Below are 482933 nucleotides of genomic sequence, written 5' to 3'. Positions count from 1 at the left end.
TGACAAAAATAAAATCCCTGTACATTGGAAATGTAGTTCATATCGCAAAAGTGTTTAAACATTTTAATAGCGACATACAGAGAGACAGCAATATGGTCTGAGTGCAAAGCATGCCAGCAGTCAGCCGTCATTGCGCAATCTATGTTGAGGCTCAACAGTCTGCAGCCTCACCGTACGTCTCTTCTCAGTATTTGAACAGTAAATGTGAAAATCTAGCAGTTTGAATAAAAGTTAAATGAAAAATACCTTTTTAGTGCAAATCACTGACAAATATAACCATTTAATTCTTTTTTTTCCATTTTACATTTTTTTTCTTTCCAGGATTGGCAAGTGAGGCATGCCCTTACCAGCCTCCCGCGACTGCACGTCACTAGTCATTGCAGAGAATCACCCCAGAACATACGTCATTGTCTACCTGTGAAAACTCCGCTACTTATTAACCTTTGCTGACAACAGAAGCATTTTATTTTTAAGACTCTACGGTGCGCAGCGGCACAGTGGTTAGCATTTCCACCACACAAGAAGGTCCCTGGATGCATGGGTTTCCTCCAGTTTCCTCCCACTTCCCAAAAACACGCAGGAGGTACATCAGAGACCCTAAATATCCCAGACATGAGAATGAGAGGGTGAATGGTTTCACTGGTGGTCCAGTGAACCCCACCTCTCGCCCAATGACAGCTGGGATGGACTGGTATAAACAATGAATGAATGAATGAATACATTTTTAAGAAAACACGTCTTGCTTCCAGGACTAGTCCTCTTTAGTGCTCTCTAGCCGACACTAAATCATGAACAATGAGGCCCCAGAGCCAGCGCCGGTGAATGTCATCCAGGTTTTTTCTCATTTGTTTCCTATTCTGGTTCTTCAGTAATCCTGGAATTCATTCACAAAGACAGACAAAAAAAGAGCAAACATTCCAGCGGATGATGGAGCACAGCTTTTCCAGCGTCGTTTTTCTTCCAGTCTCTTTGTGTGTCTTTTGGTTGAGCACTGTGCCTCCAGGCTGAATTGTGTGCTCATCAAGGTTACATCACCAAAAGCAGGGGTATGAGTGATCTGGGGAAATGCTGCGGTTGAGTTTTGGCGTCGGAACAGCTGCTCTTCTCCATTTAAAAGCATTTTTATTTGGCTGGTGGTTGGACAAGGTCAGAGCAGCTGGCGTAAGTGTAGCTACAGAGGTCTTGGACAAACTCAAGCCGTGACAAATGAGCTTTTTCCACCTCGGAGCACGTTCAACTTCCTTCCAGTTGTGTCCCACATGTAACCCGGCTGAAAAACTGCAGGTATCACTGCCATTTTTTTTTTTTTTTTTTTTTTTTTTTGGAAAGAACCGCAAGAGCTATTTTGAATTTTATTTATCTTTAGATTTCATTGCATTTTCGATCTCCTCGTCACGCCTCCGGGAAGGGGGGGGGGGGGGGGGGCAGGGTTTGTTTTGACTTAAAATTGTCTGCTGTCTGACCTGAGCTGTGATTATTTGTTGTCGTTTCTAAACAAATTAACTCAATGATGTGTCCAGTTGTCATATTCATATTTACAATGTCTTTTAAAATTCTCTAGTTTCTGTTCAGAGGCAAAGATAGACATACAGCTTGATGCTACATCAGAATATATATTCGAATTCACTCATTGTGGAGGACTGTACCTTTCTAAGAGCAAATTTGTGATAAGTTATTGGGAATAATGGACAGTTTATTATAAACATTCTGTGGTTTAAACATTATATGAGTGATTCCTGCTCAGACCAACAATAAGACGCACACACCTCATCAAGTGTTACCTAATACTACGACGGTCAATGTCATTGTGTCCTGCCAGGTTTTGGGGGCGGGAGGAGGAGGAGGAGGGGGTGCCAAACTTGAAGTGAAGCCAGAGTCATAAACATCCTGTGTGTCGGATGAGCCGGCTAACTGTTAGGCGTCAAATAAAGTCGTGGTATTCAGTGTGTGACCTTCTCACACCATCTCAGAGGCCGTCCCTTGTGATGGATGTAGAAAGGTGTTACATGGTTGCTGTTCCTTGAAAAAAATGGGTTCAGTTTCTTCTTTTCCAGCCAATCATCTGCCTCGATCTCTTCACACCAACTAATTTCCTGTCCTCTCTCCCTCCATTGTAAATCTCTTCTCTGTTCCTTCTCTAGACCTCCTGCCTGGCAGTTCTCAACATCAGCATCTCAGGCCTTCACTATCCCTCCTTGTTCCATGTCCAAACCATCTCAGTCTGTAGAACATCTGCAATCTCCCATCCCTCTGACGGCTCATTCATGATCATTACTCATCTTCCTCACTCGCAAGAGTGCCTCTTGTCTTCTCATCAGTGTCTTCTCCACCTTTTTGTTCACATTCTTGTATCACACCTGACTCCTTTCTCCAACCTTCTTTCGCCTCTTCTTCACCCTCCCCGTTGATCTGGACCTTATGTACTTTAAATCGTCCATCTTCTCTACCTCCACCAGCAAACCTCCTCCTCTCTAGATTTTCCTCCACCTGGTCACTGCTCAATCGTTTGAAAATCCAACTTTTGGTTGAATCATTTTCAAAAAACCACTTCTTCCTTTCCTTTCGTCCTTTCCCTTCAGGGGTCGCCACAGTGAATCAACCTCCCCCGTCTAACCGTAGTCTGTATATCCTCTTCTCTCACACCAACCGACGTCATTTCCTCTTTCACTAAGTCCATAAATCTTCTCTTTGTTCTTCCTCTAGGCCTCCTGCCCGGCAGTTCCCACCCCAGCATCCTTCGACCAGTATATTCAAATTCCTCTAAGACGATACAAGTCCTGTACCAGTCTAACAAACGACGGTCGTATGCTTTTTATAGATCTAGAAAAGCACAATACAGCTCCTTCTGACCTTCTGCGTACTTCTCTACCAACATTCTTAAAGCAAATAGTGCATCTGTAGTACTCCTTCAATGCATGAAACCAAATGGTTGCTCATAAATGCTAGCTTCTCCTCTCAGTCTAGTATCCACTACTCAGTGTTGTGCGGCTAGGGGAGGCAAGCGAGGCCCTGCCTCACCTGTATCATAAAAAATATAAAAACAAATAATATCAACAAAATAGATATTAATATCACTGATCTGTGTTATAAATGCATCTCCTGCATGATCCGGATAATTTCTTTTTCTTTACTGTTGTAGCAAAGGCAAGCAGTATTAATAAAGGTAGAAACATGTATTAAAACTGATTAACACACCAGAATTTCAAATTTTAAAACCAGGTATAAGTTAAACTGAGGGTCAAAGATTGAAATTTTGTTGTGCACCACTCTATATTTTGGTTTCTTTAGAATTTGTATGAATTGTTGTAGGATGCATTACAAAGTTCTGTCTAGGCTACATATGTTCCCCATGTATGTATTTATAATTGTAAATCTGATTTTGAGGAGTCAGTGCCTCACTTGCCATCAACCCCACTGCACACCACTTCTTTTTCCCATAACGTCATGATATGACTCAACAACTTTATTCCTTTATACTTACCGAGATTCAGCATATCTCCCTTTTTCTTAAAAGTGGGCACCATCGCACTTCATCATTCAAACACCACCTATATGGGGTGAAGTATAAGTCTGCAGCTGAGCCAGAGCAGCCATAGAAGCAGCAGGAAGGGTGCACAACCTGTGCGAAAACGACAATTTGTTCATTGTGTGAGCTAAACTCCAATTTTAAAATGAAAACCAGATGGTGAGATTTTTAACACCGAGTTAAAACAATAACTGCTGATGCCAAATGCTTCAACGGAGAGCCGTTTTTCACAACATCGGATGATCGTAGTCGTGCCACGCATTTGAATTCCCTTTGCTATTCACGGAGCAGCGGTGATCAATAAGGTGAGATAAGTCCGATCAAGGGAGAGCGACTTGGAATAATGGTTGTCTTTGAGGCGTAAACATATTGATGATATTATATGAGTAATAATACCATAAATTCATTTTTCCACAATGTGACGGAATATCACTTTGCATCACTTCCACCCTTAATTTTCACTTCCTCTCCCTCCTTGGTCAGTGAGTCACTCCCGCCATTCCTTTGGCCATCGACTTTCCATTAGTCTCTTAGCAACCAGGGTTTTATCCCCCGGGACGCGGTCAGGAAACTCCTCATCTCCTGTATTCTGAATTAAAATTAGAGACAAGGAAGCGTGGGCAGACAAAAAGCAAGTGACAGGAGACAATCGCGATAATAATCGCACCGTTATTCATAAGCCTTTGATTCATCAGGTACAGAAAAATAGTGGCTTGTGGTTTGAAGAAATACATTTTAATTCAAATGAGGTCTTGGGGTGTTTTAGGAGGGGGGCATAGAGCAAAATAATAACTTTAATATATTAAAGTTTTGATTGTGTTATTTTCTTTTTTGAAATTAACTTGAACCCTCATTTAGGTGAAAAAAGAATATACATACTGGAGTTGGAAAGTTCCAATGTTATCAATTTAATCTCAAAGGGAAGGAGGGAACTGATTATGCAACGCATTTCTTGCATATCCTTGAAGGCCTAAAACATTTTCTCCCTTGCTAGATGCCGATAATCCTCCCCTGCCAGGGAGGAATGATAAACTTGTGGGAGGGTAAGTAAACAATTTAACCATCACTTACAGAGTACCTCAGAGGGGTTTAAGTAGCCGTTAGCAGACAGGTATTCCAAAATACACATTGGGAATTAAATCACCAGCTCCCCTTTTTTTCCAGGGGGGAGTCCAAAAACTCCATAAATTTGTTTTAATCTCACCCAAGTATATCACTGTCCTGAGGCTAAAAATAAAAATGTCTTATTTTGCCTGATTTGTTAGAGAAGATAAAACAAATCTAAATCTACAAAAAAAAAAAAAATATATATATATATATATATCCAATACCTATGTATTTGGACAGACTGATGGCAAACCGCCACAGACTACTGAAGGTTAATAAGTGCGTTAAATACAAGATTAAGGTTAAATGCAAGATTATTAAATACAAGGAAAAAAACAATGGATGGTTGCGATAAAAATTCAACATTTGACTCACTAAAATAAAACATTTCAGATTAATTAATAAAAGAGGGAGATTTGGGGAGATGACTTTTAAAGTACTGCATTTACATCTGTCACGAGATAAAACAATGGAGTCTGAATGAGGTAAAACATTACACTGTGTTTGAGCCCACCTCCCGGAAAGGTTCACAACAACGTCACTCCTGTGTCTCTGTGGTTGGAGAATGACTGAAAGGGAATGTGTGTGTGTGTGTGTGTGTGTGTGTGTGTGTGTGTGTGTGTGGTCTATAACTCAGCACTTTCCCCCCACCTCCAGAAGTGGAGGATCCTTCAGCAAACAAATTAAAATTTCCCATAAAATGTTAATTCCGGTACTTTTTTCACCCCCTTGTCACTTGATGTCATCTTCCCTTTTTTAAGAGCTGATTCTACAAACCCACATTGGAAGGTTAGGTTTTACCTTAAGAGGAAACAGAAATTTCCCCACCATGATACAGTAAACGCCTGCTTCAAGAGCTGTAGTGATTTTGTTATATGGAACTTTTCCATCCTGCTTTTCTGTCTTTATTTAGAGCAAATTCATGCTGTTTATCTTGCTCCATGACAGGCGGCACGTGGACTGTTTTGCGATGCAATTCTTGACACACAGAAGATCATGGAAACACACCGATGATGAAATACTGATTCAACTCCAGTGCTCAAAAATAATAAAAATAAGTTGGGTCGTGTGAATTTTTCTTACCTATATATGTTTAGTAAATCTAGCATATTCTTCCCTTAATGAGTACATTTATTTCATATATTTTGATTGATGAATGTTCCCCAAATTGGTGATGACATCTTTAAGACTCAAGTGGATAAACTAAATCTATCTATCTATCTATCTATCTATCTATCTATCTATCTATCTATCTATCTATCTATCTATCTATCTATCTATCTATCTATCTATCTATCTATCTATCTATCTATCTATCTATCTACGATTATGTATAGAAATATACGGACAGTGACACAAGTTTTGTTATTTTTAGCTGTTTTCAAAAACATATTCAGGATACAATTATATCATCAATATGGACATAAAGTGCAGACTCTTCAGCCTCACAAATAGAAAGGCCAGTATTGACTTTGCCAATAAACACCTGAAGAAGCCGAATGAGTTCTGGAACAGCATTCTTTGGACAGATGAGACTAAGATTAACATCTACCAGAATGATGGGAAGAAGAAAATTTGGAGAAGAATTGGAACACCTCATGATCCAAAAGCAGACCACATCTTCTGTAAAACATGGAGGCAGTGTGATGGCATGGGCATGCATGGCTTGCAATGGCACTGGGTCCCTTTTTGTTTATTGATGATGGGAAATCTGAAGTGTACAGAGATATACTTTCTGCTCATTAAAATAGCTACAATTCCTATATGTTCAATCATATTTTTATTCAACCCCTTGAATTAAACTTTAAAGTCTATACTTCAATTTGTTTGTAGTTGTTTCAATTCAAATCCAATGTGGTGGCACGCAGAGCCCAAATCTTGAAAATTGTCCAAATATTTCTGGGCCTAACTACATCTAGCTAGTTTATGGTGTGAAAATACCAGAAAATATATTTTTCTGTCTCATTTAAATCGCATCTTTTTTTCTTGAAAAAATGACATCACCCGTGTGATGTGTTACACCATGTTTCTGATTAAAGTTATTCATAAAATGAATTCCGGTGATCGGACCGCGCATGAGCTACATCTTCACTCAAAGACTTATGTAACGCCTGCGGCAGTGGACGGCAGTTGGGCGAGGATGGAGGCCTTGCAGGGAGAACTCGGCGCAGTGCTAACTCCCCATTGTAGAAAGTCAAACCGCACAAAAGCCGAACATAGTATGAGTTCTAAAAATACCCCTGACGGGACCTTATTCATTCACTGGTAAAACCCTAACCGGAAGCCAGCGAAGCATCTAGGTCACCGCAGAGCTTCATTCCTACGCAAGCCTCAAAAATGAGATAAAAGCTGAGAGCCGGAGAGCCGTCCAGATTAGAGCTCACGTTCAATTTAGCATAATCCCTCTCTCTGGCAGCGTCGGCAAAGTGTTGTGATTAGAAGCGATGCACACACAGAAATGCACATTCACGTGTGTGTACGGACACACAACTGCATTTGTAGCTTCCCATGTCATGGGTGGGGTGGGATGGGATGTGTGTGTGTGTGTGTGTTCGTGGGGGGGGTCCATTAAGATATTTGATGATTATTTTTAGCCATGAGATCCAAACACACGGACGGATGGCATTACAATTAAACACGCGAATAAACAAAGAGGGAATCGCACCGCTCGTGTCCGTTTTGTTGTCTTTTATTCGGTATGTCGCGGTGAAATGTGCTGTTTGAAAAATGCTGCACTTCTGCACAATCCATTAGCCTCCCCCTTTTTCTTTTCAGCTTGGGCAAAGGGAGACGCAAGGACAGGAAATACACCGATGACTTTATATGGAAACCGTCGGATGAAAAATTAGAAAATAAAGGCATCCTATTCCCCCTGCTCTCAGAGACAGTTATACCTGTAGGTCGATTATGTAATTTAAACTATAATTGGAGCGCGTGCTTGTGCACCGACATCTCTGAGCCACATGAAGAGGTAAAAATGTCTGACATTAAGGAAGGGAAGAACAGACAGAACCAGGGCGCACGAATGAATGAATAGATCCACACGTATACCGACCCGGTCATTTAGAGTTTCCCCCATTGTAGAACTTTTCCAATCTTAATTATATCTCATCTTAATTCCATGTGTCATCAGAGTTTTCATTTGCAGAACAGACACATGTTCCGATCCTTATCCTTCGACCTGCGTGCATTTAGAATATGAATCACTGCTCGAGTTTTGTCAAGGTTTCTCACGTCGTACCTCTTTTTCTCTTTAATATCTTTCACATGTTTCATGTCTGCTAAAGTGATCCGGTCATATTATTCTTTTCTTTTGTATGATTTGGATCCTGGGCCTGAGCCTGTCAGAAATAACCTAAATGGATGAATAGATGAATAAATAAATCATGAATATTGCCGTCATTGTTTGGGTTACACCCATGAGCTTGGTTTCTACTGGTTGTGTAAGACCTTGGATTGCTATTAAATTGTTCAGAGCATACTGAACTTATATTTTACCCGCATTTAAATTTGAAATATGACTATGAATTACACTTATGACAGAAATAAGCCGATCCACAGTGACGCAGCCTTGACTACAACTGTACGGAAACACGTACGGTGGTTGGGGAAGAAGAGAACCCGAGGAACTTTCCATTTCACACACTGTCCTGTTCAGAATAACACTGCTGAGCTTATTCAGCTAGTCTTTGACTTGAAATGGACCGACTGTAAAAATAAAGAAAAAAATCTCAAATGTCATAAAATCCCCAAAAGTCTCAACAATTAATGGGATTGGATGAAATCCCCTCCATATTCATATACAAATAAATAATCCCAACAAATATATTTTTAAACCCACAAAAGGTAATGTGATTATTATTATTATTATTATTATTATTATTATTATTATCCTGATATTTCCTGATTATATATTTCAACAATTTCCTTCGGGATAAATAAAGTTGTTCTTATTCTTATTTTTATTCTTATTTAAGTTACAGATATCTTTAGTATATAACAACAATATAGCCTTGGATCATAACATTAAGAATACAAGGAGCGCATCACCAAAGGTCAGCCAAACATCCCATCTTCTGAAAACAAATCAGAAAAAAAACAAAAAACATGCAATACACTCTAAATCCTGTATACCTGACCTAGAAGTTTGGATTATGAAACCATCTTTTATTTTGCGCAAGTTCCTATGATGTAAATCTCAGAAAGCAGAGAATATATTTAGTTTTTGCCTTTTGTTGATGCATAATGACATTGATACTGCATCAGACATATCGTCTGGATTTCTCATGAAAACGTCATTTTCTGTCTATTTCTAACTTTTTTTTCTGACTGGATGTCCGAGTACTTTTTTTTTCGGACCACCACCACACTCGAGGTGGCGTAACAACCGCTTTTGGAGTTTTTATCCAAACTTTCGGTAGGGGTTATTGTAGCGCCCACTCCTTCCTTGAATGAATAAAACCTTGTCCAGATTGTATGAGTAGGTGACACAGAGGCTTTCTGAGAGCTCTGCTCTCAATGTGAGGAAACAGCAGTTGACCGCAAGGTGGAAACTCATTGTCACCGTTTATGATGTAATCACCAAACACCAACGGCAATGGCTGCTGGACACCGGACAGCCTGCTGATGCATATATTCCATCCCACGCAATAATGTTGGTGTTATTTATAGGCCTACGTCAGGATCACTCACTTTGCACAAAACCCTCCGTGAATCAATTAATTCAGTTACGTGTGCAAATGCAGGTGCAGATGAAAGTAGGACATCTCTGTGAATAATGAGCGCCGCGGTGTTTTGTAACATCACCAGGAGGGCCGGGGAGCCCCATTCTCAATCTCAGTCAGTGCCTCTTCATTCATAACTGATCGGGGCAGGGAGGGAGCGAGAGCAGCGGTGACATTCGAGTCGGGACGGGAGAGATTTAAAGCAAAAACAACAGAGAGGTGGGAGACGAACAGAGGAGAGCAGGAAAGGTAATACAATGGAGCACGGGGGGAATACTCAAAATAGCACATAGTTGAGTCAGGTGGCGAGCAAATCAAATAAGGACTGAAACAAAAAGCAAGTACCGGAATAGTCTGCTAAATGTGAAGCAGCCACCTCACATATTCAGACTCATTCAGAAATTCTTTGCCTGCTTTTTGTTAAATCAAAATTGAATTTGTGCAATAGTATCCAAAGTGCGATGTATTAGATTACATGGGGAGAAATCCTGCATCACAATATTAATGTAGATACCAGGCGGTGGTATCCAACTGCTCTAACTCTTTTATTGTTTTAAGTCTTTGCAACTTTTTGCAAGGTGACCTTGGGTTTAAGGCACCCAGACATAAAATGCATTATTATTATGATTATTAGCAGGAGTAGCGGTATTACGATTATTATTCTTACGGTTCAGTAATAATTTCAATAATTCAAATACAACATACATATAATGTTTAATATAATAAATACATAAAGTAAAAACGTCAAAACTCTACAACAAACATGAGGTTCATAAAATCCGGAGCTGTTAAACACGATTTGCCAAAGCTCAGACATAAACTCCCGGGCAGATGGGCTTAGAAGACGTCAGTCGTTGTTGCATCACTGGCAGAATTGAAAAGCCCCAGGGCTGCATGAGATTGCCTGTCTCTATTATAACGGCCTGCTAATGAGGTTCCATTTACAGGCCGCTTCATTTATATGATGTCAAAGCACAACTTTGGCAAACGCACGTGTTCATCTTCGCAACCCTCTTCAATTCATATTGAAGAGGGAAGATTATTAATGTATAAAATGTAAGTTATAAACAACTTGTGCAGCCCCAGCTTGTTAACTCAGTCATTTATGTTGTGGGTTCCTTTTGACCCTTGTGAACGCTATTAAAGCTACGTCTTATCTCTTTGCGTTTGGTTAACCACTTCTAGGTCGGCTCGACTTTGGGGCACCGCCGTGCGAATATTAGAAATAGTCTGACCAAATTTGTGATCAGCCCCTGAGCCTTGAGGGTTTTCTTTCAAGTCTCTTTTGATTTTTATAAAAGAGTGCGGATCAGATGCAGTTTGGTTTCACGGTTGGGCTGCGTCTCAACCACCGTGATGAATCTGAGACATAGTTGGTCACATGTTGTGTTTCGCCCACGCTCCGGAACATGATAGCGTAAGACAAAAATAACCGAATTTCCCCTTTAGACCGGTTTATGCAGGCTTTTGCCCCATGACTGACTTTTATCACAGCGTCACGTTAAATGTCATTGTGACATTGAATGGACCTGTAATCAAGTCCATAAAAGGATAGGGACAGACTCATAATGATAACAATAATAGTAATAATCATCATTGTTATCATTGTAATGATTTGTCTCTCTGTGACAGTTTTTTGGAAATTTTAAATCCAAAAAAAGAACCAATCTAAACAACTGTCAGAGTTTGGGTGAGGAACCCATCCCAGCTACCACCCACTCATTCACACATCATGTAGCGACGTACAAGCATTCAGTCACTAATTCACGCATAACATAGACACACAACCATTCACTCAGTCATGTACTGTAGATTTGAAGCCATTCATTCTCTCATTCATACCTCAGATAGAGACACAACCATTCACCCTCTCATTCACGCTTCTGGGGAATTCACGGTTTCCGATTAAGTAATAAGATAAGATAAACTCTATAAATCCCCATAGGGGAAACTCCTTTGTCACAGCAGCGTAAGATATAATGTCAAAAAAAAGGTAATAAATATAAATATAAATATAAATATAAATATAAATATAAATATAAATATAAATATAAATATAAATATAAATATAAAGGCAAAGGCAGAAGATAGCGAGACAACGAAAAATCCATGAATAATTAATAAAAAATAGACAGCAGACAACAACAACAACATCAGGGATGACGATTGGCAACAGGGAGGGTGAAAAATACGCAACTAAAACTAAACTATTATATAAATAGAGTGACAAAAATAAAAAGCAATGAATAAAATAAATAAACAAAAATTTGCAGGATGTGTGCAGGCTGGGACAAACAAGGATAAGAGAGACAGCAGAGTTAGGACATGATGTGACTAGGTGAGGTAGCGAATGGAGAAGGGTAGCGAGATTGTGGAATTGTGGAAGAACTCCAAAGAACCTAGAAGAAACACACTTAGACAGGGGGAGAATGTGAAGACTCCAGATAGAAAAGCCCCCCCAATACAGTGCAGTCCATATATCTTGTCCTGCTGAAAATAAAATCGAATAAACCTTAAAACACAGAAGAAAAGATATTTCCTACACCTGGAGATCTTTTCTATCCATGAGTAATGTGATCAGGTGTCCAGACGTTCACCGCCTCTTCCGTTGTAATCATTACAACACCTTTACAGGCTGAGAGAAGGTCATGGAAATCATGATATCACATGAGAAAGAATTTCCAAACTGCTTCATTGTTGTGCTGGATACACTGATTTATACAGATATCGCTCTTAAAGATTCAAACAGAGGGTTATTAACTCATTTGCCTTCATTGCCAAAATACGAAGAAGCCATCTGTGTCTGCCCTGAACTTTGTTTCAGATGACCAGTCTCTGCAGTTTCTGGCAGAAGCATCTTTTCCTCCACTGATGGAAATATTTTTTTTGTTTTCCTTCATACTTGGGATGCTTCACAATTATCGGCCAGCGCGACGATATACTTTCCTATTTGTGGCACGATACTGCAAATGGTGCACCTAGAACACCGTAGGGGTTTTTTACACAAACTTACCTGATGTGTGTATTGTGTGTATGTCCTGTGTCTTCTGTCTTTCACTTGTAAAGTGTTTTTGAGTACCATGAAAAGCGCTATACAAATCTCATGTATTATTATTATTATTATTATTATTATTGTTGATGTATCTGTTTTTTTTTTAAACTTTTAATACTTTTTATACTGAAAATATACTGAAACAGTAATCAAATGAGTTGATAAGACAAAAAAGCTATCTTTTTCCATCTTTATCCCTCACCTGAGGGACATAAAGAGAGAAAGTTGCTGTCAAGATGAATAATTCCTGGCCTGAAAGGGAAAAATGTCAGCGAGAGGAAAGAAAGGGGGGAAAAAATAGAGACGAGGAAGACGCAAAGGAAGGAACTGGACAGCCCATAATCTTGAACAGCGAATCACTTTTGCATTCACAATCCAGGAATGCATTTGTGCGCAAAGAACTGCAAGCCATGTACAGTACAGGGGAAAAAAAAATGCATGGAACAAAACAAAAGGTCTTCACCTTTGCAATGAATTATGAACAGCGGACGGATAAATGATCTCATACCGGGTGTTTTAAGTTAAAATATATCCTCCGTTTTTTGGGATTCCAGTGGTTGGATCTTGATGGAAGTAGCTTCTGTTGATCACCACAGTGCAAAAAAGATATGCAGTCGTGCAGGTTATCACGGGAAAATGGAAAGGGCTGTTATACTAAACATAGAATCGAACCGGCGCCGGCCGAGACATACGAATGAGAGAAATGCAGGAGAAGCGGCATGGATGATGAGCGATTGAATAAAATCAACATTTTGATTAATAGAAAATTTAATGCCAAGAGACAATGACAAGGCATTGTGGTAATAATGAAGCACCTTCAAGAAGATGGGGATTGAATGATATTTGAAATGCTGAAAAGGACCGCACCATCACGACACCCGGGCAAGAGAGACACGGTCACGTTTTATGGCGGCTCGGAGTGAGCATCCTTCAGGCTGGCAGCTCTTGAGATGACAAAAGAGCACATGCAGGAAAAGCATTTACCATGTGTGAAAAATAGGCAGACCGCACTTAAAGGGTTCTAAACCGTCTCCATTAAGAAGATGGTCTGGTACAAAGCAGACTGTATGAAGTTTTATAGAAGAAACACATCAATGAGCCAGATATTGTAAACTTTGTTTATGAAATGGCACACCCTGAGCATTGGGTTATTCAATGCAGACTAGTGCAGAAAAAAATGAAATAAATAGCAGTCGACTGCCAGGGAAAGGGCGAGCTTTTGTTAACAATGTATGTTTTCAAAAAATTGAATTTCATCATTCATCGACAGAAAAATATTACTATTCTCACAAATTCACATTTATACTCACAATGATATAATAAGCACATTCGTGTGATGGCTCACAATAAAGAAGTAAGAATTATTCTCGTTGAGATACAAAGTAGGTAATGCAACTACTGATCAAAATAAATAAAAATAAACACATAAATAAAGATAGACAGACTTAAAGATAAATACATTGTAACATCATACCAATAAAAAAATGAACCTGTGAAATTTCTTTTTTGTAGTTTATCAACAATGTAAAGGCCGTTATGAAATAATAAGTGAAAGAATAATTGTACTTTTTCCTTGTTAGCATTTATTTTTTTCCCAAATAATACTATAATATCCAGTCACAGTTATTGGTTATTGGTTGAATTATATATATATTTTACATTACTGGGAGCTATGATTTGGTGATATTTTACTGTATTATTAAGATATTTGGTTCTGGGTAGCTTTTAATAACCAGTTTAAACAGGACTTGTTTCTTTTTTTTTCCTTTTTTTAGCCTCCTTTAATCATTTCGATTTATCATTTCCATAATAGGCAGAGTTGAAAAGCACAGGAGCGCATAAGCATCGCATGTAGCCTTGTATAATTATGTATCATGACAAGGATTCACGGTTTTGGCCACACTCACGGAGTGTATAAAAACGCCCCGGGACTAAAAGTAGATAACCATATTTAGTCATGGTAAAGACTGCGCTGTCATCAAATATGTTTTGTGACTGTGGGCAGCGGAGGTTTCCTGCAAAATCACTGCAGACTTTATTCTTAGTTTCTCCTAACCTTTCTCGACTTGTGATGCATCTAAAAGCAACGAACTTTCAGTCTGGCTGGCTGACTATAATTACAAACATCATTCACTTCTCTCCCTAATCAGGTGCTTTCAGTGTTGGAGCAGAGATGGCATTAAAGTAATTATGGGATTTTTTTTCCCTGTTTTCTTGCCACAGTTTGCTATCATACACACACACACACACACACACACGCACGCACACACACACACACACACACATATACAGACAATGTACCAGCCAGCACCCTTTACCGGCAGAATGAGACAAACAAACCAGATCAATGAACAGACAAAAGCTCATGTTTGGGGAAATATTCAGGTTTTAGCGAAACATGTTAAAGGTCCTGTTTATAGCACTGAGGTTAATAATATGTCATTTTTAAAACAGGCCAACAATTCTGGATATGACTCCTAATGTACAGGATTGTCTCAGAAAATTAGAATATCGTGATAAAGTTCTTTATCTTCTGTAATGCAATCAAAAAAACAAAAATTACTTTTTCATGATGTTCTAATATTTTGAGATAAGACTTTTTAGTTTTCTTAAGATGTAAGCCATAATCAGCAATATCAAAATAATAAAAGGCTTGCAATATTTCAGTTGATTTGTAATGAATCCAGAATGTATGGCATTTTTGTTTTTGTAATTGCATTACAGAAGATAAAGAACTTTATCACAATATTCTAATTTTCTGAGACAGTCCCGTAGAGAGTGAGTGTGAAGTGATAGCCCGAAGCGCCACACATAAACTGCAAAGATTTTATTTTATTTTAATTTTTCTGTATACATGTGGCACCCAGCACTATTTTGATAATTGGATTGGTATTGTTGGATGTGGAGACACCCCCCAACATTTTTTTTTTTTTATATTGTTTTGATTTCAGATGGCACTCGCCCACATAATGCTACAATAAGCATTTTAACAAGTATTTATATTTAAATTCAGAAGAAATTATATAATAAGCCAGATGTACCGTTTGATCCATTAATTGTGTGACTGCTTCAGTATTTCCGTACTTGCACGTTGACACAATTATTTCACACGTGGTGAACGCCCCTGTGCATCGTAACACTGTGAAGCTCATATTGATTTTGATCTGTAAGTGTGATGTTTGTCCAAAGTTGGTGATTTCCTTCCCTTATTATTTGACATCAATGTCATGATGAATACTCAAGTATTCAATATAGAACGAGTGAATTAAATGCAATAGAAATATAGGGCATTGAGTCCATGGGGTTAGAGCGGTCGTCCTTGCAACCGAACATTCCTGGTTCAGAACATTTTGGACATTTGGGTTTGAACACAGGCAGAGGAGCAGGATGGCGAAGATCTGAGAAGAAGGATGCCGAGGTCAGAGCGTCCAGGTAGGAGGCCTGCAGGAAGACCTGAGGAGGTGATGTTTGGATGGAGGGAAAAATGACATGAAGTTAGTTGGTGTAAGAGAAAAGGATACAGAGGAGAGGGGTTAGATGGAGGCATGTGATTGGCTGCGGCTCCTGAAGGGAAAGTTATGAAATGCAAATAATTGCAATTACAGTAAAAACTCTAAAAAGGGGAATACTATTTATAAGAACAAAACTGCAGATAACTGGAAAATTAGTTCGAATTAGGAGAGGATTAGCGACAAACTGACTTTGTCAAGGGTTTTGTACATTTAACCAGTGGTGTTGATGTACAAACACGGTCTGTTTGCCAGATGCGTTAATTTTAGATTTTGGAGAGCGACTGAATGTGAGAGTTTCAAATCCAGACCGTGTGTTTACACCGGCCGCGGTTCGTTCAAATATATAATTTTGCACTCACGTGCACGCCACACTGACACTGCAAACACGAGCGGGCTCCAGTGCCTCGAGCCGTCCTTTTTAACATGAACCTCTGGTTTATTCTGGTTCGCTTATTCACAAAAACAATCGTACTCTATTTAAAGGTCAGGACGGCCTGGTTCCAGATCACACAATGACGTGGATGCAGGTAGCACAACGTCGGCCTCAGACAGAACCTCGCAATTACCTGCTTTCTTTGTCTGCGGTTGACCAACAACTACCGTTTTCATGGGCCAACATTACATATTAGTTATAGGATGAATATCTGCACCATAATAGGTGATCAGACTGAAATGCGAGTTGGTGAAAATGATTGCATGTACAGCCTGTCTTTTAACTGCTGTGCTTTGCAATCAACATTTCTCTGCAAGTTGTGGATTGTCGCTTAAAAAGGCGTGTGAGGCTGAAAACCCCAAAGCCCCCGAGTGAAAGGTACAGGAAGTGACACAATGGGAGCCAAACAAGCCAATTCACCTGCGAGGTCAGGCCACTTGGGCCTGATTTGGTGTAATTGTCACCAGGTGGAGCTCAACCAGCCTATATTTGGACCATCAAACGCTTCAGCCTGTAAGAAATTGCCCTTTGATTTTTTTGATGAGTAGAAAGAGAATTGACAGCTATATAGTGAAAATGTTTATATGTCTACATGTGCATTCTTGCAATGTGTGAGGAGATGCACCCTTTCCCTAAAGCAATAAAGATGTAAAATATATTTAAATAGTGCAGAATACCGTATTAATACATTCTTTTTGTATGCAATTTTGGCCTGTCGTCCACTTGCAATGCTGTTTCTCGCCGCTTTCTAGGCCGAAGCCCAACCTGAGGGGCTTTTTTTTGTTTTTTCAAGCCGGAGTCTAGCATGTTGAACTGCTCCCCTGGGGACGTGGTTGTGTGGTTTGCGGTATTTGTCATTACTTCTATGGTGTTCTTTCACTATGCATTTCCCAACCAAGTCCCATTTCTAGGATTTAGTACTTTCCTTGATTGACGCTCCTTTTTTTTTTTTTTTTTTTTTTTTTTTCATGGATTAGAATCAACACAACAGTATGCCGAGTCGAATGAAAAATGTAATTTGGAAACCAGTCATCGCTCAGTGCCTGTTTTGGGCTGACGTTTTATCAACTAACCACAAGAGAGAGGGAGGGGGGCATGCAAATTGTCAAATTGCCATTAAGGCAAATGAGGGCCATGACCTCCTGTTAGATTTTGAGAGAAGTCTCTTTCTCCCTGAAACATTGCTAAATACCTCTGCAAGAAATGTGTTAGAAGATTATTACACAGTGCTGCTCTATTCCTCAGCATATATTTCTATTTTAACTTGAGGGACATTGTGTTGAAGTAGGCTACACCATTGACTAAGGTAGGTCAAAGGAAAAAAAACAAATCCTTGTCAGTTGCTCACCTGTTATTTCCCCTCAGAAAAGGCGGAAGAGCGAACAGGCCAGCATTGAAGGAGGAAAAAAAAAAATTGGGGGGCGAGGATGCAGACCAAGGTTTCCAGGCCTTCGGACATTTCAGCGGAATTTTTATTCTGTCCCACTGATGCACTGATGCTATTTTCAAATGATCCAGCTGACTGGATGATAGTCTCTGGTAGAGATAAAAACCTTGATTACGACACAGTGGAGCATTTAAGATACTCCGGCAGGAAATAAGACTTTTAAAGAGTGGGATGAGAATATTTATTATCCTTGACGTGGCTTTGCTATACTTATAGCCTCGACCAAAAATAAACCAAACATCTTCTAAATGAAAGAACTTTAGTATTTGAGGAGATACAGTAGACACCCACACAACATTAGCTGGCATGGGGGAAAAAACAAAACAGGCTTTGAAGAAAATTAGTGTCATGCTGTTGTAATGAGGTGAATCAGACATTTAAAAAGCACAAGATGGCACGAATGGGGAAAACTGTGCTTGTGTATTATAAGTAGAAAGGAAAAGACCAAATGCTCCTTTTGAAGTCAAATTTCGAGCTATCGGAAATTACTTTCATACTTTTTATTTTGATGTATTTAATCTATACTCCTTCCATTTTCTGAATAAATTTGAGTTATTTTTGGACATCAGGCAAATCACTGGCCGTCGTGTTTTTCATCATTGGTCCTTTACCGAAACTAAGATTCAACCTAAATGGTTAACACAATAACACTGAATGATCCCCATGAATATTTGCACACTGTGCACAGCAGAAAGTATGCTTTCAGAAGTTTGTATGACAGCTGGAGAATATCTTACTTGTTCCAATTAAATCAAATCCCAGTCTTTCCTTTTTTTTCCTCGACTTGAGCAAAGTTGACGCAATGAGACTTTTTAAAAAAGGAAAACATCTGCAGTTCTCCTTCACTACAGTATAATGCAACCCAAGTGCAAGTTGATTCACCGGTCAATGCACTTGAAAACAAGAAATTACAATGTACGGTGTTTTGGCGTTCTCTGCTGGACAAATGACGTTCATGCAGTCTGACATGGTTTTGGGTCGGAGGCCAACAGTGCAAAACAAACTATTTGCATTCACGGATCAAAATAATATTAATGCCCAAATCAAGCTGTCTCAAGACATATGGCAACGCTGTCTGTTGCAGGAATTTATAAACAAACATACAGTTGTATCAAAGTGTGTTTTATCCTTAACCGACGTCACTGAGGACCATGGACGAGGTTAATGGCTGGTGAGGCACTGACCTCCATGAGGCACGAGAACTGTGTGCCTCACTTAGTGGGCGTTTTATGATCGCTCAGCACAAGAAACTAGTAACACATATTAACACAGTTGTTGACAAAAAACACTGTATATTGGAAATGTAGTTCATAAAGTAAAAGCGTTTAAACATTTTAATAGCAACATGCAGAGAGATGGTCTTAGTGCAGAGCATGCCAGCAGTCAGCTGTCATTGCCCAATCTTCGTTAAGACTCAACAGTCCGTGGCCTCGCTACACGTCTCTTATCAGTATTTCAACAGTAAATGTGAAAATCCAGCAATTTTAAACTAAAAAAAACAATCTGAAACTGGTGGGGTTGAATGAAAAATACCTTCATATTGCAAATCACTGATAAATATAACCATTTTATTCTTTTTTTATTTGACAATTTTTTCATTCCAAGATTGGCAAGTGAGGCACGGCTTCTTCTGCCTCCCCTGACTGCACGTCACTGCCGAGGACAGTTAGTTCTAAGGAAAACAGGCTTTATGTGGGCTATTTTAATAACAGTATGATGTGTGTAGTGGTCTTTATCACACGTACGTACACACACATTTGGAATCTGACCCATCCTTTGCAAGATAAGGTAAATGCAATGTCAGTGTCCTTCTACAAGTCTTAATTTGGACAGAGTTTTGATTTTAATCAATGCCCATTACTTTGAGGCTTGAGAGCTGCTCCTCAATAGCATCTTACTTCATTTCAAGGTCTTTTTCTGAGTTTCAGTAATCCTGGGTTCCCCATGCAGACTTATCAGCCATGTTTTGATTTATTTTTTATTTTATTTTGACAGATTTGTATGGCCTGCTACCTCTATGGATTTTTCAGTGGGTAACACATTCAGTAAAACACAAACTTAAATCCACTGCATTTAATCTATCAAGGAACTACCATGATCAGTTGTCAGTCACCTAGTGATGCAGAGGGAGCAGTTAGGGGGTTTATGTCTTGCTCAAAAACACTTCAAGGAGCTTGGGAATCCAACCAGGCATGTTTGGTTACGCTGTAACCTCCAGAGGACACGGCCCAAGAGAATTGAAGTCCTCTAACAACTTGGATTAACATGATATGAATAACCTTATTGCATTTGAAGTGGAATTTGATGCTTTGGATTTTATTACTTGGGCGCAGCTCCTCTTTTGGACTGCGTCTTTGTTATCCTTGCTGGGAAGTGAACCTGTAATTCATCATTCACACAAAGAAATGTTTGACTCAAAGACAAATCTGACAATGTTGTGAAAATCAACTTTCTGTATTTCATGAAGAAAGGAAAAGGAGCTTTACTTAACAACATATGCAGTTTATGTCAGCAGAGCAGATGCATTTTATTCCATGTTTTGTACAAAATAAGCTGTGAGTCTCAAACAAATGTATTCCCTAATCATATAAACAGGTAATTCCACTAAACCTGCTTTTTGGGGAGTTTAATTAATGAATCAACCAATCAATCAATCAATCAATATCCCAATTAATTAATTAATCAATTGGTTGATTAATCCATTCCAATAGCAGTTGAATAAATAATGAAATTATAAGGTTCATTTTCCCCTGCAGCTGATGCTATCCTTAGGGAAGATTCTGATTCAGTTAAACGTAATAGTTGTGTGTGAGTATATATTTATCTAATTATATATGTATGTGTATATACACGCTAACACTCGCACGCACACACACATGCATGTGTGTGTGCGTGAATGTGTATGTATGTATGTAAAGTATGTATGTGTCTATGTACATACGCATAAATCCTGTGCATGATGTACTGTCATGGTGCTATCTTTCCGGTAAAAGCCTGGTTCCTTAAACTAATTATAAGAATAAAATTATTAATCGTAATAATGATAATGATATTAGTCATAATTCAAAAAAAATACAAATAAAAACTACATTGTAATTTTCAGAAAAAGGGTTTAAAATTGAAATTTGTTGGCCAATCAAAACCTTTCCCAGAGAGGGGAAAAAAAAAAATCTCCAAATCCCCACCATTTGAAGTAAATACCGCAGCATATATTTTGACAGTTTCCGGGATATTGTCCTTGGTTTTCATTTTGCACACATTATTGACAGCAAAGTTTAAAATTTAACCGGTGAGCACTTTGAAGAAAATAACATGGTGAGTGTCAGACTTCTCTTCCTTCATAATTCGTCAGTGAGATCATCCAAATACTGATCTGGTAAAAAAAAAAAATCCTTTCCGTGAAGGAAATCAACGCCTCATATGATAAACAGTCTGTAAAAAGTGTTTTTGCTCCGAGACAACCTGACAATTTTTCCTCTGCGTAATTTCCAGCTTCATATTCCTCGTGTAACTTCATCGTCGTCCAACCCTTTTTTCCGTCTTCTTCCCAGACTTTTTTTTTTCATTTTTCTTTTTTCCCTTTTTTGTAGTCTATTACAGGGCCGGCGCTGCAATTTCGGAATCTGTCCTTGTGCATGGCGGACGAAAAAATTTCCACATCAGGAGCCGCGACACAAACCCACGGAGCGAAGCGCGAACGGAAACCCCTGCGTGGACCGAGTAAATCTCGGCCAATTCCTGTCTCATCACGCCATTACTCTTTGCTAAAATGTAACGCGGCGTGTCTCGGCGGAAGCCCGACCCGGTGAAAAAAAAAAAAAAAAAAATTCGAACATTTCGAATTTCTCACAAGTAATTCACATTTTTTTTTTAATTTTTTTAATTTTTATTTTTTTGAGGAAGCAGTTGTGCAGCCACCTCTGGTCGGGGAGGGAAGATTTTCTGGAGCGGTAGTCCCGTTTCGCATGAGCTACATCGTTTGTGGAGGTATGTCAGCCCCGTTGCGTGTCCTTCTCTTTCCCCATTTACAAATCGCAAATTTGCGGGAATTTTCAGTTGCGGGTGTCAAGTTTATACCCCCCGGTTTCTAGTTACGGAACGGAAACCAGACGGCGCGTTAAGGTCTACTCGTCTCTACACCAGGTGCAAACGCGAAGCCGTCATAAAACCGCCGTATCTGTTGATGTTTTTCCTAATTATTATTATTATTATTATTTTTGGGGGTTGATTTTGTTGTTGATTGTAGGGACTGGGTTTCCGGAATTTTAAGTTTTAAAACTGCGGACGCTAGTTTTTTTTTGCAACCGAACGCATCACGCAGGAGGAAACGGTGCGTGTTGTGATGAAGAACGGGGCCAGGCTACTGTGGCAACATGAAGGACGACGAGGGGAGGAACAGCCAAATACACACACGCAAACACACACGCATACATGCACGAACACACACACACACACACACACACACACAAAAAACCTCCTGCAGCCATGTTTTGTGAATTTTCCTGCAAATTTTGAGCAGCGCCCCGGAGTTTCCTCCGCACGACTCGAAGCAGACGAACCGCTCACCGGTTCCAGGGCATTGTAACGGACGCGGCGGTTATTCTAGACGGCTGGGAATAAAACACCAAAGTGTCTTTACTTCCAAATCCAATTCGGTTTGTGTGTTTCTTTTTTTTTTTTATTTTTTTTTATTTTCGAAAAAAAATAGAGGATTTTAAATCTCCGTGTCATTGGCGCCACCTGTAGGCAGTCTGTTTTTTTTAAGAGAGAAATAAAAAAAAATCAAATGAGAATAGTTTTGGGACTTAATAATGTGAAACCAAATCCAGACTAATCTCAGTGCGGGGTTTATTTATTTTTTTTAACGGACGCCGGCCGAAATCGATTTCCTGAAATTGTAATTCAAAGTGCCTTTTTCTTGTCACGCCAGTGAATTCAGAATGACCCTTCTTTTTTCTTCCCGGCATCTATAAGCAGTGTGCAAGTTGTTTTATTCAGGATGTGCATTGTATCTGCATTCCCTAAATCTCTTCTTTAACTGTACTCTAATACTGAAAAAAAACAAAACAAATGATTTATCTGTTATTTGTCTTCTCAGTGATGCATTTGCTGCAATTGTGCTGTTATCCTCTTCTCGTGTTTTGCGTGTGGATGTTTACCCGGGTGCTCGTGCTGGATACACAGATTCATATATAAATATATATTTAATTTATTTATTGAGTTTGGAAACGTGTAAGCGGAAAACGGCTATCCAAAGTGAACTGGAGAGCAGTGGAAGAAGAAAGCACATGTCAGCATAAATTGAGGGCAGGAAAAACAATCACAACCAGTGCCTCTACTGTTTATATTAATCCTGCAGACGGCAAACAGTTTTTCCCATCTTGCATGGCTTGCTTTTATTTTAATGCAAGGGGGAAACTGTGGAGGCCATTTTGCTGTGGGTAATTTTAATGCTGACCTTCAAATCTGTATGAATTCTCGGAGCAGTGGAAAAAATTATAATATGATTGGTATGCAAAATCTGGGTGTAAATTCTGCCCTTTGCCTGGAAAGTTTAATCAAAATTCAGTTCAAGTATAGAAGCGGTTGTGAGGCAACCAGTGTCAGGACTTTAATAGGATTGGACCCTTAAGTGAGGGATGTGAATGTTTATGTGCAGAGCGTGAGGGAACAAATTATATAGACTTTTAACCCTTCAGGAAAATGTTGCAGTTTGTCACTGTAGTATTTGTACTTTAAACAGGTATCGGGGAGCCTCTGGCCGAGAGTGTTGTTAATCGACGGCAGGTTGGAGGAATGTTGTTCTATCAGTGCGTTTTTAAAGGAACAAAAGCCTTGTTTTCACCTGGGATATTCGGAGTGAACAATTCAGTTCGGGAGAGAAAACTTAGCCGGCCGGCCGTATTAAATCACAAGATGGCGAAGGATCATATCGCAGCCCCCGGGTTGAAGTGTTTGGATCGGTCGCTGCCCTAATAGTCGTCAACGTGGCGCTCTGGCTTTGCTTGTCATTTCTTAATGACAGTTGCTGTTTTGTATGCCATGGTTTTTTTTTTTTCCCCCATTATGCACCTATACTGATGCACGCTTTTAACGTGACCCTGTCTCAAGCACACATCCTATTGAGCACGGCGAGTATCTTGCGTTGTGGTCTTTTCTCCGTGGCATGTTGAAAATGTCTGAAAACGGCTTAATTTTAATTAGTCTCTGGGAAATAGCTTTTCAGGGGTCGGGGCTGCTGCATTAAAAAATTGTGTGCATTCTGCACATATTTTTCCTGCCTCCTCCTTTGTAAAAATGAACCTTATTGGTTTTATGAATAATGCATAAGGATGTTCAATTGCTGCGGCAATGAAAATTAGGCCTGTTTACGTGCAGTGGTTATGTACACAGAATCGTTTTTTTCTTTTTTTATTTTCCCTTGACCATTTTCTGAAGGTAGAGCAGAGCTGGAGTAGCTTTTCTGAAAATACAAATTTTCAGCAAAGCAAATCTCATTTCTTTGAGTGAAAAGGGGAGGGGTGAAACTCCCGCGGGTTTAATGAATCCATAAATCACAATAGTGCCAGGTTTGCTGCGCCTGCGTATGTTTGCAGAGTAATTTTGATTTTCATCAAAAATTTAATCTGCCAGCCTACATGGGTTTAGCAGCAGACTGGATGCTGCCCTGAATTTCTAATTTTAGGGGTCTGATCTTTCAGGATTTATTTCTGTATAATTCAAGTCTGCTTTTCAATATCTCCTGTTATTAAATTTTAATTCATGGCATTAACATATAGATTGAAAATGTTTTTATGGGGGTTTTGAGTGTATGCTGATGGAATTTTACTTGATGACACAGTTTCTTGCAGAGTATCGGATGTGTGTGCGCGCGCCTGTGCGCGTGTCTGGGTTTGTGTGTGTGTGTGTGTGTGAGTGTGTCTGTGTGTGCGAGTGTGTGTGTGTTCGGGGTGGGGTGGGGGGGGGGGCCGTTTCTCTACATTATTGCTTTTTGAAATCATTGGTCAAACACCATCTTGGAAGATGTTTATTACAGAGGACAGGAAACTGCATTTGATTAAAGAAGCGGGGGTGGGGGTGGGTCGGGAACGTTTAGTGTGAAACGGGTTTTTGGTCAAGCCCTGCATCCAGTTTACTCTCCCTGCTCCGGATAAGACAAACATGCAGCGAAAGCAGTGATTGAAGTGACCCTTCCATCCTCCATTTTAACTCATTCCTATTTTTAATCCCTCCAGAGTGGAAACGCTTCTCATGAGCCTCAAACAAATTTGTGTTTTACATTCGGAATTTCTCCTCCAGCGGATTTGCTATTCGAGTCACAATGGTTTTTGTAGAAGTAAGGAGCAAGTGAAAGTAGAAGAAAAAAAAAAAAGAAATCTCTCAGAAGAAGTTTGAGGGTCATAAATCATGCTCAATGATTTCCTTCATTATTGCGCAGAGATAGATGCAGTACTGCCCAAATATAGGCCAATTATTTTAAGTACCTCGACTAAGCACTGAGTTCTAAACAGAAGATTTAGAGACGTTTTCTTGCATGTTGGAGCTCCTCATTTCGTGTCTCTAAATAACTACAGTTTGGTGATACAACAATATACTTAACGTGGGTACGCCGAGATTGCATCCACAATTCTCAAGGAGAAAACTTTTTATACAAATGAACATAAACCCTCCCCGCTTATCAAAACATGCTTGACACGCTAATAGTATTGTTTTTTTTTAATTTTGAAAACCATTTCCTGTTCTTGTTTATCTGTGCTTGGTCTTTGGCTGGGCTTTTTCACAATAAACACTTAGCAAATGCACATCTGATTTAGATTTGCATTGGCCATATTGTCGGCGGTTTTCTTCATATATGCAGATTGTTGAGGAACAGAAGGCCGGATGGCTAATTTTGCGATTCTATCTTAATTACAGGAAAACAGGCTACAACCGGCTTTTCTTTTTTTTTTTATATTTTACATTTTCAGAATACATCCATATTATTGCACAGGATGGTTATTAGCAACTAAGGAATAGATCTCACTGGCTCTGAAAGGTCAAACCACTTCAGCATTTCACAAATCATTCCAACATTTCACTCAACACTTCAACATTTCATAAAACACTTCAGCGTATCACAAATGATTTCAGCGTTTTACAAAATACTTCAACACACTCATATCAACAAGTGTGACAGTTTTTTTTTTTTGTTGTCAATTCTCTTGTGGGTTTTCTGCAATGCAGTGATTTTTTTTTTTTTTTTTAATGTTCAAGTGTTTTCGCAAAATAAGTTGCTCAAGTTGCTAAATGCTCAAGTGCTTTAAGTTGTCAGGGGCATTGAAACTTAATGTTTTTGTTTCACTTGGACAAAAGTCAGGTTTTTAGTTATTGAGATATAAATATATAGTAAGTTTTAAGCAAGTGCAAATGGCTGAAGTTGCAGACGATCCTCTCAGCACCAAAAAAAGTTAATTAGCCACTTTGGCACAGACTGTTTCAGAACATCGTATGGGGTGTATTAGAATTAATAGCATTATCTGTTTTAATGATCTTGAAATGGACGAGAAAAGAGAAGTTTTGTTTGAAGTAAGGTTACCTCGAAGGGCAACTTGAACAATGTACTTTTGTTCAAAATGTGTTAATATTGTTGTGAAACGCTGTCACAATACCTTTCCGTCTGAAGACTTCATTCCACGATGCGCACATACTCGCTGTCACACACAGATACACACAAACACTTTCAATGCAAACTGTGACTCGGTCCATCTAATTTCTATATGGCGCTATTGTATGTCAGTGAGTCAGACATGTCGGACATTATTTCAATAATTCATTTTATGAGCCACTTTAATTGCACGCACATTTTCACATGACTCGAGCGCATGACACATTTTTCATCCAATGCCGTTTGTAGACATGCATGATTTAGGTGTTTCCTTCTTCTGTGGTTGTATTTTGTCTAGGGTTTCTTTTTTTTTTTTTTCTTTAAAAAATTGAATACCCTATCTTTTGAGGACGATCACAGTGGCGCTTTGGTCGCAATGCCAGCGACGGTGTTTGCGTGCTCACCCTGTTTTTGGTCCAGTCCTGGTTTTCAGGTTTCCCAAAAACATCATTGAACATCATGAGGTTAATCTTCCTCAGGTGTAAACAAGAGAGTGAATGGTTGCACGAATCCGATCGACCGGCGACCCCTCTCGGGGTTAATCCCACCTCTACCCGGTTGACAGCCCGGGATTGGTTCCATCATCCCTGCGACCCTGTGTGAAGGATAGGCGGTATAGATAATGATGGAACGTGTGTGTCCTTGAAGTATCTCCATTAACACGGAGATACCTCATGTTTGTTAAAACCTTAACATGTTTGTTAAAAAATTAATCACCAGCACACACATTTTGCTGTACAGTCGTCTTGATTTAATAAGCAAATACAACCTAGTGACAACCACCATTTTTTGCATCGAGGTTTACTGTTATACTTGATACCGGATTTGAACACCTCAGAATGTGTTTTTGGACACTATTACACAAAAGTACATCCGTCAGAATCAGAAATGTGAAAATTTTCCTTTTCCAACTTCTGCCTATCACTAGGACAGGGGTTAGCAACCTTTACAACTCAGAGCCATTTGGACAAGTTTACCCACAGTAAACTAAGTCACACAACGCTTTTGAAATTTAAAATTAATTAACACCGCATATAACGTTTTTTTTTTTTTGTCTTAATACTATGTATCAACAAAATATGCATTGCATTTGTTTTTTTTAGTCAATGAACAACTGCAGAGAAAACCTAATTACAGTTCTTGCTTGTAACAAAACATTTTGAACTCTGAAAAAAAGACATCAGGTTGAAAGTTACTTTTAAAAAATATACTTAATGTCTATTTGAGTCTTTCTTATATTTATGGAAAAAAAGCAAAACTTAAATTATCCTCCGGCATCAAACCAAAAATGCTGTCCTCTCTCTGTCTGCTGTCATCCTTTCACTGTGGTGCGCAGTCACTTATTAAGAGCGACAAAAGTATTTCAACATGTTTTATTTAGATGTTACAAGATAGCCATAATCTTCAAATTTCAAATAACATTTTAAAAATGAACAAACTAAAATAAAGTACATTTTAATTGTTCATAAAGTACATTTTAATCGTTCATCTTTTCAAAAGCCACAGGGAGCTGCATCAGAGGGATCAAAGAGCCGCGGGTTGCCGACCCCTGCACCAGGGTATTTGTCATTTTTGTCACTGATTTGATGTTAAAAAAGAAAGAAGGCCACCAAAGTTCTCGAAATAAATAATTCCGTGACAAGAGAAAGACGCCGTCACAGTTGTACAACTGCATCTCGGCTTATCCTGACGCTGCAGCAAAAGCGCTGAAGATTTTTCATGGTTATTGTGTTATCAAACCTACATCATGCGGAACACCTCTGCGTGTTTTTCAGTCATTCATAACAACTTGAAAACCTGCTTCTGTGTTTGCGCTGCTAGTGGCCCTTTTTTATCAGCTTGGGCAACCACTTGTTTTAGGTTTTGCTCCAAAATACCAGACAACATAAAATATCATTACGACATATATTGCATTATATTATAAACACTGGGTATTTATGGTTTGATTAATCAGTGGCTGAAATTGATACCAGCTGAATCCCATAGGCGCCTTAATTAAAATATTTATACTTGAAAATCCCAACTAAATACCACAATAGGATTTTCTATTTACGTAACTTTATTCTGGATTTTATATTTTTGCAATAATTGTTGTGTTTTTCACAGTTAAAGCAGGGTAGAAGTTCAAGCAGCATTAAGCAACTCATACTTTTTTCTTTTGAAATGCCAGTAGAATAGTGGAAAAAAGAAACCCAGTGTAGCTGTTGAGTTTTTTGCATTTTCACTTGTATCAGTCCTCTAACGCTCATTTGTGGAAAATAAATGTGCCGTTGTGAATGTACATTAAATCTAGATTCAAGCTTATTATATTTAATAATGTGCCACTGCGATCGGCCAAGCAACACGTGCAGATAAATCAAATCCTTCATATGTGATTTAATGTTTGCACCATGCGATTGATTTAATAAAACAGTATCCTGAGGGGCTGGAATGCATTTTGAAATATGGATGCTCCACTGGGGTCTGGGAGTTTGGTCATGACAGAATTCTCAGGGTTTAACGTTGCCACACTGGCCAACATAAAAAAAAAAAAAATCAAATGCAGTGTTCCGGGTAATGAATTGCAGTATTATATCAATTAAGTTTTAGTTCCAACGGTGTAGGGAGCTTTATGTTTCACACTTTTTGCTCGACTGACTTAAGCATTACCGTTCTGCATTGAAAAGGAAAAACTGTTTTGGTTTGCTCAGACGGCAATGGATGCTGTTGCTAAATTGAAGCAAGCCGCGAGTTTGCATCACAGATGAAACGGTGAAGACAGGAATGCACCATCAGGTCCTGTAAACTTACCAGCAGTGGGATTCTGCCTATTGTCTACAACAGCAATACTGCATTATTGATTAGTCTGTGTAGTCTTCACAAAACTCTTTCTATACGGGGCAATGAATCCATTTCAGGAGATGCAAGAATAGGAACCAGTCCTAGACTATCATAGGATCTTATTGTCTTTCATTTCTATTGTTGATTTAAATTCAATATAGCTGTGTTAGCCATCAATATGGTATGTGCTTTTTTTTTTTTTTTTTTTTTTTTTACAATTTCCCTCATTTATTGCATTTAAATCTGGTCAGCGGTAGCGTGCCAACATTTTCTGTGACATAAGAGATCTATCTTTCTCTTTCTGTGTTAATGATTTGTAACCAAGTGCTGAAAGACAAGTTAAAACTCACCATAAATGTTCCGCTTCATTTGTTTTTGTTGGAATTTAGCCCGACAGATGGACCTATATCCTTGCTCAGATGACGAATCAGCAGTGACACTTTGCTGTTTTGTACGTGTGAAGGATTAGGCAAAAAGAATGTGTATCATTTTTGAGTTCTGCCATAGTCATGATGAATTCCACTTTGGTCTTCTTTCACATCACTACCCTAAGGGTATATTTTATGGACAAAAAGCTTGGAAAGCCTAGTTGTACCGTCTCTTTGTGAGTCCCAGCGTAAATGACTCAGAAATGTAGAGGGGGGAAAAAAGGCCTACTCTTTTACAAAATCCACATTTTCAAAGCTGATAGTTAAAATCCTATTGATCTAGACAGTGCAAAATAGTGACATTTTTCAATGTACAGGTTTTATATTGTACATGCTTGTTTGCTGAATTACAGGCATTACACTGATTCTTAGCTACCAAACTGAATGAATACTTAGGCCTATTCATTTTGGATGACAAATTAACCGCCGTCAGGTACTTGGAATTGCTAAATATACTTTTCCGCGAGTCAGACATGATAATTCACTTAAGCTCACAGGTGTTATTTATACTTGTAGATTTAATGTTTGTCTTTACCACGGCTTTTAATCATAAATTGTACAGCTTGTCTGTGGTGAGGCTAATTAAATCCATTTGGTATTTCCGGAAAGGTCAAATGACAGCACGGATGTGCAGATTCTACTGATGCAGTGTTTTTGTCCATATGTCACCAGAAATCCAAGCTTTGTGGGCAGAATTTTTCTAGATGTATGTTCATCCAAACAAGCAAATGTTAAGTCAAATATATTTCCTGTATCACAAAGGTTAAGGAATATTTATCAAGACAAATCATTTTCAATGCATTTGAAAAAAAGAGTTTTCTTAAGCTTCACCACTTAAGGTTTTGAAGTGCAAGGCACGCAGAAAAAAAAGGAATTCACTTGTTCCCCTATGTGGTTAGTGTGAGCTGGAAAGGGACAATTAAAATTTATGTCGCCTTTATGTCAAATTTGGCGCTTGTGTGTGGACACCAAGAAGGCCACTTACTTTCCTCGTCCTGGAGACTTTTATCGAAACACTTCGCAAAGCTTTTAAAAGCCGGAATGTAATTAATATATTACGTATTGATAGTGTTATTCAAATCAGTATTGTTCATTCATGTCGGCGCAACTTGATTTTATTAAAAACACGAGGAGGATATTCTTGCTTGGTTTACCGCAGAAATATTGCATCTGGAAATATGCAAAACCACAATTCCCAAAAAGTTGGGACGATTCGTAAAATGTAAGTAAAAACAGAATGCAAGGATTTGCAAATCCCATAAACCCACGTTGTGTTTCCATTGGAGCGTAAAAAAGCAACATATTTTGAGACAGACATTTTACCGGGTCATGGAGAAAATTAGCTCACTTTGTATTCGATGGCAGCAACACATCTCATAAACGTTGGAAGTGGGTGATGTACGCTATTGTGTTGCATCCTTTCTTATGACAACTATCAGCACATGTCTGGGAAGTGAGGAGACCAATTATTGGAGTTCTAGGGACGTAGTCGCACTCGTGACATATGCACAGTACTAACTGCTTGGCAGGCCCGGGCCTAGTCGCTGCAGGATTTTTCATTTCATAATGTGCTAAATGTTTTCTGGTGGTGAATGGTCTGAACTGCAGTCAGGTCAGTTCAGCACCTTCCTCAAAAGCATGCTGTTTGGATGGGTGATGTATGTGGTTTAGCATTGTCGTGTGTGTGTGTGTGTGTGTGTGTGTGTGTGTGTGTGTGTGTGTGTGTGTGTGTGTGTGTGTGTGTGTGTGTGTGTGTGTGTGTGTGTGTGTGTGTGTGTGTGGGTGTGTGGGTGTGTGGGTGTGTGGTGTGTGTGTGTGTGTGTGTGTGTGTGTGTGTGTGTGTGGGTGTGTGTGTGTGTGTGTGGGTGTGGGTGTGGGTGTGTGTGTGTGTGGGTGTGTGTGTGTGTGTGTGTGTGTGTGTGTGTGTGCGCGCGTGCGTGTATACAGATATATGTGTATATGTCTATCATGTGTGTATATATGTGTATATAGGAATGTATGTATTTTTGTGTGTATGCACATTTGTATATATGTATTTGTGTGTATGTATATACATATATGTCTATATATCTATCTATTATGTGTACATATGTATATATATGTGTGTGGTGTCAACATGGTGTCGATGGTTCCCCCCAAATTTTTGATTAATCCGGAACGGTTTTCCATCTTGCCTTAGACCGTATCAAATGAGCTTTGCCCCGGAGAGGACAGACACGTTTCTGGATCGTGTTCATAAATGGCTTTTTTTTTTTTCGCATCATAGGGCTTTCACTTGTATTTGTGGATTACAGGGCAGACCATGCTAATAAACAGTGATTTCTGGGAGTGTTCCTGAGCCAATGCAGAGATTTCAAGTAGAGAAATCCTGTTTTTAATGCAGCATCGCCGCCACGGCTAAAAGATCACGAGCATCCCGTTTTGACCTTCGACCTTATACCTCGGACAGAGATCTCTCCTCATTCTCTGAGTCTTTTGATAGTGTTATACTCTGTAGATGGCAGGATTTTCAAAATTTTACGTTGAGGATCATTTTTCTGGAATTGTTCCCAAACGGTGTACATGGAGTTTGTCTCAGATTGATGAACTTCTGTGCATGTTTAGACTGGAGAGGCTCTACCTCTCTGAAATGCTATACCCTGTCATGTGACTGACCCGTTGCCAATTAACCTAATTACTCGTCAAACGCTCCTCCAGTTGTTCTTGATTTGTGCCAATTACTTTTCCTTCCTTTTGTTGCCCCCATTCCAACTTTTTTTGCGATGTGTTGCTGCCATCCAATTCAAATGTTTTCCACAAAGTGGTAAAATGTCTCAGTTTCAGCATAGGATGTGTTGTTCTGTTGCGTAGGAAAAGAAATATGGGTTTATGAGATTTGCAAATCATTGGGTTGTGTTTTTATGTAAAATTCTAAACGTCCCAACTTTTTTTGGGAAACATTTTTGCATGCTCCATCTCAAAAGTTGTGTCTAAGCCTGTTTTACACAAACTGTCTCGATGGCCGTGGCACAGACGAACTGGCCTGGTCTTCTGTTCTGTTAGGATTTGCTTGTTTTATATATTTTTACTTACTATAGATGGAAATGGGCGCTGTAATTGCATAAAGCCTCTACAGTTTTATCTCAGTGTTTAATTCTTGGTTTGCAGAGGCCTTGAGTTGTTCATGCGTAGCCAAAGAAACGTGTGTTTGGGTTATGAAAAGAATTGTTGTTTCTGTATTGCTGCGCTATTATTAGAGGACCAATTTTCCTTCTTTCCATAATATCAGTCATCCTGGTATAACTCTGTTTTGCTTGGTTGCATTTTGAGCACATTCTCTTGACAAGGCCTTTTATAGCCTTGTGCTGAAGTGTCAAGTGCAATTTGGATATTTCTGAAATTAGAGTGAGCGCCACAAAGCTGTGGACTTAATGCCATCAGAGGTCACTTATGAACTGTTAAGCCAGTCTATACAGCATAGGCAACCAATCATTTTTGTGCACCCGCATATATCACACTGTCTGGTGCTTATTCTGCGTTGATTGCTGTAAGATTAAATACTCAACATTTAGACACATAATTCTTGGTTTCGGATATTGGACGCGTTGACTTATCGGAAGGGTAATATTGTATTTCGCCGCTCTATATTCCGTCGGACTTCATGCTCAGTAAAGATTGATTTTTTTTTGCTCTCTGACACGAGAACACGTTTTCCCCTCTCGTCACTGTGCGCTCCCTATTGTTCAGAACCCCGGGGTCAGAGGAGGTGGAGTCATGAGCGTGCAAGAATCACCCAATTCCGGCAAGGAGCAGGTTGATGGCGGGAGCGCAGCCACGGATGGCCCTTCGCCATCATTAGCTACAGCGACCAAGAGTGCCAACTCACCTCCCGTCACCGTGAAGAAAGAGCCCGGAACCCCAGAAACAAGTAATGGAAAAGTTGGTGAAGCCAACCCCGCTGAGATCTGCGTTGTCATCGGAGGCAATGAGGCCAGACCGAGTGGATCCCGCCGACCTCAAACCGAGGGTATGTTTGCCCTTGGTACTCCTCCTCCAACGAAGAGCACAGACTCGTGCATAGGTGTGTAGATTTGATGCACACACATAATGCGGTAAATCAATATTTGGATTAATAAGAACTGGTTCCTTATGCAGCTTTACAGTTAGTTTACAAATCCAAAATAAGTTCCCCCAAAAAAGCAAATAGATACATACATACTCAGAAGTACACATTTTGAGCGATGATTTATTCACCGAGTTATTTTGTGGAGACAGATGACTCATTTGTTGGTCATAAGACGTAAAAAAAAAGAAAAAAAAAAAAAAAAGACAACTTTCGAGTCCACTTTGCTGTGTATTCATTTAGTTGGTTTAAAAGAAGCTACAAATATAGACAGGAATCTCGCAACCACCTGTATGTTACGAGGCTGTGTCGTTGTTGGTAAATATTAAAGTTTATGAGTTAGTATTTTCATTTCATTTTTAAGAGGCAGGTTTGCTCATGTTTTCATGCAATACTCACAATGTGTCCAGGGTAAGGGGGGGGCTGCAAAATTTTGTGTATGCAAATGTGCAAACCTAGTTAAAACTAATGTAACAGGCCCTGTAATTATTATATCGCCTTCTCAAGTTGTTTAATATTAATTTTTTAGCATTCATTATTTCAAATGGAACATGGCGCATGGTTTTTGCTGGCTCGCAGACCCAAAGTGCGATAAACACTGACTTTGAAAGTAAGGCAGGCGAGTTTATCCTGACCAGTTGCAGTTGAAAAAGGCCCGTCTTGGCTTTAGACATTCCATCCATCAGATTTTTGCCATTGCTCACTTTTTGGCAACAGTACCCGATATTAAAAGTTGAACGCAGTAAAAACCCCTTTACTGATGTAAAATGTGGGATAATTAAAAAACTTTTGCCAAATCTATTTGGTATGTCTTGATAACACATGCAGCATTAATGCTGTTTACTAGACTTGCAGCTAATCTTTCCTTTCATGAGAATTATGCTTTTTAATGTGTTTGAGATCAGACTTGATTTTATTTTGAAGGTTAATTTTAAAACGTTTGTGATGCTGTCGAGCTGTATTCATTGCTATTTAAAGAGACTCGTTTTCTTTCCACTTATTCGAGTCGGGCATTGCTGTGAGGAACAAAAGGTTCACATTTTTTTATTTTCCAATTTTTTTTTTTGTTATTTCTTTTTCATGAAACTGTTCTGAATTCTCCTGCAGGTTCCTATGTATGTGGAATATGTGGCAAGAAGTACAAGTATTACAACTGCTTTCAGACACACGTCAGGGCACACAGAGGTGAGCAGAGAAGAAGAGAATAGTTGAATGATTTTTTTTATTTTTTTTTTTTTCATTTCATTATTTTTGTCTTGAAAGCCAAATAATGACATATTTCCTCCTTTTCCATATGGTCCCTAAAATAATTCATATCCTCTGCATGACTCATATCATGTCTTGACTTTTTGTTTTGTTTTTGTCTCCGAAGTCTTCTAATCTGAGTGAAAACAGGTTTAGGACAAGTTGCAAGCTGAAAGCTATGTATGTATGTCTTCACTCACACTTACGTTCAATTTTTCCACCGTAGAATCAGAAAGCATGGTTGCAGATGGTCTTCCCCAGGCACCTAACAGTGAGTACACTTTTGTGCACACATTCACTCAACTTGATTATCACCGAAACACAAGCTTTGTTTGTTTTTGTTTTTTTTTTTCATATATGGATCATTTCACCGAGCAGATCATTAAGAGTGGAAACGACATCTAAATGTATATTTGAGTACACTCCCCGCCCCCCATGCGCGTTACTTGGCTAAACGCTTTATTACGCTCCCTCATTGTCATGGATTTTCAATAATTAAAAACAATATCCGTTCATTTCACCATTTTCCACCTCTGAGGCAGCATTCAACCTTCCGTGACATCACATACAGAAATCATATTCTTATGATCGGTGTAATGTTTTTCTGTTTGAATTAGCCAGGATTTAAGTACATTGTTTACTCTTAGACTTACTGTCTTATGGTAACTCTTTTCACCTACAAGAGAAAAGCGGCTCTCTATTTCTACGGCTATAACTCTTGAGTTACATATTGAAATAAATGTCGGCTCGGGATGTGGAGAAAGTTCTCCTAATGACATCCTCTATCTATCAGCCAAAAGGGCGGGTTCTTCTCAGGCACCTCAAAATCACTCCTAGGAGTCACGTTGAAAGTTTGATTAGGACTAAAAATACTCGTACCTCCGAGTAGTACTTGAGTTATTTATAAAGCTTCCTACATGCACTCTTTGGCAATCACTCTGTGAATGGCCATTACCAACATGGTACAGACAAAAGTATCTGCTTTATAGATATTGATGTATTTTATTGATCCCGCTAGATAAATTGTGCTCGAGCATAATCATCAACTGTAGATTACACATAATAATAAAAAGTAGAATAACAGCCGTCAGAAGAACCGGTAACATGTTATTTTGAATATTGTAAGTCCAGAAAAGAATTCAGGGAAACAGACTGGTTGTTAATGGAAGGAATTTTAATGTTTCCACCTTTTGTAATACTTTTAAAATACTAAATCTGATGATACATAACAACCATTCCGGGGGTGGGGGGTAGGAATGGAGTGAAAAGTAAACTTTCACCTTACCGAACATAATATCCCTCATAGGAAGGACAAAGATATTATTTGGCACTTGTACAGCCTGGACGCGCTCAAAAAATGGTCCACCAGCAAACCAGTTGCAAATCTCCTATCATGTCGAGCCACGTGTGCTCAGTCACCTGGAGGAGGATTTCCTGGAATAGAGTTGGAAAAAAGGAAAAAAAAACATTCTGACGGCAGCAGCACCACACTAAAAACTCACACAGCACCAAGGCTGCAACTGTAACACAATACACGCAGACAGATGGCAAGTTAAAGGAAAAACCCTGAATAAATGAGTGGAGGAAACAGGATGACAATGTAGGCCTACGTGCACCCTAAGAATAACTGGCTGAATATGGAATACCAGTTTGTACAGAAGATGGAGCATTAACGTTTGCACCTGTTGGACCGATGTGAATAGTTGCAGTCCTTACTGTGGAACTGAAGAGCAAAAAATGCCCGATGTGACAGGAGAGCTCTGTGATTCCATGGAAAAATAATTTGCGGTTAGTCACGGAGGAACATGCAATGACGCTACAGTCTTCAATGCTGTTTTAGTGTACCTCAAAGACGCCAGATATCCAGCGTATGGGTACGGACATCCAAGCAGCGGCACAAAAAACATTTTCCCGAATACACATGTAGAGGAGGACCTTCAACTTCTGCTTCAACTTCTACCTTTCTTAAATAAAGGGTTGTCCCTCCTCTCAGTATTTATAGTTATGAACACTCCAAACGTCTGGCGATGCCAAAGGCCTTCTTACTGTGATATTAATTTAGGAGGAGCAGGCCTCACATGTGCTTGGAGAAAGATGTTTTATGACCTTTTAATTACACTGACAAATGCCAGATACCCAGTAATTTATGGAAAACATTTTTAATTATGATAATTGGTGAGGAAATCCACGATTTGCAAGCTTCGAGATAGAACGGAAACGCAATTAGGTTTAAGCACCGTAGCGTTATCCTTGTTGGCATATAAGCATAAATGACATTCGTTGGCCCCTTAAAAAATTACAAACAAACAAACAAAAAAAAAAAGAAGATCCTTAATGGAATATCTGTAATGCAATGGAGGAGCCGCAGTTCTTAAAATGCAGCATCAAACCTCTTTCCTCAAACCACCCCTAATAAATGATGGCGTAGTGATGTCGTAAACAGTCAGCAACGCAACATCAGGCACACTGCAAGGGAGACAGAGACACCCCCCATCACGGGACTACAAACAAAAGAGCGGAAAAGTGTTCGCCATAGATGGCCCTCTAACAGGCTCCTTACTTTACTAGCCAGCAGGCTAGCAGTGCTTTTAATTGTCAATAGCCACCTGTGCAAGAAGATTAGCAGACGCAGGTCAAGTTATCTGCATCTGGAATGCTCTTAGTTTCTTACCCTCCACCAGCCTAGCAAAAAATATGCATTAAATTTCGTTGAATTACAATGAAGTGAAAAGGAAGAAATCTCAGGACTCCCCGCATCCTCAGAAGAAGTTAATGACTTTTCTATTAATGGATAATGCAGTTAAAAAAAAAAAGGAGGAAACCTAGTGATTGGCAGAGCTGTTACATATCAAATGAAATTGTCCCAGAAAATAATCTCTTAGAGTTTGAATCCTGAATATTCACCATTGGGCTTGGATTTAGATCCTTTTCAGCTGATCTAGTCCACATTTTATTGAAGTCATTAAGTTTTGACCCTTATAAGTCACATAGTTGTTTGGGTTGAAGAGATGCAATAAAAAAAATGCAATTACGCATGGTTTCATGTTCTATTGAAAACAATGAAAGTGTATAAGCAACCATGAAAAAAGTGCACCATTGCCTGAAACCCTTAAGAAATAAGACGTTGCGTTTTCAAAATCACAGATCTGCTCTGTATGCCTTCTCAACCCAGTATGGTTTTATTTTGCCACATGACCATGACACTCTGCATCAATGCATTTCTCTTGGAAGCTCAACCACAGTTCTCTGTACTTACACACTATCAAAGTTTATTGAAATGTTGTCCCCTTAACAGACTTATTGACCATGTGGATCTCAGTGACCTCCCACCCCACACAATAAAACCCACATTTTGAGTCCATGACTATATGGAGTTTAATAAAAAGCCAGAACTTCACAAGTATCTGTTTTCACACTGTAGTCTCACCATGACAATTATTTGTACTTCTTTAAAACAACAGTCAAATGTTTTATGGTGTAAATTAGCTCTATGTGTAGGTCGAGAGGTCTAAATGATGTGTGCGTGTGCGTGTGCGCGTGCGTGTGTGTTTGCACATGCTATGCGCACACATTTATTTTAGCGTTTATTTATGTAACTACAGTCAAACAACAAACACCAAAGTCTTCATACTAGAAAAATGGTGCAATGTCATAACCATTTCTTCTTATATAAGCACACAAAATATTCCTCCTCCAGCGCTCAGATGCAGATGTATGAACACATTTTCCCCAAGTTCCCCACATCTACATGCAGGTGCATGTACTTTTCGATTTTTAGAATATAGCATGGAATACCTGAGACACTAGTTACAGTATGACTGATTTGGAAGTGTGTGTGTGTTTGTGTATGTGTGTGTGGGTGTGTGTACACAAGAGGGAGTGGTAACATGATCTTCTGCACTACACACACACACACACACACTCTCACAAACTTATCAAAACAATAGTGTTGCATTATTACGAAGGCTGGAATTTAAATGATTAACACCTCTGAAATTGATTGAGTTTCTCCCAGGTATGATAAGGACTGAAGTTTATATAATCTATATTTTTTTCTTCACAGTTTTTTATGAGGACCCAAAGAACCTCAAAGGTAGTAGTAGACTACTCGTGTTCAACGAGATTAAACCCTTCACCTAACACAACACACTGGAGCTTTCATTTAAAGTATCTGTATCATTCTTAACAAAACTCATATTTACCACATCAGTTGTACTTACTTGCACTTTGTCATGTATGCAACTGTTTGAAAGGGTGCTGCCGACTACCATGATAGCAGTACTTTTGGGACGACTGCATGATGTTGGAATTCTGTAGAATTCCAAATATTTCACTCACGTATATGCATGTATCTGCATCCCACCAGCAAATGAACTGTCAACGCAGCACTGATGATGTACATCGTTAACGGACCCACAAATATAAATTGTCATTGTTTGGTCATTCGTATAATTTTTCCTATTCAGAACAGTTCAGATGTCTTCAACACAAATACAGGTACATCTAAAAAAAATTTAATATCATGAAAAGTTGAGTATTTGTCGCTCATTTAAGAAAGTGAAACTCCCATATTATATAAATCCATTTAACGTAGACTAAATCAATTCAACCGTTTATTTCTTGACCTTTCACATCATTATGGCTTGCACATATTGAAACCCCGAATTCTGTGTCTAAGTTCAATATTGGAAAGTTATTGTGTCACACCATGGAACCATAAATGATAACTACTCAAAGACAAATCCATTTGGAGAAATTCTTTTTCATTTTCAGAATGTGCCTCGGAGTTTGGCTCAGAACAAAAGAGTAATTAGTAATCCAACAGCATTTTCATTTTCTTCTATTGGACTGCTCATTCTCTTAACTTAATCCAGATGAAAAAGCAAAGGACATTTAAGATTTAATTTACAAAACCAGCAAATGGTTATCAAATTTCAATTACTTATCATATTTGAAAATTAAAATGCATGAACAGAAATGCTTTTTTTCATTTCCAGAATGTAGCTGTATATTTAAACTGAATAAATAAGCTAAATAAAATGAATAAGTAATCCAAACAACATAGCTCATTTTCATGCCCGCCCTGCAAAAAAGTGACCAAAAATGTCAGTGGCCGATCTTCCTCTTTGCGGGTTGTTCGGGCGCTTAAATACAGCGCACACTCAGCTGTTTACCTAGTGGCTGATACTTGTTAGCATGTCACTCCCTAACGCTGTCGTGAAAATCTTAAAATACGGAAAACGACAGAATTGCTGACGATTTCTGAATCGGATGCCGGTCACAGGCTCACAGAGCAGGTTATGGCGAGCTTGGCTGAATTCTCTGCCCTAACAGATAGTTTTCAACGACATTGCCTGAGCTAACCCCTTCCCAGGATCAACCAGCTCCGCTATGTCCTCCAATTTGAGATCATGCAACAAATATGTTTTGATCACATAGAAAGAGATGCCGATGGTAGAGCGTCCCCTTCCAGGCGCCACGAGGTTAGAGGCTAGGTGGGGCAACGTTGTTGATAACTAAGGAGGCCACAAAAGATTGTTGCAAAAGATGCTGGTCGTTCACAGTGCGGCATCCAAGAATAGTCATAGAAGGTTGAGTGGAGGCGTGGTAGGATAAGGTGCATCAGCAGAAGGGGTAACTGCAGCCTTGAGGGGATTGTCAATCAAAATCCATTCAAGAATTCACAAGGAGTGGACAGAGCTGGAATCAGCGCATCAAGAGCCACTACGCAGTGACTACCGTAATTTCCGGACAATTGAGTGACCTCAATATAAGGCGCGACGGCTCGCTGATCGCTATCTTGGGCTTCCTCCTGCCCAGTAAAACTGTCAAAGTCGTCTTCTTTGGTGTCGGAGTCGAACGGATTCAGAATTTCCCGGTCATTTCATCGGTCCAATGTGATGAGGATAAAAAAAAACAACAAATCCTTATATTAGCCGCATTGCTGTTTAAGTGAAAAAGTCGTGGCTTGTCGTCTGGAAAATTACGGTATTACTAGACAAATGTTCCTCGTGCGAGACTGCTCCTGAACCAGAAACAACGTCTGAACCGTCTTACCTGAGCTATGGAGTAAAAGAAATGGAATGTTGCTCAGTGGTCCAGTGTCCTGTTTCGGTGCAGAGTAAATTTTGCTCGTTATTTGGAAATCAAAGTCCATGAGTCTGGAGGAAGAGAATCCAGTTTCCACAGTTAGTGATGATTTCCGTCACCGCAGCAAGTCTACCAGGACATTTTAGAGCACTTCATGCTTCCTTCTGCTGACTAGCTTTATGGAGATGCTTCATTTTCCAGCAGGACTTAGTACCCACGCTACCAAAGGCACCAAAAGCTGGTCCAGTGACCATGATGATACTGTGCTGGATTAGCCAGCAAACTCGCCCGACCTGAATCTCGTAGAGCCCATAGAGCGACACAAACCCAACAAGGCAGCTATCAAGCAACCTCGGCTTCCATTCAAGCTGAGCCTTGCCACAGGCCGACCGGCTCCACACCAAACCGCGTTGATGCAGCAATCTATGCAAAAGGGTTTCTGACCAAATATTGAGTGTATAGAAAGGGAACACTTTTCAGAAGCCCAGACACTTCTGTTTAAATTTTTTATTTTTTTCGATCACATGTAATATTCTAATTTTCTAAGACACAGAATTAGGGGTTTTCATCATCTGTAAGCCATAATCACAAACATTTTAAGAAATACAGGCTTGAAATATTTTATTCTGTGTAATGAATCTATATGATATATATGGGTTTCGCTCTCAGAAATGAGTTATGAAAATACTGAACTTTTTCATGAAATTGTATTTTTTTAAGATGAACTTGCAGGTTGATTTTTGGCATGAACAAACAAGAGTGTTTTAATGTAGGGTTATTTACAATGCATATACTCAATTGTATCTCATGGCTTGATTTGCTGTGCCTGTGATATTGATTGTGAAGAGATGTTACATTTTTACTCTTATTGTATATGAATCTAAGAAAAAGGTATATAGATGTTAGCCATTGGCTACAGCTTGGGCTCGAGGTCACAAGCATTTAGTTTTAGGACTTTGTTAAACATTGGCGGCCAAATGTCAGGATCAGCGGACACACTATGGTTCAAGTCAAGAATTAGTATACTAATTGTTGGGGATAATCTCCAAAATATCAAATAGCGGCATTTTTATGTTGGTTTAAAACATGAAAGACAAACCTAAAACCAAAATAGTTCTATGCTAAACAAAAATAGAAACTGGACTGGAACCAGGACAGTTGTGATATGGCACCATAGGAGAGGGTTCCAGCTTAGTTACTTTAGTTAAGTGGTTTCATTGGTTGAATTTCTTGGAATAGGCTCTCTTCATTAGTGATAACTAACAGGACCGGTGAGTGAACCAACCCAAATGCATGGCTCTAACTCAAGTCTAGTTTTACTTTCTTATTTCAAATTAAAAAATATGTTTTTTTTTTTACTTCTGATGTTCATTCTGCCCGCGCTTTCTTTTAACCGCGCTGACCCATGTCTTTCTGTTGGTCTGCAGGTAGCTTCCGTTACTCATGCGACATCTGTGGCAAGAAGTATAAATACTACAGCTGCTTCCAGGAACATCGTGACCTACACGCTGTAGATGGTAACTAGTTTTTTTTTTTGTTTGTGTTTCTCTTTCATATTTGAAAGCTGGAATTTTTTTTTTAACTTGGTAGCCATTCATCACCATGATCCCTGTGTCACACCCTGGGCTTTGCATTTCATTTAGCAGCTGCAACAACGGAGTACACTAATTAACATTTGAACAATGCTGCAAAATAAGCTATCCAACGTAGCAGGAAGACGTGATTTAAGGGATCCAAGCAGATTATGCACAATATGCACATGAGCTCAGATGCATGTGATGATAACCTCTTGGAAGAGGATTTTGGAGGACCTGAATAATTAGAATTAGGCCAATCTATTGTCTTAATGCATATTTTTTTATTAGCAAAAAAATTGAGGTGTGAGACATGACATCACCTATACATAGTTTTAATTCTTTACCATGAACAAATGACCAGAAATAAAGTGCCGTGAAAGAAACACCACCAAATACTGAACCCCGCAGAGTGTTTACGCAGGCTGTATCTCTGAAATGGCCATATAAAGCTAAGCATTACATTGCTTTTGTTATCAATACATTTTGTTTTTTTTCTCTAATAGTCATGTCACTTTCCTGCCTTTAGCGATTTATAATTATAATTAATCCGAAGTCCTCCAGCAGGCATGGAGGGAGGCATTAAGGAAAAATGTATAAATGTCAAGAGTGGGATAATTTTCCATTCTCATGTAATCGGAAAAGATTAAGAAGATTCTGATGCACGTCTGGCTAGTTACATTTCTTCTACTGTTCCGAATGTTATGCGTGGTAATATATTTATACATGAATATGTAAGGAACAAGTGAAAATGAGCACATCCACCTCAAAACAAGTCAAATAATAATGCAAGTGATAGAAAAAAAATGTGTTGCAACAATGTGAGTTGACGGAATTTATGAAAACTCTAGGGAAAAAAAGCACAACTTTGCTTTTTCATCTCTCTTCCTCTCGCCCCCCCCCCTTTTTCCTCTCAGATCCATATGAGCAGGTTGTGTTACCTGTGGATGGCCTTAAAGAGGAGGAGCCAATTGAACCCTATCAGAAAATTGGACCAAGTAAGGATGCTTTATATCGTCATTTTTCATTGTATTCCCATTTTATTTTTTTATGATGAACACATACTGGCCCAATGGAAAGCTCTTTAACTAGCAGTACATTCCTTTCTTTGTAAATTGCTTGGCCGGGATATGTGTAAGACTGGCATTATTGGGAGGATCTCTATGCACAACAGCCCATTTCTTTTGTCTGAAATGGACAATGGAGTCCCCCCCCCCCCCCGTCAAGATGCAACGTGCATGTGCATCAACTGTTATTTATATTCACACTGGGGGACATCAGTCCCTCAATGTGACACGGGAAGGATTTCTGTTCGCTGTTGGTTTCTGACCATGCGGGGCCTGTACCATTCCCCACATTCAGAGAAACCATGAGAAAGATAGACAGTTGCCACAGTGGAGAAGGTGATTTTGTCAAGAGAATGTAGATTCAAATGGAATTGTTCACTTTGTAAAGTTTTTAGTAAGTCAGGGTTTTTTCTCTTACAATATGTTGATTGGGAGTGTTTCAGCTTTTCTGTGGGTGCTCCCATATGGAAGCATATAATGATCATAATTCAAATTAAAATGCATGAGCAGAAATGCTTTTTCACTTTCGGAATGTGGCTGTATATTTTGACTCATAAATAAAATGAGTAATAAGTAATCCAAACTGTATTTTCCTTTTCTTCTACCAGACTGCTCATTCTGTGACTTAATTAATCCAAATGAAAAAGCAAAGGACGTTTTCGATTTAATTTTCAAAACATACGCCAGCAAATTGTTATCAAATTTCATTTAGAAATGTCAAATTTGAAAATTAAAATTCATGAGCAGAAATGCTTCTTCATTTTCAGAATGCGGCTGCATATTTTGACTCATAAGGTAAATGAGTAATAAGTAATCCAAACTGTATTTTCATCATCTTCTTTAGTTGCCACACTTTATGATACAATTAAAAAGAAAGCAAAAAGAACACTGCTTTCACATTTTCATGTACCGCCCCACAAAAAAGTGACCAAAAATAAAAAAATGTGAAGGGGGAATGACATCAGTGGCCCATGTTCTTCTCAGCGGCTTGTTTTGGTACTAGAACACGTTTACCTGATAGCTGCTACATGTTAGCATGGCATAATACTAATACTACCAAGCAGATCTTACAACCACGGAACCAGATATAATTGCAGACAATTTCTGAATCAATTGCCCATGACAGACTTGAACAAATTTTAAGAGAATTTGGCTGAATAACCAGCCATAACAGATACCGTTATCATGGTGCGTTTCGATCACAGCGAAAGGGATGCTGTTGGCCTGGCGTCCCCTTCCAAGATCCATCCAGCACATCAAGATGTTCAAGAACTGAGACTTCTGAGTTTTAGTGGACGAGTCTTGACAGTCTCAAGTCTGTCACGGGTGTCAGATTCAGAAACTGCCTGCAATTCTATCTGGTTCTGTAATTGTAGGATTTGCTTGATAACTTTAGGGAGTGCCGTGCTAGCATGTATCAGCGATCAGAAACCAGGTAAACAGCTGAGCGTTTCCATTTTGATTTTTTTGGTCACTTTATTGTGCGGGAGAAGATGGAACTAAGGAAGCAGTGTTCTTTTTCTTTTTAATTGTGCCACCTAAAGAAGAAAATGAAATGCATTTTGGATTACTCATTATCATTTGAGTTGAGTCACAATATGCAGCCACGTTCTAAAAACGAAAAAGCATTTCTGCTAATGCATTTTAATTTCCAAATTTGTGATTTCTAATTGAAATATGAACATTTGCTTGAGTATGTTTGAAAATTAAATTTCTTTTTTTTATTTAGATTAAATCACAGAATGAGCAGTCTGGAAGAAGAAAGAGGAAATGCAGTTTGGGTTACTTATTACTTGTTTTATTTATGAGTCAAAATATGCAGCCACATTCTGAAAATGAATAAGCATCTCTGCAGAGATTTCTATGACAGAGATATTTTACACAAAAAACAAGTACTTACTGTATATGAGTGATGGGAACAGTCTCCCATTAAATCTTCCTTTCAGGTGTTTACCAATTTTATAACTGACGTGGATTTTGCGTTTCTTTTTTTTTCTTTTCCTTTTGAGAAACTGGAAGCTATGTCTGTGAGTTCTGTGGGAAGCAGTACAAGTATTTCAACCCATACCAGGAGCATGTGGCCCTCCACACACCAATGGGTGAGTTGGTTTTTAATACTTTAAATGCTAGATTTTAAAATGTCAGATGTAATACTCGGCATCAATATAATCTGAAAGTATAACATAGGAAATTGTTTTACAGTGCTCTTATTGCTCTTTTTGTTATTTTCTTAGATTGATCACAATTGATTTCACCCTAACTGTAAATAATTATTCTTTTGTTTGTCATCTCAGGCTCTTTTGATCTTAAGGCATCACGGGTAGAGGGATGTGGGAGTAGGGATATCGGTAAATTTGGCCACGGGCAGACCGGAAAGATAAAACGTGAGTAAACACACACATGTACAGGACTGTCACAGAAAATTAGAATATTGTGATAAAGTTCTTTATCTTCTGTAATGCAATTACAAAAACAAAAATGTCATACATTCTGGATTCATTACAAATCAACTGAAATATTGCAAGCCTTTTATTATTTTAATATTGCTGATTATGGCTTACATCTTAAGAAAACTAAAAAATCCTATCTCAAAATATTAGAATATCATGAAAAAGTAATTTTTGTTTTTTTTAACTGCATTACAGAAGATAAAGAACTTTGTCACAATATTCGTATTTTCTGAGACAGTCCTGTATATAAATATTTGTGTGTGTGTGTGTGTATGTGTGTGTGTGTGTGTGTGTGTGTCTGTGTGTGTATATATATATATATGTGTGTGTGTGAGTAAATATCTATAGATATACACACACACACACACACGTGTGTGTGTGTGTGTGTGTGTGTGTGTAAATATATACATGTGTGTATTGTTTGTTTGTCTTCCTTATATAGTAGTGATGAAAAAAATGTAGATTTTGTTGTTTTACTCATATAAATGTATATTTAACAATGTGCTGTGTGGATCATGAAAATACAAAAGCTAATTTTAGCCCATTGGGCCTTCATATGTCACATCTTGTTGTACTTGATTAAATTATAACTTAAATTCTTTTCTAGACTGACAGCAGAAACACATTTTCATTTGTTGTTCTCCTTGATATTACTGTTTGAAAAATTTGAATTGAAATATTACATTTAACACCCAAATATAGAAAACACATTTGAAAACTTGATAACAAAAGCTCAAAATATGGCATAACAAAGTATTTCAAGCATGACACCCTTTTTTATGGTTGGGTGAAAAATGGGATTAAGAGGAGCGTGTTTTGACGAGATTTGCAATGTGATTGATTTGCATGACGTACAGTAAGATTACACATTCATGTCCTTAACCTTGCAAAATCTCCTTGCAGCTTATAGAGGCCGTAGATTCATATATTTTTTTGAAATGATCATTCTTCAGCATCGTGTCATCCAGCGTTTCTCCTTTCACTCACAGACGGCCCATTCAGACGGAAACTGGAGGGAGCAATCCAGTCTAGTCTGGTTGACACAAACAGCTCGCAGAATTCAAGCGGTGAGCACTGAGTCATATATTTTTCTATATATACATTATGCGGGTGTGTATGCATTTGTGTCCAAATGTGCTTTTACCTATATAGCCTTCTTTATTTTTACATTAGGAACGAATGAATTTCTCAGCATAAAGGTGTACTTTTAAGTTACTGATGTGAAAGAAAGGGTTAATATTTTAGACTGTAGAGGAACAGAACAGTCGAGGAGGTGGCATCATCCATCTATTGTTAGTTTATAAAACCAAAGTCAAGAGTTCTATTATTAGGGTTCCTACCCGGAAGGGGTAGAATATTATTGCCTCTTGCTGGTACATTATTATTTGTTTTCTCCTGCCGTGGCTCAGAAATGACTAGTGGGGAAAATAAAGTGTAAATGCACAGGCAACATGACTGCAATTTAAATATATAAATCACATGGGGTAAAGGAGAGAGGCACATTTTGTAATTCCAGGATACTCTCCGCTGTACACCCCAAATCCAATTGAATTAAATTGACATTATCAATGTGAGTCGGCCCGAAAATGGAATGAACCGTTAAAAATAAATTCAAAATTTTGGATGTTTTTTTTTTTTTAATTAGCATTATCCGAAAAATGTGTTTTCATGTTAGTCAACACTGCACCCCACCCCCCACAACCCCCACACCCCCACCCACCCACACACACATTTGCGATAATGCCCCGAGCAACTCGGGTAATTAATTCTACGACTGTATTAGAGTGAGATCGGTGCTGAACTCAGGACATCAACATTCAAATAGCTTCAAAGAAAGCATAGGGGAAAAATTGGCCATTTTGAGTCTGAATCATAGGTGGGGCTACATTCGTCAAAACAAACTCTGTCGCCTGAATATCACTCAGTCTTGCGTGCACACATTAATTTCTTACATGGAATATTGTTGATCCCGGGTTTCTTCAGTAAGTGAACCGGCAGAGAAACAGATATTGAATTTTTCCCGATGATAAGAAGTGATGTACAAATGCTACATGGTCAACGAAATGGTGAACCTCGGAAAAAATGAAGAAATATCAAATGGATGAAAGAAGAAATGGGATTGATTACAATGTAACACACATCGACGGCTGGATGTGTTGCCTGTCAGCCTTTAATTCAAGTATAACCGATCCCTTACTTTAATTTGCATAAATATAGACATCACATTTGTTTGACTCTGAATGCCGACTTTATTGGTATGAGGGATAGAAATTGATACTGCATTAGTAGATTGGAGAAAAATTTTTTTGTTCCTCATTTTTTTGTTCTGGCTTGACCCCATACTGAGCTCTGCATGATGTGATTTTAAAGTTCTCCTGCAGTGTGCTTTCATGCAGTCTTGCTCCCCCCTCTGTCCACAAAAAGCCACTGCAGCTCACCCATGTTGGACCCTCCCTCCACCCTTAAGGCTGCACCTCTGGCAAAATAAACACTCTGATTAATAGTGGATGGGTCACAGGTTGTGAAATACTGCAGCATCAATGGGGAAAATAATATTTACATAAAGGAAACCACAGCAGAGCTGCAGTGCTCATATCGGCGCGTTATGAATGGTGCAGAGCTGCAGCCCGCTGCTTTTGTCGTTCATCAGACGGAAAAGGCGCTCAGGCCACGCCGCGCACCTGGGATCGTCTTGTATGATGACTCTTTATAGCGGTGCCGCAGCTTTAGTCTCCATACAGAAGAGTGCTCCTGACTGCATGTCCTTCATAACAGCATTGATGTCTCTTTTTTTTTTTTTTCTTTGTTCATTCCGGGTTTCTTCACTTTTGCAGGAATGCACCGATTATGTTCACATACTTTTGACATTCTCATATGGAAGCCACAATCTGAACTGCTGCCATTGTGTGAGATACAAGGAAACTGTCAGGGTTAAGTGCTTTGCTTAAGGAAACCGCGCTGGGGCTAATAAAGGAGGGTTAAGTGCCCATTTTTTTTAAAGTGTTCTTTCTTTTGAGGCTTTGTTTGTCCTCAAGGTTGAAGAGATAAAGACTGTAAAACTGTACTGAAAGGTGATGTATATAAAAAAAAAAACAACCTAAAGGTCACTTTGACTTTCCATTTGACTGAAAAATGCATCTCATATGCTGCACCATATTGTCACTTAAATACAGATTTATTTATAGCAATGTAGAGGTGAACCTTTGATAATAGTTAAATGGAAATAAAAATCTGGATAGGAGGTTGACAAATGGTTTGCCTGCAAATGTAGATAATATCCGAGGCTAGTATCGGCATGGTTCGCCCTATAAGTGAATAGTAATAACTCTCTAAATAACCTAGGTTATTAAATAGGAGATGAAAAAGGTTTTTGGAAACTTTTTTTTTCTGCGTGATTGAAGATACAGAAATTATGTTTGGGAAGGTGGAAACAGCCGTTGGACGTACGTCACCCATCGGGAATGCACTGTGATATCGCCCAAAAGCCCGGACAACCCTTCGTATTTACATATGGCTTGAAACGCCGAATGACAAATGCCTAATGGAAAAGATTGCATTTTTAAATGTCAAATGGAGAAGATGAACTTTTGAACATCAGATGAAAAATGATTTTTAAATGGCAAAAATAAAATGCCAAATGGGTAAGTACCGAAATTGTTTGTTTTTTTTGCATTTAAAACATTAATTAGCATTGGATTTCATAGCTGTTTCCACTTAGTTATTCTGATTATTATTTTTACTTTTCAATCAGGCATTTCAATTTTATTGTAATGCATTAAATTACACTTCCACTGCCCTATTTTAAATTATTTCAATTTGAAATTTGCTTTTCCAAAGATATAATTTAATTGTGACCTCACAGTTCCTACCATACTTGTACCATACGTTTTTGAATGTTAATGTTAATATGACGAGAGTAATTGCCCTTGAACCAACAATGACTAGAGGCTGTCAACTATAACAGTAATATTACATAAAATTGTAGAGGATAATTTAACAAATTAACAGTTGGGTTGGTAACAACTTACATAATAACAACAATGTTTTCAGCAGCTGTATCCACAGCTCATTGGCTCATTTGAAACTTTAACTTTTTAAATTAATTATAAATTTACCGGATGTGAGCTCCGTGTGAGCACACTTAGACGCAGAGCACAAGATGTAATGTGTGTATATTTTTTTTTAGATTGAATCAGATATTCATATGACGCCTAACTTATGTATAATAGATATGGACTGATGTCTGCAAATGTCTGCGATGTATTTTTTTATTTATTCGGGTATTTAATTACTTGTGTGACAAGATGCCCAGGATGCTCACTCAACCTGATGACTTGATGATTAATTAAATCAATGTGTTTCAGGATAACTTAACCTGTAAAAATGTAGATTTTAAATTGATTATATGCAGTTAATGTCACATTAATCCTGTGTCCTCCTTTGGTCCACAGGAACTCCAAGCCCCCTGGTGGCCAACTCCTTCTCTACAACACAAAGTAAGTCCGACCCCACCTTGTTGCTCAAAACAAAAAGACATGTATTTGGGCTATCGCATTTCATTACACCTTAATTTTTCTGGTATGCTTCATTTCGTTTTTTTTTTGTTTGTTTTGTTTTTTTTTGTTTGTTTTCCTTTCAACTTCTTTTTGATGGAAACAGTTTCTCCATCGTCAATCGTGATTCTAAATGTTTGCCGCATTAAGCTTCATTATATTCGCGGGACGTCTGCAGAGGGTGATAACGCAGTCTTGTTTTATGTTTGCACTGTGCTCAGTTACTGCTGTGTACTATTATTACAACTTACCTCACTTAGGAGAAAAAAAAAAAAGTGCTACAAAATGTTTTGTGTGAAAGATACTAGCAGTTATTTGTCGTTTTTTGCCTTAATTGGGTAGGATAGTCGTGCAAGACACCGGGGTTTTCAAGAGGCCGCAATTCCAACTGGAGACATTGAGGTCACACGATCAGCCCCCCCCCCTTTACAACCCTTTACCTTCGCTGTTACTCCTATATTAAGGGTTTCGGGAAGCCTTTCCAAATGCATCACACACACGAGTTGCAACAAGTGACATGTTGGCGACACTCACCTCTGTATTTGCACCAGATGCACTGCATAGGGACAGGAGAGGCCTCTTGATCAGCAAGTACATAGAATTTTCCTTTTTGCCACCAATAAAGAGTCACCGCTCCTCTGGGCCTTGTGATTTTTTTAGAACCCTACACTTGTGGTGCCTGTGGCATCCAGTTCCAGTTCTACAACAACCTGCTGGAGCACATGCAGTCCCATGCTGGTGAGTCCGCCACTACAAATGCATGTTGAGCTCGGCAGCGAAAACAGATAATGCGAGCAACATACCCTCAGTGGCTGCAGTGCATGTGGAAGTGTGATCACACGTAATTGTCCTTTTATTCGTTTTATCCTTTTATCCATCGTAAACGAATACAATCGAAAAACACAATCAGCACGTAGGGCTGGACAGGTGGAAACGACAAAGATTTCAATTACAAGACATTCACCACTAGGTGTTGCACTTGACTTTGCAGCCATTGCCAAGTGGAACATAATGGGACTGACGGAGAGTATTGTCACTCCAGCCCACTTTATGGTGGCTATTTAGCTTCAGCCTGATTTGCTGGCTGCAGATTTAGAGAAAGGAAAGAGCTGTGCATTTGACATTGTCACCCTGGGGTTTAGCCGTATTCATGCAGGTTCTTTAGCTCTCTTTACACATGCACTTTGAGACCTCACCTTGAAGAGCTTTTTTTTTTTTTTTTTTTTTTTTGTGTCATTCAATGAGCATTAACCAAACAGCTTCCTTGTACAAAACATGTACAAGGACTGAGCACATGTGCATACTGATCGCGACAGTGTCCATAAAATCGACCAGAAACAAACAAAGCTTTTTCCGTTATTTTCCGGGCATATTTTGAAAGTAGCTCTACCGCGTTGTGACTCGTCACACCAAATAAAAAAAAAAAAAAAAGTCCAATTTCTCCTCCGGTAAACAAAAACAAGCGGTACCATCTGCCATCTGCTTCCTTTTACTTCTGCTGATATTTACTCTCCATGTTGCCACCGCGACTCACCGGTCAACTTTGATGGCATTCCATGATACCGTCGCTGATGAAAGCTGCTCTTTGAATTGCAAGAACGCACAACAATGGCGAGCGCCGCCAGCGTGCAGGGAAATCCGATCGCGCCGATACACAGAAGCAACAAATATCAGAAATAGACCGGACCGGATCTGGTCTCGAGGCTGCCGCAGATTCTCAAGTTTTTTTTTTTTTTTTTGTGTTTGTTTGCTTTTATTTTGGTTGAGGTTTATGTCACGACTTTATTCTTTGCATTCTTACCCATGCTCATACACTTAAACAATTTTAGCTTTTTGTATACTGTCACTCCCGTCTGACGTATTTGTTTGTCTTTTCTCCCCAGCCGACAATGAGACACATACCAAAGGAGACTCTCCGAAAACCTCCTCAGCCTCAGGTCCTCAGGAGCAGATGTGGAGAGCTTCTCAGGTTCAGGCCCATCCCTCAGTGAAACTTCAAATCCAGCCTCAAAGTATCACTCAGAGAAACCACACCATCAGCCGTACGTACCGCTGTCGTCTCGCACGGGCAGCGTTTATATTAAACTTCCGCAAATGTATCATTCTGTGGCTAATTGGGCTGCAGCAAGTGTTTTGCTAGTCTAGAAATATGTGAATTTCTTACAGTTATCCCTTTTCCCTCAGTTAAGGAATATAATGGTCTTCACGGTTAAATCTGTGTTCGCATCTTCTCTGCTCTATCTGCCGTTTTAATTATAAATCGGGTTTCTGCCAAATGTAAAACATCTTTTTTTTTTTTTTTTTTTGTTTGGTTTTATTTCGCCCTCGTGCCGACAGAGAATAACGGACTACCGGAGAAGGAGCGACAGCAGGTTGCCGAGCGGCTCTTACGGGTGATGTGTTCAGATCTGAGCATGCTCAACGTGCTCAACAGCAAGGACTTCCTGAAGTTGGCACAAACTCTGGTGGATACGGGGGCTCGTCACGGTGCCTACTCCACCCGCGATGCACTTGGCAACATGAGTGCCTTGGCACTTCGACAGCTGCCCCGTATGTACAACCAAGTCAAAGTGAAGGTCACGTGTGCCCTGGGCTCCAACGCCTCGCTTGGCATCGCCGTCACCTGCCACTCGCAGACCTCGGGCCCGGACGCCTGCTACATTCTCACTGCCTATCAGGTGGAGGGCTCGAGACTGAAGCGTTACGTGCTCGGCGTGAGGGAGGCCGAGCTGAGGGAAGGGCCCGAGCAGGTTCACCACTGGGTGCAGAACGTGCTGTCCGAGTTCGTCATGTCGGACATCCGCACGGTGTACGTGTCGGAGCCCCGGGTGTGGGCGGCGGGAATCGGCGGATCGCCGATCGGCGGCGGTGGCCGGGGCAGGATATGCCTGCGATGCGCGGGGTGTTCGCTCGGCGCCGTGGTCCAGGCCGTCCTCGGGAAGCGCAGCCTCCAGGCTCGAGGGCTCCACGAGCTGGCCGAGCTCCTCTCGTCGTGCCGGGACATCGCTTCCTCCACCACGCTGGCGCTGCGCGAAGAGCAGTTCACCAACACGTCTACAAGCACAACCGAGGAGGGAGCGCAGGGCAGCCCCGCACAGTGCCCGACCCCACCGTGCTGGGATCGCATGGCAGAGGCTCTTCTCCAGGTCCACGCCCACTTCGAGCAAATATGCGAGGCTTACGGTCGCAGCAAGTCCACGGCACCGCTCCTCCAAGGTCTGAACAAACATTTGTTGGGCACACTGGCCTGTCTTCTGGCGCCTCTCCGCCTGGCAGCTCTGGAACTTAGCAGCCAAAGGAGACCGACATTGCAACAAGTGCTGCCTGTCTATCTGCGCCTGGAGAAGTTTTTTACATCCAAAGCCGGGGAGGCCGGTACGGGCATGGCGAGCAAACTCTGCCACTACTTCTTAGAAGCACTCAAGGAAAACTTCAAGGTGATCAGAGATTTCCACCGTCGATTATCGTCCTTCGCCTGTGTGATGGATTAATAATCGATGTCTCCCTCCCCAGGTTGAACGAGCTCACCAGGTAGCCATGGTTTTGGATCCGCAGCTCAAACTGCGTTCGGTGCCGGCTTACCAACACGAGGACATAATCACACGCGCTTGCGAAATGGCCGCTGAGACCAGAGAGGGAGGTATGACCGGCGGCGGTGCGTCGGCGACCGACGAGCGAGACGCCGACGGCCCGCCGACTCCTAAAATAACCCGCGTAGAGGGGGCCGGGAATAACGGCGGCGTGTCGAGGGTTTTATCGTCGTGCACCGTGTCTGGCAATGACGAGGGTCAGGGCGGGGTGAGACACGAGATTTTCCAGTACCTGGCTGAGCCGCTCCTCCAAGGCACAACTGATCTCTTCCAGTTCTGGAGCTCCACGGTGGGTGAGAAATTCCCCAGGCTCGCTCGCCTGGCGCTGTGGCTCCTCGCCGTGCCAGCCGTGGGCATACGCAGTGAATGCGTAACTGTGTGTGAGCAGAGTCTGGCTATGAAGAGGAGGCAGCAAGTGACTGCCGAAGAGATGAACAAACTGATTTTCCTCCGCTCCAACATGGGCTAGAGGGGCGACCCTGACCAACCAAACCTTCACCTCCCACCAGTGACTCAAGGCTATTATTTATATAGGTTTAGACCAACTGTAAACTTTAACGTGTATGGACAGTATAAACTTCCTGAGACAGTTATTTACATTAAAAAAAAAAAAAAAAAAGTTGTCTTATATAGGCTGCAAACACCCATTTCAAAACATAACAAAACAAACAAAAAAAAAAGACTAATCACATATTTTATACGGGAACAGAGCAGCTGCTGAGTCCTCTGGAAACAAATTTCGGGGGTGGAACGCCATCTGTCGAGCATCGTCCTGTTTGGTACACCACCCTCGGTTTGGGACGCACACGTAAGCTTGAAGGGGGTTCGTCTCAGTACAGCCAGAGCTCCGGCCTGTTGACTAAACTACAAAAGGCTACATGCTGTTACTATTAGTGGATGGCAACATTGTCAGGTAAAGTCAGCTTTCACTGCTTGAAATCAACCGTTCCGGAAAATAATGCCGAGGGGCTCCAAAAAGGCCGCAAGGCGGTCCACGCCGTATCTCGTAGGGCACGTTGTAAAATGTTCATTTTGTCTGACAAAAAGAAATACAGTGGTGAGTTTTCACTGCCAATGCAACTCTTACCTAACTCCGCTAGGTTCACGTTCAAATACCAGTTCACAATTCCAAAGCCATGGTGTATGGCCCGCCATCAGAGATGTAAATTATAGCACCCTAATTTAAGGATCTCATCAGTTTTTCCTCAAATCCAGCTGCAGGTCGTTTGCATGCACTGCCCTGCATGCATTTTTTAATTGAAAGGGTAAAGAAGCGGCTTATTACACATTAAACGTGATGCCTTCCTCCTTGTTTATCAAATAAAAACAGTCAAGAAAAAGGCGTTACAGCATTTTCTTTTTTAAGCTGACGTAACAACTTAGTGCTGCTAGATATACAAGTCAAATCGTTAAGACTTCGACTCAAAATAAATTTGAAAAAAGACCAAATTGGGTTTTCGAAGCAATTATTTGTGACGTAAATGAGGAGAAAAGCATTGCATCATAGTACATTCGTGGTCACCCTTGACTGTACAGTATCTGGGTCACACCAACACAATGGAAAATATCGATCCATAAATCTTACACAAATCTTAAATGTTTTCTACTTATGGTACTTTTAGAGTGAGTATTAGATATACAACAATAACATCTTGAGGCAATTGTTAGCCGGTTGATTATTGTTCCTCCGCTTCTTATTCAGGTTTGTATGTTTTTATTTTGTGTTTGTTTTTTCCAGATATTTACACTGAAGATGTTTTTGCCTGTGCATTAGTTACAGACGAACAGCAGTGATTCTATATACCATCAGTTCGGTAAACTACAGGTGATATCAGGCATTAGGCGCGGCTGTTTAAATCCTAGTGTGTCGGCCATTTTCTTTTGAACAAAGGGAGAAGGATTATTCATCAGAAATAATTATTTTTATTATTCATTACTCAGTTTTCACTCCGGCATAGTCTTCCTTACGCTAATTTTTTTTTTTTTCTTTTTCCGTTTTGAGGCAATAAGCTTTATCCTAGGGCATAGTCTCCCACCTGATTAAAAAAAAAAAAAAGGACTGTTTCCAAGATGCTCCTCCGGTTAATTTTGAACAGGTCATTTTTTTTCTCTTTGTGAAATAAATGGGATTTTCTCAGGAACCAGTGCACCCAAGCACACTCCGCCACTTTTTCCTCACTGTACCGAAACACACAGACACACACACACACACACCAAACTGTGACCTCAACGCCGAGGCATGTACTGAACCGTGACTTTTGTGAAACGTTCCACCCCAACTACATTTAGTGCCATTTGCAACAAATAAGAGGAAAAAAAAATCATCACTGAACTTTTTTTTTTTTTTTTTTAGGAAGAAAAAGATTTGCCAGTACATTCACTAAAGTCAACACTAATGAAGTCAACTTATTTATTTTTTTATGGATTCTATTATACATTTCTGTGAGCTAATACCTCCTAAAATGACTTTGATGAATGGAAGTTATACTGTATAATAATAATAATTTGTTGCCTCTGGTACTAATTACTCAAGTACTAGTTTTTCTTTTCCTCCTGTGTGTTTGGGCCTTAAATCACTTTTCATGTAATCACATTAAACCCTACAGCCAGAGCCGACATCATGCCTTTATTTTTGCTTATGGATGGCCTTCTTTTTACCATCTTCTATGAAGCTTGTAGTTTTTTGTTTTGTTTTTCTGGTATATTCTATGGGACATAGGACTGACCATTGGACACAGGGCCCTCTAGTGGCCAACTGTGGATCTTTTTAAAACATGAACGACTGTGCTATTTGACAAGTGCTCGTACCCTCCGAGATGTTACAGCTTAAAGAGGAACTAATTGAGCTTGTGGTTTCTTTAACCGTCGGGATCGATCACCATATTCCACTGTATAAAGCTTGTACCACAGTTACTCAGTGAAAACCAGTGCACGTCACATCTGCAGGCGCCGGGATACCAGTTTGAGACTGGTAGCACCGGATGAGACACATTTCGGTTTCCACATTCCGCGACGGGCATTTTTCGCACCCACCCAGTATTCGAATCAGCTCCCAGCTTTTAAGGAAGCACAGCTACTTCCTTTCTGTCAAAGCTTGCAACATGGACTGTTTGGTTTTTTTTTTTTTTTTTTTTTTTTTTTGCCTCTTCACGGGCCACATTTCTCCTTTATTCAGCTCTTACTTTGCTGCCGTGCACAGTCAGCTATTTAAAAAAAACAAAACAAAAAAAAAACACTGATGCACTGTACTTGAAAGTGGGGATGTAACTGCAGCATCGCCCCCTTTCCATTGATCACTGGTCAATGTTTATCACCCCAATACGGAGCTGAGTGCAGGTGCGGTTTTCTTTCACAGAGGGCTTGTCGGACTGAATTTTTTTTTTTTGTTTGTTTTTAAGATGTGCGCGGGAAGTCAGCACAACACACACTGGACATTAAAGGGCATCTGAGCGAACGATCTCGTGAAAAGCAAATGGCGGGTAGCGGTTGAGACTCACGGGGCAAATGCAGTTTTTCACAGTTCTCATTTATCCAATGAAATCATTGGAGCTGCATAGAATGTTTGAAATGTCAATTTTTACATGTGTAACTTTTCGCATTTTCACATCCGCATAAGATGTTTTTCTAAAAGATAACTTGTAATGCATCTTCCATCCAGCTTTTTTTCTATTATTTTTTTCCTAAATGCCTTTCTCTCTTTAAATATTTCTCTTTTAAATGTCTTTTTTACTTGTAGGATACTGAAATGAAATATGTTTTGATTATGTTAAGTTGATTTGAACATTCAATATTTTAACAAAGCGTATCTGTTTTACCTCTGTAAGGTGTTGGGGGAGTGACTTGACATAAGACATACATTTATTGTGATAACTTGCGTTCCAGGAATCAATATATATATACTGCTATTTTGAAACGGAGTGATTTCAAACATTTATATTTTGGTAGAAAAAAAAACAAACAAAATAGCTGTAAATTAGATTTGAAATTTTAATGTTTTACCAGTCCAGTCTTTTACCTCAGTACGCGATGGGTAATAAGGTCATATCAAGATTGGAAAAATCAGAGACTGATGCTAAATTCGGGTTTGGTCGGAAACAGAGACAAAAAATGCTGCGGTTCGAGCCTGGTTTTAATTCCAATCCACTTAACGGAACAGATGAAGGGATTTTTATTCAAAGTTTTTAAATAAGTATTTTAAATAAGACGCTCTGGGACAAAATGCCGACGTTGGCGTACTAACGTCAACTTGATTTTAATTAGAAAATTGCATTTCTTTTTGTTTGATTAACTGAGAATTATATCTAAGATATGCATGCTTTTTAATAAGAGTACTGATATATAAAGTTATAAGCCAGTGTTTTTCATGACGTGGGCTTCGCTCGCAGAAAGTGACTCACAGTTGACATTACCTTAAGAGAAACTCAATAGTCCAACAAGCAAACCTGGACTGAATTTTAACCTTTGGGTCGGGGATGTAGTGATGCTGATCATGTGTTGGTATTTATGGGTTGGCGACATCATCCGTTTTCAGAGGATGTATTATGTAAATACAAGAGAACTGCTGTTTGTATGCCACAAGGGGGCGCCTTCATTTCAGAGATACAGTAGGGAGCACCAATAACATTATACCTCTTTTTTCTACAGTAGCATTTCAAAGGTTTTTGATATAATAGAAAACTCAACTTAGATACTGTTATTAGAAAAACTGAATCAGCTGTAAGTTTTATTTTGTTTCAGGATTTTAACTTATTCAGATATTAAAATAAAAGCTCAATTGTAAAATACGGTATAAGGATGCTAACATGGAGATCTGTTCTGTTTTAACTATTATAGTCTGCATTATCGATTCAGGTTAGACGATGTGTTGCTTTCATCCTATTTTACAGGCATTTCTTCCTTTTTCTACTCTGTTAATGCAAAAAAGAAACGGTGTTTGATTCTCTTCATTTGTCTTTTTTATGGCACTTTGGCAGCAGATTCCTGTGTAGATTCAGATCTGAGTTGTTTTATTAGTAAGCCTAATTTATACTTTTGTAGCAACACTATTTTTATATAATGGCAAAGAAAGGGTTCATTGTCTTTTTTTCTTTTCTTTTCTTTTTTTTTTTTTCCTCGTCATTTGTTTTCCTGTGTCATCTATGGCAGCGCTGTTCAGTGTTTCTTGAATACATTACCCACTGTAGTATGTGACGTGTGAATAAAATCCAAATCTGTGTCAAACCGCTGTGTCTGTCCCATCTTTGAGGAATGGGTTGCAGATGGGCTTACGGGAGAGCGCTGGAAATTGCACTGATGCCTTAAAGGTAGCGGGCGAAAACAAACTCAAGAATGCCCCACGTTTCATTTTTACCCTCTCCGGGACGACTTTCTTTTCAAGTCGGGCCCGGAGTAAAATGCGCCATCTAGAAAAGCCGCTTCTGTATTTATTTCTGGAGAACGCGAGAGAACGTTTGACCCCCTCTTTGTTGGTGGGAACGAGACCGCTTGCTTATTTGAAATTGAATGAGGACTCCCACCCAGATCGAAATGAAGCAGAGCTTTCCACAGTGGCTGAGAGGGTGAGACGCGGGGCCTCCAACACATGTAGGGAGGAAAGAGGCCTTATATAAGGGCAGAGCGATTGAGGACCCACACATGGGGAGTGAATATACTGAGGCTGCCTAGAGGTGCGTGCAAGGGTTCCCCAGGGGCCACGGATAGGGCAAAAAGAAAAAGACAGAGAAGGAAAAAGTAAGCAAGTGTTTGTCACAGCCGGCTCCTCGCCTCCCCTCGCACCCGGGTCAATCAGCCCCCAAGGTGCAAGTATCTGCAGCCATGCAGAAACGCCTGCACCGCCGCCTCCTTCGCCGATTCCTGCACAAAAGCCACGTAGCGAAGCCTAATTTGCAGCACATGCATCAAAGTTTGCTTCCCCCTGCTCTTCCTCCAGCGCCCCGCCAACCCCCCACAACCAACACACACAGCAAGCGCTTTCCCTCCACCACACCCTGCTGTTGAAGGTGACGTTTTTCCACAAGCCATTACAACAGTGAGATGCGAAGTTTGTTTTTGCTTATAGCACCAAGGCTTTGTGAGCCGGCCCCTGGTCGCAGGCTTTTTTTTTTTTTTTTTTTAAGCAAAATCTGGCCCCGGCCTTCTGGCAGACGCTTTTGAAAATCAACTTTTATTTTTTGCATATTTTTTTTTTTTTTTTTTTTAAATCGGGACTGGTGGGGATCGACGTGCATCCACCGTGATAAGCAGAGGAAAATCAGCTTTTATACCAAAAGCCATTGTCTCATGTCTTGAAATCATCCCTTTGTGAAGTCAGATATGAGTGGACTCTTGTCTTTATACTGTTACAGCAACACTAGGTGGGGGTATCTGACTCTTTATGAACCGCACAATGTACATCACAATAAAAGTGTCAGCTGTGCAGTATCATGCAGAAACCCACGGTATGGCAACCACACAAAGTGGGACCCGGAGATAAATATATTTGGGATTCTTATATTTTATCACTGTCAGTTGCTTTTATTCAACTCGATCTGTAACTCTTCTACTGAGACGGACCTGAAAATGTCAATTTATTATGTAAAAGGTACAAATAGTTTTGGGCAATCGGGAACACATATTTATTGTAACTTTTCTTTTTTATGTGTTTTAGGAACTGGATTAACCCTGCCTGCTCGATGAGAGAGAGAGAGAGAGAGAGAGAAAAAAGACACTTTTGGGATAAAAATGGTTCGTATCGTTAAATTTAGGAGCTGCCATCTAGCTGGCTGTTCTTAAGCCCGTCTTTGCTGCTGCCTACAGATTTCATTTTTGTCTCACCTGTCCATTCGGACAATAAACACACCTAAAAGCGTCCGTTTCGGCGAAACACGCTCCGCTATCCGGCTCGATTCGCAGCTACACATAAAGTCCCGAAGACTTCCCTTTGCCCTTTGGCTGCAACACAACTAAAACATCCGGATTTGGTTTTCGGAGCCCAAATCAGGTAGCCTTATGCCTTTTTTGCTCCCACCTTTTGGTTTTGACAAGGTTGGCACCTTCACCCCCGCTCAACCGACGGGCATCACCGCTGTCCCTGCTCGTCTGCTCACTGAGCGATGGAGGGACGAGGAAGGACAGGCGGAAGGAAGGAAGTGTTCCGATCCTCTCCCTGTCCTGTATGGGGGACCCGGTGGCACCGGGACTGTACTTTCTCCCGCTCAGCAGGTGCTGACTTTTATCAAGACTGACATGAATGTACAGAACTGCCAGGGTGCATCCACCCAGTCGCTGTCAGGTGTCGTTCCCGCTAACACTCCACCCAGCCCCTGACCTCACAGGCACCCAGTGCATCTGTCTTGTTTTGCCTGCCTGCCCCGCTCCCTCTGCACATCTGTGCAGGCAAGCAAGCATATCTATCTATCTACAGTATCCATCTATCTAAACATGCACGCACATCATACATGGACTCGGATTAAAGTCCCCTTCTCTGGAGAAGCAAACAAGTTTTATGCTGCGCTAGGCCCAAAGCCACATGAGATGAATTATGATTTGCACACTGACGCCTCCGCTGGCATGAAGTGAGAGCGCACAGGTGTTTTTGCACTCCCCCTTATGTACTAGCACACAGGTGCTGTCCGGATCCTCCCCGAATCAAAGTGCGCACATTCTGTGAAGCCCGTGATGAGGAATTTCTGAGGCGGAGCGGCGTTTTTAATATTTCATATCCGAGTCCGAATTCTGAGATGACGGTGGAGCGCGAAAAAAAAAAAAAAAATGATGTGCGACTCTTAGATGCGGGAGGGCAAATATGGTCACTGTGAAAAAAGGAGGTCAAGGTTAAATTTGTTCTGTGGCTATAAATAGCCCATCTTTGATGTCCCCCTGATCTCACCGTTATTATTTATTAAATGCTGTCATGATCCGGGCGCACGTCCAGCTTTTTCCGTGCAATTTCAGTCAGTTCGAGACAATGATAAGAGGGGAGCGCATATTTAACCTGAATTATAGACCCTTACAATGGCGCCCATATATTCCGAGATTTAGGCATCCGCAGAGTAAAGACATCATTGGCCTTTTATTAAACTCGCCATATAAACCTCCGAGGGAGGCCTTTACAACTATATCATTGGCCGTGTTTCTTCCAGGGCTCGGCGGTTTCATTGATATAAATCCCCTGAACCGTTTGTCCGACAGGCAAATTTGCAGGGAAACGGCGATTAAAGTCTCCAGGCTCACTTTACAATCCTCATATTGCTGATTTTTCTTCTCTGACAGGCGCGTTTGCGGCACGAAAAACAAATCATAGCAAAACATGCAACCCGGTTCGTGACCTGATGATGTTCCGTCTCTTCTGCAGGGGCTTCAAGATCCTCAAACCAAAGCGCCGCTCCGCCTCCCCCCCCCCACCCCCACTTCCCCATCGTCCGACGTCGGGCTCGTCGAACCCGAAGATGAAGCATTTTGTTTACCGAATCGTCTAAAAGGCTGTTTCCGGTTATTGCAATTGAGGCATTTGTATTTTCTGGACAACAGAAACATGACGTTGCAGCAGTTTCGCAGACGTATTCCTCTGGCAGTCCAAGTGTCATCACTTAAGTATATTGCTCCGCCTGATTTTAGAGTACTCAAATAGTGTAACAAACCTCTTAAATCTGTTTTATTGCTGTGCGTCATGACTGTATTGTTAGGATATTGCCCTTAGTTTTAGAAGAATGTTCTTATACCACAGAACCGACCTGGCCGCGTCTCTACCATTGGAAACGGTCCAGCCAATGCCATGTGAGGGGTCCCTCCGGAGCCGAGGTAAAGAAAGTACATTTTTAATGATTTAGCATTGAGTGCTGCTCAATTCTATATTCCATCATCTCATTTCCATGATTTGTAACTACTTTGTGGCTTGAATTATTCCTTGGGGGGAATAATTCCTTGGCACGGGAGCCAACGCTCAATTGAAAATACACACTGGGCAATTTTAATTTGAGAGGATACTGAAAAATGACCCATTTATTAAGTCTGATAATAAAAGCTAATGGATAATTTGAATTTTCTTAATTCTGCTGTGGCTAAAAGGAATGAGGAATATGGTTTTCATCTTTTAATTTGGATGTATGGAATGAGGGGAGTAGTAATTACATTTAAGCATTCTTCTCTCATTGTGAAGACGGTTTTTTGAAAGCATTATTTCCTTTTTTATCATTGTGTCTTAAACGGATGCTGCCACTGAAGAAGAAAAAAAAAGAAAAAAAAAAAAAAACTGCCACGTGTGCATTCGTGTGTCATACTATCAGCGGGAACCGCAGCCGGATATCTAAATCTCTCGCAAGGAGTCCGAGATGCGGAGTAACCACGACGGGACCCGAGGTCATTACAGGTGCATCGCGGCGACGCGTTGCACCCGGCGACGTCCGAGTCCTTGACGATTTCATAGGAAAACAAGAAAACCAAGATTCTCCTGCTGCAATGTCCTCCCTTTTTTCCCGCCCCTCCCACCTCCCCACCCTCCTAATTATTTCTGGCATTATTTTTCCTCTCACTGCTCCCCATTGGAGGAAATGGAAATGCAAGTTGATTGATCAGGCTGAGTTGTATTGATCACGCTGATCCTCTGCCTTGACCCTTGACCTTCTGATTGACAGCAGGCCCTTTAATGAGGCCTCAGTGCAGATATTGTCGGGGCAGGAGGGGGGGTTTGGGAAGGGCATCTGCGGGGAAAAAGAAACCCAAGGGGATGGGTAGCTTACAGACACAACCACACACACATACACACGCGCACATACACAAGCACATACACGCGCACAAAGCCCAGCTCAACAAACTTGGTGCCATTGTTACATTGCAGTGGCCTCGATAACCCCAATTTGCATAATCGGCTTTTGCATTGTTTGGCCCAGACACATTAAGGTGCGGTATTGCATTGTTGACTGCGAATCAGCATGCGTCTATTGTTTGCTCATCTCCATGTAGCATTATGCATTGTTTACTTATGCTGCAGCATGTGTTTTTCTGCTTACTGACTTTTACCATTGAACTAAACACATTATGGACCCCCCCTCCCCGCCGGCGGCGTGAAATATACATTACATCTTAAGAAACAAAAAAAAACATGAACACAATGGCGTTTACATATCCCCACAAAGCGCGCTGATTATTTACGACACGCCCAGACGGCATAAGTTGAACAAGTTCTATACAAAGTCGGCTGCGTTTTGTTAATGTTGTTTACCGACCACATTCTGGGCATTCCTCTCCGCCAACCCCCACGTTTTCGTCTCGGTCGTTGTTGACTGGGACAACATCCCTGCCGTGAGATGTCGCACTTATTTCCAGAGCAAAGGCTACGCATTTTCAGACAGGAAAAAAAACAACACAGAATTACATTTTTTTGAGAAACACAATCGCCATCTCTGTACAGAGCCAAACGCCGGCTGTCATTTGCTGTTAACTCACAAGTAAAACACACCCAAATCAAATGTTTACTATTTGCTTAAATTCAAGTCACACAGATAAACATGGAAAGCACTTGTGTCGCTCAGTACCTGATCTGCGCTTTGTTAATGTCCGGTGCATATTTTGCCTTTTATTCCTGAGATAGAGGGTAAATATGCTTTTCTTGCGTCACATCAAAGGTGTTGAGTAATAAAAGCATTTATAATATGAGATGCTTGAATACTTGCAGTGCTTTGGGACACACTCACCAAGCAAAACTTGAGAAACTGTTGAAACTTGATCGTTGACAGTTTCTAAAGTTGGGTTGGTCGAACATTTGAGAGTTGACAACTGGAGTCATGTAGAGATATCCCGCTTTTGTTTTTGCATTAAAAACCAAAGAAACTTCCAAAAAAAAAAAAGATTGAAGGGATGTCAAGAGGTTGTACGCAACTGTATGTTGTATTTTAAAAATGGCTGCGGTGCACAATGAGTGACCATCCGAAATACCGCATGTGTTTTGAACTGAGATACAGTGAGATTTAGCCCGATTTATTTAGTTAAATATATTCATTCCATTTATTTAAAGCGCCAAATCACATCGCAGTTGTTTCATGACACTTTCCATAAGGAGCAGGTCTGGATTAGACTCTATGAAATACAGAAACCCAAGATTCGCTCATGCGCTATCACTTAGCGGCAGCGTCCAAAGAAAAAAAATAATTTTTACTGGTGCAGAAATCTTCCAAGGATCCGAGCTCAACGTGAGCAGCCTCTGCCTCGACTCTTGAATAGAGATAGAGACAAAGGTGGTATCAGGATTGGGAGGTAGAATATACAAATATACTCCCTATATGGTGCATATATACAGTTGCTGGAGAAAGCACTATCCCTTCACGCACACATTCTTTGCAAGTTTTCGTTTAAAAATGTTCTGCCTTTGTTAAACTGATAGCGGTGATGAAGCTAAAAATAACCTTGAAATCCAGCCGGAGAGTCTCTCCCTTCGTCTGTACCATCCAAATTATACTGATCATTTTTTAGTTTCACTTCTGTTATTACATTACATAGACCTGCATGATGTTGCTTGTATTGGTTAGACACACACGAAGTACGAAGTTTGTCAAAACCTGAATTAAATTTAAATTTTGTCTGGACCCGCGGATCATTATAGTTAGTTATAAACTATCCTGGAGTTTTTTTTTTTTTTTTTTCTATTTTTACTCCTGGCAGATAGCGAACCATTAGCCTGGAGAATTTCAGCCATCCAGGTCACGAACTGTTTTTGTTTTTCGGTTTTTGGATCTGGTCTCGATTGTAGATATTTCAAAATCCATTGCATTTTATTGAAACACTTCAGGTCTCGATAAATTTTCAATAAATTATACCGAATCTTCGACTCCTCATAACTTCCAGCCAAGTTTTTTTTTTTTTTTTTTTTTTTTTGGATGGTCTACAAATGGTTTCGGGAGTGAATTTGCTGAAAAACAGCCGTCCGCTACATCTGGAACCGAGGTTTAGCAGGTGAAATATGCCAACGCAGTGAGATGGTTGTAAAAATCAAAGAAATTACTGGAGAGATGCTAAAGCGATATGGAACTGTGGGCAATTGCAGAAGGAAACATGGCAGTCAAGCTTAACACACTGGCTTATTGAATCTATTGTTGATGTAAGAGTATTAATCATAGCACTTTTATAATCTCACAGTGAATAAAAATCAAGCCACTTGGAATTTCTGGATTTGTCAGTGCAACCAAAGGATGTGTTAAGATAAGCGAAACAGGAAACAAACACGTAATTACAGTGGATTAGATTTAGAAAGGAGATGACGCAACGAAACGCGACCATGTAAGACATTTTTAGAACGCGAGCCATTCCCAGCCCGGCCAGCTGGACCTGTGACGTGGCAAACGTGGGTGATCGTGTACTTAGCATCGCGTGAGGAAGAAACTGAGTAAAAACAAACACGATAGCCCCAAATTCCCAAAGGCTCAGTCGGCCCGGTGGGATATTTTTCTTAGCATATCATAATGTTACAATCGAATGATCTGAAACCGGCTTCCGTCGGGTTAACGTGTCCATGATAAGATAGGATAAGATCAGATAAAATCAGGAAGTGGCGCTGCCTTGTGTTTCTATATGACTTGTGAATGAGAGGGTGAGCGGCTGTATGTTTCTATACGATTCGTGAATGAAAGGGGTCGAACGTCTTTGTGACATGTGAATGAGAGGGCGAGTCGGGTGGTTGTACATCTCTTTAAGTGGCCCCGTGATCGATCCAGGGTGAGCCCCACCTCTCGCCCAATGACAGCTTGGAGAAGCTCCAGCCCCCACACGACCCTGAGTGCAGGATAAGCAGGATAGATAATGAATGAGTGGATGAACGAATGAATGATAAGATAGTCCTCTGTTAGTCCCCCAGTGGGGAAAGTCATGTTGTTATCATGTCCAGTCAGACAGAAGGTTAAACACAAACAGACCCTTTTTCAGGTGGTCCACTTTTATGATTTTTATATAAAAATAAAAAAAAAGATAAAAATAGTTCAGGTGAAAACACCCATATTTATATTGTTGTTACCCTTTGTGCAGAGCACAAGGTTGTAAAGCTGTTTGGATCCCGTTGAGGAATATTCATACCTGATCCGTTCTACCGCACTCCAAATACCAAGGTTAGATTGGTTTTCCTTTTCGTTTTCTTTTTTTTTTTTTTTTTCCCCCCATACTAAAACAAACAACAATATGCAGCATCTTGCAAGTCAGCAAAGGCAGCTTTAACTTTTAGTTCAGTGAGTTCAGCCACTTGAAATTAAGTTGTAACACACTGGGGACGGGTTTCCCTGCCCCGAAGCCTTTGGCCACCTCAATCCCCCTTTTTTTTTTTTTTCCCTTCGTAACAAGACTAAACCATTTTCTTCCAATGGGCCATATCCCATTCACCTTACCAGACATTTTTCCACTCTTCCTCATGCGGAAAGGTCAGGAGACCCCGCCGCTTAAAAGTTCAAGAGACTTTCCAAGTACATTTTCTCTCTCTCTTTCTTGGAAAGCGCGTCGTTTCAAGGCATCCTCTGTAAATTGAGAGCCTGTGCCAAATGGTCGAGAGTCCTGGGGGCTCGATGTCTCAACCTGGTTAATGCCGCTGCAGAAAACCACTCGACTTTGTGTTTTTATGGACAAGCGTCACTGCAACTGTATTTCAAGTAGGGCGGCTAATGAGCTTTTTAAACATCTCCATATGGACGTGCCCGAACGTCTAGACGGAGGGGCAGTAGTGGTCGCAGGCAGCGGTGTGCTGACTGTGCCGTACTTTGCACCCCTCCTCATATAATTCTTCCCTACGAGCAGCGAAATTAAACCACGGGCAGGGTCTTGGTTGTGGTTTAGAGCCCATAATGGATTATTATTATTTACCTCACAGCTCGCGGCGGCCTCCATCCAGGATGTGAAAATGACAGCATCGGAAACTCAGCTTTTCTGTTGAGATGTGCGTTGCGTTACCCTAAGAAGATGTGCAGCTGAATATACAAATAAATTGGACGAGAAACTGAATGATAAACGGGGCTGATGTAAATCTGTTGCCTTAAGAGCGGTAATAATAATAAATCGTAATAAAGAGTTGCTTTATGACTTTTTGGCGTTCGATCAAATCAAGTCAAATTTTATTTACGCCGTCCAAAATCGTGAAGCGGTTCATCTCGTTGGACGGAAGGAACGCTTTCCGTGCGCATCTTGTAAAGAAGGGAAGAGTGAAAAGGAATCGGTCCGAGAACTTTGTTTCGTCGGTATTATACGCAGTCAGCGTATAAATATTTACGTTTTAATGCAATCATTTTATTTTTTAAATACCACGTACCTTCTCCTTCCTCAGACCCTTCCAGTGAGCTCAGGGGCAAAGCATCCCTATCAATGTAGGGGTCGAAATAGTAATTCTAATGTCCAAACCTTCACAGGAACTCCTCCAGTGTGTCCAAATCCACGCTCCTCTGTCTGCACGGGTGATCGAAACATTATGTGGGCGCAGCTCTTCATTTCCAACTGGAAACTTGCAGGTAATTTCCTCCTATATGTTACACTGGTTAACTTTCATGGGCTCTTGCGTAACTGAGCCAGGCATTGTGTGATCGAGTGTATTGCCAGAAAGCAAATCTGAGTCTTGGGTTGCTGCGCAATGACTTAAAACTACAGATGTTGATGATATCCGGGGTTATATGGTGAAAAAATGTCATTTTGCCTACTGATTTTCAGCCCTACTTTTAATTTGAGGGCAAAAAAAAAGTCTGCCTAGGAAGGTGCAAATCGGAAGACGTGTTTAATGCGTCTTTGTGCACAGAGGCTGAAAGCTACAAGCGCAAGTAAAACAGAGTCATATCCTGCCGCCACTTACTTTCTGTTACTCCACAGCAGGAAGCTATGACTAATAAATGATATAGCACATGGAGAAAGGAGGATTGGTGGCAGGCGGGAGAGTTCGCAAATGATAGGGATGACATATATTAAGGAAAAAATTAAAAAAAAAAAAAAAAAAAAAAAATATATATATATATATATATATATATATATATGTGTGTGTGTGTGTGTGTGTGTGTGTGAGTGTATACTGTCAATTTCTCATTAAGGAGAATATTGAAATTTTGATTCAATTTTTCATTTATTTAATGATCCAATTACATGTGGATGTATGAACTTCTGTTATCTGGATTTTTATATTTTTTTTTAAAGAAAGGATCATCAGTGTTGATTTTATTTCATTTGAATGTGCATTTAAATGTTGGGGGTCTTTTTCTTAATTTCCTTTCCCTTTTTATGTCATTTCTGGATGACTTATTATCACAATTTTAACAACACACTGACAATTGATAATTCATATATTTGAAACCAGAATGAAAATCATTTAGATTAATGTAATGCCCAAACGTAGATATCAGTCAAAACACATCTATTTTACCATTGCAAGATCAGATGCTATATATTACTAAACATTTGACTTCTATATATTGAAAGCGTTGTAAATACTACTACTAATGATAATAATAATAATAACTATTATTAGTAGTATTATCAATAATCATAATAATAACGATAACAAAAATAATAATATAAATAATATTGAATGATGATGATGATAATAATAATAATAATAATAATAATAATAATAATAACTATTATTATTATTATCAAGTATCATAAAACACCACCCCGTGCCCAATTCTCCTGTATCATACGCTACTGTCCAGTTGAACCGGGTGCCCTTACATGCTAAGCGCATATAAATGACAGCTGTCAAAAGTATTAGAAAAGATTAAACCAGATTTGTGCAAACGTATATATTTTTTTGTAATCTTTGCAATTTGTTTAAAGGTTACAATGACAATATTAATGATAATAAAATTAACAAAACGTCCGTCACAGTTTAGCACAGCACTAACCGGTAGCCCGTACCGTTCAAAGTAAAACGGCCTGCGTGACACTTTTCATGGAATCATTGAAAGTTCAATCTGGTATGAGTTTGGTAGGTAGGATTATACTCTTAAGGGGTTTAATGGGTATTCTCTAACGGTATTATATTTAGAAAAAGCCACCCTTACAATCTTCTGACTCCAATCGTAGAATCCTATTGTCACTGCAGCTTTGCATTTTTTTTTTTTTATTTCTTTTTATGTATCATTTAGGACCTGCTTACACTTACCTTTATTTTAACATGTTAATCTGATAACACTGTTTGTGAAGGATATATCATTTTGCTCTCTAGATCATCTACAAAATATGAGGCAAGAGCATTTAGGTTTGCACTTTAGAACAGCCACAGTAACAGATTAAGCTTGGTGCATTAATGGATTATAGGACAATGTTTTTTTTTCCCTATTTATCTCGCACTGCTCCACAGCGACTCGGTGACGTAGTGGGATTATTGTACAATGCTGCAACCACTTTTCTCTAAACAGAAGTGATAGTGCCATCGCGATGGCCGCATCGCCCCAGGAGCATGATGGGACTGGAGATAGTGTCAGAATACTAATGAACAACATTATGTGTTCTGGTTGCTTTACATATATCCATTCATTATGGCGCGACGTTAAGTTTGTGTCTTTGTGAATAGACCGGTCCCGCCGGTACGTCGACAAATCCCAGCTTGTTATATCCCAATTTGACATGGTAAAAGTCTCTATTTTTTCCAGCGGGATCTAAAACTACCTCCGTTCTGAAAGCGATGCGGGGGCTCCCGTTGTATGAACCTACTCAGATTTGCAAAATTGCACAGAGGCTCTATGACATGAACCATCACAGGTCATTGGGTTAAGACGGGATGTTGTCTTCCTGGACCATCAAATCCAGGAACAACTGGGAATCAGCTTGTTTTGATGAGGGGAGATATTGTGACAGTCCGGTCCTGGCGAATGGTAGGGCGAGGAGGATGCAGAATTTGGATTTTGAGCACATTGATTGGTCCGTCCCTGGCGGGGTTGGACGGTGGGTGCGAGACAACGCTCAAACAATTCAACTCAATCTGCTTGCGTAACAGAAGGATGGCGAATAACCTTTATGTAGGCATGCTTCAGAGGTTTTTCTTTTTTCCTCTCTCCACTTTGTACATAATGTACTAACCCCAGAGGATGCTGACTATAAGACATTAGGTCATTCTCCCTTCAGCACGCCTGTTCCTTAAAGGAGAGAGACGGAGAGAGTGACAGTCTTGGGTGAAAAAAAATGAAGAATGTAATTACGGGACCGGAGAAGTCTTTTATCTTCTGTCATGATACTCTGGCGCCTCAGTAGCCTCATTTCCCTTCGACGTTAACTCCCGATACGAAGTCCACGTCATTGGCTCTAACGCGCAAGACCACGGTGACGTTTGACGGCGCTCCGATCTGTGACTCAGTTGAGGTACTTTGGTTTTTTAATATTTCGCGCCCATACGGGGAGACATCGGAGAAAGCAGTCCTGATCCGTTAAAACAAAATGATAAAATCACTAAATATCTTAAATCCTGATATGCGCTGGTTTTAAGTTGAAATCTGTTTTCCTTGCCAACCGCCCCTCGCCCTGCTCACCTCCCGACTCCCTCCGGAGACTCTCAAGCCATGTTCAGGACACAAAAGGAAATATGCGGCCCAAACTCGCGATGCCATATGAAGAAGGGAGCAAATATTGAATGTTTGTTTCATCTTGCGTTTATGGTCAGCGGTGTATTTGGCCGGCCAAACACAATGTCCCAACAAACAACTGCAGGGGACACTCACATTCCAGATGACTGCCACTATGGGAAGCCATTCAGGGTGAAGTTGCCGCTCACGCCGTCGGAGAAAGAAATATCGAACAAAAGGATTGTTTAATTCCACTAACGAGCCGGGACTCAAAGTCACCCCCCCTCCGCGCTCCCATCCGCGGCGGGTTTTTTTTTTAAATCTGCATTAATCTATGTTGACATGTCAGTCAACATCGGGAGGTGCGAGTCAACCCGCAACATGGGCGTACCTCAAATATGCCTTTGCAAATGCAACATTGCGCGAACGCCGACGAGCCCGTCCCCGGCCGCACTCGAATAGAGAAGTCCATTTTGCGATTCTGACATATAATCCATCAAATTAAGCTGCGTGAAAAAAATGGACAAATCTGCTATGACTTTGTCATTGCTCTCCCATTACCTCTGTGATCTACTGCTTGCTTCATTTCAAAAAAAAGACGCTAATGGGAAACATGACTTTGAAGGTGTAGTTACCTTCATCCTACACGGTACTTTGCCAAAGTTAAAACGGAGGACGCTCCCAAAAGTCAGAAAGTCAACTTTACCGTAAAACTGAGGAATTATACGGCACTGATGATTATTTATTTTTTTGCGTTACAAATACTTGCTGCTTATCCTGCAGGGTGAAAGTGACATATAGAGAAACATACCTGCTTATTCACACGTCATATAGGTGTACTGTAGCGTTTTAGTCAGTGAAAACACCTGGTTGACGGTAAAACATCCGTTAAATATGCAATAGCTGTTTTGTGTTAGCATTACAGTTAGCAATACAACTAACTGTTCCCGCTCAATTCCAGGTAAAAAAAAAAAAACAGAATCCCTTGCACCCCAAAGCACAACCACAAAATTCCCAGAAACCCCTAAATCACCCAGAAAACAAGCATCAACTTAAACCAATCATTCACTCATCATACAAACACATACAACAATTTACCCTCTCATACGGAGACATACGACCATTCACATGTCATTTTTGACATACAATCGTGCATGCTCTCATTCACATGTCATTTAGAAACATACAACCATTCACTTTCTCATCCCACATCTGGTCACTTTAGAGACTCCAATAAACCTCCTGCGTGTTTTTGAAACCGAATATATGGAGCCTTTCTGTGAGGAGACGTCACACAGAAAGGCTCCATATATTCGGTTTCTGTATGGAGACGTCACACAGAAAGGCTTCCCTGTCGGAATTGAACCTGGGACCTTCTTGGTGTGAAGGAGGAGCGCTGACCACTGCGCCACCGTTCCTTTCCTATTCATTATTCATGGATCATTTCTAAAGACAAGACTTCCCGGCTCTCTGTCATCCATTTCTCCACCTCATACTTCAGAACAGAATAGAATTAATCTTCATGGTCCAACAAGGACCACCCAAACAGCCTTGGCTCCATTTAAGCAAAGCTTAAAGATCTTTAACGACAATAAGGTTTTTTTTTTTCTCCTTAAACTTGCAGTAGTTTTCTAACTCTGGCTGTATTTGTCAACTAAATGGGCTTAAAAGTCAGAGGTTGTACTTTTTTTGTGCGTTTTTTGCTTGCATTGTACAATTATGATTCTGAATGGGGGTTCATGGCAAAGTTTATTTTCCGCTATTAAAGGTTTTATTTGGAGGGGAAAAACGTTTTATATCATAACCTCTACAGTATGAGAAAGTTATTTTTATTTTATTTTCATTATAATCTCAGAACAGGAATAGATGATTCCTTTCCGTGGCCCCCAGAACGTTCAGATGTGGAGGACTTGGTGCAAGTGCTGGCTTGTTTGAATTGTAACCACTAGAGGGATACACACACGCACACACAGACACACACGCACACACCGACGTTCACACACAGAGAGAGAGAGAGAGAGAGAGGGAGAGAGAGACACACACACACACACACACACACACACACACACACACCTTCCAAAGTCAGTAAACACCAACCATCCTATCGCTCAATGGGGCTTTGGGGAGAATTACCGTCAGTGAGAGTTACCTACCTGTGCGACTTCCCACTTAAAAAAAAAGAAAAAGAAAAAAAAGGGGGGGAGAAACAGCCCAGGAACATTTGAAACATGAGTTGTTCTTAAAAAGACTTGGGTCGGGTGGTGGTGGTGGTGGTGGTGGCGGCGGTGGGGGGAGAAACTGCCTCTGAAGCGGACGGCGAGCTCCGACTCCTCCGAGTGTTTGTGCTCCTGCAGCCCAGCGAGGACCGCGATGCTTCCCGCCTCTGCGGCTCTCCATCCCCGCTCCACCGCTCAGCCTCTCCACATCCGATAGTACAACTTTTTTTTTCTGCACACAAATCCGAGTGGGGCAAGTTTTTTTTTTTTTTTTCTTATTTTATTTTATTTTTTTAATTTATTTTTGGATATCGCTTTCGATCACCGTTTTTATTTTTTATTTTATTTTTATATATAAATATTTTTTTTTTACACCTCTTATCCACTGTTAATAAATATGAGAGGTCGCTTTGTTGTCACTTTTCTTTGGGATTTAATGTGTGCCATTTCTCATGCCGTCCTACGGGTGGGAGAAGGAAACAACAAAAAGGTGTGACAAGAGCCTGGCGGACAACTGTGGATCTGTGCGAGTAACTCCTACCGTCCAAAAGGGGGGATGAGGGGGGCAGCGGCTGGACCCCCCTCCTGATTGATCACTTATTAGTCATCCCTTTGGATAAATGGGACCCTATGAAAAGGCACTGTGGAATACATACATGAATCAAATATTCCCGTGTCCCCTGAATGTCTCCAGAGTAGTTTTGACTTAAGAGAGGGGGGTCGTGGCTTAGAATTATAAGGAGTGAGAGAGAGACACAGAGAGAGAGAGAGAGAGAGAGGGAGAGAAAAAAAAACAGCATAGCTTTATGGGTTTATTTACGGTTTGACATTGTGCCGCTGTAAAAAAAAAAAAAAAAAAAAAGAAAAAAAGAAAAGAAAAAAAGAGGGGAAAACTCGAGAGGAATCCAAAGAGGAGAACATTCTGGACATACATTTTTTTTCTAGTTTCTTTTATTTCTTCTACTACTACTACTACTACTACTACTACTTCTTCTTCTTGTTTTATTTGTTGTATTTTTTTATTTTTTTTTTTTGAAAAAATGAAACTTTGGACATCTCCCTGGGTGTCTTGCCTGGTGATTCTCATCCTGTGTTTTGGATCAGAGTGCGGGACGGTCCGGAGGAAGGGTAGATCCAAGAGGGAGTTGGTGCGCATTAGGGAGGCGAGAGCCACCATCCCAGGGGCTTGTGCCACACGCCTGCCCCGGGGCAAGCGCTCCCTGATCGGCTTGGAGCGGCGGGGGCTCCGCCAGCGTCGGCGCTCCTCGCAAGCGGAGGTGAATTCTCCGGACCGGGGGAGATCTGTCTACTTCACCGGCAGGGGAGACCAGCTGCGGCTGAAGCCAGGCGTGGAGATACCTAGGGGGAACTTCACTCTGGAGATGTGGATCAAACCGGAGGGAGGTCAGCGATCCCCCACTGTGATCGCAGGTAGGGAAAATCCTGCATTGTTGTTGTTGTTGTTGTTTTTTGTTTTTTTTTGTGGTGGGGACTTTTTAATTTTATTTTATTTTTTATATTGCATCCTCATGTTTTTTTGGGGGGGGGCTGGATGTGACAGTGGGTGTGAAACGTGCACGGGCGTCCCGGCAAACAAAAGCAACATGCAGTTTGTGTGAGTTGAGGACGAGTTCATCCATCAGACCAGACAATGATGTAATGCTCCGAAAAGTACAGCGGATCTTCCAGGTAGTGCAGTGGGGTCAGTGAAGATGTTGTTATACAGAGGGAGAGGGTTATTTATGAAATAAATAATAATAATAATAACGCATGCGTTTTCTGTCCTTTCCTCACAACCTGATGGGGATTGTTATTTTAAAAAAATCTTTTTGGCTCGTAAATCATGTCGGGATTGAAGGGGGTGTGGGGTAGGGGGGCACAGCATCCTTTGCGCGTCAGCCGCCGTGCGTAAAAAGCATAAAAAAAAGTGTCATTACTCCGCGCCGACTTGGCTATTTTAAAACTATGATGTCATAGGCGAAACTTTGGCGAGCGATACGTGGAGGCGCTCAAAGCTCGCAATTCGAGCTGCGATCTTCAGCAGTCCCCCCCCCCCCCCCCCCCCCCCACACACACACACACTCCATCCATCCACAATCGTCACCTTAGGATCGTATGAAGATGCCCATGGTTGTGTTTACGCAGCGGTGATGCGTTCACGGTCCGTCGGATATAACATGATCAATCACTTCCCTTAAATAAGAGTGGGGATATATCAACATCGTCATTTGTTGTTCTGCAGCCGTGCGTTAAGACGCGCCGGTGAGATGCAAAAAAAATCACACCGTGCATCCTCTGCTTCGACCACCGGTGCTCCTTTACGTTACTGGACGGTGTCCGTTGCGTCGCCTCGCCGATAGAGAGCGTTGCGCACAACCTTCCCACCGGCGCCGGCTCCATGCACCGTGCAGATGGCTGCCTCTGAACTGTTCTGAACTGAATTGAACCCGGTCCTCCTCAGCCTCCATGCAGGCTGCGCGTCCAAGGGAGGGAAGGGGGGGGGGGGGGGGGATAAACCATATGATCAAAATTTACTTCTATTTTCAATCTGTCTGCACCCCTATCCACACACACACACATGCCTCTAGTCACTAGTGCATATACACGTGCGTGTGTGAGTGAGTGTGTGTGTTGAGTACTATACTCTCAGCCAGTTGGCTGGGGCACAACTTCTGCAAAGCCATTTCCTTGTAAGTGTCTCCAATTGAGGAAGAAGGATGTTAAGGGTCTGGTGTGACCTGAGAGACTCCCAGGCCTACCAGGGACGGGCGCAGTAACAGAAACATCTGTAGCCGATGATTTAGTCCGGCGGGGTGACAAAAACACGCCGTCGCCTCTACCGCCGGGCGCCGTTTGGAACACACACACACACACACACACACCTCGTGACGTCCTTTTAATAGAAAGTGATCCGTAGTATTTATATCACCAGGCCCCGGCCAGGTGGCGTCACTGTGTTTTTGTTTGTGAGCGCATACGCTGCGTTCGCCGTAGGTCTAGACTAACCCATTACTATTCGCGCCCGCGTCTGCGTGCCAAAGGGGGGCCCCCGAAAGAGAGCAAATATGACGATCAAACAAATTCAATAAAGCCTAATCTTTTAAATCTAATTCAGGCCTCAAAAATCCCAGTGCCTTTCAAAGTGCCCCATCCTCTTGTTTTGATCCACAAAGTTGTTTGCAGCAGCTGTTTTTCTAGACGGTTGTTTTGATCAATGCGGTTTGTCCTATGCCCTCTCTCGTCTTCGGGCCCTGGATTTTCGGATTCGGGGAAACCGGGTGTCTTCGCGCCGTCCGATGAAGGGTCAAAGTGCCACGACTAGATATTTCATCCACATTCTAGACACATTCTGGTACAATTAATGACATTAACAGCTTCCCTCATAATAAAAGGTAATGTGGATGAATGTTGTTTTGCGCCTTTTGGCAGAAACAGGAAATACTGAATAAAAAGACCAAATAGCTGTTGCTTAATATTCCCTAACAGATCAAACAGTTGTCAAATGTTGTGAACTGTCTTCAGCCAGTATGGTCAGAATTGATACCAGGTTTAAAACATTTGAACTTTAGCAAAGGGTTTGTGCTCGCACACACACACACACACACACACACACAAACACACACACACATGCGCACGCACAGTCTCAATCAGAACATCAAGTACTGTGTCCCAATGTTATGCAAACTTTGTTGTGCCGTATTAGCCTTGTATCCAGGTCATGTTAAGTTGTACTGCATCAAAGGGAGAGCAAAACTAAATCACAAGGGGGAACTGAAGCCCTTTTCCATGACCTGCAGGGGGCCGATTATGTGCAGACGACTGCAGATTACCGATGCGATAACTGCTTTATCTCACCGCTGTCTTATCTGGCGTGATGATGTAGAGGTTAAGAACGAGTCTAGCTTGTTTAGGGTTGCCGGCTCTACTCCATGTGCGACCGGAGAATCGGTTGCACGGTAATCTTCGGAATACGCTTATTCAAATGGAATGCAGTCGGCCGGTGAGGAGTTAATGAGCGGTTTGATAATCCACGCCGTGCCTGTTTGTACGAATCAAAATGTTTTGGAATGTGAGAGTCCCCTTCGGTCGATGGGATTCAAATAATACGAGTCTAACGTGATACTTGGCCCTCGTCTATTTTTCATCGTATGGCTATCCCGTAGTGATTCAGTGTTTTGTGAGAATATTCATATATGATACATCTGCCAAAAAAGAAGAAGCCGTGATAATATATTCACTCAATGCGATTTTAAACACAATTTGGAAGTTGTCATTAAAGCGCAGCAAAGAACCTAAGGCCATCTGTTTTATGAACTCATACAATAAACAACTTATTCAAATTTTAATGGCGCATGTCTATTGTCCCAGTAAAATCGTAATATTTAAACTGATACTATTTTGCAAGAGAAAGAACTGTCACCCATATTAATATGTTGTAAAAGTCTCTAAAATCCAAATTTATGTATGGTTAACGGGACGGTTGTCCTTCCGACGGCGATTATCGGTTCTCGGATGAGTTTCAACGCAGATCGAACTCTTTCGCCCTCAACGTTTACGAACCTTTAAACGGTGTTGTCCGACAATATCGATTCGAACTCGATGGCGATGCCCTTTACGTAATCAGAAGCTTTAAGGGTTTTTGGCGAAATATCAGTTGATTTTCGTTTTCATTGTCTAGTATAGTGACGCTAATTGATTTTGAAAAATGCCTCTCTTTGACATTTTAGAGCAGCTATAAAGTAAACGGACCTTTTCATTGTTCCCTCCCTCCCCTTTTTCTTTATCAAGTCTTTGTGACTTTTTTTTTTTTTCTTTGTGTGTGTATATGTATGCGTGTGTTTGCTTTTTCCTCATCCCGTGTGTGTTTTTCTTGGAGGAAGACAAATGGCGAGTGCGAAGTGCGAAAAGGTTTGCCTTTGAACACGGCAGGGAAAAAGCGCTCCGCCGTAACGTATGCAAATCCCATGTGCGTGTATGTGGCTTTCTAAGTGGACCATGTGTGTCCCTGTGTGCATACATAAGCAGTGTGTGTACGCATGTGTGTGTGTGTGTGTGTGTGTTGGTATGTTTATGTGAGCCCAACTGCTCACAGTGCAGGGTCTGGAAAAGTGTAGTGTGTTAGATTAATTGAGCATGGCAGAATTATGACAGCTGTTTACACTAGGAACCCTACGAGCATTTTAGCACACCTTTTAGCCTTGAGTGCACTAGCTGACAGATGGAGGGCTTTTTCCTTCCAGTATAGCGAAAAGCCTGAAAACGTCACACTCCAAAGACCTGACCTCGATGCTGAACTCAGTTCTTGCTCTTTGAACATTAGTCCAATAAAATACCTAGTTAATGAATGTATACTGGTCCAGTGAGTAATGCATTGAATTCAGAAAGTTATCACTGGGATCACCTTGGCTGGACCCTCATCCCGGACTCAGGTACCCCCGATAGCGGGGGAAAAAAAAAAAAAAATCGTGTAAAGGGAGCGATGCAATTACAAAAAAACATATCGTTTTCAACTGCTCTTAGAGTAGCGGAGAGGGAAAAAAAAAAAAAAAGGAAGATATATACAGGTTTTTGATGAAGAAAGGGCACAGTATACAGGCCGGGCGTGCAGGTCACAGAGTAAATTGTGGATGTGATTGCCAGCTCAAAGTTTTAAGTGCTTCTCTGATACTTGTAAATCTTAGGAATGTATTGTTGGAACGGGACTGGAGTCCATCTCTCTCTCTCTTTCTCTCTCTCTCTCTCTCTCTCTCTCGCTCTCCCTTCCCAGATTCACCTGTGAACACACAGAGTCTCTCGAGCCGAGATGGGCTCCGTGAGACACGCCAGTGTGCTTTTTTTTTGAATCCGAGAACCCCGACTAGACCGTATGAATAAATGCAACATAGTCACGAACGTGCATTCAGCAACCCGAACTTGCGCGCCGGCACATACGTACCTCAACAAGCACTAAACAAACAAACAGTTAGCATTCAGAGATCCCCTAAGAAGTGAAAACACATTACCATGCTGAAGCTGACATACATGGTCCAAGTGAAACAGGAAAAAGGTGTTTTGGTGCCTCTACAAAAACAAGGCTTCAGCAGAAAACTAGCCTTTTCTGGCTACCTCACTGGCAAGGGACATTTACACGAACAACTTTAAATGCACTCAGTGTTCACGAAAAGACTATATAGAGAGATTTCCATGGAGTCTCCCTTAGCTAAATATGCACTTCAACCCAATTTCCAGGACAACATGCCCTTAGATATAAAAAGATATGTATATCATATTTATGTCTTCGCTCCATAATCTCCACCATATGATGAGTGTGTGCTGGAAATAACACTGAAGCGCTTGTGAGGAAAATGTGAGGGTGGTTCAAGACTCAACTCAGTCATTCCCTAATTTGACACCGAGCGCGATAAACGGAAACTAACGTTAAATCGGTATTTTCATTTGATCTCCCTTTGATTTTCTTACCGTCGCTTCTCACCGGTGCGACCGCTTGGTGTTTTAAAGGTGCCGAGCATCTGATACTCTTGTGTTGACAACACGACTCTGTCGTGACATGTTATTCTCGTCGCTGACGATAGTTTGTCCGGTAAATGACATCCCGCGGAATGAATATTGATCCTATCTATTGCTTTGCTGATGGTGCCGGATGATGGCTGCGCTTCCAGCTAATTTTGCAAATTGACTTACATGGAAATATGCACACGTGTATTAATTGTGTTCTATCTCTCCCCCCCCTCCCCACAGGCCTTTACGACAAATGTTTCTATGCGTCCAGCGACCGAGGCTGGCTGCTTGGCATCCAATCAGTCAGTGAACACGGGAACCGCGACCCTCGTTTCTTCTTCTCCCTCAAAACTGACCGCGCCCACAAAGCGACCACTATCCACTCCAACGCTCGCTACGTGCCCAACAAGTGGGTGCACGTGGGTGTCACGTACGACGGCATCTACATGAAGCTCTTCGTCAACGGCGCCCAGGTGGGCGTCAGTCGGGAGCAATCGGGCGACGTTTTCAGCCACCTGACCAAAAAGTGTAAGGTGCTGATGATCGGAGGAAATGCGCTGAATCACAATTACAGAGGGGCAGTGGAGAGGGTGGGTCTGTGGAGGCAGGCGAGAGGGCAGAGGCAAATCATCAGGGAAATGCAGGGCCACGAAGATCCTCAAGATCTACCTCAGCTGGTCATCCGTGAAACATTCGAGCACCCGGGACGGAAGTGGCTCACCGTGAAAGACGGTACCTTTCCTCAACCCGAGCAGAGAGGAGGGGGGCGTTCGGGCGTCCTGCACGCCGGCGGTGTCGGACACGCGGAAGGACTCTTGGACACGACGCTGGAGCCTCCTACGTGTGGTCAAACCGTTTGCGACAACGTGGAGGTCATTAAAAACTACAACCAGCTCTGGAGCTTCCGTCGGCCGAAGAAAGTGCGATATCGCGTGATAAATATCTGGGACGACACGAGGACGAGGCCGACCGTATCGGACCACCAGATCAGCTTGCAGCACCAGCAGCTAAACGATGCCTTCAGCCCCTACAACATCTCATGGGAGCTCAGTATTCACAACGTGACTAATTCCTCCCTCCGTAACCGGTTGATCCTGGCGAACTGTGACATCAGCAAAGTTGGCGACGACGCGTGCGATCCCGAATGCAACCACACCATGACGGGGTTCGACGCGGGGGACTGCATATCCGGCCACCTGAGCCGCTGCCCAAAACACAAACAGGGGAACGGCGAATGTAACTCCGAATGTAACTGGGAAAACTTCTCCTACGACCTCGGCGACTGCTGTAACCCCAACGTTACGGATGTGACCATGACGTGCTTCAACCGCTCCTCGCCGCACAAGTAAGATCCCTTTCTCGTACGTCTCGGGGACGGTCATTCTCTTTTGTAGTTGTTAAATTCACCAAAAAGCTTAAAATAACCACAACATTCCTCGCTTAATTTGATACTTTTTTTTTCGGTAGACGTGATTGAATAATTTTGGTCAACCAAATCCGCACATGCCTAGAGTAAATCAAACAACAAATATTTCCATACACATGCCCCAGAAGAGAGTTTTAAATGTCTCGTCCTACTGTTTCCCGACCACTGGGGCTGAGGCTGAGTGTAACTCAACCTCCAGCCTGTGTGGCCTGGGAAATCCTCCGGGGCCGGCTAGTCCAATCTAGCCTTGGCCTGGTTCAATCAGTGTTCCACACTTTTTGCAGGGCGAAACAAACGCAACAGGATTACTTTCCTGGTAGCAAATGCACAGGCGAAACCGTTCATTTTTTTTTTTTTTTTGTATCCATTTTTCAACAACCCTCCCCACCTTTTTCTACTCTGTTTCCTATACCCAGTGGTCCTAATTAAGCTGGGTTGATTGGAGAAGGGAGTTGGTTTGGAAAGAGTGAGATTGTAAACAGAGTGCAAGAGCAAATAGAGGTCAGAAAATAGAGTCCACTATGGCTTTTTTTTTTTTTTTTTTTTTTTTTTGCTCGTAGCGATGGAAATTATTTCAAAGACACACTACTCTCTCCAGGAAACCACTGAGAGACATGTTTCCTGAGGAGGCAGGTATGGGTCGCTAAACACGGGTGCCTGATAGATTTTTCCAGCGAAAAACAGTGAAGTCAGTTTGGCTGACTCTCCCAGGTGAGACGTCGTGTTTTTTTCTATACGTCCGCGTCGGAAGACTATAGAAGCCCTCCGTGAACGCAGGAGGATATTTTTTTTTTTGTTTGTTTTTGCGGTAACCCCTCTGTGGGTTGTAGATGATGAGTAAAAGCTGGCAGAAGAGCATAAATCTTTGGAATTTGCTGTAATAAGTTTTGTGCCAGACCTCCAATACCAGGATTGTTTGTTTTTTGGTACGCTGAAACTCAACACGGTAGACTGAGACATGTTTGTGGACAATGCAGGGAGTCTCTACGGCCGTGGCGGCGAGCGGGTGAAAAATGACATCCGCGCAGATGTTTGCCAGAGTTTCCTGTCACCGTCATGCGGGGACAAGCGGAGCGGAGAATACGAGCTCCGGTGCAGGGGACCAATCGAGAACTTTCTGATATGAATTTAGGAATCAAAGCGGGCTGTTTTTAATCACAGCTGAGCTGGAAGAATTCTCCGTTTGGCAGTGCCCTGATGTTTATAATAACCGCTAAATAGCTAAATAATGACATCTAATTAACAACATCACAGGGTAAAAGCAGGTGGGTTTGCCACTTCTTCCATCTCACAATTGCCACTGCATCCCTTCCAGCTGACTCATCATTAGAAGGCCATTCATCAACCGGTGGGCAATCTACCTAATTTTAGACATTAGCGATTGGCAAAACACTTGCCGTCGCAATGCTCAATCCCCGCAGGTATTTGAAAGATGGGCACGCGAATGGAAGGATACCCGCATGAGCGCGAGCGAGCGAGCGAGACAGATAGAGGACAGAAGTATTTTCATTCAGAATAGATCTAATCTGGCCAAGTGGTTGCTTATTTTGCTGTGATTATGGCATGTCTGGAGAGACTTGTGCTGAGCGGCGCTACAAACATTTTGCATTCCACCTTAATTATGGAATTCTGCATGAACAATGTGCTTTGTTTGCAAGGGAACAATGGATGTGAAGTCCTGATTTTTTTTTTTTTTTTTTTTGTGAAAGGATTTCTGTCTGTTACCACTTACGCCTGGTGTTTTCAAAAGTCTGGCTAGCATAGGGAGCGGGCAGGTCTGTGGTCCTGTCGCAGTTTCTCCAATCTGAAAATACCGTTGATAATAACCCCCTGCTTCTCTCTCTCTCCATTTCTCTGCCTGCGGAAATATTCTGCGTCGTTTTCACAAACATTTTGTTGACGCTTTTTATGGTTTCGGTGGTATGTGATGTTATCTGTCTGCATGTATTTTTAAGGCTGAAACTTCCTCTGGCTGGAGCGAGGGACCTCGCGGTGGTGGCCTCCAGTGTAGAAAGTCATACGATACAAGGACGCAAAAATCAAGTTTGGTGAAATTGTTACTAGATAGAAGCTCAGTCCGCCGGTGTCGGCATGAGCGAGATGGTTTTATGGATTGAAAAACAAAACTAGAGGCTCGTACTTTCTCACAGATTAATGCAATATTCCGAACCTCATGACTGTCTGTTTTCGTTTGTCTCCAAAATTTCAGTTTTATTTAGTGCGGCGAAGAACCCCGAGAGGTGTTCCAAAGACAAATCTGCATCCTTTTCCAATACCGATAATTCCGAGTGTTATCAAGCTTTTCGATTTGACCCATCCAACTTTACGGCGTGGAGCATCTTCTTTGAGTTTGACTTTGAGCGCGTGAAATTAAAATGTTTTTTAGAAAACACCTTTCAGCCCAAATCAAGATGGATACGCAAACTTTGAAAAGGTGGATAGCGGGACCTTTTCAACCTCAATATGTTTTTGGGAAATGAAGTTTCTGGCCTGGCTTTGTTAGAGGCTAATAGGTCATCCGTTTTCCCTTGGCCTCTGTCTCTCTCCTCCAGAGTCAATACCCCTCACTGTGGCAGCTTGATGGATGGACCACCCTTTCCCTCTCCTTCACCCCCTCTCCCTGCTGTATTTTAGCTTAGTGCAGGGAGCTAATCTCCAAGGCCCTTGACTTGGGTGTTTTACAGTTGGTCGTCTAAACCATTAAGCCCCCGTCCCATAAAACATAATGGAGTGCTTGGGCGTAAATACCAGGACTTTGCACTTCCACTTTAAAGCTATAGCGCAATTATTAAAGCACCTGTTGTTGAGATTTCACCTGTGCTCTCAGCACGACTGACAGAGGGCCTTTCGCCTTCGCTAAGAACCACGTGAATAGGCAGTCGCGGGAAGTTGCGGCTTACTCCGACGGGATCGTTCGGCCCCGGGTGCTATCGGTGGCTTTGCATTACACGGGAAGAAAATCACTTGATACCGCCTCGGCTACGGCTACGCGATTTGACTCGGAATGTTCTTCCCGCACGGCACGAGAGAGTTTTCTCCCGATTGCTTCCTTGCGAGCGTCTCCGTTGAAATAGTAGAACCAGAGAAGCACGGATGGCAAGAAAAAGGAAGAGATTAATGTCGGCTTTAGGGTCGGCATTGAGCGACGCGGTGCCAGGGGAGCCCACTTCATTTTTTTCAGTTTTCTCGGTCCGGTTCACCTCTGGACGAACGTATTCAGGACGCATTTTTCCCATTATGTGGAATAAATATACCACAGAAACAAAGAGGTGAAGTAATAATCCTCCATTTCAATGTGCATCAGATATAATAACACTCGTATGTTGCAGACTCCTGGATCTTATTACAAGTTTTCTGCACTCACCTTACCCCCCCCCCCCCCCCCCCCCCCACACACACACACTTTATTTTGCAAGAACAGTTGTTTGAAAAGCAGTGCGGTTGAATGCATGGAAAATTCTCTCACCACCCCAGTGGCTCATCGCTGCAAGAAAACATGTATGATGAGAAGTAAGGGGGGTGGATAGGGGGACAATGGGAATGGGGGGCGGGGAGGGGGGGATAGTTGAGGGTTGTGTGAGAGGGAACACCGGGGGCCAGATAAAGCAGGGCAAAAGGTCATCACGAGCAAGAGGTTTTGACTAAGATGTGGATGGACAGATGTAAAGTGAGTGTTGGAGAGGTCCGAACTATATTCTGCTTGCAAACCCCCCACCTTATGAAGCCGTTAGGTGCCTCTGCAGACTTTTTTACGGTGGCAGCCGATCAAGGCTTCCACCACATGTTTATTGGATAGCGCTTAGAAATGCAGAACATATGCGCTCATACATGCGAAATAGACAACTAAAGGATCTCTCGACAACACCTTAATCTCTCCTCCTGTGCATTCACCGTGCGCGTGATGCACGTTTTTTTTTTTTTTTTTTTTTTTTTCATTCTTCCGAAATGGCCCGGGGTGTCATAATAATCAAACTCGGATTTGTTCGACTGCGACCCCACAATTCGCTGCTGACTTGATCATTTCAGCATTAAAAAACCCCTTTGACTCTTTCCCAACCCCGCGTATGTCCAAAAACTCCGGACAAATATTTTCTAAGGAAACAAAGAAAATTCCTGAAATAATTAGGAAGTGAGACTTTATGTTTTCTGGTCTTCTTTCCTCTCCTTCTACCTGGGCCCCATTCGGTGCCCCCAGTTGCTCTCACATAGGATTGAAAAAAAAAAAAAGAAAAAGCCATTTGCAACACTGACCACTTTATTCAAAACGTCTGTTTTTGAGGGAACACTACATCTTCACTGTTCCGCTCCCATCCAGCTCGTGATTAGAGGCAGACTTGTCCAGCGAAGGTTGTGGCGATGTTATGAAACTTTTTCTTGTGTCACTGCACATGAAATGTACATTGGCAGTAACTTTAGCAGGCTCGTCGCGGAGGGAGAGTTTTCTCACTGGCGTAAATTCCTCCCGAGCGCTGCCAAACACCACTCTTACCGACTTTTAAACTGCTTCCTTCAGGCAACATTGAACATACGCTATTAGACAGCTCGGTTTTTTACATTTCAATGTTAATATTTTATGCTGACACTGGCTTCAAACATGGAACTATCAACCAAAATAAGGGGGAGGGAAAAAAAAAAGCACATTGGTGAAGCAGCCACGTTTTAAGTGCTTTTATAATACAGTAAAAATGAATGGCTGCATGCCTTAGCACCAGCTTCTAGAGATTGGTTCAAAATGTGAGTTAGTATTTCTGATTTAGTAATTCATTCATTTTCCATCCCTTATCCTGGGGGTGTGACGTCAATGCAGGCTCCCCTGGATCGATCACAGGGCCACATATAGAGACTTATACCGCTCACTCTCTCATTCTCCCATCATAAATAGATATACAATCATTCACTCATTCATTTACACACAAGGAAGGTCTCCATTTGAACTTACTTTGTGTTTTTGGACTGTGGGAGGAAATTGGAAAACTCGGAGGAAAACAACATGCAATCCACACCTGCTGGAATTGAACCAGGGACCCTGTTGCTGTGAGACTAATGCGCTAAATCAGCCCTGAATTAGTCATATTAATTTTAACTGAAATCAAGGAACAGCTAAAAGGCGCCTTCTTCATAAAACCAAAAAAAAAAAAAAGAAACAGGTATAATGTAACAAATCAAAAGCATCCTATTTTATACAAATAAATCAAATTAAAGGTGCTGAAATGATGATTGTCGCCAGACAATTCTCTAAAATGAAACAGAAACAAGGTTATTCGGGTGATTATTATAGCACGACGTAGCATCCCCACTGGAAAGCACTCAGCCATGCCAGTGTCACACATTATCATGATTCACACCAAACACACACTTTTTTTTTTTCTTTTTTACTCACAACATGATTCATTCTTTCTCTCCGTTCTTCTTTTCACTTCATTTCATTTTATCCATGCTAGTTTGCCAACACATACAAACTAAGACCCTTCCCATCATCCCTGTAATTAAAAGTTTTAGTCACAGAAACGCTAACAGAAAAGTGCCAATGTCCTTTAGTTCCTTTGGTCCGTTTAGACACCAAAGTGTATCGGCGCTGTTTAATGCACGTTTAAACCGAGATGAGAAACACTGAACCGTGGCCGAGTGCTGTGGTCGGAAGGACATTTCAGACGTTTGTCAACTTTCTCAGCCTCCCGGGGGCAGGTGTCGCGGCGGCTTGCCATGTTTTATCCTCGCCGACGTCGCACTTAATCTTATGATCCAAGACGTACGAATAAGAGTGTGAATATCGAGGCGGGCAAGTGGGTCACACAAAATAGGTCAAAGCAGAAGAAGAGGATCTATTCTGTGATAGTAAGATTGTGTTTTTATTTCTGAGAACTGTTTTTGTATCAAATTTTCTGTCTATTTCCAAGGGCTGTTAATGCCAGAGGACAGGAATAAACTGACACTTCAGCATATGCAACAGATTATTGTCTCTTTCAAGTGATGACTGAGCTTGCTGGTGCCGTTTGCCAGGGCCACCAGCCAGGCTTTTGGAGAACAATGTGTTTGATGTATTCACAAGATGAATGACAGTTTCACTGCTGGAAAGGTATCTCAGTGATTGCTGTTATTAGTGATGCCTTCAGTATTTTTAGGGCTGGAGACCGAACATTTTATCATGCGCTGAAAGGCAAAAGTAAAGAATAATACACATAACAAATGAAACATAAAAAGAAGAAATGAGCTCACATTGTTATATTGACTAGTTGTGTTTAAAGCCTGTCATTGGAAGAGAAAGTTTACTATCAGGGTGATGAACATATCTTGTATTGCGTAGGTACAACACAATTATCTAACAAATAATTTCGACTCATCTCCCATCAAAATACCTGTTAAATGCAGTGACGGAAAATATTCAAAGCTCTTTGACGGAGCGTCAATAGTCAGTTCCTGCATCAACACCTGACTCGTGAGTTTTATAAAAACATTACTTATGAGTGTAGAGTGCACAATATACGAAAATATGCACGGGCTGAAAGATCAATATCCGCTGTTTATGTTCAACCTGGACGTTGAACATAAACAGACCCAATCGACGGAGTTGACTGAGTTTATATACCAATCAGAATAGCTGCTTTCGGCCTCAGCAAACTTGTTTGTGGATATATGAATATGTGCGCGCATGTACGCATGGATACCTGTATGGATGTGTGTGTTTATGCATATTTGTGATGTGGGTGTGTGTATTTATGTGTATAGATATCGATACCTTTTTTTTATTCTTATTTTTTTTCAAATTTCATTTTATATTAATTTATTGTATTTTTTAAACCCAGCAAGGACAGTCCTGTCATAAACAATTTGGTGGCCTTTTTTTTTTTCCCATATTTGGATCCCAGCACAATGCCCTTGCCACTTAATTCAATAATTCTACAATCACTCTGCCAGTTTGAAAAGCAATCGCATTGACTTTTATACTTGAGGAAACTCTGAATCTTACCGGGGGTATAGACATGTCCTAAAGTGAGAAAGCCAAGGATGTTGACTTATTGACTTATAGCCTGCATGTACTTACTTTCACTCAGCTTTTCCAGAGGTTGTGCTGATGTTGCTTTACATAGAAATATCTATCTATCTATCTATCTATCTATCTATCTATCTATCTATCTATCTATCTATCTATCTATCTATCTATCTATCTATCTATCTATCTATCTATATTATATATATGCATATGATAAGTATCTATGCATATATATATATATATATATATATATATATGCTTATATATGTGAATTTTACCTGTATACCTGTAAAATGTATACATGTATACCTACACACATGTACACATACATATATGTATATACGTGTGTTTATGTGGGTGTCTGTGTATATATATATATACAAATATATATATGTATGCGTTCCAGTTAATGTTTTGTAAGGCCTTTTGTGTCTTTACTAGAGTCGATAAGGGCCATATAAATGCAGTCCATTTACTTTTTAACAGGTCTTATTTGTAAGCCCGGGCTACGGTGAAATCTATATTCATGAGAAGTGGACTATTTTCATTCTAAAGCTATTATCTTGAATGGGTAAATGGGCTTCATTTATACAGCACTTTTCTACCTTAGCGGTACTCAAAGTACTTGGGGGGGAAATTTGGGGCTCAACGTCCTGCTCAGACATTTCATCATGACCTCTGGGGGAATGCAAAATTAAACAAATCAACTTACTCGATGGCCACTGTACCTCCCGTGTCATGCCACCCACCCGGCCTAAATAATTCTGGTCTGCCTTCATTTTTTTTTCTTTCTCACAGAGCTTATTTGGATGTGAAGGAGCTCAAGGAAATTCTACGTTTGGATGGCTCAACTCACCTGAACGTCTTCTTTGCTAATTCCTCTGACGAAGATCTGGCAGGGGTTGCCACTTGGCCCTGGGACAAAGAAGCTCTCACACATTTGGGTAGACCAAAAAAAAAAAAAAAAAAAACTAGAAATAAAAAATGCATGCATCAACAATCAAATTCAGACGCATAAGAACTTGCACACACCCCTTCTTTGACAGCTCGGATTGTTGATTTAGTGGAATTCCAGTTCAAGCCCCGAGCAGTTTCTGTCTTCATCACTGCTCAAACAGTGAAGATGATAATGAAGCTGAGGCGGCATGAATTATGCATCGTCTAATTTTGTCTACAGTTACATGATTACTTCATGTTTACGTCACGCACAACGGTATCTTTTTCTTCGATATTTCCTCAGGCGGAATTGTGCTCAACCCTTCCTTCTACGGTACATTTGGTCACACGGACACCATGGTTCACGAGATCGGTCACAGTCTGGGGCTCTACCATGTGTTTCGGGGTATATCGGAGATCGAGTCGTGCAACGACGCGTGTTTGGAGACCGAGCCCTCGATGGAGACCGGCGATCTGTGCGCGGATACCAACCCCACACCCAAATACAAAGGTTGCCATGATCCCGAGCCAGGCAACGAAACATGCGGCTGTCCACATTTCACACACACGCCGTTTAACAACTACATGAGCTATGCAGGTAAGACCCGAGCCACTTTTCTATTTACCTGCCCACATACCACAGTATTCCCATCACATGCATAAACAGACACGGAGAGATCACTGCTGAGGAATTCATTGACAATGTGTGCATACTGAGACATGTGTGGAATTTAGCAGGGACATTTCATGGGGAAAAGGGAGGCAGCATGTCCTTTCATGTCCCCCACTTTGCGTAAATGTTTAACATTTTTCTGTTGTTTTAACAAATGGGGAGTAAACACAGATCCGAACGAGAACACAAGGTTTAGTCTGTTTATTTGATTGGCGTATGAGTCCAAAGCGCCGTACCAGACGCTCCCTCTGACTGACTTTATTTTCCTGCAGACGACGCCTGCACGGATTCCTTCACTCTGAACCAGGTGGCACGGATGCACTGCTACCTGGACCTCATCTACCAGACCTGGCAACCAGACTCCAAACCTCCGCCAGTGCCAATGCCCCCCCAAGTGGTTGAGCAGCATCATAACTCCATCACCCTGGAGTGGTTTCCACTGATTTCTGGACACTTTTACGACAGGTGAAATGAGCTTTCGCTCAACAGTCGTACGGATGGCGTTACTGAATACTTAAAAGGTTATCGTAGTAATAATACAATCAAATACATTAAAAATGAAGAATGCAATGTAGAGTGCATGCTTCTGCCAAAGCCGAAAGACAGAAAGGAAAAGCTATTTTTGTGAAATGTGTGCCCCGAGGTTCTTTTTTTGGTCCAGCCTCCGCCCTCCACCAAGTTCGGTTATATTTGGCCCGGCAGTTTTCGTCTAATCCTGATTAAAGTCAGATAGACACATAAACGGACAGATGGGTAAAGAGAGCTTTCACCAATGCTAAAGTTGAAAAAAAAAACTCAAATCCCAAAATTCGGTGGCCTCTTCCTTGGCCCATGCATTACCCAGGTTCTGTCAATTCGGTCAAGTCGTTTTTGCGTAATCGTGTCACACTAGACAGACACACTAACCACCAGCTGGTGGGGGGCTGAAAAGGGGGGGGGGGGGGCAACTTTTTCTAACCTTTAATGCGTAAAAATACTGTAACTCATTACCAAGGATATACATGTGCTTAGTTATATGTGTGTCATTGGCCGGTTTCTAAGTTGGTTGCTGTGCCTGACTCTTGATTTCCTAGAGAAGTGGGATCAATATGCGATAAATGCACGGAAGGGAGAGTTTTGCTGCAATATGCCTCCAACTCCTCATCCCCGCGACCCTGTGCCCCCTCTGGACACTGGTCTCCGCTCGAGGCAGAAGGTACAGCCGTTACACTAAATACATCATTTATTGAATGTTTTCACTTTGATGACTTTGGTAAATTGAGAGCTTAAGTGAAATTTGGGCACGTCACTGGAACATGCTAGTTTCTAGTGTTCTCACATTAATACGTTCCCCCCCCCCTCCTTTGCTTTCACCTTACACTAAATCTCAAGCTTAAGTCAGTTCCCTTGATTGCATCGTAAATTTAACTCCAGGACTTCACCACATCCACTGCTGTGATTTGAGGTTTGCCTTTGGTTGGCATTCTGAGTCAATACATCAACATGCAAACATTCTGGTGACTGACTCATCCCAAAAACACGCAAATGACCGGCCGTGGAACAACACTGGAAGATCACGAAGGTCTATTCCCCATGGATTGTGCACGATTTCCTTCTTATGACTCAGAACCAAAGTCAGTTTGAAAAACTCATGCCTCAGATTTAGTTTTCTGTTGAAAAATAGAAAGGTATTAAACAACAGTTAATGTCCACCAGAGGACTTTATCTCAACTGCTCATCCTTTGACAGTAAATCCAAATTTTAACAACTTAACATTTGGTATTCAAGGTGAGGTTAGAAAACAGGTCCCATCTGTGCACGTCTGATCGCTCCAACCAACTGGATATGCATGACTGAGCCATGCGCGACCGTGTTTCCGGGCATAATTAAATTATATGACAGTAATACCAATTACGGCATTCAAACTGTTGTACTCTATATCATATGCCTCATATCTGACACAATGCACAATTAAAGTCGCAAATTAATAGCTTGAAAAATACCCAAAACAAATCAACTTTACCGCAGTAATAAAAAATATGCACGTCGATTTTCCAGTAAATATCTCCAATGCTTTAGTGTGTCGCACGTCAGTAAAAGTGTAGCTACTGGTGGGAATGAATGTACAACTGCCAAAAAAAGATATAACCCTTATTGTATTATATTCTCAATCAGCGCAGATCAACCCTTCAGTTATTTAAACTTAAACAGAGAATTGATTCAGTGAATGAAGTTGCTATCTTCCTTCAGTTCATCAACTGAGGCTGCACGAGGAAATAAAACTCATCAAGACAACAGATTTCAGTAAAAAACCCAAAGTTGTCGGCACATCTATCAGATCATCCTCACGCTAAATGTCATCACAGTTGATTCTGTTATCAATAAAATGCATATTATGTGTCATCATATAATCCTTTATGCATAATCTACCTGAACCTGGTTTCTCCTGTACCAAACATTTGTTTTTTCTTTTGCAAGTGAAACATTTCCATCCCATGTTCTGTTCGAGCTCTTCCCGCCGTGTAAGACTGACGACAATAAATGCGAAATCTTTTCCAAAGCGGGCGAACCACCGACCAAAAGTCTTAATGAAACACTTCGGATTTATCACCGACCTTTATCCCCCAAAAATGAATAAATAAGAAATCTTCTCAACACATTGCCTTCCGCTTTAAACTCCTCCTCAGCAGAAGAAGAGATTGATTTAATCCGTGAGCACCATCAACTGAAGTCTATTCTTGGACAGCAGTCGGGTCGAGGCCTCTGATGAACCACTCTTATTTCTTTAAGGCAGTCTTATTGTGCTTCATGTACTTTGCTGCAGCGTTTTGTTGGATAAGCTTTTAATTCCTTGTTTTTATTGTGCGCAAAGTGATATGAATATTACATGTAAGAAAACAAAAAAAAAAACAAAAAACTTAGCAATCACAGGCCGGAAGAGTTGCAATCGAATCCCCTAGTTGCGCAATATCATGCGAACACATTGCGTTTTAGTGGAAAAGAAGGAGAAAGTGGGATCCGACAAAGTGACCGAGGTTCCTCTTCTTCGTCTTAATTATTTAAAATGAAACCGATTTGCTGTGTAAGCACGCCGAAGACACGCACACAGACACGCTCCCCTGACTCCCTCGAAAAAAAGTCGAGGAAGTTTTTGTCATTCTCTTATTCCGTGAATATAAACACATGAATGACTCTCCGCCGAGAGCTTGATGAAGAGCTCCTTTGTCTCGGTTTTACATTCGAGGCAATCAGTTAAGTAGACTGATATTTGGATTCGGGTTTTAATAACATGAGTAATAGCTGTACCCAACTTCAAATTCAGAGCGGCCTCTATTTTTCAAAAAACTTGGCTTTTAATTGATGTCGTACGGTATTTATTAGCACCACCTATGCAAGCAATTGATTATCTAAACGATGATAGAGCATCGCAGAGCCAATTCATGTAATGAGTTAAAATCTGGCAGCAGAATCGGTGTTTCGTCATCGTTCGGCCGGAATACTTGCAGTCCTTGTATCTCGCACTGTCTGTATACGTGTAAGTGTGAGATCTATAGAATATTTAAATTCACTTACTAACCTTACCCGAGCACTGACTATAGTGTTTGTACCAGAGGCAAGTCTGGGCTTGTCTAACATACTGTGTGTGTAAACTGTACTCAATTATCCCTTTTGGAAGAGGTCACTGTTTGTGTCAGCTCCCTATTCCTTTTTTTTTTTTTTCTACTTTGGCCAGCCTCTCGCTCGGTACACGGCTGCTGTTTTGGTGCATATTTCTCGACATTTATCATTTCCAGTTGATACTCCGGGTTTGCTGTGACTCCTGACAACGAACTACAAACACAGCTCCTGATAGTTGCATGTGTTGTCGGAGCAACGCGCTCATATTCTAACATAATACATGCTAACACATGGCACCTGTTAACTGAGAGCTTGTAAGGTCTGTCCTCACATTACATGAGTAGTAAATAGTATCAGGGTTAGAGCGAGGGAGAATGCCTCTCATAAATCTTGTATTGTATGCCCTGGGGAACTGCGGTAGGAGAAAGTATGAAGAATGAAACATAAAAGGCAAAAACAAAACAACAATGAAAAAATGTGGATTGTCATGGAAGTGGATTCAGGGAAGATAGGTTGGAAGCCACTCAAGAATTATGCTGTGTTAGCATCACTCAGAGGAAAGAATCCTGGGGTGATTCTGAACAGCGGCATGTATGAATGAAAGTGAAAGGTCAGGGGTATGTTGTTTTTTTTACTTCGGTTATAATTTCATTTTAGTCGTTTAAGTGGCTCGCGTCTGTAAAAATAAACGTTAAAAACTGACTCTAGTATTACCAGCCTACTGGTTCCAACGTAAAAAAAAAAGAAAAGAACCTCGGTCGTAAGAACGCCCGGTGACCGAACATATACAGTTTATGTCGCTAATGGCAACAAGGCTGCCCCTCATTTGCATATTCATTGGTTACCATCGAATACATTTTGCATGAAGTCGGAATATTTGACACGAGGTTGAAGCCCTCAAACTTTTTTTATTGTTTACATGACGGCTTTACTATACCGTGATGTATTATGTCATTCACATAAACAGGTTAACGTTTCACGCATAAAAACAGTGCAGTCTGCTTGGATGGCATCGACATCTGTTGGAAGTGAGCCCATTTGCAAAAAGAAAAAAACAAAAAAAGTTGCCATCCCCTTCAAAGCTGACCTTGTGATGAGATGCTGTTTTTGTATTGTGAATGCGGGTACAGAATATCTGAATTTGTTTAAAAAAAAAAAATGCAAAAACACAATATTAATCTTCTAACATTCATTTTCTGCAGGATTCCATTATCCGGACATGACACTAATCCCATTCAAGTATTTTCAAAGAATCGGATCCTGTCAGTTGAAAAAAAAAAAAAGACTTGGTAATTGTAAAGTCCATGAGGGGAATTAAGGCAATATTTGTTTTAGTATATTAATTTTTTAGTTTATTTAATTTCATTAATTTGTTAACCCCAATCACAAGCTGAGATACTTGAAGACTCCCAATACTTCCGGGCCTCTCATTTTTTTTAGGGAAAACAGTTTCATTATTTTTGAAACTTCATTTGTTTGACAAAATAACGCAAGTGATATGCACTAAGCAGTAGTCGTCTGTGTCATCTGCTCCATATATATATAAAAAAAAAAAACACACCAGATGCCAACAGCTATGACGGATTAGCCTCTGAAATACCCTGAATGCAACGTGATGTGGCATGGATTCCCCTGCTTGAGAGTGTCTATCTCTTCCATAAAGGATGTCTGTGAAGTGTCTGCGTGTATGTGTCTGTGCGTGTGTGTGTGTGTTTGTATCTGGGCAAAAAGGGTTGGATGGGGGTTTATTTCTTCCTTCGGAGTGTGGAAGTGTGTAACAGTGTGTGACAGTGAGTCATCGATAGTGAGAGCCAGAGCTAGACACTTCTTAGAAAGCATAAAGTGTGCATGCCCGGACATATCCCCCTCTGTTTATTCATCCGGCTCTCTGGACTTTTTGAGGATCAGTATGATTCTCCAGAGCTGATGGATTATGACTGCTCTGTGCGCAGACACCAACATCTATCCTGGGGTTACACTAGTCATTTTTTTGGACGATTTCCTTAAGTTAAAGCACACATAAATCATGTCTGGAGTCTCGCTTTTTTTGTTTTTTTAAAGTATATGCTTGCATGCTACGTTTGCTCACTACTTGATTCTGCAACCATTGTGCTGTAACAGAGTACATTGTCAATGCTCTTAGCTGGAGATGCTAACTGCAATGGAATATATTCATTTTAGAAGAGTTGGTAACAGAGGTATTTTCATAAGAATACATGGGATTCTATGTTTATTCATTCTTTCATTGTCTATACCGCTTATCCTGTACTAAGGGTCGCGGGAGGCTGGAGGAAACCCCTTAGGAAAAGCCCGTAGACGCGGAAGGAACATGTTTGAATCTAACCAGGGACCTTAAAAACACTTGACTTCAACATATATCGTCTTCACTGCAGCCTCAGGGCGAACTGGCCTGCACATCCCTCCAGACACATTCGAAATGGCGACCGGCCATATGATACTCTGGCCCAATTTTGCCGTACATAACCATACGTAGGAAATTATAAAATGACAAATCGTTCACTTGTAATCGGATCATATTCGCCCCTCGTTCCCTTCACTTTCATTGTTTGATCGTAACATTATTCCGTTGGATTTTTCCGAATCTCCTTTGTGCTCATCGTACACGGGGAATTACTACGTATGCAGCACCCCAACCTTTCCCCTTAATGAGCCTTCCTTCCTCGTGTGGTGATTGACAACGTCCCGGCTAATCTATTTGATATGGAAACGCTCGGAGAACCCGCGGTGGAACCGTTGAAATTGTGCCGCAGTCATGCCCATTTGTACCGTTTTCCCCGAACTGACGTACGTGCGGACGGGCTCAAATTCACCGATCTGGCTAAAAGTCCATCTCCGCTGTCAGCCAATAATTAAACAAACTTTTGAGAGCTTGGTTGTTTATAATGTACGCAGGTGATAAAAATGATTAGGGCCTGTAGTCTGTTGGAAAGTTTGAAAGACTAAGCCACGTGATACAAGATATCGTACTAATATTCCATTGTAAATTTTGATAACCTTATGCAGGTAACTCCCGTGACGAGCGCATGATTACCTTTGTGGTTTCTGATTAAGTTTTTCCAACTCCGGTGGCACGGATCGTCACGTCGACGCGAACTGGAACTTTTTCGTATTTTCTTTAAAAATAGTTTACATTTCCTGAGATTACACGGCGGACGATGCGCCCTATCTGCGTTTGAATCTACAACCGCATTAGCGAGGGTGCCAGAGCAGGAGGAGAGCCCATCATAACAGCTGACATTACAAAATATTTTTAATGGCTGCAGCTCCAATCCTCAAAGTCAACGAAAATTTACCCTGACATACAAGAGGAGGTAGACGGGTAAAGCCAAGATTTGAAGTATGTTGAGTCAGTCTGTATTCTATGCCCCCTTCTTCTTCTTTTTTTGGAGTTTTTTTCTATCATCCCCCCTCAACCCCTACATTCAGCACACACAGTACAATGAGAAATGTGTTGAGATAATGTGGCTTGGAAACCATATTCAGCCCTCACTTGATTAAACACTGGAATTTTACATGGTGCCCAGAAATGAGGTTAGCAAATGGCTTTTTTTTTTTTTTTTTGCCAGCTTGGAAATGCACAAAAGGCAAATCGATAGGGATCAAAGTGTCTACCGCTTGTTGGCCTCTTAAGAGTGCTTGATGAATGTTAGTGTACGTCACTCTGGATAATGCAACTTAGCTGTGTGTTGACTCCAAATATGGCTGAAGTGTGAATGTTAGAGGTTGTAATGACTGCCGAAGTGCGAACCCTGAGTGGGGCCCCTTCTCAAAAGGTACACACCTCAGCTCTGCCTTTCCTCTGCAAATGGACTCACAATGAACTCTCAGTTTCACCCCTACCTTGATATTGCAAGAAGTCTACATATACTAACATGATCACCGCTGCAAATTCCTCATTTGTCAACAGTCATAAAACTGTATATGTTGTGATTTAACTTAGGGATTTACAACCTTGCTTATTCAGAGAAACTTTATGCCTCCTTTGAGGATTTCAGCAACTTGCATTTAAAAGAAAGATATTTGTATCGACTGTACACATCTTGATGTAATTTCACCCACTCCAAAAGATTATCCAAATCCATTCACCTTCTTTGCGGAAACATAAAATGAAACGGCACCACTCGGCCTATCCAGTGGTGTGAGATAGTTATCATTCAAACGAAGTGTTGGCAGGAGAGATCACTTTGAATTTATGTCAAAGCTGCTTTTGTAGTGTGCGTCTATTGTTGATTTTCATGGAATAAATGGCTGTCTTCATCCTCCTCAACATGTAATCTCTCAAAGGAAACATCAGGGCTTTTCCGAGTTTACACAAAATCTCATTATGTATATATATATATATATAAAGAGAGAGAGAAAGAGTGAGAGCTAAATATGTACATGCATGTATACATTTTTGTATTTTTTTTCTTTTTTTTTAAATGTTTTTATTTGTATTTCTTCATCGCAGTGCTCAGACCAATTCAATCATTTAATTATTATAAGCCTATCATTTCAAATCGGGTATTTTTTTTCCCCCACATAAATTAAGCAACCATGAGTGTACTTTTTCAGAGGAGGAATCCGTGCTTTAGCCGATATCGGTTTTGCTGATGTTCGCCTTTGGACAGATTGGTATTTGTAATAGAAATATATCTTGATAACTCTTTATAGGCTTCTGCACACAGCTGTTGTAATGTGATGGGACCTCGGCGTCTCCAGCATCAATGTAAACAGCGTTCTCATTTACGTGTCGCGTGTAACTACGTGTCTCTTTTGTCATTCGTCCCACAGGCCCTCCGGATGTAGAGCAGGTTTGCGAGCCAAGTGTTCGCACTTGGAGTCCAAACGCGGGGATCGAGCAAGGCGTTGTCGGCCTGTCCGAGTGCCCCCTGCAGGGCTGTATGCTCCAGCTCGAGTTCCCCTATCCCCTGGTACCAGACTCCTTGACTGTTTGGGTCACTTTCTTTAGTCCAGAGGAAACAGCATTGCCTGCGATCCACAACATCCTGTTGCTGACCGTCAGCGGGAACAACATTTCCTTGGGCCCAAGTAACGTCTTCTGCGACACCGCGCTGACTCTGAAGCTGGACATTGAAGAGGAAGTGTACGGGGTGCAATTTTTCACGATGGAGCAACACCTAGAAATCGACGCCACTCTCCTGGCCTCCAAACCGGACTGTGAACTATGCAGACACTGCCGACCGCTGCGCTACCGCCTTTTGCGCGACCCGCCCTTCACTCATGCGCCAGAGGGCCTCATTTTCAATGAACCCACTCGCCGATACACAGACAGGTGAGTGTCCCGGTAGGTGAATAAATTCTTTTGCGCGACGCGAAGTGAAGCGAAGGCACTACGAAAAACCGGACCGCGCTGTCTGCGTCGCATTCCTGCATTGAGAAAGAATAACACTTTGAACAAACAAGCAGTTATGGTCAAACCTCCAGTTTTACAAAGCCGTGGGGAAAGCAATACAATACGTGTATTTTCAACCGGGAGAGTTAGAAATAGCTGAGCGGCTACCAGTTTGCCTCCTCTCTTAATTTGGACATAACTAGGGATTGGAGAACTGCTATTGAGTAGGTGTTTGTTTATCCATAGAAGCAATCCGCCAAATTTTGTTCTTGTTATACCACATATCCCTTTCAATCCCCCCCGGAATACTAAGAAACCAGCCCTGCCTCTGCTGTTTCAAATCTGCGGTTCCACATTTGCTTCCTAAGTCACAGGTCAATTGTTGCCCGCATTTGTTTTTTCCCATGTTCCATGAAGCAAGGGCAAACAGATGGCTTGTTGAAAGTATTATCTGCACACTGTGGTGAGAGTTTAGTGCTTTGCCTCCATGGAATGTGCTGACTTGTTAGAGATTGTGCTATACGTGGCACTGCTTTGTGTTGTGCCATCTTACTATCGTGCTGTCAGCGTGGTTCACATGAGAAGGAAAGTGGCTGATAAGAGGGGGGAAAGGGTGAGTATGCGTGTTACGCAAGATGGAATGATGATACCTATGTTCCATTAAATGCCCTAACACAACTATCCTCACTGAAAGGCGACGTCTGTGGAAGTCTGCCTAAAGTGGGATGTATTTATTTGACACACTTCAGTGGTTATTGATGTACTGTAGGTAGTTTTACAGCTGTGGTATATTTCACTAGCTGTGGTTGCATTCCAGTGGTAGTGGTCAGTGGCACTGGCTGACTATTTACTGTTGTTAAAGCATAGGCAATCTTGTCTTTGGTCAGAGGGAGGTTTGTAGCAACACATATTCCAAGCCGGGTGTCTAAATCACACAGATTCATTTAAAAAAAAATTGTGTCCGGCAACAAAATATGTTAGTATGTAAGCCTATAAGGCTTTTTTTTTTTTTTTTATAAGAGAAAGGAATTCGAGAAACATCAGACTGTGTTTCACAGCAAATACAGCCTTTGACATGGTGTGGGGAAGGAGAAGGTTTCCCCCAGATGTTTTGTGAAGTGGTCTGTTTGATCGCTTGAGTTCAGCTGCCAAAGTGCTTTTGTTGACCACACAGTAAGCTGCTTCTTCTTCTTCCAGCATGGGGAGGTGAGGGAATGGGGGGTGGGGGGGCTGTGTGTCTCCCACTGTTAGGCCACAGGCCTTTACCTGAGCCGAAGCAAACTGAGCAAGAGGAGCGGTTGACATCTTGGCTCCATTTATGGACGGTGGTTTGTTTGGAGTGGCCGGGGTCTGGAAGGTCAGCGTGAGAGGGTAAATTATGGTGGAAACTAAGAAGACCTGAAGTGAAGAGGAGATGCAGGGTGGAAGGTTAGACTATTTGGGGTTAAATCATCGTGAGGCTAAGAGCTGGGTGGGAGTAGAGGGTATGTTGGGGGGTGGGAGAACATTAGGGGGTTGAGAAAGTATGAAGTGGGGGTCAGAGCACTGGGTTAGTTTGACCCCCAGTCCACGGCGACACCCCACTCCATGGGCTAATCCTTTCCCTTATGTGGGTTTCAGAGCTGTCATTGAGTCAAAGGCTATCTCAGAGCTGATGTGAAAAGACCTCCCAGGGAAAAAAGAGAGTGCAAATCATCACAACTACCCCACACCCACGTGTAATTGGACTCTACCCTGGTTGACAACTCTTCCCCCATTACATCCCCCATCCATCCCCTCGGCTACCCAGCTGACAAATCTGCTGCTTAAAAACAACATGGATATACCCCCTTAAAAAAAAAAAAAGAAAAAAGAACAAGCTTTTTTTTTGTTTTTGTTGTTGTTCTGGTTTGTTTCTCTGTTGGTTTCAAACTGCATCAGCCACCGTTTGCGACTATCTGGAGCTCATTGCAATTTAAGATAAGATAATACTTGAATGCGTTATAGTGCATATTTGAATGGGAAGGAAGTGAAAGGGTTAAATATCCCCATCAATTTCTGGTGTCTTTCTAAAACCAATAATTACACGGAGGGAAGGTCTAAACTCCTCTATTCACATCTGTGTGGCATTTTCTTTTTTTTTTTTTTCTCCTTTTCTTTTTTTTTTTTTATTGCGCCTGTCATTTTTCATTAGAGAAACATTACAGGAGGACTTCCAGGAGGACTTATCAGACAGAGAACGTGATCATAGATAAGGGACCTTTATCCTCCAATGTGGATGGGCAGCACATTGCAGGATCAATTATTCCTCATTTTTTGTGTGTGTGTGTGTGTGTGTGTGTGTGTGGCGTTTAGGATTTTCAGTTCACGTGATTTAGAAATTTATGAACGCAGATCGACAGTAATTGTCAAATAAATAAATTGAAAAAAGAAAAAAAGAAAAATGTTTCCTCTCAAGTCAAGGTTCAGGCCCTACTGAATTTCTCAAGTGAATTATTCATTTTATAATTTTTTTCTTTTTTTAATTGATGATGTTGTATCACACTTGATACCGGTAAAGGTATTGGAGTGAGTAGATGTTTCTCTACGCGAGCCTTTGGTCAGATTTGCAGAATACTTTTAGGGAGGAACAAGATATCTTTTTTTTTTTAAATTCCATCATTTATGTGTACAGGATAATGTGGTAACGTCCCGTGTGGCTGCATGCAAAAATACATTTTTGCGCCCGCGATACAGAAGCCTGCATACATGCTCGCCTACTGCCATTAAAACGAGCTTCTGTGGGTTTAAGTTTACATTTTTCTGACATTCCATTCCTGTGAAATTAAAAGCACTAAAACCCCTCAAATGCATGTTTGCCGCCGCATCGAGAAAAAGGAGTATTACCCTGTTTGTTGTTTCTGCAAGCTCAATCTAAAGTTTTTTTTTTTTTTTCTTCAATGTCCTTTGAATGTATCCGCTTCTCTCATCTGGGTCCTCTTAGCCAAGACCAACATGCGCATACAGAATGGAAATTGATCCATATGCATGCATACTCAGAAGCCTCGTGCACATAATAATGAAGGCATGAGCATGCCAATAAACACGGACACACACAATCATCCCTCTTGATCTGAGTTACGGACGCATAACTCCATTTGAAGTCACCTTGTGCAGCAGGAACAGCTTTAAAAGGTGTTTATGCCAGACAGAGATTGAGACATCTTGGATGTAATCCTATAGCCCGGAGGAATTGTGGTTCAACCAAGGACGGCTAATGAGTATAACCTCATCTATCATTGATAAAGCCATGAATGACCAGGTTATCCAGTGGCTTGTCAACATAACACATGGCAATTATGAGACCCATTATATACCCGTGATAGGCTATTCAATGTTGTTTGCTGACACAGACAATGCACACTAGGTTTACTCAGGCTTGAGAGATACTACACTGTGTCCGTACTGTCCCTGCCGTGGCCAACGGGGGTGTCGTGCACGATACATAGGTTGATGTACAAGGAGATACGTGTATGCGTCATTGTAAAAACCCTCAGCAAAAGCACCCCCCTTTTGTTTTGTATTGAATATTTATCTGACAAATCCTGTCCTGGAAAGCTTATACGCTAATGTCATGTAACGACGCTGGATGGAGAACTGATAAGTGGTGACGACATTGCCGGGAATGCGTCTTATTGGTCGATACGCACCGACATAAAATCAATATATCTCTATACCTTGTTCGGTTAAACTGTTGTCGGAAGGCAGCATGTTTACAAATTTGCATTATATGTTTGTATTTATTCCCCAGTGTCACACTTGTGGTGAAAAGTTAATCACAGGTATTCTTGCACAATTGTTGATACTCACAGTTGCAGTTCTAACCTCAACACCCTTCCCACCCTCCCTCCTCTGCACATGTCTAAACCATCTGAGTCTGACTTTACCACCAGAACATCTAACACGTGGTGTCCATCTGACGGACTCACTCCTGATACTATCCATCCTCTTCACTCACAAAGAGAACCTCAACATCTTAATTAAGATTCCTGACTCATATAAAGGGGGAATTATCGCATTTAAAACATAACTATATTAATGATGTCATTTGGCTTTGACTACAGGTCTATTTCAAAATCATAGAAGGGCATGAGATTTTATTTTCTGTGCAAATTAGTGAAAAAATGTGCTAAAAATTCATATTTTGCTGACATCTAGTCCCAGCTTTGGTTGCGCAACATCAGGTCCCGCGAAGCTCGGGTTCAGTTTAAAAAGAAATGGCGATTTTTTCGGTCCTGTATTTACATTGAAGGTGTGATTCAAATAACATAAACCTTCAAATTGACCTCGCTGGTGTCGTTCAATCCCAATTGCATACAGTGACGCCAACCGACCAGCAAACAAACACACGTGAATGAAACACAGCCTCCTCGGCAGAGGTAATCAAATGATTCCTCTCTAATCAATATATAGAAAGAAAAAAAAAAATCTTCATGTGTTTATTTTCGGCAGAGCTGGGAGTTGTAATGGTGTCTTTACAGATCTTAATAAAAATCAATCAGACTGCTGCATCATATCCAGATTGCTGGTGCCAGAGTGCTTACTAACGTCCAGAAAGCGGAGCGTATTACACCGCACCTTAAATCACTGCACTGGCTTCCTTTATGTCAATGGATAGGTTATAAAACCCTCTTACTTGTCTATAAAACACTTCAGGGGCTCGAACCTCAATACATCTTGGACCTGCCGTTTGTTAAAACACCGCCTATTTTCCGGGGCGTGTTTATACAGAGTTACCTGTATTAAAAATACAAACAAGGCTTATTTTCTGCACCCCGCAAGTGTTTAACAAGGCCAGGGGACGACTAATAGATAAACCTTGAATGAATTAAACACGCAACATCGTTTAACGCATGCATATTTCTTTTTCTGAGTCAAATTGTAACTCCTATTAATGCCTAAATTTGATGTATTTTATGCTCCGAAAATCTATTTGAAAAGTGTTAGGCAGGGATGGTGCGATATAAATAAACTTACCTTCCCCTGGTTTGGCCTCACGAGACGCCTTGTCTGTGACTTGAATTTAGTCCTTTGTAGAGCGATATGCATTTCAAATCAGCTACATATCATATCTTATTAATTGGAGATTAAAGAAGGATTTTATTACTATCACACTTGTCAAACGATTGTGTGTATATTAATATCCTAAATAGGACTGAGATAAGTCTTTTTTTTTCCCCCATCCTTCCTCTTCCATCTTAAATACCATGAAATTACCAGTGAGGTCAGTAGGAATCCAGAATGACTTAATTGGGAACAGGATGAAAGCCATGTTAGAATAATTGTCATTTTGCAATTGAGAGAGAAACCAAAGACGAACCAGATACCGAAAAACATGTGTTGCTTTGCAGAAAGTCTTTACGTCTCAGTCCGGCACGGAAATGGAACCGATGAATTTGACTCTCCTCAAAATCAAATCTCCAAACCCATCAGATATCTGTCTCTGAAACATTACTCTGTGGGTTCTGACACAATTGGTGCTTTTGTATTGTAGGAACGTTTTGCAGCATCTACAAACTTTCCGGAACAAGGATCCAGGGATCATGGATCTCAGTTCCTAGACCCTACTTAGAGTCAGGGTTTTTTTTACAGTTCAGTAGGAACTCATATGATGGAGGAGGTCGATTTGCTGTGGTGACCCCTGAACAAAAGCAAAAGAAGAAGAAGTAGAAGGAAATCATACGATTTTGGTGCCTGGTGATCGGTAGAACTCAAAAGCCGCACCCATTGCAAAATACTTCTCGTGGATTGTAAAACGGCATTTTAAAAATCTATTTCGTTCTCTGGTCAGTGGTTTTCTTGTGAAAAAATGGATAGAGCCATCGGGTATGGGACTGGCGATGAGGTCCAAGCGCTTTTGGCCTGGTACGCCACAGAGGGGTTCCCAGGGCTCGCAGCGGAACGTAAACATATTCGACAAAATAAGTACAGCGTTGGCTAACGGTGGGGCTCTTCATATGGGGAGTCAGTGCATGGAGAAATTAAGAATATTCAAAAAAAAACATTTGACAGCTCATGTTAATTATTCCCGCCATGGAGAACGTGAACTTAAGGTGCGTGTTGTCGATGCTTACTTCACACCAGCACCAAACGCGATCCCTTATAGCCTTAGAATGCAAAAACTATAAGGTTCCCCTTCCTGGAACGGGATTTGAGCTGGATAGTTCTAAGAACTGATGTTTCCTGTTTCCGTTCCAGGCAACAAACGACAGATGCTTGCCGTCCTCGAGTCGATATTTATCATCTGACTTCAAACTTCAGACACACGAATGGAATTTGGAGTATGGATTTGATATATATGACATCCTCTCACACAGTCAATTTACACTCTGTGAAGAGTTTTAAAACGCTACTGCAGATTTTTCGAGACTGAATAGTATCCCGTGGGATCCTTCTCTATTCTCTCATCAAGGAGGCCCAATCAAACTATGGTTAAAACTGTTTAGACTTCAAACTGAAAACCAACAAAAAAAAAAAAAAAAAAAAAGGTTCTGTATCACCCAGTTGTTTCTGCATCAACAAATTATTTTCTTTTTTACACAGATGACATCTTCCTTGATGACTTCACTCTTTGTCTCATTGTCCAGAATCTCGGACCACAAAAAAAAAAAAAAAAAACATGTTACCTTCATGTGGGTCTTGACACAGTTACACAAATGCAAGGCATGCAAAAACTTAGAAAAGGCACCGCTATTTGTTCAAAGCAAGTGGTGATTCATGGCCCAGCGGGTTGTCTGAGGATAAAACAGAAGGAGATATAGGTGCTAGTAAATTTAGCATGTGGGGTTTGGCACAAAGCAAATGAACCTGAAATGTTGGGAGATGCAAGCATCGCAGCAACACCTCTGAATCGCTAAAGGCACGGTTTAGCATGAGGAAACAGAGGAATCTGCTTAAAATAGTGTATATATTGACAATACTTTTGACAATACTTATGATGGTTGCTTGGGGAAAAACATGTATGCGTACCCTAACCTGTGTCTCAGGCGGAGGGTTCATGACTATGTTTGCCATCATTACCTTTCTCAGCAGCTTTATTTTTGCACTTTGTTTAAAGTCTTATGCTGTGAAACTATGTATGTCCCCTTTCCCTTTTTTACTGTGTTTGCTCTTCCTCAAAAACAATGTCCTCTGCAGCTTAACGTTTCCAGAGGCTAAACTAATTCAATTAGAGAGCTTCATAGTTTCTCCAATTTGAATGTAGCCTTAAAGTTGCAGCACTTGCAACTAGACAAAATGTTGCACAAAAGAGTTATCTCTTAGTCGGGGATTCTGTATCGACAAGCCAATAAGAATATCTCCTTTTTTGCGATTGAAATTCAACGTCTGCTTGAATTCCATGTTCACAGCATATGATCTCACTTTTGCATGCTGTTGTACCAGCTTTACAGACAGACAAGTGTAAAAGTAATGCAAATATTGAAAGGTAGGCGCTCAAAGTAAACAGATCTTAAAATAAAGCCTGTGGCGAAGGTGTGTGTGTGTGTGTGTGTGTGTGTGTGTGTGTGTGTGTGTGTGTGTGTGTGCGTGTGTGTGTTTTTGTATGTGCGTGCGTGTCTGTGATGGGCACACAAATGCACATTTGTCCCGGAATGTGCTTCTACAAGATTGCAGAGAGTATTCCAAACGTAGGCACACTGTACTTGATGGTCCACATGAAATAATCTATGGCCAATTTATTGGTCCTATTTTCCCTAATTTACTGCTGTTGCCATCGCCCATATAGCCTAATTTTTTTGCCATACACTTAACCATTACTTTTCATGATTATACAAACAATTCCGCATTCCTATCCCATTATGTACTGAAAAACATAGAGGGAATAATAGCATGGCCTACATTCACTCAGTTGTGCCGCCTTTCCTGGTTGTTTCCAAGTCTAACATTATCAAAACGCACGCTAGAACTACTGCGTCGCTGGATGCTACTCCAGTTCTGTTGGTGAAAAGTCTCCTCTTGAATGTAGCGTTATATGATAGAAAGTTGGTAATCTGTAATCTGATCGTTCTCGGATGACAGCATTCTTGAATCGCCCCTGACGGGAAAATAAATATAGTAGATAACTGAAATATAGGGCGCCACGGTGGCGCAGTGGTTAGCGCCTCTGCCTCACAACAAGAAGGCTACAGGGGCCTTTTCATGTGGAGTTTGCATGTTCTCCTTGTGTCTGCGTGGGTTCCCTCCAGGTTCTCCGGTTTCCCACCGCAGTCCAACAACATGACGTAGGTTCTTTGGAGACCCCTAATTGCCGTGTGAATGAGAAAGTGAATGGTTGTATGTCTTTAAATGATGTGTGAATGAAAGAGTGAATGGTTGTATGTCTCCATATGTGGCCCTGTGATGGATCCAGGGTGAACCCCGCCTCTCTCGCAATGACAGCTGGGATAAACTCCAGCCCCCTCCCCTTGACTCAGAGTGCAGGCTGCACGGTAAAAGATAATGAATGAATTGAAGATGAATGTTTTCTTCCTTGGAATTGAAATTGGAACATGCACACACACATGAAATATACAAAATAAAGAAAATTAACAATTTATGGAAGAAAACCACGGCAATCATAAATGAGAAACTGTGAAATAAAGTGAAAAATCTAAAGAAAAGAGGAGTAAAAGAAATGGTGAGAAAACAGTCAACAATATCATCGCATATGAGTGCTGAAGTGAAACGCTCCGGCTGAAGACATTGTCCAAATGGATTAAATACTTTTTTTTTTTTTCTTATGGCATTTACATATCTTGAAGATTTGTTTTTTTTTTGATGCATTTACTTTCAACAGGTTTCTTGCAAAACAAAAATTTGGCTCCACAAAACCAAACCAAACCAAAATTACAGGCCGTTCTACCCCATTTTCCATGTTTCTACCCGTTTTGAGAGACCGGGGCAGAGATGTTGTTATATTATTTGATCGGTGGTTTACAGGAACCAGTAACGCTGACCGTCCGTCAGATTCCGGTGCAGATTATTGGATCTGATTGAAATACCGGGCATGTAAAGGCGAACATCGAAGAAAATTATTAGGCAGAATAAAACCGAGACAATTGATGTCCTGACAGCACCCTCACTTGCACCAAGTTGTTTCGCTCGTCCAGTTTTCTTCCACTTTTTTTTTTTTTTTGCCTTACTTCTCGTTTTTTTTTTTTTTTTTTCATTTGCAGCATCGATTTTCGTCTTTTCTTAACGGGTTTTGGTTTTCTTGTTTATCGTTTTTACCCCCCAACCCCTCCCTCCTCCTGTCAGACATATTTTTTTTCAGTTGTCCTTATCTTGGTGACTCAAGAAACCATCATGACCACTTACACCGGCAAAGTGAGTAGCTCCCTCCCCCCCCGAGGATGTCTCTCCTGTCTGTTGTTTGTGTTCATCGTGATGGTTTCTTGAAACGCTACGATAAGGAATTAGAATCTTGCCCCGAAGTGACTGAAAGACCAGATAGATGTTATTACATTTGCAGAAGTCTGTCTTATCGCAGACCTCCGATGAAAGATTGGCACAACACACATCTGTAAAGAAACAATTCCCCAAACGATGTTTGACTGGGGTTTCCTGACTCCCTTTCTCACTATCCATTCATTCATTCATTCCTTATCTCTACTGCTCATCCTGCTCTCGGGCTTTTCGAGCCCGCCGGAGCCTGTCCCGGCTGTCACTGGGCGATAAGCAGGGTTCATGCAAGTTGACGACAAGGCCGCACGTTGAGAGACACAATCGTTCACTCGCTCATTCACATATCATACAACCACTCGCTTTTGCATTCACGTCACATAGAGCTGCACAACCATTCATCCTTTTATTTATTTACACGTCATGTAGAGACACACAACCATTCACTTTCTCATTCACGCGTCTTGGCAATTTAGGCTCGGAAGAAACCGGAGAAACCGAAAGAATCCCACGCATACACGGGGATCTTCTCGCTGTGAGGCGGAAAAGCTAACCACTCTCCGACTATATGTATATCATTATTATTTTTTTTCCCCCCCCCCTGCATTTCTGCACAGGGATATCACGCAGCATGTCGTGTACATGTACCGGGTCCAGACCCTCTCCAGTCGGGCTGAAAGCGAGCCCTCCCCGTCCTTGATCCACGAACTTGGCGCGCCTTACTGCGGAGACGGACGGATCCAGAGGTAACAACCCAAAAATAACTCGTCTCTACATGATACATCCGATTCTCTGGTGCATCAACAGTAGGTTAAATGAATCTCACAGAGTACAATGCAATATCTGGCTTTATATTTTGCTATTTTAGTTCCAAAGGAGAGGAATGTGACGATATGAACTCAATGAATGGGGACGGCTGCTCCAGTCAGTGCAAGAAGGAGCCGTTCTTCAACTGTATCGGTAAGCCAAACGGACAAAAGGTATCCTTGAAGTTTAAACGGGACTCGCCTGCGCTACATTCAACTTTTTTTTGCCTAATTGCTTCTGAGAAAGCACTGGCAATGGAATAAAGTTAGTACAAATGTACAATCCAATTCAATCGTTGTAACAACTGATTTATCAAAATATGCTCATTTATCGGGGCTAGAAGAATGTGGTTCTACTACAGCCTTTTACTAAAGTACTTAATGTTTTCTGAAAATAATAAAAGTGCTATTAGATATCATAATTGTTTTGACCTCCCTTAAAAATCTGGAAATCATTACGATTTCAAAGGGTGAGTCATCTTATTTTACATAGTTGAGTGACTGGCATCTCCAATGCTGTTTTGTTTTATGAATAGATGGATGGCTTCCTGTACTTTTCTCCCGCTGTCTGACAGTCATTTTACCCCCTGTTGCGAAAGTGTGTGCGTGCGTGCGTGCGTGTATGCGTGTGTGTGTGTGTGTGTGCCTGGATGTATAGCACATGCATGCATGCACACACATATGTGAGCCGCTGTGAAGTGGCCACTTAATCCCTGTCGGATTGCCAGATGAATGCGTTCGCTGTGCTGTTTTTCCACCAACTGCAGTGCATCGGTTGTGTTTAAGTACGTGTTTGTGTGTCTCCCCTCGCCGTGGGACGTCGCTGCAGTTTTGAACGAAAATCAGATTCTCTAATGACGGGGGCCTTCTGTCAATTGGTTCATCCGCCTGAAAAAAAAAAAAAAAAAAACGGCGTGGAAAAGAGAAACGTCAACTACTATCCGGACCGGGGGGGGGCTGCAGTTTTGATAAGGTTTATGGGATATTCACGCGACCGAATTTGATCTGGAATCGGTGAAACGGACGACTCCTTTTTACATAATTCCATCTGGCATTGCAATCCTTAGTAGCTTTGGGGAAACACCACGCCACAATAAGCAAACATTCAGATGAATGCAATCTGACATTAATTGCTGTCAAATATTGCGCGGCGTGTCCTCTTCACACAAAAAGCCCGTTTTGCCGATTTTTGCAATTAATTTTTTCCCCGTCCATATTTGCGCCTCCCCCCCCCAAACCCCTTCTCTTTCTTCAACTCTCCTCTCTCGCTCTTGCACCCAATCACCTTTCCACTTTTTTTTTTTTTTTTTTTTCCGTTATCTGCTAATTCCATCTCTGTCCAATTTCAAATAGCAATACTCTTTTCTCCTTTTCCACCCTTCTCTTCTTCCCCCCACCTCGAGCTCACACTCTACCAATTACTCATGCAGCTTCCTCCTGTCTAAGTCTCTCCCGTTCCCCCTTCTTCCTTGCCTCTGTCCCGCTGAGTGGCAGGGGCGTATTCTGTATGCCCCCTCAGTAGCCCCTCATTTCACCACTGCCAGAGTACAGAACTGACTTTAGTCTTTGGCCGTGCTGGGGAGGGCTAGAATTTCGAGGAGGAGGCCCTGGCCAACTTGGCACAGAATGCCGCCTTTCCCCCCCTAACAGGAACCCCACCGGCTGACTCTGCTTTAGCTGAGAGCAATGAGGCCCAGGCAACCTCCCTGCTCTGCTCCCCTCTCATCCAGCCCATAAGCTTCCAGTTCCAGACCTTACCTCCGGGTGGGATGTCTGGAAAAATTACAGCTGTATCTTTCTTTACCTCTTGACTTTGTCTGATCCCTCTCTCTCTCTCCATCCCACCCTTCATCCCCGCAACCCCCCCTTCCGCTCCCAGTGTGTTTGTCCCTCTCGCTGTCATGTTATCGCTCTTCCCCATTAATGCTTTCCTCTTGTTTCTTTCTTTCTCCCTTTCATGCCGCCCCGTCCTCGCATATCCTCGGTAATTTCCATTTGTTTTGCGGTGCACCTTTAATCCTTCACGCCCCCCAGCATTCCCCCGGCATGGCTTTCTGCCTGTTAACATTCCAACTGACAGATATATGGTCCAGAATGATATTGTAAAGGATCATAGGTCGCGTCATAAAAAGAAAGAGGAAATACGCATAAAAAAAGCTTGAGGGATATAAAATCTGTCGCAATTTGCACAAATGAAGACATGCTGGATTGTGGTGGGGGATCTTTCGAATGAGAAGGAGTGGTACAAAAAAAACAATCCTCATTTTGGGTCATTTAAATGACAGATTACAGACCAAAGAGCGATTTACTTGCGTTTTGTGTTCTCCTCTTCTCCAGAGGAACCGAGTATGTGCTACTACTACGACGGCGATGGCATCTGTGAGGACTTTGAGCGGGAGACAGGCGTGAGAGACTGTGGCCTCTACACCCCCAGCGGTTTCCTGGACCAGTGGGCCTCCGCTGTTGAGGTTTCCCATGAGGATAAACCCTACTGCTCCGGCGAGGTTGCTGCCGGATACCCGGCCGTCACAAAGGTAAGTCAAGAAATCACACGCGGGTCGTCCAAGGTCGTCAAACATATGCATACGATGCATATGTTTGATTGCTTTTTTTTTTAAATGTGCTTATTTTGTCGCGCTAGCCGCTGCACGCTCGGCCATTGTTACGTCCTTTTTAATTGAGAGTCCGTTATTTTTTTCTTGTATGAAATGGATTTTTACAAATAAGCGAATGCTTTGTTGTGTGGACAATGAGCGTGGCGGTTTGGTACTATTACTTGCCCATAAAGGTTTCAAATACTGATGATATCAGGGCCTCTTTTTTTTTTTTTTTTTTTTTGCAATACAACTTATTTTGCTGGTTAAGTCATTTTAGAGATTGGGGGCATTTAATTAGATTTCTCCTGGGGTGAATGCAGAAGTTTGCTGTTCTCATTAAAGTAATGCTTCTTGAAGACAGGACAAGATGCCATTGATTCCACCTAAGCGTGGTAGAAGCATTGATCTGTTGCTGTTGCAATGCGGGGAGAGACTGATTGCACAAAACATTAGGGTGACGCATACATTCATGTACACACAAAAGCCTCACATACAAAGAAGTACATGAGGTTGTATCGTCACCAATCGGCTCTCAAACCCACAGCGTGTCGATAAAAATGTACTTTAGATCCCCCGTACGTTTCTCGTAATTTCTTGGTATAAAGTCTTTTATTTTAACAGCGCTACTTTTCACATTCCAGCTTGCTGAATCTTGCAGTATCTTTCCTCGATGTGCGAATTACAACGGAAACATCAAGTCTACCGGACACAATGTAACTTTGCGTCCTCCGATGAGCGGCTTGTTGGTGAATTGTGTAGTCGGACAAGTTTGCGCAGGTGAAGGAAGCCAGCAAAAGCCATCTTTCTTTTTACGTGACATCTTTCTGATACTTAAATCCTGTCCATTTGTGTGATCTCGTGATAGAAAATTAGCAGGGATGGTTTAAACGCCCTCGACTATCAAGCGTACAGAGCTTCACCCTGGCAAAAACACAATGGCGATCCAAAGTACATTTTATTTAATGTGTTAAATTGCACTCTTGGATGTCTTTCCTGGGACTATAGTCGCTATCTTACTCGCCCGTTTGTTACATTATACATCTTTAACACGGCAACACACTAAGGAGTAACTTCAGTTTCGCAGTACAAGAAGCAATAGACATGAAAAGCAAATTCAGCCCGTGTCCCACTTTGTTTCTCATTTCATATGAGCATGAAATCCAAAGTGTAAAATGTTTTCAGTATCATATAACCTCCCACCTCTCCCCGAAAAAGAAGAATGTAATAAGAAATGTTTTCTTATACGGATATTTAGTCAAATATGAAGCAAACAAATGACACACACACTATCTGTTGGTAATACAATTTAGCACATTTGGAATTAGTATGGCACCACATCTGTTCATGTATCACAAGGACGCATTGTTCATACAAAAACAACTATTATCCAGCAGAACAGAGGGTCAAACGTGGTGAGATCACCCCGTTACAAGCTGCAAGCACATACAAGCGTGCACGTGGACGGTTTACTAAATGGTCTTGTAAATAACTCTTGTTGGCTCTTCGTCTCTCTTGCTTTGCTTCATGCGGTCACTCGCCGCATCATTCGCCAAGGTAGATGTATACATTTGGATGTTTAAAAAAAAACAAAAACAAAAGAATATATATCAATAGCTAATAACATTTTGGTTTATCCTCTGGTATCTTGCACTGTAGCAGAATCTGACCGCATGTCTAAATCTTCATCTTTAATTGTAATTATCCCTCGCTGTTTCGGATATTTAACCCGACACGCCCCAAAATGCTGGTAGGATCACAATGTAATGCGTCTTTCCGAAACAACAGGAGTAATTTTATTTTTGCAAACTTATTGTAGAGGTGAGATTCCCAGAGACAACGGGCGTGAACAAAAAGAGTGAAGACGGTCAGCGAGCTTTATTAATCCAGCTGCAACTTAAATGAAAAAGAAACTGAGGAACGGTTAAATATAAATTGAACACATTCATTCATCACGTTGAATTCAGAAATGATAAATAATATCAATTATTATCAATAATATGAGGACATTTGTAGCCAATAAAACTAAACATTACTAAGTAAAACAACGGCAATCACCATACCTGGTCATTTATTTATTTTTTTCTCTAAATCCTCCATTTAAGAGCACTGAGGTGCAGCAAACATGACATCGCCGCTCAAGAAACAACTGTCCGGAGCAATGAGTGACTGGGCTGAAATGAGATTAAGGGTGACCCTTTCCAGGAGCTAAGCTGCTCCTGGAAAGGGTCTCGGGTTAAATAATTTTACATTCACAATGTGGTTACCATACACTCTATCTCTTTGTCATTCCTCTGACTCAATCCTTATGCCCTGAATTGGCTGCAAGAAAAATTACATTCGCCACACACTAAAAAGTACAAACGATTCTTCTGCTTGACAGGGTCACTAATAGAAATCCGGGGGGGCACCTGCCATCTGTTGTTGGGGACTTGGCACATCAAGTTTCCCTTTGATCTCGGCTAACTGCATTCCCGAGACAATATCATTACGGCAGCGCACAGCCAACATGACACCAAAGTTCTCCGCCGGAGTTAATATCTGGTTAACCGTAAGCGTTAGTATCGATGGGACATTGTTTTTCTCGCTTGTTTTTTTTTCTGCTAAACAACGGCGACAGGAGCACCGGTGGCGTGCGCCAGACAAAGTTAAAGTCGGAAAAGGGGAAAGCGCCGTGGATGCCACGAGCTCATCGGCGTAGCATTTTAACACCCGTCTTTTCTCCGGGTTGATTGAAAGTTGCATCGTGGAGGTTTTGGACAACTGGTTGTGTGAGTGAATGAGTTGTAACTGTTGTAGCATTGGCCAAAACAATGGCGGGGGTCTTCCTACCCCGTGCTCGGTTACCGTTTGTAAGTATATACATTAATTTCTCACAAACAGTTAGGCTAGAACATTTCTTCTTAAAAAAAATAAATAAAGATTTATTGGTGTATAAATTCTTCATATGGTCATTGGCATATGCCAATGGGTAAATATGCAGAGCTGCTCCTGCTTCACCATAACTTCTCTTGGCATTGGTAGGTCTTAGTGTTCTTGTATGATGCTTCTTTAAGCGAAGGCTTTTAAGGGTATTTTTTCTGTTTGTATTGCCAGACTGTTTAAAATAGTGGTATCACTGTGTTTCTCATTTATTAGCGCTGCACTCTGTAACTCTGTATCATAGGTGATGGTTTACACGCATGAGGTATGCATCAGACTAGAAGGACAATGGTAGGGTGACCAATCCAGAGGTCTGGGAGCAAATGCTGAGTCAACAGTTTTCCCACTCAAGACCAATACCAGATGTTAGCGGGTCATTCTGTCCAGTGAAACCGTTTTTTTTTTTTTTTTTTTTTTTTTTGTGTGTGTGTCCTAAATATGTGTTTTGAGGTAGAGGGGTAGAATTGTGCGTCGTTTCCCTCTGATCTTGTAAACAAGTCTCGTATTGGCTTTGTGAATCACTCCTGTTTGAAGTCCCAAGACAGTGTCGATTGTGTCTACATTGTGAGTCTCTTCAAGGCAGCGAGGCGGGCAGCGATAGGAATCTTAGCGGATGCAAGAAAGTAACAACAGCACAAAAAGGCACTTGAGGAGAAAGAGGGATGTTGCCTTTGCACGAAATCTCCAGTATGTTTGTGTGCATGCACACACACACACACGTGCGTGCGTGTGCACGTACAGATATTTCATGGCCAAACGTCTTTCATAAGCAAAGGAAACCAATGATCCGCGTTACCTGTGATGCACGATAATCTGAAGCACAGCATTTGTACATATGAGCGATGCTCTCTTACCTTAACCTCTAATCTGCTGTGCACCGGAGCAAAGCCAAGAGGACGGGTCACAGCACCGAGCGGCAGAAGCATAAACAGCGCATAAAGTCATCAAAGCATGCTGTCTTTTTGCTCAATGCTGCCGGTTGCCTGCAGTCTACCTTGCAAAATGTACATGTGCTGAGTCTTACATTGCGTCACGTTTGAGCATAGGGTTTTAATCCCACCTGGCTGCAAGTCCTATACACCTTCCGGTTAATGCATGAAGCTATTACCATAGTGGGCTATAAGATTGCTCTGAAGACAACAGTTTAAGCGTTTTATGTGAAAATGAACAGGGAAGACAAAAATACCGCAGACAAACAAGAAACCATATCCGGAAAGGTACAATTAATGTCTGACATTGCAAGTGAAATTCACTTTAAAAGTAAAACACATGCAGATGGATGGACACATGGAGTCTGCGGTCGTAAATTAAACTTGTTTGACTGACAGTTTCTTTGAATCCAAAATAATAATACGAAAACATCACCGAATAAGAATTTTTTTGTGAAAATGGAAAATATTCACGACTGCTCATGTTGGCCACCTAAAAATGTTCTTAAATCCGAGCCAATCAAAATACCATATGGACACCAGAGAAGGTATGAAGTGAATAATGTTGAGGTGCATTAACGACCACAAAACACGTCTAACTGCCAATGTTACATTCTGTCTAGCTTTAACAGCGTTGTTTTCATCTTTGAAGCTCTTTGAATGCCAGACTCTTCAAATAATGTTGCGAAAAAAAAAAAAAAAAAGAAATAATTCAAACGATTCGGCCTCCCTTTCTGATCAAGCTCGTGGAGAAGGTTAACGCACACACACACACACACACACACACACACACACACACACACACACAGGAAAACAGACACATGCACGCATTGTTGACGCCATGCAGGATTATAGGGCAGGTCCATAGGGGGCTGAAATGTACTACTGCTGTCTTTGTGGAGTAGAACATAATGTTCCCCCACGACCAGACTATGGAATACGTTGAGTTGCTCAAGTTGCTCAAGGGGATTGAATTGCAGGACTGGCCTTAGCAACTCACCTATGTGTATGTTGGTGCCCTCTTGCATGTATCCATTTGCACATGGCCTGCCTTCCTGCGCGCGTGTTCACGAGGTTGCATTAGCGCACTGCAGAGAGTGCATGTGTATTCAAACTTTAAGATCCACCGGCAAGCCAGGTGATTTCTCCAGAGGCGGCTGCTGCCCTGGCAATCTCTGACGCAACCCCTGGGCACCCCTGGAGAACACCCCTTAATTATACATGAGCAACAGAAGGGATAACATTTAAGTTCTCTCATGCTGCAAGAAATTGTTTATATATGAAGTTCATCCATCTCCAGATGTAAAACAAACGCGCCTTTGAGGTCTGAATAAAATGACCCATCTTTAGGGAAGCAGCGTGCCAAGTGGATGGCGGTAATGTTCAAAACAAGTTTGTTGTTGTGCTGACTTTTCTTTTTAATAGGGATTAATCTGAAACTTAACGAATCAATATAAGTTGATGTCATAGTTGCGAAAGCAAAAGCTTCCCTTGCTTTTTAAATATTCAAATATGTATTTGTTTTTTATCGTGGGAAGAGACTTTTCAGTCGGCAGACTTTAAGATGCTTTCATTAGCATTTCTTTTTTGTGTTTTCCAAAAAGCCCAAACAAAAAAACAAGGAATTAAGAGAATCCTTTGTGCGTGATTCATGAGTCCCAAGCTGTAAGCCAGATAGTTCCTTATCCAACCAATTACAATGATCTATCACGTTGGATGCGAAATCATGTACCAAGCAATGTCCAGCGGTAAAAGAATAATATTACATGTGCAAACAATAAACCAAAGAAAAACCTTGACAGGTATCGCTGAATCCAGGTATTAAAATGAGAACCAAAAGAAAATGCCGTAACTGGTAGCGATGTTATCTGAGGATCACAGCAAAGGTGAAACATTAAAACAGTGAAATGAGCCACAGTCGAGTCTCGGCAGCAATTCTGTGGTCAGTCAAATTTGCAATGTGCAGAATGCAGTGGCCTGTGGTTGTTTCGCAATGTTCAGGAAAATGTTCAACTCCTCTGTCTCTGCGTAGACATCTGCCTCCTGCGAGAGCGTATTGACGTGTGGTCAAACGGCAGAGTCCAAGGACGTTTTTGTCATAATTAATTAACATTTGCAATATGTAGAAATGTCTTGAGGCTCTAAAGCGCTATAACACATATCGACCGGTCTACTGCAGAGTCTTCATATCCATGTCCTCCAACTCACCACATGAGCGCACACACACGCACGCACACACACACACACACACAGGTCTACGTACATAAGCAATGTTTTACATATCGCAGTTCTCAGATCTGACTTCACCTTAAACCAAATGGAGAGTAGCAAGGTATCAATAGTATTTGCTAAATACTCGTACAGAGGCACGCTCAGTTTTTTGAGGCACAACGAGCGATTGGTGTATACACTTTATTCATTTACAGTAAATAAACATTAGTATTCATTCATTCTTATTCTTATCATTATTATCCTGCCCTCAGGGCCACTAGGGGGCCCCCTGGGGGGGGGTTACCCTGGACCCGGCAGAAGACGATCATAAGGGACTTTCACAAGCCTCTCATACACTCGACGTATAGATACATGCAAGCGTTCACACCCTCGTATAGACACACACTCTTGTTCACTCGCATTCGCTAGTCATATACATGCGACCATCGACTTTCTCATTCACGGCTCATCTGGAGAAATTCACATGTCACTTTTCGGGACATACAACATTCACGCTGCCATTCGCACAGCTGGATAATTCGGAGTCTCGGATGAACTTTCTTGCATTTCTTTTGGACCGCGGGAGGAAAGGCAAGCAGAAAAGTCCCTTATCGGAATTGAACCGGGGATCTTCTTGCCGCCGTCCAGAAGCGCTAACCACCGCAGGAAATATCTAGGTTTAATTCATTTAGAAGAATGCGGAAGAAAAATCCATATATTCCCCGTGGTTTGCATTAGAATCAAACTAATGAACAAATTAAATTCCTGTCCAGCCCGACGCTCCGCCCTGTCACCAAGTTTGTTGAAAATTGGCCGGACCACGGCGGTGAAAAATAACCCCCGGTTAGAGGTCGTAACTGGCCCATTTACGCCCAAAAAAGGCCCCGTCGGAGTACGCGTGCGTATTTAAACGCGGGATCCACGCGGCGCTCCGAAAAAAAAAAAAAAAAAAAAAAAAACAGCAACAAAAGCCCACAAAAACAAAGCTCATACAGTAGCTGAGCTGCTGCTTTCAGCAATGCGCGCGGGCCAGCGTCTTTGGCAACGTCCCCCTCGCCAGCATTCCCTCAAACCACACAGACCTCGTTAGGCACAGTGCCAGTGACATTTGTGGTAACATTAAAAAGAAACCTCTGGGATGGCGTTCCTTTTTCCCTTTTACTTTTCCTGTTTCAATTATTTTTGTGGTCCTGCCATGTGGAAACCTCAGTGTGGTAGGTGTGTTTTTCACGACACTGATGACCCCCCTCCCCTCCGCACCCGCCTCCCCCGTAACATTTTCTTGTTTGAACGTGCACGGTTCTGGCTCGCGCTTTTCTTGACCGTAGGGGGGGCCGGGGAGGGAGGGAAGGGGGGGTTGCTCGGTTTTCAGTTGGTATTTTACGCCGGCCCGTTCCTTAACATCAGATTGTCATATGGGGATAGGTGAACTGCATAATTGTGCTCACTCACTAACTTTAACAGCCCCATTCTCAGTAGGCTATGGACGTCACCATCATTAGCTCTGGACCAATAAGATGGTGAGCCTAAGTGGGTATGGGTGGGACGGGGTGACAGGACATTACCTCACACACCAGGCGCTCACCAGCATTCCAGTAAACCATGGGATGGTGCTTGGAAACTCATGCTAGTTTCTCTCGGTTGCTCTTTTCCTTTCTTTCCCTCCACAAATGCCTCACAGATGCTCGGTCCGGCTCCCCGTGCTGGGGCTTCAAATTCAAATATATGGTTTTAACAAAGAAAGAGGGAGGGATGGAAAAGGAGTAAAAGAAATATCTTTTGATAGAAATAAACATGTTTTTTTTTGGGAGGGGGGAGGAGGGGAGGGGGGGTGCCTTGGCGGGATAAATATTCACTTAGGAAAGTATTTTCTCAATTTGTATTCGTCCAAAATTTCCGCAAATCTAGAGGGGATCACGCTAGGTGACTGCCTGACCTCGCAGATGTCTCGCTATAGGCACCGTTTCAAATGATGTGTTAATAAATGCTCAGCAGGTATTAGAGACGGCTGCAAATGATGTGATGGGATTTTCGTTACTAAATAAATTATTAGCCGATGCTTCATCCGTACGGCGAAGAGCACGTCAAGCACATTGTAATGTAATTTGAGACAATAGGGGAAGGTATCTCGCCAAATGCTGCAGATGAGGGAGCAGCTTCCGCACTAAACTCGCTCTCCCACCGATAATATAGGTTTTATTTTAAACCGTGCCAGACATTATGTTATCGCGACGTCTATCCGTGCATTGACCGGACGTGGTCTCGTATACGTAACGTCTCTATCTTTTATCCTTGCGCTTGAATATTAATGCTGTCCGATGAATAAAAAACAGATGGACCGGTGGGATCCATTCACGTCTCCTGACTTACTTCTCACTGAGCTCGCAGGTGATTTGTGACGTTCGCCAGAAATATTTCTAGTTAATGTATTACGGTAACTTGCTTAATTATTGACTTTGGTTGGCGTAGCCGCAGTGTTATGTTGAGGGGGGTGGGGGGCAAATTGAAATATGAGAGACATTTATCACTGAAGAAAAATAACCATTTTCTCTGTTCCGCGTGTGGCTTATTTGTGTTGGGCTTTGTTCAATGCAAAGTACAGTAAAGAGTAGAGTGTTTGAAAATTCCTCAGTCGAGCCAAGATCTTCATCAGGCTCCTGGGCTGTCCTCTGGTGTTTGGAGGATCCAGGGAGGACCTTTATAGGGCCTCCTAAGTGTCTCAACATATGGTCTATGTTTGTGTATATCTGTGGGATTTGCTGATGTGAAGCCAAAACCTAGAGGCTTCAAAAATCAGTATCAGAGCGAGGATATATTTCATGCATGTATATTTGTATTTGTGTATGTCCATGTGTTTTATGCGGGTTTATGCATGCTCACGGATACGTGTGCGTAACCCTGACACGAAGGCGTATCGCAAAAACAAAAAGCTTCGACCGAAGAGCACCAAGTGTCGTTCTTGTCTTCATTTTTGTCATTGCGTTGTTTAGCGAGAGCAACACTCTCTTCTTATGTTTTGCTTTCCCTCTCGCGAACCTTTTCCAGGGCACACATTTTCGGCGTTATCTCAGTGACAGCGCGCACTCTCTCTTTCTCCTCACCTTTATCTCCTTTGGTTTTCCCATTGGCTCAAGATACTTAGCTCCCCTTTTATCTAAAGTGGTGATTTACAAACACAAGTTTGTGTCCACAGACTGGGGTTTGCTGTTGTCTGCCATTCTGAGTAGCCAGCTGGTACAAATTAAGACCATGTGTGCGTGCATGTGTGTTTGTGCGTGGATGTGCGGGCGCGCGTGTGTGTGTGTGCGTGTGTGTGTGTGGAGTAACTCATCTCCAGCAATGTTTATATGGATTTCTACATGATATTAATAGCTCTAATAATAATAATGATAATGATAATAACAACAAGAACGACAATACTCCGACAGCTACTACTAATGATAAAAATAGCATACATGTATGGGTTATGCAAAAGAAATAGTGTTGGAAGTATCTAAATGCATATTGGATAATACCTAAAGATAGGGTAGTCAATTAAAGATAATACTAAAATTCACTTCATTGGAGACCGTTCAGCTGCTCTTCCAGAGCCTGCAGCGCACTCACAAAAACACGTTCACGGTTTTCGCAACTCTGACTCGTAGAATTTTTTACACAGAGTTCCAATGCGCTGCTTATCTGATTTCTTCTCCAAAATAGAATTCACTGAACCTTTTAAAAAGCGCATATAAATACACATACTCATGGTACATCATGGAAAAAAAAATTGGCAAATTTAATGTTCTGCACGTGTTTCAATACTGAGAACTGATAAGGGTGAAGACAGGTGGAGAATCTGAGTTCCTCTTTAATATCAAAGAACCTGTTATAATCGGTTGCAAATAAGACTTCGATCATGTTGTCATTGTGCCTCCGGCACTCGACAACGTGAATTTTTCTTAAGTACTACCGCCCCCTGTTTCCTGTGTCGCCTAGTGTTGTTTTCTCAAGCAGCATTGAGGTACATTACCACCATCCGCTGGTGATAAGGTAGTAATGCGTTGTTATTAAATGCCTGCATAAACATGACAATATAGTCACACCAACAATATTCGGATCATTTCATTACATCTGTGACCGAGAACTTTCAGTTTCAGATCGTGAAATTCACGTAACCGTGAACAAAGTGACCTCCGGCTGCGGCATTACATAGCGGCGGCACAACGGGTTTTGTGGCGGAACTAAAAACAAACACAGCAATGCAAAGACGGAGTTACGTTGTCACATATGTCATGCAGGTTTATAAAAAAAAAGTTGGTTAACTCAACAGTTCTTTTAAAAGGAATTGTGATGGGCCATAGTGGAAAATACTTAACGGTAATTTGTCAGTGTGGTTAAGTCTAGGTTAGACTAGTGGACAAAAGGTCAATATCGGGGAAAGGATCGTATCCTAGACTTACGATCGTGATGACTTCGGGGTCTGCCTGAAAAGTTCGGAAAGAACACGAGAAACACAGATTAGCGAAACGCCAGGCCCCGCTTAATGTTTCATTCCACGGGCTTTACACTGTTACGATACAAGTGTGTTTCGTGCCGCTTTTAGTGTAATGGGGCAAGCAATGCTGCTTGCAATGCTGCTTGCCCCACTGTCTGGTTGCTAAGTAACCATTGGATAACAATAATTGTAGCCTTGCGTTTTTGAGCTTGCAAATTCTGTGTAAAGTGATCGGGTTTTGTTACTTAACCTGTGATAAAGTGAGTGCTATAAATGTTTCTGGGCTTCGGTCCCTCTCTTCTCGGTGCGCTGATCGATGTGTGTGCCTTTTACTACCCTCGGGGAGTTACTTTTGGGAATGCATTCACCTCGGTTCTTAAATAACACCTGATAATAGCACAGGGGAACCACAGAAATGATAATCCATGGTCTTGAGTAGTCTAAAGTTTAGTTTGGACTACTGCAGTTTTAGTAAGTAAAGGAATGCACAAGAAATGTTTGGTCCATGTTTTTGCAAACCAATCACATTCAGATAAGACCTTGTCCAAGTCACACATTCAAATATGACTGAACTGGAATGGAGTAGAGTAACATTTATTTTATGTTTATTTTATTTTATTATTATTTTTTTTTTTATTGTTTTTTTTTACCAGTATTTTTAAACATCCTTTTTGTGCTGCTCAAAACATCTGCGAATTTAGTCGACTGTCACAATTTAACGAAGGTCAGCATTTTGCTTAGTTACTGTTAAGTAACTAACCATATTTGCGCAAGATCAGACATGATGTCATCTTCCCACAGGACGGTGAAGAAGTTTTGGTGGAGATTACACTAGATAGCATTCACCCATTCACACACACACACACACACATGCACATACAGCAATGGCGGTTGAGCTGCCATGCAACGCGCTAGGACACTTTAGCATGCGGACAGTAGGAGCTGGGAACTGAACCGCCAACCTTCTGATTGGAAGCACGGCCGCTCTACCGACCGATTCTAGCTCGCAATACAAACCCGACATCCCAGGGTGATGGCATCTTTAAAATACCAAACTTCGTGGTCCCTGGTGGCCATCCTTGTGCTGAAAGGTCACCACAGCAACGATCAATGCGTCCTCTGTCCTGCAAACAGCAGACGCTACATGACTACTGGGTAAAGATTGCTGATCTTTCCGTGGATTCTTCATCAGTGACCCGTGTGATGGGTTGGATTGTGACTTCTTCGTGCACTCAAAATGTCGTCGTTGAAAGTCTGGTCGCAACCAGGTCCAAGAAATGCCTCTGAGTGATTTAGCGTAGAGTCTTCGGAGTCTGCGCCGTCTCTGGAACGTTGAGTGCCATTCTTTCAGAAGACGTTCCCTCAACCACCGTTTTCGAAGTCTGCCAATATGTCAGAATCACCTCAAGGTGATCATTAGGTTTCATTTCTCGCAGCTTTGAGGGCCACGGCATATGATTCGCATCAGTTTCCAGTCTTATTAAACCATCCAGCGACTTGTGCCACATGTGGAAAAGTCTGCATTCATTATGTTTTATCCACTCATTTAATTCCTTTTTCTCTAATGTTCTCCCATCTCGACCAAAGAGGTAATGATAAAAAGCTTTGGTAAAGGTCAGACGCGAGAAAAAAAAAAAAGGCTTACGATGTAGCTGGAGAAAGTGTGATTGGGATTTTTAAAATATGTTTATTATTAAAGTTACGGAGGAAATGCTCGTTTAATGTTGTTGCGAGAGACTGTTTGGAATTACAGACCTGGCCCTTGTGATGTTGACTTGGCATTTAGATATATTTTATTGGAACTAGACTGTGATATTGTGTTTTAATGAAGAAAAAAAAAAGAAAAAGAAAAGAGAATGTGAAGCAACAACGGTTACTTTGTATTTTCGCCCGGTATCAGAACTCTTGATTTATGATCTAGACTTGGGGAGGAAGAGGGTGTTAATTGATTAAACCGGGTTGTTAGAAAAACACACTAGCGGAGGAGCAAGGAAAGCCTCGAGGAGAAGAAGTTGGGAAGGAGGATGTTGAAAATCCGACATAAAGACGGGTCGAGTCATTAGCATTGCCCAAAAAGGCGGTCAAACTTTATATTTTTCATTTTGATTTTCTCATTCCTCAGTGAAATAGCGATTAATTGTCCCTATTCAGCTCAGATACCGACAGCGTTATTGTTTCCTTTTCAATCCCAGACAAACCTGAGCGTTGCGCTTCAATCTGTAGTTGCTGGCGATGCATCAAACAGCGGTCTAACCGTCCGGCTGCACAAGGACACCGAACATTTAAGCATTTTGTAGAATTGCATTCACATTTGCGTTGCATTTTCTGCATTTCTGCTGCTTCAGCTCAGAGCAGAAAGGTCACGTCAACAGATTCTGGGGACAGATATATGGGAAGATAGGTGGTCTGGCCAGTTTTCCACGGTGGCAGGATTTTACAGTAGCCTCTTTAGCAGAACTCTCATGTTACTGGTGTCTCATTTCACTAGCTCAGGGCAGCGGGCGAAACTCACCGTCCTTGGGTATCTGCCCTCCCCCACCTTCGTCCCTGTTTATCTTTGCTCAATAGTCTTTTGTCACTGTCTGTTTTTCACCTCTCTCTCTGCCCCTCTTTCCCTTTTCCCTGTTTGGTGCGTAGCATTAACTCATCCTCTCTTCATTCCAACCATTTTTCTGTGAGAAGTGCTTCAATTTGAATATTTTACTTACACAGAGCAAATGGTTTACAAAAAAAAACAAACAAAAAAACATTGCTTTAAATACCAGCTTTATCGTGGAATTAAGGACTGTTTTAACCTTTATAACCCCATCAGTGGTTCACATTCCCAGCTCACAGCAAGAGGGTCCCTGGTTCAATTCCAACACGGGGCCTTTCTGTCCTCATGTTGTCCTTGTGTCTCCGTGGGGGTCCACGGAGTTTCACGTTTTCGACCTCTAGTTGAAAAACAAGCAGGAGGCTCATTTTGCCCAGACATTTGGATGAGAGAGCTCCATAGTGCACGTGAATGAAGAGGTGAATGGTTAAATGCCTATAGATGATGCAGGAATGGCTATAACATTCTATCTGTGGCTAACTCCCACACCCCCACCATGCTGAGTGCAGCTAAACATATAGAATGAATGAATGAACCCCATCTGTTTGGAAATTGGCAACTTTTTCAACGTCTGAATATTAATTAATTCCTTAGTGTCAAACAACTATAGGAACGATGACAATGAAACCTCAAACAACATCTCGTGTTGTGAAGGAGACCCATCGTGTTACTATGGCAGCTAAAACACAAACCGCATAATGGGCTGCTTTGTGACGCATATTGTATTTTATGTGACCTCCAGAAAAGTCCTCAAGGGGGTCTAGTTGGTAGACTTAGCATGACAGACACTAGTATGATTTAAATAAAGATGAAAAAGTCGGGGCACATTGGCACGACTGTGGCATCGTTGGCAAAGCGGGGCACCCATGCTAGGGGAAGGCGGGCAGTTCAATCCTCTGTGTGCACGCTGAAGCGTCGTTGGGCAAGACGCCGATCCCGAGTTCCTCCCGATGGCCCGGTCAGCACCTTGCGTGGCGGCTCTGCAGTGTGAGAAGGTGAATGCGAGCCAGTGTATTTAAATTGACACCGTTACTACAGTATGTCCATGTGTTATTGAGCTACTTAACGAATGTTTATTGGAATTTAAATCAGTATGAAAACTCATAACTTTTCCAAGGGTTGAGCTTAGGTATACAGAGATTGGAGTTGGAAAAAGACCAGAATATATAGTATTGATATATCTTTTTTGTGATTATCAAACCATTTTTTTTTTTTTTTTTTAATAATGGGTATATTGTCCATGCAGCACAAGTGTGGAAACATGTTGCATGACAAAAAAAGTTTAAATTCCAGGACTTTGCCGGAGAGCAAGAGTTACTCCACTGCCATCTAAAACAAGAAATACCAGAAGACAGATTTTCCAAGATATGCAATCATTTTTTTTGAAATTTATTTATTTATTTTTGATACAGTCGGTTTCTCGATGTCAGCTTCATCGCTTTGTTTTCGTTTATCTATTTGATTTTTTTTTTTATTTCTTTTTGGCAATTTCTTTTTTTGCCTGAAGTTTCCTCTTCATTGATTCTCACTCCATTCAGAACCGGGGACAGCGCCGCGCGGCTCTATGCAAACAGCGTAAACGTATCTGTCTCCGACTTGCCAAACCAGCAGAAAAATAAGCTATTCCCCAGTAGAGTTGCAGCCTTTTTTGTTTGTTTGCTTAACATCCCTGAGTAAGCGATCTTTCCAGTGTTCCTTGTCTCGGTTGTTGTTTTTCTGCCGGACGGGGGCAGAGGTAAAACATTAGAATAGAGGCGATAAAGCCCTCTCGTCCCTTTCCAGTGCAGGAGGAGGCGCTTGAAATGAACATTTATATTCCCCCTGTTATTTCTCCGCAGACATGTCAGTCCAAGGTGTTTGACCTGTCTGACGGCGTGTCTCAGTATGCATGGTTCCCTTGCCGTGAGTCCCACAAGACTTCCTGGGGCTACCCCAACTACTGGCTCAAGGTAGGACTTCTGAGGACGTAAGAACGTTCTACATGCAAAAACAACAATCATGTCTAATGAAGCGATAATATTTGTCATGTAATAAGGGTAAGCATGCATTTCAGTCGCACAAAAGAAAAATACGAGCAAGGAAGGGAAATTGGAGATTTTATTAAGTGACTCAAAGAAACTCAAGATACTCGGACGGCTTTTAAATTTGCACCGCAGTCTGATAAATTCATGTATTTGCCTTTCAGTCGACTTTGTCACGGAGTTTCCCACCGTTAGACAACGCCGGTGTAACACGCGGCAAAATATTACATAACTGCATCATTACGGGTGCTGAAAGAACCCCTGCACTGCTGTCTTGTCGATACTGATTTATGATACTATGATCAGACAACGTCATCAACATGTGTTTTTTATTTTGATAACAGAAAAAAAAACAACAACTGGATGACAGTTTGTTGGCGTACAGGAAATTAAACCATCTGGAGGTATCTTTTGAGGGAAATATAAAAAAATGTAGAGATAGCATGTTTTAATTCTTTGTATGACTTCATCTAGGCACACTTTTCTCATCCGATGGTGGCCGCCGCCGTAATTATTCACCTTGCGGCTGATGGAACCGGCTACATCGACCAGACTCAGTGTAACATCACTGTGCAGCTGGTGGACACCAAAGAAGGCATCCATAGTCTGGGTAAGAAAGGAAGGAACTATATTATTCACGTTAACCCTAGAGCACCAACGTTAAAATAAGTAACACCACTTATATTTTACCCAATACAATATCCTGGATAAAATTCAGTTTTCAACAATTTATAGATGGGCCGATGAGAGGAGGGAAACAAACATACAATTAATAACATCAGTGAGCAGCCTGAAGCTACCCAAGGTCCCATAAAACACAATGGCAACACAATGAAAATCACCCGACGTTAGTGTTCTAGGGTTAAATGTGGTCGCGTTCCAATGCCGATGCACTACATCATTTAAATCCGAATGTCATTTTCGCAGGCGAGTGGCGCCTCAGCTGCCGCAACAACCCGCTGGTGATCCCGGTCAGCCACGACCTGTCTGTGGCCTTCTACCACACTAAGTCTATCCTGGTCACTTTCGTCTCGCGCCTCGTGGCCATCTCGGGCGTCGGCCTGCGCTCCTTCCAGTCTTTCGACCCCATCACGATAAGTGGTTGCCAGAGCAATGAGATCTATAACCCCACGGGGCAGAGGTAAGGCTGAGAGATACAGCAATCCACCTGTTGTGTGTGAGGCCATAGGCGTGCATGTGAAAGCAAAAAAAAAAATCATATAAATTTACTCATGTTGCCACATTGCCTACATACATATCTGAAGCTCTATAGAATTTAAGAGAATCGGACAGGATGTTTAGGTGATTGACGCTGTTGTTGCCATGAGAGTATTGCAAATGGTTCAGCTTTGCAGAAAATAATATGACAGTTATTTCTGTTGTGGATTAATAAATTTAAGGATAGATGGCTAAAATAAACAATTTTTAAGGTAGAGCATTTCCCGACACTTGACAGGCAGGTAGGGAATATGAAACCTCTGCATCCCATTGTGACAAACAAGCACATGCATTGAAAAACACAGTTTTCCTTTTTCAGTCAAATATCATCACAGTCATTCTTAATACATTGCTTAGCTGTCAGGTTAATGAAACATAAATATAATTATAATATGCATATTGAAATGTAATTTGTGATATAAAATACAGAATCAGACACACAGAGTCCAACACTGAATGTTTGGTTCATGAAAAAAAAAAAAAAAAAAATGTAGACAGCGGAAAAACAAGGATCAAAACCAAGGGAACAAGAGCGAAGATAACATCCACAATCACCAACGGCATTTCTGAGCATTTAGGGCTAATTTAGCGAAACATTGTCAAGTTCTAGTACTTTTCATTGAAACTTCTGGCCATAGGATGTCAAATCACGTCTTTCCAATAGCCCCGTCAGACCACACACTCTCAAACAGAGTCACAATTTACCAATTACCACACCACCGTCACGCATGAAGCAATTTATACTGGTGATGCCGCCGCAGTCCCTTCAACACCAAATGCACAAATAAACACACGATGCACAAAGAGTGGTTGGTCATGGGATCTGTGTGGGGAGATAGAGCTGCTTGTGGCTTTTGTTTCTTGCCAGTGATACATCCAAGAGCACCTAAATAGATTAAAACTGCTGTGCATCCTCATCAGCCAGGAAATAATTTGCCACCGCACACACACACACACACACACACACACACACACACACACACACACACACACAGACACACACACTCACAGAGACACAGACTGGTGGCTTTCAACCGGAGTTCTCGCTGACTTGCCTTTCTTTCACCCCATCAAATTTCCAAACATGCCTTATTTTTTTTTTCTTTTTGCAATATTTCTGCAATATCACAATATACCATTATCAGAATGCATCACTTATTAGTTTGTCCTTGCAACATTCGTCAAGAATCCTGGCTCTCTTCCTGCCCATGTTGTTTTCACCTCTCTCTCCAAGTTTCTTGTCTCTCCTCTTCCATTTTTTTTGCCTCGCTCTGTCTTCTTTCCCTCCTCATTCCCCGGTCCCTTGCCGTGCCTCTCCACATCTCCCCTCCTCCACCCTTTTCATCATATCTGCTATCCCGTGTTGTCCTCTCTGCCTCCGCTTTCACGTCATCTTCCCTCGCTTCTAAGTATTTGCCATCTCCCTCTTCTTTCTCCCCTTTCTGTGCCTCCAACTCCTGCTTTTCTTCTCTCATTCTCCTTGGCCGTGCAGCACATTTCCCGTAATACTTTTGCCTCCACAAAACACTACATCCCCTTTTTTCCCCGAGTTGTTAACAACTGCAGGAGCTATTAACATTACAATGTCTGCACATTTTTTTTTTCTTTCTTTTGTCTTACATACTAGTTTTTTTTTTATTTAATTTTTTTATCGTGGTGTATACTGTACTTTTCATTTGCAGGGGAGGGGATAGTTTTCCAGGTAGTTAATTGTAATTTATGTCAGAAATTCCAGAGTGACTAGCAGAAAACCACAAAGACATTTTGTTCCAAACCAAAGCGTGTGCAAAAGAAAGAAAAAAAAAAAAAGCTTTCCTACTTTGTCCTTAAAAAGCCTAAAATTAAGAACCCCCCCCCCCCATATGGTCCTCACCTGCTCGGCTGAGGTTTCAGTCAACGTGAGCTATTTTAATTTTCGTTTTATTGCTTTCATTTAATATACTACTGGTGGTGTTATAACAGGGATGGAGAGTGAATCAGAGTAAAGAAAGAGGTTTTAATAGATATCAAATAAATGATAATGCATGCATAAGAAAAAAAAAAAAAAATCACACACGCACAAACACACATGGGCATGTACACACATACACACGCACACACACACACACACACACACACACACACACACACAAAATCACACATGCTCTGACTACTGCATGAGGGAACCCTTTATTGTAGAAAGCTGTAAAACGCTGCCCAGGGCATCCAGGCAATCCAACAGCATTAAATGCCTTCTACATCAGGCTACCACCACAGAGCTCTGGCCAGACACTGCCACTGTAGCCTGCCCGCTGTATTTCACAAATACACTCTTCCTACTGTGCTCACACAGACACCGCCCCCCTCATGTGCATAGCAAATATGGGAATCTTTTTCCATGTGGTTTATTGATTTGATATGTTAAGCAGTCATTGATGGATGGATGTGGTTGACTAAAGGCATAGCTTTCTTGTTTGTGAGTAAATGTTTGAGTGCTTCCATGTTTGACTATCTGCAGTGTTGTTTTATACTCTAAATTTATGTTGGTTATAACTTTGAATGTGGTGTTTAGTTTCTTTTTCTCTTTATGTCTCTCCTCCTCTCTCACTTTCTTTTATCACCCCCGATACGCACACACGCTCCCTCGTAGTTGTGTACATTATTCGTGTGAAGCCATTGACTGCCAGGAACCTCTAATCCGCAATGCAGAGCTCAAATGCAGTAGTGCCGGCCGCCACTTCTACAATGGAGACCGCTGCACCATCTCTTGCAACTCTGGATACGTCCTGCAAGTCCATCAGGACGATGACATCATCAAGAGCCAGGTAAAGACACAGCCACGCTGCTCGCACGTGTGTTTAAGCACGGCAATTAAAGAGCTCGACGGGTAAAAATGCATAAACGTGCATATGCAAACACTTCAGTGCCGAAGCTTTTCAACCGCTTAAAGAAACACGCGTGTGAATCGAGACACACAGAAACGTTACGTCATGTAAACTTCAGCACACGCAAATGGCGGCGAAAAAGCCGAACCAACATGTTTTTTTTTTTTTTGCTGTCTTCTGCATCTTTGCACTTATTTTCCCACCTGCGAAAAAAAAAAGTAGGCTTCGCACGGCGAGCCTCCGGGGAGAATCACATCGTGAACATACAGGTAGATAAGTGTTGCACTGAAGAGCGGAGAGGTCCAGGTTGCCTCTTTTTGCCAGTTTTGCCGTACATGTACACGCAAAATGTGCTCACGCAGACCCACACACGCCACATATTCCGCACAAGCACAGACTTAACAGTGTGTAGCCTTTTGTCAAGCATGCTGCACCATCACCTCAAACAGTCACTATGTTTTGCCTCTCCGCCGGGACGATGACATCATCGTATAGTGTCTGCTCCCTCTCCCTCCCGCGCTCCATCCCTGCTCATTTCACACAGACAAACTCAAGTGACTGTTAAAGGGCAAACGCTCGCCGCTGCCTTCAGCCAGCCAGCGGCACACGCTTGCGTGCGTGCATGCAAATACACAGGCGCACACACACACACACACACACACACACACACACGCACACACACAATTACAAAACAGGAGACAGATATAGACTGATAAAGTGTACGCATGCACACACCACAAGTAAATAAACAAACAGGGTAGCTGACACTACATCATAAACCTTTTGGATTGGCTCCAAGCTGCTGTAAAGGCCATATAAATTCTTTATCCTTTTCATGGCTCTATAAAGCAGTCTGCAAGACAATCTATCAATGGTCCTGAAAATAGATGGGAGGTTCAGGGGGAAGGTAAATTTAGTCCTTAAGTATGGCTTCTGCAAGCCCACGTGCGTGTTTGTGTGCGTGCGTGTGAAAGAAGCCGCACAGTAAAAGTGATATAATAACTTCACTGGTATCCGTTGTGGATTCTGACCTAAACAATATGTTTCTCGTCCACTGGTTTCCTTGATTTTTCCTTGAATCGGGAACTCTCATACATGAACCGGCAGGGATCATTCCAAGTGTGTGTGCATGTGTGTGTCTAAAAAAAAAAAAAAAAAAAAAAAAAAGCAGACTTACAACCAAATGCATGCATACAGTATGTACAAATACCATTAGAATGGTACCCCATTGAGTCTGCACAGACTACTAATTGCATTAGATTTTGATTGACAGTGCACTATGTGGCTATTCATCAATGCCAATTCTTTTAGCGATAAATTATGCTTTTCAGAAAGGGTGAGGCACGGAAAGAGCAGGGAAAGTGGGGTGAAGGGGGACGGTGTAGAACAGAGAAGTCAGTGGGGCTGTGCTGAATAGGAGTTTTTTCGGCTGCAAAGATTCACAGCAAATGATGACGGACAGCTCAAGGGTATTTAGAGGAGCCGCCATTTATTAATAACTTTTGTCATCTATTCACTTTTCTTCAAAGACATGAGGTCATTTTGTTGGTCCGATATTAAATTATTAGCATTTAGCTGTTCGTTCCAATTACTTTCTTTAAGGGCTTAAATGTAAATATGTTGGAATCCAAATGAGCTCATTTTAAACTTTAGATATCAGAATACCAAATGTGCCAAGATATGGCCTCTCATTTTGAATAATTAAACTGACTTTACAGTGAGATTCACCTCCTTTTCTGTTGAATTATCACCCCGGTAAATGTACGTGAGAATGTTTAATACCATCTTTTAATATCATTCTTTCATGCATTCGGTGATCAAGTGCAACTGGACTGGTTACGATTCCCTGTTATCGGGTGCCGGCCCGTAATTGAGCCCGCATGTTGTTGGTAATTGAGCTGATGCTGCAAAGTGAACCTGCTGACAAACCGGTTATAATTACCAAAACAAAATACGACAGCGTTTGAACTCGACCTGCCTGCCGCAGATAGAGAGCCCTCTATTTCTCGCTTATTAATGATTTCCAAGTCCCTCTTTTTAATGTCAAAAGATATAAAAAAGAACAACCTGTGCAACGTGATGTGTTTTCCCGTGCTGGAATGGTGGCGGAGCCTTTCCAAAAGCCATAACTTATAGGTCTATGCAAAAAAAGAAACAATTTGGCCACATATAAGTCAATCCCGTTTAATACAACATTACCAAATGACCCACTATTCCACTGGAGTGTAACAGTTTGTGATAGAAATACTGAATCAGGGTTCATAAATACAAAAGCACAATTTTCCAGCTATCAGGAACTGTCAGTCATCTCTTGTCATCCTTTTTGTCCTGGTTCAGGAACAGATTGCACCATTTGGATGCGTTTCTGTTTAAAGTAACATGGTTGAGTGTACATGGCTGTTATTGTCTGCTGAGATGCCTCAAAGCTACTCCAACCACTTGACAGCATATGAGAGAATGAATGAATAAATGAAGACTATAGATATTAAAAGGTTCAATAACTGTCCCCCCCCCCCCCCCCCCCCCCCCCCCACACACACACACACACACACACACACCATTCAAACTGGGCCCAATTATTGAAATCAAAATGTGACAATGTATTCAGAGAAGGTTAAATAAAGTTCTTTTTCACCTTAAAAATAGGCGGTGCGGTGGTTTGCTCTTCTGCATCACATCCAGAAGGTCCCTGGTTATCCGCCAGGATATCTTTGTGTGTAGATTCGCCATCTCTCTCAAACTGATGAACCTAAATTGCCCAGACATGGAAATAAAGGAGTGAATGGTTGATTGTCTCCATATAACGCATGTATGAGAGAATGAATGGTTGTATGTCTGTCATTAACTTGTGAATGAAAGAGTGAATGGTTGTATGTCTCGCCCAATGACAGCTGGCATTAGCCTCTGAGTGCAGGATAAGGGGTGTAGATAATGTATAAATGAATTAATGAACTAAAAAGTGGGTCAGTTTTGATGGTCAATCGCTGAATCCGCTGCTAAATTATGTTCAGACTTCACCCGAGATTCACTTCACCCCAGCCGGTTTTCTTTTATTTTCTGCACATCTGCGCAAAAACAGCGTAGCGTGAAATATTACCGTGTCTCGGTCATCATCCACTTACGTTTTTGTTCCAAGTAATGTTATATCGGTTCATCGCCTTTTGGATAAAACTGTCCTCAGAACAAATCTGTTTCCCGGACTTGCTTGAATCGTACACGTGTGGTTTATTGCTGTCTGGTTTGTCTATCTCTTTCTTTGAAGTGTTGAGGGAACACAGAGTACTGGCGCAGTGAAAGCCAATTTCTGCAGTATTTCTTGTCAGCATTTCCTTTAAGGGGCACTATAGTCTTATTTGTCGTCTGGCGTGGAGACAGGTAGGGCAAACTTACATGAACTTGAACCTGTGATTTAAAAGAAACGCCACAGAACCGCCGCTGTCTACAAAACAATCCCCTCCAGGACAGCGCAAAAGAGACCCTACTCAGGTTTTATCAAAGTTGGAGCTCATAATCCTACCTGCCACATAAATCGTTCTGGCTGAATGCTATTGCGGTCAGTCTAATAGCAGTATTAGTCATTTGACATTCCAGGGATCTTTTCGTTGAATATAAATATGGCCTATAAAAGGGCATATTGCCAATGGCAACATTTTCATTTTCATAGTGTATTTGTCATAAGCATCTTTACACCAGGGTTGTAGTTTGCATGTTGTATGAGGCAAAATTGTCATGTATGTCTTGTGCAACACGCTGTATTTTAGGGTTTAATAGCTCATCATTATAGGAACACAAATAAAAAACTCCATACCCGCATTAAATTAAGCAGGCGTCATGGAAGGAGGGATACTTTGGAGCGTGGAGCAAACACTGGGCCCACGCACATAAATCCATCATGTTAACATTGCTTAAGCAAATGTTAGCGGCGTGTAACCGAAATGAACGTGGCTTAGTAAAGTGATACTAAGCTTGCATAATTCCTATCACAATAATCACCTTGTCCTGCATCCAGGAGACCATCTTCTGCCTCATATTTTATAGTAAACGATCCCGTGGCAATTACAGTGGTTGGTTGTCAACTCTCGCTTTCTGGGCCTTTTTGATTCCCTTTGGCACGAAGCTGCGTTCACAAAGACAAATGCACCCGTCCGCAAATGTTGTAAAATGAGTTTGGGAGACGTTTAAAATGCAGCTCAAATAGTAAATACATAGGTGTCATACAGGTTTAGGAAGTCATTCTTTATGGGTGTTGAATGTATTTTGCAACACCTTAATCAAGGCAGCGGCCAAAAATGAATGCTCAGATTCAAAAGCATTATAAAGTATATTTTAAATCTTCAACTGCCAGCAAGTGTCCTTGCCTGCTTATCGCTTTGCATTGGCAGCTCCGCCGCCATTGTTGTGTGAGTATTTACCATTTAGTGTAAAGTGCTTTGAAACTGGATAAACCGAGACGTTCACGCATCTCTCCGTAACGTTTATCCTCAGGGTCGTGGGGGAGCGTCAGCCCATCCCAGCCGTCGCTGGCCAAGGGTTCACCTTGCCGGGGCGCCAGTCAATCACAGTGTCACATATAGAGACATACAGTCATTTATTCTGTCATTCACACCTCTGGGGAATTTAGGGTTTCCAATGAACCCAGCGCATGTTTTTGTACTTTGAAACCCGAGCAGACGCAGGGTATAACATGCAAACTCCACACCAGAAGGCCCCCCTGTCAGAATCGAACTTGTCATTTACCATGAAATCACACTTACAAGATCAGAAATGAAGGGAGAAGATTTTATTTCCCTTTTTTCAAAGCTCATGTTTCTCCGCCGATGTTTGACGAATGGATCCCGTCTCAGAAGTTGTAGTTACATGGCTGTTACCAGTTATTCTTAATGTGTCATGTGGTGTGATAAAACTGTTACAAAGCCCATCATCCTAATAGAACAAGGGTCACTATTTTTTCAACTGTCGATTGACTGTGTTTACAGCTGGAAATAGTTGGCCATCTTTTTGATTTAGAATCTTCAGTATCATTAATAAAGAAGTCTTAATGTTTCCACTCAAAATAAAACTGTCAGACGGTGGTTTTTAACACCTCGGTAACAAACCGCCGTCATCTGTTTTGGTTATCAAAAAAAAAAAAGGTATCATTGTCTTCCAGATGTTTATATATTTTGAAACACGGCTACTTGATCTTCTTTTCCTGGTTACACTCACAAATCTCTCATTATTCTACGTCGAGCGTTCGAGCATATTTAAGAAGCATTTCCAGAGTCGTTTTCTAAGTAAAACACATACTACTACGTCCAAAAATAAAATACGGCCTCTCCATAAGGACCGGCCAATGATAACCAAATATAATCAGGCCAAAAATCACCATGGTAATATCTAACTGTGAGTTCTTAATCCGGATTCTGCGAGCGTGAAAGTGTTTGCGTGTTTGAGGATGAAACACGTTCGGCGTTGTGAAGGAAGAGGCTGGTTAGCGCAACTGTCTGGATTAGGCGAGGTAGCCAAGGTTGTTAAAATGACTACTGGAGGAGAACTGGTCGGCTGTAAAAGTTTTAAAGGTAGGAAAATTCCTACAAATCTACGTGCGTTGCGGTCAACGCTGCCACGCAACAGTGCATGGTGAATTCCTGCAGACTGTGGAGGGATACATGCACGATGCAAAGCGGGAATATAGCTCAGAATGTAGGTAACTACATTTAATACTTGTACCAATACAAACAGCCACTTGTTGAGAAAGTCTAACGAAGAATTCGGTTCAACTTTTATATTGATATTCCCCTCCGAAACTGCATCAAATGTCAATTATTGCTCGCTTGTTGATGTCCACTGTGTGAACGGACATTTGACCGAAAGGGGGATTTCTGAAGAAAACATCTTCTTTTGACGGGGCTCGCATAAATGTATCAATGCCGATCGAAAGCAATTTGCTTTTCTAAAACAAATCCACTGATAACGCAGGAATTTTGTCCATCAACGGCCTGCTTGCAATCAAGTGTGATAGCCTCGTTGCCCCCCCAGAAAAAAAAAAAAAAAAAAAAAAAACGAAAAAAAAATGCAGATGAAAGGTTCGGATTCGAGCCAATTTTTAGTCAGCCTGGGAACCGGAGAGAAATCTGCTCGAGCGTGTTTTATTTGCTCTGGCAAAAGTGGTCTGGCGATGTCAGGTTAAATTTCATTTTAACTCACTAGCAAATTATGAGTATTGAGTATAGTTTACTTAATGTAATGCATGTAAGGGTACGGTTATTAACTTCAAAACACTCGCAAAAAGACCATTAGTCATAGAGGAGAGGTACGAACTGGAATATCTGCGATACATTTCTTTCATTCTTTCTGTCAACATATTAACACGGAATACAGGCCTCAGCTTTTTCTCCCATGCCGGCCTCATTACCTGACTTCCCCCAAATTGAAACCATTTTTGCAGCAAGCGATCGCATATGATGCCCGACGTCGCTCACTTTGTTGGGAATCCAAATATGAAAAGAGATCACTTACGCTGATAAAAACTGATTGGTTATGAAGTACGATATGATGAGATCAAGATTTAAGATAGCAATATAAGGGCAGAGACAAAAGGGTCCCGAAGCAATAAATATGTGATGCTAAGTGAGTCCAGCTTGTGTGGCCTTTAATTTTGGCCCCTCTTGAAAGAAAAACAGGAATAGAATGTGATTCATGCTACAAACACAGGTTTCCCGTTTTTGGTCCGAGAAGCAAATGTCAAAATGATTAAGCTCTCCCAGCTTTGTTGTGAGACGTCTTGGCACGGCTCGCAATTTAAGCATTCCTGTTGTGTTACATGGTGTTATTTAATAGAAGAGGATGAAAACAGTTGAGGTTTGGATGATGCAGTAGCTCCCCATTTTGGTCTCATCTCTGCAAATACCATTCCACAAGCCAAATAATTTACAGGAAACATAGCTATTTCTAATAGGAAATGGACCTAAGATCCGGAAATTTTTTTGGTGAGCCTTGAAAAAAAAAAAAAAAAAAAAAAAAAGGGAACAAAACAATTACATTAAAAAAAAAAAATAAAAAAATTGGAAACATTCAAGTTGTTCCCTCTGATTCCAGGAAATCACATACCAGCAAATATTGTATCCCGAGTTTGTTTCTTGCAGATTTTGCATGTTCTCCCCAAGGATGGATTTCCTTTGGGCCCCGCTGTTTCCTCAGTTTCCTCAGAAAGTTTGCCATTATTTTCAAAGGCCTGTGTGTGAATGCGGTTGCGTGCGTGCATGTGCGTGTATGTGTGTGTGTGTGTGTGTGTGTGTGTGTGTGTGTGTGTGTGTGTGTGTGCGCGCACGTCACATTTACTCCAAAGTCAGTCTGCTATCTGTTTGGGCTGATTGTGCAGTTGTTGGATATCGGTTGTCTGAAGCCATCGCCTGACCTCACAAATGCTATCAGCAGTTACTTGAGCTCTTGCGGGGACGTTGAGTCTTCACTGACGTACGAGCTAAGCCCAATCAGACGTTGTCAGGCTAAGCGGTGATTTCGGACTTGTTAGCGAGACCGCCAAATCACCATCTGCCTTTTTTTCGTCGGAAACAGTCAGAGGGTGAATTTATGACCGTTTTCCAAATGTAATTTCAAGCCTATCCAATAGTCGCCATTATACTTGTTGCATAAGTTCTATGATATAACTTACCTTGTTTTGCAGCCTGACTCATTATTAATTATGACATTTGCTGCTTTGCAGTCTGACTCGTCAGTGACTATAACATGTGCAAATGGGAAGTGGAACAAACAGGTGTCGTGCGAGCCCGTCGACTGCGGCGTGCCTGATAAATACCACGTTCACCCCGCCCATTTCATATTCCCGGAGGGCACTACTTATGGCAAGAGGAGTACCTTCCAGTGTCGCGAACCTGCGCAGCTTGTAGGTGAGATTCATAGGCGGAACGTGCACAAAACACAAACGAACCCACGTTTTGTTTTTTTTTTGCATCAGTATCTGAGTAGTGCACAAATATTCACCTTATCTGATGGACGTTATGCAAAATTAGATTACACTTCCTGTATGGACTTTTTCTCATGTATGGTTCAGTACATGAAAATCCATGAACTGATGCAGAGTCTGCCTTTATGCGGCACTGGAATAATCGATTTTGTCCATAGAATGACCCGTTGTATCCGACAAGAAAACCATCTTGGAAGAAAGTTGTTGCGCCGCAATAACATCCCTTGAATGGACCAGAATTCATTGAAAAGTTGTTTGCGTTAACCAGGAAGAGGAAGTTGACACTAGAAAAACATTTTATCTCTCATAGATACAGTAGCCCTGAAGTTGATCACATAAATAATGTTGTTAATGAAGATGAAGATATTAGATGAGGTGAAAACATCAGGTTACAATTAAGCCAATAATCCTTTGTTTTGCTTTCATCAGCACTTGTTACCATTTCCTGAGTGAATCATACATACGTGATTATTTAGTTGATGCCTCAATTTCAAACTAATTTACTCATCAGGTACAAACAACACTCTTACCTGCCTGGAAGACGGGCTCTGGTCCTTCCCCGAAGCTCTGTGTGAGCTCCGCTGTCCGGCGCCTCCTCCGGTGCCGAACGCCGTGCTTCAGACCAAACGGTGCAACGAAACAGGCCTCAAAGTGGGAACTCTCTGCAAGTACAAGTGCAAGCCGGGCTACCACGTCACCAACAAACCCAAGAGGTGAAGCCGATTTCGAAAATTGTTTTCTTTTATTGCATTTTTTTTTTCAACCGCATTTGATATTAAAATACCGTAAACAAATCCAGCACAACCCAGACATGCATCAATGAGGTTCTCCTCTCTATTTAGACGTGCATTTAAGCGCCAGTGCACAGAAGACGGGAGCTGGTTAGAAGGAGCGTGCGAGCCTGTGACCTGCGATCCCCCGCCTCCCATCTTCCACGGCTCCTATCACTGCAGCGACGGCTTTCGCTTTGACAGCGTCTGCAAACTGAACTGCTCCGATCCTGCCGGTAATGCCGCCATTGGCGTCACAGGAGGCTCTGCCCATACGGTGAGGCTGCTGCACGCTCCATGCAAGCAGGTCTGTCCATCTCTTTCCTCTCATTCTGTTCTTACTTTACCTATGTGCTCGTCTCCTGTCTTTCACGTGTATACAAAGTAGTATGTTCTCTCCTTTTCTGTCTTCTTCACACACGTACCGTTTATCATCCTGAGACCTAATGTGCTCTGATGCCACGCTGATTTGATTATAATGTAAGAATTCATAAAAGCGTAAAAATGAAAAAAAAAACAAAAAAAAACGGCCGATAGCTTGCATCCGTAATGTAGTATATTCATATTATAAGCAAACAGAGTTCTTTTACCCCCCCATCCCCCTGGCTCTTGTCAATTCAATGCCATTCCAATTAGAAGGCTATTGATTTTGAAAATAGTCGGGCCGCCACAGATTTCTGAAACGTATACACCTTTTAATCTGCTCTGCCTCTCAGGTGCTGTAGCTCGGATGCCTGATAAGAGTCGGATTGTATTTCCCCTTTTGCAACAGGATGCCATCTCAGTGTCCTTGATCCGCTGTTTGCGTGATATTGCGTGTATGTGTGTGTGTATGTGTGTGTGTGTATAATACTTTTTTTCTCGCAATGCTATACTTTTAGATTGTGGGGTCAAATGTGATCCGGTGTAGGAAGGATGGAAACTGGACAGGGTCTTTCCGCCTGTGCCCGCACAGCAAAGGCCAGTGTTCTTTACCTCAAAACCTCCATTATAGCCTTCAGTACTCATGCAAGCGAGGACACGGCATAGGTCTGTATACACGACTTTACAGTTTTATAATTACCATTCTGTTGTCTCACTGCTGATGTCATCTTTCTTTACCCCTATTACTCACACCTATTATGTGCACTATTATCCACCATCATTCACATTACTCATTCCTTTTCCATCTGTACACGTCTAAATAATTTTAATCTGTTTTTTTATTTTTATTTTTATGAGTGTTAACAAAATGTCTCAGCCCCAGTTATTTAACTTAAAAAAAAAAAAAAAAAATCACAATAATGTGAAACCTCCGGGAGGTGACGGAGGAATGTAGTTGACCGTTTCGGTAGCGCTGATTTAAAATGTTGAGTGTGTTCCTGGCATACCCTTCACTTGTCCGGGTGTTTTTCACCAACACACAGGTGAGGAGTGTGAGCTGACGTGCAGGGAGAGTAACAACGACGTGGTGATCCTCCCTAGCAACATGACAGTGGAAAGTGTGCTGAAGGAGCACTGGAGGAACCCGCACAAAGTCAAGGTACGCCCGTCTGTATGTTTGTGCCCGCCTCGCTGTTCCGACAGACGCATTTTACAAAGTTATGCGATCCGCGACGTGGAATTTCCCGTGTGGTGTCTACATCCTCGCCCCATTTATTTGTGTTGCTACCAGAAATAAAAATAACAGAGAAAAAAAAAAAAAAATTCTTGTCAGAAGTCACATGAAACACCCCACTATCGTGGCATCGGGTCTTATAAAACTTAATGACATTATTAGTCATCAGTAATGGCGTTAAATCGACGCCCGCTGCTTATTGACCTCATTTCCGTGAGATATACCTTACAGCTGTATCAACTGCTTAAACCGCCAGACAGAAAGACATTGATGTTGGGGCCTATGTTGGGAGAAGTCATTAAGCACAAAACTGTACACCTCGTCCCCACGGGAGTGACACTCGCACAGTCACCGTGTCATTTAGGATTTTAATCAGGGTAGGTGCAGTCAAGAATTGGCAGTAGGGGCAATGTGTGTGCGTGCATATGTGTGTGTGTGTGTGAAGTGCCACTGTACCCACTCTTCAAATTTTACTCACACTGTCTAACTTGATTAATGTCAATGATCTGCAATTTGTTTGAAGTGTTTTTGTCAGATGAATGCCCTTTTGGCTGTATAGGCGGGCGAGGGTATTACTTGCAAGTTTTGGAACAAGGGAGAGACTGCAGTCGTCTACAAAAAGGAAGACATTGTGTTTCTTTTTTGTGTTTTTTCCCCCCGCAACTTTTTTGTTTTGTTTCACAGTCACGCTGAGTCAGCAGCTTTTTTTTTTTTTTTTTTTTTTTGTTTGGTGGATGTTGGCAGAGGGGCGAGTCGAGCCACGAGGACATGAAATGATCTGTTTTTCATGGATTTGCGTAATTGATATGATTTGTGCTTCGTTGTAATTCAAAACTCCAGCCTCTGCTGTTAGGGGGGCGGCGGATGGGATAAGAGAAATTGGTAAAGAGGGGATGGGGGTTGTTTGAGACGGGGGAGTAAGTGCGCTAGACGTGGGATGTTTGGGGGGAAAAAAAAGAGCAAATGTTTATACAGGTAGGGTTTTTTTTTTTTTTTTCTTGTTCATCTGGCTGTGTAAGGGAGGTTATTCAAGGATAGCCAGTTATCTAGGACATATTCACAGACAGCTAAGCTTCCCCTATGAACTAAAACGATAACACACATTTTGATAAAGAGCAGATGGACTTCGGACTTCAAAACAAGCTTTTTTTTTTACATAAGTTATGGAAATGATTATGATATTTAATAAAAAATATTATATTTGTATCAGTAATGTCAGTGACTAGGAGGTTCTGTTACAAACCGCCCCTCCTGAGTGCGCTACAACCGATTCCAAACAAACAGGGCAGAAAAGGATTAAGTAGATTTCCATCTAAAAAAATATCCAAACTTTAAATATAATTCCGATAAATAGTAAGAAAGGGGAATGATTTTTTATTTTTATTTTGGTCGATTTTACTGAATTGCATTTTATATTTCAGGGTTAGCTCATTAGGAACAGCAGTAGGTGGCACCAATTCTCAAGTCAGTCACGGTGACCTCTTCAGAGGACGGCACCCCAAATACTGTAGTTTCCCACAAAAAGTGCCGTCTCCTGATTTTGATAAAATCGTATTTATATTTAATTCATACGGCAACATCTTCCAACTCTTCCACACATAAAGGCTGTTTATATCACTGTTTCTTTTTTACCAGACATTTGTTTCATGTTGCTCGCATTTTTTTAATTTTATGTATGATGTGTTGATTTGTATCAGGTGAACAGAAATCCAAAAATTTAAATTTAACAAAAGATAGTGTGACTATAGGTAACGACACAAATTATGAAACTTGAGCAAATGATTAATATCACAGAGAACATTTCTGCTCCTCCTTTGCTGACTATATGGTTAATGCCCACCCTAATGAGTAATGATGAATGAATTCTAATTTGTTGCATTTTGTCCGTTTGCATTGCATGACCCACTTAGAATCATCTTCTGCTTCTCCACACTTATCTCTTCCTCTTTTTCGCTGTCCCTCTGTCTCTAACGACTCCGGGCTCCGGCAACCTCCTCCCCCTTTATCAGCAAAATTAGCCTGTCGGGCCTTGCTGTGGAATTAGTCATTTTCTATGTGACATTACATCGTCTGAGGTGGCGCTGAGATAAGGATCTATTTTTATGTGGTATCAGTGCCCCAGGAGGCTTCGAAGGGTGAGGATCCCATACATAGTGAGGGGTGAGGCCAGGCAACCATCATGGATTATTATGATTTACAGCCTTGGTGAGAGAGAGGGAAAAAAAAAACTGAGAGAGAGAGAGAGAGAGAGAGAGAGAGAGGGAGGATGAGGAGTTTCTAGATGACATCATCATGGAAGAGCACCAGAAAAAAGGGAACAATAGTACAGTAGCTGCACAAAGTTTCATCTCATCACAAAACAATTCTGCCTCATCTCCTGCCATACAGTCCTCATAGCCTGCATTTTTCTGGACGCACATGCATCTCCGCCACAGACCATCCCTCGTTCGACGGAGAACTACATCATAGTTGAGCCGCGGGTGCTTCGGCGCTGAGTTGTCCTCCTTTTGCATTGATCTGCTGACAGGACTGAAATGAAAAATACCTTAGTTTGCAGCAACAAAAACAAATCCTGTCAACTTTGTGAGATAAAGGTACGCATAGGATACTGGGAAATGATGTGATCTGAGGTCAGCCGGTCCTTTCCTGTGAAATGCCCTTTCGAGTATTCCCGCGACGATCCACGTCGCGTTGCATTACAATAAAAGTTGGAATTCTGTAATTGCTTCATTTAGTCGCCCAATCAATATACATATACTGACCAGGCCTGTGTGGTATCCCCCCCCCCCCTAGAAAAAAAAAAAAAAGACACAAAAAGTCTGCACAAACACATTTGTGGACACAGGTACACATTCCAAGCTGCCTGCCTCCCTTGCGCACAAATGTTTTCTGTTGCATTTTAAGGTAAGAGCACAGTGGGATGGGATTCCTCACATTCTGCAGAGATATTTGAGAACACTGTGCTCTTCACCTTTGCGTGTTTCTCTCTGTCTCTCTCTCTACTCTTTGCCCCTCCGACGGGCCAAAAACAAAAACAAGAAAAATCTCTTTAATGAAGTTATAGCGTGTCCATATCGGCTTAACAATAAAACCACAAAAGAACCCTGGAAGCCTAAACCCCCATCGTGTGAAGTTGTAGCGTGTTTCTGCAGAGGCGTAATTACAAATCACCTGAGACTTAAGTCAAATAAAAATGCAGTTAATATTCTTAAAGCATTGGGGATGAAATGCCTGAAGTGTTTCCATTAAACTCAAGATTAATTTCAACTCCATTATTTTTTAACCCTGCTTCTTCTTTTTAACAGAGTATTGTGTGCACAATGGGGCTGATGTGGTATCCACAACCAGAATTGCTTCACTGCATCAAAGGATGTGAGGTGAGATCTCCTTTTTGTTATTTGCAAAGTTTCATGTTCCTTTTTTTTTGACTTATAAGAGATGCAGAGTTGCTTTGGCCCTCAGAGATACACGCCCTACATGCAGGAATACATATCTGGAAATATCATCAACTGTTTTCCAAATATTGAACATTTAGAATGTACCCCGAAGATTTGCCAAGAAAACATTTAGATCCATTTGCAGATGAAATACCGATACCATTATATATCCAGGTCATACTCCACTGATGAGGTCAAAAGCTATGCTGTGATATCACTTTAGAAATATTGCATTTACTTGTGAAGGAATTTTACTTCACTGTATGGAAGAATTATGTCATGAATTTTGCCCATGTCAAGCTGACAACCTGATTGGTAGTTGCAAGGCAAGGGGCAACCCTATAAATCTTCTCATTCGAGTGTTTTGTGTCATGGATGGTTTATGGTGTCCTCAGGTTGATTTGTGGTCTTGGCCTACAAAGGACCCAAAAAGTCACAATGAAATATTAGGGAAATTGTAAGCATACTTTGCAGAGGAAGAGTCTTGTCAGCAAAAGAAAATAATTTTTTAAATATTCAAATTTATACTTATTGTGGTAACCATATTACGTTTGACACGCTCTTTCTTGCTTCCTGTGATAGCCATTCAAGGGAGACAACTACTGTGATTCAGTAAACAATAGAGCCTTCTGTAATTATGATGGAGGAGACTGCTGCCAATCCACTGTCAAGACCAAAAAGGTAAGCAGCATGCTTGAACTTCCCAAAAGTGAGTCAGGAGTCCATCATATCTCATGAGTCAAAGATGAGTCTTCATTGTCAAGTACATGGTGAGGCCTGATTCACCAAAGAAGGATTGACCAACCGGAGTTCCAAGTCGAGTCTGCGATGTATGAAACTGTGTGTTATTTAAATGAATCTTTTACAACGTTATGTAAAGTTATTTGGTGGAAAAACAGGAAAAAAAGACAAACCTAAATCCCATGCTTAGGTCCTAGTCACTTCACTCAAGCTTCACTTTCATGTGGTCAAGCTACTTAACAGTCTTCCGTGAGGATTCCCAAGCATTTTTTAGTTACATAAGCACTCTAGATTAATTTAGATTGAGGCGGCCGTGACTCAGCTGGTGGAGTGGCGTTACTCCAATAAGAGAATAGTGAGGTTCGATTACCGGCCCCTCATGTCTAAATGTTCAAGGGTTATGACACTGAACCCCAAGAAGCTCCCGATGGTCTGGTTAGCGCCTTGAATGTGTTTTGAAAATGGGTGAATGTGATTGGGCATGAAACTTTGTCAAAGCACAGGATGATGAAAGCATCATACAAGTAAAAACCATTTAAACTTGTAATGCGCCGCATCCTGCGTTTGTTTGTACTTGCATGTTTGCATAACATGTACCAGTACAAAGTAGGTAATAGTGGAAACGGCATACAAATCTTAATGTAGGCTATGTTATATGTTTTCAGCCCCAACTATTATTACAAACCTCAGACATTTGAAAAATACTGCTTTCTTTTTATTGTTATAAAAAATAAGTAAAGTAAAAAAAAGAAAAAAAAAACATAATAAAATATGAAATAAAATGACATTATGGACTCATTATCAACAACCTCTACCAAGGATATCCAGTTTTTAATTACATCTAGACAGAATGCTGATGTTGTTATCCAAGATATGGCAAGTAGTCAGGGTTTATCAATAATCTTGTGGGTTTTTTTTTTTTTTTTTTTTTTGTCTGATATTTGATTTCCTCCTGAGTAAGACAGCAGGTAAAATGCATTTATTCCAATACCTATAACTTATCCAGTATCTAATGCCTCTTACAATATCGGGGAGGTTTGATTACCACTTGCTTGTGCTAATTTTTCAGCTTATAAACACCTGCACCTATCTACGGTGGGCTGTTTAGTCGGAAACTTCGGTCCTTTTGATTTTAACTTTCCTTGATTTAAGGAGGGGCTTTATCTGGCTCAGGATAACCAGCCGCTGGCCAGTGATCTGATTGGAAGTGTATTGCCGCTTCTGTGCTGCAGCATCTGCTTCTCTGGCTTGGCCTCTGTCTGTGGATCTGGCAGGGGACATTTGTTATACTCCTGGCATATCCATCTGTATGTCTGGCTGGATTTATATTGCAGTCGGTGTATCTCACTGTTTGTGTCAGTCTGCCTGACTGGAGAGCTCTTCGCATGTTATTTGGGGAGCAACAAGCACCGACTGCCTCGCCATTTTCCAGAATATGATCAAAGATGGCCATGGCGGCTCCCAGTCTTACAGCTACCGTAAGAACAATATGTGGAATCGGCTTTGTGCGCAAAACTCAATCTTTTCAGTTGTATGGCCTTTACTATAGGGATGTGTATATGAAACGGCATTTGTCACGACTACGTTTTCTCGGGAAGATTTATTATCCCTAAGAAGCACCCAAGTGTATCCTCCTTGTCTGTATGGAGAATATGTAGGAGAAGATTGTGAATCTGCATGCATATGAATGGCTTCTGTGTATTATCACAGAAGGATAGCATTAATCCTTAAGCAAGTGGGGCATTACAGCCAAATGTCTGCATTGTGAGTACTACAACAAGACATAAATAACCAATCTAAACAACCCACTGCTGGGAAATAATACCTTAAATGCTCAGATAAATTGAATATGAGTTATCAAAGGAAGCATGCGCCAAACACGTTTTTTTTTTTTTTTTTTTTTATAGTTTTCTTTTTTTGCTTGAATCTGCATTATTCCTTGCCAGTTAGCATTCAGTCAATATCTACACTGGAATTTGGCAGCTAATTTGTGGGAAGGGTGAATTATGGACAAGGACATTTGTGTGTTTTGGTTCTGACCATTGTTTAGACTTTTTGTAGATAACACTGATTGCCTCTCCTCAGCAATAAATACAAAAACCGACCCCCAGTGAACAAGATGTTCGGAGGTCTATGGTTTTTGTTTTTGAGCCTTGATTCATAACTTCAGTATCAAATGCAGAGCACTGTATCTCATGTTTAATAGCTGCAAGAAAGCTGGTGTGCAGCCCTCCGGGAAGTTACCTCATTCCTGAAGTGGTTTCACTGCTGTTGATTGACGCTATCTCATCTTCTGGCCCCATCCCAGTCCAGGGGCTCCGCCAAAACTTACAAAACTCACTTTTATTGACTGACCCCAATGGGAGTATAGACTCCGCCGAATCATTTAAGCAACCTAAGGTTGGGCGGGGAGGCCATGGGTCATGTTTGAGTTTGTTCTTACGGCCCGATTGCCTCGGGACCAGAGCTGATCATCGCCACTCTAAACCGTTGTTTTGATTTCACCGGACACACAATAGCAGAAGCATCCTGGAAGCAGCTCCCCGCTCTGCACGAAGGCAGGAACCCCTCAGAGAAGATCGACAGTTTTGAAAATTAAACATCCTGATCGTGTCCCTGTCTCATATCTTATCACTACATCAATATAATATTCAGTGTCAGGAAATATACTGTTCATCAAGAAAACAAAGAAACGAAAGAAGAACAACACACGAGGCAACTCAACTGAATGTGAAAATAAAGATAAAATAATTGGAAATAGAATGCGATTAAAAAAATTCAAGGGAACAATGACACGGAATAATGGGATGCAACTTCAAGTCATTTCCACTGCAAGTCTGGGGTTGGATGTTCATCAGAAATAGATCAGTTTAGTTTCGCAGGGCATCTCACGTTTCCGAGTACAGTAAGTAAACTGTGGCTAAAAAAGCATTGAAAAAGCCAATGTTTGCGGCTCTTGATAAAATCGTCGACAGTCTCGGCACTTCCTCCTGTCAAATGATAAGTATTTATAAACTAAAGAAAGCAAGGAAAAGCTGTTCTTTATCAATTTTGAATCTAAAGGTGCTCAGGGGAACATTGGTGCGGTCTTGGCCGAAGGGCCGTACAGACGGTCTTTCCTTCTGATTTGTTTTGTCCACATTAATCTTATTTTGTTGACAGCACACAGCGCGAGGAACGTGTTGTATATGCCATATAAAATGTCATGCGAAGAAACAGCTGGCCCCCCCGCTGTGAATGACTATGAATTTCTGACACCCGCGTATGAAAAATAGAATGATTCACATAACTCGGTGGTGGAGAAATCTGTTATATCTCCTTTGTCTGACAAATTAGCAGAGAGCAGTCGGCAAAACTGTAAAGTAGTCATTATTAATTGTTTGATCATAACCATTAGTTGTCACAGGTTAAAATGTCAGAGAGGGCAAGTCACATTGGACTGACGTTAATAGTGATAATGTCACTATTGTCAGCATTTTTATGCTTATGTGTACCTTTACCCATTTTATTCGCCTGAAATCCGAATTGGAATCAATAGGTGCATTTCCTTATTAGTAATCACCTTGTATATAATGCTTGATGAGTTTCATATAACATAAAAAATACAAATCTGTTCAAATGAAACCACATAATAAATGACCTGGGCCAAAACAATGTTCAAACTAAAACATTCTGATTCGGTGGGAGACAAGTCCAATGCTCAAAAACATCAGGGCACTGTGTCCAAATAAATACTACTTGAAGATATTATCCCTTGGCATTACTTGAAGAAAAAAATCTGGCTTGCGTTTTCCACCTGTTCCACCTATTTAGGAAGATCACAAGAAGCACAAAAGTGTCTGAGGATGAAAAAAATCTCTATTTCAAAATAATTTTTCTATGGCAGGTACCACCACAACCACCCCTACTAATACTCCTCCTATTATTATTATTATTATTGTTGTTGTTGTTGTTGTTGTTGTTGTTGTTGTTGTTGTTGTTGTTGTTGTTATTATTGTTATCATTATTATTATTGTTGTTGTTAATAATAATAATAATAATAATAATGCACCCACCATTTGATACAATTTCCAGTGGGTAAAATATAAATACGGTTTCTGTCTTAAATAATATTATATGATAAGAATGTTGAATGTGGTCAAACTGAAAGGTCACATGTCACATGTCACATGATCTCACACACACACACGCACACACAAACACACACACATAACTTATGTAGAAAACTTTTGCTGACTCATTGGGAATGGTGCGCCGTTGTGTTTTCCCCAAGTGTGCCGTAATATTTGTTTCCCTGCCAAAAGCCTTTTTACATCTTTCTTACATTTTGTCCCTCTGGTAGTTAGGTAAAGGAAAAAAAAAACTGTGAAAAAATGAAACTTAATTACATGGCTTAATATTTCCCGCCTGTTTTCTTTTTTCTTCTTTCTCTAGATTCCCAAGCTAGACTTTTCCCTTGAAAATGTTTATTTAATAATGTTTTGCACGATTCTTATTAAGCGATAAAACAAACTGTCAAAACATCTGTTCGACAGCCCTTAACGGGGTCTCCAGTGACTTATCGACATGCATATCGTCAAAATGGCTTTCCCATTTAGAAGCTACCAAAAAAACAGTTAAGAGGAAAGAAAAAATCATTTCACATACTTGTTTCAATAACTTTGTATGCCGTGTGTGTGTTTGTGTGCGAGCGCGTTTATGAGTGTGTGTGTGTGTGTGTGTGTGTGTATGCGCCTATTCAAAAAGTTGCAGCAATAATCGTTGGCAAGGTAAATAGCCTAAGAGGGACATGAGTCTCAAACACTAGATGCTTTCAGCACTGCCTTAGAATAACCAACCAGGGGACTGTGAGGAGATATTTTTGCATTTTTGATCACACTTGTTGACACTCCCTCTCAGGATATCTGGATGTCTGCTTGTGTATTATTCTACCCCAGGAGCTTAAAAAGTGCAAGGACTGGCTGCACGTAAGGTCACCACAGGATCTACCCCTTAATAGTTGCAAGCTGTTTGCTGAATTTTTGAGAGGCATAGAGCAGGCCGGGGTATGGAGAAACCACTTTTGACCCCCCTCCCCTCCAACACACACACACACACAATCCAATTTTTGGAAGGAATTCCTCTCTGAGATGCAACAGTTGTATAGTTATATGGCCTGGCCCCTCTAAAACAACTTTTATATATATGTGTGTATGTTTTTTTTCCTGTCTGCTTAGGTCATTGGGTCTCGGGCTCCCTCCCAGTCCCTCACTCCACTTTATAATGCACTCTGGCATGAGCACTTTCTTGCATGATTTGCAGAGCCTCATGATAGATGCGTGCATCTAAGCCAATGGTCCGTGATGACCACTCTTTTTCTTACCGTGTTTCGTGTTTTGACAAACCTCTCTGCTTCCTCCAGGTGCAAATATTATTTCCTTTTCTCTCTCTCTCTCTCGCTCCCTCTCTCTCTCTCTCTCTCTTTATATATATATATATGTATGTATCAGAGTTGCAGTTTAAGTGTCCATGCAATCCAAAACAATTCGATAAATTCTGTAGCTGCATGGGCTCGAGAAACTGTGGCACAACTAAATGATTTAAAAGGGGGCATATTATTAATCCTAAACCATAAATATTTCAGACCCTTAATATCTATAAAATCCAAAAAGGAGAGGGAATGATTTATATTTTTTATTAAAATTATAAATTATATTATGGGATATAACTATGATTTCTGATTGTAGAAGCCTTGCAGGGCATCCTAGGAGGATGCGTTGATTCCAACTTTTTGTTTCTGTCATTCTTCTTTGAGATACCTTGCAAAGTAATTGCAACTAAATAGCTTAAATGCATCCTTCCCTGTGTATAGGGAAAGACTAGTTGTGCTAAATATCTTTAATCCAGGAGGTAAGGGTAATATGAAAGGAGGAGCACCACTTTTCTACACAGCTGGGTAAGGGGAGTTACAAGCCCATGGAGACACACTCCTCTATTTTGGCTGTTTGTTGATGTAAAGTGCTTGCACTTCTGAGGCTTAAACACAGTTGTGTTTTTATTTTATACCTGAGTGGCTCTTTCTTCCTCACTTTTTCAAAACATTTCCTGTCTTCGGGACGTTCTGCAAGATTCATATTCACGATTAGCACATGTGCCACATTTGACGATGTTGTCATCAACATGTCAACGTGTATTGTTCCCATTATTATGATTATGATTATTAGTTTGTTATTTAGTTATAGTTGGACCACAGTCAAGCCATGATTCAAAAGAAGCTACGTGATCCAATTTTATTTTGCATTTTTCTTTTACAGACAGAAAGAATGTTGTCACTTAGCATACATACTATTAATCATAGCATGTTGTGTGTCTTTGAATATATATTTTTAGCCAGCTCTGGTTTACCCATGGCTGGCTCACACACTTTCTCGCTTTGAAACGACTTTTTGAATGACTGACATACACCTACTTCAGAAATGAGAGCTACTCTTGTGCTATTTTGACCTCTTCCCAAGATGGAAAGATGGCTTGACAAGGTCCACGTTCTTCAGAGGGTCTTTCATGTTGCTCAGGGTGTCCTCCCCCAGCTTTGGGATATAGGGCAGTGTGAGGGCCCCTGGGCCCACAAAGGCCAGCCAGCCATTTCCCAGCCACCCTGAAGAGAACCTCCAGTCAGGGCCAGATGTGGCAGCTGGGCCAGCCACCCTTGAGGTCAAGGTCAAAGGAAACCATGTCAAATTTGCCACCCACCATCATTCTCTAGATAGAGAGATAAACAGAAATGGCTTTTGAGGCCAAGTAAGGTGGGGAGAGGAAGTGGGAGGGGTAGCGCGTATGTGTGCCAGGAGCTGAGTAGCACAGAAAGGTAAACTAAGGGGGACACTAAAAACGAGACAAGGTAAACGTGTGAAACCGAAAAAGAAATGTTGCTACGCTTGGAAAAATGAAGGTGGTTGAAGCAAAGGCTGCGTGTCCCCTCCAAAACACAACAGAAACACCGGTCATGCTGTTGACAGCTGTTTCTCAACCGTGTCCGGCCTTGGGCTTGTAAAGTCGTCACATATACTAGGCCTCATTTTCTCAAAGGACTAAGTACGCTGCCCACTCCCCACCTGGCCCTCACATTAAGAACACCCTCGCACACAAACAACTTATTTTATACCTCATTTCAAAGGGGAACCTGCGTCACTGCTCCTCAGTGACTCCCATGCCCCACCATCACTCCAAAGATCTGCAGGCCACAGCATTCCTCATTTGGATGAGCTGCTAGTACTGCGACATAAAGTAAAACATATTTCTTTCAAAAGCATTTCATTCTCATTAAAATCCAAAATAGGTTTTGGTATAATATTCTAATGGAATGCATTGATAATGATAATAATAATTGTACATGCAACCCTAAGTGTAGGTTTCATGGTCAATAGTGGATGGATGGATGGATGGATGGATGGATATAACACTAAAAATAATAGTAATAATGATACTTAACATAACATAATGATAATAAATAATACAATTCAAAATATATATAATTAAAAGTGCATCACTATGCACCCACATTTATTCACATTTACACATTTTGATTGTTTACTGTGTTGTCCTTTGTTAATTTATACAGTATCAATATTTATCCCAATATTATAATGTAGAGCAGATCCGGAGGGGGAAGAATTCATATTCTTTGTTTAATTTATCCCATAATCATCAACTGGTATTTTATGGTATTTGTTTGATTGACATCTTATAACTTGAGACTTATAACTCAAGACAAGACTTATAACTGTTATGCTGCTATGACAGAAGAATTACCCCAATGGGAATCAATAAACTTTGTCTTATCTTATCTTATCTTATCTTATCTTATCTTATCTTATCTTATCTTATCTTATCTTATCTTATCTTATCTTATCTTGTCTTATGGGAAAATAACATGTCATGTTACAAGATGTTGGTAAAACAAGGTTATAATACATTTCCCCGAAATGTGAATTCATGGAATGGTGTTTGATTGAAACGAAAAGTAATAGTTTTCCATTATGATTCTGAGCACAGTATAGATAGAGAAGAAAATCATTGCACAATGTTTATTTCCAAAATTATGACAGCGCGTTAAACGTTCTATTCAATACTTTGTACACAGGATAACAGTATGATGTATTGTTATGAATTTCCATTTACTGGATGTAAAACTTGTATTTTGGAGTCATTCTTAGCTAATACATTTGGTAATTGCCTGGCTAACCCCAGTAGTATTAGCTCACGATGCAATATATTTGATGGCATTACAGAAGCAGTCTGGATACTGCGTCTGCTTAATATTTAAATAACAGTTTTTTGACCCTCTGCTGGAGAGAAGACCTTGCATTGCAGCCAGATTGCTTTCACCAATAGCCCTGAGCGAATGGCTAACTTTAGCCATTACACATGCTGTCAACTTAGTGTCTGTTTTGATTACAGAGGCTGGTATTCTTTTTTGCATGTACATTGTATACTGGAAAATGATTTAGCATAAAAAGAAAAAACAAAAGGCTTACCATTTAACCTTAGAAAGAAGTCATGACAGTGGCAGCAGGCCCCCACAGCTGATCAGTTACCAGGGCAGAAATGCAAACATGTCCTTGGTTTGCTGTTTGCCTTCCATGACTTGGACCACATGTGCTCGTTGTTTGGCCTGGAGGAGGCTGTACCCGAGCAGCTGAAGCAGGCATCCTAGAGAGATGAGCAGACAAGGCAGCAGCAGCTGGTGTCGGTGACACATTGCCAACATTTCCCAGTGACGTCAAAGGCAGAGGGCAATAGCCATTGATCATGCCGTTCTATTTTCATTAATTTGACTTTGACGGCAGTCTCGCTTAAGCAATGATATCAATACCTGTGGTTTTTCAAATTGTGACTTGTAATGGGTCCGTTATAAATGATGACTGCAGCAATATAATTTCTTACCTTAATGCCTTCATTTATACTGTGGCAAGAACTGTATTGGACAATTCGAACAAAAGTAACTGCCTCCTCTTTTCTCCATTTGTTTACCGTTGTGAATTTCCCATTCATTTTCTTCCTAGTGTTTCAAACACTACTTTTTCAAATAATTTTTTGCCCTGCGTCCAGGCAACAGGCCGGAAGATGAAGAAATACTATCTTAGGGACTCTAGTTAAGTTGACCTGGAGCTTATTTGTTGTGAAAAAACATTACAGGATTATGTAGTTGTTTTTTTTTTGTTGTTGTGAACAACAGTTTGACCTGCTATGGCAACTGATGTGGCAATAACTTAGCGTTTATTTATTTTTTTTCTAAACACAGAAAGTGAAAAAAAAAAAAGAAGATGAATAAAATACAATGAAATAAAATAAATCATTACTATGAAAAAAAAAAACATTACTGGATTATGTAATTTGTTGTTAACAATAGCTTCACCTGCTATGGTAACTGATGTGAAAATTATTGTATTTACCTCAAAATAATCACAGAAAAAAAAAAATCACAAATAAAATAAAATAACATGAAATAAAAGAAATCATTACAGATTAAAAATATAAAATCAAGACGACGCTGCCATGCTAAATATTTAATTAAGTGTGAACTTCAGTAGATATTGTAACAGAAATCATTGCAAACTGACTCTCCATCCCATTCACCCCTGCTGTTCTTATTTCTATTTCAACAAAGATCTGAGCGAGACAGATGTTGGCAGTCATACTTTGTTGCAACATTACAAATAAAAAATAGATGTATGTTTCTTTTTTTAGATATTTATCTATATTGGTTGAGCATGATTTTGGGCCTGCGTCATTGAGCTCTGCACAAAAGTAGCCAAAGGATAGGAATGCCACTTCAACTTCAAACGGGTTTTGATCGATGACTGGGTTTAAATGTAAAATGAGAAACAGAGATTGTTGATGAGTTTCATAATAGATATGATATTAGAGAAAAATGTGCAATGAGTAATGTTTCATCAGTGAAAATATTACAAATATGTTTATTTTGATATCATGAAAAATGTAATTTAAATCGTTGGCCTCATTGAAAACTCCGGTCTACTCTAGTGCCATAGTCCCGCTTGTGGAATTATTTTTAGCTTTCGATGTCAGCTACATTTGTCAACCCAGATTTGCTTGCACTGAATAAACCACTCTAAATGAGTATCTTTGTCTTTCGCACGCAGGTGATTCCTTTCCCCATGTCTTGTGACATACGGGATGAGTGCTCCTGTCGGGATCCCAATGCTATAGAGAACAGAAAGAATGAAAATGTCCATTCCCTGGGGTGACCAACTGGCAGCGGGACCTCTGTTCAACATCCCGGGACCCTTGCTCCAACACAACAGAGTGTGCCGAGGCAGACACACTCCTTCATCCTCCTCTCGGCCTCCAATTTCCTGCACATGCTGCTTAACAGGCATACCTCTTCATCCTTGCAACCCCGACCAGCTGAAATGCCTCTGCCTCCACGTCACAGAAAGATCTAGATGGGACTCATGAGATTCACTGAAAACTTCATTTCTCAGCTAAAAGGAAAGTAACCCCCCCCCTCGCCCCCCCGTGATACCATCATTCAAAAAAAAAAAAAAAGATATATAGCCAGGAGAAAAAAAAAACAAACAAAACATGACAAGCAGTTCTATGGGAAAAAAACAAACAAACAACAACAAACAAATATAAACAAAATGCCTAGGTAGCATGACTTCCGTTCCTTTTTGTGCTGCTTTAGTGTCTACTTTTTGTGCCCTAGCTCCACAATTACATGATTCATGTGTGAATCAAACTGTGCAAGTGGGAGGTTGTGTTGTTGGATCTATGTTTTTTTTTTTTAATTATGAAGGATATCAAGACAAATCAGAACAAAAAATAAAAAAAATACAAACAACAGGCAAAAAAATACAAAAAATTGTATAAAAAAAAAGAAAAAAAAAACACATCGATGGCATGAGGTTCGAATTGGTCAGACATTCTGTATCTCTTTCCTTTTTAGTAGAAATGTGTTTCCTCACAGGCACATCAGAGGGTATCTAGGTGGCACCATGTTTTGGTGGGGAAAGATGCAGCCATATTGTTCGGTATCAAGTCACAGATTCAACGCAAAGCCAACCCCCCCTACACACACACACACACACACACACACACAAACACACACACTAAAAAAAAAAAAAAAAAAAAAAAAGAGATACAGGTGAAACAGACGGACAGAGACGCTGTCGAGGGATTATTGAACAACCACATTTTGAAAGACTGGAGTGAAATTCAGAATGCATATCGATTAAAAAAAAAATTGAAAAACTAAAAAAAAAAAACATTTTAGCATGGCTTCTGCTACTATCTTGCTGCTACTTGTCATCTTCACATAATATCTTAAAGGGTTTTACAGCTTTGTCTGCCTTGCTGCTTACAGTACCTCTTGACAACATTCAGTCACATGCATGTTAGTACACACGGTATACCTTCAGCTCACCTAGTAGAAAAATGACATCTTGACAAGACCACGTCACAGAATGCACTAATAACTTTAAAAACCCCAGAACCTCAGTTTTCATTCCCACTCGTCCAAGCTGGCAAAGATCAATACAACGTCATATATTGACCACGACTTAAAGAATGTCATTCAAAACACCTCACTTTGGGGATTGGGGAATTTTGGTTTCAGTTTGAACTCCTTTCCTTGTGGCGTTTGGCACCTCAAGCAACAAAAACAAAGATTAAAAAGGGTTAAACTGAAATTAAAAATTTCCCGTCCCTGTAAAGAATGTAGTCTATGCTTGTCGAGAGTATGTGACTTTTTTGATCGCACAGTACTGCACAGCACAGTCACACCAGAGTACAGGCATAAAGGGCTGGATATAAATTACAAGTCTTCATGAGCGTGAGTGTAGGTGGAATGAAATTGCATTTGACACACAAACACACACACACACAAACACACACACACACACACACACACAAACACACACACACACACTCACGCGTCCATCTTTGATTGATCCCCTCCCGGTAGTGTCGGACCCCCTCAGTGGTAGGTCTGCAGGCAACAATGTAGTACATAACATTTGGATGTCAACACAGCATGTGCTGTTGCTATATGATCAAAGGTCCTTGAGATTCTCTGCTGGGTGTTTGTTCGTACTAAGATTTATATTTTCCTCTGCCGTGAAAACTACACTCATAAATACTTTTGATTATTGTGAACTTTGGTGTCCTTCCCCACCAATTTACTTCATTAGAGTATGGCTGCTACAAGATCAATGTATTTTATGACTCCATGTCAGACATACACACACTATTATTTTTTTCATGCATTTTGGATAATGAAGGCTGCTTGGCTCACCGGCCCGCATTTTGCTGCTTTAACGAAAATAGTCGTGACCGTAGTTGCGGCTACAATCAGCATGATTATGACATTTCATTTCATCCGGGCCAACGGCAAAGACCCTTTGTCTCATGTTAGGATGCTATAGTGTCCATGTCATACACTCGCGTACACACAAACACACACACACATACACACTCTCTCTCTCTCTCTCTCTCTCTCTCTCTCTCTAACACACACACACACAAAGCTGCACAAGCTGGAAGACCAATTTCATTGTAAGGCCAATGTTTGTGAAAAAAGGAGACAAAACCATGCAGAGAAAGTCAGAAGGTATTATGCTCCACCAAATAAAACATTATATTATGTAAATATTACTAAATGTTCATGATTAATAGAATCATTGAAAAAAAAGTTATTTTTGTTTCATGTATTTGATTTTCACAAAATGTCATATTTAATCAGTGTTTGTATTATTGACCTCAGTTTCTGCACTTTTTAGTTGCCATGTAAGAAGAAGAAAAGAAGTATATCTTTCAAAAAAAAAGACTGTTTGGAAGCTGCTATTGTTGGAATGGTGATCTGAAACAAACTGTATATTTGATCATTTCGACTCCATGTTTTGCTATTAGATTACATTTCAGTAGTCTTTAGTCCCGAGATTTTTCACCTCAACTCAAACCGCCTTTTGCATATTCTTTTTATTATCGAGATTTCCACGTCCCCACATCCCCCCCCCAAGATCCAAAGAGGCTTCAAATCCCACCAAATACGATACGCAGAAATGCATTTTTACACACTGAAGGAAACAACTAAAAAAAAAAAAAAAAAAAAAAAAAGCAAACAAACAACATGTCTGGCCCCACAGCTAATTGTTTTTTTCTTATATTTGTGCAAAACATATCCTAATAGAAAGTTGTCATTTTGAGGTCAAAGGAGAGGGCTAGCATAATTGAAGAAACTCATCCAAGACTTTTATGTAAAACGGAGACTTGGTAAGGACGTTCTAAAGACTGCATCATCAACATTTAAGTTCTATATGAAAATCAAAGTCCTTATTTAAAGAAAAAAGAAGAAAAAAGGCATGTATTATCCTGATAATATCCACCTATATGTAATAATAGTACTCCAGATACTGCTGCTTTACATTTAACTTTTAAGAAGAGACTGACCTGCGAGCACACCATGCCAATAACATGCAGTACTGTGGTTCATTATTCGCTATCGAGGTCACTGGAGAGCCAGTGCAGCTGTTGGGATGAATCAGAAAAATGTATCATCGATTACTTCCTTTCGTAGCGTAAACTCAGCCGTATAACCTGTCGTCGCTTCAGCAAACTTTGACTTACTTCCGGGTTTCCTCCTCGCAATCATTGGCATCTTCAGTCGGCGTCTGGATGCGACAACTGATTGTTATCAGAAAAAGAAAAAAAAAGAAGGGGGTGAAAGGCTACAAAGTAGGACAGCAGGTCAACGTGAAAAAAAAACAAAAAATTAAAAAAAAATTTAAAAAAAAATCAAACAAATATAATAACACTAAAATGAAAAAAAAAAACTTTATATTTGATAAGGTACCAATAAATTGTTGCAAACTATTAAAGGAAGGACAAATACGAATGCGCATTGAATGAGGACATCACCTCTATACTGTAGTCATCACAGGATCCCTTGCTGTACCTCATGCCTGTAATGTTTGCTGCTTCTATATTTTTGGTATTTTAGTGAATTTTTTTTTTCTTTTTTGCGTCTCATAACAATGGTGTAAATAGTAGAACTATTTATTGAGAGTGTTATACTTTTTTAAGTTATATTTAATGTCCATGTAAGTTATTTTTTACATTGTTCTTACAGAAACGTTCTGTTGTGATCGTTGCTGTCAAGCGTTGATCAGACACACACACATACACACACACACACACACACGCACGCACGCACGCACACACACACACACACACACACACACACCCACCCATACGCCCACAACCACAGAACAATCCGTCTCATTGGTCAAAGTGTAGATGGACACTGCTTGTGTCCAATGAGGATTCATCGCAAGTGTAAATGGTACAGAGTGCAGTGTATCTCTTTTTTTTTTCCTCTAAAACAGAATGTAAAGTTTTTTGTCTTCTTTTGCTTATTTTTTTTTTTAAATAAACAGCCATACATGAAAAAGAGTTGTGGGAAAAGAATCGACTATATAAATCCGTAATATCAAAACATCGCACGTGCTGAGAACAAGCGCGCGCGGTGATAAATAGGGAAGCGAAAAAGAGAGGAAATGGAGATGACAGTGAAGTGCAGGAGGTCAGAAGGCAACCATTGGTGCCCCAGATAGAGTGCTCTTGGATGGGAGGAAAATATAAGGTGCAAAGTGAGTGAGGTATGGATGGGTGGGCTGCTTTTCCTGGCCTGTCTACTTATTTGTCCAGGTGTGAAAATGTGTACTCACCGAGGCTGCCCCCTTGGCCGAGGGTTGCCAGCGCTAACTGGCACAGAGCCGAGGCCAGTGAGTCAGAATTTCTCCCGGGGGTGGCAGACATCCCTCTCTGGGACTCCGACCACCCCCCCCCCAACCCCCCCCGCCCCCAACTCCTTGACACACTGCCTCATCTGTCACTGTCAGGTATGCCTGCACAGGGCCGCCAGTGTCGAGCAGGCCCTGTGAAAATGAGAGAGGATGTTTGCCCAGCTTAAAGAGCCTTTTGAAGTTAGGCTGAAAGAACACAACTCTCCTCACCTAGAGCCTCGCTTATCACACACAGCAATATGATTTCCGTTGCAGCACTTTCTGAAAGGCTTTGATATTTTCCTCCGCAACCCTCCGCCGATGGTTTCGCCGCGTTGTTTCTAATTTGTCGTTTGTCTAAAAAAAACAAACAACAAAAAAAACAAAACAAAAAAAAAACCGAAACCTTAACAAAGAGACGGGAAGTTTATGGACGAGTGTTTGAAGCCCTAATGTTTTGCTCGGATCATTGTGGAGAAAAAAAAAATACTGATGTGCCATCTTGTTGAAAGACATTTTCTTTGTGTATTGTAACAAATGAAGTACCTCTCACAGGCCTCTGGTTATAGAGTAGTCCACTTATGTCTGTCTCCTAATCCCTCAATAAATAAAAAAAGGTGAATTGTCCTTTTTTTTCTAAGTGGGAAGTGCAAAAAAAACAAGTAAAAAAAAACAAGTGTATTTACATATTACGTGGATATCTAGTGGTATTACTGCAATGTTTCGTACCCGATCGCTCAACAAATATATTTTAAGATGTAAATAATAATATTCAATAATGATTGTATTTGCAAACAATGTACTAACTGTTTGGCAGTAGCTCTCGCATTGATTTTTATCATAAATATTATACAAAGAGATGAACCGTGAATATGTTGTATATTGTGTTAAAGTATCACCTACAACACAGAAACAAACAGAAAAAAACAAAACAAACAAAAAAAAAAACCCTGTGATGCTTTGCCACGCCACTCACTGTCAGCTTTTATTTGTTCATAATGGCTCAGTAGAAGCACTGTTGTCGACCATCTACACCATGAAGTTATCCATTGAGTTATAAACTATTTATTAGTTGTCAAGATGAATAAAATCATTATTATCCAGCGAGTTTATTTTATTTTATTTTTTTTTTCAAATTTGTCTCAGTAAACTGGTACCCACCGATCGCTTTTAATTCTTCCCGACCTCGTCTTACCCCCTTTGCCTTTGAGTTTGCTGAGAACTTCACCGACACTGTAAAGGGTAGCCATCAGACACAGTCGTTCCTCCCTCTCTCTGGTGGCCTCCTCTCTCCTGGGTTCTGATACAGTATGCACTTTTTCAGGCACATATACAACAGATTGGACTTTTATATTTTCCGTTGAGTTTTGTTCTCTTGTTTTCACAGTTGCAATTATATATATTTTTTGGTGCTCTGGTACATGGCTAAACATGTCCGATGTGTACTATATTTTCATAAGGAAGAGTCATAAAGATGTGTATCATGTTCATTTTTGCTGTCATTTATTGTGTAGAAATAAAACACTGGTTAAAGTGAACATACAGCCGGGAGTGTGAGCCCAGTTATTTTTCCTTCCCATGCATTTTGAACTTTTGTGTCACTTCCATTCGTTCATTTATTTTCTAGGCCTCTTATCTTGCATTCAGGGTCGCCAGTCTATCACAGACTCTTATTCATTTATTTATTTCCTTTTTCAAAAATGTATTTATTTATTTTAAACACACGCAAATAAAAGAGGAACACATTCTTTATACTATCATTGACACATTGGCATGGAAATGAGACTTCTGTTCCTGGCACACCGATGACGTTAATGGCCTAATTTGTGAGAATGAACATCAAGCTACTGATTTTTAAAGTGCACTTAATGTTGCATGACTGGAAAGAAACTGAATCTGAGCTTAAAGAAATAGTTTGTCGAGGGGGTTGGAAAAAGAAAATGATTCCCAGCAGCTCACATGCAGGGAGGCATGCCCACCTTCAGTTAATGATATAAATTAAAGTAATTCATAGGGGATAGCTGTCTGTTAGCCCAATGACTGATTTCTCCCCTTCCAGAAGAATGTAAATATTTTTCATCTGGATTGTGCGGTAAATTGGGTAGAACCGCAAAAAAAAAAAGGTATTTCACTGCGTTCTTGAGGCCGCTGACAAAAAGTATAATGCAGTGGCTCCAGTTCTCTGGAAATGAGTTGGTACAGTTTTAAATCAGTCGGTCCCAAATTCATTATTTTAACATGGCAGGATTATTTATTTCTTTATTTTTAATGTATTGATTTATTTATATCAACAACATGTCGGTATCTGCTCACCTCTGTCCTTTTAACTGGGATTAAATAAACAAACAAACAAACTGACAATTAGAAAAAGGTCATTTCAGTCAAGTGGTAAATTTCAGCACAGATTTTCTGTTTTACTTTCCAATAACATCGAATTGAATGAAATGGAAACGTTCACTGATGTTTTTGAAAATGAATACAAGTAAAGTTTTAATTTTCTAAATATATTAAGCTTCATATCATTTCAATTATAAAAAAAAGATTGCATTTAATTCAGCACATTTATCTTTGGATTCTTGCCTCATGGTAACCTTTGCTGATTTAAATGATTGTTATAACTGCAAAAATAAAAACGTAAATAAATACAGGTAATTTACTGAAAAGAATTGAAAGGAAGGACTGAAAAAGTTAATAAGTCTGAATATTGTAAATAAAAAGGGATATTCATAATCATAAATATACAAAGAAATAGACAAATGAATAAATAATCCTCTAGAGGTAGATCAAATCCACCAACATCCTAAGCTAGTTTTAAATTTTTTTCTGAATATTCCAATTGACGAATCAAGTTCATTAATTTCCCTGCCCTTTTTTTTACCAGGTACCCCGGGCCAACAGAAAAAGAATTATATAATGACAAAAACAGTGACAATAATGATAATAATCATCAGCAACAGTAGGATGATATCGAAGCATATAGGAATCATGAATCTAAGTACAATTTATTAGCAGAATGCAATTTCATTTAAAAAAAATGTGGCAGCATGTTTTGACTCATAAGTAAAATGGATAATTAGTAATCCTAACTGCATTTCCATTTTCTTCTACCAGACTGCTCATTCCGTGACTTTATTTATTTAAATTTAATTTTCAAAACATACCCCCAGCAATTTATCAAATTCCAATTACAAATGTCAAATTTGGAAATTAAAATGTATTACCAGAATGCTGTTTCACTTTCAGAATGAGAAGGGTTTTAAAATTCAATTTCGTATTCGCAATCCCAAGCGGCGCAGGAGAGTGACGTCAATGACCGACCTTTTCCTTGTGGCTTGTATGGACACTAGATTATTGCACATTCTCAGCTGTGTATCTGCTTGCTGATCTCTGTTACCTGTTGCTCCCTAACGGTATCACGCAAAACATTCAATTACGGGACCAAAACTTCTGAATACTCTGCTGTAACAGACACCGTTACCATGGTATGTTTCCGTCTCATCCAAAGGGATGCTGATGGTCGGTAACGATTAGACTACCTTGGACAATGTTGTTGATAACGATGTCTGTCAGGGGCGAGTTTTCAGCCAAGTTCTTTATAATCTGCTCAATCTGTCACCGGCATCCAATTCACATTCGTTAAGAACGGGTCCCGTAATTGTATGCTTTGCGTGACAGCGTAACGGAAATGGCATGCAAACAAGCCTCGGCTAGCGTGTGCTCTGTTGCGGTGTCTAAACTAGCCACGAAAACCAAGGTCGGCCACTGACCTGGGATTGAGAAAGAAGTGTTCTTTTTGTTTTCTTTTTAATTGTGTCATAAAATGTGCGATCTCAAGAAGAAAGTGAAATGAAAATGAAGTTTGGATAACGTATTTCTCATTTTAGTTATGATTCAAATGGAAAAGCATTTCTGCTCAGGCATATTAATTTTCAAAACTGACATTTCTAATTGAAATTTGATAACAATGTGCTGGGGTATGTTTTGAAAATTAAATCTGAAATGTATTTCGCTTTTTAATTTGGATTATGTCACCTAATGAGCAGTCTGGAAGAAGAAAATGAAAATGCAGTTTGGATTACTTGTTGTTCGTTTTAGTTATAAGTCAAAATATGCCGCCCCACTCTGAAAATGAAAAAGCATTCTGCTAATGCATTTTAATTTGAATTATGATACCTATATTTTTCCATTGTATAAATGACTAAATAAATAAATAGAAACTCTCTCCAGGATGAATCCAACTTTTTTCGTTCTCACCGAAAAACTCAAACATATGCTGAAAATGTGTTGAATGAATTCCATCCCGCCTTCATCACAGTGCAAAATTTGTTTTTACAAAAACACGTAATAAAATAATCAGGTTTAAAAGAAAAAAAAATCAAGTTTACATTATGATCTGCCATTTTCAGTCTTCTTTCTTCTCTTCAGCTGCCTTGCTGTTTTTCTTGCCGTGGTAGCAGCTATAGATGGAAAAATGTGAAGCCACCGCTCGGACTATGTATCATGTTACCTGCGCATATGAGCGTTAGCGTGTATGACCTCCTGTGTGTGTGTGTGTGTGTGTGTGTGTGTGTGTGTGTGTGTGTGGGACAAAGACTATGACCATCTGATTCAATGGCATGTATTAGGACCTGAAAAATTATGAGGTTACCAGCTAAGTAGGATTCTTTGTGATACTTCATAGTATGTATGAAAATTAGCTGGAAACAAAAAAAAAACAACTAGAGCAAAATCCCTACTCCTTAGGTGACTCCAAATTGTGTTTTTGATAATGATAATGTAAATATTTAAGGAATCACAAATTTCAGTTCTACATGTTTTAATAAAAAAAACATGCTGCAGCTCACTGACTGTAAAGCCATGAATAAAATTGGTGTTGGACGTGGGTGTTCCAACATGTGTTAGCACTTTCAAGTTGAAGCGTCAACAACCACTTCTTTGGTTTCCTCTGATATGAGGGTAATACACCGCAGGACGAGCAATCACAATTAAACAAGGAGGGAGAGAGTAGTGCTGAAGTATCAAATGGGATATGAGAGGACAATGAGCCTTATTGTGTTGAAACATGCTTTTGATTCTTGGATTTTTTATTTTTTTTTCCATGGCTTTGCATTGGTTTGTATTGTGAGGAAAGATATGAATGTATCTGAAAAGTAATGTTTTGTTTGTTTTTTTTTTTAATCTAGCATTAAAAGGATTAAAAACAAGATTAATTGTGGAAACACAATAGCTAACTTGTATTTGAAACTTGTGATAAACATGCAGCAATTTCTCCCTAAATCTTAAATGCAGAGTACAAGATGAAGATTAAGGTTAAGATCTTGTCTAGACTTACTGTTAAAAGAACATTTCATTTAATCTTGTACCTAGTTGTACTTCAATATCTGAGGGATGGAGCAGGGAATTCAACCGCCAGCCCTCCAAGTGAGGGTATGCTCTGATTTACTTTTTGCATTTCTATAAAAATGATTTTTTTTTTCTTTTTCGTATAGTGATGAAAGAAATATGTTGTGATGTATATACATTTTTAATAATTCACATTCTTCAGAAAAAAGACAATCAGACACATAATACATTTTGTCCATTTTTACAATTCAGAATTTACAATATAATAATTTATTATTACAATGTATTAAACATGGGGTGCAAATATTAAAAAAAAAAAAGGCATAGTTTATCCCCATCATACCAGTCATAGCCATGAAGATAATGACATCAGACAGGTAAGTACAAGTGAGCCCCACAATCACTGTTTCTTCACATATGAGTATCCATTATTTTACTTAATAATTCCCAAACAAAATACTGTATTCCCTCAAAACCAGTGCAATACACCGACACTGGAACCTTTCAAATACTCATCTAATCCACTCAGAAGGTGAGTGACAGGTGAGGTCATGTTGAGTTATAATACTGTTTTCAATTTACGGATCATATCAGTTGATTTTTAGCGCCTCTGCCAAGATGATAAAAGTCATTTTTACAACTGAGGAGATCAAACTTAAAGTTACATTATAGGCGGGTTGAATTTGGAGACAATATTATTATGCATGTTTTTAATTTATGTACGTATTTACGAATGTATTTATTTATAATTTCGTTCATTTGTCATTCATTTATTTTTGTATTTTTTAGAATGATACGTATGTATGTCTTTCTGCATTTATTTATTAATGTATTAATTTGTCTATTGTACAAGCACTGTTTGGTCACGTATCCATCCAATCTAAAGATATCTAACTCCTATTGTCCTCTGGGAAGCATGATAAATTTGTGTTAAGGTTCCTGGATTTTGAATCTAGCTACAAATCAAATTTATTTTTGGATATGATATGGGACTGATGCGCCGGTGAATTATCTTTGCACAATTCAAACAGGCTCAACACGGACCATTTTTTGAATCATGTCAAAATGCAAAGCCTCGCTACTGTAGGTAAATTTCATCAAATAAATTACAAGAGCATTATTAAACTTTCTAAATCCATGAGGCAAATAAACCTGCAAACACGAAGGTGATACTCAAATGGCTTTAACATTATCATTTCTCCTTGCAAATGAAGGTAATAAAGGCAAATACATTACACTACATATTTCCTTTTTTCTGATTTTCTTCTCACCTATAAGTGGTCCAAGTAAGCATCAAGCACCAAAAAAGGAACTACAATATTACATTCAAAGTATTTAAGCCAACAAGTTTATCTTTTGGCTGAAGAATATCTTACATGTTTGCACTGCAGGTTTCATTGATGTGTGCAATTGCTGGCATTTTGCAGTTCATATTTTTCTTCTTCTTCATTTTTTTGTTGTTGTTATAATCCCTCATCTTGATATAAAGTAAGCCACACACTTTCTTTTTTTTTTTTTTCAATTGATTTTACACAATGTCCAGTGAATTTTTGAGGTTTCTTAGGCTATCCTGGTTTTCAGAGCACACCATTCGCTTGACAGGCACCTGCTGCAGAGTGACGTGACGAGGTGCATCCAATCGATGGTGTCGTCTTGCAGGAAAAAAAATTATAAAATAAAAAAGAATTTTGCTGCTCATCTCCATACTAGTGTCTCATCGCAGTTTGGTGCTGCTGTATGTGTTGCGCTGAACTGAAATCAGCTTTTCAATGCAGGTGGTACGACTTTCGTGTAGAGAACCGTGCCACGTACTGCTGGGGGGTCGGCTCTCCTCGCTCCGACAGTAGACGTACGCCATGGTGTCTGTACGACTCTGGATGTGAGTGCTGTGCAATAGCGACCGGCAGTAGTGGCTGATCTTCTCGACTCTCCGAAGAATCAGGTTGGCCTTTCTATTTGAGAAAAAAAGTAAAAAAAAAAAAAAAAAAAAATACAAGCTGAACAAACCATCAAATATTTTATTTGATCATACTCTGCAAGTGAGTCTTTTGAAAATTTGTAGATCCAATTTTTACGAATGAATGTTGCTAATTAAAAAAAAACATAATTGCAAATATCCTGTAAAGCAGGGGTGAGCAATTATTTTGGCTGGCGGGCCACATATCTGATTTAATTTTTATGCCTGAGCCAACTAGGTATCATGTAAATTGAACAAAATGAAAATTGAAATTTAAATATTTACATTTTTTGACATGTACCGACATTATTTTGTATGTAATTATCCATACAAAATTGAACCAAAGGAAAAAATAAGGAGTTTCTGAATTCGATATCGATTGAAAACACTAAAATATTCAAAGAAAATAGTTAAAAAAAGCACAATGGGCGGGATGTGGCCCGCGGGCCGTAAAATGTCCAGATCTGCTGTAAAGTGACAAATAGACAAATCTAAAATTAATAGATGGCCTCAACTAAAATAGTGTTTTCCTCTGGAAAGCATTCACCCATTCACTCACACCCATAGCGGCAGAACTGTCAAGCAAGGTGCAAACCAGGACATCTGCTGCAATATGGGATTCAGCGTCTTGGCTAACAAAACTTCGGCACGCAGACCGCAGAAGGCAGGTATTGAACTTCTGACCTTCTGATCAGAGGGATGCCCCACTCCGCCAACTGAGCCACAGTCGCCCCAATATTTGTTAATGTTACCCGACTGTTGCATTGGTGATGTGCAAGTTTTAAATTACATTTTCAAATCAACTATGACAGTCACGATCATGTAATCGAATAAGCCATTTATAACCCTTTTCTGGTGCCATACCTAAAAACACGAATCTGCATAAATAGTATTTTAGATGTGAAGCTCTGTGCTCCTCACTGCAGACCTTATGTTCTATTCCGTTTTCATTGTGTTTATGGATATCTAATTTTGCCAAAAACCCAATGAGTAGATACAAACGCATTTATGCAATTTTAATATATGCATTTTTGAGTGACATATTGCAAAAAACGAATCGGTCTAAAGAGACTACACCGGCCAGAACAATTGTAAGCTCATTCAGCAGATGCCGATGTGATGGAGCAGAACATTGCACAACGATGGACATTTGTCTTCCCGCTCAGGCTTTGGACCTGCGATGGAAGATAACAAGAGCTGCATGCCAGCTCAATCCGGTAACTTGCGAAACAGAGGAACACCTACAGAACATACCTATAGTTCGTATTCAAGGTTGTTAGGCTCACGTGGATAGCGAAATGAGAAAAACACACATGGAGAAGGGCAAAATTCCATTTGTTTTGAAAAGCAGTGTCTGCTGAGCATCAACATCTGTCTTTAGTTAAGTAAGGAGTATAGACATCCTTTCACTTATTTGCTGAAAAGTGGGGAAACATTTTCTCATTTCCCTTAAATTCTTATGTCTGAAACAACAAAATACCAAACACATAATCAAGGGAGTCTCGGTAGCATGTGAATAAAGAAAGCAATATATACGTTTGATGTAATATGTAGCGGGGAAAATAAGAACACACACACATGCAAACACAGAATCCCATGCACAAAATATCAGTATTAACATCCAGGCTGCCACTAAGACGGTTACTAAGACTAATATTTGGTGTCGTGAGACTTATGCAAGGGTTTTCGGCGCACGATAATGACACACACGAACCGTTGAAGGAATGCAGCTCAGAAGCAAAAACAACATAAAATCAGGGAGGCCAGTGCTGGCGAGTAGAACTAAATACATCTGCAAAGGTAAAGAATATTGGTAATCCGGTGTTGCAGTATATCCAGAGAACAATGCGGTTATGAATGGAGCTAGTGTTCACTTGTAACAATGCTAGTGGACATTTTGGGGGCTCCTGGGGCTCTCAGTTCCTGTAGTGCTGACTGTGCTTGCATTTCACTTGGCCATTCCTTTACCTTTTAAAAGGCACCACCAATAGAGGCTGCTTGTAAATTACCACAAAGAGGCTCAACTCTGCCAACACCAGGCAGTAAATAATCCATGCTCACTCATCCAAAAGACCCCCCCCTTTCCCTTCCAGCCTCCCACACACAAATACACATACACAAACACACCATCCGACCACCCTGATCCCTATATTAGGTCCCAATTGCCAACCCGTGCCTCCCACCCCCCTACGCCAATCAGAGAGAAGCATAATCTTTCTACTGACCCAAGATATTCCACAATTATTATATTATTTATGGCCTGGAAGGAGCGCTTCAAGGCGGTGGGGGTGGACAAACCAAAGCACGCGGCTGTAACTCAAGAACTTGTATTGCTCTCATCAGCGCTAAACTGACTGCCTCGTAAGACTTGCATACGTAAATATTTTTGTTCTGAGGTACTAGTCACACTTCCTTTACCACACTTTTATCAGTCACTGAGCTTCCCTTTGTCTCCGCGCAGCTGCAAGGCCTCAAAGAGCAGGTATCAATGGGGTGTCCCAATAACGCAGGTTTACCTACGGCTAATGGGATTTTGGGCTGGCGTGTTGTAGATATAGACCTTTTTTTGGGAGAGAACAGTAGGAAATGGTTTTGTTGGCTAACTTAGTGTTTGCTGACTGAAATGGTGTGCAGCCTGGGTTCCCCTACCTGTCATAGCATCCCTACAGCAATAGGGATTACAGTAACCTCGAGGTGATCTTGAGCACTTCCTTAAAACTATAAGGACTTGTTGATCGGGGGACCCGAGGACGAGGACAAAGTGATTTTGTAATGTCAAGTTACAGGAGGGAGTGGACCATAACATGGGAAAATGCACTGGTTTAAACATATCTGGCTCTTGTTATGTAAGAAACCTCAAGATATTGGTACTAAAGGTCGCAAAAAAAAAGCCTTGACAAGAAAACAATGCTTTGCCATCAACATACATCAAGATATAGCAGAGAAATATACTTTTCCAACACATTTTAACCCTCATATTATGTTAAGGGTCAATTTGACCCATTTCACCCATTGACCCAATGGGTCAAATTGACCCTTAACATAATATGAGGGTTAAGCTTGTATTGCAATTACATTGAGTTACACAAGAGTTGATACCTGGGACCCAGCTCATCCTCGCTCCGCCAAACAAAGTCTCCAAACTTCTCATAGTGGGAATTGTAGTGATGCTGGACTCTGTATAGCAGCGGAGGAGGGATCTCCATCAAGGTGTTGTAGGCCATCTGCTGCTCCTTGCCACTCGTGTAGCCGTTGTACAAATTGTATACTTTGTCTGCTATTTCTGAGAGGGGATAAATGATATGAAGATAGTGAGGAAAAGCAAATATGTCTATCTATCTATCTATCTATCTATCTATCTATCTATCTATCTATCTATCTATCTATCTATCTATCTATCTATCTATCTATCTATCTATCTATCTATCTCTATACATTCCCATTGCTGATAATGAAACAGGAAATAGAATTTAACTGCTATAGATTGATTTATGTATAGTTTCAACATACTTTTTTTTTTTTTTTTTTGTTTAAGGCGATTCCTTTGCCTAATCAGACTAAATTATGTGAGAGGATGTGCGAAACACAAAGAAAACAACATCATTTATTGGAAAAGGCCAGAGTACCCTCAGCTCGACTGTCGTCCACCACCGGACACGAGGTCCGCACCGAGACGAAACTTGACTCAGAGCGACTGCCTCGGCTGTCTACTGCATAGAGAGTGAACCTAAAAGTGACAGGAAAGCAGCAAAATCAATATAACCACTTCTAAGAGAGTTCATTTTTTATTTGGGAACTGTTGAGACATCCACTAAAACAGAGAAACTAAACCCTCCTGAGTTAATCAATAGGCAGTGTAGATTTTATGGGGTTGTTCACACGTTTGTTACATGACAACCGATAAAGCTTCCAGTTTGCTGTGCGCTGTTTGGTTTTGTGTAACCTTGAGCTTTATGACATGATAGTTTTGTCAGGTTACAAAAATAATAAAAAAATCGTAAAAATCCATTGAGGACATTGAACCAAGGATTTTAGGAGCATTGTTGTTGAAAATGAGCACAGTCAGTACCACAGCTGCAAGGACAAAAAGGTCACCGTGCTTGACTCCAAACACAAAGTTCCCCCTCTGAAAATGTCAGATACCCTCTTTTTTCCCTTTTTTTTTTAGGTGGACTTTCAGAGCCTGAATCGGTGTTCAGATACGACACCATGGCAAACAGTTCAAGACGTTACGAAAGTGATACTGGTCCAAATGTCCGCTCATGCTGAGCCACATACATCGAAAAAAAATCTAAATATAAAGATGCATGAATAAATGAGGTAATTAAGCCATAAAAAAAGTCATAAAATATTAAGCCACAGGTTTATTACAAAGAGTACAGGAGAAAGAAAAGTAGTGCGTATTTGAAGCTCCCACCTTGGTTAATGAAGCTCTAAGCTTGTTGCCATGGCCATGGCAACAATGGAAACAACCCAGAGGAATACATTGCGGGGGCTTTTATTGGTCTCTGGGCTTCCCCAAATTAGCAACGCTACACACCTCTTTGCAAGCCGGTAATCAAAACACTGAACCCTAATGTTGCCGGCTTAGCATGTGTTCGCGTGAGGAATGAGAACGGCCTGAGTCTCTAAGCTCCATGAGGCTGTTTTAAGCATGATGGAGATACACGGCAATAACGCACTAATACAGACGTCTGTGCAAAGCCAATAGACAAGTTTTGGGACGGAATTATGTCGGGGGACTTATTATGTTTCGTCCGAAAGTTTTAAGCGCCGTCCCAAAATATGAGTCTCCTGCTCTCACCTGCATGGAAAAGAAAGGGGATACTCTCTTTTTACAAGAGCACCTGAAAGCCTCGTACTTAATACGCTCAGCTGACAAAGCTTACCCAAGGGTAACAAGAATTATGACGGGGACTTCTGCTGCCAGGTAGAATTTTAGTGAGTTTGCGTGTTCACAAAATGAATTTAATGGTTTATCAAGAAATACATTACGACCACCAGCTACTCGGGCAATGAGGAAATGATTCCCCCTTGGCCTATTTCGAAATTCCATTTCCATTCAGAGTCTGTTGGAAACGCCGTGTTCCATCGTTGCTCGTATATCTAAAGTGAACCTATTTGATAAACTGTCGTCGGGATTTTCGGGTGCCTCACGTTACAGGCTCACCCTGACATTGAGCAATAACCCTCCATTTCCTGTTGGCTACCGATTCATTTTGACTGCTCAATCTTGGTTCGGCTCGACTCAGGCTCTGCCTATGACCACCTGCTACAGTCTGACATTTCTGGCATTTACAACGTTGCCCTTAAGTGGTTCACCTCCTGTTTGAGGTTTCAAACTCTTTCGGAGGGAAGCTCGGCGAGTGGAGACGAAAGTGATACAAAATCATGATCAATGATGATTGATTGAATAACACTTAGTTAAATATATTGTCAAGTGGGGCGGCACGGTTGTGCAGTGGTCAGCACCTCCACCTCCCAGGGTGCCTTTCCATGTGTTTGCATGTTTTCCCCATGTAGCTGTGGGTTTCCAAAAGCATGCAGCAGGTGAATTGGATACTCTGCGCAGATTTGAGTGAGAGTGTGAATGGTTGTATGTCTCTCTTCGGGGAACCGGTCCAGTGTGAACCTCTCCTCTCGCCATAGGATGGTTGGGATAGGCTCCAACCCCAACCACAACCCTGAGGGCTGGTTAAATGGTATAGATAGTATTGGATAAATGAATGGATGAAAGAATGGTATTGTTATGTGTTTTGGGGATGACTAACTTTGACTCCCAGGCATAGAGTTTTATACATGTTATAATACAGATTTAAAAGAAACAATGCAAAATAAAAACATTTAAAAGAACAAGGTGGTGAAAAACTGACAAATTAATAGATGTGATCTCAAATGTGATGTATATGTATATGGTTGTGTATGTATGTATAAATGTATGTATATATATGCTGATATATGAATACGTATGTATCTGTATGTATATATACACACACATATATATACATATAAATGTATAGATACCATGTGACTATCTCTGGGATTAAATTCATTTTCATGAGCTAAAATGCAAATGGAAACTTGTGACATTAAGCAGGTAAACCAATGCCTTAACCAGAAATAGTTTCCTCTGTGAATTCATTTGTTGATAATTTCCTTGAGTAATCAATCACATGGTTAATAAAAAAGGGGCTAGATAAAAATGTAATTAATGAAGTACCTCTCCAGAAAAATAAGATGATCTATTGACGTGCCTTTCAGCCTTCTGACCAAAGCTCTACAATGGAACAATCCTCAGTTAAGTTTCATAGCAGACAAAACAAACATTCAGGAAGACCCCAAAGCAAAAGTTCTGTGTTTCCCTCACTCAAAATTACCAGAAATTAAAATTGACATTAATACCGATTCATTTTAGTACTAGATGATTTATATCTAGTTGTTGCAAATCCAAATGAAATTGAGAAATGCAGGTTGCTTGGTTCCAAGACTTATAATTTTGGTTCTGTACAGGTTACTCAAGCCGTGCTCCTACACATGATAGGGTCCCCAGGGGGAAATTCTTTTTCACTTTCTCACCTTCCCTTCCCATGAACTTACAGGTAATTATGACAGTAGTGGGTTGGTGAATTTGACAGAATCATCTTAAAGCACCAAATTTACAACCACTTAATTGGAGTAATGGCACTTAAGTTTAAAGGTTTCATCTTTGTTGATAAATTTTGAGTTCATGATGTTCCATTACTATCTTGTCTGCGTCATTACGCCTCTTTAATCTGATTTAAAATTGCCAAATAGATAAATAAAATAAAATAAAATAAAATAAAATAAAATAAAATAAAATAAAATAAAATAAAATAAAAATCATTTTGCCTTTGAGATAAGTAAATCTCTCAAAATTTTACCTTATTTACTGGTCATTTATCTACTTAATCTGTTAAAATAGTGTCTGAAAGTAAACTATTTTTTTCTTACTGCAGGGAAAGATCGGAAGACAAATTAAGTATTGAGAAATGCTACTTATGAAATCATTCCTTCAGTATTTCCACAGAATTACCACTATAAAAACAACGGCATGACAAAAAACGAAACCACAGGAACCAAACACACACTCACAAAAAAAGTGAACAACTGAGATGGTATTTCAAGTATTTAGCATGATAAACACATGTCGGAATACTAAAAAATACAAAAAATGTAATATTGTTTTTACTGCTTTTGTTCTAAGAACTATTTGCATAGTTTTTACGTGATGCTTTCTTTCAATTCTACCGGCGCTAGCCAATATTTATTTGCTTTGTAATATAATCTCGTTGGCGAGCAATCCCTCAGAAAAGAAATGCACGGGTCTTGCACAATGTTTGCCTAAAACAGGTATATACTCTTCTGGAGAAGAAGAAGAGAAGCAACGCCAAAGCTATGATCATATTTTGTCGAGGCTGAAAAAAAAGAAAAAAAAAAGATGTGTTTCAGATCCAGGATTTTGACATTTTTCTGGTATTTTTGGTTTGAATGTTGGCATCATTGAAAAATACTGTTTCCCTGTCCACAATCCCAATGTATTATGCACTAGTGGTTTCTTCCAGGAGATCAAACCTATCAAGAAACTCAACGTGGGAGATCTGCTCTCGGGTTTATATTGTTTGGGTCAAAAAGGGACAGCCCGAATATGTGCAAGGGAATTTGACGTAATACAGAAAGCAAGACACATTTTTGAACTCCGCTGAACATTCATGACGAATAGGAATTCTGACCAGAAGTTGGGGTCTCCTGGGCAGTGCGGTTTGGAAGGCAGTCGACTGTCTAGTAATTGAAGGGTTTCTTTATCCCCTCCAGCCGAAGTGTCTTTGAGCAAGACAACGAAACCCAAATTACCCATCACGGGCGAGCTGTCCTTAAATGGCATCCAGGATTACATAGTGTAGGCGACCGAAATGCTGATGTAAAGCCTAATTTGCCATTTAAGGAGCTCAGTGTGGGTTCTCAGTGATGACCAAACTATTGTCTGGCCTTCCATAAGAATTACAAGCAGACACAGACACAATATCCTATGTCTTTCTTTTACTATTCACTTTGCCTTTATATAACAAGGCTTTTTCTGGTATTCTCTGATACCCTCATCTATTCGAAAGCTGTCTGGATGCATGCTGCTCGGCCGAAAACGCCCCGGTTTTGTCCCCAGAGCGGCAGATTTGAAAGCTCAGCAAACAATGTAGAAGATATATGGCAGATTAATGATTGTGTAAAATAACAATCGGCATTAAAGTAACCCCTTTTTCCTCTAATTTAATGAGACAGCGGCGAGGCGGCTGAACAATGGACGACAAGAGATAAAGCGGTGCGAGAGGCTAGATGGCGGCTAAAGTGAGAAGAACAATCAGGGCAATATTTTTGGCACGCTTAAAGATGCCGGGGTCACCGGGAAATGCCTTTTCTGTGACATCAAAATTTGGACATGCATCACTCAAACACTTTCCCCAGCTAATCTGCGACACTAAATGGCTTCTAACTGCCTCAGGAATACGATCGCTTCGATTATCTGATGACTTAGAAATCCTCAGAGTTAACTGGCATTGCACGAGAGCAAAGGCTCTATAAAAAGTCGCCCCTCGTTTAATCGTAAATCGGAAAAAAAGGAAAAGTAGCTGAGCGCTTGATGATCAGCAAGACTGTTGTGGAAAAGTAATTAGGTCATTGTAAAGAAGGAGACACTGGAAATTTTGACAACATAACTCAGTTGATGCTTTTGAATGCTTACCTGTTTTTGCTCAGGGCACAGGTGTTCGATTACCAACATGACTTATGAATAACATGAGTGAAATACAGTATGTGGCCTATATATCAGAATGAAAGGGCAAACAGTGAATAAACAGTGAATATATACAGCACCCATGATGTAAATTTTCCAACCTCATGTATGCATTCTTTTGAGGTCAGAAATACACAGAGCATGATTTTTAGCCTGAGGTCCTGACTGCACTCTCCATATCAAACCTCAGACAGAAGACAGAAAACCAGACAAACCAGAGTAACAATATATATATATATATATATATGTATATATATATATATATGTAGTTTTAACCAATAACTTTTCTTGCAGAAATCTAAGAAGTCTTAAGAATTCTTGGAAGTTTTATTTATTTAAGTATTTGTGTGTTTGGTTTATTAATCCATCCATCCATCCATCCATCCATCCATCCATCCATCCATCCATCCATCCATCCATTTATTTATCTATTTATTTATCTATTTATTTAATTATTTATTTATTTATCTATTTATTTGTCTATCTATTTGTAATTTATTTATTTGTTTGTTTACTTATTTACATATGTTTATATGCATGTATGCCCCTATGTGCCTGTAAGTATTCATTTATATGTGTAAACCCATGTGTTTATTTATTTTCTAATGATTTATCTTTGTATGTATTCATCTATTTTTAATTTAAGAATAAGAATAAGAACAACTTTATCCTGAAGGAAATTGTTGTTTTGAATTGAATTTGAAATTGATGAAGTGAAATTGAACTTGTTATTCATTTTATTTTATTTCTTTTTTTAATTTCTCATTTTATATTCATTTTTACACTATTTATTTATTCATTTGAATCATTTTAATTCATTTGAATTCATTTGAATTTTTGAATCACTGTCCATGTACCGAGAACTAAGACTTCAGACTGCTGCTTTTCTATGGGCTCGAGATATAAGTGCTCCCATTCAGCTTTTTCCTACTCTGAATTGAGATTTGATAATATCACACACTTGCCCGAAACAATCTAATTTCAACAGTAGCTTGCATGGCCATCTGCTGACTGTGCTCCAGATCAGGGTCTGGAAAGCGGGAAAAAATGAGAAGAAATGCAAAGAACAAAAAAAAGATTTATAATACCGTAAGGAGACAATTTATTTGTAAATAGTAATAGCTGCAGGAATCATGACGCTCATGCAAACATCCAATTCTGTTAAGACGGTAAATGAATGGCACTGGAGCTGGAATTAAATGTGCCAAGAAGTATGTGATTAGCATTAGGAGATGCCTCATTAAATCCATAAAAGGGCAGGAGACTTAAGTGCTGTGTGTAAACCGCAAAACATCCTGTTTGACAGGTAATGGTTAGCTTAAAATTACTTAAGTGTTTCTTTTCTTCATGTCTTCATTTTACAATATACTTTGTCTATCTATCTATTGATCTATATAGATATATACTGTATACATATACACATGCATACATATATGTATGTGTATGCACAAAACACACACACACACACGCGCGTGCAAAACACACACACACACAGAGGGATACACTGTACTTTCCACTCAACTATTTTTGTTAAACAGCTCAAGTAACATGTTACTTTTTAGCTTACATTTTTTCAAACGTCTCCTGTCCAAAGTAAACTGTGTTTCACCAAATGTGTTGTTGAATGTGATAAACTGGTGGATTGAGTTTCTCTATGGACTGAGAAAACACAGAAAGGGACCATTTTGCTGCACAGTAGATGCATTTACTCTTAATGTTTTAAGTGTATTTTGCATACGTTCCTCCACGTATGGTTTGGAGTGCGGAACTTTCCCTTGAGTTTGTTTCAATGCTAAAAGGTCTGAATCTGCCACTCACTCTTGTTTTATTCTACCATATAACCTTTGCTTATTCTTATGAATATGATAATTAATGGTCCTCACTTTCATGAAGCACGTAATGCATAGTCACTTTTGTCCATACCGGCTAATGGGTGGTTCAACAGCAGCCTTACGTTTATATGAAATAAAAATAATGCTGATGAAACAGCTACTATGTGTGTGGGTTTTCAATAATGGAACCAGGATATGTACGATGATGTTTCATTAAAAGAAAAGCAAAGACGAAAACGAACAAAAAAACAAACAAACATGGATTGACCATGCAGAGTCGGCCCATTCAATTACTACATTGTTTTCTCTCATCACCAGTTTCATTGGGCTCCTTATCAACTTTTCCAAACTCTGGAAAAGCTAGGACATAAAACAGGATATTAAGAAAGGATAATATATGATATTCTGCAGCACAAGCTGCTATCTTTTGATTTCATTTGTTTACTCTAGACTTCCCAGTCAGATTTTGAATGATTTCTGAGTATACGTATGTATCTGTAGTTTTTTGCCCATTTCAAAGATTAACTTGTGCTTAACCTGGCTTCATATAATCTATAGTGCTGAGAGAGTTGCTTAAAGCCTCTGCGAATATAAAATCAAAACTATTTTATTGGAGGGAAGTTCATCAAGCGTTATCTTATCTGTTTGTTTGGATGCAAGTGCATATTGAGCGGAATTTTGGGGCGGCATGCGGCTGTTTAAAATCCTCAGAGTTTTTTGTTCTATCAAGTATAATGATTGCTGTTGAGTTTTTCCAAAGGCTGTCCTCTTGAAACATGGTCTGTTACTTTTCATAGAGTAAAACACATTATCCTTTGCTTAGAAGCTGTGTACTCATGGCAGCTCTGCTAATGGTCAAGTGTGAAGCTGATCCCAGTAAAGATTTTATCTGGCTTTTGATTTAGACAAGCCGAATAGGCTGCGAACAGATGTGCCCTCAGACGTAATTCAGACGTAAATTCTGCTCTTATCAGAAAAAAAAACAACACTGCGGAGAATGCATAAACAAAGATAACAGGGCTGCAAAGTTAGAAATTAGACTCTATTTGCGGATTAACTAATAGCTGTCCTCTAAATATTGTTATACATGTTCACAGGTTTGGGAAAAAATGCAAAATTTGACTAAAGAGATGGCAGCAGTAGCTTTGGCTGCCCTTTGACTGTCTTTGAATGTTTTGATGAGGCACAGTTATTACATCCTTTTTACTCCTTTCTTTGAATCATCACCAAAATGTCATAATTCATTTCACGAAATGTAAATAAGATTATCTAGTCTTAAAATAATTACATTTTTTGACAGGATTGATTTTTTTTTTTTTTTTTTTGCCTTACTCAACAACAAGTTATTTGTGTTTACTGAAAAAAGAAAAAAAACGTAGGCGATTATTTTAACAACGTAATGACAAGTCTACTTATTTGGCGACATTAATTTCTCGATTCGTTCATTCATTCATTCATTATCTACACCATTTTTTCCTACACACAGGCTCATTCTGGACCGGTCGCTACACCCATCACAGGGTCCCATATGGAGACGTACAACCACTCACTCTGTTATTCACACATCTAGGCAATACAGAGTCTCCAATGAACCTCCTGCATGTTTTTGGAGTGTGGGAGGAAACCGGAGAACCCTGAGGAAACCCACGCAGACATGGAGACTCCACATGGAAAGGCCCCCTGTCGGAATCCAACCAGGGACCTTCTTGCTGTGAGGCGGAAGCGCAAACCACCGCGACACCGTGGTCATCCTATTTATTTTCAGACATTCCATGGTAGATATTGTGATACAATCCAATGCTTGATCTGGTTTCCCACTGAAACTGCAAGAAAATTCAATTCTTGTCGAACAAAACATCCATATTGAACAAGTTATTACATTTTTTTCAGGAAACATACTTGTAGAGACTGTCGGGCTCCAGGCACTTGAAGACAACCGAATACAGCACAGAGTGTGGACGCTCGCCGCTCCTCTTCCCGGCAACAACGCACGACGAGCCGAGACCGGTGAACAGGTCATCGAATAGACTCAGCACCTCACCTGGTAGAGACATAAAATTGGAAGTCAAGAAAATAATTGTCCGATCAAGAGAATAGGAGCGAGGCCAGAATCAAGAAAGGAAAACACAGAAAATCTTAGAAAAATGTCACACTGGAAACAATGTTTCTATTGTCTTGCCAAGGAGAGGAAGAAAAAAAAAAACAGCAACCAGATTTCAACATTATCTTTCATCTATTGTTTTCGTTAAACAAAACAATGCCACATGTTCAAAACCAGTACGTCAACATGTACGTCAACCCCGGAAAAAAAACGATGCACAAATAGACCGGGTCATGAATTGATTTTCATTCTGGGGACCTTTTGCTTGGCTTGTAAATGATTGTGCCATTTGACTATGATTTTTTATTTATTTATTTTCATTTTTATTTTCATTTCATACTTCTCCTAAACCTGACAGCATCCAAGAAGGTATTCAAAGTTTCTGTAATGTTTTTTTTTTTTTTTTTTTATTTCAATGTAATTGTTTTTTGTAAACAGCACACACATCTCTCTATCTATCTATCTATCTATCTATCTATCTATCTATCTATCTATCTATCTATCTATCTATCTATCTATCTATCTATCTATCTATCTATCTATCTATCTATAATATATATATACAATACTGTGAACAGACACATAACAGATATAAACATGCGTATACCTATATATGTATGCATGCATACATATGTACAGTACTTACAAAACTGATAACAGTCCATTACTGAAAAGAGCTAATGTTAGTGTAATATTTTACTAAGGCCCTGTAGGTTTTAAAAAAAAAGAAAGAAAGAAAAAAACTTCACAAGTTGTGAAATATCTATCATGTCAGCTTACGGGAACGACAACCAACACACACTTGTTCATTTGGACATTCAGACACAAACAAGTTTCCAGTGCTCATGGGGGTGATGGAAAAAGAAGGAGCTGTCAAAAAAGTTTAAAAGCTCTCAACAGGTTGGATTTCCAGCAATTGCTACACAAGGTAAAGGGCAGCTTAGTTTTAGCTTATGAAACATGCGCCAAATTGTAAACACAGCGAGTACGTCTGGCTGGCGAGGCACGAGGGGATGGTAAGAAAAGTTTGAAAAGAGAGGAAAAAGAACTGCACGAATGAGTGATTTGACCTTTTCACAGAAGGAGTCTTGTGTATAGGAAGGGTTCCCTGAAACACATTCCTGCGCTGCGAATAGGATTTATCTCTCTAAACAGGAATCTCAAATAGGATTAATTTGCATTGATGTTAAATCTTTGGTTCTGATCAAAATGTGAAACCACTCACCATAAATGATTAGATTTTGTTACACATTTTAGCCCGGGGTGATCACTTTTGGTGTTTCTGAACATTTCAAATACACACACACGCACACACACACACACACACACACACACACACACACACACACACACACACACACACACACACACACACACACACACACACACACATGCACACACACACTCTCATACTTAACTTCTGAGTATTCTCAAACCTCAAGACCACCCGTGTACCATGTTATGTGTATTTTGTGTTGGTTAAAGTGGAAAAATTAAACAAATGAAATCGGTTTGTCCACAGGAAATTAGACCACACATTTTATATAACAGCCATTTTCAGTACAAATTAGCCCAATTACATTTTACAATATATTAACAGGCCATATAGTTTTAGTATGCTAATCCTGGGCACTGGCCTGAGAGCGAGTCTCTCAGCTCGGTACCAGGATTCAGATAAATACTTCCCATCATTGCAGTTTGTGGACGCCGCTATTTGTGAGACCAATCTGCATGTCATTTGGTTCACCTTTAACTGTTTATTTTATTCTTTCTGACATTTTTTTCTTATTAATTTAAGTCTGTGTTTCATTCTCACCACCTGCTCTGTGTTAGACTATAATAGCAGTTGATGTGGTATTGGTTGAATATCAGAGAAAGCAATGGTAACTTCGAGCGAGAGAATGGACATCTTAACTTTTTTAAGAAAGTCTTAAACAAACAGAGACATTACAAGTAAAGTCTGTTCGTTTTAGTCACCGAACAATAGTGAAATGCCACCTTTGGTTTTCAGGGCTAATTGCCTTCTCTTTGTATTTTCATCCGACAAACCAACTCCTTGGCCGGATGCTACATGAATACCTGCTTGGTCGAGTATGCAAAACAATTAAAATGCACACATTTCAAAGAAATCAAATCCAAATGGCATTAATCTTTTGTTTTGGTAAATTGAATGCTCCTTGCAGTGCGGGCACCTGGGCTCCAGATACTCTGAGATTATATTTCATAAATTAGTTTCTGTCTGAAGTGTTTCAGAAGAAGAGGCAAACGTAAAGCATAATATAGTATGGGTGATGACCTTGATTGGGATTGACGCCATCTATGAGTTTAAGAAAAAGGAAGTAAAATAAATATCACAAGAAGCAATATACTATACTATACTATACTATACTATACTATACTATGTATATTAATACATATTAAATATATTTTTCTCCACTTTTTTCTGATGTATATGGTTTTTTTTTCTTTTTAATCATTCATTCTTTCATATAATTATTCTCTGTCATTCAATTTAGGGTCTCCAATGAATCTACTGCATAAACTTTTGGACTGCGGGAGGAAACCGGAGACCCCGGAGGAAACCCACGCAGGTCAGCGGGAAAACACGAATAGTCCACACAGAAAGGCTCCCTGTTGGATTCAGACCAGGGACCTTCTTGCTGACAGTTTTTGTTAGGTCATTAATCCAGCGTGGTCAGTTTTTAGTTATTTTATGTCATCGGTGCAACTGATTAGGAATTGTGAAGCATTCAGTCTCGCTTCATTTAACACCCCGACCGGTTAATGCTGATGCTTTTTTTCTTCGAACAGTCTGTAAACTGTGAGACCTGCAAAAACTCCTTTTTTTTGTTTCTATGTGTGTTGGATCCCGGTGCACGCACACTAACATTTCTTGGAGTAATAATTATGCGTAGCAGACCAATTAATCATTTTCAGAAATAATTGGTAATGATTTAAAATTTACTGCTGACCTGATTTGGCCCCGTTCATTATGTCTCTATCCACCCTTCACTGCAAGTAAGTTTGGGGGAACGAACAAAAGTTTCTTCATAGTCCAAAACAGCTCAATTTGGAGACGAGTTAGGTTTAAAAAAGAAGAAAAAAAAAGACAAATGATGAGAGAAGAAAGGAAAGGGAAAACGGACAGTGAGTGCTCTGTTATATGATTTTGGATTTGGCCACGCCAAGAGGTGGTGATGTCATTGAATGTTTTGATAATCAGAATAAATCACGGAGCTCGTGCACGACCGCGTGCAGCTCAGCAACAGCCGAAATCGAGCGCGGAGAGTTAACGGACACATAGGTAATGTAGCCTCTGTTGATATCCGTTTTTTACCTCTCTGAAAATAGGTAAAATGCTGATCACCTTTGGGTCATAACTTAATCCCGGGGTGGTCAACGCTTCTGCCTGGTAACAATAAGGTTCCGGGTCGAATTCCGACTGAGTCTCTATGTTTTCCCCGTGTCTGCGTGGGTTTCCTCAGAGTTCTCCGGTTTCCACTGACAAAAATGCAGTGGGCTCACCAGAGACCCTAAATTGCCCGGACCTGCGAATGGTCATATGTCTCTTTATGATTTGTGAATGAAGGAGTGACTGGTTATATATGTCTATTGACGGCCCCGCGGGCTGTAACCCGCCTTTCGACCAATGACGGCTTGGATTGCTTGTGTACACAATGAATGAATTTCATCCTCACAATCATTGTCATCTAAAATGCAGCCCATTGACAAATCCAGAAAGGGCAAGTGAATAGAAGAAATGAAATACCAAGCTGCTTTCAAGCAGCCCCCTGCTGATGTATTTCTGCATTCATGTTTTACACGAATGGAAAGAGAATTCTATTGTGTTTGCATCATGGCTATACCCAACGCATGACTGGTAATTTCCATTCCTCTCCATCTTTCATATGACCATTTTACAGGACCTTATAGACCCATATCCGGGTTTTGCATTGCTGAAAACAGCGAACAAGAATGTTCATGTGAAAGAAAGTACTCTGGAGTTGACCGGTCCCAGTGGAAGAAAAGAGGTTACATATTTAAATCATTTGCCTTAAATTGAGAAAATCTAATAGGGAACGTGAACTGAGGTCAAATATTTTGTTATATAAAAGAATGTCATGTTTAATTAGATCAATATTTATATACTGATAACTTGAAAGGCACTTTAAAAAAATCTGAAACGAAACAAATCAAACATGTCTTAAATAGCCTTTTCAATCTTGGCTTTCAACGACATAATATGATGTAATGTAATCCTGAAATGAGACGAATTTGTAAAAATATTCCCGGGGGCGATTGGATGCAAAACATCAAATAAAATTTGTCATGACTATATTACTGTTTACTAACAGAGAGAAGAATGTGCTAGGTCTCCAAGAAACATAAATACCGTTGAGCAGCATGAGCTGAAGCTTAGTGGCGAGAGGAAAAGTCATTGGATGTACAGTGTGAATTGGCCACTTATGTCCCTGACAGCATGAGGGAATGCTTAAGTAACATTGATCCATCTGTAAGGCTAACCGAGTAGTCCTCAGTGGCTCTTGAGTGACTTGCTGTATAATTATCAATTTAAGAACTCAGCAGGGGAACACAGTGTGTTTTAGTTCTCTTAAAAATCATATACCCTTACCTAGAAAATTCTACCCGCACATACCGTGGGTCAAACCATTTTTAAACAGAGCCATCTGACAGCTATAAACTGTTATGTAATTGCATAAATATAGGACCCGTACGCAGGCGAGCGGCTAGTGGAGGTACACAATGTACCACCATGTGCGCTGAGAAAAAGGCGATGATATTGGCCTATTGTAAAAATATATACGTATAAATATAAATCAATTTTCCATCCAACACATTCATGCTGCCATTCTCCCCCTGTTCTTTTATTCTGTAAACAAGTACACCTTTAATCAAGTTTCCAGTTTTGACACAAACAGTAAACTGACATAAAACTGAATGTTATTCCTCGGAAGGACAGCTTGAGAATGTTTTTCATGCAGCACTCATGTTCGTCTTCATGTCCTCTTTGCAAGCCGGTATGTTATTAAGAAAATTCCTTAAAAATAACACCAAGCAGTAATACATTAGACATAATAATACATGTGTTTGCCAATGTTGCCTTCCCCTTTATACAAGTTGTCAATAAATGTTTTGCTAGCAGGATAATTGTATCCCTCATTAAAGACACATCCTGGATTTGGTCGCTCTCTTTCCTTGGAAGCCCACACATTAAAAACATCTTCTTCCCTTCTTGGGTCCGACCCGTTACGGAGGAGATGAGCAAACAAAAATACCTGCTCCTGTTTAATGTCAGAGGACGGTGCGGGAAACAAAGAGATGTTTGAATATTCGAGAGTTTGAATATATCCGAGAGACGTCAAACGTCTACGGTTTGGCTCCAGAATAACGCTATCCTGCAAGAGCATCGGAGATATGTTTAGAATACCGTATGATTTTTTTTTTTACCCCTTTATATGTACAAAGACAAACTGGGAAGAGGGATTTTGATCTTAAATGTTGATTCTTATTCTCCCGATCCTGACAAAAACGATGCCGAAACTAAATGGATTGATGAAGTAATTAATACCGAACAATGTCGAATTATCTGAAATCAATGAGACGCTGACCTAGAGCATAGGTTTAGGAATGCCGTATCGGAAAAGGAAAAGATTTCTTATAACACAGCAGAGCAGGCAGAGCTGCTTGGCGCCGTTGTGCAGACAGTCTACATGCGAGGGGTTCACACCAGACCAGGGCGTTCATCCCTACATCCCCGTGTAATGAGCCACCGTGTCAATTGGACGAGACCATAAATCAATCCGCTCAGAACAAAACCTGTCGATAGCTCATCAGGCAGCAATTACTGGAGCAAAACAAAGCTAAAGGCAAACTGTTTCACTCAAATGTGACATGTAAATTAAAATTCTATCGAATGCATATATATACATGTTGTATTGTATGATCCTACTGTAGTTTTAGGTGTGCCCTCATATATCTAGAATTGGTTAATAGAAAATCATATCAGTTACAGGGGCTTGGAGACAACAAATGCCTGCAAATCCTCAGTGGGAAGCAAAACGTGTTCTGGCTCCCGGGTCCGCAGGATCAGAACAACGCCAATGACGTCATCCTGTCCGAGCTCAAACTTTTTTTTTCCCGTGCGGTGTCTGAGGACTGTTCTGTGATTGGCCGGAAGTTCAATTCACTGCATGTAGTTTGTATATTTTGGAATTTATGTGTAACTTCACTGAATAGTCATTATCGCCTATTTTAATATATTTTTTTTTTTTTATTATATTGTTTTTTTACACTGCCCTCTCCAATGAGGTAGTGATGTCAAAATGGTTGAATGTCGGCATTTCCTTTTGGGCCATTAGATACGGAGCGTCAATTATGTTCATCCATGAGATGGAAGTTATTGTGCAATACAGATACGTTTTCCCATTCTTCGGTTTTCTCCCTCGGCGACAGAGCGATCTATTATTGCGGTTCTCATTCGACCATTTACCGACCCCCCCCATTCTTCTTAGAATCAGAACCGAAAAATCTTTAAACGGTCTTCAGCCCCTCCCTCCTGCAGACAGACATCATCACAAGATGGCACGGCCATCCCAAACATCTACTTCACCTTCTCTCCCGGTGAGATGTGAGGTATATTTTAGGTCATCTTACAACAGTGGTTTGTGTTCACCGCTATCATGACATTTCCATTTCTTCATAAACACTGTTGTGAAATCAGTGCCTACGTCATACCATGTGCACAACCCGATCGCCAACTTCCTGCGCGACACGGATTTTTTAGTTGACGCCTGGCTTCTATTCAACTTACGTTCACGTTCCACTCGCATTGGGAGAACGCTTACGTAACAATTATCTGTAGAATAAGATTTTGAACAATCCCAGAGGCAGCATTTATGGTCTTACTGTTCTGAGGGGCTCATCACTGGTAGGCCTGTGGATCATCAACATTTCTGTCAATACCAAAGCTAAAACAGTACACAGATGGCAAAAATTAAGGCCTCTGAAATTCTATTACGGTAAAAGCCATTTTGCGTGTTCTCAAGCTTACATGGCGATTAAAACCTCATGGTAAATGCCAGGTGACCTCTTTAGAAAGCAGAGCAAGGAACAAATAATAGCAAATCATGGGAACATGACTAGACGCGCAGACGGACGGTATACAGAGAGAACCACTCTAGTTCAAACATACAAAGGCCTCATAACTATGATGTAACCAAATCGAGTTTATTTGTGCAGACCAATATCATATACAACGTCTCAGAAGGGCTTTGCAGACCCACAACAGCAACAGTTCCTGACCCAGACTGACCCAAATTAAGGAAAACCCCTTTCAAAAAGTGTTGGCAAATAACAAAACAAAAAGGAAAAGAGGGGGGGTGGGCAATGGAATGGAAATTCAATGCAGCATACGGCGCAATAGGAGCTGTAGGCAGGAAAGGGGCAATTACAAATAATGAACAGCAAGGTTTAACAGATTATAGACTAACGCGTGTGTGCACAAAGATCTATGGATTGAATGCATCATCATGCACTTTTACCAGCAGTGTATTGCATCTTTTTGGCTCACGTTTTGTGATGCCTTCACCTAATTTAACCTCCTCTAAGATGTATGGATGGGTGCACATGTGGTGGCAGAATGGTACATTTGGGTCTGAGCTTTTGTGCTGCTATCACTGATATCATTTCAGTTGCACTGCTGAATTCAGGCAAAATGTAATTGCCTCAACCATTAGCTGTCTCTCTCCCTCTCAATGTGTGTGTGTGTGTGTGTGTGTGTGTGTGTGTGTGTGTGTGTGTGTGTGTGTGTGAGAGAGAGAGAGAGGGGGGAGAATGTGCTAATCCTCAAGGTCAGTGGGTTCACACATAAGGATTTTTTTTTTGCTCAAAGAGGAAATGTGAGGGGAGTGGAGAAAAACATACTGTAGTAAGGTTCTGTTTCATTCACTCCACTTTCTCACCGAAGATGTCTGTCCCATATAGATGGCCATAATATCCACTTTTATCTACACAGAAGGGAGTATATAGCTTGTTCTGTTGTTTTTGTATAAGGCGGTACACATACGTTTATTCTGCAACATGCACTCCTTTCCCTTTTTTTTAATCTTCATTTCCCAAACTATGTTTGTATTGAATTAAAGACAAGCGAACAAATAAGCAATCAGACATTTATTATTAAAAGTAACGTTTCACAACAACTATCTCTTCTTCTATCGTCCCAGGAAATTGCCTGGTGAACTGATTTTAAACAAACACAACACAAGTTTTGTATTAACAAACAAATCACACGCTTTATATTTCCTGTAGGCTGCCAAACCTGCCAGGGGGCCTGTTCTGTTAAACTGTCAGCACTCAAGCCTCCACTCCCCACACCGAGCCTACAACGTCACCTTCTTTACTTCTTCTCTTTCTGCCCCTCCTTCCTTTCAATTACAAACGGCCACGCATGCACACAAACAGACACACGCATTAGATATTAGATATGTAAATACGGCCACGTAGGACTTGGTATCACACGGTGAAAATGTAAAATAGATAGAAACAAACAAATCATTCTCATCAAAGTGCGCCGTTGAGGAGGAGGGATCCGGTAATGGCATCCGATGCAGAAATGGTGATGTAGAACAAAGCACTGTGGGAAACAGATTTCTCTAAGCGGGTCGATTTGCATATAATTGTCCAAGTTTTTCTTATCGGGTAGAGGGATATCCTTTTGAACAGCTCTGCAGAGGCATTGTGCTGGCAGCGAGATATGTAACTTACTTTTGAAATCAGATTTTTTTTTTTTCTTCTCATGGTTTGTAAGAGGAGGCTAAAATAGATTTAGATGCTCACTTTGATGCGGTGTCATGTTTTAAAGTGGACTCTTATATTCTCCATTTGTAGGTAAACTCAAATCACCCCGCTGTCATAATAGTGACAGTGTCGAAATAAGATAAAGAAAAAAGAATTAAATTCCTGCATTTAAGACTCAGACAAATTCTCAAACCCAGTACAGGTATTTTCAAGAATCAGCCTTTTTCCAATGTGTCATGCTTTATATATTGGTCCAGCCATCTGGAAAAATTTGATGTCTGAATTTGTTTTATAACAAGCGGCCGTAGATGGATGGATAAATGTGTGATATAATGCTCATACAGTGCCTATCATAAGTATTCACCCCCTTGGATGTTTTACTAAATGTGAGACTATTGGCAAGAATTTGATGGACCTCTATTGAATTAGACCATTAATGGAAAAAGGGGGTGATTAATTATTCAAACAATTATATTTCTTTAAATATTTTTGTTTAATTGACATTACTTTGTAGAAATCTGTTTTTACTGTAGCATTAAATTATTTTTTCCAATAAATTTTTGTGTTAAAAAAGCCAAATTTTAATGACCATGATTGATTTATGAAAGCACTAAAAGGGTAAAACATCCAAGGGGGTGAATATGTATGATAGGCACTGTATATCCATGTATATATATTTGGTCATTACTTGTTTTAACTGTACAATACCACGGTAACCATCACCGAACGCAAAGCATACCTCTAGAAAATTTTGAAAATCTAAAAACACAATTATCTGTCTTCAAAAAAAAGTTTTTAAGGTAGAAAAGATACTCCCTGAATTTCCTAAATCGAGGGGGCTTTTCCTTCTCGAATCCAATAAGATAGCAGAGATAAGTGAGGAAACAATGAAACGCGGTTATGTTCAAAACAAAAATGTTAGCGCTAATTATTCAATGGGCAGAGTGGCCGGCCATTAGGGATAGTGTAAGTCGAAGGAGGTCTGCAAAGACCGACTGGAAGGTTTTTCCTCACATTAACCACTCCGCTGAGGTTGACAAAAGCAGGACTTTCCATTAAATAATGACGGCAGACGCCATGAATTTTGCTATCTGGAGCACACACCTGCTGGGGGAGGGACTCCCAGGCTTTGTAGTTCACCGTTCTCATGGAGACACAGATGTTCTCAGAGTTGAATTGCAGCGACAGCAACATAAAACTAAGAACTGTCCTTGTTGATTACGAGCACCTCCCCTGGTCTTCTGTTCGATCTCTCCTGGTCTGGAGAGCGCTTGACGCGAGAGCCAGACCTCTCTCGACCAAAACTAGTAGCCAAGGCATACTTCAATGCTATCGTTGGTGCTCTCGGCTGATGTTCGGCGCAGCGTTCTAACCTCGATGCACTATCTTCCACCCGCAGGCCAAATACATGATCATGGATTTATTTTATTTTATTCACTAACTTTTTTTTTTTTTTTATTTTTAACTTAAATTATTTACTGATTAGGAGAACCTTACATGTCATCGTACACATGACAATGACAAAACTTATTACCATTACCGTTCTGCTTTAACATGGTAATCTATGCACAGAAGTTGACAGGATAGAGTGTTTTTATTCCATTTGTGGTGATTTTTTTTTGTCAAAACTAACATTTAAAGCCGCCACAGTGCATAATATCCCCCAACAGACCATGGAACAGTGCTTGGACAGCTTTTTGGCAAGTGTTGAGATATCTATTCACCAAATTAATCTAATATCTGATCGTCCAACTGACTTAGACTAGCGTGTACTTTCATCAATTTTCCCGATGTCACAGGCAACCATGAAGACATCTTCACAATAACAAACTACCGTTCATTCTTGTTAAGTGTTGCCCTTTGATATCGCAATATATTTCTCTTTATTTATCTCAGAGCAAGGTTAGACTCCCATCACGTTAATGAATACAATTCTTGCGTTCTAACTCTGGCACTGCTTTAATACATCACTTTTATACATTTCCAAACAACAGTAATCAATCACCTGTAATCTGATTTGTACCAATGCCAGTTGAGAGAACTGACGCACATGTTCTACAAACACAAGGATAAATAAAGACTGCATTTCCACAACAACAACAACATTTTGTACTCACCAGGAAACTTGTTAATATGCCCCGTGCATTGTGATTGGCAGCTCCGCAGAACAATTGATAAAGCTTGGATTTGCAAGAGAATCAAATAAAGGGTCAGAACATAAGTTAAGGCCATAAATAATCCATTTACTTTCTTTTAAAATTTAGTTTTTACTTCAGTCTCACGGAATTATCAAATGCAGCAAGCATCACTTCATTTATTCCCAAAGCTTTTGGGATCTATAGTATTAAGATAAAAGCTTAAATTGAGAATTCAAGCATGTTTTGGGGAAGAAACTTGAATATGAGTTTAGTAACTTTGTCCGTGCAAAACAGCCGACCCTAAAAATAGTCAACTTTCATGTACATATCGGCTTCTGTTGATTCAGCAGAAGCGCAAAGCCAATAAAATGAGACTTTCCTTCAGCTATGTTTGATACCGATCTCCTTGCGAGGCATTTTCACGTTTACACGGATCACTGTTGAAGCTGTCAATCATTGCCACCACAACTATGGGTATCGCCGCAGAAATTAAAAGGACACAAAGACATTTAGAAAATAAACCAAGCAATGAGGGAAAAGAGCGGGTTACCATTACCTTATTTCACTTCCATGTTTACATACTTGATTCGCATGATATTATTACTGACATTGGGAGATCGCTTGACGGCTGCAGTCGTACAGACTGTGTTATAGTGGTAAATTTACAATTTTCAATGTTGAAATCTGCAAACATCCCTCAAAATGAACGACTCCAAACATCTGGCAAATGTAGTTTAGCGTTGTTATTTGTTTCCCCCTGATACGACCAGATTGTAAGTAAACCTTCTGATCGTTACTTAAAATTTGTCCACCAATACCAGCTATCCCCTGGAGAATGCTTTGTTTATGAGATAGGTTTATATAGTTTTAATGTGCGATCCTTGAGGTGTGCTGTCCAATTTAATATTGACATCTGTGCCATCTCAGGATGATGAAGCCGTTTCGGCGGTCTCAGATTCTTTGCACCGGACAATCCGGGGTCGTTTTACAGACCCGTTCTCCCCTGTTGTCATATGACGGAGCGGAAAACATGTGTGCGTAGCTATGAACTGTTTCTAATGCGGCGTTCCTTCGCTGACAAATGAACCCCTTGGTCCATGTTGTCCATTTCTATGTAGTCCATGTGTGGTCTGTTTTAAATGCCCCTGCCTCTTTTTACCAGGGCTCTGCCTCCCCTTGGATCTGCTCTTAGTGCTAAGAATAGATCTGTCAGTGTTAACAGGCTTTTGGCTTGCGTCTTATGTGATGCTGCAGCGTCATCATGATTGATGTCAACTACTATACCCCATCTTCTGCCACCTTCTGTACCATAAGATACTGCTAACTTACCGCTACATTCGTCTCTTTGGAACACAGGAATAGTGCACGCTGTACTCCTTGGTACTGTTATGGTTTCTCCACGATCAGTAAAATGTATATGATTGGATGCACATCTGCCATGCCACATAAAGTGAATGGAAGTTGAAATACGAAATGAGACTTGCAGGCTAAACATGATACAATGGCATGAAAATTGTGCAGGCGGGACTCTCTGATGCATCCCTGTTATTTTAGTGCTTGTAAAAAGGCATAAAGCCTTTATTTGATGTCAAATGCCCGGTACTGATTTCAGACAAATATAAGGCATTCAACAGATAGATTGTGTGATACAAAAAATCAATAGGTTATTAGTAATTATGGGTCTTATGCAGCTACTATTAGGAATATGAAAGTGTTGTAGTCAACATAAAGAAAAATATTGCACAAGAAGCAACAGCTTTGTCAGCAGCATTTGTCTTAGCTTTTATGCAAAATCGGGCTGGGTTGAGGATCCCTTCCAGTATAATAATGCAGAGTGCAAATTCATTGTGAGTAAATAATTATTTCTACTGCTGTGCTTGCAATACCCCGAAATGCTAAATGAGATGAATCAATCTAAATTTCACGCTTAAATGCATTTTAAATTGATTTACGGCGCACAAACGTTCACCAAACAAACCACTGTGAGTTTTGGCTTTGTAATGCTTTTAGTTTCAACGCGCTAAAATATACGAAAAAAAAAAAGGCCGGCGTTGGGGATCCGTGTCCGGGACCGTCCTGCCTAAGTCAGACGTCAAACATAAAAGCGTTAATTTGAGCGACGAATTCCGTGAACAAGTGCTACCGTGTCTAATAATTACACAAAAGAAGCTGAAGGAGGGCGGCGGTTATTGAGAGATGGGAAGATGAAGAATGAAATCAGAAGAGTCTAGACCTAAGGAGCGGAGTGAGTGAGTGAGATTAACAATGTGTGTGATGAGGCAAAATAGGAAAGAAAGCAGAAAGAAAAAAGGGAATGCAGAAAGCCCTTGGCCCCCCGCCTGCAATCTGCAATCTGCTGATGGCGAGGCTCGTGACGAGGAGGTGCACAGCATCCATTTTTAGCGATGAGGTCATCTTTAATTAACAAAACAAAGAGAGTCAGCTGTGTCACTCCAATCTGTTATCTGTACCCATGCTCAAGGACACTGGTTATCTCCATATAATTCAATCGCTTTGAATGAGGGCTTATCGACGCATTGGGGGGCATTCTTGGTCTCAACCAATAATCGAGCTCTTACATAAAACGGGGAGTGGGATCCCGCTGACCCCCGGCTGCAGAGGAAAGCGGGACATGAGGAGAGCGGAGAGGTATGTGACAGAAGAGGGGACTAAAGCGGAGGAACGTCCACATGTCATGTGTCCCGGTGAGCTGGAGATGTGAGCTGCAGGAGGAACCCGGGACTAAAATAAGGGCAAAGATCAAATGTCTAATCTGTCTCTCGGTCCGGCAGTGCCAGGATGAGGTGACATCATTTTCTGACTTACCTTCACTCCTGCCGTCATCTCTCCTCTTCCTCTCCTCTAGATTTGCTCTAGATCCTCTCCACCTCGTCTTATCTCCTCCGCTCCCCCTTCACCCCCCCCTTCTATTCCACGGCTTAATAAAATTGCTCCTCACACTAACTTCCCTGACAGTTTGGTGCCAGAACATCAGGTGGCATACGGTGGCAAAGACGGTCATAGTTTTTTATCAAATTGAATTCAAGTCGCAGGATAGTAATACAGGTGGCTCGGTGTGAGAGTGTGTGGGACTGCTACGCTGAGGAGCGCATTAACAAAAACAAAAAAAAAGAAAAAAGAAAGTGTCTCCTCAGCAAAGGTGTCATTTGAGGAAAGGAGCATCTATAACACAACGGGGTACGGATATGACGGGGGGAACCCGAACCGCTTTTATTTGGATTTACGTGTCCAATTACAGTCCAGTATTATTATTTTTCCCTGCAAAACTATCTACTAGGGTAAAAAGGTGTTTTGAAGAGTAGATGTTTATACAGGTGATTATGTATCGACGGTGGCTCGGATGTTCAAAATTCCAATCAAAATCTATGCATGAGATTCTTTTTATATTGACCTAGTTACCAATCAATACGGCGTCCCCCCCCCCCCGCCCCAGAGGATTTAGTGTCTAATATTAGGTTGCTTTGTAACTTGTTTTCAGTTGTTGCATAAATCAACGTTCCATCAAGAGATCATCTGGCATTGTCGATTTGAATGCACTTATCAAGTGTCTTAATACCATCTGAGAACGTCAATATCTTCTTGCATATCGCAGCTGGTTTGACCCATTATTGTAAAAGAATGCTGAGTCCGACACTAATACATCTGCACTGCCTATCTCCACCGGCCTCTCCGTAAACGCTGCCTCTGACTTGGTGTGCCATCTAGAGGCCTCCGTAAGCCATCCATCATTTCATTATTGATTTGAATGGAATCACGAGAGAGTAGGCTTGTAAAATAAATCACACAAGGGCACAGGGGGTGGGAGAGGTGGACGCTGTCCAAAACACTATATAATGTAGACCTACAACAATTGATTGACTTGTTGTCAGCTATTAAATTCAGGACTGACTATTTTGATAGCGTGATTTAGAATATACGAGTAAAAAAAGAATTATGAATTCAAATAAAAAACATCTAATCTGAATACTTATACAGTTTATTTGACCTATTTTCTGGATTGAATATGTTCTGACTAGAATATACAATCGTCATGTTGAGCTTTGAGAGACATTTTCCACATTTACTGACAATTCAAAGGATGACAAAAAAATTAATTGGGGAAATTAAATTAAGGGTTGGGAAATGTACAAGTAACAGCCAAATAAAAATATGAAAACATCATTGAAAATCAATAAATTTGTAAAAAAAATGTGTGCAATTTTGTGACTTGAGTTTCAACAAAACAGTAACCAATTCATCTTTTTTGAATACTTTTAGATGAAATTGTACATGCAAGGGTAAACATCAATATGGTTGAGTAGATTATCAAGAATGGTGCAGCAAAATGATGATTTCTCTCCCAGCCTGCACTCTTTATCATACGATCACAAGCTTTAAGATTGTGCTGCTCCTCATATGACATTAGGTGAAGGTTGCTATAGAATAACCCAACAGTGATATATCTGCCGGTAGATATGCCACCATCAGGCTTCCCTGGCATTTGCATCACTTCTTATTAAATCTGGATTGAGATAGGGGATTAAAAATACAAACAGGGAATGATGAGGTCTTCCTCTTTTTAGCTTTATTTCAGTTTTACACAATGAACTACTGTAGCTCTCACAAGCTGTGAATCAACTTACAGAAATCTAATTATGGCTGTCATTTGGGATGATTTATCATATTCGGAGACGGTGCGATAACCCACCTTTGCATCAGCTCTTATATACCGCCCGAAATGATTCACTGCAATCTTCAATGACCTCGTTTCACCTACACTTTGTTCCAGTGAGTCAGAGCCCTCCGCCTGCCATGCTGGCCTCATAAGAACAGGTGATCCCTCTCTGCTTGCTCCATCTGTACATCTGGCACCGGCATTGTTGGGACTTTTGCTCCCATGACCAAATTTGCCAATAACATTTGTACAGCAGACCTAGCTTCTAGACTAGGATAACTGTGTGGGGCTGCCAGGCGCATTAACTGGGTTGATTCACACTGATAAGTGAAATGTATATATTTTCACTTTTCACTTACACACAAACAGACAATTAGATGTCGTTAAAACATTGGCAAAGTCCAATGGACCATCATGACGGGTGAAGTGCTATACAGCTGTATACAAGCTATGTAGAAAACAAAATTCTCTGTGGCCTCTTTATTTAAGGCACATTTACTTGAGGAGAGGGCCTTCGACACAAACTTTTGCCTGCATGCAACGTTGTGTTGATGTCAATCCAAAGATGAATCAACATACACTCACCAGATCCTTCCCACCCTGGAGAGATCAAACCAACCAAGTGAACCAACGGCCTAATGATTACCTTCACATAACAACCCCAATCAACCCATTTCCTGCAAAGCAACTCCCTTATGAACATAACTTGGACCAACACCAAGCCCAACCCCAGCAGCTATATATTGGCAATGCCCCACAACCTCTTAGAATTGGAAACGGCCCACAACCTCTTGGAACTGAAGAAACCTCCAGTCCAGTCCAGTTGCCATGGCAAGATTTGACAAGCGATGAGCTGGATGACTGAGAACCTTCATTAGGATGTTCCTTGACGAACCGCTGGCGAGAGTGGCAGCAAGTCTGAGTAGGTCCAAGTCTCTGTCTGTTATGTTTGTCTCTGTTGTTTTCTTAGCTTTTTCAAGTTTTTCAAACGTCTAAACATGTGCAAGGAGTAATTTTATTCTATCCTATGGATATGGCAAAGTCTGTGCAATAATCCGGCAGCAGCAAACTTGCATACACTTGGAATCAGCTGATTCCTCTATGCAAGTTTGCCAGTGTGGTTCATGCAAACATCCCGAAGAAGGTGTTTCGCTTTCAGGGCTGTAGATCTGGGGTCACCGTGAGAGCGAGGTGACAGGAGAAGAAGTGGAGATACAAAACCCTCTGGTCCAGCAATCATGATGGGAAATGTGAATTCGCTGGCGAACAAGACAGATGAGCTGGTGGCCCTGGTACGGGATCAAGTACTGTACAGGACATGGCTAACTAGTAGCATCCCCACCGGTTTCTGTGCAGTTAGACTCGACAGAGACAATCAATTTACCGGGAAAAAGAAGGAAGGAGGGCTGGTGATGTACATTAATAACAAGTGGTGCCATCCTGGACATATAACTGTGAAGGAGACCATTTGCAGTGAAGACGTTGAGTTACTTTCGGGGAGTCTGCGACCTTAGCACATGCCGAGAGAGTTCTTGCATGCCATTGTTCAACGCGTTTCCATCCCGCCACGAGCCCTCCCTGGCAATGTCTGTGACGTCATCCATAAAACTGTTGCAAGGCTACAAACACAACACACGGATGCCTATTTTGCCATTATGGGTGATTTCGATCGTGTTATACTTGATTCCATCCACACAAACCTTCACTAATTTGTAGACTGCGCTGCAAGGAAAAACAGGACAATAGAACTCCTCGATGCAAACGCGAGGGATGGGTACCGTGCCATCCCCCTTTCTTTGCTGGGTAACTCCGATCACGACCTCATTTACCTGCAGCCACTGCACAAGCCGAGAGTACAACAACTTCTAGTCACCACACACACCTTCAGAGAATGGACACCAGAGGCAGAGGAGTTGCTGAGGGATTGCTTTGAGTCCACTGAATGGAGCATAGTGCAGGACAGTGAGAATTTGGAGGAGGTCACAGCATTCATAACTGACTATCTCAACTTGATGGAATGATGTCAAAAAACTCCTTGACAATAAGAAGAAAGCTTTTCAGGACAGCAGTATGACAGAGCTGAGGAGTGTGCAAGGGGAACTGAAAAGAGCCCAAGGAGGCATACGGGAGGAAGGTGGAGAAGAAAATGCAGGATAACAGCATGAAGGAGGTATGGCAGGGAGTTAGAAACATCACAGGGTGTGGAGGAAAGGCTGGCAAGGCTGATGGCGACATGTCCGGGGCCAACAAGCTGAACCACTTCTACAACCGCTTCAGCAACTCTGGTAATGGGGCGGCCATGGTTACTGGTATTGATCATGGGGCAGCCATTGATACACCCATTGTCACCTCCAGAGCACCTGACCCACCTGCCTCTGACAACAACCTTGACAGTGACTGCACACCGGTGTCATCACATCTCACCACCCCCCACCTCTGCTTTCTGGTGATTTTAGACCAGTTGCCCTCACCTCTCACTTGAAGACCCTTGAACGTGTGCTGTTGCTTAACCTACTCAAATCCCAGGCTCACCATACACCGGACCCCCTGCTGTTTGCAAGAGAACGTGGGAGTTGAGGATGCTATCCTGTATCTTCTACACAGGGTGATCTCTCACTTGGACAAAGGGGGCAGTGCTGTGAGAATCACATTTTTTTTGATTTCTCCAGTGCTTTCAAAACCATCCAGCTTCTCCTGTTAAAAGACAAACTGCTGCGGATGGGAGTTGTGACCGACCTAGTGACCTTACATAGAGGCTGTGGTCAGCAGCACAGGTGTGCCAGAGGGAACCGTGCTCTCCCCAGTACTGTTCACTCTGGACACCACCGATGTCAGCTCACAACTCAGAGACTTGTCACATGCAGAAGTTGTCTGATGACACTGCAGTGGTGGAGTGTATCAAGGATGGATAGGAGGGTGCGTAAAGGTGCCTTGTAGAGGATTTTGTTTAGTGGTGCCGGGCCAACCAGCTGCAGCTGAACACCACTAAAACCAAGGAAATGGTGATGGACTTTAGGAGAACCACACCACCGCTGTTGCCTGTCACTATTGATGGGGAGAAAGTCCGCACTTGTGTACACTTGTGTGTACATCTTGACAATTAGCTGAACCGGTCTACTAATTCAGATGCACTCTGCAGACTCGACTTCCTCAGGAGGCTGAGGTCCTTCAATGTCTGCAACAAACTTTTGCTTATGTTCTACCAGTCTGTTATGGCCCTTCTATGTTGTGGTATGCTGGGCAGCACTAGGAAGAGAGACACTAGATGTCTAGACAGACAGGTGAGGAAGATAGGGTCTGCAGTGGCCATGGAGCTGGAGACTCACTATAACAGCCGATAGGAGGCTGCTTTCTCTACTGGACAATGACCACCAGCCCCCCGCACACCATTTTCACCAATCAGGGCACTTTGTTCAACTACAGACTCCCGTCTTTTTTCCCAAGACAGACGTAATGGGGGGGTCCTTTGTCCATCGGGCCATACAGTTGTTTAACAACACACAGAAGGATTTTAGCCTAATGGACACCCCGCCCCTAGATGTGTGCATTATGTTTGATATGTGCATTGTGTCTTATGTGTATGCTGCAAGACACCTTAGTTTCCTTCTGGATCAACTACTACTCTACTACTCTACTACTGTACTTGAACTTATTTTCACATCCCTATATTTCCTCCATACTGGAAATCTTTAAGTTTTTTTTGTCTCTTTGGGTCCACTATATTGGAAAACAACTATGATCTGCTTGTGTTTCAACCTGTGCATGCCATTAGCATTGAGTGAGTGGTGAGACTGAGCAAGCAGCGAGAGCTTCCCAGGGGTGGGTGGTATCTCTCACAGAGTTTGCATTGAATAATTACTTCCTCATGCATCATGAGCTGTGGAATTTTTTATTTTTTTTCATTTTGTGAATAGTATTTTTCTTGTTTTTTTTTTGTTTTCTTTAAGGAAAAGTTTGTATAAGGTAAATGAGGCTCTGCAGGGGAGCTGGCAAGGACTCACCTGGTCTGAAGTAATGACAAGTAATTTAATATTTGTCTAAATAAAATGATGCCAGGAAATAGCCGTCAACTTCAGGACCAAAAAGACATGTTGATGTTTTATTTGATAAATATAACCCGAGACGTGTCTGCGTGGTTTTGTTCCGTAAGACAAGATGAAACTAAAATGTTGACCTTGGCTTTTGCACACTGAAAATGAGTAACAACATATCGGTAGCTTCTCGTGGTGTTGAGGCTTCCAGGAAGCATCATAGCGGAAGAGCTCTTTTAAGTGGAGTACTTGTATAAATACCACTTCAACTACCACTGCGTTTCTGAAAATCTCCCTGCTCCTCTGTTGCCATCACAAATAAAAATGATAATATTAATTCATGGCCGTAGCTCTTGAATGTGAAATTCGCCAATGTGGGCGGTCCAAGGGTCCTCTGCTGGACGGAGAATGCAAAAACAGAACAAGTTTCCACACTATTGCTTTTATATATATATATATATATATATATATATATATATATATATATGTATATATATGTGTGTGTGTGTGTGTGTGTGTGTGTGTGTTTGTGTGTGTGTGTGTGTATAGAGTATATATGAGACTGGTTCCCTGTCGATCAGACAAAAGGACCATATTAATAGGCAACAACTATTCACTCACTCTCCTTTCACATGGGGGCAATTGGGGTTTCACAAAACCTGTTCAAAACGACTTCACTGTTAGCCTAATGGACCAAATCGTGACTAAAATTGCTTTATTTTTCTTTGACCATTGTATACTTCAAAATGACTTGGCTCCCGGTGTATAGAATGTTGTCAAGAGAATCCTGAAGAAGAACCTCATGAATAGACCTATCCTCATTTGAGTGCAAAGTTATCTTTCAAACTCTTATATGACTAAAATCAGACCATTTTTTTGAACAATAAAGCAATTGTGTTGTACAGCAGCTCTATTATGGCATAGATACCAGACTTTCAACATATTTTAGTAGATGAGCTGAATTTTAAATGAATCATTGCCAACTATCAGAATAAGGGGTTCTCTCTCAAGGTCCCCAACCTTGATTTAGACCTGAAATCCATTTTTTTTTTGCAGTGTAAGCCAAGGCTTATCCTTTTTCAGAGACTATCGCTGTGCGTGGAACAGCAATGTATCTTTTTGAATCAACTTCAATGAAACAACATAAACAAACCCCACTAATTATGTTTGCAACAAGACTGTTAATCAACTCATCAGATTGCAAAGCTTAATAAAAATGCACACTTGTGAATGCACTGAATGTTTTTCGAGAAATATCACTTTTTGGTCTTTCAGCACCATGGACAACTCACATAGTGTGAAAGAGTGCAATAACCTCGGTAAGTTACTATCAAAATATGCATCGCTGCTCTTTGTCCTCTGTCAGTAAACAAAGTGCAGGGGGGATCTATTATGGCCACATATATCTGCTCCATCTTTTAGATTTTTTGATGTATTTCTGCAGCTTCGCTGCATTCCTCGGCCGGATTTCTTCCCAACTATCTAAACATAACAAATTAAGGTTAATTTCTCTCTCTCTGATCACAGCCTCTCAGTTTTTGTGTGGATTTTGTTTACTGTGTTCACATTCATTTTTACTTGAATTAATCAGATCCAATGTCCAAGATTCCCCTGATGCTTGACAGAAATTGAGGAAAAAAAGAGGATAGAAGTGCAAATGTTTTATCTTCACAGGCCCCATAAACACAAAAATCACCGATTAAGTGTGGGAGTTTACTTTGCCACTGACTAAACTTATCTATTGGATCCTTTTCGATACTTTTCTTTGAAAGTGAAAGTCTTTTCAGTGGTACATATAAAATGGATCATCAACAACTCTGATCTCAGAATGGGCTGTTGTAGTCACTTTGACATTTTTTACTGACAATTACTGCTGCGCTGCAATATGGCAGTGCACAAAAAAGACCATCATCGGCATGGCAACCAGGGGGCTGCAACAATTGGGCTTGTGATTGAGTGGGAGGGGCAGCACATCCATCAACTGTTCACCTGTGATCATAGTGCCAGGTAAGATCAGGATAAGGATAACAATGACGATATATAAAACAATAAGGTTAAAAGACTTAGTGTATATAGACACCATTGAGATATCTAGCAATGTAGAGTTTTTAATTTATTGGGTTATTGGAAGTAAATGCAGAGAAAACCCATGCAGCACTAACCATCGCACCACCATGATGCTGGTATCCCAAATGATAAATATATGTAGTAATAGACATAACAATTATAATAGTACATGTACTTATGAATTGCTTTAAACAATGTGCTGTTCAAATGAGAAGTAGTGCATGTAGGAATAAACAAAAAATCTTAAATTGATTCATTTATTGACTACTGTAGTTTACGCACTTTGGTTCAGAAAAAGACACAATGCCACTAACTGACCAAATCATCGATGGCAACTCTAACCACAACTTGAGTTTTGATTAATTTGATCGTATCTTCTTTCAAATAGCAGCTGTCAGAATGCACGCTTAATGTCTGCAACTGTGTATGTTATTCACCATGATAAATCCACTTAGAGCTCTTTTGGAGAATTAAGTTGCAGACAAAGGTAAAAATTGAATGAGCCTTTTTTGCCTCCCATGCTGGCATGGTTTCCTTTTCTCAGTGTGAAGCCAAATATGTGGCGGGTTTGACGGAAGAGTGATTGCAAAATGATGACTCATGAACGATGATGAATGTTTTGAGTCAGGCACAAGTCACGGTACAAAAAAACAAAAATTGATTATCTGTATGGCGAAGACTTAGCAGCATTACACATTTGATTAGTAAGGCAAGACTGATGACCTTTTTGAACAGTGTGCTCAGACACTAATATGACTTTTCAAAGCAGCAATGGAGACAAGAAAATGCACAGTTCCATATTGTATCACAAGCAGAAATTGATAATAATTTCTGATATTTTCATCGGAGGAATATGAGCAACATTCAAGGGTATTAGCTCAAAGAGAGATACCATTCACAAACAAGATATTCGTGATTGCATCCATTCATGCAGGAAGCTGTTACTTATGAAGCGCCATGTCATCGTGCAGCATTTCAAGCCGTTTAAATATACTAAAGATGCAAAAATAAAAAGACATCCATCTTGTTGTAAAAGTCAAACCATTCAAAACCACCTCTCAATCAGTAGTACGTACTAAAATTATGATGTGATTGAAAATACGCGCGCGCACACACACACACACACACACACACACACACACACACACACACACACACACACACACACACACATACACACACACACACTTCAGTATGGTGATAAGATTTACAACTCTGACTCCGCTTATTTTTAATTTGTTAAGTTCCATATTTTTTGATATTGCAACGTCACATTCTGAATTGAGCTTACTTTTACTTATCAAGGCGCTTTGATTTAGTACAAGCTAGTCTGGCTCAACACACACAAACACACACACACACACACAAATATTATAATGCATCTTTTTTTCCCACTTTCGCCCGTTTTCATCACAGTGAAATCCCTCTTGCAGTCAGAGAGGAAAATATCAAGCTCCAAAATCTAGGCCTATATATTGCTACTGTCAAGCCTGATTGTTTATTCTTCGACTCAAGTCTAGACAGCTCTGACATAAAAAATATGGCCTTGAGAACCAAGTGACACATTGCCGTGCACGTTGGTGAGTGTGTATGCCCGACATGTGTGACTCATGCCCAACAAGGCTGAGTGTCTGCATGTAGCTGTATGTTTATCTTTCCTCTCTCTTAGGCACCAGTGATTCAATTTGGCAGTGGATGCGGATGGAGCCGCAGCTTCTGTGGAAGTCTGCAAATATTGAGTCCCATCATCTGGATGCAGGTGGTGTTCATACTGTTGACCAAAGCAAAGGAGGGAAAACTCTAATATCTCCCGCCACCAGTTTTTCTGTTATGTCAAAGCTTAAATGGAAGAACTCGGTCCCTGATCATTCCAGAAAAGATCCCCTTTCCGAATCACGGATAAAAGGGCTAGTAAGCAAAAGTAACTTGGTCACCTAAATTATCATTTTCTCATCTTCTTAACATCACAGCATTGGTAGTTTTTTGTCTTGTTTTTCCCTAAATCATCGTCTTATTCAACATATAGCTCAGTTTTTTGTGTCATCTTAAAAACTTGTGAAAATGATTTGGGTGATTATTTTAAGAGGGTGACAGTATGCTACATGCTTATATTATAAGATCCCACTGACGCTATCAGTGCTGTATTTCTTATAAGCGTTATCGAAGTCAAGTGGTTGTACTGGGATTACAGAGTGTGAGCAGGATTTGGAGCAGCTAATAATGTCATAAATGCATAAACTGAAAAATAAATATGTAGTGTTTATATAAAAGTAAGACTGAGAGAGAAAAAGTTGCAAGTTGGAAAAGGTCACTATCTTCTTTGAAGGTCTTACTGAGCTGTAAAGATAAAGTGGAAAAATTACTCTAACAAGTGCACGATTCAAATGTCATTTGGAAATCGGTTTTCTCGGAGATTGAGCTTCTTGGAGAGCGCATCCGACTGACCTAATATTTCTTGACACCCAAAGGAGCGTCTCTTATGCTTGAGCCTCACCAGCGCTTGATTACATCTTGTTCTCTTTCAAATTCCAATTCTTGTTTTTAATAAATGCCCCCTCCTTAGCACTGCAGAAATTAGTCAAAACACCTCATGCTGGTCTGAAGTTCCAAGTATGAGCCTTGACTAATCTCTGGTTTAGGATTTTCCCCTATGATTGTTTAGATTGTCAAATATGGTTTGCTGTAAATCAGCCGAATAATCCTTTAGCGTGCACCCTCCCTGAGATGTTACAGGAGCCTGGAGAGCAAGCTCGCTGGTTCAAATCATCACACAGTCTTGGAAAATATGAACAGGGGGAAAAATGAAGGACTTGCTTTCCAGAAAACCACCAAGATGCCCTCGAGCAAAGCATTTATCCCAAAACTGCTCCATTAGAACTGCTCGGTGGCCAATGGTAGACGACTGGTTACACAAGTGGAATGCGTGTGTGTTTTTCTGCCTGTGAACGTCAAGAAGAGAAACTCTGAGAAAAAAAAAAAAAAATACAACAAAACAAAACAGAGGAATGAGTTGCTTTGGATGAGAAAACATGTTTGTTAGATTGTATTTACAGAACAACAACAATGTGCAAGGTAAACTTGGACTTCTCAATTTTTGTGTTTTAATGAGTAGCCCTACATTTTCCTTGCAGGGCCACAAAAATTATCCTTAAAAAGAATCCAGCAGGCAGTACAAATCCAATAATTTCAAAATAAGTCAGTGTAAGTGTGAGAAAATTATACTTCTCATCACCATGCCCATTTATTTGCTGAGTCCGAAGAAAAAAGATCTCATCATTTTAAGAGGCCCCTATTATTTCATAAATCTATTCCTGCTATCCTCTCCAAGTTTGTATCAGTGATCTGGATCCTCCTCGGTCAGGAGAACAATGGGGGGTTTTGAGTATCTGCAGTTTTCAGCATTTACCGTTAAAGAGGACGCTACCGAGAACTCCAGGATGTTGATACCAGAGCGTTACGGAGCCCGCTGGGCAGCTTCATTTTGGGCAATTATAATTTAATCGATGCTCACACATGGAACTAATGTGCAGTGGAAGGTGCACAGACACATTTTTTGAGAGGATGGAACGTTGCTGAAAAAAACTAGACATTGAGTGCAAGCTGAGTGCTCAGTATTAATCAAAAGTTCAGGAATAGATATATAAACTTGTCCCTATCTGGTGTGGACACACATTTGCTGCATGCAGAACATTGCATAGTCTATACAAAAGTAACTGAGATGATTGAACCCTCTTCCTATCTCCTGCAGAACCTCTGCAATTTCACAGTACATGGAGTCATGGAAGAGCCACGGGCAAGTGTTTCTGGCAGTAATGTGCGATGAGATGAGCCAGAAGGGGTGAAAATCTATTTTGTTGAACGTGTAAGTGCATGTCTCCTAAAAGCAGGTACATATTTCACATTGGATGAGATGGAACCATGACAGCTGAAGCAACGATGTGAATACAAATTGTCTTCATTTGCACCATGTTCAAAGCACCTTTTGCTTTGTTTTTGCAGATGTCCACTTTAAGCCATATCAAATGCCCCAATTAGATGTGATCGAGATTCTTTTTGGAAATGGTGATTTTTGCTCGGGGGCTCATCGGACACAGGTTTAGCAGAATTAATATAAAATAAAGAGAAGGTACGCTCTGTCTGTGGACTGTCCAATCCGCTGTTACTTCGGTCTCTCTGAATGCTGTTTTTTTTTTTTATAAAACTAGACATAACTTTTCAGTTTGCAGCTCCGTGGCCGATGCGGGGCCAGCAGGCTCCGGCATTGACTCCTTACAATGCCATCTTTGAAACGACTATTGCTTTGCATCCCGTCATATCAAACAAGAGTGTCAGTCAACCGATAGAGTGATATGTTGCACAGTCAATGGCAACAGCAAATGAATAGAGCCGGTGCCCCTGACGCAAATTGAAAACCCCTCCCACGCCTCGCGTCCCCCCAACGTCCTGTCAGCCCGCCCACCACCCCTCGCTCGCTTCGATACAATTTTCCGCATAGGTGGAAGTTTGCCTTAGACGTGCGCGACAAGCTATGATTTAAAGAACATTGTGAGAGTAAACAACTAAGATATGACTAACAAAGACAAAAAGACAGCATTACAAATTACTGTCTCTTACGACTTGATTTATAGTGGTGACTGGCATATACCAGAGTGAGTCACCCACACCATCTGCCCCGTCCTACCTCACTGCTTAGTGGTTCCCATGCTTCATCAGCACTCCTCCCTTGGGTGATATATGGCCTGTCAATACTTCCCAATGACTAAAGCCAAATCCTTCCAGACCAATATTATTAAGTTCCTATCACCCTTCCTCTGACTCATCCGAGCCTCTTGCGATAACTATGACCACAAGTCTGGTCCCGCAGCACCAACTATCCTGCATCATCTTCCCCCCCCCTGGACCGAAGCTTCGACCTCAACGAGCTTTCATATGATTGCATTCATTTTTAATGCCACATTTGTGTTCTGATCTACTCGTCGAATATCTCCGTCATCCGTGATCACCATCTCTTTTATGGTCTTGATGCTAATGACATTTTCATCTCATCCTGCCTTGAAAACATCTTCTCATCGGGGGAAAAACTATGGGCTGTAATGTGAACTCAGGACAATATCTCAAGAAGCATTGGAAATTCACGCACGAGGTATTTTTGGGATACAAATCTGTTTCCGTCGAGTGAAAATACATTGTAGTATTTGGCTGGCATTTAGTTGGATCATGTAAGACAAAGCGGGATTCAAATGTGCATTGTGGTCTCATCGCTGGGGCACAAATTGGTCCTACACAATTAAGTCTCCCACCCCCTTCTATCCCATTTAATGTTTGATCAAGTCGATTCATTCAAAGATCATCACATGTTGCTCCTCGTGGTAACATCGAAATCAATTCAGGATCTCATTGCCTGTATGGCGATGTATTGATGTGTACTTGAAATTAAGCATGGCTCTTGTTGATTTTCCACTAGCCAACATCCACCGATGTGGACATGCACTTAGAACATACCCGAGACTCCAAAACAATACATGAAGATACAATATTTGTTGAACCCTCCGACATGCATGGCAGGGGCGCATGGAAGGCGTAATTTAATTTAATACCTGTGTAAACCTCTGCCTCCGATGGGTCCTCCACTCGTTTATGCTGGATGATGTAGTCGGACACCTTGTAGCCAATCAGAGGCTCCACATCCATCCATTCCAGGGCCACCATTGTGCTCGAAGGCTCCAAATAGGGGGCCAGATGCAAGCTAGACAGAAAGAGAGAAGACAAGACATAAGATATGTAACTGGTGAACAGAAAAATATATATATCCATAACATCTCTATATGGTTCTTGTGAAATGTTATATAGGAAGACAGCGCTTTCTAACAAAAAGGGCCTTCTGATGCCCTGTCCTCCTGTATGGTTCTTTGCATATTTTTTGTTTTATAATCTAATGGATACAATAATAATTTGTCTTGCCCCTCAGCTAGGCGTGTGACAAATGACTGAGGGACATAGGTCGTCTCTCTTTCATAAAAAGTGATGCTTCTTGGATTCCTCCTTGTACACATTGATAATAAGTTATTACTGGCATTAGATCCCAGTATTGGCCGGAGTTTGACAGTTGGCTGTTGCAAGGATTCTTTCCTGGACTTAATGTGCCAGCAAGCATGGCCCCATGGAAGGCCTAACCACAAATCTGGTTGTGACACTGTATTCTCCGTTTCCATTTTTTTTACTACCCCATTCATAATCAAAATTCCAAAGCAAAATACCTTCTCAAACATAAAAAAAAGATGAATAAACACATAAAAAAAGTTGAAAAAAGTCAATTGTACCTAAATACTACACTTTCAACACTTACATTTTGATATTGCAGATGAAAATAAAGCATAAAACACACACGCATGCGAAAACAATGATGTCATCCTCATAGTATTCATCCTTGATTTTTAGTGTAACAGAGTTTTCAACAGCACTTTATACAGGAAAAAAAGGCCTGAAGCTTTTGATTTCTGTTATTTTCAAAAGTGACCGCATTTATTAAATATACATCGGTATATTAAACAGAACTGTTGAGTGTCTTAAAGCACATTTCAGGAATTTCATCATTACAGGATAATCAAGAGACTCCAGGCCTCTAAAAAGTAAATAAGTGTATATACTACTTGTACCTCTTTTACTCTGTAACCAATTGAAATTCTTTGACTTAACTGAATAGTTTGGGGATTCACCAAATGCTTTTGAACAAGCAAATGTTCACTCTTCTGAATTTTGAGTGCTGTGTTCCCATGGTAATCTTAGTATCTGAAGTCTCACCTTTTCCACCCCCCGTTTCACTTTGAAAGTCCTCCGAGTAACAATGGATAAGAAAGATGACTCATGAAACCGCCGGCATATTATTAGAACACCTTGAATGAGAGCATGTTCTTTTCAGAGGGGTGCAAGGCCCGACTGACAGCTATTAGAACTTTGGAGACTGCGCTTGTGCCTATAACTTCCTCGAGAGCCTGGTTGTCAGTGCAGACAGATGTGTGTGTGTGAGTCCATGGGCACGCGCTTGTGTGTGTGTGTGTGGCTGCGTGCGCATATGTGAGTGCTCCTGTGGTGCATCAGTGCGTGCATCCATGAAATCTCCCCTGTGCGTGAATTCCTTGGTGTCTTGGAGTTACCTCACACTTACATTGGCTGTCGGAGGGGACTGCAGTTAGGCAGGCCGTCTTTGCTGAAGGCACTCAGGTCACAGCGACACCAGTTATCAATGACATCGCCCTTTCCGGCACACCAGTATGAGCTCATTGTGGCACTCTTGAAGGCCTGTAAAGGGTAACAGGTGAGAGAAATGCAATTATCTCTTGGTACATGCACTCCCCATTCATCCACGATTACCGTATCCACCTCACCGACCTCCTCCACCAGTGCCCTCAAAGTCCCAGCACAAACACACACAGGGGGCCAAATTTTATTTTATTTTTTTTTCATTTTTTTTGTTATTATTTTCTTTTTTAATATATAACAACACTACCAACACGTCATGGTTGTTGTGGTAGTTTGATGTTTTGGCAACCACGGGTGCCCGAGCTGTACCTCATTAGCTTCTCAAAGACTGTCTGAAAATGTCTTCTTTGTGAGGGTTTAAAATGAATTTCAAGATGATAGAAGTACTGCAGCGGGAGCACACACACACACACACACACACACACACACACACAAAATGCCATATCATATCATCTCTCCTCAATTACCGGAGGCCAGGAACATCTCACTACCGTCGTCTGGCTTTAACCGTGATATCATAAATGCACTTGTGACTTTTATGATGGGAGTGTGAATGCTGTGACACTCCCCATCTCCTCCGATCTATGCGTGTGTTCGTGTGCCGGTTTCTCCGTGCCGACGTCGGTTCGGTCTATAAAGGGGGTGGGCGGTGAGACGATGGGAGATGACATCATCTCCTTTCCTTGTGCTGCTTCATTAACGGGTGAAAGAAAAATCAAAGGCAGAAGCTCAGTCATCTTCTAAAAGGCAGCAAAATGCCAATACAACAGTCAAAGCAATAAAATAAAATGTCAGGGCTTTCCTTAAAGCCACAGGCATGATAAGAGAGTGAGTTCAAGGGAGTTAGCAAGCGCTCTGGCTCCCCCTGTCACACTATGGATCAATGGAGCGCATAGTTATTTATGCACTCTAACTGGTTGGAAGTGCTGCCTCATACAGACAACTTTGGAGATGTGCTTGATCATAGTCACAAAAATAGGACACTGGAACCATGCGGAAATATTATCACCGGGTACCAGGCACCCGACAAAAAGCGGAGAGGAGTCATCCTTTGTAACAATACACCGTGACATTGACTTATTCAAAAAGCGAGGGAAACTGACGGAGCTACGCACTCCACGCCCACACACACACAAACGACTGCGCGCACAGGCTGCACGCATGGCTACATGCAAAAATGCACACACAAACATGCGCTGAAATTAATTATTGATTACCACAGTCGGTGGTTTCATGTCATCGGAGAAATGCCAAAGAGAATATCTGCAGTGTGTTGATTAGTAGAAGAGACATTTTAGATCATTTTGGGTAAAGTCCTGACCGGGAGCGAGGACTTTTGAGCAAGGATCCGGCGTGCACGCACAGGCCGACACGAGCGCGTCCGTAACACTGACTTGTTGACCGTCAAGGAGGCCCCAAAAGCCGTTTGTAGAAACAGATGTCTACTGAAACCTCTTCCTTTTCGCTCATTGAAAGGGATTTTCAGATTGGAAGTGACTTAACTGCAGAGCACTACAGGGAAAAGATTAGAAATAATGAAAAAAAGGCTGGCGCGGAAGTTAGAAAAAAAAACAAAAAAACTGCAAAATTAACAACATATAAGGAAACATAAGTGTAAAAATGAGAACTTTCATTATTTTATCTCTGAATCATTTCTCACTCGGAGGTTGAAGGTCCTTCGGCAGTAAAGTCTTACTCAACTACTCACGGCATATTCGCACCTGGCTCGCTTGGAGTCGTTTCAAAGCCGAGTCACTTCTTCCCGACAATTATTTCATTTGGACATAGGACAAGTGAAAAACAAAAAAAAAAAAATAAAGTCGTTTCAGTTTCCACTCTGACATAATTGATTCCAGTTTCTCACCTGGTCTAACTTTACATGAGATTCTATAGGGCAATCTAAAGTCGCTCACGTCACCTTCCTCTTTCTCAAGGTAATTGAAACCCATCAACATATTAATGATTTGCACGTCATTAAAAATGATAAAAAATGATACGTCTGCTATGCTATAGCTTATCTCTGGCCTCTGTGGACTTGCATCGATCCCACAAATCAAACCTCGCTAATTTAGCCAGATGAATGAATTGTTATTAGGGGGAAGGCACAGTGTTCTATAGCCAAAGAAACAACCCCTTGGTAAACCAAAAGGGGAAAAAGGTTATTACATTTCTACCCCCTGCCTGAACCCATGTGGCTAACTGCTGCCAGAAAACAACAACAGCAGGGGTCTTGCCACTTCATGTCAATGGGAAGCAGGCCACAGACGTAGGCAAGAAAAAAAAAAAACCTGGACCCGAGTTCTAAGCGCACACGCACAATAGACAAATATGAGCATGACCTCTGCGGCTCGGGGGCAAAAGAGCGGGAGAGACCACAGGATCGCTGTGACTTTACCACCGGTAGATTTCTAGAAAAAAAAAGAAAGAATGAATAAATAAGATAAAATAAAATAAAAAACATATGGCTCTGTGCGCCTCGCTGCATGGCTGCACATGTGAAAAATAGACAAAGTTATTACCGCCGTGTTTCTGTTTGAAGAGTAACGGATGACAGTCTCCACTGGGTAAACAGGGAATCTAATTGAGGTTTAGAGAATGAAGTGGGGGCGGGGGGGTCATGAGGGGTGTGGAGGGGGTTGAAGCAGGAAAGAGGAGTTAGATAAAAGCAGGAAATACGTGATTTTTAAATTACAAACACATTTTGTGATAATATGTCAAGTTTGGGGCTGCAAAAAACTCTGCCTCAGATAGTTTTTCTTTTTTCTTTCTTTTTTTTTTTTTTTTACAAAAGACTTGGAACCAGAAGGAAATGCCTGTCGATCAACAGAAACCCAGAAAGTAGACCCTGTAGATGGTACTTCTATTAGAAGTTCAATGCACCTGCTCAATGCCGAAAACAGGATACCCTATGCCTTATTGATTACCTATGAATGCAGTTCCCATAATATTGCAGATCTATAACTATTCTGTCATGAGGGACAGGGCTGAGAAAATAAATCTCTTGTTTTGTGTTTTAAAGAAATGAGCAGCCGGTCAAAAGTTGGAATTGTTATGCAAAAAAAAAAAAGAAAAAACAAGAACAAGATTTAATTAGTGTAAAGAAGTGAGATTGTATTTTTGACAGACAGTCTCTCAGGAACTATTGATGCTCCGACGGTTAAAATAACACGTGGTTCTACCATTTCACAAATATGCCACAATTCATCTCCATTGACCTTATCGATACCGAGCAAATTGAGCTGAAATGTAATCATCCCCTCCTTTGAACAGAAGACAAGATCAGCGAACTGCAAGGCTACTGAGCGTCAGCAACAACTCTAGCCGCAAAATTCCAAGCCTTGACGTCATTTAGACCCTGCAGACTCACTGGCACCAAAATACTATTTGGACCTTTCACTTTTGTTGAAGCCTGTCGTGACTTACAAGAAGGCCAGGGAGGCCATTGTGACCTCTTTAATGTATTAATCTGTTTGTCTAGTCTAAGCTGACCATATTACTGTCTGTCTTCAGAGGCTAATAGATGAAAACACTGGCCAGCTGGCCCGCAGTATTGATTTATAAGATGATCACTAGTGGTGGTAAAGACTCTAAGCCAGCACACACACAGGACACTGTTTGATGGTAACCTAAGTATGGTGTGTGTGTGTGTGTGCCTGTGTGTGTGTGTGTGTATATGTGTGCGTGTACGTACAAATGTGTTTATGTGGTCATTCCAATCATTCAGAGCTAATGGTGTTAACAAATGGGACCAATGGGTTGCTTCTAGGAATCTTATCAGAAGCAGCACTTCCAGGAAATCGAACGTTGGGGGCAGCTGGAGGGTTGGTTCACCCAAAGGTTGGTGGGGTATTGCTGTGTCAATGGAGAATCCTCTAACACCCGGTAGAGATACTGTCAGGAGCAGATAAGGACTGCAGAGGTAATCGAACCAAAGCGTTTTAAGAAAAGTGAACTTCTTGGATTTCGGATTGGACTCAAACAACAGATGGAACCATTTGGTGTTTTGGTATAAATTTAACTGAGTTCATAAATCTGACGAACAAAAATGAAACAGGCGAATAAAATCGGGGATGTGTGTCACCGAGACAGTTTAAGGGGGAAATCATCATGTGAATCTGCTTTTAATCAGCATCAAATAATTGCTCAGTATATATTTACATATCTGGTGAGGTTGGGTTGCATTGATTTTTTTTCTGCAATGAGTCATTCTGGCATTTGCTGTCTCTGGAGCCCAAATCTAATGAACTAGCCTGCATTATTGCTGGTTGAATTAAAATCAAAGTATTGATTACACAGAGTTTCAATGCGTACCGGGAAAATTCATCACTTTTTTTTTTTCCCTCTGTCGGGACCCCGTAAGGTCACATTTACAGGTTTGAGCTGCATGGCGGATTCTCGCAAAGACTTGTGTCAATCTTGAAAGAATGCAAATGGGGAAACTGCGTGCATTTCAAAATAGAGAAAGTTCCATACACATCGTTTCGAGTGGCTGCAGTTCTGTGAGAACATGACAGCAGCCACTCCGTTAGATATAAAGCACTCTTACCCATTAGACTCACAACCAATTTGTTCAAAAGGCTAGCCATAATTCAGTCACAGCAACATAGTGCCACTGGCAAGCTCAATATACATAAGCTTATTTATCTATCCACTAGGGGTTCTTTCCTTTGGCATGTCTTTATGGTATATGTGCAAAAAGCACAGCTGTATCAACTTAGTGCAGTACAAAGCCAGGATCATTTTCAGTCCAATTTATGTCAAGACCAGATTTTAAAGCAGGTCAGGATGATGTGAGATTGATGAGACATTAATAAATAAACAAACAAAAAGAAAATCAATCAATGAATAATTTAAAAGGATAAGAAAATCTATTGTTGAATGCAATACACAATGTATATACGTTAAGTGTATATGCAAGCGAACAAAAAGAAAATACTCTAAAAATATGTTAAACATCACCCAATATCTACCCAGCCCTCTACATTTGACACACCCACACACACATACACACACACACACACACACACACATATATATATGGTCCATATTCTCCTGTATAAAGTACTATTCGGCAAATTGGGTTTTATTTGCTGCGGTGTGATTTCAACTTTTTGGCCAGTCACGGCCCAAATGATGTTCGATTGGCAGAGAATTTGTGAATCGTTCATTTCAGTTAATCATTTTGAGGTGTTTGGACTTATTGGGCGCTGATCAGACCCAGAAACTAATCTGAAAACATCTGGATTCATTCTAACTGAAAACTGATTCAAAAACATAATAAACATATAAAAAAAACAATACCTCTATATTCCTGAGCAGTAATTCAAACCTTTAAAATTAACTCTATTAATCAACTGATACAAAATCATTACTCAGTAATAATAATACTAATCTTTCGATGTAATCACAATCACCCAAAAGAAGGAGAACATCATTTTGTTCCAGGGAAAATGGGAATAATTACTCTGTCACTTTAGTACACATGAGTTTCGCATTTTCATTTATTCGTCCTGCCTAAGAAATGCTGCTGATAAATTACAGTATATTGTCAGACAAAGTCAAACTGTGATTCACACTTCAGGTTTATATGGATAATGATTTTATGAATATAAATATTTTAATATAACATTATATTTTGGTTGCATTACAAGTATTCAGTGTTTATGATCATACCTAGTCATAGCATGTCTTTATTCATCACAAAATTTTTAATAATACACCCACCCTGGATTATGCCAGTACAGAGCACATGCATATACTGTACGTAGCAGTTAATTTCAATTTGTGGCAAAGTGCTTTCCAAGCTTTGTAATCTGCAGACAGATGTGCAAAGAATAGGAGCCATGAGTAGATGGCCCTTTGCAGTTGAAGGGAGCTGAAAAACCGTGTAAACCAGGTAGTAGACTTCCAGAGACACAGGGATACAAATAGGTACAGTATATGCACTCAATGTACGTACCGTGTCAGTCCACCTGATCATAAGCCAAGCAAACCACCCCTCAGTTTTGTTTTCTTCGGGCAATTTAGAGTCAAAAAAAGAACCTCATCTCGGAGAAAGCTTGTGCAACATGGCAGCTGTCTTTCCTGATAGACCCAGCCAAGTAGAAAGACAGTCTCAAGTCTCAAAGGTGTGTGAGAAAGACACACACATACACACACACACACACGAAGATGGTGAGCGTAAGAAGGAATAAGTGGCCGTCCGTATGGGGGGGTGGATGGGGAGGGTGTGTGTGTGTGGGGGGGTTGTTGTCATGCTATTTTCTAAATTCAATATATGTGAGCACTGTTCCTTTCAGGCTTGTGGCTGCAGTTGAGCCGAGAAGACATGAAAGAGAAGGGAAATGAGGAGCAGCGTGATGGACTCCCTTCCTTCTCAAGAGGTCAATGACACCAATAAGAAGCTAATATTGCTACTTCAAGCTACCTCAGAGGAGCTTGCCAAGACTGTCCACTGCAGTCTTCCCCTTTTCCTCCTCCTCCTCCTCATAGATCCCACTCTCTACATCCCCAGAAGACCCGGGGATGGACAGGGGGAGACAGAGAAGGATGGATAGTGAAGTGTTTGGAGGAAAGGGGGAAAAAAAAAAGAGACATTTTGCTCTTCCTCACATTTAGCTATCGATGAGGCCCACTAGGGATCGTCTACTATTGATTGTGCCTCCTTTTCTTTGGGTCTCTGGTGCTTGTTATGGATGGCACGCACAGGAAGCTTTGTTGAGCATTACTGTGCGTGTATGTGCATGTGTGTGTGTGTTTTGTCTTTTTCCTCTAGTATTGTTGGGTAAGGAGAGGTAATTAGATGCTTCATTGGAGGAAGCATAAAACAGTCTGCTCTCTAGTGCATGCGTGTGTTCTATGTGAATCACCTGCAACCTATTTTGTGTTGTCTTACACATGAATTAAACATAAACACGCAGACAACACACGGCGATACAGCCAATGCAACAAATGTTAGCTTGCAAAACAATGTTATGACGGTGCCCAAACAGAAGAAAATGTTGTTAGTGAAATGCAAATTGAAGTCAAAGTAAATTAGTCTTTCCAAAAGCAATGTGATGTGATTAACCGTCGGTGCCCAATGATACAAAGACTTTTCGTTCGGGAGGAAAATTGCAGCATGTGGCTGATATTACATTTGATTGTGCGCTGTGTTCTTGATACTTATACAATGTATCACACACGCATACACTTTGACTCGTTCACAAGGGGAGAAAACCATGATGTCATCTCTTTATGCCCTCTGTGCTTTGACTGATCAAAATTAACCAACTAATGCCACCTAGGGGTGGATTATCACAACTGCACCGGGTAATTGATTTTGAAAACAATGGCTGTGTACAGTATGAGACGTTTCCATACATCAAGAATTGATACATTATATTTTCATTCTTTGCATTCATACAAATTCTAGTATAAGCCAGTGCTTTGTGGAGTTATCAGTTAACACAGTATGAACAGCATTTTGTAATTCATTTTGTGCTTTTGAGCTCAAATGGGTATGTTGTATGAATTGCCCCCCACAAATACATGCACGCAAGCGGCACCTGAATATTCTCCCCATCCCGTGCTCGCTTACCTCTTTGGTGATGTTGTCTTGGATCAGACTATAGAGGGGCACCAAACGGCTGACTTCCAGAAGAACAGGAATGGGTGAGGGTTGCTCCGCAGCCCTACTGCTCCCACTGTGGCCTCTTCCCGACATTCCCCCCATCACGGTTTGGTGGTGGCAAAGGTGGCAGCCGACCGGACAGCTTCCTTGCTCCTCACAGCGGATCTGTACGCCATCCACTATGTCGTCCGTCAACAGTTGGCTCTTCTGCAGCGCCGACAGGTAGCTGATGAAGGGAACGGACTTGAGCTCACGCCGCCCACCGACACTGACCCCCTGGTCTGTAGCCTCTGGAGGGTTGGGAAAGAGAGGAATACAAGGTGGTTACAAAAGATACAGTCAAACTGAACAGCAACCATGACTGGTTACATTATTTTTCATCCATTTACAATCCATTCTGCTTATCCTGTAGTCAGAATTTCAGGGGCGTTTGAACCCGGCTGCCATCAAGAGAGAGCCATGGTTCACCCCGGGGCCACATAAAGCAAAACGACAAAAACGACAAAATGTAACCACAAAATGTATCAAGACCAAAAAGCATACATTCTCATTTGAATGTCCAACAGCCATGTTATGTCCATGAGCAACATAGAGCATCTGCATCTTGATACACTTTAGTTGCCGCCAAAGGAAAAACCGGAGGGAAAAAGGACAGCTAATCCCGTACTGTCATCATCTTTCCTAATCAAGGGATCAATGGGTGGATGTTCTGGTCTCTGGCTTCTTATTCTAAGTGTCAGGACCTACTGTTTGATGTTGCTGCAATGTGCAAAGATAAACCATTTACAGGAGAAGCCTATTGCTCCTTGGACGTTGACGTCTCACTTGGAGAACACATCAGGCCACATGTTTCAGTCCTGTAGCCCTGACATCTGCTATCTGTGCTTATATGGCAGATGAACTTTGATGGTTACATGTGTGAGCTTTTTGAATACAACAAACTACTTTTCTTTTTTTTTTTTCTTTTTTTTTGGTGGAAGGGGGCATGACTTGTATTCCTATGATCTTAAACGCGTAATCGTTCATCTAGGAGAAAGCTGAAAATTAACAGCCCAAACAAGATGTATTGACTAAGTGGATGAGGTTAGACATTTTAATAGGCATAATTCATAACTCACACAGTCTTTTTAATACAAATTGAAACAAGGGTGTACCTGATACTATCAGACAGCTGACTCCTATCTCACTGGAGAAGCGTGGTATGAGTTCAGACACAGCCATGTGTTTATGATATTTTCCAGATCAGATGTGCAGGGTCTGTCTCTAACAATTATATCCATGCAAAGTCCTGTATTCTTGACAGTGTAAGATTCCACATATATGCAGTGGTGAAACTAATGTTGCGGTTCATTTATGTCTCAGTCAAAATCACTTAGTACGATAGGGAAGTCAAGCCCCGCTGTGTCTTTTAAACTTAGTTTAACCTTGTTCATCCTGTCTGAGAGAGACTTTCAAGAACAATCATCGGGAGCAGTGGCTCAGCAACGTAAAGTCCATAATCTGGTAAAATGCTTGTAAATCAAATGGGAGGTAATCTAATTCAGACATTTTTAACTTCACTTTAAAACAACACTGCAGTTTTGAAGTTTTTACAAGGACACCAAGTCATTGGTGCCCTCTCGGGATTATGAGGAGTAACGGGTAAATAAAGTCAACGCTATGAACGTAAAACGTTGGTATGTAGTTGCTCATCAAGTTTGGGAGGCAACATTTCTGTTGCCATTAGTGTTGCATTCTCAGGTTAGTAGAGTTTTGGAAACAACATGGGAGAGGAAAAGTATCATTGCTGATCAATATGCGTGTTGTTCATTTGCTACAATACCATTGTATAGATTGGTCTGAGACATTTTATATGTTTCCCATTAACAGATCAATAGTTGATTTTCACCACACATGCAGGATATATATCCGGTTCAAGAGTTATATAATGATTTTTTACAAAACCTGAAAAACAACTACTGATTGCCTTCAAAAGACAATAAATCATCACTTACTGTGCTGCAAAAATGTGGGATAGATGCATGAAAAGGAAATCTAAACCAAGGTTTCAGCTATGAGGCCAAGATCAGGGAATTCAGCATATTTAGTTGAGTATACTTTGCGTTAGTTAGTCTGGTATCCCACGTGTCCAGTCACATAAACACTAAAGCATATTGATGGAGGCTGGGATATGAATAAACCTTAAAAACAAGCACACACACATCAAAAAGCCCGACACACAAAGAGCAGATGAAATCTGTAATCACTAATAACCAAATTTCAATCCAAAAGGAAGCAAATCTGTTGACTAAATAAGTCTATCACATGGTCCAAAGCCAGACAACATGGAACCAATTACAGTTAATACTTCTAACAACTTGTTTCCTGTTAATAATTTTGATTGCAGTGAAATCAATCATGCCGCGAATAATTCTCAATTGTAACAAAAGACAGCATATTGCGCATGAGCTCAAATAGCATGCGAGAGATTGAGACATGTGTCAACATATGCAATTTCACTTGCTCGCCCATTGTGTTGACAGGGTTATTAAGCTGACAAAAAACACGGGTGGGAAGCTGAAACTTTCATCCGTTGATTTGGCGAGCATTTAAACAGCAAAAATTTAACACCCTGGGATGCATATAACCTTCATTTCTGATATCAGAGACCTCTATTGGTATGTGTGTATAGATCATTTTTCATTTGACTAAAAGAGTGTAACTGATGAAACCACTGAGTATTCCTTCCTATTCACATTCCTTTACTTTTTTACTCATTATCAGTTGGCTAAACAGCAAAGCAAATCTTTCTTTTTTTATGTTTGAAAATAATGGCTGCAATTTTTAATCTCATTATGGGATTATATTGTGTGTCTGGTGAATTGTTTTTGGTGCAACATAAAGTGTCACGCAAGTTTAGCGAAGGGATTCAGTTTTTAACCATCACATCCCTTTAAGGAATTAATATGACGCATTTTCAAAGATGAGCTTTAACTGAATATACTAACGTGATAAGTGTAGTAAATTTCCAAGCTATTGATCCTGGACTGCTTTGTGAATTTATATGACTTTGTAGACTGCTTGCAGTATAATTACTCATCAGGGACACATCCCCTCTGGCTGAGATTATGTTGCCCAGGCAACTATAGCTAAAGTGTCAGATATCTTCCACAGCAATTAAACACCTGAAAGTGTTAAATGCACTGCAAACCTCTGATTAAAAAGAGGAAAAAAATCTTGCTGTATGAACATAATTTTGCATATGAATATTACTCGAACAATCACTGGTATGGCATTCACTTAAGTGACATATGCATTGATGTATACTGAATGTGGTCCTTTCCTTTTGGGTTATGTCTATTGATGTTATTCATACAGCTTTCTGATGCCATATTGATGTCACACTAGAATATGATATAATCCATTACAATTAGAACCACAAACTTCATTGTGCCCTCACTTAGTTCTAAGTGGACATAGTCTGACATCTAGTGGTCTCTCCGTATAACTACTGTTAAACGTCAACAAAACAACCATATCTGGATTTATTCATTCATTCTTTTAATCCATTCATTCATTAAGTTATGTTTCAGGTTATCCTTTGATAAGATTATGTCCAGTATCTGTATTCTCTTGTCTCTCGTCTTTAATTTGACATCAGTTCGACATTAAATCAAGGGGAGGTCAAGTAAATTACTGATCAATAAATTTCTCTCGTAGTTGAAAAATAAGAACTAAAAATAATCTGTGTATATATATGTATATATATATATATATATACATATATATACAATTATATTTGTAGTGCTTGGCTTGGACATCAGTGAAATAATCTATCAGGCAACATGCCTGCTGTTTTTTGGGCGAAAAGGTCCGATTACAATAAAACAAAACGTAACATATTATGTCAAACACAATAATGTAAATATTATTGTGACAAAACACAATAATGTAAACACAATGATCACAACGAACAATAAAAATCACAACGAAAATAATACATCAAATGATTAAATGTTGTTATAGCATGGGCTTAAAACCCATAGAACTACAAAAAACATGGACGCCGAGACATCACAGTAGCCTATCACAACAGCCGTTGGGCTTTGTGTGTTACGTCATTACGTCGTTGTGCGTGCATTACGTCGTGAACACTGCAGTGGCTCCTACAGGACAGCTGCAGTAAGGGAAACGCGACACCTCCGTCAAAATTTAAGTATTGTCAGCTAGCTATCGCTGCAGAAAAAAAGGTAATGTCTGGAATAGAAATATCGAGATAAGCAGCGTAGCCTTCGTCGGGTTTTAGTGCATGTTAAACGGTAAACGGCCCTAGTGAAAATTGAACAACGTTGTCGCGATGTGTCAGGAGGGAGCGGAGGGAGGCCCGGAATTTGCCCGGAGAAATTTGGGACAAGGATATGTTTTTATTTTTGGACAATGAACAAAAGGGGAAGCGTACTTTAAGCCACCGCGAAGCTGAAATGTGACATTTCAATAACCCGTAGGTTGTCGCTGTTAGCTTGTCATTGGCAGAGCGCGAAACAATGAAAATAGTCAATGGTAGCATTAGCTGGGATTGCCTGGGTGTTGACACAGCCTGTTGACTGGTCTCTGCTTTAAAGATTGTAAAAATAGACGAAAACGAAATTAAATTAATACATGAAAAACACGCTGCATGAACTTTGCAGAGTTCTGACCATGTCATATTCAGTTTTACACTGCATTAGATATCAGTTTAAGTCACAAGGTAAATTGGACTGGATTATGCATTTGCCCTAGAATATAAGAGACAGCACCTCTATATATATTCCTTGTGTCAGTATATACTCTTGTTAAGGTTTTATGAATAGTTACTTCTAATATACACATAAATATATATATATATATATATGTGTGTGTATGTATGTGTGTATGTATCAGCACCCAGTTACAATGTTGTTTTTCTTGTTCAGCCAGGGACCATAATGGCAACAGCATCATATCCACTTGACCCGGATCTAATGAGGGAGGTCCTTGAATGCCCTATCTGCCTGGAGACCTACAATGAGGAACAAATGAGGCCAAAACTCCTCCAATGTGGTCACACAGTTTGTCGTTATTGCCTAGAGAAACTGTTGGCGACAACTATCAATGGTGTGCGTTGCCCTTTCTGCAGTAAGGTCTCCCGTATGAGCAGTATTTCCCAGCTGGCTGACAATCTTACTGTGCTGAAGATTCTAGACTGCACTACTTCTGGCAGTGCAGCAGCTGCCGCTCTGATGTGCAAGGGCTGCTGCAACCGCCTACCGCGACAGTACTGCCATGACTGTGCCGCTGTCCTGTGCGAGCTCTGTAAAGGGGAGGGACATTTACATCAGGGCCACTCGGTGCAGCCGATTAGTGTTGCCGCTGAACAGCGTCGTAAAGAGCTGGGCGGCAAATTGGCGGCTCTGCGTGGCCTCATGGGAGAAATTCAGAAGAAAAAGACAGCCATTGAAAACATTTCCAAGTCCTTGAAATTAAAGTACAGAGCGGTACAGCAGGACTATGCTACGGCTGAGCTACGTCTCCAGGAGGAACTAAGCCGTTGTCGAAGGACATTCACAGCTTCCATGACAGAAGTGGAGAAACTAAATGGGCAGGTCTTGGAGGAGCAGACGTATCTCCTTAACATAGCAGAGGTAAAAGTTGTGTCTTGCTGTGATTATCTGACTATGCGGGTGAGGCAGAGTGATATTTCCCTGCTGAAGGATGACGGCGGAGCATGTGACGATGAAGAGCTAAATCTGAGGAGCAATTTGCCCACCGTATTTCAGCTCCAAGAGCCGGAGCTTGTCCGAAAAGAGCAATCTAAGCCTTTGGAAGTCGGCCACATAAACACAAACACTTATTCTGTAAATACACATGATGAGAGCAGGTATGAAATCGCACTCGAGGGAGAGCCAGAGAGTGTTGATGGAGCCGCAGGCGCTATCGGGGGTGCGATTGGCGCTCCAGTGGATCTCTACCGAGATATTGAAATGGTTACGGCTGTAGATGAGGCGATATGTGGCTCACCGAGCAACTTTAAGTCGAAGTCCATGGATGCAGGAGGGGGGTCCCCCGGAAGGGCCGGAGCAAGTGCGGGGCCCCCTGTTTGCCAGTTTGTGAAAAAGATGGGCTGTAAAGGAACTCTCCCTGGTACCTTCAATTTACCGGTCAGCATTTGCGTGACACAGCAAGGTGAGGTCCTTGTGGCTGACCGAGGCAACTATCGCATTCAAATCTTCAACCGCAAAGGCTTCCACCGTGAAATTCGCCGCAACGCCAGCAGCATTGATAACTTTGTCCTGAGCTTTCTTGGCGCCGACCTGCCCAACCTCATCCCTCTGTCTATTGCCGTCACTCCTCAAGGTTTGATCGGGGTGACCGACAACTATGATAACTCTGTTAAAGTCTACACTATGGACGGGCAATGTGTTGCATGTCACAAGAACCAGCTGATCAAACCCTGGGGCATCGCCGCCATGCCAACAGGACAATTTGTGGTATCAGATGTGGAGGGTGGCAAGCTGTGGTGTCTCGCTGTGGACCGCAACGTAGGTGTGGTCAGCTACAACCGATTGTGCTCAGCCGTGCGCCCCAAGTTTGTGACTTGCGATGCTGCTGGAACCGTCTACTTCACCCAGGGCCTGGCCCTGAACTTCGAGAAACGCCACAACGAGCCCCACTTGGAGGGGGGTTTCTCCATCGGCTCCGTCGGAACCGATGGCCAGCTTGGAAGGCAGCTCAGTCATTTCTTTTCAGAGACTGAGGACTTCCGCTGTATCACGGGCATGTGTGTGGACACCAACGGGGATCTGCTGGTAACAGACAGCAGCAGGAAAGAAATACTCCAGTTTCCCAAAGAGGGCGGATTCAACATTCTGATCCAAGATGGCCTCACCTGCCCCGTGGGAGTCGCAACTACTCAAAAAGGACAGCTATTAGTGTTGGACTGTTGGGACCATTGCATCAAAGTCTATACATACATTCAGAGAAGACACTCCTCCACCTCATAGTGGAGAGTTACAGTAACTGCAAACATGCATGAGAGGATTAGTAAGTATCTGCTGTTGTATGTGTGTATGTGTGTGTATTTGGACATGGCACAAACTCACTTCAAATTTGTCCAAATAATTCTCACTCCAGCTTCCATTCAGTTATTACATGAGAGTAATTTGGCCTTCAAATGTGTAAATTAAGTTTAAGAATATATAAATCTTCACATTGTTGTTGTTTCAATCACCAAAAAGTTTTCTAATTTTTGAATAACTGGACCATGTTTCAGGATGAGTCCTCTCATCTGGCTCATGATATTAAAGCTAATAATGGGCTCAAAAGCTCTGATGATTTTCTTCGCTTTTACTTTAAATGTCTAAACACGTGAAAGAAGAATTACATGCGAAAACATCTCAAGATGTGCAATACAATATACTAAGGCTTCTGGCCTGTGAAGCACTTTATCGTTGACACTTCACTGTCTCCTGATGTTTCTGGGTTTCTGTTAGTGCAGACTAAAACGTTGCTCCATGCAGCTGGCGTCTAAGTTTCTGTCCAGTGTGCAAATGTGAAAAATCATTAGTTACAGCATTTTACGAAAAACACATTCAGCAATTATTCAGGGAACATACATGTGGGCTATATTTCGAACACTGTCATTCTGGATAATAAGGGTTGAATTAGAAAATTATATGATTTGCTTTCAAAAGCTTTAGGATATTCTATTGAACTGGGATTCTGTAGGTACACATTTTAACTGACATTGTCAGGAAAATAACATTTTGTATTTGCAGAAAAGCAGGCACACTAACTGTTAATTTAGTTTATATCTATATTTGCTAAGGTTACGGTAAGGGTAAAGCTGTGTAAACTTTGGTTATTTGAGTTTAATTTGGGGATAGCATTTTGACATGCAGTTTACTAGCTTTAGTGTCATTTACAGTGCAAGTTTCCAGCTGCGGTTTTACAAAAAGACACTACCAGACAAGGCTATATGTGTTGTAGGATCCGGTTGTACTCCTGTTATGAAGTTGTGTCTCTCAGTTTCAGCTTCAGGACTGTAAATACCCCCTTGAGCCTCATTTCAGACTTGGCACATCAAGTTTCTTGAAAGCTGTAATGCAATGGACTGCAATTTTGGCATTCAGTTTTTTTTTTCCGTCATAATGTCTTACCTGTCTTCCTCTCAATCATGACTGTTGATAACTCAAGACCAGGAATTTAAATATAAAATTGCAACCAATATCTAAGGAGTGGCTAATATTCTGATGTATGTCAAAATCATTTCACTAGGATTTTTTTTTTTATTTTGTTTTAATTGTATTATATATTTTTTTATAATCTCTCAAAACAGATCCTTAACCAGCCATACCACTGCTCTCTCTTTTTTTTTTTTGCAAATTCTATGCTAGTATAGTAAAAAGCATTGTCCTGTAACTTCACTCGAGCATTATCCAAATCAGTAGGTGAATAACAATATGAAATTTCCTGAAAATCAGCCAAAAACTGAAAATGTGGCCTGGAGAATATCGTATTTTTTAATTGCAATAATCTAATTTAAATATAATGAAATATAAGTGGTCTTAAATTATGGGGAACAGTCAATTTATTCATGTGTATCGGAAATGAAATCTTAATATCTGAGCAGATGCTGTGATATAAAATGTATTTGTAAAACATCCTGACCACCCCCTCCCAACATATCCCGCGGCCTTACTCATCTCTGTGCGTGTGTGTGTGTGTGAGTGTGTGTGCATACTTCTGGTGAAGTGTGTTAAACATTGTTCTGCCAAATTCAAGGATTGTTGAGGATTGCAAATCTCTAGGGCCTTTACTTTTTGGACTCGGGGCAGAAAAGTTTTGGAAACTTCTGCAATAAATGACTTGTGCGCTCTAAACTTTAAGTGAATAAAAGTAAGGATTTGTGGAAAAGGTAACGCGGCAGGTCAGATCCCAGGTGTCTTTATTTAGTGGCAAAGTCTGGATTTTCCGAACAAATTCCTCATAGAAACCGCAGTAACAAAGCAAAGGATTTTCTGCTACTGCTGTTTACAATGGTTGTCCAAACCTAATGTTTATTTCTGAAAAGCAGGCATGATCTGAATACTGAAGCTCAGATAATGAGCTGTGAAAACGGTGGAATCACACCACCAACCTTCTTTTGTTCTACTGGGATGTTGGTTGTGTGCTGCAATGTCTCCCTCATTCCACTCCAAACTTGTATTTATTCCCACCCATCAATAGCGTGTGCAGGGTGTTATTTGTCTATGACATCATAAATGCTAATTTCTGCCCGTTGTAAGACAGTATGCATCTTTCAGTCCAGGTTTGTTCTTTAGAACCTATGGCGTAGTTTTGAGCCTTAAACAGAAAAACCTTAACCCCATATCTGGAGCCCTATTTAACATACAAATATATAATACATAGCTGTAGTGACTTAATATTTCTATCAAAGAAATAAGAAAAAATAAAACAAGTATCAAGTGGAGTCAGTAGTTTTTTGTGCATTTTACATATTGTGATTTTTTTTTTTTTTTGGACCCCCCCACCTAAACCCGTAACCTTAATATTTTAAGAATCAGTTGCATGTCGACCTTGCCATGAACATTGTTCTGGTGCTTACACGTCATTCAAGTCGTCATTAGATGTAGTCTGTACGAGAGGATGCTCAGAGCAGAGACATTCATAAAATGCCAGAAAAAAAGAAAAAAAAAAGCGAACAAAATCAAGTGTCCTTGTGTCAATGTGCTGAACTAAGCATGTCACGATTTGAACAAACTTTTTCTATTTCTTTGATGGAGATGATGGCAAACTACTTCACTCGTGTGTATATTTGAGTAGTAATGCAATTTGTTCATGAATCAAACTCCTTGTCCTCCAGGTGTTTTTGGAAGTTGTGTCACAATGTGTTAAAACACTTATCACATAAGTGTATGTAACCACCTTCATGTTCATCATGTTTATTTTGTTTTTTTTTCCCTCTGAGTGCAATAAAGTTACAAGACTAAAATGTTTTCTATTCTTGAAACCATGCTCCTCAGAGCACACTCGTCTATTCTTTCACATTCAATTTAACTTCTGGCATCACCGGGTGAGTTAAGATATAGATTTTCACGCTTCCCCTTAAAACAATACATAAATAATAAGACACATATTTATGAAGTACTTTTCGTCCAAACCGCTTTTATATTTTGCTGTCCTGTGTGTTGAAGATTACACTTTGCTTTTCATCCAAGGTCACGAATTTCTTTTTTTCCTCTATGGAGGTTTATTTATTTATTTACTAACTTCTAATGCGTTATGTTCTCATATAAAAGCTTGCTGACTTATTTACTGTTTTTGCCATGGGCAAAATACGGTAAGAGTATCATAAGTTAAAATCCCCCTCACCTTGTTTTTATTTTCAGCAATGGATTAGGATAAATGCTGCCTGCTGCAGCACTGCTTGATGAAAGTGAAAAAAAAAAGGACCAAACCTCTCTTCTTGATATGAGAAACTTTTCAAAACGCTCCAGCTGCTCGGTCATTAAGATATTTAAATCGTGATTGGAGTTGTTTCATAATCACGGTCAATATATCTCAGGTTGCACAACAATCTACATATCCGTGCGCTGCTTTTTAACAAAATTGGTCCAATCATAGCCATGTCTGGTTGTTTTGGAATGATCAAGTACGAACATGCTTTTCTTCCGGTTAAAACTTTTGATCAAATCATTTTGTTTAACCGATCCCATCTCTGCCAGAGCAGGCTGATTTCTCAGAGTGCGTTTATTGCAATGTTCATTTTAAGCTGGCGTGGGTGTTCAATCCTGTTACGCCTCCAACTGAAAACCCTATTTCCCTGATTCCTCACAAGGTAAGCAATCACGTTCCAATTACTTTTAAAAACCCCGGTGGCGAGCAACTACTTTTTATTGGCAGAACTGTAAATCTGTATTTGGATCACTAATAAACAGGATTAAAGTGTTGTTTTAATGAAGAAGTTTTGCAAAAAATCTTGGAAAGTCCTTTTAAACCAGTGGTGTGTAATCACATACATGTAGTTTATGTTACCTTACATTCAGGGCATAAATTAACAGTGTAAGTAGACTTCACCCTGAGTGTGTAGCAACCCATCAACTGACTGAAAATGGCAAGGATGCAAAACATGTCAATAGTTATGGGTTTATTTCGGTGTGGCAAATATGTGCCAGTTGAAGCATCATTTTTTTTTGTTCACCTGAGGACAAATTATTAGTCGTTACAATCATTTTTCTATTTATAATTAGCTTAATATTTACATAATGCATGTGTATTTTCTCTTTTTTTTTATTTTTTGGTTAAGGGGGGGGGGTCAAATTGTTGGACAAAGAGAAAAATGGAAACATTTTTACAAATAATATAATAGATAAAAAAAAAAAATTATATGGACTTTTTGTTTTTTAGTTTTTTGCTCTCTTTCTAGTTATGACATTTGCATATACTGTATAAGTGTGTTTCAAGTCAAAATGATATCCTAGACATCTCTGAAATAGGGAGTATCATAGAAAATTGGAACAGAAGCATTTTATGTTGTTTTTTTTGTTTGTTTTTTTTTTCTCACTTACATTTCCATTGAGATGTTTGGGAAGGGATCAGTGCTTTGTGACTGAAGAAAATTAACAATACCATCTGTTGGTGTGGGACGATTTCGCCCTCTGATGTCAACCACTTTACCTTTCTGATACTGCAACCAAAGCTGCTGCTGGGCCTTCTTGCTGGGGAAGTAGATGCTGCAGCTGAGCTCAGACCCGTACAGTGCCTCCGACACGTAATGGTTGCCGTACTGCTGGAGGAACGCCAGCAGCTCCTCACGTGTGCTCTCGTTCGACAGTGTCTTCAGCACCTTTGAAAAGCCTGTCCGATGAAGAGGGAAAGGAAAATAAAAGTAGTAATAGTAATAACAATAACTATATTATCAATAATGATCATAGTAAAAATAACGATTATCTATGATATTATATTATGTAGCAAGTATCAGCGTCTGAGCTTCAACCGAAGATGATTTGTCCCATTGCACCGGATGAATTTTAAACCAAAAACAGCAAATGTTGTGAAGTTTCAGATTGAAGATGCCTTTGGACGCCAAGAAATTAACAAACTAGATTATGCAGACATGGACCTGTGGATAAGGTGATGGAGCTTAGCTTCACTCTGTACAGATTGCTGCGCACTTTCCACTGTTGAACCATAGGGTAGCCCACTGCTTCATTGAATTGGGCATCTCCTAGGACAGAGAGAAAAGACAAAAAAATAAAATAGATCGCCATTATAGTAAAAGGAGAGTGAACGCAGGCGGCGAATCCAACCCACAGCTTAGATTCAGAGGAAGAACCTTGATAACTAAAATCAATAATTTAATTTGAACTGCTTCTGGCAGATTCATTGCTATCTGTTATTGCCATTTACTGTATTTTCACAGCCCATATTTCGGCTGCTCCCAGATCAATACTTTCCAGCTGGAATTGTAATTGAGTACCATTTACTGCAATTTGGTTACTTTTCACAGTTAACTTTCACATTGCTTGGGAAATTAACGGTACGACAGTAGGACAAATGATATGCTTCAAACCCTTGATCCGATGCCTCTGGAAAGTATTTCACACCTGAGACATAAATGCGTGATGGAAACAGACATTTTTGGTTCTTTGCATCTACAATTCCTGTGAGGGATTAACCTCGGTAAAAAAAAAACAAAAAAAAAAACTCCCGAGTCTGTGCAGACCACACTGCAATTTAGTTAATGGAGGGATTAAGGAGCAGAGGTGGAGGTGGAGATTTCAAAGCGTCTCTGTCCCCCAAGGAACAGCCCCGGAAAAAGATAAAATTATGAAAAAGGAGATGAGGTTTGGATTTACTCATGCTGTTTATGGGTGACTGTGGATGAGTAACACTTAATGTATGATTACTTCTTATGCTGGGCTTTGGACTGTGCTCTTCAATAACATCCTTTGGATAGTTTTGTCGGTCGGTGAGGTCGGACTGAGACGTGTCTGGACACGTGAAGAGGAGGAGGAGCGAGAATGAGTGCATCGGTAGAAGGATGTTGGAGATGGAGCTGCCGGGCGGTAGGAAAAGGGGAGGACGGAAGGGGATGTGATGAGGGAGGGCATGCAGTTTGTTGGGGGGAAACAGATGATTGGCTGTGGTGACCCCCTTCTCCCCTTAGGGAGAAGCTGAAAGATGAAGAGGAGGAGATTTGGATGGTTTTGAATGCATTCACACCTTCATTAATTCATTTGTTATCCGTAGGGCTTATCCTGCGTTCAACCTGAAACTGGTCAGCGATTGATCACATGGCCACATATAGATATACAACCATTCATTCTCTCATTCACATGCCATTAAGCGTATTACAATCAATCATTCACTCACTCACATGCCATATATAGAATTACAACCGTTCATTCACACATCATATAGAGCAGCGGTCGGGAACCTATGGCTCTTCCAGTGATGGCATATGGGTCCCGGACGATTTTGAGTTGAAAAAAAAATAACAGATTGGAGCTGATTTTAAAATACTTGTGATATTTCTTCGTAATACTTTTTTTTTTTTTTTTTAAGTAAACAGAAATTAGATTTGATGGTAAATTTCACGGGTCACCCGTTGGTCGGTCGGGAACCAAAGGCTTCCGAGCACGTCAGGGTCATTGTAAAGGTGAAGCAATCAACTTTATCAGATACCCAACTAGTTTATCCTTGTAACAGAAAAGATGGTGAAAAGAAAGAAAGACAATGATTTCCGTACATTCCGGGCTGCGTGTACAAAGGAATTTGCATTTGGATCTGCGGTATGTCTAATATGCAGTGATGAAATTGCATTGACGAAACGGTCAAATATATAGGGACACTTCGAAAAAATCCGTGCGGCACCAGAAGTCGCAAAAGTAATACATATTTAATTTATTATATGTTAAAAATACTAGATGGTTTACAATGAAATATAGTTAGAAATATTTAGCTTTTATGGCTCTTCCAGTCAAAAAGGTTCCTCACCCCTGATATAGAGACATACAACTATTCACCCTCTCATTCACATAACACGTAGCGACATGCAACCATTCATAAATCATATGGAGACTCTCAACCGTTCACTATTTCTTTCACTCGTCTGGACAATTTAGTGTCTCCAATCAACCTCCTGCATGTTTTTGGACTGTTTGAGGAACCCAGAGAACTGGGAGGAGACTTTACGGAGACACGGGGAGAAGACAGTGACTCCAGACAGAAAGGCGCCCTTTGTGGGAATTGGACCAAAGATCTTCTTGCTGTGAGGCAGACGTACTGATTTAGGTTATTTATCTATAGAAAGATAATGTTGAATTACTATTTCTACAAATGCAACGATCCCCACATCTACTGTGGACATGACTGAAACACTTTCACCTGTGAGAAGCTGCAGGTTTGGCATGGGTTCGGACAACACGCCTCGGCATTGCTCCTCCACCGGTAACGGGATGACCATCAGACCGTCGGCTAATTGTGGAAAGTCCTTGATGAAGTTGTTGTCCCTGCAAGAGATTGAAACAAGCGAGGAAGGGTTTTGAATAAGCGTTTCGTCTACTCGTACCTCCGGGATACGTCGGGGCAGACGGATAAATCAACAGGGCGCGTTCAGCTCCGTTTTTTTTTTTTTGCACGGTAGATAAACTGCTGGATTAGTACGCTGCTGAGCCAAGGCCCTCGAGTTTCATTTCCTGTCAAAAGATGAGTTTCCCTGACGCATTCTCAGAGCGTGGCAGGCGGGCAACCTATTTTCCAATAATCCACTTTTATTGGACCAAGTTTCAGAGCGTAGACCTTGTGCACGCACTGGAGGGGGGACGGCGGCCTGTTAGCCGCAATGGCTGTACTAGAATGCGATGGAAAGATCGACTCCAGTGATGAAGACAGGGGAGAGTAAGGAGTAAAAAGATTAGCTTATGCTCACTGAAAAAGAAGAAAAAACTAAACAAACAAGTATTGATTGTTAAATGAAATTAGCCACCTTCACACAGATGTTCTGGGAGCCTTAAGAGATGTGTGGCTTAGTACATGATGCAGCTTTGTGGATTTTCCAAGCCCAAATGTGTACTTTCCTTAATAAAACGGTCTGCTTTTCTTTAGCATCTGCGCTCCCTTCTATATCATCATTCACACTTTGACATAAAAATGTAATCCAGGGGTCGCCAAACTTTTTCCTGTGACGGCCAAATAACTCTTCCCAGTTTGTGACAAAAAGTGTGACGATCGCAGAGGTGTCTAAACGTAAACATTTATTGTTTTCCAGAAAGCCACATATAACCAAAAATTAACCCTTTCTGGGGTCTTGACAGAAAAAAAAAAAAAAAAAAAAATCAAAAAATAAATAATAACTTAACTAATTAAATAAATCACACTATTTATGAAATAAATAATAACCAAATAAACCTTTGCAAGTTTTTCACTTAAAAGAAGACCAGATAAGCCACAGACTGCAGAAGGGTGAAATAGAACCTTACGTTCTATGCATGTACAAGTCACGATAATGTGGTCAGAATGAAAAAAAAAAAAAATCATAATGCATCTCTGGTATTGTTCAGGGGCAAAATGTAAATGCGGCCCGCATCCGGCCCGCGGGCCGTAGTTTGGGGACCACTGCTGTAATGGGTCTTGTAGCTTTACTGCAGAGTTTCTTATCAAACGACAGAAGAAAGCGAGGATTTGGAAGATATAAAGACCCGCGCCTGTTGTCTAAGCAGAAACTAAACAAACAGGATATCGTGGAACGTCTGTATCCTAAATATCGCCCGAGGCAGAGATAGAATGTTATAGTATCTGCCAGTCTTCTGGAGATTTAGCGTCGAAGAGGCAGACGATTCTGAAGTTTCTGCTTGTCTTAGTGCATTCGTGCTGGAGCGATAATACCTGTAGCAGCCGTTCTCGCGGCGGCTCTTAAGAAGACGAAACATTTGTCGATATCACTACAACGATCCGGATAATCCAATGTGGCCATCAACACGAGCCGGCAGCTTGTCTTTAGATCTCTTGTCTTATAGCTTTTAACTGCCTCCCACGAAAGGCCGTATGTCAGGATCGCATTTAAGTACATTTTGCTCCTATTTCCGAAAATTGGTGAAGAGTACTGCACAACTGTCATGCTGTTTGCTTTACCCCTCATACCCACCCTGCTGAAAATCTACCATTATATTACCATTCTCGCTGCGGAGGCCATTAGCGTGAAAATGTCTTAACACTGCATTTGTGCATGTAACTGAGCAATATTAATTAACCAAGCAACACAACACCCCAGTTATATTGGCAGTTAATTTCCATCATGATTCCATGAAAACGGACCTATTCATCTAGTTCTCTGCTCTACATTGCGCCGTTCTGTAACTTCATAAAGTTTATGTGAATGTAAATCAATCTGATACGGGTCGTATCCTGAGGCAAGCTGTTTCAAGCTGCGTGTGACGGACAGATTTCATTTGTGATGGCTGAAAAAATACAACAAGCACAGCCATAAATGACATATTGAAAGCACAAAATATATACGATGGAAACAAGCAGTCCTCTTAGTTGGTCTAGTTTCAGGTGTCCTGTTAAGATATTTTGAATATAATCAAACTGTTCTTAAATAGAAATATGGAAAAACCTGGGACTCACTGGAAATAAAATAAACAAATAAATAAATCAATCAAAATAAATAAACAAATAAATGGATAAATAAATAAATAAATAAATAAATCATATATATATATATATATATATATATATATATATATATATATGATTAAAACATAAAACATTAAAATATAAAATACAAAATACCATTTTACATGTCTATGTTAATGTCTATTGTCATTAAGTTTCATTTTGAGATAGATAGAAGTGGAAGGGTTTGGGTTAGGATTAGAAAATTAGAGTTTAGGTTTTTAGGGTTTTACATGCCTACAAAAGAGCTCAATAAAAAAGCTGATTTTATCAAGCCGTGTAACGTATATAGTATTAGATATACATCTTAAAATATTATTATTATATAAATTATCAGTCAATAAATAATTAGATATATAAATAGTAAACAAACTGAGACAAGCAAACCTCACTTGCAATTAGTGATGCTAATAATCGTTGATGGGTCAGCTCCATGACCCAGAATCAATAACAGGCCAGCTTGTAATTACCGATGTACACCCATTTCAATCATTCATTCATTACCATTTGTATTTTCTGTTTCAATCAAATGTATTGTTTTACTCTATGATCTGGAATTGTGCGTACTCTTAGCGTGCAACCAATAAATCCTGTTTTTATAAGATGGTTTGTGGAAGGCAGAGCTCTTTGTAAAATGACTAGAGGATTTCAGTCTTGACTTGACACCAATAAATAGAAGAAATAAATAAAATTGGCCTGTTAACTCAAAAGTTTAACACCAATCACCTGTGACTTCACTTGGAATTTTTGATCTTAAAATACAAGGAGTTTAGTCTGGCTTTGGCTATTACATGGACACAATTCTAAGCTAGCGATGACTACCAAGGCGCATGGCTGAAAATAGGAAAACAAAAAGAGAAAGAAATGTGGTTTTCTAAAATAATCCATATGAACTTGTTCAGAAATTGAGACAGTTTTCTATCCACTCGATACATCCTTGTCTAGACTTGGGATTTAGAGTAAAACTCTACACAGTGCAAAGATTCAAGATTCATGTTTGACTTTCAGAACAATGACTTGGTCCCGCCTCTGCCCGTTGCCACAAAGAATTCCAAGTGGAAGCAAATAAAAATAAGGGTGGCCTTAGTGAAGTGGAAAATACATTTTTGAGAGCCACATCATAAACCAGGACTACCTTGTATTATCGAAGAACTCCTTTGGGTTTGATTTCTTCTCTGAAAAGAAGCTCTATTATGTTACCAATAGGCCTTAATAAGCTTCACACAGACACCCTCTCTCAGCGGCTACCCACGCTTAACAATCTCCCGTTCACCTAACAACATCGTCTAGACTTACAGGGGAAATGCCGGGATATTTACTCATGTTTCATTCAGTACCCGAGTGTGTTCATTAGGGCAGTGGAAAGTGGGCTCCCTCCCGGCCAAACAGGGCCTCCTGTTCCACTTCAGTCCACAAGTGGCAAACTCTTTGAAAAAGAACCTCCAAAAATACAAACGCAGATATTTCAGACAATAATAGAATTATGTTGGGATGATTACAAATGCTCGTGAGCCTTTTGTGTTTGTATTCATAATTAAATTTTTTTTTACCGCATCTTTTCATCCTCTGCCCTTGCTATATACATATGAATATACGGTACATACACACACATTATATTTTAATTCAGTATAGTATATTATAGTTTGTTTTACCTCCAGGGGTCAATGTCAATTTTTTCTACCATGATCGAAAATTAAATGTTCGCAGTGTGCTCAACATCGTCCCCGGTGGCCGCAACTGCGCTCCTGCATGAGAATCCTTTTTTTTTTTTTTTTTCTCCCCTTCGGCTACTTATCCATCCTCCCAGCAATAACTACTCTCTTCTCCAAAATTCAATGACATTCAGTTGATAGGCACTGATGAGGCTTATACAAAGCGTCCATTTAGACCGTGTCTGTGTGTTTGTGTACGTGCAGCTTTGTTTATTTGAGTTTATTCAAACGCGGACGGCTATCTGCAAGTCGTAAGTGCCTGTTTTTATACGTCTGCATGAGCGAGTAAGAGTGGGTATGTTCGAGTAGGTGACTGGATAAGTGAGATGAAGTGGCTCCATTTTTTAAATGTGGTGTGTGGTATGCAGGCGGTGTTTGGATGAAAGAAAGAAAGACAAATCCAAAACCAGATTTTTTAATCTACATGTCTATATGTTAACTATTTCCCTTGCTTTCTGCACTGGCTTCTACAGGACGATTACATATCTCCATGCAGTTGCTCACCTTTTTTTGGTGTGTTAAAATATGATGTCAGTGCTCTTAGAAGGAGCCGTTGAAGAAGGCGGCCAGAGAGACGCTGAATCCAACTCTCGAGTTCCTGAGATGACTAAATCTCCCGGTGTCGAACAAATCCCCTAACAACCAAAGACCAAACTGTGGCAGTAAACTATAAGCCACAGAGGATTCACTTCTACTTCAATTCCTTCTTTCATTTAGAAAGACATTGTGGAATGATGCAACTGAGAACTAACATCCACTAATTCTCTGAGGAAAGGAGTATTGAACACACACACACACATGCACGCAGGCAAGCACACAAATCCTACGTGCCAGGCTTAAAAAAAAATACATTTAAATGATCAAAGTGTCTTTTCTGGCTCGGCAGCTAATTTATGCACAATCATTTTTTGGTCAAAGCCATGGTTGTATTAGAATAAAAACAAAACAAACAAACAAAGAAAGGCATTTACAAAAGACAGTTGGGATGATGACTCATGTTTTCAAAGCCATAAAGAAAATACAAAAACAAACAACAACTTTTGAAACACACCGTTCACAGCAAAGCGACCAACAAATCCATCAAAAGTACTCCACTGATCGGCGTTAATCTGTATTAGCACTCATAACTCATAGGGCTATTTACTTCAAGTTAATCCAAGCAACATTGTTAATCATTTAAATACATATATTTCAATTATTTATAATTTCTAATAATTTATCATTATTTATTGAAATCAATAAAAGTATTTATGATTTCTAATAATCAATTGTTATGGGCAAAAATATACTTGGAGATCAAATGTAAATCAGCAGTGTCGTGCCACGGGTTTTTAACACAGTCCAAGTGTATTACCTTCCCATTAGTTGTTTATTCATTTACATTTTAAATGAATCCCCTCTCTTAATCCAACTCGTCAAATTATCGAGGCCCAACAGCCAGAGGGAAAACACTTACATGTTTTTTACCACCAGAGGACGCTCTTTCTATGCGGAGCAGCATTGGCATGATCATCCTGGATATTTAACAGTAGATGATGAATAAACAGCCGTGGGATTTCTTGAAAAAAAAAATGAAATAAATAAAATGAAATCCCTCCTCCAGGTGCAATGATGTTGAAAAAAAAAAGTGAGAGGTGTCACTCACTCGGCAGTAACACGGTAATTACAAGTCTGGGTGTTTTTGTGTGAACTTGTGCAGCGTGTTTGGGGGGTCATGTCCGGCACAGACATGCAGTTCAGAGGTGAGCCTAAGGCACAGAGGACAACTCTTACACTCAATCTGCCAGGAAGTGATTACAGTTTGGGCTATAGTTCTAAAAGATTACTTCTCTATTGGGGAGCGGGAGGTGGGACGAGTCCAACCCCAAGAAGGGGTTGAAGAGTCAGAACGTGGCAAAGCGATAGCCCTTTCACCACAGAGAGGGAGGGACAGTGCGGAGAAAGAGACACACATCAAACCGTGTGGTTGACCGGAGGAGTGATGGCTCCGTGCCCTTGGTATCCCCATCTGCTACGGGAGCATTGTGAGCTGAATATGAGCAGCCACTGGGTGCCAGTACAGTACAGGTGAGCGGGGGGGAAGATCGGCGGAGGATTTATGGAACCTGAAAACAACCAAGGCTGCAGCATTATGGATAACCTAGGTAGAAACATAAGACCGGGAGGGAGGAAAATATTTCTGTGTGAAATTTAGAAGGGCATGTGTCTTTGTACCTTGACAAAACCCATGCTTGTCTTTTTGAAGTTGGTCTCTTACATTCGAAATGTGTTGAATTTCGTTTGACTCAAGGATTTGATTCATTCGGTCTGGTTCGGTTTGGCCTTGGGCGAGAGCCGGGGTGCAACCCGGACCTGCTGCCAGACAGACACAGGGCTGCACATTAACACACAATCATTTCCTCTCTCATTCACACCCACCGACAATTTTCCGTCTCCAGTAAACCTACTGGATGAGAAAATCCATGTGGGCACATGGGAGGTCATGCAAAATCCACAGAATCCAAGGGTGAAAAAAGAAAATCTTGCAAAACGAATGTAAGACAATAATAATAATGCAAATAATGCATCTCCAATTGGCCCAAAAATTAAAAATGAAATTAAACATCCCAAGGTTGAACAGCTTTAAAAATTAAAGTAAAACAAGAATTCATGTGGGCTGCTTGCTAATAATAAAAAAAGAATAAAAGCAAAACCAAATCATCTATCCATCCATCCATCCATCCATCCATCCATCCATCCATCCATCCATCCATCCATCCATCCATCCATCCATCCATCACTCTATCCATCCATCCATCCATCCATTTTCTGCCGCTTATCCTGCACAGGGTCGTGGAGCTGCTGGTCATAGGTGACAGGTGATGTTCACCCTGGACCGGTTGCAAGTCTAATGTTCACTCCATTGACAAATAACAGGGCCCAGATGATTAAACTTGTCGGTTTAGAAATCGCATGCTAGTTCTATTATTCACCATCTTATAAAAATCAAATATGAAAGATAGTTTCTTGTTTTTTTTTTTTTTTTTTTTTTTTTGCAATTGGCAGGACTCAGAAAAGGTACTTTTGGTAAAAATACTAAAATTTCAACTCTTGTGTTTGAAGAATGAGATCATAAAACATCCCCGATTGTTTAAAATGCCGCAACCCCTTTTCCAAGATGCTGAACCCAGTTTTCTTCACTCAAATGAAGTGCAGCAATGCAGTTACAGAGCAGTATCATATTGTATTATAGTACTGTACTCCGTATTCGATGAATTTGATAAACATAACACATAATTTCAGTGTTGCACACATGAGGAATGATTTTTCCCTTTTGAAAAAACAATATAAAGCTGAGGCAAGCGCAGGAAAAAATCCAGACACACAAAAAAAGGAATGAAAAGAAGGCATGATCAAGTGGAAAAACAAAAAACAAAAAACCTGGCATCATCTCAGCACCTTCTCTCCTGGACCGAGGGAAGGAGTTTCTGTAAAAGAGGATCCATACTTCCATCGGATTGTTCACAGGTCTTCCCTCATGGTCTACCTAATCCTCCATCTTTCTACCTGGCACTACAACATCGCATTCAAAGACTGTTGACAACAAGTAAACAGGTCCGCTGCCCTTCGTACGATCCTCGCTTCGAACTGCTGAGTCTGCAATCGAGCCCAGACGTGCTGACTTTCATTCACTTGTCAAATGGAGTAAAGAGGTGACATTTAGCACAAGTTAGTTGTGCAAACTAATACAGCGCAATCTTAATATTGCGCTGATGGTTCTTGTGCAGATCTGGACTGAGGCTTTGCAGCCTCAAGTATCTCTCGCTAACTGTAGTTTTTTTTGCTTAAATATACAGCTTAAGTGCTTGAAAAAAATGTAAAGCAATCATGAAGGACCTCCTACTGGTGCGATAAGAGGGCTTTTCACCCCAAGACAGGAGGAGCATGCCAGCAGGACAAATTATTAATAGCTCAATGAAATCCAAACTATTTCGTGGAAAGACAGGCCACTCTTGAATTTTCCTCCGTGGTAACGACGCTTCTCATCTGTTGGAGTGAAACTGCACAATATGTCTGATACACTTCACCTCTAAAATGCGTTCCTGCAAAGAATAGCCCTGGGAAGCCTGCATGCAGGGATTGTTTGAGGAAATGCATTTGTAAATTGATTAACTTTTACAGTTACCTGCTGTTTGCTGCACGACCCACGACTAAAAGCTCTTCCATTTGCTACATCGGTATATAGTGTGTAGAAAAGAGATATTTGATAGATATTTGTGGAGGTTTACATGTAGAGATCCATACAAAAAAAGGACACAATAGCTGCTTTCAATCTAAAATAACTCTAATAACTATATCTGAGTTCGTTTGAGTTTTGTGTTCACACAGGCAGGAAAGGACAGATGTGGTGTGATCCTTATCGGACGGTTGAAGTGTTTTTAATTTCCCCCTGCACTACTTACGAAAAACTTAGTTGTGAACTAACTCTGGACTCATTTTGGCTAAAATATTCATGTTCCGCTTAAAGCTCTGGAAACTCATCTGCAGTGTAGCAGGCCAGAAGAGCTTGGACCTTTTCATCAGCTCATTTTTCACTGATTCTGCCCATTTATGTCGGAAGAAAACACTGGACCAGTGACCACGGTAGTTTTTAAAAGTGGCGTTCTACCATCTGCAAGAAGGATCTGGTAACGGCCATGGCTTAGGAGTTTTACCAAGCGCCTATTTCATATGAGTTTCTATGGAACCATAAGAAGACCCAGCCTCCGACTGAGAGCTAAGATGGTTCTGGGAAATGAAGTCTGCCAAGAATGCGCCTAGTTCCTGAAAATGTTTTAAACAATGCAAAAACTTCCCACAGTACCGAAGCTGCTTTTGACAAAGGAGATAAAGGAAGTAAAAATATGAACATCATTAACAACATTCTTCAACGTTATCTTAGAACTATCTCACTGAATAACATGCTAAATCCAGTGACCTGAACAGACAACCCAATCTCATTAGAACGGAAACAAACGCACCCTCTCGCTGCCCTTTCTCTAGCGTTGCTTTGATACCGTTGCCACGGTTGCCCTTGAGCGACGTCCACAAACGTGTTGGACTGTACAACTAATGATCGGTGAGGGGCTGATGCCCATTGCATGCAATAAGTTTAATGGATGTGATATCTGTGATTTAAATAAACACTCTGTGCAAGTGAGGACTGTCAGCTGAGTTATAACAAAGACAAAGCGCTGGGTGTCACCCAGGACACCGTCGCCCCTGATGAAGAATTATAGCACTATTAAAGGACGGCATCCAGAAACAGGCCGCTTCGCGGCGTAATAAAACAATCATGGATGTTTATTTTCCGAGACTCGTGTTACAATATCTTATCATAGCAGGAGCCTCCACGGAGTTGATGAATGATTCCACCGAGGAAAGGAGATTTGGTAACCTCTCACGGCCGATATTGATTAGGGTTGGAGGTGATGCTGTCACCGAAACTACCTCTGATAGAGAGGGACTATGGCACAGTTTGTTTCAGTCTATGATGGATGGTGTGTATTTATGACCCTGTGTGAGCTCCTACGCAAAGCAAAAACACTGTCCGTCAGTTCTGCCCTTCCATCCATGTGTATCCAGACTGGCGATATACCAGCGCCACACAGGTCGTCTTCAACCCGGGCATGGAATCTATGATTTTGGGGATCCAAAGACCAAAATGAGATTCTAAACATCTCATAGGGAGATTCTGCAGATCTGAGGTTAGATGTCTTCCAAAGCAGGACGAAGTTTGATTGCTTACATGATGGCCGTGAGCTAAAGGGAAGTAAATTAGCCCGAATCCTGAATAATCACAAACCCAGACATTGTTAAATGCAACACTAACACTTTGAGGACACGGATAATCGACCGATTTGGATTCACGGCAGCATCGGAGCAAGGAGGTATCAAACTGCTCTTTGCGGGGAGTCTCCGGTGTCGGAAACTAGTTTCTGCAGTTTCTCTGTCATGCAACATCGTATTTACATTTTTTTATGTTTTTTTTATGTATTTTCATGAATAATCTTGAAATACGGCTGTGACCTTATTTTTACCTGTGAATTTACTTATGAACTAACCAGCAAAATTCTTGGTCATCCTCAAGTCACAGTTAGAATTTGGCCCTAAATGGGGTGGAAAAATGGGTGTAGCAAAAATATGTGCCACTCTGGTGCCATCCATCCATCCATCCATCCATCCATCCATCCATCCATCCATCCATCCATCCATCCATCCATACATTACAATGAACTTGCCTCCCCACCAGGTATTGATAGTTATGTTGCCTCCGCTATTGTTGTAACTGGTGCAAGAAGGCAACTAACCAGCAAGTCCAATGTAAACATGAATCACACACTGTCACAAAGAGGATGTCTTTACAACAAGTCTGGCTCATTCTTCCTCAATCTCCATAGGAGACAAACAGCTGTCTTGGCAGGATGATTTTTTTTTTTTTTTTTTAAGCAAACTTTCACTATTTTTCATGCCTTTCCCAGAATACAGCATCTATATTTTGGGGTAGGCATGAAAGGCAGGAAAAAAAAAACCTCAAAGTTTGCTGTAGGTGGGGAGGATGGAGCGACATCCCTGAGGTTCAGTTGTCCGGGTGTTTTTGAGGGAAGCTATTAGCGAGAGGAAACCTGTTGCCAAGTGTTGTTTGTGAGGATGTGGTTAAAGCCCTGTGCTTCCGTTTTTGAACTTCATACGCACAAAAATGAAAATGTCCATGAAAAGAAAATCAGCATGTGTCAACTACACGGCATGGATCAAACTGGCACGACCATTGACTTCTCTAAAGTCAAACACTTTTAAAAAAATATCATTATTATTATGTCAAGTTCGAAAAACCAATTTCTCTTTGCGAGACCATTTCTTTTCTCTCCTTATGCATATTTTATTTCATTCACTCAGGCTTGATAATACATTTTCTATTTTATTGTTTGATAATACATTTTCTATTTTATTGTAATAATTGTGTTTTTAATTTGATTGGTAAAACACGTAATGGTGTTTTACACAAGCTCATTATGGTAACAAAATAATAAGGCGGGAACACAACATTCATTCATTTATGTAGCTTATCCTGCAGTCGGGGGGGCTAATGCCAATCCCAGCTGTCATTGGCCGAGATGTGGGGTTCACCTTGGATCGGTCGCCAGTCAATCACAAATCCACAGACAACCATTCACTCTTTTGATCACATTCTGGGCAATTTAGGGTCTCAAATGAATCTTGGGTGTTTTTATATTGTATAGGAAACCCGAGAACCCCGGAGGAAACCCACAAAGATATGGGAAGAAAACATGCAAACTCCACACAGAAAGACAAACTATCAAAATTCAAGTTGGGAACCCTTCGCCATTGAGACACGGTGTTCCATCTAAATCTTCTGCTATTTTTATAACGCATTTGTCCGTATTAAATGTGCAACAATTGTACAACATGAGCTGAAATTCGAATAAAAGCAGCCATCGTGTGCGGTGTGCCCCCTGGATGAACACACAATTAAAGTATAACATGAGTGTGCTTTGACATTTTTTTATGCACCTTGATATCTCTGTTAGTCCACCTTCGGGAAATTGTGGAAACGAACTCTGCCGGCCAAACGCATTAACATAGAGATGAAGGTTGTAATGCAGAGTGTGAGGAGCATGCACGCCTGCTTGTTGTGGAACTAATTCAAGCAATTACATTCCTGCTATTGATAATTCCTCATGTGGTTTTCTTTCTTCTTGTATATCTAACATTGGTGACTATCTTGGACCACAATGTTCTCTCTCTCTCCCTCCATCTTTGTTATGCATGCACGCAAACACATCTTTGCTTTTGAGAAATAAAAAATATACGGGACTCTCTCAGAAAATTAAAATATTGTGATAAAGTTCTTTATCTTCTGTAATGCAGTTACAAAAACAAAAATGTCATGCATTCTGGATTCATTACAAATCCACTGAAATATTGCAAGCCTCTTATTATTTTAATATTGCTGATTATGGCTTACATCTTAAGAAAACTCAAAAATCCTATCTCAAAATATTAGAATATCATGAAAAAGTAATTTTTGTTTTATCAATTGCATTTCAGAAGATATAGAACTTTATCACAATATTCTAATTTTCTGAGACAGTCCTGTAAGTACATACATTCCTGTCAAATTCACATAGGTGACTGTAATAAGGAGCTATATCAAACTTAGCTTAATGTAAATGTAAATATGTGTATATATAAAATTCATATCAACAAAATCCTGTCCTTTGTTGCTTCCGGCCTGGATGCGTTATGGAGAATTGGATGCAGCTCTTAAACACAAACCGTGTTTGCTAACTTCCAGCGGGAGACACTAGATCTTTCTGGTCGAGCAGCTTTGCTGGCTTATCAAATTGCATCGCAACAATTGAATCAAATCATCTTTAAAGAACTAGATCAAAAATTTAGGAAACATTTTATGGGGATGTGATCCAGTATTTCACAGCAGATATTCAATTTCTTTGTGTTACGGTTAAGCCATTCTTTGGCACGCTACATAACGTGTCGGCATTTGAAGATTGATGAGAGCGGAGTGGTGAGCAATGGGACAAGCCAAAACGCCTGAATTTATTACGAGGGAATCAAACAACCATGCTATAGCCGAGAGGTCATTATTGGAAGGCAGGAGAAATATAATGCGGGCCCACAGCAACATGCTTCCCACACACTTGAATGCCTCTGCAGTGCATGCATAGTTTTTTTTTTTCCGTGTGTCCTGCGTGGATCTAACCTGCCCTTTTTGTCAAAACAAGTTCTGAGGGAAGAGGGAAAAAAAAGACGAGTGAGCTGAAAACAGATAAGAAGACAAAGGGCAAAGGTGAGAGAGGTAAAGCAATGTCAACAGGCTATTTTTAAACACCCATCAAATGAAAAAAAGGGCATGATCAACTAAGAATATATATAAAACTGTGTGAGTGTTTGTTTTACCTTCAGAAAGTTTTTTTCAGTGTATCTCCTATTTCAAGATGTTTTCTAACATTTGCTATTATTCATTTTGAAATAAATCTATTCTAAAAATAAAAGTCAACTTTATTACCAATACTGCCACGTGTTTCTGACATGAGGAGAATTGATTAGTGCACTAGTTAGAAAAAAAATACATAAATAAATAAATAGAAAAAAAAAAAATATATATATATACACGTATATATGTTTATTTATTTTCTAAGCTAAGTTTGATATTGCTCCATATACATATATATATTATATTTTTTAAGCTAAGCTTGATATAGCTCCATTTACAAATATATATGCATTTTTTTGAAGCTAAGTTTGATATAGCTCCATATATATATATCTATATATATATATATTTTTTTTTTTTCAAATGCATCACCAACTTTAAAAGAGGAGTGAATTATTCTTAGAAAAGGAAAATATGTTATATATGGCCTACATATATGGCCTAACTACTATACATTCGTTTATATGATGGATGTTTGGTTGGTTATGCTGAATAACTTAAAGGTGAATAATTTTTGTGGACTGGAACATTTGTGACAATGTATGCAAGTTTACAAAATACATAGCACATAATTTGTTGTTTTCATACATGGTGATACAGAAGTATGGCGAATATATCTTCATATAAACTCAAAAAGTACTTTGGAACTGCCATCTATTTGTGAGTTTCTTTTCGTTATGAATAATTTATAAATTGTAATCCCCGGGATAGTAGGATAAAGACGTGGGAAAAAGAGGGATGAGGAAGTGAAAAAGGTAAGACAGATAGAGGACCAGAGGGGACACAAAATTACAAATGTTGCCGCCCTAAAGTTCACCGCTGCAGTCAGGGTTCATTAATCAATTCCAAAAACATCCAGCAACTAATTCAGATTTTAGCCCAAGTCCACAAATTATACTCTACATTTCTTCTTCCGTAGGAGGCAGGAGAAGGGATTTTATGATTGCTGATATTGTTACTGACCCCCCGTGAGGAAACTCCACAAATTCAGAGAATTTCATGCTTTATGCCATTTATTCTCTTTCTTCACCCCTGCAGACAACAACTGATTGACTTACTGCTGTTTGTGCAAGTAATATTATCATCATGGCATCACGGTAAGCTGGTACATGCAAGGAAAGCCGCTAAATACACAAAATGATTGCTCCTATTTTGCCTTGCTCTCAAAGACATCATTTAAATAGTAATCTTTTTTTCTAAAAGGAAAAGTTTTAGATGGAAGCGAATTTACAACATCCAAGGTAAAATTAGGTATGCGGTCAGATTCGCTGTGTAATTGCAGAGCCCGAGAGTGGATACATGATGAGGTTCTGAATTTCCCCTTAATACATGGCTGGGATCCTTTTTTAAAACATCTTTTCCTTTTCTAAGAATAATTCACTCCTCTTTTAAAGTTGGTGATGCATTTGAAAATTTATTTCAGCCCTTTAGTGACTACACACAGAAAAAAAAAAAGGCAAAAGGAAAATGAGGACTGATGACAAGGTCCTTTTTTCCATTTTTGGCAGACTTCCGAACAAGCACATATTTATTACGTAAATAGTGAACTCATATTGAGTTTACTATTAAATCCATTTTGTGGATTTATATTAGTTCCTTCATTTTTCACAAAGTGATAAGTTGCTTTAGGTCATTAAATGCAGATTACTGCACTCCCCCAAGAAGCCACTAGTGTTCCACTGTCCTGCCGCGGTCAGATACATACCATTCAGTTGCATCTCTTTAACTTTGTCACGCTACTCTAATTAGTTCGCCTGCAGACCCACGACAGCTGAGATAGGCTCCTGACCCCCCGGTGACCCCGAGTGCCCGACAAGCCGTAAAACAGATAATGAGATTGTAGAAAATGTCCATTGCCCAAAACATAATTGCACCATATAATTCCGCACAATCCTATGCAATGATATTTTTATATAAATGTGTAGCAAAGCAAGAGTTTAAGCCTTTTCTCCAATCTCATGGACAGTTTAAGGGACATTTTTGTTTTTCCCTAAATATTACAGCAGTGGTTAGCGCTTCGGCCTGACAGCACAAAGGACCAACAAGGGGACCTTTCTCTGTGGAGTTTGCATGTTATCCCCCTGGATCCTCCAATTTCCTCCCAAAGTCCAAAAACATGCAGCAGGTTAATTGGAAAAAAAATGGGAAACTTGCCCCGAATGCGTAATTGAGCGAATGTTGTCTGTCTTTGTATGTGGCCCTTCGATTGACTGTACCCTGCCTCACGCCTGATGACAGCTGGGATAGGCTCCACTATCCCCTTCGACCCTGAGTGCAGGATAAGTGGTAGAAGATGGATGGATGGATGGATTACTGCGATGTACTGTTTTGTAAACTATTAGATATAATAGAATGTCTAGCAGTCTCTAAATCCTTTTGCAACAATGTGATCACTCCCAAACAAGATATCATTCTGTCGAAAATGGCCGGAGAGAGTGATCCTGTTCATCCTTTAACACCTTCCTGACACCAGATGAGGGTTTGTGGTATTACCTGCAGATTGGCTACAGCTCCCCCTCTGATGGCCGTGTCGCAAAAATAATGGACTAGAAAATAAAACCGTCACTACAGCATCTGGGTGCTGGTGACTCTTGGCCGCCAGTCTGAAACAGAAAGTTGGTCAATACTCTTGCAGGAATTAGACTGCCATTGCTCCATAGCAATTCTGCTTCTGTTTAAAAAGGTTTCAACTTGTACAGCGATTTCGCATCCTTGCGTTTTCAAGGTGTTTTACACTAAAAAGCATTCAGCCATAAAACAGACGTTAACCAGGGTATCGGGTGCAACTTGGGGTTCACAGTTTTGCCCAAGTACACTTCAGCATGCAGCCAGGAGGAAAAAGGAATTGAATTGCAAACCTCCCAAATGGAAGAATGCCCGTTCTACCAACCGGGCCATCGACGCCCCGTATTCAGGCTCGAGGTGTTTCACCGGGAGCTGTAGATTTGTGACCCATAGCGCCTGCAATGTCCATGAAGACGGGCTTACTCTAGAATTTGGTATAAACAAGTAAATATCTCAAAAAGGAGCAGTGGTATTTTTCATCGGCGTAAAGTTCAGCGCATCCTCTATTTTGCCATCAACTTTGCTCTCAGCTCTGCCATTTTTCCACAAGTAGAAAAAAGACGGGTTAGAACTCTGGTTGCAGATCCTCTGCATTCAATTCATCTTATCTCTGCAGAATTTCTTTGCCAACTGAATAGCCTGTGTAAGATCAAGATTTCAGCATTGGTTATGCGTATTACTTTCATACAAGAGAATCCTAATGAGGTTGCTTCATTTTTTATTAGTATCTTATTGTTCCCAAGCTGTTACATCGTTCGGAAACAATAACACTACAATTGCTGTGATTGGTTATTTTTCTTCATTTGTCAGACCCCTGACAAGTCATTGTCTTTACCGTCCTTCGTAATGTTACGTCAGCTAACTTGGTGCCGGTTCAGAGTTTGCAGGATGGATGTCTTCTCATAAATTGTCTATTGGATCCTTTCCATTTTAATTTTTTGGTTGTTATAATTACAAATCAGGCTTTGATATCAAAGATTGTCTTTCATACTCTGTTTCAGATATTGGGATAAAAAGAAAGTTTTCAAAAATAGCAACAAATCAATTTCAACAATGATGAACAGCACGTCTAAAATATTATCGAACACTAATTCTACTTTCTGTGGCCTCTATTTGCCAGATCATACGTGCACACTTGTAAAGGGGGGTTTTAATAAGAGCAGACAGCTCTGTTTATTATCATTTCAGATGTATTGGATCTTGGAGTATCTTGTTCAATATCTTGATATGAAACAGTGTCACATTGCAATATCTTTGGTTAACTTCTGCTGTACCATAAAAAAAAAGTCATCCAATTAACAGACAGCTTAACAAAACAGATGATACGAGATGGGACTCCTTAAAAAGCCAGAACTATCTTTAGTATAGCACAAGATTGCTCATCGTGATTTAGATGTTCCCATGTGCGGACGGCATCCAAACAGGTGTGGGGAAGACCAGTGCAAATCCTGTTCATTTAATGCAAGGGCTACAGGAAAACTGAAAACACCAACCCACAAGCTTCGCAGATTAGCTCTCGCATACACAGTATGAAACAATAAAGGTGTCAGTAGATGCTCTTCCAGAGCATAATTCTGCCAGTGATCAGCCCACACCTGGGCCCCTACGTGGTAACGGGCTCCCCAGCAGCACCGTCTCCTGCACCTTAATTCATGTGGGAACTTTGCTGTGATTCCGTTCATGGTCTTCAATGAATGCAGCTTCTATCGGCACATCAAGAACATTTCAAATAGATGCCATCAAAGACTGCCGGTTTGTTGCAAACTGAAAGGATGCATAAGATGCGTACGCGTGCGGATGCAAGTGAGTGGGTGTGTACGCACACACAGTCTCCTTCTGTTGCTACAGCTTATCATCCTGCTCATCAATACCTTTCCGTAGATTTTTACAATCTGTGGAAAATAAAACAAACAAAAAGAAAAAAAACGTGCAAAACTCACATGCACGTGTTGGGGGGGGGGGCGGTGTGGCTCAGGTGGCAAGAGCGCTCGTCTTGGAACTGAACGTTATTAGCAGGTCGAGTTGAGCCTTTAAACCCCTTACTCAAGGGTGTCCATACTTTTTGCAAAGAGGGCCATATTTGGTGAGGTGAAAACGTGCGAGGACCGACCATTCAGCCTGAAATTCTTTAAATACAAATGAACTATTTCATTTTTTTTTTTTATTGCAAATGGAATCCGTTGCATATCTTAACACAGAACGCAAATTTAATTTTTTTTTTATCAAAATCACTCTATCTTTCATGTTTGAATACCACCATACAATGAGGAAAAGGTCTATTTGGAAAAAAAAAAAATCTTTCAGAAACATTAAACATAACTAGATTCATTGAAACATTACATTTTACATCGGGGCAACAGTGCTAGCGGACTCATATTATTGATTTTATGACAGAGGTTGCAGGCTGGTGCAAATTTGAACACGGGGCGCATTTGGCCCACGAGCTGGACTTTGGACACGCCTGCCCGATCTCCTCCCCTGGCGCTGCTTAGAGGCTTCCTCATCCGTGATGAGCTCAATGCAGATGTCAAATTTAGCTGCTGTTAAGCTTGATGTATGACTAAATGTGACAAAATAAAGGAATTTCTTCATCTTGTCCAAGGTTGCCAAGATTATTTGGTTCCCTCACACCCAACCTTTACATTACGCCCCTCATGCACATTGCAACAGAAATTACAGAAATAAAGTGTCTTCTTAATCACAATCCTCCCAGAGCCATGTATAAAACCTTAAGGTCCAGGAAGGCTACCCTCAGGTAACTTGTCCCTGTTAGCCTGTTGTCGACGGCAACAGGTTGCTGGTGTGCTGCTATGTTAGGTGTAGAAGCGTACTGTGTTGCTGTGTCCTAATTTTGAATACTTCTTGACAGCACTGTTGTATACTCAGCTTTCAGCACAGGAGTACAGCGCTGTGAAAATGAAATTCCCCTTGTGGTAATAAAGTCTTTGAAGCAAAAAAAGATTAAATGCATAATATTTTATCCTCCTTTCTCCTCTACCAATGTTCCTTTCCCCTTAATGCGTTTTCTACTCTTTTGCCCCTTCGTCATTGCCAGCTATTTTACTTTTTTTTTAAAAATTCATTTAATCATTTCTCCCTAATTCTTTCTCCACTTTCTCCTCTATCGCTTCAAACTTTCTCCTCCCTCAGAGCTAAACTTTAACTCTGTCACACCAGCTACTCTTTCGCTGTTGCTTTCACATTCAGATTTGAAAGATCATTAACGGGAGATTTATAAAAAGTGACCGGTTAAGTAAAAGCTGGCGCAGAAGTCCGATATTTTGCGTTAATCTGGTTGGAGTTTGGTTTTTTGCGTTTGGGGACAAAATCTCAGTTGTATTTTGCATAAAAGCCATTTAAATTTTCTGGATTATCATCTGAAACCAGTGCACGAGAGTGAGCTCGCTTGAGCCTAATTGGTCAAGAGGTTAGCATCGGAGCTGTCGGCAGACAGGGAGCGTCGGACCCTGCAGCATCTCTATAGGTTCCCTCCATCATCCGGCAAACAGGCCAATATACATGCATTTTTCATAATGCGGATGCCATAGTTCGGCAGGTTATTTCACAGATCGGTCCGCTGGTGAATAAACACCTAACAACACTAATTTCTGCCGTCGCACATAACTTGCAATCGCACATGTTTATCTCGACAATATTATAGACATACCGAAAACGTGCAAACTTAAATCGGACTTGTTCCCCCGATCTTCTCTTCTAAACAGTTAATTCACCTTATCATTATTCTCCCACACACTCCGCTTTCTCTACAGTTAATTTCTGCACTCCTCATTCTCACATTCAGCGGCTGAAATTCAGATGCCTCTCACTCACAACCCCACACGCCTGCTACTATCCAGCAGCATTTTGCACCACCTTGCCATTAACCACACTTGGAGCCATCACTTCTAATGCATCTCTGCTATGCGTAAACTTGCACGACGTAAACACAACATAGTTGTTTCATTGCCTTTCAGAATTAGATAGGGGTTGCTTATCTCAAGGGAGGAAAAAAATGTGCTAATTGACTATAGAAGAATAGATTTGTACTGTTTTCCCCTTTTGTTTTTTTTTTTAATCTATAGGTCAGCAGGTCAAATGCAACATAATTGTACCTGCTGATGTGACTTTGACCCCGTTGTTTTTCAGCGATCAAAGTTGCTTATGTGTTGACTGTCGCTTGGAGTGCATGTTAGCAGCTGCTGTGCCGAAGTCACGCCTGTGTTTGATGCTATGGTTGTTATAAATAGAAATGTAATAAAAACCCACAGTTCCATGATACCCCTTTAATTTCAGTTTCAATAAAGTATTTTTAATCATCATAGCTGTTATCTCAGCTCTCTCAAATGTTACTTGAGGATTAGTCACAGATTTATTAATGCCAAATAGCTATTTATGCATTTTAAATCGATCTGTGCTTCAGAATGAGGCTTAGACACTTGTAATCAGGGTTCATTTATATGTATATTTTTACAGGCCAGGCCAAACCAGTTCACTCTCTACACTTCCATTAATGACTAGAAAGCACATTTTTAGGGACACTTTTGGCTCTTAAAGCTCAATAACCACACAGCCTCTGGGCTATTTTGGACCAACATTTACTGTTTTTGAGCACAGCAATGTGTTGTGACCAAACAAAATGGACACTTATAATCAAAACTTAGCTACTGTCATCTGATCTATGACCATTCTATTTTGCTCAAAATGAATAAATGAATCAATGAATGATTGAATGAAATCTTGGCTTCGGGTTATCCAATCAAAAATATCTAATTTCCTCTGAGAAAAAAATGCCATATGGCTTTGAGAACTTGTACTCACACATTGTTTTTTTTTTGGTATAAATGTGTGGAAATCGGGGTATCAGGTGTTGACTGTGTGAAGGAAATATTATATGTGTGAAAACATGTTTTGGGACAAGAAATATGAATTAAAAAAGGATTATTAGCATCAAGGCATGTTGATTTGCATAAAATATCCTATGCTTTGAGCTTAGGTATCAATATGAAACCATTTTGACATTATGATTAGATCTCGATATTAAAGTGAGATCCTTGTAGCTGTAAACCTGTCCAAAAGCCGTGGAAAAATATTACAAATAAAAACATGTAGTGTTTGGGGATATGTGACATTTAAAAGTCAAGGTTTAGATAGCAGGGTTGATACACATGGGTAAGCACACTACCACATAAAGATAGACCTTAGCTATTCCAACAACTTGCCTCCTGTAGAGCGAAATCCACTCACTCCCAACTTCGTTTCTTGGTTTTTCCTCAACCGATTGATGTGCTGGGCCAATGTTTAGGATGTCCATGTACTCCATGGGACCACCACTTACACTCCCAAAACAGCATTAAAATTTAACGCTACTCCTCCAACAAAAGAAAACTGAACTGTTTCAAAATAAAACAGGAGAGCCATGAAACATAAAGGCAGAGTCCATCCATAACAAAAGTTATAGTAAAAAAAAAAATCAAGTGTGAAGTAAGAAGAAAGAATAAGACTCAAAACTCGACATTTAAATGAATTACAGGTTTTGAAAAAAATTAGTTGATATGATAATTTGACAAAGTTCAGCCAGAAGAAAAAGAAAAGGAAAGAATGAGGAGCTCTAAATATACATAAATAACTACAAATAAACATGCCAAAGCATCTTTTATACCTTATTCAATGCATGTTGTAGACCTTTCAGGGTCCTGTAAATAATGTTTGTGACGAATAAAAATGATGATGACAATTATACTAATAAAAACAAGTCAATACAACTCATGTACTTACTTTGCTAGCATAGTAACATATAATGACTGACGACGAAACACAATGTATTTCAAACTGTAACTGCATTTAAAAAAAAATTCTTGCGAAATTGTCCCTGGTTCAATTCTGACTGCGGGCTTTCTTTTTGTGCTTCGTCAGGGTTTAGATGGAGACCCAAAATTGCTCCGATGTATGGATGGGAAAACATGTCTCTTTATATGATGTGAATGAGAGGGTGAATAGTTGTATGTATTTATATGTGCCCCTGTGACTGACTGATAAATGGTCCCTGAGATAATCTGAGATAGGCGACCCTGACTGCAGGATAAGAAGTATGGATTATGAATCAAAGATATTCTGATATTATATTGTTTCATTAGATTTTATCTTATGCAGCAAACAAAAGATTTTTAATTTTATCTTATTTGGCCTCGTTATGAACACTTCCACATGCAGCACAGTCACCCATGTGTAACCCCAACCTTGTAACTTCCTAACAGCAAATTGAATTCCCATGGGCTTCATCAAAAGGCCGGGTAAAGTGAGATTAATTTAAAAAATGTATGCATCGGAGCCATAAATCAGGGCAAATATCCAATATGAAACATTACCTGCGAGGCCGACATCCAAGTCACATAATTCATCTCAATCATCGAAAATTTCCATCTGTGCTTCCTTTGCGAGGGAAATGGCTGATGTGGGACAAAGTGAATCAGTGGAGAGGTGACGTAAGGACAAAAAGGGCTCGTATGAGATTTTCATCTGCACATCAAAGAAAGCATCACGACACATGCAAAAAAATTAGGTGAATAAATATTCACATTTACATATCTCTATAAATATAGAGTGTCTCTGTACTTAGTTTGAAGTGCAATCTTGTGGGAACGTACCGCTCAAAGAGACAAAGCTTTTGTTCCTTTTAATAAAAGTCACAGCGGAATTGATAAAGCAGCATAAGTGCTTTAGTAAGATGACATGCAGTAATACACATGTTTAATTAGAGGCAGGGGAGACACATATTATACTCCTGTGCGCTTTGCTCGTCTGGTTAAACTAGGAGTGATGAATAACTCCACTAGAGAAAAATAAGATAAAATAAAATAAAATAAAATAAAGGTGCTAAGAGGAAACAGTTGATCAAACCAATATTACTTTTAATACAGCAATATAGTACGACAAAATACTGTTAAGAAATAAAAGCAGCTTAAAAAGGAGAATGTTATTCATTTGTTGTTTCACAAAGGGGTGTATTTGTTTCTTTCCTCCTGGTTTCTCATTTCCTTTTTTACAACACCTCCAGTGACTGCTGGGCCGGGTAAAGTGTCCTATTATGCATTTATGTGATGTGTTTCATACACATCCTGCATCGAGACACACATGCCACATGCTATGGGTGGAGCTCTGCACCTTTCATCTGCATGTAGTCAGTCAGGCGTGTTCCTCATAGCGGGGAGGAGGGTGATAAGTGGATCTAACTCCTTGTCTGACAATTAGTATGGAAATATCTCCTCCTTCCAGGAGAAGGTGCAAATTGGATAGTGTCGAATGTTGGTTAGAAATGGGGAAGTAGAAATTTTGCTGATCTATATTTGCACAAAGCTAAAAAATTTTTTTTCAAATATTTTCTATTCATATTAATAAATAAATACATAAAACAATAATAATATAAATAAATAAATCACTGTATTTAAAGCTACAATACATGGTTCCATTGGTTTCCTGGATCAAAGTGGCGTCACGTTAACTTTTTCGTCCCTAAGCATGTATCGTGTATCTTACAAATTCTGCTTGTACAGTTCACTTTTATCCCAAATTATAACTTTCTATCATTTCAATGGATTTTTAAAAACTATCATTATTGAGCAAAAAGCAAGTTTTCACACGAATCAAATTGTCCTTTTTCCCAACAAACAATAAACTGCATCATCCTAGACGGCAACATAATTATTATGGGTAAGAAGTCTCTTCTAATGCTGTTGCCTTTGCTAGCAGTTATGCAGTTGATTCATATATTTTATCATATAGCACAAACATACCTATTCAGATATGCAGCTACTACTGAGGCCCACATTGTTCAGCAGTGTAAGCAGTTTATGGAGGAAGCTGCGGTGATATTGCTGAATAAAAAGGATTTAACAAATATTTTCTACCTATATAAGTCAAAAAGGGAAAGGACATCACCATCTCCATTTGCCCTAAAAAAAAAAAACAGCGTATAAATATGTATATCAGAATCAGAATCACAATACTTTATTCATCCCCGAGGGGGAAATGGCTTTTTGTTGAAAGCAGCCACTGCTAGCAGAGTAAAGCGAAGAAGAATCAAAATAGAGCTCTATATAAAAATAAAGAATATGATAGTGATTAATAAAAAAAATAAAATAAAGATCAGAAGAAATAAATTAAAAAAAAGTTAAAGGATCAAGATGGAAGACACTTGCAAAGGTGATCCAGAGCGTCTGACCTAAATTCCCGTGGGATTTCTGGTTCCAGAGCGACAACATGGCGATGGCAAACCGATCTGACGTGGTGGCGGTGGACAAGCAGCAGAAGGCACCCATAGGGATGGATATAGTGATCACAAGTGACAGCAACATCAGGGAGAAATACCAGCGCCTCACAGAGGAGATGTGGCGCGTAAAGGGAAAAGTAGTCCCAATAGTGATCTGGTCAGTAACCCCTAAACTGGGAAAATGGCTCAATCAGATTTAAGGGAGAACATCTGAGATATCTGTCCAGGGGAGTGCAATGTGGGCGTCTAAAACGGTAAACGGTAACGGGATCCGAGGCGCTGTCTGGTGCCTTTGTTTTTTATTTGAAAATGATTTGAATTGTTGATGTGTACGATCTTTAATCTTATTTTATTTTTAATTTTTGGGGAAGGAGGAGGTTGAAAGCTGTGAGAATTGCACAAACAAAGAGACGATATGCACCAAGAGTGGGATAAACCACCAAGGTGCTGGAAATAGGAGACGTAACGTGTCAGCAACTTGAGAAGATAAGTACACGCACTTAGTCCTTTATCCCCGTTTCCTGTCTGACATATTCTATTTCAAGAGGAAACCTTTTTGACATTTCTTGAAACATAAATTGAGCTTTGACCAGTTTGCATCATATTAGGATTGAGAACTCCATACATGACAGTTACAAGTATCAAACCCAACAATATGAGCCAAATGACGGTTAAAAAATGATTTTGAGGGATATTTTTCACTGTTATTGCGAATACAAATACAATAACAAGAAATAAAAATGAAGGAATAAGATTTCCTGTTTCTCATCAGATGGATGTCTGCCATAGTGTTTGACTAGTTTAAGCTCTGTGTCTTAGCTCAGCGGAGCACTGGGTTGAGTGCAAATCCTCATAGTTTATGTAGGGATTGAGTCAGGAAGACTTATTGTGCTCGGAACTGCTTGGGGGCAGATGGATCAAGCCTGTTTGCCTCCCCTGGTGTTGAAGGCGTTTACCATTACCTTTGTATTCGTCAGACTGCACCCCGTTTGATTTATCACAGGGTTTCCAAAAATGTAATCCTTTGAAAAAATATTTGCGTAGTATAGCTGCCGCATTATCTTTATGTGTGCATAACTGAGACCAGTCATTTCTATTAGGCACGTAAAATACATATTCTTGTATGTTTTCGCACCTCCGACTTTATTTTGTAATCTTCAATAGTAACCCCTCTTCATATAAATAAATCAGGTAATAATCAAATAATCAAGATTTCAAAGCTTGATATTGAGACGTAGAACCCTTCACCTCCTCATTCACAGGTCTAAATAATAACTACATTTGATTAAATTCAATTTATGAAAATGTCCAACATACCATTCTAGATGCAAATAGATCATTCTGTTTAAGGGTACGGTTGTAGATATTTCCTAAAAACTTAAATGTCCAAGACAAAGGCAATAATCATGCAAATGAATTTACTCTTAATCAACCCTGTGCTGTACGCTCAGCAAAGAGGTTAAAATGGTCCAATCATGGAGATAATAAAGGTTTTTTTTTTTCTTTTCTTGATCGAACATGCTTTAAAGTAAATTTGAATTAATCATGTTCCTTTTTTAAAATTACATTACATTGATCAGTTAAGCATCAGTTTCAACAGCAGTATTCCAGTGAGTGCTTAGAATGAACACATACTAATGTGGATTTAAGATACATTTTTCAAATCAAACTGAACAAAACAATATAAATTGAAATAGATTTAATTTAATTTTTTTTTTTTTTTTATTCTCTAACAGTACCAACTACCTGGCAATGTGATTCATGATACTACATGGCAGAAGAGACAATAAATAAATGAATGATGATTCTCTATTTCATCATGTTCTAACCATATCTATATTCACCTGTTCAGGCCTTTGCTAAAAGTGCTTTGAAATCATATTGATGATTATTATCATTACTGTTTGTAGTATTGTTATTCTAATCAATATTATTACCAGAAATGTTCAAACATAGTTTTCTTCATACATTTGAAATAAGCTGTGACATTTTACACTAAATTATCAGAGTAGTATAATTCAGGTAATGTATGCGGTTGAAATGATGCTTCATATGTACATCCGAAGCCTGACCCTTGGGATAAACGCCAGAAGATTATACCGCTGTGTTTTGCCAAGCACCATTATCATGTCCTGTAGGGCAGAACAGTCGAGAAGCCTTTCTTTGTTACGCCCTTGAGTGGAGTCAATGTATAGAATGTGTATATGTGAGTGTGTGCAAGAGTGAGTAAATACGGGAGGAGTGTGTGAAAGTACAATATAAGGTTTTTTTTTTAATTTCTGTGTCTACTGTATTTATGCATAGATAGACCCTCATCATCGCAGTGTGATTACAGCAGCATTTCACCACAAACAGAATGTGACTTATCTGAGAGAGCCAGGTTTTCAGAGGGCTGTCAGTTTATGGAGAACTGCCAGGGGATAAATCTCAATCCTAACTCAACCGTCACTCTCTCATCTCCTTTTCACTCTTGCTCTCCCAAGCATACATGCGGCCACACACACACCCACACGTATATTTGCACACACATCTGTGCAAACACAATAGCAGCTCCCCGGTGGTGAAACCCGGCTGCTGATTTTTTTTTTACAGCCCCTCCACCGTGAGCTCGAGCAACTTTATACTGATAAAAAGATGGCACTTATTCCGGATAATGCCTTTTTGGAGGTTTACAAAAAAAAAAAAAAGAAAAGCGTGAAACAAAAGGCGTAAATGGAAATGTAGGATGCAGAATACACAGGTAGACAAAACGCTCGCAAAGGTGAAGAAATCTTTTTGCAGCCACCTCCTCATTCATAATGAGATTTTCACAAAAGAGAAATCAAGTGCAATTTTCCTTTAAGAAGAGAACACTTATGACAGTAAAATATGTTGTTCTGATGTTAAACTGTGCACATCTTTGTAAGTGTATATTCATATATATGTATACTATTTACCGGAAGGTCATTTGGAATATCTGTCCCAAGTTGACTTGCTGGCTTTTGTTGTTGTATCCATGCAGCATCTCACCAAACAGGGTGTCATTGAAGTGAACATTCTGCCGTGGGCATTTGGGTCCCTCGCAGTTGTCTGACTGCAGAAGGCACGAGCGTCCATCCTCTGCCAATTTATATTCCTGCACACACCTGGGAGAGGAGGGGAAAGCTGTCAATGCAAGGCGCAATATCTAATTCATGTGACCCTGGGGCCAAAGGATAAAGGTTAGGGATGAAATAAATGATGGCACCGTGGTGCAGCTAGATGCTAAAGGAAAGCATGTGTAGGTAAGATATGGAAAAAAAAGACAATTTCTAAAAGCACCGGTATTCATTGGGTGGTAAAAACTAACCGTAACTGAAGACCTCATGCAAGCAGACTGGGGTCACTATTTGATGATATAGAACTTTTATGATCATGTGTTGACAGTAAACAGGTTACTTTCTGTTGTTGGCTGATGTTAAAGTTCGGTGTCTTCCTGCCAATGTGACGGCAAGTCGATTTTTTTCGCTCAAATCTGACAATGCTGCACTTTAAGTGTTTCAATCGAGTCTTAGAACTAAACTATGGCGCAGGAGGTAGAGCAATCGTTTTTGGGACCGAACATTCCTGGTTCGTTGCCCAGCTCCTCCTACTGCTCATGGTTCATCCATGATAGGTTAATTGCAGAGAATCCTCACCAGGGATTAATTAAGGTTAAATTATAACTACAGTCAGAGGTAATGATGCAACGAATGCATGTCCAGAAATGTTTTTTTTTGCAAATTTTATTTTTGCATTGGTCTGTGTGTTTTGAGGAATTAACCAAGGAGGATTGGTTACTTTTCAAGAGACTTTTTTTGGCTCATAGGAAAAGCACAGCAGGACTTCATTACACTGATTGCTGCATTCACTTCAGCAGAGGGTTGTTCAGACACACTCTATATGTATTACTATACTGCATAATGCCCCATTTGCTCATTTTCCCAGTTCTCAATTTGCACCTCCTTAACACTATTCCCTTTTTCCTGCCCTGACTTTGGCCCGACGGAGGACTGCTCGAGGAGTGAGGCGACAGGTAGGAAACAAAGTGGGACGTAAGCGCCCTGGGCTGTCACTTTCAATTGTTTTCGATTATTTATGACACAGTTGTCTCATCCATTCAACGTGTCATGAGCGCGACTGCTGGATTTCTGGCATTCAGTGTCAACAGCCAGTTGTATTTTCAATTGAGGCCATTTAGTGAGATTTAATTATTGGACACAAAAAATATGTATTATTGAAACAACTTTAGCGCACTTGCAATTACAGCAGTTGATTAGGTTGCAGCCGATTTGATCAAAATTAAAGATATTTCCGGACATTTGCAATGGAAGCTCAGTTCTACTTAATCATTTTCAGTGTTGGTGAGATATTTGACCAGATGTGTTGGTACTGGGTGGATCTGCTGCAGGTGTGTATTCCTGTCTCTGGGTGTGGCGTTCACAGACCGAGCAGATTTATTGCTTTCGTTCGTTTGCATCTCCAGTGGCTGCAGAGAAGATATTGCTTTAATCCATTTGTGTCTGGCTCTTATTTAACCTGCGCTCTGTATCGACGCTTTCAAAAGCCATTTAATTGAACTTGGATTTCTCTTTTTCTGACTCATTCAAGTGAGGATGTGATGCTGGTTAAATGCATCCAAGCCACCAGGTATAATGTGCGAGCTGACAGCAGTGTCACAGCCGGGTACTTTGAAAAAGCCTTCCAAGAATCACACACCTAATTTTGTGATTTAACAATCCTGTGATGAACCTTGTAGTTGCACAAAATGCATTGAAACATTGGTTTATGGCCAAAAGAGGTTTTTACTCAATCATCATGTTTCAACCTTTCTCCTTTAGCTGGGAAAACCTGCTTCTCTTCATGCCTGATTTAAAGTCTTAACTTGTATCTTATCTATTAATCAGTCCTTGCCTGCCCTCCTCTCAATGTCGTCGTCTCCGCCTGCCTTTATGCTCTGCACCCGTGTTGTGTAATAAGTTGGTTTTATTCCATAGTCGGTGTCAGATCCCCTGCTCGCTTCGGCGTGCGTGTTCTCTGATGCGTCGTGCCACCAAGTTTCGATGTTCAGTTTTAGTAACCCATTTCCGAAGCCTTTTGTCTTTCAAATGAAACATCAGTTCTTTGATTCCTGCCTACATCTCGTGTCTGGGTTTACCTTCCTCCACTAAAAGTGACAACCGGTCCCTTCATGGCACGCGAATAAAAAGATTTCCGATACGCTCTGAGTTCACGTCGCCACAAATAAGATGCACACCTCTTAAGTGTTCGAGCCTCCACTACAAAACCTGACTGAAGATGGAATCCTTTCATAGCAGCAGGAGCATTTTTTTTTTTTTTAATCCGAATTTTTTTTTTTTTTTTCATACCGTGCGATCAATATCTCCATTGCACAGCGGGGACTCTTTGCAGAACCTTTTCTGGAACGATGCAGCTTTTTCCTTGCATAGGAACCATGGACCTCAGTCCCTAGAACTAATTTTGCTCCTACTCCGAGGCTTCGACTGTTTACGGTTGGAGGAACTCTTAAGTCACGCTCATGACGTCGTACACAATTGTGTCAAAACTCAAATTTCCCCCAGATGGGGCTGGTTCCCAGTCTGAAATTTAGGCTGGCTAGTTTTTAGAAATTGGTACTTTTCTGTCTGAAAGTGGTTAATTCTTATGGGGCCTCCACCTAGGTGAGATGGAGTTCAATGACAACAAAAAATTTAACAAAGTTACTTTGCTTTGTTGGATATTGTGAAATGTCACCTATAATTAAAAAAAAAAAAAAATCATGCAAAAGGGGAGAAAACTAAAGAAAATTTTCACAAGGCTGCCCTCTATTATATCAACCTGCAGGGGACCCAGTATGTACTCTAATTAAAAAAAAAAAAAAAAAATCCCTCAATTATCGTTTGGACTTTTAGTCAGTGGAACATTTATGAAAAAAATAATGTAATATGAGGAAAATAGAGCAGACTGATCCATCTTACCAGGGGTGTAGGGTCAAAGCCAAACATTGTACTTTGTCAAAGTAAGATGTGTGAAAAGCACAGGGTGATAGCGTGCCCTGTTCTTTAAAATTTTCCTCATTCAAGGCACCACGCTTACAGTCTTAGAGTAGCCATGTCCACAATGACGGATCACAGTAAGGTTAAGATTTGTGCAGAAATATGTTCTTAAAAGTAATTTGGGCTTTGGGCACGGACTTCTGTGTGGTAAGTGACTAGTACACTTCATGGTTCTCAAAGTTAGAAAGTGAGGGTTTTTTTTTTTTTTATATGAAATTTCCTTTTCTGCAGCTTTACCTTCAACTGACACATTTTTTTTGTTTTGTTTTTTTTGTTATGCTCACCCACAAAACATGAGAACGTTGCTGGAGCTGGGGTCATCTTCAAGGGGCACAATCTGCTGGAGACACAGCTGTTCGCAGCCTCCATTGAAGCCATCCGTGCAGTCAATGCCCCGGGAGTAGTCATAGCAACCTGAGCCATCCTTCATTGGCCTCAGCCCATTAGGACACTGCAATAAAAGGGATAGAAAAGAAGAGGCGGTGGGAGGTAGACACAGGGACAGGGTGAAAAGGAAGCATAGATAACGGGGAGAGAAGAGGGAAGGAAGGTACAGAGGTCAGCGCATGCATTTTAATCAAGAAGAGGCAGTGCTGGGGAGGAAAAGAGCACTCACACATTCTGTTTATGAAGATGTTTGACAGCTGGAATAAAAGAAAAATATTAATTTGCTTATAGTGCTATACAAAAATTCCCAATGTACAATTTGTCAACTGCCAACTTTGTGGAAATTGTACTGGGAGCGGGTGCTCATTGCCTAACCCAGGTTGTTCTTTATCACACCTGAAATGTTATGTTATGTGAAAACAAACAGTAGATAATCACCTTAAACTATTTGATTGGTAATAGTGTCAAAAAAAAAAAAAAAGTCCAACAATGGGGAGATGGAAAAATAAGTTTGACTTCAAGGCCTTTTTTTACCAATAGTTTGAGCAGAAATGCCCATTCAAAGATTGAGCACATGTGTTGTGAGGCTAGATCAGTGAGCGCTCATGCATACAGATCTCTATTTATTTTTTAATAGGTTGTCATTGTTGAATCCAGTTATTGGGGAGGAAGCTGCAAAGCTTTTTTTTCCTTTTTGGTTTTCATCACTAAGAGTTACCAAAAACCTCATCCGCGATATTTCTCAGCTCGGAGATGAGCACAGAATTGTTGCAGGAAAGTAACGATGTTAGGGTTGTGGTGACTCACGGAAAATGGATGCACTTTGCAAAATCATGGATTTCTTTTTCAGCGGGTGCCACAGTATACAGTAAATAAGTAATCGGCATTATTAAACTGGCTGTATGCCATTTTACATCAAGCAGAGACGGGGTCCTGTGTGTCAGAGCAGTCCTTTTTGAATCCAAGTCCAATACTTTTGTAACCTTCAAATCTCTGGCAAGTAAGTCCTGCTTTGCAGCAACTGATCTCTCAGCACAATTCCACAAAACAAAGAAACAAACCTGTGTTAAGAAACTTCAGGTTCTCATGCGGGTAGAAATCCATTCAGACATTTTGGAGGATAAACTGGTGTTGATGAAGAGGAAATATTTAAAAACCTCAATGACATGGGTATGGTGTCTTAATCTCTTCATGTAAATCATAAATATGGATGGATAAAGAGATGGAAGCTGCGGACTGTTCATGCAGCCACAGTCCATCACTTGGCTTTTATAAAATAACTTTTTACAGTTTCAGCCCAAGGTTAAGAGTGAGGTTAATTGTCATTATGAAATACTAATCAGCTAGGAGGGTTTTTCATTTGTTCAGTGTTCACATGGAGAACATTGGAAAACAGAAAAGCCGCTGTCACTCTTCACTTTAACTTCAACTTGCACTATTTAGAACAACCAGCTGCTTAACGCGGGTCACCTGAAATGATGCATCATGTCTGCATAATTGTGATTTTTTTTTTTTTTTTTTTTTTAAAGGTTATCTATTCTCCCCACATCATAAACAAAAATTCACAGGATGAGCCCTTCAAATGCACAGGCAGGGGATTTTTCCAGAGGGCTAATTCCCACAAAGCATATCAATAGCAATTGGGATAAAGGGAACGTGGAGAATTCAAGTCCTTTAAAAAGTTTCCTGCAGGCTGTGTTTCTGGTGGGTCCAGTGTCTCATTGCTGTTGCAAATGTCAGTCTTCTCAGTCAAAAAAGCCTCGCAGGCCACTTTTTAGACTCAATTTTCAAACCTCAGAATCATTTTCCTCCACTCAAAGTATAGAAGGCTTGCATTTGGAAGTAAATCAGACATTTTTTTTTTCCCCTTTCCCTCGACGGCAACATTATTTTTGTTCTGAGTTGCTTAAATTGCATAGCTTTACCAGCTACATTATTAACAGTGGAAAAACACGGGTCGCTGTTGCGTGGAGTCAATATTTAGAATGTGAGAAGACTTCCAAGTAGGGCTCCGACTAATTTGGGGTTCAAATTTGGAGTCGTTGCCGCTGGGTGAACCAACCCCTCTCATTTCAAGCACTTGCCAAAAAAATACATACGGGGGGATAAAAAAAAAAACAAAAAACAACCAAACAAAAAACTTAGCCTCTGAGGAGTTTGAAGACATATTACCAACAAAAAAAAAAAAGAGTAAAATACACGCACCAACATTGCACTGGAGGAATTTCAGATATTTAATCGCATACCTGAACAAAACTAATTATTATTTGACTCAAACTCTCAACATCCAATCGGGGGGGGGGGATCAAATTTGATAAGAATTAGAACATTTTGTAAAGAACTTTCACCTTTTATAAGCAGTGCAACTATGTGAGTTTGATTAAACTTGGCCTAGGTCTTTTCAAATCAATCATACTCAAGAAATACCTCTTTCATAGTGGTTAAACTTTTAAAAACATAACACATCCACTGACAAGTTAGTCCAATAGAAATGAGTTATTGCTTGTTTGTACAAATACACATTTGTTCACACTCAGTTTAGAAAGTCGACTATGAGTCACACACCTGAAGGTTTGTGAGATTCATTAAATTGATTTAATGAATAGATTGTAGTCAGAAAAAGCTTTCCATTAATATTTTACTTGTTTTGCCTGTTGGAGACAAATCAACAGTCAATTAACACTCCGACATCAATTCGTGTTAAGATTGTCTACTTAATTAGCACATTTCTATTCCCAGAAGTGTGAAGGATTTGATTTTCTTCACAAATGTATATAGAATTCTGGATTACAGTAAAAGACAATTAGTTTTGTTTTGCAAAGTGACTTCTTTATCTCTTCTCTCTCCCCTTTTCTTTAAAGCCCCGTAGAAAGTCGTCCAATAGTAAATAATGTATGTGATAAATATTTCCTATCCAATGCGAAAAAAAACAAAATTTTGACAGGATCAAGGCTGTCCCGGCAGACCTTCCCAAAGTGTGTATAGTTAAAAAGCACACTGGAATACATTTATGCTTTACATAAATTATTTTTCCTGCCCTTCGTTGTTTCTTTAGATTCTGTCAATCCTTCCAAACCAATGGATCATTTTGTGGCACTTCCATTTGCTCTGCGATGCCCCTGCAACCTCTAGTATCCAAGTTGGGATTGATTGATTGATTTTTCTTTTACTTTTGAGACCAAAGGTTTATTTAATCAACTGCTCCATGCACCCTGAAATGAAGTTTATGTTAACTGAGACAGGTAAAATTAGGATGTTAGGTCATATACAATAACGTAACACGTGACCTGGATTTTATTGGATCTTTGCTTGACGGTGATTTTTTTTTTTTTTTTGATATTTGACAATGTCATGCTTGACGAGGTGAAGGAGACAAATTTGTTTTTCAGCTAAGAACTAATGTCCAGAGCAGATTTCATCACTGCGGACAAGTATTTCGATACTGACAAACGGGTCGCAGCGGGTTTCAGAAGCACACTGTACGAGCAGCTGTCTTTGCCGCTGAGCTCGAAAGTCTGTGTGCAGCCCAGACGGGACAGAATACATCATAAATTCAGGAACGGTCTGTGCGATCAATGTCTGAAGACAGTGGACACAGAAGTCCGGTTGCCACGATAACATTTGTCTGATTGACCATGTCCGAGAACATTCACATACTCATATCAACCATAAGCTATTGCAATATGAACTAAAGGAAAATACTGTAGAAATCTAGGTGTAGGAAAGGGGTATCTATGAAAAAAAAAAACTGTGTTCTTTCTTTTGCACCAAATATGGACACTGAATGAATCGGATTTGACATTCTCCAAAGCCAGCATCAGTGTAACACTTTAGCACTTAGTCGGTGCTCAGTCCCGACCTTACAGTTCAATGTGTTAAGCAGAGAAAAATACATATTCATCATATTCATATTCATCATACAACAGTCTGTTGGTCTGACATGTGGGATAACTGTATTTTTATTACCTGCATTGTTCAATATTCAGCCAGGATGCTGGCTGAATACTGGACAAAATATAATGGATGGTGTATTTTGAATTGATCGGTTAACTGTAGGTCAGCGCACAGTCGCAGACAGCAAGAAAAAAAAAAAAAAAAAGAAAGTAAGCGATTGCATTGCATAGGTCTATTCATTATAGAGGTAAAGGGGGAAAACCAAAATCCATGTCTGAGATGGTCCCAGTTTAATGCAAAACAACTTGGAGGTTGTGGCAAAACAAGGCTGCAGACAGAATACATTGCAATGTTAGCCCAGCATTATGTTCCTCATTATTTTAAGTAGTATTGTTAACCTAGGGAGATTTGAATGCCAGCTACTTTTTTTTTTTTTTTTTTTTTTTTGAGGGCTTTGTCATCATCTTGAACGCAGACTGTAAAATAAAGTTATTTTGAATTAGGATGCAAACAGAAAATGCTGCTTCTAACACTCAGAATTAAACTCAAACATTTCTAGATTAAATTCTCACTTGAAGGAACCTTCTCTTTCCATGGACTCTCACTGGATAGCTGCTCAGTCATGAGCAGAATACACACGGCAATCTTGAGTCTTGTTTTCTATTAAACTCTATTTCCGACAATCAAATTCATTGGGTTCGCTTCCTGTTATTATGTTGTTATGTTTTTGTGCACCGAAAACTGAATGAATAAAGAATCTCACAACTGTGCAAATAATGACAGACTGGTCCCATAAATCTGTTAATGTTTTGGAAAATATTTTAGCAGAGCTGTGTCTACAGCTGCGTCTGAGCCAAGGTCAAAACAAAATGTATGACAAATGTACAATATAAACGTGCAAAGCAAAACACTCTCTGAAATGACAAATGCCAATATATTCGGACTGCAGTAATTGTTGAGAATCCAAGTCACGGTGAAACATCGAAGCTACTCCCTAAGTTGGATCCATAATTTCTAATCCCTTGCAAGAACAAGACTGAAGCCATTCATTAAAACTGAGGAGGAACCGTTTTAATAACTGCCTGTAATTCGCAATTGTCATGCAGCACTCTGTAGTTGAATGAGAGGACTGAAGGTTAGCATTAGTGCAGCTCAGTGGCTACATCCTCTTTCTGCTCTGACAACTCTCCAGAGACAGGAGCTGCAGAGGGAGAGGATTTGCATTTCAGATAAATGAATTCCAGTCACTTCTCCTGTGGTGAGTCCATAGAAGCAGAATAAGAACAGGTCAATGGATTTTCCACACTTGTTCACAAAACACAAATATGGCTTTACTGACTGAGATGTTATTATAATCACCAGCATGGAAGGAGATGGAGCTGTAGACCGGTGAATCCTCTGAGGGACAATTTTCAAATGAGAATTTTATGACACCATTAATTACCAGAACGCTGGTATTTTACTGCTTATTACACTTGAGGGATTGGAAATAAATGGTAAGCAGGGTTTAAAAAAGAAAAAAAAAAAAGCCAGTCCCTTGGTTATGTGTCAGCAATATGTTGTTAACCGTGAATAGATGGTGATATATGGCGGGTACATCCATGCCTCGAAACAGATGCCCATGCGCTATGACGCAAGTCAGAGATTGTATGAATACTCAAGGTTTTAGTCTAGAAGCAAAATACATTGATGTATAATTCTGATTTTTTTTTTTTTCCTGCACACAGTTTGGGAGGTCTCCTCATGCATACGTGGGGTTTTTCCTCTTTGGTTCAATATAATGCCGCGTAATGCCATGCGATTGAGTCAAAGTCAACTTTATTGTGAATTTCTCTGCATGTACTGGACATACAGAGATCCCACGGTGGCATGAACTTAACAAAGTATGAATAATAATACAGTGCGAATTTGCAGTAAAGTGCATTGTTACATTATATAGTAAACTTCAACTATAAGGTATGAAGTGAGTGGACGCGGATACAGACGCGACAAAAGAGTCGCAGCAGGGATTATTTTTTTCTTATTGACAGTTTAGTGCAAAGGTCACACACTCAACATGTATCAAGCCTCTAAACCAACGTTCACTGGAATTGGCTCCTGTCGCCGTGCAACCTGGTCACCAGGATAAGGAGCACGGATAATGAATGTGACGGGCCGCGTCGGTGGCTGAAAAGTTTCAAGCAAATCAAACGTGTCAGACGACGCGAAGGCGGTTGCTCTTTTTATTGGCCTGTAATTTTGAGTGGTTGGTGCACAGAGACGGGGAAGATGTTTGTTCGTTTTCAAGCTGTGCCATTCATTCGTTATGTCTTTTTTTATCACCCCCGGCAATAAAATGATCATTGTATGTTAGGATGGAAAGCTTAATTGGCCAACTGGACTAACACGGTTCAAAACTGTGCCACGCTTCCGGGTAGAACCACCCCGAGAAAAATGTTTAATGACCAGAGTTCGACTCCCCTTGCATAGAAAAGGCAGCTGTGCTTTTGACCTCAACTACACAACCGTACTCGGTGTTTTTTGTTTTTTTGTAAAATCAAGTATGAGTCGCGATAGCCACTGTGCACGTTGGGTTAACTCCTGCCAAAAAACGTAGGTCCCTCAATCGATAACTCAAGACCCCGGGCACGAGTCTGCTGCCGCACTTTTGAACCGCTATCGATAAATACTTTTTTTTTTTTCAAAAGCCACAACCAGGTTTATGTTCAGGGGAAATCTAAACTGAAACCATGAAAGTTAATTGTTCCTCTTTAAATGTTAAATTATGAGAACTGCATAGAGAATTGAGCAAAGTGACACAATGTCCACCACCCAAGTGATAGTCCTTTTTGACAGGCTGTTAGATCCATTTATTTTGGTTTCGTCCCGATTGAAATTTGACGGTGGTGGACGGAACACACGTTTCATACCTTTGCTTTTGCAGTGTGGCTTTTACGTGAGCGCTCTCACGTGTGGGACAACGTGTTTCACGGATGGGGTGGAGGTGCTTAGCTTTTCGTAATGCTCCCTGCCGTTGACGGGTCCCTTCGGTGGCAAAAAAGGTGCCATCAAGGAAAAAGGTAGCATATGTTGCGTTACGGCCTTAATTGTGCCCGTCTAACATGCTACACGTCATGGGGATGACAGAGACGATCCCCGATCAAGCCGCCCTGTTCGGTTCCTTTATACATAATTGAAATGTGTTACATTTTAATATATTATTCCCCCTTTTTATGTGGTAATGGTCCTGACCGCCTCCTATATGTAGGTCTGTCTAGTCCAGGGGTGGACAATTATTTTGGCCACATTTCTTATATAATTTTTATGCGCGGGCCAACGAAGTGAACTAAATTAAAATTGCAATTTAAATATTTCAATTTTTTGGCATTTTATTTAAATTTTAAATTCATTAATAATAATATAAATGTACCAACCGACATTATTTTGGAAAGAAATTAAAGGAAAAAAAATTAAAAGGTAAGAAAAAGTTTCTGAATTCACTATTGATTGAAAATACTTGTTAAAATATTCAAAGAAAATAGTTTGGCGGGCCGGATTAAATAGCAAAATGGGCCGGATGTGACCCGTGGGACGTAAAATGCCCTGGTCTGGTCTAGTCGTATGTCGGTGAGAGATGGTTTGTTTTGATTTCGCCCAGTATGTTTGTCCTTGCTATAATTTGTTCTCTGCTTTCATTAGAGAAAGGGTAACTTATTTTTGAGTCCAGTATTTGATTTTTGTGCAATCCAATTACCCTTGCTGCGTAGTTGTTCTCTGTTCATATCACAGACTTAGCAAGTTTTGTTTTGGGGACATGGTCACAGTTTAATGTGGTAATAAAACATTTTACAGGAATCTCTCCTCAGCCTCTACATTTTTTATCTTATCCACCATCACCTAGCCGTGTCCGCTCGCCCATCCCGTCACATGACACAATCTGCATTTCTATTCTGCGATCATTACTGCGACTTCGAGGTGGCATCTGACACACATTTGTGAATATAGATTGTTTTTATCTCTCGCGTTCATGGCTGGTTATCCCCGACATCCCACCCATTTTTGTAGAGCTTGATCCTAGACTACATCATACGTCGATGACAAATACACAGATTTCTCAAGGTGAACACATTGAGTGCAAAAAGGCTCCGTAGTAAATGCATAATAAAGATTAGACATTCTACGCAACCAAACAAAGATCCTACTGCAAATGGATGTTCGCAAATTCTGAGCGAATGCTATTCATTTCCCTAATCATCAATTAGTTCCCTCAGCTTTAATCTGCAACCGAGCAAAATGTAATGAGACTTCTGTCTCTTGATGATCTTGTCGACATTAAAATGTTAGATGATTGTATTTAGCAACTATCACATATTAGCGGGGAAAAGTGAAAGTTATCAAGCATTAAGTGATGAGTTAGCGAGGATTTCCATCATTTCCCAACTGCAATTGCAGGAATTCACATCAGAACACACCGGAGGAGATGCGATTACCCTTTGAGTGAATACTTTTATTAATTACAAATTGGTCGTGAGGAATTATTGAGTTTTCAGCTGTCACGAACGAGTTGAGGCTATTGTTAAACCCCTTCGTGGATTAAAAGGCAGTTTTAATCCAAGGTGTTTGTGCAGTTGTATGCATTGCAACTACTGAAAGATCAGCAAAGCAAAATTTATTTTTCATTCATTTCTTTTTTTGACTAATGTGCAAAGCCTTCATATCCAGATTTTGCCCTAATTTGCAATTCTAATGCAACTCTAAATACAAAAAAGGCATAACTTTGTTTTGTGCTCCATTGGCCTGCCCATAACTTGTTATATATAAAATACCTTTTTGTGTGCTAGTTATGGATTTAGTTATAAACAAAAAAAAAATGATATGAGTAAAAGATCATACAGACATAATTTTTTCACCAAATCAAAAGTAGGCATTCGACATGCATTTGAATTGAATCTACTAGTCTTAGAACTCTGATCTATTAAGTTTGGAGTGAGGAACTCGAATGAAGAACCACAGGTTAATTATTTTTGAGTGAGAAGGAGGCCTCGATAACCCCCTGGCTAGCCTGGGAGAGCTAGAGGACCATGGTTATGTGGAGTAAGGGATTTTTTTTTAAAAACCGCCATAAATGACCATTCGAGATATAAATCAAAATGACAAGAACGGGGGGTTGTCACAGTTGGCGGGTTCTATAACCAGGGTTCTGCACTTTTCCACTGTTTTTCCTTCCTTACTGACTGCACACACCTGAACCTGATCACCAGCATAAAGACAGAAGCCTCAGACTCGCAAAGCTGGCAGATCGTCATCGCCACCTCTGTTTTCCAGAGTTCCTTCTGACTGGCTTCGGATCCTGTCTTTAACGGATTCGCACGCTGCGTCTGCTTCCCCTCGTCAGTTTGATCACTTGGACTTTTCGCTCGCCTGGTAACTCAGTTCCGGACACAACAGTTGTCGGCTCCTGTCAGCTTCCCGTCGACCAGTAAAAGAAGCCGAGGCATAGATCCAGTGGCGGTCAGGCTGCAATTGGGTACTGATATCATACCCCGTTTACAGCAAGAGGAAGCAAAAACTTCAAGTTGATGGCTTAATCTGATTTAGAAGTGGCAGAGCTGGATAGCCTGCAGTCTCACGGGAACTAGAAAGGGTTAAATGTGGTGGAACACTGTTATTATACAGTAAAACATTATGGGCTGTTGTTTCATTTTCACATTCCTGTAACTCTTATTTAATCTTCAGGACAAGAGCACAATTTTTGGATAATCTTCAGTTTGAAAACACAGTGAATGGGAATGGTCTTACTGAAAGGCAATTCAATTTTTTTTTTTTTTTTTAGGGGGTGTTTTTATCTTTTTATATTTTGATCCTCCAGCTTTTTTTTTTTTTTTCTTTATTTATTTGCGAATGGCTCATATCTCCAAACCTACAGCGTATTTTGTGGGCCATTGATAAAACCCACCGCCTTGTTTCTATAATTTAATCCTCTCATCTCTGCGCAGCTATGTATGTATGTGTACACTCAGCTAATCGTTTCCATTTAAACACATACTGTGTGTATTTCTCACCAAGTAGAGAGAACGGGAGGGGGGGGGGGTTGAATCTTCGTCCTGTGCCTCCATCTGACTGCAGCTCAGTTCTTTAGCCGAAGGCATCTAAAAAATGCTACTGCCTGCTTTCTTAGATAATGAAGACAATTGAGACATGGCTTGGCAATCATGAACAATGTTCATTTTTTTTGTCAGGAAATCAAATACGCCTGTGTGGATGCAGTCATCCAGTTCAAGATATATCGAAAAAGGTTTAGCGACGAGCCGTACTTGTTTCGATTCTAAAACAATGAAGGATTCAAATGCATTGACGTTGCACCCACAAGTGCAGAGGCCGAATGCTGTTTATCTGGACAGCGCACCAGTTATAATTATTTCAAGTGTGACCGAGGGGAATATTTATGGTTTATCTGGAATATTATACATGCAAACGCATGCATATTTTATGAATTCACATGGCATTGGGAAGCAATATTTGCCTTTTCTGCCGGAAATCTACTCACAGAGAAACAAATGTATCCAGAGTGATCCAACAGAGCTCGACATAGGGTGAGCCCTGGTTATTTGTATGAAAGGTCTTCAATGACATCCCCCCACATCCCCATAGATTAAAAAATATATATAAAAAAGGGTGTAATCTTAAGTTTTCTGGCCTTGCTGGTTCACAACTGTCTTTCAAAATTCAATGTCATTTTCAGCACATGTCTCTTTGTGCCGGAAAGCCTTCCACATCAGGGGAAAAAAAAACAAACAGGGAAAAAAACGTATCAAAGGAAGGGGAAAAACATATAACAAAGACGTAAACACATTTATTTTTCATGAAAAAAGGAACAAGAAAGTCAAAGAAGCTTGTAGCCATTGTTGAAAACAACTAAAACGGGTACGAACGGCACACCTGGGGGTGCGCCCCAGAAAAAAAATGAAAATCCGTCCACAGTTTTGGACAACAGGTACTCTTCAAATCACCCCAAAGTATAATATCGTTACATAAACCGAAACTTTTTAACCGTATTTTTCAAGTGCATAGAAGTCAAACTTATGGTCTGAGGATTAGATGTACTATCTCAAAAATAATCACATTCATTAGAGGAGTTGTAGAATATATTTTTAATGGGGATGAATACAATCAGGTGTACCTTTTTTTAAAATAAATATTTATTTTCTCAAGAGGCGTGACCAATCATCCCACACAACTTAATTCCCTTTGTGGACTGCAGAAATGTTACTTGGATGTCTGGTGCAAACTGAAGCACTTAGCTGACAGTGGCAGAGCGAACAGGCTGAATGTGAAGAGGTGAAACTCTTGCTGCATTTTGGATTAAATTTGGAGGAGGTGGTCATGACACTCACTTTTCAGGAAAATACCACTTTAGTATCATTGAGAAATTATTTTTTAGCACTCTATTCCGCTTATCCCGCACACAGGGTCACGGGGAAGCCTATCCCGGCTGTCATTTGGCGAGAAGCGGAGTTCACCCCGGATCGATCGCGGGGCCACGTATAGAGATATACGCCCGTTCGTTCTCTCATCCAGAAGTCTGAGAACCGTTAATGAATCCGGTGTATGTTTTTCGACCGTGGGAGAAAACCCATGCACAAACAGACGGATGCAACATGCAACAACCCCAACACGGAAAGGTCCGCTGTCAGAATCAAACCAATGACCTTCCTGCTATGAGGCGGAAGTGCTAACCGCCGCAGCATCCCCAGATAGCCTCTCTCAACCTCCCTGCTTGCTCTTTATAGAAACTAATGTCAACTAAGCAGAGATATGGCTCAGCGCTGAGGCCACATCATTTAATTCCTGACTTTTGCAGAGCACCACACATTTTAATAACATCTCGCATTCTGTGACAGCATACATAAGCCATTAAAATGAGACTCCTGACAACCATATCTATGCTTTTGACAGGCCGAAATTTAAATGTTGTTTTTTTTTTTTTTTTTTTTTTTTTTTTAGATTTACATAAATTATTTGAAGTTAAAAAAAAAAAAAATGTCCCAAAAGGGACACTGAGGCCTTGGCCAATATGCCATCAATATCCTACCATATGCTCATCCTCTGATTATTTCCGCTAGATAGATTCTGTTGTTGGATACAACAATGAATCAAAGAGACGGGGAAAGAAATAATTTCCTAAGAGCACAGAAATGGTGGCATGCAGTTGTTGTCGGGCTGATTGTGAAAGGGAAAACTATGTTCACAGCGTTTAGCTCCTCATAAGGTAGCCACGGGAGAGTTCACAGAGTTCAGTATAAAATACACAAGTGCTTGGAAGTATGTTTGGCCCTCAGGACTATATTGTTACTTATATAATACCCACATCTACTCAATGACATTCCCAATAACTCGCTATCAAAATGTTATTGGTGCAAGAATAGTAGAAGCCCAGAAGTTTAATTTTTTGAAATACAGCACTGCAGACAAGGTCGCCGTGTTGACCCTTTTTATTTGACAATTGTACACACAAAAAAATATCTCTTCCTGAAATTCTGCAGAAAGTTTTAAAGTGTAGAGTTTAAGGTGAATAGTGTAATAATCAGAACAAAAGGTACCTTTTGCCATTTAATTAGAATATTTAGTGAATCAAATAAACATTTAAATCGCATTTAAATGTTTCACTGTCTCAGTAGCCTTAACCCTTTTTAGCAGTTTAATGGGAATAGACTGCAATGCCTGCCTGTCAGGCAAGAGATGAATTTTCATTGTTTAGGTTTATGTCTTGTTTTTCAATTACAAATTCTCCATTTGTAAATTGTGCTTTCTCCACTCAAGGTGAATAACATCAGAAATCCTCGCATTTTCTCATCTGTGTATTTTTGCCTGGAAGTCATTATCTGTGTTGTTGAGCTTGCATGCAATTTGATCTCCTGTGCTGTCTGTGTTTATGAATTAAAGCAGCATGAAATTACTTAGACTGAGACAGATTGGCAAGCAGCAGGTCCTTAGTCCATTTATGCTAATGGGAGAAGCGATTTTGAAAATAGATGATGACCAATTGTGTCCCCCCCCCCCCAAGTATTTTAGTGTTGGGATCCATTTTTCTACAGACAAACATCCTGACACTGGACTGGCATTTTTCATGTGCACAGGGAAAAATTAACAGCTAGAGACCACAATTCCAGCATGTGACCGCACGTTTTCCCACGAAGCCATGCTTTATCACTGAACTCAACGGCGACTCTTTGTCATTGAGCTGATCTATCAGTCTGGTTTCATTGCGATGCCGGTAAATGAATGTTCCCGCAAAATATACAAAAGTTAATATGTTCTGTTATCAAATTTAAATCCCCCGATATTTGCAGACACTTTGAACTTAAAGGCAGGTTCAATGCATGGTATTTTGCAAATGGTGCTTTTAATACCTCAACGTATGTTTTTTTTTTTTTTTTTTTCACCTGGAATCTGCTGGCATTTGTGTGTGAGTGAGTGGGTGAATGTTATCTCGTAAAAAGCTCTTTGGAAACCGCAAGGTGTGAACGTGCTTTATAAGTGGAGATCATTTACTTTGAAATGTTTGAATATAAGTTCATTATCTTAGCACATTAGTTATAACTGATTAAAATTTTCAGCGTAACACCACCAGTTACCACAACCTCTGATCGTCCCCCTTCGGCAGCCTCAGGAATGGAGGAGGCGCAGAAAGGGAAAAAAGAAAAGGAAAAAAAAAAAACCTTGTCTCGAACTGATGCCGTTGAGAATTTGATTCATTGAAAATGCCTTCCAACTGTCTCAGGCACGGCAAAAAACCTTTTAGGATTCAGATAATGGAATTTAAGACATCCGTGTGGCACATTTCACTTTTGTGTTCGCCGCTCGTCCTGACAAGTACGGTGAAAGTAGAACCAACCCAAATGAGCCAGCAAGAATGAAGGGGGAAAAAAAAAAAAAAAGTCTGTGATCCTTGAAATGAATCATTGAAGACTTGAGGGTTTTGTCCGTCTTCTGTCTGCATATTAATGAGCCACATGCCAGGGTATGTGACTGTGCTGAATCATTTAATGTTTTTTTCTTATATATTAATATTTCCTGAAGCACAAGTTGTAGCAGAAACCCTCTCCAGCTCACCACATTCAAGTACGTTCTTCATCGTTCCCTCCGACTGCACAAAATAGGCCACTTCTTGTAGTTTAGTCAGCATACTGACGGTTTGCCCAAGGGTCAAGGGAGAAAATATCCACACTTCAAACTTTAAATGAAATGTGTCTTGGCATCATGGTTCAGAAGTTTCAATGCGGTCCTTCACATGGTAAACTCTTCCTCTTCATTTCACCTCACGTGTCCGTCTAATAGAGATTCTCGCGCCATCATAATTCATATTATGAGAAATCAAGTTCTGTGTATTATTTAAAGAACAAGTCTGGTTTCCACACATTTGACAAAGTCAGCACTGTCACAGAAGCTTGTAAACAATTATGCACGGATTAGCTGTTGGTCCTGCTCAATAAATGTAATTTTCCTTTTTAATTTTTAAACAGCACGGCTAGACAAGTCTTGTGGTATGTTGAGGAATATTATGTACAAAAAAAAAACAATAATAAAAATGCACTTAAAATGTCAAGGATATAAAAGGACTGATGGGGCGAGAACTCAGGTGAATAAATAAGACGTGGTTGTCTTGGCAACACAATAGTAGGTTAATTGCAGAGGGAATGGGCATAAAACAATTTCTATGGAGGGAAATATGGTTGAATGCTCTCAACCAGAATTTATTACTAGTGCGATGTATCTAGTTTAATGTACAAAGGACTCGGATCTATCCATCATTCAAGGTGCTTCATCAACATGTTCAATCACTTTTTTTTTTTTTTTTTTGGCTAAAGTAAATGTGTCAGATACAACCGTAAAGGGAAAAAAGGTTAATTTTGGTCAACACATAAAACAAACACCTCTGACAATTTATAGCCCTTCCTGTTTTTTTTTTTTTTTTTTTTTTTTTTTTTTTTTTAAACAACTCACCGAACTATCCTGGGAAAATCGAGACAGTCCATCATTTTAATTGCTTTACTGTACAGACCGGACTCTCTGCTTGCCGGAGGTTGGCATCGGATGTTTCCAGTCACCCAGAACTTGTAAATATGCCACGGAAAACCTCATTTGCCTCCATAATAGACAAGGCTCCATTTGCAATTAAGGAGGGGATAAGAAACAGGACTCAACAAATAAATAAGAATAAAGAAATGTGCTTTCTTGACTTACACATCTGAAATAGGTTTAGGATTCCTATAGCACTTGTAGTAACTAAATTGCCGATGCCATTAGTGTATCACTAAACCACCAAATCGGTTGCTGTTGTTGGTGGGGCGCATTCTATTGATTGCTTGCTTTGTGATTTGTTACTTATGTGCCACAACAAAAGTGCAATGAAGAAATTCATTATCTTTCAAAAGCAGTTTTCAGAGAATATATAAATTGGTATGAATTGGACCATAAAATGGAATCGTATGTTTATGTGAAAATGAAAATACTGTGGAACAGATTGAGCTTGCTCCTTTACCATAGCTGAGTTGTATTTAGACTTTTAACACAATAACACTGCCAATTATTAGTTTTTTTAAACTCGGAACTTTGCTTTACTCGGCCAATCGAATATGTTCATGGTGAACCGCATGTGAATAAAGCTGGTCATTTTTAACTTTACAACAGAATGAGTTTAAAAAAAAGAAAAAAAAAGAAAAGAAAGAGTACAAAAGAGGACAAAAAAGATAAAAAGGACACAGGCTCGGTAAGACATGTCCTATCCTTTTAAAAATGTAAACACGTCTCATTTTGAATCATCTTGTTGACCCGGTCATCAAACAAGCATCCTCCAGGGAATAATGCACTTACTTTGCAGTGCACTTTGTAGTTAATTAGCTGATCAGTCGCAGCACATTAAACAGGATCTGAACATATCTGCAAATATCATTTCTGCTTGTACGGGCCTGATAATGATGCCTCACAAACTGAATACCGACGACTTGGCCACCACGCACTTTGTCTGCGTCCCCTGGGACCCGCAGCGGCTTAGCAAAACATCCGACAAAGCACGGGATAATTGCGGAAGGAAAATGTAAGAAATATCGGCAGAAGTTTACAAAACATAAATGGCAGGATGTGGTCCGTTTCAAAAACAAGCAAACAGCGGGCGCAACAATACGAATGATAATTCAATCCACTGTTGTGCTTTTGGCCAGATCAGGCAGTCAAATCTGAAATACTGTCCCCCATGGTATATTCATTTGCATGTACGTTACAGCTCAGCTAATAACAAAGGCTTTTACCAGTGGCTTTATCATATAGATGCAAACTGTATGCAACCTGTCAATGGTACAAAATAATGCTTTATTTCCAAAACTTCTAAGCATATATATATATATATATATATATATAAGTAACCCCTAGCCAATGTAAAATTGTTTGCAATGTCTTTGCAGTCATGCATGCAGCAAGTGTAAATTTTTAAATTTTCATAACTCTCTCTTGACAGCTTGTCATTTAGACAGAAGTTTTCACTTACCATGCAGCCGGAAGAATCTAATTGCCGGTCAGATACACACTTGAAATTCTTTTTGCAACCGCCGTTATCTTTGGAGCAGTCACGGACGGCCCCGAAGGATGCCAGTAGGTCCTCCACGGTTTCGAAGTAAGTGGACATCATCGCTTCCTCCCTGACGAAGGGAAGGAGATGGAAAGTCACATTATGTAAATTGAGACGCCCTTGCAATTGTTTTCATAAAAGAAGTTGTTTTATTGGTGGTATTTTGTGAGGAATGAACATTATTACATAGTTTGCGAACATAATAGCAGTGGAGGAACACTTCTTTATTTAATACAATTATGATATATATCATATCATGACAATTACATCAAATCTCTCCAGTGTCTATTGTACAGTGGTGGGAAGTTCAATATATTTAGCACCAGCAATGGACTTGCACCATGTCTGCAAATATGTTATGGCACTACTAATTTTATATATTGTGATCTATCATTAATTTGGGATGAGGGGAAAAGTTACTGTATTTTAATCAAATATAAATGATGCATGATTCATGCATCTGTAGAAGTCGTTATTCCATTGGTGTTATTCTTTCTTCCATCTTGAATTAAATCAATTCAAGAATGGGGAAAAAAAATATCTATATATATTGTCTTAACTTTTTGTTGGAACGATCAAAGCCTAAACATTATAATTTCTTTGCCAATAATATTTTAGTATTCTACTTTCTGGCATGACATTGAAACATTGTCCTAATATAAACAGACCGACATGTATAATCTGTACATGTTGCAATTGAGCGACTACAATTTTATTTCTGTCTTAATGCAGACGAGATTATTCTTGATCGGTCTTGTTATCTGTGTGTATGAAGTGTTTTGATGACGGTCTGCTGTTGCATTAACATCTGGGGCTGCAAGTCTTTCTTTCTCTTGTCGGTGTTCGTGACCCGGAAACTTCCCATTGTATTTATTTCATTCAGCTCACTGATCATCACTTCTTGGAGGCAATGGAAGCTAGAGTTGGGTTAACCTGATCCGAAGAGTTATGACGACAAATACTGAGATACAAATGTCTTGTCTGTGTGTTTATGAATTGGTTGGATGGCGGTTTAGAGGTCTAAAGGTCAGATGTTGCAAGGTCAGTCCTCTGGTGCAGTGTTTCTCTTCACTTGTTTATTTTTCTCTCGCCGTAACATCTGCCCTGTCTTTGGGCTATTTGTGCATCTGAATTGAAAGATAAGGTGGCATTTGTCTGCGACGCGACGTCCTGCAGAAGCTGACCTTTCGCCAAGTTCAAAATCTAATGTTTTCCGAATCCTATCGTGCATTTGTGAGCTTTCCGACAACAATTCGTGCATGAATTATTGATTTGAGAGCCCAAATTGTGTCTTGTTAAGTCCCGTTGACCTTAATTTTTGAACACAAAATTCTAATCAGGTTATTGGTGAGCGCAAAACGAAGTTTGCGCCAGATGTCATAACCCCCCCCCTCCAGGGACTCAGAAATGAACGATTATCGAGAAGGCAATCAAAGTGAGTTTAGTCGCTTTGACCTTTGTCTACAAAATGGAATCACTTCATACTTGAGTCAAAGTGTCCATTTAATGAATAAATGTTGAACATCTCTGTAGAATAGAACAGACGGACACACTTAATGTACGCGATTCCGGAAACCGGTGCTGGCACCAGCACTGAGGCCAGAAGAGCTATTTTCCCCCTGAATGATGCAACAACTGGTTCATTTCAGTTCATGCGTGGACTAACCAGTGCATTGGCATTAATTTGGCCCTGTTTGTCATGGTATGCTGATTAAGAGTATGGGAAATAAGCACACTCCATTCATTAATTCTTGGAACTTCTCCTAAGCCAAAGCATTGAGGCTTGTCAAAGCGATGTTGAAGAGAGCAGCATAACACAGTTGCACATACAGATTCAAAAAAGCAAACCGCAGAGTAACATTAATTGGCTGTCAAATCATTTATGTAATGTTAGTTTGAATATAGCATTGGGCACCATGACAACTGTATTTTTAATTTACATTATTCCATGGAATTATGTATTTGCATTTAATAAGTCAAAATGAGCAAAGTTATTTTGGTTATTGTACAAGTAAACCAACATATTTTGAAATTAACTTCCTTACACAACTAGATGCTTTTCTTTATTTTTGCATGAGTTATCTCAAGTTATTTTGTGGAAATATAAGGACCATACAATAATTGCGCAGCCCAATTTGTTTGCTGGATCCAAATACTGCACGCTACATGTTTAAAAGATTAAAACACTTAGCATGGTTCAGTGATTGGCCCCTTGTGCAGATATGAATATCTGCACCAAGACAAAAGGAGAAACAAAATCGTTAAAAGACAAAAAAAAAAACACATCTATTTTGAAAGTCCCAGTATTTGTGCTTCCCTCCCGAAAATGTCAGCACGGCTGATGCTGTGGCATTCATTTCAGCATGCTCAGCCATACCTATACACTCTGCATGCCAGCTGTCAGAGTGAATGAAGGGGTAAGCAACCCCTGTGTTTTCATTTGTAAGGAAACAAAAGCACTGTCTCTTGCAATAGGACCATAGGGACCGGAGTGAGAGTGACTCGACTCTATAAACAGTCACAAGATAATGAGTGATGGGGAGACGTGTGCTGCTGAGCAAGGAGGATTTTACTGCCGTTGCAGCCGCCGTGCCTCCCTTTGTCTGTTTATTTGGGTGCCGATGGCACAGTGTCATATAATACCAATTAAACGACAAGTATCCGTACATTACTCTTGGTTTCATTAAAATGCATCAGTTCTTTAAGTATTTATGCTTTAAAGGGGGTGGCTCGGTACTTTGAAGACACATTATTTTTTTCTGTTCATTATTCTCAATAATATCAATCGAAATGTATCCATATAATCGGAATACAAATGCAACTTTTGTCAGTAATAACTCAACTAGTTCTTGCTATAACAGCAATCTGAATGATTTTATTATTTTTTTAAAATAAGCTTTTGTCCTTCAAAAACTTTTCAGGAAACAAAGTATGCAAAGGCAAATTCAACCAACTCCCTTCAATTTTCAACATTTTAGCAGAAATAAGCACGTCACGTGGCCTTGTGCCTTTGGGCAAAGATGAAAGCAACACATTAAAACCAAAAAGGCAAGGCTATCTTGTGCAAAGTATTGAGAAATGCCTTAAATTTGTATCCAGTTAGGGAAGCTACAATACCAAGGACTTACCAGTTGATAGACGGGGTCGCCGTTCATCTTTTAACATGTGACGCAATTTTTTTTATCTATTTTTTTGGTTTATTTCTTTTCTTTGCTTAAAAATATTCTGCTAATACCACAAAAACCCTGGAACCACCCAACATCAACGGGGCGCCAGAGAAGCACTGCTTTGGATTATCAGCCTCGCGTCGCTGATGAGAACTGAAAGCAGCAAAGAGAATGACATTTTTTTTTTTTCACGGCTGTTAATATCTCACTTCATTCGCGTTTCATCAAGTATTTCAAAAAAGGAGCACTTTGAAATAGCGATTGGTCATTTTTATTAGATAATATGCAAACACTGTTTCGTAGTTTTGTAAATTTGCACTTTTATGTTAATCTGCACATGCTAAATTTTCAAGGCAGCTTTTAGAGTGTGTGTGTGTGTGTGTGTGTGTGTGTGTGTGTCGATGCAAGTATGGCAGCAGGACATGAACCTCCCGAACGGCAACTCGAGAGCTGTGGCTGGGTGAGCAGAATGTTTAACATTGCCGCTGTGGGATCACAGATACTCTGAAAGGCGTCTGGATGAGAGCAATGGAATAAATCCTGTTTCTTTTATTTTGTTTGTTTCAAATTAATGGTGAATCTGCAGCAGTGAACTGTGCTACTTCCTGAGAGGGTTCTCCATGGAATAACCATGACTATCACTAACTGCCACCCTGAGCAGTCTGACAAACTTCTTTTGTTAAATAAACAAAATACAATAATAATCAACAAATGTTGGAATAGGGAGGAAAATGAAATTAATTAAATTCCCTTGTCAAGGTTTATCCATTACACCCCCAGGACATTTTAGAGTCCTAACATCTTGAAAATTCACATTAATTACTAAAAGCACATAGCGCATTGTGAGAAGAATTGATTAGGTGGAAGTTTGAGCAACACCGGATTGGAAGAGAGGAAAAAAAAAAAAACATTCAAACTTCAGGCAAAAAGAACAATATTTGTCTCATCTCCAGGTCCAATGGAGAGAGGGATTTTAACTGTTATCACGATGCAGTTAATGCTTCATCTTCGTCCTCCGGGGGCAAGCAGTGCTCATTTGGCTCAGCCCTGTCTCATGGTTGCAGTTGTGGATCCAGTATTTTCACTTTCCTGTGGTAAAATGTGGTGGAATCATATATTATTTATAACTACCAGCTGGCTGTGTAGCTTGTATATTGGCTCCCAGTGACTATACTTCTGCCAAATTATATATTGAACGAAGTGGCAAACTATACAGGAGGCTTAAGGTTTATTTTTTCCACCGCCTGCAGAATATTTAGAATTCCGACTAAACCTAGAGATCATTGCAGAATTTTCCATCTTCTTGAGCGAGCGGTGAAGTTGGTTATTGTGGCTAATTGACTTTCTATTAAAAACAAAAAACAAAAGACTACTTTTTTGTAGTTTTTGTTGAGATGGACACCATTTTGCTGTCCTCACTTGGGGAAAAAAAAGATGCACAAATCTAGAAAAAGTTGCCTGTTGCCTGTAAGTATAAATTTTCCAATGTTCTTCCATTTGCATTCCTATGTGAAGTTGTGTGATGACTCAAAAAACACATAAATGCTTAATTCAGATCATAATTCAACCATTAATGGCAAAAAGGTCAATTTTATCATAGTTTTGCAGCAACTTTTACTGGACTTTGCATATAGTTTATTCTGTGTATAGTTATTCAGTGCATAGGATAGTTACAATTAAGAAACTCTATGATGTAAAAGACATGAACAAAGATAAAAACTGACATATGTAATATCATCTCTCAAGAACGTCTTGAATATGTACAGGCCATCATGATTTTACGATTTTCCACAAGTTAATTAGTATTTATTGTTTTAAGATGATAGTTTCCATGTAGACTGAGGGCATACATTTTTTTGCATTAAGTTACAGAATTAAATTACTTGGCAGTAATAAGGATAATTCATTTTCTAAACTTAGTAAGATGAGTCAGTGCATGAGATAGCTGCAATTAAGGAGTGTATGATCTTTAACACATAGCCCATGTGAAGGCAATGAGCAATTTTTTTACATGATAATGTATTGCATTAAATGTCATGATTGAAACTTTCTGCATTACATTACATTACATTACATTGCATTTGGCAGACACTTTTATCCAAAGCAACTTACAATAGAGGACATAGGGACCGCAAATACACTTGCATTAATTGAATAACTGACTGTTGTGTATTTATGTTTTGCCATATATTAATTTGGATTTGGTGTTTACATTTTCTTTTTTGCATTAAATTACAGAATTAAATTAGTTGGCAGCTATAAGGATAAATCGTTTTCTAAACTTAGAGGGATGACACAAAAAAAATGTATGTACAACAGAATTTCTTCTGTGAACCTACAAATACAGGACAGAGGGAGCTATTACAGGTGACTCTATTATTCACAGTCACATTTTCCTATTACTAATCCAAAGAAAGTGGGTTCCGCTGTGTGTGAGTAAAGGCATTTAGTTTGCATTGTATTACGATGCTCGGCAAGCTGTTCAATATATCCCTTTTACAAGCATCCTCTGAGAATACTCCTAAAGTAAAATTTTAACATTTGAGCCTCACTGATAGTTTGGTCTCCTCCCCTGCGTTTCAAAGAAAACAATATCAAAGTTTGGGTTGTGATGCGTCACACTCGGCTAGTCAATCTTATCGATGCAAAAATGAAGTTTTTATCTTATTTATCAAGTTTCCTTCACATGCTCATTTGTCAATCTGGGACAATATGTTTCCATCTTAAGAGTCACTCCACTGAGCTTATATCTAAAGCCAAGTTCCTGAAATCGGACTCTTGAAGGCTGAGGTCTCAGTAATGCCAGTGTCCGCAGCAGGATCAGATCCTGACTGCTTTACTCCTGAGTCACTGACAACCCACAGACACCTTGGTTGCAACCTAACAGTTGTTCAGCTTGGGTGTTCAGCTTTCTCATTAGCTGGTAGTCTGGAATCATCATGAGCAATTAATGCATAATTCAGTCCACTTCCTCATTTTCCGGTATTTAGCAGCGCCTGGTTGCTTGAAAAAAAAAAAAAAATCATGGTGGAGCTAAGGCTCAAAACAGAAAAAAAACATGCTTTGAGATCTTTGAGTTCTATTTATCTGCTTCATTGTTCAGTTGAAAAAAAAAAAAATTAAAACATTTTGAAACTAAAGCAGTATGTTACTTTCATCCATCAGCAGGAGAATCAACAGGACGCAGTAAACACCATAATGCAAAGCATCATTCCTTGTCCACACCGCTAAATTTCAAGGTCACGGTGGTCACTTTGGAGGATGAGCAACAGGTATTCTTAATACGGAGGGCAGATGCGTTTAATCGGCCTCTTTCAGAGAGCGGCATGCTCGGTCTAATTTAGGGCTAATTTAGAGAAGCAAAGCAGGAAATCCATATCACTGAAATATGGTGGACATGCTGCTTGATTGTCACTGAGCAACAAAATCTCAAGCTCTCAGCTTTGCGATGTTGGGTGTAAAATTTGAGGGGGCTGTAACAGAGTCTGATTTATACCGAAACTAAGACTCACACACCCAAAGTGTCTTGCAGCAAAGAAAAATTATAGCAACTGATAAAATCACATCCCTTGTGATACCTGGTGAACATACAACAAGCGCTAAAATTTCTTGTAGACCAGCTGGTCCAGCATTTCGGATCTAATGAGCCTGCAAGTTAAATAGTAGAGACAAATGCAATGATGTGTTTGTGGAGCTCAGCAATTGAAACTGAACTGAATTATGATTAAAAAAAGCATGGATTTTAATCTATTTTGGGGATAGGGTGCCAGGAGATGAGAGGGAGCTACAAAAGGGGCTCACCTGTCTGTACAGATTTGGCGAATTCACAAAACTGATTGATAGATGATAGATTTAACTAAGTAGCGTCTTTGTTTAGACGTGCCAGACAATCGTGGCACAACTTGCAAAGCCCTGGCTGGCAATTGTACGGTTGGACTCTCTCCTATGGGGAAGAGAGAGATATGACAACCATCATTGTTGGGCTATTTATTGCTACCACTCCCCTGAAGAAGAAAAAAAAAAAAAAAAAAAGAGTACCATAGTACAATAAAAACTCAATGACACAACTCCTATGCTGTGAATTTTCAGCCTTGCATTAAAGACATCAACAAAGCAGGCCTGCCAGACGTCAAGAGGCCATCCTTTCCCCTGCGTTGGTGGATCCATCAGTCTTTTTTGGACATATAGGGGCTGCATGAAGATAGAATCCTGGGAGTATAATGTATGTCCAGGCATGTCTGATTCCCCCACATCAGATAAATAAGTTTAATTTATAGGTAAGGAGCAGGACATTAATGTCTGCTCTCAACCGAAAAAGACGGCAGCGTCGGGGCGTTCCAATGTACTTGCTTTGGTCAGAACACATGCTGTGGCATTCTGAACAATTTGCAGGTATTGGACGCTCTTATTTTTTTTTTTTCAGCAACCTGGATAAAGACTCATTATAATAATCCAATTGTAATGTTGGATGTAGAGAAATGATTAAATTTGTTGTCAAGCAAAATCAAATTAACAAAGCGTGCACATTAATTTTGAATGTTGAGTAGAGCAGGCCAGAAGTTGGAGCAGCATCTCATCAAGCTTTACTCCTGCTTGGATAACAAATCATTTTTAAATAATTAACCAAGGCCTCGTAATTCCTGACTCCTCAAGAAGGTTCCCTGATCTAATCTAAATGACAGACTTAAGAAAAGACGTAAGGATCAAATACACAATATGAAACTGACCAATAAGCTTCTTTTTGAATTTTTTGGCATTAAAGACAGGGGTTGGATAAATAGTCACCATGCATGAAAAAAGCTATAATTATCCATCTGCTGAATCATCCAACTGCTACTAACATGTAATTGAGCCTTACGCATTTGCATGGAAGCACAAAGTCACCAAACTGGGTCCACTTTGTTGTGAAAGCGATGGCTCTTCTCACCGTACGACAAAATCAATGCTCAGAAGGCTAGTGTTGAAATCGGAGGTGTATGTGTGACAAATATAGTTATTTTGCTATAATGTCCACAAACAGGAAATTCATTTTTATACCATTATACATCTTATGTCCTGGTTTGTGGCTCAGTGTAGGAGAGAATATGAAGTTTGCACTAGTGTGGTTGTAATGTTTTTTCAGGTTTGTTGCCCAGTTAATACAGTTTAGCTGCTTAACCTAGCTTGTTGAGATGGACTGTTGGCTGAGGCAATTTCAGAAAAACAATAGGAGAGAACCAAGTGTTAATTAATTTTATAGATCCCAGACAATCTTGCTGCATTTTTGGGGTTTGAGCTCCTACTTAGCATGGCAAGAAAATACCAAATCTATGGAGGAAACAAAGGCCACATATTATTGTTATTCTCTTATGTTTGGCAACTCAATTTTTGAAATTAGGCAGGCAACACATGGTATTTTGTGTATCCATTCTCTCCGCCAAGTACTCAACACATTGACAAATGACTCCTTAATGCAGAGGAAAACAGAGGGTAGGCAAGGTGAGGCAGACAAAAATAATGGGTTGCCTCAGCTGTGAGGTGCATGCTAACTGACTCTCCTTCTGGAGAGCCAGTCAAACATGAAAGAACAATAAGTCCAATGGGAGGGGGAATGGGGAAAACAAATGCAAAAGAAAAGCCTCTGTACTTTTATTCATGTTTAACTTATAACGTGACAATATAGAGAAAATAGTGTGCGTTTGCCAGCCTCAGTCTAATTAAGAGCGTAATAACTCAAAGCTAAAAACAAACCAGCGCAACATCGCTTCACAAAGATTCATACAGTATCACGTATTTTTAAGGCATTTGCTAATACTTCCAAGTTTATTCCATGCGCAAAAGGGATAAACGTATGTATTTATTTAAGGGCCAGTGTAAAACCATGCCCTAATTGCTACATTGAACGGGTGTGGGATAGATACGGATGTGCCACTGTGGCTGAGAAGACCATTGTGCTACTGTCCCCAGGCATCTCTTACTTGGAGACTGAGCTTATATGAATTGTGTAGCAGACAAAGACGGAGTTTATTCTTTTTTGATCCATATGCCCCTGCCTCCCTATTAAATCAGCCACTACCTGATTGATTGTGCCATTTTCCTTTACTGAATTATGTGAGCGTCTCCTTGAGAGTGACACTGCTCATCTACGAGACGGTAATTAAGGGAAAAGAGCGAGGAAATCTCAGTCACATTGGAACCTGCACTGTTATACTTGGCTGAGGAAGCGCAGCTTGGCAGCTGTTCTTGCCATGGCAGAATCTGGGGCACAAAACAAACCTCCTCTGGTGCCCTCGCATCCTCTTTCTCCGCGACAAAGTTTCATATCGTTGGCAACATGTTCGGCTGAGGCGATACAGGAATCCTTAGCCACGCTTCCTCTAAGGTGCCTAAATAGAAGCATAGACTGTTGTTATGATGGGTTGGGGGTAACAAACGCCTTATTTCTGCTAAGAAAACAAAACTTCGGACCTTTCCGGGTTCTACCTCCAAGGAGCAGTTCCTTCACACCTGCCTCTAATGAACTAGTTTCAAAAAAATCAGCGTGAAGCATGCTCTCTCGCTCCCACACACACAAATGCAGAAACGTGCGATGATACGTGTGAAGTTTTATCACCACCCTCCCTCCCTTTCTCCCTCCCTCCCGCCAGTAGAATTTGGGGAGGCTTCAGCCAAGTACCGATGGTATTATTTGCTCTTAGCAATTTGGCTGAAGGCAGCGTATTTGAAGTAACCTTCTCTGAGACTGCGGCAGACATTTCAAAACCAGAGGCTATGAGCCGACTTCAAACTATGCTCCCAGACAAAAACACAGACCTGCACAACTACACAAGTTGCAGGTTGTCTATGAATACATGGACGTCAAGGGAGATTCCTTTAGACGATACGCTCCGATGTAGGGCCTGTCAGGTCACCGCAAGCAGATGTAATGGCTTTGACAGTCAAACTTGCATAGCTTCTAGAGAAAAAAAGCAATCTCCTGTGTAAGACGAGGCAATTTTGGACACGGCCCTTTTCAGACGCAGAGGATAAGACAATCGCAACTGTCTGTCCTCCAGGGACAGGCCTGTTTTTCGTACACTTCATTTTTACATTTTTGGACAACAAAAATCAGCTGAAATCAGCGAGAGAGATAACTGTATATCCAGGAGACAAAAAAAAAAAAAAAATACGATCACACTTTTCACCCCAAAGAATATCATTAGAGTATGCTGTCTTTGTAAGATATACATAAAATTGTGCCATCGCACTTTGGGCTCTTCCAGATGAGGAAATAAACAGATGGCTCAGCCATCTGTGCATTGACCCAGTTGAACAAATGAAGTGTCTGGTCATCTTTTCTTCTCAGGAAACAGACCTTGCATGCAAGAAAGTCACAATTATGGTATTGTTGAGACTCCCGGCTGATGTATGTGGGAGGTTGTCTTCCCTCCCACGATTTAACTATCGAGAGACGCTGAGGGTCAACCAAGTATTAACGTACTATGGCTCAATACTGACAAAAAGGCATGTAGTAATGAGGAAAACTACATCTTCAACAATCCCAGCTCCTTGCAGCCTTGATATGGAAAATAGAAGAACTGTCTTCATGTCATTTCACAATCACTTACCATCCTTTGGAGTAATGTACAACCCTTAGTGGCAGAACTGTGTTGCACTGTATGTGTCTTGCTTAAGTTGTTTGTTGGAAATGCAAGCATACTGTGGATTGGAAGTATGGATGGATGTCACTATTGTTTTGTTTGCTTCAAAGAAAAAAAAAATCCCTCGCCTTCCTATATGAACAAAAGGCAATCGATCAATGAAAGAGAACACAGCAACTTTTTCCCAGAGGTCCCTTTTATGCAATTCTCCAAAGTACCTCACCTTTAGGATCTGTTCAAGATTGACAACCGTTCTGGAGTGGTCATGCAGAAAAAAAAAGGAGTTTGTCATGGTCTTTAACTGTTATACAGCTGCTAGTGGGGAAGAAAGAGCGTTCTGTTGCACAGATGCACTCTGTCACAGCCCAAAAGTTTGACTATCCATCTTTAAGTGATTGGCCAGCAGCTGTACGCCTGGCCACGGTGCATGAGAACCTGGAAGGGAGTAAGATTGCTGAATAGAGAAGTGCATGATTTCCATGGCCGGAGAGTCCCCTCCACTAGCATGCTATGTGAGTAGCTTTTAAATATTCATACACAGAAAGAGGTTTTGATCCAACATTGCATCCTACTTTTTCAATAACTTATCACGAGATGCTTATCACATACGCGACAATCATATCTACGTGGTTTGAGGCTAAAAAATCTGGTTATTTCGGAGAGAGGCAGGCGTTGCATTACAAAAATAATAATAATAACTGAGATGTACCCTAATTGTCAAGCTTTGACATTAGCGAACATAAATTCTGTCTTCTTAATGCACAAGAAGACTTGCTGCTTAAGGAGAAGAACAATTCTTTTCAATCCAGTCACACTGATTGGATCTCACATTTGCTCGGGTAATGTGTCATTGTCATTGCCAGTTTTGCTCCCTTTTTCATGTTTTTGCACACAACGCCATTAGTAAAACCCAACAGCTGTTTGTGCATTTTAGAGGACATTGCTGGGGAGTGGCACAGTTAAAACATTGCCTGTCTTACTAATTGTGTGACACACTTTTACATGCATAAATTGAGCCGGGGCTAGAAACCCCTCTGGGGATTTGGGTATACAACACAAGAACCCTTTTCCTTTTTCATGGCTCTCCTCAGTAGGATTTGATGGGACGGACGTTTTTTTGCAGCCTTTTGGACTCCATCATATTCTTTCATCATTCTATATCTGTGTAATGCGTTTGACTCATCCCTGACTCATTCAGACTTAAATACAGAGTGCAGATACACACTTTACCCACAAACAACACATTCAGGGGTATGGATCAAATTGTCTTCCCCTTTGTCACAGATGCACTGATGAAACTTTAAGTCCACCAGGAAGACGTATCTGATCTATTTTTATTCCACTTGAAGAGCCTCTTTGAGAGAGATGTGCTAATGGGGAAAAAAAAATACAATATGACATACCATGGTACAACATGGCAGCTTCACACCCACGAATACGACCGGACCATTGGTTGGAAAAGGCCGACCATGAATGTCGGAGAAGTGGTATAGATAATGATTGAATTGATATCATAATAATCATAACACCCACAATGCTATGGGCACAGTTCTATAGCAATGGATTCTGTCCTGTTAAACTTGGGCCGCATGTTCCATTGGCAGTAGTTGGAGAAAGAGAAGGGTCCATTTTCAAGGGTTTGCATTTTACCGAAGGCTATACTCAACCAGAACAGCCAATGGGTGATCTATGAGAGAAACTACGTATAAAAATCATGTATTGTACACTGAAATGCACAGTGTGCATAGTTTGAAATCCTGCTCCATGGATATTGGAATGCTTTTGGAAACATTCAAATGGGAAACAGAATCACGAGAAGTGTACAAAGCTGACAAATTTGGTACTTTGGCATTTGTATAAACAGTATTTGTATGTAGACACACTCATACACACTAAGACACACTAATACTGATTCCAAATTATTGCCTAATCTGGATCATCTTTTTTGGCAAGCTAACTGTAACTTGACCCAGAAGCACTTTGGTTGCATCTAAACAGTGACTAATGTACTCTCTATAAATCTCCTTCTATGCCTCCGCTTTCCCAGTTGATGAATGACCGGGCAAAAGTTAGAGTGCTGCTCCAAGCATGATTACAGAGCCTGTTATTGGTTTGCCCCTGCACTTGATTAATGCTGTTGTTCCAGTTCCTTGCAAAATATGCTGATTCTCATCAACTGATTTCCTGGTTGAATATAGCCCTTTTTTTTAGCTTGTTGTAATCGCCAAGACAAATCTTAAAGGTAAAACCGTAGGTAAACTTAAACTTATAAAAACAAATATTAAGGTGTTTATCATTCTATGAGTTTTGACTCTAAACAACGTTTCAAAGGTGAATCTGAGTGAGGGAGAGAAAGATTTATGAATGTGTTTCTGGCGTCAATTGTTGCACTTGCATTGAGTTATTGGCAATGGTACATTTTGCTGGTTCACTTGATCATGCTGACTGTAGTCATCAATCACTAGATTTAAGTGGTACAAGCCACCTAGAGTTATTAACAGTTCTTTATTGACATAATGCTGGTGTTTGAGCACAGTGCAGTGTTTGAATTATTATTGTGATATACATGAGAGCTTTGTTGACACATCGGCATTAGTTATGTTTCTATGACATTTAATTTTAAATATAACTCGCTCGGGTCGGGACCATATATGTTGCATATTCGTTGTAAGCTAACAGTGTAATAACAGTAAAACTTGGTAAAGTGGAATGTATATAAGCTAAAATAAATGAAAAATGAAAATCCGATTCTGTTTCCGATAATATAGATAGTCGTATTTAAAAAAATCCTCATGCCTAATATTGTTTGTATAAGACTGGTGATATTACGAGATAAACATGCTTGACAACTGAAATTTGTCATATTGACACCCACTTAATCACTCAAACTCACTTTTTTTTCCTTTATTTTGATCATATGATTTCCCCGTGTTTCATCAGAGAGCTGAATGGCAAACATCAGAGTTGAAAAGACACAATTGGGAAAAGCTACAGCTTCAATGCATTTCGCCATTTCACCCACGTCGATATGTCTGATATGATCGACTACATTTTGGAAAAGTGCATCAGCCAAAAACCCCCAAAACACCCATGAGACTTTGTTCCACAAAAATGGTTTGGATAATGAGTTGACTGCATTATTCATGGCAATCTGACATAACTTTAATGTTACAGGGATTAATCATCAGCCACATGCCGAAACATTAACTCCACCTGATGTGGGCTTTTAATTAGTCTTTAAAAGTCACTCATCGCATCTCTTATGTTATGAAAAGATGCTGTTTTTCCTACTGTTCAGCTGCTGCTGTTAGAAATGACATCAACGTGATTTTAGCTCCATTTTATGCAGACACTCTGGTAAAATCATTCTGAATGTTAATCATAGTGATTAAAAAATAGAAATAAAACATTGTGAGGCCTTGCATGTTTACACAAACCTGTAGAAACTCAAAAATAGAAGCTTCATTATTTGAGTGAGCAGAGCGTTGTAGTGTCCTCTAGAGGAGGTGTTACATCTAAACATTTTGCTCATCTTGTATCAGATGCATAGTTTTTCCACTCTTCAGTCTTTATGCGTGTTTTACTTGTTTTATTTTTCTTTTACAAAGGACATTATACTATGCAACAAGTCCTTTTGGCAACTATTTTGTGTACATGTATTATAATAATAAAAATAGGAGTGCTAGGGGTTTGTGAAAGACCTTAAATGGATTCTTAGGATTAAATTGACTATATTAAGAGGGGCTAACCTCTGTGGCTAGCAAAAAATCAGCTCTGCTCTCCTCGGAGTGCGCAGTTTGCACGAGCATTGAAACTTCAGTAACAATAAAGAAAAAGAAAAATAAAGGCATAATTGCTCTGAAATCATTTCTATACCTTGTGGCAAAATGGCAAATAAACGGCTAGATTCCAGTCAGGGATATTCAGATTCTTATTGATGGATATACAACCACATTGTTCAAAATGTCTTTTTCTTGTTTATCTCTAAAATACCCTTCCTTTTTATTGCACCCTCGCACTGATTTTTTTTCATGGTCAATTATATATTGTAGTGGATAAATAGAACTACTGGCTGCAAAACAGCTCAGGATAAATCTGTCATGTATGTGCATCTTTCTCAGCAAAAATGAAAAAAAAATTGCCCTCGGAGCGATTTTTAGGAAGCATGTCCTAAAATGTTACAGCCCTCATTTTTTTATAGTAAACACTTTCATATTTGGTATTTAGTTCAGACATTTTATTTATTTATGTTTTAATTGAATACATTGCCAAGGGGCAGATGAATTTATATATTTACACACATTGCAAATTTAATTGCGACCCTGAACGCATGACAGTGTATGCCTGGAAAACGGCCTTCCTTAAAGGACAGAGTCAGCGGTGCTCCTCCCAGTCACACGCAAGAGCAAAACACAGCAGCAAAATGCAGAAAATGCACAAAAAGACACAATTTATTCTTTTCTAGTTGTGAAACGTCATGGGTAAAGCACACCTTATTTCGTGCAGTGACAATTCTGTCCTAAAAGCTAGTTTGCATATTGCATTTGATGGACAAGGAGCGCAGACTCCCACGCCGAAGCATCTCTCTGAGCTTGTTCACACGAACGTCTTTAAAAGCAACGTTTACTCTGCTTTGCCTTTTTATGTGTCCATCCTATTTTACTCTCGATCAATTTTCCAACATCTACATCCCACAAATACTTCTAGATCTGATGCAAAAACCGAATGGAATCCAATTTTGTCCAGACGTGTTCTGCTGGATCCATTAGGACTCCTACTGCGGGTGCATTGATGATAGCGTGTCACGGCAACACAAATTGGCATCATAGTATAATTATAATCATTATCATCATTTTGTTTTAATTAATATACATTTCAACTCTGTATTATCTCACTGTTGGGCTGTATTGACTCAATGGCCCACCCCATTCCTCACCATTCATTTTCACTGGTGAATAAAATAATTCTGTTCCAGCTGTGTGAGAAAATAACATTCATTCTTCGACAAATAGCATTTGCTATCTGCCGCTTGCAAGGATTACTGTTCACACTAGCACCCTTTAAGTTCGTGCAATTCTGACCCTGGGAATTGAGTTCAAAGTAGTTCAAGTATACCATTGCTGCCCAAAGATTTGTAAATAAGAGCTTTGTTAATAAGAACATACATATTTTTCAAATATCTGGCATCTTGTTACGCTCTATGTGGTCAATACGGTGTATCCATCAATTGGCCAACAAGACCAAAGACCTAAGGAATGCGGCTCCTCAAGCATAACCTCATATATATATATATATATACATATATATATATATATATATATATACTTTTCATTTAGGTAGTTATCTCGCCATTCGACTATTCACTTTTGCTGGGGCGCATGTATAACTGGCTTATGATGGAAGCATACTTATCAGGGGGAAGAGTGCTGGGACTGGATTGAGAGGAATCGACCTTGAGGCGTTTTTTGCAGATTGAATCTCTTGACTAGCATTACTAGAAGCTCCAGTTGTCACCGTAGGCAATACGATCATTGCGTTAGAAGCAACGAAGACAGCCAGAATCAGAGCTGGCTTTGACCTGAGGTACTTTCGCTCACCAGACTATTTGAGCTCAAGTCCTGTGGATGAGGTGGGACTCAGCCTGCCTCACCAATGGAAGGTCAAACATTGTTGTGTCTGCATCTCTGCAAAGCCTTTTCTCCACCACAACATCCCAGAGCAGGCTGTTCCACTTGAAGTGCGGATTGTGTTTCGGGTATATGCAGCACAAGACTCCCGTGGGTTGTGGGGATGGGTGGATTGAGGATGTGCGCCCCCGGTCTAAGTATTTGGATTTTGACAACATTATCTGTCCAGGGACCTCACTGGAGCCATGTTGACTGCAAATTTAACAAAATGCAATAAATGTTATTAGGTTAACAATGGCCACATCTCTGGGGACATGGTTGTCACAGAGGCTGTGAGGCAGATTTTTTTTTTTTTCCCTCAGGCTGTGAGTCTCTTCATCTCATCTTGCACACATCAGTATGCCACATTGGTCCATCTGAGGTGACTCAAATGTTGGGATTGCACGGTACATAAGGTCTTCCATGTAATAAATGTTTAATCTTCAACCCCTGGGAGTCAGCAGGGTAAATGCAGCAACAGCTTCTAAAAGTAAGGGAAAAAAAGTCCTTGATTCAATCCAAAGTGAAATGGTGAAAATCCAAGACAAAAACCGATAGAATTCCTCGAGGGCAGAGACAAAAGTAAAAAAAAACCCAGTCTGAGGTTAAGAACACAAGAAAGAGCTTCCTGAGAATCTGAACCACTAAAATCAAGGGACTGGGTTGAAACGCAGAGTGATGATCTGACAACTAGAGAGGAATAACACCAACACTTCTGTGCCCGGTGGTTCAGACTATAGCCAAGCGAAAAAACAAGAAAGAAAAGATGCTTTTTAAGAGAATCACATGTACCATGATGTAAAGGTGTTTACTTGTAAGTGTCCTTGGATGTTCTTGGTCATCCATTGCTCATTGTAAAATCCCATTGAGGCTAGGATGTGTGTTTGTGTGTGTATGTGTGTGTGTGTGGTGGTGGGGGGGAATATATATATATATATATATATATATGTAACTGCCATAGATGGAAATGTTAAGATTTTCTTTTGGGGAGATGAGAACGGATAGGATCTGGAATGCGGGACAACATATGTTGGATGTTTTGGAGATAAGGTCAGACTGATATTGTGTACATGTACAGAGGAGGGATAGTGAATATACTGGTAGGAGGATGCTGAGGTTGAAACTGCCAGACAGGGAGCCGAGAAGAAGTCCAGAGGGGAGATTTATGGATGGGGGGGGAAGAGGACAGGAAGTTAGTTGGTGTGAGGGAAGAGGATGCAGAGGAAAGGGAAAGATTGAGGCAGATAATTGTCTGTTGCGTCCCCCAAAGGGAACAGCTAAAAGGAAATGAAGATATATGATGGAACAAGTCCATTTGGCTTGATGAGATTTTATAATTATTCATTTATATGGTTTTGTGTTCATCTAATCATCAAAAATTGAGCACATGTCATCTTATTATACAACCTTATGATAAAATGGCACAATAAACATAGGATATAAATTTGAATGATGGAAATATGTAACCCAGGGCTTCCAGAATACTTGTGATTGTGTATTGATTTTGTGTTAAACCCTCCAAAAAAGATAGTTTTCACTGCGCCATCACAGAGCTAGTAAGAGCAAGACTTTGAGATAAAGCCTGACTGGGCGCATCTGTTTTCAGTCAGTTTTGTGCAGGTGTGTACTGGTCCTACTTTGGAGCTGATTTCAACGATGAGATCTCAATCTTTTTTGCAAAAAATGCCATGGAATTAAATGCAGATGTTCAGCTTCTATCATTACAAGAGCATCCAGAGATATGTAGATACAGTAGGACCAATTTTTCCACTTGAAAAATAATAATAGTAATATGAGCAGGATTTTAATTTGCATTTTCTGTTATTTACTTCTGATATTTATGTTCCGATTAGACTCACAGCAAATGTTTCATTAACACATATGTTCATTCATGTTTGTTTACAGACAACATTAACATAGATTGTTCGTGAAACAGGCTATTTCCTATGAAGAATAAAGAAATAGAAAGCAAGCTACGTTGCACATAAACATGTCTACATGTTTTGGTACGTTTCCAAATGACCAAGATAAACAGCGTTACATAGCTCATCCACTTTCATATTTTATTTTTTCCACATTAATCTTTAAATTTCATTGATCGTCAAATAAGAAGGTTGATGGTTCAATTCCTGACTCATACTGTGCGCATGTCACAGTGTCCTTGGGTAAAATATTGAAACAAAAGTCCCTCCCAATGCCCTGGTTAGGGCTTTGCATTGCAGCTTTGCCACCATTGGTTTTGTGTGTGTATGTGTGTGTGTGTTTGTGGGTGTGTGTGTGAATGGGTGAATGCAATATAGTTTAAAGCGCTTTGAAACCATAAAGCGTGAAAGCACTATATGAGTGGAGACCATTTCCCATTCAAGCCAGAAGGAAAATGTTGTGCAGTATAATCCTTAACCTCTTGGATTCATTTTACGCTAGTCCACCTTAGGATGTATTATTATAGTTAAATGCTTTGTATGTATCCTTTTTTGTGTTGTTTTTTTGCACTTTCAAAACAAAACACACACACATACACACACATACAATATAAATGTGACTTTTAGCCATTGTAAAATTGATAGGTATGTGGGTGTTTGCGCCATTGGCGAACAAGTCGAAGCAGGAATGAATGTCTTTCGGCGGTTTGCTAGAACGTGGCATGATTCCTCCTCGTTTATGTCTTTTTGATAATTTGGTGCCTCATTATCACCGAGCCACATTGCAATGAATCCATATAGATGCGCCGGCACTGTGCAATTTACTGTCTGGTGGCGAGCATGAATCGGGCCGGTTCTCAAGCCTGTTATTTTCTCGTTGGGAACACTTCAAACCTTTCCAAATGACGCATGACTTGATGTCCTCTAAAAGCTATTTAATCCCACTTATATAAATAATTAACGAGTCTAAGTGAACGCAACCTTCCAAGTCAGTTATGGTTAACTGCAAATGAAATGCAATTAAAACAAATGTCAATTCACTCCTGTACAGTGTAATTCAGCTGTTGTAGGTGGGCCTCTTTGTGTTTAGCTGAACAAGGTGTGTAAAATATTTATCTACAAGACATGCTAAGAATTGGCTAATTAACTCTATCCTTTTTCCTATATAACTGACAGTGTTGTTATGTAAATGTTGTTTCCTAAGAAGCAATTGTACACTGATGCATGCATGTGAAATGCATGTGTTTAGTTTGTGTGTTTGAAATCATTGTGTAATATTTATGATTTATCAGTCTATTTATGCAGTGGCATAATTTTTAAATTGGATATATATTTAGGTAGTGGCTACCTCCCATTTTTACAGCTTCAGGAAGGTTGATATTGGCTTCAGAAGGGCTTTTACACACCAGCTTGTGCATTGATCATCTTGAACACAGTTATTGGAGGAAAATGGCCAGCAAGAAGCAGGTAGGGCGCACATGAAGTGTGTGACACAGAAATAAAGTATCTTTTTTTCCTGGCTTGTGGAGAGCTTAATCATTATCCGCAAATATGGTCCACCAGCAAAATTTCATTAAACCAGGTGCTTGCGGATAAAAGGGAATGAGAGCGGCTAATGAAATTAGCCGCATCAAAGCAGGCCCAAGCCACCTTCAGTCAATAATCTGTTTCTAAAACTGTGCCGTGAAACTTCCATTTTCAACGGAACTGTAGTCAGACTTACCTGACCTCCCCTGGATCCTCTGTAACCAGCACATCCGTCTTACAGCTTGCAATTGGGTTGATGGACAGCTCCACTGGCGGCACCACAAAGCTCTTGCTGACTGGCAGCCACAACCCCTGACCCAGACTGTAGAATGATCTGTAGTAGCACAAATTAATTAAACTGTACTTTTTTTATGACGCACACACACATGCACACTAATTTACATGCATGCATTTTGGGAGAACACGGTGTAATGCAATTTTTTTTAAGATTACTAACATTGGAATTTATTTGGTCCTCTCTGGGAAATAGTTAAATCAATGTGGTTTTGTCTGAAGGTATTATTTGCATTGTATTAAAAAAAAAAGATTTAATTAATATTTGATGTTGTTTTCATGGTCAAGCAACTAGAAAAACAAACAAAACACTTTTGATATATTAGAAATGATAACAACTATTTTCCTTCTATTTAAATTTAATAGACATATTATTCGCCAGAGCTTAATATGTATTAATTTATTCATCCTGTTAGTGTGGAAATATCAAAATAATTCTCATTCAAAAAGGCAAATAGATTAAGACAAATAGTATTCGCTTCCAGGGTTGCGAAATTCAGTATGTTCCAAAATAGTGCTGTTCATGAACAGAGGTTCTCTAGAATGTTGTGATCTTTACGGGAGTTCCTGCTCTCATTAAGTGCTTCTTTCGGTCTGCTGTTGCACGTATAGACTATTACATTGTCCTGTTTGCACGTCTAAGCTCGACATTGCAGACATTTCTACATCTTATGTCAGAACAACTGAAAAAGATTACAAAATTAAAAAAGGCATTCCAAATCAAACCAAGTTTACATCATCTCAAACCACACAAGAACAATATGGTTGCACCTGATTGAAGCAAATGATTTCAGAAATGGCCAAGGGCAGCGGAGTGCTCATGAACCTTCTTTTATTTAAACCAATCCAGAACACTGACTGTGTGTCTGGGTGTATTTGTAACATTAAACAAAAAAGCAGCAGAAACTGTCTTTCTTTTATTTCTGAAAACTGTTATTTTGTCCATTTGCGAGACCTGTGGTATTGTACCAGGTTGAAATTTGTCAACCTTGTGCAAAAATATGAACCTGCAAATGCGTTGGCATGGGACTGTTTGCAGCCCACATAAGCCTGGCCTCTAATTATCTATTTTGTTAATGGAAGATTAAATTGAAGTTCTATTTGGAAAAAAAAAAACAAAAACATTTTTTTTTGACTAGTTTTGCTTTAAAATTCTTCAAAAATGTGATCTTGCATGAAAATACAGTGTATAATAAAAATAGATAAATATGTCAACGGAAATTAAGGGGAAGAATCGAGAACACCAACAAAAACATTTACATAAAATAAAATACAGTGTGCTATTATGGCATATTTTTCAGAGTTAGACGAAGTAAAACCTGAATGTGTCCTTTGACACTTTTACCTCTCGGAAAAATGTCAGACACAATGACCCCATCAAAAGAGACAAGTGTAGTAAAAATGGCAGTAAAAGCATTTGAAAGTAGTCTGTCCAGGAATGCCCCTTGGGCTATTTCTCCACACCAGAGCCTATGGGAAAGACCTTGCTTGTGCATCAACCCGACTGAATCTATGTTTATCCGTGGGCGGCTAATCTGTATGCTCCATCACACACACTAACAGATGCTAAGAATGCCATCATCAGTCTACAGCACATCTCCTGTCACAGATGGCCACTAGATGTCATGGACTCAGGAGATGCAACAGAAATGAAGGACTCACCTGAAGATCCTCTCTGGGGCCTGTTCTCCTGTAACTAGGTCATAGCCTTTCTCCAAGTTAGCATATGGCCAGGGACTGAAAACACAACATAAAAAAAAGGGAGAAAATCAAAGTATAAGATCCATCAACACCTCATTACAACTTTAAATTTTTTGCTTTCATAACTGCAGTACCAAAAGATGAAAAAAAAGCATGATCTGAATCTTTGGAGTAAAACGGGAAGCCTTTCATCCGTCAATGTTTTTACTGATAAAACACAAAACTGAACAACAGATGTTGCTGAAGTCATACTAACCATCAATGGACATTCTTTGAGAAAATCATATGACATTACAAGTGGTCTTTTATTAAAGCAAAATACCCTGACTATTACCTTGATGCAACTGTTTCCAGTACAAGTGAGCCATGGTTTTATAATATAAGGCAGTGTTATTGTAGCTCCATTAGATGTTTAGTTATATATATGTTCACTTTTCCATCAACTAGACCTGCTGTCAATATGAAGGGCCTGTTGTTGCTCTCTGAGAAGATATTCATAAACTGACAAAATCAATAAGATGCACAACAAGGTCGTGGTTCTGCTAACCATTAGACGCCATCATTTATCGGTCACTAAAAAGGACTATGTAGACACTCCTGGAGCTCCATTTATTAGTTGGCGTGACCGATGTCCACTTAAAAATATGTAAAATAGACGGTCAATCAGCAGCAGGTAGCAATGAAACGTCTTGATTAATATAATGTACGGCTTCAAGACATCTATACTGCAATTACAGTGGAAAACATAATAAGCAACATAAATAATGGAGATGGTTTGATTGCCTGGACCTTTCTGGAACTGATGAATGAAACATAAAATAAAAATAAAAGAAACAGACCATTATCATCATACATTTTAGACACACAGACATAAATTAATATAATTAATTTCAATTTGACCAGCTTTTGAGTGCATTGCAAAATATTTTTTTTTTAGATTTACTATTATTATTATTATTATTATTATTGTTTTATCATTTTTTTTCTCTTTCTCTTGGTTTCCTTCTCAACCATGTTCAGCAAATAACTACCAGGCAGGGTCGTATAATAATTATATCAGCAACATGTGGTTCAAAAACTTTACAAACATATCCTGTGACTAATATGTCTTTTTGGAAATACTGAGTTTGTGTTGGGGATGTACATTTGCCAGTCATTGGACACAAATGGCAATTTTGGCATTTTGAGCAGCAGGTTATTGGCCTTTGCACACAAACAAAGCCCTGTTATCATAGAGAGAAGATTAGCACATGGAAGCTAACTTCCTATAACATTTTGGCTTCCTTGAAATTGGACTTGAATAAATATGTGATCAGATGTAGGTGACTGATTGGGATTATTTTATCAGTCCACAACATACATTTTCAAGAATTCATTTTCTTTTGATTTTTGGCTTCCTCATTTTTTTTCTCTCTCTCTTCCTCAGCCATTCACCCTCTGGTCTCCTCCCTGCTGTTTTGTTTTATTATCCTCCCTCCTACCTTCTCCATCCTCTGTGCTGCACACCCTCCTTTTTTTTATCTCTACCTCCTTTAGCTAAATGATTTTCCAGGTACATTACAATGTTTTGGCTCATTTCCTATAAACTGGAGACATGTTCCATGTTTTGTGAGTGATCGCTCTTAAAAACTTGTACTTTTTACACCAGTTTTCAAGTGACATGTGAAATCTTTGGGTTCGTTTTAATAATCTCGATATAATTCACTCCAGATAGCTCATCTGTCACACTGAAAAATTCACCTTAATTTAATGTAAAGTTAATAGTGTGTGGCAAATTCATTTTGGGAAGGAGACTCACACAAACACTTTGCTTCTATATGAGTGAACCAAACATGGGACTTACCCTTCGTTATTACCCCACTCGCTGCGAACACAGAGGTGTGCATGGGCAGGATCAGGGGAGTAACCATCATGACAGCTGCATTCTCCTGAGACAGAGATAAAGAAGGCTCACAAGGGCAGGCAGGAATTTGTTGACAGTAGGTGAATAATTACCAAGTATAATAAGCTATTCCAATGCTGTGTATTCTGTTAGCCAATAGAGGGCATTTGGACACTGGCCCACCACTCTCCCAATCATATTAAGAGCAGATTAAGAATATTGTTAAAAGTTACTAAGCAGTAAGTTTTACAGTCTCGGGCTTGAGAGTCTTTGCCAAAGCAACTGTTACACAAAAGACCTTGGCAGTTTGCTCCTCTCACTACAAGAGGTAGGATGTCATTAGGATGCTTTTTTTTTCGTGTCCCGTTGAGCATCGGAGAGCAAGTTTTGCTTCAAACCATACCATTATACCGAGTCACAAATACAGTGTGTTGTACAAGAGGCAAGTTTGCACCCTATGGGGTTGCACATCCAGGTGATCCTCTAAAAGGGTTTTGTAAAGTAGGTTGTATTTCCTGGATATGATGATCTAACACAGCAAGATGTTCTTGTGATTTGTCTAAGTAATGATGTCATGTTGTGTTTGAAATCCAAACCTTCCATTTCAGCTTCATGTCTCGTTTTGGTGTCACAGTGGTTGGACCATAGAAGCAGTTAGAGTGACAGGAATATCAAAAATGTGGTGGAAAAGTGGTATTTTGTTGTATTACTAATGCCTCATATTCCTGGGTGAAGTATTCACAAAAATGTCATGTAATAGACTTTGTACTTGTGTATAAAATGATATCATTTATGATAAAAAAATCATATTCATATTTCTCAAATAATTAAATTAGCGGGTTGCACAATTAAAAAGTACCCAGAGGGCAGTTGGTGGAAAGAGGTTATTGGTGAGGGAACACAAACAAACAAAAATTAAAGAAAATACATTAAAAGCTATTTTGGAAGATAAATCTAAAATAAATAAATAATAATAAAAGCAAACAAACAAATTATATACATACAATATGTAATCTGTGTGCATGTAAAGTTTGTTTCCTAAATAATTCTTCAAAAAGTGCATTCACCTCCAGAGATGGACATTTAATCTATGACTGTAAAAAGAAGGTCAATAATCATGTCAATCAATATTAATTTGGGAATATTTTGTTTCAATTCAAAACATTACATGGATTCGAAAAAGCTCACTAAAGGTTTTTTTGGTTAAAGACATCACAAATAAAGAACACAGCCTACTTTGACTCTTTCTAGAAAATGCTTGCTTTTGTGAAATCTAAGGTCGCTGGGTGCTTTAGCAATTTTTTTTTATTACAACTATTCCCAAAATAAATGGAAATGACTGCCCTATGTGGAGGCATAACACTGGAAAATTGTGTAATGCCCACCCAGGCAACACCATTAACATTTTATCACCAAGTGCTTAATAATTTACAGGCTGAGTTTAGAGGCTCAAGACTTACTCAAGGAGTGATGCACCACTGGGATGTGGTTAAAGAGAAGCAATGTGTATGTTATGGCCCAGTGTCCTTTTCATGTGAGTCCATCAATGCAAACTGGCTACTGCTACTTACATTTTTTTCATCTGTCAATGTTTCACCATTCTTGTTTTAAAAAAAAAAAAAAAAAGATCAATGGCTTTATCTAACTTTTGCATGAGATTATTAAACGAAGGGAAATCGTTCCCCATCCCGTCATCCAATCCTACAATGGAACAGCCCAATATAGATCAATGCGTATGTCAGTGTAGAACAATAATAAGTATAAGGTAAGGCTATTAATACTGAAATGATTATAAAATATATAAATGCCATTGCTCTTTCTTTCCTCTGTCACAATATTATACGATTAAAGCTGTGTTGAGTCTAGGATCTGTATTAAAAGAAGAAACAAGCGGAATAGTTTGAACTGATGATTATTTTGCTATATTCTGCTTGCATATTACGTATCCTTTTGTCAATGTGGCCGATTAAACTTAAGAAAAATTATTCTGTCATCTGATTAGATGGGAAGAAGAAACTCCCGACCTGTCAGAATTGAACCAGGTTCTTCTTGCTCTGATGCGAAAGTCACTCAAGTTTGATCAGTAGAACTCAAATAGTGGCTTATTTTTGTTCTGCGATGCTGTTCATTTTTTTAAATTTTTTTTATATACATACCTTTGTATTCTTCATCGTATATATAAACAGGTTTGAAAAATATAAGTCTTATAAATGACTTGACAGTCTCACTTTTGGAATAATAGCATTTTTTAAGTATTTAGAAGCAGACCAAATGATGAATTATGCAGACAAATTATGCAGATTATGCAGAAAAAACAAAGTGATGTTTACTTAGATACAAGCCTAATTAAAGTAAAAATCTTGATTACTTTAAGAGTCGATATTCGCAAATCTATTCTTCAATAGAAATTTTAATAATTTGTCAGGAGAAATTCTTAAGTACTTGAGAAGAGGAAGCTGCTGCACAATAATATGACAAGGTGTAATTGTGCTGAGTTAGTTATTGCAAAGCTCCTTTAAAAGGCTAATAATGACACCCTGCCAGAAGGAAATGATGTCAATCAGCCATTAATCTGAAACTTGAAGGTCGCAAAGCTACAAGGACATGATGCTGCCTAAAATTGTTTTATATTTACAGAATGCATTTGGCTGCAGAGGAATTCAAAAATCCAGAGTGGCATCGTGTAAATGCCATATATCGCCAGTATATGCCATGTTGGTCCATTGATCCACTCATATTTATATTAAACTATTTGCAGATGACATATTGATCATCTTAGAAATTCAGTGCATAGTTACAATAATTTTTTTGTTTGTTTGTTTTTTCTTTTTATAAAATAATTAAACAGTGCTGACCCAAGCCATGTGAGATATTAAGTTGTTTTGCTGTATTCTGTAATACGGTTGACTAAATAGAACATGAGGTCCTAATTTAAAGATAATCATCAGTAATAGGGGACACCTTTTCAAAGACATTACAGTTTTTAAACCACTTACCTTTCCTGTTACAATTCAATAGTACTTGATTATATTGCTCATTATGTAGATATATTGAATTAGACTGTTCGCAATTATATGATCGTTGCACTTTCATTCTCCATTTGCCTTTCACGTGTCATCAAATTTAGAATATACAGTAGATGTTAATTTTTTTTTTTCTCCAGACTAATGTTATACATGATGAATTTCATCATATGCAGTGTCTCTCTGTGACTGAATCTCCGCACCACAAGGTTTTGCAGTCCTTTATGTTTACTGTTATTATACCTTCATCGTTGAAAGTCGTTCTGTTGACCCAGTCAGTGATTGCATTTGTGAGCTCGTGTGTGTATATGTGAATGGGCATGCAGGTTGCATGTGAAAAATGACAGTGGGAAAGGTGAAACTAGAGTCTATGTTAAATCTAAATAATGGAGGTTCCGGTTATGTGAGGAGAGAGCTGGGAAGACATAATTTCAAATAAAGAGCTTAGCAGCAGTTAAGTAGGTTCCCAGGTCTTTATGAGGTTAGTTAGGATGATGAATGGATGGACTCTGGTTACAATCTATATCTACTTAACAGGGGTATATAATTATGAGCTGGGTGTATTGACTAATTATGTGTGTCTCATGATTATAAAAATATAAACCTGATTCAAAATAAGGATGAAATCATAAGTTGAAAGTTTATCACATCTGGAATTACATTACTGTCACCTGTTCTGCGGTGAGACTGTTATTATATGTAATAGTGCAATAAAGGTTTGCACAGAAAAGGTATTAGGTATAGGTTGTTCTTCTTCTCTTTTGTTATTATCATTAATGGCACTATTACTCCAACTGCTCCCACCACTACTAATAACTACTCGTAATAATAATAATAATAATAATAATAATAATATATATATATATATATATATATGGCACTGATAGACGGTTCATCCCGGTTCATGGTTCATCCATGATGGGTTAATTGTAGAGAACGAATTTCCGCATGAAGGATTAAGAAAATATAAATTATTATTAGAATAAACCCCAAAATTTATAAAAAACTGTAATGGATCTGGTTAGATTAGGATTCTGGATTGCCAAGATGTATGAATGAGAGTGAGAACGAATGGTTGTATTATATATATATATATATATATATATATATATATATATATAAATAATACAGAAATATGACATTTAAATGTTTTCTGTTTAAGATTCACTATGTTTCAAGGCTGATTTCCAGGGAGCATTATCTTTCCTCTAGATAAGTCAAATAGTAGATTTTTCTGCAGCCATGTTCGAACAAAAGAGTCCAGCACTTATGGGGTGACGCCATAAATGTTAGGTCCCTGTTGTGACTCGGAGCAACGGTGTTCTTACTAGATGTGTTCAGCTTGCCTGTGAAATGTGTGCGAAGGACATAAAGTCACAAAGTGGATGCTGATCAAACAAAATTGATCTTGGGGAGCACTTAGGTGCAGCATGGGGGCACTAATGTAAAGTACTTCTGATTGTTCAGTCTTAAATAGGCATATCACTTGGGGGTTGTGGACAGGGGCCTGTATTGAAGCGATTCACAAATATACTTTTATTCATTTTCTCTATGGCCGGGGCCACTGTTGACTTAACAAAGTTGACCATCCCACTCAGAATTTCATGTAAGTAGTGCTTGGAGATATTACCCTTTGAAAATCTTGTGTGAAGGAAAAAAAATCAGCCTTGAGGAAACGACACATATATAAAAAACATAAAATAAAAAAAATAAAAAAACACCTCAAAAAATCCAGAACATTTATGATTTATAAAAGTTGGTAATTGATCAGATATAACTGGAAGATTGCAGGAAAGTTAATTCCGATGGTCGCTTGTGTTATTTATTGATTCTATTGATTTCTTTGGAGCTGTCTGCTTGGGAAAAAAAGAGGTCCTGTTTTGCGGTTTAAAAAAAACAGACATACCAACATTCTGCCAGTCATCATTAAAATTTGATTAACTCAGATTATTTTGGTGGAGCATTTTCATTTTGGTTTCCTTCATTAGAGAGGGCGGCGGGGGGAAAGGAGGGGGGGCTAATGCTATTCCATAATGCATTAGCCTTCAACATGCCCTTGACCGGGGTGACATAAATTTCACATACATTACAGATGTAATCCATTCTGAGCTTGGATTTTATGTAGTGGCCGCTGAATATACAAAGGACTTACACCACCTAAGGCTTTTAGCGGAAGATTTAAATGTCACTGCAAATATACTTAACATTGTACCTGGTATGGTTTTACTATTATGTGCTTCCCATGTTGATAATTACTACTGTATGTGATGTGAGTCATGAACACCTTATATAAAATGTCCTTGTACGTTGCAGCAAAGCTCGTTTCAGACAGACTGGAGTGAGGTAAAAAATGCACCCATGCATGGTGGAGGTAAATGTGTTTCATAAATTGCTTTTCTGTTTGTTTACTAACTGTCATGGAATCGCAGTATATGTGATCAATGGCCACGGTGAAAATTTCAATGCCCATTATTGTCCATGTTTGAGAAGGCACAAGGGATAGATCTTGTTTTAAACTAGAGTCACAGGTATATTCAAAGTGAAAAATACTTTTTGTTTTAAATACAACATAGCATTCCTGCGGATTATATTAACTTTAGTGCCTTGTAGTAGTTTGGGTATTCCAGTCTCGGCTTTCTCTGTTTGATCTTATAAAACTTCAGCTCTGTCCTTCAGTCCTTGACGGCTTTCTTCAACTATTTCCTTTCTCAAATCCTCACCTTTTGTCATCCCTGTTTGTCTGCAAACATATACATCAGTCTGCATCAACACAACGTAAAAACTGAAGACTTGGTGATTTATTATGAATTATAGAATTATAATTGGTGTGATATATCTGAATGGACATGCATGTTTGAAAAACATTTTGAACTGCAGTCAAAATAATTTAATGCTCCTATAACAATTTTTTTTTTGTTTTTTTTGTGCTGGCGGGGGGTCTAAACCAAATATAATCCTGTCATTCAAAGACACTTATAGTATTGTATATATTTAAATCTGTAATAGTGTTCAGTACCAGGTGCTGTGATACATCAAATTTAATGTTTGACTGAATAATGACACCCTATGATATGTCCCAAATATTACGCACATGCATGCTTTTGTGAGTGTGTGCGCACGTGTGTGTGCACTCACCTGTGTCCTGGTCACATAACTGTTCGCAGGGGTCAGTAGTCCTCTGGCCACAGTTATCTTGGACCCACTCTGTTGATGAATTGGTCTGATAGTACAAGGTGAGCTTGGCTGGGTTGAGCCAATTAGTAACATCCAGTGAGCTGCCCATACTCACTACAAATATACTTCCTAGAAAAGAAGACACCAAGCAGTAATTTTCAGTTAAGAATCACATAATGAAAAAAGTGGGAAATGGCAAAATCAATTTGAAAGTGGCTAATTCTTTTTATTTTCACTGTAATGTTAATTCCCTTACTGGCCGGGCTGATTTTTAAATGAAGAAATTAAGACCTATAATGCGTGTATTGATGGGATTTCTTGCTTAATTGCAGTAGAGGGGCTAAAAGGGGCTTCACTAGTCAGTCAGCAAACGCGATGCTCATTGATGTTGACGTATCTTCTTTTCTTACTGCTCCCAGACCAATCATTAAACTCTGATCACTGAACAAGATTATCCCTAATTGATGCCAATGACTTTTAGTTCAAATGGGATCCACAAAGAGATTGTGATTCAACTCTCTGCTGAACACAAATAATCTTTTACGGCTAAATTGTGTATTTATGTGTCCAGGCCCATTGGATAGCCTTTTACAGGTGTGTTCAGAGAAAGGTTTCCTTATCAGAGTGAGTCAAAGTTTGACTTTGTGATCCTGGTGGAACGCCAACTGCAATCAGGGGACTAAACTAGATTTCGGTGATGTGTCATGCCAAGTGTATCTTTTTTTGAATTTAGAAGCAATGCTAATAAAAGCAATGGCCAAGATGCCATGCTATTTATTCATTTATTTATTTATTTATCTATTTATCTATTTATCTCTTATTTAAACTTATAATCATGACCAGATCTACTGCAACTCATTCTTTACAATTTTATTTTTGATTTTGTTTTTCCAATCACCTCCAAATACACCAAACTTGTAATATGAGTTCATATCTCTCTAAAAGTAATCAAAGCTCATTTTTTGCAGATATTTAGAAATAAATTAAAAAAAAGACATTAACAACATTTAAGCACATAACAAACCAAACACACAAAGATCTAAATCCTCACTAATTTCACCGCTCTAGAAATTTTGTCATTAAGTATATATAATCTTCACTGGATTTGCATCTCTTATTTAAGCTTATAATCATAACCAGATCTTCTGCAACTCATTCGTCACAATTTTATTTTTGATTTTGTTTTTCCAATCACCTCCAAGTACACCAAACTTGTGATATGAGTTCATATCTCTCTAAAAGTAATCAAAGCTCATTTTTTTTTGCAGAGATATTTTGAAATAAATTAAAAAGAAAAAAAAAATATCCATCAACAACAACTAACACTTAACAAACCAAAAACACAAAGATCTAAATCCTAACTAATTTCACTGCGCTAGAAATTTTGTTAATTTGCAGAAAAAGCGTCACCAGCCTTGATGATCCGCATATGGATCTGCCTTTCTGTTTCCCACTCACATACCGAGAGTTTATAGACTTTTTCATGAAACCGAGTGAAGCATCTTGACGGTATGACGCAGGACCGGGCACTTCCTTTTGTTCTCATCATCAAAGCGAAAGGTTTTGTGTCTCGGAGCGCAATAGATGAGCGCAAACCATCTTTCTCATTTATTCGAAAGCAAAATGTAACTATTGAAGAAATAGGCGGTTGCTTCTTTGCATCATGTTCATTTTGTTATGATTCTGCTTATAAATATGGCGAAATGTTAAAAAAACAAACTGGTGTCTCTGGAGGAGATCGATAAAAAGCGTCTTTTAAAAATCAGGCCAACCGAACACGAGCATGACAAGGCTATTTCCCGCGGCACTGCACTTTACTGAACAGCACTACTGGAGGCTCTCATTTTCCGACTTGTGTCGAGAACCCTAACGGCCTCGACTCCCACTGAAGATTATATATACTTAATGACAATAAAGCTATTCTATCTAACACACACAAAGTCAATAAATCCACCTAAATTTGATTTATTTTCATTAAAATGTAGGGCATGCGCCGTATATTGACACGTAATTCTGTGCTTGAATTGTGTTTTGTTGTTGACGGCGGTGGACATTCCTCTTCGTTCACCTTGCAGAACACTACCTGCAAATTTAAGTGTTTTGCACGCGTTTGTGCACTCAGTACCCCCACCTCCGCCCCCCCCGCCATGTCTGACCTGCCCACTTTTCATTCCCGTTGAGCCTTCAGCTCGTACTTGACATCAACGCTCGCCTGCTTCACCTCCTCCTCCTCCTCCTCTTCTCAGTTGTTATTTCTCCATCATCTAGAAAGGAGCGCCGATATCGTCCCTCACATCTCAGGGCTCTTTGCGTGGCTGCGCTGCCTACTGCGTTTTGAATCGCTGTACCTAAAACTCGTCCGTGGCTTGCCCGTTTGATTTCTGTTCTTTTGGTTTATCTACTGGATTTGTTCTCTTGTTTTCCCTGACTGCCTGCCCACTGCTGACTGTATGCCTGCCAGACTATTTGACTAAGCTGCCTTTTATCACATCTGCTGTTTCAGGGTTTTGATTCCAAAACATACAAGTTATTTGAGGAACAACACATGTATGTCCTTCGGGTTGCACCCTTTCCCATAAAGTTTTCTCTATAAAAATGCAATTTTATAATATCATTATAATGACTGAGGTAATAGAAATCGACGCCTGTATATTATTTACAGTAGTTGTATGTATATTGAGTGGTAGATGGTTGTGAGGCGTAGTAAAAGGAAACGATAAGAAGTTTGGATCTTGAAAAAGATTTTGATATGGTAGAAATATTTTCATCATCACTCACCAAATTGGCAGCTGTGGCAGATTTGTATTAATAAAGGGAAGGTATCCAAATGGGAAAAAAAAAATTGGGATCTTGCAAATCATGTTTTGCCTTATATGCGTGTGAATTATTATTAGGGAAATTATTGTGAAAATTATGAAAATAATCCGATCTTACTTCATGTCATGTCTTTCCAATACGTACGTGAGGTAAATGCTGAACCTGCTGCGACTGAGTTCTTGAGTGTGTATCTAAACCTAACGTGTGTGCGTGTTTGTGCGTGTGTGTAGGCGGACTGGAAATGGGGATCTTTGTATAAGATGATTGGCAGACATGAGTGCATACCATTCAAAGATACAGCAATCATATTTTTTTCTTAAATTGCTTTCCCTCTTTCACTTTCTTACATCGCTCCAAACTCTATCTTTTTTGCATTTTAATTTTTCACAGGAAGATTTTTTTTTTATGTTGTACACAGGCATATAGATATTTCCATTAAAAATGATAATAATAATGGAATATCAATCCATCCATCCATCAGTAAATATTTATAAACCACAGCCTGCACTCCATATGTCTAAGAATATATTACTAAGTGAATTATGTGGACAAAATGTTCGACAGAATTGTTTATTTATTATTATCTACTGATAATTTGTAATTTGGGTTTACCTTCCATTTAATTTCTTTACAGCCTCTGTCGCAATGACAAATGATCCAGCTTTCATGAAATAGAGTTTTTTAGTACTGTGTATCATGTGAACTGGATGCATCCCAGTGAAATACCTCTGATTCATTTCTTGATCTGTTTTACAAGCAATATGTGTTAATTTTTGCAAGCAAACAAATAGGGAAGAACAATGGGATGAATGATTGTTTCCCTCATACCAAGAGTCATTAATGTAATGGTCAGACATATGAAATTATTTTTAAAAGCTCATACTAGTAAGTCAAATGTGACTGAGCACATTGAAAGTGTGGGCCAAAATTATGCTAATATTTGGCCTCATTGGCCACGGCGGTCTACTTTTTTGTTTTTGTTTTGTTTCTAATGAGAGTTGGAAGGTGGAGATTTAACTGCGCGCACTCCATAAATAGAAACCGCATAATCATGTCGGACGGTCCCAGGTTCATTCGCTATTCCCGTTTCTGTAACAATGAAAGCCAGGCAAGTTATGCAATCTATTTTTCAACGCACAATTTGAACCTGCAGATCATTCATTTATGCGATTTATGGCTTGTCTTGACAACAGGAAGGAGTTTTTTTATTGCGACCGACACCGTTTCCTCGGCGGCTCAGTTGACTTCCAATAACACATCATTCAGTGTTAATTTGTCGTGTTAATTTCTTGTTTCTGCTGTACAACTTGTTAGAATTAAAAAAAAATTAAATTAAATCTGTGCCATTGATGGGTGGCTTATGGCTTAAGACTATAATGATCCAAAAAAACTCAGTTTCAGCACTCAGTATTATCCAAGAGAGACGTGCACGGCAAGCTTCTCTGCGTCCCACTACATTTCCCTTTTTGCGTATCACAAAAAAAAAAAAAAAAATGTAACAGCACATTGATAGCCATCTTGCAAACATTTCATTTGCAATGACTATCGTGTACTCCGGCGCACAGTGCATGATTGTTTTCTCTATTGGACGTGATAAGCGAGGGAAACAGGTTTTCTGCTTCCTTGTCTAAAACTGCAACATGGCGTTTTTGAATAGCAAAGGTGGTCATTTCAGATAAAGACAGACCGGTAGAGTGATACTCATGCAAACAACATACAGTTAAAGGCTTCTTTTACTGTTCCTGTAGTTAAAGAAAAATATGAGGATGGCAACAGTTTAAATTTCAGGTATGACTATTGAAATATCTTAATTACAGAAATCAGGGACTCAAAACCACCACAATAGTTATAATAATAATAACAATAAGAAGAAGAAGTAACAATAGAAGTAACAATAATAATGATGATGATATTCTATGATGCAAGTATCTTGGATGTCATGAGGCTGTATGGGTATTTAAGGTTGATGCATACTTCTTTCTTCTTTATATCAGTTACCAATTATTTATTTTTTTAATCTTTTTTTGTGAATTGTCAGACCATCGCTTTGGTTTTTAGATATTAGTCAAAAGTGTACAGCACATTCTTCCATGCTACCTATAGGAAACACAAATAGACCTAAGTGGTTTAAAACTGAGCGTCCCTTTGTGTTTTGCTGGGCAGTGCACCAAGGTCTAATGAATGTGTTGCACTTACCATCTGCAACAAAATGCTCAGGTACATGGAGAGTAACCTTGACAGTCAGGGGGCAGGAATCCTGCGTCGCATAGACAATGGCGATGACACATGTGCTGATGGTAATCAACGTCAGGGTGACTTTATTTAAGGGACTGTGCGGGTGGGCTGCAGGTACACAAAGAAAAGGAAAACATGGTGAGTAGTTAGAATATGGTTTTTGATTTATATTATTTATCACATTTCCTTTTAGGTATCTCAACATGGATAAAGAATGAGAACACAACTTCCCTTTTTAAACCAAAGCTCATATTTGACTCAAGACTGTAATGGAAAATAAAAATAATTCTAATAATGAATAAGAAAATGAGAGGAAAAGGGTTTCAAAATGAAGCAATGCAGAGCAGAATTGTTTTCACATGTTGTGCATGATCTCATTTTCACAGAGAGTTTTATGGAGTGGTTGTTTTGGTTGCCCTTTGGCTCATCCAGGGCTCCCATTACCAAGCCAGATTAGATACTTGTCTGTGTCCTCTGGTATTTATCACAGCATAGAGGTGGGTGTGTGGATATGGCACTAAATTGAAATTTTTGGAATTCATCAGCTTGCTGTTTTGAAAAGAGCATTTTAAATATGCTGTGTAATGGCCCTTTTTGGCCTCTTTAAAATGTACCCCTTTCTATTTTCTAAATGTAGACATAAAAATATGATTAAAAAAAAAAGCAGAGTACCATAAAAAAACAAAACAAAAAAAAAAACACTTGTTTATATATTTCAAATTATTATTTTGTGATACATTGTTTTATGGTGGCTAAGGTAGTCTAGACTTTGAAGACCAAAAAATATGAATATGATAGTCAATGTGCAGGGTTTAATTTATATTTGCACCAAAGTGGATAACTACTGATTATAATCAGTAACTAAACTTGCCAAACCAAAGGAAGGGCCAGTGAAAATGAGTATGGAAGTGAATTGCAGGACAAGGTCAGCGTCAGGGAGACAGATTTAGGACAATGAATCCCCCTTATTGAATCACATGCCTATCATGATCACAATACTGTGGAGGCACAGAAACAACAGCTGTCTACAGTAAAAGTGCCGGGCAAGCTAATCCCTCCGGGGTGAGGGTGGTGTCACTGGGTTTGCGAGGGGTCCCTCAATTACGATAAAAGCCTACTGAAAAGACAAAAGCATGCACGCTCACGGCGGGCAAACATTTACTTTATGGCCACAAACAAAATACTTTCTCAGAGGGATCAGAAAACACAGATGTTGTGAGAAATGCATTGAATGCACTACTAAACCGACAGCAACTTCAAAACAAGTTTATACTCCTTATGTGTATATATATCTTTTTTTTTGTTTTTTGGATGGCTGATCGATTGAAATCAGCCTCAAGTTGACTTAGCTTTCATGGATTTGATAGTTAAATAAAATCAATTTTTAAGCCAGACCTTGTCAAACTATACAAAAGAATATATAGAATATTCATAAAGGTCAAAGTCAAACATGCTCTCCTTGGCTCGGTTCCCTTAGAATTATCTTTCGACACACAGTGCGTCATATCAAACGGTGACAACTGATCAGCTCCTTGCACTAGGTGATGACTCACCGCCAAAGAGGAAGAGCTTGCATGTCAAGATTTCACGAAATCCATGAAGCCGCTAGAAATGCAGAACTTTTGTGCACAGAACTCAGTTTGTGAGTCAGTGTTTCCTTCCAATTAAATAGCTTAAATAATGGATTGTTGTTTGTACATTCTGTGCAAAGAATAACCTTATGCATACATCAATGGTCAGTAACCCAAGCATGACGATCCCCCAATACCATTTAGGTCTGCTGTTTTTTCGGAGTACTATGGTTCATCTAGCTGCTGAGCAAGTCCCAAAGATGGATCACATTGAATTCTGCAGACAATGTTAACTACAGTTAGGTCTGGTTTATCAAAATCCCCATTAGCTACAGAAATATGACAAATATTCATTCAGGCATTGAAAACGTGCATAAAATAATGCCCATTTAACAAAATTACAGATACAGGCTGGTCATAGAACTTGCTCGGCTTGAGAGTACTTACTTGAAAGTAAATGTGAAATGTGGTCCATAAAAAAAAAAAAGTGTTTATTTTTCTAATTTCAGTTGAAACAAACAGCAGCAGAAATTCACAGCTTTTTTTTTTTTCTTGCCAATGGCAGCAGCTTTGGTTGAAAAGTAATTTTCATTACTCTATGCATTCTGACACCAGGACCAGCTGGTCTGTACCCCTGGCTTGAACAGTCATTTAATTTGTTTACAAACTAATCTTTTTTTTGTAATAACCAGTCAATTAGTAATCTTTTGTAATTGATCTTTTCATAGGTGTATACAGTAGAACCTTGGCTGAAGAATGTTATATGTTTCAGACTTAGTGAGCCAAATTAATTTTTGCCATTTAATGTAATGGCAAAATCGCATTGATCCATTCTCCAACCCCCAAAACACAGTGTACTCCTTAGAAACTGTTTCTTGGGTTTATCTGAGAAAAAAAAACAAAAACAAAAAAAAAAAAAACAGGAATGAATGATGATGAAGATAACCTTAATCAGGGGCTCATAAAGCCAATAAGGGTGACGCACCATCAAATTGCGGAAAAGGAAGGGATTTGTAAAATAATATTTTTCTGCTGTTACACCAGTTTTGGCCATTGTAACAGCCTCTGAATGTTTTATCCAATCAGCGTGCAGCGATGGTTTGTGGGAACTGCCCCTTTTTCGGTGATTTTCAGTCAGTTTGAAATCGCCCCGAGCTTTTCACATAGTCACAATCCTTTTTTTTTTTTTTTTTTCAAACGGGCTTTAATTATGTATTTCATATTGGTCTCTGGGAGGGTTTGCACATCATTCATGCTTTTATCATTATGTAACCTGCTCAGGTTTGCAAATACCCGCTTTCGTCATACGGGCAAAGGTCAAACAGGCCGCTTTTTTCATATTCAGGGATCCCTGAAGGTAAACTGACAAATCTTCTATGAATGAATGGTCAATTCTTTACGGTCCAAGTAGATAATTTCACTCCTGAACAATCTTAGATTTACCTTCCTTGCAGCTGTCACCTGTAAATTTACCTATTTAATGGGTCACTTTAGTCATCACTGCAAAAGTTGCCCTCCGTGATATTTTTTTTTTTAGGACCTGCTACTGACTTAAATAACCACAGTATTTCTGGTGTTCTATCTCTTCTTGCCAGCACTTGCACTATGTAATTCCTTCACTAAACAGTATGCAAAAGCAAAGCCTTATTGCATATAAGATCCTCACTTATGCCATCTTTCATGATTTCAAGCTAACAATAACATTCCTACTTCTTCTAAGACTTGAGACCCTTTGTTAACATAGTCGCTCCTTCAGCCAAATCAGCCGTCTTTAGCACATCTTTGGTCTTCAGGATTGTACAGATGGTTTGACTTGGCCGTATCGTAGCGCTTGGCAAGACCTGTAACAGGAACACCACTCTCATGTTCAGCTATTATTTCCTTCTTCAGACAGACAGTTATTCTAAACTTCTTAACACCGCTATCGATAGCAAATTAAATTTTTTTTGGGAGTCATATTGAGGCGAAACTTACTGAAAAAAGCAGACAAAAAAAAAATGTTATACAGGAAAACATACGTGACTTTGTTTGTAGGTGTGTTTGTGTACTGGGGGTTGTTCGCAGGTTGGTTTAAAATTTGATCAAAAACTCTGTTCCTAAGCTGATTTATTCGTAATCAGTGGCGCTCGTGAGCCAAGATTCTACTCAACAATGTAACTATTATTGTTGCCCACTTAATTACATTGATATATTTTAACAGGGGAACAATGCAGAAAATGTGAATTATCAAATTAAAGTGATTAAACGTACATTCTGCATACTATTACAATCAGACTGAAATATTAAACTGATATATTGCCTTCACAATATCTTGTATCTCAGTCACACAAATACAACCTACATACATGTACAACAATTATGACTACAACTCCCATATTTGTATAGAAAGTGTGAACTTGTCCTTCAGTTTGAACCCCCATATTCTAACTTAGAGATGCTCAAATCCTTTGTTTGCATACACTGTAGGTGTGTTTGTGTCATCAGGCTTTGCCGTTGAGGAGCTCTTTAACTTTGCGGGGAAAGGGCACGCTGCCTTCTTGCTTCCAGTGATGCTGACCTATTCGGCATCACTAGATTGGGATAGAATTAATTAATGTTTCTTTTTTGTTTGTTTTTCTAAATGTCAAATTATATTCATTTTCCTCTTTTTTTTCTCAATTTTCTCTATTTTATGTTTGTCATGGCTGTCTGCCTGGAGGAAAAAACATTTATTCTCGTACGCTTGCTCTTTGGCTCACCTTTGCTACGCCTTCGTCCTCTGTGCTGTTCTGTATAAAACTTCATCTGGTTGTCATCTTCTGGCTCTGACCCTGATTCTCCTTGAGGACCAAACACACCGCCAGATACTGAGGGTGAAATTATGAGGGAAGGGAACAAATAAAAGTTATAAGTAGAGTCAAGGATGCTTCATTAGTTAATGGGTAAAATATTCTACGAAGAAAAAAAAAAACCTTTCCCTTTTTTTTTACTTGGACTGTTAAATAATGACTACAAAAATGAGCTTTTAGCTGTAAATTCATAGCCTCATTAGCAACTTATTTGTATCAACATTGGATTTTTTATGTTCAACGAGATGATATAAAAACAAAAGAGAATTCAGGATTATCAGACAGTATTCATGGTACAAACTAATAGTCACACAATGTTGTATTTAAGTGAATTAATGTTTGCAAAATATAAATAAATAAGAGCTTAAAGTTAATATGATAAACTCTTTGTAGGGTGTTTCCTCATTTGCACGCAACCTGTTTGCATAGTTTCACAAAAATCCATGCCATCACATGTTCTTGGTAGCATAATACATGAAGAAAAATAAACATGAATAAGCAACTATAGCACTGATATCATAATCCTTATAGATTCAAATTGTCCATAACAAAATCAACCTCAGTCATTATATATTATCAAAACTGGTACTGGATAGCACATCAACTGTCATAATTGTGGCCTAATAGTCTTTAAACTGCAGCCTAATGTGTTTTCTAATCCTTGTTGTGATCCAGATCTGATCCTGGTCTTTTGGACATTTGAGAGGCTGCCAATTATCAGACCCGGTTCTTTTATTCATATTCATATAAATATACAATTCCCGAAAGTTCCTCTGTCTTAACCACTTCTGGTTTATGGGATAAGAATTATCTTACTGAAGAAACTTCAATATTGACTCTAGACTATGTCGTCTATTTGTGTGCATGTCTTAAAATAAAACTAATTTGTATATCATTCCCCTAGACATGTAGTCCCCATGCACTTCCAAGCTGCAATGCATTTCTGCCTGCCAATTCATTTCTCAAAATTCACGGCTATAAAAAATGGGCAGGTCATCATACTGTATCGTTGTATAAGAACATTTCTGTAGGAATCAGAACAAAAATAAATACTTCCATAAATAAATCCTAGTCTTCATATGTTTCCTTTTTTTTTTTTTTGCTTTTTTTTTGTGAGATAAACCCACCAGTAAACTAAAAAGAAAAAAAATAAATAAATAAAACTAAAAAAAGAACGTCTTGAACTTATGTTGGATTTTCGCAAAATTATTGTTTATTGTTTTTTATTTGTTTTATTTTATTATAAATTGTTTCGTTATTATAAATATAATGTGTTTTAGGGTAAATACAGATTCAACTTTTTGCTAAGTGGGGAAATAACACAGCTCTGTTTTGCAACAGATGTATTATTTACACATCTCATGAGCGTAATATTAAAGACTCAATATTTAACCTGGAAGCTTTACTTTGATGCTGCATGTTTTGTGCACGAGTCCTGCACTGGCATTGCTTCACCTTGAACTTTGCATACTTTACCAGCACCGCTGATAGTCTACTTGATATGCCTCATAAGTACAACAGTGATAGACACCGGTGCCACATTTTAGCCAACTAATTGGATGCTAAGTGATGGTTGGACATGTCTAAATGTGATTACAGCCTGCTGAGGAGGTCTGATTTGCCAGTCCTATTTGTCCTGTCTCCCCTTGTTTGATCTGTGGACCAGGGATGGTAATTTGTCCGTCTTTATATCAGGTATCTGGAGCACAATTTGCTAATCAAACTAGGTCACGTCCCCAGAGTGTTTGAATTTGTGCCTGTGTGAGCATGCCAGTGTGAAGTCGGGGTGAGAGCATGAGTTAAGAGGCTTTGTTTGCACTACCTTGCCTCTGCGACATCAAAAACACATATCCCAGCTAAAAGCCCTGGGACTGCCACAAAGTGACAGTTGTCAGGGATTTGCGACAAATTCGAGACACAGGGGGGTTTGACAAGTAATCTAAAATAATACAAGAATTTGCTTTTGCCCCTGGGTATGACATTTTGAACCCGGTTGATTTCTACTACTTGCTTTCTGTGCAATTTTATCAACATTGACAGCCAAACGGCACAGATAAATACATATATATATATATATCTGTGCATGATTATTTTTGATCCAAAGGGTTGTGATACAATCACTTGAAGTGAACAGGCTTACCAATCTTCTGATTTGCGAGATATATTTGAAGCCGAAATAGAAGCACAAAATGAAGTGCATGCATGGAGGTCACCTATGATAACTACTGCTCTTAATGAAACTACGAGCCTTGCAGCTGTGCATTAATTTTTCTCCTTAGATGAGTCAGAGAAGCGTTTACTTATCTTGATAAAATTACACTGATATAGCCTTTTAGTCGCCTTCTGTGAGCAATCATATTATACTGAGGCTGGTGTTGAGCTGTTCCTTAAAACCCATGCACAACATTCACAGAATTATGATTTCAATGTACAAACATTTTATCTTTTTTATTTCTATTTTTTGGAATGGTTCAACATAATGTGAGATGTGAAAATATTGGTACCTTAAGAAATTTCAATATATTTATTTCACAAGTGATAAAATATATGACCTTCAAATAAATAAAATGACAAAGGGGGATTTTTCCCATGGTGCATTGGAAGCCAAGTGAAGTTAAGATAACCATTAGATGGAGAATTCATCAGTCAATATTACCAATCCCAAACCTTGAGTTAATAAGGCAGGACTTCGATGATGATGATGTGACAGAACAGGAGTCCATTAAATTATCCATTCATGGGCACAATCTGCTACAGAGAGAGCAGTATGCAAATTCAACCTTTTTTCTGTCTGCTGGTATAATTTTGTACCAAATTATGTATGGCTCCATCATAACTTTAATTTTGAGTCTGCTCGGCTGTATTGGTTTGCAGGAAACACTGTGAAAATGTATAAAATAAAGTATGTTTTCTTGAAAAATGGAATTTTGAGGATGAGGAAGGGGGGTGTGGAGATACATGGGCAGAGTATTTAGCATTTGCTAGAAGAAAAAAGACACAGGGAAAATTTTGGACCTGCGGGTGGGTGCAGACAATTTGTCAAAAGACAAGATGCCCCCGGGAAATGAGGCAGGATGTCGTGCAGGACTTCTTCAGAAGGTTGGGAGAACTTTGACATTGGCATTGGCATTTAACATGCGAGAAGAATTATGGGAAATCTTGTACTCAAAAGTTCAATCTTCTTGCAATCTGTTTGATTTATCATGGTCTGAGGCTGGCTGGAGATCCAGGCCGTTAGGTCAGTGAATGTGCCAGTGCACATCTCCCACAGCAAAATAACTCAACTAGTGCTGCTGATCGCTCATTGAGGCTTTCTTCAGCTGCAAGCCACACAGCAATACATGTTATTCTACTGCGATTTATTGGTTATTTTTTACATTTCTAAAGACGGGCCCACCTCAGAGGTCATTGGACAAGAGGTGGGGTTCGCTCTCATTCTAACCTCATATTGAGACATACAACCATTCATCCTCACATTCAAAGATCTGGACAATTAATCCTTTGTATTTTTGGACTGTGGGAAGAAAACCTAAAAACCAAAGGGAACTTATACAAAACATGGAGATGCCAAACTGAAAAGCTGTGGTATCTAAACAGGAACCTTCTTGTTGTGAGACGTAAGTGCTAACCGATGTGCCATTGCTTTGTTTGCATGTTTTTATTTTTAACAACACTGAATAATATTGCCCAAAATGTTACCCCGTCTTCAGATTCCAAACACATTCATTTTCCATAGCTTTCGTAACATATTTCGACGTTTGGTGTTGTCCCATGTTCAGCACATCTCGTGATATGAACCTGTCACCTAGTGAATCTTGATGCCTTGATTCTGACAAGCTGCTAAACTTGGAGTGTATAAATCACAATTCTATTAATAGTTAGTGACAAGTATTCTTCGAAGTAAAACAATTGGAATGAATGGCTAACGCTAATTTGGCAGCGGTTACATGCTTTCCAGGCAGCGACCAGGTGGCGACAGAGAGCAAAAGAAGTTATATTTGTGGGAGTTCGTAATGAATCGCAAATTAATAGACTAAAGAAAATAATTATCATCGTTATTTGGATCATTTTGATGCATCACAGAGAAAACACACACAGGCAGTGTGTGTGTGTGTGTGTGTGTGTGTGTGTGTGTGTGAAAGATATACCAAACATATATCATATTATACATCATATTAACTTATTTTATCTTTACATTGATGTATCAAAGCAACATGTCAAGAAATATCAGAAATGAATATGAGAACGTTTTCATCGCAGTGATGAATTATATTCTCTATATTGTCCTTTTTTTTTTTTTTTCATTCAAATGGCCATATGAATTCACACATTTGTGAAAGGTTTATGAGATCTGTGAAAATAAATCAAGAACAGGAGGAGACTGTGCAATATGTGACCACAAGTCATGTGAATGACTTTTAATACTTTATTTTTTTTTTCCACAAGCGATAATATTTTGATTTAATGTTTGCAGGATTAAGAGAACAGAAGATATAGTGGACAGTGGGACATTTATAAAGAAGAATATGAGTGCATGCATGAGGTATCTGGAAAACAAACCATAAACAGGAGGCGGTTGTCCAATAATCTCTGCAATAACAATAATTAACAGTTATTGGGGAAGCAGGGGCAGGGAGGTAAGGTAATGAGTTTAATCTGAATAATAAAAGCTAAGCATATTCCTCAAGGGGAAAGAAAAAACAAAGCAACATAAATAAAATAATACTGAGCTAGTACATTAATATATTGTGTTTCACACCAATTCTTGGATGGATCTCACAGAGGTCCCATATGACCACTAGGTCAAGGCTACAAACTATAATAAGTAGCGGGGGTGTAATGAATGGGATGCGATTTGATAAATGCACACATGGCCTCTGGAAACCAGTTTGCCATCAAGCACTTAGAGTGAAATTCAGGTTTACAGGAATGTAGCTGCTACATCTAACTATTACCTTGTAGTGCTTGAAGAAGAGAGTGGTTAATGCCCTGGAGATAATACAGGATATAGATAGCAAAAAAAAAAAAAAGTACAGCATGCATTTATTAAGCATTACAGAATGCTTAATACATCTTGCACTCAATAACACTTTAACAGTAAACAGATGTCACAAGCAGAAGACCAATTATATTTTTGCAATTAGATTAGTCACATTTTTTTTCTCAAATTATAAAAAAATAATTCCAACGAATGCAGAGTAACGGTTAATAAATGTATTTATCTAAATTCACATCTTTGTCTAATTGTGGAATTAACTCAATTTCAGGACCTTCAGCCTGATGTTGGTGTGGAAAAGTAATGTTGTGGCTGACAAAGATTTGGGGCTCATATGTTCATGTTTAAGGGTCAAATTAGTTCTGCTCTGCTTATGGAAGGGTTATTGGGCAAATAGATTGTGAAGAAATACTTTTCCACCTCTTTATTCACCCATGTCCACGGATTCATTTTTATTAACCAACTTTGTTCACCCATACAGGGAGTTTGGCTCAGGTTGACAATCACACCTCACACTGACATGGAGGTATACAATGACCTGACCAAACATTGCAGCGTAGCGTGCAAAGCCTGTTTAAATAATAAGGTGGTGATCCGTGTAAGTAATGTGTGAGGTAGTGTAAAATGAGAAAATTAACTAAATGGAATTATGGATAGTGATCATCAGGCACACAATTTGTTGTCAGCTCATCACATTGTATGCATGGTGTTGTGGGGATTTTGTGTTAATGGAGTGATGACTTGAGGAAGAAAAAAAGGCCAAATGTGTGGTGTTGCTGGCGTACAGCGATCTTTACCTCCTACCAGAATGAAGAAGGGAAAATAGCTTGTGTCCTGAGTGTGCTATCATCTGAGTTGGGAAACTTTTAATTTTCATGTCTAAATAAAACGCTGTAAGATATACTTTTCTATGCTGACATTGATAAGGTATGCAATAATGTCATTTTGTATACCTGTAATTGTATCGCCTATTTAAAGGTCACGGATGTTTTCTAAAGGTCATATTGCTTTTGTGTATGGTGATTCTACATGCAAAATAATGATAATCCATCGCGGAAAAATAAAATGTAAAGCATTCCCTGTATAGCACACAACGTTATAAATAAATTCATAAAGACATCAATTAATATAGCTAGCTGAATGAGTGGGAGCAGCTAGATAACATCCAAGTCAAGGCAGCTTCATTTATATTATCCAATTTCACAGATCACATATTTGGCTCGGATAGCTTTTCAGTCCCAAAAAAATGAAAATAAAATAAACCTTCCCTCTAACAGGGAAAGGTTCATCATCGGTTCAAAAGTAAACAAAAAAATAAATGCTAAATAGAGTGCTAAATATTGTTTACATAAATTACTTTATTGCTATATTGAGTTTGCAACTGCCTCTATGCATCACGACAGGTGGATTTTGACCTACATTCTGTCAAGTTCATGCATCACGTACTGCTTATTAAGATGCGCAGCTTTTCATGGTTAATACAAAGAACCCTTTAGCTGCTAAACTCCAAAATGTCATTTCAGGTGCTCATGAAATAGAGTGAATATACTCATTGCGTAATTGCTCCCAGTTAGATTACATATCTTTTGACAATATGTTTATGTGAGACAACAACATCAGCAGCCACACGGTTCAATGGCAGGTAATCACATTAACCTGTAGTGGCATATTTTTGTCAGGCCTTCTGACATAGCAAATAATTTCCACCCAAATTTGATGCTAACTGGTACAAAAATGGTCAACATTTGCCATTTATATTGGATAATTCAACACCTGAAAGACTGAAACGGCAAAAAGTTGGTTTCACTGGAATGTATATAATACTAAGCTACATGGACATCCATGTAACATTCACCTTTTTTTCTGACATAGTGTATGTCAAAAGACCCATTAAAAATAAATGAATTGATTGGATACATATATTTATTAAGACATTTTTCCACTCTGAAGAAAATAAGAATGGGTTCAAACACAACTGAATGATCAGTATCAGGATAGAAAGTTTGGAAGATTCAATCCACCAAAAAGGTGCAAAGCCAATGGATTCAGTGTAAGAGAATCCAGAGGAAGTCAACCTTTGCATTCATTTGCTTTGGTTTTCCGCTGCCCGATATTTGCTTTTTGCATCCAAAAATTTATCGTTGCGATCGCTCACCCCGTCCTCCTTCAAGTCCCCGAGTTTTATTTCTTTTCTTTTTTTAATTTTTTTTTTCAGTGTTTTACCTTATCATAAGTATTGTATTTTTGAACACTTTTCACACAAACGCACACACACACACACATAGACAGAAATCGTAAATCCTCTGTTGGGACACATAATTGATGTAATTGCTTCCCTTGCCCCCTACCCTATTATTCACAAATACATTCTGATCAAATACTAACCCCACAACGTTTAAATGGGATCCAGCACAAAGAACATTACTTAGAAGAAATAGGAGTGGGAACCTGGTTTTCAGACTTCATGAATAAAGTAAACCAAGGACACACACACACACACACACACACACACACACACACACACACACCACATAAACAATGAAGTCCTGCTCAAAAGTTATTACATGGGGGCACCACAATATAAGTCCCACCAACACATTTTACAGCTTAGATTTATGACTTGCCACCCATTATATTGGAGAGAAAGCACTTGTAAAGGTTGGAGGCTTAACAAGGCACTTTTTGCCTTTTACATTTGAGTGTTTGTTCATTCCTAGCTCTTTTTATTTTGTCATATTGATATTTTTTATTTCATATTTCATTTTATTTTATCTCCCTGGCATGAAAAGCACATCTGCCAATATGAAGCTAATAAACCAACAGTTAAGAGCAAAAGGAGACCTATCAGGGGTTTTATGTATGTGATTGCTGAAAGGTTCTGACAGGCAGTTAAAGGTTAATTTCTGATATAGCGGACCTTTTCCAACCCTGCTCTAAGTTGTTTTGTCACCTGTTAACAAGTACAGTGTTCAGGGATTTAAGCTAAGGAGAGGAGGCATTAGAAAGCAGAGATTCCTCCAAAAACAGTATCCCCTCTGTACCTCAACTGGGATCATTTTTTATTTTCAAAACCATGCCATTTAGAAGTCAAGACGGCATTGATTGGCTTAACGGACCGCTGCAGTTTGAAAATGATTGAAATGGATAAAATGCACAAAGGGACATTTTATTCACTGCTGGCAAGCTGACTGGCTGATTGCAGAAACAGTTTGAATGGATGAGTGCTCATTGTCACTGTTTGTCATCAACATTATGTATGAAATACAGTGACTGCTGGCTAGAATGACCTTTAAGCACCCACAACTGTTCAACGCAGATTTTTTTATTTTATTTTATTTTATTTTATTTTATTTTATCTTATTTTATTTTATTTTATTTTATTTTATTTTCATGAAAGTGCTTCACAATTAACCCTTGAAATGAAAAAAATAGATAAAAAAAGTATAAAGTATAAATGTACCTGACCTGTGATTGGGCCATTCATTTATCTATTTTTTCAATTTACTTTATATTATTGACAAGGGAATGATGCTGGTTCCTCTTTCAAAGTACTTTTTGAGTTGTTTTTTTTTGCAGTGCCTCTTTTTTTGGAAGCAAGCATTGACTCCTGTGAGTGTACTGAAACTAACTGTATGCTGTTGATATGATGATTATAACAATGATAGTATTTCTGATCTTATTTAGGCCACGCTAAAATGACATTGTTGCTTAATCATACTACACTATCAATTTATGACACGTTTCGATGAGCTGATGCTCACCGATGCCACAGTCACAACAACTAAGAACAAGAGATAAGTTCTCATGTTTAGAAAAGCAGATGGCCTGTCAAAGCATTGATGCGTTTGTGTTTCCAATTAACCTTTTAGAGTTTTGAGCGTGCCGCGGGGATGCATATTTTCATAAAATTGTCAGCATCAGTGGACTTTTGTGCCCAAACCGACCGACATAAGAAGGAGGAGAGTATCTAAAATCAGACACAGCCAGACAGTCCCGGACCCCTCACAAATACTCACTGAGTGTTAAAGGTCAGCGCGATGAAGCTCAAGTAATTGATAATTCATGCTGTGTCCTGGTGAAAAAGGATGGAAATAAATAAATTTTAAAAAAAGCTTTGAAGTCATCCAAATATGAAAAGCCGAGGACTGTTGGGAAAGCTCTAATTAGGGCGCTACTGATACTATTTTGATCAGAAGATTACCAGAATGTCTTTCAAGGGATTTTATCTTTTGAGCCATTTAAATTCTATAGCATGATATTTTTTTTTTTAAATTCCAGTCGATAATTTAATCTGCCTCAACCGAACCCTTTCTTCTGCACCCTCTTCTCTCACACCATCTAACTTCATGTCCTCTTTCCCTCCATCCCTAAATCTCTTCTCTGTTCTTCCTCTAGACCTCCTGCCTGGCAGTTCTATCATCAGCATCCTTCCAGCCCTCCTCTCTACATGTCTTGTCTCTCTCTACATCCAGAACATGTCTTGTGGCTCTGGCACCAGTTATCATATTTAATGGTTGGATATACTTAGAGGACTAAGTAACAAGATCTTAGGGTCAACAGTCCAGAGCAATGAAGAGTGTGGAGAAGAGGTAAAGAAGCAGGTTGGTGGAGAAAAGTGTCATGTGTACTATGCAATGGGAGATCAGCCAGAATGAAAGGAAAGGTGTACAAGACAGTGGTGAGACCAGCGATGCTGTTCGGTCTAGATCAAGGATGGGCAAACTACGGCCCGCGGGCCACATCCGGCCCGTTGGTCTTTTTAATCCGGCCCGCGATGATTGGTACACAATTTATACTTGATGTGAATGATTGGGTGATTGGATCAATGAATGTGGGAGCTCAATTAAGAGATTATTTCATTTTTGGGGCTACTTGAGAACACTTGAGAATTTTCCTGAGCTGAATGACATAGATTGGCTTTATGATTTAGCCTTTAGTGTGGACATACTGACACACATGAATCAGCCAGACGATAAGCTAGGAGGGAAAAAACAGTTTGTGCGTGAAATGCAACCAAACGTCAGAGCCTTAAAACCAAGCTGGTTTTTATTTTCAAAGCAAATGTCAGATGAGTCTGATATGTACTGTTAATAAATGCATTTTGTTTTTTTGTATATTTATCATATCTTGTGATGACCAGCCCCGTCTGTTAAATTTTAAAAGTCAATGTGGCCCCTGAACCAAAAAGTTTGCCCACCTCTGGTCTAGAAAGAGTGACATGGATGAAAAGACAGGAGGAAGAGCTGGAGGTTGCAGAGATGAAGATGTTGAGGTTCTCTTTGGGAGTGACCAGGACAGATAGGATCAGGAACGAGTCTATCAGAGGGACAGCATATGTTAGATGTTTTGGAGAGAAGATCAGAGAAGCCAGACTGAGATGGTTTGGTCATGTAAAGAGGAGGGATAGCAAATATATTGGGAGATGGAAGTTAGTTGGTGTGTGAGAGGAGCATACAGAGAATAGGGTTAGATGGTCGATTCGCCATGGCGACCCCTGACGGGAAAAGCCAAAAGGGAAAGAAGAAGAATCTCAATATCTGAGTCATTATGTGATATTTGTATTAATTTAAAAACTCCATGTTCAGTTAAATTAATTGTACTTAGGATGAGGATGAGGTCTTGTAATTATAGTGTTGTTTACATGTTGCTTATATACATGCTAGGGGGGGTTTAACATATTTGCGCGAACAAATTAATGTTTTCTTCAGCTGGTTCTTTTTGTAACTATGCATACATATTAGTGCATATATTTCCTGCAAAATGCTCTGATAGTGTTCTCCAGCTGGTAATCCCCAGAGTCTGCTCAGACACACACAGCAGTCTCTTAAAAACACTCCCCCCCCCCGAGCACATGGAGTTGTTGGAGCTGTTTACTGAGGGGTTTTAATCTCAATTTAAAAAAGGACAGGGAAATTACCAATTTCCCTGAAAACTAGTTCCTCGTGAGTCATCAATAACATCATCTATGGAAAGCGTATGAATCTTCACTTTGTGTGAACGATTTCATGACAACACGCAACAGCGGTTTGCACTTCAACCTCACGGAAAGAAGTTTGATTCTGACCGAAGGATTTTCTGTGTCAAGATTGCATCTCCTCCAAGTTCTCCAGTACATTCACTGGATATCCTGAATTACCCTTCATGAACGGTTGCACGTCTCCGCTGCCGCGGGCGGCCTTGTGATCGACTGGCGGCGGCGGGTCCAGGGTGAACCCCGCCTTTCGGCCAACGAGAGCCGGGATACAACAACCTCACATCCACATGACCTCGTGAATATATGAATGAATGTGCATCAACGGGGTGTTACTTGAACGGGTCACTATGACGGAGATTTAAAAGAAGCCTGGTTAAATGAACTGTCCTGGTCCCTTTTAGATAAAAAACAAGAGAAGCAAACAAAAAAAAAACACCTTCCTCTCGCAGATCTGCTTTATGTCCCGCTGAAGAGGAGCTCAAGGGCTCCAAGGCTCAAACTGTAATCACTATGTTTTGTCCGCAGTGAAGACGGAGCACTGCTGGAAAGTGCACCGGACACAAGATGAATTCGAGCACAATGGACCATAAACACTCTCTCAGACAAACGAAGAGTCACGCGTCCATTACTCTAGAGGGCATTGTGCTGACTTTTATTTATTTCTCAGAGATCGGCCAAAACCACAGCTGTAACAGTGCCCGGTCTAACTTTCGCCTTAAACAAGACTTCAGCTTAAGCGGTGACTCACAAATCAGGGTGACTTGCGTTTTAACGCCCTGAAGGACGGCGAGATCCAACAACAAGTTGGATATGTGGTCCGAATAGACAGTGAGAACACACACACACACACACACACACACACACACACATACGTGCACACACAGGGGGGGAGAGAAAGGAAAAGAGGGCTACTTTGATGTGTTACTTCAAAAGCATCAATTAAATGGGAGAAAAAAAAAAAAAAAAACGAGATAATAACCATAAGTTTATCCTCATCGTAATGAGCAAAAGTGTTCGTTGTGACACATCAAACAAGTAATGACAAAACCAGACCCCGGAGCCAAGACGTGGAAATACATTAACAGCAATTCAAGGATTAGCGTGCACGGAGGTGCATACAAATAAAGGAGTGTGAGGGGAGGAAGCACAAAAAAAAAAAAAAAAGCGTGTTTAGATGGATAAATATTAAAGCCTAACAAAAACGCAATATGTTCTGAGCTCGGTTTGTCCAAAATAGACGGTAGTGAAGGGTGTCAAATCATGCATACAGAGAATATGCTTTTGTAGCCAATAAAACTTTTTCAGAAAAAAGGTTTTGCAAAAAAAAAAAAGAAAAAAAAAATTTGGATGTGTATTCATATCAGAGCTGTAAAAAAAAAAATAATAATAACATCAGTGTCACATGTTGATGAATGACAATATACAATGTGGAATCATCTTTTTAACTACACGATCATTTTTGACCTTGAGACTAATATACAAATGGCTTCCTAGTATCTGCAAAAACAGATATTGGGGACAGAAAAAAAGACATCTGAATTCCTTCACAAATTATATCACAACAGGATTGTCCCAAATCTTGTGTGTGGGTGCAACAAATGTGACACCATACCCTTTTCTAGTTTAAGGATATCAGTACGATACCAAACAGTGGAGATAGACGCAGCCACCGCCATCCCAAAACAGATGTTAAGCCCCCCACCCCACCCTGCAACATTCTGCCAGACTTTGACCGGGAAACAGACGCATCCTAGGAAAAAAATGTATAGAAGACTTTGTCATTGCGAGGGAGACGTGCAATATGCAGAAAATACAGATCCTTTAGAGTCACATCAAACCTTGTGAAGCTGACTCACATTGAGGCCACTGTTACTGGCGTCTTTCAAAGCACTGGTCAAAGCATTACATATATAAAAAGACATCTCTAATGTGGTGGCGTTGAGTTTGCTGCTAAACTGACATTTCACGTTGATCGATAATGTTGAGGAACAGAAAGATTTTGACTTATTTGCCATCAAAGGGACGGCAAACGAAATGTCTGGTCCTCCCTATCCCTTAGATATCCCTGAGAATATGTTCTTTATCATTTATCAATAATAAAGAAGAAAACACACATACACAAACACATGGACATGCACACACACACACACACATACACACACACACACACACCATGGCCTCACAGAACCTACCGTTTGTCCTCCCACTCAGTGCAGAGGACATTAGCCATTTTCTTGTGCAGATTAAGCCACTCGCTGTTATCAATGCCAATATTCTTTTTCCCTAATTTCTGCAGGGCTGATGAATTCCTTCTATATGTAAAGCATATCTGAAGAATATATAAATATGTTAAGAAATGTATGTATTAACTCATGTTGTGTCCTTGCTCGCCTTGCTGAGCCCAATACCTACGTGTTTCTTGAAGAAAATGTTTCTATCAGGGGTCTCGGTCGAGGAGCGTGTTACTCGGATATTTCTCTGTATGGTAGGAATATATTAGGAGGCGTTTGCTTTTCTGACGGCTGGATGCTCTTTGTGGAGGTGTGGGTCTGTGAGATTCACAGCGGCCTCACACATAGGACAGTGTAAACAAAAACAAAAAGAAGAAGAAAAGATTGCAGTGAAATGAATTTGGCAAATAATGGATAACTTGAGTTGGATAGATGCTCTCCATTCTTGAGCCAAAGTCACAAAAGGGGTGTATAATGGCACTCCGCCAAACATTGCCGATCAATAATAACACCTATACAACATTTCCTGGCCGCCGCTGGGAAATGGACTTCAATAGGCAAAGCAGATAATGAGATCCCATCCTATGTTTTACTAATTCTGACACAGAGATTAGAGTATTGGCCAAAGTGATTCGAATATGTGGAAACATTACAAGGCTAAAAAAAGAAACAATTATTAACAGCCTTAACATGCTGTAATGAGCATGGGATTAAAAACAATGAAATGAGTTAAGCTGATAAGGTGGTCTCTGACTAATGCAAAGGTATAAATCTTCTCATCATACTTAGGTTGCCATTTTGAAAAGCTGTGGAAAACTTTCAATACAAAAACAATTCTGTGTCCCCTCTAGCTAGAAGTAGTGAACTATCCTGGTGAGGTAATCCAATTTTGCAAATCTTTTACTCGGCCCCGACCACCCTGTGTGCAGGGTAAACAGTATAGACAAGGAATCGATACATCTCCCTCGTGTTGCATCTCCCCCATCAAAAAGATAACTTTTCCAACGTCCTACCTCTGGTGTTGCTCGGGGCCCTCCGGCGGCCTGTCGACGAGCTGTGGATGACGTGCTGATAGTGAGACATGTCTGTTTGCGTGTTGGTTACGCGGAAGCTGTCCTGGAACCTCTGCATCAAATCCTCCACTGATTCCTTTTTTGGGTCGATGGCTATGACAGAGAATGACAAAGTGAGAATGGCAGACGTGTCACAAGGCTTTCAAGTGAAAATCAGTTCGCAGTTAGTGTCAGACACTAAAGATGTGGTGAAAACGCATGCACGGATACGAGCTGAGCTGAGCTCACTCGCGGCAGACCGAAATAGCTTGTTGTATATTTTAAGGCATATTTCAGATAAAAGGATATGCATCATGAGAGACTTGACTGTTCCGTTTAGACATTCAAAAAAAGCAGTAGTATGTTATTTTTCCTGTTTTTTTTTGTGCTCTGGCCTTCAAAGGATTCTATCAATTCAATATTGCCTCATCTCTACAGGGAGTCTGCCGAGTCCTCTCCCCGATGGCTCAGTCTCACTCTTCCTGATGAATGACTCCGAAACAACTGGCTGTAGGGAAAGAACCGTTTCCGAGAGAGCCGTTTGTCTCCCATTCCTAACAGCTAGGAAATTACACAAAGGCAGAAATAAATATGCTTGTTGCCATGCATGCTAACATGAGCTGGACAGATAGATGGATGTTAGATAGATAGATAAAACATGCAAAATAATTCAGCAAATAATAACAACAACAACAACAACAACAACAACAACAATAATAATAATAACAATAATAATGATAAAACCAATAAATACATACAGGACTGTATTGAAATATTGAATTTTGCGATAAAGCTCTTTATCTTCTGTAATGCAATTACAAAAACAAAAATGGCATACATTTCATTACAAATTCATTACAAATTAATCAAAATATTGCAAGCCTTTTATTATTTTACTATTCCTGATTACAGCTTAGATCTTAAGAAAACTCAAAAGTCCTATCTCCAAATATTAGAACATCATGAAAAAATAGTTTTTGTTTTTTTAATCACATTACAGAAGATAAAGAACATTATCACAATATTCTAATTTTCTGAGACATTCCTGTATATAATGAATACAATAAACATGTAAAGAAATGTGTATGTAAATACACAAATAAATAAATGATTAAGAACTCCGGAATATAACGTTCTCCTTCCTTTCTTAGCAAGCTGATGATTTCAAAACAGCAACTTTAAAATGGGTTGAGGAGCATCGCCAGTTAAGTTGTGACTAAGTTTAGAGAATCATAACAAATAACTGTGCGGTCAGCTATGAAAATAGCATTGTCAACAACTTGAGTCTAACTCTCTCCTAAACAATGTACTATCCATCAAACAAATCAAAAGTAACCAAACTTATTAACCGCATCTTTTTATCTGTCAGTCAGGCTCTGAGGTGTACTCTTTCTATGAATAATGGTGATGTGTTACTCCCTCTGGACACTCATCATGCATCTAAATGAGAATGCAAAGCCGAAGGAGAGAATGATAAAAGGGACAAGGGTGAAAGGGAAGAGGCACGCATAACCTCATTGCATTTTACAGCATAAATAAGAGGCAGATGTGTCCCAGCTTTCTTTAAGTAGAAATAATCCTCCTGATAATGTTTGTTCGCTTTCATTTAAAGTTGAAGTCGGCTTGATGAATTACAGTTGATGTTGAGGGAATTTGTTCAAGAGCATTGTAACCAGATAAAACAAATAATGTAAATTACTACGTGTAAATAATTTTTTTTTTGACTTTTTGAACTTCAGATTTTGAAAACATTATCTTGCAAAACTAAAGTATAATATAGAAAAACAAGAAAAGAATAAACCACCATTCCTTGGAAGCATTTAAACTGAGCCCACACATATTCAGTTAAAGCCATATATATATATATTCCTGGCTCATTACAATATAGTATTTCCAATGTTTACGAATGCATGTACTGCTCCATGCAGATACGATGTTGAAAAAATGCCTTAATCTATAATTTATTCACTATATTTTCTGTAATTTTCACAATTATCTAATTGTATTTAATTTATTTTTTTAACATGAAGTCCGTATACTATACGGACTTCATGTTAAAAAAATAAATTAAATACAAGATGCTTTATGGCATATAGCATCTTGCTCTCCGTTGACCTTGAGCACACAGTATTGAGAGAATGAATGGGGGGATTATTGTTATAATTAAAATGCATTAGTGTATCAATGTATTTATTTATTTATCTATCTAATGAAGAGCTACGTCTCATAATAGGTAGGGTGAGTTTATGTTGAGTTTAATTGACAACTTTGCCGTATCTGATAGAGATGCTAAAGGGCACCTTGTGCAACTGTAGCACTCGGTAAGGGCTGTCACTGTACTTATACCCTGGAGCTACAAGAGGCAACTGAGAGCATTTATTTTATTTTTTACATGTGTGACACATCTAACACTTTAAGATAAACTGTGCTGTTCGACTCATTTTTTCAGGTATTTTTTTGTGAAATTCTGAACCGTTCATTCAATTCCCCACAGGGAATATGTTTTTTTTTCCTCCCCCTTAATAGGAAAGAACAAAAGCACAACAAAAATGTTTCAGACTGACATAACGCTTTTTTTAAAGGAAGCATACTGTCTTTGATGCCGCGGCAGCTCGCGTAGCGGGCGCTTCTGGCAATGTTGTTGTAAACTGAAGTGCACTTGCACCAACCCTGGGCTGTGAACGGAATGTGCCATGTGCTGAAGGAGTCCTTTCTTCCTCCTTCTGCCATACAGGAACTCCTTTTAAAACATGACACAGACATTAAAAACAGTGATTCCTGCATTTTCTGGCTGGTACGAAGATGGTGCAATTTTCCCCTCCGTTTTCAAACTCACCGAACCTGAGTCTTTCTCACCTCACACTGTAATTCCCAGATGAATGCACAGCATGGTTCAAAGCTTGATAGCTTTTCATTTGGTTATAAACACTCACACGCAGACCTCATTATATATGCAGAGCAGCGCTTGTGAATCACTTGCTTGAAGGTATTTTCAGACAGGAGGAGATTAACATACTTGTGCTTCATTTTCAATTAGAGTTGCAAATGTTATGACTTAGAAACGAAATACAGGCACTCTCCAGACTTTTTAATTAGCTAAAATGTAATAATGATATAATAAATAAAATAATAAATACATACATTAATAAATGTCCGGTTTTTATTTTTATTCTATCATTCTTTTACATCATTTAAGCATGTGGGATCTCCATATGCTGGGCTAATGTATTATTGCATGGAAAAGCCTCTTAAATAACATTAAATTAACTGCCATTAATGATTCTTATTTTATGTGACTCTAATTGTCACAAAAATGTATTCTTTTATAAATATATATTTTTTAGATATATCATATCATATCATTATTTTTGGCCAATATATTTTTTTTCATTTTTTCTTTATTATGCAATAACAAGAATCATTGATATAATCCACTATTGTTTATCAAAATAACAAATCATCATGTTATCTTTCATTCATTCGTTATCTATACCACATATCGTGCACTCGGGGTTGCTGGGGAAACAGGAGCCTGTCCAAGCTGTCATTGGGTGAGAAGCAGGGTTCACCTCAGACTGGTCACCAGTCAATCACAGTGCCGCATATGGAGACAAGCAACAAGTCACTCATGCATTCACAAGGCTGAAGAATCGAGGCTCTCCAATGAACCTACTGCATGTTCCTCGAGGTTGGAGGAAATTGGAGAACCAGGAGGAAACAGCAAACCAGAAGTGTCAGAAACAAACCAGGATCCTTCTTGCTGAGAAGTGAGAGTACTAACCACACTTCTACCATGATGGTATTATACAGTATAATCCGTCTAAAGTAATTATTTGGGATTGTTTTGTCTTCATCTTTTTGAAACTAAATCAACTAAAACCTTCGACAGAGGGAAGATGATTTAATTTTGATGTTGTGTGCCATTTTTCAGTGCTCCTGAGCTCCTGTGAGCTAAAGACAGATATGGAAACCATATTTTTGTTTTCAGTTTGGTACGAGTTGGTATCCAAAGAATGAGTTCAAATAATCACACCCTGAGAGGTTTTCCTCAAGTGAGAGTAAAAGGCTTCTGCTTTAACCCTTTCTTCAAACAAAGGAGAGCCCAAGTCATGCCATTGTAATCACAGTGAGTGGGGAATCAGGGTCCGTGCTAAAGGTTAGGCCGTGCACATATAATACGAGGAGCATTTTGGTACTTCGGCTCAGTAAACAAACATGAGGAGCTGGGCTGCAGGCACTTAAGCTTTGGCCTCCTGTGATTGATGGGAGTGTGTCACACCATGTTTGAGGTTAACTGCTTCCATCCATATTTCATGCTATGGTGTTTTCTTTCACTCTCAGTTTGTACTATTTTAAGATGAGAAGAGATGATGGCTTCACCAAAAGTGCTCATATACCAAACGTCTTCAAAACAGAGGCGTGTCAGAAAGCGGTGAGGGGTCAGAGTCACGATCGTTTCATCAAAAAGATCCTTCTCGAGGTCAGTCGGGTTTAATAGACACATGTGTGTTTACAGCTATCGTGTTTGGCTCACCTTTGTTTTGGCTGTTATTCCAAATTCAGCCGTCAAAACCAGCTGACTTTGTTCTTCCATCGACCTCCCGACAACACCTACTCTTCATTTTGAGTTCAATGTCAGCAAAAGTTCCACTGCCTTTCTTTCACCCCTTTTCATCTCCCTTATCTGCAGTCACTTCCTTATCACTGCCGGGAGTTGTACCAGTCTCTAATAAGTAGTGGATGTCAACAGTATACTTCCTCAGTCTATGTTTTCCTGGGGACCCGCAATACCTTGTGTAAGAAGATAACCCTTCACCCAGTGTTCAGCGTTGTATCTGCTGAGGTAATGTGATTGAGTTTGAAATTATGCAGGCAATTCAGGTGCGTGCATTTTGTTTTTTGTGTAAGTAACTGAGCATTTACTTTTTAATTAAACATTGATTGCTATTTTATTTTATTTTATTTTATTTTATTTTATTTTATTTTATTTTATTTTATCTAGTCATTTATTCATTTATCTTTCTTAAAAACTAACCACAAGAAAAGGTCATGATTTATTAAAATATAATTTCTAATACTACAGTAGAATCTGATACATTTCTGCCTGCACCTTCATAGAAAGTGATACCTCACACCAGGAAGGGCAACAGTTGTAATGTCAGCAGAAAATAAACTGAAGGACTCCACAAAGCCAAATGAACAAGACTCAGCCGGATTCCACCAAATCGCTGATACAGCCTATGGGAATTACTCTCTCACTGAAACTAAAACCTTTGACCGTGACTTTTTGTCCAAAAATAGTGGTTGACCCTTATTCATCATCGGCTCAAGAGGAGATTTCCCTCCGCTTAGTGAGACAAGGCGCTGTTGTTTTTTCAGTGATGCTGAGATGCCCTGAGGCAGGTGGTGATACAGCTTAAAATCTGGATTATAGTGTGTGTGTGTGTGTGTGTGTGTGTGTGTGTGTGTGTTTGACACACTAACTGGAGGCACCAGACACTGTATAATTCATTACTTTCCCATAATGTCACATTCAATTACAAATCCATTTCAAGATGTGAGACATCAGTTGAAAATGAAGTTGTTTGCGATATACATGCATGTATTCCTTTGCTTTTAGAAGATTCAAATGTAAATAACGGATCAATGACTGTACAGGATGTTTATGCTACTTCCCAAAGAACATTATGCAAAAAGACTAAACTAAGGTGTTAAACATGCTCACAATTACAGTTGCCTACATATTGATAAATGCAAGCAGACAGGGCCGCCTGTGAAACTGCTGACTCGGCATTGTTTTCATCAATGTGACTATAAATGTTATGTTTGTTTCACTTGCAGAAACAGTCACAGTAGAATGAGATATTTAAATCTCAAACATTTACATACAGTAGTGTTTGCATTCATTCTTTTGTTATTTAACGTTTAATCATAAACAATGAATCAGAAGTGACCCTCCCTGGGTTTGTCACTTTACAACTTATTTTCACTCTATTTTACATATCCATCCTTGCCCTTCATAGATTTTGAATAGAATTTTTTTTGACAATTGAGTGACAACCGATCATCATCACCTGCCCTATTTGCTTCCGGTATGCCTTATTCCTTTTTTGAATTTAGAATGATACTAATCTGAACACACAGACACGCACACAAACATCCTCAGGGATAGACTTTCTTCAGATTGTCAGAAAATTTTGAATTCTTAGACCACAGGCATAAGCAGCTACACCAAAAATATAAGTTTTACTCATATTTGCCCCTAGTCAAGGCATATTTTTGCTTTCATAATAAAAAAATAAATTAATTAAATGAATAAATAAATATATATAAATTAAGAACTTAACTACCGCTAAAATATGGTATTGATGCCAACTAGTTGAATAGCGAGTGTTTTATTCCTTTATTTATATATTTTTATTCATTATTATTGAACATAGCTGTCTTTGAGAGGAAGATGAATTTTATTTATTTGTTTTATATTTTTTCCTAAATATCATCTATCTCAATTAAGCTGTCACAAAATTTAAGTTTGTTGTTTCCGACTGTTCATTTATAGACAGCTGCACAATGGCAGGATGAAAATGTATCAGTCGTGCTACAAATGCCATAGACGCTACTAAGGAGAGGAAGTTTAGAATTGGATTGAATTATTTAAAGACATGTTAATGGCAATCCAAGCCAAATGTTCAATTTTAAAAATGCAGCAAAAAGAGCTTGTTATCACGGTTTTGTAATTTCTTTTTCACTTGGAGTTAAAATGAAAACTTGTGGAAGCAAACCTAATTTAAACCATGGATTTTAATATAGTTCATAAAGTACAGCAAAGCTCATTTAAATTTAGAGTGAACATCAATGAGTAAATAAGCATAAACTAAACACTTTTTTTTTTCATCCACTTACAATTTATACCGTCCCTTTCATAAGCGTGTTCTAACATCAACCGTTTGTATTCTTAGCCATCCGGCGTGACAGCCCGCCAGCCCGGCCGCATTTGTATTCACAGAAGCAGATGTACCCTCGAGGGAAATGTTGGGGAACATTTCTGTAGATCTTTGGACCCTGCAAACCCCTGCTGTTTTAATTTTGCAAAAAATCTGTAGGGAAAAAGAAAACTGTGAGCCCAAGAAATTAAATTCCTGCAGACTTCTATTTTCTTTCTATTTTTTCCATTATTACATTACTAACATTACCTGCTTTCTCACCACTTCTTTTTTGCCACTACCTTCAGAAGAGCCCATAACACAGCATGCGCACACAGATTTCTCAGCTTACATCGCTATTCTCTTGTTTTCTCCTCCCCTTCACGCCTTGCAGAGCAAATGAGTGCAGAGAAAATCAATGAGGAGGAAATGGGGGTTTGCCCCAGCTTTGATTCCCACTGTGATTTATTAAATTTGCCATTGTTTCAATTGGAGAAGTACATTGTAGCCGAGAAACATTGGCAGACTCCTTTGAGATGTGTGACAGGTGCGTGAAAAGAGACGGAAAGGTCAGAAGGATACAAAGAAAAAGACAAAAGATTCAGGTCCACTGTCAGTAAAGACATGGCATCTAGAGGTGAGTGTAGAAAGGCTGGACGAGACAAAGAGAGGAAAAAAAAAAAAAGAGAAAAATGAAAGCCAAGAGGCATCGCCGGAGAATGTATATTTGCCACAGGGGTTTCTAATCAGCTTGATTAAATGAGTCTAATAAAATATCCTAACCTACAAATTTGTAACTTAATAAGTATATAAAAAAAAGAACCTTCATATTGATGGGTTGTAAAAGTTGATGGAGTGCCAGGTTGTAGAGGATAAAGCGTCCATTCTTACCGAGCATGAAAAATTGTAGAGACTATAAGCATTCAATTTCAAGCAGGTAAAGTAATACATAAAAAAAAAAACAAAAAACATTCAAGTAAAAGGACTGAAAGGTAGAGTGGGTTTTTCGTCAGTGGTCGAGCAGGATCTGTGTTTGCATGCTCGAGTGTGCACGTGACAGCTCCTTGCCGCACATGGTGCAGACTACTGCCAATGGGTTTTCCACCTTAATGGACCGGAGGTGCTACAGTGAGTCACGTGTCAGGTTTTCCTCGTTTTTGCAAGATTGCAGCTCCCCGTGTAGATAAATCAAATGAGAATACACTGAACCACATGCAACAATATAAGATGAGTACCCTCTTACCAGAAATGCTGCATTAAGTACCTCAATGTATTAAATGGTCTGTGTCTTGGTAAACAAAATGACATTACCTATTTTGCACTGACAATTGTAACAAATTCAGACACCTTATCCATTCCTCAATTGTCTTGTGGAGCATTGCATGTGTGTATGCATGAGTGTGTGTGTGTGTGTGTTTGTGTGTGTGTGCATGCTTAAAACGTACTAAGAATCCGTCCGTCTTTGTGTGCAATATTATTGCAGAAGTGAGAGGAAAAGTACAGTAGTATTGATAACACAGGCAGTTGGATAATCTACACAAGAAAATAGCTATTGTCCACTGCACCGAGTGGGAGAGTGGGAGGAGGAGCAGGAGGCTCTGTAAGGGTAAGCTGTGTGTGTGTGTGTGTGTGTGTGTGTGCTTGTGTTTGTGTGTGTGTGTGCTTGTGTTTGTGTGTGTGTGTGTGTGTGTGTGTGTGTGACAGCACATTTTGAAAGCACAAAACAATTTCATGTGGGTTTCCATCCAATTACACCTAAATGCCACAGGTATTAAAAGGATGGAGTATGCACATCATTTGGACAACCAGGTATGGGAGCCGCATGATGCAATGAGTATGAGCTAATGCATGATTAGGTCGATGGGAGAATTATATCAGGGAATATTTGATAGAAAAAGGGATCTGGGGACGTGAAAAAAGAAATAGGATTCTCTTTTCTAGATACAAAATTAATGGATGGAATGTGAATAAGTAGCATTCAAAAAATATGTATTGATGAGAGAATCTTAAAGTGCAAAAATGACACACTTATTAGTTGATTATTTTTGTACAGTATGCATGTATGTATTCATTATTTATGTTTTTTTTTTTTTTTTTCCTGCAACCAAGGAGGGGTTTTCCCAGCTGTCACTGAGTGGGAGGTGAGGTTCACCCTGGATCCATTCCGGGGCCCCAGAGAATCTACTGCATGTTTTTAGACTGTAGGAGGAACTCCAAGGAAACTCCCCACACACACGACAGAGAACATGCAACACAGAAAGACCTCCTGTCAGGACTGAACCAAGAACCTTATTGCTGTGAGATGGAAGGACTAGCCAATGTGCTACATACCGCCATAAGCGCTTACTTATTTATTTACATACTAGTCCATTGGACATCACATACATCGATATATATATTTGGCTTAATACAGCCGACTTAAACAAGGTGTGTAAATATAACTTGTTAAAATCATCTGAGAAAGTACATAGGAGGACTCTTAACCAGGGTGGGAACTCTGTTTCAGCAAGTAAACAAATCTCACTCCACTCTGTGTGCATGAATAACAGCATACCTGCTCCCTGTGTGTCTTAAGGATTAGGTGTGTCCGCGTGGAAGTTGTTTTCGACTTGAGCTGCATCTGCGATTCGGGCTGTCAAATATGCAAATCCTCAGGATGAGCATAAGTGGCTGGGATTGGAGTTCAGGGCCAGCTCTATTAGTTTACTTATAAATCAATTTTAGTGACATTAACATCATGTGCGTCGGCCAAGAGCAATGTGAAAGATGATTTTACGCCTCAAGATTGGTACAAAGGATCGAGTGCATTATGTTGCTTGGGGATTATAGTGCAAAGTGATGTTTTGAATGTAAAATACAAATAAATAAAATCATTTGAACCATATACTGGATTAAATTATATACCGATGAACACATTGGCAGTCAGTACCTCTGACATTTACAAATCTATTTCTCTGTAAGCTATATACAGCCTAGACAAAAGGAGGAACGTATTTTTCGCCACTATAGAAGAAAAGGTTGACGGAGATAATGTTCCACATCCATGTTGGCAGCGCTCCATTCTCCTTTTTCACGGCCAGGCAGGGCCCAGTAACTCCTGAGGCTAATTTCACAGTGATGACTGTTCACACACATCATTTGTCAGCTTTCCCAGGCCAACTTCAGAGAAAGGATGGACTGCAATCTTCTTCTTAAAGAAATTTGAAAGTTAATGTTGTAAACCCTCAAACCGGAAATTGGAATTGGCAGGGAAATCTTTTTCTTTTTTTCTGAAAAAAAAAAGCTTGTTTTCTGTGTGCTTAGGAATTGAAAGATAATAACCATGTATACATATTGAACAGGAGTACAACTGATTTTGGATAAGCAACTATCTACACTGATCTATTAATCTTCTTTAGTATTTTCCAGTAAGTATGAACCTCCTAATATATAATCAACCTGTCATTCTCCAAACAAAAATAAATGAGGCCAAATTCCTTTTTGACCACTTGAAGGCATTTTGAATTTTTACTGATATTCAATACTTTGGATTGTCACTAGGAAAAGTGGTTGAGAGAGGTATTTGACAATTTAGAAGTAATATTAATGCAAATTGCCAAAACTGACTATAATGTGATGCCACCAAATTTACATATTCATAGATTCAAGTGCAAAAAAAAGCCATATTTTAAAGCACTTATTTATTTGTTCATTTATCTATTTTTTACCAGTCAAAATGTTTGTTATTCATCTGGAGAAGTAAGTTGTCACTTGCCAAATTTCCATTCATGTATTTCTGTTTTTTTATTATTGCCTTAATTGAACCGTGACAAGGAGGACATTTTGCATTCAACATAAATGACACCCTCATTGCAAATGAATAATAACAATATTAATAATAATAATAATACATATCTTCTCTACCTTCCTGTCCTTTTTGACTAGAATTTTTGTTTTTGGGTATACGTTTTAGTAAAAATGCCCTTCCTGGCAAACCCTCTGAACCCTCTGAGGCTGCATTAATGAAAATAATGATAATAATAATTATTATTTCTTTTTTCCTACTGAAAGGCCCATGAGCAGTAATGTAATTCCAAAGAAATGCTGTGACAACTACAACAAAAAGGGCCAATTAATTATATACTTTCCTTTACCTCCTTGTGCTGTGTTATGTGGGGGATATAAAAAAAATATATATAACACAGAGGGAAAATATGTGCCCTTTAACCATAAACCATGTCAGAAATTCCCCATTTGCCACATCGTTAATAAGTCAAGCTCAACAAAAAAAGTCACCGGTCGGGTCGGTAAACAAGGCACAGGTGAGGCCAGATACGCAGCTGTTCAGCTGCCTGTCACTGTCACACTCCTGGCGAGGGCCGTGGGGTGCGATAAGGCTCCCACTGAACATCTTTCATTTTTAGAGACTATTAGAGTTGCTGTAACTTTCTAAAATGCTGTGATGATGAAATTAAAAGAACAGGCTGGTGATAATATGGCGCCTGGCTGATCCCTGATATCCGATGAGCACAGTTCGCACAGATGATGAGACATCGGTCTGATCCGCTCAAAAGGAAGAAGAAATCCCCTTTAAGACTTTTGGTTTCGCCTTTTTTAAGTCTTTCTGTCTTTGTTTTGTGGATGATGTTTAATCATGGCTTTTTGTTTTTTTGTTTGTTTGTTTTGGAGGGCATTTCACCAATGGTGATGAGATATTTAATATTAGGAGAAAGAAATGTTAATTCTTTGCTATGCAAATGTGTGGGCATTAATGTCCATCCCTGGATATGAGTGAATATAAGCAATATTTGCGTTTTCATATACCACACGTCACTTCTGCATTTATCCTTCAAGAGTTTCTATGTCCTCATTAAACATTTTCATGGTTAGCTATGGATAACCTCAATAATATTTTAATGTGACGTTCATTCATCCAATATCAATTCCGATTAAACCGCTCATAGGGTTGCGGGGGTGCTGGAGCCTATCCCATTTCTCATTAGGCAAGAGGTGGGGTTCACCCTGGACCAGTCGCCGGTCGATAACATATAGAGACTTGTAGCATTCACTTGATCATTAACATGCCAATTAGAGGCCCCAATTAACCTTTTGCAAGAGTGTCATAATTTAGAGAAAACCGAGGAACCTTAAGGAAACAGAGGTGCATTGTGGTGGGGCAAAGTGGATTGCTAATCAATGTTATTTTTTTTTACAGAAATAACAATGAGTTCTGTGCAACACATTTAAAAAGGATGTGACACCATATTGTTTCCTGAAATCATAAAAAGAACAGGCTGAGAGACTGAGTTAGGACAGAGCATAAAGGATATATAGCTCAAACCAAATTAGTTGAAGCCATCTGCAGCTTTCAGAAACATAAACATTTGTTAAACATATTTCATAAACAACGATCTCTGTTGGATTCCAACATGCCGCCTCGTGCCTTGTCATTCCCAGCGACTAAAAAGAATGCGTCGTCCCATCTTTAGTCTAACATCCCTCTTTTCTGCTATCTTGTGCCTCTACGAGTATATTTTAAGGTCTCTGCTTTTTTTAAGAGCACGGATAAAGTGCTATCTATAGCTCGGCTCTTGCCATGGGCCAGAATAAAATATGGATGTGTCCCTTCATACTGTACCGCTGAACATTTCAGACCAAGAACTGACCTCCAATTGCTGCAGACAGGTCACGTGTCCTGATAGTTTCAGATTAAACCACTTTATCACGGAAAAAAGCACAATGAATCTGTGTTCAGCTTTAGGTGCCAGTGTGAAACAATAAACACAGTTAAATCCAAGCCGTAGGAATACCTATCCCTTTGTAGTCTTATCATTTTATTTCAGCGTGCTTTTCATTACTTTTTTTTTTTTTTTTTTTGTCTCATGCTTGTCCCCCTGCATACTTTGCAAAGCACTTTTGGTTGCCTCTGGTGTAAAATGCGCTATACAAATAAATTTGCCTTTCCCCCCTCTAAGCAATAAATAATTTGGAATACTTGAACCATTTTCCAGCATGACTGTGAAAAAAAAAAAAGTGTGACTGTTACTTTAAATTCATGCGTGTAAAAATTTAATAACATCTGTGGGAGGCAGATCAGAACCCAGTGGTGTAAACAGTTAGGAGTTGAATTGAGGATATGAATAGTGTGTTCGATTGGTGTGGGAGGAATAACTTAAATTAGATTTCAGAAATGTTTCTTTGTAATCATATATTTGGAAACGACATGTGAGTGCTGGAAGTGGTTGTGGATATGCTGTAGAACTTTTAGTCAGGCATCCTCAGTTTCTGCCTCAACTTTAAGCCAGCCTTCTTGCAGGCAATTAGTTTGGAGACCTCAGGGACCTTTGATAGACTCACAAGGTTCTGGATAGACCCTCTGGTTTAACAGTTTTTTTAGCCTTATTCAGTAAGTTCATGCTTTTCACTAGTGTGGCTGCCTCTTATTCATCTCAGTACTAAGACCACCCTATAACAGTACTGATTCAGGAAAAGCTATTCTCCTTTCTCCTGGACGATGCTGCTGCTTTTGGTCACGTTCTGTCATTGTCTTTAAAAAAACAGATTATCTTAATCCTCAGATATATTTGTTTAAAGATAACATTCACCCATGAGCCTGAAAGTCATGCAAAACAGCGTCTATTCCTGCATGTAACCAATGGTATCAGATCGAATGAATCTCATGGACTGCGTATCAAAAAAGCGAGAAGGGAAATAATATGAGCTGTCGCGAAACTTTATGGGGCCGAGTGGGGACAAGCTTGAATTCAATTTTTTCCTTTTTCTTTATGTACAAAGACAGGCAGACTCAAAGTCGTGCCTGACTCCACAGTCTGTCATCGAGAAGTACCAATCAAGTTAGAAACCTAAGTACTCAATATCTCAACATCATCTAGAGAGACTTCTACATGCATTTATATCCAGCAGACAGGATTACTGAAACTGCCTACTCATGGACCCGTCTCAGACATAAATCAGACAGCTACAGCTGATACAGGATACAGCTGCCAGGGTTGTGACAAGAAAGAACCAAAAAGGCTCAACACAACTCCAGTTCCCTCCAAAAAACAGTGCCTTGGGAATCAGAATCTTAGATATTTATTAATTTCTTCATGTCATTTTTTCAGCCAATGTCATTGGGTGAGAGGTGTGGTTCACCATGGTTGTTGGTCGATTAGAGGAATCTTAGATTGTGAACTTCAAAATAAGTGTCTGCAAATCCTTGTGTGACTCCCATGATTGCCTGAGCTTGTGCAAACCACTGATAACAGCAGGGTTGATATTACTAGATATAACTTTGGCTTCTATCAAACATAGAAGCCAAAACACAAAATTGCAAAAGACAATGGATTCTGACCAGAAACTAGGAACAAGAAGATGGAATCCAGGAATATAAGAACAATAGAATCAGTTAAGATTCAATAACTTTTCATTCAGATTTTAAGTGGCTTCTTCCACTTTGGAAGTTAATTTAGAAACACTTTCAGAAATAAATTTCAATTACATTGTATTGTAATTGCCATTTTGCATGTTCATGCTTGTGTTGTATTGCTTTGAACTATTTTGGGTGACTTTGCCCTACATGAGGTGTCACATACATGGATTTGTCCTGTCTGACACGCATGGGAAACTGTTTCTTTCCTGCTTCATTGATGAGTTGCTGAAAGATTATTAAGATCGCTGTACTCAAGCTGCTTGATGTTACAGCACATTTCATAAATGGAATTTAGCGGATGTTTGACATAATGAGCTATGTTCAGATATAAGAAATGTGTCAGAAATCTCCAGGTAAGCAAACCCGACTTATGAAAAGTCACACCAGGTCAGGATAGCACATTTACAATAATGTCTACAGTTATTATTCGCCATTATGTTTTAATAACATAATTGCATTTTCCCATTGCTCTCTTCAAAATACTTTGAAGAAGTAATATAAACATCTTTGGGATGCTAAGCAGCACTAGATAAATGTCATATTTGGAAGAAAAGCTGTCCAATTATCATAATCTACCACCAAGAAAGAGACACAATTGGAATAGTGTGAGTGTGTGTGTGTGTGTGTGTGTGTGTGTGTATGTGTGTGTGTGTGTGTGTGTGTATGTGTGTGTGTGTGTGTATACAGTATGTGTCTGAATGGGTGGCTGTGAATACAACTTTTTTTTTTCTTTAAAGGGCATGGTGTATCCTGTGACAGAGATTATCATAACTTCAAAATGCACGTCTAAATCCTCCCAAAAGTTCTTTGAGAATGACTTTGGGTATTATAATTACAGAGTGCAGCTTGGATCAGCATTTTATTCTTTCCTAGACTTATGGAACTGAAAAAGCATTTAGCTTTTTTAAAATGTTTTCTTTCTTCATTCAAACATGAATGAATATAAAGTTTTCAGAGGTTTATCACTGAGGATATGTATAATCCATAATTCACCATTTTATTTTAAAATTAAACACATCAAATTTGTTTTCAATTCATGAGCCCACTGGGCTCCATATAGCTATTGAACTATGTGTGTGTGTGTGTGTGTGTGTGTGTGTGTGTGTGTGTGTGTGTGTGTGCATGTTTTTGGATTAAAGTTTTGATAAGTCAACAATACGCTGTAGGAGGAAAATTTTCTGTACACGTCGTAGCGGAAATGAAGCACAAACCACATTATGCAAATATAATTACAATAGGGTGCCAATTTATCACACCCCGCGATGATTCATCATGCCCAGAAACAATTCAGATAATTTAATGTGCTGCAAGCAACTGTATTTTTCTTACAACTGCATACGGACTACAAAAAAAAATTGCAGAAGATAGACTAAACTGGCCGCTGAGGATGCTCTCAAATCAAAGAGTCTGCAAAGATATATTCATATTTGAATGTCATAATGGAATATCCAATTCATCTGGCAGTGCTCAGGGTTTCACCTTCAGTACAATAAACACTCTATCTATCTATCTATCTATCTATCTATCTATCTATCTATCTATCTATCTATCTATCTATCTATCTATCTATCTATCTATCTATCTATCTATCTATCTATCTATCTATCTATCTATCTATCTATCTATCTATCTATCTGTTAATATGTCTGTTTGTCTTTGTGAATGTGTCGACAATTATCATTTATTTACATGGTTATTTTGTAGTCTGATTGTTTATTTTATTTTACTTTATTGATTCATCTATTTTTAAATTTAATTTAATTTTGTTTAATTTAATGTTTTGGAAACATGGTATTGTTTCTATCGCAGCATTGAACCAATAATGGCTCGACCAATTCTTCACATCCAGGTCATAGTGATGTCACTTCCTGTTCCTCCACCCCTGCTCATTTTACCCACAACTTTACTTCATTGAGTGGTGAGTCATATCTTTGTTCTGTGATGGTATTAAATCGTAAATTTGCCTGGATATTTCCAGGATCACTAATACCCTCCCTCTGGACTCATGGCTCAACTGGAAAATGGCTCCAAAGAGAAAACTGTTAATATAAGTACTTGTTAAAAAAGAAAAGTTAGTATTGGAGTCACAGCTTTTGATTTCGGATTGTATGTTTCGCTTTACTCTTTAGTGTGTGGAGTAATTGTTTTTATACTGACTGCATCAGTTCAGTTTGAGACTCTCTGTGCAAGTGTATTACGTGTGTGCTCCAAACCAATCAATCTCAGAGGAAACTAAGCAGTTAGACAAACCATGGGTGCTGGTGTTATTTCTATGAGCATGTGGTTGTGCCCATATTTTTCCTTTTTCGTAATTATATTGAAGTCTCTATGCTGTGAACATGAATATAGGATTGGTCCGTAATGTCGAAGGAGCCGTTTCTGATTAGTGAATTGATATCCATATGTCTGTGTGAGTGAATCACCATAATTTTTTTTTCTTTTCTTTTAATTAGTTTGGTCCCGTTGATTGTTCTACTTTCTACTAAATTTCTTTTCTCTTCTTACATTTAAACCAGTAACTTTTGCTCCTTTGATCGGTATCTCAACTTGTTTTTGAAGCACTGGGGAACAAAAATAACCCATATTACTCCTCACACGCATACATAATGTCTTCAATGCCTGAAACTGTGACTGTGTAGATTGCTTTTGAAATTTATTTCCATTCTTAAATTAAATGAGAATTATGTATGGATTTTTTTCATTTCAAAATAAGAAAAATGGAACAATCATTCCTTTGATAATGCTCCAATCAGTATTTGTGAACCTCAAGAAATTAAACATGTATTCATCCATAATGTATATAATATAAAGAAAACATATTTCAGGACAGCATAATGCAAAGCAGCAGGTGATCAACACTGAACATTTCATAACAATATTTCTCAATAGTTTCTTTATTATTGTCATGTATGGGAAAACTACGGGCATCATTCAAGTAATTTTAATGAAAACATTAACATATATACTCTACAGTCAAATTTTGATTGATAACAGCAAGAAAACTGTGTTAAAAATAGCTATGATGAGCTCAATTTTATTTTCTATTCAGGGGCTGCTAGAACTCGATGGCGATGACCCACTTGAGCTCGGTCATCACACTTTAGTCAACACATCAAATAGTCCACATTCAATTCTGCCAATACTTTTTTAAAGTGTGTTCACGATGGATGTGCATACCAGGGAGCAGCTAATTAGCCCACGGCATTGATTGTGCTTCACAGTGACAGTTTTGAGCATTTTTCGTGGATGGGCATTGAAGCTGCTGTGGCTTTTACCAGCTTTTACTCACACGGTTGTGCTGATACCGAACATCACCTAAAAAGCTAATGGTAAAGAGAAATTTATGAAGGCATGCTCCAAGAATGGATACCTAGAGACATGAGTTGCACTTTGTAAGCACAGCTTCTTTTTGTCCAGTCTATACCCTTTTCCAAGATATGTTTCTTTGGTTATGTTGCTATATCTGTTGACGGTCTTCCCATGTTTTTCCCTTCCTCAATACCTTCATTGTTTCCAGCTGGTCCCAATTCAGGTATATATTCAATATTTTGGTATATATATACTATACATATATTCACTTTATCCTAGTTGTAAGTCCAGTCTGCACCTCTGGTTTGTTCCCCTTATTAATATTGAATTATTGCTTGTGCTATGTCAGAGAACCTGTAGGGTTTCTTTTATTTTTCTTCCTATATTGTGACTTTTATTCCCTTTCCTCTCAACTGAAATCCTGAATATTTCACACCAACCCCAAGCCATGCATTTGGGGGTTCAGTCATTTTTGTAAAGTTGTTCTTTTGGTTAAAACTTGACATCTTTTAATGTCAATGTCCACTGCGTGCATACGGCAGAATAAAATAAAACAAAACACATTGTTCTATGTGATAGTATATGAGGCAGAGGACAGGGATGGTGATGGTAAAACAAGCATTTAATCTTGAGATTCAAGCTTGTTATCCATATGCTCATTTTGTATTGGCAGAATAGTTGTAAACAGTTTGGCTTAGGAAGAAAAGACTGATGTAGCCTAGCCAAGAGGACTGCTGGTGAATGTTGAATAAGGACAGGGCAAAGACTTCACATGCCCATTGACCCCGCTGCTAATATGACAGTATGTGCCAGACTAATATCTGATGTGTGGACCAGACAGGGACGCTTGGCACGGAGGGTGAAACCCTCAGATAAATAACTAAATAAATACGAAGTCACAATTTTCAGGTACAAGTGACGGATCATATTTTAACGAATACTTTCACTTGATAACTGAAACAGCCTTCTCATCAACGATGATCCCAATAAATAAGGTCCGCAATGACAAAAGGATTTTTGATAATGGATTTTGATTTTTGATCAATCATTGGTGGTACACTAAAAAAAACGTGGCAGCAAATCCACTTCGCACAGTGATTGATAGATTTTTTCGGAAAAATTGTCTTTTCAAGGTATTTCCCTGGAAGGTGCATGCAGAATCTTAAGATGAAATTAATAGAAGGCTTCATAAAGTAAACAGTGGATTCATTCCTTCCCAGGTTATAATAATGAATTTGTAAGAGGCAAAGCCCGGGACATTTGGTCCAGTCCCAAACGCATATCTAAAAGGCACGATGTAATCGGGGTAACGTAGAATACACAGTGAAAGAGGGTTGCACCTTTGCCTCGTGGTCTATTCATGGATCTGCTCAGCCTATGGAAACATTGAGCCACTGTTGGCCACTTGTGCAGTCTGAAGTCCCCAGAGACCCCTGTGCATCACAAACAGACTCAAGAATGCAGCTAAGATTAAGTAACTAGGGACCGAGGTCGGCTCTTGAGAGATGTATATATGCAGGAAAAACAACCTTGCAAAGCTACGTACATTTTATTTTATAGTCTTTTTTGGAAATGTCTATGAAGAAGTTCTAAAGATGTATGTCACCCTGTACTGGATGAAAAAAAAGCATTGTCATGTTGTGCATTTAGTTACACCATCTGCTGATTAGGCCTGAAACAGTAAGTTGTGTGAGGAACTTAAAGGAGACATTCAGTCTGCTGCCTGAACTACAACTAGGGGTAGACACATTTCACCCAAACAGCCATGTGTGACATCATTCCCCTTGGAAATTTACAATTTCACCTCCTTGGGACCAATTAAAGATTATCATTTCCAATTAAATTAGAGCAGAAGACTGAGCAATGAGGGGACAGAGCGTACATTTCATCTTCAGAAGGGTAAAACCTGAGCCATTCCTGAACCCCATTGTTTCTTTATATGTATATACTTTATGATTTCAATTGCATATTTGAACTTGGCTTTTGAGAAACCAATATAGTGATTTAATCGGGAATATGGATAAAAAAAAAAGAAAAAAAAGCACCCGTGAACTGATTGATCTCCCTTTGCAGTGGCCGTGAAAGTTAGGGAGGAGTAGAAAAGATATGTCTATGAGCACGATAGTAAGGAACCAGTTATGGCGATGCACACAGATCGACACTTTTTTTTACGCCACAGTATTTGCTCCAGAAGCCGGCTGTGCTTTAAAAACCTTCTCTTTAGATGGCTTTCCACAGCAAAAATGTAAGGATGCTCGGGGATGCAAGATGCTATTGGGCATTGACGTACAGTCAGGTACATGCCACGAGGTATGTGCTGATTATTATTTTTTGCGATCCTTAGTGCAAAGACACTTGTATTAAGCTTGCTATACCTTGCGTGCATGTCACGGGCCAGCTCTTCTTCTATTACGACGGCCTCTTGTCTACCACACTGGCGTGTTGAATACAATCAACGTTAGGAGACATGAATTACAAGATCTGGGGATGGTTGACATTGTCAATGCCTGGCAGGCATGCCTAGAAATCTGCTCGTCAATATTAGTCTGCCAAAAAATGCAAAACAGTGGGCGTAGGATTGATTAAATTTGGGCTGGTTGTTAAATATACTGTATGTATGTGCATGTATAAAGATTATTTCTTGAAATGTGTCAGATCAATACAACTGATTAATTCTCTTAATCTGTATTTACACACAGCTCTCATATTTCAACTTTGAAAATTGTCTTTTTACAAAATTTGCATTTGCAGATGCAATTTGCCAAACAATGATAACTATCAGGAGAGAGTTTTCTCAATATGTTTACAGTTGATTGGACAGTTTCAAGGAAATAATTACAAGACTTTTTAATAATTACCCAATTATGCGGTATAGGGAGTGGCCATTGTTTTAGCGCATTAGCCTTATCAAGTATTAAGCACATCTGACAGCTAATTACCATCACTGACACCACATTAGTGATCGGAAGCTTGACAAGAATTCTCCTGTTTTAAGTGAAAAACAGACTTTATTGTGGTCAATAGTGATAGTCTTGTGCATAATTAAGGATATAACATGTTAAACTAGATGATCGATCCCAGAATTGCTGCAAATTATTCAAGATTCAAAGTATTTACTGTCACATGTACAGTCTGGAGACCTGTTTCACTGGCCAATGACATTTTTACTTTTCTGCTCAGCAGTGCATCTAGATGGGTAATGATAAAGAAATAATAGAAGAAATAAACATACCGTCATTACCCAATGTAATTCTTTGCTTTTATTGGAAATCACTGTGTTAAATGGTTGGAGTTGATTCTCGTACTGAGGTGAACAATAGACATGGAATGATTTTTCAAATTCACAAATCCAATTATGGTTTGTTTGTCTGCTTGTTTCGGAGTAGGTTTGCAAAGCTTCTGTATTTAAAGGGGGAACTTTTGAGACATGGTCCTCTTGGGATTTAGTTAATCTGCAAAGGTCACAAAATAAATCTGACTAATCTATTAAAATGGTTTGTGTGTGGAGTCTTCATTTTTCAAGATACAAGAAATTCCTGAAAGTGATAGTGGAAATGTAAGACAGCCCTGCCACTTTATCTTACAGCTTAATATATAAATACACAAATACATACATTTTTTTAATTCTACGTTTTAAGAAAAAAATGTCTTTCTATCTGCTGTTTTTTTTTCTTTTTTTTTTGAAACAAAATCATGCCAACGTTTAATGATTAGGTCAAACTTTTAACTTGATCAGGGTAAAGGTTATGTGGAGTGGATTTATCGCCAAATATGTAGCTGCTTTTTGGCATTCATGTGGTTTGATCAATAGGAACTCAACAGATCCTGCTGCACTTTTAAGTTCACTATGTGTTTTTGTGTCTCTTCATTTCTTTCTGCAGCGTTTGCATAATTGAGAGTGAGATGAATGTGTACACAATCATCAAAATAATGATTGGAGGACAACACCCAAACAGAGAAAAGCTCAGAACAATACATCGGTTAATCAATTAATTATTAATTAATAATTAATGTGACAACTGAAAATAGAAGGAATGGGATTTTTTTTTTTTTTTTTTTTTTTTTCAACTTTACTTATGACTGTTTTAGAGGAACTTGCATTACTTAAACTTGAATGATGCTTCCTCCCGCTGGTCTGGCCTAAGGAGTTTGTTACATTGATCAATGAGTCCTCCTTCACGGACAATAAAAAGATTGCGTGCCAGGGCTCCCCTGCAATCTCTGAAGTGGCTGTTCAACGTTACCTTTTATTATGTTTGGACGCAATGCCAGAAAATATTTTGAACTCTTTCTCTTACATTTCAAATTTGAACCACATCAAAAATATAACCTTACATTCAGTAATCAATGGCTTTCAGTCAAAGGCACACTCTCTGGCCTTTTTTTTTTTTTTGTAAATAAAACTGCTTTTGCAGCTTAGAGTATTTTAACCACATGTCTCAAAGGACAGAAGGTGAGGAAGAACCCTCTCTGCATGACAATGATTACTGCTTTCCAACCAACCGTCACATAACATGCTTTCACGCAGCGTTGCTTGGATTCAATAGCCAACTGATGATAAACAGAAACTTGATCCGACAACAAATCCATGCAGTTCTTACAGAAAAAAAAAAAAAGAATAAAATAATTGACACGCGTCACATGTTTGATTGTTCAACACAAGCCACTAACCGTGCTCAACCCTGTGAGGCATAACCGTAATCCTTGAGGATGATGATATTGAGTTTGGTGGAATGAGGTTATCTATCGGCAACGGTGATCAGATAACGGATGGCTGGTATTTGGAGACTTTTTCAGATGCCAAGGACAATAGAACAGGTGGGACGTGGATTAATTGCCCCTGTATTCAAATGCCACATTTTTATTCAGAATACTGATGTGAAGGCAGGGATATCCAATTAAATAATTTGTTACTATCTTTTGGAAAATGGCAGATGTAGATACAAGGAACTCTATTCAAAAAATGACAAAAAAAGGGATGGATATCCAACCATTTGTCATGCAAATTAAATCTTATTTTATGTAGAATGATACGCGGGCAGCCTCCAGGTGGTTCACAGTTCACAAACTATCCTTAATATGTCAACAAATAGTATTGAGCAAAAACCCGAACAAGCAACTAGCTACCTAGAAGAAGTGATGGAAAATGAATATAAATATCACCTCAATATCTACAGAGCTAAAACAATCAATCTTTCCAAATGAACGGGGTAAAGGTATCACAAACGTCAGTCTCAAATTGTTTGGAGGGCTGCTAAAAAACCCACAATAGTTGTTCTGCAAAATTTGTAAGTAATGGTTGTCAAAAACACTTAGAAATAAATGCACCCTTAAACCTAAAAACTGAGCTTTTCAGCGTCCTTGTACAAAAGAGGAATTTCATTCCTTTTCTGTGAGGACTAAGATAAGACACGGAAACACCATGGTGCTACAATCCCCTTTGACTTCACTATATCCCACTCTGCACCCCGTTGCAGCTGTGTTTAGTATTGTTGGTAACACTGTTGCCGAAGAAGCCATTTCAGTAGTCAACTCAATAATACCAATTTGACAAGTGCCTCTATTCTGTTCACGAATTACTTTTATTTGATGATTCACAAATTGTGTGTTTTGCATTTTAGCAAAGGAAAGCATGCGCTTCCAATAATAAATAACCTTGACGTAAGTGCAACAGTCTGGCAGTACAATAGGACTGTGAAAGATGCATCCGAAGCATTGTATATTGTCCAATTGGAAAAGTTACAGATCTATTTTCTAGATTTGAAGTATTTCCCTTGTGTTTTTATTGTTCATATTTTGGTGTCCTATAGATTTTTGCTTTTCCAATTAAAATGGAGAATCTGCCAAGGATCTCCCTGATGATCAAGTTATTATTAAAAAATATATTATTAAAAGAATAAAAAAATATATATACATGTGTGTATGTATATATATAAACGGATGTGTGTGTTTTTTTTCATTTCCCCAAATTAGGCTGCAAGTAATGAATGGGTTGCAGGGCTCTCAGGATTCCTTTTTTTTTATTTCTTTATACACTTTATGTCAAAGACTTCTACAAGCACCAACATTAAAATGATAAAATTGCAAGGGCACAACACTATTTACAAGTAAGAACAAAAGACCGAGGACACGCTGAGAACCAGTATCTGTAACTATTAGGTGAAATTGTAGAAAAACTAAGAGATATCTGGCATTCAGTTACGTACATGGGTCCTTTTTAAAGATATTTCATTCTGCATTGTACAATGAAAAAAATTAAGCGATCAAATAATAACAAGGGGAAGACCAGTAATTCTTTTTGTTATCTTTGTTATCATTATTACTACTGCTACTACTACCGGTACTAATACAATGTCAATAATAAGGGGCAGCGTTTATTCGAACAAAGAAAATTAAGGACTGGTCTGGAAAACTTTTCTCCATCGTAATTTCTCTCTCTTTTTCTTCTGGATGAATGTGGTAATATCTGCGATAATATCCTCTAAACATCAAATTCCAGCAGAATAATCGTCCCAGATTTTCCAGTCTCTTTTTGTTGTTTCCGTGGAGGAGTTTAAACAGGTTTAAAATCTACCATCGGTCTGGCTCTTTCGGCATTACTCCCCTTATTGTTGTTTTTAAATGACATTAATTGAGTTAGCTCACACCATTTATGACATGCATTTTATATTCCATATTAACATGCTAATTTCTTGGCTGTTGTAAACAAACCATTGTCTTGACTCTGCTGAAAAATGTGTAAGAAAGGCTCTTTAAAGATTTATACCAGTCCTCGCATAAATGCTTAAATATCTCTCAAAACACATCATTTTTGATTGCATTCAGCTGCAACTATTCATTTGAAAGTAACTAATGATAATACAATAACTGATGATTACAAAAGAAAGTGCTGATCATTGGTACTTTTTTATCTCTGGTCCTCTTTTAATAAGCTTTAATGGCTATCAGGGTTTTCTTTGAAATTCACACAGCTGGTTGGTTGGTATCTCTGGGACTAATTTAAATGGGCTTGTAAGTTTATCTGTCTCTGTGGGCTGCTTGATTTCAACTATTTCCCTTTGAAATTTTGTGTTCAATAGGATTGTAATCTGGTTCCGTGCTGAAATTTTCTGCCTCTGGTTGAGTCGTTTGTATTGACAACATTTCATTCATCTCTGTGCCAATAATCAGACTTTTCTTTCATACAAAATGGTTTTGCACCGATTGAATGGAATTCCAATTTGAATAGCTAATATCTGCTGCGAATTCAATTCAAATATCAAAATTCTTCTCTGAAAAATTCAAACCGTATAGTATAATAATATGCAGGGTCAGTAGGTATTAATGTTTGGCATACCTGTTGAATTTATGCTTTTTTTTTCCTTTTGTACTTTGAATAATCTCCTTGATGCAATGATTGAAATGCTATGTTGTAACCCTTTCATCATGTTCCTGCTGAATATCACATTTTTTAACAGCAAGGGTTCTAAACAAACCCATTATATATATATATATATATATAAAAAAATAAATAAATAAATTAAAAAAAAAAACACAAAAAAACCTTGGAGGCACCTGGTTAGGCTCCCAGGTTATTTCATTATGTAGAAGTGAGAAGTGAGCATGCTCAGATCCCCAGTTATAATTTGCCCTCTGATTTTTCTTTCTTTTTTTTTTTCTTTCTTTCTTTTCTTTGTCTGAAATCCTGTGTAGGCTTTACAAGGCTGGTGCATATTTTAATTCTGACAAGGTATTGCTCACCTTACCCAAACAAAGGTCATTGCTACTTACATAAATCTTACTTAATGCTTTACCTTTTATGGCTACTTGTTGCTTCTATGACTTTGTCTTCCCTGCATGGAGTATTTTCTTTGTTTATGTTTATTGTGTTTTTCATTTTTTTTTTCTTTAATGAATAGTGTATGTCTCTTTCGATACAAACATTTTGTGGCTTTGCACAGGTGAAAGATATATATATATATATATAAAAAAAAAAAACCATAATGTAGAAAAAAAGAATGTTTAAAATCACTGATGTATTTATAGGCACAGGCCACATTCTAAGCATCATGTCTTGTGTAGCTTGAATGCAAATTCAGCCCAGGCTGCAGTGAAAGAGCGTCTCCTTCATGTGTTCACGGAAGCACACATGCATTTATTTGCTTTTAAATTACCGTGGATGATTGTCAACTGCATGAGAAAAATTTTTGAAAAGGCCAAATGTGGACTTCCTCAGGACTTGCTGAGAGCAAATCAATAATCAATCTTCATTCTGATTGAACACATTGTTTTACGCTGTTAACACATTGTGGTGTCATCATCAGAGCTGTGGATTTTAAGTAGATTTTTTTGTTAGTTAAAGAGAGGCATTTCCCTTAAAGGCTCTGAATTTATTTTAAACAAGAACAGTCTTGTTTTGGAGGACTTCAAAACTATCCATCCACCAGCAATTTACAAATAAGTGAACGTGGCAAATTAATTCTCCATGGCATTTAATAATCATCATCATCTTGTGTGACAATATGGCTCATATCAAAATAATTTTCTCACTTTGAAATGATAATATTTAATGGAAAAAAAAAAACAGCATCTTTGTTGGCTTGTAGAGAGAGTATTCAAATACAAGTTGTTGCTTGGAACAGTTGCAGAGGAGCACTGTTAACCAAAGCTGAAAAGCTGATGGAAATCACAGTCGTTTCAGTAAATGAATGGAACTGTATGGTCCATTAAGAGGTCTGTGGAGGGAAAAAGAATTGGGATGGAGGGTTATCACATTTAACCTTTAATTATTATATTAAGCCTTTGTATTGTTGAGATTTCCAACTATGCATTAATATTTTTATTTAAACCTTCGGCGACAAGGGAACAGACAACTCTTCCCAAATATGGTTTTATGGACAGTTAACTACAATGGGTCACTCCAAAAAAAAGGGCCGATGCATTATTCAGAATGGTATAAATAACCAGGGCTTCTTCCATATCAGTCAGCATATTTTAATTATTTAAATTGGCTGGGAAGCACTGAGGGGATTTTGCAGGATAGATATTTGCCAAAGCCAAGCACACAGCCAGAAATAATTTGATTTCAGTGTTTAGACCTCTGAAACTTTTTGGGGGAAAGCCATTTTTTTGTCTCCTTTGTTTGTTTGTTTTCTTCTCCTTCGCCGCTAGAGGAATCCCGCTTAGTGCAAAGGTGAGAAGACCACCTAATGACACTTGTCAGCATCACCAACATCGACCAACAGCCTTGTTCGCCCCTACACATTACCTCCAATTACCTGACTCTGCGTTATTTTGCTGTTGAATTCAGCGACACAGTAGATGACCAGGAAAACAGAAAAGCAGCAGCAGGGACCGTTGGGTTTCAGTGCAAATACTTGGATATGCATATGTAGCAACATGATTAAATACATCTATCTTTTTTATGACCAAAGTAAAGTCGCGGCTTGACTCATAGATGACTGCATAATTTTGACTAATGTTAAGCAGTACATGCTGTGCTGTCAAGAACATGGGTGGGCCAGTCAGAGCCAAACTGAGCTGCCCAGGCTGAGCCATCTGGGACTCTGGCAGGGAGAGCTGCCACGGATCGTTCTTGCAAAGGCAATACAACCGGAACCAAGCGGGGCAACGCTTAACTCTCACTCTCGATTTACATTGTGCTACTTCGTCCTGCTGTTGTTGTTTTTTTTTAAAGTGGAAATCAACCAAAGTAATTATGAGAACCCACCTCGTTTGTCAAAAGTATGCTTCAGCTCCTCATCTTGGCACAAATCTATGTGTCCTCCAATACCGGTATTGACTCCATAGTCCTCCCGGATCTTTCCGTCGGTCAGTTTATTGTGGAGCTGGTTGGGTGTGGAGTTCAGCGAGTGTCCGACCGGGTCGTCTTCATCGCAGTCGTAATCGTCAAGGATGGGGGTCTCACGAATGGGCATACCGATGACGGAGCTGCCATGCTGGTGCGTGCTTCGGGAACCCCTGTAGCTGTCGCGGCCCTGGGGTCCGAGCAAGACCGAGGGGATGTAATGTATCTCATGGGTGGCTTCTGTGCTCGCACTCTTCTGAGGTATGCGGCGACGCTTGCACCATCGGTGGCGGGTATACAGGACAAGGGTAAAGAGAAGAATTAGCAGGAGCAGGGCGATGAGGCCTCCCTGTGGAGTGGACCGGGGGGGTTGGGGGAAAAGGGTGAGAGACAAAAAACAAATAACAGAATGTGAGAGGGAGACTAATGTTCAAACTTCTTCAAATTAGCATAATATATGACCATATAAGCAAGAAAACAGTTGGTTACTTCCCACAATTAGTTGTACAATCACATAAATGGCAGTAAAAAGTGTACATTTTCTCATTGTTAAAAAGAAAACTGAAATGTTGGTAGATGCGTTCTCAACTCAACAATGGCCTGCAAACAGGCCTGTACAAACAGATCATTAGTCCCAAGCTGTATTACATGTGAACATAATGAAATAATATGGAAAAGTTCTTGAAACTAATGGAAGCCCCAAGGTTGCACTAATTACCGTCCGCACAACATAAATACCATGACGTTTTCTAGTGGCCTTATAAGTACAGTCTACTAATTGCTCCATAAATAATGTGGATTTATGTTTAAAAGATGATTATGTAGCTAATATGCCTTTTAACCCCTCCTGGGAGGTGTTTTGATAGTGTCTGCCTCTCTTGTTGCTTGTTTTTTTCTTTCTCAGCAATTTATTGACGAAAGCAGTACAAATGTTATTTATGCAGAACATGTGTAAACATATATATATATATATATATATATATATATATATATATATATTATAAGTTTAATATATAAGACAGACAGAAATATTTTTTTTTGTCCAAAGGAACCTGGATCCTCTCTTGTTTCAGGTTTGAACTTCATTTTGGGTAGTCTATTATATCATTCATGTTGATTTTATTCTGAGTGGTAGATTAAGAGCTCTGATTTTCAGCTTTTATATGTGTGTTTAAGTCATGCGCTTATCTCAAAACATTATTAAATAATTAAACTTAATTTAATAAGATAAATACACATAATAAAAAGAACAGATACATAAAATAATATCTATCACCATCTTCTTAGAATAACTGCCTAAGGCAAAAATGTTTTTTTGGCCTCAACTCCTTATTCCGCCCATGGCTCATATTTGTAAAAATGACGTTTTTAAGAAGACAACGATAGATAATCAATCAGTCAACTTTAGATTTAGATCTTCCTGTCAGGAGACGCCACATCGAATATCCTCTGACATTAACTAACATTCCCAACATCGATGAACTTCTAAATTAAGATTCTAAAGTAATTGATAAATACATAGAAACTTCATACATGTGTCCAAGTCAACTGAGCAGCATTTAACACACTCTCTCTGCTTTAAATTGCAAATTTTTCATTTCAACTGCATCTTTTGCCCATTGCCCTTTATTGTGCAATTCTATATTTATTCTAATTATTTCCTTAATAAGGCACCTATGCCTCTTTTATGGTACGAAACCTTGTTTTACCATCTTGCACTCACTGAATCCATTTTTTTCCAGATTTCTGAGGCTCACAATCAGCACTTTCTTTGATGGCAGGCAATAATAATGGGTTTTGAAAAAGCAGATAGCCCAGCGGAGCATTCGTATACAGACGTTTGAGTTGTCTCGGAGGGGAGTAAGCAAACATAACAATTTCTCCCAATGCAGATGTTGTTGGCATTTATACTTATTCTGCACCATGGCAGCGTCAGATAGCAATTACACCGCTGGAAGAAGTAATTGGTGGTGATGCATAAATGCGGCTTTACATTTCAAGGAATAGCCGTTGAAATGGGGCAGTGTGTATATTTAGAGTTTAAGTAAACAAAACGAGAACGTCGAATCCAATGAAATCACAAATAAATGCAGACCTAGAGCTCCAACAAGAGAAGGACTTGATGTATAAAGCTAAAAAGTGTGTAAAGAAAAAAAAAAAGGTTGCGGTGGAGGGCAAGCAAAGATTTATTGCAGATACATAAATAGTCCTTTTAGTTTTTGCTCTCTTTTAGCCCGAGGTCCTGTCAGTTTACCAAGGCATGTCAGATTTCTTTTTGGTTCGACCGATATCAGTCCATCACAGAGACATCAAACACCGTCTCACTGACTGAGGCCGGATGATAAAGTAAACCCAAATAACACTAGAAAGAAAGAGAGCTTGACTCAGTCTTTGCCTACCAGGGCTTTCTGAGCAAAACAGATATATTTTTCTATCTTTTATTTAACAAGCAGTAGCAAGAGAGAACAACATCCTTAAATCATTTTAGCTTTTGATATAAATTGCAGTTAAACTGAACATGTGCTGACTTTATTTATTTTTTTCTGCTACTTCAGTTTGTTTTGATAGTAATATTGACCCAAATGATGGGATGAATAGGAAAAAAAAAAAAACGACATAAGATTTTTTTTATACATTTTCCCTCAAAACACTTGGTGAAAAATATCCTTTTCTTTTTTGTTTTGAATTGCCCAGATGTGTGAATGAGTGAGTGAATGGTTGTGTGTCTCTATATGATATGAGAATGAAAAAAGTAAATGGTTATTATATGGTACTTGAATGTACACAATAACTTTTTTATTTCCTCTGGTAATTTAGATGCAAAGTGCCATTATGATGTGCTGTTGTATTACTGAGGGAGAGATAGTTTCACATTTTAAGCCTATTTTTATTGAAAACCTGTCAAAATGATTATTGCAAATTGCTTCCGAGGATGTGTGTAGTCAGGGAAATCAGTATAGCATGGCGATATGACTTCATCTTAATTTTCGACTTCTGCATATATTTAAACTACCTTGGATTTTGAGGAGTTCTGTAACTGCCATTTATTTGAAGGAGGCAAAAAACAAATCTGATTTTATTTTATATGTGCGCATAATTGAGCAATATACACAGAACAGTCATTATATAGTTTTTTCATTGAATAGCTGTGACACATTATTCGATTCAGCATTGTATAATAAATAAAAGTGATATATTTGCATTGTCAGACTGAAAATGCAATATCAGCAGACCATAAAACCCCAAAAAACAAAGACAAACAAAAAACATGCAGTCATATTATGAATTTGCAACGTATGCACTCCTACATACTTTATGCATATAGCACTTTGCTACACAGTGGTAGATAGCGCTTTAGGAGCGCAGCTTCACACAGGAAATGTGTGCACATGCTGACACAGACACCCACAAATAAAGTAAGTCACTTCAGAATAATAAATAAATCACCACAACGGTACATTCATCACCACATTTAAAATTCAATCTTCATGAGGGAAAAAAAAAAAAAAAAAAAAACAAAGCCTTTTGAAATTATAACTCATGCACTTCTGGGTGTCCATAAATCAACCCTGTGCTGAGGAGAGAGGCAGCACAGAAAGGACTAGGACCACGGTCAAACATGTTCATTAATCTCCAATAGGATGACAGCTTAGAAGAAATGCACTACCACACTCTGCTTAGTTTAATTCCTGTTGAAGCATATGAAATAAAAAATTAATTGATGGATATAAATAACAGCAGTAATGATATTAATGATAACACTCGTAATTATAATAATAGTAAATGGCAATTAAATTGAATAAATTAAATAAACCACGAGTTTGTAAAAAAGTAAATACATGTATTTGTGCATAAAATAAGAAATAAATGAAAAAAAAAATCTGAATTAAAAAAAAAATCATGGGATTATTTTAACAGATGATGAAGTGATGCTGACTCACTCTAAACTTCCACTTAAAAATATTTTTGCGTTACAGTAATAAAAATAATATAATAAAATTATGAAGATGTCTGTGTATCACTTTTTTTTTGGCCTGTCTGCAATTATAAGGTATTCATATTCATATTATTGAATACATAGCATAAAGGCATATCATAATCTTGAAGGGTTCATATTTGTGTCATTATTACATGGAAATGGAAGCATCCCCTCATTGTGGACACAGAATGCTCATCCAACGTATTTAACTGCAATTACCTCAGCTCCATTAACTTTGAATACAAACAAAACCTGATTACGAAGTCAAATATAGTCATCGCTTCCATCACAGGAAAAGCTTCATGTCTTCACATCTGTGCTTGCTGAAATCTAAATATATCATGGATGTGCAAACAATATGCATTAAATCACAATTCTTCTCATTTTCAATTCCTAAAATATGCTTCCTGAGCAACCTTTTTATTTTTTCTTTGCCCTTCCAGCCATTCTCTCTCCTTCCTTCCTTCCTTTTTTGGTGAGTGAGAAAAAAATGCTAAAAATATAATCAAACTTCCCCTTGGGCATGATTCACTGTACCGTACAGTGCACTTCAAAAGACCTCCACAAAACACTGAAACTCTTTGATACAGTCTCAGTTTGAGTATAATATCGTAAAACATATTAATAAGGGCAGAGTCTCACATTTTTTCCAATAAAGCTCGCTAAACTATAATCATCCCAACAATATGAAAACAATATAAACAGTTTCTTTTTAGCCCTTCATTCTGACAAAAGTGAAACATCCCCAGGTAATTTTCAGAAGATAAAACTAAGAAGCCGTGTAGTAATCTGATTATTCAAATTGTGCCATTTGGCCTGAAGTGCGGCAAAGTGACTTTGTTAGAAAATCTTTCAGACGTGAATCAAATTTAGGGGGACTTGATCAGCCAACCTTCAGAGGAAATGAATAAGACAGCCAAGGATACTTTTTAGACTTATTCCATGGTACTATGGAATCACAGGTGGCCGGTTTTGAGCTGGTTCTTATACGGTTAGTGGGAGATGAGTCTATAAATTGTATGTATGGGTATTTTATTTGAGGCGGAATAATGCAGTTCTGACGGAGTTTCTTTATTTAATTTCACCTGTCTGTTTGTATAACAGCAGTGACTGATGGAGTTCATACTTTCTTGAGAGCTTTTTTTTTTCCAAATGCAATTTCCTGCTCAGCATCCAGTTTATTTCCCTGCTCAAGGAAAAGTGAAATATGCATTCCCTTTTATTACTTCTTTTGAAAGATGCATTAAGATCCCAGAGGGTTATCAGAAGATTGTTACTTATTGTATAGGTTCTTCTATGTTTCTGATCACGTGTAAAGTTTTACAAATAAATACCACAGATAAATATCAACAAGTTAAAGCACATGAACATTGTTTGAAATGTTTTAAGGTAGGAACAGAAATAGTTTTGTCGCCATGGGTCTCTCTTTGTCTCATATCTCTCTGACCAATTCACTGGAAACACAATTCTTGCGTGAGCGATGTCAAGACAGAAGCTTTTCTTCCCGAATAAATTAAAATTGAGAAACTTATTAAGATTTTTAATTCACCTCAAATTTTACCGTAGTATATTACATTTTACGACGATTTCAAGATGAACCAGTGGAGAGAAGTATAGTTAAGCCAGTTTTTGCATTTTCCTATTATAAAGCATAAATAAATATATGTGCAATTTGCATCAAATTTATTTCAAGGCATCTGGAAAAAAAAAAAAAAAAAAATCTAAATTATATGTGTTTCAAATGTTTTTTGGGTCCAGTCTGCATATTTCTGTCTTGCATGATGAGACGATTTTCATTAACATATGGTGATGCAGAATCAAAAGTGCATTTCTCCCGCTTCAAATTGAAAGGTGTTGACTTTTTCCTCTCATAGCCCATCAGTACTCTTCTGCTCCTTTAGATGTCGCTGCGAGGTAATTTGCCTACTGACACTTTTGCCTCGAAACAGAGGAAGCAGTGAAGCAGGTACGGCAGAAAACAGAGAAGCTGCGCGCTTCAATTTGGCAGGAAAATTAATGATCTAAATCAAATTTAGAAGTTAAGACATAGTGAAATGAGGTGTTCAGGAAAAAAAAACAAACACTTAAAATTTAATATTTGACATTTAACTATATTGTGACATTGAGATGAGGGTCCATATCGAGACGTGATAACAGCATCTGCTTCCTCCTATTTCTCATATTTCTGGAAGAACACAAATTGATTAAAAAAAAAAAAAAGCAGCGCTATAAACTGACAATTGGAATGAGACGAAGACACCAATCGCGCACAATTTAAAACCGACAATCGGTCATAATGAGACAAACACACAAGTCACGTACGCTATAGATAAAAGGACAAGTCGATTAAACCCTCAAACAACATCAAAGTCTTTAACAGCCAGGAAGTTTAATGATCAATTATATTGATCCCTTCTTTACCCTTGGTTTAATAGCTTCGGTAGATTCAAGATGTGGGAAATTTGACTTTTATATGTACTCTGGCACAAGTATCACTCTCCTATGATGTATGTATTATAAGCTCCGCTATGCAGCACGGTGCCGCCACTAAGAGCCCACACATCCGACACATGCTCTGCGGTTTAGTCGCCATCTGTGCGCGGTCGAGACGGTGGCCCAGAAACGCTCCACCTTCTGCTTCGCCAGGAAAAAGGCCTGCGACAATGTTGTCCTATTCTTGAGCACGAGCGCTATGATTAAATGCACACGTTGTGAAATATCGGCCCAAAAGTAACTCCTCGCCCACGTGCTCGGTCGCATAAAGCGACACGAGATGAACGGAAATAAGCGTAACACGATGAAAGGCAGGCATACAAATAGTACGGCCACCTTATGACAACCTCAACTCTCCCTTACCTTTCCCTGCAATCTGTGTCGTATCGTTTTCCCCATCACTCTCTCGCCGGGAAGCTAAAGTGGCATGTGCCCGAGCATCTGCTCTCTATTCTCCCTGTCCAACTATAAGTCGCAGCATGAATGACTGGACTTGGCTCTCGCTCATGTTTTCGCTCTCATCATTCACCTTGGCGAAACCGCGCCTGTCCAAAACCAGAGTGCGTCGGATCTTCTTGCCTCAAATAAATGATGCGGAGACGGTGTCGTCAGGCTGATATTAGCGCCGGTGTGCTGGTCGAAAGGGAGATTTTTTGGCACAAATGTTGCGGCGGTTACAAGTTTTTTATCGCCCTGTATGGCTTTGGATTGCCGCCCCGGCACACTTCCCTATGAACCAGAGAGAAATAAAAAGTAGCACAAAAAGTTTTTTTTTTTTTCCCCTCCCCGGAATGCCCTGTGAAATCTCTATTTGTACTATTTTTTTAAATTTAATCTTAAGTAAATTCAAATTTATTAGCTATTCCACAACCCAGGCTATGTAAATCACTGGAGAAATTAAGCTGGCTAAAAGCCTGTGCCTGATCATAAAATCTGATTACATTGTGATTGCAAACTGAATGAAAATCTCCCATAGTTTAACCGGTAAAAAAAACACCTGGTCGACCTTCTCCATTTTGCTCCTCTCACCGAGGAAACTAATACATTTTTTCCGTCATCCACCCCTCATCTCCTGTTCCAATCACTTTGAATCCCATCCCATCATTACCTCATCTCTTCATCGCCCCTTTTTAGATGCTGCGATGCTCTATCAAATATGAGCCATATGATTTGAGGTCAGATAACGCTACCTTGAGCTCTGGCCTTGTGAATTATAGCGGAGAATTAGAGCTGATGTGCTCGTGCGGCGCTCCCGCCCACATTCTCTCCCGGGCTTTCTCCAAGCTGTAGTCGACCACTTCCCTCCCCACTGCCAGGCTGTTCGGTATCTTCAAGCCCGTGGCCTCGGAGCACATTGCGTAGATAAATGGCATCTCGGATGTACGGGAAGACTTCTTTAATTTAAACTGCAAAACTGATTTAAAATCTTAAGAAATGTTTCCATCACAGTTGTTTATCAAAGAGACCGAGATGATTTCCTGACTCGTGTCCCAAAATGTATATTTATTCTGGTAAAATGCCAACCACTACTGTAAAATGTCGAATGCTCCACGAACATTTATGAGATTCTGTCAATAAAAAGCTTCAGCCAATATTTCAGACATGCAGTGCATGTATTAGTTTGTGCAAGGAAATACTGTTGGCTGATATACTCACTGTGTAGATAAACAGGAAGCACTGTTTTCCATGCACATATATTTCTGGCATTCCTCCATACAAGCATACATTTAACTGGAACCTGTTTAAAGCGGAAGGATGCCCAAGCCAACGATGTGGCTTGAACATTTCTATTTAGTTAGGTGATGATGATTTTATGTACATATTTTCTTTTGGTTTGCACTTATGCCTCTGTTATATCATGTCGTGTTGTCCGCTTGTTTATTTTGTTTTATAATCTGATTTATTTAATTTTCTTAATGTATTGCATTTTTTTTTCTTTTTTATTGTTATTTCTATTACTATTTTTGCAAAGGAGGCAGCATTAGCCACTTGAGCGTTTTAAAAATAGGAAACTGATGCTGATATTAAAGTTTATACCAAATATTAACAAATAGAATTTGATGCCATAATTCCCTACCAAGTAATTTAGTGACATCACAAAGAAATCCCTTACCCTCAAAATGATTAAGCTAAAAGCCCACAAAACACTTACATTGTAAAGAAAAATTGATTACATGATCACTTAGACAATATTGAAAAAAATGACATAACAAATAAATCAAAATTAAGAAACAAATACAAATGGGATAAATATAAAAAGTGACAAGATTTACCCATGAGGAGCCCTCTTAACTTTTTTACATTTATTAATAAATAAGGGAATATCATATTGTTACTATGGAAAAAGGCTTTATGACTATTGTGATAGCCATCGATTTTTCCATTGTCTGTAATAGAACATTCATAAATATGTTTCAGAGATTAGGGCTTTCGAATTCAGCGCGGCTCATCACGACGCCAAACTAACCTTAGACCAGACGAGATGCACTGAAACCAGATAATGATGCACACATTCGCTCAGTGGGTAGCAAACCACTGGTGTAGTTAAAGGCAGGTGGCTATGTTTACAACAGGCAGGTGGGAGGCTTACCTGGCATTTTTATTTACTTTCTTTTTTAATCCACAATCAAATTCCATGGCGAAGTAAACGTGATCTGTTTGGCTGTGCGAATATGTCCCCCCGCAGGGTCGGTAGAGAAGGATCAAAGTAAGACTTTGATATCTTTTTGTTTTAACGTTTAAAAAAAAAAAAAAATGGCATCATCCCACATATATGTGTCCTTTTTATTAACTTTTTAAAAATGACACCACTGATAATAACATTTTCCTCAGGTTACTGGTAACTGCTAGAAAACCGTAGCGCACAATAGGACAGAAATGTTTCTTCCAACTTGACGGTTCCATAATGATTTTGTATGCGGTACAAGGTGAATTCACCACAAGCATCACTATGGGAAGAGAGACCACACAGAATTAATCAGTATTTTGTAATTATGGTTCCTCTATCGTAGAATGCGAAGCTGAGCCGTGGAATAAAGAGGTGATTGAGTATATCCAATTGCCATTATTATAGAATCTCACACATGCTGAAAAATTGGGTTGCATTTAGATAATAGCTAGCATTTGTTTTCTCCCTGCTATTGTAATGGAGCCTGTGCAAATTTCGCAGCATAATGACATCCCATGATGCTCGCTGTTTGCATGGTAACCAAATATAATTGCTTCATGACCATGCACCAGTGCTTGCTCATTACTGAGGCAAATTAGTATCACTGGAAGAAAGAGGACTGTGCTGCCCCAAGTTCTTAACACCGTCCCACTCATCCACACAACGTAATGTCTGTTTCATTTGCTGGCACGAGTGAAGGAGGACATCTTCGCATCTCTAGACACCAGAAGCCAACTGAAAGCACACGTGCACTCTGTGACATTTAAAAGAAAGAAACCTAACGAGACAGGTATAATGCTAATATTTGCAGAGGTTTCACAAGGGGCCAATACAGGCTGTTGATAACAAGCAATGCGGGTGCTTGGACAATGAGGCCCTTGGGGTGACTTTGATTGAGAAAAGGAATGGACTGCAGGCTGCAAGGGGAAGGAGAAAGGACTGTAATTGGAAAGACGGGCATTCGAGTATAGCAGTTGTAAAGAGCAGCACTTGAACACTTATAGATTCATTTTGCTTGTGTGTATTGGTTGAATGGGCATTTCAAACGTATGATTTAGACTCAGAGATATTTGAATTACATTCCCCCCATTGTCCCGTCAGGAGCAATATTGTGGTATTTAAAAGAATAAATTATGAGCATGAGAATACAACTGCTAAATTAAGGTTTGTTTTTTTTTTTTGCTAGAGGGAGAAGTAATCTGACCTTTAGCGCAAGAAATAGAGCCACCTGTTATTGAAGGTGCTTTTGTGTCCTATGTACAGGAAGAGAGGCAAAGACAGAAGCAGTTGGAACTTTGTCCTTGTTGCGGTCCCATTTGCAGACCTGTCAATCCTGAGGAAAAGCGCTGAGTACCACCTAGAGCAGCAGAGCGGTGTGCTGAATCGTTGTTTGTGGGCTTTTTTTTTTTTTTTTTTGGAATGCTTTTAGTGAACAACAAATCATAAATCTTTTTTTTTTTTTCCATGTCTGATCTTAGCTCACAAAAATTATACCATGTCACATACACAACAAACATGAAAAAATTATTATCCAGGGACATTTCCTGATTTGAGATTTAAGGAATTTGTAAAGGCAGTTAAAAAATGTCTCCGATCGGCTGTATCTCACATTTATCTTTTTTTTTTTTTTTTTAATCAACCGCCCATATCACATAAATTCGGGTACTTTTAATTTTCAGATTTTTTTCATGAATAAATAAATAGCATAGTTTGACATTTATTCCCTTCGCGCCCCCATTTATTGCGTCAGAGCTGACCATGACCCTTGGAAAGCCGTACTATTTGGGAAGAGCCTGTAAAAGTTGTACATTGACATCATCAGATGTTCATGGTAAACCTATGGACATTGAATTCTTAAAAGTAGCTAATACATATAATATCTAGTTGAACTAGAATGTGGGAGTTGCTCAAGCTGACACTATTTTACATGATAGCATCAAAATGAAGGTTGGTTACTTCAATAAGGGAATGAATTTGACCCCAGTGATAAACTTTGCAAATGTTCACCAAGAGTACTTGGGACTAACCTCAAGTGTAGCACTGATGTATCATAGAACAGTGGGGGCTGCTTGTAATGTAAAATGCCCCTTTTATTGGTCGCCGGGGGCTTTCCATGAAAGATTCTTTGACGTGACCTTTTAAGGAGCCATAATATCTCTGTGCATCTGCTGACGACGGACAGAAACGGGAGTTATTGGGCTTCGCTTGCAAACCAAATGTTTTCCATATGCCCTGCACGAGATGTGGGCATTTAGAATTCTGGTATTGTGATGCAAAGTCTATCGGGCTGTTTTGTACTAAAACTTCATTTGCATGTGGATAAATTAACAAAAGAGGAGAGCCCACCAACTATATCCCATAATGTATTTAGCTTGGGCTTTTAGAATGAGAGAATATCAATAGAATTACGCAACCGTGTTGCAAAAGCATGTAATGGAGTTTGATCGCTTTTAAACTTCTACAATATAGAGACTTTAATAACACTTGCAGCCCAATTCAAATAGCACAGATGTTCCCAATTGGTGCTTGAGTCATTAATGGCTCCTAGCAGAACACATCTGCTATCGTTACCACTAAGGGGGATGCAAGCGTTTTAAATATTCATTAATGGGGAATTTCCTCAAGGCTTTAATCACTGTGCTTCTAGGGGCCATTTAAAGAACAGCAAGAATCGGAATTGATCAATAGTGAGATGTAGAACCAAACTAGATGTAGAAATAAGATGCTCGCCTGCCAGCTTTAGGTGTTTAGTACAGTCAGGCCCTCAGTTCACATCTCCTAACAAGAAATGCAAAGAGGATCATATCATACCCAGGAGAAAGTATATTTAAATGATTACTACACATCTTAAATTTTCTCCAACTAATGACTGGTCCAGGGCAGAGAAAGTGGTATAGTTTCATCAGTATGTCATCTGGTGATTGCTTTTCCAGCACAGCTATTTCTTCTTTTTTTTTTTTTTTTTTTCCCTGTGATCACTTCACATTCAAACACAGTAGAGAATATTTGGACCTACATATACAGATATCAAGCAGTTGAGTTTCAGTGGAGCCTCCAATTTTAACCCTGTCTGTGAGAAAAAAAAAATATATATATATATATATATATATATATCATAAGGATATAGTATTTACATATCAAGTATATATTCTTTGAAATCGGATGCAGCTATTGCCGTTTTGCATCCGGTCCAGTTCAGTTTCCCATTGATTCAAGGGTCTTAGCATGCAAGAAGTTCTAAATGTAACGCTGCAATGGACATCCATGTCATAACAACAAAAACGATTATATAATGAAAATAAATCACACCAACAACCTCAATCATAATAGTGAACAAATAGTTATCATGACCATCATTATTTCTAATTGTCATAGTATTGGTACTTTCATAATCGATGCTGTTGTCGGAAGTAATAATAATATTTCAAATTTAATTGAATAATGACTTATTTGATGAGTTTATCTGTTTATGTATTCATTCATTTATCTATATATTTTTAACCTACATTGACTCACGGCCGTTATACAAGCTAGTCTACTTGTCAGCATGCTGATCTTCAGAACAGTGTTGCATAAAGATGCTTGACAACATCTATCTTCATGGTTAGCCTGCATTTACTGACCGAAAAAATAGACCTTTCGGGTGTAATTAGCCAGGAAAGATTACCCTTTCCTGACTCTTCAGTTCCTTAGCCCGCTGGTGGTCCACACCTGTATTTTAAACGCCTCCGTTATTTCCTTTGAAACTTTACATCTGTGAAGTCCCATGACAGCATCTCACACATCTCTTAGATCCCACATCTATGATAGTATCTGTCCACAGGGACTCGAACACCTGACAAAGCACTCCAAATTACCTAGCCAGGCTATGATAGGTGTCTCTGTGGCCACATTTTGCCATGATAACACACTCGAAGGCCTTAAAAGCTGTCAGGGATGGTAATTGATAAAATAGTATTTTATATTTATCTGATGATTTTCTTCAAGTTTCTCATGGCAGCAATGATAGAATGACACAGAGTTCATATATCGCCACAAATGGTATATTTTTAGGATCCACCAATACAGATTCCACTGTCACACGTGCACAGGAGCGATCCGCATGATACAGTCGTATGAATCGAGCATCTACATAGGACTGGTAAAGTGCGCACACGTTAACACAGAAATTCAATAACACTCCTGCTTCAGCACTAGACCTCTTTTTATTTCCCTGAGTCCTCTTCTCCATCTGTAACTGTTACCCGGGCAACGGAACAGACAAAGGAGGTGTGTGGATTGGTGAGAAAAAAAAAAAAAAAAAAATAGGGATGACAACAGAAAGGAGGAGGGGGATGTGGTTAATTTCACCTGAGAATTAATCTAAAGGTAAGCTTTCTGCATTGTTCTTTTCAGATATCTTGCAGTCACTTGGAAGCCCGATTAAATCATTTAGTCATGACAGTTGTCCAGCCAAACAAGAGTCCTGGGAATTCTTCTTTTTTTTATTTTTATTTTTATTTATTCACAATCAACCAGATATTGTGTTATAAGACAAAGACTACAATAGAGCATTTTGAGAATGCTCTATTAAAGCACATTAACAAAGGATAGCCTCTATGAAAATAAAATAGTATCTCCTTCTATAGATATTTTAACAGCAATGTCGAATTTCAGGTTTCAAAAAATGTCAGGGCGGTAGTAATTACAATATTTTGAATGAGCAAGGGCAAAGTCACTTTAGAGGAAATTTGATTGATGCTGATTTGTTTTTCCCTCCAAGGAGGGTTCAGGTGAGTCTCTTCCTTTCGCTGCTGTGAGGGGCTGATAGAGGGAAAAGCAAATAGCTGTGCTCTAAGTATTGGGAAAAGACAATGCTGCGATAAACAATTCATATTTAGGAAGGGAACCGTGACACACAGACACACACACACAGTATCCTTAATGCATACTGAGATACAAAACTTGAATTTCAAAGGTGGTGGCAGCACGACTTTATCCCTGCCACTCTTTGAATCTGCCACCCTTTGATAAGCCCAAAGTAGAAAAAGAAAATCACCTGTCACTGATAGTTACAATGCTGGTTTACAGTTAACAACCAGATGACTAATCGCTGGCCATCAATCTGGCCATGTACACCTTTGGCCTTTTTATTTACTATAACAAGCTGTAGATTCCACCAGTGATGCTAATTGTTGACTATTATAAAGCGTGGTTTGTGTCTTCTTAGTAAGGTGTTGGGCTTATCTTTTTTTTTTTCTCTGACAAACATTTATTCAGTTTTCATAAAATCATATATTGTTTATTTTTACTCATCCAGCAAATTAACGTTAATCACTGACAAGCGAACATGACTGTAAGTATATAGATTACTGTGCAATGCAGTGGTTAATAGCAGTAGGGAATTATTTTCTTGTATTAACCTTCTTTTCAAAAGCTATTTGTTTTTACATGTTTTTTTTTGTTTTTTTTTTTTAACATAGCATGACATGTTCTTCTACCTGAGAGACAGCTTTGGGAAGAAATAAACCAAGCAGACTACATTTGAAAAGAATGCCATTACATCATTTTGAAATAAGTTGTTGCCAAGGACAGGAAAAGGTTAGAGACACAGTTTCTAACCCCTTAGCTAAAATAATGATAGTGCATCTACCTATATATATTTTTCCCCCATGCAGTTCCAAATTGCTTTTTGAATGACAAACTCCTGATGTAGTCTACACAGAAAAACTTAATTCAAAGTCCACTGCATGTCTGTAAGCTGCAGAATACGCAATGAAGGCGTTTAATTGCTGCGACAGTTCATGAACACTTTTTGACAATTATTACTCGACTTAAGACACACACACACACAAATACACACATGCATGTACATAGACACACAAGAGGAAAGCGGGCCTCAAATAATCCACAAACTTTGTAGATGCAGGTCAGTATGAATATCCCCACATTGCTATCGTAAGCTGTTATATAGCGCCCCTGATTTTTTGCATCTGTGATATTTTTTTATGCATAGTGGGAATAAATGTGTGATTTTACTGGAGCTATCCGAGATATTTCTTCTCACTACTGCCTTTTGATGGGAGCGACATGTGTAGGGTCATTTCTGGTACCTCAGCTTTTAAGGGGAGATTGGTTTCTGGTGTCACACAATTTTTTTTTTTCCTCCAAAGAACTTGTGATTTTGTATTAGTAGCAAAGCAGTTATTACTCTACTCTTTCTGCACCATACTGTCACTTTGGCATGACCCCCCCCACGCCACCCCCCCCGCCCTCATCCACTGGGACTTTCTAAATTTGCCTCGTTGCAGGAATGGTCCTTGCTGCCTGCCGCCAAACCCACACCCCTACTATTTTTTTATTTTTTCCTTGAAGTCACACGGCTCCCCCTGAAAGACTATTTGTCCTCTCAGAAATTGTTTAATGTGGCGTCTCCTATGGAGGCAAGCTTTAGGGTGGTGTCAACGCTCAGCTTGCAATAAGCATGTATTTGTCTCTGAGTGTGCACCGTCATGGTGTTATGTTTACAGATGGAGATGCATGCTGATCATAGTTTATGATATAAAATTACAAACTTACTAACAGTCTATATATCTGCATCATATTGATGACTGAACTCCTTTATGCCATACTGCTTGCTGTCAACCACAACCATTAACAGAATAATACACTGCTCATGATCTAATAAGAATGATGGTGTTACATACTTGTACATATTTATTTGTAATTTTCAGATACCATCCACTCCTCAGCTCTTAGTTCCTGCAATGGATGATGGATAATGCTTTATCTATTCCATTGAAATAATGACGTAACTCTCGGAAGAATTTATAATAAATAAGTACCAAATATGTATTGTAATAAATATGTTCCAAATCCAATATATAATAGTGGTAGGTGTAATTAATCCTTGTCGAAGTAAAAAACAAATGTAAATAAATTCAAAGATAAATTAACACACACACACATATATATATATATATATATATATATATATATATATATATATATATATATATATATATATATATATATATATATATATATATATTATGATTATTATTACTATTATTGTCATCATCAATGGTAATATGATGTTGTTGTTGTATCAATTTGTTTTTTATTATTAGTTTACTGCTTCTACTACTACTACTACTACTACTTCAAATAATAATAATAATACTGAAAATGCATTTTATTTAAGGCACCTTGCCTGACACTAAAACACACTTCACACACATATACATTTAAACAAAATACAGATTTAAAAGACAAAATAGAATATTAACAAAAGAGTGGCAAATTGGTATGGCAAAAAGAATATATATATAATAATGTGACAGTCAGTATATGTGTTGTTTTATCCTGCATCTAAAATATGTCCATCATAAGAAGTGGTTAATAATCCTCTTATTTTTATTCCTCTCAACACAGTAATTGAAGAAAAATACTGTACTTGGCTTGGTTTCTCACCTGAATGTGATTTATTAGCTCTTTTAATGTTTGCATACTTGACATCAGTCTAGGCAAGCGATTTTTGGGTTAATCTGAACATGGATATAAGGGCAGTAGTACACTTGGGGCAAGTGTGAAAGCCTCATTTTCCTTAATTAGCCCATAAGGAGGACAGCAGCCTTGTTATGTTCCGCTATTTGCAGCTCTTCCGCAGTGAGTGACACCTAGGGTGCCGAGGTCATCGTGCTTTTCATGGGCTTTGCTTTTCCCTGGCTCTGCATCTTACTAATATCCATCCGGGAGTAAATGAAAAAAAAAATGGTCTGGCATTCATTCTGCATGTTCTGGTTCACAAATCCTCTTTTTCCCCATTTAAGTGTGACAAAAAAAAATACAATTTAAGGAGCTGCGGCCCCTTTTTAAAAAGTGTCTCTGTTGTAATGGCTCAGGTCCAGGTCTCAGTTGAGATACTTGTGTGTAAAGTGTTGTACTTTTCAGTGAATCATATAATCCAGTCAGAATTAATATAGAGATACCTTTACCTACACCTTCACTATCATAAAACTTTGCTTTTCCTCTTATCTCCTTGTCATAAATGCCTCAAAGGAAGTCTTACATTATATGTCAGATATCAAAATCTTTCCTCGCACAAGTTCATCTTTGATCATAAATGTGAGATGTTTCAGTGTCACCTCTATCTAATACTAATGTAAGTTTTGCCGGATCTTTGCAGTGCAGGGAAAAACTAGTCTCGAAAAGTGCTATCAAATTACAAAATCCAGGTTAATGTTTTTCCTTGAGAAAATTATTGACATCATCCTTAGTGGTCAAAAAGATTCAATTATTTAATCGTTTGATAGTGAATGAGGGTTGCTTGAGCTTTTCTGCCAGTGACTGTTTTCCAGATGGTCACTGTTTTTAACATAAATTCATTGGCTGACAGTCACATCTGGGCAAATAGGGTTGCAATGTCCCTGTTCTTGGATGACTGGTAGGTCAACTGTACGCGTGTCCTGTAGTGCATCAAATTTGTCAAACAAAAAAAAAAAGGAAAATGTTGATTAAGAACAAACAAACATACTTTTATTTAAGAGGTAGGTTCTCCGATTGTGTATGTTTTTCTGTTTCCCATCCTTGTCACTTGAACCATTTGGTCCTTGGCAGTAGCTCTGCTTCGTTGCTGGTTTGTTAGTGGGTTACTCAAAAGAACAAATGAAAGCAAAAAAGCAAGAAAATAATTATTTGTTTTTGCAAATGTTTTGCAAGGGTATCCAGATAAATACCACCAGTGCAAAAGATTTCAATCAAAGTGCTTCAGGTCAGAGACCGATGTTACATTTTTATGAATTTAGTTGTTTAAGTGGCATAGCTTTCAGATCAAATTCAGTTTGGAAAACACATTTCATTTCAAAGTGCTTGCAGGACTGGTGCGAGCTTGTTGACACTGTGCATTCCCTATCACTGAAAAAGAAAAAAAAAAAAAAACTCCTAAGCAGACTTACTATAGAGAGATGCCGTCCGACTTTCACGGTGAGCATGAATATTTCACTCAGAGCATAATACGTGTCACCCTCCACTAATCTCAGCAAGAGCATGAGGAAAGCATGAACATCTGGATATTACAAGGTTACCACAGGTTATTATTTCTCTCCAGTGTTGCATTGAGCTGTGGGGAAATATTGCGTGCTGGCGCCTGGCAGAAGGCAGCTGCAAAATAGCTAAAGATGATTGCCAGGCTATGATGACATACCATTTGGAGGCCAGTATGGCTAATTTGCTTGACCCAATACACAAAATGGATACATTATTTGCTAGTCTGTGACTGGGGAGACTCGAGCTTCTCCTCAAGTGATGAGTCAGGTGCAGCTCCACATAGCTTGTTGTTTGCCTTGTAGGTGTGTTAATCCACTACTTGCAGGCTTGGGCAGGAAGCAAGAGCCTCTGACTCATCGGGCAAGGTAGAACCGTCTCCTGTGTCCATTAAAGCTGAATGCAAAATGAATGACTGGATTTGAATAGAATAGAAAATTCAGTTATTTAAATGCAATACATTCAAATCAGCACCCTGGACTGAGTTTACTGGATTATTCCTCATGTTTGACACATGTGTAGTTTGTGGGTGTCATGGAAAGCACGCCACTCAAAATGGATGTATATAAATAATTCAAATTATATTGCATTGATTGAGAGGAAACACATTGTTCAAAAGACAAGTAAATCAATGATAGAAACAGTGCTGTCGTGATATAAATGAACAATTAAAATAAATAAACGGTAAAAAGTGCCGATATGGAAAGTTAACCTGTGTAGTCCTCTTGTAAATTTATATTTAAAAATAACTACTGCGGGAGGATAAAAACTACCTCAACCTTTCGGGGGGGGGGCGTTTTTCTAGCGGTAGCCCTTCACTCCTGCCACTTCAGAGGAAAGTGCGATGTGGAGGCTATCCAGTGCAGAACACTCCCAAGGCTTCTGCTCTATGTAATGGCTTCCTGACTACCGTGACTCAAATCAGTAACGATAAAGCACTTTTACAAATGCAGCAAAGCCTTAATTAAAGACAGCAAGCAGTAAAATGAATGGCTATATTTCATGCTTCCGCTTTCTTCGGCTATGGACTCTCAATTGTTTAGTTTATTGTCTCTCTGCATAAAAACCTTCAAGTTGGCGAAGAGCAAGGCGTGGATTTGATTACAGAGGTAAACCTCAGTGACTCTTCGATTGGTTATTTTATTGTCTCTTTTACAGCAAATTCAATAATTCCTCTAATGAACATAATGCTGTATTGGGGATGGAAAGGAACAGTATAACTTATATTGAAGAAAATGAACAATTTTTACAGAGATATAAAAGCAAGGTGAAAAGAAGTAGAAAAAGGAAACAGAGAGGCTTTCATTGACAATGAAGACAATGTTTCTTACAACATAATTTATACTACTACTACTAATATTGATAATAAAAAATCCTAACTGTTTATAATGATAATTATACACAATAATCATTGTATAAAAATTATAATAATTAATAATAATAATAATTTATTGATTTGCACTACCAATATTATTACAAAAAAAGATTAGTAGGCTGAGGAGAAGTATAGGTCGCAGTGATGGTATCAAAACTACTTTAGAACAGCCAATTGCTCTTGCTATTTATACTTTTTGCCTTTCGCTGAACGGGGCATTTGGACTGTTCATTAATGGGTAAATCACGGCTTAGCGGCAGAGTTCACATTTGGTGTTCATCAAGCCAATTGAGACTGTAATTATAGCAACTTTCAGCATGAGTACATTCAGTTTAGGCTTCAAGACTTAGCAGTTACTTTGAGAAGGACAGCTTGATGTTGCATGTGTGCATCGTGGTCACTTAATCTAGCATTAGACTGCAGCTCATGATGCAAGCACAAGTTAGCCTCTGGTTGTCACTTAGTAGCTTTCAGCGCCCATGATTTAATAAATTTCACTGCAGCCTCATGAGCATCAAAATTATAAATAAATTCACATCTGTAGAAAACAAAATACAGACAATAATTCATATGAAAAAAACTCCAAACCTAAATTCTATCTAAATCTAAAAATAATAGAATCATCAAGTGTCAAAATGACTCCCAAATTATTTTGTTTTTTCATTCTAATCAACTATTTTCTTGCAGCAGCGGGCAGCTGTTTATAACCGGAGAGGGGTTGAAATCTTCAATAAAACTGTGACCATAATTGAGGTGATGCATCAGAATTTTTTCTTAGAGGAAATGGGAGACAGCTGCAAGCCTAAATATCAAAATTGTTGTATATGTATAATGTGTCATTTGGATATCGAAGCAAGAGCGTTGTTTGCTTGCTTTGTAGCCCTGAAGTAAAATAAACAAAATACCACAACTAAACAAAATAAAAAAATAAAGTACTCTGCTGTTCAGTTTTTGTAGACTAATGCCACACAGTTTATAAAGAATTTTCAAGGCCACAGTGCTTTAGGGATAAAGCTTGGTTCTTGTATGGCAATGCAACAGACCCAGTGTGATGAAAACCACATGTAGGCATAATATCCAGCTGGGAGTTTGGATGGGGCTTACCTTTTTTATTTATTTGTCCACTTCTTAATTGATTTATTTATTGATTTATTTTTTTCACCTGATGAATGAGACAGTCATCGGTATCCGTGTTTGTATTATATTAAACCATTAGTAGTCTGGGAACATTAAAATATTTGGATATGATAACCAAAATGAATGGAGTTGTCGATATTTCAATATTTGATTATTCTAGTGTAGCCATAGTTGGTGTTATATATTGAGGGGAAAAATATGTTGTTAAATTAAAAAAAAAAAAAAAAAAGGCAATCTGCATGTTAATTGTTTTGAATCACAGGAGTCATACACAACCGAGATGATATAATGGCACATTATTAGTACAATCCAGTACTTGAGCAAATCACTTTTCAAAATACTTCTTAATCTGGAACCTTCAATTGTGCCTCTTGAGCTGCCGGCTACAAGCAAATTTAATTGGAACAGATTTTTCTATTCGTTGTGCAATAGCACACACATGTAAAATGTGTACAAACCAGTATGTGACAGAGGCAATTAAAGCTTACAGCAATTAAAATGTAACTCCCTTTGGGCTTTAATACACCAATGAAAGTGTCCTTGCACACGTTAACACTAAGCCAGCTTTTGCCGTATAATGATGATGATGGATATTAATTTCTTTTGCCCCTGATTCCACTGGAGCCACAATTTCCTCAAACACCTCCAAGACCTATCACACTAACAGTCATATATCACCAGTGACGACTTAATTACATGGAAACCGTTCCAGCCATGTTGGACGGAGTGTATCCTCATGTAGCTCTATCCGGACAGTGATAATAGTAATATTCCTGAGATGCATGGTTAATTATCAAAAAAAAAAAAATTACTTTAGTTTTGATCAATTCTGAGGGGATTTGTTTTTTGCTAAGTCGATATTGTCACAATGCCCAGATTATCAATTAAATAAGTTTAATTTTCATGTCGCGTTTCACTGCAAATGCATAGGTATAAAAGAAAGGGATGATAATGTCCTGTAATGTACCATCTGAAATCACAACTGCCAGACTTTATTGCATCTCATTTTGGGAAAATAATATTTGTACTCCCAATGAACGTAAACATGCCCTTTGTCTGAAAAATCTTCCGAGATACCGGACACAATAATTCACTGTCTATATTCAAAGTCTTTTATTAGTGTCACTTCCAGCTTGGATGGTTTAGAAATGCAATTATGTCTTATGTGAACTTGACCTTTTTGATAGAAAAATGACGTCTTTCCGTAAACTATGGATTGTACGTTGCGGATGGTGTGTTGTGTAAAATGGGCAGAGGTGTCTGTCTTGCTCTCTGACACTTAATGCATAATGGGACAATAATGGGTGAATTTAGTGCAGGGGAATCTTAATAATTCAATAGATAACACATGCACACACGCACAAACAGTGTATATAAATTGACATTCTGTCAAATCATTTTTATCATGCATTGACTTTTCTCATATATGTGGAAAGACGTTTCCATTTTTCTGTGAGCCTCCATCATGATGTAGAAAACAAAAGACTCGAAATTAATAAATATATTGCCAAGTACCTGCAGAAATCCATTAACACATTAAAGGGAATAATATTCTGTATACAAATCTCTCCACTCACACTTCCAATGGATAGATTGTTTTGGCCTTTTTATATATATATATTTTTTCTTTAATACTGTATATCAGCAATCTACTATCAATTCAAAAGCAATCATTATTTAGGCATATTTGGTGTACAAATATGACTTATGGTGTTCTGAAGTATTATCTTTCTTGTGCAAATTATTTGGCTACCTCAAAGAAAAAAAACTATTAAATGTATTAATGAAATTGCGATTGTGACTGTCACATTTGGTCAAATTAGTCTGTTGGTTAAACTCTCGAGCAAAAATGTTATACTTTAACAGTAATCATGATGAAATCAGACTTCTTCGAGAATCTTAAGCCATTCAATGGCATTATGGTTATTTTACCAATGCTCAAAAACTGTTTAAATCATAAAACATTTGTCATATGTCCAAAATGTCCAACTTCTTATATTTAAATTAAGTATGTGATTAAGTTTTGAAAATAGAGTGCAAATCCAAGATCTAATTATAAATTATTACATAACAATTGCACATGTGTATATTATTATGAAAAACGTCAGCAATCTTTATGTTTTTTATTATTTTCTTTTTTTGGGGGGGGGTATTTTATATATCATATACCATGATGCCACTCTTCATTATATTTGTAGAAGTTTGATCCTAAAATGCAAAAAAATTTCTTCTCTGAGTTGAAATAAAACTTATCATCAGCAAGAGATTTTATTTGAAACTCATCCGAGGTCGCGTTACACCAGGTTTCTATCCGGATCACTCGGTGAGGCATTTAATCAGCACCACGCCGTGGCGTCCGCGGTGTGGAAAACAATGCCACAGAGTGTCAGAGAACAGGGAACTGGGGTCGCCCGGCAAGGCGGCTGAAATGAACAGGGGAACTATCGGATTCTGCAGTAATCCCACGTCTGTAAACACAACAAAGAAACACAGCGGACTCTTTTCCCTGCTGATTCATAGCTGCTCATGTCAAGCGAAAATGTATATTTTTCTGATGTCATTTTTATCATTTTTCTTTTTATTTGTCCGATTGAAAGTATTTCTTGTTTTATTTAAAACAGTAGACCGGGTGGTATGAAATTATTTGATTTTCAACTCCACTTAGACGACATCCCGTCGGCTAATTTATCAGATCCCGACGATCATACCAGTATCCACGTAATATTAATGCTGTATTTCATTTAACATATTGTTAAATATTGTGTTTGATTTTGAATAATAGGATTATAGTGCTGCAACTCCCGACTGAATAAAAAGTGCTGCAGGGTTTCTGGTGGAAAACTGTCTGCTCCAAAGCTCATGACATCACCAGAATAAATCCTCGGGTAAATTACTCCACTCCTCATTGTTTCATTTTAGAGATATAAGAGCATAAACAATGGTTGCAAACTAAATAATGGTCAACAAAACTGTCTAGAGCTACATAGTGGAGGAACGCTTGAAGCATCAACCAGCCATCAGTGAATGTCTGATGAGCCAGGAGGAGAATCCTCGAATAAACAAACCGTCAGCAAATTATTTTAGAGCTGTTTAATTTATCTTTTAAACTAAATTTTGGAAAATGTGCAGCAAGGATTCACGGTACACGCGGCAGTTCAAGGTTCGAGTTGTTTCTCCTCCAATTGTTTATTTCCCTCTCTGTCTATGACTGGGCGATGGTGCTTATAAAACAATAAATCTTGAATCATAGCGTGTTGGATCCTGCTGGCGTGGGCATCTGGCCCGAAACCCAGAAGGTTGGGTCTCCTTTTTATTCAGCCAACTTTCTTTCCCTGCCATCAAGGCCTGTCAATTTTTCAGTTACCTAACTGGACTGATTTTGAACCAGACTAAAATAATGTTTACAACTGACACAATAATTATTATTACTCCAGGAATGCAGTGTTGAAATTGTGAAATGGAAAGGAACAAATCAATAAATGAATAAATAAATAAATGAGTAAATGTATACATGAATAACAGACATGATCTTATTTTCCTGTCTGCTAGTTGGAAGTGTGTGTTAAAAATTAAAATGAGAATTAATTAAAAAAATAATAATAATACTCAAGTGGATATAATCAATACATCAGGTTTCAAATATGCCAGATCTTTCAAACCTTTTTTTTTTTCATCACAAACAGTGTTAAATCTGATAGCCATCCCTGCCTCTGTCATATGACATAGACAAGGACAGTGGAAAAAAAAGGAGAAAAAAAAGAAGAAGAAGGAAAAGGGATTGCTTGAGTGAGTGAGGAACTGACAGCTCAATGCCAGAAGAATTGAGTACTCACACTTCAGTCGCTCCCAAAACTGACAGTATCAGACATAATGATGTTCACTCAAACAGCCAGGAGACACCTCGGGGCCATAAGGCCAAAGCAGCACACCTTCCATTCAGCTCTGACTGCCTCGATATGATTCCCCTTTTCATCCCATCCCTTTTTTTACATTATGAACCTCGCAATAATGTCTCTCTTTCATAGAAATGCCGACGCTGTAAGATATGATAATGACTCCTCCCTCCTACGGCTGGACAGTCATTAAAATCACAGTGGCCCGGTGAAACATCCATCGGCCTCGATGCTTTGATTAATATCAGATATGTTATAATTACCTTTTAGAAATGAAACGGAACATGTGGTGCTACGGACACACAACTGACTATTAAACATATCACACAAATGTGGGGAAACATGCTTATTTAAATACAGTGACGTTGACGTTTTGTGAGTTATCATTCAGTGCAATGGAAATGAAACAGAAACATTTTTTTTCTCCCAATCTCTCTCTCGTTGTTTTTTTTTTTTTTTTTTTTTTTTTTTTAATTTTCTCACATGTTGTTCAGCACCACCCCATGCATGTATTAATTATTCTCACTCATAGTGGGACATGGCGGGGAATAATATGAAGCGGCTTAAAACATGTCAGTCATCCCATATCACTGAGGGTTGCTTTTATTTCCTTTACTCCAGGAATCGTTGGCTTCATTCGGGTAACGCTCTAGTGTTGATTATTCTTATCTTGCAATTGGACATTTTGACAATGCATCAGTGTTTCAATGAACATGTCCCTCTTTACCATTGTAATGTTAACTTACATAATTCTGGCTGCATTCAATTTTGGTGATTTTTTTTTTTTTTTTTTTTTTTTTTTTTTCAACATTCTCATTCATTGACTCCATTACAAGCTCAATAATGTTAATGTAATTGTTTTCAATTATGCTTTTGATTTCTGCACTCGCAGTATCTACAAAGGACACAATTGATTCTAGCATGGAGTAAGCTGAAAGTGAGTGCTCAAAACACAAAGTGGGGTATTTGTAACGTGAGGTGAAATCGAACTTCTTCGACACGAAATGCAGCCGAGATAGGGAGGGAGGGCAGTGGAAATTTAATGAATGAGGTAATTGGAAAATATTTTTTTGGCCCAAAATCAATTAACCTTGGCTTAGTGCTCCATCAAAACATGCAAAAAAAAAAAATCAAATAAAAGAAAACAATAATATAAATTAATAAATACCTACATTAAATAAATCAATCAAAAATGTAACTTTCTTGTTAAAAAATTATAATTCATCTGTCTTTTCCATCTATTGTCCTTGAATATACTTATGCAAGAGTTAACCAGAAAAAAAAAAAAACATATATATATATATATATGTATATATAACGACTTACATTATAAGGCTATATGAAGTTATCAAGTGTTCATTTCTTATTAGTTTTTGAATGAATTAAAACAATATTTATATAAATAATGTTATAATTGGATTAATCAATTAAATACTGAAGGAGAATAATCACTGCACATGTTTTGTGGGATGAAGCTGCCTTGCATTCTAACCTCCCAATTTAACCAAAGAGGAAAAATAAAATAGTGAACACTTGTTCAGATTGTGCATTTTCCCGCGGGAAAACATACACAATGGGACAAAAGCACGGTGCACTTGTTTTGCCCCTTTCCTCTTTTATCAGTTCAGTGATTACAGTAAATGCTGCGGGGAAAATAAACACCAAAAGAACATGGGGGTCACTGCAGGGAAACAAGGGGCAAGAACAAAAAAAAATAACAAACAAACATAAAATAAATAAATAAATTAAATAAAAAATAAAAAAAAAACACTGATAATCAAATTAATTAAATGAAATACACAAACAAACTCAAATTAAAACCTCAATCAAAATTCACAGGTCTGCATGAAGCAGTGTGCAGCAAGTCAACTACTTTCAATTCTGGCGTTTTTGGATACTTGTTATTTAAAGCAAAATATTTTCAAAATAGGCATTTGCATGCAGACAACTGGATCGAAAGCAGGATGTAAGGAAAGAAAATGCCAGATCGCTCACCGAACTCTGACACAGCAGTCTAGCCTTCCTGCGAGCTGCTTGTTAAAGAATTATTTGAAAACACTTCAGCGACAGGCTCCTTCACCCCAAGAGTGTGAAGGAAAGACTCCGCACGTCCTTCCTGCAAGCTGCTGTTTGACTATTTAACAACCAGCTCTGCTCTCAATAGACTTCTCATTCATTCATTCATTCATTCATTCATTCATTCATTCATTCATTCATTCATTCATTCGTCTCTCTTCTTACTCAAGTGTCCATTTGTTCACTCTCCAACCATCCACTCACTCGGACACTGTAGCAGTAAATGCTGCACTGCTACCACTACATGTATTGCTTTTGTTCGCTGCTAGTCACAACTTTTGCACATTTATACTGTTTATGTAATTTATTCTTGCCCTTCTTCTTCTTCTCTTGGCTTTTCCCTTCAGGGGTCGCCACAGCGAATCAACTTTCTCCATCTAACCCTATTCTCCGTATCTTTCTCTCCCACACCAACTACCTTCATAGTTTATGCAATTTATATATTATCATATTGTTATGGTGCAACTTGTTAATACAAGCCCTACCTGTTTATACATACTATAAACACTTTTGTTTATTCTTAGTTTTTATATTTTTGATAACTTTTCTTGCACTGTCCACTTTCTGCTGTAGTGATTGAAATTTCCCCACTGTGGGACAATTAAAGGAATATTTAATTCTATTCTAAAAGAACAATGGCACTGCTTCAGGTTTGCCGCTGGTGGCTCTTTTAAATCTGTTTTTTCCGCCTGGGTTTTCGCATCAGCGTATCCTCTGCATTTGTTCGACTTTTACAGCCTGTATTGTGTTTTCATCGTGATCATGCTCGATTTTACAATTTTCTAGGTATTTCCTCTTGGCCAAAGCACAATTTGAATTGTTGCACATTCAATTTAAATCACCCACTCCCTTTGGACTGTAAACCATGATACAAAAGAAAAATCTCACATGCCACAGAACAGCCAAGTGTTCTTTTCCACTATTTAATGCATCTCTGAATAAAGTATGAATAAATAGCACGTACATGAGAGAAGAGAATTACTCCCATTTTGGCTTGATGACAGTACTAACCGTTCACGGAGAAATCACTCTGAGAATAGCCTAAGTGTTGCTAAGCAAATATTACTCACAGTTTCACAAAGGGAATTATTTTTAAGCTGGTCATTTATTGCGTCAACAACAGAATGGAGATAAGCATCCAGCACATGAAAGCAAGTCAGGCGGATAATACTTTCTGCAGGCGCCGGAGCTGCTGTTGAGCCTCTGTGACAATGACCTCCAAAGATCAGAGCATCTCACAGGTGATCAAATAGTTATATTTTACTCAAAATATCTCTCTGATATTCTACTTGACATTAACAGAGAACCAGGTGCTGTCAATTCAGCACAGAGCAGCCTTGTAGTTCAGGTGAAGTCATATAAACTAGAGTTTGAACACACTCTTTCATTTAAGTTTGCAAGCAGGATGGTGACTCGGCTGCAAGAATAGGAGACAGACGGCCCGAGCAGAGGCAGAGCTTGTGCTTGTCTCTAACTATTATCATGCATGTTTGGCTGTGTTTCCTCATATTGCTAAAGATGGTATAAATATATGAATGGGTATAATTTGAAGAGTATTGCTTAAAATAAAAATTGATTTTTTGGGGGGTGTATATATGTGCATGTATGTAAATATATATACAGGACTGTCTCAGAAAATTAGAATATTGTGATAAAGGTCTTTATCATCTGTACTGCAATTTCAAAAACAAAAATGTCATACATTGTGGATTCATTATACATCAAGTGAAATATTGCAAGCCTTTTATCATTTTAATATTGCTGATTATGGCTTACATCTTAAGAACACTCAAATATCCTATCTCAAAGTATAAGAATATAATGAAAAAGTAATTTTTGAATTTTTTAAATTGCATTACAGAAGATAAAGAACTTTATCACAATATTCTAATTTTCTAATAATATAAATCTAAATCTATATATTTAAATTTGCTTAGACATATGTATATATATATAGGTGTTGTGTTAATATATATATATATATATATATGTTTTTTTTTTAATCTGGATAGGACTTTCTACACTTTCTATGCTCCCTAACTTTATGTAAGAATTCCCTGATGCCTTTTGACAAGAACATTTTGAGGGACCCAGACTGATCTGCTTATATTTAATTTAAAATTCAGGTACTCCTGACAGTTTGTTCACCATTTTTTTTATATATATATTTTATTTTTCTTATAAATAAATAACTGTATTATGGAGTTGCCTTTATTTCTCCTTTTAATCTGTGATAAGCAGACATTCTTATTTGTGGGATCATTTATGATGTGGTCTTGTGAAAGCTGATAACTTCCAGCAATACGAGTGTGTATGCAGTTTTGTTTACATACTTTCACTTGCTGTTCTACATGCCAAACCTTAAATGGAACCGTATTTGCATTCGCAGTTTCAGTTGGCAGGTAACAGCCAGAGGGTAGTTCCTTATTTTTAGTTGTTATGATGATACTGCACTTTCAAACGCACTCCCTAAATTTTTGACATATTTTTTTGTTCGATTAACTCCAACAACCATAACACGTGATTCATATCATGTTTGTTTATTTATTTATTTATTTATCAAACACAACCCTCTTTCCTCCATTAATCAGTGATTAATCATTCAGGATAAATATTTCTATATTGTCTGTAATTCATAATTGCATGCGATAAAACTTACCATGACCGAGATATGCAGCAAATGCATGTGTTCATGCAATGCGTGAGCAGGTTCCCGGGCCGTGGGTTGGGTTGTCTGAGCGAGGAGTTCGGACTCCGTCACGGAAACGTGGAAGTACAGCGTCCCGTTCTCTAACCACTGCTGCTTCCAGTGTACCTGAGAAATATCCTCCCCTGTGCCTGACATTTCTGCAAAAGAACACGAGAGGGAAGGGAGGGGAGTTAAATCGCCATGTAATCCATGAGAAATTGACATTTCAACTGTGTTTATTTTAATACATGTCTGCTCGCCTGCAATTCCATGAACATTAAAAAGAAAAACAACTCAATAGTCTTTGGAAGTTATAATGTGATTGAGGTCAAGCATTAGTATTCTGGAGAGGCTCTTGATCCAAGAACATCAACACTTAGCTGCAGCCAGGAAACCTTCGAATGGCTTGATGGCCTTCTCGGGCTGTCATAATTTTTGGCTCAGTAAGAATTACTGTCAAGCCATTAAATTACTTAACTGCTGTGAGGAAATCTTTACCATGAAGACATTTTCGCTGGTGGGCATTAGTGAGTGATTTGTCTACATTTGAAAACAGAATAAGTGACACAAATCACACGTGTTCCAGCCATCCACGTCAATACGGGCCTTGATGAGTCCGTTCGGAAAGGCTTATGTTTTCTCTGTCCATTTGCTCATTTCCACATTTCCTGTTATTAAAAAAAAAAAAATAAGAACAAAAAGAGTCCTGCAAATGGAGACATTATGGCTTCATTAAAGTTATTTTTAATTAATTTACGTCAGTGGGAGGAGATGATTCAAGTACTTGACTTACTTTAGTTAAGATATTTGTGCATTACTAAAGTATTTCGATTTTAGACATTTTCTCCCTCATTTTTTTGAAGACGAATGCACTTAGTAAATCACTTTTTTTGCTAACTGTAGCAATGCTTTTTGGAAGGATGAATTTTTTTGACAAGAATAATACAATGTATCCCCATTAATCACATTGATTTTACAGACAGATACTTACTAAAATATAAAAATTAACCCTTATTGTCCGTCCCGGAGGGAAAAATGAATTGATAAGATAATAATGAAAAATAGATAAAAAAAAAACAAAAAAAACATAGAAACATCTTTATACCACTTTGCATTAGGCTAGTAACAAAGTTATTTCCAGTCAGCCAACTGTCCGTTCGACAAATGATCCATGAGGACGTGGGACCTTTAATTGCCCAGTGCATCATTAAGCTCCCCTAAGTCGGCTTTTAGGTTCAGGCTGGCTTTGCCTTTGTCTTTGAATATTAAGTAGCCTAAAAACGAAATTCTACCTCTAGCAGCTAAGTCAAAGCAAGACATTTTTATTTATAGAACCCATTTCATGCATGGGGGGAATTCAGAGTGCTTTAAAGAAGGGAAAAATAAAGAGTTACAATTAAGTAGGGCAGGGACAGAGGGACATGTATATATCAAATTATTCACAACTGTTTAGGAAGACAAAAGGAACACAGATTAAACAATTGGAAATTGAAGTTTTGGATGGATTTGTAGGAGTTTGTTCGAATTCACTTTGTCAGGATCGTGTCACGGGAGGTTCTTCCAGGATAGTGTTGCTTGATAACAAATGCAACCAGTGGGTCTGCCTGAAGGGGGCTGGAGGGTTCATACATCACCGCCATGTCAGCTGTGATTTTGGGTGCTGAGTCGCAAAATGACATATATACAAGCAATGGGATGTTAAGATCAGTCCTTCAAGGACCGTTTGCCGGAGCAGGGACTCTAGAACTGGATTAATATATTGTATTTAGATAATACTTCTCTGGTTGGGTCAGGGCAATAGCTATGGCATTTTGAAAAGGCTAGGGTCAAACAGCTTGTTCTGGAGGTCCTGTGAACAGACCCTTTGAAATAATCCAATCTGCTGCAAATGAAGTGCATGGATGAGCATTCCAAGCAACTGCTTTGACATTATTTTACTTTATTTATCTATTTTATTTATTCATTCACTTATTTAGTTCTTTACAAGCAGCAGGAGGCAAGTGAAGTTTCAGATTTAATGCCATGACAGAAAACTTTTTTTGATGATATACTGTAATTTCCAGACTATTGAGCGCAACCCAGTATAAGCAGCCCAGTTGATTGCTATCTTGGGCTTCCTCCTGCGCACTAAAACAAGCAAAGTCTTCGGTGTCGGAGTTGAACGGCCCCAGAATTTCCCAATCATTTCATTGGTCTGATGTGATGAGGATTAATGTTTTAACGGCGTGAAGCTCGTTACCCCCCCCCCCCACCCCCCACCCCCCTAAAAAAATCAATAGCGATGATGTATGGACTAGAAACTGTTACAATGACCAAAAGACAGCAGGCAGAACTAGAGGTTGCAGAGATGAAGATGTTGAGGTTCTCTTTGGGAGTGACCAGGATGGATAGGATCAGGAATGAGTCTATCAGAGGGACGGCACATGTTCGATGTTTTGGAGAGAAGGTCAGAGAAGCCAGACTGAGATGGTTCGGTCATGTACCGAGAAGAGATAATGAATATATTGGTAGACGGAGGCTGGAACTGGAGCTGCCAGGCAAGAGGTCTCGAGGAAGACCAAAGAGAAGATTTATGGACGTAGTGAGAGAGGATATGAAGGTAGTTGGAGTGAGAGAGGAAGATACAGAGAATAGGGTTAGATGGAGAAAGTTGACTCGCTGTGGTGACCCCTAACAGGAAAAGCCGAAAGAAGAAGAAGAAGAAGAAGAAGAAGTTGTTTAAGCCACAGTGTTCAAAGTGTGTGAAAAAAGTTGGGGCTTATCGTCCGGAATATACGGTAGTTATACTTTGGCAGAGGTAACACAAGTTTTATACATTTACTTACATACATATTTATATATATTGCTGGGTCAAGTCAGTCATTCGCTGTGCCTGTTGACCAAGACTTCAACTCAAGTCATTGATTTTCACCCCGTGCATGTGACATATATTTGCATATCGTCTGAATAGCTATGATTTGACCAGTATTGTGATAGTGATTGAAATCGGCCAAACAAAGTCACCCAAAAATACGACTTGAATCGATTTGAAACGAGGGTTCCAGAGAGTCTTAAAATCACTGCATCCATCGGGCCCAGCAGTAACAAACACATTGCTGAAATTTCAGTACTTCTGGAGGATATCCGATGTACCTGATTCAGTTCACTTACATCACTTACTCTAATTTGTACTACAAGATGTGAAAAATCTGACTACTTCCCTTCACTGACTATAGTTGCAGAAATGCTGCATCACCATTCGGCGTCCTCTTCTTATCTCCATTAATCATCCAGTAAATTTGTACCAATATGAAATCATTAGCTTCAGGCTAGTTCTTGCATCAAGACTCCAACTTCAAAGAAAACCACAGGAAAGAAAAAAAAATGAAAACAAAGGAGAAAGAAAGCGTACAAAGTTAAAAAGGAGAGAGAGAGAGAGAGAGAGAAAGAAATATCACGCCCAATTACAATTGATGTAAAAAGGAGAGGGGAGATGAAAAAGGTGCCGAGGGAGCTCAAGTTTATCTGGATAAGGATCACAGCACAAGAATCTAATGTTATCAACTGACGATGGTTGTTTGGTAAAAAAGCACGACGGCGCCTCAGGGGGGGAGACGGCAGATTGCGAGGTTTGATACAGAACTTGTCATGTGGCCGGGTGACGGGGCAGTAGACGTCCTCTGACACGTATCAGCGGCAGGTAGCGAATGACAAATGACTTTCGGTGTAGCTGGTTATTAACCCGCTGACTCAGGTCAGGGGATGCGGGCAGTGAGAGTGGGTTATGTGAGCTTTGGACACTGTGGTAGGTTCTCACGGTGCATGGAGGGAAGTAACACGGAGTTAGAGGTATTACACAGTGACGCCGCTAATCCGACACAGTTACCTAATTGGATTGGGATTTTTTAATTGTATTTATATAATTTAACTATGAGCATTTATTCATGTGTGCTATTACCATCAATTGCATGTTCTATTTTCAACCCAAAAAATTTCATACATTATCCACCTTCATAATATGTTATGGCGGCATAGTGATCGGCACTTTGACCTCACAGCATGAAGGACCGTTGTTCAATTCTACCTTTCTGTGTGGAGTTTGCATGTTCTCCCGTGTCTACGTGGGTTTCCTCTAGGTTCTCCAGTTTCCTCCCACAGTCCAAAAACATGCAATAGGTTAATTAGAAAAAAAAAAAAAATGAGTGAATGAGTGAGTGAATGCTTGTCTGTTTGTACATGTGGCCCCGCGATTGACCGGCGACCAGTCCAGTGTGAACGGCAGATGACGAATGGATGGAATTAACTTTTATATAAAGGGCACTGATTTGCATGTGGTTAACGCTTCCACCTCACTGGGAGAAGATTCATGGTTCGATTCTGACTAGGGATCCTTTATGTGTGGACTCTTTATGTGTGGACTCTCCGTGTTCTCCCACGGTTTCCTCCGGGTTCTCTACTTATCGCCAATAATCAAAAAAGCATGCAGTAGTATCATTGGAGACCCGAAATTGTCCAGACGTCAGGGAAATAAGAAAGTGAATGGTTGTATGCTTCTGTAAGTCCACTTTTGAATGATTCCCTGCCTGAAATACATACTTTTTTTTTTTATTTTATATTACACTATAAGTACACTTTTTATATCATTCTGCCTCTAATACTCCACCGAGATGCTCAACACTTCTGCTGACAACAGCTTATGATAAAATTTAGTGGGCCGTGAAACTATTACAGCCCATAACTACTGCCTGTTCAGCTCTTTCTGGTGAATATGTGGACCAAGGACACAGATTCACCTTTCACCTTGTCAGTTTCATAAAGCTTTTTGCATTAGACTAACAGCAAACGGCCTCCTACAGTTGTGTTTAGTGGAAGGGAGATGATATCAAGATAGGACTTGAAATAAAAACCCGACAAAGTGCAAATTAGCGGCTGTGTGATTGCAAGAATTCTATCACTTCCATATTATTAGAGACTTTTCGACTCCAATGTACCTTCAGACAGAAGACTTAAAACAATGTATACAGGTTTTTTTGAGCATCCAAAACCCCGTCTTCTGTAAAATACATAATTCCGGAGACTCTGTCTGCGAGGGCGTTGAGATGAAATTATCTAATCACCATTCAAGTAGCCGGAGGCTAAAACTGGGAGTCTGAGGTGGAAGTCTCTGGTGCATTCACTCTATGGGCTCCATCATGTTGAAGACTGAACCTTTTTTTATTTTTATTTTTTTTTTGGGATCGTGATCCCATGAACAGTCTCTGTGATAATGACGGAGACTCTGCCACCCACTCTTTTTGGTAAAAATAAATAATAATAATCACGATCTATACCGCTTGTCAGGCACTCGGGGTGCCAGGGATTCTGCAGCCTATCCCAGCTGTCACAACGCAAGAGACGAGGTACAACCGGAACCAGTCAATCACAGCGACTCATGAAGAGATGTACAAACATTCACCCTTTCATTCACATGTTTTGGTAATTTAGGGTCTCCAATGTTTTTGAACTGTGGAGGAAAATACAGAGAACCTGAAAGAATCCCAGTAAGACTTGAGGAGAACATGGAAACTCCATGCAGGAACGCCCCTTATTAGAATTTAACCAGGGATGCTCTCGCAGTGAGGCGGAAACGCAAACCGCCGCACCATCGTGCTGCCATTATTAGTATTATCATTATATTTCTTAAACATGTTCCTGATATGTAAAATGAATAGAACATCCTTGACCGTGACTCACTCCCTATCTGTATAATATAGAAATGATTCCCTATGTTCTAATATATTGGCAAACATTGAAATAATTGCCTCCAATTATCTTCATTGTGGGGGAAAAAATTGTTTGAACAATGATAAAGAGAAAGAGAAAGTGAGAGAGTCTCTTTTGAAAAACTGAAAATAATATCTCGCAACTAAAGCAGAAATTTAAAAGCGAAATGCATTGACAGTAGGCAAGGTTCAAGAGCTGAATGCTAGCTGTTATGCAAATGCAGAAGCTCTGTTTGCTCCTCAAAGACAAAAAGGATAGGTATGTGTGTGAGTGTGTGTGTGTGTGCTTCTGTCTTTGTTGCACGAATATGGCCATTTACTTCTGATTGGTGTATACTTGCAATTCATTTGGAGAAACATTGTAAACGTGCTTCTATGCAAAATGAGTGAGGGTGCGTATATAGCCAGGCAAGGTGCCATTTGAAGCGATGACTGTGCCACTAAAAACACCATAAAGGAATTATCCTTTCATAGATGCATGGAAACGACCACCATGGATCACAGAGGCATGTTTGCTTATCTCAAGACTCAAATCCTTATATCGGAAAACATTTCATTTATCCATATACATTTTAAGATGACCATAGCTGTGGCTCCGGATCTCATAAGAAAAATTGACAAAAAAGCAAACAAAAAAAAAAAACAACAAAAAAAAAAAAAACACATTGGTGCTGTCACGTTACAAAAACTACTGCTGAAAATGATGAAAAGGTGCAATAGATGTGTTGGAACCATCTCTGAAGCTATAAGAGACCCCATATGTGGTTGGTGCTTGGCAGTATAGCAATAACCATTAGAAAGAAGGAAAACATCCCACTGATGCAGTGTGACTGCTGGGAAATGGATATGATGAAACATAAATGCGGGACACATTACAATTTAATAGACGTGTCATGGTTAGGCAGATAGTCGAGCTGAAATGTTAAAGTATTTTATTTTCCACAAAACACAAGTTTAATGCTGTGAATGTCTGATTTTTTTTTTTTTTTTTTTCCACAAAATACATGTAGGGATAAGAAAAGCCTGACTTATTGAAATGCTGCAAATCACTATTGAATCTAAAGATCAATTTGGATTTGCTTTAATTAAATATAATTTTCATTCAGGTTCCCAAAAAAGGAGTCTTTCATTCTTTATTGTACACAGTGTGATAACAGCTGCTGTGAAAACTCACCCTCACTTTTCACAAAGCAGGTATTATGGCTGAGACACACACGTAAAGCCTAACTCAAATCCTTGATAAAACCGTTTTAGTCTTCACTAAGTCCTCTCTGTAGGCACATAAGATATTTCTAAGTGAAATCCATTGAACGCTCAAAGTCAGCAGAACTAACATTTTAACAGCTGGCGACCACATAAACAGTTTTTTCATCATTTGAGAACCATATTCTTCCTTAATTTCAATAAGATTGCTCCAGAAAATGAAAGCTTTCTGTAGAGTGCGGCATATATTCATCAAGGTCATCCATATACACATTGTGAGAAACATTTCTCTCTAATAATAAGCGCATCTTATTCATTCCTCTCGCTTTTGTGGAATGCTTTGCCACATACATGACCTGATTTATACCGATGAGGTTGAGAGAGACGGGTGCCATGGAAGTGTGAGATCTTTAACAAACAGTAGAGCCCAGAGAAATAGAGAAAGTAAACATCTGAGGCATTTGGCTTCTCACACGCACATTGCGCTTAAAGCAGGTTGTGACTCGAATGGTGCACCGTGCTTTAGAGAGAGATCTTAATCAGTCCAGCACAAATTGTAGAATAGTAGAAATGACTGCTGCAGAGATGTCTGCTTTCTCTTTAATGCAATAGGACCAACTGGATTAAATTTAAAAACATTTAAATCACACTTGTCTCATTAATCACTGAATCTTTTCCATGTTATATACCTCATTTATGATTGCACAAATTCTGCAGTTAGATAAAGTAAAATGTGACCTGCAGTATACTCAGACCTGGAATATCATCAAATGATTGATATCATGAAAAAAGTTTGTTGTAGACCATTCATTTATTCTGTAAAATATCTGCACCGCAACAGTCAGATTAAAAAAAAAGAAAATAATAAAAAATCCACGCCATCTGTCATTGGCTGGTATTTTGAAACTCGACAAACTGCAGCCAAAGAAAATATTTTCAGATTGATAAAACACGGGCAAAATAACAAAAGTCAACGTTAAAATCAATGCAAGATTCCATTAGAAAAATGGGCTGAAAATTCACTCAACACCACAGACACAGATAAAATTGTATTGTGCATGTATATCTTTTTTATCTTTTACTGATCTCAGAAGTAATACTGTTGTTATTCTGTGTATTTAGATTTCATAACCCCAATAATTCATATTGTGGACTCTCCAGCTGCTTCCACTTACTTTGTAGTGCTAAGCACTTAAAAGCAGATGACTGACATCTATGGCAGGTCTGATCATTTCATCAATAATCCAAACTGACTCTTATTTAACTGCTGGGCTGTTGGTTTACCTCATCATATCAGTTTTGAAATAACCATTGATTTTTAATTTTTTATTCTATCCTTTTTTTTTTTTTGTTTTAAACCAAATGGTCAGATCAGTATGTATCCTGCAGACAGTCAGAAAAACAGATCTGATAGTAAATTACTGTTTTACAGGTATATAATCTGAATGATTTAAACAAAAAAAAAAGATGGACATATAAAGGTTGGTGCCATATTTTGTGACAGTTTACCTTTTTTTTTTTTTTTTTTTTTTACCTATTTTAGGATCACAATGACAACAAGTGGAACTGCCCTGACAAGCATCCATCATGGCACTGGGATTAACACTTTTGCCTATTTTGCACCGTGACAGAAACGCAAGATGGACTTCAAATAGGTAGGAATAATATTTCATTATTTATGTGTTCTTCGTTGCTGATTGATGCATTGGCTATTTATGGTGGCAATGTGATTTGGCTTCAATGTTTCTGTTTTTCATTGCTGCTGCTACTGCTGCTTTTTTTTTTTTTTTTACTACGGACTTTTATTATGAAAGTCTGTGGGTTGATTCGCCGCCTTCCTGCTGCGACAGGCTGCTGCTGTTTATCAGTCCTTGTCTGGTCTTTATGTGTGGATAGTCAAGGTTTGATTGCAGTGTCTGCACGTGTGCATCCACAAACTTGCATTTTCCATTTCTTAATTGTTGTTCAGATGTTGCTGAACTGATGGAGAGATTTGGTTGCGATGGTTTGTATGTTTGCCCTTGCGGCGCAGAGGCTCCGGGCTTCGTGGGGGCGCCGTAGGACGTAGAATTATTGTGCTGTGACTTCACATTGTGATGTTTTGTATCACCCACACGCAATTTGATTTCCTGTCACTATGGCTGTCGAGCCCGTTCCAGAGTTGTGGATACAGTGCTGTCATGCGCTAAAGAGCCTCTATCAATCTATCCATCTATCTATCCATCTATCTGCCTCTCCGTCTATTTTTCCCTACTTTCTCATACATCTTCACTAACACTTCATCATCACTCCAGCCTCCCCAGCTCGCTCTGCTATAATAATTTTTGCTGCTATTTAGAACTTGTTAGGCAGCAACGTGTGACTTTGTGAAGAAGCGACACGACTTTTTTAGATTTTTCAGTTGTCGCTTTTTTCCAGTCTCTGCCAGCTGGCAGCCGGTGCGAGTAAACTGTGGATCAGAGTTGTAGCATGGGTCAAGGAAAACAGCTTTAAAAATGAGGGGGAGAGGAATACTTTCCTTAAAAAAAAATAATGCAATGTTTCTTTTATAATGGGGTTGTTCTCTGCTGATGTCTAAGGTTATAATTTCCAAAGTGAGTTTTAATCGTATTTTGTATTTTGCATGTAGAGTCATGGATCCTGCCCCAGCCTCGCTTCGATTTGGGCTGAGGACAACACAATTTGATTCATCAGAGTACGTTGTCTTTGAGCTGACAAGAACACAAATGCGCAGAGATACAGTTCCCTGCCCGCCCACAAAACAACACGCATTTTGCAAAGGGGTCGGTGTATATTAGATTAAAGGTGATCATAGCATTCCGGTGTCGGTAATTGTGTAAGTAAGACAGCTACCATGACAGTTTGTCAGCTCTGCAGCAAGCCGGTGTCATCAACATTTACAGTGATGAAAGCTGGCACCCTAAAGGCACTTTGCCGCTTCTGGTTACACACGTGGCATAATGCATCATTGTTCCGCTGACTGCACCCAACTTCGGCGGGCGGGGGGGGGGGCGTCTGCCTATAGCACAGAGGTCTCTCATGACAGCAGAAAAGGCTGATGAATATTAAATAATTCATCTAAGGGAATGTGGATGGATTGGTTCGCTCCGTAAAGGCCTACGACTAGACTTCTTCTCAAGGAAAAGCGGGGGAAAGGTGAGAAAGGACAGGTATGCTAAAATAGACAGAAAATGTTAATATTTTCCCTCTAATGCAATGATTAGCCTCTACATAAGCCGCTTTTAGTGCATCTACTGTCTTTTGGATGGGTCGATCATTATGAAAGGAAACAAAAACAACAAACACATTAAAGTAAAGCACCAGTGATTTGCGACTACATGATTTTATTGCCATACCCCCTTATTTAGAAAATGCTAACTGTGCCATTACCATTCACTCTGAGCTGAAGGATAGTTAGGAAACATAATGAATGCCCCATTTCCCTTGGCTATGCCCACTTCATCTAAACATCACATGTGTGTGTGTGTGTGTGTGTGTGTGTGTGTGTGTGTGTGTGTGTGTGTGTGTGTGTGTTGTGCATTTGTGAGGGGCATGTTGCTTCCTTTTTTTTTTTTTTTGTGAAGTGTTTTAACAGCATGGGGGCCCAGCACAGCGGGACCATGTGGCCGTGTAACTCCTGAGATGAAAGCGTAGCACATACGCTGCTCTGCGTTGTCCCTTCTCCCAAGTCCATTTAGAAAAAGAGAAAAATAAAACACAGGCTCGCATGCAGTTTTGGTTGAAATGTTTGAGCCTTGTTTAAATTTAGTGGGCACAATTATCGTTATTATATTTTTTTTTTTTCTCACAGAAATCCATTTATGGCAATATGACCCAAGTGGCGCCACCTGTTCGTGGTAAAAACAACAGGAAAAATGCTTGTTACTTTTTCTCTGCTGGATCATTTCCTGTCCTTGAAGCACTCTGAAACATACACGGTGATGAGCATCTTTGTGTTTGTGAACAAAATAATGGTGGATCACTGTTGTCTGTTTTAATAGCATTAAAATGAGCAAAACAAACAAAGAGAATAGGAATTACATTAAAATAAACCCTGCACCACAGGCAATTTTTTTACCTTGAGTTAATAATGGAATCCAATGAAGGACTATTCGCCAATGAGAGTCCTGCCAATGCCACTCTAGCACCATCACTGATGTCCACGCCATGGTTACTCTAGCTCCTACTGGGCTTAATCACAGAAGCAGCTGCAGCTGCATACCCACATACTGACCACCTCCGGGCAGAAACCAATCACAGGCTCATGACTGCCGCGCCTCCGGACAATAATTATCTTCACATATACAATAATGATTGACTGAGTCAAAACATAATCAAGCCATTATTGTACGCACTAGAAATATGGACTCAGATAGAAAACATCGATGATGTTCATTCAGTAAATGATTGTTTTTTTCCTAAACCAGACATCCACTATAATATATAATTCTATAATATGGTTAGAAGAATGTATTTAATATGCAATTTTTACAATTCAATTTAGTTGAAAATATTTGTTCTCTTAATTTGATTTGTATTATGTACTGCAGGAGTGCAGGGTCTGTTGCTGTGCTCCTTTGATCTACCTGATTGTATTAATGTGGATATGTAATTAAAACTACCAGAGTATTCAAAAATACATTGTTTTTGACCCAGATATATTCCTGCAACAACAATGACTAAAGTCTAAAATATCCAATGAATTATAGAACAACATTGTTTTTATAGTAGGAATAAAAGACCTTGGGGAACATGTTGGAAAAATGTAAATAGAATAAACAAATAGTTGCTCGCTGCTGGTTAAAATATGCTGCAGTGGGACTAAGATTATCCCCTATTAGCAGGGAGAAAGTGAGCCATGCCTTTCAGTCCTTGTGCACATGTGCATACGTGCTTAGGCACTGTGTGTGTGTGTGTGTGTGTGTGTGTGTGTGTGTGTGTGTAGGTATATGCCTGTACCTATGTGCTCATGCTTCCACTACTCAAGGTCAACTATGTTTTATATTTCTACTACAGAACTGTAAGTTTCTCCTGGCAATCGGTTTTTCATCGCACACTAGAAACGCTGTAATTTTATGTGTGAATCTATCAATGCTGTGTCTCTTGCGCTCTTCAGGATTAGTACGGCAACGTGCCAAAAAAAACAAACACCCCTACTCCTAATGTATTTAAAGTGACACATTAACGGGCTAAACAATCCCGTTATCGGCTGAGTGCATGGGCTTCTTCTAAAACACTACAATCCCATTAACGGACCTATTCTGATTTCACATTTGTCTCACTGTCTCTTATGATAATGTAAGGGTTGTCCACCGTTAGGGTTGCCTGCCAGTGCCAAAGTGGGTGGCTTGGGTATTATAATACACACATTAAGATTGACTAATCCTTTGTTTTGGCCTCTTTAGTAGAAACCTTGGTCAAGTAGAATCAGAGGTCTGCACAGTGATCTAAAATTGTACTCACAACAGCACTCATGATAATCTATTAAAAAAAAAAAAAAGTTACATATTAAATAATGAAACATACTTTAAGGGATTGACATGTCCAGAGGTTTAAGTTTGTATAACAGGTACCTGTGCTACTGTTTTTTTGTCAATGACAAACCAGATATTATCTCCAGGGTTGCTATAGTTTGAAGAAAACTTGGCGTCATATGCATCAAGTGAGCATTAACATTGGCATTTTGAACAAATCCATATTAAAAATGGATTCCTTATGGCAGACCGGAGGGCTTGATTTATGGCACTTCCATGAACGCGTCAGTAACCTGCATCTAACAATCAGCACAAAAGATCAGGAATTACAGGCAACCCCAAGCCCACAATAGTTTTCTTCCTCATACTGTACCATTTCTCAAGTTGCAAGTAAACAAACAAAAAAAAGCAAAATTGCTTCATGTTGTAAATGCATACATCCATTCAGCATTTTTTTCTATGGCATGCATTATATGACTGATACTTCAGCAGTCTGGAGACTTTTTCCTTTATCACCACTGGGAATTAAAGCAGAAAAAGATAAATCTATCAAATAACATAGATGACTATGAAATGTACGGTGGGTACTGAATAAAGAAACAATGCAAGGAATCTATTTAAGGAATAGATTTTGCCGGCCCATGAGGATATGACAAGAATACCTCAGTAAAGGGGCTTGTACCCATTGGAATTTCAGTGGATAATAGCTGAGGCATGAGGAACTAAAATGTTTCACGCCTCCTGGCTTGCTGGTAATATCAAGACAAATGACACGGACTATTACATGCACTGTGCGTCATGGAAGACTGTCGTTTTTGCCTTTTGTAATACACAGAGAAACAGGGTAACAAGGCGAGGATACAGTTGATAGATCACGAGCAAGGCGGTGGCCCGATGCTCAGCACAAGGCCACCCTCTTCTCCTTCTCTGCTGACCCATAATTAGCCCCGAGAGAGTACATCTATACTGGGAACAGATGTGCCAGAGCCAAAAGTAACATTATGCTAACTCATAGTGAGTTTGAATTGTGTTCCAAGTGCTGACAGAGAACTTAGACATTGTTCTAGTTTGTATGGCAAATTGTTGGAAGTAGTAATAATTATGATAATAACAATTATATGGTTATGATGATGATGATTGTTATTATTATTATTATTATAATGTACCTATGACTAAATTACCGAAATGTAGCTATGATACTTCCCGAAAACGTCAGAACAGCGGGGTCACTGCCCATTAATCCCCCACGAGCTGAAAACATACCTCTTCACCAAGCACTACCCTACTAATTGCACTTTACCCCCCAACCCCCCGCCAAAAAAAAAAGCAAAAATAAAAATGAAATGAATGTCTATAATTATATGGTTCTGAGATGGCTACTTGGTTGAGTCGTCACTTCTGACTTCTGACTACTGGTACTTCGGATCTTCGGTGACGAAATTGCACTTCTCGTAAGTCGCTCTGGATAAAAGCTTCTGCCAAATGGCTGCAATGTAATTATTAATATTATTCCTGTAGCTCCGTATTACTATTATCATTATTAGTATTATTATTATTTTATTTATGTTGTTGTTGCTGTTAATTTATCAATATTATTAGTCCTCATTTAAACAAAGAACAGACAGCAGCAGTTGTGGTTGATGGCAATCACGATGGTCATCAGTTCTGGATAGCTATCCCTCTTTGGTGCCCCTAATAGATATAACTCTTGGGGTATGTGGGTGTCATGAAATAAATGAATAAATAAAGACAACTCCTATGGTCCAGCAATAAATGACCAACTATAAATAATTTGACTTGAATTAAAGAGTTAATTAATTTCCTGTGGGCATGGCTGTGTCTCACCTGATTAATGATGGTAATGGTGTTGGCATGCCGCACCGGGTCCCCTGTCACCAGAAATAAATCATTGGTCCACTGTAAAACGTCATGCCCCAGCTGTGCCCAACATGCTCCTTTTAACCGGTTTCCTGACCCACCATAAAAAAAGGGAAGACCATGGATGTACATGATCTTGACTCATCGGTGTCATTACTCATGACACAATGACAAAAAGGGAACTGGACAGCCGTGTATTAAGACCTTCGTCTTTCAGATATCCTCTGTCACCAAACTCAGGTGCTCTCACAGAAGCACATCATGTTGTCATATTTCCTCGTTGTAGCTTACTGACACTACCTTTACACCGCGGTAGCCTTGTATCTATTTGTCAAAGGGCAGTTGCTGTGTGACATCTAATTTAACAAAGAAAATATTAAAAACTGTTTCCCTGTCATTGTTGTGTAGCGCCGAAGACGCTAGACAAAGACATTCGGTGACAATGCTTGAGAAAGACATAAATAGCAAGAAAGTATGAGTAAGAATTACAGATGAACAAACCAGTAAGTTAGGTTTGACCTTTGAAAAGCATAATTGAGGGAAGTTATCTAACTTAAAGTTTCACCAAATCCATCGACAACTTGGCTTGTTATAGATGAAGAAAACTATCTTTTTTAAGACATGAGTGGTGAAGAAATTGTGAAACCTGTGGATGGAGGGGGATTGTTAAGGAGAAAATATCAGACACCGTGGTGGCATCTTGGAGTTTTGATAAAGATAGAAAGGAGGTAGCAGTTGAAGCTCACAGCACAGTGCTCCGGAGCCGGCACTTTTCTATAAAAGTATTTATTTTTTATTTTTCCACCACTATGATGGCACAAGAGGGACTAAGTGTAAGTTAATAGACGATGTATTTTAAATTGCTCTGTTCCAAATTCCAAACAACTTGTGAGCCCTTGTTGAAGCACCATAAAGTATGCCATGTTTCATATAACCGTATAACCAGTCATTATTTAAACAACTCTTTGGATGCTGCAGCAGAAAAAAAAAAATCATAAAAGTGATTGAAGAAGCTTAAAGGACTAAATAAATACATTGATTTATATACTTAAACTTGAATAAGTAAGTCCATTTTTAAATGTAGATGTATATACTCATGAAATATACTCTCGAAGTTGTCTCAAGGTTGTTGGGCTTCACAACATGAAAAAATATTTAAAAAAAAAAAAGCAGGTGGTCTTTCCATACATGTATTTATTGTACATCTACTTGAGCAACCTTCGTGCATGCCTAAAATAGAAATGGCTGGGATTTGTACAAAAAAATAAATGTTGTGTGTCCGTTGTTTTTGTTCAGTCAATCCGATGAGGGGGAGTAAATAATTACTTGCGTCTCCTGCGGCATCAGTTGGGCCAGAAGTGAATAATCAAACACGTTCCCAATCTAAACAAATGTTTTCTAATTAGACTAATGATGGCTGGATTTCTCTATTAGCAAGGAGAGGGATAATGAACCTGAATGCAGCCTCTTTTGATGACCTAACTCCACTTTTGCCAGTCATACATGGAACTGCATTCACTGCTGATGGCAGAAAATTATAAATAAAATTAAATAATTCAGAATAGGGTTCAACATTAAAAGGGTCGCTGCCAAGTTAGTATGAAATTGCGAAATGAATCCTAATAACAGACAATGATTTAAAATTTGAATGTGTAATACTTCTTTTACATTTTTCATCATTTTGTTTTTGTGAAAAATTATCATTTTGTTATGATTGCTGTTTGTTGTATATCATAATTTTGTTAAAATTGAGATGACTATTACCCATAAGTCCTCAGACTCTCTCCACTTCCCCACTTGACAAAAATAAATAAATACAAAAGCAAAATGAAAAAAAAAAAAAAAAAAAAAAAAAAAAACTCTTAAGACCATAATCCCCCCATAATGCCCCTCTTTTGTTTTTCCCTCTTCATTGAATAAATAATATTTGGGAAATCTGAGTCAACTTGGCGTGGTAGTTTATTTACGTAAGAGGCTTATCCTTCGTGTATGAGCCCAGTTATAAGATAACTTGGTACTGTATGAGTCTTCAGCTCCGGATATTGACAACATTGACAATGAAAGGGGAAATCCTAAAAGTAAATCAACAAATGTCCCATAGGATATTCAAGCTTTCTGTTTGGTTGAAAACGAAGAAGTACAATGGAGCTCTCAGGCAACAAGTACAGTAGAGGACGGAAAGCCCATTATATAACTGACTGGAACATATGTACATACTGTATATGTATACTCTCTTTGTCTCTTTGTTTTCTATGGTTTCATGGTCCAGAAACAGGTAGGAAGTTCATCAGACACCCTTGTGGCCCAGCTGCGGAATGAGAGGGTGAATTTGACGTATACAGGACTGTCTAAAAAATTTGAATATTGTGATAAAGTTCTTTATCTTCTGTAATGCAGTTACAAAAACAAAAGTGTAATGTATTCTGGATTCATTACAAATCAACTGAAATATTGCAAGCCTTTTATTATTTTAATATTGCTGATTATGGCTTACATCTCAAGAAAACTCAAAAATCCTGTCTCAAAATATTAGAATATCATGAAAAAGTACTTTTCGTTTTTTTAATTGCATTACAGAAGATAAAGAACTTTATCGCAATATTCTAATTCTGAATGGATCCAGTCCACGTGTGACCCTGATAGCAGGATATGTCATATAGATCATGAATGAATGATTGTATTAATTCATTAATGTTAATTCTTATGTCCATCTTGAAACATAAATTCAGTTTCAAGAGGTTTTCATTGTTTGTTTGCTCATGCACTTCTTAAGGAGATAATAGGCTTGAAATTAGCTTTATGAATTCACTCAAATTGATAACTGCCTTTTCTGGAAATAGTAAATAAAAACAAAGGTGAACCAGCATTTCTTGAGAATTCTATTTGATCAAATCTTACCAGGATATTTAGATGGACCTGATCCTAAAAGGATGCAAAGAAGTGTAGCTGTTTTCTTTCTTCTCAACAGGGTGCAACGTTCAAATGGCTGTAGTTTGTTATTTCACTGCTTGGCAAAGGCCCAGCCACACACAGGGAACATGTTCAGCAAACTATGATGTACAGCTTTTGCTATAAGGAACACCTGGTGCTGGCACTGAACATTTTATAGAATACACATACATGTAAATTTAACACTAGTATCAGTAGATAGACTTTGAAGAATGTCCATAAAAAATTAAAAAAAAATAACCACAATGTATCATGCAATAGTAATTGAATTTAAAGACTAATTCGCATGAAGAAGAGCATTAAGATTGACAGAGGTTTCTTCTAGTCAGATCAGATTTATTCATTCATCCATTTTATTTCTCTGCTTTTCTGTTTGCTAACCTTTCAACGGGAATCAAAAAATCAACACAATCATCCCAAAGAGTAGAATACCTGATGTACAAAGACCAGTAAAAAAAAATAAAAATAAAAGATATTGAGGCTGTGTAGCAGGGAAAAGTAGTTTTACTTTACACAGCTTCCAGACTGAATATAGCCTGGGCGTCAACCTTGAATATTTCCTGTGTGAAGGATGAACTGAGATGTGAGGACGAATTTAAATACGAACAACCTCTCCTCAAAATTGCAACTTTTTATTCATTATCTTTTTGAAAATAATTACAGCACCTATCAACATTCTCCAGAATCTGGCCATGGTGGCAGGGACGCTTCAAGCTCCACTGCTGATGACAGGGAAGCTAATCCTAGCCGGAGCAATTCTCCTGAAAATAATGATGCTGCGGTACCCTTAAACACATTGTCAGCATATTTCGCTCCGTAATTACAAAAAAGCCTTTTACTATAATTGTTCTTACTGCCACAATATGTTCGAGGAGAAAGTCATAATCCTTTATGTTTTCTCTCATAATGATCAGAGTGGGAAAAAAAAAAAAAAAAAAAAAATATATATATATATATACATATATATATATATATATATATATACCCACATCCTGCTGATGTCCTCGTTGCAAACATAACACATTCCTGGAATATGCTTTGTATTCATGCCCATTGTGTCTATTTTAGCATGCTAAACAACAGCGTCTCACTTTCAAAGTTTTTTTTTTTTATATTATAAAATCTGCTTCATCAATCCTTCATAGAAAAAAAAAAAAAAGTATTAAATTAAAGAAATCTGACACTCCCCTGCACCAGATGGGCAACTATCCATTCACAGGAGATCACTGACACCACTAATCCAACCAAGACCACATACTAAGCTCTGTCAGTCCGAGTTAGTGTCTGATTTCTACCTGGTGTGCTCTTTCCGAAGCATCACCCGGAAGCTCCCACAGAGCTGCAAACAGAGTCTGAAATGTAATCTCCTTGTTTTCCCTTCAGTAGTTGCCCTCCCATTGGGTCCCATCTTCAATCTTTTTTTTTTTTTTTTTTTCCAAAGTTATTTTATCTTTATGATAAATCTGCCTCTGTTTGCTCTGTCCATCAGTATCAATCGTTACTCTGTGAGTGGATTTGTGACCGTCTTTTCAGTTCGATTCACTTGACCGATAGGTGGATTCATATCGAGAAATTCTTGTCACACGCAGTCGCAAAAGTGTTTCTATCTGTGTTTCCATTGAAGTGTAATGATTAGATTTGATTACATGTGTTGATTGCATTCAGTTCCTAAGCTACATATCCCTTTTGATAATAAGCATATGTGTATTTCCATTTAATTAAAATTGATGGTCCACTTTCCATTATTAAGGGCAATTTTCTTTCATTCATTCAGATTTTGCGGGGAGGGATTGCCTTTTCTAATTAACGACTCAAAAGCTGAATTAAATAAATTTAGACTGTAGATCGTGTTGTGATGGAATCAAGAAAGAGATGGAAATGTGCTGATTATTTTGTGCAGACGAGACGGCAGACCTAAGAATTTACTCAAACATCATTCATAAGCACCATGTGCACTGCACACTTTAGAGTTGCAAAAAGCCTTATTTGATTAATTTATTTATTGATTTACACTACTTTTACCTGCACACATATGACTTAGTAACTTTTAAAGAGGATGAAGAGCCAAACACACAGTGGCAAGTATAGAACATTCAATAGACAGACTGCCATAAACAAATCTGTGTGTGTGTGTGTGCATCGTGTGCAATTCATTGTTGTTGTTGCTCAGCAGAAATCCTTTTGAAAATGTTGTAATTTGATTGTGGAAATGTCGAACAGAGTCCATACACTAGTAGCCTGGCAACAAGATGAATCTGCTAAGCTCAGGTTTCATGTCGCTCTGCAGTGCTGCCTGGCCACAATGTCCATTCTCTCCCCATTTCCACCAGTATATTTCCTATCTTGGTTGTGGCGGATTTGTAATGAGGGCGGACCCAGGGGTTACCCGAGGATGGACAAACTTGACGCTGCCGAGGCCCAAAAATACTGCCGTTGCCAAAGTGGAAGACCCCAGCCATGTATTTACTATCAAAGATACCCAAAAAAAACCACATCCGCTGGGCATCCCGCAGGATTCGCTAAGCTGCCTGTTGCATGCTAGATAATTTTAGTGCCCTGCACAGTACCAGCCGATACTGGAGCTGTTCCCTGGTGTTTTCAGTGCATGTCCCGTTGCTCTGATTGGTCGTTGGTCCAACTTAAGGCGTAGCGTTTAGCTCGTAGCCTTTGCTCTTGTTCCTTTCAAATGAACTGCAGATGGGACAACTAATTCGCCATTGGTGATTTGGTTTGGGGTTAGCAGGCAGTTCCTGCCTAGTATTCACAGATAGACTGCTGCCCCAATGCACCTTCTAGGACAAGGCCTGGAGCACCTTTGTGACAGTATCCGCTTTTTTTCTCCTCCTACAGACAGTTTTTTTTTTTTGCATATAGTTGTGCAGATGGACTTTGCATAGCACTGAAAAAATATTGGCATCGCATTGCAAATAGTTTTGTTTTGCTTGTAGAATTATTTGAGACAATATTGCAGTCCAAACTGCAGAATCTAAGTTGGAAGCAGCCTGAGGCAAAAATGTTTTCAGCTACATGTCAGTAGAGGTTCTCAGTCATCCAGGTCATAGTGAATTCTTGTGAAAATCTTCTTGTCGTGGCAACTGGAGTTGAATTTCGACAAGAATTTTCAGCTTCACTTTTGCATTTTCCGGCTTATCACTTCTCCCTTGCGTACATCAAACAAGTACCGACAGAAGATGTTAAGCAAATCTTTCAACCACTAAAGAAGCTTACACGAGTTGTAACAATCTGTGTATTACAAATATATCTGTTCACGTCAATCCTGTTTTTTTATCTATTTTTTACTAAACATTTAATCATGCATATGCCACATTTAGGTGCAATTCAGGATATTCCATTAAACATGCAAATCTAAGTACTTTTAAGACTCAAGAATCCAAACTCATTAGTGACAGTGGCTTTTGCCAGGGACATTAAGTAAAGAAAGTATTGGCCGATTGCTGTTATGGCTGGCGGAAAACTAGTTTTGAGGATGTGAGTCTTCAGGGGGTTTGGTGTGGCATAATTTAAAGTCGTGATATATCTCTAAAATAAAAGTCACAGATACTGTCATTCAGTGTTTAGCACGGCAGAGATTAAAATCAGTATTTTTATATATCTGTATTTTCATGTTCCGGTATCATAGACACAACAATACAGTTTCTGTTTATCATTATGATGGTCGTAGTACCGTAAAGAAAAACATATATAAATCAAATAAATAAAAAGAATGGCCTTTTTAGCTACATTAAATGTTTATGATTTAAATGTATTAATTTTGAACAATAATAAGATCAAGTTTTGATTTGGCATACCTTGAATTCCTTAAAAACATTACTTTAAAAAAAGAATGGGTATTTTGATAAATACACTGCAAGGGTTTGTGAAAACCTCCACTTCTTTTTTGTTCTTTTCATGTTTTTTTTTTTTTTTTCTTTATTGAATTTTATTTTGTTGCTTGCCTGTTACCCTTGATAATCTTATCTGGTGTTATTGTAAGCTGGACGAGAGCTGCCGAGTCAGAAATGCTGACTTTGAACCGTTTCTGCAGACCATTTCTCTACAGCGGAGGAGCTCTCTAGTGCTGACACTGCATCTGTTAGAGTGAGTTAGCGACATCCCATGTTAAAAATGGTTTTGAGACGGAAAGCGTTGGAGGACCTGCAATGAATTATTCGAGCAGGAAGGATCCTGTTTTGCAAGCCAGAACAGCAAAAGAAAATTGAAAATAATAACAATAATAAATGTAATTTTATGACCTAGTTGGAAAATAAATCAGGCAGAGTGTATTTTTGAAGAGGATCGCACAGGTCCATTAGACAAATCTGAGTTGCATTAACAAATGAAAATACCCCTGGGGAGCCTTCAACATCTCTATGTCAGAGGTTATAGTTCTATTTTTTAAATTTGTTTTATGATGTGCATTGTTGAGAGTCAAAAGATCATACATCCTACACAAATAAATCTAAATAATAAAAAGATGAGTGGTAACATTAAATACTACATGCCTTAACCTCTCGACTTGGATGTGACCACTTGCGATCAATAAAATATGCAGTAGCCCTTGAGCCATGACATGGGAATGGAAATCTGTAACACACAAAACCTGACCACTCAAATGCAGGAATGGGCCCTTTGCTGTCCATAATTCAGCAGCCTATTATTTTGTAGAGATGTAAAGAATAAAAAAAAAAAAAGGTCTAGCTTTTTGTACAAATGGAAAATAATATATGAGCATGGTATGATCGACTAATTTAGTACCAGAAAGCCCATGCAGTCAAGAATGACTGATGATTTTACTTCGATCTCAATTTATGTTTTTTTTTGTGTTAATTCTTTTTATTTGTTTTTATGTTTACACTGGCCAAGATTAAAGCTGTAACACTTGCAGGTGGAAAATGGAAAAGTTAGTGGCAATAATTTCAGTGATTCTCATTACAGACATGATGAATAATATGTACGTGATAATAAAGGGCTGGCGAAAGCGACGATACAAGATTGATGATGGCCTAATGCACTTGCTCAGTACATAGACATCCAAAGTGAGACATGAATGTGAGAGAATAGATGATTCAGTGCAAGAGAACAATTGGAAAGTAAAGACAGTGTGATCATATCTCAAGCCAAAATCATTAAGCAATGACCATGTGTCAAATGTGGTTGGCCAACATTGGAATATGTTTCTATCCACCTGTACATCAGTCCTCATTGTCCTACAATCCGATGTTAACATTTAGTTTTGCTGTATTTTTGAACATTGAAGGTTGCAGAGGTATGCCTTCTCTACTACCAAATATAAAATTGAAATGTGATAAGTCTTTTGCTATTTGTTAGGATGGAAGTTAGGAGGGTATAATATGTTAATAAATGAATAGTTTTGCAGAAACTAGGTTGAATGGTCCATTGGTCCCCATTTGGTGAATTGTTCCCCATTGTTTTGCAACAACTAGGTTGTACGGTCCCAATAGGGTTTAGCCTCTGGTCCATGTTAAGAGAGTTTATTGTGATTATAAATGAATTGTTTTTGCAGCTGAACAGACACAACAGACAGTCTTAGTTTTGACCATTGCCCAACTCGGAAGTTATATACCACAAAATCCCCATGGTTGGCTAGAAATGCGGAGCCTTTGTGGAAGAGAATATCTTCAAGAAAAAATAAAGTTTACGAAAATATCTTATTTTTTCTTTTGATTTCTATTCAATATTATCTCCAAAGCTGGGGGTTGCGTTCTAGCCCTTTTTTTCCCTCGTTGTACCTGTGCAGGGAACTACAGGAGCAAATCTCGCAGATGGAAAATCATTAAACCTACAATAATAAACGTCTTACCAACTAGATTGATTGTTGTCAAGATGTTTATTACTCGAGGCTAATGTAGTGAATTGGCTAAATAAGATCAGCTAAATAAATCAAGGGAATGAAGATAAACTTGTGGTTTTGGTTGAAAACACAACCTGCAAAACTGATGCAATGACTGAAAACAATAGTTTATTGCCAATCACATTTTGCCAAACAGGCCATTCTCATTTGCCCTTCTTTTTAGCGTGCAGTTCTTCAAAACATATTTTTAACTGTCACTAGCTGTGATTCCTCAACAGGGTTAATTGCTTGTAAGCCAAGCAGATTGCAATGAACTGTCATGATGGTGACAAGATCTTGGGCACTTTTGCTTCTTCGTCTACAGGAAATATGGACATTTACGAGTGCCATCAAATGAAAGACTGTGTTTCGGCGACAGCTTATTACACAAGCCAATCTAATACTTGAGAGGAGAGTCCATAAACCCACACAACACATCATTAGGAACCTGTCTGACCTTAGCAGAAAAATGGCCTTGCCGCTAATCAAATTGCTTATGCAAGTCAAACAAACTGAACATCATGTCCGCATGTACCCATGAACAAGGTAGTCTAAATAATGATGGCAACTCGCAATAAAAAGAGACCCTTGTGGAAGTTAGAGCGTATTTTATATTACATCGAAATATTATTAAAATGCAGCTAAAGACTGAGTTCAAGGTTCGAAGGGATAATTGTTTTCATTTATCTTTGCAATGCCATGTTTGCATCCCTTTTTAATTTTAGTGTGTTATGAATAATTGAATTAAATCCGTGATGTCATTGGAGAAAATAGATAAATAAATAAATGAATGAATACATATGTATATGTGGCCCTGTGATGACACCGCCTCTCGGCCGATGACAGTTGGGATAGGCTTCAGCATCCTCGGTGACCCTGAGTGCAGGATAAGCGTCAGATAATGGATGGATCAGTATATAATAACCATACAAACATACATACATAAACACCTACATACACATACACGTATATGCACGAGTGTATAGGTAAATATACCATCAATAAAGACCTGCATGCACCCTGACTTTGGAGAAAACTATGCCATATATATAGATTATGTATAGATATTTCTGACCCCTCACTGGAGACTCAAATTAACAAGAAATTACTTACAAAAGAGAATGAAAAGAAAGCATCCTGATAACATTTTCTGTCTGGCAGGCGCAACAGCAGAGTAAGAAAATCGATACACTAAAGATATGTTTGCTTGGATCCCTGTATATTAGATGTTGACTTTCTTTAGCCATGTAACCTTTAACAGTCACCAGATCAATAGGTTGAAAACTAAGAAGCCTTTTCAAATACACTGACAAATGGCATTAAGTTCTAAAAAGGATGAAAGGAATGACCATCTTTTTTTCTTTCCTTCTTTTTTCTTTTTTTCTAATGGAGACAAAAAGTACAGAGCACTCAACTTGGAACATGGGAAGAGGAAAAAAAAAAACATTAGCTCAAACTTAATTACGTTCAGGAGGGGAAAGCCTGTCTGCAACAGCTATCATCCATTAGGAGACGGTAATAATGATACATAAATGCAATTAATATGACTGATGGGTGGCAACATCCTGACAATCATTTGCCTACTTAATCATAATAGTCAGACTGGCAAATCCCATTACATCAGTAGCTCTAACAGCGATAGTGCTACAGAATGAATCTATCATCTGGTTGTCAGGAGTTTATTACCACTAGAAGTGCCAAAGTGTAATTTTCCTTCCCCTCTGATATTTTTCAAATATGTAAAACGTGTTAAATGAACCCCAAAATCTCTCAATGCATGAGTTTTTCTACAAGTTTACTTAAATTTGCTGCCTGGGATTAAAAGTCTGCAGTGTGTGTGTATACTTTTCTACCTACCTACCTACCTACCTACCTACCTACCTACCTACCTACCTACCTACCTACCTACCTACCTACCTACCTACCTACCTACCTACCTACCTACCTACCTACCTACCTATCTATCTATCTATCTATCTATCTATCTATCTATCTATCTATCTATCTATCTATCTATCTATCTATCTATCTATCTATCTATCTATCTATCTATCTATCTATCTATCTATCTATCTATCTATCTATCTATCTATCTATCTATCTATCTATCTATCTATCTATCTATCTATCTATCTATCTATCTATCTATCTATCTATCTATCTATCTATCTATCTATCTATCTATCTATCTATCTATCTATCTATCTATCTATCTATCTATCTATCTATCTATCTATCTATCTATCTATCTATCTATCTATCTATCTATCTATCTATCTATCTATCTATCTATCTATCTATCTATCTATCTATCTATCTATCTATCTATATCTGTCTGTCTGTCTGTCTGTCTGTCTGTCTGTCTGTCTGTCTGTCTGTCTGTCTGTCTGTCTGTCTGTCTGTCTGTCTGTCTGTCTGTCTGTCTGTGTGTATACAGGACTGTCTAAGAAAATTTTGATATGGTGATAAAATTCTTTATCTTCTGTAATGCAAACACAAAACACAAAAATGTCAGACATTCTGGATTCATTACAAATCAACTGAAATATTGCAAGCCTTTTATTATTTTAATATTGCTGATGATGGCTTACATCTTAAGAAAACTAAAAAAAGTCCTATCTCAAATTCTTAGAATATCATAAAAAAAGTATTTTTTGCTTTTTTAATTGCATTACAGATGACAAAGAACTTTATTGCAGTATTCTAATTTTCTGAGTCAGTCCTGTATATAATATGTATAAAAATTCCTTGATGTAATTTCTACTCTCTTATGTATTGCTAAAATAAAGCATTACAAAGTGCTGAATACACTTGCCTCTCCCTATGTAGTGAAAAGCATCAATTCTTCCCATAAACATGTAACTGGATGGTCAATATAAAGGCCACTTTCACGCAGAGTAGCGATCCCCCATTTTACAGCCATAGTAAAACTGTAGCCTTTTTTCTCAATTAAACAACTTTTTTTGGAACTCAAAGTGTTTTTTTAAATAAATCTTCACCATTTGTTCGGCTGCCGATGGTCAAGTAGCAGGTAGTAAAAATGACCATCTCAGCTGTACTGGTGAAAAATAGACGGCTTGCCGTCGTAGACATAATACGAATCCAGCTTCTGCAGTATCCAAAAAGATTAATGCAGCAAAAAAAGTATTAGTATCATGATTTATTTCACATTAGGGTAGAAAACCATGGCTTATTGTTAGTCCAGACCTCTGGCTAAAAAGTCACCTATGTTGGAGTAAAAATATTGCTTTTAAAAATTCCACATCATCGATCCACAACAATATCTCATGTTACGTAGTGTCACAAAGGGCTTCATATATGCTTTACTTGAAGAAGACATCGCTATTGGAGAGAAAGGGCAAAGCTGATATAGTCAGGCCCACGAGCGATTTGGCAAGCAACCCTGAAATGTGAAAAAGACTCCTGCTGAAGACAACTGCTGTACAATAACTGACCAACCCAGAGAAGCACAAAACAATTCCAAAAAATTAAAACCGACTCCAAAGAGCTCTTACAGGCATTTGCTGGTTTTAGGGGTATTGTTTTCGGAGATGGAGAAGGTCCTTGGGCTGATTGACCAGGGGGTGAAGCGGTAGGCTTGACAAATTGTTCATTTGGAAATAAATCCACCTAGAACTCAATGAGTCAGGAAGGCCCCATTGCAGGAATAGAAACAGATAAAACAACGTTTTATAGTTCAGAATGCTTCCATGCAGATGTCCACCATAGAAAGTCCTATCAGGGGAGCCATAGACGAGGATTTTGCTCTGGCAGAGATATTCAGGATGTGGACTGAAGCCTAAAAGCAGTGTTGTTTGATGATATCTCACAGTCAAGACACCCTGAGAGAATCCTTTCAGACGTTGTATTTGTCTGAGACCAGTTGTGCACAAAACACGGAGGCACATCACAAACGCTCTGCACGCCATTGAGGTGTAGAGCCTCATATCTGCTACTTTAGTCATAATTCCTGTGAGATCTGGAATATGCTCTTTTCAAGTTGGCCTTCTCATTATAAAGTTGATGGAAAGAACAACATTACAGATGCCAAATGTTGTATGTCAACACTCCTGACACAGTAGAAAATATGGAATATTTAATTGATATCTGCCACCATTTATGTCCTGGGACCTGTGTTTGAATAAATGCTGAAATGTCTTAGGGATATCTCACACCTTTTTTTTTTTTTTTTGGTCAAACGAGGAGACTGCAACACTAGCTTTTACACTGATATCTTGAAAAAAATTAAAAATCAGAGGGCAACATAGAATGTAAAGGTAGGGCAGAAAACCACTGTGAATATGGTTACTGAAAAAAGGCCTTTTCTTTGAGAGCAAGAAAACATGTACAAATCAGAAAATGTGTCGCCTGAATAAGAGCTTCCAAACTGTTTCTGCAACGAAGGTACAGTTTGAACACTATGCTGGCACAGCCGACTCGAACAGTGCAAAATAAAATGATTGTGTACAAACAAGGAAATTTAACAAGCATACCGCACATTCCAACTGTAACTCAACTGTACCTAAAATGAATGGGATTAAAAAAAAAAAAAAAAAAAAAAACATAGTTAATAAGATGAATGGTTGAAATTCCCTATATGCAGCCCTATGATTGGCCGATTGGTGACCGATCTAGAGTGAACCCCTTGTCCAATGATAGCTTTGATAAGCTCTAGCACCCCCAGTCATCATGGGCACAGGATAAGGGACATGCATACTAAGTGAATGAATGAATTAATGAGTTCATAAGATACTTAATATACAAAATGCATCTTTGGGAAAAGATACATACATTTGCGTTCATGTTCTTAGTTATGATACTTTCAGCAGTCAAAGTATGTTTACAAATGCACGCCTGCCCTTTTCTCTAATGACTACCGCAAAGTTGTGGTTGGAAGTTGGAAGTGCGTTTGTGTTGATTACAGGGGAGAGCCATTTTGAATGAACTCATTAGTTCTGTTTGTTGAGCTGTCTCATTACAGAATTAATAGTGCATTTTGCTGATTGCGGTCATGCTTCGGAACAGCGATCCCGTCGTGGCACTGCTGGGTGGAACGCAACCTGCATAGAATGGTGTGAAAAGATCTCAAGATTATTATTAACCATTAATGAAATATCAAATCAGGTGAGGTTCAAATCAAATATATTGAAAATTGGAGACTTTATCCCATTTAATTTAGAATTTTAGTTTTAGGTGCCATAAACAATCAACTTGACAACTTGACAACTTACAAATGTAGAAATGCTCAGTTGCACAGGCTTGTCCATTTACATAGGAGGCATATGACTAAAATTACATATTCATACTATTTCGCTTTTGATTATAAATGGTCAGCATTGAGTATGATACTTGTCGAAATTATTTTGTCGTGGCAACTGGACAAGAATTTCTTCACCCCTAAACTGAGAGGCATCTTCAGTCCTGTGAGGAATTCCCAAATAGCTGCCAGGGTTTTGGCCAATTTATGGTGGCTTGGTACTGATCATAGTAGTACGTTGGTTTTCACCAACATATAATGCCGTACTGGAATAAATTCCAAGACGGATGTGCACACATGGACCAGGCCCATCTCCACCCCCCAAACAACCAGGAATGATCCCCCACTGGAAAACAGCCCCCAACCAGAACCGGCCTCCAACTTCTACATGAGCCTCAGTCCATGTGATCCAACAGGTTTCACTCCTCTGTTTCATATTCTAAGAAGTCTGGCTTTACCTTTTCACACTCCAATCCAGGTATTCCCCAAAAGTTGCTCTTTTGTCCCCATATAATGGCAACCCCATTAGCATAACAACCTAGTTTCTGCTGATCAACTCTCCCATTTACATAACACGCCACCATAACCTAGAACTGCCCAAAACCCTGGCAGTTATTTTTTGGAAAACTCCACACAGGTCATTAGAACTGAAGACGCCTCTTGGATGTGGGGTGAAGTTTCTTCAAGTCAAGAAATTCAAGTCCAGTTGCAATGACAAGAAGATTTCAACGAGAAGTCACCATGACCTGGGTAACCGAGTACACCTCCATAGACAAGAGTATGATAGTCATACTTTGTAACACTCGTTGCTGGAAAATAAAGTGTAGGCTGGGAGTTAACTGGATGGGGTGGGGTGTGCCTGCTGGGGTGTGCCTGATTCTTGTTTAGATGAAAATAAGTATAAATCAACCTTTTGCAAGGTGGACCATGATCTGCATTATTCCAAAGGTATTTCAGGTACTACAATGTTACGATTTGTTCCATGCGGTGTTGAAACATACAAACTCAAATTAGAAAACTAACAATGAGTATGAAATGGTTGTCGCTGCTTTAAAATGATAGGATTTTTCAGTGTGGGAGCTTCTTGAACCATAGGAATAAATGTACACGCTTTGAAGACCATTACACACAAAAGCGCTTTGCCAGCTTGCAGAAAGCACACTTTGTGTATGTTCTTCTTATGTTGAGTTTACTTAACACGTGCATGTTCAAATGATTGGTATCTTCAAGCGTTTGCAGAAATTGGCTCTCACAACTCAAATTACTGTTTACATTTACAGGCACAAATGAGCTGAATTGCTCTCAAACAAAGGGGAAAGAAATGATTTAATCCAATGATCCAAATTATCATGATATGAACAATAAGTCAGATCAGTGTGACAAATTTGTCCAGTGTAGAGATTAACAACATAAATACCTCCAGCACAAATATGGCCCCAAACAAAGTTTTGCTCTACAATGCAAAATGTAATACATCATTGTACAGGGAAGGGGATAATATGAAGAAGAGTGATTCAAGAAGACAATTTAACGTATCTGTTATTATTTTTAGACACTATTGACTCAGAACGTCACCCGCATGCATCTGACAAATAAATCCTCCTCCTAGTTTAAAAATTGGAGGATTCTCTACCGAGAAAAGAAGTGCACTTATAATACTTATAATCTTTCAGTATCTAATATCTACTTATTGAAAAGTTGCATGCTAAGCTTGCTTTGTTTTATCTTTCTACAGAAGGCTGAAACCACTTGAAGCCACTTTGCTGTTGCATTCATCACCAAGTAGCGTGTGCATAATTACATTTTTGAAGCGTGTGTATGAGGAATCTTAGTGATCCTAACCGAGACTTGTCTAGAAATGGTATACAATCCAATGAAAATCTCTAGTAGAGATGTGTCGGCTAAACTAACATAAAATAAAGGGCTACAAATCCACTGCTCAGCTTCAGAAAGCCTTTAACCAGCCTTAAGACGCATCACCTACTGGTGACCTATGGAGAGCAAGTTCTGCTCTGTTACACTGCTCTGAGTAATTGCTGCCAGATCAAAGCTAATCCAGAGCCAGACAAAATACCTGAAAAAATGCACAATGTGTGCTGAAATTCTGTAAAAAGGGGGGAGAGGAATACAGCTATGACATACCAATGAGCTTCCCCTGGCTGCGGATACATCGTATGAGGTAAAAAAAAAAAAAAGCCCATCAGGCTTATTAGCAACCTGTCCATTCAGCATTACCTGTACTGTCTGAACGTAAGGGTGTTGTCAGTTCTACGGTGGTAAATGAATAGAAGAAACATATTGCAATCAATTTAAAAAAATCATAAAGAACACAGCATGGTACATATGCTTCAATATATTTAATGAATTGGCACTATGACTTTATGAGCCATGCAAGTCCACAATGGAACACAGCACAGAATATAAAACAGTGCATAGCAGCAAAAAATAAAAAAAAAACAAAATAAATAAAGTAATTAAAACAAGTTAATAAATATATAAATAGAACATTTTAAAGCAAATATTATACTTTATGGAATGGCCGCTGTCCAAACAATTTGTGACTGGTTTACATCTAGCCCTCTTGGTGCCTCTCAGAAAACATTTGCTTTTTTCCAATTACCCGGAAACCCAAGACAGAAAATAAAATGATAAATAAAGTAGCTGAGACAGGAAGACATACATCTTGCATCATGAGGCATCACAGCAGAAAAAAAAAAATCAAAAAATGGAATTTATATATATATATATATATATATATATATATATATATATATATATAGCCTAACCCAGCTGTCATTAGGCAACTATCTGGGGTATCCATTTATTTTTGGAGACCATATGCGGATTATCACTGGACGAAATTACCAGAAAAAAAAAAAAAAAAACTTCAATTATTAAATAAACCAACCAACAAGCAAACAAATAATCAAACCAATAAATAAAAATACTACTAGCAGCACTAATGGCAGAACTAAGTATCCATGATGGCACCTAATATGAAACATAATATTAATAAAACGGTGGGAGGGATTTCACTACTTCTGAGATATTTTTCATTCTTGAAAGGCAACTCTGAAAGACCGTGCAGTTTGGAGGGAATGCAAATAGGTACAAACACACCAGCATTGATAAAAGGTTTAAAATCTTTTGTAGGAAGTACTGGGTTATAACGGTAGTGAGCTGTGCAGCACTGGCAAATTTCCAATGTGCAGATTTCTTGTGGAAATCATATTTTATGGGTCTTAAACACCATTGTGATCGGCTTATATGAACAAAAACTTTCCTTTTCCTTTTTTTTAAAACACACATGACTCGTCATGTTGTGAAAATATGAAACCCAATATGATTGAGATAATTCCATTGTACTTTTACGATGATAATTAACTAATATGCCACTGGCACTATAAATATTTGCCCCGCACCACTGTACACACTGCAACATTTCAGTATTAAGAAAAAAGAGCAAATGTAGGAACACTTAAAAGCTAAGTTGCTTGTCACAGAATGGTGAATAAACATATGAAAGGGCAAGTGGAGGCGATAGAAAATATTTAATTAGTTTCACTTTCCATAGAATAGTCATGTTATAATGTTAAAATTATATACGTTTGGATAAATCATCAGTTAATAACCTTTATAACACTAAACAATGTGGTACCAGTGATCATTTTCTTTAAGTTGCAATCCTCCATAAACCAAATGCCGAAAGTGCGAAGTGTATCTCATTGTTTCTTTTTTGAATTAATATTATTGTTGTTGTTGTTATTTTTGTTTTTAAATGTGTGTGTGTAAGTGAATATCAGCACGAGTAAGCTTGATAACTATTAACAAATGATATCACATATATGTATATATATTCATTCTTTGCGTAGTTTTTAATCAGGGATATTCTTTTGTTATACTTTTACGATTGCTTTATTTTGCTTTAGCTTAGGAGTGATTGACTGTTTTGATTTCATTCTTTCACACCTGGGCTTTAGTATAGCCAGGAGTTCATAAATGTCTAAAGTGATGTTGTTTATGTTATCCTGTAAATACAAGGTTTTCATGTTCAGCATGAAGGACAGCATATTTTGATGATAAGTAGGATGCAGGTTGTTGTTGGCGTTACTGTCACAGTTTTGTATGGGCTATATGAGCTGTGGGCCTCTCATTCTTTAACGTAAAATCTGCGAATTCAACCTTGCTAGAATAACTGCCTAGTGTTGATTTACTGGGCACAGAAAAATGGAAAAAAATGCATTCACAGTGAGGTGGTGTGGTATAGGGTGGAACTGAAAACAAGCTGGAGTTTACCAATCATTTCTGTTTTGTGTCATAATGACATTCTCTTTTGCAAAAGAACAGAAAAAGAAAAAAAAAACATTCAAAGTATATTCATTTTAATTTGATTTAATTGATTTTTATGAGGACCACATTGTTCAGCTACACTTCTGATGCTTGAAAAACAAACCAACTGCTTATAAATGATTCACTTTTTTTATGAACCATGTTTTTATTGCAGAACAGTTTGTGCTGCTTTTGGCATGGATTTTGGAGTAGAAATACAGAAATGTATAAAGTAATGTTAAATGTTTTGAGGAAAAAAACTGGTTGCACAGAAGAAACCACTGGTAATTTCAAAATGTTTATGTTGCATATAAATGTATCACTTGAAAAAAATTATGAAATTTTAAAAAAGTAATATATCTCCCACCCTGGAAATTACTTTCTTTGTTTACTTGTTGAAGTATCATATCATGAAGCAGGGTTTGTTGGATGGTGAGCTAACTTGCTCAGAGAGCGGTGGTGCAGTGTTAGCATCACAACAAGAGGGTCTCCCTGTTTATGCATGTGTATGCATGTTTTATTTTGTTTTTTTTTCCAATTCTCCAGTTTCCTTCCGCAGTCCAAAACCATGTAGTACAGTAAACACATTGGAGACTCGACTGTCCAGGCACGTGGATGAGAGATTACATAGCTCTGTGTTTGACTGGCATCTGTTCTGGGGCGAACCCCACCTCTTGCCCAATTCAGCTTGGATAGCCTGCAGCTCACCTGTGACCCTGACTGTAGGATAAGCAGTATAAAAAAAAAAAAAAAGATTGGATGTATGAATGAATGAATGCATATCTCTAAGGTAACCAGACACTTGCAAAGGATATGACTGAAACCATGACTCAGCTTTTTCAGAAGCAGCAGTTTGGCTCGACAGGAGCAAATGACCCTTGAACCTGACATTTCGACAACCGCTCAGCAGGCTAATTAACTCCCTATTACTCACCTTGATTGGGATTTAAACTGGCAGGTTGAATGATAGAGAGCTTTGGTGTTGTATTAATTGTTTGGGTGTTACTATACAACATATTTACTATTGTGTTTAATAATGAATAATATATTCTCAGTTTGAGACAACTATCTATTTATCCTAATTTTCTTTTACAATTCTTCCATATGCCTCTAAAAGTTTTTTTTTTTTTTTTTTTTTTTTTCATTTTCTGTGAAATAAAGTGCAATGACATGAATAATTACATTTTTAGGAATTAAGTCATGACAATCTTGGAGCGACTTTTAGCATTTAAAATTATGATACTCTCTTGAGTATTGGTGGTTAATAATCAAGTATAGCTACCCTTATATGCTGTAGCCCAGTTTGGACTGAAATTTCAAGTTATTTTTAGGAAAATTATTTTTTGGCAGGTTTCCTAGGTCCTCCGAGCAAGAAGACAAGAAAATGCAATATTTCTATGGAGCTTCACTTTCAAGACACTCAAAATTGGAAAACACACATAATACACGTGACAGGAAAACCCACTAATGTGATAATTTAGTATCCAGAAGCGTGCAGCCATGTTGAATTGTTTTTTTTTATGACCGTGGTGGATTGAGTGTCCATGGAGTTTCATGGACAATCTGCTCTCTAAATTAATGTCAGAATTATGGTCTTTATGAGTTGTATTCCTTTTTCAATTCTATTTATGCATCCAGAAGGCTCGGAAGGAAAAGAACTATGAAACCAGATATGAAATGCAATTTTCAAATCAAGGATCTATAGATGAAACAACAAAAGAGAAAAAAAAAATGAGTCTGAACCATGAGAAGCATTCATTTGTGGCTTCACAAATGGAAATAACATGATATTGTTTACATAAAATAAAGACAGAGCTGGCAATAGTGCAGTTTATTTTTCAATAAAACATCTTCAGAAGCATCTCACGAGCTATATGCGCTCCTGTGAAAGAGTTTCCGATGTGCAACCAACCTCATTTCTCGTAGAAAACCAGTAATCAGACAGTCCATTAAGCATTCATTCAACCTGATTCCCTCAGGAAATGCTCTGAGAAACCCATGGACAGCATTGACTGTATTTTGTACTTGAAAATAGTTATATATATGAAACACATGCAGAGCAGACTGTGTTTGGTTACTGATTTAACATAAGAACATTTTTTTATTTTATTTATTTATTTACTTATTTTCTATTTATTTATTTATTTAAATTATATGTTTATTTTTTTAGGCACATTTATCTTTGGTGATATAGTAGAGCCCTCTGGACTAGTGACTGTAGAGTTGGTTTCTTGCACCATTTGTTGTACAGGTATGAAATAAAATTAACAAGTCTTTCTTCCTGGACAGTTGCACGCATATCGACTTTTCATTAAAGGAGAGAGAATTTTTCCTGGAATGAATATGCAGAGGAAAACTAAGAGGGCTGGTAGGTTCGTCTGCCTGTGCTCTGGAAATCAGCCATGCGAATACAAAAAGGGAAATGTTTCGGGCAGGCTGGACGGTTTAAAGATATGCATACATTTTTAGTGTTTTACCTCAAGGCTCATTTATACTCAACATTGAATGCACATATGCACAGAGCCTTCTGTCAGTCCTCTGCATTCATTTCATTTCATTCGTAATTCTATGTTTTCGGGGAGCTTGAGGATGCATAGCCAAATGCACCGAACAGAGCAGTTCCAACAGAAGTCGCAAGGGGGGAGCGCTGCAAGACAAGAACGCATCGGTATAGCCAAGGAAAAGACCTCTCCATTCATATCATTAGTGAATGATAGTACACATACTGACACTGTATACTGTGTCATTTTCTCTGCATGTGTCACGAGCTCCTCCACATGCACTATCTTTATTATTGTCTGAAACGGAGCACGGAAGTCTGCACTCCGTGCTGCCCTCTAGTGGGCGTATTCTAAACAGCCGTTGCAACACATGGGAAATATATGATCAGTTACCTTTGACAACGTTCAAAACGGGCGGCTTTACGTAAACACCTTGGCCATGGATGTGCCTTTCAGAAAGAATCATCCACTGCTCCCCACCGAATTGCAAAGCTTTCAATTTGCAGATGGAGTTTGATGTGTCGGGCCATGTTCAGACCCTCTCAAGTCATGAACATACCCTTTGGAGCGATTCCATTTCTTTTATCATTGTCAAAGTGTATTACGATTACATTATTAAAACATTCCCTGAATAGGAGAATCTGAATTTGTGATATTGCTAAACCAGGAGTGAATATCTGTTGGAAAAATGCCCAAAATGCTAAGCCACATTAGATATTTTGGCAGCATAGTGTTTCTTTCACATCATTCCTTTAATCCAGTGATATTGGATTGGTCTTTGTAGCCATTCCTCTAATTGGCATGGAGATAGAGAAAATTGTTGGGGGGAAAATAAAATCGAATTAAAAAAATTAAATAAATAAATACTGAATCACCATGATTTGCTCTAAATTAAGGATCAAGAGGGACTTAAAAAAAAAAAAGAATAAAAAAAATATAAAAAAAATAAAAATAAAATATATATATATCATTTTTTTATTTATTTTTTGATGAGTTAAAGCAGATTCTGCAGCAGGTCAGCAGCTCAACTGTCGGTAAAGAGCTTTTAAAATTCTTCTGTTTGTCATTCAAAGTTGACACAGAGCAGGTTGAGGATGAGTGGCTGAGTCTCAGCTCAGTATGCAGAATTTCTTTTTATACTCTCCCAAGATTAGTTAGGACTCAAAAAGCAGGTAAAAGCACTGTGAAGTTGAATAAAATTCCACTTCAGGCAGTTTTAAACTGGAGAAAGAATAACCCAGCAAAAAATCAAACTATGAGTGCACTCGGCGTCACGATAATTGTGAACCTGTGGAAACGTTTAGAGAGTTCCATGTTATTCAAAATGTCTATGTGTGGTGCAACCATGTCAAAAGTGAACTGCAACTTTTTGAGCTTTTTGGTTTCTTCGTCACCAAAAACAGAATTAAAAGAAATGACATAATTTCAATCATTCACTCAAACACAGTTTCCCTCCAGTAAATCGAAGTGACTGATTGCGATGGAGTCACTGCACCTGTTCTAGCGCTGATTTCGGTGCCGCTTCTTTATCCAATTAACATTTTATATCAAATCCTGTTAAAGTTCTGTTCAATTACAGTTATGTGTTCGGTCGGTCCAATTGCTTTATTGTTCTTAAAACTATGATCCCCCCCGGGCATCGGTAGGCAAAATGGAGCCTCGCATAAAATATTCAACGTATCTTCAGATCAGGTAGGATTTTAAAGATATGCGCATTTTGATGGATCTCACCCCAACTCCCTTTCCTCCAAATGTCGAGCTCACCTTATAAAACTATAGTGAAAGAGCAAATACATTACCCATATTTTTCTGTCACATAGGGCTTTCTATTATATGGAGGAGGAGGGATAAGGACCCTGAGGTGCAAAAAGAGCAACTAAATGGAATTACCTTTATACATCAGTGCCACATTATGCATTCAGTGCACATGCTAGAGAGCGCATCTATAATAAACAAGTAAAAAGTTTTATAAATCTTTTGGGAATCAGCTTGCAGCATGCCATTATGCTTTAACTACTGCATTAGTTAGACAAGTTGTCTGGTATTTAAAGTGTAGCAGTGCAGCATGTAAAGCGATGCCGGGGCTCACAACAACTTCATGTGGGAAGTAACACTGATTTAAAAAAATTATACTGATAATTTATAAAAATTACATTCTAAGGTGCTGACTTGGACTTTACTGAAAAAAGATATAAGTATCTATCCTGGTACTTAAAGTCATATCACTTAATAGCACAAATTACAAGTTAAATATTTCCCAAATACAAAGAAGCTGAAAGATATGGTATTTTGCAAAAGAGTTTAACATTAACAGCTTATAAAGTTTCGACCTGTGTAATCTTTAAAAGATTACACATTCAACATACAGTGTCTGTTTATATGAATGCACTTTTCATCAAAACGCTGTACAAATGAGAAAGGTTGAGAGTATGATACTGATGAATTACGAAACACATTCAATTAAATCATTTAGCCTATCATAGAGGGGAACGATGGGGTTTAATGCCTCCAATTAACCTGCTGTGTGTTTTTCATGTATTTTGTGTTATTTATAACAATAATAATAATAATAATAATAATAATGATAATTTTAGAGGATACATCTCGCAGATTATTTAATACACATTCTTCAATAATTTTCATACATTTCTCAGGAAACTTTTTGCTGTTTTTTTTTCAACTTTCAGGTAAATAACCACAGTTTATACGTATACATTTCTGACCAACATTGCAGGCCCTTGAAGTTCTATGGATGGTAACTGTTTCTTGGCTGCTAATATTTGACATTAGAAATTTGTCTTCCATCCTTCTATTACATTTAACATTATCCCCACTTACTTTTCAAATTAACATTTAATACTTACGTGTCTCAGATATATACGTATACATAGTATGATTACCAAATCATCTACTGTATTTTGAACCATACCAAAATGCTAATGAGTTGTGTCTGCATTAACAGAAGACAAGATAGGCGGGCGAATCGTGCAAGTTCTATCTTCGCTCACGTGAGACGGAGGAAAAAGCATGGAAAACCGATGGTATTTTTGATGAAAAAAAAACAAACAAAAACAAAATTCCCTTTCTTATTCCATCAAAGATATCTACAATGGACCTCTCAGAAACAGGAACAAGCAAATGATTATTTTGAGATCAAAGCTGTTCGGTGATGCTGCAAAGCACGAGTAGAAATCACTGATAGTACTACAAAGCTCTATAAAATGCAGTCCTGGAGAGCAAAACCAGCAGTCTGGATCCCTCATGACAGTGAATTCATCTTTCTTCACATCATTTAGGCCTGGCTTTATTTTGTAAATGAATCTTATTTTTCACCCTGTGTCAGAAAGGCATTTGCATGCGGAAGGAACATCTCAGTCTGTTGTTTGTTTAGAGGGATGTCTTAGTCATGCGTGAGAAAAAAACCGAAAAAACAAAAACATATGTTCCTCAATTGACAGTAGAGAAAAACATTAAATGGATTAACGCTATTGTTTTTACTGTTTTTTTTTAATGTTAATGGTCACATCAGTTGCATGGAGACACAATCTATTCAAACTCCATCTGCTGCTCAAGAAATTAACTTTCAATTTTTTCAGTTGGTAAAAGTCTCCACTTACATAGGACTTTCAACCCCTTGTTGTTTCAAAGCGCTTTCACGATAGACCATGTTCACCATTGGTGCAAAGTGCTAACCAGACCTTTGGTACCGAATTGGGGGCTTAAGACACTTGGGCACGCAGACAGGTGGCGCCAGAAAGCAAACAGTAGACCTCTCCATTTAATGGATTACCGTTTTTCCAGCTGAGCTACAGCTTTTTTAATGTGAAAATTAAACATAATGAACAAAAAGCCATGTATCAGGTAGAGAAAAAACAGAATAATTACAGTGCGGTGAACCGGGAGTTACTGAGGTCACTCAATAGTCAGAATAGTTTGAATATATGAATTATGCAATGTTGGCTCTGACAATTCACGCTGATAGAAATATAAGGAGATGTTCATATAGGGTAATTAGCTGATTTTCTCAAATGATTATGTCATAGAATCAATCGTGTCTTTCACATTCATCCCCACCGCTCATCATGTCATTGCATCTCATTTTCATTTGCCTTGACACATCACTAAATGTGTTTGCATTGATCACCAGGGGGAAAAATTTATATGTATTTTTCAATATTTCACAAATGAAATTAAGAGCTGTAAAGTAAATATATAAATAGCATTTACATCTCCCCATCTCTCCCACCCTCAACCGAACTCCTTCAGGTGTATGATACAGCTTAGAAAATAGGATGAGAGATACGCGATAGCCTTCGCAAGTTCCGGCAAAAATCTTATTTGTTACGGCTTCTTCAACAATGAGATTGTATTATTTCTTGTGCTTCTTTCTTCTTATGACTCGAAACCATACAAAGTTGAACCCAATGGCAAATGTTGAATTTCAAAAGTCCTTACCAAATCTTACACAATGGGAAATCTCTTTCCTGGTATCAGCTCCACAGCATGTAATAACCGACACCTCTCCTGTTAGCCTTTGCCCCCTATTCACTGCTTGTCCTGCGGTGCTAAACCCATGACATAAGAGTGAGATGTCATGCGGTGTGTACATGCTGTGTGCCACAGGGAATCGAGTTGCAGAGTGGGGTCATTTTACCACTGTTGCTTTTTATATATATATATATATATATTTTTTTTTTTTTATCAACCATTTCTAAGAAAACAAAAAAAAAAAAAGACAATGACTGGAGACCAAGACAGATAGAGACGTAGGTAGAAAAAAAAAAAAAAAAAACAAAGAAGAAAAAATCCCATCTAAGGGTAATTTTTCTGCAAATGGGCAGCACAAGTATTATCCCTTGTTTCCACCCCACACACGTTTCATAATTCATTTAGAGGGCCCATCACAAAATCAGAAACAACCTGTTCCTCTCCTCTCAGTGTGTTCTTTAATATGTTTGTCAGAAACCAAAATCTGGTTTGGCACATCCAGGTGCACAGTGGTCTTGCGCAAAACTAATTTGCGACAAAACCACCTGTATTTAAGACAGCAGCTGGAGATGGAAGATGGGGCTTTTAGTGATTGGATAATATCAAATCCAGCATCTTTTTTTTATGAACACTGATGCTGATACTGTTTATCCACATGTAATAAGTCATGCAGTGTTTTGGTTTGTGCGTCTAAGGCTAAGGTTGTTGGGATGAGGCTGAACTTAAACGCAAACATGTAGGATATGGCAGTTTTATTTCATAAAATCAATGTTTCTCTCAACAAGCAAATAAGAATTAAATGCATACATACATAAAATAAAATAAAAATTAACATGAAAAGGAATAATAGACCCAATTCAGGAATAGGAAATAAAGACCAAAATGGTATTATTGTGACTATTATTATTGTGGTTGTTGGTGACAGCAACAGCAATACTCACAATAATAATACATTCATAAAATGACATTATATATGTTTTTTTTAAGTATCAGATATGCATGTGATGTAAAAGGATTGCATGTATGTGTGTGACTCAGGCTGACAGACTGAGAGCAGAAGAGGAAATCAGATCAGAGTAAATTTGGCAGTCAGAGACTGTGAGGGCGGAAGTGAGGCCGGAAATAAATTCTACATACCTAGTTCAGTGACTACTTTCACATTACAAAAGCGGGATGGGTTGATTTAAGTAGTCCGCCTCCTCATGCCCATACAGTGATACTTTCTCTGTTACTGTGAAGTTGCTTGAACACTTGTTTTTTTCATGTCAACACCAGTCCTTCAAGGAGTGCTGAAAAACTCTAGCAAGCACTTCACTGACCGATGGTAGGATATGAGCCAGATAAGATGATATGGCTGTTCGCCTGACTTACCCATCATGAGTTCTACAAAATGAATTTCCACTCTGCTCATACAAGTGATATAAGACCATTTTACGTTTAGTTCAGATCTAGTAATCAAGTAAAAGGAAAGATGGCCTTGTTAAACTGCAGTTATATCAGTGGACATTCATTATATGAATACCAAACATATTCGGCTACACTGCTATCACAAGTCCCAAAACTGAAGTTGGGGATGAATGTAACAGTCACAATGAAGAATAATCATTCATTTATTCATTCATTCACCCCCTTTCAAATTCTGTTAAGGTACAATGAAAACAGCAAAAAATATTGAGGCCTATTATCAGACCTTGGTTATAACCTTAATGTTCCTAAACAACTTGAATGATAAATATATCTATCTATCTATATCTATCTATCTATCTATCTATCTATCTATATATATATATATATATATATGAGGAGAGATATAAAGAGAGATGAAGGCCGTTTCATTACACTGTCCAATGCACAAAAATCTTAGCAACCTTTGGACGTGCCCCAAAGCCAAGTGTATTTTGATCTCCTTAACTGTGTTTTTTTTTTAGCCAAAGCAACGAGGGTGACCTCACATAGGAGAGGAAAAACAATCATGCAAAGGAAAAAAAGAAAAACAAACACACACTTTTCCATCTCAGTGGTTCTAGAGTTGTCGGACATGGTCCCCGCGAAAAAGCCTGCAATGTCAATGACAGTAAACAGACCTTACTTTTGCTTTTTTTTTTTTTTTTTTTTGCAAAAACAGTCCAATACATGAAGATGTAAGTGAGCCTTGTCGCTGTGATTTGGTAACTCCTGCATACAGAAATGTTATCCAAACCAACACGGATGGTTCTGCAAGCAATGACCAGATTCCTCACTATTAGACTGCGTCAACAGAAAACGTGTTGAATTAAGCACGTGGAGCAACAGGTGAATCATTTGGACACAGTTTTCTTCTTGTTTGTACTTGTTTTAGGGTAGGGTGAAAAAAATGAAACAAAAAGAATACATCTACATTTTTTTTTTTTACATCAATATAATCTATCTAAGTTTGCTGCAGTCTCTGGGGCATATGGAAGAAAATCGGAAAAACTTAATGATAAAGATTATTTTCCTTATCGGGGTGATTTCATGCCATAATGATACATTAGTCATATTACACACATCTTCATTGCAAATATTAAAAGCTACTATTTCATTCCACAGTTTTACTTTTGGTAATCACACCTGTCTGATAAACACCACTGGCACTTTTGGCACATTGAATCTTGAATTTCCTTGACAAAGTTCCTACATTTAGCTTAAATATTGTTCACAGTCTACAGATTTCTATGTAAGCGACCATTCTCATAAAACTTAAAACAGCTTGAACGGACTGTTATGACTTAAAGCAGTTGTTTGGAATCTTTAATGCCAATAATGCAAAAAAATTCCAGCTCATATCTATACACCTTGTTGTAAATGCCACAATGGTCCTCATCAATTGTTTTCAATATTATTTTTTATTTAAATATTACTTTAGTTAATTTTATTGTCTTTTAATATTATTTCATTCTATATCTATATTTTTATTCATTTTATCTATTTATGTATTTATTTCCAAACATCAATGCTTTCTAACTCCGCAATGGTATTTTTCTGTACACCCTATAAAGGTAGTCCGCTTCCTTCTATCTATGGATGGATCCACTGGAAAACGACTGATGTGATTTTATTGACCATATTTAAACAATTATTGAATTGTTTTAATATGTTATCAAGAGAACATTCATTGCCTGCATTGAAAAAAAATAGAACTCTCCTTTTTTCATTGTGTGTTGTATTTGCCTCTTTCATCACAGAAAGACTCAGAAACAGGAAACGGAGTAGAAGAGTTACTCAAGTATCTTTACTCTGTACTGACCTTTCTACCCATCCATTCCCCATGACACTTTGTGCTAATAAATCAAAGCTGAGGAGGTAGAGCACAGCGGTGAGGGTTCTGGCTGTCCTTTTCCTAACCATTAGACTGCAATTGTATAATCTGATATTAACAGATTCCAGTAAATGCTTCATATGTAATGGAAGACGTATGACTGATAACTAATGCCGTAGCACATGGAAATCTCAGGGTTAATTATTCATTCATTTATTATCCAAAAATAGGTTAAAAAAGGAGAAATATGAAAAAAAACAGAAGAAAAAAAAATTACTTTGAGCCTGAAAAGTAAATTGTCCCATTAAATATGGCTTACCATGTCACAGCTGCTCCTATATTGGCTCCTATAGTGCACTATGGTGTGATGTTTTCACAAGGTAAGAGGTGTATACACACACACACACACACACACACACACACACACACACACACACACACACACACACACACACACAACAGACACCTCACCCATCAAGCTGAAAGAAAATGTAATGCATCAGAGGAAACCAAATTCTTCCACTGGCTATGTTTTCTATTTTGATGCTGTCTTGCCACTGTAGTTACTTTTGATTGTAGACCAGAATCAGCATGAATAGCGTGACCGGTGTGCCGCTAGGCAACCACCCATAATATCACAGTTGCACACGCGCTGTGCACTGACATCTACCTATCTGAATAACCATGGCGTTTTTCGGCACACTCAGTCTTCTGTTAGAGTAGATCACAAGGGGCCAGCTCTTCCTCCCAGAGCTCATCCATTACCTTCAGCTGTCCGGGATCCTGTCAATACTTCGCTGCTTTTCTTCAAAGGAGCACATTTGGTAGATACTGAGCACTCGTGGTAGGGCTACAGATTTTTTGGAGATACCCAACCGAGGCATCTAACCGCACAATGGTTTCACTATTTTTTTTCCTTGTTCCACTGCCTGACGTATCCCACAGTGTGTCAGATGCCACTGAAACCAGATATTAGTGTTTTTGACTTTTGCTTTCAGTGGTCAGAATATTAGCTCTGACCTGTGTTGATCAGCTCAACATCATCCAAGTGACATTTACTGAGTAAATGATTAATAGGAATAATTAATACATAAGGGACATCACTTGGGTGATGTAAAGGGTTCTTCCTTTGCCTGTACAACACACCTCTTTGTTTTCTTCTTAAAGGTGAACCCTGCTGACCATAAAAAGTAGGAATATTTTGGGTTCAAATTAATTGTTGGTCATCTCTAAATATTGGAAGTAGTATTTCATGTCATTTAAACAACAAGATCCCGTGTTGGACAAGGTATAAAACTGCACACATAAGATGAACAACTAATGCACTCACCATGCGTCACTTTGCATACTGTTGCATACTTTTTCCTTTTTTTTAATTTAATGAATTAAACTCTCAGAGTTGACAAAATATAAGACGCACTTGAAAGTGGTCAAATATAGTTACAACATTATTAGATCTGTATGTATCCAACAGGAAAACAAAATAACAGTGCAAACGGGGTCAGCTAACCGTTTAATGCCGTGGTTTTACATCGATATCATGCCTGAATGTTTCTCAAGCATTAGATTGATTGACCTTTTTCTATAGCGGAACATGTTTTAATTAAATATTCCATTGGCAGAAATGTTAAAAAAAAAAAAAAAAAAGAACAAGGGGGAAAAAAATATTATATAGTTCAATTATTCAGCACACTCAGTGCCACGTGATGTTTTTCAGTGATTTACAAGTTATCAAGCACAGCCATCACATAGGCGTTTAATGCCTCTTGCACGCATTGAACTACAGTATCGTGGCTTCCTCTCCTCTCTGCACAGCGAGCAGCCATGCACTCGAAGGTTTAAGCTGCAAATTTGCTAGCTGGCTGACTGAGAGGACAGAGAGGCCTTTCTCACCAGTCAACGGCTGTCCTTAATGAGAACAGAAAGTGATTTACTGGCGTAATGCTCCAGCCCTTAGCTTGTCTGCCTGCCTGCCTGCCTGCCTGCCTGCCTTCCCCGCCTTCGTGCAGCCAGTTTAGCCTGCACTCTTTCCAGAGATTGAAAATGAAAGCAAGGAAGTGGGGACACACTAAAAAGTCAAATAGTCCACAAAGTGCAATAATAACATTCCACCAGCTCCTCTCGGGTCCCCGAATACTGACCTCCGCAATAGATCCTATGTATTTGTCTTTTTTTTTTTCTTTCATTTTTTATCATGCACTTTTGAACAGCAGGGCAGCTTGTGGACCTATCTGGGGTTGTAGAGTACATTGACACCATTAGTTTTTTTTTTTTGTTTTTTTTTCCACTTATTACACTGGAGCAATGCTGTGTACACCGCCACCTTCCCCACACACACTCACTCACCTTACTCGTGCACTTTTACCAGCACGTAAACCACCAGGGCGAGGGTGTCGATCTTCCGAATGACTCAAGTGCACAACACTGAGAAAGCAAGGCGAGCATGTTTACTCCGAGCAGCTCTGCTCTAAAAAGGCATTTCCCACCGTAGGGTCGCTTTTCTCACCACCGCGGAATGCTTATCCGATCGCCGATGCTATGCATAAAACCGTTTCATAATGGCAATCGCTGATAACGTGGCCTGTCAAGGATCGCCGTTGTGTTGTTTTGATTCTTTAAGTTGTAATCGAACGCAGAAAAAGAGAGGGGTCCGGACGAACGTCTTTGACGCTCTGTCAAAGTTCCGCCAACAGAGTCTTGAAGAAAACGTGCTTGTTTGAGAGTAAAATGCAGATTTCACGCGTCTTTCGCAGGGGTCAAATTGCACCGCTCGATTCACGGCAGTAAGACCGCGCGTGAAATTTAACCACAAAATAGGAAAAGACGGGCGGACTTCTTTGACGGACCGACAGCGCGGGGCGCTTAGTTTGTTTTTCAATTCAGATCCGAGATGTGCGCTTTCATTTTCAAGTTGAGGGGTAGAGGCAGGGGGGGTCAAAAAAGAAAGAAAGGAGTAAAAAAAAAAAGCGAGGCTTTTCGCCGGGTTCACCTGACTTCTCGAGAGACGGGTCGAACGGCTTGGATCACAAGGATGTGCGTTCAAAGGGAACGATGAGGAGGGTTGTGCATTACGGGGAAGGTGAAGATGTTTGGTCTCCATGCGCTCACACACGTTGCACTACTGTACACATGATCATGGAGGGGGAGTGGGGGGGTAAACAGTACCAGAGCAGTTCTTACCCAGTGTGAAGTAAGGGAGAGCAGTGTTGTCAAGATCATCCATGACGGATATTCGCCCAGGTAGGTCAGTTCTAACGAATAAAAGGAGTCGGGATTCCCCACCTCCTCCTCCTCCTGCTCCTCCTCCTCCTCCTCCTCCTCCTCCTCCTCCCTCCCCGGTTCCTCCTCCACCTGCCCCGGCTCCGGCGGCCACGCTGCCCGGGGCTGCGCCGGTGAAGCTGAACTCGTTCTCCCGCAAAACAGGCAAGGTGGACACGGTGACGGTCTTCACCTCGCACGGCGCTTCAGCTTCGCCACCACCACCACCACCGCCGCCACCGCCGCCGCCTGCGCCGCCTCCGCCTGCGCCTCCTCCTCCGCCGCCGCTGTCCCGCTCCTCGTCCGGTGCCGCGGCCGCCGCGGTTCGCGTCAGCAGCATCCCGGCGCAGAGGACGCGGAGGTGCAGCAGGAGCAGCCCCGCCATCGCGCTCCTCCGCTGAGCTTCCCCCGGCTTTGAACGCCGCTCATAAACTGTCCGTCCACTTATAGTACAGTCGCTGCAAAAGAAACCGCGTCCGTCCAGGAGGCGGCAGCACAGGTGGAGTGTGCAAACACACACACACTCGCACACACACGCACGCACACATCCGCCGGCGAGCGCACTATGGGACTTTGTTAAAGGGAAACAACAACAACAAAACAAACAATCAAACAACTCGTTCTCCGGCAATGAAATTAGTGGTTCAGAGGTGAATGGATGAATGAATGAGTGAATGAATACATTAATGAAAACAGGATTGTCTCAGAAAATTAGAATATTGTGATAAAGTTCTTTATCTTCTGTAATGCAATTAAAAAAACAAAAATTACTTTTTCATTAAATTCTGATATTTTGAGATAGGATTTTTAGTTTTCTTAAGATGTAAGCCATAATAAGCAATACTAAAATAATAAAAAGCTTGCAATATTTCACTTGATTTCTAATGAATCCAGAATGTATGTAATTTTTGATGTTGCAATTGCATTACAGAAGATAAAAAACTTTATCAGACTATTCTACTTTCCCAAGATAAGTCGTGTACATGTATAAATAGTAAAAAAAAAAAAAAAAGAAAAAACATTTAGAAAAAAAATGTAAAAAAAACAGTTAGAATTAGAATTAAGGTGCTAAAAGTGTTTTCAAATGGGGATGTTTGAATTTCCTGTACACATTATGAAACAAAAAAGCAAAATTTGTGATGAATGGATGACTGTGAGAACACACACATGCACATGCACACACTTGCACGCAGACATCCGCCGGCGAGCGCTCTATGGGACTTTGTTAAAGGGAAACAACAACAAAACAACAAACAAACAACTCGTTCTCCGGCAATGAAATTAGTAGTTCAGAGGTGAATGGATGAATGAATGAGTGAATGAATACATTAATGAAAACAGGATTGTCTCAGAAAATTAGAATATTGTGATAAAGTTATTTCTCTTAACATTTTATTGTGATTATTATTCTCCCTCCTTCCTACTATTATATATTATTGTTATGTTTTACTTGAAACTCTGGCACAACAATTTCCTTCAGGATAAATAAAGCTGTTCTTATCTTATCTTATCTTATCTTATCTTATCTTATCTTATCTTCTGTAATGCAATTAAAAAAAAAAAATTCATGAAATTCTAATATTTTGAGATAAGAATTTTGAGTTTTCTTAAGATGTAAGCCATAATCAGCAATACTAAAATAATAAAAAGCTTGCAATATTTTGGTTGATTTGTAATTAATCCAGAATGTATGTAATTTTTGATGTTGTAATTGCATTACAGAAGATAACAAACGTATTCAGACTGTTCTAATTTCCCAAGATAAGTCGTGTACATGTATAAATAGAAAAAAAAAAAAAAAATTAGAAAAAAATGTTTGAAAAAACAGTTAGAATTAGAATTAAGGTGCTAAAAGTGTGTTTTAATGTGGATGTTTGAGTTTCCTGTACACATTATGAAACAAAAAAGTTAAATTCATGATGAATGGATGACTGTGAGAACACACACACGCAAATGCACATACACGCACGCACACATCCGCCGGCGAGCGCACTATGGGACTTTGCTAAAGGGTAAAAACAACAACAAAACAATCAAAAAACTAATTCTCCAGCAATTATATTAGTAGTTCAGAGTAGTGGGGAGAGGTGAATGGATGGATGGATGAATGAATGAATACATTTATGAATAAATGTATAATAAGAAAAAAATAATAATAATGAAAAAATAAATAAAATGTAAGAAAAAAAACAGTTAGAATAAGAATTAAGGTACTAAAAGGGTCTTCTAATAGGGATGTTTGACTTTCAAACATCCTGCACATATTATGAAACAAAAAAGCTAAATCGTGATGAATGGATGACTGTAAGAGCACGGACGTGCACACGCACGCACACACGCACGCACACACACACACACACACACACACACACACACACACACACACACACACATCCTCCGGTGAGTGCACGGTGGGACTTTGTTAAAGCGAAACAACAACAACAAAACAAACAATCAAACAACTCGTTCTCCAGCAATGAAATTAGTAGTTCATAGTGGGGACAGGTGAATGGATGAATGTATGAGTGACTGAGTGAATGAATACATTAATGAATACATGTATAAAAAGTAAAAAAAAAAACAACAAAGAAACAGAATTAGAATTAAGGTACTAAAAGTGTGTTTTAATGGGAATGTTTGATTTTCAACCTTAAGCCTTGTAAGGCAATCCTGCACACATTATGAAACAAAAAATAGCTAAATTTGTGATGAATGGATGACTGTAAACACACACGCTTGCACACACACTCACATATTCGCTGGCGAGCACATAATGGGAGGTCACAAGCAGATGTGGGGATCGGTAAATGAATGAGTGAATGAGTAAAAGTAAAAGTAAAAAGTTAAGAGTAAAAAGTAAAATGTAAAAATAAACAAAAACAAAACATTGGTTAGAATTAGAATTAATAAGATACTAAAAAGTATGTTTTAATGGATATGCTTGATTTTCAACCTTCAGCCTTGTACAACGTTTCTGCACTTATAATGAAACAAAATAAATGAATAAATAAATAAATTCATGATGAGGGGCCCACGCACACACACACACACACACACACACACACACACACACACACACACACACACACACACACACACACACACACACACACACACACACACACACACACACATACATCCGGCTATGCGTGCACAATGGGATATCACAAGCAGATGTCTTGTTGAAGGGGGTGAATGGCCATGAAATCTGTCGTTTCTGTAGATTCCACTGATTTACCGAAGGGTCAGGGGTCGGGTTTTGAGTGGGTAAATAGATGAACAAATTAACAACCGTAATTACCTTGTAATTAGACTGGGTTAAATGTTCCGGAAAGTTGGCAGGCAGACAATAGTTGCATTTTATTTGTAAACAGGTCTTTAAAATAAATAAATGTGTCTATTCATCTCATACTTGGTCCTCTTACTTAGCTTAAAAATTATGTTTCAAGTGAACATAAAGACACAAGGTAAAACTGATACAAAGGATCCATATGAAATAAAAATAAAAAAAACAATGGAAAGAAAATAAGTCGTTTACCATTAACTTTTTTTCTGTTTTCTGTCTTTTTTTTCATATTAACATTTTGAGCAAGTTGGTTTTGTTACTTGTTTGTTTTTAATTTCAATGAACATATTTTAATTAATCTCTGGACAGTCAAGGATGTTCTCACACTGCAGTCAAGTCTTTGATTCACTTGCACAAATTCAGGGAGGGAAGCTAGATTGCGTGTTTATCAATCATCGAAAACACAAGATTATAACTCAAGTATTTAAGTGTGTACATGAAGTCAATGTAAATAATAAAATATGATGTAACATAGCAGCAAAAAATGAATGAATCAATTCTTGATGTTGAAAACATCACTGTGGTGAAAAAACGAAAACATATTTTTTATGTGTTCGATTTCAGAATAGATGGGTGTGGGGTCACTGCGGTTGTGCACTCTTCTATTTATGATTTTTTTTGTTTATTTTTAGGTGGGGGAGTTGTTTGTTTTTGTACACATAAGAAAACTTAAAATAAATACATTCATTAAAGGTGACCCTACCAGATCAGCTCTTTGGAGACGCTAAAATCAGTTGATCCAGAGGTCATAAGCAAGGGCTTCATAATCTCCAAAATGGCACAGTCTACCCAAAGAGTGATTATCATTTGAGGAATGTTGGGAAGTCAGAGACAGCTGGGGTATTTTAAACCATCTGCTGGGAGGATCAAACCAGTGGCAGATTCATGCAATGAACACGTCAACAGCAGAGCAGGTTACAGAATATTTATGACAACAAGGAAGGTAGTTTCTCTCACCTCCTCCTCTTGCTAAACATGCTGTCACATGAACAATGTGTTCAGATGTCTTCACCAGCCTTTGCATCCAAGACTGCAAAAAAAACAACAAAAAAAACCCATATATATATATATATATATATATATATATATATATATATATATATATATATGGTTTATATATATATATATATATATATATATATATATATATATATGTATTTACCTGGGTATTAAAGATATTTTCTTAAAAACAGTAGTGAAATGTAATTCTGTAACTTGGCTGCTTTGAGGCATTCAGCAATAAGGATCCCTGTCAAGTTAACCCAGTGCCTGATTTTTGCTTAATGGAGCACGGGGAGGCAAAGGGGAAATTTGGGTTTGGATGAGAAGTTATTGGATATAATATGTGGGGAAGTTCATTAAATTCCTCATTTAGTGAGTAAACACATAAGATGAGATAAAATAGAATAAGGCGGTGCAGTGGTTTGTGCTTCAACCACAAAGCAAGAAGGTCCTTGTTGGATCTCAACAGGGGGTCTTTTTTTCTGGAGTTTGTATCAACATCTCTGCATGAGTTTCCAGTTTCCTCCCAAAGCCCAAAGCATGCAGTTGGATCATGAAGGCCCTAAACTGGCCAAACATGTGAATAAGAGAGTGAATGGTTGTATGTCTCTATATGTGGTCCCATTATCCTACTGGCAACTGGGCCCGGGTGACCCCTGCTGCTCACCCAATGACAACCAGGACCCTATTATCACCAGGAATCGCCTTCTTATAATTTATTATATTTTCAGATTTCATTTTATTTTATATTTCTAGCTTCTCACTCTGTTCTTGGTATGTTTTACTGCTGCTGCCAAATAATTTCCAAATAATTTCCTAATCTTATCTCATCTTAAAAATCACCATTTATTTTAATGCAGTTGCAAGATCTTGATCAGAATATTCAACTAAAATGAATGCAATTATGAGGAAATATGTATTTGTTTTCTTCCCCGTCTCTTTGTTGTCTTTTTTTTTTCCAAGTCTGCAGCACTGATGTTAACAAGAATATAACACATCCATAATTACACATCCATATTTGCAGTCCGGAGAGTGCGACTCCAACTATAAAGCCATCATGCAATGATGCATGGACTTTCAAAATTTATTGCATACATTTTTAATTTGTCTATGTATTTATTTTAATTTCACTGATTCTTGCGCTGATAGACAAAACAGTGCTGTGGGATCAACAGGGCTCAAATTTTGTTTCCAATCTCAGGGGACTGAGCGATGCAATTCTACCATAAATAAGTGAGATAGGTCCAAAGAGACGGTTGCCATCCATCAAAAACTTCACAAAGGGAGGGCCTCACAGGAAATTGGCCATAAATCAAGTTGTCTTAGTGCGATCCTGATTAAACACATGAAAGATGCCTTGCACTGTGTCTGAAAGGTTTCATTCACATCCCATGAAGCTGCACTTTATCTGTTTCTATAAGCCTGTCATTGGCTCCAGTTGGTGTTTAATTTTCCTCTTTTTTTTTTTTTTGGCACAGTAATAGATTTTTACTTTCCCTGACACACACATGTATTTACTCCATGGGAGACCACAATAACGTATCATGTTGTACAACCTTCTGAGCAAAGGAATACATTTCCCTTGTAAACACTCCAATCAGTTTGTGAACTGTCGCTTTAAAATTGTCCTTAAGTCTTTTTTTTCTTTTTTTTTTCTTTTTTTCTGATTGTTGAAAGTGTCATGTTGAAGGATAATGCAAGAATTTGACACCAAATGAGTTTTATATCCTTAAATGCAAAAGTCAATTGGAAGGAAAATAAATAATAAATAATAAATAATAAACAATAAACAATAAATAATAAATAATACACATTGACTAATACACATTAAATAATACACATTAAATAATAAATAATAAATAATAAATATGACGGCACGGTGATGCAGTTGTTAGTTCTTAGGCCTGACAGCACAAAGGACTGGTTCGAGTCCTACAAGGCAACCTTTCCATGTGGAGTTTGCATGTTCTCCCGGTGTTTGCATGGGTTCCCCCCCGGGTTCTCAGCAGGTTAATTGGAAAAAAAGAAATGGGAAAATTGCCCCGAATGAACGACTGAGTGAATCATTGTTTGTCTATATATGTACCCCACCTCTATAATAAATAATAAATAATTGAAAAACAAATCCAGCCACTTAATTATTCCATTAATTGACCCAGAGTCCAACCAGAAAGGCCCTCTGTCCGAATGGAACCAGGGACCTTCTTGGTGTGAGGAGGAACTTTGACTCTGCGCCCACACAATAAATAGATACATAAATACATAAACTGAAAATTTCATTTCAAGTACCAGACCTGCAACCCTGGAGCATTGTACAGTCATGCATTTGCTTTAAACTGATTAAAGTTGAGGAATTCGAAATGTTTGCATATTTAAACTACAGAAAAAAAGTTTGAATATACATGCACAATATCTTCTGAGTGCAGATAGGATCTTTAAATGCAATCAACTTGGGGAAACTGATTTGTGCTCAGCTTTATAAAGCTTGGAACCCATTTCTCTGTGCTCAGGGCTTTAATTCTAATCTTAATCAATAGCATCTGGCCTTCTGGCGAGTGCAAACATATTTTCAATTTCATGTCAGTTGCTGTGTATTTGCTGCACGTTACTGTTTCTGGTAATTTGTGTCATTTGCAAAAAATAAAATGACATCAATGGAAAATAAATAGATAAATAACAACACTTGAGTTTTACTAATTAGAGTGATATTTGCCCAAGTGCGCAGACCTCAGACTGATTCATCTTCTAAACGCACAGGTTTGACCAAAAATAAGTGACACAGGTTTTGAAAAACAACAGTCTCGTCTGAAGGAAGCGGCGTCTCTCTCCATGGTGCTGAAATCATCTCGCTGAAGGCCAGAACCAAATGACACCTTTTTTGCATTTAGACAGCGCTGGCTAATTGATTTTTAAGGGAGCTTTCAAATGGAGTAACTTTATTGTACAGTGATTTTTAAAGCTTTTTTTTTTTTTTTCATTATTATTTTCTATAAACAGAAGTGCACTGCTATTTTTTGAAATTTCTCCATAAACTTGAACCCAAAAATAATGGAGTACAAACCAGCTGTCTCAGAGCAGGGGCCATTTACTAACTCACTTCCATTTCTTTATTTGTAATTAATCAAATTAAAGTGTCAGTTCCCTGGGTGGACAGCTTTTCGCCAGTTCACCCCGATCATTAATATTATATGTTCTATTACATAATATAAACACTATGTTATGCAATTAAGACTGATATCATTTAGGTGATCTGTTAATCTTTATTACTTCGAACAAAATTTGTTAGCTGATTTTCAGTTATGAATTGCTTTTAGTGGTTCAATAAATTCACTATAAGGCAGAGATTAGATTGCCAACATTTAAATGTTTGGGTGGGCCTCTCATGTTTTTGTTCATTGTCAAATGAAAAATGTATAACACTGAAAATGGTTTTGTAAAAAATGACTTTACATTTCCAAGCAAGAGATATTTTTTAACATGTATTTTTAATGTTACAAGTTGAGCTGTTGGACACTTGCTGTTTCATCCTTTTTCAGCACAGCGAGCCCTTTATTGGATCAGTATCGGCTCCGCAACTTCCGATGTGTCAATCATCTCGCTCCCAGACTTCCCTCTTGTAATTGGGTTTTTATTGAGCTCAGAGGAAATTTAGACTCAAATCAATGATTGTCGAAACAGCCTTCTCGTTTACAAAACTCTGCTCGTACATCATCCTGCAGTGAAAAATTCACTGAAATCATATTTCTGTCTTGGGGGGGGTGGGGGTTAATTCATTGTTCAAAGTATGTGGCGATTATGTTTATTTCATACTTTAAGGAGCTCACATCAAAAAGAAGCACTACAAGTTGCTGCCACATCCGCCAACCCCTTCAGTAATTGCACTGGGATAATCTCTCCCTTCGCCTTGTGTTAATTTAGCATTTTAGTCAGTCTGCAATAATGACTTACTGATAGAATACTTAGCTCCAAAGATTAGCCTAAAGGGCAAAACTGGCAAACTTCAGTGTCCTCATTGTGAAAGTGCTGACAGTATGGATGGGTCTGCTGTGGACCCTCGGAGCGCGGTGCCATGCTTTTGCAGACATGGACTGTTTTAGCGATAGATTTCATCGAGCACCGTTTCTCTCTAATGGGCAAACAGTAACAAGACATCAGATAGGATCGATTGATGTCCGGGTGCTCGGTAGGGTGATGGAGACCTGCGAGTAGTAACTTAAACAAGGGCACGAAAATGAAAACTGCATTTTTATTAGCTGATGGAGAGCTTTTAAACAGCCGGCGGTTGGTTATATAAGATTTATTACTCCGAAAATTGCTTCGACCTGAACGCCGTGGCAGCTTCTAACTCTCTCAAAATTGAATTTGATAGACAACAAGCTAACGCCCGCTTCACCTAGACAGAGACGGTTAAACAGATTTCTGTGGCATAATGAGCGAAGGACTTGACCTTTTCCCTCCCTGCTTCCTTCAGCAGTCACTGTTGCTTGATGTCAGCAAATGATTGAAATGTGGCCTCCGCTCTTTTCTCCGAGCCCGTGTTACCGCTAGATTTCGGAGAATCCCCTTCAACTACGCTCGAGACTACACATATGACCCCAGAGGGAAGATACATTTGGATTTAGAATTTCTTACTTTCACACTTCATCCACTGCTTTCAAACTCTGTCTGTTCTACATCTTGCAAACTGGAAAGAGGTTGGAGAGAAACATATAGTCGGCATGAGGGTCGGATTGAGGGGCTGGTACAGATGTTGTGAATGTAATGTTTGACAGCATGTTGCATACATGCACGCGTTCATTTATTTTATTTTATTCTATCGTATTGCATCTCGTGCCCTGCAACTCTGTCTGCAGAAATAGCAGCGTAGACAACGATTTGATAAACCTAAATTTTTTCGCATTGTCTATTTATTTATTTTTTAATTAAATAATGTATTTATTTGATTGTCGTTGATTTTGTGAGGAGAAGGAAAGAACACCTGCATCATGGTATGCATATGATGGGAATGGCCGTTTCAAATAAACATGAAATATAGAAGATGATGTAGTCCCATAAAAGAAGGCAAAATCCTGCATTCAAGAAAAAACTGCATTTGTAACATTACCCGCTTCAAATAAAATCACCTTTTTTATATCAAAAATCCGGGAATGAACTTGAAGTTACCTTGCTAACCCCACTGATGTATTTTCAAGATAGGAGGTCCTGGGGGGGTTGCACAGTATCGTGGATGCACGTATACGAATAAACTAAACGCCGCCATACAAATTGGTTTTACGGATGAAGAGAAACAATCTTTGAATCTCCTCTTCAAATGGAACAAACGGAGGAGGGGCCATGCAAAGTTAGTTACTCTCACTTTTTCTCCAATCAGCTCCAATAAAAAGAGATAAATATGTTTACTTATCAGCTGTCCAGTGAAATCTGCAGATTAATTTTATTGTGTGAATGTCTCAGGAGAAGTTTTTTCACAGCGGCCTCAGCCTCAAACCACCCACCTCTCCGACCCCCTCCCCAGTCACCAAAAAATGTACTTTGAGGAAGAAACGCAAAATGAGTGGACAAAAAGGACTCAGATGATAATACTTAAGGCGGAATTTTCATTTGAGTTGACAAAGACCCAAAGGCTCTTTTTACACCAAATAGCAAGAAAAGCGTAAGACGAAAAAATCATGTTTCATAAATGTGTTCCATATTCAGATCTCTTCTGTTTAATGGCGCTGACAGAAAACACGTCAGTCATCAGATAACTGAAAAACATATGTGTATAAACATATATATGTGTGTTTGTGTGTGTGTGCGTGTGCGTGTGCGTGTGTGTGTGTATAGACAAAGGACCTAAAGGAAGACTAAAGGAAAGATTTATGAATGTAGTGAAAGAGGACATGACATTTGTTGACGATAGAGATGAAGAGGATGTAGACAATAGAGTCAGATGGAGGAAGATGGTTCCCTGAAAGGAACAGCCGATAGGAAAAAAAACAACAGTACACATTTATAACAAAAGATTCAATTGTGATTGCACATGTGAAAGTACCAGATTTACAAAAAAACAGTTCAGCCTCTAACCAAAAGTGTGAAAATAAGGAGCAGGTATAGAAGCAAATATAATAAATAAATAAATCGTATGTATGCGGGTTATTATCTCTTATGGTTTATTATGATTTACAAATGATTTCCAACAGGGAACTATGAACATATTATCCAGATGGATTTGTGAATTTTAATTTAATGTAATAGACCATGTAGTGTATATATATATATATATATATATATATATATGATGTATGTATGTGTGTGTGTGTGTGTGTGTGTGTGTGTGTTCCTTTCAGATCTGGTAATTATTTTAGTCATATTTAGGTGCTTTAACTCAATTATTTCAAGACTCCCAGCATCCCCCATGCTTGAAACATCAATGCTTTGCAAAAAACAAGAAAATTCAGTCAAAAATCGTTTCAGTAACATCAATATAAATAAAATTAAATCAGACGCTGATCGATATCCAGATTTAATTTTGTCTTTACAAATTGTAAAAAAGTTCAAGTCACAATGACAAACAGACATTGGATATGGACACTTGTTTTTATGTTAAGTTGTGTTTTGACCGTTTCCTGTCCGAGGAAGAGGAATCAGTTGTCCAACCTTCTGCCTCCGAGAAACCATTGAGCTGATTCATGCTACGCTGGAGCTTTAGGCTGTTGTTATTCAAGGCCATGTTCCATCTTGTTGGTAGTCTTGTGTCTTCTCTGACAGACACCAAGCATTTGAAAATCTACCTTTCAATGACCCCGCCCCCTGCTAATATCCTCCTCAATCATTCCTCTGCAGAGCTGCTAGGTCAGCTGTCACCTCGGCTTACTGTCCCCATCCCGGCCCACCCATCCGTTAGTCATGCCGGTGACAAAAAGGGTAGGTGGGACAGTCAAGCAAGGTCAGACATGTGGCCTTACTCCCATTACTCTGGCCTTGCTCCTTCCCATTACTTTTAGCTTTCTCCCCTCTGTTCCCCCGATCCATCCGTCACCGGCATGAAAAGAAGCACCATCTACAGCCTCTCGCACTCTCCCACCCACCGCTCTGTGTTTTATGAAAGCGCGAAAAAGGTGTTACGTCTGGACTCTATTGAGCAAGTGAGTAACTGTTGATCTTTTTGTAAATGTCCGATAAAATAATTGGGAATTAAATATATAATGGCAGGTTCTAATTCTGCTCTTGATGGTGGAAAAAAAAAAAGATAGGAACCACTTGGGTAATCTAAATCATAATTAGCTGTAGCGCTTATAATATCACTCTCCATCACTAATCTGATATTAGTGTTTGGTAATTGTCAAATTATCCCACATCAATAAGAAACTATGTGACTCGACTTTATGTGTCTCATATTTATTCAGTCTTTATGATCGTTTTGAAGATTTATTTTGAACGCTTTATTTGAAGAAAAATGAAATGATCCCATATTTCCATATTTTTCTGTGAATCAGTCAGTAGAATGGGCTTCCCTCCGATCTGACGGTTGGCGGTTTGATTCCTGAGTGCTTCCAAGATGTTTCCAATGGCCTGGCCAGCGCCTCACATGGCAGCTTTGCTACCGAAACTGCAAGGCTACTGGAATTTTTAAGAGTAATTAGAATAAGAAAATGGTAGGGATTAGTGACCATTGCACATAACAAGGAAATTCAAGTATAACAATGTCACGCGTCAGCAAATATTGTAGTGCTACATCGTTCATTTTTAGCTTTTATTTTCAATTCAAAGAAACCTTAAGTTGACAAAAGGTTGTCAAATAGAGAGTGCGATTAATCTAAAATATTGGTCATATTTAGAACAACTGGTAGTGGCAGGGCTGGTGTACAGTGATCTGCAGCTCAGACCAGAAGGGGGAATGGAGAACAGACGTTTAATGGCCGGTTCCTGACTCCGTTGGAGTATAAGTCCCGGGCAGAAGGTAGTTTGGCACCTACGATTCCCTCCCGCTGCCTTGATTTGCCTTGCCAGCCTGTTTCTGTACTGTTTGGTGGTCGAACCAAACCAGGCGATCACGGGCGTGCAGAGAACAGACCCGACGGCCGCTGCGTAAAACTGAATCAGCAGTTCCCGAGGCAGGTTGAACTTCCGGGCTGGCGCAGAAAGCATATCCTCTGTTGAAAAATACAAACTATTTTGGATGACCGCTTACGGTCCTGGCAGATGATGGATCCTGGAAACCTGCAGGTGTCTACTTTTCGGAAGGGGGGGTAGAGGGAGGTAGAAGGGGGCTTCTACTAAAGTCACCAGCCGTCCAACCTCCAGTTTGACGCCGACCCGTCACCGTCTCTGATGAGGCCTGGAGTCCGACAGACCTGTCCCATGAATTGCAGTTGTGTAGAGAGTGAATAGCAGTGGGGAGAGTACATATCCCTGGGGAGTGCCGATGCTGATTGTACAGGTGTTGGATGTTCACTGGAGGATTCCAGGGCAGGTCTGTGCATGATTTTATAGTGAATATCACCATGCAAAACTTTTTTAAAGGTCACCTTATTTTGCTTTAATCCAAATACATTATAACTTTGCTACGGGGAACAATTCTCTGGGTTGTAAACCTTGGAGGCCTTGCAGGTGCGACTTACTTGTCCTCATCTGTTTGGAAAGTTTTAACTCAAGCCGTAGGTTCAGGTAGCTGTATTCAGGGTCAACTTTTCTTATTTCTTATTTCAGAAACAGTGTGGTATTCATTGTTGTGAACTCACAGTTTGGTTTTCCAAATGTGTTCCAGCGTGGCAGAGACATTTGTATGAAAAAATCTGATCTTTGGGTCAGGAGCTCCGCCAACCCCTTCATACTTCAAACTCTGAAATACTAAAAGTAAGTTTTCCTTTCCATTTGACAATAGCTTGTTGTACTTTTGAAACACCAGTTTCGCGGATAATCATTAAAGCTCTTTGTTTTCTTCTATTTCTACCTATTATTCCAATATTGTTCATGAAATGCTCAGAACAGCCACTTAGATTTATTAGCTTACCACCAGTGAACATCTCTTGAGATCCAAATATGACTCCCAAAACCCTCTCAGAAATGAACAGCACATATCATATATCTTATTTTCAACATATTCGTGTCCTTCGATTTTCAATGAGGGAGAGGGCAGCTGCTGTTTTACTAATGTGGCAGCAGAGATTACTGGAGAAACTGCTGTATCTTTTTAATCTGGCCACGGTGCTCTCTGTTATCTCGTGCCTCTGGCTCATCAGCAAGACCCCCAGCCCTGATTTGCATGATCTTTCAGTGCACTGACGGGGATAAAACCAATGCCTCAATGTAAAATAATTAGACAGACATAGACCACAATGGAGGGGTGAATGTGTCAGAGATGCATTTTTCTATGTCCCGGCTTACACTGGTGTTGAATCATTTTAAAAATAGGATATAAACTTCCAAAATTACAAGTGTGATCATTTAAAATTCCAAAACAGTCCTCACCCACTTCCATTGACTGTGCTTTAGTGTGTTTTTCAGTAAAACTATTTGTGAAAATTTAAATGCGCATTTTACATTTTAAGATGGAATTTCAAGATGATGATTCAGTATTAAGTATTTCTGTCAGGGTCTGAGTGAAACATGCGTAATACAGATGTATTTTCTGAGATGCAGAGAAACTTCAGCCAGATACAAGGTTGATAGAAGGCAATCTATACATTATTAGCACTGACTGACTTGAATATTAGATTCAATTGCTAAGCAGTTCACAGGAGACAGGCATAGATCAAAAATTAAAAACATGTTGTCTATTTTGAATTTACAGTAGACATTTGACAATGATAAAGAGACTTTTCTTTAAATTATGGCATGACTTGATGGCACACTATGCATCGTAATGCTGTTGAATATTCTATTTTGCACATAAATATAAATATATGAAGCATATAAAAAGCATATGCACTTTGACTTCATCTAAATTAGGAGTGTCTTTTACAAGGATGCCTAGTTTTGGACCCTTTTTTCCCATTTTAAGATGTTGTCAAGATCAAACGACAGTAAATTGATGGCCAAAAAATTAAAAGGATTGCTAAAAAAACAACCTGCAAAATAACTTGTGCAAGCTGCAGTGCATGCAGCACCGTTAACAGTGCATCGGCTGCGGACCACAACGCATCCATTTCAGACAACTCGATTCTCTGCTCCAATCTGTTTAGTATTGACACGTGGAAGACGGTAAGATAAAGATATAAGCCGACAGTGTTCCATTGAGAGGTGTGATGAAGCATGCATCTGTTGCTATCCTAAAGTCACATTAAAGTTTTTCCCCGATTATAATTGGGTTTAAAATTTGGCCACTGAATGCAACAATCTTTAACTGCAAAGAAAATTCAACAGAATAACATATTTGACAGGTGATGTTTACTTTTCTACCTTTGACGGAAATGAGAGTGGTCATTTTTATCAATAATTAATAAGCTGAAATTAAAGTTGATGGATGACTCCAGGCATGCCACATGATGGGTGAAGATGTTTGGCGCCTGGTTCTAGTTAAGTTGCAGCACTGACTAGCAATAAGCAGACCTATTACAGAAACCAAACCATCCAGCGTCCAGGTTGTCTCCACTTTTATCTCAGATCAGTTCCCCGTGAAACCATCTACACCCCATCGATGCCGTGATTGCCGCCATTCCGAGCCAAACATCTCCCCGCTAATTGCCCCGTGTCTCTGTGACAGACTCCATGCATTAGAAAAATCTACCTTTCAATGACCCCACCTCGATCTCACATCCTCCTCAATCACTCCCACTGAGCTGCCGGGTCAGCTGTCGCACAATGACGGCATAAACAAAGCAAGCTGATGCTTTCGGGAACAGAATGCCGTGTTCGGATTGAGACATAGGCAGATGTGTGGAAGAGAGATATAAATGATGATATATATTAGTTTGCGGGCGGCACGGCGCATACTCTCCCCACTTCTGCGTGGGTTTCCTCCAGGTTCAACCAGTTTCCTCCTGCAGTCCAAAAACATGCTTCATGTTAATCGTTATGAGCGAGTGCCCCAAATAAGCGAGTGAATGGTTGTCTGTTTTTATAATGTGGCTCTGCGATTGACTGCCTACCAGTCCAGTTTGTACCTGGACTCGCCCGATGACAGCTGGGATAGACTCCAGCATCCCCCACGACCCTGAGTGCAGGATAAGTAGCAGACAGTGGATGGATGGATGGATGGATGGATGGATGGATGGATGGATGGATGGATATTAATTGGGCTTTCTCTAGGGCGGTTGTCATTTGGATGTTTAATAGCTCCGTCTCCCAGTATGGGAGCCTAATGCTTCTCCACAATACATCAATTAATCTATTAATGTAACAGCATAAAGAGAAGCTTTTGTGTAGGCGAGGTTATTGATCATCTCTAATAGCAACAAGTGCTTGAGTACCACAGTTTGAGCATACATTTTATGCAGGCTTCAAATAACATTTAAACATTTTCTTACTTGCAACCAACAGGGGGCAACATTGCTCTGTGATTCATACAGCTCACATCAGCCCCGGGTCTCCAGTTAGGGAAAAAAAAATAGAAAAAAAAAAAAAAAAAAACATATCCTTGGAACAGACTGAGTGGGAAGGTTGACAAAGGATGAAAATATAGCAAAACAAATTAATAAAAGCACCAGAGGAGATAAGTCTTGGGCAGAGCCAAATGACTTCAGGCGGGCTTCATTTGAACCGCTAAATCGGATATTATACTGAAATTGTTCAATAATTAGGGATTACACTGAATCTATCAGAAATGTCAGAGCAAATGTATCAGCGCAACCTATCACATTCAGGTACACACAGAAAAGGCCATGTAAGTCGTCCCACGGAGTCTTTGATTGTGTCGCCCGCGATCTTACAATGCAGGGAATGTCATCTACGACAAATCAGATCTGTGCATTAATGGATGTTTACATGCATAGGATTGTTATTTCTATTAGCACAAGCAAATGGGACCGTGGCCTTAATTGATAGAAACATTAAATGGAATGCCGACAGTCATTTTTGCCCAAACGTCTAGGATGTCACGTCCATGACTTTCAGTTCGAGATGGAAAGCACGCAATTATGTCGTCCCTTTTCTGTCATTCTGTGATGAATGTCAATAGGACATCTCAAAGCCATAGGTGAAACATACAGAGCAGGTTTGCAAACTTTTTTTTTTTAATTTATTTTTTTTGCCAAAGTGCAACAATGACAACCCCTTATCTTATGAAAGAGGCTAATCCTTGAATAAAACATTAGGTCATGCTTTTTTCATAGCCTCTACAATGCCTCATACATGGCTAGAATAGCTAACAATCAAAGAGTCAAGAAGTAGGTTCATCGGGGAGTGACTTCCTTTTGATCTCGTCTGTCCCTGGACGATTCTGATATCCTTTGAAAGGAATACGTGGAGATTGGACCGCGGTGTGTTCGTACCCTGGTGCAAAATATCAGTTTCTACTGTATTTATCTATTTATGCAGAAAATGGACTTTTTCTGTACTCAGCCAAGCACTGGGAATTGGTGAGAGATGATCTGCACATCAATGCTGTCTCTGAGTAGCAACGTAACAATATGCTTTTTTTATCTTTAAAGCGTGATGATGTGCGTGAATGAAATACATTTTCATTTGTAAGAGGAACCATAGACGCTGCGATATTGTCAGTTTTACGTGTTTTGGTATGTGTATTTAATATTTAACATGCCTTTTCTGTTCCCCCTGGCATGTATATTATATGCTCAGGTTTTTGTGTTCAGTATATCATCCACCTGTCAGATTTTTCCTCGGGTCTTGTCTGAAGGTTCTTTAGGGGGGGGGGGGTCACAGAAGTCACCCATTGGCCCATATGATGTTTGTTTTCATTGACAATTTCGTGACTGGAGTGCAACGGACGATTGCCTGAGTTGGCCATTCGCACAGGAGAACTCTGCGGGTGACAGAGGCGTCGCCCTCTGGTCCTTTTACAGATGACGTTTGTGTTTAACGCTTTGAAACTGAGGAGAAACGAGACAGTGGAAACTTGAGATGATATCCAAGTGGATAGTCATTGTCTTATATTTTCATATTTATTGTCCATCTTCTTTAAATAAATCCATATCAAAGTAAAGTGTGACGTAAAATCCAACTTTTTCCTGCAATTTCAAGGGGGAAAAATGTATTTAGACTTGCACTTAAGGAGCATTTTACCTGCACATACATTGGGCTTGTTAAACACATTGTACAAAGCAACAGAACACGGACTTGCTAAATGTATTGTCCAAATGCTGGTACAAAGAAGCAACAGCTCAGCGGCAGCCCGTCAGCTCTGCGGGACTGCTGCTTTGCAGAATCTTTTTTTTTTTTTCCTTTTTTTTTGATGCTCTCCAAATAATACATTTATTCAGGGAACTTTTTGGACAGGCTCCTTTCAATAAAAGAGAATCGTCATGACCCGTGAGTAGGAGGTAAATATCGCTTGTCATTGGGTGAGAGACAGAACAGCATGGCGAGCATCTGCTATGCCAGAGATAAGGTAAAAGGGATATTTTGTCTCTTCCAACATCACATTCCCTGACATAGAAATATAGCAAAAGCATGAACACGGCCATTGTTTATATGACTATGAGGTGATCTTATGACATGACGTGAAAAAAAAAAATCAAAATTTAACCTGCTCGGAACTGGTGGTCAACATGTTGCATTCATCAAATTTGGCCTCATTGTAGTGACACCAGTCCCTATTGCATTGGCACAGAATTATACGTTTATGAAAATTATTTCCATTTTCATGAGGATTACATTAACTTTTAACAAGCATGTTTGAGCATGATTTTGAATCTGTGCCTCTCCCAGCTGTCCTTGTGGAGAGAGGCATGGTACCAGTCTCCAGTTGATCATAGGGCCAGCACAAATGTTTATTTTTCCAATTAAAATCATGTATTATATTTAGGGATAACAGGGGAAAGTTGAGAAGAGAATTAAATCCCCCCAAAACATGTTTTTGTACCTGCATAATACAAAAAAACACGGTTATTATAATAAACATTAACTAGTATTCTAAGTCTGTGTGTATTGGAGTAGTTATAACTAAAATATAGTAGGCCATCATACAATAGGATGCAATTTGTAGACTAGTCGTCAACATGCCAAAAAAGCTGAAATTAAAATGTGACTTTTAATGACCTAAAGCAATACATTCAGTGGCCTCATCTGACCACATGTATGAAAATTTTATCAGAGGATAACTTTATTTATAACAGGATCAATATGCCTGCTGAATTACAGTTGTTTTGTTCAAAAAGAATAGAAAGCAGAAAATCCTCATGCTTTCAAATGAAAAGGAAAGGTTTGGGGATATATTCATCATTTACAGCAAACTTCCAATTAATATGATTTGAAATTAGTCAATAAGATTACATACAAATCATATTTGTATCGTACCGTGGTTACGACCACAGAGAGCTTGAAAACTACATATTCCAGTACTTTACATCACGAGGGAAATCAATCATTCATACTGAATGACCTGCATTAATGATGTGTGTGAAGATTAAATAGATAAATAAATAAAAAGGATAAGACCTTTCAAGAGCATGACAAATTTGATTTGGGCCTGTAAGAAGTTGCAATTAATTTGGATTTATGTGGCTTGTTATTCCTGACACTGGAAGTTCTTTTTAAAAAGTATAGGGCGAGGGCTGTATTTTCTACTGCAGCAAAATAATAGCTATTTAACTATATGGTGGCGCTGGGCAATAAACTGACTGTTGGAAATTACTTGTGATACTTCATTTTGCCGCCATGGGAAGATAATGGCCTTTGGTCTCAGTAAAAGGCATAATTTAAAGGATAAGTATATCAACGGGATTGGATGAAGGTTGTGGAAACGCATACGCTATGTAGCAAAGAAGGTTCTCATAATTAAGTTTCCTTAATAAGTTTGGGCCTAATAGAAATTAGTTTGAGATTTTTTTTTTTTTTTTTTCCCAAATGTATAATTGAGAGTCTCAATAATGAAAACACAACTTATTCTGTCTGAGAATCTCATTTTCACTTCACAAATTCCAGCCACAAAATCCTCTTCACCATGACCTATTGTGAATGTCTCTGTATGCTTTGAACACTTGCTGTGGCCTCCCTCTGCCCTCGAGCCCATGAAAGCACACTGCAATCTGAACCTCATATTCACCCTCTTTGGTATTCCAAGGACAACGCCGTTTGGACACAATCTCCTCGAGAGCTCTTGATTTGAACTACACTATATCAATCTTTTTCTTTTTATTTTGGCATGAAAAAAACAAGTGTGTCCAGGCGGACTGGAAGTAAGACACCTTGTAGGAAAAAACCTCACATTATCTGGTACACTCAAAATAAATCTGTAAGATTCAGACAGAGACTAGAGGTACAGCATTTTCTTATCACATACAATCAATTACATGGGAAGTAATGATGTTGGGAAGGGTTATCTTTCTTTTTTTCTCAGTTTTCTGTGTGTTGGACATCCACGCCTTTTAGCTGCTTTAAAAAGACCTACAGCACACTCACGTCAAAAGCCCAAGTGCGTGGAGGATGCAGGGGCGATCTGCTCAAATGACAAAAGCAGTGAGTCAGAAGGTAGAAAAAAAAAGTGATTTATTTCATTTAATTAATAATTTTAATTATCTTTTTATTTTATGAAATATAATTATAATTAAATATAAACATAATTAATTAAATATAAACTATAATTATGATCATTAAATGTAATTGTTTTAGATTAAGTTATCAATTAATTGATAAATAAATAAATTAATTTATTGCCTTCTGCTAATGGGTCATCCCTGAATGGTTAAATGCAGTGGTTAAATTTCACTGATGTTGTGTTATGTGTGTCACCGAATGTGACATTAAAGGTCTTTTCATGTTAAAAGTCAAAAAAACATTAATTGAGAAAACCTCCATGTGTTTGATGAGAGAAACATACGTTCACAAATTTAGTTATAGTTCAAGATTATCCACTCTGGATGGATAAATTTCATTTAATAATCAGAATCCCATTTTCAACTTTGAATGTTAATGTCAACTAAAAATGGCTCTACTCTGAGATCAAGCCACCACAGGGTGTATCTACTCTGTACTTTTTGATGTCACTATGGAGTTTAATTAAAATAAATCCGACAGCTTTTTTTTTTTTTTTTTCTTTTGATCATCCTGCACATGTTAAGCATTATGTCTTCAATGCGGTATGACTTCCCCACGAGATGTGAAAAACACCTCTGGTGTCAAATTCGGCGTTTGCATCTGTCCAGAGAATAAAGCCTGACATTTAGTGGTTGGAAAGCAAAGCGAAGGAAACACATTTCCACAAAAAGAGGGGCTTTAACAATAACTTTGAATCATTTCTTATGGTCCTGTCAGTCAACATATCCATGCTCCTGCAGGAGAGTTGTATTCATGATAAATGTAAAAGAGCAGGAATTTGCTACGTTTGAAACGACCACATGCTATTGCAGAATTCAAACAGAAGTTGTCACACGGTTACAAACTGTTCCTTGGACAGTTTTCGACAGTGTCTATTTTTTCAGCTGTGACAATGGCTCGCCCGCTCCTACAGTGTCTATCTAGACATTCTATCGCCAAGGCTACAGATGTCATCCTGTTCTCAACTGGGACTGAATCACTTGCTTCTTCTTTAGAATACACTGCAGACAAAACTCGAAGGACCCTGAAGAGCCAGGCCAAGGTCCTGGTAATGGGTCCTCAGGAATTGAAGATCATGTTTCTTGAAAACGCTCGAACAAGTTTTTGCCCGATTTTCAAGTTTCAGCATTTGCCTCGGCCCTGCTCTGACAGCCGGGCGAAGTCAGGCCACGGCCACATCTCCAAATCCCCAACGGTTTGTTGGCTGTTGAGTCCTGAAAACCGAAACCGTTCATTTTATTAGCATGAATAAGTATTATTAACGGATGAAGGTGGTTTGCTTAAATTAATATCAGAAACATGGAGTTATTTGCACCCAGACCTCATGTCAGGGTTAGGGTTAGGGTTAACCCAAAGTCTAAGAATTTCATGATTCCAAAAATCCTGATTTGCAATTGAATAGTCAAAAATACAACTTAGTGACAACCTCCAGTCTGCACCCCTCGCGGCAATTAAAAAAAAAAAAAACAAAAAAAAAACAAGAGAATCTGATGATGTAATCTATGAAAGAGGTATTCACAAACCCTGTTCAAAGGAAACACATCTATTTTGCAGAAATGTTAAGTTATATACTTTTATTTCAGTGGAAATAAGAAATGTGGCTCAAAGACATTTTGAGCTCAGGTTATTGACATTTCTTCGAGTCCATGACCTTCTGTGCAGTGATATACTTCACACAATGCAACAATGAACCTGAACCAATAAATAGCAATTTATAGTGTAGCAGCCATCCTGCAGTTCTCTGGCTTGTTTTGTTCATCTTATTTATTAACATTTATTCTATCATACTCGGGTGAAAAATTCCCAATTTCTTAGGAAAGTAGGATTTGTTAGTAAAATCAGCAGCTTCAATGTGATGCAATTGCTGCCTTTCTTCTTTAGTTAATTAAAGTCGCGATATATTTCTATTTTATTTATTTATTCATTAATTTTCCCTCTAGGTGAAACAGAGCATATGCCGTATTTTTCTAGAAAGAGATTATTTAACTTTCAAAATACAGCATTGACTGGCAATCATTATGATATTTGAATTGATGGAATAACAATTTGGCTTCCCCTCTTAATGAACAACAATAAATTTAGTCCTTTAAGAACATATTTTATTGGAGGGATTAACTACACCATATGAAACATGCTATTAAAAAAAACAAAAAAACAATAACTGTAATGAATCAGGCAAATTGAACCCATATACATATACATATACATTACAATTCACAAAGTTTGAGTTTAAAGATTTAGGTTGTTCTTTAATCAACCCATGCCCATAAATAAAACTTGCATTTGTTTTTTTTTTTCTAGTGTTTTGTATGCTGTTGTGTGTCTTGCAGTGTCCCGATCTCTAAATCAACAAGATTACAGCTTAACTAGATTAATCTATATAATTTTAACTAGATTAATATATATTACCTAATTCTCTCTTATAAACATTCCTAATTTATATCTAATTTATATCCACTCATATATAAGCACTCCAACATTAGTCACTTTTTTAAAACTAAAATAAAATGAAGCATATCAATGTCTGCACAATCATTTTATGAAACAATTTTATTGTTTTAATTCAAAAGTTTTCACTGGCTATAGAATTTAGAATTTCATTATTGCTTACATTGTGTGATGTGTGACGGTCAATGACTATTACCAATATAATTGATAAGGTCATTTTTAATTTGGTGCAGTAAATTTATAGACCTTAAACCCAGCTTTGTTGTTTCCCCATTTCAAAATCACAGTTATTTAATAATAAATCCAAATGCAAAGGCAAAGGGTACGAACACTTCCCCAGTTGTCTGCTTGTGTATGATTTTGTATTTTGGTACAAAAGTGCAGCTGTGTATCAAAATCCCTTTGGTCCGTTGTAACAAAGAACTAAATCATGTACAGAATAATTCAGCTAGAATCTGATAACAATAATGCCTCCAAAATAAAAGCCTAAGCTATTATTATTTCCTCCAAGTAAATCAGATTTCGGGAGAAAATCAATCATAGCCAGGTCAGTACTTACAGCCAAACACACATCAGATTATACGATAATGGTTTTGTCGTAAAGTCTGTAACTGTATATTGTAAAACAACATCAGGTTTCAAGGCTTAACACATGATCAGGTCCATTAATTCATTTATTCTCCATGTCGCTAACCCTGCAGTGAGGGTCGGGGGGGCGCTGGAGCCTTTTCCAGCCGTCATTGGGCGAAAGGCAGGGATCCTGATAGACCAGTCACCAAACCAATCGTAGTGACACATTTTAAGACTTACGATCATTCACACATGCGGGAAATTTAGTATATCAAAAGAACCTCCTGCATGTTTTGGATTGTGAGAGGAAACCAGAGAACCCGGAGGAAACCCATGCAGATACACAAAGGTCCCCTGTCGGGTTCAAACCAGGAAGCATTTTGTCAGAGCTTTTGACTTTAATGGGGAACTTTATTTCAGCTCTCAGCAACCCTCAGCTTGCAGTCAGGTCAGATGTGACATAGGAGAAAGGTCGCAAATTAACATTTTACCAATCCGTGGTCGTTTATCCAATCTCAGAGCTCAGACAAAGTGTTCACCGCTGTTGTGATCCGGAACCTGATCTGGTCAATGTACTAATCAACATCACCCAGGAAGGACTAATCATCATGGAGCCCCCTTTTAAACAACGGCAGACTGAATCCTGAGCAGGGAAATCATCTCCGTAGTGAATGCTAGTTTGAACTGATGATGCTTTAAGAATGTCCCTGAAAGTGTATTGTGAATAATCATTAAAACACATTCAGTGAATAAAAAAATAGATAGATAAGAATAATAATAATAGACATGTCATGTGCTCTGCAACCAGAACTTCTGTGGAAGTGCATTCACAGCCAATGTAAAATCACTACTGATGTAAAATTTGCACGATTTTTTGATTACTACTAATCTAACTCACCGATCAGATCGGAGAATGAAGATAAAGTGTGGTTTAAATTTAATTTTTACCTTTCACTGCTATTTTCAGCCAATGTGGAGTCTTCCTCTTTCCTATTTCGCAGAATGTTGACAGCCGTACAGAGTAAAGAAATATTTTCCAGAGAAAAACTGACCTGTGACACGAGCGCTAGCAGCAACTGTTTAACATACATCGAGAACCAGAGCAGTTTGAGAGTTGGTCAGCTTACCACTGACACCGCAGCTGTTACGAGGTCAAAAGGTGTTGATTGAGAGTCTGGCTTTGCCTTGCCTTTTCCTGCTGTAAACCGACGGAGGCCGTCCCTGTCGAGCATCACCGCTGCAGTTTTGCTTCCCGGCCGGTTGAAGCGAGCCATCTCGATTTAATTTCATCCTTAGCTTGTCCGGGAGACCTTCCGATTATTTCATGAGCAGCAACTTCTAGGCAGAATCTGTTGAAGAGCTACTGGGGAACGAAAAAGGCCTCAAGTTATTTTCAGAAAAATCAGCGGCTTTCCAGGGGGCATTTCTTCAGATGTACCTTTAATTCTGTTAGGTTGTAGTTTGAGACATGCTCGCAGAATTTTTAGTTATATTTTTGGATTAATTTTCCTTGTAAAATACTATGATTTGAATCTATTTTTGCTGGATAATTTTCATTTGCAGTCATGTAATTATATTGTTTTGTTCTCTTTCTTATTTGTGCATTCCTACCCTGGATAATGAAGGTAAGTGAAGTTGTCTGGTTGACAGTTTGTCTGAAACTCACTCAAGGTGGCTGCTGTATAATTCAATTACTCCGCTAACTCTCAAGAACTCAATATTACTTGTGACTTACTTTTTTTGTGACTTCTCAAGTGAATCGTCTTTTCCTTCATAATTTACACATGTACACAATATAAACCGTGCCTGGCGGTAATTTCTGAATGCTGTTGAAATGTGACATATCAGTATAATTACTCTTTCAAATACTGACAGCTATTTAGTGAAGAAGAAGACAACTTTTAAAATCAACTCAAGGTAGAAATATTAGCTGTTTTGTAAAAGTGGAGCGGGTAGTGTCATACTGATTGCACAACAGACAATATTGTCTTGTATTTTCAAACCGTCTCATCCATCCTCTGTTTATATAAGGTGGAATATAATATCAAACACGTCTTCAGCTGTTGTTTCCTACATTGCGACTGGATGTCATGGTAAAGTGGAAATCTTATAAAATTCCTGTATAATAATACAACAGTCACTATGCATCTGTGTGTCTGACCTCCTCATACTCAGTCAGAATTGCATTAGCACCTACATGTACAAGATGTCTCTGTCTGCACGCCCCGTATTATAATTATCATCCAAATGGCCCTTCCCCTCATACAGAATTAATGTGAACCAGCGTCAGAAAATAATCTCCTCAATCTCTGTCAAGCAAAAAAAAGGCATGATGACTTAACCGTGCTGCCTTAGAGACTGCCAGCAAACTATTTAGCCTGCGGAGAGACGGAGGAGGGCAAGAAAAAAAAAAAGTTTTTTTTTTTTTTTTCCCCATGTGTGTGTTTATATCTAAAGTGGGGGTGGATAGCTGAAAGAGGGAGTACAGCCGGGAAGCGTCTGACAGTGAGAAACACCAAATCTGAGAGCAAGTCTTCAGTCAACCAGCAGCTATTGATCTCAGCTCAACAGGCGAATTGATCCGAATCACATCTTTGTTCGCTGATCATCCTCACAAAAGGCGAGCAAAAATTGTTTGCTGCGCCTATATTCAAACTGTGACACAATATTCGGCGATCTAGAGGATTCTCTTATGTTACCTCGCCCTTTTACTTTTCCATAAATCAAGGTCAATATTTTGAGACCCAATTAAAAAAAAAAAAGATGATTCAACAAAATGACACGACTTAATTGGTTTGGGAATTGATTCAGGTGGCAGTTTCTTCAGCCGCTGAATGTGGGCTGGAGTCCAGGGTCAGCCTTTTGTGGTGTCCATGCCATCTCTTTAATTATTATATTCAGCTAACCTCCAACATCGCTGGGGCAATTGCAGTTTGTGTTAACCAGAGGTCACTGGATAGAAAAAAAACAAAAAAAAAAAACTTCTAAATGTCCTCAATTACACATACTGTCCTATTTACCAATTATTACCAAGAATTGTCATGTATTTATTTATTTATTTATGTTATATATTTATTTATCGTACTCACTTTAATTGCCCTCTGCCCAACTTTCACAAGCTTATCTTTGGCTCCAAGATATCTTTCTAATTTCATAAATACACTTATTAAGGCTTAAGTGATCATTAGCCTGTCTGCTTGCTGGGCCGTAGAGTCATACTAGATAACGCAAATGCATTGGATCATATCTCTTATATGGTTGAATGAAAACGGGCACACCTATAATAACGGGCAATTTTGGTCACAGTATAATTAGTTCATATTTTACAGGAATCTATTTAATTCCCTCTCGTGTGTGCGTATATGTGTGGTTCTTCTTCCGTTCAGCTAAAGTTAAATGAAATCATTCATTAAGATCTTATAAGGAGGAGATTTGTTATACAAAAAAAAGGGGCTTAAGTCAGAAGACTTTTCTCTAAATGGGAATATCCCATAATCCATTTTAATGTTTGTTATTATCAGTTCAATTAAAATGAAGGCAAATCCTTACCTGGTTATCAAGAACTCCACCACATGCCAAATTATAGATAAATATATATAGATGTACAATTTTTCAGAAAAAAAAAAAAAAGTTTTTTTATTCTTTTGTGTGTGTGTGTTTGTGTAGTTTTTTCCACCTATTGATGTATTCTAAAAAATGATTTCAGTCTCCTGTAATTTTTCTATATTTGCTCTTACCTAGAAATATTTTTTTTTTAATAAAGTTGAACACTTTGATAAGTTTTTCTTTTTTTAATTATTTATCTTTGTCTTTTTTTATTTTATTTTATTTAATTTTTAATATTTTTCAAACCATAGCTCAAGACCGTGTTCTACATCTACTTACCTGATTTTCTTAATTTTGCCCCTACGGTACGCACAGTTCTTTTGCTGACTCCATTAGAATTCATCCTGCATGTTCTGTACAAGTGGTGTGCAAGTAGTGCTGCATGTACACATCATATGACTAAGCTTCGGGCAAACTGCCATCAGAGGGGCAAAGTGCTGCATCGCCACACTTTTGTTAATCAAGTGCTGTATTTGCTAAGACTACTGATGTAAATGAGCACTGCCACAGTTCATTTGATTTGCATAGCCGTGAACGTCTAACGCTGGGCTGCTCTGAGTCGGGAACAGAAAAAGAGGTAAAGCCATGGTACATTCTCGTCACCCCTGTGTTTATGCCTGCTTAAATTCAGCAGGTGTGAGAAATAGGACTTTGTTTAACCAGTTTAAGTGCAGAGTTCGAAACACATGGCTAACACGATTGGGATTTATTATACAGTAGATGTAAGCAAATAACCTCATGCTGTTCTGAAAATTCGACGAGTTACATTTTCTGAAGGTGCACCGTTCAAGTCTTTCAATTTTCCTCCAATTTGTCATATATGTTTTGGATAAAATGAAGTTAAAACAATCAAAAGTTTCCTCAGAATTTTAAAGCCTTTTATTCCCCCAGAGAGGCTGCAAAAGTAGGTAAGGTATCTAGAGTGGGTAAAGTATCTAAATAATAATGGTCACCATAAGAGGTGATCCGCCGTAACCTTCAATAAGAATTGATGAGTAAAAAGAAAACAATATGTTGAAATGAGAAATATATAAAAAAAACAATAACCCCAACACACTTTCAATTAAGAAAAAAAAAAAAAATGTTTATTATATTTAGATCCAGTCATGTGGAGGATAAACAAAAAAACACATTATACTATATTTTTGTTAATTTATTTATTTTAGTCATTGCAATTTAAATGCATTTCCCCCCAGTCAAAATAAATAAAAATAAAGGTGATCCTGAAGTATTATGGATTTCTTAAGAAAAAAAGAAAAAAAAAAAAAAAAAAGAGCTGGCTGGTCATCCAAGTGCTGCTGTTGATGGTCCTTGTGGTGAAGTTATCAATGAGATTGCTTATCGGTTTACTGTCCTTTACATTTTAATAGGTATTGATTGGATTTTATTATTGTACTAACGTCTGCATCACAGCGTTTAGTTATTTTAGTTGGTTTGGTTGATTTTCTAATTAGTTTAGCAGGGAGGGAGACCCAGGCCTAGTCCTAGTATCTGACCACAGAGGTCACTTAACTTAACATATACATTGTGCAAGCTAAATTACGTGAATGAATACTATTGTGATCTCGACAGGGACAGAACTGGCACTCGGGTTCTTTCCTACTCTACATCAGTAAAAGTAATGACCTCGTAATAGAAAACTATTAAATGGGCGGCCACTCATTTTGGTTTTTATTCAGAACGGACGAAGGTGGACGCCTACGATACCCATCAAGTCATACAAAATGAGTCATTTCACTTCTACCCTCTCTCAGAGACGACTCAGAAGTTCAAATGTTATTTTTAATTTGTCTCATAATTACCATTTTAATTTACTGTGCCATGAACAGGAGTATGTTTTATGCTTTTTATTTGGCAACAAAATCCAAACAGTTAATCCTTGCACCTACACGCTGCAGCGATCTCCTTGTGGCTCATGAGAATGGTGATATAATGAAATGCATACATATCCAAGCAGAGCAGATAATTGGCTGTTCTCATTTCTTTCAAAGTGGACAATCAGGAGACTCAATTTCAACTTCCGGTGACCACCGAACCCAGTCAACCCCAAGTTGGGTTGGGTGAACGCTTTCTAGCGTGAAGCACTTTGAAACTGCAAGTTGAGAAAGTACTTTAAGCGGCACAATATTCTACTACTATTACTTGTAAGAGGTCATTTGTACCCTCCCAACCATTATAGCGGTTGAGAAAGAACGACGCCCAGATTTAGCTCGGATCTCTCTGAGGTTTCTGCCCAGTAATAGTTTCCTTGCTGATCATGGACAAATGTTGAGCGTCTGTAAATAATTTTAAATCCAGATGCGCCCTACAAGAACAATGTCATGGGTCAACTGTGTTGTGATTTGGCGCCATATGAATAAAATCTGACCATATAACTGGAGACTAGTCAACTGTTTTTTTGTTATCTTTCTTATGTCTGCAAATGGAAACCCATGAATTTAATAGTAGCTAATGCATCGTTTTTTTTTTTTTTTTTTTTTTTCAGAACCAAGAATCTCAAATTGTGAACAAAGAGGCCACTGCAGTTGCATGTGGCAGTCAGGCAGGTCAAAATATCTGGGGTTGGGAATCTCCTCGCAAATTGAAACAAAAAAAAAACAAAACATATGTCACTCGTCCTTCTAATTTCTAAGGTTCAAAGAAATTTTAATCCCACTGATAAATCAGTCTCGACTCTCAAAATTGCCTCAACTTTCTCTCATCTGATGGCTTGTAGGACGAGTGGACAAGAACCCCACTGGAGGAACTTTGTGAATTTTCCCAATATGTATATTTCTTCATGTAATTAGGTACCAAAATTGTAGAGCATTTCTCTCAAAGTTCTTGAAGAATATATCTAAAATAAAAAAAAAAAAATGAAGATGATTTTATTTTGATTCCAACAACCATGTATTGAAAATAGTTCCTGGGTTAAATAAATAAATCTGTAGATAGATAAATAAACTGAATACGTCCATCATCGTGAATCAAAATCAGACTTATTTCTGCATTGATAGTTTATGCTCCTGACTCCCTGTAACTGGAAAAATGATGGCTTCTGTAAGGCATGATAATTACTGTGATCTGGTTTAATTTAATTTGCCGTGGCAGAATAACAGTTGCAGCACCATCAGCAACCTTACTAACACATTTTATGCCAATATTCAATTCAGAAAGAATACATTTATGTGAACCTCGTGGATGCAGGGTTGTCATTTTCAGAATTCCCTCCAAGTTTGGACCATCACAATCACATATTAATGTTCTCTCCTGTGTCTCCATAAGTGAAATTTAATTTGAAGTGCCATTTTGGAGAAGTTGCCTTATAAATTTGTATTTTGTGAAAGAACACAAAATTGAAAATCCAGACACCAATCTTCCAGTTATGTTTGTTCAAACACCACTCATGTCATGTTATGTCACGTCATTGATCTGTCAAGTCTATCTATTTTCCATCCCTCCGGGAACGAACTGTCTAAACTGCGTAGATTTGGGCAAAACATTGTGTCGTGGTTGTCTGGGATTTATTTTCCAAAGCATAAAGATGGTCCCTGCTCAGGATTTGTTGCCCTTCGTGGCGTCGGAGACGTGGAGACCCAGATTTAATTAAAACTACCTGCCATGCAACTACCTGAGGTATTAATATGGGAATAATTTGGAGTTAATTATTATTGCAAATCATCGTCCGTAATCCTTCCTATTAATCATCCAGGAATAATTGCTTTCTGACACATCAACTAACAAGTGTAAGCCAGGTTTGCTTTCTTAATATATCTAAATATCTCTCTTCTCTAATCATCTGGTGCCAAAACAATAGTTTATCTATCTTCCAGCAGCAATGTTGTTCACCCCATGCATTGGAACTCACCTCAATATTCTGCTTTAAATGGGCATTTATTTTACATCATGGCAAAGCGCATTGAGGAGGCCATTTTCAGCTTCGACCTACTGTTTTATTCAGGAGGAATAATATAACTGCATCTGTATGAGTAATTTATTACCATAGCGCACGCATTCAGAAACAAAATTTACCGAAGGATTTGGTCTATTTCAATGATTTATCGAGGAATGAAAAAATAAATAAAAGTACACCTTCTTAAACAACTTTGAAAATTGTAATAATTCTGCCCTTGTTCATGTTAACGGGAGCCACTTTGTTGGTAACTACAGTTTTATTCATACAGAGCCTTTTTATCATAGATGTCGCAAGGTGCCAACAATTGCACAAAAAAAAAAAAAAAAGCAGAAATGTACTAATGTTTTTGGCCTTTGAAGCAACATTCATATTATAATTCAGCGCCGTGGCCGACCTGCACATAAATCCTGCCAACCATTAACTGTTAAAGGTCCTGCATTTCCATACTTAGGGTTCCGTCTTAAGTCCTGTAGCATTTACCAAAACTTCCAGTGCGTCCGAGCTTTATAATGCTATTTGTTATAACATTAACACTTGTAAATACTTGAGAGTCCTTTTTATGCCCTGGATCAATGCAAGTGTCTCAGGTCCATCGTAAATCAGGGACGGTACCATTTATGAAGCAATCGCACTTTATTCATAAAGGATAACTGTATGGCTCCATTAAGGTGTCACGCTATTTATCTTTCTTATAACCTGTCCGTGGTATTTCAGTGCGCTCGGGCTCGATACACTCACTCCCTCTCTCCTCTCCATACCGTTTGTCCCTTTGCCCTCGTGCACATATAAAATAATTGGAAATACATGGAGGCAATAACAAGGAGGGCAGTTTACTGGCGATAACAGGGAGGTAGTAAAAGTAGGAAATGTTGGAGGTGGGGGGGGCTGCTTGCACGAAGCATTTAAATGATTAGGGGTCTGCAGTGCAGTGATCTTTATAATTCTGCCATAAAGTGATTAGAAAAGCGGCAAAAGTAGAAGCCGTAGAGCTTTGGAGGACAACTCTACACAAGTAACAATAGCTTGAAACAAGACCTTTGGTGATGCTCGGATGTCTTCCAGGTATGCAGACTTTTGCATGTTAAAATTCATATGATAAGGGATGGCTGTGGTCAGCAATGCAGGATTAAATCCATGATTAAAAATGCAGCAAATCCCATCCCCGGTATCTCGGGCTAGTATCTTAATACAACCCTGAACCAGTCGGGTTATAAAAAATACAGTATGTGATTTATTACATCTGAGCCTACGCCAAGAGCTGGCTGGGGAAGGCATGTTTTATGAATGTCCAGCTTGGAGTATTTGATGAACTGGTGGGTCACCGTTTGATCAGCGGTAGAGGCTGGACCTAATATCATCAGAGCATGTGGGCAGAGCCCTGGAGGAGCCACCTCTGTGTGAGCTCATATGGACCCATTCGGGTCATTATTGCCAGATAAATGAAACGAGTGATTTTGCCTTTCGTCTGTAGTCGCATATTTCTTTGGAGGGTTCCATCTGGACGGCGCCTTCATGTGAGCCCGTCTTTGTGCTCCGATGAAAAAAAAAAAAAAAAATCTGTGGCCAGATATTTAAATTAGAACACGGTTTAAATTAAAAACAGCTATTACCAGCCTAGTATTTATGGATGTCTGCTCTCGGTTCAGTTGCCCAAAACCATCATTATTTACGTTTTAAACGAGGGTTTCGTCGCCCGACACTTGTTGCAGCTGATAAAATTGTTTGACTTCTGATGAATTATTCTTTGTTGTGTCTACGTTTCCGCAATTCAGCTCAAAACATCCGCTCTCTCCGTATGTACCAGAAAACCGCAGCACCTCGCCCACGTGGTTCAATCGATGTTACAATAAATTAACAAAAACCCATTAGCCATTCTTATAATGTGGAATGTGTGGGTATTGACATAGCGAATCAATAATAGTCATTCTGAAGGAGGAAAAAAGATGGAAACAAGTGCTTTATGAGGGTAACGTTGACAGGAGCTACAACAATTAGGGCACTGGTTATTGAAAAATAGATGATAAATATAAGGACAAGAAGTGGACCTGGTAGCAGAGATGAAACGCTGAGGTCCTTTTTGCAAATGAAGAGGATGGATCCATCAGAGGGGCAGCACAGGCTACAAGTTCTGAAGATAAAGACATGGACAGCGGAGGGACGGTGAAAATCCGGGCAGAAGGATGCTGAGGTGGGAGGAGGCTGTGAAGGAGACCAGAGTGCAGATCTATGGCTGGAGGGAAAGACAACAGGAAGTTAGTTGGTGTGAGAGAAGAAGATACAGGAAGTAGGACTAGATGGAGGAAGATGATTGGCTGGGGAGACCCTTGAAGGGAACAGTCACAAGGAAAAGAAGAAGAAGAAGAAGAAGGAGAAGAGGAAGAAATGTATTCTTGTTGAAACCTTCTTGTCGTGGCAACTGGACTTGAATTTCTTCACTTGAAGACGTTTCACTGAAATTCGAGTCCGGTTGCCACGACAAGCAGATTTTGGGAGGAATTCACCATGGCCTGGATGACTGAGAACCTCAACAGACAAGAAAAAATTTAGGACAAATTAGTGATCCAGAATAAGGAGAATTTAGGAAAGTGACATTGATATCGATATAAAAGTAAAGGATATTAATCCCTATACAGTATACCCTTGTTTTTCGCTGGGGTTAGGTTCCAAAAAGAACTTGTGATAGGCAAAATCCGTGAAGTAGAAACCTATATTTTTTTTTACAATTATTATACAATTAAATACTCTATTATACATTCCTGCTGTCGTCCTCATGTTTTTTTCTTCCTTCTTTATGGAAGGAACGGATGATTCATTAATTCCATAATGCCGACCTACAGCCGCATAGCTTTTACCTTCCCTTAGCATGTCCAGAAGTTTAACGTTATCTGCGACAGATAGAATCTCCCGCTGCCTTTTGTGCCCTGTCGCAGGTGCTTTTGTCGGTCCAGAGCGTTTTGTCAACATTATGGGTTTTAGAGAAACTCGAAATTGCCGGAGAATTTGCACGTACGTAATGTAAATTTGGCGAGCTGTTTTACGTTCGTGTACATATTAAACTGCAACGTTATTGACGCACAGGTAGAGAAGAAGCGGAGTGACTTTTTAGCCAATCAGAATACAGAACGCAATGCACGATGCAAATCCGTGATGTAGCGAAACCGTGAAAAGTAAACCGGCACTGTATATACAGTAGTTAATGGTAAACTAAGTCTGCAGTCTGTTCCCTCACAGTCTAGACTTGGTGTTGTATGAAAATACATCAGCTCCTCTCTAAAAGCTGAGGTTTATTCACTGATGTTTCAAGCTTTGTCCACCCCGATGATTTATTCTCTGCTGGCCCGAGCTGGGATTTGATGTCTTGTCTGGTTCCAGCGTGTAGATTCATCAGAGTGGGGTTCGGGTCACCGGGCCGCAGCAGCAGGGGTGTCTCAGCAGACTTAGTGACTGCTCTGTAGACAAGCAGGCGTTTAGCTGTCTTGGATGCAGAGAGGACCCCGCTGTCAAAAAGTACCGATTCATCTTGCTTCTCTCGTACCACCGTGAAAAGTCTGAAATGTATTACATTTGCTTTTCTGAATTGAACTTGTTTCGAGCAGGCGGTACACGGCGGTACTTAACGGAAAAAACGGTGTCAGAAATGCAACTTTGTACCACATAAAAATATGAAAAATAATAACATAAATGAATTGTAACCTTGGTATTCGATATAATACTTTGCCGTCTTCGGCTGGGGATTGAAAATCACTTTTTGCACTCCTGCTGCATATATTGGATGTCAAAGAAATATGTTTTAAGATAAATCTAATCTGTGGTATAGCTTGATGTGTTTGTTTTTTTTCTTTTAAATTTGCAAAATGGATGTTTTTATTCTTAATGTTCATTTACAGGTGTTAATGTGTTCATTACACAATGCAGCCTCAGGGCGGCACTGGCCCGTGCCTCTCCAAGCCTGCCTTGGGGGGGCACGGAGCAGTGTCTCCCTGTGCCGGTCCCAAGCCCGGATAAATGCAGAGGGTTGCGTCAGGAAGGGCATCCGGCGTAAAACTTTTGCCAAAACCAAATATGCGAGACAACCAAAACTATACCATACCGGATCGGTCGCGGACCGGGTTAACAACGACCGCCATTGGTACTGATGACCTACAGGGTACTAATGGAAATTGGGCTACTGTGGGTCGAAGAACAAGAACAAGAAGAAGAGGTGGAGTGCGTGTTCGGAAGCAGAGAGAGAGGAGGAAGGGAAAGAGTCTGGAACTGAGAGTAGGGACTTTGAATGTTGGGACTATGACAGGAAAAGGTAGAGAGCTGGTCGACATGATGCAGAGAAGGAAGGTGGATATACTGTGTGTCCAGGAGACCAGGTGGAAAGGTAGTAAGGCTAGAAGCTTAGGAGCAGGCTTTAAGTTGTACTATTATGGTACTGACAAGAAGAGAAATGGAGTAGGAGTTATCTTGAAGGAGGAGTTTGTTAGGAACGTCCTAGAGGTGAAAAGAATGTCAGATAGACTTATGAGTCTGAAACTGGAAATCGAAGGTGTGATGCTCAATGTTGTTAGTGGCTATGCCCCGCAGGTGGGATGTGAATCTGAAGAGAAGGAGAAGTTCTGGAATGAGTTAGATGAAGTGATGCAGAATATTCCCAGAAATGAGAGAGTGGCCATTGGTGCAGACTTCAATGGACATGTCGGTGAAGGCAATAGAGGGGATGAAGAAGTGATGGGCAGATTTGGTATCCAGGATAGGAATGCAGAGGGACAGATGGTGGTAGATTTTGCAAAAAGGATGGAAATGGCTGTAGTGAACACCTTTTTCCAGAAAAAACAGGAACATAGGGTAACTTATAAGAGCGGAGGTAGGAGCACGCAGGTAGACTACATCTTGTATAGACGAGGTAACCTGAAAGAGATTAGTGACTGCAAAGTAGTTGTAGGTGAGAGTGTAGCCAGACAGCATAGGATGGTGGTTTGTAGGATGACTCTGGTGACAAGGAAGATGAAGAGGACAAAGGCAGAGCAGAGGACAAAATGGTGGAAGCTGAAAAGGGAGGAGTGTTGCATGGTTTTCAGGGAGGAGTTGAGAAAGGGTCTGGGTGGTCAGGGTGAGCTTCCAGATGATTGGACAACTACAGCTAGTGTTATCAGGGAGACAGGTAAAAGAGTACTTGGTGTGTCATCTGGAAGGAAAGTAGATAAGGAGACTTGGTGGTGGAATGAGGAAGTGCAGGAGTGTATACAGAGAAAGCGGTTAGCGAAGAAGAAGTGGGATACTGAGAGGACTGAAGAGAACAGACAGGAGTTCAGGGAGGTGCGGCGAAAGGTAAAGATAGAGGTAGCAAAGGCAAAACAAAGGGCTTATGATGACTTGTATGCTCGGTTGGATAGTAAGGAGGGTGAGAATGATCTATACAGGTTGGCGAAACAGAGAGATAAAGATGCAAAGGATGTACAACAGGTCCGGGTGATAAAGGACAGAGAGGGAAATGTATTGACAGATGCTAGAAGAGTGATGGGAAGATGGAAAGAGTACTTTGAAGAACTGATGAATGTGGAAAATGAAAGAGAGGCAAGGGTAGAAGAGGTGACTATTGTAGACCACAAAGTAGCAAAAATTAGTAAAAGTGAAGTGAGGAAGGCATTGAAGAGGATGAAGAGTGGAAAAGCAGTTGGTCCTGATGATATACCTGTGGAGGTGTGGAAGTGTCTAGGAGAGGCAGCGGTAGATTTTCTGACTAGATTATTCAACAGGATCTTAGAGAGTGAGAAGATGCCTGAAGAATGGAGACAAAGTGTGATGGTGCCTATTTTTAAGAATAAAGGGGATGTGCAGAATTGTGGCAACTACAGAGGGATAAAGTTGATGAGCCATACAATGAAGTTATGGGAAAGAGTAGTGGAAACTAGACTGAGAGCAGAAGTCAGCATTTGTGAACAGCAGTATGGCTTCATGCCTAGGAAGAGTACTACAGATGCAGTATTTGCGTTGAGAATGCTAATAGAAAAGTACAGAGAAGGCCAGAGGGAGTTGCACTGCGTTTTTGTAGACCTAGAAAAAGCATATGACAGGGTGCCAAGAGAGGAGCTCTGGTATTGTATGAGGAAGTCTGGAGTGGCAGAGAAGTATGTTGGACTGGTGCAGGACATGTATGCTAGCTGTGAGACACTGGTACGGTGTGCTGTAGGGGTAACAGAGAAGTTCAAGGTGGAGGTGGGACTCCATCAGGGATCAGCACTGAGCCCCTTCTTGTTTGCAATGGTGATGGATAGGCTGACAGATGAAGTTAGACAGGAATCCCCATGGACCATGATGTTTGCGGATGACATTGTGATCTGTAGTGAGAGCAGACAACAGGTAGAGGAAAATCTAGAGAGGTGGAGGTATGCTCTGGAAAGGAGAGGAATGAAAGTTAGTCGCAGCAAGACAGAATATATGTGTGTGAATGAGAGGAACTCGGGTGGAGCGGTGAGGCTACAGGGAATGGAGATCAAGAAGCTGGAGGATTTCAGGTACTTAGGGTCAACAGTCCAGAGCAACGGAGAGTGCGGAAAAGAGGTGAAGAGACGGGTCCAAGCAGGTTGGAATGGGTGGAGAAAAGTGTCAGGGGTACTATGTGATAGAAGACTATCGGCCAGAATAAAAGGAAAGGTGTACAAGACAGTGGTGAGACCAGCGATGATGTATGGACTAGAAACTGTTACAATGACCAAAAGACAGCAGGCAGAACTAGAGGTTGCAGAGATGAAGATGTTGAGGTTCTCTTTGGGAGTGACCAGGATGGATAGGATCAGGAATGAATCTATCAGAGGGACGGCACATGTTCGATGTTTTGGAGAGAAGGTCAGAGAAGCCAGACTGAGATGGTTCGGTCATGTACAGAGAAGAGATAGTGAATATATTGGTAGACGGATGCTGGAATTGGAGCTGCCAGGCAAGAGGTCTCGAGGAAGACCAAAGAGAAGATTTATGGACGTAGTGAGAGAGGATATGAAAGTAGCTGGTGTGAGAGAGGAAGATACAGAGAATAGGGTTAGATGGAGAAAGTTGACTCGCTGTGGCGACCCCTAACGGGAAAAGCCGAAAGAAGAAGAAGAAGAAGAAGAATGTGTTCATTACACCTTATTAAAGGTAAAGCAAAAGAAATATTGTCATAAATAACCTTGGTTGCTACTGTCACAAGAAAGAGACAGAGAGAGAGGTGATAATTGGATGGATGGAATGTGCCATCAACCTTGTGCTGTTGTTCAGGTTATACATGAAAAATATATTTTTTTCAAAATATTCTGATCCTTTACTGCAGAAATGTTTTGTGCAATAAAAAAGTCCTTTTTATTGTAGATATACAAAAAATTATGGATGCGTTTACATTGTATTTTACTGTTTACACTAGCCAGTTTTTTTACGGTTCATTTTATTTGATTATTTAAAATAATAAAATGAAACCTAAATGCTCACAGAGTAGTGCCACAGCACAGTTCTATAGAAACAACATTGTATCCCATTTGAATTTTATATCCGAAAACATGTTGTGGAACCTAAATATCATGTCATCTCAAATCACATCTTTGTCTGAACCACCAGGATGCTTCACAAAAAGCCATTTTAAATTCACTGTGCTCATTTGCATGTGTGCACCTGGGTTTGTGTGTGACTGTTTGTGCACGAAGGGGAGGAAAATTTACAAACAACTCTTGGTTTTCTCCGACGGTGTCTCCATTCAAGGTGTTTTGAAATGGAGCAATGAATATTTGCGATGGAAATTAAAAACATTTTATAAGAGAGTCAATAAAACTGAGATTTTTTTAGAAGTAAAACCATGATTATGTGAGGGTCACTGCTATTCAATTTGTCATGAATCTCTGTGCATCAAGAATGACCTTACAGAGGAAGTTAATATTCAGATGAATTTAGTGTTGATTTGACATTAAATAGAAGTATACATTATCTAACTCATGTCACGCTTTATTCCTGGACATCAGAGTTCGACAATATACACATGCAAGTTGTATTCTATTCATTTGTTCATTCATCAGGGCATCCTGCAGACAGGGTCACGGCGAGGCTGACAGTGGCTGAGAGATTGGTTGCATCCCGGATTTGTCAGCGGTTGATTTGGGTCCGTGGGAGAAAGCGAGAAGACCTGGGGCGAACACACACAGACGCAGGGAGAACATGCAGTGCGCTGTGAGGTTCATACAGAGCGATCCCTGTTCCCTGGCTTTGAATGCTCTTGCTGTGATTTGAAGTGAAAACCACTTTAGTGTCCAACCTGTGGAATTAGCAGTGACATGTAGATAAGTCTGGGTGTGCTTAGGTAAGGTGATATTTTACTCACTTGTCAAAGTACTTGTTAAACCTGTCAGATATTGTCCGTGTTTCCATGGCTAAGCTATTAAGATCAATGATTACCCATCAATCTTTGCTACCTCTAGCAAAAACATCAACAATAATGATAATAATAATGATTACAATAATACTTACTACTACTACTACCACTAATAATAATTGTAATAACAAGAAGAAGAATTAAAATTATACTTACAATTATACTTTACTACTACCACTACTTCTACTGCTACTACTACCGCCACTAATAATAGTAAGAATAAGAAAGTATACTAATAATCATCATAACATACAAAAAAAAAGATAAATAAATTAATTAACTTATTAATGTGAACAGGCTCTTACAGTTACAGTATTTTTTTTATTTCCACAAAAACCTTAATGTGGTATATTCTATTCACATGATCACAGTTAGAAATCCATGTCAGGCAAACTATTGTGTTCCGCTTGCCAAGAACAGAACAGCGGGACATAGTTGGCGTTTGCACGAGGGGTCTCTGACTGGCCATTTATGTTAACAGTAATTGCAAAGATAAAAATAGAAATAAAAAAAAATAAAAAAATGAGAAGTTTAAGTCACACATTTGAGTATTTGCTTATCCCAGCCTAGTGGAGAAAATTCGCTAATCGATGCTGTATTAACTGTTCTAGCCTCTCCGGGATCCTCAACGCTCATGTCAGACGTGAGTGACACGGCTTGCAAACAAACAATAGAAAATAAATTTAACCGCAGCGCCGACGACGAAGACGGCAAATGATTGAAAAGCCTGACAAACTGGCAAAGAGAGAAAGAGATCGGTGAGTGATTGAAGACAAGTGAAAAGACAAGCCCTTATAAGTGCTTTTAAGGAGGTTATATTTCTGATGGCATATATCTGGCTGTCAGCACGATGGTGCCCAAAGCGATAATGACAAAGTCCTTAACTTGTCAGGGGGTTGAAGCAGGGGCCAAAGAAGAAGCAGTTTTATCTGGTGCAAATCTGAAATTCATGTATTCAATATTTATATATCTTTCTTTTGTCAGGGAAAATTCAGAGACAAAACACTTTCTCAACAGACTGAACATTCTCCCTGTTTCACAGCAGAGTAGAAGGAAGCGCATTTTGAAAACAAGAAAAGTCAAACTCATCTTCTAACCAACTTTTCCTGGTCTACGTCTTTGTGTTCTTTATCTAATACTACTGTAGTTTTGCATTGGGATAGATAGATGTATAAGGTCATATATTGAAGACATGGCACATTAGCTGAAAGGAGTCTGCTGTTGCATAAAATGAACCCAATGGCAATGTTCTTTATAATTAAAGCAAGTCAATGTATTAATTTGTAAAAAAAAAAAAAAAAAATTACATCCTTAAATATTCCTGTCTGAAACAGCCCTCATCTTCAGATAGTAGCTGCAAAACACGGCTTTTGGAAAACAGATACTCTATTTGAGAGAAAGGGTTCAAGTTTGATAGTGTGGAGCCAAATCTTTCGTTAAACCCATTTATGTAAATATATATATATTTTTTTTTTATTTTATTCTATTTTATTATTATTTCTTTTATTTTGTTTTTTTTTTATTTTGTTTTATTCTATTTCATTTTATTTCATTTTAGTTCAGTTAAGTTATTTTTTTTTATTTTATATTTATTATTTATCCAAACCGGACTTTTCTATGCTCGTATTGCATGCTTGCGGATGTTCTTGGCAGCGTTTTGGGTTTGTTGTGCTTGCCTCGAGCTACTGGCCTCATACAGATACAGACAGTGTGTCTGGTAAATTCATACCAATTTCACACAACTCCTTTTTAACCTTGTGCTCTTCAACCCAAATGAATCTGCTCGCACTGCTTAATGAGACTCTCCGAAAACTCCTTGAGTAGCAAAAGGCATTTCATAAACATGTCTCAGTGCTTCTGTTGTGCTGCGAATGAGACAGTTTTCAGTCATTCGGATTCTTTCGTCAAAAATTGCACAGCGACCAGTCTTTGCAGAAAACCTCCTCATCATCCAACTTTTGTTCAATCACAAGGCTTCAGGGCTCATTTTGACACTTTAAAAAGCTGCTTTTTAAATTCATCACTCAGAGGATTTTAACTAATACACTTATATCATAGGTTCATTATCCCATTTTGATAAAATATCATTTCCTGAAGTACTCAGGTATGACATCCTTGCATGATAATGAGATGCTGATAGTTTTTTGTGTGATAAAAGCAATATTCTTATTCTCTGTTGAAGGTTAAAAAAAAAAAAAAATCCTCATGATCAAAATGACCTGTACAGTGTATTTATTTGTGTTTTTTATTGGTTTATCTGTGTTTTAGCCGACACGCACATTAATTATTGAAGGGTCGTGGGTTAACCCTCGTATTACAGAGAACATATTTCTTTGGTTACCCCGTCTTGAAGACTGTGGGTGGTCGTGCCAAACCATAAGTCCAGCTCAGTGCTGATGGGAAATAGCAGTTGTTTTATCTGAAATGAGCTGCACTTTTGTGAGCACTGCTCCGTGAATTTGCCAGTGCACACCGCATCCTCTGACAAACACACCGAATCCCATAGAGAGGCGCACATGTGCAGATGATCGATACTGTTTGTGCTTCCCCGTTGGCTGCCTTCACTGGATTGAACATAGAGCCTTTCATTTTTCTTTGTTGTTGGGTAGCAGTCTGACTGATTCACTCTGAAACATGCCAAGATCTTTAATAGCTTAATTAATGTGTTTAGAAGCCATATTTATCAATATCCAATTAGTATTTTTTTGCTGCCACAGCTGATATCTAGACAAAGTAGCACCATATGCTACAGTGTGATCACGTGATACGTATCAAGGCTCTGCCTAGCGTTGTTTGTCACGGCTCTTTCCTTTAATTTTTTGAAAACTACGGGTTATTTCACATACGTGCGGATACCGTTTTCACTAATCATCCCCATTTCTGATATGTTAAGCAACACACTGGCCTCTAGTCTCCCAGCCACTTTGGATCTAACACGGGGAAATCTCTAACACTCATCTACAGACTCTTAAAGGCCCTAAATAAGTCTACATTATAATTGATGAAGTGTTATCTTTTAATTTTTCTTACTTTTTCATTTCATTCTTGTCAGATTTTTTTTTTCTTTATTTTCTTTTTTTTCAAATCTGTAATGATATCCCTGTGCCCTTACCAACATGAAAAGCTTTTTCATTAACTCCAATCATGCCTGTCCAGCTTTGAGTGGGCCGTGATAGCGACAGAGGTAAGTAATCTTGCAAACTAAGATTATCAAGCTGTGCTCTTTTGTGTCTATCGGTGCATCTTCGGCGACTCTCAAGCTTCTTGTTATTATATTACCGAGCTCTCTTCACCTGATTAAGGTTTTATCTCCAGCCACAGCTGTTCCAAAGATTATACCCTATTCTGAGACAATATTGGAGTCACGGGAGTCACATCTTCCAGCTGCCAGGAACTACTATGTTGGTAACTCAAGACAGCGAAAAACAGTAAATACAGTGTGTGTGTGTGTGTGTGTGTGTGTGTGTGCATTTTCTGTGATCAGAAATTTGATTTGAGTCAAACTTGTTTGAGTGACTTGAAATAATTTTTCGATAAACATATTTCAAAAGGCAGACTTCACAGTGTGTACCAGCCTTTGTTCTTATGCTATATTTGTTGCCAGCGCTATCAATTGAAGGTCTCTAAATCCCTGATCCCGGTGGTCAACGTTCGCTCCCTGTCTTCGAATCTAAAGGGCTTAAAGGCTTTGAAGCTCTTTGTAATTATTTTAAAGGTTTATCTAGCATGATTTGTCTTGACATCTTCAATTAAACGTAAGCCTTGGTGTATTCTGAGGAGTGAACGCACATTTGTTTACAGGGTAGAGCTGCAACAGAGTTGCCTCGCAGGCAAAGTGAATGACTTGAACTATCGAAGGAGGTGTTTTTTTTTTTCCACGTTCGTTGTTGTGTGTGTACATTATGGGCATCCATGTGTAATTGTTGCTTTGTTTGAAGGTCAGACTGAGCTCTTGCAAAATGTTAAAACATTTAGACTGGACCCCCCCTTATCCTTAAGTATACTGCATTACTGTTCCGTAGTTTCCCTCAAGCGATTTGCGTAATTTGTTCACACGCACCAATGTGTATTGGTATGTAGGCAGATAGATGTTAAATAAATGTTTGTCAAGTGAATACATAACAAATGTTATGTGATACTCCAGTGTAAGTGTTTAAGCCTGTGGGTGGGAACAACTTCTTTTTATAGACATTTGAGCGATAATGAAAAGTATCCGTCAAGTGTTCTTGATTTTAAAACATTTGTTTGAGTGTGCCATTAGAGGGTTATGAGGAGAAATCGTGATATTTCATCATTTTTGACTGAGCAGTACTTTTTAGTTTTCCTTATATTTTAATATTATAAGAAGAAACACCTTTATTTTTAGCCTTAATCACATTTATTTATTTACATTCAGTTTAACATAAAGCATTACAACAGTTATGTGTTCAGTGCCTTGCTCAACAACACTCCATCAGGGGTAGAAGGAGCCAAGGAACTAAGAATGTTAGGTATCAGGTAAAATCGCTTTATCCCCGAGGCACGCCGACCCAATATAATACCGTATTATATTTAATATTAGCAGCCCCTGTGGTAGCTTGTAGAATGGCATTGTGTTTTGGATCTTTAACCACCCCCAAAAAGGTAAATATAACATTTAGTCAACAATAAACTATGGTTATAATTTTCCCAGCTGAGACGATGACATTGATTTATACTGAAACAATTCAAATACTTTTAATATGAATATAACAAAGTGCTGACATCTACAGAAATGATCATAACAACATCAACAACAACAATAATAACAATCACGATAGGAGTAATGTCAAAAATTACACAAATATAAATAATTACAACAATAATCCAAAAATATAAAACAATAATGCTGATCACAATAACAATACAGCAACAATACAGCTACTGTTACTAATAATAGCAGTACTACTACAACAGCTAAAATTGATAATAATAATAACAACAACAATAACAATACAACAACTACTACTATTCATCATGTCAATATTACTACTACTACTACCACTACTACTACTAGTAAAAATGATAATAATAATAATTAAAATAATGGTCGTAATAATAAACGTTTCATTTCAGCTTTGGGATCTGACAGTTGGGTTAGTATTGCCAATTGGGAGGATGAAGCAATCTGAAGCCAAAATACATTTGCTATATTTTACTGACATTTGTGACGTGTGCATTCGTTCCCCTCCTCCTTCTGTGTATTTTTTTTCACAATTCCAAAACAAGTTGTGTGCAGAGAGATAAATCACAGTTACCTACAGTTCCTTTTGCTAATTTGGTGCTTCAAGATTAATCTGGTTTTCATTTGATAAAGAAAAAAAAAGATATTATAACATGATTTCAACAGCACTTGATGCTTGGTTATTAAACATCTTAAAACAGCTCCTTTTCTCAGTTTAAATTAAAGGTGCTTCATCTAAGTTTGAGTTTTTTTCCCCTTTATAGCTTTTCACTTACCTCAGGCTTTCGTCCCCGAATGATCCACACGCACACTTCTCTTCCTCACACCATCTATGGAGCAGATCTACATGTGAGATCTCCCTTTCTCTTACTGCATTTTTCCCAATAATCATATCTTTCAAGTTAAGCTGCAAGGTTTATGGCAGTTAGTGTGTCAATTCTGTTGTCATGAAACAAAGAAGAGAAGGTGCAATGCAGCAATTAAGTGAAAAGATAATGTATTTGTTGTTTTATAATAGAATACTATTTCATAGAATAAGATATGCAATATATAAATATATGTATACATTTTTTTTTCATTAAGATGGTAAATAGTAGTTATTTTTCATCTTCTTTTTTGCATCTTAAAATATGCTAAGATTTTGTTTCTTTTTTAATGAATCACCTTATCCTTGCAAACAACATAGTATCTTATCAAATAGGCTGTACAAGGTGCGCTTTTCTGTTGCAACTCTGGGTTCAAGGTACATTTTTTCCCCCCATTTCTTTGGCTTCTCCAGCCAGAAACAAGTCCCTCAATGCATCATTGAATTATAAAGTACAATTCAAGGGAAGCAAAGATGTCTGTGGACTCTTTTTTTTTTTTTCCAAATCAAAGTATGATGAGTGTAAAGGTCACTGCTTTCCATCCAATTGAAACAGAGTGGCTAGCACGTATTTGGGATCAAGTTCCTCTAAAATGATATTTACATTCCAAATCAAGAGAAATGAATCTCTTAATCAATATCTCTCTCTTTATATACATATATATAGAAAGAGACAGTGATAGAGACATCGAAGATGGTGATAGATATCTAAGGAAAAAAATGAAACCCACCGCTATCCCACAGACCTCTAGGTGGTAGCAGAGGTCCATGAAGACCGGCTCTGTCTTATCTCTGCAAATGGGCTCCACCGCGCCACGCAGAGCAAGTCACAGTGAAAAGGCTCTGTGACCACAGGAGTTGTGCATAGACAAAAGGATGAGAAAAGTGAACAAAAGACCGAGAGTCCTTTGATTCGAGTAGATATACTATGTACTAAGGTGTCTCTTTCAGCTTCAGGGGCACCATGCTTTACCATACATTCTTTATTCCCTTTCACTGTGATATCTTTTGCCCTTTTTCATTGCTCTCACACGGTGACGAGCAATTTTAATGACCTCGCTGAAGATCGATCCGTTGAAATTGAGCAAGCGCACTGTTTTTCGGGTCAGCCGGGAATAGACCGCAGTACAACATGTTCTGAAGGGTGCACCTTTCTAATCAGCATCACTTATTTTTGAAATAAAAAAAAAAAAAAAAAGAAAAAAAGAAAAAAAAGCAGTTTGGCTTCCTGCTGAGAAGAAACCATTAAACAAATGACTTTTCTGCCCCAAGCTGACTTTGAAAAAAATATTTAGGGCAACTGTATACTTTTAGTGCATACCTCACTGTCCTTTTTGTTATCTGTTGTCTCTGACCTCTGGTGGACTCACTGTGCTCAGTGAGTACAATGTGTTGCTTATGCAGTTTGCTTGTGTGTGTGTGTGTGTGCGTGAGTGCGTGCATGTGCATTTACAACTCATCAAGCTTCTTATGTCTTGTATCTTCATTATTGTCTGGTTGATTTTCTCCCAAATCTAGTCTGGATAATGAGGATGCGTGCTGGTAACGTACAATATACTGTAATACAGTAGAACATACTCTACAGGGATCCTTAACAAACCATCAAAAAGCTAATTCTGTGAGAAAGCAGTTTAGAAATAGTTATCTGATGTTATATTCCGACACATTTCACTGAGCCTTGCAGCTTCATTTAAAGTAAAGAAAGAAAGAAAAAAAGTAGCTAGAATTTTAAATAATGTTCGCTGACACGACTCTGTATTCAACATTCAAAAACGTGGGAGGCAAATGACAAGACCACCCCCCCACACACACCGCAACAATACAAATTTATTTAATTACCTTCTCCATTCTCCCTAAGTTCTTTGTAAGGAGCGCTCAGTCACAAAGCAAAAAAGTGAGCAGGTTTTTTTTTTTTTTTTTTTTTTTTTTTTAGGAGGGGGTAGTTTTCTTTTTATACATATTGCCTCGCTGCTTGTCAAGACAAATTTGTGACTTGTTTCATCCAGAAAATATCACTGAATCCAAGCAATCAGAAGACTGACAGAATAAACACATCCCAATTTTATTTGTAAAAGTACTATATTTTCTAAACCCTGCATGGCAGCAATTCTATCTTTTTTTTTTTTTCTTCCATATCTTTCTTATTATTAAAAGGTGGCATCAGCACAAAACCAATGTGGATGCTATGCCGGATGATGAATGATACTAGCTGTAAGCAGGAGGCAGAAAACACACATTTCTTCCATCTCGCTCACAAGCCATTCATTTTGCCTTTGTTATGAACAGATGAATAGATGGCTGAGTGGGAAAATGTCCGGTGCAATTCTGCAGGAGGAGGAGAGTTGATTACATGTTAGACTTAACCCCTTACAATTATTAAAATCTCCATGGCTTACACAGTCAAATAACAATGGTTTCTCCTGTTAACTTCATTAAAAATGTAATTCTCTTACTTCAGGGGACATGCTGGGTGTCTGTCTGTGTTCTTGCGCTGAAAGCATTATGTGCAAGACCAGGTGATAATTCACGCTTCGCGGGGCTTACAGCTCTCCTATTATGCTGCGGGTTCAAAAAGTTCAGGGTGGCATATTGCAGTGCAAATTGCTGGCAAAAGCATGACGGAAGAGAGTGGAATCAATTACAGTGGGTATGACACACATCAAAAGAATGGAGGAAGTAGCTACCTTGAGGAAAAAAAAAAAAATCATGCGTCACATGGTAACTCAGATTGTTCCCAGTTGAACCCCTGGCCATTCGCAAACATCCCCTTGCTCTTTTTTTCCAGCATGACAATCAGAACCCCCTTTTCTCACTCTTTCTTCACACTTCATGTCACCTAGAGAAATATAGGTATAATCAGTCTGTTTAAACATGTGACCATAGAACCGGCGAATCTATCGGGAATATGAATACACCATGGATTTAACAAATTGGATAATGGTCAGTATTGCTCTAGAAGTTGATAGAGCCCACTGAAAGAATGAACACATTAAAAAAAAAAAAAAAAAAAATTAAATGTATTTTTTAAAGAGTAATGAGTAGTTGTAATAACAATAACAACAAAAAATAGTAATAATAATAATAATATGAGGAAGAAGAACAAAAACAACATTGTCATTTACATCATCAATAAGAATACCAATAATATAGAATTTGAAACCGCAAATTCAGTTTTGGACG

At 39.2% G+C, this 482933-nt stretch overlaps 4 protein-coding genes across 10 annotated transcripts; 3 read left to right on the top strand and 1 right to left on the bottom strand.

Annotated features, from left to right (window-relative positions):
- Positions 1-21352: 21352 nt before the first annotated feature.
- On the top strand, positions 21353-56946 carry znf618 (zinc finger protein 618). Of its 4 annotated transcripts, none has more exons than XM_086152130.1 (15): positions 21353-21788; positions 33420-33699; positions 34903-34980; positions 35267-35311; positions 39104-39133; positions 42558-42647; positions 43622-43702; positions 45781-45870; positions 46066-46155; positions 47211-47288; positions 50673-50717; positions 51435-51512; positions 52658-52816; positions 53112-54211; positions 54288-56946. In XM_086152130.1, the coding sequence occupies exons 2-15, from the start codon at positions 33447-33449 to the stop codon at positions 54831-54833; spliced, it is 2763 nt and encodes a 920-aa protein (XP_086008256.1). In that variant the 5' UTR covers positions 21353-21788; positions 33420-33446; the 3' UTR covers positions 54834-56946. The 4 variants fall into 4 exon arrangements, with proteins under 4 accessions (XP_086008256.1, XP_086008255.1, XP_086008257.1 ...); XM_086152129.1 differs by having other exon boundaries at positions 33420-33753; XM_086152131.1 differs by lacking the exon at positions 51435-51512 and having other exon boundaries at positions 33420-33753.
- Positions 56947-74316: 17370 nt separating this feature from the next.
- Positions 74317-156630, top strand: pappaa (pregnancy-associated plasma protein A, pappalysin 1a). 2 transcript variants are annotated; one of them, XM_086152128.1, is made up of 22 exons: positions 74317-75494; positions 80802-81906; positions 89777-89922; positions 90219-90512; positions 90860-91052; positions 91661-91782; positions 98979-99480; positions 109557-109685; positions 109808-109899; positions 112083-112279; positions 127307-127417; positions 127964-128099; positions 128417-128630; positions 131337-131511; positions 139277-139460; positions 140049-140250; positions 140380-140584; positions 141189-141336; positions 141714-141829; positions 145210-145281; positions 145924-146022; positions 156225-156630. In XM_086152128.1, the coding sequence occupies exons 1-22, from the start codon at positions 75104-75106 to the stop codon at positions 156327-156329; spliced, it is 4938 nt and encodes a 1645-aa protein (XP_086008254.1). In that variant the 5' UTR covers positions 74317-75103; the 3' UTR covers positions 156330-156630. The 2 variants fall into 2 exon arrangements, with proteins under 2 accessions (XP_086008254.1, XP_086008253.1); XM_086152127.1 differs by having other exon boundaries at positions 140380-140614.
- Positions 156631-166370: 9740 nt separating this feature from the next.
- Positions 166371-435839, bottom strand: astn2 (astrotactin 2). Of its 3 annotated transcripts, XM_086152123.1 has the most exons (23): positions 435226-435839; positions 389068-389255; positions 359686-360112; positions 332295-332447; positions 317991-318098; positions 313643-313789; positions 308591-308758; positions 302394-302478; positions 300512-300586; positions 298752-298889; positions 278574-278724; positions 262054-262220; positions 258653-258841; positions 231890-232014; positions 229623-229727; positions 229178-229357; positions 217472-217794; positions 209798-209931; positions 208230-208378; positions 180703-180844; positions 171792-171892; positions 171265-171448; positions 166371-168160 (listed from the first exon to the last, which is right to left on the bottom strand). In XM_086152123.1, exons 1-23 carry the CDS (start codon positions 435686-435688, stop codon positions 167923-167925), a joined length of 4140 nt encoding a protein of 1379 aa, XP_086008249.1. In that variant the 5' UTR covers positions 435689-435839; the 3' UTR covers positions 166371-167922. The 3 variants fall into 3 exon arrangements, with proteins under 3 accessions (XP_086008249.1, XP_086008250.1, XP_086008251.1); XM_086152124.1 differs by lacking the exon at positions 317991-318098; XM_086152125.1 differs by lacking the exons at positions 317991-318098; positions 332295-332447.
- Positions 221659-227486, top strand: trim32 (tripartite motif containing 32). Its single transcript, XM_086152126.1, has 2 exons — positions 221659-221733; positions 222436-227486. Exon 2 carries the CDS (start codon positions 222448-222450, stop codon positions 224500-224502), a length of 2055 nt encoding a protein of 684 aa, XP_086008252.1. The 5' UTR covers positions 221659-221733; positions 222436-222447; the 3' UTR covers positions 224503-227486.
- Positions 435840-482933: the final 47094 nt, after the last annotated feature.

The sequence above is a fragment of the Fistularia commersonii genome, chromosome 9, assembly GCF_037954325.1.
Source record: "Fistularia commersonii isolate RoL2024-O1a breed Wild chromosome 9, RoL_Fcom_v1.0, whole genome shotgun sequence".
NCBI lineage: Eukaryota > Metazoa > Chordata > Actinopteri > Syngnathiformes > Fistulariidae > Fistularia > Fistularia commersonii.
The sequence above is the reverse complement of the archived record's forward strand: the minus strand, read 5'-3'. Positions and strand labels throughout refer to the sequence as shown.

Bases quoted from the DNA above. Each gene is read 5' to 3' on its own strand.
- znf618 (XM_086152129.1), top strand. From the start codon at position 33,447: ATGAGCGTGCAAGAATCACCCAATTCCGGCAAGGAGCAGGTTGATGGC. The intron at 45,871-46,065 runs GTGAGTTGGTTT...TTGTCATCTCAG, and splicing joins GGCCCTCCACACACCAATGG to GCTCTTTTGATCTTAAGGCA. The intron at 54,212-54,287 runs GTGATCAGAGAT...CTCCCTCCCCAG, and splicing joins CACTCAAGGAAAACTTCAAG to GTTGAACGAGCTCACCAGGT.
- pappaa (XM_086152127.1), top strand. From the start codon at position 75,104: ATGAAACTTTGGACATCTCCCTGGGTGTCTTGCCTGGTGATTCTCATC. The intron at 127,418-127,963 runs GTAGGACTTCTG...GACTTCATCTAG, and splicing joins ACCCCAACTACTGGCTCAAG to GCACACTTTTCTCATCCGAT. The intron at 140,615-141,188 runs GTCTGTCCATCT...CTATACTTTTAG, and splicing joins TGCACGCTCCATGCAAGCAG to ATTGTGGGGTCAAATGTGAT.
- trim32 (XM_086152126.1), top strand. From the start codon at position 222,448: ATGGCAACAGCATCATATCCACTTGACCCGGATCTAATGAGGGAGGTC.
- astn2 (XM_086152123.1), bottom strand. From the start codon at position 435,688: ATGGCGGGGCTGCTCCTGCTGCACCTCCGCGTCCTCTGCGCCGGGATG. The intron at 360,113-389,067 runs GTAAGTTTTATC...TCCACTCCACAG, and splicing joins TGCTGCATATCTCGGTCATG to GGAGGCCTCATCGCCCTGCT. The intron at 262,221-278,573 runs GTAAGTGAAAAC...CTTTTATTGCAG, and splicing joins TAGATTCTTCCGGCTGCATG to TGTCCTAATGGGCTGAGGCC.